The sequence below is a fragment of the Vulpes lagopus genome, chromosome 12, assembly GCF_018345385.1.
Source record: "Vulpes lagopus strain Blue_001 chromosome 12, ASM1834538v1, whole genome shotgun sequence".
Classification (NCBI taxonomy): Eukaryota; Metazoa; Chordata; class Mammalia; order Carnivora; family Canidae; genus Vulpes; species Vulpes lagopus.
Genome location: NC_054835.1, coordinates 64962930 through 65437433, shown reverse-complemented (window position 1 = coordinate 65437433; position 474504 = coordinate 64962930). Strand labels below are relative to the sequence as shown.

General features: G+C 38.3%; 2 protein-coding genes across 3 annotated transcripts; one reads left to right on the top strand and one right to left on the bottom strand.

Moving 5' to 3' along the window:
- Positions 1 to 4886: 4886 nt before the first annotated feature.
- GABRB1 (gamma-aminobutyric acid type A receptor subunit beta1) lies at positions 4887 to 372638 on the bottom strand. The gene is made up of 9 exons (XM_041727238.1): positions 372467 to 372638; positions 372212 to 372303; positions 371744 to 371811; positions 248266 to 248486; positions 115331 to 115413; positions 34712 to 34849; positions 34432 to 34584; positions 31277 to 31521; positions 4887 to 11011 (listed from the first exon to the last, which is right to left on the bottom strand). The coding sequence occupies exons 1-9, from the start codon at positions 372544 to 372546 to the stop codon at positions 10664 to 10666; spliced, it is 1428 nt and encodes a 475-aa protein (XP_041583172.1). The 5' UTR covers positions 372547 to 372638; the 3' UTR covers positions 4887 to 10663.
- A 34353-nt stretch (positions 372639 to 406991) lies between these two features.
- Positions 406992 to 469715, top strand: GABRA4 (gamma-aminobutyric acid type A receptor subunit alpha4). 2 transcript variants are annotated; one of them, XM_041724095.1, is made up of 9 exons: positions 406992 to 407286; positions 407596 to 407714; positions 422114 to 422181; positions 423181 to 423401; positions 423576 to 423658; positions 426226 to 426369; positions 427452 to 427604; positions 434165 to 434424; positions 467121 to 469715. In XM_041724095.1, the coding sequence occupies exons 1-9, from the start codon at positions 407201 to 407203 to the stop codon at positions 467652 to 467654; spliced, it is 1668 nt and encodes a 555-aa protein (XP_041580029.1). In that variant the 5' UTR covers positions 406992 to 407200; the 3' UTR covers positions 467655 to 469715. The 2 variants fall into 2 exon arrangements, with proteins under 2 accessions (XP_041580029.1, XP_041580030.1); XM_041724096.1 differs by lacking the exon at positions 407596 to 407714 and having other exon boundaries at positions 407098 to 407286.
- The last annotated feature ends 4789 nt before the right edge of the window (positions 469716 to 474504 follow it).

Here is a 474504-nt window from a genome sequence, read left to right as displayed (position 1 = left end):
GGTCAAAAATAAAAAGCTTATTTAAAGATGTCAAAAATTTTTTTAGTCCTTGTAAACATATCATTTAGAATTTCTGAAAACCTCATGCAATCTTGACTTTGGAATAATGCCACATGGTAGTTTTTACCGAGAGGGTTATTGGCCCTCTCTGAAATAAGGAGTTGAACAACACAGTCAATAAACATATGCATATCTAAATCACGAGCATTCCCTACTTAGTAGTGGATGTTCTGAATATGAAATATCACTGTATTTATAATCCTGCTTTCCATGACACTGCAGTGAGTTAGAATAATCAAGGGGCTTCCCTAAAAATGTTTCAGGAGCATTGTCGCAAAATATAAAATATTTCAAGCTTTATCCAGTGAGTATCTTAAAAAGATGTAGGAAACAGATTAACATGAGTTGATTAGCTTAAAAAAAGAAAAAGATACACTGCAATTCAATGTATTGGGGGGAATATCAAGTAGAAAAATACGTAATCTAGTAAAACTGGGGTGGCTGGTTGCCACTCTGAGGTAAGGCTTGCAAATGATGTATTTCTGTTACGCAAATTGGTAAATAATATACATAACAGGAAAACAGGAAAGTTAACAATTGAGGGGTGCAGAAAAGGTATTTTCTGTACATCTATTTGACGCGGTCTTGAGGAACAGTGAAGAATTCCCCGTCCCTCTTAGATAGTGCTAAACCTTCTATTTATTTCTTGGCAGAAATGAAATTTGGCGTGCTATAGACCATCTTAAAAGTGTTTTCTCAGAATCCACATTGGAGCGTTCCAATTCTGCAGTGCAATCCCAGCCTGGACAGTAAACACCCCGCAGGACCTAGAGTCACAAGGCTTTTAATAAGGCAAATGGAGGTGAATGGGGGAAAAGAGTGGAACTTCGAACGGACAATTTCCTGTTTCCATAAAGTTAAAGCAGTAGTAACCAATCAGCATGGAAAGTTCATTTCTGCCACAACTGGTGGATTCTTGAAGAGTAGTATTAAGATTCAGTCTGTTTGGTCACAAGCATTGGGGAAGAAATCTCCATGATCACTTTGGACCCAAACCTGGGCTCAGCTGTAAGTTTGACTTTATTTTCTGTCCGTTTAGGGGGTGGACACCTACATCTCAATGGAACTTAAATAACTTGGCTGAGGGTGTGGGCGGCTCCTGTTTCCCAAGGTGTTACCTGGAATCCTCAAGTACTGCCCATGATGAAATCCTATTTTTCAGTTGCTACATTTACCAGTGTAGGCCACGTACAGGCTCTCTGCCATGACAAGAACAATAGGGCAGTACGGAAGAGTTAGAGAATGGGGCACTGACCCTTAAGGACCTCACACCTTATTTAGGGAAGGGGAGCATCTTATTCGCAAAACTACCAGGAGACACACGAATTCGACTTCTATTACTATTGACTTAGTGGCCACGAGAATTGCGGGGGTGCTAGCAAGAGAGTGACTGGAATGAGGGAAGGTCACTCATGGATGGCTTTTTGGATGATGTTGGCTTGATTCTTAATCCACCATGGGGAGGGGCTAGGAGAGGAAGGTCTGGGCAATGGAAATAAAGTGTCAAATGTCGAGCACAGCAAGGAGAACATTTTGGGAGGAGTGACTGTCGTTTCAGTAGAAGGGTGGGAAAGACCCGATTAGGATTAGTTTGCTTGAGGGGCAGGGGAATAATGAGAGAGAAAATGAGCAGGAGTGATGGAGAGACTGAGGTTCAGATTTTAGTGGTTCCAGGGAGCCAACGCATATCTTTCCTCCATGGGGTTAGAATCAATTTACTAAGATTTCCCACACCTCTCAGGAATGGGGGTTATGAGACCCATAATTAGTGTGACTGGATAACTGTGATCCAGATGGGCAAATCTGAGGCTGAATTGTGGTTCTATTGGTAATTACACACTGGCTCTCTCAGGGAAACTGGGGCATGTGGTCCCCTAACAGTAATGTTATCCCAAAAGAACTGGGCCACACCTCAGGTCATGCAAGCTATTCCTTCTCCTCAAGAGGATAGTGAAAGGCTTCTGTCTGTTGGGGGAGGGGAGTGGGGAGAGGAGCAGGATAAAAAAGGACTGAAAGTGTTTCCTGGGCCTGTATCTAGACTAGACGTTTGGAATGGAAATTGCTCTTTCTTCCTACTCTCCTCCTATCTTTGAACCACCTGAGACCTGGATGGTCAAGGTAAAATGGATTAGAGACAGGCAGTGTGATAGGGCAGACAGAGCTTTGCCGTTGCAGCCAGAAATAAAAAGGAAACAAAACACCAAAAAAAAAAAAAAAAAAACTCAGATCGAATACTAACTCTATTACTAACTGGTGATCAGATCTTGGGGAAATCATTTAACCCATTTAGGTTATTTCCAGATAGCGGTATTGTCATTGTAATCATGGGGTTGTAGTGAAGATCGAGTCATGAAATTAAGTGAAACAAAGTGTTTTCTGATGCCTTAGACCAACGTGTGACAGTCACAACTGGATATCTATCAGTTTGGATATCTACCCAAAAGCCATTTTTACCTCTTTTTGTTAACATATGCCATCTCACCCCCACCCCCACCCCCTGCCCCCAGACATTGAGCAACCCATTGGGTCAATATTGTAAGGCCATCATGATAATTTCATTCCTCTGATCAGTGACTGGCTCGGGAATGGTTGTGTAATCCACCTCTTGCCCATAGAACAAAAAAGATGGCTGGGAGAGATTTGGAGGGAAAGATTTCCTTGCTCTTAGAAAGAGCCCTGGGGCAGGACTTTGCCTTGTTTCTGCTGCTTGATCTGAGTGCATGAGTGTAGCCCTGTCGCATTCACAACGGGTGCAGATAACATACAGTGAGGAAGATCTGGTCCTGGGAAGGGTCCTGGATCCTGGAACACCTCGCTGTGCTCTTGAAATAAACAAGCCACACTACTTCCGCACTTAAGCCACAGGAGCTGTCATTTTGATTGTGAAGTTACTTTTAGTTGCATTTTTGTTACTTGTACCTGGATGAGCCCTCATGGCTATATATCTTAGTAAATATTCATCTCAATTTGGTGAGAATTTGAAGACCTAGGAGTGCTTCCTCTGTTTTTAAAAATATGACATTAGACATGACCCTGTTGCAAGGTATAGAACATAAGAAACCTGAGAAACCTGAAAAGGAAAGCTATGAGCTCACGACTTGAAGACGAGTGTGACTATACGTGCAGATGGGTGCAGGTGCACTGCTGGGGCAGTGGTCATATACCGGGTGCGCGAGGTCAAGGGGTGGACAAGAGGCTGACTTTACCATAAAAGAGGTCATCTCCTTCGTAGACAGGCCTACAAGGGAAAGGGGGGATTTCTTCGGCATTCTCCTGCCAGTTCTGACCGTCAGGGGGGTCTCAGGAGAATCGTGGAGGTTTAGAGTTGGAAGGTATCTTTTAAAAGAGGAAAAGGGAGAACGTGGGTGTGCAGGAATCTCCTTGGGGATGGGTTTCAGGGATGTGTGTGCTTCCCTCAGAAACATGAAGCGCCAGAAACGCTCATCTCAACCCAAGACTGTGAGCTGTCTGTCTGTCGGGGGTGAGCCTGACGCAGCAGGCAGATGGAGCCGGTGGGCTGGGGAACGGGCCATGCTCGGAGGGCAGGGTGGGGAGTGCAGGTACCGGTTCCTGGGCCAAGGCCTGGGGTCTTTCCCAGTGATGTGAAGGGCTGCTCGGCCTCCATCTGCTGCTCCCCCCACGGGATGGGGACCGGGACGGGGCCAGCGCCAGGGGAACGGTGCCAGGCACCGCCCAGCGTGTTGACTCAGATGCTGCCCCCACCTGGGCCTCTCCATTCCCTGAGGCGCTCAGGGCTGCAGTGCAGGAATGTCCTGAGGATCCAGACCCTGCAGAGATCCAGGAATAGAGAGCACACGGATCTGAGACCCCAGTGCCCTCAGGGGGAGACACTGTAGGACAGACCGTTGCTAAGACTGTAAAATGATTTATTTTTGCCATTTGCTTATGAATTTATTTTAAATGTCTTGATATTTTAATTTCAATGTATTTTTAAAGGAATTTGAACAGGTACTGACCTCGATTCACTGGGCACCAGATGGTCTACCCTGGGGACCCTCTTCCAGAGTTTTACAACAAGGAACATCACTACCTTTATGGGGCTATGTTAGCAGGGGCTACAGTGCTCCCGTATCTCCCTAATAACTTCCTGCACAAACGGACGTCTCTAAAATTCCCTTTGAAATGTAGCTGGGAGCTTGTTTGCCAACTGGTGGAAATTCGGGAGGGACCTTGGAAGCTGTCTGGCGGCAGGTCCTAGCAGAGCAAGTGGGCAGCGGCAGGGGCAACTCGAAGGCTCAGGCGTGCAGGCCGAGCTCCAGGGCGAGGCCCCGCTCTCGGCCCGGCCGCTCATGTCCTCGGAACTTTTTAAAGTTAGCCTGCCCGCTGCTTGGTGTGCGTTAAGAGAACTCTGTTCTCTGAGCATAGAAATGCTGTTTGGAGAGAAAAAGATGTTCTACATATGTCATAGGGGCAATTTGGACAAGTTTGCATTAGGACTTGCCTTACAAACTACATTTTATGTCTGCCAGGGGCTAAGGTGGGGCTGGTGGGCGAGGCACACATGTGGGATCTGTAGCAGGAATAAGACAGTGAAGTAGAAAGTGGTCCACTTCCTAGAGGATGGTCTGTAACCAGTGGTTTATCAAGCGGATGAGAAACCATTCTGGAAAGAATAGTAATAGGTTTTTTGTTTGTTTGTTTTTTTGTTTTTAAAAGGTGTACGAGTCAGGCTGGAGGAAGACGGGAGTAAATGAGTTTGATAGAAAAGAGCTGATACAGTGTGACCTCACCTTGCTGCAAACCAGAATGTAAGGGGACGTTCATGTCCTCACACTTTGGTGTAGATAATGTGAACTTGCCCAGGCTTGAGTTAACGATTTTTTATTTCCACTTTATTTTAAATCAGGCTGAGGGAGACAAGATTTATGTAAACATGTACTCTTTACATAAAGGACAGAAAAAGCAGAAAAGAAAAACAACCCACGGCGGTGCAGAGGAGGCTACCAGATTACACAGAGTAACCTCCCAAGACCTTTTAAAGGCAATTGGAATAGGAATTTGGGGAGATTATTAAAATTCATTGTTTTTGTTAGTTGAAGAAGACACAGTAAGTTCAAAGAAGCTGAAGCTTTCAGCTGTGTTTGGGCAAGACAACTCAGGAGGTTCGGAATGAGAAAGGAAAAAAATGAATTGATTTCACTGGGTTAAGGCATGAGGCAGGATGGCATACGGTTCCGAGAAGGAATGAACACAAGAGAGGTAATCTACTTTACATGGCCAAACCTGCACAGCGCACACACGTATCATGTTTTTAACGATTTTCACCTATAAAAATGTCACATTGGAAAACGTTCCCCCTTTTCTGTTTCTCTTCAAAAGGGAACCAGGGAGGGGTGAAAGCCAGACGGCAATCCGACCGATGGCTTATTCATCCTTTGGCTTCTAAGGGGAGCGGTTCTAAGCTAGTGAATCTGTGACCCTGTGTACCTAAGGCAAAGGCATCGTGTTATTTGGCCTCTCTTTTACGGATCTATTTTTCTGTCGTCTTCAGGACAGGATATGCAGGCAGCGTCGAACATGAAAATGGTTTTCCTTCCAACTGGTTTGAAAATAGATGTTTTCTCCCCACACCGAATTCCTACTGAAATCTCTGTGAGGAGTGCTGGTTGCCTCAGGATATGCCAGGCAGCCGGGGGCCAGTCAGGACTGATGTGAGCCCCTTGGTGCACCAAAGACTTTTGGATGAAGAAAAGCAAAACAAAACGAACACCTGTTGGACCTCGTCAACTCAGTTAAGGAAATTCCTGCTGCCAGAGAAGTAAGATCAGGCCCTTTATCCTTACCCTTCTGGGAACTTAGTATTTTTGGGGCTTGCACGACTTCTATTAAAAAGGGTTTCCTTTCGAATGTTCCTCGTGAAGTTACCACCTTTAGCAATTAAGCTTCTGTCAGTTTAGTTGGTTTCAGTTACATAGACCACGATCCAAGTCAAAGCTAAGTGGATTCTGGATCTAGAAACTGACTGACCCAGTTAGTTCCTACAGGGCATCTGTCTTGTTTACCAGCGGACACTAGCTGGCACGTTTGGGAGCCAAAAGGATTCTCTGGGTACGTAAAATCCTGGCACAAAAAGGGCCTACCTTGCTAAGTGCTTCACTCCAAGGAAGACGTGGTGCCTTCTAGAATGTTACCTAGAGACCAATCGGTGTCCCAGCTTGCTAAGACATTCTGGATTTCTGCGGACACTGTCACCTTATCTGGGACTGCCAGCTGGCAAGAAAATACATCTTACGGCTGAATATCCCACCACTCTGAAGTCTTTTTCAAGAATTACCAGGACTTGGGAGAAATATATGTGAAAATATTTAATCACCGGATTCTACGTTTAACTAGCACACGACAAACACATCCCGGGCCCCCAGTTGACAAATACTTGCTTTAATTCCCAATACTTCTCTTTCCCATTTAGAAACAGCGACACAGTTACCTCTGCATCTTTGAGGGACGGGCCAGCCAGGTGGTGTTTCAGTGTCACTTGTCGTCTCTTCCTTTGCTCCTTCTCCTCACTGGGCCCTTTGACTGTGTGTGGACCCTGATCAAACCCATCCATTCACCTCTGTTCTTTATAGTAAACGTTCTGGGAAACGTTGTGGAAGGAAAAAGAAGTTAGAAACTAAAGCTACTGGTGTGAATGAAGCTTCGGATGACCTGTGGATTTCAAACGTGTCTTTCGTTCCTGACCCCTCGACAGCGTGGACACTTCGGGATCCTGATATATGCACAGCCACGAATGCCTGACCAAAGCACGTCTAGTTTTCATGACACGGTTCCAGGAGCAGGTGGCTGCAGTCCCCGTCTCTGCGGGTGGGTCGTTCCTGGGCCCCACAGGAGAGCACCTGCTGGGCGGCTGCTGTCTTTGTCCCTGGGGGGGGGGGGGAGCGGGGGAGGGCACGGACACCTGGCAGCGTACACAGCTGCACACACAAAATGGCAGAGAAAGAGCAAGAGCTAGAAGGGTCTGGCTGGCCCAAGTCGCTAGTTGCTTCACCCCGTGGATGAAAGCAAGTGCCTTGTAAGTGTCCGCTATTTACAGTGCTCGGACTGGCCAGACACCCGACGCCCAGGACCACCACGCAACAGGGAACAAGCCAGAACTATGTACAGAATTTACAAGGAAGTTTACACAGTAGTCTACATTCCGTTAATGAGGGGACCTTTGCTTTCATGAAAACGGAGATGTTGGCTCACTGTTCTGTCTTTCTCATCCCAGGAATCGCTGATCGAACCCACACGAACAAATGCTCACACATTCCTTTTTGCCCTCCTGGGATATAGGATTGCATTTTGTTTTTTGGGGAAAAACAAAACAAAACCAAAAAGTGGCACTCACCCTTTGGTGAGATACTATTTCAATTTGTCCATGAAAGAAATCTTGGAGATCATTCCCTTCTGGCGTTGTAAATATATTTTGTTTGTTTGACTTGGCGAATTTCAGTTGAGCTCTTTCCTAAGTGAGTATTTATAAAGGAGTCACTGGTTTTGGAAGGATGGGATTTAGTCAGCATTTGTGTATCAGACAGAACGTTTGCCTAAGGAAAGCCTATCCTTGGATCCACAAACCAAACTTTATTCTCCGCACCACAGTTTTCTCCTCCTGGCATTTTCAAGATCTTTCATTGCGTATCATGTGCAACAGAGATGGCACAGGTGACGTGAAAACATGCATCGCTTAGTCAGCAGCATCACCAACCAGTCTGCTGCTTCTGTTTGGCAATATAGACGCTGCAGGCAATAATCCCAGATAACTTCAGCCCAAATGTGTCTTTGCCTGGGTCTGCCTCACAAAGCCGGTACGCGTAACACACGTGACCTCTGATAGTCTACGCTAAGGAACATGAGTGGGAAAAATGAGGGTGTAGTCATCACTGTTAAGTGACAGATGGGATTTCTCCTGGGCCCACACAGGTTACATCTATGACACAGTTTATGCGACAGTTGATGACCCGTGAACACGGGGCCCCTCGTGGGGGGAGCGAGTCCGCGCAATTTGGTGCCTGCGCCACCCCTTCAGGAATACAAGAGTATGGCTATTTTCATGGCAAAATGACCCCACCCGGTTATAGCTGGATGGTGATCCCTCGATTGTGTCCCTGTGGGAAGCCTCCAGAAATGGGGGCCACATTGAGAGCACTTAGGAACGTCTAGCAACTTTCAGGTACATCATTTCAAGCAAGGCGAGGGAGAGAGGTGGAGAAGGAAAGGATTTTTTTCCCCCAGGCACTGGAGGGAGCATGAGGGTGGGGGTGGGGGGACTGGGAGGTGTCCAGAAGAAGGAAGTGGGGACAGAGGTCCTTGACCAGAGATATGTCAGCGTCTCCCTTGTTCAGGCTACCATGGCCTCTAAAATCAAAGCTATTTAATAAGATTTGCCCAATCCTGTGGCTGTGACCCCCTGCACAGCCCAGGGGGACATATGGTGACGTCATCTTGTGTCTGGTGGTAGACGTAGGCTTACTAGTTTCTTATTTTAGCAAAGGTCAAGATAGGAGAATTCAAAACGTCCTATTTTTCTCAGAGAAGCTTTACCTCCAAACTATAAGCATCCAATTCCTAGACTTTTAAGGCAAGATAAAAAAAATAATAAAAGTAATTACCTCCATCTTTTTCAAGGAGAATGATCTAAACAGATGAATAAAAAAAGTTATTTTGATAAGGAACATAGATCATAGATACTTCCTTTCGAATTGAGCATTTCATCCTTAAAAGCTTTTTAAAGAGGTTTGACAGCAGCGTGATTCCTTCCTGTTAGGCGTCAGCCGAGTCTCCCTTCCAGTGTGTAAAATGCACAGTGGCTCCTGGGTGGTCACTGGGATGGTCACATCCCGTTCTTTCTGGGCATTTCACGCTGGCGAAGCATTTTCCCCCGCCAAGACTAGTCGGTTTCAAAGTGGATCCCTTCGTCCCCCAGAGGCTGGAGAGTCTCTTGACCAGAGAACTGTGATTGTGCAACTGAAAAACCCTAGATGACAATTTCCCCATAACCTACTAATTTCTTACGAAGCCATTGAGGTCATGTCCGCAGAAGCACAGTCTTTGTTCTTACTCAAGCATATCGTCTGGAGCCATAACCATTTATTTGGGGTTCTGTCTTCTAGAAAGAGGATCTCGGAGCTCTCTCCCCTTGGGGTCATCAGCGGGAATCGGGCCTTCTCTTTCCAGTTAAGACCGTAACGTCTGGCAGCCGACGCCAGGGCACCCACGGAGCCCGGCAGGGCCTCGGGGGCGGCGGGGTCACCGGGCCATGCGGTCCCCTTAGTTTTACCCCAGTCCTGATTTAGCATCCGGGGCTCGGGTCCTGAGCACCTCGCCTCCCTCACTGCTTGGTCGTTTGAGGGCTTCCCTCAACCTTGCCAGGGAACACGCGCAATTCTTAGCGACTCGGGCTGAAAAAGAATAAGGAGGCTTTCACCTGCGGCGGGGGACGCGGGGACGCGGGGAGAGGCGGGGCCGGGCGCTCAGGGCCGCCCGGCAGGGGCGTCGGGACCACGGGCTGCCCCGCGGGGGGGAGAGGGCGGAGCCGCTGCGACGGTGCCCCGCGGTGCCCCACGCGGCCGCGGCTGCCGGAGACGTCGGAGGGCCCAGGGACGCGTCACTGTCGTCCCCGTGCCACGGGGCCGTCCCGCTTGGAAGCGTTCCTTCGTAGGGGAGGCCTGGCCTCAGGTTGAAGCCTCCGCTTCTCACCGTGGGACGCGGCGCCCGGGCCCGCCGCCCTGAGGTGCTCCCCGCAAGGCACCCGACCGGGCTGCGGCGGCCTGGGGGCGGCCCGGTGCGCGCGAAGGAAGCGCAACTGGTTTTCCAGGCCGGAAGTCTCGCCCGCAGGCCGGAAGTGCTCGCCGCCCGCCTTCGCCGTGGCCCCCGGCCGGATCCCAGCGTCCGTCGCACATCCGCCTGCGAGTCTGACAGCAGCTTGGGGTCCCTCAGGGATGCAGCGAAGGGTGCGGTCGGGTGAAGGCCTGCAGGCGCCCCCGCGAGGCCGGCCCCCCCCCCCCCGGGCCTCCACCGGGCCCCGCGGCCTGCACGGCGCCTTCCGCCGCCGCCTGGGCTCCCCTTCGCCCCCTTCTTCCTGGAAACCTGGACCTTGTCAATGGCTTTGTGGTTGTTTTTTTTTTTTTTCTTTTGAGATCCTGGCAATTGGGGTGTTTTTGGCAGCACGAGAGCGTCTCAGTTTCCCAGGAGGCAGAGGCCCGCTAGGGGGGCGGCCGCTGCTGCTCCTCACTCTGGTTTAAAGAAGTCCAGGAAGAGGCTCCGGGGCGGGTGGGAAGGGCGGCCCAGGGGTGCGTGCCTCGGCTGTCCCGGCGGCGCCCGGGTCGGCGGGGACATGGCGGCGACGGCTCTGAGGGCGCCGGGCCGGACCTCGGCAGACGGGGAAACACGGAGTGTGCGTGTGCGTGCGTGCGTGTGTGCGTGTGCGTGCGCGCGTCTTGTTGCCGGAAGTACACGTGGTGCGGGGACAATGGACAGCGAGACCTCACCCGGGCGGCGGCCGAACGTCTTACCTCTGGAGGCAGCGGCGCGGCGGCGGCGGCGGCCGTGGGTCGGGGCGAGGCGCGGGCGCGCGTGACCCGGGCCGCCGGGCCGCCCCTCAGTGGACATAGTAAAGCCAGTAGACGACGTTAAAGAGGGAGAAGGTGATGGGGAAGAACATTCGGGACCACTTGTCTATGGAGTTCACGTCCGTCAGGTCGGGGATCTTGACCTTGAGCTGCGACGCCCGCCGCCGGATGCGGCCCTTGCCGTGCGCGCCCAGCCGGTCGGGGGCGCGGCCGTAGGCGTCGCGGCTGCTGAGCGGCCGGCGGAACTGGACGCTGGCGCTGTCGAAGGCGAACACGCCGGCCGCCTGGGGCTCGCTGGCGCCCGTCAGCACCTCGGAGCCGCTCGCCTCGGTCCGCAGCTCCAGGGCGCTCAGCAGGATGTTGCCGTGCGCGTCCACCTGAGGGAGAGGGACACGTCAGGCCGCCGCCCTGACCCGCTGCCGACCCCGCCTGGCCTCGCGGCCCGTCCCCGTCCGCCCGCCTCCTGCCGCGGTCCGTCCCACGTCTGCCTGTCCGACCGCTTCCCGCTGCGGCCTCTCTGACTCATCACCCACCTTGGTCGGTCCGTCTAAGCCATCACCGTCCACAGCTGCCTGTCCGTCCGTCCGTCTAAGCCACCACTATCTACAGCTGCCTGTCCGTCCGTCCGTCTAAGCCATCACCCCTCTACAGCTGCCTGCCCGTCCGTCCGTCTAAGCCATCACCGTCCACAGCTGCCTGTCTGTCTGTCCATCTAAGCCACTACCGTCTACAGCTGCCTGTCTGTCCGTCTAAGCCACTACCGTCTACAGCTGCCTGTCCGGTCCGTCCAATCCATCACCGTCTACAGCTGCCTGTCCGTCCGTCCGTCTAAGCCACCACCGTCCACAGCTGCCTGTCCGTCCATCCATCCAATCCATCACCGTCTACAGCTGCCTGTCCGTCCGTCCGTCTAAGCCATCACCCCTCTACAGCTGCCTGCCCATCCGTCCGTCTAAGCCATCACCGTCCACAGCTGCCTGTCCGTCCATCCATCCAATCCATCACCGTCTACAGCTGCCTGTCCGTCTGTCCATCTAAGCCATCACCCCTCTACAGCTGCCTGCCCGTCCGTCCGTCTAAGCCATCACCGTCCACAGCTGCCTGTCTGTCTGTCCATCTAAGCCACTACCGTCTACAGCTGCCTGTCTGTCCGTCTAAGCCACTACCGTCTACAGCTGCCTGTCCGTCCGTCCAATCCATCACCGTCTACAGCTGCCTGTCCGTCCGTCCGTCTAAGCCACCACCGTCCACAGCTGCCTGTCCGTCCGTCCGTTCAAGCCATCACCGTCTACAGCTGCCTGCCCATCCGTCAGTCTAAGCCATCACCGTCTACAGCTGCCTGCCCATCCGTCCGTCTAAGCCATCACCGTCCACAGCTGCCTGTCCGTCCATCCATCCAATCCATCACCGTCTACAGCTGCCTGTCCGTCTGTCCGTCTAAGCCATCACCCCTCTACAGCTGCCTGCCCGTCCGTCTAAGCCATCACCGTCCACAGCTGCCTGTCTGTCTGTCCGTCTAAGCCACTACCGTCTACAGCTGCCTGTCCGTCCGTCCAATCCATCACCGTCTACAGCTGCCTGTCCGTCCGTCCGTCTAAGCCACCACCGTCCACAGCTGCCTGTCCGTCCGTCCGTCCGTCCAAGCCATCACCGTCTACAGCTGCCTGCCCATCCGTCAGTCTAAGCCATCACCGTCTACAGCTGCCTGCCCATCCGTCCGTCTAAGCCATCACCGTCCACAGCTGCCTGTCTGTCCATCCATCCAATCCATCACCGTCTACAGCTGCCTGTCCGTCTGTCCGTCTAAGCCATCACCCCTCTACAGCTGCCTGCCCATCCGTCCGTCTAAGCCATCACCGTCCACAGCTGCCTGTCCGTCCATCCATCCAATCCATCACCGTCTACAGCTGCCTGTCCGTCTGTCCGTCTAAGCCATCACCCCTCTACAGCTGCCTGCCCGTCCGTCTAAGCCATCACCGTCCACAGCTGCCTGTCTGTCTGTCCGTCTAAGCCACTACCGTCTACAGCTGCCTGTCCGTCCGTCCAATCCATCACCGTCTACAGCTGCCTGTCCGTCCGTCCGTCTAAGCCACCACCGTCCACAGCTGCCTGTCCGTCCGTCCGTCCGTCCAAGCCATCACCGTCTACAGCTGCCTGCCCATCCGTCAGTCTAAGCCATCACCGTCTACAGCTGCCTGCCCATCCGTCCGTCTAAGCCATCACCGTCCACAGCTGCCTGTCTGTCCATCCATCCAATCCATCACCATCTACAGCTGCCTGTCCGTCTGTCCGTCTAAGCCATCACCCCTCTACAGCTGCCTGCCCATCCGTCCGTCTAAGCCATCACCGTCCACAGCTGCCTGTCTGTCTGTCCGTCTAAGCCACTACCGTCTACAGCTGCCTGTCTGTCCGTCCGTCTAAGCCACTACCGTCTACAGCTGCCTGTCCGTCCGTCCGTCCAATCCATCACCGTCTACAGCTGCCTGTCCATCCGTCCGTCTAAGCCACCACCGTCTACAGCTGCCTGTCCGTCCGTCCGTCTAAGCCACCACTATCTACAGCTGCCTGTCCGTCCGTCCGTCTAAGCCATCACCCCTCTACAGCTGCCTGTCCGTCCGTCCGTCTAAGCCATCACCCCTCTATAGCTGCCTGTCCGTCTATCCGTCTAAGCCATCACTGTCTACAGCTGCCTGTCCGTCCGTCCGTCTAAGCCATCACCCCTCTACAGCTGCCTGTCCGTCCGTCCGTCTAAGCCACCACCGTCTACACCTGCCTGTCCGTCCGTCCGTCCGTCCAATCCATCACCGTCTACAGCTGCCTGTCCATCCATCCGTCTAAGCCACCACCTGGCTACCCTCCATCTATTTAATCCATCACCTGTTCGTCTAACGCCTCTGTCGTGGCCGCCTGCACCCGTCTGTCTGTCCACCACTTACCAATCCGCCGTTTCTCCCAGCACCTACCACCTCCCCAGCGGCTGCCTAGCCCCCCATCTGATCTCCTATAACCCGCACATGGTTCTAGGTGTGTCTACTCATGTAAACAGATCACTTCTAAATAGCCCACTGGTGCTTGTTACAAAAGTGGCACATGGAAAGATGGAGAACTACAAACAGCAAACAAAAAATAAGAGAAATTTATAATTTCACCTTCAGAGTTCATTACTTTTGAAAAAAATTTTTAAGATTTTATTTATTCGTGAGAAACAGAGAGGCAGAGACACAGGCAGGGGGGAGGCAGGCTCCACGTAGGGAGCCCGACGTGGGACTCGATCCCGGACCCCGGGTCAGCCCTGGGCCAAGGCAGCCGCCTCACTGCCGACCCCCTGGCGCCCCTGGGGTTCCACCCTTTCTGTGTCCTGTGCCCTCCGGTTCGCACGCACTTCGAAGCACAGGCTCACTGGGAACACTCGGCCTTGCCATCGGCTCGGGTCAGTTAACAGGGTGCCTGGCCCTGTTCCCATTGACGCCACCCCGCCCGGTGACCGCTGGCAGGGACTCCACCGCCTGGGTTCCGCTGCTGCGGGGGCCGCCCGGTGACCGCTGGGGGCCTCCCGGTGAGAGCTGGGGATCGCCGGTGACCGCTGGGAGCCACCCGGGTGACAGCTGGGGACCGCCCGGTGACAACTGGGGGCCGCCCTGTGACAGCTGGGGGCCGCCCGGTGCCCGCCAGCGGGGACGCCGTCGCCCGGGTCGCGCTGCTGCGGGGGGCCAAGGCCCACTGCGCTTCGCCGCGCGGCAGGAACAGGCCCGCGGGGGCCACCCCCGAGGACCCCGCGCCCCTAAGGCCACCTTGCCCGCTGTAGGGTCAGGGGTCAGGCGGGGTGACCTTCGCGTCTGCACCCCTACTCCCGGCTGCGCCTCCAGCCCGGGACCGACCGCAGACCTCCCGGGGGTCGTCCCCGCTGCGCCCGGGGCCTGAAGTCTTCGCGGGCCGATGGGGCTCCAGAGCGCGGTCCAAGCAACTCCCCCAAGGCCGGCGCCCGGCGCCACCGCAGGGAGCTCACATCCCCGAGAGCAGCTCCGTGGAGCGCACCCCTCCCGCCCCGCGCCCTGGCCTCAGGCTCCCGCCGCGCCTGGGGTCCAGGCTTTCGTGCTCCCTCCCCCCCCCAGAAAGAACCGCCTCGCAGGCCTTGGCTGCCCCCGCAGAAGGACGCTGCTGGCTCTCGGCTTAGAGGCGGCTGGAGAGCCGGGGACGGGGCCGGGGGCTCCCCTGCCACCTGCAAGCGCTGGCTCCAGCCGGGGCACCCGCGGAGCACCCGCTGTCGCCTCCCCCGCAGGCCTACCGGCCTCCATATTCAGGAGTTACTATGTAGGGACACTGGGGTTCCTGGGTCTTACTACACGACTGAGTCCCGGTGCTGCTTCTAGCGACACTGAAATAGCTGACGTCACCCTGGGTCAGCAGGTAGGGAAACAGGCCCCCAGAGCTTAAGCAAGTGGCCTGCGTGCCAGTGAACCAAGTGCTCGGTTGGGGTCACCATGCAGGACGTTCTTTGCCTTCAGTATAACTTCCCTCCTGTTTGCATGTTAACGTACTTCCTTTGAGGCTCAGCTGAAGTCCTCCTCCTTGCGTCAACCTGTGTACCTGCCCTGATTCTGGCGACTTCAAACACCAGCTCCTGGGCAGCCCCGGTGGGTGGCTCAGCGGTTTAGCACCGCCTTCCTCCCCGGGCCTGATCCTGGGGTCCCAGGATCGAGTCCCACGTCGGGGTCCCTGCTTCTCCCTCTGCCTGTGTCTCTGCCTCTCTCTCTCTAGGTCTCATGAATGAATAAATAAAATCTTAAAAAAACAAAAAAAAAAACAAAAAAAAAACCTTCCTGTCTCTCAGCAAACGATACTGAGTGCTTACTATGTGCCAGGCACGGTGCTAGGTGTCCAAGTGTGCATGTGTGCACATGAATGAAAAGTCATGCCTATGTAAGTGTATGGCAGGGTTGAAGTGACGAGGAGCAGAGTGCTGAATGCTCTAGAAAGGGGACAAGGTCCTTAGAAGATAATCGTGGTGCACGTAATTTGGCTTGGCACTGTGACGCTTCAGCCAAGAGAGTCCTGGAGCATGGATTTTGTCCCTGAGATAATAATCTCCTCGGAGATACAGGAGTCAGACGTAATCTTGGGAATGACAAGAGTTTTTAACCACTGCTAAGTGCCACGGCGTGGACCATGACGAGGGGCTCATGGGAGTCTGGGGGTCAAGGAAGGCTTCCTGAAGGAGGTGCGGCTGGTCCCGGGCCTTGAGGGATGGGCGCAAGAACAGCAGATTGCCAGCTGAAACCTGGGTTGCATCCTGGCTTTGTTATGAAGTCTATTTCTTCGTCTATAAATAAAAGGTTTTCACTAAGTAATCTGGAGGGTTTGTGCCCAACTTTTGAGTCTTTATTGTGAATAATATTCTAGGCAGAGGACACAGCATACTAAAAACCAAACCAAAAACAAAACAAAACAAAACAAAAACCCTCCAAAGACCTTGTAAAATTGCTTCCCTTGATCTGGACCGTATGCATCATTAAGTCACATTATTACAAAATCTCCCTAAATAAACAAATTACTGGAATTGAGGGTCAGCCAGGGAAGCACACAGGTGCCCCTCACGGCACAGGAGTCACGCAAAGCTAACATTTTACTGAGCTGTGCCGGGTAACTGCGGTACAGGCTCGCAGGCATCTGTAAATCGCATGGGTCTGAGTCCGTGCCAGGCCGCCGGAGTGTTTCGGCCCCTCGCGGCCTGGCTGGAGGCCGTGCAGTCGGGCCTGCGAGCACGCGTGCAGGGCGCCGCTTCACGGTGCAGCGGGGCTTCCCGTGGGGGAAATCCGGTGCAGGCGAGAGCTAGGCCCTGCCTCCGTGTCTCCCACACAGCCCACAGCTTCTCCTAAAAGCCACGGTGTAGATCGCGGGTGCGTGCTCGTGAAGCCGTGCTCGTGCCCCCCCAACTTTCCGCAGCTTCGTGCACCCCCCCAGCCTTCCGTAGCCTCATGCGCCCCCCAGCTTTCCACAGCCTCGTGCCCCCCCAGCTTTCCGCTGTCTCATGCCCCCCCAGCCTTCCGCAGCCTCGTGCCCCCCCAGCTTTCCGCAGCCTCGTGCCCCCCCAGCCTTCCGCAGCCTCGTGCCCCCCCAGACTTCCGCAGCCTCGTGCCCCCCCAGCTTTCCGCTGTCTCATGCCCCCCCAGCCTTCCGCAGCCTCGTGCCCCCCCAGCCTTCCGCAGCCTCGTGCCCCCCCAGCCTTCCGCTGTCTCATGCCCCCCCAGCTTTCCGCAGCCTCGTGCCCCCCCAGCCTTCCGCAGCCTCGTGCCCCCCCAGCCTCCGGCAGCAGCGTCCCCGGGGTCGCGGCCGGTTCCTGGCTGGCCCCGCCCTCGCCCCCGCCCTCGGGAGAAGGGGGCTTTCCCTCCAGCTCAGCCGCAAGCGCCCCCGGGGTCCTTGCATCGCCCTGGGCACAGCTTCCCCAAACCCACATGCATGGGCACGGCCCGTTGTCTTCTCACCTCTGGGGGTGGGGGTAGGCACAAGGTGGCCCAGGTGGCTCAGCTCACATCTGCCCTGCCCGGGGCGGCCGAGGCCGCGGTCCCCCACCTTCCAGCAGGGGGGAGGCAGCTGCACGCCCGGCGCGGGATTGCAGGGGCACGTGCACCCCCGAGCCTTCGTCCGGCCGCGCTGGGCTCGCTGGGCACCTGGACGCTCGCTGCCGGACTCCTGTTGCCACGGAGGGTGGGACTGGCCACGCCGTCCCCATCCCCGTTCCCGGGAGAGACAGGAGGGGACCAGCACTGACCCCCCTCGTGCCCTCCCACTGCCCCCCCGCCCCCCCGCCCCGGGCCTGCCTGGGAGGAGGACGGGCCACTGGCTCCGCGGCGTCTGCAGCTGCTTCCCGCCCGGGCTGCTTACAGCGAAGGAAGGCGCAGGCCGAGGGATGCACCTGTCGATGTTGACCCTGCTCGTGCTCAGGAGCGAGGCCACCGGCCGTTCGGGGCTTCCAGGGCTGGGCCCACATCAGTCGCAACCGGGGGGCAAATGACTACACTGTATTAACTACACAGTCCTCAAACCAACATCACTGATTTTTTTGTTTTTAAGTGTAGAGCCCCACTGAACCTAAACTTGGAGCGAATGAATACACTCCTTAGGACGACTTCCCCAGGGTGGACCGAGAACCTTCCCTTCCCCTTCAGCCGCAGGATCAGAACAAGCCTGGGACCACTAGGAGCAGGAGCCGGGACTGAGGCTTCGGATCCGCCCCCAGGACCCACTGACTGTTCATCCTCGCCTCACTCCCTCTTAGGGACGTGCACTTTATGCACTAGGGGAGGCAATTTCAGCTGTACCACGGATAAACATTCAAAATGCTAATCATTCATTCATCCCTCATTCATTTTTTCAGTGTTTACTGAGTGCTCACCATGCGTCAGGCGCTATTCCAGACACTGATGCTGAGATCCGCCCCTCCCTAAGTAAGAGGACATCCCGTCCCACATTTTAGAAACTTAGATCTCAAGTAATCAAGCCCCTTAATGTCACACTCTCCTGCACACGTGATTGGTTCTAACTAGTTTCCTCAGACGAATACTGTGATGTTTCAAACTTAGGTTATTAATTTTTTTCCAACAGACTTTCTGAATTTGCTCCTTTGTGAACACGAGATCCGCTCTCTGCCCGCAAAACCTTTCTCTAACCTTCCTCCTGAAGGCGTCCTTGAAGCCTGATGACCACGTATCAGGGAAAGCTGTGTAAGGACCCGGGCGGGGGGGGGGGGGCAACAGTCCAGCTGCTGCCTGGTGAGCCCTCGCCTTCCTTCGTGCAGTACAGTGCTCCCCAACCACACTATCTTGGTGTTAAGTTCTGGGAAGATAGTGACCAAACACACAGAGTTCCTCAACTATTGGCATTTACATTCTTAAGGAGGAAAACCAGCAATACCCTCCTACCTTCTAAAATTAGTGAAAAAAAAAATGGATAGCATTACAAAGAAAATAAAGTAACTATGCATCTTGCTTTTAGCGTATTAGGAAACAAATAGGCAGCATACTAACTTGGTGATTTGGGGCATGTTTTTCTTTACATTCATGCTCAGATTTCATTATAATGAGTGAAAAAATTATAGTGCATGTTTCTTTATTTTCTCCTGGACCTTACTGCTGAACAACCTACACGATAGCTCTGCAAGGAGGTTTAAAGGCTTCTTAATCTAAAAATAGAGCAGAACTCTTCTTAGCCAACTTGTTCCTCCCCCCGGGGTGTCCCAAAAGAATGTTGCTCTAAGAGGCAAGGACTTCATCTTACGCACTACTGTTTTCCCAGAGGTAAGTGCGTGGCACAGAAGCATTCCATAAAAATCTAATGCAGGCATGAATGAATGAATAACAGTACAGGTGGTAAAGGGCATGCTGGTAAACCGTGGCTGTCGCCTAGTTGTTTAGTCTAGCTCTAGTCTAGACACAGCTGTGAAGGTGTCCTGTAGATGTGACATTTCCCATCAGTTCCTGTAAGTGGAGGAGATTCCACTTGATGATGTGGGTGGCCTTCGGCCTATCACGGGAAAGTATTTAGAGCAAAACCTGAAGTCTCCTGGAGAAGAACTTCTGCCTGGATTTCCAGCCTGCCCTACAGATTTCCCACACACGGTTGTAGGATCCAAGTGCTTGAAGTGAATCCCTTCCCGTATGCCTGCTGATTCTGTGCCTCCTGGCTCTGCTTCCCTGGACAACGCTGACTGATACACAGGCCGTGGCAAAGACCATGAGCCTGGTATTCAGACTAGGATGTCGCTATGATGGCCACATGGCTTCCCTCAACGGAATCCTGAGCAAACCTACAAATTCACTTTCTAGCCTGGGCCTGGCCTTTGTCCCACTCCTTCCATCTCACTCACCACCTCCTTCCCTCCGTCCCCAACATCCTCAACCGGTGCCTTAGGCCGCAAGAAATGTTGCCTCTCGCTGAATTGAGCTGTACTGGATATTTTCAATATGTAAATATAGCAGAACTCCTTTCAGTGTAATGGGAATAAATATGAGCTTGTTTTCGGTGGCAGTTTTAGAGCCCCGTTGAGAAATACCTCTGGGCGCAATCTCCTTTGCAAACAGAAAGTGATTTCCTTCTTGCTAGCCAATTCAATCAGATTCACATTTGCTGGGTGGTTCTGAAGAACAGCACAGGAAGCCAAGGAACGTGATGCTCACGCGGAAGGAGCTCCCTTCAGAAGCCCACAGTCTGTTTAATTGAGGTTGTCCGGGCGAGTGGCTGCCTTCACCTGGAGGGCGCAGACTCGCACCTCTGTCCATCCTGCTCACAGCACGTACCACGGCTGCACGGTTGCCATAGTCATCAGCTCTCCCTGGGGCTGCCAAATGCCAATCCCTCAGTCTCCAATTCCTGAGACTTTTTGGTTCAGTGGTGGGGGGGGGGGGGGAGGGGGAGAAGGAGAGGCTTTGCTGGAGGTGACTTACATGTCTCTTTGCCGTGTCCTGACAACTAGTGGTAGAGGAGGAGATTTTAACGTTGTTTCAAGAAGCTATAGAAGATTAAGTACAAGCCTACAGAAATGTAAACAAATCCACACTCTATTATTTAGGAAACAGAGATGGGACATAAAAGATAAATGAAACAATTGGCAATTTTCCAGAACGATACTCAGGTAGCTAAATTTATCCTGCATCCCTTTCTTTGCCTCGTTTCTCCCATTCAGTGTCTGAGCAGATCCTAATGGCTTTACTCTTGAACACACCCTGATTCTGACCCCTCTTCCCCATCATCATGTCTTGCTGCATAATCTATCTTCCTCTTTCCAGGAACAAGGCCCTGTGGCCTTTTCTCCACATAGCACCTGGAATGGTGCCTAAAAATTGTAAACCACACCGTGTCTCCTCTGTTTAAATCTAGCTATTTCACAAGACAGAATAAAATCCAGATTTCTTGCCCAAATCCGCAAAGCACTGTGTGACCAGAGCTCCTACAGGACCTCTGCCCTCACTTCCTACGGCTCTGAACCTTTCAGCTCCCTGCTCCAACCACACTGGTCCTTTGTTGGCTGTCCCCTGATGCTCCTGAGTGCTCAGGGCATTGTCACCTGCTGTTTCTTCTGGAATGATCTTGCTCAGACTGTTCCCTGACTAGCTCCTCACCATTTTCTTCACCACAATTGGCATCCTTTGCCATTGTATCATGTATTTATTTACGCATTTCTTATTCAACTGAAATGTACACCCCCGGAGGGCAGCTGCTCTATTGTTGCTGTTGTTGCTCATCACTGTACACCCTCCTGCTCTTCTGGAAGAGAGGCTGATACTGCTAAGGAGGGGCGGAGTAAATGTCTACACAATGAGGAACTGAAACTCAGACTTGGAGTCGTCTGTCTGAACTCTGAGTTTCAATGGCTAAGGATACGTAAGCGGCTAGGATCTCTCGAGTGCTGATTCTCGGACACGAATGTGCCATCTGTATCTATTGGGAAGCTTGTTCAAAATAAAAGTTTGAGCTCATTTCATTCTAAATGAAGGTCTTCCCAGTCAGCATTTTACACCCGCATTCCAAGAGTCCTGGCTGACTTTGGTGTGCCTAAAAATCCATAAAGAAGCTTATTTCAGACAGCTAAGGCTTAATTACAAATATGCACGTCAAGCCTGAGAGATACATGACATGAAGGCTGGGGGGTAATTTCTTAGGTTGATGTTAGTGAGAATTTATTGAACTGCGAAGAGAGATGATAGAAACAAGAAAACAGAAACTACTTTATACGTAGGAGTATTTTATACACTACTAGGGAGTCCCAATTTTGGAGATGAATGCTTTTTATTATTAAATATAAAATGCATTACAAGCAGCAAATTCACTGAATTCTGAATGATGCAAATAAAGGCCATTTTTCAAATTCATCTTCAGTGAATCTCTTTAAAATATTCATCCAAAATCTCTTTGGTACCCATCATTCGCTTCAATGTGGATGGAACTGGAGGGTGTTATGCTGAGCGAAGTAAGTCAATCAGAGAAGGACAATCAACATATGGTTTCACTCATACGGGGAATACAAAAAATAGTGAAAGGGATTATAAAAAGGAGGGAAAATGAGGGGGGAAAAATTAGGAAAAATAGGAGAGACTCCTAACTCTGGGAAATGAACAAGGGGTAGTGGAAGGGGAGGCAGGCGGGTGGATGGGGTGACTGGGTGACAGGCACTGAGGGGGGCGTGTGATGGGATGAGCACTGGGTGTTATACTATATGATGGCAAATCGAACATATATAAAATCTCTTTGGTAAGGTTTCCTTCAGGTAAATAAAAGAGTGCTTTTTGGTCACTTTGGTAATCATTAGTGGAAAAGGAGATATTTAAAATGTGTGATGTCAATGTGCATATGAATGTCTTGGGGTTTGTGGGATACTACACTTATGTAGATGAATCCTTGTTACTATGTACATTAGGTGTGATCTTACTGTACCAGCCGTTGGTTGATTCCTAAGATAATCAAGAAAGCACTTCTATACTTTATTCCTCCCAACTAAAGAATATTATGAAGTACAGAGTGAAGTTATCAATCACTTGAGATTCTAATATAGAGATTTTAGGAGAAGGGATTGCTGAAAAAATTATCAGGGCACCTGGGTGGCTCAGTTGGTTAAGAGTCCTACTCTTGATTTTGGCTCAGGTCATGATTTCAGGGTTTTGGGATTGAGCCCTGTGTAGCTCCACATCATGTCAGACTCTGTGTTGGGCATGGAGTATGCTTAAGATTTTCTCTCTCGGGGATCCCTGGGTGGTGCAGCGGTTTAGCGCCTGCCTTTGGCCCAGGGCGCAATCCTGGAGACCCGGGATCAAATCCCACATCAGGCTTCCGGTGCATGGAGCCTGCTTCTCCCTCTGCCTGTGTCTCTGCCTCTCTCTCTCTCTCTCTGTGACTATCATAAATAAATAAAAAATTAAAAAAAAAAGATTTTCTCTCTCTTCCCCTCTGCATCTCCCCCATCCCTCTCTAAAAAAAAAAAAAAAGGTATCAACACAGGCTGAAAGATAATACACACCTATTGTCACCACTGACTACCCCTAATCAAAATAAATGTCTTTCATTAAGAAATATCTACTATATATATATATATATATATATCTCTTTAAATTTTGAAAGATACCAAACAGTTCTCACTTTAGGAGAGGCTTCAAAATTTTCTTTTGTAACAAAAGGCATATAATAGGAAAAAAAGTTTTCAATTACACATGAATTTTAAGAGTATCCTATTTGGCTTTGTAATAATTCATTAGTTCACTTATTAGTTTAAAAGTCATTTAAGGGGGATCCCTGGGTGGCTCAGCGGTTTAGCGCCTGCCTTTGGCCCAGGGTGTGATCCTGGAGTCCCGGGATCGAGTCCCGCGTCGGGCTCCCGGCGTGGAGCCTGCTTCTCCCTCTTCCTGTGTCTCTGCCTCTCTCTCTCTCTCTGTATATCATAAATAAATAAATAAATCTTTAAAAAAACAAATAAATAAAAGTCATTTAAGTGCCTTATTTGTGCCAGGCTCTATGACAGGCATTGGAATCCCGGAAATGGAAGATACAGTGTCTGCATTCGAGGCCTATTCTGTTTTTCTTTATAGCATTTATTATTATCTGGCATCATAAGTGTGTTTGTGGGTGCCATGTTCGTTGAGTGTGATGTATTTGTATTATGATGTTTATTGTCTTTCTCTGTCACCCAAATAAAAGGTTTTGTTTTATTAATTGCTGACTACAACCAGTGCGTAGAGAATATTCCCATAGTATTCCCTCATTAAATATTTGTTAAATATTTTTCAAATTAAAAAAAGAAAGGCAAGCATAATGTGCAGTGGAAAGGAGGAGCACCAACCTAGCATGACAAGTGAGGGAAGACAAAAGTCAAGAGGTGAATTCTGGGGAACACGCCAAAGTTACTGAAGAGTGAAGACACGGCAATTTGGGAAACCTGTGAGTTGTACTTCTGGAACAAAGACTGTGTTGGTGAAGGGCAGAGAGAAGAGGAATGAAGCAGAAGAGGAAAGCAGAACTGAGATCACAGTGGGCACTGGATCCCACATTAAGGAGAATGGATATTTTCCTTCAAGCAGAATCTAAATCCATAATCTCTGGATTATGGTGGATGCCTAATGGTTCGATCTGATTCCATCCCACTTTCTTCTGATCACATTACCTGACATTCCTTGGTGCATGTGCTTGAGGTGGGCCTAACTGCATCTTTGAGACTCCAGGGGCAAGCATGTGACCTGGACCTGGGCATCTAGTGTTTTCCATCTTCCTAGTCAGAGAGATTGATTTCTGCATGACAATATGACTCACGTTGATCCAAAAGACTCAATCCTAAGACTTTTTTTTGTAACTCTTGGGTGTAAGATAGCACTTTTGGGTTAGGGTTGTAGAGCTCCGAACCTGTAAACCTGAGCATTTTGGAACCACCATGAGGGATGGGTCTACCGAAATTAAAGCCAATATAAGGGAAATCAAAGTTAAGAGATGAAGACAGATGCTTCTTGATGACATCGTTTAGTATACAGGCACGTGTGAAATTACAACCATTTACAGACCCTCCAGTTGTATGTGGCAAAAACCCCCACCTTGTTTTCAAGCTTGTTAAATAAATTCAATTTCTTTCTCATTTACAAAAGATTCTTAGCTGTTTGGGTATAGAAGAAAATGGACACTAGATGCAAGAGAGAAAAATGAGAGAGAAAGAGAGAGAGAAAGATGGAGAAGGAGGGAAGGAGAGAGGAAGGAGACTGATTTTGAAATTCCTCGAATGGAAAATGAGACTGCTGAAGCATCTAGAGACTAGTTACATTAAGCCAAGACTGGAGAAGAAGGCATGAACTGAGCCAGATTTGGACAGAGATTTGAGGGCTAAAGAAATTCATGAACTGCTAACACAGGCTGTCATTAGAAATCAAACGTCCTGCCTGAATTTCTCTGAAATCCAAGATACTAAGTCAGAAATGTGAAAACTTCATCAAAGGCTGAGAGAAGTGTTCTAGTTGGCCTGAGGACAAGGCAGCGATGTGGGGTGGGTCCTGAGCTCAAAGGCTAATGTAGGTATCCATTTGTTTCAAGCTAGTTTTAAGGAAAGAGCTGTTGACCCTTAGGATGCCTGTTTTCACAGGCATTATGTGTCCTGGAATTCATCACGGCACAGAGCTGATTTCCATATAGAAAGTTGTCTGAAAGTGTAATCGTCTAAAAGTGTCTGAAGATGTAGATAACACACCACAGAGAATAGGCATGGGAGAAAAGAGGCCAGGTTATGGTGTCAATATCTGATTCTGAAGGGAAATTCTATGTCTCACCGTCTGGGGTGGCAATGGTGTGTTTGGTGTGAATTTTTGGCAGATCCCACTGGTGTTCCACCATGACTTCAAATGATTTTGAATCAGTATCTGACTATAGAATGCCCATGCAACCATTCTACCTTAGGTGGATCTCTTTGCAAGTGGCAGGTATGTTGCCAACCGACACAACCACGTATATGCCAGGTTAATGTAATAGTGTCCCAGAGCAGCTTACTTACAGCCTACTTACACTGTGAAATCTATCTTTCCAAACTCCGAATACCATCTCTAGCTTCAAATGATGCCTGAGGGGTTCATAAATCTACAGTCTTTATCACCTTGGAGGTTGAAACTCTCCTAATGTCTGGATTCAGCATCTGTACTCCTATAAAAAGATGCTTCAGTGCAGCTGGTGGAAATATAAATCAAGGCAAAGCAAGCACTTCTGAAGCTTCAGTACAGATAACACTTGACATGACTGTCCGGCCAAGGCTATCAAAAGTAATGTGTAATAAATGAATGATGCCACGCTGTGGCCTATGGTACCAAGGCAAATATTAGGGTCCCTTAAATGAAAACTGTCTGGGACCATAGCACATATATCATTTGAATCCAACTGTTTACATGTATCTAAAAAAGAAAAGGGAGGATCATCCAACCATTATATGAAAGGAAAAATCTGATTATCATTTTCTATTTTTTAAATTTAACCAGGGGGTAGCAGTTTTAAATACCACACAGGTTGCATTATTATCTTAACTGCTGGAGATAATACACAGAGCAGATGAAGTAATACACTTGCTTTGTTATTGAAGATTCTATCTATCTGCTGTTATACGACACTGTGATTCAGAAAGAATAGTGGGGATTGATATAAATCATGCTTTAAAATTATTAAAAATCAAAGTGATAGAAACAGTAAGAAAGTTTGGAGCAGAAGCTAAAGTGGACTACAGACATTCTCTTTTTCTTACTTATTATGAATATGTAAGAGTTTTATAAAACATTATGATGTAATGCTCAGTACCTTGGGTGGTATCTAAGAACCCATCCTGAATCAGAAGGCTTCTCTAGAATTTATTCATTCAACAGATATTTGTTTTTCTCTCTATTCTAGCCACTGAGTAAAGCACAATAAACAATAATAGACAAGAACCTTGATGCCAATCCTTTGGAAACTTGCAGCTTAATAGAGGGATAGACATTAAAAAATAAGTAAACAAACATGTACTCAGTATTGTGGAAAAGCACAGGATGTGATGAGGACAAATAATGGTACGAAATACAAATCAACAGTGGGGGGTCAGGGAAAGCATCTCTGAGGTAGTAGCATTTATGACAAGGCCTAATGCAATGGAAAAATTGAGAAATGGCCAATATTACCTTTAATTTCACTAATCCTTTTTTCTTTCTTTCTCTCTCTCTCTCTCTCTCTCTTTTAAGAGAGCATGCACGCACATGGAGGGAAGGAATGGAGGGAGGGAGAGAGAGAATCTTAAGTAGGTTTCATGCTCAGCACAGAGCCCAGTGAGGGGTTTGCTCTCACCACCCTGAGATCATGACCTGAGCCCAAATCAAGTGTCGGATGCTTAAATGACTGAGCCACTGAGGCACCCCAATCTTCTGTTTTTTTTTTTTTTAAATTTATTCACAAGAGACACACAGAAAGAGGCAGAGACACAGGCAGAGGGAGAAGCACGTTCTCTGTGGGGACCCTGATGCGGGACTCGATCCCAGGACCCCGGGATCACACCCTGAACCAATGGCAGATGCTCGACCGCTGAGCCACCTAGGTGTCCCTTCTTTTTTTTTTTTTCCCCCTTCTTTTGTTTTTTAGTCCTTTCTTCTGTTGTATAAAATCTGATGCTAATCCATCTAATGCATTTTTTCAATTCTATGATTTCCATTGGTTCTTTTTCATAGTTTTAAATCTTTTTCTGAAACTCCCCATCTTTTCATATATTAAATTAATCTCTTCCTATGGACTTTTTTAAACTTTTTATTTTGAAATTATTGTAGATTCCTAAAAAGCTGCAAAGACAGCACAGAGAGGTCCCATGTACCCTTCGCCCATCTTCTCCCATTGACTATAGCTCACTTAACTATTGTACAATATCACCCAGGAAACTGACTGACATTGGTGTAAAGTGTGTCTTGTTCTGCGTAATTCCATTACATGTGAAGATTCACATAAGCACCACTGCCAGATACAGAACTATTCCACAACTTCAAGGATCTGCCTCATGCTACCCCTTTCTAATCACACTTAATCCCTCCCCTTTATCACTAACTCCTGGCACCCACTAATTCATTCTTCAATCTCTGTAATTTTGTTATTTCAGGCATATTACAATAAATGGAATCATACAGTGTTTAATATTTTAGGATGGGCTTTTTTTTTTCCACTCAGCATAATGGCCTTGAGATCCATTCAAGTTGAATGTATCACTAGTGCATTACTCTTTATTGGGCTAGTGGTCCATGGTAGGAATATACTACAGTTTGCTTGACAATTTGCCTATTACAGGATATTTCTGTTGTTTTCTGTTTGGAGCTATTACCTATGAATTTTTCACTTATATTAACTGTAGTTATTATTGTTAATTGTGGTCCTTATCTTTTAAGCCAACATTGAGACTTTTGTAGTTCTGTTTCTAGTGACTAAATTTTTTCTCTTGAGCATGTTTTCTTGTTTTTTTTTTTTTTTCTCATGCCTAGTAATTGTTTATTAGATTCTATGTCAATGATGCACTGTAGAGACTCAGGATTCTGTTTATTTCCCTGACAAGTGTTGAGTTTTGTTTTAACAGGCAGTTAAATTACTAATAGGTCACCTAGAATGTATAGTGACTTGGTTTCATGTGTAGTTAGTGTGGGTCTATTTTAGTTCTTCCTTAACTCAAGGAGAATCCCTTATTTTTGCTCTTTTTCAGCCTGTCAGCTATTTTTCCCTTCCAGACTTCTTAACATTTTGTACATTTTGTAGTTCAGGGATGAACCTTGGATTTGTGGGAAGGTGATATTCAGATTTTGAGTTTCTTTTGTGGCTCACTTCTTTCTAAGATATCTAGGAACTCTGGAAGTATCAAACTCCAAGTTCTGATTCATCAGACCAATAAAACTGTAGGGGTTTTGTTTTGTTGTTGTTTTTTGTTCTTCCTGAAGTTCTGCTGTCCCACATCCCCCAGACTGGGGAGAGGCCTCAGGGCAAAGATGTACAGAGATTTCACAGTGTCATTCCCTTTCTTTGAGGGTTGATTCTCTTTTAGTTTTTGCTTCTTTTTAGTTACTCTGCTATGTCTTCAAGCAGATTTAAAAAATTTTTTGCTCAGGGTTTATAATTTTTAATCCATAGAAGGGTCAGTCTGATATAAACTACTCTTTCATGTCTTAACATGATTTATTTATTTTGTCTTTTGTGTTTCTGTGAAAAGTATTTGTGGAGTTTTTGTCTAGCTTTTCATGGATAAAAACACATTTTTATTTTCTCCTTCTCCTTCTCCTTCTTCTTCTTTTAAAAGATTTTATTTATTTATCCAGGGGGGCACAGACAGAGGCAGAGACATACATGTCTCTGAGAGAGAAGCAGGGTCCTTGCGGGAAGCCCGATGTAGGACTCGATCCCTGGACCCTGAGATCACGACCTGAGCCAAAGGCAGACGCTCAACCACTGAGCCACTCAGGTGCCCCCACATTTTTATCTTCTTTAAGTGTTTCATCTCCTGACAACTGGGGCGGATTTTTCTACCCTTTCTACTGGGATTCAAATCTTAAAATGTCAATTCACCTGGAAAAAAAGTTTTCTAATTTGAGATCTAGGGAAATCTTACTATGTTTAAGCCCAGTGCTACTCAAACAGCCTGCTCATGACATAAAGATCAGTTAGATAGACACATTTTACTTATTAGTGCAGTCACTAAGTCCTCTTCAGAGCAATATATATTATACATTTAGATATGATATGACATACAGGCTTTCCTTTTGTCTTTATTTGTCCTATAGCAGCTTAGAGAAGTTCTCTGATATCCTGGGGTGGAATCAAGGCAATGACCAAAGAGTTCGGCTAAGTGTCTTCCATGATCTTTGTAATGATCTGAATGAATTGATTTCAGTTTACTTGAGCTTGCCATTTAATCACCTTTCTAGAGAACACTGCTTTTCTAGCCAACTGAAAGGCTCTGTTTTCTCCTTGTTACCTTCTTTGTTTTTTAATTTTATTTGAACAGTTTTATTTTATTGAAAAATTAGATTTATTTCAATTTCTCATTTCTAGGAAAAGAATTATACTGCAAGTCCACGTGCAAATGACTTTACATGTGGATCTAATTATTTTTTCAACAAAAACTGGGTCAAAGAATATGCTGATTTAATTTTAATTTTAATTTTTTTCCATTTTTTAAATATTTTATTTAAATTCAGTTTGCCAACATATAGTATAGCACTCAGTGCTCATCTCATCATGTGTCCTTGTTACCTTTCTAAATTCTACTTATTTTTGAATGTCCATTCAAGTTCATATCTTTGGATTTTCCTACCAGTGAACCTATGCCACTTTATTTATGTAGGCCTTCCCCCCATGATATATCAATTAACACACATTCTAAGCCATTCAGAAGACCAGTTTTGGCTTGGAAGGCAACTGAGATAGGAATGAGATAAGGCAGAAATGAGGTACCCTTAAAAAAATTCTGCTAACACTTTTAAAGTCGGTATGGTTACAATCTGACAATAGGAAGGAAGCCTTTTACTTTTAGATATACTCCTCAAGATAGGTGCTGTCCTGTTTCATTTTATAATCTAATTGCCTCCTAGGAGTATAATTTTCTTTCCGAGGAAGATCAGAAGATTCTTGAGGGCAAGTATCATGCTTTCTCCTTCTCCCATAGAATCCAGCTTAATATTTCACATAAGAGTAAAAATGTATTTGGATGAGCTACTTTGGATCTTGACCATTTGACTGAATCTGTTTGGTATTTTGCTCACTAGTTACCTGACAGTGTTTGTCCAGTTTTGGTGTCCCACCAAAATCATGAAGATACAACTTGGAAGATTTATAGTTTGGCTTCTGCCTGATTTTCCAACCACTTCTCATTCTACATTTTCTCCCTCACTTGCTATACTCTTGCCACATTAGTCTTCTCTTGGTACTGGCCCACACCAAGCAATTCCTTCCTCAGAGTCTCTGTACTTTCATTTCCTCTGCGTGGAATAGGCACAGCATGGTTACTGCTGCTCACCTCTTAGGTCTCAGATCCACTGGTCATGTCTCAGATAGGTCTTTCTCATCATCTGCTCTACATTCCCATTCCTTGTTCCCTTGAATCTGCTCCAAATTATTCACTTACCCATTTCTCTGTTTTATTTTCTTCAGAGCACTTATTACAACCTGAAATTATCTTCTTAATACATTTTTACATGTTTATTGCCTGTCTTCCCACATTAGAATCTAAACTCTATGAGAGCTGAGCCAGGAACTTTGTCTCCTTCAGAGAAGTATTTCTAATGCTCAGAACAGAGGTTAAATAAATGAATATTTGTGTGTGCCATCTTGAAAACAATTTATAGTGGATATCGTATTTCAATGTACATAATTTGATATCAGTGAAATGTGGCATAGAAGCAGAGGCTAAAGATATGTTCTCAAAGAATAAAAGGGGTAGTAATTTTAGTTAATTCCACCCAGCAAAAGCATAGGTCATAGGATCTACCATTGTAAAGCAAAAGAAAAATAGTGACAATGTCTTATTTATAATGATAATAGCTAGCTAGCTATAGTGATAATGAACACTCACTATGTTCCAAGTATTGTTACAAATATTAGGCTTTAGAAAAATACTCATCTAGTTCACGTAACAACTCTGTGAGGTAGGTATAATAAAATAATCTCTGTTTTATGGATGATCACACTGAGAAGAGAGGTTAGATGAGGAGTAATGTAGATTGATTTGCTTGAAGTTATAAAGTCAGTAGTAGTGGAGCTGGGAATCAAACTCAAGCAGTTTAACTCCAGTCTGTGTTTGTAACTACTGGACTGTATTTCTTTATTTCCACTTAGTACAGAACTGATTCACTTTAGTCCTCTCACTTATTTATCAAGCAAATCTGGCATTATTCTTCTGTATAGAGTTTTACAACTACATAGTTTAGGAAGAATAATGGACTTGGAATTGAATTTTAGGCCCAGGTACATTATTAATTTATGTTAATTTCAACCTAACTTCTTTAATACTCAGTTCTCAAACATGGAAAAAGGAAGGGTATTTGAGCTATATTAAAGATATATTAATATACTTTTTTTCCGTTATGGGAGCCTTGAGAACCAGGTGCTAATACATTTTGGAAGAATACTGTTAGGAATATTTAATACATTACCTGAACTTTATTCATCTCCAGTTTGTTCTTTTCATTGGCGCTCTGGTCTTGTTTGCTAGCTCCCTTTTTCTGAGGGCCTTTTCCAAAGAAGATGTAATTTACAAAGGCATATTCCAGTAGAGCCAGGAACACAAACACAAAGCAACCCATCAGGTAAATATCAATCGCTTTGACATATGGGATCTTTGGCAAGGTCTCCCTGAGGTGAGTGCTGATGGTTGTCATTGTCAGCACAGTGGTGATTCCTACGAAACAGAAAGACACAGCTTAGCTGAATGTACTCATTAAGCTGCCCTTTAAAGAATGGGGAGACAGATGCAATTTCCGTAGTGGTGCCCCAGAATGATGGTAGTATTGCCATAAACCATTGGGCAGAAAGAGCAGACATTTTGAAAGACAAAGCTGCAGACTTCCCCCATACAGTCCATGAACAAATCATAAAACAGGATGTACCATTAATGGAGGATTGGAAAACATTTTTTTAAAAAATAGTGCACATAGGAAAAAGAAAAGTAAATGGAAAGGCATATCAAAATCCCATTGATATGCTTACTGTCTACTGTCAAATGTCCTTTGTCCTGTTACACACCACATCTTCTTCCTTCTCTCAGCATCTCACATTCCTACTAAATCTGTCCTTGGGATACTAATGCCCACAATGAAAGTTTGTGACCAGTCTGAGGTCAGTCCATTTATCTACAACACATCCAGGCCATAAGATCAGCATTACACATTGTTACACTAATAATGCATCATTCATAATGAGACGGCTCTAAAAGAAGAAGTACATAAGAAAGTTCATGATTTGCATCAAGCACTTGATTTATGTAATTTTTAGATATAATCTTGTTGCTTTGGTTTTTCAAGTATTACCTTTACTTCTTGATTCGAGTCAAGAATGAATTAGTTCCCTGGAATCAAGAAAAGACTCTGAAAAATTCAACTTAGATTTGTTGAAGAAGATTAAGACTGTAAACTTTCAAAAGGAAAATGATGTTTTGTTTATTTTGTTAAATGCAGCTTTCTTAACCATAGAATGTTTGCATGGCTGCATAATATTTGGTGATGATGATAGTGATGCTGAAATGTAACTAAGAAAAACAAGTTGCAAAAAGGAAGTTGGAACCTAATGTAGATAATTCATGCTGCAATACTAATATTACACATTTATATAGCATATTACACTTTTAAACACAGGTATGCTTTATATTATATGGCTGTAATGACAGCTTGCTGAGTATGATAGGGCAGGTATATTATTCCTGTTTTATGGCTGAATAAACAGAAATTCTGAGATTAGTTATTTTGCTGTAGATCACCCAGCTAGGGGTAAAAAAGCAAGGAGGTGTTAAATAAAGGCATTTAAAATAAAGCAGAGATAGGATGAAACCTGAAATTTGATGACAGTCCTTAAAAATAAAGACAGGAAATGTTAAAATGGACATTAAAGACAAAGGGCAGCTGGCAAAGAGAATGGGAGGTAGAAAATGAAAAGGGGAAAAAAAGAGTTTAGCACTCATTTACCTGTCAGATTATTTTAGATAAATTCCCTGATTTGATTATTCAACTTTTAAGAGAATAGTCAGGATTACCATATAGAAAGTTAAAATGATTCAGATCAGTGATGAATTCAAATGTGCTGCACTCTCATGAAATGTCATCATGAATGGTCTTATTTCTTTCAATAAAAATTTAAATTTTGCCTAATATAATTCTAGTTCATAGAATTATGAACTAATAATCCGTAGCAGAAATAAACAGTTTATTTACAAATCTACTAATTGCACTTCCATTTTTACTCCTTGGTTTAAATTTTTGGCAAGTTGGGTTAGTAAATAAATGCCTTTTTTATTTAGTTGTTTTAAAAGAGCACAGATTCATTTCAAAGAAAAGATTAAGTCAGCATTTTTATGTGCTGACATCTCTAATCAAAATATCATTAGCTTTGAGAACAGATGTGTAAAGAGAACCACAATTCATGATCTTGATAGTAATTATTCCCTGCTGTGCACATCATCTATTATTTTTTCCTTAACTCGTATTCATGGCCAAATAATACGTACAGATTCATACCTGTGATGTGATACATTATTTGTTGGCTTTCCTTAGTTTTGAATGTTCAAAAGTTGAGAAGGGGCTTCCAGAACTTGACTTTGTGAGCCATTAGAAATTACTCAGCCATTAGAAATAAGCTAGAGAGATGACTATTGGTGTAGGTGTGGAAGGATATACTGAGTGTCTAACCAGTTTAGCAATCTCAAAAGAAGGGATGTGGATGTCAGTTTAGCTGGAAATGATGCTGTTATGTATTTGGTGTGTGTGTGTGTGTGTGTGTGTGTGTGTGTGTGTGTGTGCACGTATGTCTCTGCCTCTCTCTGTGTGTCTCTCATGAATAAATAAATAAAATCTTAAAGAAAAAGGACTCTGGGATTAAATAATGAGACAGACCCACACATGCTCAGATTTGTCAAACAGACCTTACATATTCTGACTTTCCAAGGAACGCTCTAAAGCCTCAAATATAGCCTTTCAGCTTGCAGCAATTACTCAGCCATGGCAAGATTAATTTTCAATTTTCTTCTCTGAGGAAGGAAGCCATGTTTATTCCATCCTGATCACAGATCATTAATATAGCTGATGAATGTCTGTGCCTTATTCAAGTGTGATGAGCTATGTTTAAGGGAAACTCAAATCTACATGACTTAACTTTAGTTAATGTTTGAAAGATAGTATTGCCCAACAATTGACATAGCTTGTTAATAGTCACAAGGTTTAGCTTTTCCAAAATCCATTTGAGAATAATGAATTTTAATATTCTTTACTGTAAAAAGCAGGGACCAAAGAGGAAATCACCACAAAGTTAGTAAAAATTAGTGTAATAAGAATTTAAAAGTAGACTCTAAGAAGCACTTATATAGTTAGTATTGAATATATTCCAAGATTTTGTTTTTTTGGTAAAATGCTAAAAAGATATTTCATTGTAAAACATTCATCCTGAAAATGCTTACACTTAGGTGCTTTACTATCAAGGACCATTAACGGTCATCTCATTCTTTGACTTGCTCTGATAGACACCCGTGCCTATAATTTCTTACATTGGTTGATTGGTTGAAGTTGAATTGTACTAGTTCTCTGCAGTGCTGGGAATGCATTACCTAGTGCAACTCTGGCTGCAGATGCATCATAGTTGATCCAAAAAGACACCCAAGACAGAATTGTAATCAGTGTGGAAGGCATGTAGGTTTGTAAAATGAAGTAACCAATGTTTCTCTTTAGACGAAAACTTAGTGACAGTCGTGGATATGCCCCTGAGTTAAAAAAAAAAAAAAAAAAGAAAGAAAAAAGAAAAAAGAAAACAAAAATCAGATCTCCATTTGGTAGGAATCATCTTTCTTTCACAGTGCTCCTACTTCATTTTGGGGAAAATATCCTCACCAGTTGTGAACTCCACTTTCTTGGATACCATCTTGTAGTCGACAATTGAAAACTGAGGAAGCTCAATTTTATTGACTCCAGTTACTGCTCCCTCTCCTCCATTCCAGTAAAACTCAATGTCATCCGTGGTATAGCCATCTGAAACCAAGAAATTTAGTATAGTTAAATAGAGTTCATTTGGTCTAGAAATTCATTTTGAGGACAGTCTGGGAGCCAGAGAGAAAATACCCAGCAAGTGATGGTAAGATGACAATACTTTAAATCAGGATGGCATATAGGTCTCACGATGAGAACTATTCCTGATGGGTTGGTTGGTTGTGGCAGCACTGATAAGATGGATGCATCTGGCTTCGTGGACATAAGCTCTGTGATCATCCAGTGATTTCTGTTATCACTGTTCTATATTTGCTTTTGCATCTACTAATGGGAACTCTTTGGTTAACTAGATAGCTAGGAGTGCCTGGTGGCTCAGTTGATTATGGGCCCGATTTTTTATTTGGCTCAGGTCATGACCTACTGAGATCCCACATTTTGCTCCACACTGAGTGGGGAGTTGGCTTAGGATTTTTTCCCTTTGCCTCTGTACCTGCTTGCATGCATTCTGTTTCTCCCTAAAAGAAATTTATAAAAAGGTAATAGGACAGCTGGATTCCAGTACCTGAGCATAGATTTTTAGTATACATCATTTAACAACAGTAATTATTTTTTTTTTAACAACAGTAATTATTGAGCACATATTTATTAAAAGGGAAACAGGAAGGGTAAAAGGATGGAGTATAATGAAAGACCAAATTTGTACATACCCATTTATATGATCAGGACATTTAAAAAGTAAATATACATTTCTTTTAGAATATAAGCAAGCTTCCATTTTATATTTTTGTTACATCTAATATATAGGTGAAAAATCCATATAGTTCTTAATTTAAGAAAAATTTGCATCTACTGATGGGAACTCTTTGGTTAACTAGATAGCTAGGGGTGCCTGGTGGTTCAGTTGATTATGGGCCCAATTTTTGATTTAAGGATTACATGAAAATTAAGAACTATATGAATTTTTCACCTAAAATTTAATTCAAGGTATATTTCACATACAATATTACGTATCAGGTTTCAGGTGATTGATAATTCTATACAGTATGCTTACTGCAGTAAGTGTGGAAGAACTATATGAATTCTTGATAATACTTGTATAGCTTAATATTTATGAGGGTGAGCTTTTGTTAGTTTAAGAGGAATGTGTAGAGGATTGTAGAGTGTATTAGAAAGGTCTATCCTAAAGTCTATTCTCTTTCCCTTTCCACTTCTGCTCCCACAGTGGCTTAGCTGGATTATGGTCATTTAAAGGACTAACTTGTATAAAAACAATATATGGATATATTTAAAAATCTAAAAATCATTTAAGGCCATGGAAAGGTTTATTTGTCACTTTCTACCTGGTAGAGACAAAGAAGATATTTCCAAGTTCATTTATATTTATATTCACTTCAAATAAAAAAGCATCAAATATTTTTTCCAGTAAAATTAATAGGATTTGTGTTTCAAAGATAACCATATAATGTAGTAGACATTATGCTGACCTACTTTTGATTAAAGCCAGTAACGTTTTTTCAAGAGATTAAAAAAACAATATATTTAAAATTTAGAAGTGGAGTGCTATGTGCCAAAGGATCACCATCAACATATTATTGCAAGAATGTAAGAAATTTTAAGCTTTTCTTTTTTTGAGGGGAAATAAACCTGTCTTAACTTTATTGCTTTAAATTTTTCTAATTTCTCAAGAAGCTCTTTTTTTGAATTCTTATTCTTAAACTCATTGAACCATAACTGTTTTATATTTATTTTTGTCACTCTATGGAGGTTATTATTTACTATGGTATGTCTCAATACATCTTGTTTTATTTCTCTTTAAAACTATTTCCTTTTAGGTCCAAGAACTTGCCTTTTCTTCAAAGGGTAATCTTCCAAGTGCAGACATAGAAATAGAAGATATTTACTTACTCTCTGGTGTCAGAGAGGCTGTAAGACCCTCTTTACCTAGTGGACTGAGAGTGATCTACATCTTATTGGCATATTGACTTATTGGTATATTGGGGGTTTATCCCAAATTTAGATAAGAGTCTGTAATCTGATAAGAACTTCTGAACTCAAGAGAGTCTTGAGTCAAGTCAAGGCTTGTCTTGAGAAGGCAAGCCACAGATTGGGAGAAAAAATATTTGTAAAATACTTAAAACTCAACAATAAGAAAACAAACAACCTGATCAAAAAATGGGCCAAAGATACCTCACCAAAGAATATATACAAATGGCAAATAAGCATATGAAAAGATGCTCAAAGTTATATATTTTCAGGGACACGCAAATCAAAACAATAGAAAGATACCATTACACATCTATAGGAATGGTAAAAATCTGGAACACTAACACCACCAAATGCCGGATGTGAAGCAACAGGAATGCTCACTCATTGCTAGTGGGGAATTAAAATGGCACAGCCACTTTGGAAGACAGTTTTGCAGTTTCTTTAAGAAAACTAAACATACTCTTACCATGCCATCAAGTAATCAGTTGTGCTCCACAGTATTTACCCAAAGGAGTTGAAAACTTTTAATCATACAAAAACCTGCTGCAGATGTTTATAGGAGCTTTATTCATAATTGCTCAAACTTGGAAGCAACCAAGGCATCTGCCCTTTGGTAGGTGAATGGGTAAGTAAACTATGGTAACTTCAGACAACTGACTATTATTCAGCAACAAAAATAAATGGGCTGTCAAGCCAGGAAAAGACATGGAGGAAACTTATGTGCATGTTAGTAAGTTAAAGAAGCCAGTCTGAAAAGGCTACATCCTACATGATTCTATGTGACAGTCTAGAAAAGGCAAAACTACGGAGACACTAAAAAGATCAGTGATTGCCAGGGGTTAGAGGTGGGGAGGGATGAATAAGCAGAGTGCAGATGATTTTTAGGGCAGTGAAAATACTGCGTGGGACACTATAATGGTGGATACATGTCATTATACATTTGTCCAAATCCACAGAATGCATGACACTAAGAATGAACCCTGAGGTAAACTACGGACTTTGGGTGATTATGATATGACCATATAGGTTCATTAGCTGTAACAAGTGTACCACTCAGGTAGGGGGGATGTTGATAGTGGGGGAGGATGTTTAGGAGCAGGGGCCATATGGGAAATCTCTATATCTTCCTCTTAATTTTGCTGTGAAACTAAAACGGCTCTTAAAAAAGGTAAATTCTTTTAAAAAAATCTTCTAAAAAACTCCACAAAAACATATACATACATATGTATAGATAGATAAATACATAAATAAATACAATTTGATGGTAATTTCAGAGGATCCTGGATCCCCCTGGATCCCATTTACGAGTTCTGGAATGAGAACCTCCTTTTTTTGGGAAAATGACTAGAGGCAATATGGCGGCTTAAATTCAACCCGGAGAGTCTGTCTCCCTTCCACTTCCAATCCAAAGTCCCACATGAAGTAGAATCTGATAATGTGAGGTTGCAACTCTGTTTGGATCTGGTGAACAATGGTGTCATCGGTTCTCCTTCCCACCCTCTCTGGGACTAGAGGGAGTCTGGGGACTAGTGGCATGAGTTTCTGGATGGAGATTGGAACAGTGAGGTTAAAGCTGGGGACAAGGGCTCTTTGGGCCTATTAAATAAAGGGTACGAACAGCTGTGTGACTGGAGGAATTGTTTTTTTCCGTCCTTTAAGGAGAGGTGGGGGGGTTAAAAAGGCTGTCTCAGAGAGAAAGACTACCACTTGGTGTATCAGCAGGAGAATGATCACTTACTAAGAGCTCACCCTACTTTTCACCTAGAACATTCTTTACATTTATGTTTCTCTGGCAGCTGGGCCCAAACCCCAAAGTGCATGCAGAAAAAAAATGTTTATAAGGAAATCCGAGAAGAAAAACAAGCAGAACATCCAGAGCAGATGGCTTCTAGTGAAAACAACCAGTGGTGGAAGCAGACGATAGTTTTAACTCTTCATTTCCCACACTTATTAAAAATATAGGAACACTCTATACATATTTATATATACATGCATATATATATGTACACAAATAGATTAGAGCACAGAATCTTTCCTTGTGCTATAAAACCCATAGGTTTCAGACAAATTGAGAAGATGGTCACTGGTGAGGCCAGATTAATGTCTTAGAAGACAATTTGAAAGAAGTACCTCAAAAGAGAACAAAATTATAGAGATTTGGAAAGTATGAAGAAAACAAAATGGCTTTTAAACAAAGGGCATCTAGGAGACCTAGTCTATAAATAGTAGGCATCCTTGAAAGAAGAAGAGGAGTCATAATAAATAAAACACAAGTTCTCCTGAGCTTAATAAATAAATAAATAAATAAATAAATAAAGTATTCTGCAGATCAAAAGTGTCATTGTATTAGGTAATTGTGATATCATTCCTAAACTCCAAGAATAGAAGAATAAGCTCAGAATTTTCCAGACAGAAAGTACAAGGTATTTTCAAAGGAAAACATATTGGACTTCTTATACTGAAAGGAAAGGCTACGGGATAACATCTACAGAATATCTATAGACAAAAAGGGTAGCAAATGTGAGACCCAAGGGTCCCATTCCATGCCAAGATACTGCTTCTTTCCAGGGATGATATACAGAGATCAGAGAACAGATCACCCAGGGGCCTGTTTGAGGAAACTATTCTACAGAAAAGTCTAATCAAATGAATGAAGCAGGCTGGATAAATAACACATAGGGGCAATCACCTTGGAAACAGGGGAACTGTAAAGAATCATAAGACTACTTTGTTTCAGTTTGTGCAAACAAATTAGAAAATCTGAATGAAATAAATGATTTTCTTGTAAAAAAAAAAAACATCTGCTAAGTTCAAATCAGGAGAGACACGGAAGATCAAAATAGCTCGATTTCACTTCCTACAAACAGACACTCACTAGACTCAAATATTTAAGAACTTATAATTCTATTACTACTTAAACAGTTCCAAAGTAATGGTTAAGAATGAACACTTCCAAATTATTTTCACAAGGTAAGTAGAGCATATTAAACAAAATCTAGCAGTACATTAAATAATAAAGCACAGTGAGGATTATTCTAAGAGTGTAAATTGTTCAACATTAGAAAAATCTAGTAACGTACTTCATTATATTAACAGATTTAAAGAGAAGGAGAACATATAATTATTTACAGAGGTGCCAAAGGGCACTTGACCAAACGTAATAACCATTTAGTCTTTTAACAAAACAACGTCCCTCAATAAATATGAATAGGTGGACACTTCCTTACATAGTAAGATGTATCTATCTCGGTCTCAAAGTCAGCATCATGTTTATTGTGAAAACACTAGAACATTCCATAGAGTTGGGTTTTTATTTCATTCCATGAATTATTATAAATTTCAAATTAATTATAGTTTAACCTAGAAAATAAAACTATGTATGTACTAGAAGAAAATGAGGGAGAATTCTTTTATAATCCTGGCATTGAGGAGGCCTTTCTAACTGTAACACAACAACCAGAACTTATTAAAAAAAAAAAAAAAAGGACAGAATTGTCTATATTTAAAAAAAAAAAAACTCAGGCATTGCAAAACCCCATAAACAACATCAAAAGCAAATAATAAAAAATAATTATAGTGCATATTGCAGATAAGGGCTGTATTTCTTAATATATAGTTTCTACAAACAAAAAAAGAACCAAAAACTTAATGACAAAATGGAAAAAGGATATTAAAAGACAGTTCATTAAAAAGGGAAAAATGACCAATCTCAATCATAATAAGAAAGATACAAATTAAAATTAACAATATATCAAAATTTTTTTTTTTGCCTGACAACCTGGCAAAAATCCATAAATTGATAACCCATTATGTTGCTAGGCATGTAGAGAAGCAAATATTGTCAGATATTGCTGGTGAGTGTCTAATAAATAAAATCTTAAAAAAAGAAAAGAAAAACTCTCCCCACCCCCCATTCTAAGTTCAGCTATACCATAGTAACATTTGTGTGAAAAATGTGAGAAAAGCAAAAATATAATTATATATACTTGTATATGTATTAAAAAAATAACTCTGGAAGTCAGAAGACAAACTAACAATTATTTCCTTTGGGGGACCTAAGTAGATGGGTGATAGGGACAGGAGGGAAATTTTCACTATGTTTATCTTGATATTTTTTATTTTTGAGTGTGGCATATATGTTAAAAACAAAATACTAAATTTTAAAAAAGGACATGGAGAAGATAAAGAATGGGGTTTATTTGAGAAAATTTTACCAGCAAAGATGTAGTGCAGTGCAAATTTCCCCAAATTCTCATTATCTCTTAGCTTAGGCTCATCAGAGGTAGACTGATTCTGTAGCTGAGATTCCAGTAGAGCAGAGGAGAGAGGAGCCCCGCCCTGTAATGCTTTACTTTCTAAGGGATTGGCTAGACATCTGCATAGGACTAGGTGACCATGTGACAATGGAAGGTCCCAGGGGAGGAAGTGGCCTGATCATAAAGGTACAGCCTTAGGGACTCAGCAACTGGGACCTGCCTGTGCTTCTGTGGGGTTAACTGAGATCTGCTGAGTCTGCTCTCTGCTGGGAAGGAGGAGATGAATGAGCTTCCAGGATCATCAGGACCGGTCTCTCTTCAGAGCCATAAAAGTGCCTTCTATCAACACAAAATCGGGTCAGTTAAAAAATCCACTATGCCTCTGAGATGAAAACAAACCAACTGGCTTGGAAGAAGGAGAAGTGCTGATGTTAGGCCTGGGAAACATTTTTCCCATCCACCTTTTTTATGTGATGAATAATACTTCAGCAATATCCATTCAGGAAGATGGTGTGAGAGGTTAAGCTTTTTCAAAATGATCGATGGAATCAAAATAAGTACAATTTAGTTAAAAAAATCCTTTAAAAAATCCAAGACAATATACCCCAAATTTAAAGCTCTCTTCTTGTCTGACCTGATCTGAGTGCGGGGTTTAGACTAGCATACCCCATACACTTTGCTCACCTTTATGTGGGGCTGGACTGGTTTTCATGCAGACAGGTCCTTGTTAGTCTCATTTCACAAAGAGATAACTGTCCTATTCTGAGCTAGACTACACATGATTTTGCTCTTAGTTGGCAACGTATTTAAACTGTAATTATTTGTTAGGGAGGAAGTTCTTAAACCTAGTGTCTAGAGACTCTCTGTGGAGAGACATACTATTTATAGATCAAAGCCTGAATATGAACTGTTGCCTTTGTCCCAGTTTGGGGATGGATTCACCTATAGCTTTTGACCTCATTAAGCCTCTATCATTACTCTGTGGCCCTTGGCGGCCTGTTTCTAGTAGGAGTGAAAACAGGGCTGATCAAACACAGTTTCTATGTGAGCTTCTATGTGCTGCTCATCAGAGACACCTGCTTGCTCACCTCCCCTTCCCAAGGGCCCTAATTTAAGGCCTTTGCTGACTCTTGTCCCCTGCCATGGACAACTCTGGATTCGACCTCTCATCTTCCTGGATATCCATCAGGACCTCTGCTGAAGCACCAACTGCCTCTAAATTGGCAGGGCAAATCAATGGAAACTACATTTAACATTCCAATACACCTATTTTTGAGAGTCTACTGTGTGTCAAGCACTATTCTAGTCACTAAAGGTATACAGTGGGTCAGACTTGACACTGTTTTTCAGGATCTCGTGGTCTAGTAGCAGGCTGAGCAAACTGTTAACCTTAGGGGGTTAGAGATGGCTTTGCAGAGGATTTGGCTGGACAGATGGAGCAGGCCTGCCTGCCAGAGGGAATAACATATAGAGGGAATAACATAACATTAGGATGATGTCAGTGGGAAACTGTGATTTACTTCATAAAATTTACTCAATAAGCAACTCAACTTTAGCAGGAAAACTGAAATTTAAAGGGCAAAGTTAAATATATACAAACATTATAAAATCTTCAAAGATTTCAGTATGCAAAGGTAAAAGTGGGCTGAGAAGAGTAAAGGGATTGGTAGCCGTGACTGAGTGTAGGAAGAAGAGTAGGCAGACACCTAAGGCAACTAGTCACAGCTCTTCCTGCTTCCAACTGACTTTTATCAACTCAACTACGCACTTGCCTTGAACACACAAAACCGTGTTGAATTTTACTTGGCTTCTTTGTCTTTCTCCTATAGGCCTTGAGTTCCTTGAAGTCAGGGACTGGTTTCATTCCTTTCTGTACCTCAGTGCCTAGCCTACGCCCCAAGTCCCTAGCAGATAGTCAGTATCTAATAAAAGTTTGTAGACTACTGAATTCTTGCTTCTTATCATGAGGACTCCTGGCTTTGTGTTACCGACCTTACCTTGACAAACAGGCACTCACCCATATGTGAATCTCCATTCCATGAGTAGGTATTTATTGAGTGCTGACTGTGTGCCAGGGGCTGGAAAATTACGGGAGGTATAGTGATAAATAAAACTGTCGGGGCTCTTGTTCTCTGGGAGCTCGTAAATGTCATCTAACATGCTAGATATTTCACCCCAGAATTCCTTTGGTGTCAGATACGATGTGTGTTGTCTTTCACTAGTATGTGTTCTGATCTTCTTCAGGAAAGACAACTATGTTTCCCAGTTTCCTTTGCAACTGAGAGTATGGATGGGACTCAGGTTCCCTGGATTAGATGGAGTTAAGTGAAGTCAGAGGTGGTATTTGACATACTCATTTTGTTGGCATAGCTCATATAGTATATCGATGGCTCTGGAACCAGGAATTCTGGATTTAGCTTTTGTGGCCCTCAATTCAACATGGTGATAGATGCTACCTGATGACCAGCTTCCTGGTTGTGGCAGTGCTGTCAGTTTCCTTGGGGGGCAAGCCTGCACTGTGGCTCTGGGGCCACTTCCAGTAGCCCAGCCTGGAGCCTACAACTCCAGTCCTTTAATTTTGTAGGTACTACTTCCCTATATTAAATCCATTTCGGCTTAAGTGAGCCAAATGGGCTTCTGCTATCTGCAATAGAAACTGGATTGATACATCCTCTTTTTCTTCTAGGGAAGACTTATCTGCTCCAGGTTTGGGATTACCTGAGCTTTTCAGTAAAACCTCTGTGATGGCCTGTGCCAGCCATCCATTCGGTGTTTCTGTGCCTCACGTTCCACCTTCCTTCCATACACGGTGCTGCTGGGCTGGACTCCTGGTCTCACTGGCTTCCTGTCAGATGCGGCCCCTTGGAAGGGCCGCGTGAAGTGTAGAAGGACGGGGAGAGGAGGGCCTGAATTCTGGCTCTAGCTGTGTGGTAGTGTCACAGCGGGGTGATGGTGCGGGTGCAGGAGGGGGATCCCAGCTACTTGAAGCTGGGCAGAGGCAGCGCCTCATCTGGCAATTCCACTGTATCTAGAATAGCATCTCTGGTGGGATCCCAGGGACTGGGACGTGGCCTCCAGCACGGTGTCGCAGGGGGAAGGAGGGGCACGTCAGCTGTTTCCTTCGCCCCTCCAGCAACCACTTCTCCTTCTCCCTTTTGCTTTTCTAGCCCTTCCAATTTTTATAACCAATTCTATTAAATTACCTTTTTTGAGAAAACTTGAGGGATTTCTGCTTTCTTGATGGGCTCCCATCAGTTTCATGGTACATCTGATTGCTGAATATTTCATCTGTTTATATAGCTTTGTGTTTATCTCTGCCACTTATGTCCTCCAGCCCTCATTATACATACCTTATGAAAGCAAAGACCTTCTTTTATTCATTTTAAAAAAAAATTCCTGATGCATAGAACAGGTTCTGTCTAGCATCCAATACATAGTTTCAGATAAATGAATTAGTGAATATCATTTGCGGCCTAGAGGCCTAAATGGGTTGCCCCAACCTGGTAACCCAGTACAGGTAACTTGATCGGTAGCATTCTTGAGCTGGATTTATTCCTTGATTAGGATGCTTCTGCTCACAGGGGCCTTGCAGGTGGGTTAGGCATCCAGGAAATGGGAAAAGCTGCTTGTTAATTTTAGCCTTACTGGGTAATTAGGTGACAAATTACAACCTCAAGCTGGTTTTTTGAGTCATGAGATCCTACAGGAGAAATGTAAGCAATAATTAGAATGGAGAGTCCTGAGATGGTCTGTAGCTTGGGGTTGAGAGGGGAGCCGAGACGGCTCCGCCCCTTGCCTCCAGTTCTGAAGAGCAGCAGAACACTTCAGTGCCATGCACAGCCGAAGAGCTGGAAGAGGGCCATCCACCCGTACAGACTTGTATAGCAGTCAACTGTTTATACGGTCGGCGGTCTGGGTCTTTATTTCCAAGTTCACTTGCACTTTGTTTAACTAAAACCCGTTAGGCTTAGTGTTCAAGGTACTGAGATAATTACACATGATTTGGGGGAAAAAGAAAATGCTCACTCCATTTCAGGTAGAAGTTTGAGTTCTCCTGAGAGCAATAATGGCAACTGGATCCAAAGGAAAGAATAGGGGCCTAGAAATTCACTATTATTCAAAGGTTACACAAGAACATTTTGCCTCAGAGAGCGAACATCAATTTACTCACACCTAAACAACCTATTTACCAAAGGCTTTCCTTTATGAACCAGTGACTTCACACGGCGCCTCAAAGCCTAAACACTTGGATACCAAGGATATTGTTTCCTAGCAACAATAACTACACAGAAGCTCTTAAAATTTGCTCTCAGCCCCTGGGGACTTCTTAGCGGTGCAGCAAGTACAGATAAAATTAAGTCGATGTCAATGGATAAAGATGCATGGAGCTAGTACAAATGTAGAAGTATCTGGATGTTAGTGTTTCTTATTTGAAACACTCTATTTGGATACGTTTTCTAATCTGAAAATAAAAATGACTCCCCGCTGGGCTTAATAGACCCGAGAGGATGGGCTAAAATTGTACTTAAATTGTGTTTTAGAGAATGTAGATATTTAAGCTTCTCATCCATGAGTGGGCGCCAGTAACGTACCTCCCTTTGAGGAGCAGCCATCGCCTCACCTCACGTTTCCTAGTGTGGAGCGTGATGGCCTGGGCCCATTGTTAAAATATCAACCCCTTTGCTGCGCTGGCTGGCTCAAGATTAGGCACTGATCCAGGTCTAAAACAATCAGCTCACAGCAATCCCCTGATCAATGATTTCTTAGAAATAGAGAGGTGGCCCTAATCGGTTCGCTTCCAGGGAAATCTGGGACTTTTGTTCAAAAGTTAGAGGAGAGATTTGCCCCTCTCTTTTAGCTGTCAGCACACAGGGAATGTGGCGCGGAAGGTGGCCAGTAGGATACAGGAGCCAATATGTTCCCCACCTACATTCGCCAGTCCCTACTTGCACTTACTTGAAGAGTCCTAGATCCCCCTCATGATCAGCATTTCAGCTATTGTTAGAAAATGACCTACTGAAACAAACCTGGTAGGGTGCCACTCTCTAGTTCCTCCTTCTCCTTCTCCCCAAGGGCAGAAATATTAGGAGTTAATCGTTATCTCTGTTCTTTGAGCTTTGTAGGTATTTGTAATTGTGCGTCTCAGCCGCAGGTGACAGGGATGTCACCTGAGTGTCATCCTTCCGATGCCTCCAAATCTCTTACAAGGTTTATACTAAAAGCTACTTTGGATTCCTTGCTCACCCACATTTGTGTCTCTGTGATATCCTAAGGAGCACAAAACAAACTATGGAAGACATACTTTTAAACTATTCTCATAGTATTAAAAATCTTGAAGTACAAATCTGTGCAGCAACCCACTTCACGTTTGGCTCCTGTCTGACAGATGCTGTCTGAGTGGTCATCCGGTCCCTAGGGATGGCTATCGATCCTTGATTCGATTTGTAGGTAATTGTTGGAAAATATGTCCTCATAATAGATAAAAATTCATCTTCTTGGAGGGCATTCACTGTCTGATCCGTGTCTACCCCTGGTGTTAACAGAAGACAAACCCAGTACCTTTTCTACATGGTAGCGCCACCCAGTTCTTGAGGACACTCTGCACCACCCCTTTCAATCTTTCATTCTCCTGGCTCTGGTCTTTCCTGGGATAGCCTGTCTACAAAGCTTTTCCTCTGCTAGTAGTTTCCAGTTTGTTTATGGGCTCCTCAACCCGCGGAGTCCCAAACTGAGAGGGGGGGAATGTTGACCTCGTGTCTTCTACCTCTCGGAGGTAGCTGACTCCTTTCCTGCACCCCCAGCGTTAATCCTGCCCTGGTCATGGAGCCACTTCTGACTTACCTGGAATCACACCACTTCATTCAGATTTAGAATCTTAGAGTCATCTTTTCTAGTTTCTTAAGCATCCCCCGAGGAGCCCCTTTTATTTTCAGCCGGATCTAGGACCTGATGCCCGGGATTCTACTCACTCCCCTCACGCCTTGGTACCTCCTATGTCTGGCCCATATGGGAATTCCCTGAATGACTTTTCAAGAGTCCTGCTCTTTTATATCTGATTGCTTAATACAGCCTGGTCCTTTCATCCTTACATATGCTAGATCATCTCCACTTAAAGACTTTTATGCCCCAGGCACTTTTGCATTTGGAGACACATTTCTCCTATTTTATTAACTATATTAAAATGCATTAACATCCCATGTTAAACATAATTTACATGTCACTATAAAAGCATTGGGTTTTAGCTGACTTGTTAATGTTATATTTGTTTTAAGATTGTAGTTTTCTCTATGTATTTTTGAGCCAATTAATTTAAGACCCTTGAGAAACTCATGGCATGAAGACACTGCCTTTAGTGCTTGATGGAAAAGTGGTTTGGCTGGATCCCAGATACCAATAGGGCTTTAGTGCATTGATTGCATAAGATCTCTTTCCAAGGTTTCTTTATCTGTAATATATCCAGTTCCTCTTAAATTTCTCATTGCTGGGAATCCTGCTATGATCATCAGATCTCCTGATTCTAATTGTTGGCCCGTCCTGAATTCTAAATTAGCCAACCACCTATAATTTCGTAGGATAAAGTTTACTGGCAGGTTGGACTGCCTGCAGTAGCTACACCCTTGGGTTGTCCAGGGGCCACCTCTGAGACTGAGCATCTGTCTGACCCTATTCCCACCTTTTTTTTTTTAAGATTTTATTTATTTATTCATGAGAGACAGGGAGAGAGAGGCAGAGACACAGGCAGAGGAAGAAGCAGGCTCCATGCAGTGAGTCTGACGTGGGACTCGATCCTGGGTCTCCAGGATCACTCCCTGGGCTGAAGACAGCGCTAAACCGCGGGGCCACCGGGGCTGCCCTTATTCCCACCTTCTGTATCATTTTCCTGGCCCCATGCTGATGAGATACTTATATATTAACGGTTTTAGCCTCGAGTCTGTATCTCTGTATTTATCACATTTTCCTGATTCAATGATTCTGCAAGCCTATCAAATAAGAAAGTGAGCTCTGTGTTGACTTGTGTTTATAGAGAAATTGAGCTGCCTGTCAATTACTGACTCCCCTTCTATGGGGTCCAGGGCTAGAATCCTGTCCAGATTGAATCAGTCTCATCAGTCTAGGTGCTTTAGGATTTTCCTTTCTTCCCTTCTGGAAAAATGGAATGGAATATTCCATGCTGTCGCCACCAATAACCATTTGGGGTACTAATGTAAGTCTGTAGGCTCATGATAATAACCTTCCCTTCACAATGTCAAGTTTCCTTTAATAAGTGCTAATTAATTTATGTAGGTGCATATGCTTTAGGGATATTTTTGTCACAGATGAGAACTAGTGGTGCTTTGTTGCCAAAATCAGTGGTGGGGTAAAAGATAATTGCAACTGAAATCTTAAAATCTTATTATGAAATGTTTGTCTTATATGTTGGTTACCAATATAATTTTCTCAAAACAAACGGCCACCAGCCATCTATATTTTATTTGTCTTAATAGTCTAAGGGAGGATATTTTATGTCTCAGAAAAAAATTCTTATCCATTTCTTTCCAATTTATATTAACAATCATGGAGTAGATCTTTCTGGGATATTTATGGTAAATTTTTATAGTCTTGAAACCCTTTTACATTGTATATATATTTAATGAACATACCAACTCCCTGTATACTCCCTCCTTAAAAAAAATAACTTGGGTAAAAGATGGAAATAAACGTGACTGTTAACCCTTGTTTCTAAGTCCTGCCAGGATATGGGTACACCTTTCTTGAAGATGAATTTCACAGTATTTCAACCAAATAAAACGTGTACTCTTTGTAAAGTTCTGTGAGAACTCTCTGTTCCAAAATTGAGACAGTTTTTTTGTTAATACAGCTGTCACAGAAAGGAGAGGCCTCGCTTATTCAACTCATCTCAAATGAGGTCTTGGAGTTACAGTGGTTAGATGTCACCACCTTTGCCAGCAATTTCTGCTCTGGATATAAAGGAAGATCAAAACTCCTCTCCATTTTGAAACAGCTGTTTGGTTGTGGTCCTTTATGCCCATATTCTCTAAGTGGTCGGATGACAACATTCACTTGAACACATGAAGAAAGGATTAACCCATAAGCAGAGGATCCAGTACGTCAATATCAGAATGTCATTTAAGATAGTTTTAAAATCCTATTTAAGACTGTACATTATTTAAGAACGCTTGATCTAGAGGCACCTGGGTGGCTCACTCAGTTAAGTTCCTGGCTCTTGGTTTCGACTCAAATCTCATGCGTTGTGGGACTGAGCCCCCATAGGGCTCCATGCTCAGTGGGGAGTCTGCTTTAAGATTCCCTCCTTCTCCCTCCTCCTTCCTCCCAACTAGCATGTGCCCCTTTTCTCTCTCACATAAATCTTTGAAAAAAAAATGCTTGATCTATTGGGCATCCTTAAAGTTGTAAATAATTGTTTTATTTAAAATAAAAAGGGGCACCTGGGTGGCTCAGTTTGGTTAAGTATCTGCCTTCAGCTCAGGTCATGATCCTAGGGTCCTGGATCAAGCCCCATGTGGGGCTCTCTGCTCAGTGGGGAGTCTGCTTCTCCTTCTCCCTCTGCCCTTCCCCCTGCTCATGCTCTCTCTCTCTCTCTCACTCTCTCAAATAAATAAAATCTTAAAAAAAATAAAAGAATAAGAAATGAAATCAAGCCTAGGGAAAGAGTTCACCTCTGAATTTGGAAAACACCCAGTATGCTACATGTAGCCTTATTTCTAAAGTGTAAATTTTCGGGGCACCTGGGTGGCTCAGTGGTTGCACATCTGCCTTTGGCTGGGGTCATGACCCCAGGGTTGTGGGATCAAGCCTTACACTGGGCTCCCTCTCCCTGCCTCTCCCTCTCCCTCCACCCCTGTCGCTCACTGTCTCTCAAATGAATAAATCAAATCCTAAAAAGGGCAGCCCGGGTGGCCTAGCAGTTTGGCGCCTGCCTTCACCCCAGGGCGTGATCCTGGAGACCCAGGATTGAGTCCCACGTCGGGCTCCCTGTATAGAGCCTGCTTCTCCCTCTGCCTGTGTCTCTGCCTCTCTGTGTGTGTCTCTCATGAATAAATAAATAAAATCTTAAAATAAATAAAGTGTAAATTATCTCTGAAGATAATAAGATTGTGAATAAGTAAAGTAGAAACCAAGGCAATTACCAACTAATCTACATGTAATACTACTTTACCCTTATTGCTCTGGCAATGTTGCTGCTGGCCTAAACCCAGATTAATAGTTTAGATGATAACGTCAGTTATCTAGTTTAATTTTCATGACCACTTTGTATCCAAAATATGGAAAACAATTCAGAATATCTTTATGGAATTTTTATTTTGAAGAGTCACGTGCATCCTAGTCTGACTGCTTGTGAGTTCACCCCTGAATAGCTACTGAAAAATTCCTCTTTCCTTTTTCTTAGAGTGCCACTTTTTACTGAGAAATTTGATGATAAGAAATAATGATTTGTCAATAAAACACATTTTGGGAGAACCTATTAAAAATTAAATTTAAAAAAACTCCACCCAAACAACTTATGGTAAAATCTTTATGGTATGCTGTTAAGAGAAAACAAGCATTGAAAAATATATGTGTGTATATAATCAAGAATATATATAGAATACAAATAGTGGTTATTTACAGATGTTAGGATTATAGGTGATTTTTTAATTGAATTTTTGAAATTTAAATACAAGTTAGTTAACATACTGTGTAGTATTAGTTTCAGGAGTAGAATTTAGTGATTCATCACTCACATCTTACACTCAGTGCTCATCCCAACAAGTGCGCTCCCTAATGCCCATCACCTATTTAGTCCATCCTCCCACCTCTCTTCCTTCTTCAACCCTCAATTTGTTCTCTATGTTCAAGAGCCTCTTATGGTTTGCCTCCCTCTCCTTTTTATCTTATTTATTTTTCCTTCCCTTCCCCTATATTCATCTATTTTGTTTATTAAATTCCACATATGAGTGAAATCATATGGTATTTGTCTTTCTCTGATTCACTGCACTTAGCATAACACATTTTGGTTCTATCCATGTTGTTGCAAATGGCAAAATTTCATTCTTTTTAGTCACCAAGTAATATTCATATATATTTATCCATCAGCTGAATATTTGGGCTCTTTCCATAATTTGGCTATTATTGGTAATGCTGCTATAAACATTGGCGTGCATGTGCCCCTTTCAGTCAGCACTTCTGTATCCTTTAGATAAATACCCAGTAGTGCAATTGCTTGGTCATAGAGTAATTTTATTCTTAACTTTTTGGGGAAACTCCATACTGTTCTCCAGAGTGGCTGCACCAGTTTGTATTCCCACCAACAGCACAAAAGGATTCCCCTCTCTTCACATCTTTGCCAACATCTGTTGTTTCCTGCATTGTTAATATTAGCCATTCTGACAGGTGGGAGGTGATATCTCATTGTGGCTTTGATTTTTATTTCCTTGATGATGAGTGATGTTGAGCTTCTTTTCATGAGTCTATTGGCCATCTGGATGTCTTCTTTGTAAAAGTGTCTATTCATGTCTTCTGGCCATTTCTTACCTGGATTATTTGTTTTATGGGTGTTGAGTTTGATAAGTTCTTCATAGATCTTGGATACTAGCTCTTCTTCTGCTATGTTATTCATAAATATATTTTTCCATTCCAAAGGATGGCTTTTAGTTGTGTTGTTTCCTTTGTTGTGCAGAAGCTATTTATCTTGATGAAATCCCAATAGTTCATTTTTGCTTTTGTTTCCTTTGTCTCCAGAGATGTGTCTAATAAAAAGCTGCTACGGCAAAGGTTAGCAGAGGTTGCTGCCTCTGTTCTTCTGTAGGATTTTGATGGTTTCCTATCTTACATTTAGGTCTTTCATCCATTTAGAATTTATTTTTGTGTACGGTATAAGGAAGTGCTCCAGTTTCATTCTTCTGCATGTGGCTGTCCAGTTTTCCTAACACCATTTGTTGAAGAGACTGTATTTTTCCTATTGGATATTCTTTCCTGCTTTGTTGACTATTAGTTGGCCTTATAGTTCTGGATTCTCTATTCTGTTCCACTGATCTGTATGTCTGTTTTCATGCCAGTCCCACACTGTCTTGATGATCACAGCTTTGTAATACAGCTTGAAGTCTGGAATTGTGATGCCTCCCATCTTGCTTTTCTTTTCCAATATTACTTTCACTATTTGGGATCTTTTCTGATTCCATACAAATTTTAGAATTGTTTGTGCTGGCTCTATTAAAAATGCTGGTGTTATTTTGACATAGACTGTACTGAATGTACAGACTACTTTGGGTAGTATAGACAGTTTAGCACTATTTGTTCTAATCCATGAACATGGAATAGTTTTCCATTTCTTTGTGTCTTCTTCAATTTCTTTCATAAGTGTTCTATAGTTTTCAGTATATAGATCTTTTACCTCTTTGGTTTGGTTTATTCCTAGGTATCTTATATTTTTTTGGTGCAATTTTAAGTGGGACCAATTCTTTGATTTCTCTTTCTGCTGCTTCATTACTGGTGTATAGAAATGCAATACATTTCTGTATATTGATTTTGTATTCTGTGACTTTGCTGAATTCATATACTTGTTCTACCAATTTTTTGGTGGAAGCTTTTGGATTTTCTACATAGAGTATCATGTTGTCTGAAAAATAGTGAAAGTTAACTTCTTCCTTGCTGATTTGGATGCCTTTTATTTCTTTTTGTTGTCTGATTGCTGAGGCTGGGGCTCCCAGTACTATGTTGAACAATGGACATGAGAATGGACATCCCTGTCTTGTTCCTGAACTTAGGAGAAAAGCTCTCAAGTTTTTCCCATTGAGGATGATATTACCTGTGGGCCTTTATGATGTTGATGTTGTGGTATGCTCCTTCTATCCCTACTTTCTTGAGGTGTTTGTTTTTTTTTAAATCAAGAATGGATGCTGTATTTTGTCAAATGCTTTTTCTGCATCTATTGAGAGGATTATCTGGTTCTTATCCTTTCTTTTATTAATGTGGTATATCACATTGGCTGATTTGTGGATCAGTCCAGGAATAAATTCCAGAATCCTTTTAGAGTACTATTGTATTCAATTCAATTAGCTAGTACCTTGTTAAGAATTTTTGCATCCGTGTTCCTCAGAGATATTGGCTTGTAATTCTCCTTTTCAGTCAGATCTTTGTCTTGGAATCAAGGTAATGCTGGCCTCATAGAATGAGTTTAGAAGTTTTCCTTTCATTCCCATTTTGTGGAACAGCTTCAGAAGAGTAGATATTAATTCTTCTTCAAATGTTCGGTAGAACTCCCTGGGAAGCCATCTGGGCCTGGACTCTTGTGTGTTGGGAGATTTTTCATTACTGATTTAATTTCATTGCTGGTTATGGGTCTATTCAAATTTTCTATTTCTGCCTGTTTTAGTGGCAAAGGAATTTACCCATTTCTTCCATGTTGCTCAATTTGTTGGCATATAATTGCTCATATTCTTCTTTATAATTGTATTTCTGTGGTGTTGGTTGTTATCTATCCTCTTTCATTTGTGATTTTATTTATTTGGGTCTTTTTTCTTTTTGATATGTCTGCCTAGAGGCTTATCAATTTGCTAATTCTTTCAAAAAAACTAGCTCCTACTTTTGTTGATCTGTTCTACTGTTTTTAAAAAATTTTTATCATTTATTTCTGCTCTAATCTCAATTATTTATTTTCTTCTGCTGGTTTTAGGTTTATTTGCTGTTCTTTTTCCACATCCTTAAGGTATAAGGTTAGATTGTGGATTTGAGACTTTTCTTGCTTCTTGAGGAAGGCCTGTATTGCTACATACTTCCCTCTTATGACCACCTTTTTTACATCCCAAACATTTTGGAATGTTGTGTTTTCATTTTCATTTGCTTCCATATTTTTTTTAAATTTCTTCTCTAATTTCCTGGTTAATCTATTCACTGTTTAGTAGAATGTTTTCATTTGCTTCCATGTATTTTCTTATTTCTTCTTTAATTTCCTGGTTAACCCATTCATTGTTTAGTAGGATGTTCTTTAACTTTCATGTATTTGTAGTCTTTCCAAATTTTTTCTTGTGGTAGACTACATAGCATTGTGGTCTGAAAATATGCACTCTCTTTGTACTGGTTGAGGCCTGATTTGTGTGACCCAGTATGTGATCTATTCTGGAGAATGTTCCATGTGCACTGGAAAAGAAAGTGTATTCTGCTGTTTTAGGATGAAATGCTCTGAACATGTCTGTTAAGTCCATCTTGTCCTATATGCCATTGTTTGCATGTTGATCTTCTGCTCAGGTGATCTGTCCATTTATGTGAGTAGAGTGTTAAAGTCCCCTGCTATTATTGTATTATTATCAACGAGCTTCTTTAAGTTTGTTATTAATTGATTTAAATGTTTGGCTGCTCCCAAGTTAGGGGTATAAACATTTACAATTGTTAGACCTTCTTGTTGGATAGACCCCTTTATTGTGACATAGTGCTCTTATCCCTCTCTTAGTACAGTCTTTGGCTTAAAATCTAGTTTGTCTGATGAAAGTATGAGTACTCCAGCTTTCTTTCGATTTCCATTATATAAATGGTTCTCCACCTTCTCACTTTCAATCTGGAGGTGTCTACGGGTCTAAAATGAGTCTCTTGTAAGCAGCAAACCAATGTTTTTTTTTTTTTAATCCATTCTGATACCCTATGTCTTTTGGAACGTTGAGTCCATTTACATTCAGAGTAATTATTGATAGATATGAATTTAGTGCCATTATATTACCTGTAAAGTAACTGTTCCTATAGATTATTTCTGTTCCTTTCTAGTCTTTATTGCTTTTGGACTCACTTTCCCACTCAAAGAGTCCCCTTTAGTATTTCTGGCAGAGTTGGTTTAGTGTTCATGAGCTCCTTTAGTTTTTGCTTGTCTTGGAAACTTTATCTTTCCTTCCAGTCTGAATGACAGCCTTGCTGTATAAAGTACTGTTGGTTGCATATTTTTCCCATTTAGCATGTTGAGTCTATCATGCCACTTCTTAATGGCCTGCCAAGTTTCTATGGAAAGGTCTGCTGCTAACCTTATGTGTTTACCCTCATAGGTTAAGGGCCTTTTGTCACTAGTTGCTTTCAGAAGTCTCTCTTTATTTTTGTATTTTGTAAGTTTCACTAAGTTATCTTGGTGTTGACCTGTTTTTGTTGATTTTGAGGGAAGCTAGCTCTCTGTGCCTCTTGGACTTGAATCCCTGTTTCCTTCCCTCAATTAGGGAAGTTCTCAGCTATGATTTGTTCAAATAAACCTTCTGCCCCCTTTTTCTGCTCTTATTCTTCTGGGATTCCTATGGTATGGATATTATTGTGCTTTGTGGAATCACTGAGTTCACTAAGACTATATTTGTGATCAAATAGTTTTCTTCCCCTCTTCTTTCTAGCCTCATTATTTCCTAATTCTTATCTTCTATGTCACTTATATGATCCTCTGCTTCTTCCATCCTTGTTGTGATTACATCCATTCTGTTTTGCATCTCAATTATAGCATTTTTAAATTTTGGCCTGACTAGTTTTTAGGTCTTTTATCTCTGCAGCCAGGGTTTTTCTGGTGTCTTCTATGCTTCTTTCAAGCCCAGCTAGTATTCTCATGACTGTTGTTCTAAATTCTTACTCAGATATATTGCTTATATCTCTTTTGAGCAAATCCCTGGCTGTGACCTCTTGATCTTTCTTTTGGAGAGAATTTATCCATCTTGTCTTTATGTTTACATTTCTATCTTTTGTGTATTATGAATGCTTGTTATGTTTCCTGCTCCTGAAAGTAAGTTATATTAAGAAGGGGTAATACACTGTCCAGGGCCTGGTGCTTCAGGAAATGTTTCTGGAGTATGCTGTGTGTGCTCACAGTTGTGTATTGACTGCTCTTTCTCATAGGTCAGTCCTCTACAGAGTACTTCCTTGCTTGCAGTGGGGGTTGGATCTTTAACTAGGTGTGCTGTGATTTGTTTGTTGAGATAAGCCTGGAAAAAAAAAAAAAAAAAGGTCTGATCCAAAAAAAGAAAAGGAAAAAGAACAAAAAAGCAAACAAACAAAATACTGTAAGTCTGATTCCAAAGAATAAAAACGAAAGAAAGAAAGAAAGAAAGAAAGAAAAAAAAGAAAGAAAGAGAAAGAGAAAGAGAAAGAGAAAAGAAGCCTGATCCAAAAAAATGAGAAAAGGAAACCAACCAACCAACAAGAAAAAACTATAAGCCTGATACCAAAGAAAGAAAGAAAAGAAGAAGAGAGAGAGAAAGCTTTGTCCTATTTCCAGCAGAACCGAAGCTCACTGAGGCTTTGGAGCACTCTATGATCAGTAGACCTGGTACATGCGGGAGGCCTGTGTTGGTCTTCTGAGGGAGAGGTCTGCTGAGCTGGCTCAGTCAGACCTGTCCTTGATAGATGTCCCTGTAGGGCACAGGGAGGTGGGAGTTGGTTTAAGTGTCTCCAGCCTCCAATGGTGGTGCTGTGCTTCTCTGAAGTCCTGGTGGAGTGCTGGTGGGTGGGGGGTGGAGGTGGGGGGTGAAAGATGGTATAACTCTGCCCTCTCTTCCTCGGAAAGGAGAACTCGTGGCTGCGGTTCAGGAGGCTCTCCCAGAAAAGCAAACAATCTCCTCTCTTATGTCCCAGGCTTTTGTCAGATCTCTGCCCTGACCTGTCTGGGCCTGGGACACACACAATTCTCCTGTGTTTTACCTCTGGCTGGAGGCTGGGATTCAAAACTCCAAATCTTAAAGGGCTCCACAAGGCACAGACCTGCTCCACTCCCCAGGAGGAAGCCTCGGAGGCCCAGCACCATTCTGTCCCAGAAGAGCACTCACATGGCTGCGCACGTGGTGGCTGGAGTCTGTAGTGAAGCGCAGTGAACACCATGGCCAGGTTATCTGCCTTCTGCATGCGCCTTTGCCCTCTGCTGTGGAACAGCCGCTCAACAGACCCCGGTGGGCCTTCTGTCCTTGGAGAGGCAATATCCTCTCTTCCAAATGTACTCCAGGCAGGGGAGAGATCTCTCCGAGTGTGACCAAGGGGAACCCCGCACCACGATGTATTGTGTGAACCCACACACCTCTCTCTCCCACTCTCTCCCTCACATCCCTCCTCAGAAAGCACCCCCTCCAGTCCACAGTCCACAGCATGGTGGCTTTTCTCTCTCCCAGTTCACAGCTCTGAACCTTGCATCTGCCACATTCTCTCCCTCCATTTGTGCAGATTGTTTTCCTAATCCTCAGGTTGATTTCCTAGTTGTTCAAAATGATTCATGTTGATCTAGTTGTGCTCTGCTCGAGGGATGAGGCAAGCTCGGGCTCCCCCTACTGCTCTGTCATTTTAACTCCTCCCTGGTGATTTTTTTTAATTCCCAAAATTTTATGTGGTGAACATGTAATGCTTTTAAAAATAAAACCTTAATGCATTTGGGGGAAGGGGTCCCCACGTTGTCCGAATATATCTTGGGAAAGTGAACTTCAAATCTGTGAATATTACTTAAATAACCTGTAGAGGGCACTCAAGACCTTCCAATTTCATAGGCAGAGCCAAGATATTGTCTGAAAATCTTACTTTTTTAGTTGCAGGAGTTTTAGGTTTTTCCTGATGATTTTAGCTTTGGATCACTGATCCTTCCAAGGTTTTATTTTAAAATTCATTTATGTTAAAAGACACTAGAGAAATTGTGATTAATATACCTTGCCACAAATTCAAATTTTCAGCCAGAAATATCTTTACATTTAAAATACATGTGATTGCTATGGTAACTATAACAAATTACCTGTTTTGCTATATTTAAAGCTTACGTTATAATCTTTTTACTAAACTGTCTTGAAAAGCACAGTCTTTACTATTTTAGCTATGCATGAATTAACAAATATCTACATGCAGCAAATGATACGGACTCATTCTTCATATCTCTTACTTATTATCATTATGCAGCTGGTAAAAATATAATGCATTAATTTAAAAATGACCATTCCATCAGGTCAGAGTTTATTTTCAATTTATACTAATTATTTGCCTAGTTCTTGATTTCTTTTGTGTATGTTTCTTGTGTATGTTTCTTAGTCTCATATCTGTTTTTCACTCATACTCTGACAATATTTATTGAGACTCACCCAATTTAATTTCTAAATTAAATGCTTTCTTCATTTGTGCATGTGAAGTATGTAGTCTCTGCCCTGGGTTTTCACAGATGTATTGCCCACAGCCTATAATAATCACATAGTAGCTCTTGTATCCAAGACAAGTAAATTTTATTTCCCAACAAGAGAGATTTCTCCTGCAATTCTCAGCATGTTCAAATATCCCATATTTTTTGGCTTCCCTCTGGGATTGGGTTGGGTAGTCTTAGCAACTAGGAGGCCATGTATTTTTGTGGCTTAGAAACTATTATATGTTCTTGTATAATTTCTTGGCTTTAGAAATCCATGTGAGTAGAATGTTGTAGAGTCGACAGTTCACAGTTTGTATCTACAGCTTATCTGCACTCATTTCCACGTACTAGATTGGTGTCAGGGAGGTTATTGTGGCAGGCATGTTTGGCACATTAATATCTGTGTTTTCAAAATTGCATTACAAAATTGCATGTCTGTGCATGACAGAAAAAAACCCTATCCGATTATTACTGGTTTTGCTGGAATGGAATTGATTTTTTACTCCGTGTAATTTGGCAGTTACATTGATGAAACATGTGACTTGCTGCCATTTTATTTATGTTGAGGGCTATATTTCTGATGTCCACCAAATAGAAAGACAGGCAAATGTAAATTTATCTTTGAAGCTGCTTGATGTGAAGTTTGGGAGCAGCAGTTAGGAAAGGGTGTTGCTCTGTAGTTATTGCCTGACCTCAGGCTGGGGAAGAAAAGTGGTGATTATCATTTTCACTTTTCAAAGGGGGAAAATGAAAGTACAGACTTCCATGACCTGATTGGGAAAGCTAAATGCTTCCAAGTTTCTAACTGTGGAAATGGGGCCAGTAATCTCTGCTACCTGACTCATAGGGAAGATAAAAAAGGTCATTTTGCAAAGTTACAGCTACAGAGCGCTTCTTAGAAGCATTCTATCATCAAAATACTTAGAAGCGTTACACAGACATCACATGTTGCTTCAGGATGAGTTTATGGCAGCAGTTCTCAAATGAGGGTGATTTACCCTGCCCAAGAGACATTTGGCAACATCTGGAGACATGTTTCATTGTCACAATTTGGGATGAGTGCTACTAGTTTCTAGTGAGGAGAGGCCAGGGACGTTGCTAAGAGTCCTGTGATGATCAGGATAGTCTTCCACCAGAATTGTCCAGCTCACCATGTCAATAGTGCTGATGCTGAGAAGCCCTGGCTATAGAATGCTATGGCTGGTAAAAGTGTTCACATTAAAATTATTTGTATTGGTGATGTGATAAGTGGTTCATAATGATACCTTGGTCTTAGTCTTTTAGAAAAGGAAGATGCAGAATCATTCTGTAATTAAATCCCAAACAGAATTTCTTTGCTTATAGTCCAAGCACCTCATCCCTACCTTGGCCTAGACAATACGATTGTGGTCATACACTACTGGGGACAGGAAGACGGGAAAAGGGGCCCTTGGGGAACCTGCATAATAAACATAGCAAATTCTTGGCTCTCCAGCTTAAAAGATTTTGAAAGTCAGCTGGATGTCTATAATGCAAACTCTCTGAAGAAACTTCTTCACCCTGAACTCCCACAATACATACAATAATTTAAGACTTCATGTGATGAAGGGGAACAGAAGTATAGAGAGAAGAGTCAGATGTGAATTTGGGAAGCCTTGTGCCTGCTTATGCCTCTTCAAGCTGGATTCTGGGAAGGTGATAGGACGCTAGAGAGCCTCTTTAGTGTTCTGGATATGAGCAGAGCCTGTGCCTGATGCTGGAGGTAAGATTATAGAGAAAGCTTTTCATTCTACCATTTGAGGGAACAGGCGGTATGTTCTGTTATGTTGTGAAGACAACAGAGACAGCTCTGTCTGAGTTTCTTATGGATTCATAACAGTGGGGAAGGATTTCAGAATGTTTCTGGTTGCAGACACACACTGGGAGAGAACTCGTGGTCCTTTAAGAGATCTCAAGTTTGCCTCATTGGAAGGTTGCAGCACACACCAAGATCAGAGATCCAGTTAAGTTTTGGGCATATTACTAGTGCTAGAAAGTTGAGTGGGAGCTGAGTGAGCAACCACAAAATGTCTAGCCTCCATTGGAGTGAGATCTGATTTCACCTGTGCTGGGCTCCAGACAGCACAAGTTCTTTCTGAAGTCACTTGAGGACATTCAGTCCCAGGACCCCACAGGCTGAGCGTGAGAGGTGAGCACCTTCTCCCCACTCCATGGGGGTGATATGTCTGTAAGTATCTCCAAAGCTTAGAATCAACCCCAGAGAGGGGAGTGTCAAAATTGAAATGTGAATGAACTTAGGTATATCCCATTTGCTCTCCTGGTGCCATTTACCTCTGCCCTCTGAGCTCACCATCAATATCAGACAGGAAGAAAGGGGCAATTCTGGCTACTGCATTTATACCTGAAGTAAATTGCTCCAAGAAATTGCTATATTTAAAAGATTAAATGGAAATTACTAGACTAAGCCATCATCTCTAAAATTAAATTGTGGAATACAAAGAACACATTTTGACACATTTTAGCTTGTAGACTGAAATTCTTACTCATTGTAGCTGTATCTATGGGGAAAAAAGTAGAGAGGTTATGAAGTCTAGTGTCTCATACCCAATTTCCATAGAATATCCAAGGGTCATATTGGAATCCCGTCAAGAAGTCATACAGTTAGATTCCCATGAAACAACATGGCTGGGGCTCTAAGAGGAGATTGAACTATTTTTTTCTCCCTAAAGAATCTCCATTTTGGTCTTTCAGTTATGTGGATGGGTGCTCGATTTCCAGAAGTTCACATTAGTAAAACACGAATTTTTAAATAAAATTATACTAAAAGAATCCTTCAGCACAGTCTTTTTATTGTATATTTTCAGACTTTGCAAAGATAATTTAGTTTAATCTCCATATTGCTAACCAAAGACCCTGAAAGTGAAAATAATCTTGGCCATTTACCTAGATTGCTTTTGTAACAGGCACTTCTGGTTATTAATTTTCATTTCAAAAGCAAGATTTGGGCTGGATTATTCTCTAGAGAGCTTAGAACAATCAATGGTCTTGGGAATTATTTGAGAAATTCCATATAGATATTTATCTTTAAAAATCTACTGCTTCACTATGTCTTCCTCGTTGAAGATTACCTTTTACTAAAAGGTGTTACTTGACAGGCAACTGTTTGTGACACCTGGTTAGACTCCATATGGTGGACCTTTTAATTCTGAGGGAAGTAATATTTAGTATCACAAGAAATTGCAAAGAAGTTATATACAGAATATGTCTAGCAAGCTAGAAATTGTGCTCCAGAATAAACCTGGGAAACTAGTGTTTAAATAAACACCTTGTATCCAAGGTGTCCTCTTGTGATCACAATTTTAGCTGCCATTGATTTAGTGCCCTTAACAGGTCATGTCTAGAGCTAGACCTTTATATACCATGACCACATCATTCAATCTTTACAACAGTCATTTGGGAAGAAATTTTTATCCTCACTATAATGATTACGAAACTGAGATTTAGAAAGCTTAAGTAACATGATTATAAATCCTGTTAAACTGTTTCCAAAATCTTTCTATCCCAGAACACTGCCTAGTTTCACATTAATTAACTTATACTACTAGTTCATACTTTTAGTTTCAAACTATAAAAAGAATTACTCCATACCCTATTAGGTTGAACCATATGAAAGTACTGATTTGATCCTTTTGAACCTAAAACAGCATTTCATATGGTTAATCTTAATATAGTGTGGTATGCAGTGGCCCAGCTCAGTCATGATTGTGGGTTTGGGCACTATGGGAATCCACAGACTGGTTTTGATCTATTGAACTACCCACATCTCAGATTGCACTGCTAATCTGTAATCTTGAATAGAATGAGGTATTTGAAAAGCAATGCACAAGTCATTGTGAATCCATCACCCCAGGTGAAACGATGTCAAAGCAGTTCTTGTGTGATGAAGAGACAGACATGGAATCAAAAGCCTGCATTCTAGTCTCAGCTCTGCCACTTACTGCTTGTGACTGATAAATTGGTAGCTGACTTGAGTCTTGACTAGCTCCTATGATTAGGAGGCTAATCATAACTGCCCATACGGTTGTGAGGATTAAATAATTTAACTTAAAAAAATTATTGCAGGCCTACAATGCCCAGGCATTGTGATAAGCTTTTGGTATAAACAGATCAATAAAATCTTTACCCTGAAAGAGTTCATTGTCTTAATGAATTAATTTTTACTTAATTAATTCAGAATAATTAATTCTTAATTAATACAGAATTAAGTAGGAAAAATAAATAAATACAATTTACTGTTAAGAGTGCTAAAATAAAAGAGTGTACACAATGTTATAGGAATAGCAAGGGAAAAGTACAGCACACATACACTAGAGCAGAAGATTAAGAGCAGGAAGCTCATGTGTCATGCTTGTATTCTAATAAGTCCTTACTAAGTACTGGTAAATAAGTAAGTGGTTCATGGAGTTGAGGAAGAAAACTTCACTTTCTTTGCCTTTTCCACTTCCTTGCTGTCCTCCCACTTTTCAAATCATGTCAGCTTAGCTTGTGTCTCTACTTTTCTCATAAACCTCCTTCTGTAATAGCTTCTTCATTTTCTCTTTCTCCTCTTCCTTCTTCTTCTTTGCAATTTAACGAGAAAGAAAAATATGTTCCTGGCAACACTGGAAAGACTAGCAATCAGACCAAAAAAGAAAAAGAGAGAGAGAGAGAAAAGGCATCCAAATTGGTAAGGAAGAAGTAAAACTTTCACTGTTTGCAGATGACATGAGAATACATATAAGAAACCCTAAAGACTCCACCCAAAAACTACTAGAACTGATAAATGAACTCAGTAAGGTCACAGGATACAGAATTGATATACAGAAATCTGTTGCATTTCTATACACTAATCATGTAGTAGCAGGAAGAAAAATAGAATAACTCTTTTTATAATTGCACCAAAATAATAAAATACTGAGGAATAAACTTAACCCAGGAGGTGAAAGATGTGTACTCTGAAAACTATAAAACAATGATGAAAGAAATTGAATATGACACAAACAAATGGAAGATATTCCATGCACATGAATTGATAAAACAAATATGGTTAAAATGTTCATACTATTCAAATGAATCTACAGATTTTATGCAATCCCTACCAAAATCCCAACAGCATTTTTCCTAGAACAAATAATTCTAAAATTTGTAGGGAACCACAAAAGACTCCAAATAGCCAAAGCAATCTGGAAAAAAGAAAAACAAAACTGGGGATACCACAATCCCAGATTTCAAGATACACTACAAAGCTGTAGTAATCAAAACAGTACAGTACTGGAACAAAAATATCCATATAAATAAATGAAACAGAATAGAGAGCCCAGAAATAAACCCATGATTATATGTCAATTAATATTCAACAAAGGAGGCAAGAATATGCATTGGGAAAAAGTCTCTTCAACAAATGGTGTTAGGAAAACTGGACAGCTACATACAGAAGAATGAAACTGGACCACTTTCTTAAATTATACACAAAAATAAACTTAAAATAGTTTAAAGACCCAAATGTAAAACCTGAAATCATATAGCAAATTTCTCTGACATCAGCCACAACAAAGTTTTTCTAGATATGTGTCCTGAGGCAAGGCAAAAAAAGCAAAAATAAACTGCTGGGACTATATACATCAAAATAAAAAGCTTCTGCACAGCAAAGTAAACAATCAAAAAAATTAAAAGCCTACTGAATAGGAGAAGATATTTGCAAATGACATGTCCAATAAAGGGTTAGTATCCAAAATATGTAAAGAACTTATATAACTCAAAACCCCAAAACCCACAAATAATCCAATTAAAAAATGAATAACCAGACATTTCTCCAAAGAAGACATATAGATGGCTAACAGACACATGAAACGATGCTCAACACCACTAGTCATCAGGGAAATGAAAATCAAAACTATAGTGAATATCACCTCCCACCTGTCAGATGGCTAAAATCAAAAACACAAGAAACAATAAATGTTGGCTAGGGTGTGGAGAACAAGGAACCCTTGTGCACTGATGGTGGGAATGCAAACTGGTACAGCTACAGTGGAAAAGAGGATGGAGATTCCTCAAAAAGTTAAAACCAGAACTACTATACCGTCTAGGTCATGATCTTGGGGTTGTAGGATCAAGGCCTATGTCATGCTCCCCACTCAGTGTGGAGTTTGCTTATCTCTCTCTCTTTCTGTCCCTTGCTCCTGCTCTTTCTCTCCCTAAAATAAATAAACTTAAAAAAGAATATGAAAACCCCTATGTTTTTTGAAGCATTATTTATGACAACCAAATTATGAAGGCAGCCCATGTTCAACAGATGAATGGATAAATAAGATGTGGTATATATACTCAGTAGAATATTACTCAGCCATAGAAAAGAATAAAATCTTGCCATTTGCAACAATATGGATGGATCTAGAGAGTATAATGCTAAGTGAAATAAGTCAGAGAAAGACAAAACACTTTATGATTTTATTCATATATGTGGAATTAAAGAAACCAAACAAATAAACAAAGAAAAAAAGAGACAAACCAAAAAACACTTTAGAGAACAAACTGAGGATCACCAGAGGGGAAGTGGGTTAGGGGATGGATGAAATAGGTGATGGGGATTAAGCAGTGCACCTGTCGTAACAAGCACCAGATGATGCACGGAATTGCTGACTCACTATATTGCACACCTGAAGGTAATAAAACACTGCACATTAACTATTCTGGAATTAAAATTAAAAAAACTGGCAAGACAAGGGAATATTTCAAGTGCACAGCAAAACAATTAGCAGAGTGAAAAGGCAGCCTATGAAACTGGAGAAAATACTTGCAAACCGTACATCTGATAAGGGATTAATATAAAAAATATACAAGGAACTCATGCAACTCAATAGCAAAAAGGCAAATAATCCAATTAAACAATGGGCAAAGGACCTAATTACACGTTTTTCCAAAGAGGACATAGAAATGGTTAACAGGTACATGAAAAGTGCTCAACATCACTGTTTAGGAATCAGGGAAACATCAAGGAAATGCAAATCAAAACCCTAATGAGATATTACCCAGTACATATTAGGATGACTGTTATCAAAAAGACAAAAGAAAAGTTGTTGGTGAGGGTGTGGACAAAAAGAAATCTTTCTGCACTGCTAATGGGAATACAAATTGGTACAGCCACTATGGGAAACAGTATGGAGGTTTCTCAAAAAAATAAAAACTGAAATACTTTATGATCCAGCCATTGCACTTTTGGGTATATATTCAAAGGAAATGAAATCAAGATGTCAATGAAACATTAGCACTCTCCTGCTTATTGCAGCATTATTCACAATACCCAATATATGAAAATAGCCTAAATTTCTGTCAATTGTTGAATGGATAAAGACAATGTATATGCACATACATGCTGGAATATTCTTCAGCCTTAAAGGTGAAGGAAATCCTGCCATTTGTGGCAACATGGATGAGCCTGGAAGATGTCATGCTAAGTGAAGTAAGTCAGGCACAGAGAGACAAATGCTGCGTGATCTCACTTATATGTAAACTCAGTGGCTTCTTAAGTGCCAAACCAACTGTGTTTAGTTGTGTTTGTTGTTGTTGACTATTTTCTCACAAACTCCTCACCTCCTTTCACTTTTTTGAAATGACATTTCTGGGTTTTCTCTTTGTCTACCTTGACAGTTTCTTCTTTTCTTCAGCTTTCCTTCAAATTAAAAACTCAGATGATCCTTAGGGAACATCTTACTCTCCTTGGATACCACTTCCCCTCGTGGCTTCAGCTACTGATGATGATTCCTAAATCTTATTTCCAATAGATCACTCTACTCTGAGAGTTAGGCTTCAATTTTCCAACATTCTCCCTGTCAACCTCAAATGAAAATCCCCTCAGCACAAAAAACTCTTTGAAATGCTCAAAATGGGAGTTATCATCTATCTCATTTCCCTAACATTTCATCTCTCGATTCTGGTACCCTCATGGTTCCAGTTCGTGGCACCATCATTTTACCTTGTTACTAGTGGGTGGCATCCTTGAATCTTTTTTCCTTTTTATTGTGAATGCTATTGCCAATGTTGGCTTCATCCCATTCCTAGACACAAGGACAATTTCAATTCCCAGACCCCTTACAATTAGTCTGAGCCTGATCAGTTGGCTATAACCCAGAGTGACAGGTGTTACTAAAAGCCAAAGCCAGTGCCTGAATCTCCATGTTCTTTTCCCTTTTTATAGTGACTCGAGAAGCTCTCTTTTCCAGATGGTACTGCTATATGATTATAGAATCTTCATCAACTGGGTCCCTGAGAGATTCTGTGGAGCAGAACCCCACCCTTGTATCAACTCATGATAGACATTTAGTGTAAACAGGGTAGAAACCTTTATTATGGCAAGTCATTGAGATTTTGGTGTGTATTTGTGACCCCAGCTCTCCCACGGATTCATATATCTCATTTAATAATAAAAGCTTCTTTCAAATTTCCCTTTTTCTTGTCCCTATTATCTCACTGCCATTCATGATTGCTTTCCTGGATTGCTTCCACAGCCTTCTGGCTGGGATCACAAAATACTCACATTTTTATCCTTTCAAATTCATCTTCTACACATCTACCAGAGTGTTTAATTTAAAATACAAATATGACAGTGTCATTCCCAGCTTGAATCTTTTAATGATCCCTCATTACCTGTAACAGTAATTTTTAAACTTTGTTCTTTGGAACAGTTAATTGGTGCTCCAGAAATCCCTGAAAGACGAATGTCCTCAGGCTCAAGAAGATTGTGCAGTAACGCACACTGCCTTGGAGACTTACAGATATATATTGGCAGGCTGTTAAAATATCATGTGGTAAAGAAATTAGTATGACTTTTTAAAAATAATTCTTCCGATTATTGGACTTCTATTTCTAGAAGAATTCTTTTAACATAAGAATATCAGAGTATTGCCTAAGCTCTTTCCCTGGCCTCGAGGCTCTTTATGTTCAACTCCTGTCTGTTCCTCCAGCTTCTGCTATCTTCTGCTTCACAGTTTATGCTTCAGCAACATTCAGTTGTGCATGGATCTTACCTACATCGTGCAGGTAAGAAATGAGCTTTTGGCAGGCGGAGGTACTTCATCTGGAATGCCATGACCCTATCCCATGCCAGTCGCCATATAATTTATGGCTAATCTTTCAGAGCAAGTTCAGATGATATTTGCTGCAGGAGGCTGTGTTGCAAGACCTAACATCAGAGCTCAACACTATGTGCTACCTCGACGTCTGGTGAAGTCAGGAGGGCCTTCAATGACCTGCAAATTTCTCCTACTCTGCTTCTGTGGATAAGGTCCCCTAGATGTACAGCCTGCCTTTGTCATGAGGCACAAATCCTACTTACCCTGAATAATGGGTTTCAGTTCTCAGCCAGTCTGTGGAGTTATTCAAATAAGCCAATCATACCCACTCCCCCCACCCGCCATGGGAACCACGGGGCACCTCCCCCTCTTGAGAGTACAAAGCCTGCCTCACATAGCCCCTGATTATTCTCTGTGTTCACGACTACAAGCCTCCTGCCCTATGTGACTAATAAACTGTTGTTGATGTCTTCCGTTCACTGCCAGATGTTACATGTTCAGCTATCCCACAACCTAGGGCAGGAATCCCTCTCTTGCCAAGAGAATGAACAGAAGGCAATTAGAACCAAGATCCTCCTAGCCTTTTTGCCTCATCATTCCCCTAGTTCATTCTGATCCCATAAGCACTTGGGGTGTATCTTTCTTTGAACTTGCCACATTTTATTGTAATAATGTCTTCATATGTCAGCCTCTGTATTAGATTGTTAACCTCTTGATGTCAGACACCAAGCCTTACTCACAGTGTTGAATACATTGTTGCCACAACGCTGCTTGTCACTCTGATGGAAATAATAAATAATGTGTCTTATCACGCACTTTTACAAGTCAAAGCTCAAGGTTCCACAAGGTTGATATTGTTCCTATTCTAGAGATGAGCAACTTGAACTTTAACTGAGCAATCTGTCACAACCACACAACATTAAGAGGCCAAGCTGGATCTTGGGCCCAGGTATGTCCCTTAAGACTGTCATTTTTATATATAGATGGAGGTACTGCTCTCAATCATTGAGTCTGTGATGTGCCAGATGACTTCGTGATGTGACCGTGGAACTCACGCAGGTATGAAGACTTTCCCTTTGTCCCCAGATTGGCAGGTAGCATCAAAAAACAGAGGCAAAAGAGGTACAAGGTATTTCACATTCTGAAGATTCTCACAAACAGGGGGAACTACGTGTCCCTTCCTGGGTGAACAGAGAGGCAGCAGACACTGTAACGTGAATCACCATCATTCCCACCAGCCCAAATAAAAAGGATAGAGGGAAGAAGAGAGAAAAGGGAGTATGGAGAGAGAGAAAGTAAAAGAAGAAAGACAAAATTGAGAAAATTGCCCGGGTGTGAGTTATCAGCTAGCAGAGAATGTAATGGCTCTCTCTTCATCTCTTCACAGGGGAAAAAAGGGGCAAACCACTTAAAGACTGGGAGTACCTGCAAGAAAGGGACACTGTACCTCATTCCTGAGGTGATTGTTTACTTAGGCACAGACAGAAAGTCTGTGCTGTCCCTACAGGGAAAAGGATAGGACATATTACACAGGGCGGAAAGAAGGGGGAGGCAGCAGGGGAGCACTTGCCTCCCACTGTTTCACAAGATTAAGGTTCTGGTGGCTCAAGTTATAAGATCAGGGCATGAGTGTGTGGGGGAGTGCAGGGGACAGAGGGGAAGGGACAGGGTGATAGTTGGTGGTGATAGCTGCTTATTTTCACATCAGGGAACTGTGTGATGAGGAAGCCCCACGCCTCCCCAGAGCTCATTCAGACACCCAAGGAGAGAGGCAGGCAGTCTGATGGCGGCTGTACAGAGGACATGTTTGGTCAGAATGAGTTAGCTGGGAGAAGCTTCGACACCTGACAATTCCTTAGCTATGGAGCGAACACTATTTCCTTCCTTTATGTACATCTCTTCCCCCAGTCTAGTCTCACAGAGGAGGACAGGTTGGCAGAGCAGACCCCACCCCTTTCTTTCCTATTGCAGTTCCCTGAACCGCAGGACAGGGAGGAGTAGTGGGTAGGAAGACACTGGGATTTTAAATAGGATTGGATTTTTTGTTTTTGGGTTTTTTATTTTTTTTTGGGGGGGGGGTTGCGTGGAGAGTAAAATAACTGAAAGTGGTTGCAAAGATATGGAACTTTTGCATATTTGCAAAGATTAGAAAGATTCATTAGCACACTGGGAGCCGTGATTGGAAAAAACCCTGAAACTTCTCCCTGTTTGTATCTCACAAGTCCTGACTGTTCAGTGCCAGCCACCTAAGCAGATAGTTAAAGCGATAGCCTCGACTTCTTCACACAACTGAATTTAATTTACTCAATAGACTGTGAAGAAAGCTTCGTCTATTCCGTAGGGGAACACCCGAGAACTCATTCCTGTCCACTAATTGTGATCCACTTCCAAGCAGCTTGGTAGTGTCCCTGGGATGTCAAATCCCAGAGTTTAGGGGCAACTACTTGCTTTTAATGGAAGGGAGACCCTGGGAAGACAGGCAGCTAGGCACTGCTTTTCATCTCTAGTGTTCCAGATTGTTGCCCACATTGGAAAACAGAATCCATCTGAACATCACCTGGTGCACACAGCAACTTTCTGGAAACACAGATGTCACAAATATTGTAAAGTCTCTTTCATCATGAACTTTAATTTTAGCCACTTGAAACTTTACTTGATCATTATTCTAATCCTATCAATGTTCCCATGATATATCCTTAAACTAAATGTGAGTTCCCAGGATGCAGAAAGATTTGTTACTAAATTCTAAATAGCTTTTTTTTTTTTTTTGTAAAGCTTGAGGACAAAAATAAAATTGTGTGTCTTTTTAAAAAATTATATAGAAAATCAGGTTGGGCAAGTTACTTAGAAAATTGAGAAGAAGCATCTCTGTGGTATGCCTATATTTAAACTTGATTTTTGGCTCTTTTAGTTTGAGCTGTAAAGTACAGTAAAAAAAGGAAATCACTGTAAAGATGATGTCACAGAATAACCACCTTTTTTTTAATGTTCATGGTCAGTTATTATTATAAACATTTTTCCTAATGCCATTTTATGGAATACTGGTGTCTTCACTTGTGTTATATTTTCAGGACACCAATCATCACATGCTTAAGAAGGTGTAAGGTTAGGCCAGAGATGGTTCTGGGTAAGCATAGTATATCAGAACTAGAAGGGAATCTGGAAATTAACTCTCACTTTGCCAAGTGGAAACCAGGGCCCACAGAGATTAAAATTTGGTGGCACTCACATGATTAAGTTGAAGAATGCTAAATTAGAAATTAGAAAAAAGAATTAGATGAGGATATGGGTAGTTTGTCTATTGACTTAATAATGGTAATGGCAAACTACTCATGCTTTAATTCTAGGCAATATAAACTTAACTGCGGAAATAACCTCTTTTTCAGAAATATATGTGTGTGCATCAATAAAAAAGAGAGAAGTAAAGAGGTAATTATTACAACTAGGGACTAGACACAACAAGAACAATTTAGTGATTAAATGAGTCCCACTGTTCATTTCACCGGAAGGGAAAACTACGGCTTAGAAGGACTGTAATTTGCTCATGATCACACAGCTCATTAGTAGCAGAACAAGATCAAGAACCTGGTCCCCAGGCTTATGCTCCTCCCACTAAGCTAACTGCCTAATGTTCACTTTTTGTTAGAATTGAGAGCACATTTTTAACATTCTAAGAGATAATAAAATTTGATTTCACTAAAAAAGACCAACTTAAACAATGACAGTGGTCATAGACTACTGAGACTATTAGCTTTTATAAGAATCTAGACCAAGGGCAATGCATAGTGAGAAAAGCAGGTCAAAAAAGCATGGATAAAAAGCACAATGCTAATTACAAGAATCTACTGTGTGAGAGCTTGAGCTTGGCTCCCTGTTAATACTTCTCAGAGGAAACATAACTGTCCTAGGGAATGGTTTTTTTAGCCTTGCTAACATTCTGTGTCGTGCTGGATACTTGCTTGTCATAGAGGGCTGTCCTGTGTCTGATGGGATGTTTAGCAACACCCCTAACCTCTACCCACTGGACGCTACCTGGGGCCTTCTTCAGTTATGGCAACCACAAATGTATCCAGACACTAAAATATTTCTTGGGGGGCAAAAGTGTCCCAGTTGAAGAACCACTGGCTTACCCAGTTAGGCCTGAGCTCATGGGTGCTGGGGAGTAGACAATACTAGTTAGATACAGGACCCAGAGACTGGAGAAAGGAAATATGGCAGTTCTTGATACTCTTTAGTAACAATAGGTATTTATTAACTCACACTTAGGCTTCATATACACACAAGCTAGGATGAGATGCTAATCATAGGGCACATTTTCGGATGTCTACAAAAAAGGGCCTTGGGTTTCTGGGTGGTGGTATAGTATGTATGACACAGGGCTTGAAGCCTCCATTCCCAGAGCACTGCCTACCTCCCCAATGTAATACATAATTATGGCTCACAACTAGGGTTTTAGTGTCCTAGTTAAGAAAATAACCTTACCTGCTGGGTAGGTTTTCAGACACTGCTGAAAGGAATCTGGTTGCCCTCTACTTCCTTTTGCCTTCTTCCTGTGAGCTAGAATGTGGATACGATCAGCCAACCTTGACCATGTGGACAAGGGCAATGGCTGAGAGGATGGCATAGTCAAAAGATGAGAGGAATCTGAGTCTTTGGACATCCTTTTGGAGCCGAGCCACTTACTCATCCTGGACCACCCACCTACCTCTGGTAGAGAGAAGCAACTATCTTTTTTGAGCCAGTAAATTGTGGGATTTGTTTGCTCTGGCAACCTAGTCTGTGTCCCACATAATAAACAGCAACATGACAGAGGAGATTAAGTATGAAGACCGGTTGGGGACTACAAAGAGCTGCCCAATGGGACAGCAAAGGGATGAGTTGGAAGGAAGAGCCCACAAGAAGAGTTCTAGGGAACACATAACATTTGCCTGATTAGACTTTTCCTGCCATCATTGACTCTGGTCAGGCAGCAGTTCAGTGATCAACACTCTTCTTTTTGGGACAGTTTATGATTTGTAGGAGAGCATAAAAGAGGAACAGTAAAGTTTCCTTTTTCTGTCAGGTTGAGAGGTCTGCTTCCTTGGAAATGGCTTTGGTAGGTAAAGTAAGCTTTGACTTAAGCTATACACTATTTTTCTTCTACTTTCTTTCAATGCCTGAGGGTATGCTAATGTGGGTACAAAGACACGGGAGCTTCCTAGGGGTGCTTACAGTCTAAGCAGGGAGACCTGACCTATATTAAGAGACACATGCTATAAAAAATCATATGACAAATTCGCTGGTAAAGAATAAGGTCTCTACAAAAGAGGACTTGAAAGGAGTTTTGAGTGGCAGCGTAATAATAATGGTAACGCCTACTAATTATTTAGCTCATGGCATGTGGCAGCAGTATTTGGATATACAGAGAGGAAAACAGAAGACATTTCAGGTAAGGGAATAATGACACTTGGAAGGAAGTCAAAATGTACATGGTGGGTATGTCAAAGAGGAAGATTTTATGTAGCATCGGGACTGGAAGACACCACATAACCTTGACATTTCAGATTATAACCACTTACAGTGCTACAACCTAATGCCAAAAAATCTCAGAAGACATTTTAATAGTCTACAAAGCAACAGAAATTGAAGCTCAATAGCACATGAAATCAGTTAAATAAATTGTGAAGCATACATCACAGTACTATTGTTGCATGGCAGGGTAAACCGTGCAACTTTTCATCATAATAGAAACTAAAGTCAAAGAAAAATTATGAGTTATTTCATGGAGGAGTCCACCTCTGCCACATGATGTTATTCTTCTGTTACTGAAGAATACAAGAGGAAAATATTTTTTGGAGAGTGGGGATGATATAGAGATTCTTTCCCCTTTCCACCTTAAGCTATTCCCCCAATGCTAGATTTACCTGCCACTTGGAGCCAGATGGCAGATCTTAAGTGGTTGAATTTATTCCATGGACAATGAGAAGCAATTGAGGCTTTTAAAATCAGTGGGTAGCATAATGAGAATGTCTTTATAGAGAAATTAATCTGGTTGCAGTACTTAAAACATACAGGTGGAAGACAAAACTGGAGGAAGAGATGCTAGTTAAGATTTGTTTTTTTGCAATAATTCATACCGATGTAATTTGAGGGCCATTAGGAAAGATTGTCCTACTTGTCTAAGAGACAATTCACTTTCTGGCTGAGATTAGTTATGGGCATTCACCTCCATGCACATCGAAGAGATCCTCATCTTGGGAAAATGGCTCACTATTCAGGTAAGTCTGGATGGAGAAGGAAGTCAGACATATTCTAGATAACAATGGCTTTATGCACCCGGAGGTATGTCAAAATGGGGCTGTGTAGACAGCCTACGGGCAGAATGAGGGCACTGCATATAGGGTGGAGAATGCCCACGTTAAATCTGCCCTGACATACTTTTACCTACTGTGCCAATCAGGATCCCAGCAGGAAACAGATGGCATGCTCAATATTGAGGAGTTAATATAAGGCTATTTACAACCCTGAGGACAGGGCTAGCAGAAACCAACAAGGTATGGTTAAGGGTCCCAGGGCTAGCTACCTCCAGGGAGTTAGATACCAGCCACTCCTAGGACTGAAGGGACAGGAGGAGAGAGCAGGGTATCTGTGCTCACTATCTAGAGGGAGTAGCTATAGAAGGCCATTAGGCAGGAGCTACGGTCTTGATGAGGAGAGAGAGTCAATCCATGTCAGTGAGGGGAACTCCAGGAATAAATACCTTGATCTCACTCTACTCTTATTCTCTGATTTCCTGCCCATGTCTCTCTCCCACTGGTAAAATTAACAAAAGGCTGTGGGTAAGCAGGCCCACACAGTCCATAAAAGTCAACCTCCCAGAACACAGAGTAGGGTGGACAAGAGTGGAGGGAGATGGGGAGTAGGGAGGGGTTGGGGGGGGTGAAGCAAAGGGATGACATTTAATATGAACTTCCTGGTATTGCTAATTATGAAAACCCAGGGCAGGAAGAGAGATGATCCTTATCCAAAACACTCATCCTTTTATAAGTAAAGTTATCCTGGAAAGAGTAGAATTAAATTAATTCAAACTGTAATTAACTAATGGATAAATAATAGATTAAACGGTAGGAGCCTATGGAAAGGACACGGAAACAAATGAAAAAAAAAAAAACCCACTAAACTCTGTATCTTTGCCTAGGGCTCATTGTACCTAAACTGTGGAGGTTTTATCTATTTCTTCTTGTAATCATTTGTGGAAGCTGAGCTGGGATTAGAGAAAAATATTATTATTTTTTCAGGTGAGGACTGAGAGGTGGAAGGATGGACAGGAAACAAGGATACATTTCAGAGTATGGCTTACTAGGAGATCATCTCTTTCTCCTCTTTGGCCTATTGTTTTTGTTTCCTTATTGCATCAAGAACATATCAGCATCTCAACATCATGTTAGAATTTCTTGTTGCCATGGACTATGTTGACTACTTAAATTTTCCCTATTCCTATTTTAGTTTGTTCTGCTTAATTCTTTAGGATTCCTGTTTTTCCCTTGTCTTCACTTTCTATCTCAAATTCCTTCTTTCTATTCTAAGGAAAGAATGAATTTTAAACAGTTTTTTAAAAGAATTTTTGCTCAACTTCTAAGTATTGCTTTTAACTTGGATTTTCTTGTTTTAGCTTTTATCTTTTATCCCTCTGACTTTCATGTTTCCAGCTTTTTACTTCACTGGTTATAGTGCTTTTATGTTTTTTATTTATCCTGGTTTTATCTTTAATTTTTATTCCTCTTATTTTCACGTTTAAAATTTTCAAAATCTCACTTGTTTTAGTTTTCCTAGCTATTCTTTATGTTTTACCATAATAAACATTATATTTTTTAGGCTAAATTTTTATTTTTATTTTATTATTTTTTATCTTAGCCTTAATTTTATGCTTTAATTTGCTCCTTAAATTTCTTCTCTGCTTTATTCATTTTACATAACTTTCTTGCCTATCCCCTTCTCTCTTCTTCTTTCCTTCCTCCTCTGTCTTCTCCACTTTGACCTTCTCTCCTTCCTCTTCTTATGCCTCCTTCTTCCATTTCCACTACTACATCTACTTCTCCTGTTTCTTTATTTTGTAATTTTTTTTGTCATTACAAGTAGGCAAGGGGCTTGGCAACATGAAAAAAAAAAACCCAAAAAACATCAAATAAAATGAACAGTTTGGAAGCCTTCTCCTACCCATCTATCCCTGCAGCTACTTTTCTATTATCCCCTTAATGACCTCTCAGTTCACAGAAAGGTCATCTCTCCTCAAATCCATACCTCAAAATTCTCACAATAATCTACAGCAATACCAGCTCCTCTAGTCCCTCCTGTGTTGGTTGAGGTCCTGTCTTATTCCATTCAGACTGCTGTAACAGAACACCAAGCATGGGGGGTTTATAAGCAACACAAATTTATTTCTCACATTTCTGGAGGCTGAGAAGTCCAAGTTCAAGGTGCTGGCAGATTTGTTGTCTGGTGAAAGCCTGCTTCCTTGTTCACAGACAGCCATCTTCAGGGTGGTTATTCACATTGCAAAAGGGGCAAGGGAACTCTCTGGGGTCTCTCTTATAAAAACACTGATCTCATTCATAAGGTCTTGGCTCTGATGACCTAATCACCTCCCTAAGGCTTCACCTCTGGGGATTAGATTTCAATATATGAATTTGGGGAACACAAATACCAGTCCAATGCAAGTTCTAAAGATAAATCTTTTGTTATGTTGCTTTTCTGATGCATGAGGTTTGTACTGTGTGATTTTAGATCATCTCTATTCCCAGTGATTAGATAAGAGTATCATTGGTGATAAGTTGATGAGGTTCTTTCCTCTCTTGCTCTCAGTACTGTTTCTGGGGTCCCTGGGTCATAAGACAAAATCTTCTTCTGTCTTGATTCAGTATTCTGGAAGCTAGCTATGATTGATCCTAATGTCTGTATGCCTCTGTCAAGGTGAAGACTATTTCTCTTTTATGATCTTCTCTTCATTCTTTACAGCCTAGAGTGGAATTAATCACCTTATGGTCCCCTAAGTGCCATGACTGCCAGGTGGTCTGATGGCGTCTAACTTGGGATTGCTTTCCTGTGAGCCATTCTTTTCAAGATGGTCTTATTAACCTAAATAGAAAATTATCCTCCAGTTCATCCTTACTAAATTTTACTTTAAAATGGACAGAATCTGTTATTCATTCAATTTCTATTCTATATTAGTAACCTGGGGACAAGAATCATAGATTATATTTTAATAAGCCCCGTTTCTGCTTCCTGATATCCTAAAAATGACCTGGGAAAGTATCCAGGCTTCCTCTTTTTTTATTTTTATTTTTTATCTTAGCCTTAATTTTATGCTTTAATTTTGCTCCTTAAATTTCTTCTCTGTTTATTTCTTTTACATTTTTTTTATAAAAAACCCTTTTTATTTTTTTTGTTTTTGTTTTTCTTGCCTATCCCCTTCTCTCTTCTCTTTCCTTCCTCCTCTGTCTTCTCCACTTTGACCTTCTCTCCTTCCTCTTCTTATGCCTCCTTCTTCCATTTCCACTACTACATCTACTTCTCCTGTTTCTTTATTTTGTAATTTTTTTTGTCATTACAAGTAGGCAAGGGGCTTGGCAACATGAAAAAAAAAACCCCAAAAAACATCAAATAAAATGAACAGTTTGGAAGCCTTCTCCTACCCATCTATCCCTGCAGCTACTTTTCTATTATCCCCTTAATGACCTCTCAGTTCACAGAAAGGTCATCTCTCCTCAAATCCATACCTCAAAATTCTCACAATAATCTACAGCAATACCAGCTCCTCTAGTCCCTCCTGTGTTGGTTGAGGTCCTGTCTTATTCCATTCAGACTGCTGTAACAGAACACCAAGCATGGGGGGTTTATAAGCAACACAAATTTATTTCTCACATTTCTGGAGGCTGAGAAGTCCAAGTTCAAGGTGCTGGCAGATTTGTTGTCTGGTGAAAGCCTGCTTCCTTGTTCACAGACAGCCATCTTCAGGGTGGTTATTCACATTGCAAAAGGGGCAAGGGAACTCTCTGGGGTCTCTCTTATAAAAACACTGATCTCATTCATAAGGTCTTGGCTCTGATGACCTAATCACCTCCCTAAGGCTTCACCTCTGGGGATTAGATTTCAATATATGAATTTGGGGAACACAAATACCAGTCCAATGCAAGTTCTAAAGATAAATCTTTTGTTATGTTGCTTTTCTGATGCATGAAGTTTGTACTGTGTGATTTTAGATCATCTCTATTCCCAGTGATTAGATAAGAGTATCATTGGTGATAAGTTGATGAGGTTCTTTCCTCTCTTGCTCTCAGTACTGTTTCTGGGGTCCCTGGGTCATAAGACAAAATCTTCTTCTGTCTTGATTCAGTATTCTGGAAGCTAGCTATGATTGATCCTAATGTCTGTATGCCTCTGTCAAGGTGAAGACTATTTCTCTTTTATGATCTTCTCTTCATTCTTTACAGCCTAGAGTGGAATTAATCACCTTATGGTCCCCTAAGTGCCATGACTGCCAGGTGGTCTGATGGCGTCTAACTTGGGATTGCTTTCCTGTGAGCCATTCTTTTCAAGATGGTCTTATTAACCTAAATAGAAAATTATCCTCCAGTTCATCCTTACTAAATTTTACTTTAAAATGGACAGAATCTGTTATTCATTCAATTTCTATTCTATATTAGTAACCTGGGGACAAGAATCATAGATTATATTTTAATAAGCCCCGTTCTGCTTCCTGATATCCTAAAAATGACCTGGGAAAGTATCCAGGCTTCCTCTTTTTTTATTTTTTTATTTTTATTTTATTTTTATTTTTTTTCAGGCTTCCTCTTTTTAACCCTGGGATAAAACATCCTGTAACCAGAGTGAGATTAGAAAATAAGGAAAAATAAGATGGACTGTTTTTCAGGCCTGGGATATGCCCTTCCTGCCCCAATTACCAACATGCACAAAGCCTGGCTAATTTCTAATTATTTGTCATGATATACGGTGGTCCATGGTGTGTGATACATAAGATGGTCATCCAGAAGACAGCTCTGGGGGAAAACTGGGTTTGAGTCCCAACTCTGACAATCATTAACTAGATTGTGCTACCATGAACAAGTTACTTAAACTCTTTCTGCCTCCCTTTATCTCTGTAAGTTCATTGAGATATCAACTGGTTACCACTTTACCTGGCACATTATAACTTCTCAATAAATGTAAACTACTAATATTATTTAAGACTCAGTTCAGGGGGTTCCATGAAATATTCCATGATTGAGCCCGATGGGTGTGTTTTGTGAGTGTGTGTGTGCGTGTGTGTGTAGGTACCTGTTACTCATTCTATTTCTATTCTACACTGGTAAGCTGGGGACCTATACATACACATGCATGCACATGCACACACACACGTGTTTAGACACATACCCTCTTTGTTCATTCCAATGCTTCATATACCCCTTCTATGTAGCATTTTGTGCATATCTTTTTGTGGCATTTTATAATGCCCTAATGGTATCTGTCTACATGTACCTTTTCTGTTAGTTGATAAATATCTTAATATCAGGGATTATGTCTTAGACACCTTTATATATTCAACATCTGACACAATAGCTGGTGTGCAGTGTGTGTTTAACAAATATTTAATAAAAATGATGACGAATAGTTGATGTCTGAGAACTTTTAATAACTACATCTTTGATGCCTTAAGGGAAAGGGTCTTCCTTTTATGTCCTATGCAACAGATGGACAATAACCTAAACTTCTATATGTACCCTGTCCTGTTCTCTGAGAATCTAGATGGATAGGACTTCTCTGTAGTTAAAATTGGTTAATCCATCACTACAGAAAGAAAAAGAACTCTCTTAGGACCCTATAAAAATTTATGGTCAATTATAAACTACTCATTCCTTTGAAAATGTTCAAATATTACAATTCTGTGTGTGTTTAATAGTCTAGAAATGTGGATAGATTCTGAGGTACTATCATTAGAGATTTGAATTTTATGGCTGAGGTCATTTCCTTTACCTCATTATGTCTCTATTGCTAACACTTTAATCCCTCCCCCCACTTCATAGCCAACTTTCTATAGAGTTGTCCACAATGCCTGTATTTCTTCACTGCCCTCTTACCCTACTCTAGTCTGACTTCAGTCTCATCACTCCTGAACAGTTTATGCCAATGTAGCCATGACTCTCATTTTTGTCAGTCCCTTATTCAGTTTTTCAGTCCTCATATACTTGCCCTGTCAGAAGCATTTTACTCTGTTGTTCTTGCCTGCCTTCTTGAAACTCTACTGCATTGGCTTCCCTGACAACATTTTCTCCTAGTCATGCTCCTACTTTTCTGGGGACTCTGTTTTATAATTCTTTGCAAGCTTATGTTCTCTCAAGGTTGGTCCTAGGCCCGTCCTCTTTCCTCACTCATTTTCTCCCTAGATAACTTATCCATGCTGTTGGCTTTTACAACTATCTCTACATTTGTAACTTCTGAATGTATATAGATGTCCAGCCTAGACCTGTGCTTTGAGCTTTAGACCCACAGTCTCACTGTGAATTTGACAACTTCGGTTGATGACTAGAGCCATCTCAAGTTCAATATCTTCAACATGATCTCTTGACTTTCTCATCTAACCCTACCATCCATAGTTGCATTAGTCTAAGAGTCATCTCTGACATCTTCTTCCTTATCTTCAATATCTAACTTGCCATCATTTAAAAAATTTCAACACTGATACCTTTTTTTTCATGATTTTTGGGTCATGCTACTGCAGTATTTTCTAAACTGGTCTAGTCATTTCCGCCATGTACCTCTCCAAGCTGTTTTCTGTTTTACAGAGGTGGCGGCCAGGTGACACATCAGTTCATGTGTCTCCCACCTGCCCACCCCCTTCAATTCCCTTAATGCTTTCCCATTTCTCTTGGGACACAGATCAAGACCTTTAATACAGCTCACAAAGACCTGAGTGGAATTCTCCCTTTGTTCTCTAACTTCTCCCTCAGCTTCTCCTTACTCTGATTCCAGACACTCTGGCTTCAGCTTCAGTCTCTCAAAAACCCCTGTTTCTTTTTGCCACAGGTCCTTGGCATATGCTGCTGTTTCTGCCTGAATCTGGAATACTTAGTATCCTGTCCCTTTGGCTAGTTTACTATCAGTCTATAAGATATTTTCATAAGCATGTTTTCTTTTTTTTAATTTTTTTTAAAATTTTTATTTATTTATGATAGTCACAGAGAGAGAGAGAGAGAGAGGCAGAGACATAGGCAGAGGGAGAAGCAGGCTCCATGCACCGGGAGCCTGATGTGGGATTCGATCCCGGGTCTCCAGGATCGCGCCCTGGGCCAAAGGCAGGCGCCAAACCACTGCGCCACCCAGGGATCCCCATAAGCATGTTTTCAATTAAGTCCTCAGGAAATATTTCTTTGGCTCTTAAGGAAAAAAAAAATCACTGAATGAGTTCTCTTGACCTCCTTATTTTATTTTGTTTTATTTTCATCTTACAGACACAAAAAACTATTTAATGTGTTATTTTTCCTTCTTGTCACTAGCTTCTCAAGTTGTTTGCATTGTATTATAGTTATTGGCGTAGAGTCTACAGCTAAATTAATTAGATTTAAATCCTGGCTCCTATATTCATTAGCTTTTGATCTGTCAAGTTACTTAACATTTCTGTGATTTCATTTTCTCATTTATAAAATAGAAATATAATACTTATTCTTAAAGTGTTGTTGTAAGAAGTAAATGAATTGGCATGCACAAAACACTACAGTGTCTTGTGCATAACATGCACTGGGTAAAAACTAGTATTATTATTATTATTTCTTATCTCATCAAAGATTGAATTGCCATGGTGCTTCATGTTAAGTTACTTCTGAGTCTTAATTATATAGATTTTTGACTCAGTGCTTCATTTTACTTTGAATATAATAATACATACAGTATTTGAAAATAGTTTTGATTATTCAAAATCATATTCTAGGGATCCCTGGGTGGCGCAGCGGTTTAGCGCCTGCCTTTGGCCCAGGGCGCGATCCTGGAGACCCGGGATCGAATCCCACATCGGGCTCCCGGTGCATGGAGCCTGCTTCTCCCTCTGTCTCTGCCTCTCTCTCTCTCTCTCTCTGTGTGACTATAATAAATAAATAAAAATTAAAAAAAAATAAAATAAATGAATTAAAAAAAAAAACAAAATCAGATTCTATAGAAATAAAGTAGGCTCCCCATTGTAATGACAGACATTTTGTATTAAAATAGGAAAGATATTACTTGTAGGACTAACTGCAAAGGCATTAAATTTGCTCCATAGAACTATATAATCAAATCGATAGCAGAAAGTATCTTTGTTTTTTTTTTTTTTAATTTTTATTTATTTATGATAGTCACACAGAGAGAGAGAGAGGCAGAGACACAGGCGGAGGAGGAAGCAGGCTCCATGCACCGAGAGCCTGATGTGGGATTCGATCCGGGGTCTCCAGGATCGCACCCTGGGCCAAAGGCAGGCGCCAAACCGCTGCGCCACCCAGGGATCCCCAGAAAGTATCTTCAAAGCAAGGTTTTATCTAAATTCCCACCTCAACAGAAACATGGCTACGCACCATAATTAGAATCCAGGATTAGAGGCATGTTATATTATCAGCACAGGCAGTACCTTTCTTACTTGTATGAAATTAGCTATTTTCTTACATATTTTGAGAGGTTGGATTCCAATTTTATTTTTTAACACCAAACGGGAAAAATCAACTCTGAATTGCAGTGCTCTTGCAATCAATCATTTAAAAAACATATGGGCAAAGAATAAGGTTATTCCTTAGGTTTTAAATCCTAAAAATGATCTTTCTACTTTCTGTACTCTTTGTATTTCAGAAAAATGATCTTCCTTATCCCACATCACAGATGTCTCCTTAGCTACAGACTCCACCATCAGAATAACAAGAGGATTCTCAAGATTATGCTGCGTCTGTTCATTTTTTTTTTAAAGCTTGCCTGCAGAGAGTTGCAACAGCCAATGCCTTTGTTGTACATCGTGTGATTATATTAGGACAAATTAGGTGATTCCCCTCTCCCCCCAACAATGTCGGTCAATGTAACAGGCTCCCAGAGTGAAAGAAAATAGAAATTCATTTTAAATTCACGACTGATGCAGAAAGCACACAAGGCAGAAACACCGATCACTATTTTATTTTAAAAAGAAATCACCATCTGCTTTGTGCAGGGAGAAATATTCAGGCCCCATCTAATTACAGCAAGTATTTTCAGCTTAGGATCTTTTGACCACAAATTACCCTCAGTTTTTCTTTAAAGGGATTATGAAGGTTTGGCTATTAACAGAAAAGCAAAATGGGCATAGAGGGATGTTTTTGTCTAAAATTTTTAATAACGTAAAATTGGATTTAAGAGCTAGCCCTACAGAAAATGGTGTTAAAAACAAAGTAAACAGTAAAGGATTAAAAATCTTTGTATAATCCCCACAATTTCTTTAAGGATTTAATTCAGTAGTTTCACTATTTATAAATTTGTATAATAATGGTGCCTTGATTTTACAGAATGATTTCAGAGCAATTTCCTCACTTTGGGTCATGTTTTTTCAGCTCATAAGATAGTTAGGCACATTGGGAAATTGGATTTAACTTTTAGGCCAATCAAGGACCATTGAGATGAAATGCACTAATGCATGTGCAAGCACTTTGAAAAGTACAAAGCACTCTACAAATGCAAAAAGGTTTCACTGCTATTAAATAACTGATGGAAGAGTTAGGGTGGCTTTTCCAAACACTTACCTTCACTTGCAACCACAGAATGACAAATCTCTAGACAAAAAAATGACAAATGTTCCTATCATGGTGTTCATTGCTAAGAGGTGTACTTCAGACTTTACAATGCCATCTGACCCCCTTAAGGTTTGAAATCTTTGCAAGAACTATGAGATTATAGCTAAAAGCGATCAGTCCTTGAACAACAAGAATATTTTGAGTAGCTGTTTCACTGTGCCATAATGCAGTTTATTTCATTTGATTCTTCCAATGGGTTTAAGTACTGGGAAACTGTAGTACAGCTAGTGTTTTTCTGGGGGAAAAAACAATCAAATTCCCATGTAGCTGGGCATCATCATCATCCCTAAGCTATTTAGTTAAAACACAGGAGATCTTGGTTACTAGTAATTATTAAGACTAGCATTTTGATGGTAGTTATGGGCAGGACTGGTTTCCTAAAAACTGAGGGAGCCCATAAACAAACTGTAGATGTATCACGCAAACTCAGAAAATCCCTGAGGGCTACATTTATATTCAATATTACCCAAAGCATTGTATTGAATTTACTACTGTTTGGGGCTGAATTATGTCCCCTCCAAAATTCATATGTTGCAGTCCTAACCCCCAATACCTCAAAATGGAACCATGTTCAGAGACAGGGTCTTAGCAGAGGTAATCAAGTTAAAATGAAGTCATTAGTGTGGATCCTAATCCAATATGACTGATGTCCTTATAAGAAGAGGGGATTTGGATACAGACACCTACAGTCTGCCTTCAGACTGCTTCTGGGTTTCAGCTACACCATTTTCTTCCCTGGGTCTCTGGCCTGCTGGCCTGTCTTGCAGATTTCAGACTCGCCAGGCTGCAAAATTTTGGAAGCTAATTCCTTAAAATCAATCTATCTATATATACATATGCACACCTCCTATTCCGTCTCTCTGCAGAACCCTGACTAATACGATTACCTACAGACAATTATACCCTAAAAAATATGAGCACAAACTATCCCTAAATTATATATTCAAGTTTAGTGCCTGCGTGAATGGTTTTGGAAAAACAATGATGGGTTCAAATTTTGGCTCTGCCGCTCTCTACCAATGTCTCTGAGCATACCATTTAACCTCTCACTTATAAAACAGAAATAACTGGCCTGCCCTTACTTCCTGAGTTGCAGAGAATTTCATGAATAAATTGTTTTTAAAGTATTAGAATATTTTATTGTATCATAGATTCTCAATGTAATCATCATTATTGCTATTATTTATATGTTGTCTCAGGGATGATTCTTAGTTGGGGGCCATAGACCTGACTAAGGTTAATTTAAATAGAAAGGAATTTATTAAAAGATGTTAGGAAGCTCACAGATTGCCTGAGTATCAGGGAATCAGGCTCTGAGTTCCCAAAGCCAGGAAGCATTGCCAAAATAGATGCTGTAGAACTGGTCCCGTGAAACCCCACTGCTATTGCTCTAGACATTGCTTCAATGTCAACAACACTGTGGCTGAAGACCAGAGGAGACCACTAGAATCATTCCAGTGGCTGCTGTTACGAGGCCATTCTCATTATGGTGGATTCTCTGTCTTCCTTTCCTCTTCATGTCAAAAACTTCTAATTTGGTATTTGAAACAAATGTGAGTGAATAGTAGAACCAAGGGCTGTCTCGTGTCCAGATGCAAGAGGAGCTGGGAAAATGAGTATCAGAGATTTTCAGTTTTGGTACCGAGAGACAGGCTCCACCTTACAGGATATGGGGGTGGGTGGGAGTGGGTATGTAAGTCAGACATGCTGAGTATTCAGAAAGTGACCAATATCTACCATAAATAAAAATAGATATTTAGAACTGCTGACCACTGGTCACAGAAACTCTTCTCTTTACTACTATATATATATATATATATATATATGTATATATATATATATATATATATTTTTTTTTTTTTACAATTCTTTTCTACTTTTTCTTTCCCCACTATTGCTTGGAATAATTCCAAACTCCTACACCCAAACTTCTTAACCTTTTTGTATACATTGAGTTGATTTAGAAAATTTGGTATGACAAGTATCACATGATGGGACTAATATTATTTCATTGCCTATAGAGATATTTCATTATGAGAAAAACATCTCATTACAAGGGAAAAAGGTATCGAGAAACATGAATTTTGGAATCCAAAAGAACATGGTTTGTATTCTGTCTTCGGCTCAGCGTTACACTGACTATTGGCACCTTTTTTTTTTTTTATTTTATTTTTTTATTTATGATAGTCACAGAGAGAGAGAGAGAGAGGCAGAGACACAGGCGGAGGGAGAAGCAGGCTCCATGCACCGGGAGCCTGATGTGGGATTCGATCCCGGGTCTCCAGGATCGCGCCCTGGGCCAAAGGCAGGCGCCAAACCGCTGCGCCACCCAGGGATCCCTTTTTTTTTTTTTTTAATGTTGGGTCTTCATTTCTCCATTTGTAAAAGAGGAATAACAATAAATTGATGACCCTGAAGGATATTTGTGAGAACTGGATGTAACGTATGTCCTGTAGTGTGGAACTAGGCAAAAATGGAACCTACTGTAATCATTTCTCAGCCTTCAGGGGCATCAAAAAGACCAATGAAACAATGATTTAAATCTGATTTCATCAGATTTTTATCCACAGAGCAACAACAAATAAATGTCAATTATTTTGAATGGTTCCTTTTTTTCTGGGTGACATTACATGATGGAAACTTTTAGGATTAAAAAAAAAAAACTAGTTTTCTTTTAAAAACAAAAAGCTAAATCAACATCTTCCAAGGCATTTTTATTAAGGTTTATGACCTCCTCTTTCCTGCCAAATAAAACCAGCTCCTTCACCACACAGGAGCACAAAGGCCATCTTACCTATTACAAATACTTTCAACTAAACATAGCATTTTCCCATTTCTCCTTCTGACTTTAGTACAAGTGCAGCTAGAGATGGAACTGAAGACAAGATTGAGTACCTGACTGGCCACTGCTTGTCAAGAGATCTTTGTCTAAAATTTGTACCTTGGAAGAACGTTTGGAGACCCAAATTTGAGAAACAGAGGATATTTCTATAATAGCAAACTGACATTCCTAAATACATGCAACTAATAATTTTCTTAAAGTTTTTTTGGTTTGTTTGCATCCTGAAAATTAATTATGTGCTTGCTCATTCCTTTATTGGAAGATTCATTTAATAAGTATTTGTCAATTTCTGTTATGAGCCAGGTAGTGGTTTATAGACCAGCTGGGTAGCTAGCCTATAATATTTCTCATGTATATTTGGTCTTTATTCAAAGTAACTGGCTCACAGGTCCCCAAACCCTTGAAATTCCTGAGAGATAAGAACAATGGAAGCATTTTTTGTTATAATATTTGGTCTTTTGTCTTCAGTTCCTGAAATGCTTCACAGCCATGAAAGTGAGATGGGTGTCTTATTATTCATAACAAGTCCCTTTCCACTGAGACGGGGTTTATGTCAATGAGATGATTTAGGGAAAGCACCTAAGGTTGGGGGCTGGTTGCCAGTGTAGCCACTCATGTGATTAGAGGGTTGGAACTTTCACTCCTACCTCCTTAACCTCTAGGGAGGGGAGAGGGGCTAGAGATTAAATTGATCACCAGTGACCTAGGTAATGAAGAATCCATAAAAACACAAAAGGATGGGGTCAAGAGAGCTTCTGGATTGATGGACAGAGGAGATTCAAGGAGAGTGGCACACTCTGAGAGCATGAAACCTTTCTGCTGTTTTCCTGTACTTGCCCTATGCATATCTTCCATCTAGCTGTTTCTGAGTAATATCCTTTTGTAATACACTGGTCATCTAGTAAGCAAAATATCTGAGTTCTGTGAGCTACTCTAGCAAATTAATCAAACTCAAGGGGCAGGGTATCATTGGCACCTCCTAGCTATAGCTGGCTAATTTAGAATTGTAGGTGAACCTGAGCTTGTGACTAGCTTATGAAGTGGGGTGGAGGGCAGTCTTGTGGGACTGAGTCCTTTACCTGTCAATCTCATATTATGTCCAGGTAGTGTCAAAATTGATTTGATCGTGGGACATCCAGGGGTGATAGAGAATTACTCGAGTGGGAAGAGGAGGAGGAGAATTGCCCCTCATTGCCACTCCCCAAACACACACAGTGGGATTGATGAGAAGAATCTTTTACACACCTTAATGAAATTCAGTATTTTTGTTAAAAGTGTTCATTCATCCATTCAAATATTCATTCAACAATTATTTATCAAATGCCTAATAAGTGCCAAGTAGTTTGCTATGTGCTAGTTAATGATAGACACATTACATACATTTAATCTTCATAGAAACCTGTGAGGAGCACATTATTTTATAGATGGGGAAACACAGGCTTAGAGGGGTTAAGTAACTTGTTTAAGGTGACGTAACTAGAAAGTGGAATAGCTGTGGGGTCTGTCTGACTGCAGGGCCCAAACTCAACTGCTGTTCTACAACTTCTCAGGAGAGGTCCATCTTGTGACTTACACAGTTGATGAACCAAATGACTATATCAATTTAAGTGTACAGCGGGAGAATTACTGCTCCCTCAGGGCCCTTGATATATCTGCACTAATGGTGCTAACAATTTCTATAAATTAGGAAAACAGTAATTAGGCCTACTGAGTTGAAATCCAGGGACAGAAATGGTACTGTAATAGTTACAGCCACAGATAGGGAGGCAAAAGCCATAGAAAGCAATTTGTTGGCTTGCTGAATGACCCCAGGAAGTCTTTATACCATACTGTTTCTCTGCTTTAGTCTCTAAAAAAGTAAACAATTTTATCCCCCACCTTCTGATTCTGAAGTTATTTTCATTTGTGAAAATGGAGTCTCTTCATTCTGAAAGGATAAGATTAACGTCTAGAAAAATACAGTGGAAATATACAAGATAAGGACAAACTTATTCACATACACCTAGACAATCAAGGATATATTCCTTGAGTTTGAAGATGATACTGTTATACTACTAAGTGCTGAACAGAAGAAACTCTGGAAGCTAGAAAGCAGATGGTCAAGTGGAAACTGTCTTAGCACATTTAAGCAAACCAGAATCTAAGCTGGCAATGGGGAAAAGCTAAGAAGCACTCCATTTCCATTATGGAGCCTCAGAAAATCACAGCAGTTTCTGAACACCAGCTACCATTGAAAGTCAGGGTGATAAATGTCCAGCCACAGGGATTTCCTTAATTTAACTACAGTATATCTCCACATGGAACTTGATGTAGCTATATAAAAATGGAGAAGATCTCTACGATTGGTATGGAGGATGCCCAAAATATATCATTAATTGGAAAAGGAAAGTGTGGAATGACATATGGAATGTCAATCTTATTAAAAAATGGGAAAAGTAAAATTATATATTTGTATATGCTTATATGTGCATAAAGTGATTGTAGAAAGACAAATAAGAAATTAATAAAAATGGTGAAAAAGGGTGAATTTGGAAAAGAATGTGTGTGTGATGAGACTTCCCAATATCTACCTTTTAATTTTGTTTTTATTTTTTAACTATGCAAATGCATAGTTGTTAAAACAATTTAAAAATAACATGTGAAAAACACATATCTGAAAAAGAATTAGTATTCAAATATATAAAGAACTCTTAAAAACAACGCTAAGACGATAACTCAAATACAAAATAGGCAAAAGATCTGCATAGACACTCCACCAAAGAAGAAACACAGGTGGCAAATAGGTGGCAAATAGGTTTATGAAAAGATGCTTAACATCGTAAGTCATTAGGGAATTGCAAAATAAAACAGCAATGAGTTAGCATTACACAACTATTGGAATGGCTAAACTCCAAAACACTGACAACACCAAATTCTAGCAAGGATGTGGAGCAAAGGAATTCTCATTCATTACTGGTGGGAATGCAAAATGGTACAGCCAGCCACTTTGGAAGACAGTTTGGCAGTTTCTTACAAAACTAGACATATTCTTACCATACTATCCAGCAATTGTGCTCTTTGGTATTTACCAAAATGAGTATAAAACATATCCACACAAAAACTTTCACATGAATGTTTATAGTGGCTTTATTTGTAATTGCTAAAACATGGAAGAAACCAAGACGTCCTTCAATATGTAAATGGCATAAGTGGAATATTATTCAGTGCTAAAACGAAATGAGCTATCAAGCCATAAAAACACATGGAAGAACCTTAAATGAATGTCGGTAAGTGAAAGAAGCCAATCTGAAAAGCCTACTTGCCTACTGCTTCAAGCTGAATGTTAGTGTGTGCTCCGTCCCTCGCCCCCCATTCATATGTTGAAATCCTAATGTTCAGTGTGATAGTATAGAAGGTGGAGCCTTTGGGAAGTGATTTGGTGATTAGCTCTGCTCTCAGGGATGGAATTAGTGCCCTTACAGAAAACCACAGAGAGATTCCTTGCCCCTTTTGCCATGTGAGAACACAGTGAGAAGATGACCACCTATATGAACCAGGAAGTAGGTTGTCACTAGGCACCAAATCAGCTTGTGCTATGATCTTGGACTTCTCTACCTCTAGAACTGTGAGAAATAAATGTCTGCTGTTTATAAACTACCCGATCTATGGTATTTTGTTAAAGCAGCCCAAATGGACTAACTTACGACATTATAGGTGTTTCCAGATTAGAAGTCCCATCTGATATTTAAAATGATCACACAACCTCACAATAAGCCTCATCATTATGAAATTTAGACTATTAGGAAACAAAGGAAATATCCCAAAACTTTGCATAGGAAAAATCTATCCACATAAAAAGATTCAAGAGTCAGAATAGCATTGATCTTCTTAATAGAATATCAGAAGTTAGACACTGGATTATTGCCTTAAAAATACAAAGGAAATTGATTTCTTACATAGGAGTCTATATACATAAAAATTTGATCAATTGTCATGAGAGAATAAAGGCATTGTCAGACACACAGTCTCAAAAAGTTAATCTTCCTTCAGCTATTCTCAGGAAGCTACAGGGGAAAGCTCCACTAGGATGTAAATGAGAGAAAAAGATGATATGGAATTCAGGAAACAGGCTTCCATACAAAAGACAGACCCCTCCAAAAAAATCCCTAGTATGATAGAAAAGAAGGCCCTAAAGTGGTAATAGTGCAGGCAAGTCTGAAGAGCAATTAATTCAGAAGCAAGCAAGAGAACACAGAGTTCTCGGAGAGATGTCCCTAGGAAGAGTAATTGGATAGATCACGTGTGTTTGAGAACAGATGTACACCTAAAACAAAGAATTTGCAGATGACTTAATAACGGAAAAGAGGCTAAGTTGTACAGGAGAGTAAGTCTGGTCATAGTCTACTACATAGCTCAGATGTGAATAATGTTCGCAGAATTATAATCATATGAACACTGAATACCAACATAACTAAAAATTGAAATAACAACCAGGGATTATATAATAAAAATTTTAAATATTTACCACTTGTTCTGGTATGGACCACAAAACTTGAGGTACAGTGGATGCTGGGTAATTCGGAGGGAACCTGCTGTGCCAGGCATCATTCATTTTTGGATTATAGGAGGAGACTATCTTGGTGGTGAGGGGGTCTCTGGGTGAGGCTGGGCTAATAGAGGAGAAGTGAGTCACTTGGTAGTTTCAGAGCAACAGTCATTTTTCAACCTATAAGAAGTATTTCAATATTTTAATAACAGTGGACACAGGTTAATCATTAGACACTAATATTAAGATGAAAGGGAAAGGTGTGTATGAATGCTGGGGGAGGGATATGGGATTGTATAAAAAGAGTATGTATAAAAGTGAGAAACCAAGAATTAACAGTTCAAGTGATGTTATTTAGAAATGTGAAAGAGAGTAAAGAAATTAAAAGGACTGAAATCAGTTGCTGCTGGCTAGTGGAAAGGGAGGGAGATGGTGTGTAGATGGGGATATAGGACTGCTGTTTTTAATTTTTTTTTTATTTTTTATTTATTTATGATAGTCACAGAGAGAGAGAGAGAGGCAGAGACACAGGCGGAGGGAGAAGCAGGCTCCATGCACCGGGAGCCTGATGTGGGATTCGATCCTGGGTCTCCAGGATCGCGCCCTGGGCCAAAGGCAGGCGCCAAACCGCTGCGCCACCCAGGGATCCCAGGACTGCTGTTTTTATAATAGGTCTCGGAAAATTATTGAATTCTTAAATCACGTACATGTGTTACTAACAAAAATAAAAACAGAAAGTGAATGCCTGCTCTGGATCAGGCCCTGTGATATATATGATCATTCCCATTTTACTATAAGAAAGCAGAGTTAATTGGTAGAGCTGGTATCTTTTCTTCTATCCATTTAGTCTGTTGAGTTGAGGAAGGGAATATTTTTTATATAATAGAAGACAAATTCAAGGTACTTATATCGAGAATATTTCCAAACCATTAACTTAAATTAATTAAAGACTGATCTTGATTTATCTTTAAAATAAGTTAGCAATAATTATGTGCTTGTGACAGAAATATCAAAGGAACCACTCAGCATGCATTCCCCCAAAATGTGGCTTGACTTCATTGTCAGAGAAAATACTGAAGTAGAGAACCTTTGATGGAATTCACTATTACATTTTTATATCTTTAGTAGTCTTTGCTTGATTAAAAACATTGGAAAGCAACTGGATTTCAAACTATGCCAGGAAAGATCTCTGAGATTTCTATACTTTCTTCTCATTAAACCTGCATTGCTATGAAGAAATAAACCAAAAATCAAAAGTAAGCAAATCCAAATGCATAAACCAAAAAACTGTGACTATTAAAGTATCAATCAGGCAATAGGCTAATTAGAATGTACCTATATGCTTGGAATCATACGAAAAAATATCTTAAAAGAGACAAATTGTATGGTGAAGTTAGAAACAAGTCAATGATTTATCTTGACCAATGATTTTTGGTCTGGCTGTACTGGATGCTGTTTGTTGGGAAAACATGATAGACATGCTTGTCTTAAAATGGAAAGATTAGATGAATATTAGATGAGGAGGCTACTCTATTTGGCTGGCTTTGGGGTAATCCTGTGATTATCCGGTTCATGATTTTCTGACTTGACACAAGGGCAGAGATCTACAGATGTGGTTCTTTTTTTGACCATCATGGCACCTAACAGAGTAGCAACATGGCAGGGCACCATATCTGTTGAGTAAATGAATGACTGCAAAACCTAGATCAGCACTCATTGATTTTTCCACAGAGCTCTAAATTTGCAAAACCAGCATAATCTCTAATTTCTACACATTTCCTAAGATATGCAAAGAAACTTATTCCATTCCATTGTATTCATTCACTCAACAAATCATTAGTGAAGGATTCTCTGTCATCTTTTAGTGAAAACTAGAACAGAAGGAACCATCACTTTCTTCTTTCAAATCATGGGGAAGTCCACATTGGCCAGGATCATGAAACATTTCAATTCACAGACTATGAGATGATAAAAAACCCAGAATCGATTTGTTATCATCACATCATCATGATTCATAGCACTCTGAATATGTTAAAAAATAGGATTACTTTTCTGGATGGCATGAATCCGACAATACAGTCAAAGCTTGTCAGGTGGCAATTTTTGCTCTTTCTGGAGGCTACCAGCCTGATATCGTATCATTATTGTGATGTCAAGAAGGCACTTATTGAATGCTTCTATGTGGTAGACATTTCCTTAGAGCAACCTCATGAGAGAAGTATTGTCCCTATTTCATAGGTGAAGTAAATGAAGCACAGTGTGGTGTAATGAGGAACTGCACAGGTCTTCAAACTGGGATCAAACTCAGAGATGTTTGATTCTTACATCATTCCTTTTCTACCACGCTACAGAGGAGTTGGCTGGTAGGGCTTGTTATCTTTGTAATAAATTAAAGGCAGCTATATTAAAACTATATACATGCACTGAAATTACTTGAGGAAATGTATATTGAAAATCCAGTCTTGAATAGAGTTAGATATATATTCACTAATGAATGCCTTTAAACCTCATATGTATGTAATCCCAAAAGGAAAATAATTTAAGTAATGAGAAAATAAAGAACTGATGTGATGTTCTTTTAATCAAATGAAATATATATTTTTTCAAGCATGAAGTTAGCTGAGACCAATAAAACATATTGCAGTCATCTTGCAAATGAGTGTATTATACTCTGAAAAGTATAGGTTATTATTATTCCACCCTTAGCATTTTCATAGGCACAAAGAAAGTATTTCTAAAATGGATAAATAACTAACAGAAGCAAAGACTACTACATGTGAGAGGTCTCTAAGGCGTGTGTATGTGTAAATATATTCTGACACCATCTCTGAATAAAACAAGATGAAATCAGAAAGGGAGACAAACCACAAGAGATTCTTAATCCTAGGAAACAAACTGATGGTCACTGGAGGGGAAGGGGTGGGGGATAGGGTAACTGGGTGATGGGCATTAAGGAGGCCACATGATGTGATGAGCACTGGGTACTTTATGACTGATGGATCATTGACCTCCACTTCTGAAACCAATAATACGTTATATGTTGATTAATTGAATTTAAAGAAAAAATATATATCCTGACATACTATCATAATTTTGATGAGAGAAATCTATCACGAAGACTGAACTGCCTAGAATCAGCATTCAAAATACATGTTCTTACCTCTGTTCCATTTTGAACTTGAACTTTTTTTTTTAGGAATACAGATACTCACTTTTATATTAGAAAAAAAATTACATGGCTCCATATCGCAAAATTTAACATCTTTCCATTAAGCATCACACAATCCTCCTCATTATGACCTACAAACACCCTCAATGATATGGAGTTTCTAAGGATATTCAACAACAACAGGGTGCATAAATTTTAACTAAGAAACAGCTGCAAAAATGCATATTGGGCAGTAATAATGTGTGTGTGCCACCAGAGCTTGGGCTGACCGATGGCAGGGATCCTGCCTCCATGGCCTGGACTCTACATGCAGTCAGATGGGTCAGGTTCCTGCACTACTCCCTTCGAGAGTTTATATATAAATGTGTGTGTATATATATACATTTTTTTTCTTTTTCTCCTTCTCCTCCTCCTCTTCCTTCTTCTTTTTCAATGTCCATGTCCAAGGTTTACTTTTTTCCTTCCTTGGTTTCTCCAACTCCATATGCTGTAGTTTTCTTCTATTTCTCTGGCTGTTTCTTCCTTGTCTCCTTTCCATTCTTATCTTATTCTGCGCCAGTCATTAAATACTGGAGTTCCTTGAGCCTCCTAAACCCTCTTCATTCCTCACACTGCATCCTCTCGTCTGGGAAATTCACCTATCCCTACAGCTATTATTATCAAAATATTCTGATGAACCACAAATTTATATCTTCAAGGTGGACCTCTTCCTGTGCTACAGACTTGTACCATATCTCAAGAAATTCAAAACTATATCTGTGATCTGTTTCTTGTCCCCCACTAAGAATTCAGAACACCATTCTTCTAATTTTCAGTGAATGACACTCTTGTTCATTCACTAATACAAACCTCCAGACATCGTAGGAGTCATTTTGTATCCATCTCTCTCTCTCTCTCTCTCTCTCTCTCTCTCTCCATTTTTCCCTTTTAACTATGCCTTGCATCTATCTACTCCTTTCCATTTCCATCCTGGTCCAAGCTAGCATATCTCCGTGGTCCATTCTGATAGTCTCTAAAATAGTTAATTTGCCTTTTTCACCTGCATCAGTCTGTTTTCAATTCTGTAGTAACAGTGATTTTTCAAACACAAATCTTATTATGTTAGCCCTTCTTCCCCCAGCTCGAAATCCTCCAGTGATCTACTGCTTTTAGGATAAAGACAAAATTCCTATAAGATCCTATAAGGTAGGTCCTCTACCTACATTTCTAGTTTCAACTCATACCATAATCTTTTGTCTCTTGTGGCTAAAACCACATTAGATTTACTTCCGTCCCTTACATTTGCCAACATCCCTCTTGCCACAGACTCTTGAATTTGATGTTTCTCTGCCTGGATTGTGCTTTTTCCTCCTCTTTCCTAGTTAACTCTTTACTCAGCCTTTAGATCTCTAAACAACAGACACATTCTCAAGGAAACTCTCTTGACCTCCATTAAGTGCAACCCCTGCTAATTTACTCTTTAATAGCATGAAGTGCCATGATTTCATAGCTATATTTACCTTAATTGGTGTAAGTCTTTGATAAATGCCTATCTCCCTTCCCTGCCTGGAAGCTCCACCGGGAAGATAGGGACCCTCTCTACTTTTGGTCACCACTCATCTAGAATGCCAGGCACACCCAAGCTATGATGCTTGCTGGATGGATTACTGAAATAATTAACTAGTTAACCAAACATTTCTGATTATTTGATGCCAATTCGAGAAACAGTTTAAGTTTTCAAGAGAGAATATTCAATTATTCATAATCAGAAAAGGAAATAAGTCACATACGTGACTTAAGTAAGTAAGATCAGATGTAAATTTTAATAGTGTAGATAAACGTTTCACAAGGCACTGAAAGACATCATATAGACGGAGGGTCACACTGATGATAATACTGAGTGGCAGTAACAGGCTGGAGATGCCCTACTGACACTTAAGAAGATTTCAAGAAATTTTCAATCCAACTGTGAAAATTAGCAGTTGTGCTCATGTTCATTGCTAAACTCAAAGAGATGGAGGCCTGAAACAGAGCAGTAAAGTTTGATTCTAACCTAGTTACACATGGCTCTGTATATTCTTTGATTTTTTCCCCCTCCAAATTATAATATTCTCTGGGTCCTCAGGATGTCTTCATTAAAAAAAGAAGACCTCCGGGGATCCCTGGGTGGCTCAGCAGTTTAGCGCCTGCCTTTGGCTCTGGGTGTGATCCTGGAGACCCAGGATTGAGTCCCACGTTGGGCTCCCTGCATGGAGCCTGCTTCTCCCTCTGCCTGTGTCTCTGCCTTTCTCTCTGTGTCTCTCATGAATAAATAAATAAAATCTTTTAAAAAAATAAAAATAACAAAAAAAGAAGACATCCAGCTTCTAGGACTCCAACCACATACCGTGGGAGCACCTGGCTAAATTAGGTTCCCTTTTACAACCAGGCTAAGTTCTTTTCTCACATTCCACAACTAATTGGTGACCTGCCCCAGAGCAGAAGGAAGGAGGCAGTGTCAGAAACCATGGTGTTGAGAACTAGATGGCCTGTTTCTCCTTCAACCAGCTGCTGGGCTCTGAGCAGCTCACGTTTGGGATCACCCTTTGGTATCTCCTATCCAGAATTACTGCATTGGGTTAATGATTCTGTAATCTTCAGTTCACTTTCAAACTCCAAGATTCTTGTAGGAATTCCAGGTTTTTTAAATTGCATTTTAGTCAGCCAAAATGCTTTAGTTTTATAATCTAAAAAGACAGAGAATCTACATTGTATAAAGATTAAAAAACATTAGCTCTCGAGTCACAAAGACCTGGGTTCAATATCACTGGCATTAACTAGCTGTGCAACTTTGAGCTTTAAGTCACTTGAAGTTTTGGGCCTTTGGTACCACACCTAGAAGCTAGCGATGCCTTTTCCTTCACAGACAAGCTGTAAGGATAATGTGAGATACACAACGCATGTAGAGCACACCTGGCACACAGCCTACAGTTGAATATTAATGTAATTACGATTTTTATTTATAATAAGAGATAGTCCTTGCTGCTCCCTCTGATCCTATGTATGCTCTCTAGTAAGTATGGACATCATTTTCTGGTATATACAAGACAGGTCAGGCTACAAATCTCTGAGCCTCATTTGAGAACCAAAGTCCATCAGTCATTCTCAGCCATTCTCTGAATCAGAACAGCTGACAGAACAGAATCTTTAGTGAGGTCATTATTTTTAGCTTTGGAACTGTTAGAAAGTCTGCAGGGGATTTTCATGGCATTCAACAAATTAGCAAAGGTCATCAAAACAAATCCACTTACTGAATTCATTGGCTTGAAATCCTATCAAACCAGTGCTGTCACATTAAAGAACTTTCCACTGGCAATATTTCCATAAAAAGGATCAAGTTGAATTGTGTTTAGATTTGCTCTATTGTTACTGCATCTTAAAATCGTAAATTTTGACAGCAAACTGACTTGTCTCCTATCTGCAACTCCCCTATCACGTGGTCATGTGATTTTTCTGCTGGTCTACAATCCCTCATTTCTCCTCCTTGTCTGTCCAAGTTCAGGTCCCATCTCCTTCTGGAAGCTATTCCTAAATTCTGTAACCCCTGGTCTCAGCTCTGTTTACTTCCTGACCCAGAACAGGCTTTTTTTTTTTTTTTTTTTTTCCTTTTGAAATTGGTGGGTATGATTTTGACCCTATTCAGCCCTGGATAAAGGGATTAAACATGACTCAGTTAGGCTCCTACATTTTCACAGATGCCTTTAATGACACTCAGCTCTGCTTGGCTGATTATCCAAACTTGTAGAACAGCCATCAATCGGTATGATAGACCATCTACACCATGGGCTCTTGCCAGATATCATAATGTCGAGCTCCTTGCTTCCCATACTGCCACAAATGTTTTAGAAGAAATACTTGAGGGTCAGGTAATTAATCCATTTCTCTATAAACTCTAAATGATGCCTTTGAATCAAGCCAGACCACAAGGTTGTTGGATCCTTCAGCAACATCATTTTGGATCTAATATGATTGCCTTGCTGAATTGTACTTTGGTGTTATGCCAAGGGGCCACGTTGATGGATTATGTTAAGAAAGAACTGCATGCAACTCAGGGCCCTCTTTCTGAATATCTACTGAAGAATACTACTGAACAGCAAATTAGGTTTTGTTTTATGGATAATAGGAATCTTATAAATTGTGTTTACTCCATCTTGGTCATTAGAAAATTCATGATAAATCTGAGGTCTATTTATTTCAACCATATAGTTTACCTCTAATAGCAAATCTAGCTTTACAATTTTTAGCCCATAATTTTCCTTTGCCATGGTCACCACAACTGCTTACTGTAATTCTTTCACATTGAAAGTATTTTTATGAGGTGCCTCACATCTTTAGTAGAATGAGGTGGAAATTAAAAATAAATTCTTGATCTATTTTTTCAGTGAATTATAGCAATTATAGCTTGTGGACCATTATTTAGGAATTATTTCTTGGCTTGTGTGCTTCTTTCATTGTTTTATGTCTCCATAACTTGATTTTAAGCCAGAGAATATTCTTTAAGTTTTTTAATATCCCCCACATACTGGCAGCTCACAGAATCTTTAAACCAGACTTTTGTACACAGGTCTGCTTCTAAGTAACGAGCCATGTGATATTCTAACCTCATGTCATTGAGCTTCACAGGATTTCACTCTTCTCATCTCTATATAAGAGAACTGTCCTAAGTAATCTTCAGTGTCCTCTCTGGTTTTAGGATTCTGTTCTAAGTGCTTGTGTTCTCTAAAAGTATTTTTGCCAGACACAGATATTGTAGGACAGATCTGACTTAAATTCCTCAAAGACATGAAGGTGACCAGGTGACCTATTTATTGCAGAGAAAATTCATGAAAGGAAGGGCTCTGTCCAAGAAAGACTTGCTTATTTATCCATTAAAAAAGTTTCCTGTAACCTATTAGTTTGGCTCTGCCACTTTTAAACCCTGTGTATTTGGCAAATTCATTTGGCTTCTTTCAGACTTTGTGACTATGTCAGCATGATGGGAGTCATGACAATTATTTTACTTTTCTTACAGGATGTTGTGGGACTCAAATGAAAATGTATGAAAGTATTTAATACATGTATTGTATATGTATGTGCATACAGTGGGCCCTGTTGACATAAAGGGCAGTGGCTGAGAAAGACATCATATTGCAGGGCTGAAAGTCCATGGACAACAGTGGGAAACTTTGTTGCTCCAGTATGGACAGTTCTCCAACTGCTTGAGTCACAGCTCAGACCACACTGGATGAAGGCGTAAAATTGCTCTTTACTTATAAGGTCACTGTTGTGATCACATTTTATTTGGAGGTAATTGGGCAGAGATACATTAAACAAGTTTCTCAAAGCCAGTAAGATAACTTCTAATTCTACATACTTGTTGGCAGTGATACTATTCTGAAGTTACTGAATAAACATGATTAGGATTTCACACATGTCATTTATTTAAAGCATACCCTTTTTATTCATTGCATTGAAGCAAGAAAGAGAGCAGGGAAGAAGACCAGAAACAGCAGTTCAGAACTGTTGAGTGTCTTGGTGGCACCAAACAGATCTTTCAACACTTCAGTACCCTATTACATGCCTATGAAATGTGACATAGGCTGTATGTCCTTCCTCAAGTAGTGTTAAGGGCAGAGCACAGGATTTAGACTCTAATCTATCTGAGTCCAAAGCCCAAACTTTTTTTCTTTTTAAAGATTTTGTTTATTTATTCATGAAAGACACACAGAGAGAGGCAGAGACACACAGGCAGAGGGAGAAGCAAGGCAATGAGGGACTTGATCTCGGGACCCCAGGATCATCCCCCAAGCCAAAGGCAGATGCTCAATCGCTGAGCTACTCAGACATCCCTTTGAGTAGTGTTTTTTTTTTTTTCCTTTGAGTAGTGTTAAAATTACTAGCTTTTCATAACTTCCCGATCCAAAACAGTGTCATATACATATCTGCACCTACTCTCTTTCCCTCTCTCCTCTCTCTCTCTTTCTCACATACACACACATACCCTCTCCATCCTTCTACCCAGTTTTTCTTTTCTTCAATACATTTGTCACAGCATATCATACTCCTTCATTATATTTTATATCAGTGACTTTGTTTTGATTATTTTAGATTTTCCAGCAACAGGTTGTAAGGTATATCTGATTAGGGGCTTCACTTTATGTAGAACAGTTCATTATACTATTGACAGTATATGGGTAAATGGATAAAGTTATTAGTGTCTGAATTATTAATCAAGATTCTAAAAAATATTCTGCTTGATTCTCCAAACTCTTGGGTAGAGACCACACTCTTAGATGCACAGAGTGATACTTTTTGAAAATATATAAGCAGATGGGCCTCCCATTTTCCTTCCTTAAGGAAATAGATGATTTATCTATAATGGCGTAGGAGATACAGTTGCTCAAATGCAGTAAATGGATAACTAGGGAGGGAAATGGTGGAACAAATTTTTTGTCATATCACTTTCTTGTCTGTAAAGCAGGCTGAGCAATCATTTGCATGGTGCTTCACAGAACACACAAAAGGATGTTGAAAAGTAGTCTGCTTGGCAATGAAATGAACAGGAATAGGCTGCAACCAGTAGCTGTATCTAAGCCGCCAAATACATGGAGAAAGATATGCTTACAGAGTCTTTTCAAGTGATCCCAAGTTAATTTAAAAGGAATTGAGTCACTGGTCTGTGATCCTGACCAAAAAATAAATAAATAAATAAAATGCATTGGATGTTAGCACTACATTAAAATATCAACAGAATATTTCTCTAGTTGTTGGTCAATGATCTAGTTTTTGATAATCTAAAATTATTGAGGCTGGCATTTGTGCATCTGTACAAATGCTACTTTAGGAATGTAGCCTTGGGGAACTATGATATAGTCATCTTGTCATCCTAGAAGTACTGACACTGTTGGGAATGAGATGTGCACAATAATCACTTGTATATTATAAAAGAATCTGAAGCCTCTAGGAACTCAGAAATAGATAGAACCAAGAAGGGTGAGACAAGTAGTTGCTCCTGGCACTCTGTTATCAGCTCAAGAGAAGAGGAGAAGACGGCTTTGATTGGTTGGTGATGTACAGACAGATCAGCTTCTTAGGTAAAAGCCAAGGGAGAGAGAGGAAAAAATGGTTAGAAATGAAGAGGGGAGAGTGATGACGACATTCCAGCAACAGTGAGAACAATCAGAGTGATGACAGGTATGACAAAACCGAGGAAAGGAAGCACTCACAATGGATGTGAAAGTTGGAAGTATTCAGGATGCTAAGGGAGCAAACATCTGATTGCCTAGTAATCAGTGATAGTTGTGACCACCACAAACTATAGAAAGTATTTTAAGCACTGTTCCAGGCACTTCAGCTTTGTCTTAATGAATTCCCATAATGATTTATACTCTTCTGTTTCTATCCTCCAGCTCTCCACAATTCCCAAAACCTTCCTCCAGTGCCCAGAGGAACACAGTCTAGCATGAGCAAACTCTCCCTCCATCCTCAATGTCCTGGTCCTCAGCACTTGATCCCACCAAAACCAAGCTTCCCTTGCATACACAGCTTACCCAATATCCCTCTCCTGGTACTGGCTGTTTTTTTCTTCTACACCTCTGGTGTTGGGCCTGGGAGTTGCACTAAGTGACTTTTGTTCCTCCTTTCTGAAAACTTCTAACTTTGAATTTCATGTCATCTTATTGTCTGACAATGCAAGGTTAATTCTCCTTTCTCTGTATGTTTAGCTTTTTTTTTTTTTTAACCAACATGCTCCCGTTTTGTCAATCCAATATACATGTAGATTATTTTTCTGTGCACCAGACTTTAAATTTTTTTATCTCTTTTCCTGTAATGATAATTTCCTCCATTTTACCTTACTTGTAAATGGTAGATAGACCTTGACTGTCTCAGAAAGGACTTACTACAAATAAGAGGCTTTCCATGTAAATTCTGTTGGACTGCCTTGACCCAAGTGCACTGCTTTTTTTTAATGATCTACATTTTGGCAAGTAAACATAGTATCAGAGACATCCTATCTCAGCATGCTTTAGTTTTAGCTTTTGTTACTTACATCGTAGCACTTACAGTCATATTATTATTGTTACTGTCATCATTCAATTATTGCTGTTATTATCATTCAGTCTCAAATGGAACAAAACATAGAAATTTTCAATATGATTATGCGTGAAATTCTCTTCAAAGTAAAACCTGAAGAAAACTATGATCTGATATCACAGTAGCAGAAGGAGACTTCTCCTTTTTAGTAAAAGTCGAAAGATTTATGCGATCTGAAGACAAACCAGAGTATTGAGACTTTTCCTTTTTAAACTTCATGCTACCTAGGAAGAAAATTCAGTTTTATTATAACTGTATATAATGATCAGGAAACTGAAAATTTAGCCAAGTCAGGCTTTACCCTTTGATTATGTCATTAGCTTAAAGGCTTGACATAAAGAATCAAGAGGAACAATAAGGAGGGTATTACTTTTTATTTCTTGGAGGAGACATTTCCTAATACTTCAGATAAGATCAGATGACAGTTATTTAAAATATCTTTTCTCAAAAAGAACAAGGTACGCTTTTGGCATAGATAGCATGTTTAAATTCAAAGAGGAAGAGATAATAATGACAGCAACAATGAGACTAGGGTATTACAGGTAGAAAACCCTTATAACTCAGTAACTGGATACTGAATGCATGCAGGTGACTTGAGAACCCATCACCAAGGCAGTCAGGAAGGAGGGAGGAAGGCGAGGAGAAAGTAGATATTGAAGGTCTAGACAATGGCTGACACCTTGAAACTAATGACTCAGGATAGAATTATTACTGATCCCTAATGAAGAGACTAGGTTAAAAATGAGGTTTAAACTGAGACTAGGTTTAAAATGAGAACTCTACCAGGAAAATTCCTTTGGCTTGAGTTGTAAAAATTTGCTTACTTCACTAGGGTACACAGATTTAAAAATTGACATGCAAATTTTGTAGAAAGGAGCCTTCAGGGATGCCTGGGTGGCTCAGCAGTTGAGTCTGCCTTTGGCTCAGGGTGTGGTCCCGGGGTCCTGGGATTGAGTCCCACATTAGGCTCCCAGCAGGGAGCCTGCTTCTCCCTCTGCCTATGCCTCTCTCTCATGAATAAATAAATAAAATCTGAAAGAAAGAAAGAAAGAAAGAAAGAAAGAAAGAAAGAAAGAAAGAAAGAAAGGAAGGAAGGAAGAAAGAAAGAAAGAAAGAAAGAAAGAAAGAAAGAAAGAAAGAAAAAAGAGAAAGAGGCCTTCATCACTCCCTTCAGGAAGACTCACAAAAAATAGGTCTTACAATCACTATGAGGATCAGAGTACAAAACCCTTATACCAGCCTTTGCTCTGGGGAAAGGTAGAGCTTCAGCACCTCATGAGAAATACAGTTATGAATCATGAGAAAAAGAAATAATAATTTTTAGAATTGTCTGTTGAGAAAGATTCACTTTAAAATATTAAAGTCTAAAAAAAGGGATCCCTGGGTGGCACAGCGGTTTGGCGCCTGCCTTTGGCCCAGGGCGCGATCCTGGAGACCCGGGATCGAATCCCACGTGGGGCTCCCGGTGCATGGAGCCTGCTTCTCCCTCTGCCTGTGTCTCTGCCTCTCTCTCTCTCTGTGACTATCATAAATAAATAAAAAATTTTAAAAAAAAAAGTCTAAAAAAAAAATTAAAGTCTGGCAGACTTGGACTCCTCAGAATGACTCATTAAGTCCCCGGTGTCTAGACAGCTGAGGTATAACTGTTGCTCCTTCCAACTAAAATCCTCTAGGTTAGTGGTCATAAGGTCAAGTAAAATCATTAGAATATTTTTCATTATTTTTTCCTTTACTAAAATTAAATCCTTTCTGCATACAAAATATTTGCCCACATATTTTGTTTTTTAAAGATTTTATTTATTTATTCATGAGAGACACAGAGAAAGGCAGAGACACAGGCAGAGGGAGAAGCAGGTTCCATGAAGGGAGCCCAATGTGGAACTCGATCCCAGGACTCCAGGATCATGCCCTGGGCCAAAGGCAGGCGCTAAACCACTGAGCCACCCAGGGATCCCCACCTATTATTTTTAATGTGGGTTTAAGAGTACTAGTGACATAACATACTATACCTGGGAATCTTCCACATAGAAAATGGTAGGCCACAAACGTTACATACTCGGGAGTACTTGATGAAGCCTAAGCTGCTTGGGTTTCAGTGTTTGGAAGTTATTCAGGTCACCTGAAAATGACTTTTCTGCCTCGGTTAATTTAAAACTCAAAACTCTCTTGAATCAAGTGCTGAGCAACCAGTGTGACAAAGGCTTTTAGCTAATTATTTAAATCTCAGTAGGAAGCAAACAGGCTGTGACTGTAGACTGAGGAGCACAGGTGAGACAGGTTTTTGTTTTTGTTTTCTTTTTTATTTCAGATCCTTACTACTCATTGTGGTCCATAGACCAACAGCATAAGTATTACCTGGTAACATGTTAGAAATGCAGACTCTCAGGCCCCAGCCCAAGTTTACTAATCTAGAAGGCATTTTAACAAGATCCTCAGGAGCATGTGAATGTTTGACACGCTCTGGCAGAGATCACATCAGACAGGTGAAGGGTCTCCACTCTGACAGTGTCTAAGACAGGAGCAGAAACCCTTGGGCTCTATTCAGTGGAATTTTCTTTGTTGGAATTGCAGGGCTATTAATCTAAGTACTGGGAATACAATCTATCTGCAATCAATGCAATCACCTAGCGGGAGCTCTAGGACGAATCTGTCCTTTCACACAATCAGATGAGTGCAGTCAAGTGCCTATGGGACAGGGCACAGGGAGATGAAAGTGAAAACAGAAATTATTATTATATTGTTTTTTGTGGTTGAAACAAACTATCCTCAATTTTGGTTTGATAAACTATTCCCATTAAAGCCCTGCTGCTGTGTGTTCATTCAAGTATAAATTTTAACTAGTTTTTTTTCCCTTTCTTAACATGAAAGAAAATGTTACTAAAGTAGCCATTGTGCATACCACTCTTTCCCAAGTAGGTAATTCCATTCACCACAGCATCATTATACAAGTTAATGTGTCATCAATTGCATTCATATAAATACATGGTATATGTACTGGGGCTTTTAAAATAGAGTAGCATCTTGTAATAACTTGACCTATTATTACATGGCTTTGAATGTCTGGTTGAAGCACTTAATTCCAATGAAAGGCAGTGTCCATTGGTCTATCTATTTATTTCAAGGCATGCACTTTTAAAGAAAAAAAAAAAAAAGGAGCCTTCTGCCAGAGGGGATAAAGAAAAGAATAGTTTAAATTTTCTCCTTTGATCATTTCAATGATTTCTTTCTTTGAAAATCATGCTATTTTCTGTTCTTTGCTGTACTTTCTTCTCTTAGTTCTGTTTCCATTTGGCTTCCCATTTAGAGAACTGGGTCTATTATAAAGAGAGGAGCAAAAATTCAAAGCATTATAGCTTAATGCACTGCCTATCAAACTTGGCTGCATATTGAAATTACCAGAGAGCTAAAAAATGGTTCTGCAAGGGCCCACCTTCCACAAATCCTGATGTTACTGTCCAGGGTGGGGGTCATGGTATCAATATTTTACCTTTTTTTTTTTTTTTTTAAGGTAGGTTCCATGCTGAGGTTGGAGCCCAGTGTGGAGCCTGAACTTACAATGCTAAGATCAAGAGTCAGACACAACTAACTGAGCCACCCAGGTGCCCCATGGTATCGATATTTTAAAAGCTCTTTTAAAATCTTTGATCTTAAGGACTAGAATAAAGCAATTTGAGTGAAAACTAAATTATACATATTGTCACATAGGTCCTATATTGATGTGGTCAGAGAACAACACAAGTCAAGACGTCTCAGAATATGTCCATTTACAAGATAACAGATACTCATGCTTCAGTTTTATGAGTAATGAACAGACTTTGAAACTACAGCACCACTACAGTCAGTCAGGGCTAACACTATATGAAAATGACTTGGGAACTATTATCTGTAGCCATTTAGAAGAGAAAGGATTTCTGGCCATTGTGTGATCTGTTGCAACCATAAAAGTGACCTGGTAAAATAATGGTTGTTCTTTAAACTACATCAATATTTAGTTTAGTTGGCAAGAATGTCAGAATAAATGCCCACATAGAAAATGAATTGAGACAGATTCAATACAGAGACCAGTTAAAACCTGTTCTGTTCTCAGGTGTCTACTCTGTGTTCAGATATAGGATACCTAAAAATCACCCAACTCGCACACAGTGGGGAAGCTAGAGAGAGGAGTTTTCTTACAAGGCTGTTACATGGACTCAATTTTAGACTTTCGAGTCAGATTTGGATCACTATCATTTTGTGACTTGAGACAAGTTACTACTAAGGTGCTTTATTTTCTCCTCTAAAATGGGATAGAACAATAGGGTTTTGGTGAAGATTCAATGGGAAATCTTTGTTAAGTGCATGGCCCATAATATATAATAAATATCAGCTATTATAATTGAGTTTGGATCTCAAGTAGAACCAAAGCTCTCAGTTTAGCAAGGATGTCTAGTTCCAGAAGATTGAAGTTCTGTTATAAAATGTGTCTTTAAGTATTTTGGCTAATACCTAAAGCATTTAGGAAAAACAATAGGCTTTATTTTGAGTTCCTCTTGGGAAGCTAGTAGCAAAGTGGTCATCCATCAGCGTGCCAAAGAGGGAAGAAATTTCTAGAAATCTAAATCTGTAAATCAGAGATAGCCTTATCAATCTACAGAGTCACTTATCCATGTTTGGAAAATAAACCGCCTTTATTATTGAAGTGAACAGCTATAAGGCTAACTTTATAGTCAAGTTGATTGCAAAACTAATTTTCATAAAAAGAACTCCATTCCTCCACTGGCTTTTATTTTATAACTTTAAAGGATCAGAGACTTTTCACAAAGAGTGCTTTTTCACAGTTTCAAAGAAGCAGCCTGGAAAAAGGAATAAATTAATTCAGAAAGTATTCCCTTCTTCCCTACACCCACCCCTCTGCTCATCAAAAAGGCTACAGGCACCAAAATTCATTAACATTTCTATGAACATAAATGTGAAATATTCATTTTCATTAAGTAGTCTACTGAATATGGCAAAATCAAATTTATCTAAGGAGATATCCAATGCTGCTAATTTCCTTGACAATGGGGACATAAAGCAAGGGAAGCCATGAATCATTCATGAAGTTCAATTTACTTCTGTTATTTTTGGTGTTTAGCATCCATGAATAGAAAGTGTGCAGCATGTTGTAGATGCTATTTTTAAATTATTTCAGATCAGAATTAATGACTTGGCAGGCAGCAATAAAGTAAGAATAATTCAAAGGCTTTGCTCGTAATTATTCTATATTTCATATTTTCTTGTGAGTATATGTTCATATATTCATAACATTTTTTCTATATTCTTTTTTTTTTTTTTTAATTTTTTATTTATTTATGATAGGCACACAGTGAGAGAGAGAGGCAGAGATACAGGCAGAGGGAGAAGCAGGCTCCATGCACCGGGAGCCCGACGTGGGATTCGATCCCGGATCTCCAGGATCACGCCCTGGGCCAAAGGCAGGCGCCAAACCACTGCGCCACCCAGGGATCCCCATTTTTTCTATATTCTAATATCCTTTATAAATCACAATCACTTTAGAACCAATATTTTAGGCAAGCACATAAAGTAATTTATTGGTGATGTAACTAAGTTAAATAAACTCTCAGAGTCCTAGGTTTTAGGGCTTAACGACATCTTTAAGGTTGTATAATTAACTGGCCTCTCAAAGAGGAATGTCTTCTGCATTTATACTGGTAGGTGGCCATTTCCAATTAATTAAAAAGTCTCTGTGAGATGGGAAGACATTCTTTAGCAGGGACTAATTTCATGAATGGTCACCTTTGCACATTGCAAATATTTCTCTTAAATTCTACATCCTTCTTCCTATAAATTCTGCCCACCTGTGTGTTTGGTAGCTGCTGTATCCCCAGGATTTATTTTGCACACAGAGCCACATATGGTCACCACTTAAGAAATGCTAGTCGAATTGAATTGAATTGAATTGAATTGAATTGAATTGAATTGAATGGGTTCAAACCTAGCACTCTGGTTGTGCTAGTTCTGTGTTACCTTGACTGGGGTGCCCAAGTGGTTGGTCAAACATTATTCTGCATGCTCCTGTGAGGGTGTTTTTTTTTTGTTTTTTTGTTTTTTTGGTTTTTTTTTGGATGAGAATAGAATTTTAATTGGCAGACTGTGTAAGTAGACTGTTCTTCCTAATGTGCATGTGCCTCACCCAATCAGTTGAAGGCCAAATGAAACGAAAAGATTGACCCTTCCTGGAGTAGGAAAGAGTTCCTTCTAACTATCTTTGAATGGGGACAGTCAGATTTTTCTTCTTTTCAGACTGGAATTGAAACACTGGCTCTTCCTGGGTCTCAAACCTGCTGGCCTTCAGACTAGAACCACACCATCAAGCTCTTCAGCTTGTTGACTCATGCTACAGATCTTGGACTTACTAGCTTTCATAATTGCATGAGCCAATGCCTTATAATAAATAATGGGCATTCTCTCTCTCTCTCTCTCTATATATATATATATATGTATATATATACACACACACACACACATATACATACATATATATATATACACACACATATACATATACATCTCCTATTGGTTATGTTTCTCTAGAGAATCCTAATACATTGGACAACACCAAACATAAGGTTTCTCCTCTATATGATAGCAGTTAAAATCAGTTAAAACATTTGGAAATGGCTGTTATGCTTCCCTAAAATTTTCTTTTCAGTTATCTTGGAATTCTTTCCAGGTATGGCATTAAAAATTGGACACATTTCTCCACATGTGGCTCTACCAGCACAGACTTTTGTAGAACTGCTCCTGTCTCATGTCTGGATACCACACTTATTTTTATTTTATCTCGAGGTGTTAAATAAAGCTTAGCATTTCACTTCTGTAAACATCACTTTTCTCAGGGAATTTTCCATAGCTAAGTTGGGTAGTTTTATTAGGTAGATGCATTTTTTCTTATCATTTGCTGTTTTTTGGATGAGGAAATAATTTTATTTTGGAAATAATCCAACATGACTATGGCTTCACATTCTGTGCACATAGTGTTACTACCAAGACATTTAAATCAACACAATGACAAATATTCTGAAACTAAGAGACAGATTGAGTAGATAATTCATGAAATAGAATACATTAAGACAATGCCTAAGTTAAAAGTTTTCAAAACATTTCTTAAAAAGAAACAAATATAAAAATAACCAGGTATCATTAAATATTACCTTTGTTTGATAAATTGATTGTGGTTTAGGTAGGAGGGATGTGGTCAGTTAATGACTTAAGTGAAGCCCCCTCCCTTGATAGTAATTCATCATTTTTATCAGCCAATCAAAATTCCTCAAATAATTAAAATGTTTTTTTCCCTAATTGCCTCTTGGTTGACACATTTATAATCCTAAATTTTTGAGTTAGTCTTAAGGCATGAACATAAAACTGTACAAATGAAAGAATATTTCATTGCACATAAAAAAAATCCCTGCCTTACAACCTATAGAATGGGAGAAGATATTTGCAAATGACATATCAGATAAAGGGCTAGTATACAAAATATAAAGAACTTATCAAACTCAACACTCAAAAAACAAACAATCCAGTCAAGAAATTGGCAGAAGATATGAGCAGACATTTCTCTAAAGAAAACCTATCTATACATGGTCAACAAGCACACAAAGAAAGTTCCACATCACCTGTCATTGAGGAAATCCAAATCAAAACCACAATGAGATACCACCTCACACCAGGGAGAATGGCTAAAATTAACAAATGTTAATTTGTTGTTAAACAACAAATGTTGGTGAGGTTGTGGAGAAAGGGGAACCCTCTTACACTGTTGGTGGGAATGCAAACTGGTGCAGCCACTAGGGAAAGCAGTGTGGAGGTTCCTCAAGAAGTTAAAAATAGAGCTACGTTATGACCCAGCAGTTGCATTATTAAGTATTTACCCCAAAGATACAAATGTAGTGATCCAAAAGAGACACCTGCACCCCAATGTTTATAGCAGCAATGTCCACAATAGCTAAGTTGTGGAAGGAGCCAAGACATCCTTTGATAGATGAATGGGTAAAGAAGATGTGGTAATATTATTCAGCCATCTGAAAGGACAAATACCTACCATTTACATCACGTGAGTGGAATTGGAGGGTATTATGCTGAGTGAAATAAGTCAATCGGAGAAAGACAGTTAATCATATGGTTTTACTCATGTGGAATATAAGAAATAGTGAAAGGGACCATAAGGGAAGGAGGGGGAACTGAGTGGAGAAAAATTAGAGAGGAAGACAAACCATGGGAGACTCTTAACTCTGGGAAACAAAGGGTTGCAGAAGGGGTGGTGGATGGGGAGATGGGGTAACCCGGTGACAGGCATTAAGGAGGGCACATGATGAGATGAGCACTGGGTGTTATACTATATGTTGGCAAACTGAATTTAAGTAAAAAACAATCCCTGATTTAAATTTATCTGAAAAAATTAGAGCTAGCCTTATCTTCTTAAATGCAAAAGACATGAAAAGTTTGGAGCCAAAACATTTAGTATATATACACCCCACAGGTACTTATTGTCAAGTATGAGACTAGGTTTTAATTATTGTGTTGTGATCAAAACAATGATCCTTCCCTTCATGGAGTTTATAATCCACAGAGAGGGAAAACACAATAAACATGGAAACACTACTATGTACTATTTGGGAAACTAACAGAATTTTGAAAGAGATTAAGTAGGGGTTCCTAATTTAGATTGGATTCTCAAGAAAGCTTCTTATAGGAGGTGGCATTGCAGGTGGGAACTATAAGATAAGAGGAAATCACCATAATGGGGAAAAGTATTTCAGCCAGAAGGAACAAGATGATAAAGGTAATGAGATAGAAGAAAGTTTAGTCTGCAAGAAACAAAGAATCTGTGGCATCAGAATTTAGTGTAGTAAATAAGGGAAAGATGGCTATAGATAAGCATGGAGATATCAAGGGAGAGCCGGTCACACAGGAGCTTGAAGGTTATATTAAGAAATATAATATTCTTATATATTAAGATATATAAGAGAGTTTTCTTGGAGCAATGGGACATCTTTGGATATTTCTAGAGCATAGAAGGAATACAATTCAATTTACATCTTGCAAAGATCACTCTAGCTGCTGGGAATAGAATGGTTTGGAGAGAGTGAGGAGTGAAAGCACGAAGACCAATAAAAAGGTGGCTATAATGATTCAGGTAAGAAGTAATGGTGGTTTGGTCGCAGTAAGGCTGGCAGCGGTGGAAAGGTTTGATAAATATCTTGTAAGTAGAATGGATGGTACTTGACAATAGATGGAATGGGAGGAATGTGTGGGAAATGTTAACCATTAATCCTGGATGAGATTAAGAGACTAGAAAGGAAGCTCATTTGGGAGAGAAAAATTGATAGTTAAGTTTTGAGCAAATTAAATTAAATATGTTTTTGAAACATCAGGATAGATATGCCAAGAAGAGTGCTATGTATCAGTCTGGGGCTTCGAAGAGATCTGAGCTGGAATTATAAATTTGGGGATTATTAAAATAAAGACGCTCTATAAAGAAAGGTCCTTTGTAATCTTTCTGAGAACACTGTCAGTGGAGGTAGGAGATGGGTAGGCAGGTTCTAAATTATGGGGATTAAGAAGAAGTTGAGATAATAGACAAGAGATATAGACCAATCTTTCAAGTGATTTGGAGAAAAAGAATGCAGAAAGATTAGGAAAAGCCTAAAGAGAGATGTGTGCATATAGTAGAGGTGTTCATGATGAGAAGAGTTATTGTCTAGTTTTCAGGCTGTGAAGGGAGTAGTAGACTGGGTGAAGCAGAGGCTCTAGGAGAGCAGGGTAGAGATGTGTGTGAACTTGAGAAAATCAATTCCCAGAGGTAAGAAGAGTTGGAATCCTGAACACAGGGGTCAGGAATCCATTCAAGGAATAAAATACCTCTTCCTTTGAAATATAGGAGGCTAACTCAGCATGGTGAAGATATAAGGGAGTCTAGAAGAAGACCGATGAGACCACTCGGAGATTCCAGGCATCAAATGGTTTCTACCTTTTTGGGATATAGTGAGAGGTGACACTATCTGCTGATACTGAGAAGTTAAGATTAGGATCGAGATTTTCCTCAATTGTTGCTGCAGGGAATGGGAAAAGGCACCTGAATCCTCTATGACTGTATCCCAAGTGCTTTTGTTTTTGTTGTTGTTGTTGTTTTTAAAGACTTTATTTATTTATTTGACAGAATGAGCGAGTGAGTGAGTGAGCAAGAGAGAACAAGTTGGAGGAGGGGCAGAGGGAGAAGCAGACTCCTGGCTTCCCAGTGAGCCTGATAAAGCACTCCATCCCATCCCAGGACCCTGGGATCATGACCTGAGCCAATGGCAAATGCTTAACCAAATGAGCCCCCGGGGCGCTCCCCAGGCACCCCCCACCCCAGGCCCCTTCTACATCTCTATGAAGCTTGCAGCTATCAAGCCTTCACATGATAGCTTTATTGATTTCAAATTCCAAATCCTCTTAATACTAAATTCCTTGATTGAATTTTCTATGTGCCATTAACTCATTTTATAGCATCCCAGGGCCAAGAAGCTATTAATGTGCTCCAAGTTCAAGTAAAATTTCAATTTTACAAGGCTGTATGGCTTTTCCAATTTTACTTGACGAGATAACATTAAAGTAAAGCAAAACATCTTTAATTTGTCTCAAAGGATCTAACCAAGGAAAACATCTCCCCATCCTTGGGATGGTGATAGAAGAGAACATAAGCCAGTAAATTTTGTAGGGTAGGTAAAGTTTCCACTCTATTGGCCACAAAAGTGTGATTGGTGCAGTTCTTACATTGGCGGAATGTCTACTTTATCATTTTTATGTCCCAACTAATACTAGAGCTTCTCATTTGTGATCGCTTTAAAGTTCAGTTACAGTCTTCACAAACTCAGTTCAGAGAGAGGTGCTTCAGCAAATAATGCAACACAGGTCTCTTCATGAAGAGTTAAAAAATAGATGACTGACAGATTCATTATTTATTGCTACTTAGCAACATATCAATTATGTACATAGGTAAAAACAAGCAGAGCTCAAACTCTGTATTATTGCCATACGTTACTTAGTTACTTGGAAGTTATTACTCTTAAGATTTAAAATCTCTTTGCAGTGGCTAATTAAAAAGGAATACACTTTAAGTAAAATATTAAGCTAAGCAGTGTCATCATTTGAGGCTTTAAAAAAAATTTTAGGTTAACATCAATGGAATCAAGGACTACTTGCTTTCCTTCATCCACAAACTATCCTCTCCCTCCATAGTTGCAATCATTTGACCTTTGACTGACAAGCAAAATTCTGCTTCAGCTTCTGAGATCTATTCTAACTTTTATCAGGGATAATTTCAGGAAATACAAACCACTCTTTGGTTGATTCAGCAACCTCAACCTCGCTGAAAGTGGTTCCAATTGGTGTTACACTTCTAATCATTGATGTTCTGCTTCCTTGCTCACCTACGGAGTACAGGATTCTGTGATGGAAAGTATATTGTTTGGGTTTGAATTCCCACTTTACCACTATCCTTGTCCTGTGGTCCTGGGTAAGTTATTTTACTTCTCTGATCCTCAGGTACATACTCTCTCCAGTGTTGTTAGAAACACTTATGTTACAGAGGTGTTATATTAATGTCTAGCTTTTGTTTGGCAAATAGAAGACAGTTCCATTTCTTCCTCCCCTTCTCCCAGGTTCCTGCCTTCATAGACTCTACATAGCATAAATTCTCCATGCCTGAGTTTTTGCTTTACGTTAGGTAAATATCTTTAGGGACTAGATTTCTGTGAACTGCTATCAGATCTCTTTGATGATGGTCACCACCTGCCTGCATTCCTACATATTACTGATTTTAGGGTCCTAGTTACTATGCCTTATCCATCTGTCCAGACAACTTATTCCATCTAACTCAGTTGTCTCAATGATTATGATATGCTTGGGTCACCCCACCTATTGCCCGACATCATATTTTATGATAACTTTGGACTATCAGGTTGCTTGGGCTTCCCCCATCCCTGCCCCACAAAAGTTGTTTTTGATTTCTGCCTCATTTGCAGTTGTTGTTTGGGTCTTCGTATGATATGATAAATGGACTTAAAAGTCAACTCTTTTCTAAGCACGAACCAAGAAACTCCCCCTCTTTAAGAAAAATATAAGCCTATGAAAACAGAAAAACTTGTTATGGATTATAAAATAAGATATACATTTTGTGAGAAAATGCTGTTAATTTCAGGACTTGAAATTTACAACACAGAAACAATTCAAGTACTTGTCAAAATTCATTACTTCTTTAAGTGAATGGTATAAACCAGAAAATCTTGGAATTTCAAGAGGTTGTCATATCCTAATGCTGACTGGTACAGAAGTGAAGGTAATAATCAGTAGAATCAATGGAAGAGAGGTCAACCTGTATAAATGAGTAATTAATGCCATGTCAGTTCTAAAAGCTGAAGTTCAGTCTTATTTATTAAACGTCATTAGCCATTAATAAATAGTTGGGTTCACATTGCATTTCTGTGATTTGAATTGGTTGTCACTGGCATTTAAACCAAAAGTCACCATCAATACTTTCTTGTATTAGGATCTTTCAGCCAATTTATTTATATGACATATTTTAAAATTAGAATATTAATTAAAGAATAGCTCATGAATGATCTTGTTCATTCCAAGTTCTAGTAGGAGTAGATCAATGTGTATGACTAAATATACAGCTTTACCTACATAAACATCTCTATTTCCATGCCTATATGTAGTAAAACTAGAAAATTAATGTAATTGCTTAATAATCATTTACCTGTGAATACATTTATTCTTTAATTATACTATAGGGTCACCTGAAATTTTCCTTTGCCATTTGAAGTTTAGATCTAGAACTATTTTAGATTATCTAAATAAATATCTAGGTATTTCTCACATTACAGTAAGCAGTATTATAATGCTCTGAATTGCCTACTGGCACTCTTCTGTGTCCCCTGAAAACCAGGAAATTGCCTAGACCTGGTGTTCACAATAAACGGGCTCAACTACCTGCATGTTGATGCCTGAGAAACAATGATAGTCAATCAGATTAAATATTAATGACTCAAATATTTTAATTGTTAAAAAAGCAATCAATGAAAAACAACCCAAGAAGGCAAACAAAAATCAGTCACTAGATTTGAAAAACATCAACTCTTTGGCCCAAAGCACAAGCCTCATGAATACCATTTATCATTCCGTTCTTCCCATGAAGAAAGACAAATGTGCACAAGATTCTAAAATAGTTGTTTTCTAGAAGACAGCAATTTACAGTCATTCAGGTGCACAGTCTATAGAACCAAAAACAACCTCACAAGGTCTTTTCACATTAAAATGTTTTTCCTCTCTTATTAATGCAACTGGGTATTAGAAAGCCTTGGAGGGAAACTCCATTCTAAGGAGAAAGCATGAGTTCATAAATTGTCCAGCTAAAATAAGTGAGTTTTTCTCTAATCGTTTAAAAATATAACTGCATAGAAATGACCCTTGAGCACCAATATGAGAGAAAATGTCACTGGACTGTGAATCTCTTGAAAAGCTGGCAAGGTGGTATAGCTAAAAGTATCCCCAGTACCAATCACTCTGCGCACGGTTGAATTTAATGGAGTCAAGCAAACATCCCTCTTTCTCATTCCCCTGCCCAAGTAACTCACAACTTTCAATCTCCAGAGTGCAGTTCTGTTCATCCAGAGGATATCTACGTAGATCCATCATACATGCAGCTGTGGTTGTGATCCTGTCGGGATGAGAGAGAGAAAAGACAGCTTCGTAAGGATCATGACTTTCATTTCCAGGCTTCCCAGGCCCAAACCATGTTTTACCGGTTGGCAGCAAAATTTTGTGATTAAAGTTTTTGAAGGTGAGCAGATTAAGTTAAAGTGTTCCTTTGCTACTCACTAGGTGTGTGAGCTTGGTCTAGTTTATTTATCTCCATAAACCTATGTCTCCTCATCAATCAAAACAGCTACTACAAAGGATGGCTATGAGGAGTAAAGGTGAGAACGTGTCCAAAACTAACCTGGCGTCCTCTACTTGGTGTTCCACAAAGATGGTTGTGTTACAGCTGTCACCATCCCCATGGTTCTTATATTTACTAGCATCTAGCAATGTCTGTGACATTATCTACAGCACGTCTGGCCTTATGTGTAGGAGAAAGAAGGTCAACACGATGCATTAAAACTATCTCCCTCTCCTGCTATAACCTAATGATACAAAAAATAATACAAAAATGACAAGAACACTAAAACCCCTCCTCTATGACATTTGGGGCTTCATATTCCCCACTATTAGAGAGATTTCTCAGATTCATCTCTGAGACCCTCATCTACCTAAGTCAGCAGGTAGCATATAACCAGTAGAGAAACATGATCCTAGGATTTGTATTCACACCATATTTGCCAGCTTCTGCTCTCCACTGAGGTTATTTATTTATGCAAATCCCAGGACCTTGACTCTAGATATCCTACTGGGGTTTCCATTTTACCTCCATTTTCTCTTGCCTGTACAAGTTTCTTAGAATGTGGAGTCTGAGAGTAACTTAAATTCCCATGGCTAGTCCATGCTTACAGGCATTTGGCATCATTTTGGAATTGACAAACAAAATACTTCTTTAAAAAAAATTTACATGATCCTTCTCCACGAAGTAATTAATGTGTAATCATAATGTAAAGAACTCAAAAGATTCAAATTTAGCAATGTTTCCTTTCTACCTTAATCACCAAGAGCTACAACACTGGACCTTTTCCATAAATATTCTATGCAAAAGGACACAGATATGTCTTCTTAGGGGGAAACTTCTTAAGATAGCAACCTATCATGTCTCCTGTTCTGAACCTTGCTTGTTTTCATTAACAATGCATTTTGGATTCGATTCTGTGTCAGTGAATAATAAGCTGTCTTAAAAAAATTTACTAGAGCAGGCTCAGCTGTATGGAAAAATCTTAACTTATTTTTCCAATCATACTTCAGTGGGCATTTACACTATTTCCTATTTCCTTTTTACTTTTACAGAAGAAGATGCTCTGAATATACCGATATACTCTATTATGTCTATATATTACTATATCTGTTGCTATTTTCAGAAAGGTAATTGTTAGAAAAAATGGTATGTACACTTAGTATTTTGTCACTTTACCCTTTATGGAGGTTGGGCCAGTTTACACTCCTGTCAGAAGTGTATTTAAATTTGACAAAGTATTTCTCAAATCTATGTTTTTTTTTTGTGGCTACTAAGATGACTTATTGTTTTGGTCATTTGTGTTAAGCTAATGGTCACATTCCCTTAAAAACATTATTAGAAAAAACACTCACTGTTTCTAATTTCTCGCTGGCTTTCCTTACAAAAATTGAAAGTTTAGGGGCACTTGGGTGGCTCAGTTGGTTGAGTGGCTTTCTATTGATTTCAGCTCAGGTCATGATCTTGGAGGCTCTGTGCTCAGCGGGGAATTTGATGGAGTTTCTCCCTCCCTCTCCCTCTGCCCTTCCCTGCACTTGCACACACATTCTTTCTTTCCCATAAATAAATAGATCCTCAAACCAAAATTTAAAAAAAAGAGAGAGAAAGTTTACCAAGGTTAATATTTGTACATTCCCTTTGAAGCCTTTCTTAGGATGTTGGTCAACTTAATTAGATTTACTTGAGCATTAGAAAAGAGCAAAAGGAGTTTTAAAATTCAATTTAAAAATTTCTGCAAAGTATTTTTCAAAAAAAGAAGACTAATTATATTCTAGAATTTAGCACATTAAAGTATTTTACTAGATTCCTTATTGCTTCCTGCTCCCATTATCATATGAATTGATTTTTCCCTTCATAATATATCATGAATATTTTTGTTGTCTGAAAATACAATTCCACATTATTTTTATGACCTGCATAGTATCTCAAACACCCTCAATAAGACAACACAATGAATATTTAAAATGCTTTAAAAATCACCTATCTACTTTACTATATTCCTTGTTTAATAGCTGCTTATGAATTAAAAATGTGAACAATACCTAGAAATTAATAGTGGGGCCAGCCCTATGATCCAATGACTTAGCCAGTAATTCTCAACCAGGGATAATTTTTCCCCACAGGGAACATTTGGCAATATCTGGAGACATATATTTGATCATCAGACTGAGAGCAGAGGCTTGGTACTGGCATCCAGTTCGTAGAGGCCAGGGATGCTGCTAAACTCCCTACAATGTCCAGAATAGCACCTAACAATAAAGAATTATCTATTCCAAAGTGTCAGTAGTGCCAAAGTTGAGTAACTCTGCTGCAATGGTGGTTTTCAAATATTTTTCCTCTGAGAATAATTTTAATAAAGTTAAATCTTCTAGAGAACCTCAATATATAAAATACAAACAAAATGAAAGCCATATTTTGTTAATATAAAATTACCTTATAAATTCAAATGTTGACATCTATTTTAATGAGCACAGAAATTTGAAAGCAAGGATTACATTGAGAATTATGGTCTTAAATTTCTCTCAGCACCAATTTTTTTGTGCTGTATTTTATTTTTATAGTATCAAAAAATCCTAATAAAGAAGGAAACACTTCTAAAATCTTACATGACTGGCCATGGGCTACCTTGAATTGTCAGGGGATAACTCCCAGGTGATGAAGGAACCTCCTCTGTAGTCAATCACATCTTTGCAAATGGTTCAGACACATCCACATCCGTAGGTGGTGACTCTACTAGGTATTTAATCTTGGATTAAAGGGAAGCTTTACTTGTTACTTCATGCTCTGAATAAATTAATCTGGTAGCAAAAGTTAATGCTATAATGGTCTTGAATGCATTAAAATGTGGCATAGGACGCATTAGAGTGTGCATGCTTCTTATTACAGCTTAAAATAATTACAATATTTAAAAATCAAATATTTGTGGAACTATTGAAGAGCTTTAGGGATACTTAAGAGCATCACTTGAGCCCTATTGGTCAGCATATCTCACTTAATTGACCTCATTTTCAGACATGTGTCATCAAGTAAGTGAAACACATCATGTCAGAATAAGGACATACATTGAAATCTTTTGTTGTTGAACCACAGATTCACATGTTGTGAGGCTCTGGAATTTTTACAAGGCAATTTGGAAAGCCAATAAAGCATTGTCTATAAATGAATAACAAATGTTTCATGGGTATGGGTCCTAGAGTTGTGAGTGATAAAAAAAACCCCACAACTTTTGTAAAGCATAACTGAATTTACTGAATTTGCTATTTGTTATGATCAATCCGTTTAGCAATCAACAGATATAATATCTAATGGATAATCACCTTGGGAAACTATACATCACACCAGAGGCTTGCCTATGGTCTGATGATTTGTCAACTCCTATCACCTGGACAAGTTTACTTCTGCCTCAAGTCCCATTATAAAACCAATGAAAGTTAAATAATCTCAGCACAGAGATCATTATACCTCAAAAACGGAAAGAATCAAGGCAGCTTTAGGAACTTGAGCTGTGAAAAGTGCCTGACTTGCTCTGAGGAATACTGACATTAGTGAAATAACTTCCTTTTTGAGCTCTATCTATTCCAAATTTCAAATTGTCAAGAATATTTCATTGGCTCAACTTGGATTAGGTGCCAACTTTTCCAAAATTATTTAGTAAAGAGCTGGAAGGAAAGCTGCACTCATATAAATATTGTCACCAGGGACCCACAAGGGTCTCCTACCTCAAGAAAGGAGGAATCATTGATGCTTTACTAGAGACTTCTACGCACATAGGAATTCATAACTTTATGTTGTGGCCTATAGAAATGTATGCAATTGAGTATCAGTCTCTGCTAACTTAAGGGTTTGGCATTTCTAGATTTTGAAATACTTATGGCTAAGTAAGTAAAGTATCTTGAGCAATTTGTGAGAAAAAAATTGCTGAGCAAGAATTCCCAGGGTCATCAATAAAAAGAGATGTCCCAGAGCAAAGTTCCGTTCAGCTCTTCTGTCTTCTGGGTGAGAAGCAACAATGAACACCTCTAAGAATGACTGCTACCCATGTTTCCATTTGTTCTCTTTGCCAAATGTAATTGCTCAGTAGTGGTTAGTCACCTCCATAATTGATTAACACGTCCATATGGAAATGTGCTCACACTGTGGCTGAAGCAGGCTGATATTCTAAATCTTCCACAGAATCAAAGGTGCCAAAGATTGCAAAACTGAATGAGTTGAGAGCTTCAAGACTGAAGTGTTTTTTGAATCTTGTTTTTAACTTTCACACCCAAGTCATTCATTCTGAGGGTGTGAAAACATTATTATTGGTTGATAGCAATGAAAGTACAATAGAGTAGAGCCAGCTAAAAGTAAAAGCATTAACTGACTGCTTTTCTGAACCCAGACTTTCCAGAAGTAGAGGTTCATGACAGCATAACATTCATCTGTCTTCTTTCAAAGACTTTTCAAATGGCTTACATTATAATCCAATTTATTGACATTTTGAGGGTTAGGTCAGAACACTATAGTAGGCCATTAGTTAGAAACTATGGTCCCATGAGACTTTGGAATGTCTGGGAATCATGTTGCTGTAGTACTCATTTCTTAAGGTGTATGATGTATGGCCACTGACCTTAATTAAGTCACTCTAATTGCAAATCATGTATATTTGATGTTTAAGGGCAGTATGACTCTCATTGCTGACAAAATACAATCCAGGAAGTCCTGGCCTATAAATAGATTAAAATCCAGTCTCTCCCCCCACCCCACAAGTACACACATATACATATGAGGAGAGCACTTTTGCAAGTAACAATGAAAACTCAAATCAATGAACAAATTATGTACATATGTTTGAGATTTTCCTATGAGCTCTAATTCTGTAGGCACAAACTCTCTGCGGAGCAAAATTATACTATTTAATAGAATATATTTTTTCTTTTTTTAAAATTAAAATTTAATTAATTAACATATAGTGTACTATTAGTTTCAGAGGTAGAGGTCAGTGATTCATTAGTCTTATATGATATCCTGTGCTCATTAACCCATCCTCCTTACTGTCCATCACCCAGTTCCCATTTTCCCAACCCTCTCCCCTCCAGCAACCCTGTTTGTTTCCTATGATTAAGAATCTCTTATGGTTTATCATCTCTGATTTTGTCTTGTTTTATTTTTCCCTCCCGTCCCCTATAATTCTCTGTTTTGTTTCTTAAATCCAACATATGAGTGAGATGATACAATTGTTTGATAGGTAAGCCATCTTTTCCATTTTTCTAGAAATGCAATTATCTTACATCAGAGAAATGTTTATCTTATCAAGAAAGCATGAAAAAACCAGTCAGAAGGAATAGAGTTCAATCCTACACTTATTTCATCAGTGGCAATTTGGACAAAAGATGCCTTAACCTGTGTTTGTGATGTTCCAAGAACAGAGGTGTTATGGAAGTGGATGCAGTGTGGAACAGGGAAAGGGAAGAGAGTTGTTATATGCACATACACGCTCACACAATAACTCTAGCTATTATTATTTTTAAACTATATGCTTATAAATAAATAAATAAAAACATGTAGGATTACTGATACAAATACACTGTAAGCTTAATGCATGGCTGTAATAAAACATCTGGGAAATACAGAAAATTATAGTTCAGAGAATACAAATGACCCATAATCTCATTACCATAATCTCATTAATTTCCTTTCTTCTAAGTATATTGTTTAGCAAAGTGAAATTACACTGCATTCAACAATTTCATTTGTTGCTTTCTGGCTAACCTTGAAGGTAAGAATTTTCGTAAGTCATCAATAGTCTCCATGAGCACATTTTGAATGGATATTCAACATTCTGTTATATAGATATCTTGGGTGACAAGATATGGATGACATCATTAGTTACTCTTTGGTTATGCTTTAAAAAACCCACACTGAATAAACAGCATTCTCATGGGTACTCTCATGTTTTTATTTTTTATTTTTGCTTCCAGGTTTCTACTTTCTCTTCTTCCTCTGTTTTGTACTCTTATGCTGAATGTTAATGACACTCTTCTCAGCGCAATCCCAAGCAGTTGTTTTCAGGTAATTAGCTACATACCAAATGTTGTGTAAATGGGCTCATTTTTATTCATTTCTGTCGGGCTAGGGTGATTCATGAGCCACTTTGTGAATATGAAAAGCTGTTTATAAATCAGAGAGTCCTGGGGCAGAAGAGCAAAAAAAAAAATAGTAATAATAGGGCGAGAGTAATTAATAGACCTTTGTCAAGGGTCTTTTTTTACCTCAGATGTCTGGCTGAGTTTAAAACACACTACTTTTCCCAAATATATCACCATATTCGTATAGTTGTGAAGTATAAGAACATCCTTTAAATCTCTATCACGTTTAATATTTCCTAATAACAATTAGCTGAGATCTGCGTTAAGGGGTGAAAAAAAAAAAGGCTACCTCTCCCAAATCAGAACATTTTTGTTCTCATTATTTTGATCATCAGGAATTTCTGTGGTGGACTATGAAGAGTTAAAATGATAACCAGCCCTTAAACAATGAGAAGTCAGTCAGATGTTTACCTTGAATGGAATGCCAGAACTTGTTAATGAGTGCAGGCTAGTTATTTTTTTTTTTTTTTTTTTTTTAAGATTTTATTTATTTATTCATGATAGTCAGAGAGAGAGAGAGAGAGGGGCAGAGACACAGGCAGAGGGAGAAGCAGGCTCCATGCACCGGGAGCCTGACGTGGGATTCGATCCCAGGTCTCCAGGATCGCGCCCTGGGCCAAAGGCAGGCGCCAAACCGCTGCGCCACCCAGGGATCCCGAGTGCAGGCTAGTTAAACAAGGAGTCAGACAAAATTAGGAGGTAAAGCAAAGTTGTGGATCTTTCACAATTTTAATTTCTTTCTTGGTATATGTTAATGAAAATGTATATTTTTGTTTGTTTCAAGTTTTTATTTAAATTCTAGTTAGTTAAGATATAGGGTAATACTGGTTTCTGGAGTAGAATTTAGTGATTCATCACTTACGTATGACACCCAGTGCTCATCACAAAAAATGTCCTCCTTAATACCCATCACCCATTTAGGCAATTCCTCTGCCCTCTTCCCCTCCAGGACCTTCAGTTTGTTCTCCATCATTAAGAATCTCTATGGTTGGGGGATCCCTGGGTGGCTCAGTGGTTTAGTACCTGCCAGGGCGTGATCCTGGAGGCCCAGGATTGAGTTCCACATCGGGATCCCTACATGGAGTCTGCTTCTCCCTCTGCCTGTGTCTCCGCCTCTCTCTCACTCTGTGTCTCTCATAAATACATAAATAAAATCTTTTTTTTTTTTAAAAAAGGAGTCTCTATGGTTTCCTTTCCTCTTTTTTCTCCCTTCTTCTATGTTAATCTGTTTTCTTAAATTCCACATGTAAGTGAAATCACATAGTATTTGTCTTTCTCTAACTTATTTTACTTAACATAATACATTCTAGCTCCATTCACGTTGCAAATGCAAGATTTCATTCTTTTTGATGGCTGAGTAACATTCCTTTGTACATATATAACCTCTTCTTTATCCATTCATCAGTTGATGATTATTAATTTTTTTACTTGTTTGCAAATTGGCTCTGTTGCTTTGCTATATGATGATTTCTCCCAAAACAAAAAGCTCCCATGTTTACTAAAAGGTAATCAGAGTAATCTTGAAATGGTATTCCTGAAAGAGTAAAATTAGGTTTGGCAGTAATACAGCATTCAAGGGATCCCTGGGTGGCACAGCGGTTTGGCGCCTGCCTTTGGCCCAGGGCGCGATCCTGGAGACCCGGATCGAATCCCACGTCGGGCTCCCTGCATGGAGCCTGCTTCTCCCTCTGCCTGTGTCTCTGCCTCTCTGTCTCTCTTTGTGTGACTATCATGAATAAATAAATAACATCTTTAAAAAAATATAGCATTCAAAAACTGCAGGGTCTTAGAACAATGGCTTTATGTTTTGAAAAATACAAAACAAAGCAAAACTTAAAATGAATATAAATAAGGCAGGAATATAAATTGTGCAAAGTTTCCAGCTCCCTATCTCAGAAGAAAAGCAGGATTTGGGACATCATTCTTTTCCTTCTTAAATACATAATACTCTATAGTTCCATCCATGTCAAACAAACATAGAGAAAGAAAGGGGAGGAAAACCAAAAAACAGACTAAACTATAGAGACCATGCTGCCAGTTACCAGAGGGGAGGTAGGTAGAGGGATGGGTTAAACAGATGATGAGATTAAGGAGTGCACTTGTGATGAGCCCCAGGTGTTGTACCTAAGTACTGAATCATTAAATTCTATGCCTGAAACTAATATTACACTGTTTGTTAACAAACTATAATTTAAATAAAAACTTGAACAAAAGCTGAGAGGTGATTGTGTATTCATTCTAAAAGACAAAAATCAAAGGATTTTACATGGTTCCAAATTAATAATGAAGCATTCTAGATATTGCAAATAATAAAATATAATAAATAAAATAATAAAATAAAATACTATTTTTATAGTGCTTTTAAATAATAAATTTCCAAAGTGGAGCTACAAAATAAAACAAGGTTTCTCTTCTATTAATTTTATTGTAAATACAATGTTAAAAAGGTAAATTTTGGAGAGTTCAATAGGAATTAGTCATTCTCCTTTTAGATGCCTACTCACTTGTAGAAAAGGAGACAAAATAGAGATGTTTATCAAGGACTCTTTGTAACAGCAAAAACAGGTAAACACCCCAACTGCCCAGCAAAACAAAATGGATACACAGCTCGGGTGTATAGGCTGTGGACTGACAGCAGTTAAAATGAATGAACTAGACCTACATGTATAAACATGGGTATACCTCACATATTGTTGTGTGAGGAAAAAAAAACCCGGAAAGGTTGTGTACAAAAAGCTACATCTACAATGGAATATTACTCAGCCATCATAAAGAATGAAATCTTGCCATTTGCAATGACATGGATAGAACTAGAGGGTATTATGCTAAGCGAAGTAAGTCAGAGAAAGACAAATACCATATGATTTCACTTATATGTGGAATTTAAGAAACAAAACAAATGAGCAAAGGGAAAAAAAGAGAGGGAGGCAAACCAAGAAACAGACTCAACTACAGAGAACAAACTGAAGGTCACCAGAGGGGAGGCTGGTGGGAGATGGGTCAATAGAGATGGAGATTAAGGAGGGCACTTGCTGTGATGAGCACTGGGTGTGGCATGGATGTGCTGAATCACTGTATTGTACACCTGAAACTAATATTACGGTGTATGTTGACTAACTGGAATTTAAATAAAAACTTAAAAAATAAAATAGACTTTTACAAGACCAAATTATATGCCTTAGGAAATCACATGTGTGTGTGTGTATAGTAAGATAAAAATGTATACATCGAATTGATATGAGCAGTTTTGTCATAGTAATGTCTCAGCAAGGAAAGGCAGGGGAAGGAGAAGAGATAGGATGGGATGGAGATAGAGTTGTAGCAATCTCTCAAAGTTTTCTCACCCTTCTTCCATCTTTCCCTCTTTCTGATTTCTTTCCTTCCTCTCCCTTCCCTTCCCCTTCTTTGTCTATATATCTGAACAGATAAATCTTCAAATAACCCACTTATACTTTTATTTTAAACGTTGTTTTGAATTAGGTTCGAATGGCTGCCTTACTGTCCTTATCCTAGAATTACCATTAAAAAAGTTTCAAAGGAACACAAAGTTTATCTTTCCTTCACATTTTCTATACATAATTGGCAGTTGGATGATGATTATAATCTTCTGAAATGAGTCTCCAGTTAGAGACCTATCAGCTTATACAGATTTCCTCACATATATATCATAAAAATATAACATATGTATCATATATATTTCCTCACATATTTCTCATCACAATTTGCAATTGTACATCTGTTTGTTTACTTGTTTCTTGCGTGGCTGCTTCAATAGATGGTAAGTGCCACAAGGGAAATCACCTCTTAATGATTCATTTACTGGTGTCTAGCCCCATGTCTGGTGCAGAATTGAGGTGTAAATTAACCGAATTAATATGTAACTTCAGGAAACACTGAAATCATTACTTCTCTAGAGAAGAGAGAAAAAGACCACTGTGCAGTCTTTATTAAAAGGCTATTTACCAATGTTGCTTGAAATACAGATTGAAAATAAAGATACACTTCCCCAATATCAATTCAATTTCTTATTAAAAAATCATTCATTTGGGGGCATTTGTTAAGTAAACAGCCAGAGACTATTGTCAGTTGGATAATTTCTAGGGCCACGAAGCTGCTTTGACATGTGCTTAAATTGAGCCCAGTGTCCTAGGATGTCTCATCTGTTAGGGTTTTTAGACGCCATGTGAGAGAAAGGTAGCCCTGACGCTAGTATTTGCATTAAATAATCCAAATGTAAATGTAGGTTTGCATACACCCTCTTTCTTTGCTACTGAGAGAACCTATACACTACAGGCTCAAGGTACAAAACGTCTGTTTCCTTTCCAGGAGCAAAATAGGGACTGTCATTACCAAATAGATGAATGGAAGGAGACCTCAGTGGTCAATCTGGGGCGGAATTCTCTCTCATGATTGCGAGTGGGCCAGGGGCTGGACCTTTCTATGTGAAAAGCAAGAATTTACATGGCACAGGATTTTTGTTTTTAATCATTAAAACATTAAATTTACACCAGTATCATTAGAATACTAACTTCATAGGTAGTTCTACAGAAAAATGAAGGAACGTTTAGATAACCTAGAACTGAAGCATACATGGACAGAAAGGAAAAAACTTAAAAATACCTTGTAACAAGGAGTGATATGATGCTGTTCTTATATATGTAAATTGTGTATAAATAGCATGAGTGTAATTCTATCATCATCATTCTCCATTGAATATTAGCAATGCACATTTGCCTCTGTTTATATCCATTTGCATTAATTGATGGTTATACCTGAAGAAGGCTGTGATTAATTTCTTAAAGAACAAGTGCAACCAAATTACATAATTCACAGAAGGACTTTTTTAGAGCAGTCGTTCCTTTTTTGTTTAAAAAAAGGAGTTTTAGTCCCTGGCAATTCAGAGTAAATAAATATATATTTCTTCTAGTATACCCTCTCTCACCACCACCTGTCAAATTGAAGAACAACAAAACAAAAATACTCTAAATATACTCTACTCAGAAAAGATATGTGAGCACTATATGGGCTGTGAAGTTACAATATTTTCTCCTAAACAAGGGAAATTGTACATATAACTTTACCTATGTTACATTAAACATAAAGTAATTTCTCTGACCATTAACCTTGAGAATAATAAAATTCATTATGATCATTTTCAGGTTTATGGAAACCTCAGTGTTCCAGTGAGCGCTGGTAATTAATTACTCTGAACAAAAGACTGTTTTAGCATCTTGATCATTGAAATGAATAAACAAATGGTGCAGTCCTATAATCCAAAAACTGCATAAATTAGAACTACGTTTTAGTAGAGACCATTAGCCTGTTAAGTAAATTCAAAACGCTGTGCCCAATAAATCTTTTTATTAAATATATATATATATATATATATATATATATATATTTTTTTTTTTTAGTAAGCTCTATGCCCAATGTCAGGCTCAGATTCATGACCCTGAGACCAAGAATCCCATGCTCTAGTTACTGAACCAGCCAGGTGCCCCACTAATAAATCTTATTCTTAAACTTTAATTATTTATTAAAAAAATATTGAGCAGTAAGCATATAGAACCTAATTTTGAATATTTCTTACACATCATCATTTGAGTTTAAATAACACAATGCCTCAGAGTAAAGGAGCCTTGAGTTTTATATATTTTAAAATATTTGAATTTAGCTTATTAGTTTAGTAATTATTAATGTTGTACTAATACTTATCAGTAATATTACAGTTAACGGTGCATTTGAAAACATTCAGGACTTATAATATTACTTAAATAAAAGATATTACTGATGGAAATGTCAATAACATCTCCCTCTTAAGAATCATGACTCAGGGACGCCTGGGTGGCTCAGCAGTTGAGCATCTGCCTTCAGCTCAGGGCATAATCCCCTTTTGGGGATCAAGTCCCACATTGGGCTCCCTATGAGGAGCCTGCTTCTCCCTCTGTCTATGTCTCTGCTTCTGAATAAATAAAATAAAATCTTTAAAAAAAGAATCATGTCTCAATATTTCACATTCATATTTTCTATGAATAAACTGCTTTATTTAATAGAGAAATTTACATGTTGCATTTAATACTGTAAATAGAAATATGAGAAGGAATAGCGTATACAGTACACGTATATCACAGTATCTATGTTGGGAATTGTTTTGGGTGAGAAGATAAATCTTTTATGTTAGAGATGGAAATCATATTATGACCATAACCTTGTGTTCTATGTTGACTCTGGACTTGTGACAAAAGCATAGATATAAATTTACAAGCACTTTATGAGTATTTGTGTCTATAATTCAAAAAGGCCTTTATCTTTCATTTTGTAGGTAAACTTGTGAAAGATTTTGAAATGAACCAGGATTATTAGATGTCTTGTCTAGTGGTCAGGATTATCTCACTTTTCATTGCCTAACAGTTATTTTCAAACTCTGTACACGGCAGAAAAATAACAATGCAAACAATTCTTATCCATTGAAGTGCAATGGCAATTGATTATTGCCCTGTGGATAATTGGTCAATTTTGCCAGTTTGCATCTATTTGTAAATTCTCTTCTGTATGCTATGTCTTTTCAGTATATTTTCCCCTTGAATTCTCATTTGACCTGACTGTAACATCTTACTAGTTCTCTCATTAATTGAGTTGCTGAAATCTTTGACACACCTTTGTTCCATATGCTTACATGGTTTTTTATTTTTGAAATGATTAACCTTTAACAGTTTTGGAAGTAATCTGCAAGATGACTGATGGATTTACCTAACAGAGCCAGGTAAAATGTGTTACCAGAAAACTGTATCTTACAGATGACTTAAGCTCAGGCATGTCTTTTTCTTGGTTCCCAGGGGTGAAATATGTATTTATTGATTCATTTTAGAGATGAAACCCAAGAATGTAACTTTGCTGACTCTGTTTCTCCTTTTGTCCTCCCATACTGATTTTTTGTTTTACTTTATTTCTCGTTTGCTTATGGCCAGTAAGTTTTTCCCCATTGGTGAAAGCAATGATTGAGAATTTGGTTTCACTGTCTGACCTTTTAATGGTTTCTGTAAACAGGTTAATGGATTATAGAGTTAGAGTTCTATACTCTGTTGGATGAGAGACACCAGAGAGTCTGGTTTATTAGTCTTTTTGTTTGTTTTATCTATTTGTTCATTTAGAGCTCAAGTCAATTAAGAATCTTGTGCCCAGGGCCATGGAAAGCAGTTGATGGATGGATGTCTGGACCACGAATTTCTGTGTTTCTGTACTGCTCCTTGATCGGTGGCAAAAATATAGATCTGAATTTGTAAACATCTTTGTGTCCTTGTATCTATAATTGAGTTAATTAATGGATAATCATTATTGATAATTTCTAAGTAAATAGAATACTTAAACTTTAATTACTGAGCATAATTTTAAATTTATATACTTTTGCCTGTTACTTCTTTATACTAGGACTAGCCATAGCTTTGAGGATGTTAATGAAAACGTTTATATTTGCCACTTTAAAAAGATATTAAAAGGGTGTATATGTCTGTAAAAAGTTGGGTTCTATGTGTTCATGAGCTCTACTAGTCTGCTGAAATACTTATATTAGATAGATAGTTTTCAATTTTTGATACCCTAGTTTGTTGTTGTTGTTGATGATTTTTTAAATAAAATACACATTTATTTCTTTGGTTAAAAGTTGTAATTAATAGGAGTAGTTGAGACAATTCTAGGAGTAACAATGACAAAAATATACCTGTATTTGTGTTTTTATTATTCAAGGAAAAAAATAGTTTTATCTTAAGGTCTAAAGTGGTTCTCAAATTTTTTGGTCTCCTGAGACATTTATACTTTAAATCTCAATATTTACTACATTTGAAATTAAAACTAAGAAAAAACTTAATGTATATTTATTGATTCATTTTAAGAGAGCAGTAATGAATGAATTCCATGTTAACATCTTAATGTTATTATAAAAATAGTTCTGACTGCATAGACCCCTTGATAAAGAAGCATTGTTCTAAAGTAAGGAGTATATATGTTCTAAAATATGAAAGAACATGATAAAGAACAGACTTGGAAAGTCAATTTTATTGCCTTGGTTTATAGTAACAGAGTCTGGCAATAAGCTACGAAAGGTATTAAAAGTTTAGCAAAGTTTAACTAATGTAGATGAGTTTGCTTACTGATTTACTGATTAATGCCTTTTCCTACAATGTGAAGGTTACTCTTTATCTTCTATGTAATTGGCTCCTTAAATAGCAAACATTTTATGCTTCCTATTTGCTTTACTATGTCCTTGATTATTTAAGAAGAAGAAAAAACAACAACAAACCTGTCACCAATGGCCATATCTTACTCAAATGTTTCAGGGTGCCTAGAGGCTCAGTCATCCAGTGCCTGGATGGTTAAGCATCTATCTGACTCTTGATTTCAGCTCAGGTCATGACCTCAGGGTCTTGCGATCAAGCCCTACAGTGCTACAGCCAGTGGGAAGTCTGATTGAAATTCTCTCTCTCCCTCTGCTCCTCCCTAAATAAATAAATAAAATCTTTCAAGAAAATGTTCAAATCTCTGACAACTCTTTTGATTTGCCATTCTTAACTCAGATCATATATATCTACAACCATATCTACACCTACACTGAGCCCTACACCTACACCTATATCTATTATGTCTTTTACATGTTAAACTGTCTGTTGGTTTTCCCAGAGGACCCCTGGAAAAAAATCACAAAGTAATTTTGTAAGAATTTGCATTGTAAGAATTCTGTAAGAATTCTGTAAGAGTTGGAAAGTAAGATGTTCTCATTTTGCCCCAATTAAATTTATATCAGTAAAATGTTATTAATATAAATATTTCAGAAAGTGTAGGCTTTATGGAAAGTCTCTGGAAGTTTGGCAGTGTCCTTGTTTTCTACCATATATATGAATCTTAAGAAAAACACTGGCCAGAACTGTTACCAAATAGCTCTCTATAGTTTTCCTATCTTTATCAGAGTACTGATGGTGCTTTACCTGAAGATATGAAGCAACAACAGCATAGTATTTTCAGTCATAATTTCAGTTATTATTTAAAGTGTTTACTTTCCAATAAATCTAGCTTCATTAATTCTAACTTCATTAATATTAATCTAGCACTTTCTAAACAGTAAGGTCCTATTCTAGCCCCACATGTACTATTGCAATCTACTTCTAGACAAAACTGCAAAGTAGAGATGACAATATTTTAACATTTCTCACTGGATTTGGGGGCCATATACCTCATTTGTTAGATCTTGCTAATCTCAGCACAACTGAGTTCTGGCCCCTCAGTCCCATTCCCTGAGCCCCATTCCCTGAAGTGCCATTACTTTGATCCCATTCCTTGAGCTCCATTCCATGAAAACCATTCCCTAAGTCTCATTCCCTAAAGTCTCATACCCTGAGCCCCATTGCCTTAGTCACATTCCCTGAGTCCTATTCCCTGAACTCCATCTCTGTGTCTCATTCCGAGTCCATTCTTGAGTCTCATTCCCTAAGTCTTATTCCCTAAACCTCATTCCCTGAGCCCCATTCCTTAAGTACCATTCCCTGAAGTTCCTTTCTCTGAGTTTCTCCTCCTGAAGGTCATCAATATTCATTGCTATCTCATTTCTCCTTCTGGGTAGTACAAAACTATAAAACAGTTTAAATGTTGGGGTCTATAAAAGTCCCAAGGCCAGAAATAATTGAGGCAGTGGTAGGGTCAGGTTTTTGGATCATTTGTGCCTTGTTATGATTTAACTTAACAACCTCATCTATGTATAAATAAGGCTAGCAAACTGTCCTGTAGCACACTTGGGCTTCAGTTGCTCACCCAGTATTCCCCTACTATTATGACAGTTGAATCTATCAATCGATAGACTAAACTAAAAATAAGGCACATACTGTTTTAGGGCGTGGCCAATTTACTTTAGTGAGCACAGACAAAAGACCAATAGAGAAAGGAATTTTATGGTGGAGCTTAACTAATTTTCCCCAAATTCAGGCTGAAAGTTGAAAGCAGAATATATAGGTTGTTAACATCATTTAGTCGTTATAATCTATGAGAAATTCTACCTACACCAACAAAAGTATAGCAGCAGAGTCTTTGATTTGTGATTACCATTTCAGATTTGAATTATAACTATGTTGTAATACGATTCCTACATGTCAGTTGGATCATATTTCAGAGATAATATACTTTTTTTTCCGATTGAGCTGATTTAAAATAATAGCTCCAAAATGGAAACAAAAATTGACAGGAATAAAAGCCCTTGAAAATGTGGCATTTCTCCAGTTTTTAGTCAGACAGGATGGGGAATTGAAACAGTCTCTGTGGACTGTTGGTTTCTGTTTCACCTCATCACAGATGATAATGGATCCTCAGGGAAGAGTCAAAGAATCCCTCCATTGCTGATGTGCATATCTCCCTAGCTCAGAAGATAAAAACTCAGCCGGAAAAAAAGTCTCTGGTGTTGATTCCTTCACCCACCACTCACTCATTCACTAATATTTATTAATTCTTTCTATGCAAGGCATTGTGCTTGTAAATATATGTGAAAGAAAAACATGTAATATGTACATAAATTGCATATATTAGAAAAATGAGATATGGATGTAATATTTATGTAAGAATGTGATCCTAACTAGTTTGCCTCTGATGACAGCCAGGCTCCTTTAATTATTGATATTGGGTAAGTTATGTTACGTGACTTCTCTGCGACTCAGTTTATTCCTTTCTAGGATTAGATAAAATAATACCTGTAAGCATTGAGAAAATTGTCTTGAAGGTCAAGGACTCAATAATGCTTGTTATATTGCTATAATGATTTAATTGCTTACCACAGAGCTTCCAAATAGCTAAACATCTCAGGATGTTTATATTTCAGGAGCTGCCAGAATCTTGGAAAACATCACTAAAATAGAAGTTCTGTCTTGAAGGTCCAAATAAGCCCATGGATTCCATAGACACATTTACATCAGTGTTCTGTGATTAGTACTAATATAGATGTGTGTGTGTGAAATGTACTAGCTATCAATTACTGCATAACAATTTACCCAAAATTTAGTAGCTTAAAACAACAAACACTGGTTATCTCACAGACTTTATGGGCCAGGAGTCAGCCCTTGATGTAGTTGGTGCCTGTGCCTCAGGCCCTTTCACAAGGTTGCAATCAAGGTGTTGGTATTGTGGTCTTATCTGAAAGCTCAACTGAGGGAGGATGCACTCCTGAGCTCACTCACATGGTTGCTAGTAAGATTTGGTTCCTCACACACTGCAGGACTGGGGCCATATTTCCTTGCTGGATGTCAGCTGGAGCTTTCCCTCTTTTCTTTGTCACAAAGGGAAACTCTCAAATGGCTTTCATTAGAGCAAATGAGAAATAGCAAGAAAAGGCCAGCTAGATAGGAACAATTGTCTTTTCAAAACCTAATCTCAGAAGTGACATTATATCAGTTTTGCTACATTCTATAACTTTGAAATGAGTCACTAGGTATACCTACATGCAAGAAAAGATAATTACACATGATGTGAATATCAGAAGGTAGGAATTATTGGGATCCATTTTAGAAGCTGCTTAACACAGGGCATAATAAGGGAACAAAGAGAACAGATAGAAAGACTTTAAGGGCAGCCCCAGTGGTTAGCGCCACCTTCAGCAAGGGGTGTGATCCTGGAGACCCTGGATGGAGTCCCACGTTGGGCTCCCTGCATGGAGCCTGCTTCTCTCTCTGCCTGTGTCTCTGCCTCTCTCTCTGTGTGTCTCTCATGAATAAATAAATAAAATCTTTAAAAAAAATAAGACCAGTTTAATAAAGATTTAAGGCATAAGCAGTTATTCACAAGAAAGATGCAGAGAAGTGGCATTTTAGGTATGGAGGATAAAATACATGCAAAAGCATTTCAAAGAACCTGATGTAACTTCTCATGTAATTTCTCATGTGAGAAATTATCTTGGTGCATTGGTACCTTCTAAATACACAAACTTCCCAGAGGTCATGGAACAGAAAGTTTCACAGACCAAATCAAAATACTTAAATACTTGACATATTAAATCAATTCAAGATACAGTGAGAAACAAGGGAAAATAAATAGAGAAACCTATACTTAGAATAAGGTGCAAATAGGTATAAGAAACTCACTATCTGGGACCTAGAGTGTTCATATACCCTCTCTTTCTTTGCCACCTCAGACTTCCCCACTGATGGCATGATTATGTGGGCTAGAGTTAAGGTTCAAGAAAGGTAGCCCACAGAAGGTATTTGGGCCACTGAAATGTAGGGAGGGATATAGAGACAATTAAATCTAACCATAGCTGTGTCTTGGTAATTAGATCCTTGAACAGCCATGGGTTTTATTTGTATTTCTTGAATAGAACATGTGTTGGGCCAGAACTGGGGCTTTTGTGTGTTACTAATGTGTGGCCAGAATTGGGGTTGTCCTAGTTGTCTACTGATGACCAAGACTTCGATCTTTCCGTATTTCTCTCTGTAAGTAAACATTCTTGTTTGTTCCATCATATTTTTCTATTTACTTTTTCCTTTGGTTTATCATACATATTATTAACTTCTTGTCCATATTAAGCACATCTTATGAATTCTTTCACAAACTACTTCCTTACCATCTAAATTTAATTGTTCTATGAGTTTTGCCTGTACCTTACAAATGATTTACTTGTTATTTATGCTCAACACTTTTTTCGAGTATCATCTATATTGTTTGTTTTCTTATCTCTATAGAACAACCGAATATAATATATGCAGATTGTATCAGGGAACTTGAACAATTCTGATTCAGCCAGAGTACAGGGGCCTTGCCAAACAAAAGTGAGAGATAAATATAAAGAGGGCTTTGTATGGAAACATGGACTTTATTTTGCAAGCAATTGAGAACTGCTGAAAGGTTTAAGCAGAAATATAATTTTACTGGAAACGTCACATATGTATGTAAATAAATAAAATGAGAGTAATATATGATAAATTCCCAATGAGTGTATCAAATAAGATGACACATACACTTCAAGGTAGGCAAAATAATGTCCTTCTGGTGTAGGCTTCAAGGAAGATGAAATGTGTTTGTTAGTCTGTGAAGGAAGGGAACGATTGGTTGAGGATGGAAACTATCTAGGCTGAGAGAAGGACATAAATAAATGGACCTCTTCCCTGAGCCTTATACTGTCATATTCAATAGGTCAAATAACAAGATTATTCTTTTTATTTCATAAAAAAAGGTTTTCATGGATTTAATAACTGATTTTGACTCTTTTCTAATAATGACAAAGGTTCATTCCAGTTGCTCATTTGTAATGTAGCTCAGGCACAAAATCAAATCTTGTAAGTTGTAAATTAAGTAATGACTAAGGCGAGTTGTTTATTTCTTCCCTTTCTCCTAGCAAATGAATATCAGTACAAAGTACTATTTTCATGGAAGTAAAGGAAAACTATTTTGGGAGTGGGTAGGGGAAATTTGGACCTCCAAAGAAATCAAACAATTATTAACTATGTACTAGACATGTTATGATGTTGTACATCTCATTTATCTTCACAACCAGTAGGTAAGGTAGGTATTTCAGACATCAAGAATTCAGGATGAAAAAGATACTGACCCAGGTCACATAGTTGGGAAATGCTAGAACAGAGATTTGGACTTATGCAGTCTGATGTTAGTGTCTAGCCTTTAACCCCTGTTCAAGTCAACCTTACTCTACTGGTGCTGCAACGGAAGTGAAGAGGAAGTGAGGAGGCCTAAGAAAGTAATATTTGGTACCTAGTTAGTATGTACTTTTTTTTTTAAGATTTTATTTATTTATTCATGAGAGATACAGAGAGAGAGAGAGAGAGAGAGAGGCAGAGACACAGGTAGAGGGAGAAGCAGGCTCCATGCAGGGAGCCCAAGGTGGGACTTGATCCTGGGTCTCCAGGATGGCGCTAAACCGCTGGGCCACCAGGGCTGCCCTACTTTTTTTTTTTTTTTTTTTTTTTTTTTTTAGATAGTATATACTTTGGATAAACTAAAAGAGAAAAGTAGAATTAGCCAGATGCTTGCAAATAAGTTGTGAAATAATCTATCATATACTACATATGGAAATGTACTCATGAGTTTAAAAATCATTTTAGTGAGTTCCCAGTCAATTAAAAACATTGCTGTCTAAATAAAAACTAAATTTCAGTTACAATCATGTTGGGAAGCTACATATAGTAAACATGAAACTCTAATGGGAATGTGATCTGGAGAAAAATAAGCTTTTATCTTTTCAAGAACTGGGGACCATATGCCTCTTATGAAAGTCAAGTCTCTGATAATAGTGAGCATAGCACACCAGCCAGCTCTAACTCTTATGCTGTGCACATTCCCAAGTTTTACCGTACTTATTTCCATAATCTCAATTTTAGGAAATTAGGTCTGTTTTATTTCAGAAACTAAAATGAAATCTTCGCTGTAGCTATTCTCACATTGTGCTGGAAACTTTATAAATAAGACATTCCTAGAAAGAGGCAGACCTACCTACATATGCTGGTGGTAGAGACCTTTCAGTCACAGGATATTGACCTTCAACCTGTGTTGTTCATTCTAAAATGCTACCATCTGATGCATCTTAGAAAGTGTTGTCGTGTTACATGTTTTGGTTAAGTACTTTTGAAGCCAATTGTTTCTTCTCTTCATTATAGGATTAAAGTTTTATTTTGCCTCTGTGAGCAGTCCACACTGAAAATACCTTTAATTATGAGACTATTTCTTTTGTGCTTTTACAGTCCAATCTAGAGCATTTAGGTTCAAAGAACTGACAAGCATGGTTGACCTTTCACTTTGGTAATAGCATCTTGACAAGAGAACGTATCTAGGAAGGCACTTTAGCTCTGGTCTTTAGAATTTCTTAGAAAAAGCAATCTTAATGCTCCATGAAAAGTTAATATAAATAACTCAGAATTATATTATACAAACCCTATTAAGAGAAAATTGAAAATAATTTTCTGCTTAGGAGAGGGAAATAAAAATTACAGATATTATTGCCTACATAGTACGGTGTTGAGGACTATCATGAATTTTGTGAGCTGAATATATTAGACATGACTAATGTTTAGGAGACAACACCACTGAACTGAAGTTCATAAGGATATGCATTGTGTACAGCAAATGTAAATAAATATGAAAAAACTATCTGGCCAAAATAAAAGATAAGTGGTTTGTATAATATGGTGCCATTCACAAGTTGTATCTCCTTTTCCTATATTTTACTCTTAATTGATTCCTGGGCTTGACCCCTTATTCATAATCACTAAGGTCAGCTGCATAATCATCTTCTTGTCATAGGGTCTACCATTAACCTCAATGGTCTCCATGTTCAGATATGTATTAGTTTTCTATTGCTGCTATAACAAATTACCAGGAACTTAGTGGCTTAAAACATTACTTATTTGTCATCTTATAGAACTGGAGGCCAGAAATCTAAAATAAAGTTGTTGACAGAGCTTCATTTCTTCTGTTGGCTTCAAGGAAGAATCTGTTCTTTTGATTTTTCTAGCCTCTAGAGATATTTTGTATTTTTTGGCTTATGACACTTCCTTGTATTACTCTGACCTCTGCTTTCATAGTCATATCTCTTACTCAGCCTTCTGTCTCCTTTACAAGGACACTTGTAATTATATTGGGCCCATATGAATAATAAGTTAATAGTCTCATTTCAAGATTTTAAATTTAACCACATATATAAAGTCCTTTTTGGCATATAAGGAAACTTACTTGTAGGCTATAGATATTATGGCATGGGTATCTTTGGGAATGTTATAATTCAGACTGCCACAAGATGTGTGACTTTCTAATCATTCAGCTTCACAAGCTGGAACCTTTTAAATAATAATTGCTAACTGTTATGGAGCACTTACTGTAATATAAGCCTGACATTGTTTTAAGTACTCTATATGGCTTATCTCATTTAGTTTTCAAACAACCTTTAAGGTAGGTGCTATTGTCACCTTATTTCACAGATGAAGAAATCGATGAACTTGCTCACGATCACACAATAAATTGCCAAGCCAGAATTTGAACTTAAGAGATATGGCCCTAGAGTCCAGGTTTTTAAATACTATGCCAAGATACATTCCATATAAATGTCCTAGATATCATCCTTCCTCCACCCTCTTCTTACTGGATCAAATGCAAATGTGGTCAAAAAGCAGAAAGAGTTATCGAGAGACTGGTGTTATTACCTTCACTGAGTTGCTGAACCAATGTCCACAGCCATCTACCTTTAGACTTCATTGTGTGAGAAATTTAGACCTCATTCAATTTTTCTATATCTTGCAAGCAGAGTGCATCCTAACTGATTGACTGACTCCATCAGGTAGAAGAACACTAATCTTGGAGTGAGCAACTTAAAAATCCATCTTTATACTTTAGATCAAACATTAAAGGACGATGTAGCAAAATTTTCCAGGACAGTTTCACTGCAAATTCATAGTCACCAACCTCAGTCAGGCTCTGAATCCAATTCCATATTCCTTTCAATTATCTTTGGTGAACTTTCTCTTACATTAAACTCAAGCACTATTCCAAATCATTTTTATTCTTCTCAAGTTCCCTTGAGAAGATAATAACAACCACATACGGTACGTTGTCTAGCAGATAACCTCAATAAGAGGAGTGATTCCTCTTTCCATAACCTACAGTGCTTACATATCCATTTTTAGCCTTTGGTTTGAGGTAAAATCCTCAACTGTACCCACAGCCCTATCCCCTTCCACCAATGCCAGAATCTTTATCAATTATTTATCCTAGGTTTTAAACCTTCCATTAACCCTTTTCTGAAATAGTTCCTTCATTACAACCCATAAACATGCTCCAAGCTTTGCAGTACAAATAGACACACAAATAAACAGAAACTCCAAATAACAGTAACAATACTCTTCTCTTGGCCATGTCTCCTGCTCTAGCTACTGCCTTCTCTCTTTCCTTTCTTGGGAGTGTTTACATGTTTCTCCTAGCACATAGCTCAATCATTGCACTTAGCCTTTTGTACTCAGAGGTCACCACTGACTGTCATACAGCCAAATCCCATGATCACCCTTCAGTTCTTACATTATGAATGTCTTTGAAGTACATGACACAGTTGACTCTCTGCTTCTTAAACTCTCAGGCCTCTCTCTCTCTTTAAAGTAAGCTCTACCCCAAATGTGGTGCTTGAACTCATGATTCTGAGATCAAGAGCTGCATGCTCTATCTACTGAGTCAGCTAGGCGCCCTGTAAAACTCTCAGATCTCCTGGTTCCATTCTACCACTCTCTTCTTGATTTCCTCCCATTTCCCATTTCTTCCTTTTCAATGGACTCCCTCTGTTTTACCTTTAGATGATGTCATTTCCCTCAGTATCCTCTGTGGTCCATTTCTTTTTCCCATATTCATCTGTTCTCTAGATAATGGTGGATTCAGTTCTGTACTTGCTCTCCCCCACTCTGCATCTGGTTACTCTCCCTGACTGCTGGCTACACTGACCACAGTGGTCATAATATCACACTTAGATGCTTGGCTGTGGACCTGGAGAACTGATAGCATGGCAGAGGTAATAATATGTCAATAGATTTGTTCACCAGCTCCTGTTCATTGTTCCACACTGGCTGTTGAAAGTATCTGCTTTACCAGATCCCCTTGTAATTTTCAACCTGTCTCTTCACAGTAGTGCTTCAGAAGACCTCATCAGAGACTTTGATACTCCAGCATCCCTATCTGGACTCTAACTTTCACAGGCTCTCCCCCCAAATGAGTAAGTTTTTATTCCCTTAATAAATCCCTTAGTCTCATATACTCATGATAACCTTGTTTCTACTCTAATACTACCACCTACCTGGATATTTATGTGAAAAAGAAATAAAGTTTTCTTTATTTATTTAAGTTTTATTTATTTATTTATTTAAAAGGCAGTATGTTTTTGAGTTTCTTTAATACATGAAACTAAGCTGTATCTTTACTCAGGATCATTAAGAGTTCTGTTTTGGACGTATTGATTTTGAGATGCCGAATGGCACTGACACAGAAGTTTTAAATAAGCAGGTGAATCATCACATCCGGGATTCATGAAGAGGTCAGGGCTAGAGACTGAAATATAAGAATGACCAAAAATTTGGGAAATATATGATACGTCAAGTCATGGAACTAGCTGTAGACTGAGTACAATGCTTAGGACTGAAGGGAACTCCAACATTCACATATCTGGCAGACGATGAAGAATAAGTAAAAAAAAAAAAATAACTGAGAGGTGACCAGTCAGGAAGGCATGATTAAGGGTTCAGGTGTATGACATCTTTGGAGCAAGAGAATATAACGTTTCAAGAAAGAATCTGAGTTAAATTCTCCTGAGAGGTCTAGTAAGATGAAGATGGATAGCTTCTCTCCGAAATTAACAAGATGGAGGTTCACTGATCACCTGACAAATGGAATGGTGGGGAAGATACCCTGAAGGAAAGGAAATTTTGCCTTTCAGTGACTTTGACTATAAGCTATAGGGTGCTAGTTGGAGTGCAAGGAGTCAAAAAGGATAATACAGCATGTCTGTGTGCTGCAAGTCATAGTCTAATAGAAAAAGAGAATTGTAGGAACAAAGTCCTTGAGTAGTCAGAGGGGATGGGAGTCAGTGCATAGAGTCCTTCATCTTAGATGACTGAGACTGCCACAGTTCATCCACTGTAACTAGAAAATGTCACTCTAGTGAGAATATTTTCAGAGGCTAGGTAGATTTCCCGGTGGATAAATGCAGTTCTCTTCTGACTGTTCCCCTTTCTTAATGAAATATAAACAAGAACAATTGCTGTAAATGGGGTTGGTATTGAAGACTTAAGGAGCTAGGAAAAGGTGTGAAATAGTGTCAGAGCACTGGAGAGTCAATTGCTTAAGAAAATGTGATAGGATTTTTAGACAGTCCTGAAGATTCTTAATGTTTGGATATAAGATTCTTATGTTTGTTAATAATTTGATTAGTTATCGCTGTTAGATATTCCCTCTTAATCACGTTCCTCCATTCACACAGGCATAGGGCAATTGTATTTAATTAGAGTTGGAGATTTTTCTTTTTTTTTTTTTTTTAAAGATTTTTGTTTATTTATTCATGAAAGACACAGAGAGAGAGAGAGAGAGAGAGAGAGAGAGAGAGAGAGAGAGGCAGAGACACAGGCAGACGGAGCCCAATGTGGGACTTGATTCTGGGACTCCAGGATCACGCCCTGGGTGGAAGGCAAGGTGCTAAACTGCTGAGCCACCCAGGGATCCCCACGGTTGGAGATTTTCTAGGCAAATATTATATGACAGGAATAAGAGAGTTGAGTATATATGTAAATGAATGATCACAGTGATGGAAAAGGGATTCTAAGCTTAGAAAGGAAGGAATTGAGCTCATTGTTGGAAGAAAGTCAATGGATTTGAAGGTCAATGGGGCTGATGTATTACTGGAAGGGTTTTAGAAAGCTGAGAGGAATTAGAGAGAGATAAAGCAACAGATTCGGAGCTAGCAGAGAGAACGTGTTGATGCTTTCGGAAACCTTCTCAGGTAGTGGCAACTAAAAGAGAACACCTTATTATCTGGTTGTTGGTACAGATTATAGCCATTGTTGTCCAAACCACAGTTGTCTGCATAGTGTCTTCACAATTTTTATCATATAATAAAATAATAATAAAAATATGTATTGAGTATTTGTTATGTGCAGATACTATTCTAAGCATTAAATAATTTAATTCTCATGATAACACTATGAAGTAGGTTCTAAATTGTATCCACGTTACAGATAAAATAATTGAGGCATAGAGAGATTAAAGAATGTATCTAACCTCACTTGATCCCAGAGAAGCTGGGCTCTAAGTGTCTGTCCTAGCCAGTATACAAATGGCTTCCTAATATTTGTTACTGTGTTGTGATTTTCTATTTTCTTTCAATAGACTCATCATATTAATACATTTAAAAAAATTCGTATCACTGCCATGAATAAAACTGATTTATTGTAAATAATGAAACATAAGTGTGAGGTGATCATAGTAAAAGTAAAATAATATTTTAAAATTCCAATTAGTCACTGCTGCCTGCCAGATGCTCAGAAAGAGTGGCTTGTTCTCTGTTACAAAGATTAGCAATTACTGGAAGGGGATGAAAGATTTTGAAATGGACCAAAAAGAACCTTCTAGGTTACCTTAGCTTTTCATTGGTCTTTGAGTTATTTTACAACTTAGTAAGTTGTAGAAAATGAGGATAATGCAAATAATTTTTATCTTTTGAAACAAATTCATTGTGTCAAGTGAATTGAAATTGATTATCGTCCTGTAGATAGACCCATTTTGCATCTACTTGTAATTTTATTTCATTATTCTTTCTTTATGTGTCATGAGGCCCTTCGAACCTTCCTTTGATCTGGTTGCAAAATCTTACTAGTCCCCTTATTGATCAATGAGTTAAACCTTTCACATGTGTTCATGTTATATCCATATGAAAGTTACAATTTTACTTGAAAAAATGTATCCTTTAAGACACCATTAATGTTCTTCTCCCTTTTGTAATCAGAAGGACTGGTAAGGTTTGCGAAGAGATAATTTCCTCACTGTGTGATTCAATACTATTTAATGACATTATTATTTAATGTTACTTAGAATTCCCTCTTAGGGTGAAAGTCAGCCAGTGTACCACTACTATCAATAAGCATCTCACACTTTGACAACCTTGAACTAGATTATTGTTTCTCAAGCTTGGCTGCTTTTCACAGTCACCTGTGGAATTTAAAAGCTGTGGCTACAACCACCAATTATAAATAGTTGTGATCTTCAAGAGCATATAGTTGAAAAGATGAAAGACAAGTAAACATTGGTTAAAAGGTATATATGAGCTAGGATGCATGAGGGGCTTATAATCTAGAGGGCGACTCAACCCAGATTGATGAGTGGTGGGAGAGGTTTCTAGGAGAAGCCTAGAGATGGGACAAGAATGAATGAGGCAGGCATTGGTGGATGTGTTCTAAGAGAAAGTAAGAGTGCATTGTGTAAAAGGTCTAGAGCCACAAGATGATATGTGCTTTAGAGAGCAGGGGAGCATGATGAGAAAATGAACTTTGATGTAGCATTTAGAGACAGGGTGGAAGGTGGGTGAAAGGGTCCTTCACTGTCAGTGGCTTTCAAACTTTTTCTTTTTTTTTTTTTATTTATTTTTTTTTCAAACTTTTTCTTTTTTTTTTTTTCAAACTTTTTCTTAACTTCACTTTCCAACAAGAAATACATTTAACCCAATACAACACACACACACACACACACACACAAATATTGAAGTAAAGGTTCATGAAGCATCATTTATTCTTAATATTTAGAAGTTGGGGTGCCTGGGTGAATTAAGCTTCCAACTCTTGATTTCAGCTTAGGTCATGATTTCAGGGTTGTAAGGTTGAGCTCTACACTGGGCTCCATGCTCAACATAGAGTCTATTTGACTCTCTCTTTCTCTTTCTCCTCGCCCCACTCCCATTCTTTACCCTGCTCTCTCTCTCTCTCTTTCAAATAAATAAAAAAATCCTTAAAAAATAGTTAGAAATCACTTTGCTCTATTGTGTCCTATTTTATTCATTTATAAAATTTGTCACCAACCACTAAATTGATTTCACCTATTAATGAGTGGCTGTGGTTTGAACATCGTTAGGTTTTGTTTGTGTATTTACTAACCTAAGAAACTTGGACTTTATCCTGAAATTGACCTGATAATCAAATACTCAATATTTGTTTGCTGACTGACTAAATGATTGGATCTATCCGTCCATTCATCCCATCCAAACATCCCAGAGACAGAGGATGGAATGAAGACTTCTATTCTCAGATCACACTTCAATTTGGTTCCCCAAGTGATTCAGAAGAGAAGATGCAAATAACAATGAAAATGAGCAGTATAATACCCAGCGCTCTGGTTGCTGGAGCACAAGTACAGCTTGTGCTTGCTGACCCCCAGAGGCCATCTTTAATGAGCAGTGAGACAGTTCATCTAAGTCACGAATTGTCACTATAGCTTCTGTTTCCTTAGAAACAGGGCAACTGGTGAAGCTCTTGGCTCTCTAAACCACAGTAAAATATCCAGTAGGCAGATGGTCTGGCAATCGAAATTGTCATGCCTATGTGAGCATTTATCATGAATTGGCATCACATGAGAAAAGGAATTCTTTCAAGTCAGAATTGAGCAGGAATGAAAAGTGTGATCAGCAGGGGTCTGTTGGTAATTGGCATGGAGGGGTAGGCAAAAGGCAGAAACCTGGGCACTGAAGCTCCACCCAGGCCACTGATTCCCAGTTTACTTCTGTTGTCATTGTTCCCATTGCTTCTTACCATTGAGTACAGCACTGTGAAATACATGCTATTTCTATCCTCACTGTGTCTAGGAACAAATGGAATTTTGAGCACTTTCAAATCCCTCTTCAAGGAAATGAATTTCTTATATATCCCCTATAAATGGAAAATGCTAACCAGGACCAGCCAGAAGAGAGACTAATGTAAGTACTTTATATTCCCTGGCATATGTTTCAGAGATTTCTATGCATCGTCAGTGCCACTGCTATTGGCAAAATACTTAGTAGACAATTATATCTGAATAGAGGCCATATTATAAGACGCTAAAGCACTAAAAATAGTAACTTCCAGTTGTTAAGTGCTTATATGTGCCAGCACTATACTAAGCATTTAACCTTATGAAAGCCTATATGAGGTATGTACTAGTATTATTCTTGTTTTACAGGTGCATAAACTGTGGTTTAGAGAATTATTTAATCTGGTTAAGTAATTTGAGTGCAAGTGGAAAAGAGCCACTACACAACTTTACCACGTGGCTTCCAGAGGATAAGGTGGCAAGATGCAGAAGCTTTAGAATAGAGTTTTGTAGACTTTTTATGCCATGGATCCCTTCCACAATCAAGTGAAACCCATGGACACCATCTCAGAAAGTGTACAGATGCAAAAAAATAAAGGATTACACAGGAAAACAATTATTTTGAAATATACTTAACAAAGTTTATTATAGTACTTTTGTATCCTTTGGGTAAATACCTAGTAGTACAATGATCGTAGGGTAGTTTTGTTTTTAACTTTTTGAGGAACCTCCATAATGTTCTCCAGTGTAGCTGCACCAGTTTGCATTCCCAAAAACAGTGTAAGAGAATTCCCCTATCTCTGTATTCTCACCAACACTCGTCTCCTGTGTTGTTAATTTTAGCCATTCTGACAGGTGTGAGGTGATTTTTCATTGTAGTTTTGATTTGTAGTTACCTGATGATGAGTGATGTTGAGCATCTTTTTTGTCTGTTGGTCTTCTTTGGAAAAATGTCTATTTAGGCTCCTTTTAAATTGGATTATTTATTTTTTGAATGTTGACTTTTACAAGTTCTTTACATATTTTGGATTCCAACCTTTTATCAGATATGTCATTTACAAATATCTTCTCCTATTCTGAAGGTTGCCTTTTAGATACAAAAATACTGATCAGGACACATGCACTCCTATACTGACAGCAGCATTACCGACATAGCCGTATTATGGAAAGAGGCCAAATGTACATCAACTGATGAATGATTAAAGAAGAGGTGATATATATATATATACACAAATATATATATTCCATTATGTATATTTACATACATATAATGGAATATTACTCAGCTATAAAAAATGAAATCTTGCCATTTGCAATGATGTGGATGGAGATAGAGTGTATTAGGCTAAGTGAAATAAGTCAGAGAAAGACAAGTACCATATGACTTCACTCATATGTGGAATTTAAGAAACAAAACAGATGAATATAGGGAGGAAAAGAGAGAGGCAAACCATAAAAAGGATTTTTAACTGTACAAAACAAACTGAGGGTTGTAGGAGGGGAGGTGGGTCGGAGGATGTGTTAAATGAGTAATGGGGATTAAGGACTGCACTTGTGATGAGCACTGGGTGGTGAATGTAAGTGATGAATCATTAAATTCTATACCTAAAACTAATATTACACTGTATGTTAACTAACTGGAATTTAAATAAAAACTTAAAACAACAACAGCAAGACATATGTATAAATAAAATTTTAAACAGCTCCATAATTTTCTGCCATTGAAAAAATATAGTAACATATATGCCTCTTTAGTAATGTCTTAAGATTGGACTGTGTGTCAACTAGCTACCATAATTTTGGAGTAGTAATTAGAATCATCTGGTCTATTTTTCAGTGATGTTTTAAAATACCTGCAGTAACTAAAATTAGAGAGAAATTTTGGTACATTGGTACTTTTTGGTTATAGGTCATAAGTACTGATAATTCTGCTAAGGCCTATTGCCCACATTTATCATAGAAAAAAAAGTTCAATTTCTAACAGTTTAGTATAAATCAAAATGTAAATCCTTCTCATCCAAGTTCAAGGATCAGTAGAATCCTATCTATGGGCCCTTTTGGGGATCCACATGCCAGATTAAGAACCCTGATTTTAGAGCTCTGGTTCTCCACCCACCGCCATTTTGTGCCCACCCCACTCGATGGCAGCTTTGGTAATGTCTGGAAACACTTTTGATTGTCATTACAGGGCTAGAATACTACTTCACTTCTAGTGGATGAAGGCCAAAAAGATGCTGTTAAACATCCTCTAATGTGCAGGATAGCCCCACAGAACAATGATAATCCATCTGAAGGTATCAGTAATGCCAAAATTAAGAAACATTGCTTTAAAGCAAGATTTGGGTTTCAGTCCAAGTGCTAGCCCTCATAAACTGAGTGATACTGGAAATCATTTCCATTCTGAATCTTGGTTTCTTGATCTATAAAATTTGGGCTGTTAAGATTTACATCATAGAACTTCTGTGAGAATAAAAGAGCGTGAAAGTGTATATAATAAAGAGTAATGCACCATACAAGTTGTTTTAAGCTATGTTCTTTTGAGTTTTTGGATTATTCAGGGTCATTCAGTGGCTATTTCTGGGGACTGATGAGGAGTCTACAAGGTCAGATTTTTAGACATCTAATTCACACTTTAACCAGACAATTTCTCTGTTTTTTATTCATTTTATATACTGAGCTTCTGCAAAAGATATTGAAACAGATAGAAATGCTGTTCAATATAATGGTAGACATAGTTATTATTTTAAGCATACCATGATAACCAAATATTAGAAAAGGATTCCCTTATTTCTTAGCCTTTAATCACTTGTATGTGCATATTGCAGGAGTTACGTTACAGAGCATCACTTTTGGTCAAAGTTTGAACACAGTAGCTTCAGGAAAAAAAAACACACTCAATTTGCTTCTACATGTCATATTTTGGCAATTATTTCCTCTATACAAGCATTGAAAACACATCAAATAAAATAGCAAGACATTCATATTTCAAAACTACCTTTCCTCCTTCTGCTGACACGGAACAGAACTTTCTCTTTCTCAGTTTCATGCATATGGTAATCAGTTTGCTTTCCTTTGAACTAGATAATTGTAAGAATCACAGAATACCCAAAGCCTGTCCATGTATATTTATGTTAGCTAACACAGTTACACAAGGGATCAGCAGAAATATTACTGGTTCTGTTGGTTTAAATTAAATTCCTTAATCAATCCCCTGAGAAGTGTTATCCAGGAGGTAACTGCCGAATGTGCATGAATCTTTTATGTGCTTCATTCTACAACAGTTTCTGGGAGGCCTGCAAATGTGAATTTTGCACAACAAAAATGAGTTGCTAACATCAGACAAGGCACCTAGTGGTTTCCTGATCTTGGAAACCTAATAACACAGGCTTGGCACAGCAGAAGATAGATATGATAAAGTTTTTTTTTTTTTTTTTTTGATATGATAAAGTTTTAACTCATACTGCTCTCCATGCATCTCCCTGAAGAGTAGCAGAAGCTAACATCTACTTATTGCTTTCTTATGCCAAAAATTTATCATTTTTTAGTTCCCAAAAGAACCCTGTGAAGTCAGAACTATCATCATCATCCATTTTATCAACTAAGCGAGCATGGCTCAGAGAGGTTGAGTAGTTTGCCTAAAATCATTAAGCTTGTAAGTGGCTAAAGAAGGACAGGAACCCAGGTCTTTTTGATTCCAGAATACATGGTCTTAGCCAGAACTAAAGACTGCCTTTCCTCATCTCTCTCTTCCCTTCTTCCCTGCCCCAGCAAGAAGATGATTATTTAAGGACTGCATTTACAATTGGACTAGAGGCGGGATGTTACAAAGAGCTAGGGTACTCTGGAGTGCTAGCGTCTCTGTCATTCTCTTACCAAGGCTAAGATGCAGAGACATTTGCTGTAGATGTAGAGAGAAAATAAATGTGTAAGTTGAAGCCTTTGTGGTTTTTCCTCCTTCTGTGCTTCATTGAATTGTACCCTGATGTAATTCCCTCACTCGTTTGCCCAGGTAGCTGGATGTGAACCACTCATTGGTTTAAAAGGAAGTTGTCAAAATAGGTTCAGAGAACAGAGTTGTCAATATAGCAGTTCTTGGACTTTTCAAAGGCTTTGTTTCAAGTGTGAGATGAAAATGACTTGAAAACGGACTTAATCCAGTGGCTGACCATTTTTCTTAAACTGAAAAAGCAATCTCCTTTAGCTGAACAGGCATGATGATTTAGACATTAGCTAAGTCTGAAAGGAAAGATCTCGAAGTATAGTTGGCCAACAGCACTGGGGAGGAGATACCATAGATCTTGTGACTGGGCATGAACAAAGCTCAAGCCGATGTGCCGAAGACTTTGCTCAGCCCGCCATTTGGCTTACCTGTGTGAGCAGCAACTTTCTCTACATTCTAGAATTGAGCAATGGGGTCATGTGACACTTATAGGGGGTGGTGAAGGTATGTGGATAAAGGAATGCTTATCTAGACAACATAGGGTAATTGGAACCAGCCTGCTATATCTAACAGCTCATACACAGCTAGAGAAAATAATCCCTTCCATGAATAGGTAGTTTTATATTCTCTATAAGTGTTCAATAAATGTTCTCTAATAATTTTAAGATCCCAGAAGGAAGGTAATAATAATGAGCTCTGAGTCTGTGGATGATTGTTATATTGACTGGGTACTAACTGTAAGAGCAACTAACATTAATTGAATTCTTAACTATGTGCCTGGCACTATGTTTAACATTTTATATATATTATTGTTAACAATCTGCATAAAATCCCTATGAGATGATACTGCTTTTAAATTTCATTTTACAAACAAAGAAATTGAGGTTTATTGAATTTAAGCAATTTTGGAGAAGGTCAGAAAACTGGCAATAAGTAGAATTTGGATTTGAGTCAGGTACTCTTAGTCAAGTCAGGAAAAAAAATGAGTAAGAAAAGGGTTGAAATATAGAGGGGGGTGGAGGGAGCATCTCTTCATTTTTTCTGAAGGAAAAATATATTTAGGTGTGTGTGTGTGTATATATATATATATATATATATACACACACACACACATATGTATGTGTAGAGTCTATCTTCAGTGTATATGTGTACATATATAGATGTACATATACATATATGGATATACACGTATCTACATATGTATCTATATCTGTATTTATTTATTGAAAGAGAGAGAGAAAATCTACCTTCAGAGTGTGCGTGCATATGTATGGCCTACCTTCAAAGAAATTTATTCTTCTATGAGAGGCAACATCAGTTTCAATACAAATATAATAATTAACAGATATCCTGAAGCGAGTGGGAAGTCTTGATTTGTATTCTTTTATATAATGATCTTTTAAATTATCTGACTCTCTCTAAACTGTAAATTTCCATGAGTGCAAGGACTATAATTTATTGTTCTTTTATCCCAGAGCCCAGTTTAGCCCCTGACTAGCCCTAGGTCATCCAACCAGCCAGTGGGATTCAAACTCAGGTAGTCTGGCACGAAAGCCAAACTCTTAACATGGTTTTGCCTTGTATCTCACAGAACAATTCTCTCCCGAATATACTGCACTGTGATTTTAGGGCAGAGCTCCTTCCTTGGTGTGGGCGTAAATCAGATTCTCCTTATATTCTGTGCACAGTTTGGTAGGAAGCAAACTATCCAGAGAAATGCTGCCTGACTCCAAGCTTAAGAACAAAGCTGAATATCCATCGTCCCTTGCATCATCTTGCCAATTTCTTATTTAGCATGTGCATCGAAACATGAATAAATATAGCAGATTAGGATGCCCCAGATGACTAGGAGCTAGGGAGGATTTTATTCTGCAAAGCTTCTGCGTAACATGATAGATGGAAATGTTCAAGAATACTGCACATAAATAATAGATGCATATAAAAAAATGGGAGATTCTTAAGGCTTTTTAAAGACAATGTACCATAAGATACTTTTTTTTAAATTTCTGTTTTTACAAGGATGCTATAGGTAGGTCATATAAATTATTGATACTCAGTTTGTGGATAATTAGCTATTGAATAAGCTAGAGTTCACTGCAGTGATGATTCACATCATCTAGTTTGTAGATAATTAATTGTGGTGCTTTTGTCCTTTTTCTGGCCCTGTTTATTGTCTGAAGCAGTCCCATAAAATTAAACTGAGGCAAAGTCAGTGAGTAGGAATAAAATGTGTACAGAGATATCAATATAGCACTATTTATAGCAACAAAACCTGGAAACAAACTAATTGCCCAATAATAGACTAATAGTTAAATACATTTTGGTGTCTCTGGTTAAAGGAATATTATAATAGTAGAATAGTTTATAATTAGAGAGTTAATATAAACAAATGCTTAAAATATGATGACAATGGAATATCTAGAGTATTTGACATCTGGAAAGAATCATTTTAAATACCCTTCCTCCTGTATATGACAAAATTATTTTTAGTAATAATCATGAAATGTTACAAACAGTAACAATAGTCAGAAAAGACATATGGATAGTAAAGTTCTAACCTTGAACTTTTTATATGACTTTATGACAATACAGAAAATAGACTAAAATACATTAAAAAATAAAAATCACAGTATAAAAAAGGAAAAATGAATAAATTAATGTTTTAAAGTATGTATTTTTGGGGAAGGAAGGAAGCATATGGAGAAGTATTTCCAAAAGACTGAATTCCCCATTTCATAGAATGATTTGCACATAGAATGATAGAATTGAAGTAGCTCAAGTTGTTATTTATCTTTACGACGACTGTGTACCATTTTTTTTTACATTCTGTTTTTTAAATTTATTTATTTTTAAATTTTAATTATTTTTTATTGGAGTTCAATTTGCCAACATATAGCATATCACCCAGTGCTCATCCCATCAAGTGCCCCCCTCAGTGCCCATCACCGAGTCACCTCAACCCCCCCCACCTCCCCTTCCACTGCCCCTTGTTCGTTTCCCAGAGTTAGGTGTCTCTCTCATTCATTTGGGGAATATGCTACCATTGTTTATTTCAAATTTACTGGCTACGTGCAGAAATAAATAAGACATAGGGGTTAAATAAATGAATGGGCCCACAGTGAGCTTGAATGATCCTGAACCTTATAGAACTTGCTTTTGAGGGGAGAGGAACACTAATTCTCTTTGTCATGGACCACGCAGGGAGTCCTTTGAATTAACATCCATGTAGATTACAAGGTTGATTACAGTGTAATTAACTAAAGTGTGTTAATTTGAAGCTTAAATATATATTATTTTAGTAAAACCCATCAGCGTCTTCACTAATTGTTTAGAAATTGGAACAAAAAGAAATATTTTTGGAGAAGGAGTGGTTTATCCTCAATGTTTAGACTTGCTGGAACATTCTGATAATACAAAACAGGCTGAATACCATAGCTTTTACTCATTAATTATTGCTTTTAATGTCCCAATAATGCTGCCCCACCCCCCACTGCCACCATTGCTTGCACTTGAGGCCAACCTCTTCTCTCCCACTTCTGAAATGCCACAGATGATGTGTCTCAGGGGAAAAGAAATATATAAAATTGTGTATAAGTAAGGAGCCTTGGAGACTGCCTTCTGCACAAGGAAGGTTTGAAATGGCCCAGCTAAGTTTCTGGGGGTCTGTCATTTTTGATACCTGAAACCAAATTTGTGACCTTGGCAAGGATTAAGTAAACCAGTAAAAGAGATGCTCTATATTCGATGATGGGCAACAGACCAATCAGAACCTCTTTCTGGAGAAATATGAACACCAGTGCACCAATGAGGTAGGTTAATGATATTGAGTATTTATAAAGTTATTATTTCAGTTCTTCACAAAGTCAGTCTTAGAGGCACCGCGACCCAGGAGATTATCTACTATGTATCTTTTTGGTTTTGTCTTTTTTGCAATAAACCCTCCAAGTTTATCTCTGTGGGTGGGTCCAACTTAAGGAATGGTTTAGTTAAAACAAAAATGAACGAATGAAAAAAAGATATGATTTAAACACTAGAAGAGGATATACAAACATTTCAACAATGGTTAGGCTCTCTGGGTTGTGAGATAATGGATCCTTTCTTGTTTTTTTCTTAGCGTTTTCTGTATTTCCTATATTATCTACCATGAACATGTGTTGTTGGCATTTCAGGGAAAACATTTGTAAGAGATAACTATATTTTCTATTTTCAACCTGATTGGATTTAAAAGGAAGGAAGAAACAACCTTTATATCTATAATTCCTTGCATAGAAGTAAGTTCTCTTTCCTCTGGAAAAACTAATGAGTGCCCAAAGTCAAAGGGCTAAAACCTGCGGAGATTAAACAGTTTATACTGAGCTCGTCATCTGAATTTTTATCCCCACACTGTAGAATAAACAGACCATTTGAAGTTTTTCCAGGGTTTTAGGAGACCAACATAAAGGCCAGGTAGTTACCTTGGACTGGAGAGGTGAAGTGGGTTAGTGCTTTTAACAATCTCTTGCCTATACGGAGAGGTTATTTTTGAAGACAAGAGTACTGAATGTTCCAAGTTCCCACAGTTGTCATGGAAACCTTTTAGCTAGCTGAATAGGTTAGCAGGATTTTATGTTCTCCATTTTGACAAATACAAGGAGACATGATCCCAGCTTTGCATTACTAATCAGAAAACTTCTGTTTTCAAGTCTTCTAGCACTTGATTAGTCACATTTCCTTAAATTTTTTTTTTTCTTCTCCACAACATAAAGCAACAGGCGAGTTTTCTTTCAAAAATCATTCCCACTTCAGAAGCGGGGCCCAAATCGTGACTGGGCTGACCTTGCTGTGCTTGGGAGTAATACTGCTTGCAGCACTGAAAGGCTCCCGCAGGTTAATTTAGGCCCCTGCCGAAACTCTTCTGATTTGTACCAACGTTCAATGGTTTCCTGGAGGCAAACTCACTTGCTAATAGGCAGGAATTATTCCTCATTTTAGGAGCAACAGTCTGCCCACACCATCTTATAAAGCACAGGTAAGCTTTAGGAAAAAGGCTCCCTGAGGCTAGAACCAAAACAGCCCTGTCACATGGGTAAATCCGGATCCAGAAAATCTGACATTTTCCTTTTATTTGTCTATAACAACCCTCCACATTGCTCTGGAAGACAGACGTTGCTAAAGAATCCAAAGTCATTGTGTAAAAAAAAAAAAAAAAAAAAAGAATCCAAAGTCAAATTGGAAGAATAACAACTGCATTGCAGGCAACAGACTGACCAGTCTGCGTGAACTCGCTGAAGCTGGAATTTGTTGGGCTTCTTTACGAATCACTAGATGCAGAGAGCCCTGCGTGTATATGGGGGAGGTAGGTGACAGGGGCTCCTTAGGCGGCGTATAAGCAACAATGACGAATGTGGGATCTTCTGTGACTTTGGGGAGTTCATCTTCAGTCTCGGTTTCTTTTTGGTATTACGGAAATATCAGTAGCACCCAACCCACAGGATTGTAGTGAGGATTAATAAATTAACATATGTACCGCTTATCAGCTCTGACACATCATACAGGCTAAATAGGAATGTTTGGCCTTGTGAAGGCATGGGGGGAAAACAGGAGTGATGGGAAATAAGGAAGAGTAAACTGACAGAGAGAAAGCAAATAAAGAGAGGGGGAGGACCCTGAAAGAATGAGGTTCACCTGGCTGTAGGGGTAACATCATTACCAGTTTCTCAACTGTTAAATGTTGCCACAATTCCTACCCCAGCCCTAGACCCCACTGGACCCCACCTCTCACCAGATGCAACTAACTGAGATGATTTTATAGAATTCATTGGATGAACACACTGGTTTCATTATCAGATTATGTTCCAGTGAAATCTTGCTTTCTGTGGTTAAATGTTTGTGTCTGTTCTACACTGATGTAATGATGCTCGTCTAAGAAACCTCAAGTTGATAAAGAAGAGCATAATGAAAACCACTCTTTCAATGGGGAGGGAGGGGTTTGGGATTCGGGTGTTTCAGCCCTGCCAAGGCAGAGTTATATCTCTTCTGGGAATTTAAATAGTGAAGAAAATATATTTGTAATTCTTTTTAGAAGCTAAGAGTAATAAATTGACATTCAAATGGATGAAAATGAAACCAACCTCAATTTGATTCAAGTAGAACCTTGAGCAGTGCATAAGACAAGGCCAAAAATCAATGATTTTGGAGATCATCAAAACAAATTGTAGCACAGATCACAACTCCAATATTAAACTAAAATGTGATTGCCAAATGAGAAGCTAAGCATGAAAATAAAACATCTTGAGTTCACATTCTGTACAAAATATGCATTTTCCTATGATACATCCTCACAAAATGATTTTCCACACATCCTAGGATAATTTTTTAATTATTTTTTATAATTTTTATGAGTTAGGTATAATAATAAATAATCATCTGTACAATGAAGATTGTATTCTATACTTAACTAATCATGTTAGGCCAAATATATGTTATGAAAACTTGACCAGTAAAAAAAATGCCTATTTCTACTAGTTGGTAAGAATAATGAATATTTAAAAAATATTATAGTACATATTGCTCTGCATTTATTCTCCCACATTTTTAAAAAAAAATATTTATTTATTTTAGAAAGGGAGAGAGGGGCAGAGGAGAGAGAGAGAATCTCCAGCTGACTTCCCAGTGAGCACAGAGCTCAACACGGGGCTCTATCCACAACCATGAGATCATGACCTGAGTCAAAATCAAGAGTTGGGACACTTAACCACCCAGGCACCCTGTCTTGCACATTTTTCATGTAGCTCTTCTTAATCAAAATACTCATTCCAAAAGTCTTTTGCTCTCCACTGGGCACAGAATGTCAGATATTTAATAAATATGGGACAAATGGATGAATTAATTAATGACTAATCAGAATTATGATTTGGAGAGCTTAGTGAATAATAAAATGATACTTTCACCTTTTAGAAATGAATTAATTCTTATTTGACAAAATTTAATTTTTATCAGTGTAATACATGAATATGGCAAAGAAGTTTAAAAGATTTTAAGGAAATAAAGAAGTGTCTGCCCACTCATTTTTATCCTTTCACTTGGCTGTATAGAGAAAATAATTTTGAACCACTTTAGCTTTTTCTTTTGGTACTTTCATATTTCTAAACATTTTGTGTGTCTACTGCATTGCAACATTCTCTGACAGCAACTTAATGTCTCTCAATTCACTTCAATTTGGAGTGAGTGCAGACCCCACAGGTTGAGAGACTCAGTCGTACATGACTTTCCCCATTTCAGCTGCCAGATGCAAGTCCTAGATGTCCCCAAGCCACCCACACTTCTTCCTGGCTGACTACAAATTTGGGACTCCTCACAAGCCCCCTTCAGGTTCAAAAAATTGGTAGGTCACACAACTCACAGAACTTACTGAAAGTGCTATACTTCCAATTACAGTTTTATTATAAAGGATACACCTCAGGAACAGCCAAATGCAAGAGATGTATAGGGCAAGGTCTTGGGTGGGGGAGGAGGAAGGACCCAGAGCTTCCATACCAGGGGTTTTGTGCATGCCATCCTCCCAGCACATTGATGTTACCAACATGGAAACTCTCTGAGCCGAGCCTCACTGTTCAGAGTTTTTATTCAAGGTTTCCCTATATAGGCCTGATTGATTACTATCATTGGTTGAACTCAGTGTCTGGAGGTTGAGAGATGGGGCTGAGAGTTCCAATGCTCCAGTTATCTGTTTTTTTCTGACAATCACCCCCCATCATAAAGTTATTTAGGGATCCCATTTCATTAGCATAAACTCACATATGTTGAGAGGGACTCTTTTGAGAGACACAGAGAGAGAGCGTGCAGGGGAAGGGGCAGAGGGAGAAGGAGAGCAGACTCTGCTCAATAGGGCGGGGTGGTGTTGGTGACTCAGAGCTTGATCCCAGGACCCTGAGATCATGACCTGAGCTGAAATTGAGACACAGATGCTTAACTGACTTAGCCACCCACGTGCCCTGGAAAGAGCTCTTTATGAGTAACAAGACATACTCCTATCAGTTACAAAATTCCAAAGCCTTTTGAAGCTCCATGCCAGAAACCAAGGACAAACACCAAATATGTATATTTTTTATTATACCACAACCACTATTTTGTACTGCCTTCCTCTTATCATGGTTGAATAGTTACCTTTCTTATACCCACCTCTTTTATTTTACCACACCATTAATGTGCATATATAAAAACACATATATCAATACAATAATTACTATATTAATAATGTTGTTATTATATGTATTATTAATACTTGTTATTATTATTATTTTTTTTAGATTTTATTCATTTATTCATGAGAGACACACAGAGAGAGAGGCAGAGACACAGGCAGAGGGAGAAGCAGGCTCCATGCAGGGAGCCCGACACGGGACTCGATCCTGGGTCTCCAGGATCACGCCCTGGGCTGAAGGCGGCTGAGCCACCCGGCCCGCCCAATACTTGTATATTTGCATATATGTCTGTTTCAACTAGAGGTTAGTGATTATATTATTATGCTTATATAAAACCTGTTCACCGTGAGCCAAGCAGTGTATACCAAAATTGTTATTTCCTTTCTTGTACAAGTTTTGTTCTTTAATTTTATTAATTTCCTCATTTAAGAAATTTATTGTTTTTATATGTTTTTCAAATGACACTACTCTTTGTCACATGGATATTTCCACTGTTTTTAAATTCTCAAACAGCACACCCCACTCCATGCCCACAGCCAAATTACCCCCTCTTACAGCTCTTTTTGTGACTAATTTGCACATTAGTCATCTGAAGATTTCTCAGACTTCAAATTATCTCTCCTGTTAGGTTTTCCCATTATCTTACTTAGATTGCATGTGTCTCTTTATTATTATTATTGCTATCATTATTTCAGTTTATTATTTTAGTTTACTATTTCATTTTGCTATAGCATATTCTATAGCAATTTTCTAAGAAAGTATATAAATGAAGTATACAAATTTCTCCAGGTCTTGAATATCAGAAAACATTGTTATTCTATATGCCTTATTATTACATATAGAATTCTAGGGTGAAAATATTTTCCCTCAGAATTTTGAAGTTACCTTTCTACTAGTACCTTAGATTCTAGTCCTGCTGATGATGATGCCATTCTGATCCCAATTTTTTGGATATGACTTAAATTTCCTCCCTGGGAGCTTTCAGGAATTTCAGGAATTTCCTTTATTTCCAGGATAAATTTCTTTCTTATAATTTCATTGTGATGGGCCTTGGAATTTATCTTTATTTATTGATCTGGGAACTCTTTCAGCCTGGAAAATAAATTTTTCCAGTCTGTGAAAATTCCCCAAAATTATTTGATAATTTCCTCCTTTTAATTTTTTTCATTTCCTATGAAACTATTGCTTGTTAATTGACCTCTTAACACTTGAATTTCCTAGTTATTTTTTTCTTTTATTGCCCATATGTTTGCTTTTCATTACACTTTCTCTGAAGTTTTCTTGGCTGTTTGTTCTACTCTTTCATTGATATTTTTTCCCCAAGAGCTATAAAATTTTTACATTTCTGTATTCCCTTTGCATTTTTATGGATACAATCTCTTCTTTCTTTTCATGAATATATTTTTAAACATTTTCCTAATTGAAATTATTTTGTGTCCCTCATGTTGTCCCTGTTTCTTCTAAATTCCATTCTCCCTCCTTTGCCTCTCTTGTAGAAGGATTTCTTCAAGTTGCTTTATCTTCAAAGATTTTATTTATTTATTTATTTATTTATTTATTTATTTATTTATTTATTCATGAGAGACACACACAGAGAGAGGCAGAGACAGGCTGAGGGAGAAGCAGGCTCCATGCAGGGAGCCCGATGTGACTCGATCCCAGGACTCCAGGATCAGGCCCTGGGCTGAATGCGGCGCTAAACTGCTAAGCCACCTGGGCTGCCCCAAGTCGCTTTACCTTCAAACTGCTGTTGTTGCTTTTACGGTTTGCTATTTGTTCCTTTAGAGAATGAGGCAATTAAAAGCTGTGCACGGCTTCTCACTGAGAGATTGCATTTGAGACTAGCTTTTTGCATTCAGAGACCATCCTCTATGTTACTAATTGCAGGTTTCCTTTGAAATTTTTTAGAGACAAATCCTCAAGCAGTAGATATACCCTGGGTTACTGGTGGTCTGTGAGTAGAGGTATGGGAATAGGACTGGGAGTTCCAATATGAAAGTACTGAAACTTTCATTTAATTCCCTGCTTTCTCTTTAGTAATTCACCATGGCCTCATCACAGGGGGAACCACGAGCTCAAATTCTCTGGTCCATTTTCTTGAAAGAATAAAACTCTTCTAGTCTTTGAAAGTTGGGGAGGGATATCTGCCTAGTTGCAAAAGTTGTGGGAAGAAATCTGGGCCTGACTTCTCTTTATGAAGCCTTTCCATCAACTCTGCTGTTTTCAGCCCTAAGCCCTCCCCTTACATTTCATGGAGCGTTGTGCCCCAAACCTGGGTCTTGAGGCCTGAGGGATGTATCTTTTGCTTCATCATTACTGACCTCCGTAGATCTGTAAGAGTTTAGCTTTCCCTTCTCCTTTATCAACTAAGCTAGTAACCTTTTCTGCATCAACTTCCTACCTACAAAATTTTTATCCATATTCTTTCCTTCATTTCTACTGTTGTCTTCTTTTCAGTTTTTTGTATGTTTGTTTCTTTCTTTCTTTTGCCATTGAGGGTTCATACTTATACTTTTGTTTCTCCCCTTTCATTTTGGTAATATTAAAGAGCTGGGCAGAAGTAGACTTGGGTTTATTTCTCCACACTTAACCAGATCCCTTCTACCCAAATCTACATTCTTGAAATGGGTTAGTGATTTAATATTTAAGCCTTCAGAGTGAAGTGCTGAGTCAAACAGGCATCAACTGATCTCTGCCCTTTCCAGGATAGTATTAATCACCTGCCTTTCATGGTGACATTTTTTACTTCTCCTCGTACTTATATCATCTGCCTGTATTCCCAGAGAAGGTGACTACCACTGGGTCATTTTAAGAGTTCAAGGAAATCCCCCTTGCCTCCATTAAATCTCTCTATCCATGTTTCACTTCAGATTTAATTTTGCCTTAAAAATTTGACTCTCGTTAATCTTTTAAGCTCCTTCCCATTATTTATAATTTGGAATACATTTCAACCTTTGTTAAGGTTTAGTAGGAATTGGGGTTGAGAATACTAGAAAAATGAGACAAAAAGGGTGATGTGTATATTTCCAGAATAGGAGGTGGTCATGACTTTAGCTATGTTGGAAAAGACTGTGGTTCTAAAACCCAATGTTACTCTGGAACCTTTCAGATGTGGGCTTGAATCCTGACTTAGCCACTTGTTATATGACTTTATTTAACCTCAGTAGCCTCATTATAAATTGGTGTTAATAGTACTTTGTAGGATGTCAAGTGGACTGAATGAAATAATAGAAAACAAAACAAAATTTGGGATGTTGAAAGGACTGAATGAGATAGTAAATGAAAAAAAAAAAACCTACAACAAACTTAGAACAATGCCTTGCTCATAAGAGGGTACAATAAAGATTAACTATTTCTAAAACACAAATACATCTTACAAATATTAAAGGAAAAAACGTCACTTGTTTTAGAATCCAGATTTGGCTTACTATTCTCACAATTTTTGTGCCCCCACTTCCCCTCATTTGACATGTTTATGATTTTAGACGTGGTGGATCACTCAAATGGTTAACCTTAGAATTTTGGGGCATCTGTGTCATTCTCTCTATTCTGGGAAACCTGCCCAGGGTGAGGGCCAGACTTGTCTATGGCTGAAAGTAAATTGACGGAGGCATGTAGGGATTGTTAAAAGTAGCTGTCTTAAAGATGGATGTCTATTGCTGCATGATCAATTTGGCCATGGGGATTGAACTGATCACATCAACGGCAGCAATGAAAGTCTCATTCAAGGGTGCAGTCTACTTAAGTCAGCTGCATATGGACATGATCTGGAATAGATTCGCTTAATTAAAGCCAAGGGAATAAGCAGATGTTGGGTAGGGATATGGAAACTAAGACATTTCCTTAACAGTTTCTGTGTAATTTGTTAGAACAGAAATTTACTAGATTGATAATAATCTTGGGTGTAGAGTCAAGAGATCTAGATTTTACAGTGCATTCATACATTACTCATTTTTTTTTTTTACTCATTTCTAATTTAATAAGATTCTTTCTGGAAAAAGAAAGTGAACTGTTTCGACTGTATATGTATTGAATGTGATTATCACAGTGGTTTTATAGGAAACTATATGTATCATTTTATGTACATAAATGAAATATGCTGAATACTGTAATTCATTAGGAAACCAGGTCTTGATAAGTGAATTGTTCTCTTGAGTTATAAATTTTTTTACTTCTTTTGTTATATATATATATATTTTTTTGTTATATATATATTTTGTTATATATATATAACATACATATATATAACATATATATATTATATATATATGTTATACACACACATATATATATAACATATATATTAATTCATTAGGAAACCAGGTCTTGATAAGTGAATTGTTCTCTTGAGTTATAAATTTTTTGACTTCTTTTGTTATATATATATATATATATATATATATATATATATACATATATTGTTATATATATATTCACTTTACAACTTTCATAGAAAAACTAGGTTTGCTACATCTAGTAACTTTCATTGGTTCTCCTTTTCTCAAGCCTTTTATTTTCTCAATGGTGGTCACATTATCATGTTTATTTTCAATATCTAACATTTAATTTTATGGCAACATCTTTATTTCCAGGCTAAGGAACTAATATATTTAAATGTAAAATGGTAGCTACATAACCTAAACTTCCCTATGATTAGGATAGGGATATGGGACTTGTTACATTGTTTAAGAAAACCCTCACAAGCTGATGGAACTGGTATCTTGGCTGTGACTGTACTCTTCTCTGAACTCTGATTAACAATTCTAATCAGTTTTGGAAAGTTGAACATCCATCTGTTTTCTGAAGACTTCATGTATATTAACTTCAGTTACATTTAACTGTATATATATCACTATATACGACACTCTATAACCAGGAATATGGTACCACACACTGCAAGAAAATAAGTTCTTTTAATTGAACAGGATATGAATATGAGAGAATACAAAGCTATTGTCCAGAATGGTGCTTCTCCTCCTGTCATCCATTAAATAAAATAGTCACCTACATCAAGTACAAAGTTGTTAGTTTTAAACTGCCCCTCAGAAACTTCACAGAAGCTTTCACTCCATCCTGTCTCATTTTGTTCACCACACTACTTCACTACCTGTCTTGCTGATGGAAGAGGCAGGCACTGGACTGAGGTGTGAGATAGAGAAAACCAAGGGTTGCCACTTATTATCTTCATAATGGGTGGTATTTTAAACTCTGTTTTTAAACATACTGTTACTGTCATATAAAGATATTGAAGGCTGGGTAGAGAGTCTTTTTTTCTTTCCCAATTAGGGTGAACTGGTCAAGACGCCAAAGAATAGATTTTTCACTAATCTCTTTTCAGACTCTCAGCTTTTCTTGATTTGGAGAAATCTATTTAACTAGATGGTCATTCTTTGCCTTTGTCTGCACCCAGTTCCAAAATACAGGAGAAAAGACACTGCTAGCCACTCCTTCCTGCCTTCTCTTCTTCCACTTTAGCAGGGTCTGGGAGCTTGGTGCCTAGAGTCAGACTATGGGATTTTTGAATCCCTGTCTCCTGTACCCTTTTCCCTGTATTCCTGGATTGTTCAACGTAGGATAATTTAATGAAAATGTCATAAATGGACTAATGTAAAAGGGTAAGCAGTTTGTAAGAAAACTATAATGGTTAGTGGGGTGCCCTAGTCATTGAAATAGAAGACGTGTTATAACTTCTAAACACTAAAGATGGAGGAGATAAATTAGTTCCTAGGAGCAGAAGAAGAAAGCTGTTTAGACAGAGTCACTTTCAGGGGATCTGTGACACTCTGTTGAGGAATATAGCCAGTGTGAGACAATGTGTGAGGAGGGAGTAAAACCTGACCTCACCCTCTTCCCTACCTCTGGTCTCTTGCCAGGTTCTCCCATTGGCTAAACTCACCTGGAAGCTTGTCCACACAGGCCAGATTCCTATGACAGAAACAGGTGGAAAAGAATGGATTTGGAGGAACACATAAAAGTTATCTGAAAAAGGAAATGATTTAACTTGAGAGCCATGGTTTCCTCATCTGTAAAATGGGGCTGACCATAATGCCCACTCTAGAGCGTTGTGAGAATTCAAGAAAATACTGAGGAGAGTAAGCACTGAGTGCACATTAACTATCATTATTACACTTTGGTAATTGCTTACTAAATGAATATAGATCGCCAGAAGACTCAGAGTTGGTTGGCCCCTATTACATTTTTTCAAACCTGTTCTATTTTGTTATGGATTTAAATCACTGAAATAATTCAAAAACAATTTTTAACATATAATTAGAACTATTATAGTTTATATAGTTTATTATGGATTGAGTCCCTGAAGAACATCTTCAAACCAGGCTCCTTTCCTTTTTTTATCTCATACATCATCAGGCTCTGTCTACTTCATCTATGTTCCCTCTCTGACTTAACTTAAGCCCCCACCATCTCTTCCTTGGATCATTACACCAACTTCTCAACTGACCAACTAGGCCTCAGGCTTCCTCCTCAATCCATTCCCCAGCAGTGATCCTTGTGAACTGGGCCTGTTATTAAATTTCTACCCCTCGGTAGATACCAAGTTACTCCATGATCTGGGTTTTATCTGTCTCTTCTGGTCTGTCTCATTCTGGTCTGTCTCATATGTGCTCATTGCACTACTTCATCAATAACAAAGCACAGTCTCTGGAGTCTCCCAACATCATCCTGTTCCAATGGTTCTCAAAATACTGTTCCAGGCCAGGTGTATTAAAATCAACTACAAAACATTAGAACAGTGAATTCTTAGGCTTTACTTGAAACCTATTATCAGGAACTCTGGAGATGAGGCCAAGAAATCTTTGTCTTAACAAACTCTCCTGGTGATTCTGGGGCACATTCAAGTTTGATATATGTTGCCATGCCTCTTGGTCTTGAGCTGTGCTGGAAACTCTTTCTGGAATGGCATTTCTGCTTCCTTCATCTCCAAGACTCTCACTTCAGGCAGCAAAGACTCCAGGATTGACTTGCTGATGAGTTGTAGTCGTAACAAATTAACTTTAGTTCCCCTGAATCGCAATAATTATTTGTTTATATAACGACCATATTTGGAAAGAATGAAACTAATTCTCATGGTAACTTTTTGGGAAAATAGTGTTTTACAAATATTTATTCAGAAGGGTTGATGCATTTGTTAGAAGAAAGGAGGGAACTTTTATGTAATCAGATTTCTCTTGAAAATGTGCCAGACAATGATGAATAACTACCTTTTCTCCTACTAATAACAGTTAATGATTTGACTCTATTTAATGGGCTTTATTATATAGATAAAGAAACCAAAGCTCAAAGGGGTTATGTAACTTGTTCAGGGTTACAAATCTAGCATCTAGCAGAGCCAGGGCTGGAACTCAGGTCTGTTTGACCTCCAAGATCCAGATAGTTAAATATCATATTATCTTTGAAACACAGAGAAAGCAATCGCCTCTATTTTTCTTTCAAGGATTCATTTTTTTAATTCAAGCAAACTAGAGGGAGAACAGAACACTGTTCTCTTGTAGGCAAGGATGTACAATTCTAATTAGTCACTAGGCCAATGGCAGACTTGGTATGACATGGTCCAGTATCAGTTTTCTCCCACAGTGTCATGACAAACTAGTTCTTTCACTTTGATTACATATAAGGTTTGCTACAAATAATATTTAAAATAATAGGATTTATTTATGAGTTATCCTTGTATACACTGAGAAGGATTCAAGGTTATCTAAATAATAATTTTTCTCTCAGATTTTTGCATTTCACTGTGCTTTCGTAAAGAGAAGAGGAAGTTGGCAATATAGGTATTGCACAAGGAATTGTGCAAAGATTACAATTTATTTTGTAGGAGTGTGAACATCCTCCATTACATATATTCTAAGCAAGAGAAACATTTCATGTCTGACTTTATGGAACTGGTGAGCATATGATGGAGGTGGGGATGGGGGTATCAGGGTTCCTGAGAAAACCTCTCCTAATTTTATTTCTCACTAAAGAAAGGAGGTTCTCTGATGCATGAAATGGCAAGATTCAACCTTCTTGATCATGAGACCTACAACTAGGAGAGAAAATGATCTATCACATTTACAAAATAACTCAGTTTCAATACTTTCCTTCTTTCTAAAATAAGGTGCCCCTCATGGTCAGTGCTATAGCCTAGATTTTAATTTGTAACCATTGTTAGCTCATTTGCTATTCTAATCTGAATAGAGTCAGAGATATTATTCATTTTATGGATCACATTAATGATAAGTACTGGCATATTCAATAAAGTATACAATTACCAGTCCATTAGCTATTTTACTAAAGAAATTTCTTTATGACATTTCTTTGGAAAACATGGCTATTATGGCCTTTTCCTTATGTACTGGAAAATTGTGTCTTAAAAAAGTGAGCTTCAAAAATCTAAGTTTTCCTGAATGTACTTCACGTAGACTACCCTAATGATTCATTTTATAAGTTTTTTTTTAATCATCTTAATTTCATCCCTGTAGGAGTAATGGGGCCAATCAAATGAAATTGTTACTGTAATAAAGGAGGGTGGGTAGTGTTCAAGATAGTATCCCTTAAGGCATTCGAATATACTTGATTGGAAGGGAACAATTTGTAAATAAGGCTAAGGAAATGGAATTAGAGATGGAGAGACACTGGATCACAAAGAAGACAGCAATAATGGTGAAGATGGAAAGTTTAATTACCATAATTACCCTACAGAGGTATTTTTAATAATAAAGTCATGTTTTCAAAGTCACCTTCCTGGTTCGCCATTCCAGAGTTTCTGCAACTGAAGTCAAATTCTTTTGTATATTAAATTTCATTTCTTTCTGCTTTAATTAGGGCTCATGTTTTACGAACAGGGTTTTCTGTGGACATAAACAAATAAACTTTCCTACCTTTTTAAATTCCTCATATGTATACAGATAAAGATCACACTCTCTCTCAGGCTTCTTCCTTTACCTTAATTAATTTAAAGTATATTTATTTGATAGCCTAGAACCTGAAGCCACACTGTCTTGCTTCAAATCATCATTCTCCACTTGCCAGGGGTGTGCCTGGGGTCGAGTTACCTAGCCTCTTTGTGCATTGCTTTGCTCATCTGTAAAATGGGGTAATGATTCTATTTTCTAAGGTTATTACGAGGATTAATGGCCAATCTCTATATATATTTTTAAAGATTTTATTTATTTATTCATGAGAGACATAGAGAGAGAGGCAGAGACATAAGCAGAGGGAGAAGCAGGCTCCCTGCAGGAGCCCAATGCGGGACTCAATCCCGAATTCCAGGGTCACACCTTGAGCCCAAGGCAGATGCTCAACCGCTGAGCCCCCCAGGCATCCCAAATGGCCAATCTATATTGAGTGTTGAGACCAGTGCTGGTACATACCAAGCATGATAAAGGTGTTTTGTATTATCATTATTTTTGTTATCACATTGTCTTTTAATTTCTCCAAGTGATTTTTTTTTAATTTCTCAACTTTTTTTTCAATACAAATAGTTACGTGGACATAGTAAGGAATCTGAACAATAAGAATGTGTACAGTTAAAAGCAAAGGGAGTACCTGGTAATAGTTTCTCAGCTACTCCTCCAGAGCATTACTGTGTTGCCTTTCTCTCTCTCTCTCTCTCTCAATGAAAAGACCAAAACGTGCACAACATCCTCATTGTTCCACATATACAAATATGGTGATTAAAACTAAACACAGTACCCCAGTAGGGTAGTCTAACTAACTAGGAATCATTATTTTTTAGACCTTATTAACTGCTTTCTTTACAGCACACTGTAGCTTTCTAGCTGGTCTCAAAGCAGTGCCATATTGTTGGCTACTGCATGTGTGGATTTTTGTCCTGTGGAACCAGCCCTCGCTTCCCTGATTTCCTGAAAATGTGTAAATATTCCTTCCTCCTCTCCAATCCCTTATTAACATCCAGATTCTCTAAGAAGTTTTCCAGGGAGCAAAGAAAACTTGCAATTCCTATGTGATGGTTTTAAATGATTGAATATCATTTAAATTTTAATATGTATATATTATATATTATTATTAATATATTAATATATATTAAAATAAATTTTAAATGTTGAACATCAGCATCTCCCACTCTTTCTCTGAGTAACTGAGAACTTGCTTGGAATTCAGGAAGCAAAAATGATAGTCTACCTACAAAATTGTATTACCGGATGCTCGATCCATTTTTTATTGCTTAGTTATATCAGATACAGTGCATTTTACACTTTAGCATACTAGATGCAGAAATTTTAAATGAATCTAACCTATGAAATTTCTTACATAGAAATCTACAAGTATAGATTTAAAACTCTCAAGGAGGCAGACCCATAATTTCTGTATAACCAAAGGAGATAAGATATATGTTATATAAACATTAAAGTATCTTCATAATTCATGCTGCATAGGCTGTGAGGGGGAGTTGGAGATAAAAGTTCAGAAACCCTTGGGCATTACTATGTGGATGAGGATGTGACCTTTCCATGGGAGAGTCTGGTTCTAGCATGGAAGAGAAGAAGGCATCCAATGTTTGTCAGTATTCCAGTAAGGAGAGTGAACAAAGATTGCCGGTGTAAATTCTTCTATGAGTGATGTAAGCCTGGAGTATGCAGAGGGTCAGGGTGAGAGCACACCTACAGTGTGCCAGCCTGCTAACCTCACAGCCAGGTAGGTACATTTGTGGTCTTCTCCCACAGAGCTCTGTGCAAGACCAGATGACCCAGACATTCTTCTCGTTGGCCAGGACACACACAGGTAACACACAATAACCATCTAATTGGCTAACATTCTGAAATGGGGGCAAGAAGAGGGAAGAATGAAAACACTAGTTCTATGCTACAACATCTTAGCACCTTCCCTTTAAGTCTAAATTACTTTTGAGAAAAAAAAAAAAGCCACTTTCAGCATGAAAGCTCTACTGTTGCTGCCCACCATCAGAAACCACAATATACAGATTTTCAGTTTCTCTCACTGGAAAGATAACCTGTAAAACTACAAATGATGCTGTAGAGCTAAAACACAAGAATAGAAGCAACAGCTTTCTGAATTGGAAGAATCTGAAACCGATCTGCAAGGGAAATGAGGAATGCTGATTTATTATATACAACAAAAGAAGGCCAGAGTCTATCTATCTGGGTTTTCTGTGGCTTTTTCTAATTACATGGGCCAGTTTACTGAGAATGCATAGTTTGTGGTTCTTTTATAGAGGAATTGGAGGCTGGAAGAGGAATTGGAGGTTGGAAGAGGAAGAATAGGAACAGGATGAGAGAGAAGGAGAAGAAAGGCAAGGACAAGAACTGTCACAATAATCATCACAGTGGCTATTACTAAATGCTACCAAGGGCCAAGGGCCAAGGGCCATGCCATGCCTTCGCAAGGCCTGATTCCACTAACCTCCACCAAAGTCCTACAGTGTTGGCATTGCTGCTGTGCACAGTCTACACATGAGGAGAGTAAGGCATGGAACACGTTAATTACTTGCCTAGCCTCATCCATGTCTTCTGAAGCCAGCAAGCAAAGGCGCCTTTACATTTGAGCTCTTGGTGACTCTGGATTCAGCTCTTTGCAACTGTGGAGTTACAGTAATATCTATGGGTGTGAAAGAGAAAGGATCGTTGTGCACCATCACGTCTTCCCTCCTGTTTAGCTCCCATTTGGTCTAGACATCCAGAAAGACTGCCTCTTCTATCGCAGGAGCCTTAGGCCAATACAATGCTAATATCCGCCACTCCTGAAAAACTGAATTCCCAATTTATTAACTATGCATGCACAGTGTAGAGATACAGTCTATTTGAAAGCACAGCTCTTATCACTCAGAGAAATATCCTGATAATCACTTTGGCAAAAATAGGGGCTTTGGGAGGTGTCCTGTGATAAAAATTTTGACATTTTAGCTCACTTTTTAAAACTTTTACCTTTTATTTTATTACTCCCTCTTGCTTTTATAAAACTAACTCAGAAAAAAAAATTAAAATCAGGAAATGATCTCCTGGTGGCTGCCTGCAAAAGTGGGAATAATCCTCCCAAGTAATAAATAATCACAAACATGCTATTCAGACAGAGATGCAGGGTCAGATGATGGGAACTCCTAACAAGTCCAAGAACTGAATAAATTGCCTCTTGATCTCTCCACTGAGAATAAATTCATGTAAATCCGAGGAAGCTGAGCTGCTGCTGCTGTTGCTAATCCACCACGTGTAGCGACTAATTTTATTAAGTGAAATACAAGAAAAAGAAAGATCCTTGCAGTAGAAATGTGCTCAAAGATGATTGCCTTGGCCTAAACTCTGAGCCCTGTGGCAGCAGCAAGTGAGCAAGGCCAATTAGGCTGCTCATCAGGCAGCGTGGGGGTACCAGGGATGAGGGTGAGTGCTGAGCCACTGCACAGGAGGCTCATGAGCACAGGACAGCACCCACCCTGAGCGCATCTCTAGGAAGATGAAAAAACAACTACTGTTCTTGACGTTGAGGTGACCTCTCTCTGAAGATGGGTTGACCATACTTTAAAAAGTTTGCCTTTCTTTGACTGAAATACTTGAAAGCCATTACCTCTGAAAATTTGATGTTTATAATTTCAGATGAATCAGTGTGCTAACTTCCTTTTCTGTTACAAGTTGAAAACTCAAAGCCTTTTTAGACCAAGCTATAGTAGCAAACAATACAAATAAATAAGACTGTAGAGGTTATAGGGCCCACTGCTAATCGGACAGGTCCACTGCTGATTCATTTTTCCCCTGAATGTGCCAGACTCTACCACAGTGAAACATACACCTGGCCCTCACCTCAGCCATTCTGTTCCTAAGTATATATCCAAGAGATATGACCATGTTTGTTCACCAAAAGACATTTACAAGCAAATTTATTTCTGATTACAAAACCTGAAGGTAGTCCAAAGAAATCTCATAATAGGAAAATGGATAATTAAAATGTGGTATGTTCGTACAATGGAACATTACACAGCCATAACAAAGAATGAAGTCCTGATACATTCAACAACATGAATGATTCTCAGATGTTATGCTGATTTAGATGAAAACACATGCAAAGGATTAAAGACTATGATTTGATTTATGTAAAGTTTGAGAACCAGTAAAACCAACAGATGATGATAGAAGTCATAATAATAACTTCTTTGAGTGGGGTATTGTTTGGGAAGGGGTATAAGGAATCATCTGAGGTGCTGAAAATATTCAATATCTTGGTCTGGGGTAGATACATGGATGTACACCTTTGTAAACTGGCATCAAACTGAACATTTAATATTGGTTTTACCCTATGTCTACATATTGGTGTATGTATGTCATAATTCAAAGGTTAAAAAAATTATACCACCACAGGACAAAACAAAACAATAAAAAAATAAAAGCTGTGCCCAAAAAAATGAAATACTCTGAGCAACAATTTGGCCACTGATCCTGAACTTATGTCCCCAACTAATGTTTCTAAATCTCTTTCCAACACAGTTCAAGACTTACTGTCTTCTTACTCCTTAGCTCATGGTTTCCCTTTCAGGAAAAGAATTAGGACATCACAAAGACTGATTTCCATTTAATATTTACATTTATGTTTCTATTCTTAATTTTTGGATGTTGTTTAATCTCCACATCTTGGTAAATTTTCCAGTTTTCTTCTTGTAACTGATTTCTAGTTTCATACCATTGTGGCTTAAAAAGGTTATTGATATGATTTCAAACTTCTTAAATTTGTTAAGACTTGTTTTGTGGTCTCACATATAATCTATCCCGAGGAGGTTCTCATGTGCACTTGAGAAGAATGTGTATTCTGTTGCTCTTAGATGGAATGTTCTATATATATCTGTTAATTCCATCTGGTCCCTTTTACGTTTAATATAATTTTATGTTGACATTTCCTAGCATTGCCATAGCTCACATCTATTTTATAGGATAGCATTTTATTAATAGATTCTTTAGTTAACTATTACATTATTTTTCAGAACTTAGGATGTTGCCAATTTTTCATTGAAATTAAATGAATTCTTTTAGTTTTCCATCCTCAGCTTATTTTTCTGGGGCTATACAGACAAAGGCCAGTAAGTGAATTCTCAGAGCCTATTCTAATGCCACATTACTTTTAAAGGGCTGGCATTATTCATGTTGTCAAATGACATTTATAAGACTGCCTATTTGTTACATCTTCACCAACATTAGGCTTGTTAAAAATCATTTTAAAAAAATCAAAGTACAATGACTAAAATTATTTAAAGGATCTTTATTTTTAGAATGGAGGCAGATTTCCCAAATACTAGCTAACTTTTAGTATTTCTCTATTTGTGTATTATTTCTGATTACCTATTAAACAGAATCTGTACACCGACTATATATATTAACTTCAGTTTTCTCTATAATTTGAGTAGCAAAAGTTTATCTATTATGTTTACCTGCTATGTTTTCCTCATTCTTCTGTTTTAAAGTTTACTGTATTTTGCCTTACAAAAAGCTATCTTTATGTGGTCAGGCATACTTTATCTCTATTTTTTTTAAGATTTTATTTATTTATTCATGAGAGACACAGAAAGAAAGATGCAGAGACATAGGCAGAGGGAGAAGCAGGCTCCATGCAGGAAGCCCAATGTGGGGCTCGATCCCAGGACACCGGGATCATGCCCTGAGCCAAAGGCAGACTCAACCACTAAGGCACCCAGGAGTCCCTTTTATCTCTAATAACCTCCACTTTTTTGAATGGCTGGAGTTTCTCTTTCTTCATATTAAATGTTCCACATTTAAATATACTATACTTTCTTCTGTACTTTATAAAATAAGTTACATGTTCTTTGATTCAGTTGTTATTTATTGCAATGTCAAATGTGAAATATAAGTCCAAATTAATTACTCTTCATATGAATATCTAATTATGCAAAAAAACTATGAAATAGTGCCCACTGTTATATTAGTTTTTGCTCAAATACTCAAAAAAGAATAAATATATTGAAAAACCTCAATTTTATGCCTTTGAATATTTCCTCCTAATTTTTAAAAGTCTAACCACATTTGGAGTTCTAATATTAAAACATTTGTAAAATAGATAAGCAAGTCTATTATCAATCATCTTTATGTAGCTGTGTCTGTCTCCTTGGTCTTTCTATCTATCATCTCTGGTTTTCTTGGCTGCTGCTTATACATTCAATATAAATATTTTGAAGATGTTTGCCTTTGAAGTGTTTTAGAATATTCTATGGAAACTGGAATTGATATCTTATTGCATTTATCAAATAATTTAAAGTAGTACAGTTTAATTATATTGTTGTTCAAGATAAGATGTTTACCTTCCACTTTCTTCAGTCAGAATGAATTGTCCCTTTCCCTGTGTTTCCAAAGACTTACTCATAGTTTCCACTTGCAGATTCTCAATGACTGTTTGCTGCTTAAGAATAGATTGAAAATAGGGAATGTAGCAACACCAATATTTATGCCCAGATCTGATATGTTGATGGAATGAAGGGAGAATTTCAATTGTGTAGGTGGCAATATCAAAACATGCTCAAATCAAAGATGTTAATAAAGGGAGTATTTTTTTTCTTCCTTTTAAAATGCTCTGAATGAGGTAACAAGTTTAAACAAGAAATTTTACCATCAACAAAGTCTTACAAAACAAGGAAAGCAATAAAAATTTTTGTAAAAGATGTAGACAATGGGATTTTTTTTTTTTAACAGAATGAAGCCAAGGTGATAAAATAGCATTTGTTTTTAACTTGGGGAAGCATAACAAACCTTAAAGTGATGGAGTTGCTGTCATCTTTTGGAGTGATAAAACACCCTGAATTATTTAGAAATTTAAGTTTTATTAAGTTCTTATGAACAATTTCATAGCTTGCATTCAAAGTAATTCATCACTCTCAAGGAAGTCTTCTGTTACAACCAATGAAGAGAACATTCTACGATTACATTTTCCTTATTATCCTGTCACATTTCAAGCAATATTTTATAGCAACCATAGGTTTCAAAAAGTGAATATTTCAGGGAAGAACACAAGACAGTGGAGTTTATTCTTCAAGAGTAGATTAGTGGGGGCACCTGGGTGGTTCAGTCGGTTAAGCATCTGACTTCAGCTCAGGTCATGATCTCAGGGTCCTGGGATGGAGCCCAGTGTCAAGTCCCATGTCAGGCTCTGGGCTAGGGGCAGTCAGCTTGTCCCTCTCCCTCTCCTTCTACCCCTCCTCCGCTTACGCACATGCACAAATAAATAAAATATTTATTAAAAAGAGTACATTTAATGATGTTAAATACAATTTCTTGACCAGCCATTAAATACTCTTATCTGAGGTGAATAAGCTATCAATGTCTGGTGCACTTAGTATTTGTACAATTTGAAACCATAGCTCTTTTTAAAAACACCATAAAATGTAATTTTATGTCTAAAATATAATGCATATTATGTTCCACTTTTTATATTTGTCAAGGATCTTGCACTTAGAAATTGATAATATAGTCTAATGATGTAAACTGACATAAATGGAGAAATTATAGTACAATTTGGTAAGTTGGCACCTTAGTATATAAAATCTAAAAATTCTGAGAAGAGGAGCAACTAACCAATCCTCAAATAATAAGAAAAGTAGAATCCTGAAAAAGTTTGGATATGAAGAGAGTTAAGGAAGTTCAATTTCAGTAGTACCGTTTGGCAAAGAATGGTAAAAGATGATGCCAGAGAGAGGCTGGAACCAACTATTAACACATTCATGTGACAAATGCAGAAGTTAAAATTTTATTTCAAATTACAGAAAGCTCTGAAGGTTCAGTGAGGTTTTTAAGTAAGACAGAAATACAATCAGCTTCATCTTGTAAGGAAGTGACTCTGGTGGCAGTGTAAAGAATGGTCAAGATTAGAGAGAGAGACAACTGGAAGAAGAGTAGAAGTATAAAAACCAAAATGGCGATGATAATATGACTTATGGCAGAGGAGGCAGGAATGGAAACAAGAAAAGACATTAGGGAAGCATTTTTTTGAAGTAGAATCCGAAGATTTGATTATCCATTAGATGTGCTATGAGAAGTAGAGTTAGTCTGATGAAGGTGTCTGAAGATGTGGGTACTATTAATAAAAGTGCATCATGCTGGAGATGAAGCAGACTTGCAGGGGAATATTATGAGTTCCACCTTAGAACTTACAAGGTGAGTTAAGTGCTAAACCTGAAATGTGTGCAGGGAGTCTAGATGGGGATATATGTAATTAAATTCAGGGTCAGATGACAGATCAAAGTTTTCAGCAAAAACCATTGTTTTTAAAATCACAAAAGCAGATGATTATGGATGGACCAAATGAGAAGAGTTGGTTTGGAAACCTGGGGAAAATTAACATTTGAAGGATTGTTAAAGGATGAGAGAAGGTAATAGAATAAAGAGAAGACGGGGATCCCTGGGTGGCTCAGCGGTTTTGCGCCTGCCTTTGGCCCAGGACATGATCCTGGAGTCCCGGGATCGAGTCCTGCATCTGGCTCCCGGCATGGAGCCTGCTTCTCCCTCTGCCTGTGTTTCTGCCTCTCTCTCTCTCTCTATCATAAATAAATAAAAATAAATCTTTAAAAAAAATAAAAAAGAGAAGAAATAGGAAAGTTCTACCTCAAAAGCCAAAGAATAGAGAAAATACATAAACGTGTAAATATCTAAGATATACCTAACAGAATGAGGATTAAAAATAGTTATCTGGATTCGGCAATTAGAAATTGCTGGTGATCTTAGTGAAAGAAATATGAGAAGTCAGTATTATCATCCTTGACCAAGCTCATGACTGCTGTATTTGAAGCTGCAAACAGTGGCTCTGGTTGTGGGGATTTTAGAGTTGGATACTTGTTAAAAGAACCAAGAAGGACCTTGACCCTAACACTGTTGTGACAGGTGAGAGAGAAGTTAACTTTAATACCATGGGCAAAACTCTGATTTACAGTCATGTTTATAGCTTGCTTCTTCTATTTGTAAACTAGAAGGATAAAACCTACTGTTTTGTGGGGAATTGTTGGAAAGAACAAGAAGGTCTATACAAAGGGTTTGAAGATACATGGAACTTTGATATAGTATTTTAAAAACACAATGTGCTGAGTGTAATTATGAGCATCATCAATTTGTTGCCTTGGAAAACCTTTACTGAAACTCCAACAGAGTTGAACACAGATACAATGCCCAAAATTTCTAGGTAATTGTGATTGTCCTCTTCATGGCTGTGTCGAAAATAAAGGACTAGCAATAGGCCTTCCCAAGCCCATAATAGTGGGCATGAGTACCCACTATTATGTTCCAGGCATGTTGTAAATACAGTTCATGTACCCAAAGAGCTCACAGTATCTCCATGCTCAATACAAAAAGCTAACCTAGTCCTTCAAATCACTGGATTTGTCTATCTCCAGGGTCCCCACCTCCCAGGCAACTGCTGCATTGTTACTTTGTGTTTTCCAATAATAAAAAACACTTTATAATAGACTAATTTCCACTGCTATCCAGTAAATTTTGATTTCCTCCTAAGTACATTTACAGCACTAAGGAAGTGATTTATCATCATAGAAGCAGAACATTTCTAGCTTTTAGTGATTGAGTCATAGGTTGCTAGACCATTGGTGATTATAACGTGGCTATAATTATTTTTTTCAATCTCGTCCTTTTACAGATGAAAGAACTGAGACCCAAAGAAGTCAGATGACTAACACAGAGCATTACTGTGATTTCAGTTAAGCATATGACATTTCTATTTGCTGACAACCATGATTCTCTTGAAATAGCTAATTTATTTTAAACTTCTCTTATGGAAAAATCAATTTTACCAAACCCATCATGCACTGTTGTTTTAATACAAATGCCTAATTATTAGTTAATTGGTTTGAATTTTCCAGTAGCTTCTAAAGCCTCACCAGTGCTGATGTGCCTTTAGGAAGGAACAAAGGATTGGGACTCAAGAGCTTTTGCCTCTGGTCCAGCATTTTGAAGCTTATCCCTAAACCCACAGTTTCTGACTGCAGACTGAATTGATAGGTATGGAAGACCTTAAAGCCTTTTACCTTATAAATCCAGCCCTGTCAAGAGTCCCAGTCTGATTGAAGCCTCAAATGAAGGTCTATTATATGAAATTGGGCAGCTCTTTGACTGTCTTCCATGGGATATTCAGAAGGTATTCCAAAGACAATGAAGGCTAAATTCCATATAATCCCCCAGAGCATAAATGCCCAAATTCCATATATCCCCCAGAGCATAAATGCCCAAGATGGATATCACTGAAGTTCCAGGCATTGTTTTAGACCTGGATTTTTAATTAACGGAGTCACAGTGTTGTGGGAGAACACAGATGCAAGAGAGAAAATAAACAGCAAGTTCAATGTCAGGCATTGGCATTCATGCTTTCTTTGATTTGACCCATAGAACTGTGCTCCTAGTTAGTTCCTCCAAATGGTATCTGTCTGTTTGGACTGGAATGAAATCTGTATCATAATCACTGAACTTTTTGCCATTCCAAGGGGGTGGAGGGCACATTAAATATCTTCTTTCCCCACTACTATCTCTCTCAAAATCTCCTCTCCCTGAAATGATTAGAGCTCCTTCTTACCTTTGTGCATGGATTTGAGTGCAGTTTTTTTTTTTTTTTAATCACTTTTCAGAGGTAATCATGGCATGTGCTCCCAGTTGTGGTTTATAGGAGGATCCAGTGGGCATTCCCTCCAGCATCATTTAGCTCCCCAGCGGCACTGCCCACTTCCAGACTCAACTTCCTTCCCTCCTGTCACCTAACCCTCCCCCATTCCACACACTCGTATAATTCATTGGCAGCAAGCTTCATTTTTAGCTAGCTTCGAGGCTTTGGGGAAATGAAAGGTAGTTCTTCAACAAAATGTGGGGGGTTTCCTTATTTTTATAACAATCAATAATTTTTTCCCTACAATTCAAGCTTTATTATAGCAACAATAATTTATTTTGCCAAATGTTTCCTTTGAAAGCTAGCACAATCCAATAAAGTATCACTTGTAAGTGCATTGTATTTATTTCCTATTGCTGTTGTAACAAATTATCACACATTTGGCAGTTTAAAACAACAGAAATTTATTCTGTTATAGTTTTGGAGGCCAAATTCCCACAATTAAGGTATTGGCAGGGCCACACTCTCTCCAGAAACTCCAGTGGAGAATCCCCTCCTTGTTTCTTCCAGTTTCTGATGGTTTCCGAAAGTGAGCATTTTTTTTTTTTAAAGATTTGTTTATTTATTTGAGAGAGAGAGAGCTTGAGAGGACAGGGGGCAGGGGCAGAGGGACAGAGAGTCCTAAGCAGACTCCATGTTGAGCACAGAGGGGAGCTAAATCTCGTGACTCTGAGATTAGGGCCTTGAGATCACAATCACAACCTGAGCTGAAACCAAGAGTCAGACGCTTGACCGACTGTGCCACCCAATATCTCTTCTAAGGACACATGTGATTGCATTTTTGGTCCTCCATGATACCAGCATAAGTAACTCTTCTCATAATCTTTAACTTAGTCACATGTATGCTTGTGAGAGAGAGGCAGAGGGCACGTTGAGATAGACACACACAAGGGGAAAGGTGGTGTGAAAATGGGCCAGATAACTGGAATGAGACAACCATAGTTGAAAACTGCTCAACTTCACAGGGCGTCTGGGTGGGTGGCACAAGCAACCCTTCCCATAATCTTTAACTTAGTCACACTGTTTACAATATAAGGTTATATTTACTCTTTTACTACACAAAGCAAATGTACATAGGTTTCAATGATTAGGAAGTGGCCTTACTTTTGAGATATTCAGCCTACCACAAACATTATGGTTACCAAAAGTCTATTTTTGCTTGGACATTCTTATTTTCTTTCTAGAAATCCATACAGAATTATCTGATACTTGGATGTCACACAAGCCATTTAATGAACTTCGCGCATCTAATGGTTGTGGTATAGTCCGTGGCAAATAAACACTACTTCTTTCCCTGTCCCCTTGCCTTAACATACACTGAGTCTTTCTTATACAATAAGCTACACCAATACTGAGTGGATATTCAGCATGAGTTTCATTCATTCATCCGATTTCTTTCGGCAAACATGTATTGAACCTCATACATCTGTCAGGTTTGAGCCAGACACGCCAAATAATTTAGCTCACTTAATTTTTCAACAGCCATTTGAATAAGAGCTTGGCATCATGATTAAGATGTAGTGTTTTGAAGTCAGACAGACTAGATTCCAATCTAGCTTCCCGATTTCTTAGCTATGGGAGTATACATCTATACTGACAACAAGAGAGTTCTAGTGTTCTCTACTTGGGTCAGTCTTGAGAGATCCATTAAACCAAAACTTATACTTAAGGCACAGTATAATAGAGTTATAAAGTGTGTTTGATATTCCCATTTGCCCCTCCAGACCCACTCTCCACCCTTTATTCACTCTCCTTGATGTCCCAGGATGATATCCTATATGGATTATAGAGAGGGCTTTGTGACCTTTTGGCTTCCTTTTGGATCTGGCCAACGGAACCCAGTAGCAGCAGATTAGAGGGTGGGAGGACAGTGAAGTCACAGTATCTGTTACTTTAGCTCCCACCTTGTGGGCTCCCCTCGGTATCAGGTGACCCTCCTATAAAGCCACTCTCTCTCACCAGTCCCTTTAAGGGACCTCATAGTTGGTCTAGGTATTGGACTCTGTGTCTGTTGATCCCCCTAAACTCTGTCTCACTTTTGCAGAGTCACTTGATTAGACTTTCTCCAAATAATCAAGTTTGAATGTACCATCTCTTCCTATCCTGACCAGCATAGCAAGTTCAAGTATTACTTAGCTATGGTCAACTCCAAAGGGTGGAGTAATGTCCCTGAATTTGCAAATAACTTTTAGACTTGGAAAAAGATTCTCAGATCCCTGGTGTTCCATGGCTCGAAAGGCAGTTTCATAAAGCCATTTCCACCACCAAACATGTTAGCTGAGCCTTAACCCTGAATCTGAACAAGGTTCTTGAGTTTGAAATGCGAGAAGAGAAGTCTGAAACTTCCGTTAGGACTAAAAGACTCACCAGGTGGACAGATTCATACTGTAAAGCACCATTGTGTTGAGAATATGTGAAATTATCCTGCCCATTTTTTTTCATGAAACATCTGATACTGCTTACCTCTTTGAGAATGTGGATTATGTCTTTTTCTTTTCTTTTTTAAAAAAATATTTATTCATGAGAGACACACACACACAGAGGTATAGACACAAGCAGAGGCAGAAGCAGGTTCCATTCCATGCAAGGAGCCTGATGTGGGACTCGATCCCAGATCTCCAGGACCACACCCTAGGCTGAAGGTGGTGCTAAACCACTGAGCCACCCGGGCTGCCCAATTCTTTTCTTTTTTTAAAGGAATGATATAGCATAGTAGTCAGGGGTCAAGAAGCATGTGCTAATCTCTCTGATGTGACTTCAGCTCTGCAAATTATTATTTTCATAATCTGAGACAAGTTATTCAGTCTCCCTAAAAAAATAGTTGTTATCTCATGTTTGTTTTAAGGAATAAAAGCACTCATAGTAATTGTAGTGAATGCAGTGGTGGACTGCAGAGAACTTCCTTTAGGACTAAAAGACTCATCTAGAAGGTGTTTTTTTTTTTTTTCCAGGAACTGCTCTTCACTGAAGTAAACTGTGCAGCTCAAGGTTCTGCCCCCTGTGGAAGGGTATAAAGTCAGCCCTGAAAGGCTATACAACTTCGATCATCCTGTGGAATTAGCTGAGGCACCTGTTTATTACTTCTCCACAGATCAACTTCTCCCTCTGTCCAGTCTTATTTATAGCATGTTAATCAGCAATAGGTGGTGAGTGCTTGGAGACTTTGGTAAGACACTCCCCAAAGGATGAGAGATGGATAAATATCCAGGGAGCTGCTACACAAAGTTTGAAGAGTCTTCACTGTCTGAAGTTTGAAGGGTCTATTACCCTAAAATGCAAGGATGTTTCCTCCAAAGTTAGAGGGATTGTTTTATCTCATATTTCTCACCACTGAGAAAGAAGGAAAATACTTGGCAAGCTTTTGTTTTCCATTCTGGAGGTAGCATATTCCACATATGTGGGACCCATGATGCATTCTTCTTTCCAATTTCTCCTTTTTAAAATGAGAAGTCTATCCTGTACCTGTCCTACCACTGTATTTTGGAAGCAGGTAACTTGTCTGGCTTTACAGGTTCACAGCTGGAGAATTTTGCCTTGTGATGAATCATGAGTTTCACCCAAACTTGATTTAGATGATATTTAGAAGAGATTTTGGATTTAGAGTTGATGCTGGGATGGGTTAAATCTTTTGAACTGCTAAGATAGGAGTTAATGCATTTTGCATGTGAGAAGGACATGAATTATGGGGGTCCACAGGATGGAGTGTTATGGACTGAGCTGTGTCACCTCCAAATTCGTATGTTGTGGCTCCAACCCTCAATTTCTCACAATGTGACACTGTTTGGAGATAGGGCTTTTAAGGAGGTAATAAATTTAAAATGAGGCTGTTAAAGTAGGCCCTAATCCAATCTGATGGTATCCTATGAGAAGAGATTAGCTCATACAAAGAGAAGCCGCAGGGATGCATTTGCATAGAGGGACAACTGTGTGAGATAGCAAAGGGACAGCCATCTGTAAGCCAAGGACAGAGGCTCAGGAGAAATCAAACTGGTTGACAACTTCATCTTGGACTTCCGGACTCCATAAATTTCAGTTAAGCCATCCAGTCTGTGGATTTTGTTTTGGCAGCTCTAGCAAATGAAGACACCCTCCATCCAATTATTAATCAATGAAGGGATACAAAAGCCCAACCTCATTGGTTTGATTTAGGACAAATCTGAACTCAGTACTATCGTAGTTCCAGGGATCCATGCAGGATCAGCTAATTACTCTGTTGCAATTGCTTTGTGCCCAAATCTGTTGCCTCTTTCTGCCTAATCCTGCCTCCCTCACTGTTACAAGTGTTCTTGATAGCACATCAGTAAGCCTCTACCTTACAGCCTGTTTCCTGAAGAGACACCCAAAGACTCTCAAAAGACACACAAATGATATAGAAGAAGAGGTGGTACATAGTAAACATTTAATAAATGTAAGCAATCACTATCAGTGTTACTAGTATCCTTACCAGTCCAGGACATTGCCCATATGAAGTGTTGATTATCTATTTGTTTACATGAATGAATGAATGAATGAATGGCTACTGTGCTAACTCCGTTTTGCCCAAATACTCCTAATGAGTGAAGCTGCAGAGCCAGATTTAACTTGATCAAGAAGTTATAGAGAGGAGCAGAGAGGGGAAAAGGGTACCTGCAATAGGCATCCCTCTCAAATTCTTGATGTTGAATAATAAAAAGTGTTATGCTGCATTTATTTGTATAAGCTCTTTTTTCTTTCATAATCATTTCCATTTCAAAATAAACTGAGGGGACATGAAATGAAAGCAATGAGTTATTTTTTTATGGCAAGAATGATTATTACTTATTCTATATCTTTTTATTTTTTCTGTTGTCTCCCCGTGTTCCCGTCTAGTCACATGGTTCAACTGCTAGTATTGAACAGAATCACTGAAATAATATTGACATTTAAGGAGGTAAAAACATTGCTTACAGCTACAATTTTCGCCAAATTTTATTTAGTTCACACCTACATAGCACAGCCCCTAGGACTCAGAGAAAATAAATGTGACAGGATTATGTGTTAAGATACTTATTTGTGGTTGTGATTTCTGCTTTCTCATGCAGCCAACCCCCATGTTAAGAAAGGCAGGCCTCAGGGGCGTTTGGATGGAGGATTCTTGGAGATAACCTCTCTTCCTGAGTTTTATAAAAGAGGAAGAGGTTCAGGGAAAAGATTATGGTAGGTCCATGCTGGGAAAGGGGAATAGGGAGGACTCTGAAATAAGAATTAAGTGAGGGGAGGTTCCTTGAGAACACAAAGGGGATGGAGTTTTAAACATCCTGTTAGTAGTAGGCCATTGTGCTCTGCTTCTTGGCCATGCCTCTGGTTAGGGACTTTATACTTTTCATTTTTATTTTAACCAATTTGCTTGCTCACAATCTGTGGCTCAGCAATTTAGGATGGTCTGAGTTGGGCCTAACTGGCTTGGAGTGATCTGTGTGGCTACAGTGATGTTGTGGTTGGACTGTGGCTGGATGATCTGAGATGACCTCATCCAGGTCTTGTGGTGGAGGCTGAGTGTCTGCCCAGCCCTTCCTTTCTAGTTCAATAGCACTGGCTTTTTCTCATATGGTAGAAACCCTAATGCACTAGCATTTTCAAGCTTCTGAGTGCTTCATATTTACTAATGTCTTACTGGTCAAAGCAAGTCACATGGCCAAAATCAGAGGCAGTGTTGAGGGCTTATACGAGGATATGGATACAGTAGGGAAGGCTTACTGTGGACCCTTACTATAACAATATACCACAAAAGCACATATAGCCAGCCAACCTTCATAATTCATGGATTTTGTATTTGCAAATTTTCCTACATCCTAAAATTTATTTATTTTTTAAAGATTTTATTTATTTATTCATGAGAGACACAGAGAGAAAGAGGCAGAGACACAGGCAGAGGGAGAAGCAGGCTCCATGCAGGGAGCCCTATGTGGGACTCAATCCCGGGTCTCCAGGATCAGGCCCTGGGCCGAAGGCAGTGCTAAACCGCTGAGCCACCCAGCTGTCCCTAACATTTATTTCTAACCTCAAAATCAAGACAGTCATTTTGTCCTCATTTGTGGACTTGTGCAGAGCAGGAAAAATTTTCCGTTGCCTAACATGCATGTTTTCAGCTTAGGTCGAACAAAATGATGGCTTCCCATTTCAGCCTATACTGTAAACAAGTGTCCTTTTTGCAAGTATTTAGTGGCACATTTTTCATATTTTTGTGATTCTGTCCATGGTGTTGCCTCCAAGTATAGTGCTGATAATGCTGTCTGGTAATCCTAAGTGCAAGAAGGCTGTGATGTGCCTCATAGAAAAAATACGTGCATGAAATAAACTTCATTCAGGCATGCTGTTGGCTGTGAGTTCAATGTTAGTGAATAACAATATAGAATAAATAAGGTGTCTTTAAACAGAAACACACATTAAATAAGGTTATGTATGTTATGTATTGATTGGTTGCCAAAAATGTTGTGACTAGCAGTTCACAGGAGCCTCTCTCTCTCTCTCTCTCTATATATATATATATATAGAGAGAGAGAGAGAGAGAGAAATATATATATATGTAAAAAAAAATATATATATATATATATTTTTTTTTTTGCTAGGAATAGTGATTTAGTGTTTGCTAATTTGGTGTTTGAGGCAACTTCACAGAACCTAACTAACCATAAACAATGAGAATTAACTGTATACCAGCTCCTATTTAGTGTAGTTTTAGAGTAGTAACCCTACATTATTTCTAGGAGAAGTTAAAATCACAAGCCACTTCTGATAAATTAAACAATAAAGGAAAGGATGGAGTTATTTGAATTAGTTCAATAACAATTCAATTTGATAACTATCAATTAGGTATTTATATGATTGGGCAAGGCAATGTCATGTGCAGGTGCTATGGCTGGGAACAAAAATCTGAACACTTGCTTTTATCCTAAAGAAGCTCAGAATCTGGTAGAGGAAATAAAGCAGTGGGAAATGTGATTTGGATTCACACAGAGGAGAGATGTTCACAAAGTATTAAGGAAGCCCAGAAATGAGAAATGCATTTGGCTGGCAAAATCAGTGCAGCATTCATAGAAGAGATATTGAAACATGGATGGTATTTTAACAGATAAAGATGAGGGAAAATGAAATTTCTTTTGTAAGAAAGGAGCATTATGAGCAATAGATACCCTGGAGAGGGGAGTGGGAGAAAGTCTGAGACATTAGGGAGTGGGGATATAATGAAAGTCTAGTGGAGTAGTTGCACCAAAGCTGGTAGCAGCTACCATTTACAGAGCATTTAATACTACTCTTTAAGCATTTCACATGCATTATTTCATTTCACCCTGAAGTATAGTATTCATAAAACTGTTTCATAGATGAAGGAACTGAGGCTCAGAGAAATTAACTTATCCAAGATGATGGTACTCTCCCATCTTATAGTCCTTTCCTATTTCTCTAATAAGTCCAAGCACATTCTTGCCATCCTCACCAATGGTATTTGCACTTGCTGATCTCCCTCCAAGGTCTCAACTCATCAGCTCCTAGGACAGGCCTTCCTTGAACATCTTATCAAATCTTGATACTAATTATAATGATACATATTTATATATTATATACTTGTGTTTCTATACTCATCCATTATTTATTCATTTACTTGTATGTTTTATTCACAGTTATGTCTCCTGTACCATGTCGTAGTAGACCCTCTTGGAACATAGTAGACACCTGACAAATACTTACTGAAAAATACAGTAAGTTCCGGGAGAGCAGGAACCTTCTATTATTGCTCACTTGTATATTTCCAGCCTCCAAATCATTTCTGGAATGTTATAAGGCACTTAATAAATATTTATGGCAACAATGAAATAGTAGAACCAAGACTGAAACCAGGATTATTTAATTCCATAACTGAGCATGTAACTACTATTCTGTAGTGGTTAGTTGCATGAGGTCAGAAAAAATTAATTGAATCCTAATCATAAGGGATCTTTAATTCCATATTCAACAACTTAAATTGTAATGTACAGACAACTGATGATTTCGAAGTGGAGGAAGCAACTGAATCACAGCTATGCTTTAGATCAAAAGTTCTCTTTACCACCAGTTGGATTAGATTAATTATAGAGAAGGAGCCACAACAGGGGCTGGGAGAAGAGTTAACATATTATTATAAGAGCCAGATTATAGATCAAAGGGACATCAGAATCCAAAAAGAGGGTGATGGTTCCACAGATATTGGAGAGACATGATGCACAGAATGGTGGAGTGAGAGGTAGAAAAGTTCAGAAATGAAAGATAAGAATGAGGTTCTAAGCTTATCTGAATAGCATGCTAGAGATGCCAATAATTGAAATTGGGAAGACAGAGGTTTTATTGTTTTGTTTTTTAAATATTTTATTTATTTATTCATGAGGGACACACAGAGAGAGGCAGAGACACAAGGCAGAGGGAGAAGCAGGCTCCATGCAGGGAGCCTGATGTGGGACTCGATCCTAGGTCTTCAGGATCACGCCCTGGGCTGAAGGCAGGCGCTCAACCCCTGAGCCCCCAAGGCATCCCAAGACATAAGTTTTAAGGGGGATTCAGGATCTGATATGAGCATGCTCATTTTTTGTTGCTGGAAGATCCTCTGTGGAGAGAGAACCATTAGGAAGCAGGAAATTTAGAAGCTAAACTGGGAGTTATATACTTGGGAATCATCTGTAGTGAGGTAGTTAATGAGATTGTGATGATAGATAAGATTGCCACACTAGAGCAATTTCAGAAGTGGGAGAGTATATGTATGAAGAATGCCTTCACTAAACAGAAGGAAGCAGGAGAATGGGAAATGGAGGGATCAAGAGGGCCAAGAAGAAGGAAGAAAGTGCCAAGTTGTAATAAGATATCAAGGAAAGGTTGTTTGGGTGAGTAGAAGGTCTTTGTTATTTATTTATTTGTTTATTTATTTATTATTTATTTATTTATTTATTTATTTTAGAGAGAGAGAGATGCTGTGAGTGAGGGGAAGGGCAAAGGGAGAAGGAGAGAGAGAATCTCAAGCCGACTTCCTGCTAAGCTCAGAGCCCAACTTGCGGCTTGATCTCACCACCCTGAGATCAAGACCTAAACCAAAATCAAGAGTTGCATATTGACTGAGCCACCCAGACACCCCTGTAAATAGTTTTTTAAAAAAAAGGATTTAAGAAATCTTGATTCGTAGGTTAGGTTGAAAGAGGTTGAGTAATATTTAATGTCTAAAGAAAAAAAATGGAACAGTAGCCCAATTGAAGAAGTTTCTTTAGGAGAAGGCCCTTCAAGATGTATTTTGTGATTTGGGGACAGAGGAGATTTGAATAATGGGCTTAACCACAGTTGGGAAGTGGAAGGCTGGCATGGCAAAAAAATTAGAATATAAGAATTCTATGTTTCTGACAAGAGCAATGAAATGACTGATCATGAGATCGAGGTTTCAGTTAGGAGATAAGTAATTCTTGGATGGATGTGATAGTCTAGAAGAACTGAAAGAAATCAAGATCAAAGGCACACTGCAGATAAGGAGTAGGTTCAGTAAGATCAGGAAGTGAAGAAATAAAAACTATAGCTTGTGTGTGGATTGAGTTAAAGAGGAAACTTTCATGGGTTTTGGTTTTGGAAGCAGAGGAATTTCAGGTACACTGATGTATGTATAAAATAAGATGGTAATGGGATGCCTGGGTGGCTCAGTGGTTAAGCGTCTGTCTACCTTTAGCTTAGATCATGATCCCGGGATCCTGGGATCGAGTCCCGCTTCGGGCTCCCCTCAGGGAGCCTGATTCTTCCTCTGCCTATGTCTCTCTTTCTGTCTCTGTGTCTCTCATGAATAAATAAAATCTTTTTTTTAAAAAAAAAGGATGGTAATGACAGACATTAGACTAAGGATTGTGGGAACAGAATTTAGGAAAGGTTAAAACATAAATATTGAAGTTATCAAAGGATGCTATCAAAGAACAATGACTAAAAGGGAATGGAGAGGACCACAAACCAAATATGAATAACACGGAGTCCAAGAGATTTTACAATGGCTCAACTATAATGAATGAGTTCAGGCAGGGTTGCTTACAAGGCTTGTAAAGCAATTAACAGAAGCACTTTAGAAAACAAATAATAATAAAATAATTTGTTTCAGTGCTTTATATTCATAATACATCTGTGGAGTACCTAGGTAGGTACAAGGTAGTAGGCTAGGTACTACATCTGCAGAGAGTATCAGATCTCACATTTGATGCAGTGGAACTCTGGAAAGCAGTAAGACTATTTCACATTGACTTTGCTAACTCCTTACAGAATTACGTTCAGTGAGTTGAACTTTAATATATTATCAAATTTTAACATGGTCACCACGATTACACAACACATACCATGAGACATTTTAAAGTTGGGGCACCTGGGTGGCTCAGTGGTTGAGTGTCTGCCTTTGGCTTGGGTCCTGATCCCAGGGTCCTGGGTTTGAGTCTCACATTGGGCTTCCCATCAGGAGCCTGCTTCTCCCTCTGCCTGTGTCTCTGCCTCTCTCTCTGTGTCTCTCATGGATAAATAAATAAAATCCTTAAAAAATACATTCAAAATATATTCTACCTACATTTACATATTTGATCTCATTTAATTCTCATAAGAAACTTACAAATATTGCTCTTCTTTTTAAAATGAGGAAATAGGAATCAGAGTAACAGGTTGTTCAAAGTTTTCTAGAGATCACACAGCTTATTAATCATACAGAGCACCATATTTTGAAATGAGGTCTATTGGCCATAGACTCCAATTTTTTTTTTACATTAACTTTTACAAAAGAAAAGTCTACAGTGATAGAAGTTTCTCTATGACCAGACGTTTCAGGTCTATTTTTCTGCCTTTGCCCACAGAGGTAGAAGCCACACATTGTTTCAGGAATACTTTGCTCTAGCCTAGTAGGATTTGGCATCTGCATTACATAATGGGGCACTGTTTTACTGTGTATTCGACATAAACTTCAGAATGAAGCACACATAAAATACCATTAGCCTTGGAATAAGAAGAAAAGAGAGATTTAAAAATGAATAATACATAGCCACTACCTCCTTCAAACAAGAGAAGCAGACACAAGAACAAGATGGAGAAGGAAATGAGGCAATGAAAAAGCATGGGAAAAGTTCCTAGGATTTGATTACAGAAACAATGCTCGGGTTTGAGGGCACAGACATGAGTTTGTGGTGTTCATGACTTGCTTCAAAATCATGTTTCTGGATAAATTTTAGAGGGTAGCCTGAGCTGGTAGATGATGTTTGTAGTTAGGAGACAGTTTGTTAATAGTCTTTAACTCCCAGGCAAGGTCATCAATTTAGAAACTCAGGCCTCCACAAGATATAAGGTTCTGATATGAATGGTGTTTCTTGCCATGCGAGGGTACCCAAAATAATAATAATGATATTTTATAATAATATGTATTATATGTCAGAAATGAAAAAAATATAGAGAATAACATAACAAGTATTTACTCATTCTCCATATTAGATTTATAACACTATAAATATTGTTGAAAATCCCTGTGTAGTTGTCCTCTGTCACTTTGGTATCTTTTTTGTTTTTTTTGAAAAAAAAAAAAGATTTTGTTTATTTATTCATGAAAGACACACAGAGAGAAGCAGAGATGCAGGCAGAGGAGAAGCAGGCCCCCTGCAGGGAGCCCAATGCAGGACTCGATCCCAGGACTCCAGGGTCATGATCTGAGCCAAAGGCAGATGCTCAACCTCTGAGCCACCTGGGTGCCCCTTACTTTGGCATTCTTCATACATTCCTAGACTCAGTGGTTATCATTTTAAAAAATATCTTCATTCTATAAGTATACGTTCATAAACTATAGTATTGTTGTCCATGTCCATCTTGTACATATTATTTATAAGTTTTAAAAAATATTTTTCCATATCGACATATGCAAATCTAACTTGTTTATTTTTTTAACTTGTTTATTTTGTCTGCAGTGTAATGTTTTGTTATGTGACTGTATCACATTTCACGTTTTCATTTTCCCGCTACTGCATATTTCAGTTGTTTTCAATTTTCTTTCACTATTAAAATAATGCTACAATGAATAGTTCTTTGCAATTCTTTTTAAACACACATGCAAGAATATAAACTTAGGACTGGATTTCCTGGGTTGAAGAATGCACAAAATCAGTCTATGAGATATGATTTAGTTGCTTATCAATATGGTTGTCCCAAATGTGGACATTTGCATTACATTTACATTAACTTTTACAAAAGAAAAGTCTACAGTGATAGAAGTTTCTCTATGACCAGACGTTTCAGGTCTATTTTTCTGTCTTTGCCCATTTAATTTCATTTAATTTAATTTAGTTTCATTTAATGTAAATGTGGCATTGCATGAGAGTTCTTAATATCAACATATTATTGCCAAACTATTTTTTAAGCTTTGTCAGTCAAATGGGTGTGAAATGTTTTCTCTAGTTACTTGCAGAATTATCTTATCATGCATCTATTTGCCATTGGATTTCCTTGATTCTCATTAGAAATCTATGTGTGACTTTTAGCTATTGGTCTAGAAGTTATTCTGACCATAATTTTTATTATAATAGATTATTTCTATGCATGAAAATGGCATCAGGGAACCCTGGGTGGCACAGCTGTTTAGCGCCTGCCTTTGGCCCAGGGCACGATCCTGGAGACCGGGGATCGAGTCCCGCGTCGGGCTCCCGGTGCATGGGGCCTGCTTCTCCCTCTGCCTGTGTCTCTGCCTCTCTCTCTCTCTCTGTGACTATCATAAATAAGTAAAAAAAAAAATTACAAAAAAAAGAAAATGGCATCAAAGAATGTCACAATACAAAGAGCCCTAATATTGAATGAGGCTCAAGGTGGTTCTCCTGCAGCTCGACAGTAGCCCTGAGGTTAAGTCTGAGAACTGCTTAAGAAGGTCAGTGATTACTTTCCCATCACATATTTTCTACAATCACCATGGTATTTTTCTTAGTGAAGTATAAAACATGGTATGGCACTTTATGGTCAAAGATTCCCTTTCCTTTTTTTAAAAAATATCAAATATAGTATAATTATATTACTAATATTTTGAGGAAGTAGAATGAAGTTTGAATGAGTTGAAGAGTGAAAAATGATTGAATCACTCTGAAAAGGCTAGTTTTGAACAGTGAAGAAGAAAAGTTTCTCATAAAATCTGGCATATTTCCTCAGCTCTCTTCTCAAAAGGTGATATTTATTCATGGTTCATTTTTCCTATTTACTTCCATTTTTTAACTTGGAAAGTCTATTCTTTATGACTAATATATTCCATTCCCATTTGTCAATAACAGACAAGCACAGTGGCCATTCATTTAAGGTAAGGGATTTCATAGACTGTGATATCAGCCACTTGAAATAATTTATGCAGTTGCAAAGCTCCTGTGTGAATAATTTGAGCAGAGCTGTGTCACCCAATATGAATGAAGAATTTGACTGAGCTGGCTTTTGGAAAGAGAGTATTCAGTCTTGCTCCAAGACCATTCTAGGCTGTTTGAATATCCAGTACGAACAAAACTTCTACTAAAGTGGGCTTATTCTTTGTAAATAAGTTACTGTATTGACCTAAATGAGTTCCAATAATTAAGTTGATAAGTTTATTGAAATATTCAGGTAATAAAAACCAAAATTAATGCTTCTTCTAAGGATATGGTCGATTCTTCTTGTTCTTATTGTCATTTATGATCACAGAGAACTCAGGATCTTATAGTACATCAAAATATATTAGCTTTGACTCCTTCAGGGTATATCTTATTTATTTATTCATTCATCTTTTTTACCACAAGTTTTCATTTAAATTCCAGTTGGTTAACATACAGTGTAATACTAGTTTCAGGTGTAGAATTTAATGATTCATCACTTCCATACGTCCCTCAGGGCTCATCACAAGTGACCCCCTTAATCCCCATTACCCATTTAACCTATCCCCCCATCCACCTCCCCTCTAGTTTGTTCTCTATAGTTAAGAGTCTGTTTCCTGGTTTGCCTCTCTTTTTTTTTTCCCTTCTCTCATTTGTTTTGTTTCTTAAATTCCACATATGAGTGAGATCATATGGTATTTGTCTTTCTGACTTATCTTGCTTAGCGTAATACACTCTAGCTCTATCCACATCATTGCAAATGGCAAGATTTCATTCTTTTTATGGCTGAGTAATATTCTACTGTATTTATCCTTTTATTTATTTTTATTTTTATTTTAATATAACTGTATTTATTGTTTTATTTACTCTCTCGTCTCCCTAGCATAGTCTTTTGGACTGGTTGTTGCTCAGTAAGTAAATAAATTTATATAAATAAATGATGTTTCCTGAATGCTTTAAACATATAATTAGGTTATCTGCAGGCAAATTTTAGAAACAGTAAGAGAACTCCATCTATTATGTTAGTATTCCAATCAGCAGAAATGGGGAAGGATAAATAAGGGTGCACCCATAGAGATCCCTGCAGAAGTCATAACATGACACTTTTGGTTGTATACATTGAGCAGTGTATGTCCTAAGACCATACTTTGCTGTAAAGGAAGCTAGAAAATGTAATCTTTACTTAGACCAGTTACATGATATGCCTAACTAAAACTTAGGGTTCTGTTCCTAAGGAGGAAGTGAAGAATGGATATTTGGTGACTTCTATTAGTCTCTACTACAACATTAATTAACTTTCCTCTCGTATGGAGAAATTCTGTTGACTGATGGCTTTGGAAACAAAATGAGGTTTGGGGAGGATACTGTTATTAATGTGGCTGGGAGAACCATATTGCGAGGAGTTTTATAGTTTAGTAATAAAAATTTGAGTTAAAACAATATATGACACTTAACATTTTCATCACCATATTTTTCATAAGAGGCTATTAATACCTTTTTTTTTTCAAAACATAGCTGAAATTCTCATTTCCTTCTAGATACAATTTTCTCTATACATTCTCCAAAAACCGATAAGGAGAGCAGACGAAATCAAGGATAACCTATGCCTATAACGTAAGTAGGAGACAGAGAACACCACAACTACAATTTGCCTGTAGGCAGGGAAATATTTCCAAATCAATGGGGCCAGCTGCAGAGCTCATTCTGGTGTTGGAAGTCAGGCTGCCAGGAAGAGGGAAGGGGGGTGGGGGCTGCGGTGATAGAACACACATAATATTAGCTCCAGACAAAAAGAGCGCTACCATAAAAGGGGAAACATTGAGGTAGGACAAGGATTTGATAGCTCAGTGGGCTGAAGGGAAGGAGACTGAAAGTTCACAAGACCAGTGTCTTGTGACACTATTAAGACACTACTGCTTCAGATGGAAACAACCTTGAAGTCTTGGAATAAAGAATGAAAAAAAGCAGTGAAAATTAAGTCTTACCAAAATAGAATATAATCACAAAATAAGGAGATACACCTTCTGTACAGAACAAAGGAAAACACTATTGATTTTAGAAACAGCACTTCCTAAGACGAACAGAAAAAGCTCTCTTCAGCTAAGAAATTGTGTAAGCCACACACATCACCACATGCACCTGTTATTGTTGGCCCAGAAAGATATAAGACATTTTTTACTGAAAAGAAGATGGCAATCAAAGTTAATACAAGAAGAAAACAGAAATGAGAATTGTAGGATGTTATATGATAAACAATCTCCCCAAAACACACCATGAAGGAGAGGAAGAGAGCAAGAAAAGTCCTCAGTCTTAGTTAAGTATCGTTAAACATTTTCAGACGTCAAAATATGGTTTGGATTGGAAATAAAAAATTTAGAACATAAATCAACAAGAAGAGAGAAAAAGAGAAAAGGAGAGAAAAATGGGGAGGAGAAAAGGGGAGAGCTAGTAAGAAAGAGGGGGAGAGAGAGAGCACACATACATGTGGCTATATGTTAAACACTGATGAAATTCCCTACACTGAATTTTGAGCTTTTTCTGTAGATTTGAAATGTTAAGTCATGGTGCACACATGGACACATAATCATTTAATTTCTACTTTGTGCCAATCACTGTAGTAGGGGCTAGGGACTGTAGTAGTAGGGAGGCTATCTGGCCTCCCTAAGCTTAGAAACCACTGGAGAGATAAACATACATGCATTAATCAGTTAAGCACACAAATAAAAGCTTCTTCACAGATTATGATAAATGCTATACAGGAAAAATGCCAGATGCTAAAAAAAAAAGAAAAGAAGGGGCAATAGGGTGGGTATCTAATTTATATCAGTAAGTAGGTTTAACTTTGGTGAAGAAGTGTTATCTGAGATGAGACTTGAGAGGTGAGCAGACTTTAAGAACAATGAAAGGAAAAGAATTCCGGGCAGAAATAGTAGCATTCATGTACACTTTGCATCAAGAAAAGAATTTAAAAAGAGCTCAGAGGTATGATGAGTTTTTTTCACACCTAATCTTTGTTCCTTCCACAAATATACACACTTGTGTCTCCTGCCACCTGGAGATTGAATTTAGGGGAGAGTATGGAGGATCAGGTGGGGTGTGTGGGGGGGTCAACTTTTTATCTTATTTTTTATACTTCTCTAGTGTTGTTAGGTTTCTAAAAGCAGTGAGCACATAAAACTTTTGCAAGAAAAATTAAAAATCGTTTTACAAAAGGAAAGCTGCTAGATGTCTTTTATTTGCCGCACAGACTTCTCTTCGTCCTTCTCCACCTGGCTCTGCATCTGAAAGATGAGTGAAATCAAATGGCATTTGTCTCTCTCTCTGACTGACTTGTTTCACTTAGCACTGTGTCCTCTAGATCCATCCATGCTGTTACAAATGGTCATCTTCCCTCACTTTTTATATTGGGTATTATAATACCTAACACACGAGATGGCTGGGAGGGAAAATGAGTTAATGAAGTAAGCACACTTTTTAAAGTATAAAGTAAAATAGATTTGTTACATTGAAAATGGTTCTTCGTTCCATATTATTGGACTCTACTTGCTTGGCTATTCACCCAGAATGGAATAATCAAGCTAGAGTGATTAGGTAATGGTGTCACAAACATATTAGACCCAGGTCTAAAATCACAAAAATGGGGACGCCTGAGTGGATCAGTGATGGAGTGTCTGCCTTTGGCTCAGGTCATGATCCCGGGATCGAATCCCATGTTGGGCTCACCGCAGAGAGCCTGCTTCTCCCTCTGCCTACGTCTCTGCCTCTCTCCCTAGGTCTCTCATGAATGAATAAATAAATAAATAGCCTTTTTAAAAATAAATAAGTAAAATCACAAGAATGGCTTATAATTAACTCTCTGGACAAACCTGAAAAGGCAGGTTGATTCTGGTGATGTGGGGAAGAAACAGTGTCCAAGCATAGTCAATATCAGCTGGTGGTTAACTAATGCTGTAAAGCTAAAATTCTCCTAAGTGTCCCTAAGCTCAGCACTCTGCCATAGTGGGTGGTTTGCTTATGTCTCTGGGCTTTCATATCCTGCCCTTTATCCAGAATATTCTCATTTTCTTCTCTGCTTCTAGTTCCTTCTTGTCACCTCTTCCTAGAGAGGACATCCATCATCCACAGGATGAGTTAGGTGTTCATTCTCAATATTCCCATAACCTCTGTGATTATCTCCATCTTGGCTAATCAAATAATGGAAGTGTCTGCTTGCTGTTCATCTCCCACCACTAAACTCTCAGTTCTTTTAGGGAAAACCTATGTCTGGCATGGTGTCTGGCTCATAGAAAAGTCTCTATAAATATTTAATAAATCCATCATGAAAGAATCAGTGAACAATATGTAACATCTAGAGTTAAATCTACATGATTATTGTATGAAGACAACACTGTTCTTTGTATTGTTTTATCCATTCAGGAGTTAAAATTAAAAGCTTTTAATAGTGCCCAGCAGCTCTATTCAAGACTTTAGAACAAAAATAATGCAAGGGAAATGCCACAATGTAAAAATAGTTACCTTAAATGGAACAGCCAGACATCAGAATCAAACACAAATGCTCATATGAAATCGAAAATCTGTAGATCCCCGAGAGACTTCCCTTCTGCTATCTAAATTTAATGTGGATAATTTATCATTCCATAAATACATCTCGGATTTGGTTCATTCATATGCTTTTCAGCCTCTGTATGCATTTCAGCTATTGGCTTTAGTGAGTGTACAGATATCAGGTTAAATAACTTATACAGATTTTCTTTTTAAGATTTTATTTATTCATGAGATACACAGAGAGAGGCAGAGACGCAGGCAGAGGAAGAAGCAGGCTCCCCCGGGGAGCCTGATGTAGGACTTGATCCTGGATCCCAGGATCATGCCCTGAGCCTAAGGCAGATGCTTAATCACTGAGCCACTCAGGTGCTCAAACTTACACAGATTTTCTATTGGAATTGAGTGGGTCAAAAATCTGAAGTGCATATTTCATTCAACGTAATTTCTTAGAAGAGAATGACAGGATCTTACCATTAATACCATTCAATTGCATCCCAATGCTGAACCACTGAGTTCTGCATTTGTCCCCTCTTGGTGTATATTTAATGACATATCAGTTAAGGACAAGTGTAAGTGAGTAAACAGAGCACTTTGGAACTTGAAAAATGTTCTGGGTAACTATAAAAATGTAATTAGCCAGACTCTGATACATTTCTGTTATGACATTAGCAGGAAATTATGCTTATTTTGAAAGACAATGCTTTACTCTTCTTTAACAAGGCTGCAACTCTTGGAATACACACACACACACACACACACACACACACACACAACCAGTGAGGAAAGGGAATTTGTGGCTACATATCTACATAGGGGATTGATGACTGGCCCATTGAATATCTTACTAGTCACAAAACTGGGCACTTTTTCACTGAGTTGTCTTTTGTTTTTTTTTTTTTTTTCATCAGTAAAGGTTTATTTTATTTACTGTGCTCTTTCAATGGTATTTATTACTGATTCATTTTTTTATTCATTGATTCACGTAAGTAAACTTTTTTGTGCGTTACTATAGGCCAGGCACTCTGGTTGAAGTGAGAAGATAAAAATAGCACATGGTTCCTGCCATTCTGAAATTCATAGATTACTGAGGGAGACTGACAAATATACTAAAAATTGCATTATGATGAATATTAAGATAACATTATTGTAGCTACATAGTATAGCAATATTATAACCAAGGGGAGTGTCAAGAGATGTGATTTACTTAGAAATAGCAATGGATTACTGAAGAACTGGGGATATAGAATCAAATCTGAGTCCAAATTTGTGAAATATGGGATTAGATTTAATAGCTCTAGAATTTTTCCTTCTTTAGTGAAAAGTAGATAACTAAAGCTCTTAGGTTGTAAATTATCTAGAGGCATTGCAGTTAGGGGGGAAATGGAAAGGTCTAAGAAGAGTCTAATAATTACTACTGTCAAAGTTCTGATGTGATGGTCAACCCTGTCCATGATCTAAAGTGATGTCTGAGCAATGAATGGGAAAGGCGGGCAAATTTCAGCAATATTATCCCCAGCTAAGCACTATCATAATCCATAGGAAGAGGAGGGGGTCAGTATTAAGTCAGTTCCTCAACTCAGTAACATGTGACACATATGGTACCAAGAGCTTACCCCTTACCCTTTTAGTTACGGATGTCCACCTGTACCTTATAACAATCTATGTTTTGTTTGTCTTTAACAGCTTTAATGAGATACAAGTTATATACCATACAATTCACTCATTTAAAGTGAACAATGAGGAGCAGCCTGGGTGGCTCAGCGGTTTAGTGGCGCCTTCAGCCCAGGGCGCAATCCTGGAGACCCAGGATTGAGTCCCGTGTCGGGCTCCCTGCATGGAGCCTGTTTCTCCCTCTGACTGTGTCTCTGCCTCTCTCTCTCTCTCTCTCTCTCTTTCTCTGTGTGTCTCTCATGAATAAAAAAATAAAATCCTTAAAAATATAAGATGAAAAATAAAGTGAACAATGAGTTTTGGTATATGGCATTAAATGTTAATTTTTTAAATTATGACAAAATGTATAACAAAACTTGCAATAGGGCACTTTTTAGTGTACAGATTAGTGGCATTAATTGCATTCACAATGTTGTACAATCATCACCACTATAGATTTCCAGAACTCTAAAATTATCCCAAACAGGGACACCTTGTTGGCTCAGCAGTTTAGCACCTGCCTTCAGCCCAGGGCCTGATCCTGGAGACCCAGGATGGAGTCCCACATTGGGCTCCCTGCATGGAAACTGCTTCTCCCTCTGCCTGTGTCTCTGCCTCTCTCTCTCTCTCATGAATAAATAAATAAAATCTTAAAAAAAGTAAAATTATCCCAAACAGGATATTTTAACACATTAAGCATCAACTCCCTGTTCTCCTCACCCCATAGCTCCTGGTAACTTCTAATCTACTTTCTGTCTCTATGAATTCACCTAAACTAGATATTTCATATAATTGGAATTTCATATAAATGGAATTTCATATAATTTTTCTAATCTACTTTCTGTATCTATGAATTTGCATAAACTAGATATTCCATATAATTGGAATTGAACAATATTTGTCGTTTTGTTCCTGGGTTATTTTATTTAACATTATGTTTTCAAGATTCTTCCATGTTGTACCATGTATCAAAACCTTATTCATTTTTATGGTTGAATAATATTTCATTGTTTGTATATGCCATATATTGTTAATCCATTCATTTGCTGATAAACACTGGGCTGTTTCCAAATGGCTATAGTGAATAATGCTGCTGTGAACACTGGCATACAAATCAGAACAACCCATTTTTATAGTCATTATTCGATTACTCTAAGTAAATTCACAGATTTAATAGTTTAAGAGTTAAGTAACTCTTCCAAGGTCATTGAAGAAGTCAGCCAGGAGAAGTTTCTAAAGACTGCATTTCTGTTGTACTGTTGTATTGTATAAGATGGATTGACTGCTCCCACCCCCAGGTTAAATATATAATTATGACTAATCTAGGTACCTTTGGGGCTAAATGAGTTTGGAGTTCCACGTGCTACAAAGATGTGACATAGAATGGAATCTGTACAAATGTGATTGAATAGCTGGCCATATACGTGAGGAGAAAGCTGTTCTAAATAGGCTGCTGTGAATGCCTTAATATTATGCAAAAATAGTGCACATTTGAAATCCCTGGATGAAAATATTAGCAACATTTCAAACACCTGCCATATCCAGATTTTATAACAAAAGTGGACTGCTTGCTAACTTCTAGTCAGTTGTATACAGAGCCCAAAAAGGTATTAAGAGTATGAGACTTGTGGAAGTTATATCCGATAACATGATACTTTTCTGAGAACTAGTTTTAGTAGAGAAGTCAGTTCTGATTTATCCACTTCCTCACTGGCATAAGATGAGGAACATTGTGGGGGATCCCTGGGTGGCTCAGTGGTTTAGCGCCTGCCTTTGGCCCAGGGCATGATCCTGGAGTCCCAGGATCGAGTCCCACATCGGGCTCCCTGCACGGAGCCTGCTTCTCCCTCTGCCTGTGTCTCTGCCTCTCTTTCTCTCTCTCTCTCTCTCTCTCTCTCTCTTTCTCTCTCTCATGAACAAATAAATAAAATCTTAAAAAAAAAAGATGAGAAACATTGTGGCAAAAGTAAATAATAAGGGCCAGCTTTGGAAGAATCATTATCTTGGCATAGTTCTCTACTCTTAGAATCTAGTTAGAATTCGTACACTAGTAAGTAGACAAAATCAGAAGTTGGAATTGTAAAGAAAAGAGAGACAGAGAGAAGCTCAAGTTGAATGTAATGCCACATTAACATCAAGTTGACAGATTGACTAGGTAGGTAAATAAGCTGACCTGTATGGGGTTTGTGCAAGTTGTGCCATGAAGCTACAAGTTTCGATATATCCTTTCAGAGTAATTGGTAAACACTCATGAATTATAACCATCTATTTACAAAACTCTTGTTCCTTTCCTGTCGAGAAGTTAGGTTTGAGTTCATCTCAAAGTAGCAGAAGATTGGTAGGAAGATGGAAAATCAACTCAGAGAAGTCATTTTCATGGTGGCTTAATGCCTTTCATACTTTTTTAAAATTTAAATTCAAGTTAGTGAACATATAGTGTATTATTGGTTTCAGGGGTAGAATTTAGTGATTCATCAGTTGCATATAACACCCAGTGCTCATTACATCACGTGCCCTCCGTCATGCCCATCACCCAATTACCCCATCACTCCACTTTTCTCCCCTCTAGCAACTCTTAGTTTGTTCCTTATGGTTAAGAGTCTCTTATGGTTTGTCTCTTTCTTCGTTTTTATCTTATTTTACTTTCCCTTCTCTTCTCCTATGTTCGTCTGTTTTGTTTCTTAAATTCTACATGTGAGTGAAATAATATGGTATTTATCTTTCTCTGACTTATTTCGCTTAGCAAAGTACACTCTAGTTAAGACTTCTGAATAAGATTATAAATTCAGAAAATTTTTTCTGGTCTAATCTGGGAAGCAATAATAGTAATGATCCAACAAAATGAAATTTTTCTCTAAATGTACTAAAATGTCAGTATTTGTCCCTGTGTTTATGTTTGGTGTGTGTCTAGTTGTGAGTTAGACTGTATGGGTCAGATATTTGATTGTTCTTTGCTAGCTCTGTGGCTTTGGATAAATTACCTCCATCCTTCAGGTTCCTCGGTAAAATGAGAAAAATCATAAAACCTAGGTCTTTAGTGGTGTGAGTATTAAGTGAAATAATAAAACTCAATGCTTTATACACAGTAAGTAGTAAACCAATATTAGCTATTACATTTATTTTTTGATTATGATATTCAATGTATTTGAAAATAAAGATTAAATAAATGCATTTTAGATATTTTATTGGTTATTTTGAGATGCAGCTGCAAAAGTTGAACAGGACTAGGGACACCTTTGAAAGAGGTATGAAGTCATTGTATATTTAAGGAGATCAGATGTCATCCAGGTCCCATGGAGAGAAATTCATTTCTACCCTTGGCATTCTTTACTAGAATTATTTATAGATTATGACAGGATTTAGAGCTTCCATGAATTTTAAAATAAACAGTGAACGGTGAACAAAAACCTAGCACCAAACATTTTCATCTTAGCTTTTTCACCCCCACCAGGTTAACCATTCTTTTTTATTTATTTATTTTTATTTTTATTTTTTTTAAATTTTTATTTATTTATGATAGTCACACACAGAGAGAGAGAGAGAGAGAGAGAGAGAGAGGCAGAGACATAGGCAGAGGGAGAAGCAGGCTCCATGTACCGGGAACCTGATGTGGGATTCGATCCCGGGTCTCCAGGATCGTGCCCTGGGCCAAAGGCAGGCGCCAAACCGCTGCGCCACCCAGGGATCCCAACCATTCTTTTTTAAATTACATTTTTACACCAGAGTGTCTGGATAAAAAACATGAGCAAGTCCCATTCTGGCAAAGGGAAAGCCTACAGTCTTAAGGTCAAGTCATGATTCTAAGACATTCAAGGGTTTTTGTTTTTGTTTTTGTTTTTAATCTCATGATCCTAATGCTTGAATATTGTGTTTTATTAAGAAAATCCCCATGGTTCTTTTGTAGTTAAGCCTGTAAGTCTTTGCTAACTCTGGAAATATACTCTATACTAGTCTTTTTTTTTCTTAAAGATTTTATTTATTTATTCATGAGAGACACACAGAGAGAGGCAGAGACACAGGCAGGGGGAGAAGCAGGCTCCATGCAGGGAGCCCGATGTGGGACTTGATCCCGGGACACCAGGATCACGCCCTGGGCTGAAGGCAGGTGCTAAACCGCTGAGCCACTCAGGTGTCCCTATGCTAGTTTTTTAAAACATTCACAGATAGTTGAGCAAAAATCTGGAGAATGATAAAGAAACCTCTGAACAAATGAGTAAAAGCCTTTATCTCCCCCAAATACCTTAACTTATATTTAGCAAAATTCCCCTAAAGAGGGGTTTGATTTAGCACTACATGGAAGATATTTTTTCCTCCATTATCCTTCCTTGATTCAATAATTGCAGGAACTTGAAGAGAAAAGAGGGGATGGGGGTGAGGAACAAAAGCACTGCTCTAGATGGTAACTGGAATTAGAAAAACTTCAAGAGACTGTAACACCAAAATTTAAGAGCATGGCCTCTAGAACATCCCTACAAGGGATTTTATTGAATTTCAAAAGACATTTCAGAACATACATTCACATAAATCTTAAGCTGAATTGCTTTTAAAATTTGAGGCAAAATCAAGATATGTTCAAGTATTTTCTTTGGTCAAGATTAATTTAAAGGAAATAAAGTCAAGGAAAAATTAAATACTTCAACATCAAAGATGTCCCATAATTTTTACAAGCCAACATATTTTATGAAAATTACATAAATCAAATCTAGACATGTGACTTACTTATAGTTCTCTTGAACTGAATGTTTCCTACAAAACTGGAAAAGAGACAACTTTTATCTTCTCTGCCACATTTTTTCTTTATCTGATTTTAATCCAAGTGCCTTTTTAAATGAAAATAATTTTCATGTAAGAACCTGGTATCTATCAGTGTAAATTTGCATTAATTCCTTCGGGAGTGTTTGGAGGTTAAGCCTTGGAATTAAAAGTAGAGTTTATTACTTTAGAGATTTCATTTACCCACAGCCTAAGACTGAGTCTGTGTGCCTCTGTGTATGAACACGTGTAAAGTATACAGTGAAATAGTGAGTGGAGAAAAGACAGGAAAACTGTCCTTGAAACCCACCAGGTACTCACTTATGTGTGAGGCCACTGATTTATGAACAGATTAAGGCCCAGATGTGCCATGAGAGTTGTGTTTGAATAGATGAACAATTTTTTTGGTGGGTATGCTTATGGACTTCTCATGGGAGGAGAGTGAAAAGAATTAGCTCTCACGATCCCCATTAATCAGAGTAAAAGTACCCAAACAATAATTTCTGAGTATTTGACCTATGGTTTAAGGTAAGGCTCAGCATCACTTGAACCAAGGTCCAAGATTTAGAAGCCCTCAAAACATTGAAACATTTGTCCAATCAGTGCTACTGGTTGCCATAGTTCCTGCCTGTGCTTCTGATTTTGATCTTCAAATACAGACAGAGAAATCACAATGTGCAGCCAGTTGTGAGCAGAGACATCAGACCACATGTGTGCCAAGCATGTAACCACAAATCCCAGGCCCAATGTGTTAGAACACTAATTATGTAACTATCCAGTCAGATAATTTAATCACCTCATAAAGAAGACCACAGTGATTTACCACTTACATTCAGATACATCTGCCTCCTTTAAATCTCTAGCCAGATTCAATTTTCCTTTCTCAGCATCTTCCAGAGCCAGTTTCAGAGAAGTGTGCAAAATGTAGAAAATTTATTGAGCTGGTTTTAACCCAGCTGTTTTATTTTTTATCCTTCAGACTTGTCTAAGGTCCTCTGAGGTCCTTGCTTTCATTTTCTCCACCCCAGAAGGAGCAAATGGAAAAGGCTCATAGCAGAATGGGAGTTGTTCCAAGAGCAGTGCTATGAGTATACATTTGTCCTGCTCAGGAGTGAGGTTTCGCCTCCACCTACACTGTGAGGGGGCAGCTGTGATGTCTCGATGGGATGAGAGAAAAATCAATATGCATGGCAATCTGGTTTTGTGCCCATGGGACCATGGAGAGAAGATATGCTGTGTGCCATCAGTGTGTCACAAATGAGGGTTGCCACCAAGAACCAGGGCACCTTTGTGTTAAAACAATTACTGAAAGGAAGGAGTGACAGTTGTAACAGCAGAAACAGGTTTTCCCACTTCTTTATGTCTCTTTTTTTTTACTTGCTTCAAAAATCCTTACTCATCCCTCTGCTCCTACTCCATCATCATTTCTATGATATGTTTGAGTATTCAGCAAAGTAGTAGATTTTGGGGTGAGAAGCTCAGTAACTAACTGAAGTAGTAAAAATGATAGGCCCTCTGGCTCAGATTTGGGTAGAGACAGTTGGTGGCATTTGACCAGTGAATGTGAAATATTACAATGCTTTTACGTGTTGAGTAACTCTTTACAAAGTGGAAACACACAAACCACCTCTTATGGTGAGAGGGCAGGAGGTAGATGTTAGAGTCACTGAATGCCTGGGGGTGGGGAGGCGGAGGAAGTAACTTCTCCTTAGTTAGAAGTGCTTGGGATTACTTATTTTCTTAATATTGTCTTCCAAGGAATGAGTATGGATGACATGCTTAAAAGTCTATAGGACCAGCATTTTTCTTCAGGAAAGCCTGCATGGATGGTGTCTACATGGGAGGCAGAGGCAGCCAAGACCTCATGTCTTCTCTCTTCCAAGTCCTGAATATTCACTTCATAGACTGATGACAATTTCCCCTTACAGAGTGACTGAGTTGAACAACTCTTCCTGGGCCTTGATATGGATGCTGATGAACACTGTGTGCTTCTCCTATTCACATGGGCAAATAACCAACCAGGGAGCCCGTGCCTGCTTCTCTTTTTGTAAATGGATGGTCAGTTCAAAAGAACTAGTGTTAAAAAAAAAAAAGAAAGAAAGAAAGAAAGAAAAGAACTAGTGTTGATATAGCGCTGAGAGTTCTTGGGATATTTCTGAGATAGGATGTTTCCATTACTGGGAAAAACGTTGCTCACACTGGTTAAGGAGGCTGTTGTCAACCATTCTTTGGAAATTAAATGTTTGCCCCATATGAAGGAAATGACCTCTTTGATACAATCATGTCAATTCTGTGCTTATTTTCTTTTCACTAGCTTTGGTGTCAGAGTGCATTCCAATTGTCCCCTTTTTTTCCATAGAAGTCGGCTGACCACTAAAAAAGTTTATATATTTGTAAAACTCAAAGTGGCTTATTCAGATGGGATGGAAGCAACCTTAAAACTTATGATTTCCTACCTATACAAGATATTCAACAAATATTTATTAAATGAATTAAGGCTGTGCCAAGATCTCTACCATTGAAGCCAGGATGGTGAGGGTACAAAGAGAAGAGAGAGAGTATTTCTTATGGAGTGAGGGTAGTACATGTTGCATTAGGATGGGAGGACCCATGGCTATAGGGGTACTCTTCTATGCCAGTTAATCTAAAATAGGATGAGGCAGCAGATGATTATATTCTTCCAAAAGATTGGAACACACAGGACAGAAGGGACACTACAGGCCTACCTTGTTCTATCATGCTTTGATTTATTGCACTGCACTGTGCAATAAGTGTTTCACTTATTCACTGTTTCACTGTGTTTCTTCACTGTGTTTTTTACAAATTTAAGATCTATGGCAACCCAGCATCCAACAAGGCTATCTGAGCCATTTTTCCAACAGCACTTGCTCATTTAGGGTTTCTGTGTCATATTTTGGTAATTCTCATATTTCAAAGTTTTCCACAACTATGTGTTATGATGTTCTGTGATCAGTGATCTTTGATGATATTACTGTTAATTGTTTTGGGATGTCATAAAATGTGCCCAAGTTATGGAAAACTTAATTGATAAATGTTGTGTGTGTTTTGACTACTCTGCAGCTGGCCATCCCTCTGTCTCCCTTTCCTTGGGCCTCCCTATTCCCTGAGACACAACAATATCGCAATTAGGCCAGTTAGTAACCCTACCATGACCTTGAAGTGTTTAAATGGATGGAGAAGTCCCATGTCTCTTACTTTAAATCAAAAACTAGAATGGTGAAAAATAAAAAATAAAAAACCTAGAAATGATTAAGCTCAGTGAGGAAGGCATGTCGAAAGCCAAGACAGGCTGAAAGCTAGACTTCTTGCACCAGTTAGCCAAGTTGTGAATGCAAAGGAAAAGTTCTTGAAAGAAATTAAAAGCACTACTCCAGTGAACACATGAATAAGAAAGCAAAACAGCCTTACTGGTGACATGGAGACAGTCTGAGGGGTCTGGACACATCAAACCAGACACAATACTCCCCCAAGCCAAGGCCTAGTTCAGGGCAAGACTTTAACTCTCTCCAGTTCTCTGAAGGCTGTAGAGGCGAGGAAGCTGCGGAAAAAAAGTCTGAAGCTAGCAGAGGTTGAGTCATGATGTTTAAGGAAAGTAGCCATCTCCGTAACAAGGAAGTGTAAATGAAAGCAGCAAGTGCTGATGCAAAAGCTGCAGCAAGTTACCCAGAAGATGTAGCTAAATCAGTTCATGAAGATGGCTACACAAAACAACAAATGGTCAATGTAGACAAAACAGCCCTATACTGTGAGAAGATCCACCTAAGATTTTCAGAGCTAGAGAAGGGAAGCCAACAGCTTCAAATCTTCAAAGGACAGGCTGATTCTCTCTTTATGGGCTAACGCAGCTGGTGACTTTCAGTTGAGGCCAATATTCATTTACCAATTCAAAAGTCTGAGGTCCCTTGAGAATTCATCAAATTCTGGCCATGCTCTATACATGTAAGAAAAAAGTCTAGAGGGTAGCACATCTGTTTACAAGGTGGTTTTTTTCACTGAATGTGTTAAGCCCACTGTTGAGACCTGATGCTGGGGGAAACAAATTCTTCTTAAAATATTACTGCTCACTGTCAATGCACCTGGTCACTGAGGAGCTCTGCTGGAGATGGACCATGAAATTAATGCTATTTCAGACCTATTAATACAATGTCCACTCTGCAGCCCGTGGATCAAAGAGTGATTTCAACTTTCAAGTCTTATTACTTAAGAAATACATTTTGTAAGGCCTAGCTGCCCTAGAGTGTGATTCCTCTGATGGTGAAGTAGATGGAAAACTTCTGGAAAAGATTCACCATTCTAGATGACAGTTAAGTTCATGGGAAAAGGTCAAAATATCACTATCAAATATCAATACTAACAGGAGTTTGGATGCCTTTGAGGGGTTCAAGACCTCAGTGGAGAGAGTAACTGCAGATAACTAAAATCAGAAGTAGAGCTTGAACATGTGAGGAAATTGCTGAAATCTCATAATGAAACTTTAATGGATGAAGGGTCACCTTTTATGATGAGCAAAAAGGGGTTTCTTGAGATGGAAACTACTTTTGGTGAAGATGCTATGCAGATTGTTGAAGGGAAAATAAAGAATTTAGAATATAATATAAACTTGGTTGACAAAACAGTGGCAGGGTTTGAAAGGATTGACTCTAATTGGGAAGTTCTACTGTGAGTAAAATGTTATCAAGCAGCACTGCATGCTACAGACAAATCATTTATGAAGGGAAAAGCCAATCCACATGACAAACTTTATTGTTTTAATAAACTGCCACAGCCACTTCAATCTTCAGTAACCACAACTATCATCAGTCAGCTGCTGTCAGTACCAAGGCAAGACTTGAAGACCAGCCAAAAAAATTATGACTTACTGAAAGTTCAGATGATGGTTAGCATTTTTTAGCAATATAGTACTTTTAAATTAAGGTATATACTTTTCTTTTACATAATGCCATAACATACTTAATAGACTGTGTTATAGTATAAACATGACTTTTATAGGCAATAGGAAACCAAAAATTCATTTGACTTGTTTTATTGGGTTATTTGCTTTATTGTGGTAGTCCGGAATCAAACCCATTATATCTCCAAGGTATGCCTATATTCCAGTATTGGAATCATAGCTCTTATTTTCTGATATTTTACAATACGACTTGGAAAGCACTTTGAAAGAGCTATGAGCTCAGAGGCTATAATAGTAGCACTATTGATTCTGCCTGGGGAAATGGACAATTTAGCATATTTGGCTTCACCGGTTACAGTTGTGAATATTAAGGGAAATTCAACAGTACTGATGAACCACCCCGTTAGGTCAACAAAAATGGGCCAGCAGATGGGGCTTATTTATTGTGTGACATTGCCATTAATGAACTGGGGGCACAGTGGGATAGATCAGAGACTGAAAAACACAGTTAATAAAAAAGGAATAATCCAGGAAAAATAAAATCCAATGAGCAAATCCATTCAAAACACAAAACCAAGGATAACTTAAGCATGCACACAGGAAATTATGGGCTTTGTATCAAAACAAAACTACGTAGAATATAACACATAATTTTTCTACATTTGGTAGTGCTAGATGGCTCAAGGAACTCTAGAAGTTCTCAGTGATGTCTGGCCATTTCCAGAGGACCCTACCCATTACTGCAGGTTATTAGGAGAGTTCTGGCCATTAGAAGAACCCAGAGGCCACAGGCTTTACTCTAATTTTTTTTTTGCCACTTACTTGCTACCCAATGTCAGTTAGTTAGAATCTCACTTTGTCTCAGTTTCTTGTCAGTAACGCAACAAGTACATGCTGAGAGAATCCATGTATGAAGGACATAAGGGCTACAAGTAAGAAGGGATCATAAACACTGCCCTCAAGGAGCTCACATTGTAGTGAGTATGAAGACAAGTATACAAGAAATGTTCTACAGTGTGCTTAATGCAAAATGTATATACAAGGTACAGAAACATACTGAGCGTTTATTTATTCTGGCTACACCATAATCTGATGAATGAAAAGTACCTATACATTTACTCTAAAAAAAAAAAAACACTCTGCTAATAAAAGTTTTTTTTTTTAATACTAACACCCAGATTTTAACTCAATTGGGCATATATTTTCTGAAAATCGAACAACATATCTGAACCTTGTTCTAGTCTCTACCTTTCTCCCCACAAAACACTCTATCCTCTGAACCATAACTCCAGAAGTCTTTGAGGGAGTGCCTGGTCCTGATCTAGAAGAGAATGGAGATCTTTATTCTGTTTTCTTTTTGAGCCTATCTTGTCTCCTTATTTGCATATACACAGAGCCCTCACATGCTCTACTTGGTCTGCCTCTGTGGTAGCACCCAAGATTCCGGGTGGGATCTACCTAGAACTGAATCTTGCCGTTGCTTCCAACACAGGCATGATAACTAGAGTATAAACCCCATGAATACCCACCCAAGCACTTCTGAGCATACTTCCCAATCTGTGACAACTCAATTACATTCCATGTATGAGTTGCTGTCTGCTCAAGAATTTTCTCTCAGGGGAATATCTGAGAGTTGATTGTCTTAATCCTTTAGATCCATATTCTTTGCTTTCCAGAGTTACATTGTAGTATGTGTGTGCGGATCTCAAAGGGAAGCATTATTTGCTAAATAAATAGCCATCAATGCCATTGGTTTTGTTCTAAAATCTTAAAATATTCACCACTATAGCATATATTCTGAAATTCCCATACAACTAAGAATGTTTACCAAGGTCTACTTTTACTTTCCTTATTCACTCTATACAGCAGAAATAGTACTGAATTAGGGGCCATGGAAGGGATGACCATAGATTTGACCTCAGACAGACAGGGCTTGCTATTGATCACTGGTAACATTAGGCAATTACTAATGATTTTAGTCCTAATTTCTCAAAATTAATATTTTTAAAAATCATATTTTTCCCTTATTGAAAGAAGTAAGTGAAATTATTCAGTAGAGTCTTCAACACAGTATCTAGAAACCAGTAAATGCTTAATGTTAGCACTGTTGGTAAAAACAAACCAAGTTACACTCCATTTTGGAGGCTTGTATTCTTATGGAGATAGAATTCAATGAAAATATTAAGGTCCAGAATTGTAATCCTTATCAAAGGCAGTTTATATAGTTTTAACTTGGAGCATGAAGTGGTGGGAGTATTTAAAAGCTAGGAATCATAATTTGGGATACTGATTTATAGGGCATGATCATTACCCGTATCACCCACCTCTGCCCACCTGATGTCAAGAGGCAGATTTACTGTAAAACTGATGAATCTTCAACTTGAGGGCCTCTCATTTTCACTGGATTCTTTCCAAGACCTCTTCTTCTAGGTCTTATATATTATATATTATATATATTATTAAATCGCACAACTTTCAGGCCCCCAAATCGTAGGTATGCCTCTGTTCTGGTCCCCAGACACTTCCTCTTAGTCTGTAGCTATGGCTATTTAAGGAGCTTTATATCCTTTGGATGCTAGGTGCACAACATCTTGAAGAATCCTAATTCAAGTATTCACTAACAGCAAGCCTTCTCTTTTTGGAGCATATTCATTGAGTCCTACAGTGACTCTTGGAAATGCCCTCATTGAGAAGATCTTCCATAAAATACCTTATTAAATGTTTAAGAATATACTTCTATCTGGAAACTTTTGTACATTGATGTGCTGGTTTGAATAACACCCACCTGATGACTCATCATGGGAAAAATAGTATTTGCCATAAGAACATGGAACTCTCTGTATTATTAAAATAAAGAAAGTAAAAAGAAAATTAGAAGTCTAATACAACATTTTTGGAATGAGAAGAAGAGATAAAATAACCTCAAATGGTAATTTTATGTATTTTCACTCATTCTAAATAACAGAAATGACAGATGGGAAAAGCAAAACAAGAAGACTGGCAGAAACAACTACTCATTCTAAATAGAGTTTAGCCAATGAAAAAATGTAAGCTTGTTAAAAAGAGTATGTATATTATTGTGTGGTCTTTAGGCTGGCTAAAGAAACACATTCCAAATTTGGAATACATGGCTCAGGCTGTTTTCTGATTCCAGGCAAGGATACCATCTGACAAAATGACGTCAATTTTATTCCGCACTGTTGAACTTATGTCCTGTTTAATCAGCTTGACATGAATTTCGCAAGAAATAAAAGTGGTATATTAATGAGCTGGAGATGAGAGTGCTAGAGTCAAAGCACAAGCCGTTTTATAGTTAACGAAACTGGTGAAAATTTAAAGAGAAGCAGAATATAGTTAATGCTGTCATTTCAAAATAATCATCTGTTGTATCTCATTCTTGAGCATTGTGTCTGAAATAATACATTTTGCATGGAATTTAGATGATAAAAAGGAACTGCTGACCTTTTCTTGGTCATAAAAATGGCACTCGGATATCAATCACATTTTTGCATAATCTTTCCTTATTGTTGAGTGGTGAAGTTTCTAAAGACTCCAATGAAGAATTGTGGAATGAAGCAATAATTTAATTTAAATCTACTACACACACACACACACACACGCACACTTTTATAGTTGGTCCTTGAACAATATGGAAGGTAGGACCACTAACCCCTGCATTGTTGAAAATCTGAGTATAACTTTTGACTCCCTAAAAACTTAACTGCTAATAGCCTACTTTTGATCCAAAGCCTTCCTAATAACATAAACAGTTGATTAACCATATTTTGTATATATATTATACACTGTATTCTTATAATAAAGTAGGCTAGAGAAAAGAAAATGTTATTAAGAAAATCATGAGGGTCACCTGGGTGGCTTAGCGGTTTAGTGCCTGCCTTTGGCCCAGGGCGTGATCCTGGAATCCTGTGATTGAGTCCCACATCGGGCTCCCTGCATGGAGCCTGCTTCTCCCTTTGCCTGTGTCTCTGCCTCTCTCTCTCTCTCTCTCTATGTGTATCTCTCATGAACAAATAAATAAAATCTTAGAAAAAAGGAAACCACGAGGAAAAGAAAATACATTTATAATATTGGGCTGTATTTATATTTTTAAAAATCCACATGTAAGTGGACCTATGCACTTCAAGCTTGTGTTGTTCAAGGGTCAACTGTACACACACAAGGGTCAACACACACACACACTTTATCCAATTTCTGCATTATCCCTCTTGCACAAAATCATTATATTGATAAATTAAGGTTAGACTCAATTGTTTCAAACTTTGATTTTCAAACAGGAAGGAAAGACTTTATTCAAAACTTCTGCAGTGAGGGGAGATAGTAAATGTAACTCCACTGAAACAAAAGATGGGAGAGTTTTTTAAATCCATGGGTGCATTAGCAGAAAGTACTAGTGAATCCTATTCGTGAGGATGCTCAATGTGATAATGCTACCTGTGTGTGCTGATTGGCGCTCATGGAAGTTAGGCTCTTACCCTTCCATAGAGACTGGGAGAAAGAACCCTCATCTTCCCTAATGATTACATTTCAAAGGAATGGCTTCCAGGTCCTTGAGAAAGACGTTCCTGGGGAGACAGATTTAGGTCACACCTTCAACAAAAAGCCATTTGTGTAGAATCTATTACTTGCCACTTTACATATGTGTTTTATTTTAATTGTCCCCCAAAACTCTAAAAGACACTTGATGTTAACCCAGAATACAAATGAGGAAATTCAGTCTTTGGGAGATTAAGTAAATTAAATTGTCAATGCTCACATATTTATGAAGCCTGGCTCTAAGTCCCAATTTCTTCATTTGTAAAATGGATAACATCACATATTTCACAGAGTGGTGGGAAGAATTAAAAGCTCGTGTTTTTTATACCGTGCTGGCTCCATGTGGATTGAAAACTTCTCCATATGTGCTTAGGTATGTGGGCTCTGAAGACTGAGCACCTTGTCTTGAATTTCTAGCTTTTCTACTTCTTAGCTATGTGAACTTGAAGTTACTTAACTGCTTTCTATGTGTTTTCTCATCTACTAAAATGGGGGTAAAACCGGAATTCACAGCATATGATTGTTATGATTAATTGAGTTAATACACATTCCTTGGAACTTCAGTTTCTTAGAACAGTACCTTAACACAGTACCTCATCCCATAAAGATTAGCTATAATTGAGATTATTAATGGTCTCTTCTGACTATTGAATCCATAATTAATTTTATATTCCTCAACTTTGATTTTTTAAAAAAATTTACAATAAAGATACTGCAGAATCTACTTTGTGGGACTACAGCGGATTAGTTGGAAAGTACAATCTTATTCCAAGATTTCTACCATTTATGTGGAGGGAGAAACATAACACATTTAATTATAAATGTGTAATTCAAAACCATGATATATTTTTAAAAAATGATTTGTTATATTAAGATGGAATCTGTTCTGCTTTAGGTTTAATTTAGAATTTTAGTTTGATCCAGAAACTACTTTAAATCTTTCTGGGAATAGGTAGTATGATCATCTTAAACAGTCAATGATACAATAAGGAAAATATATAAAATGGCTAATAATTACAGACTGAAATACATTTTTGAAATATTCTTTTCATCATTTTTACTCTATTGAAATTTGAGTGGAACTACATTGCTTTTTTCTCTTTTTCACACACACAAAAACATATCCATTGTGCTTTGAAGTCAGGTGATTCAAAAGCCTTGAAGAATACTGTACTGGCTTTCAAAAGCTCATATAGAAGGATAATCATCAGTACAAGCGCTACACTCCTTACCGCAGACACATTTTGGTTTTCACATGATTTCCCACCAGGCTGGTGGTGAAGTAGGCATTAAAGACATAAGGACACTGTGTTTCTCAAGAACCGCTCTCAAGCACACATCTTATCCTGATTCTGGTGCAATGACTTAAGATTTGAGACTTAAAAAAAAAAAATCCAAGGACAAGAAGAAGAGAATGTGAACTATAGCTTGATTTCATTGAATAACTAATCTAGATGCTTAAAAGTCTTTAAATAACTTATATGTTATAATTTGTGGTTTTTTGGTTTGTGAATCAGCCATGTGATGGAGGTTTCCTTGCATTACTTGTTTGGGTTTCCATTTAAATTACTGGAGTTCAGTTTTGTTATCAATGGGATAGTTTAACTCTTCTTGAAGTCTCCCACTCGCCCAGCTTCCTGACTCTTTCCTAAAAAATATTTTTCCTGTCATGGCCAATCTTCTTAAAAGAGTAGATTAATTTCCTTCAAAAATACTTTCACTTCCACTATCTTACTGAAAACATTCTTATCTAAGGATGTTAATAATTTATTATCAAATCTGCTGACATTTTCTTAGTCTCACTCTGCTCATCTTTCACTTATGCATTTTGCAAATATTTTGCTAACTCTTACCATGAGCAATGCATTTCACTCATCATGGACAGTGATGGAAATGGGTGAATGAAGAAGTGAGTCTCTGCATTTATGGAGGTAATGGGATATTTCAGGGGAGAAGTAAAGATGGAAGATGGATTTTAGATAAAATAGTTATTGCTGAGGGGGTGACATTTGAGCTGAAAATGGACAGATGAAAACCCCATGTGATTTGGCGGAAAGAATATATCAGAAAAGGGACAGTAAAAGAAGCCCTGAGGCATCAAAGAGGTAGGCATTTTAGAGGAACTGCAAGAAGAAAACTTCTGGGGGCATTTGCCTTCCTTCTCCTTGTTACTTCTTAACATGGGTTTAGTGATGTGGCTTTTGACAGGTTATCTGACTCTCTGATCATCCCTTCTTTATTCTCCCAGCCTTTCTTCTACATGGGCATTTTCTTCCCAGGTGAGGGGATGAACGTAAAGTGGATCATAAATACTCTACTGGGAGTCTAATGCCTCAAAAAGCCTGAATTTTGTTCTTAAAAATCTGATAATTCAAGTAATAGGATATAAAATGCAAGGCCAAGGAAAAATGTCATGTATCACTCAGACCTGAGTTTAGCACTCGCAGAGCTAAGTGAGACATCTGTCACAGTCCTTGGCACAGATTGAATTTTCTGCGCTTGTAGTCCAGTGTGGTGGTTAGAACCACAGTGTCCTAGTATTTATACTAAAAGTGGCTCCCTGGAATCTCAGTCCCCACCTCTGACACATAACACTACTGAATCAAAATACACATTTTCACAAGATCCTAAGGTGACTCAAATGCACAGAAACCAAACTCATAGAAAGGGAGAATAGATAAGTGGTTGTGAGAGATGGGGTTGGTGGTGGGTAAGGGAAACAGGTGAAGGTGGTCAAAAGGTAGAAACCTCTAGTTATAAAGTAATTAAGTCCTGGGGATGGAATGTACAGCCTGACTATAATTAACAATACCGCATTGTGCAGTTGAGAGTGGCTGAGGGTCTATCTGAAAAGTTCTCATCAAGAGAAAAAAAATTATAACTATTTGAGGTGATAGACATTAACTAAAGTAATTATGGTAATCATTTTACAATGTATACATGTATCAAATCATTATGTTGGGTATCTTAAACTAATACAATGTTATATGTCAATTATATCTCGATAAATCTGGAGAAAGAGGTAAAGTTTGATAACCAAGGGGTTTTGGAGTCAGACTAGCTGGAATTTAAATCCTGGTCCCACTTCTTATTACGTATGTCGCCTTGCTCAATTTAACCTTCCAGAATTTTAGTTCCGTATCCTTACTCTTTTGTTCTCAAAATAATATATTCATTATGCTTTGAAGTCAAAGGATTTAGAAGTCTTTGAACATGGTTGTGATGGCTTTCAAAAGCACATGTGGGAGATACATGCAGGTGCTGACAATGATTAGGTTTGTTGGAAAGATTAAAAAAAGATGTATACAGCTATTAGCCCATATTGGATGTGGGTTTGACGTATACATACACAAAATGATAGTTAAACTTCTCTCATTTGCCAAATCAATTAAAAATGAACCATCAATTTAACTATTTTGGATAGAGTTGAATAGGGTTAGCAGGGAATGGGCAGGCTGTACTTATGACCTCAGCTATTGAGCAAGCTGCCAGAAGATGTACCATATGACACATACAATTATTTTCTTAACTAAATTTTCCCAGTATGGCTCCAGCTGCCTTTTCAGAGAAATCTTGTCAGGTAAGAAGATTAAGGGAATCAGATCAAATAGGAAATAAAAGTTGCTTCTAATTGAACTGTTTGTTCTGACTTTATCCTGTTAACAAGGAAGAGCAAACCAAGATGGTCTGAAGTGCTTTCTTGAATTTTCCAATGCAGCTGTCTTGGATCACAAATGCCGGCATAGCTGCTTCTTACCAAAGATGGACCACTGGACACCTGTGAAGACTTAATAAGGATGTTTCTATCTTTCTTTGCACTCTTGTGTGTTGTACAATAGAGCCTGGAAGCTCAGTGCATTTAAAAAAAAACCCAACAATGTAACGATCTGATTTAATTCAAAAATTATTTATTATCCACAATCTCAGGAACTCTGCTAGGTCACAGGGAAAGAAAGATAAGACTGAGTATTCTACACTCAGGAGTGGATGCTCTAGTATAGTGCAGAAGCAGACTCTGTGAGTATGATAAAAATACCTAGTTTCTCGTTGCCCCCAAAATTAAGACTAGAATTACCATATGATCCAGTAATTCCACTATTTACCCAAAGAAAATAAAGACCCAAATTCAAAAGGATACATGCACCTCTATGTTCACTGTAGTATTATTTACAATGGCTAGGATACAGAAGCAACTCAATGTCTATTGATAGTTGAATGGATATATAAGGTGGAATATTACTCAACCCTTTAAAAAAAGGAAAAAAAAAAGAAAGAATGAAATCTTGCCAGTTCCAAAAACATGGATGGACCTACAGGGTATGATGCTAAGTGAAATAAGTCAGTCAAAGACAAATACCATAGGATTCCACTGGTATGTGGAAACAAAACAAATGAAGAAGACAAGAAAAAAAACAAAAACAAAAACAAAAGAACACTACTCTTAAACACAAGGAATAAACTAGTGGTTGCCAGAGGAGAGGTGAGTTGGGGGCGATGGATGCAATACATAAAGTGGATTAAGGGTACACTTATCTTGATGAGCACTGAGAGATGTATAGAATTGTTGAATCATTATATTGTACACCTGAAACTAATATAACAGTATATGTTAATTATATCTGAGTAAAAAATATAACTAAAAAAACAAAACATCTAGCTCCTTTTTGAAATGTAAGTTGGCTACTAAAAATCCAGCATACCTTCACTTTTCTCATATTCTATCCTCCACATTGCTCCTAGAAAGGGACTTGTTAAAAAATAATTCTGAAACACTCATTAGCCTCTTTTCTAAATGTGGGATTGCTCATCACTGTTGTAACACTCTGTATAAGGACCCCACTTACCCTTGCATGCTTGACTCCTACACTTAGCCACACACGGTATTTTCCATCCACTCCAAGACTTTCCAAGTATTTCTACTGCCCTGATAGCTGTTTCCTTCCCCTGACCTCTTCTCTTTTTTTGGTAACCTGTTCAGCATCCCTCATAATTGAGCTCAATTATCACCTTCTTCAAAAATCTCTGCTCTTTTCATTTTTCTTAGAAGACTTAGGCTTCTGTTCTTTTGTGATCCCATTTCATTTTGTACATTTTCACTCACGATACTTTGTACAATGCATAGCATTTATTCCTTTTTTTAAATTTTTATTTACTTATGATAGTCACAGAGAGAGAGAGAGAGAGAGAGAGAGAGAGAGAGAGAGAGGCAGAGACACAGGCAGAGGGAGAAGCAGGCTCCATGCACCGGGAGCCCGATGTGGGATTCGATCCCGGGTCTCCAGGATCGCGCCCTGGGCCAAAGGCAGGCGCCAAACCGCTGCGCCACCCAGGGATCCCCATAGCATTTATTCCTTTCCCATATCTCTCTGTAAAATATATGTACCATTCAACTTTGTATCTCCAGCAACTGGTTACCCTGCTGGAACACAATTGGTGCTCCATAAAAGTTTGTTGAATGGCAACCAGAGTTTAATCACATGGTATTTGCCTGATATAGACTGACATTTATTGTAATCCTCAAACCTAAAACAGGTTGAATTTATATAACCAAGGACGTTACATGCCAACTTCAGTACAAGAAGTTTGATATTTTATTTGGGCACTATCAGTGATCTTCAAACATGTTCATTGATTAAATGTCATGATTATTTAATGAAGTTCATATTAACTTAATAATATACTTCTTTTTTACCTTTTCAAGACTCTTTTGGAATAGTCTTCAATGTCACTCATCATAAAGGGGGGAACAGAGGGAATGATTTCTTGATTTTCCTTCTAAACCATCTTGAATTTCTGACAAACCAATGAACTCCAAGAGTAACAATATTTTTTTGATATGTAGGAAATTTCACAGAGGAGTATTGATTGCAGTTCAACAAGCACAATATCATTTAACTTGGCAGCCAAAATACAATTTTCCCTTTTAAAGGTCAATTATATTTGGGGTGAAAAATCAACCAGAAACACATCCAGTAAATAAAATGGGTCATCTATTTAAAATGATACTATCTTGAACTTTTAAAAAATTCTAAATAACTATAGAATAATGAAATTAACCTCACTGAGTGGGTTGTGAACTAATTCTGAACTAACTCTGTAGACAAATATATGTCAGTTTTTTGTTTGTTTGTTTGTTCTTAGTGGCTAATTTGACTAAGAAGACACTCATTTAGATTTGTATTTTGGGTTATATTTATTCATTAAGTTCTTATATAGTTTATGCTTTTATCCAACAAATACTACATGAGTGCCTACTATGTACCAACCATGATCTGGTCACTGGGATTATAGCAGTAAACAAAACAAAGTTTGTATACTCAGGGAATTTACAATCTGGTATTTAGAGATAGGAATCAAAGTAATAGGAAGTATATACTTTGAAAAACAGTTATAATTGCTAAGACAAAAAACAAATCAAGGCAAGAGGAGATAGAGTACATAGAGTAATAGAAGACCTCTATGGTCAGATGACATTGTGGGATCTGAGTGAAGGAGTCAGCTTTGTGGACTTCTGGAAACTTCCGGCAGAGGAAACGTAAGAACAAGGGCCATAGGCAGGAGTCAGTTTGATGTATATGAGCAAGAAGGCCTTTGTGAGAAGAGTAAAGTGATTGGAAGGATAAGGTAGGAAATAAGGTGCAAGAAGTACCCTGGGGTCAGATTATGTGGTGTCTCAGTTTGGATTCTTTTCTGAGTGAGGTGAGAAGTCTTCAGAAGGTTTTTAATAGAGAAGTGACCTGATTTGACTTCTATTTTAAGCATCATCATGGCTGCAGTGCATCTAAGAGATTTGGAGAAGAGGCTAAAAACTTAAAGAAAGAAGCTCAACTAGAGAAAGTTCATGGAATTTCATGCTAAATTATGTACATGTCTGTATGAATATGCATGAACATTTATTTTCACGGAGGGCAAAGTTCATTTCTTATACCAACCCCACAGAAATATCTGTGATCCAAAGAATTACAACTGTCAAGGAATAAAAGTAGGCACGTTCGGGTAAGAAGTGATGATAGTCCCAACTAGAGAGGGAGTAATAATGTAGGTGATGAAATGTAGTTGGATTCAGGTTTTATTCAGGATATAATTAATTTACAGTCATGCTTAATACATATATGCAGTCAGTTCCACAAAAAGAAACAATTACTTCCCAATGTGGATTTAGCTTAATTTCTTAATAATTTTGTGGCTTGAAGTGAAATTTGGGCTTGGGTTCTAAGCCTTGTCACCAGGAATCTCTGTGGTGTTAACATTTCTTGATATATTCTTGCTTATCTACAAAGCAGATTATTATGAGGATCATATGTAACCTGTATGTAAGCATGCTTTGTAGATTCGAGAAGTCGTCTAGTACAGAAGCTAAATGCAATGCCAAGAGAAATGGAAGCATAGATCCTACTTCTTCATAATATTGCTTCCAATATTTACTACATATGCAACCTTTTGAAAGTTATTTAATCACCCTTGGACCTTTATTTCTTCATTTAAAATAAGGATTGGGGCATGTGGGTAGCTAAGTCAGTTAAGTGTCAAACTCTTGATTTCAGCTCATGATCTCAGGGTTGTGAGATGCAGCCCTGTGTGGAGCCTGCTTCAGATTCTCTCACCTTCTCCCTCTGCCCCTCTGCCCTTCCTCCCCTTTCTCTCTCTAAAATAAAACAAATAAGGATATTAGTTTACCTAAGAGGGATTTTGTGAGACTGCAGCAAAATAATCCACCCAAATTGTTTTTTCATAGTTCCTGGCATATAGCAAGCACTCCATAAAGTCTAATATTTTATTCAATTGTTAGCTACCATGACTTCACAGTTTGGATAAAACACCTTTAAAAGCTATTGAACAATAGAGCCAAAATGGTCTCTCAAAAAAGGGAAACTACTATAAATAGTATGATGGGATTAATATTATCCTGTTTAGTTGAAGATATTCCTGCTTTTGTAGGATGTTATTTTTGACTTATTTTTCATGAGAGATAATTTCTGAAATCCATGGTTATTGTCTTTGCATTACTATCAATTTAGGATAGGTGGAGTACCTTAAAGATTCAGAAAAGTAAACTGGTTAGAAATATGTGTAATTTCATGAGACTCTAAAATGTATGGACCATTTTCACCATTGTCTCTTGTTATTAGACACTAGATTCTCTAAATTGTTAGGCATTTTTTAAAGTATATTTGAGACCACCCAAAGGTTTTCAGACAAGTTTCCTCCACCAAGTGATGTTTACAACTGCTTTTCTAATTTTAGCCAAGTTAAAAATTCCAAATAGGGACCTTTCTGTGATTTGTGGTCCATATTCTTATGCTTAGTATGCGTGCCAGTGTGCTTAGCACACAGTTACTGACTTCCTAATGGACAACTGAAAGATCATTTAAACGCAGTGATTACAAGAGAGAGCTCAGGACTGACTCCTCAGGTTTGTTTTCCTGAAACCAATTAGTTCCCTGGCTTTGTAAAACTGAAAGCACATTCAGGAAATGTTGATCAAAAATCCTATTGTTGGAATGGAATTTAATTTTTTAAAATATATTTTATTTCTTGGATGGTTTTCTAATGCTTAGCTTTATTTTGATTCTTTTAAAAAGTGCATAGGTAAACTTAAATGTTAAATAATTTATATTGGAGTGGCCTGATATTTGGTCTGAACAGATGCCTGGCCAAGGTTTCAGGAAGCCTGGGCTCTTGTCCTTTCTTTCACTCTTAAAAATTGGTAAACTCATTTCACTTAACTTTTCTCAGCCTTAATTCTGTCACCCATAAGAATAACAGTTTTGGACTAAATAAGTTTTGAGGTTCATTCGTGTGCTAGGATTTGAATTGCAATGCACTCAAAATAGTTTAGTTGTGATAGGGAGAATTCAAGACTATTTCAAAGTTTCTCTTTCAATTAATTAATATTTCTTAAGCATTGTATATGAAAACATGAAGGAACAATGATTTTATGTGTATTATTTAGATTAATTTAATAAAAGCATTTAGACTCAAAAAATAAAAATAAAAAATATTTTATTTATTTATTCCTGAGAGACACACAGAAAGAGTCAGAGACACAGGCAGAGGGAGAAGCAGGCTCCCTGCAGGGAGCCTGATGCGGCACTTGATCCCAGAACTCTGGGAATCACAACCTGAGCCAAGGCAGATGCTCAACCACTGAGCCACCCAGGCGTCCCTAGAATTTAATGCTTTAAAGACATTTTGAGAAATGTGCTCAGTGTCAGAGCAATATTATGGATTCATGCAATATTTGAAGAGACACTTGATTAAGCGCTTTGGGGACCTCCTGGAAAAAGCTATATATAGGCCAGTCATGACAAGCTTTGAACATTGCTTGATGTTTTCACTTGGTTAAGTAGAGCACAGCCACACATGGTACTCCTCCATGAGACATCTGAACAAGAGGAGAGCAACAATCTGTTGCTGTCAGCACTTGGAGCTGAGATCTGCAGGCCAATATTTGATCACTGTTTTCATTGCAAGGGATCAATAACTACCATTTACTAAACTCTTACTATTTGCTGGTTACTTTACATATAGTGATACATAATAGAAAAATCTTGTGAGCTGATGCTATTAGCATCTTCAGATGAGGAAGTAGACACTCTGAATACTCCAAAGTTTCACAGACTTGAACACAGTTTTGTATGATTCCATCACTACCTAATAATACAGAATACTATCTTTTACAATAAGACTGAGCAGTGGATGGTTCCATATATCTTCTATCATGAAGTTTTAATGTTGACCTTTAGATTTGAGGCTGAAATTTAATTCATTTTTTCATATGATTGATTTCATGTAAGCTATGACCTTTTACTCCATGGTGGGGAGACGGTACAAAACAATTCCCCAAATTAGGAGTCTTAGTTCCTTCTAGGAATTGATTATGGGGGAAGGAAGAAAGGAAGGAAGAAGAAGAAAGAAGGAAGGAAGATCATCTTTTTCTGGAAGAACTGGAGGAGCTTTGCAATGACCTAATGGCCTATGCATAATCTTGTGAGAAAATGTGTCCAGTGGAAAAATTGATGGGTTTTGTTAACTTTTTTGCTCTAAAGACTGGTCAGTTTTATAAAAGCACAGAGATTAGCATTGAGAAAATGACTCCTTGACAAAAGAAAATGAAAAGTATATTGCAAGCATAAGCAGAACATTGTTTGAGACACTATGGAAATAAATTAAGTTAAAAATAATCTAATGCCTATTTTAGAGATGGAAAAGCAGGTGTGTTAAGCCTACTGCCCTGTAACCCAAACCATGGCTTAGGAAGAAATAAGAAGTGAAACATAAAACCATGGTACAGCAATGTAATCATTTTGTGGTAAGAAGGTGAAACTGACTTGACCTGTTCTCCAACTACTCTGCCTAAGATATAGAATATTCAAAAATCTTGAATGGTGGGATCCCTGGGTGGCGCCGCGGTTTGGCACCTGCCTTTGGCCCAGGGCGCGATCCTGGAGACCCTGGATCGAATCCCACGTCAGGCTCCCGGTGCGTGGAGCCTGCTTCTCCTTCTGCCTATGTCTCTGCCTCTCTCTCTCTCTCTCTCTCTCTCTCTCTCTGTGACTATCATAAATAAATAAAAATTAAAAAAAAATTTAAAAAAAATCTTGAATGGTGGAGACTCTTGGATCTCATGATTCCCTCCCAAAGCAAGGAGGGAATTGAGGCCACCACACATTAGTGGATATATCATTGTGAAAAATGAGGGGGTACCCGGGAACCACGGTTACTTATGCCATCTTGTTGTCTTTGAGATTTGCTGATTAAGGAGCAAACCAAGTCAAATTAACCTCAGCTGAGTACAATTTACCATTTTACCTGAAGCTTGACCTTGGATTGGCTTCTGTAGTCTGATCTAGCTCACGGGAGTACAACCAATGTTGTTAAAAGGAAATAATTAAATTGGGGAAAGAATTGAGGAGAGCAAGGCTTGACATTGCTTTGTTGTAGTGCTAAAAGCTGCTCTATCACTGCTGTGCATAGGTTACAGTGAAATGAAGTAAGGGAAGGTGGAGCAATACAGTTTTGTTTTTTGGTGGAGATGCAATCATTCCCCATCCATCCAGCCACTCATTCATCTACTTAGTCATTCATTCATTCAGAAACAATATTAAATGTTTGCATTATATCAATTTTTTTAAATTTATTTATGATAGTCAAAGAGAGAGAGAGAGAGAGGCAGAGACACAGGCAGAGGGAGAAGCAGGCTCCATGCACCGGGAGCCCGATGTGGGATTCGATCCCGGGTCTCCAGGATCGCGCCCCGGGCCAAAGGCAGGCGCCAAACCGCGGCGCCACCCAGGGATCCCGCATTATATCAATTTTTTTTTTTTTTTGCATTATATCAATTTTTAAAGAGATAAGAGAAATGTACAGTTTTTACCCATAACAATCTGAAAATATGAGCACAACACAACACATAAGACAGATGAAAGATCATAAAGTGTGGTAGTAATAGGATGACTAATGACTGAAAGGATGGCTATTTTGGTAAAGTGGTGGGGTTATACACAGAATGGATTGTAAAGAGTGGTTTTCTCCAATGTTGTTCTGATGTCTACAAATGGAAGCAATATTAGAATAACAAAGGGTGTGGCCACAAGCTTTCTAGAGAGGACGGAAGGTTTTAAAGTGTGGTGAGGAACCACATTATAGTAGCCAACAATGGCACGCTGACAGAACAAGAGTCTAACGCGGGTGAATTGGGATGGGACCAAGAACTGGAGTAACTATTAGGCCAGAACCTTCAGCTGAGGGCTTGTGGAGGATGAGGTGAAGAGATTAAAGTAAAAAAGCATACAGATCAAGTGTGACTGTCTGGCTTAGACAGAATGATAAGAATTTAATAAGAATGAAGCTGGAGGTCAATCAACTGAGAAGTGAAGTGGTCCAAAGTATTATCTATTTGATTATATTTGCATTGGATAGGAGATGGAATAGGATGAAAAACAAAAACAAAACTGCAAGCTATGTGAGTTAAGAAAGTAGCTATAAACTCAGGGATGCAAAGCAACACAAGTGGAGGTTGGAGAGGGTGGTATAAACAGATAGGGTGATTTAATTGTTTAGAAGCAGCAAATGGGGAAAAAAAGAAGGTATCTGTACAGCATTTCATTTCCAAAGTTTGGTAGAATGAGGAAACATAGGAGTTCCAAGGAAGAAATGAGTGAATAGTCATGCTTTTTAGAGGAGTAGCAGATCACAGATCCAGAAGAGAGAGAAAGGTGCTGGTTATCTTATATTATTCATGGAATTATCAAATATGAATCAAGAAAGGAGAACTGAGCTTAAAAAGAAATGTGCTAAATGAGTTATATACAATGAGGCAAGAAGAGCTGATGGTATGCTAGTTTATCTGTTGGTACCACTCTCTTTAGTATTAGTAATTGCCTCACCACCCCAGACATTCCTGAAATGCTTGAGGTTCATAGAAGCATATGACTGACGTTACTTCACCTCTTTCATATCAACACCATATGTTTGCTACCTTAAATGAACACACCACTGAACTGCAATCACAGATGTAACCTGAACTTTGACAACTAAGCTAATACATCTACTAGCAACAGCAGGGTTAGTCCACATAAGAGGAAAATTGGTACACAGGAGGCCTGTAATTTTCACAGCAAAAGGAATGCCTGAATAAATGAATAAATAAATAATTGGCAGAAAAGTATTTCCAGACATGGCAAAGAATCCTAGATTCTTTGGAATTATGTATCTGGCCCACTTTATGGGTTGAGGTTTAACTTCTAAAAGCAATATGTAAAAATCTCTGAACTATAATCCTAGAGTCTGCACTGCTATTGCACTAGGAAAGGAGTCCTTTCATACACATAAAATTACATATTATTTCCTAAATTAAAGCCACATATTTACTTTGTTTTAATCATCATAATTTAATCACCCCCTATTCCTGATTTAAAGTTGGTTGGGGAATGTGGGTAAAAGAAACAACTTAAAATTTTTGTGTTAATTTTGTATTATGTACAAAGTACAACATTAGAAGTTAAAAAACAAGGACCAGAGAATTATAACAAAAATTCCACATTACATCAGTAGCTATGCCATGAAATAAGATTTTATCTTCTGATTCAAATAATGTTCCCCATGCATGTAAGAAGCAAAATGTCTTCTTTTCTAAATATCAAGGGAGCTCTATAACATGGTTATTACCAGTTGATCAGCATGAGATTCTACAGGATATCTGGTTATCAATTAAAAACATTAGAAAATATTTCTGATTCTTTATGTGAAAAATCTGAATGTCATGCTTTATTTTCCAGTGTGAAACCATGACTCTCTACTTATGCTTTTCTACATCATATCATCCTGGAGTTTAAAAAGTATTGCATTAATAGTAGTGAATAGCAAACCTGATTATGATTCCTCCTCCAAAAAGAAAAAAAAAAAAGAAAACAGAAAATGAACAAAAAATGTATTCCGGAAATCTCCCTAGCAATTTTCTGTGATATCCTAGGAAATTTCCTATGTTCCTATGTTTCCACATGTTCCTATGAACAAGTCTTTTTATAGCACTAACATAAGATTATGCACTTTTGGGGGCAAAGTTATTAGTGCTTCTAGTCATAGGGTCTGAGAAACTATGGGGGCTCAAAGTACTAGTGAGAAAGAGGCTGGAACACTGGCCATACTATCAGAGAGCCCCAAACTAAGTAGTCTAAAGCAACATATGGCTTTAGTCACTTACCTCTATAAGTTTGGGGCTGCAGCTTGCACAAGTCAGCCTTACTGTGAGGTCATTAAAACCCAGAATGCTTGCAGGAGTAATCTCCCTTGGAAGATGAGATAATAAGCAAAATTTACCAAATATACAAAGAAGATAAATACTATGAAATCTTACACTTGGGCAAATAGTAATTATAATCATAATAATAACAACCATAATAGCAGCTATTCATGAACACTAATTAGGTATCAAGCATCATACTAAATGCTTTATATTTATATCTTGTTATTGTTCTAAAAACCCTGTGAGATATACTGTCATTTTCCCTCCCTTATGGGTGAGGAAACTGCAAGACAGGGATAGAAAGTAACTACTCAAGAACAAGAAGGTAGGAAGTTATGGAGCCAGAATTAAAACTTAGGCATCCAAGTCCAGTGTTTATATTCTTAGCCACTGTGTTCTACTGCAATGTGAAAGAACTTTAGTTTACATATAACTAATATTCCCAAGTAGATAAGAGTAAAAAGCATAAATACAATTATTTAAGTTTTTATTTTAAAAATCCATTAGAAAATGCAGCAATTAAAAATATGCTTATTGAAATGAAAGTCCCAAATGATGAGCCAAGTGGTACACCGGACACAACTGAAGCTTGAATTATTGAATGAAAAAATGAAGTTGAGTTCACATAACGATCTCAGTGTAAAAAAATTAAAATATTAAAATTATTAAAAATATTAAGAAACATAAATAGAATAGATCTAGAAGCTCTAACATAAGCCTAATAGGGACTATAGAAAAAGAGAATATGGAGGATGGTCGTAGATTGATATCTGAAGATATGATAGCTGAGAACATACCAGAATTAACAAAATACATGAGTCTTCAATTTGAACAAAATATCCCAGAATATTGAGTAAACTTAAAAAAGAACAAAAATGGGATCCCTGGGTGGCGCAGCGGTTTGGCGCTTGTCTTTGGCCCAGGGCGCGATCCTGGAGACCCGGGATCGAGTCCCACATCAGGCTCCCGGTGCATGGAGCCTGCTTCTCCCTCTGCCTATGTCTCTGCCTCTCTCTCTCTCTCTCTGTGACTATCATAAATAAATAAAAATTAAAAAAAAAGAACAAAAATCACATAAACAAAAAACCCCACACCAAAGGACATTATAGTCAAATCAAGTATAGGATCAATACAGAGAGAAATTCTAGAGTATAATAAAAAGAATGAAGACTTTAAATTAGAAACGTAATTCAAAAGACAGTGGAAATGAACCCCCAAAGTGCTGAGTAAAAATCTCTTTAAAAGTAGAATTCTAGGGTTACTGGGTGGCTCCGTCGGTTAAGCGTCTGCCTTCAGCTCAGGTCAAGATCCCAGGGTGCTGCGATAGAGCCCCCTCATCAGGCTCCCTGCTTGGCAGTGACTCTGCTTCTCCCTATCACTCTGCCTACAGCCCCCTGCTTGTTCTCTTTCTCTCCTCTCTCAAACAAATAAACAAAATCTTTTTTAAAAAAAGTAGAATTCTATACCCAAAATCTAACACAGATGAAATAAAGACATTTTCTAATTTATGAAACCAGACTCTTGCTGCTTACATTCCAGCAAGAAGGAAAATAAAATGAAAAGGAAGTTGGGGGGGATCCCTGGGTGGCTCAGTGGTTTGGCGCCTGCCTTTGGCCCAGGGCGCGATCCTGGAGACCCGGGATGGAATCCACGTCGGGCTCCCGGTGCATGGAGCCTGCTTCTCCCTCTGCCTATGTCTCTGCCTCTCTCTCTCTGTGTGTGACTATCATAAATAAATAAAAAAAAAATTAAAAAAAAAAAAGAAAAGGAAGTTGGGGAGTGAAAGAAACAAGAATAAATAACAACAAATATTAATTCCTGCTAGTAAATGCCAATGAGTATTGACTCTTAAAATATCAAAGCAATACATTTGTAAGCTCAAAAATGATCTACGATTAAAATTCTTGACAATAAAAATTGGAAGACATTCAGAGGATAGTTAAAGCAGAGGATCTCATCATATTTGTAAAGGGACTAAAAAAACTTGTAAAGCAGACTAACTTTAGACTTTTCTAGAAAAAGAGAAATCATTTGTATAACTTTAAAATATAAATGTGTGTACATAGAGAAGCTAAAAGAATATTGTTTCTCAATATTTTAATATTATTTATAAAATTAAAAAGAAAGCTAAAGTAAAAAAAAAAAAAGTAAATAAATAAAATAAGACACTAGTGATTTGGGTACAATCCTTAGGTCTGAAGCCAGACCAAATTTAGCATTTCAAATACAGACTATATAAAATTTGGAGGCATTCACTATAATTTCACTCTGACTTCCTCAGATTCTTAGTTAGGCTAATGACAGTATTAACTTTCTGGGAAAGAAAAAAAAAAAAAAAGCAAAATCCTAGTTTAAAGACTATGTCAGTTAATTAATTCACCTTTAGATAAAAGGTAAACTATCTTTGACTTTTTGTTTGTTTGTTTCAGGTGCAGAATTTAGTGATTCATCACTTACATAAAACACTCAGAGCTCATCACAAGTGCCCTCCTAAATACTCATCACCCATTTAACCCATCCCCCACCCACTTCCTCTCCAGCAACTCTCAGTTTGTTCTCTATATTTAACAATCTATTTTATGGTTTGCCTCTCTCCCTCTTTTTTTCTGTTTTGTTTCTTAAATTCCACGTATAAGTGAAATCATATGGTATTTGTCTTTCTCTGACTTATTTCTCTTAGCATAATCTTTGGACTTTTAGATATCCAGGAAGTGTCTATTATCCATTGATGTAGAAATAGCCAGTATTGAGGAAAAGTTTAATATTTCCCTTAATTGATGGACTAAATTTTTGTTTTATTTGCTCGAAAGATTTACTTTTTTGTAAGTTTTGTTTTTTCATTGTTGTCATCCCTGCTGAAATTGGAAAAGAAATAAGATTCTAAGCACAGAATGAACCTATACTATGAACAATGTTGGCAAGTCATTCTGGATCAATTGATCAAATAAATGAGGTCGGCTTAATTCTAGGAGGTTATTTGGGGGTCTTGGATGGAGAGATCATAAGTTTAATTGGAATATTTCCAATCTTAGATGTACCCTTGATATTAAACATATACTTTTCTCCCTGGACTGCTGAAAATCATCATGTCTATTTTTATCCAAGGTTTATATGCAAATTAAATAGGGTCTAATGATAAAACATCACACTGATATTGTACATCAGACTAGGTGCCATGCTAATATCTCATTCACACACATTTTATAAAGTACACATTAGAAAACTCTATTTTCATGTGGTTTCCTGAAATCAAAAAAGACTTTTGATTGTCAGAGTATTGAGAGTTTGACATATAATACATAAACTGCCTTTCTGGACACTCTCTCTTAGTTTTAGATTACAGGATTATAAAGTTAAGGAGTAAGCTAAAGAAACAGTGCTATGCAAATATATGAGTAGGAGCATTTTGAGTGATTGGTTGCAGACAAATTCTACAAGCTTTCTGATGTCCCTCAACAAAAAGAACTTTGCCAAGAGTAGTTAATCATATGTAAAGTCCTAACAACTCCTAATGAAAATACTAGTCAATAGTTTAATAATCTAGTAAATCAGAAACAGAGCAGCTGATACAGACACAAGAGTTATTTGTTTTTAGCCTTTCAGGCAGATACTAGCTGAATGGAGGGAACTTCTAATCCAAAGCCAGATACTCTTCTGGTCAAGTCCATGGGCTTTGTAGTAAAGTTCCATGGGTAAGTTATCTAACCTCTCTGAACTCTGGTTTCCTCATTTGCTACAAAAAAAGTATAGAAGACTTCTTGTTGTGATTTAGTTCTAATTTCAAGGCATTATGGTCTGAGAATATGCAGGGGACGATCTCAATCTTTTGGTATCGGTGAAACGCCAGGACACCTGCACCCCAATGTTTCTAGCAGCAATGTCCACAATAGCCAAACTGTGGAAGGAGCCTCGGTGTCCATCGAAAGATAAATGGATAAAGAAGATGTGGTTTATGTGTACAATGGAATATTACTCAGCCATTAGAAACGACAAATACCTACCATTTGCTTCGACATGGATGGAACTGGAGGGTATTATGCTGAGTGAAGTAAGTCAATCGGAGAAGGAAAAACATTATATGTTCTCATTCATTTGGGGAATATAAATAATAGTGAAAGGGAATATAAGGGAAGGGAGAAGAAATGTGTGGGAAATATCAGAAAGGGAGACAGAACATAAAGACTCCTAACTCTGGGAAACGAACTAGGGGTGGTGGAAGAGGAGGAGGGCGGGGGGTGGGGATGAATGGGTGAGGGGCACTGAGAGGGGCACTTGACGGGATGAGCACTGGGGGTTATTCTGTATGTTGGTAAACTGAACACCAATAAAAAATAAATTTATTAAAATAAAGTATAAAAGAAAGAAAGTATAATATTGTCCTCTGGAATGTTGGAAGTATTAAATAAAACTACAGTTGTGCTTGGCACTTAATATCACTTGATAGTAATTGTTTTTATTGTAATAGGTATTAGCTACCATCCAAAACTCTACAGGATTAGTAAGATACTTAGAAAGAACTCACAAAGTTCAAGTAAAGAGAAACCCCAAAGGATAAATACATTTAGCTGCAAATTTAAAAATGCTAAGTTGACTCAAAGAGAATTTTAAAAAGCAGCCAAATAACTGTCTAGGGGTTTGCCTTCCTTAAATAGGAATGGTATGAAAAGCATTATGAGGCATATGATTGTTATAGGGTACTTGATATTATTTTTGCCTTGTGATGTGAGTACCTTATATTTTTATCATTATTTTTAACATTAATGTTATTTTATCGAAAATATTTTTCTCCATTTAAACACATAACATCTTAATGTGTTGCTTCAATTTTCATGTAACTCTTAACTAGATCCAAAGAAGAAAGAATTCCAGCTAAGTAAGCCAATGGGGAAATACAGTATGCACAGTACAAATCCACTTTGGAATAGATTTTGCTGGAACATGTCTCTTCTATAGGTGAATGGCATCTGTGATTACATGAGTACTTGAACATTTTCTGTATCAGGGATTCTTCTTCTTTGCATAAGGAGCTGTTAGATGGGAAAAGAGATTGTGGCTTGTGCCTCTGCTATTGGGCTATTACTCTGTGCATCTGTGCAAAGAGTACATTTCCAAAATGTATGTTGGCCATTCTTTATTGCCACTTGAACTCTCAAGAAAAAATAAAAGACTACATGGGGATGAATAGAGTGCTCAGAGCATCAGAGATGTTAGTGCCAGTATTAGGGTTTCTATTCATTTTCTGCATTGACAAGAGGTGATTTAGTCACCAGGAACATGTCTGCTAGGCTGCCAGGCGATGGATAGAGAAGATATTAGAAACAAAGGCTTCACTCTTTCTCAAATGGTAGCAGCTTTCTCTTCTTTTTGTTTAATGATCTTGAAAATGTTTGTTATAACAGCACTTAGAACAGCACCTTGTGTGTGGTAGTTCCTCAACAGTATCTATAGTAAAGTATTAAATGAATGCATGAGCTAAATGATAAGCTAATGAATGGTTAAACCATATCTTTAATTTCTACTGAAGAATCTTAGGATGGAAATAATAAGCCAGCTAATAAAAATGGCAATATTTATTTTTTGAATCTTTACTAATGTGCTAGGCTCTATACTGTTTTATACGCATTTTCACCCTCAATTATCAGGAAAGCCCTATGAAGTTGTGACTACCTTTTTTTTTTTTTTTTAAGATTTATCTATTTGAGAGAAAGAGAGAGAGAGGGAGAGTGCGCGTAGGTCGAGGGGCATAAGATGAGGGAGATAAGCAGCGGGGAGTCCCAGGCAAGAATGAACCCCAGGACCCTGAGATCATGACTTGAGCTGAAATCAAGAGTCGGATGCTTAACCGACGGAGCCACCCAGGTACCCCAAGTAGCTATTATTTTTAATTTCCACATTTCAAGGGAGAAAACTGAGATTTATAATTTGAGAATATTACCCAAGGATATTCAGCTGGTTCTCTAGCTTGTGGCAAGGCCAGGTTAAACCTTGTGTCTTGTTCCTAAGTATGTGTTATAACCAATGCCTAACACCCTCCTGGCTCTGGAAAGCAGGCACAATGCAGTGGCAGGGGTGCGGTCACCTCAGAAGCCCAGATACTTAGAATTACCTCTGACATTTGCTGGCATACTCTGTTGACTTGGCCTGGCATTCTAGCTCCAGAAGCAGTCACATTGCCACTTTTGTTACCCCGTGATCCCTGTGATTTTGTTCCCAAAGCCCTGCTAAAACAAAGAGGAATTTCCACAATGTTTAGAGTGGAGGGAAAATATAGGATTATACAATAGGGAAGGAATGTGCCTTTGCTGTGTTTCAAATGCTCATCAGTGGCTCTGGCTGATAGAAGAGGACTAACATCATCCTAAATTCCAAACTTTAATTTAAATTCATGATCTTCTCTTAATGGACTAATCCCAAAGTCCTAGTGGATGCATTATGATTCAGAGTGTAAATTTGTTTGGTCCCAATGTCAATTCTTGGTTCTCCTAACAGAAGGAGGAAAAGGGAAGGTAATCAAGGAATCAATTTGGTGCGTGGAGTACTGAATATTTAGGTGGCTCTTCTCAAATCTGTTCTTGTAGCTGCTAAAGGTCATGGGCAAAGATTTCCCCAGCACCATTTCAGACACTAGGGTATTGCAGAGATGGCCCCCGTAGCACCACACCTGTTTAAGTGGACATTAGTTTTCTGTTTTCTTTACTATATACCATTCAGGCTCATTATTTTGCTATTATTTCTTTTTGACGCTTCTCAAACATTGGAAACAAGTTAAATATCCATTTTGGACAAAATAAATGGGCTAAGAGTATGGCCCATGATTCTCACAGGCATGTAGTAGTAACATTTTAAATTTCTTCACAATAAAGGTAGAGATAAAAACAGGCCATAAAAGTCAAACCTATAGCAAAGAAACTCATTATACTATATTTTCTCTAGAGTAAACCATAAATGCTACACGCAACTGTAGCCCCAAATTTTATTAAGATTCTTAGTAGAAACTAAATCACTTGGCATCTCGTTTGGCATGTGAATTTCCACCTGAAAGACACAATGGAGGCTGATCTTCAAAGACTCTTCATCTTTTCCTAAAATGGCATTCCTTATTGCCCTTTTTATATGGAGTGAATAAAAATGACTCTATATTTTCAGCACATATGGTTTCCTTGGTACAGAATTACCCTGTGACACAAAAGATGAAAACACATAACATTTGAAAATAATGAGCAATAACAGAGGTACCTGCACCAAGATAATGGCTTCGTTCTTTTCTGGCCCCACTGATCCAATGACTCAAAACTCTAACTAAGAACATAGAGAAGAATGAAATTCCTTTTTGTCCAGTTTGAACAAACCTACAGAGATTCTAAAAGGTTAGAGACAGATACCATCAAAGGTAATCCAAATGATTCTGTAAGGGTCATGAAAGAGCCTTCCATTTAATCTTGAAAGCATCGGCACCTTCCAAGGAAGTGGAAAAGCACTTTAAAAAGATAGACTCTCAACTCGCAGAGCAGTCCCTAAGAATAGGAATAGAACTACTATTTACTGAGTGCTTACTATGTGACAGGTACTTTGCTATGCATTTTAGATGCATTTCTCACTTAATTGTCTCAATAATCATATCCCATGGGCAGTATTACAATCCTTTTAAAGAAACTGTGGCATTGACAAGTTAAATGACATGTCCAAGGTCATACAATTAACATACTGGAGAATTATATGGTTGCATCCAAGGACTGTCCGCTTCCAACATCCACGCTTTTAATCTCTGTGATTAATGTTTCTGTTAGCTCTGTAACAATATGGAGTTACAATGCACCCAATAATCCACTTAATCAACCTGACACTCAGAGCTGGAATCCTACTTGCAGCATCTTTGACATGTATTTGTACCCTCCAAGCTCTATCTAAACATTGCTAGTAATGGAAAGGCCGATGTGAGAGAACGGTAAGAAAAAAACAAAAAGCAAGAAACACTTTCCTTTTCACGTCACACACATCAGTTCTTATAAAAACCTGAAAGAAAGGTGGCTATCACAGACATTCAGTAGATAAGGAACCTGAGGTTTAGAGAGGTTGCATAAGTGATCCTGAGACATGCAACCAGTAAATGGAGGGGCTTGTTTTCTAGAGCTTAAGTTCTTTCCTTTCCACCAGCCTACCTGTCTCTTGAGAGACACCAGTAAGAAGGCACTAATTCCATTTTTGAATGTAGCACAAATGTTTATAGTGCACTTTTTTTTTCACATTAGGCTCACAAAAGCAGACATATGGAACTGACATATTCCTTGAAAACTTCACATGTTGATCTTCTGTTAAGAGCAATACAGAATAGGGGTGCCTGGGTGGCTCATTCAGTTAAGCGTCTGCCTTAGGCTCAGGTCATGACCTCGGGGTCCTGGGATTGAGTCCTGTTGGGCTCCCTGCTTGAGGAGCAGGGAGCAGGAGTAGGGAGTCTGCTCCTCTCTCTGCCCATCCCATCCCCAGCTTGTGCTCTCTCTCTCCTACAACTCAAGCAACTATAATAGCACCCTATCTGTGGCTCTAAAGATAAAAAGACTAAGAGTGTTAATCTTGAGAGATTCTTTAGAGATTTACTGTCTGCCTAGGGACAGAGTTCCGTGTTCTGTGACATACCAGCTGTGTTTTTCTGGACTGTCCATATTGTTCTCAATATGTGTAATCCAGGACTTAAAAAAAAGTCCAGCCAAGACCTGACATTGTGCTAAAACCTGTATTTCTACTAGAATAGCCGTTAAGCATTTAAGCCATGAAATCAGATTGACTGATTTCAAATTCTGCTTCCGTCGCTTTTCAGCTGTATGATATTAAATACGTTTCTTAACTTGTTGATGCCTCAGTTTCCTCATTTTAAATGGGAGAAAATGGGAATACTCATCTTAAGAAGCCACTGTGATGATCTAGTGCTACCACCCCATTGACCTACTATTTGTGTTTGTACCTGTAACTCTGCTTTCTCTCCTATTACAATAATTAAACTGCTCATGCTCTTATCTAAGGCTAAGTAAGCCTCCACTTTAGCAGATCCCATCTCTTCTTGAGTATACAAGGACACTGCACCCAAATCTCTTCACCCTCTCTCCTGAATTATGAAATTTCTCTTCTCAACAGCACACTGATAGGTCCATTGTTTACAATTTCACTCCTCCCTCCCTCTCCTGAATCTATTCCAGTTTTGACTATTTCCTCCATCATTGCACCCAATTGGATCATGTCAAAGTCACCAATAACCCTCATGTTATCCTGATGATTAGCAATATTGGACACAATTGATTATTCTGACCTCCTTGAAGCACTCTCTTCACTTGGCTTTTAAGGAAAACCACACTCTCTTGGCTTCCCCTCTATTTTCACTGGCTAGTTTTTTTCAGTTTCCTTTGAATTTTGTCCCCTCTTCTTAATTCTAAATATTGAAGGACATCTTTCTCCTGATGTGGGGGTCTCATCTCTGTTCAGTCTATGTTCATTCCCTGGGTGATATCATCCAATTATATGGCTGTGAAGGCCATCCATACACTAATGATTCTAAATTCAGATCTCCCTTCTGTATCTCAAGCTTTTGCATCAGACTGCCAGTCAACTTCTCCATTTGTGTATCTGCAGGCATTTCAAATATGCCTCAAACAGAGTTTAGGTTCTCCCCAAAAGTGTTTTGTCTACAGTTTTCCAACTCTGTTCTTCCAGTTCCTCAGTTCAAGTCCTTAGAGTCATTGTTAACTACTTAATTTCTTTTACAACATAGATCCAAACTATGAGCAAATCAATCAGTGCACTGATTTTATTAAATGTCCTTTGAATAATGACCTGCTGCCTATAATTTGTTAATTATCTTGTTTTCAATAATTCCTAAAACATATTTACTTTAACAATTCTGGTTGGAATTGTATTTTCCTTACCTGATAGGATGGAAGTCAGACAGTAGTTGGATAGTTCTTCTACCTAACTTTGTTCTGGCAATATGAGACCATCAGAGCTAGCAATGGGTACAATAAATACAAATATGTTTGGGCTCTTAAAAGTGATCCCATTGAAGAGACACAGAAATATTTGATTTGTGTGCTTCCTCAGCTAAAAGCATTTTTCTACTCTCTGTTGGACTATGCATTTATAGTTATTTAGTGAACGATACAGGAAAAATTGTGTGTGACTGTGTTGCAACCAGTTTTTGACCAACAATATTGTTCGCAAGTTTATTTCCTACTCTTATTTCTTTTTTCCCCAAGTTTTTATTTAAATTCCATTAATATACAGTGTAATATGTTTCAGGTGCAGAATTCAGTGCTTCATCACTTACATACAATACTTGATGCTCATCACAAGTGCCCGCCTTAATACCCATCACCCATTAAACCCATCCCCCCACTCACCTCCCTCCATCAACCCTAAGCTTATTCTCTATAGCTAAGAGTCTCTTATGGTTTGCTCCTCTCTCTTTTTCTCCTTCCCCTATGTTCATCTGTTTTGCTTCTTAAATTCCACATATGAATGAAATCATATGACATTTGTCTTTCTCTGACTGACTTCACTTAATACACTCTACCTCCATTCATGTCACTGCAAATGGCCAGATTTCATTCTTTTTCATGGCTGAGTAATATTCCATTGCATATGGAATATATGCATATATACTATATCTTCTTTATCCATTCATCAGTTGATGGACACTTGGGCTCTTTCCATATGCTGCTATAAACACCAGCAAGCGTGTAACCCTTTGAGTTAGTATTTTCATATCCTTTCGGTAAATACCTACTAATACTGGCTTGGTGAGGATGTGGAGAAAGCGGAATCCTTTACACTGTTCATGGGAATGCAAACTGGAGCAACTATTCTAGAAAAGAGTATGGAGGTTCCTCAAAAAGTTAAAAATAAAGGGGGGGGGCCTGGTGGCTCAGTTGGTTAAACATCTGACTCCTTGGTTTTGCCTCAGGTCATGATCTCAGGGTTGTGAGACTGAGTCCCATGTTGGGCTCTGCCCTGGACATGGAACTTGCTTAGGATTCTTTCTCCCTCTCCCTCTTCCCACCCTCTTAAAAAAAAGTTAAAAATATAACTACCCTGTGATCCAGTAATTGCACTCTTACTTATTTCTAATAATTACCTTCAATGTAACAATTTGCCAACATCTTGAATATTTAAACATGTGGCCAAGGGTTTGAATGAAATTCCTAAGGAGACGTTATAAAAATACTGGAAGAATAAGCATATAGTTTTCTGAGGGAGCTACTTTGAAGAGAAAGCACTCATGCATCTAAGTTGGTAAAAAATAAAAGAAATTTGATCCATAACATTGTATACACTCCTCATACCTTAAAATGCTTTACTCTCTTCGAAGGAAGCCCCCTACCTATGAGCTACAGCAGAATGTGGAGCATTAGAATTAACCATTTTCATATAAGTTTTATTTTCATAAAATGAATTAGCTTTCTCCTTAAAATTTAGCAAATCTGACTGCACAAAAGCCATAGTCAGGGAGATATAGTTAAGAGCAAGAATGAAGTTTAAAAATAGTATGCAAAATGGTTATGTGCATGATTTGCTGCATATGTGCTGACTGTGGTATACATTGTGGGCAAAGAAGTATGAAAAATAGACTATATTCTCAAAAGATGTTACAGTGTTTGGGGGAGATGAGACTAACTTAGTAAACAATAATTACCTGGGGAAGACATTTCATAATTAAGTGCTATCTTTGTAAGTGGTTCCAAGTTTTGTATAACTGTGGAGAGGGAGACCTATGAGGTTTAAGGTAGTTACAGAAGATTTAGAGAAAGACACGATCTCTAAATTGGGTCTTGGAAGCTGAACAATGCACTGGTAAAAAGAAAGGAAGATATTTTTCATTGCTCAGTTAAAAAGAAGGGGAACTACTGACAGAGGCTAGGAAATAAGAATCAGTCTAGTAATTAAGAAAAGCAAAGAGAAACCCACACTCACAATGTAAGGCTTCATGGCTGGGCAAAATCTTAAGTAAGGCTGTGTAACAGGGGTGGGTCTAATTGTGAAGTGTCATGAATGTCTGGAGAAAAGTTTTGCCTTGATGTGGTAGGTAATTGGGAATCAATAGGTTCCTCAGCAAGAGAATGGTGTGATGAAATGGTGTTTTATTAAAACAAATCTGCTGGTGGGCTGCAGGATAGAATAGAAAGATAAGAGAAGCGAAAGAACTGGTAGAAATCCTAAAGTAATGAAGGCAAGGCCTGAATTTTGTCTTTATGAGCAGTCTTTTGGCCTAAGGCATTCTTGAGCAAATGTAGGAAATACAGCATTAAAAATGACTTTCATAATTTTGAATTTTATGATTCTTTAATCTGCAAGTGACTTGTAGATATAATGTTATATTTGGAGGCATTTAATCAATAATTCTAATTTTGATCTCACACTTTTCTTGTTTGAAGCCATTAAGTTTTGCTTGTCATGTCTCAAATATTTTCACAAAAAGTTTAAATGCTGGCAGGCCCTGGGGCCTGAGATGGTCATGCTTGAGAATAAAATATTCTTGAAAAGATGAAGTTCCTCTTTCCTGGTATTGTCCACTCTTTAGTTGAGAAGGTAGAAATACTCAAATTACATATATGTGGTCATGGTACCTTAAGCAGCATTCATGAACTTTTAGGGTCTCCCTTTAGTTATCAAAGTACAATGACCTAGATTTTCAAAACAATCAGGTGTTTGGATTCTAGAGGAACACATTTCTCCATCTTCAATAATCCTTTGATATTTAGGAGGAACAAAGAATTTTGCTTTAAGCAGTTTTCTTCCAAAAACAGGGGTAAGAATGTGAGGATTTAATAAAAAATAAAAACTGTATTTACATTATTTATTGTTACTGTTATTGAAGTATCTACCACTGCTTTGCAATTAGAAGAAAATGGATCAGGCATTTCTATCAGCTCAAGCTCTTTGTGGTTTCATTATAGGTAGGCTTTGCCCCAAGAGCTCTATCCCTGTCTTTATTAAAAAGAAGAAAATAAGGTTTAGGAAAGATGAGCCTCAAGTTTTCCTAAAAGATATAGAGAAGTGAGTATTAATTCATTGGACAAAGAGCTACTTCTCTAATACAACTTTTATATCCTGGAAAGAACAAAGCATGCTCTACTTGGAATAACAGTACTCACTGTTTCCGAACAGGAGGGAAAATTTGGTTATATAGGTAAACGTTTTTTTCCCCAAGATGTGTATTGTGACACTCCGAAGAATGAGGTATTAATTCTAGTATATATGGTATTCATTGTTCTATTACTTCTTTTAGATGTAATTGAGTAATATTAGGTTTACTGCAAATATGTATTATTAACACCAGTGAGATTACTTACGTTGGTATAAAAAATAAGTTAATATTTTCCTAAGAGATCTAGTCTTAAACAAAATGTTTTCTATTATATTTTAATAGCATATGGCCTTTCAGAAATTCTACCTGACATTTCTGCTGTGACACAGAATAGACTACTGCTTTCAGTAATGATATGGAACACTGCATATCCATACGCATTACTTTACATTGGTCACTCTACATCTGGAAAGTTATAATACCATAACACTTAAAAAATAAGAAGTGATATATTAAGCTTAGTATTACTTGTGATAGACAAACCAAGGTGGAATTTTAGGTTTGAGAGACATACTCTGACTGCCTTTTGGTATTCAAAATGAGAAGCTGGATTGGAACATAGCCAGCTGGTGGCTTCTGGGGTGGCCATTTCATAACCTGAGACACAGACACCAAAAGGGAGGCTAGCTTTAACTTGATGCCTGAAAAGATTAGTACAGAAAATTTAGGTCTTTACTTCGATGATGACCATTATTATGTCTACAGCATATATTTGTTATCTACGTGTACCTATACCACGAATTTTAAACAAGGTAAGTCAGTGCTCATCAGGTCCTTACTATAAATCAGAGAATGATGTAGGCCCTTTACTGTATTAATTTACTTAACCTTAAGTGATGTGGTTAGGCATTTTTACATTTTAATAAAACTCCTACCTTAGATGCATTTTAATGTTTATTTTTTAAAATAGTAGTTTTCCAAATACAGAGGTAATGAAAGTTTCTTTTCAAATATACTAAGTAAAAAATGAGTTAATAATTTTGGATGATATGCAGTTGTGGCAAAAATCATGGAAATGGTACTAAAATACTAAAGCTGTAAATGATGGTTCAATGGAATCAATTGCAGGTCCTGGAGAAGATTACTTTTAAAATTTTACAAATGATTGTCACAACCTAACACATCTTGGAAGTGGTGTTGTTTGTAATTAGTATAACTAGTATATAAAAAATATAATACAGCTTTAAGATATTTGGTTTTCTTTTCCTTTTTTGTTTCCTCCCTCCCTCCCTGCAGTCCCTTGCTCTCTCCTTTCCCCATCCCTCCCCCCTCTCCCTGTCTCCCTGCCTTCCTGCCTTTTCTCCTGCCTGCCTCCCATCCCTCCATTTTTCCTTCTTTTTCCTTCTTACATGTTTTTCTCTTGTTCTTTTCTTCCTTTCTGAGAGTTCAGATTTGGTCTTATTCCATGAGAGACTCAATCAAGGTTAAGAATTTCAGGAGATGTAGTTCTTTTCTTAGATAATTTATGGTCCCATTTTTACTTAATCTCCTGCATTAACTGTATTAAGGAGGTTTACTCATAACAACACATCTACAGATCACATGGCGACACGATAGTTATAGTAATTGCACAATTATTTAAATTGGTCTTTCAGTACCTGAATTAGTCGCTGTATCATTATTTATCTAAAAGGAGATTCTAAGAAATATTTAATCATAAAAATTTTTTCATATTTAGATAGATGAATAAAGAACATTAAAAATAAAAACTTTGAAAAGCAAAAATAGCAGCCCTTTCACTGGAGAACAATTTCAAATAGTTTCTCTGTATGTCACTGATGAAACTTTAAAATATACATCAACAGCGTGAAGGGAATAGCAATACTATGCTCTTTGATGAGAATTGTAAAGAGAGTCTCCAGGCATTCTTCCTAACAGAATAAGCTACCTATTCTTTATGCATGGCCTGTTTTTTTCTCTACCATTTGAAGTAAGAAGTTTCTTTCTCTTAACAGGATGCATTTGTCAATATCAGCCAGCCTTCCTCTGCAAACATCAGCCCACATATTTATTCTCTACAATCAACCCAACAATATCTTTGCCTAGCATGCCTCACAGGAAGCCCTGTGTGATCTGCCCAGGACTCCTGAATGTAATCATAACTGCTTCTATACACAGAAAGTCTGTAGAAGAGAGAAGTAATTTTTTCAGGGTGTACAATCAATGTAGAGAGCTAATATGAAACATTTAGGACCTCAAACTGCTTTAAAATCAATGGTGGTAGTGTTTGGGTTTTTTGCGTTTTTTTCTTTATCAATATCATCAAAATAATTGCCTCTACTTTTTATCATGAAGACCAAGGAAAGACAAAATGATCCTCCTAGGAATACTGGGAAATTCTGTTTTTCTTTTATATTCAATAAATGTAGTCTTTGCTTTTATTCTCATGCACAACTCATGGTCAGGCACTGTCAAGAACATCAAAAAATCAATTCGGAGTCAACCTAGGTAAGCAAATATGGTAGGGGAATTCTCAAAATCCCTCTCAGGCCACAGGTGTCCGGTTAGCCCCAGATTCATTTCTGAAACCTGAAATTTAGTAGTTTCTCTTTGGAATTTGGAGTCCTTTGTGTATGTTAGAAAACCTGACAAAGTTATGTACATTTTATAAATCTCACACACTTGGAAGAGCTATTCCCATTTATGCTGTGTATTCTCTCTAATTATTTTCATTTCTACAATGGTGAGCAATAAAGCATCAGACATAGGTGACTGTCTTCCCAGAATCATCTGCAGGAAAGACAAGCTTAAACAGCACAGAGAAAAGCTTCTCTGTGCAGGGGCAAAGAATGTAGGCTGAAATGAGGAAAGTTGGATTAAAATCTGCTTTCAACATTATGGTGGCTTTGCAAAATCATCTCCCAAGAGAGAGTAGTGGAAATACTGTGCTACCTTCCAGCCAAGGAGGTGACTATGTGCGCATGTCTGTTACAACAGAAGGAAAATCTTAAAGCAAATTAAAATGCTACAGGGGAAGATAATGGAAAAGAGTCAGCACCACAGGGGAAATAATACTTCTTTTGTTTCATTTTTTGACTTTGGAAATATGTAAATATTTTATATGATTATGAAATTGAACTAAATCAAATTTTAAAAATCCAAACCAAAAACAAAAGGTTTCTTTAGTGGTGGCTTAATCGTACAATAAGACACTAAAGTTTAAAATGTGCAAATATCTTCTCCCATTCTGTAGGTTGTCTTTTAGTTTTGTTGACTGTATCCTTTGCTGTGCAAAAGCTTCTTATCTTGATGAAGTCCCAATAGTTCATTTTTGCTTTTGTTTCTTTTGCCTTTGTGGGTGTATCTTGCAAGAAGTTACTGTGGCCAAGTTCAAAAAGGGTGTTGCCTGTGTTCTCCTCTAGGATTTTGATGGACTCTTGTCTCACATTTAGATCTCTCATCCATTTTGAGTTTATCTTTGTGTATGGTGTAACTTTAAAAATAGCGATTCTACTCTATATCCCTAATGGGATATGCCCTAAAGGCAAAATCACTACAAAGAAATCTTAACTTTTTTTGGTAATTCCATCATTAGTAACAATAATGTTGGTATTTTTATTTAAAAACATGTATATACATATACACATATATGTACACATATATATATACAACAGTAAACTAAATACATAATCATGTTAATATATTAGGAGTCAGTATTGTTAACGAAGATGAAAGAAACAAATATAAAATTAAAGAGGTTGAATAAAAGCCCTATAATTTTAAAATTGAATTAGGAATATCAATATGAACTTGTAATGTTTTTCCTCTACTTCTAGGACACACAATGTACAAGTTGATGTATCAGAAGACCAGGGAACTGTCAATGACTACTGAGTTCATGCTGAAAGAACTCGGGAGCCAACTTAAAAGGGCTGCCAGTGGCCAAAGACAAGACAAAGTGAGGATTGAAAGTAATGACAGTCACAGTGGACTGGAATAGGCATACCTGTTACAACCCATCATTTCATAAGGATACACACAAAAAAACCAACAAAACGCCAAGTCTCAGTGGTCACAATATTGGGGAGATTCTAGGGAAACAACTAGCTATTTTGAAAACTGCTCAATAAAGGGAAACAATCAAGCATTTATCTGCCTTCACTACAACAATTTTACTTCAGATTATCAAATAGTTGATGAAGGAAAGTTCTTGCTTAGAGAATAATCTAGTTAATAAATAAAGACGGAATGTTAGAATATCACATTTTGCAAATTCTAAACAGGTTTAGGCAAAGACTACCACTGGCTGCTAAAATTGTCATGGGCTGAATTGTATCCCTCTAAATTCATCGGTTGAAGTCCTAACATCCAATATCTCAGAGTGTGACCTTATTGGGAGGTAGAGTCTTTATGGAGGTAATCAATTTAAAGTGAGATCATTAGGGTAGGCCCAATCCAATATGACCAGTGTCCTTTTAAAAAGAGGACACAGAGATACACATAGAAAGAAGGAATATAGGAAGAAGCCAGTAATGCCAAGGAATGAGGCCCAGAACAGAAGAACCTTCCTTCATATCCCTCCGAAGAAACCAATTTTGCTGACTCCAGAACTGTGAGACTACAAATTTCTCTTCACAGCCATTTTGTGGCACTTTGTTACACAGTCTTAGCAAACTAATACAATTACATAAAAATTAACAGAATTATTGTAATGGCTAGATCAAGCTGTCAGTGCCTAAATCTGCTCAACAATCTTCACATCACAAAGACATACAGGCATTTTGTGTCTCCTGACAGAAGTGTGCAATATGACTTATGAAGCAGTCTTGTCAAAGCAAAACAAAATAACTAATCTAAATCTGATCAAGCCTCAAATAGAGGGCATAGAGAAACACATTTACAACAAGGGGATGTAATCACAAAAAAAACCTATGTTTTTTAATTTTTCAAATAATTTACAAGGAGGGAAATAAAGGAACAGTGAACATTTAGTGGAAAAAGATTTCAGATATTTTATCAGTCAAATGTAATGTGTATCTGTTTGACCTTGACAAGTATAAATTATGAGGCAAGAAAAATTACTTTAGATTCTCTTAGTATTAGTATATACTAATATATTAGTATACAGCATAATATCAGTACATAATTCATAGTGTTGTGGTAAAGATAAAATATAACAATAGAAGTAGAGCACTTAGCATAGTATAGTCTCAATTATTTATAAAGTTGGATATTTGTTAGCACATTTCTCTACTTGGATATTAGTACAGCACTCATGCATAGCATAGTTTCAATTATTTATTTACTTTGGTATTAGCTAAATTCTTTGATATAATTGCTATCAATGTTAAATGGCGTGAAGTGTATTACTTATTCTGTATTGCTTACGAAACGTGCACAGAAGCCCACATAAACACTCAACATACTTACAAGATCCAATATGACCCAGTATTGAGCCAGAGAATTTTCACTATTCATTCCACTCCCCATTCTCACATAGCTCCTCAAAACCACCTGGCCCCAAGCTCACCTTTGCTAGAAGATGCAGGAAAGAAGCACCGTGAATCTTAGAAAGAAAAGCCAAGGCAAGGGTTAGGAGGGGAAGGCAAAAGAAGGGCAGTTTTAAGAAGGTTAAGTATTCCACTAAATACGTTCCCAGAATTCAGTCATTCCATGCCTGCCATTTTCAGGAAAGATAAACACTGTCTTTCAGCATCCACGGGGTCAGGCCTTGGAGAGAATCAGTGTTTGCAGCCAGCTGGATCATGTTTGGACAAGAGGCAGAACACATCTGGTCATTAATAGTGATAATTGCTCTTTGGTTAAGAGCCATCATTTAGATATAGGAAATGTTGCAGCTGACAATGATTGCGAGTCAGGTGACTGCATCCTACAAATTTTCATTTCAATTTTTCAAAATTTATTTGGTTTGAGAGAGGGGATCAAAGGTTAAGGAAATACAGTTCATATTTTCAGCAGCTGAACAATCTTGTTGCTATCACAGGAAAATAACCCCAAGACACAGAAAGATATGACATCAAAGGTGTGTTACAAATCTCATGGGCCTACATGAGATTAAAGCCAAGTAAGGTATCAAATCAGAATGAGTTTTCATCTGCCTAAAAAGACTGTGAAAGTCCTCATGGAGAAAGTGAAATTTCAGAGAAGATTTTAAGAAAAAGGAGTAAGATGGGAAACAGTGGTGGAATGAGGAAAAGAGGGTTTGGGGATAATAGTGAAGTGAGAGCATTTCAGCAGGGCTCTAAGGTTGTCAGATAAAACAGGATGCCCACAGTTAAATTTGAATCTCAAGTAATATCAAATAGGTTTTTTGGTATAAATATGATCTATTTCAGTCATATATTTAGGTCATACATGAGTTTGAAATGCCTTAAATGTGCTTAGAGAAATAAGTAGGTTGCTTTATAAAAGTTTAGGCTTCATAGAGGAAGGAAATGGGCAATGATGTGGGAAAGTTGTTTTGGTCACATATAAAAAGTCTTAGATTACACACAGAAGAATGAAAATGTGATTCTATGGGGACTGTGGAGACACTTTTTTTTTTTCGTGTAGGAGTGACATGCACTGTAGGAAGAGTAAGATGGCAGTTGATGAGAACAAGAAAAATTGAGGTAGGAAATTGGCCAGGAAGTGACAGATAGTAAGGATGTTAATTTAGATGATGGAATGGGTTGTAAATGCACATAGCTGAGATACAGCAGAGAAGAAACAATAGATTGGATCTCAGAACAAAAGAGATGTAGAGTCAAAACTGCCTACAAGTTCATTCCTATTGACTTGGAGGATGACGATTTTGGTTATTAGCAGCTGTATAAGGAGGAGAACTTGGTTTTAGAAAAAGAAAACAGGTAATATGAAATAGGGGTCATGTCAGGAGGATCTGGATGGGTGGGCATCCAGATACAGATGCTCAGGAAGCAATTACAAATATTTTTATGAACTCAGTAATTTGGGTTTTAGATATTTAAGCTGTCACATCAGTGGGTTGATCAAACCTCAAAGAATCCCTTTAGTTCACAATTAGAGGCAAGAGAGGAACCAGTGAGGAAATAGCAAAAAAGACCAGAAGAACAGCAATAATGAAAAAACTGTGCCAAGTTGTGGAAATCCTGGCATCAAGGTCAGTCACTACTCTCAAATCATTCAGAGAAGTCAAGAGTATAGATTGAGAACCAGCAATGGTGCTGGCAATTTTGGACAGAGTTGTTTCAGGAAAGTAGCATGAGTGGAGCAATGGTTTTGGAGACTGAGGAGTAAATGGTGAAGGAGTAGAGGAAACCAAAAATATGAGATATGAGAGGACTGGAAGGAGCCAGTGGAGAGGGAAGTCTGAAGGTTTGCTAAAAGAAGAGAGCAAAGTCTGAGAAGAGTGTGCAGTAATAAAATGAAATGCATATGTGGAAAGACTGACCTTCGAAAGAGGAGGAAATCGTCCCCAGAGTTAAACAGAAGGGAAGAAAGACAGAAATTTAAGGATTTGATGCATGACACTGACAACATCCCATGACAACAATTCAGCTGTTTAGTCTCCATCTTTGAGGAAGAAAAGAAATGACATCATGTGCTTTGAAAGGAGGGGGGTGGAGCAGTCATGGGACATGGACATAAGTTCTGGTCTCCTGCCACATCTCACCATATCACAGATATCTTTCATATAGATCTGTAGCAAAATACAAGAAGTAATAGTGATGGTGGGGCTGCTCCTTGGTGTAATGCATTTTGTCACAGAAGAGGTAACCTTAGAGCAAAAAGCATAGGGAATGGAGCCTCTTCTATTTGCTGAATGCCTGTTGCACAGCAACCTGGCTCCTCCAAAAGCACTAGACTCCCATAAGACATCACTCTATTATTTTTAAGTGTTAACACAACTGTGTATCATTCCTCATGTGTAAAATCTGATTTGGCATAGTTCACAGAAATAGAAAACAACCAATTCTATTCTAGCGGCTTCATATACATTACATTTTAGCATCTCATAATGAGTTTGAATATAGGAGAATTTTATTTAGTTTAATGAATGGTCTTATGATTATGGAATAATTGGAATATTGGTTTTTAAAGGGATTTTAGGTATATTCAGAAAATCCCATTAACCCACCAATGTTAAAAAAAGATCCCATTAGTGTACAGTCTCATTTCATAATGACTATTAGCTAGACTTATGGAAAGAGATAAGGCAGGAATTTCATTCTTCTGAATACCCATATCTAAAATAAGTACAGCTATTAATATACCAATACATATGCTATATGATAAGGATTTTCTAGTACATGTGCTTAGGAAGTAATATATGGCAGTTATTCTTGAGAAGTCAATTATGAAGAAAAAAATACAGTTGTCCTTTCTAAGAGTAGGAAATTTATATCAAAAGAATTAAAATAAACAAGCCTGAATATATAGAATCATAGAAGCAATGGAAGTTAGATTTGGAAGGGAATTTAGGGAGAATTTTATGTAATCTCTTCCCTGTAAGAATGAGGAATCTGAAGCCCAGAGGAAGAAATAGCTTACTGAAGAGCACAATCTAGTTCAGCCACAATCTTCTGACCACAGTCACTAGTGAGTCCCCCTCTGTCACAATGACAAATTTCTGTCATGCTTCTGTGGAATTATTTCCAGGGCCAAAAGAGTGAATATATGGCATATACTGTGCACTCAGTGAATTTTTTTTAATTATTTATTTTGAGAGAGAGAGCGAGCACACACATGTGAGAGAAGGGCAGTGGGGGAAGGAGATGGAGGGGAAAGAATCTCAAGCAGATTTCCTGCTTAGCGTATAGCCTGAGGGGCAGCTTGATCTGAAGACCCTGAGTTCCTCACCTGAGCTGAAACCAATCAACTGAGTCATGCAGGTGCCTCTGAATGTTTGTTTGTTTGTTTGTTTGTTTGTTTGTTTGTTTGTTTGGAAAACTGTATCTCTGTTCTGGTTACTGATGCCCCTGGGAGTTAGAGAATCACCCTCCTGGGCAGCTTCTCTAGCACCTAATAAATCTATACAAGGCACAACGACTTCAGAAAAATACAACCTAGAATTTACTGTGTATTAACATATTCATTATCTCGTAAGAATTTCCTAATAATGAATCAGGGGTTATTCACTCATTACTGCAGGTGACAGAACCAAGATTAGTAAATTTTTATGACTTGTTCAAGGTCAAACAACCAGAAATGTTGGAGTTGCGGGGAGGGAAGAAGACGACAAGGGAGGAGAAATATCAAAATGATGTGAAACTCTTATGGAGAATGCCGGTGCCAAAAAGAGATCAGAATCCACATAATAAAGGAAGGGTCTATGTTTTCCTTGAGGAGAGCTATTTGTGGGCACCAAACCTAGGTTGGCTGCAAAGAAGAGAAAGCAGTGTTATACAATTTGGAAGGAGGTGTTGACTTCTACGTGTGTTTGAAGGGTGATGGTGTAGGAAAAGCACACGTATGGAAATCAAGATACCTGGAGTTTAGTCCCAATTCTGCTGTTACTTTATTGTGCCCTTAGAAAAGACTCTTCCTGTGTTGTGCTTCAGTTTTATCAGTTTGCAATGAGATGTGTTCAACTTCATGGTTCTCAAATATTTTTATTCCTGTTTATCAATTTCCATTGGTGGAGACTACCAATAATTTGAGAAATGCCTGAAGCAAGATTCTTTCTTGCCAATAAAAAACCTGGTTGCCCTTTTTTTTTTAACAAAAACAACTTTTTATACATTCTTTGCTAATCATATATAATTATTAGACATGTAATTGATTATCTTACTAAGTTGGATTATGGAGTTTTTCTCAGAATATATTTTTTTAAGATTTTATTTATTTATTCATGAGAGACACACACACACAGAGAGAGAGAGGCAGAGACATAGGCAGAGGGGAAAGCAGGCTCCATACAGGAAGCCTGATGTGGGACTCGATCCTGGGTCTCCAGGATCACACCCAGGGCTGCAGGCGGCGCTAAACCACTGTGCCACCGGGTCTGCCCTTCTCCCAGAATATTTTAGAAGAATAATTTGTCCCTTTACACCTTAGTTATTTCTGACAAAAGTTTCATTGACACAAAAAATGACAACTGTTTTCCAGTGTATGCATCATCATCAAGGATCACCACTGATCTTGGATTAGATTTTGTCAGTAGTAGCTATCAACACACTCAAGGGAATTGTTGGTTTATTTTACCTTTTTTTTTTTTTTTTTTTTTGAGAGACTTTTAGGTCAGAGATTTTAATCTAGAATTGAAAGCTCTTGGGGTACTGAAAAAGTGGAGAAATTACAAATATTATTTTGCAACTGATGCTGTTTTACTATGCAAATGAAGTCCAAATCTATCAACTAAATAATCAACCATTGGGTTAAGTTCAGAAGTTTTAGTGCAAAACTAAGTGCAGAAAAAAAGTGCAGTTTTTTTCACTTGCATATTGTTTTTGGGTATTGATGAATGTACAGAAGTTGCTTGTAGCATTTTATCTCTTGTCTAGAGTTTTAGCATGGTGTTGATGATGTGTGAAGAATTTTAGGGAGCTTATGAAGACTCTAAAACAATAGGAAACTCATATATGAGTTTGTGAATATAGCTCTTGTCGCTTCTCAAAGGGATCACAAAAGGTGACAACAAAGAATAAAGAACCACCACTCTACAATATCCCACAGTAACATGCCACAATTCAGGTATTTCTTTAGTAAAATGGGAAGCTGATTTGAATTCTAGCCCTAAAATTTTTAAATCCTTAACCAAATGAGAGTTAATAATAGACCACTATAAGTGTATGATACCTTTTTTTATACTTGAATCATAAAAAGCCAAATAAAATAAAAGCCACTATGGTGTAAAACATTTTGATATAAATTAAAAGTAACCTAAGTAAATAAAGGTACATCATATTCATGAATTAGAATATTAGATAATTTTAAGATATTAATTCTCCTCAAACTGATCTACAGAGTTAATGCAATCCCAATTATAATTCCAGCAGATTTTTTTGGGTAGAAATCAGTAAGTAGGTTCTAGAAGTTACAGGAAGCACAATGTCTAGAATAACTCATCTATAGAAATCTTAAATAATAAGTACAAAGTTGGAGGATTTACACTATTTCATGATTTACTGTATAGCTATTGTAATTAAAATAGTGTGATACTGCTTATGGAGAGACAGATGGAACAATGGAATAAAATAGAGCCTAGAAGTAGACTCTCGCTTATCCAGTCAAAGGCACCAACACAATCTGGTGGGAAAAGAAAAATCTTTTCAGTAAATTATATAACTGGATGTTCATAGGGGAAAAAATTGAACCTCAAGCCTTATCTTTTATGAAACAAAAATTAATTCAATACGGATCGTATGCCTAAATACACATACTAAAAGAGGGATTTAAGGAATGAAAACACTATGAATCTTCTCAAAGTTACCACAAAATATTTCCTACTTCTTCAAAATATTGTTTCCTAATTCTCTTTCATAATTAAGTAGCTATACCCAATACTTAGAACACATTTCACTTCCATCTGCGGGGCTCTGAGATAATCAAGCAATCAGCTAAAAAAAGATTTAATTTCTACAGTAAGTTAGATATAAAATCTGGCAAACATACATTTTCCTATTACTACGTTTATTATTGGGAGTTCAGGGCAAATCATTCACTTACCTTTGATAAACGAAGTTGCCTAGAATTAGCTCAAATGATTCCAAAAGAGATTTTCTGGTCTGCAACATAATTTTGTTACATAGATGAAACTGTCTATACATTCCCCTACTTGGTTCTCTTCCTTCTGCCCATTTCCAAAAATAAAAAATAAAACATAACAATAATAATAACTACAACAGTAACAGTGAACCATGCAACACAAAGTCATTTACCGGAGTCCGTAAAGAACTGTTCCATCAGGATGAAGTCGGATCATTCGATTTTTCACTGTAACTCCATGCACAAATGATTTCTTGTCATTCAGAAAGTAGGTGTCTGGCACCCAGAGTTGGTCAGCTACCCTGTTGTCTAATGTGAGGTTTAGCGGGATTCCAGAATAAGAAAGCCTTTTGTCTTTCCAAGACTGCTGGAAATACATGGTGAGTGTATAATCCTGTGAAATAAATGAAAAAAAAAATTGATCATCATCATCGAAGACCTTTTGTTATGAAAGTGATAGTAGGTGGTATTGTGTATTCCTAGAGATCCACCGTCCTGCTGATCCTGAAGAAGTTACACCTGAATACACAGAAATTTGCACCTCTGTGTATAGGGCAGCCAGTAGGCTAGAAGAACTGGAGCAATAATTGAATGCATGCACAAGCATTCACTCCAATGTAAGGCAAATCCATTTAACTGAATTTTAAGGTTTGAAGTTAAGGTAGCGATCATGGGTGAGGCCATAAAGGAAAGTTATGCTGAGACATCCATGTTCACCCATGTTCATCCAGGTTCAAAAACCTGCCTTTGAATATTATATTTATGGTATATTTATAGTACTATTATGGTACTATTATTGTGTGCGCAATAATAGTAACTAAAAATTGGTGTGCTGAAAAGGAGAGGGTGTTTTCCAAACTGCAAATGCCTTTTGAATAAATACTGCCGTTTGCATTATAAGGTCGTCAATCACCATTATCTGGATCTTTCTAGCAAATTACAACTTGTCTATTGGTACTAAAAAGTAGTTTATAAAGCACGTTTAAATGGAGATATTTATTTGGCCTGAGAACTGAAATCTATGATGGAACTGCTCAACTATTTCTCTCTTATCTGATTCCTGCTTTGCTTTAGGAATTGGTTTGAGTTCAGAGCTGGGTTTGTGCTTGAGTTTGTTTCCTCACCTCTTGTAAGAGGTAATACTGAGGACATCCTTTTTTACTTTTTTTTCTGCCGAGATTTTCCCTGGCAGTGAGAGACAGGAAGATTCGGGCTCAATAAATAGATCAAGCTATTAGAGAGGAGCCATGATGATTATGAGAGTTTTAGTTATCTATTTTTAAAGAACCCTATTATAGAAAGTGTAATTGTCCATTAAAAAATGGTAGCAGGGGATCCCTGGGTGGCTCAGCAGTTTGGCGCCTGCCTTTGGCCCAGGGTCCCGCGTCAGGCTCCCAGCATGGAGCCTGCTTCTCCCTCCTCCTGTGTCTCTGCCTCTCTCTCTCTCTCTCTCTCTCTCTCTCTCTCTATGTCTATCATAAATAAAAAAATCTTTAAAAAAAATGGTAGCAGTAGGGACACCTGGGTTGCTAACTGGTTAAGCATCTACCTTTGGCTCAGGTCGTGATCCCGAGGTCCTGAGATGGAGTCCAACATCGGGTTCCCTGTGGGGAGCTTGCTTCTCCTCTGCCTATGTTTCTACCTCTTTCTCTGTGTCTCTCATGAAAAAATAATAATAAATAAAATAAAATAAAATAAATAAAATAAAAATAAAATAATGGTAGCAGTAAAATCACAAAGTCTTTAAGATGTGAGTCCCAGTGTAATAAAAACAGAAAGTTCATTTTTGCTTTTAAAGGATATTTGTCTGTCAGTAGTGACTGTGAATGCTTTAGCAACAGTTAAGAAAACACTGCATAACTTCTGCACAAGGTCTGTGAACTGCCTATGTTGTATATACCACTAATTGAGAAACACTGACTCACATCATGCCTTATATCTGGGCAAACCATAGTTTATTTAGAACACTTTATGGATCTATATTATATGCATTTCTGAAAAATCGCAAATATAAGACAATATTTGTTCTGGATAATGAATTCCAGGGTCCTTTAACCATTATACTCAAGAACACTTACACTGTTTACTCAGAAGCCATCGTGCAATAATTCAAAGCCATTCTTTCTCGTTCATTAGCTCTTCACTATTAATGACTCAATATCCCTTAAAGGTATAAAAGCTCCTTCCACTTTACCTTCATTTAACAAGAAGAAAATCCACAGGGTTACATACAATTCCCTTCTCAATTGCTACTATTCTTATTTGCATTCTCTTCAATTTCTTAACACCTTTTTGGAAGAAAAATGAATTGGACAGATTCTGGGACAGAGATTTCAAAGTACCTTGATTCTAAGATCTACCACATATAGAACTATGTAATCACAAGTAACTAACTTAACCCTCCGTATTGTAAATGCCTCATTTTTAAATAAAAATAATAGCACTTTCTGGCTAATTGTGAACATTACTTGGGAAAATTATGGAGAAGCCTCTTTAGAAACTGTAACATGCTAAACAAATATATTATCTTCAAAATTGTTGCTATTTAAAGATTAGTATCATACCTCCAAATTACTTTGAGTGTATATATTCATTCTCATAAGCATTTCTATTTTTAAAGAGATGTTTACGGAAAAAATTTGCAGGCAGAAGGACTCCACTGACCATGAAAATAAGCAATTGTCTGTGATAAATTGCAAGTCTTGGTGTTCAGTTCTTGTTTGTAATTCAGCCAAAGTAGGAAAATTAATAACTAGTCAAAGACATGTTAATGTAAACTTTGCCATGGTGATCAGCACAGTCAGCAATGGAACACACTGTTTCAGTACTCATGCCCAATAGTCATTAGCTTCCAGATCTTCACACATGGGACAAAGAATTTCCTCACAGTGAGACCATGGGCAAAATGCTTATTCCATCTTTTCCTCAATAAAGTTTTAATGTGTAATGGCGAAAAAACATATTCTTGTAAAGTATACAGGGTTATAAAGGCAAAATAATACTCATGATAAATGCTATGATTAAAATACGAGTTTGTGGTAAGTCAACAATGGAGAGTAGAAAGGAGAAAATAGTGTGACATGAGTAATCTCTGCATAGATCTAAGTAAGTGTGTGTGCACGAGTGCATGTATGTGCACGTTTGTAGACCTTTTCCCTTCTTTTTCTGGAAACGGTTTTGTTTCCTGTAGAGAAAGAACTATATACATGCAGTGAGATCTTTGCTCTGCACAACTCCCACTCTGTTTTCACTAAATATTGACTAAAAATCACATCACGGTTCTAAATTAAAGCAGTAATTTACCCTATTTGCAAGAAGAAGTAATTCAGTGAAGAAGTATTTCTGCTGGTATGTTTTGGAACTGGGTGATTTGGCACAAGTACCCTTCAGAACTTTTCTTCTGAATTTCTAGCGTTACTATCCTAATCTATGACCCGATTCCACGACAAATGGAAATATGGGCAGATGAGATTGATAACCTTAATGAAAACTTTTTGAAGATAATGATAATCATGGTGATAATGAGGAACATTATGGAAAGACCTAAAATACAGCCATATCTCCTTTTTTGTACTATTTGTACTTTAGTGTATGCCTAACAAGAATCTCCTTCTCAGAAAGGGGAACCCTCCTGCACTGTTGGTGGGAATGTGAACTGGTGCAGCCACTCTGGAAAACTGTGTGGAGGTTCCTCAAAGAGTTAAAAATAGACCTGCCCTACGACTCAGCAATTGCACTGCTGGGGATTTACCCTAAAGATACAGATGCAATGAAACACCGGGACACCTGCATCCCGATGTTTCTAGCAGCAATGTCCACAATAGTCAAACTGTGGAAGGAGTCTCGGTGTCCATCGAAAGATGATGGATAAAGAAGATGTGGTCTATGTATACAATGGGATATTACTCAGCCATTAGAAATGACAAATACCCACCATTTGCTTTGACGTGGATGGAACTGGAGGGTATTATGCTGAGTGAAATAAGTCAATCGGAGAAGGACAAACATTATATGATCTCATTCATTTGGGGAATATAAAAAATACTGAAAGGGAATAAAGGAGAAAAAATGAGTGGGAAATATCAGAAAGGGAGACAGAACATGAGAGACTCCTAACTCTGGGAAACGAACTAGAAAAGGGAAGTGGGCAGGGGGTGGGGGTGACTGGGTGATGGGCACGGAGGGGAGCACTTGATGGGATGAGCATTGGGTGTTATTCTACATGTTGGCAAATTGAACACCAGTAAAAAATAAATTTATTTAATAAAAAAAGAATCTCCTTCTGGGAATGCTCTGTGCTCTAGTTTTCATAGCTTTTCATATCTATTATCACATTTTGTTCTCAAAACCTTGTGAGATAGGCAAATTCTCTGTGAGAGAATTTATTATTTACATATTTGAGAAGCTACTGTATTTTAAATAAATTATTCTATCTGCATTTTAATAGAAATATTATCAGTGACATCTGACTAAAATGGTCTATGATTCGTTTTGGTGTATTACATCTTTAGATGGAAAAGAAAGGCTTAAATTGCTGTATTTTGTTCTCTCATACAACAGATTTTCTATTAATTCTTCATTAGTCCAAAGCGCAAGCACTCATGAAGGATAGAAAATTTTCAGAAAGAAATTAGAAGTAGCAATACTTTGACCAAGAACACTAAAATCATTTTGATTCCAAGTGTACTGACAATTGTTCAACTAGCTTTCTCAAGTAGGCAAGCTACTCTGAGAAGAAGAGCGACGTATTTAGAAACCATGGGCCGTAGGGGATTCTCTGACACTGAAGCAAATTAATAGGATTAACGGGTGTGAGTTGGATAATGAAATTGGTCAGGCTAATTCAGGCATGAGAGAATTTGATTCATTGAGGAAAAGCAAGAGAAAAGATACCCCATCAGTAGTGCTCAATTAAACTCCAAAAGGACAATTATTTTAAATCTAAAAATGTTAGGGGATAAGAAAATATTTATAATAAATAAAGATAATCCTTATGGAGAATAAAAGTTAAATCAGTGGTTTTAAACTCCAGGCAATTTTGCTCCCAGAGGACATTTAGCAATGTCTTAGAGATAGTTTTGGTTGTCACAGCTGGGAGTAATGGTGTGTGCTACTGGCATCTGTGGGCAGAGGCCAGGGATGCTTCCCAACATAATGCACTGGACAGCATAGCCCCACAACAAAGAATCATCTGGCCCAAAATGTCAATATTGCCAAGGTAAGAAATCTTGCCTAAGATGAAAATATCTTTCTTTTTAGTATCAATAAAATACTAGAAAATCTTTTATCATTATTTAATCATGAAAAATATGTATGTTAACATGTCCACCTGAGCTTTTAACATATTCCTCAAAACTTCTGTGCTAGGGAATTCTGGTATTTGACAGTTTGTAATTTGCTACTTTGTCATAAGAAATCATTTGATAAAAATCTATTACCTTGCACTGGAATAGGGAAAATAGGGAATAGGGAAAAAAGAGTTATGTGTTTTATTGAGGTATGCATTTTACCAGAATGAGCTCTGAGACTTTATAGTGGGTTGGAAAAGTGAGTCTTTTATGAGCTGTCTCCAACATACGTCTCAGGCTAACTTGTTAGTGAAGAGACAAAATATTGCTTTAACATCTAGTAATATTGCATTCACTCAGAAAGATCATATGAGTAATCCATTCTTTCCAAAGCATACTCAAGAAAGGGAATGTGTGTGTGCATGTGTGCAGGTATGTGTGTATTAAAGAACCAGTGTTCCTACACACGTTTGTATTTTATCTTTCATAAATTTAGATATACACTATAAAGCATTCCAATCTAAATCCTTGCTCCCTATAAAATATTCATGCCAGTTTAGTGTTCCCCAAGAACTGACTGTAGTAGAGCTGTGCATCACTGCCTACCAGGTCTACAGTCCCTTCTGTGCCCTGCTGACAGCCCCTGCTGATTGAACAAGGCCACCTTCTCTATCTCATGATCCTCCCAACTTGAGAACAGACAGAGAGTAAATACCTGATTTAAAAGCAGCTGATCCATAGGCAGGAAATAAACCTGTGCCTGGCTCAGAAAGATGAGATGAACCAACCAGAGTCCTCTCCCAGAAATTAGCTCTTGCATCAAGAATCTGAGACAGAAGCTGTGAGATTAAATGCAGAAGTCATGACCTAGAACTAGGGTGCACTGCTACTATGCAGTTGTGAGAGAGGAGAGACTATGAATAAAAAGAGAAAGTCAGCTTGTACAGAAAGAAAGAAAGCAGAGAAGGAGGCAAAAACTAACCAGAAGATGAAGAAGGGTCTGACATTATTAGAGAACGAATGACAGAGCTCAGGAAGGCTTTTGCTTCCTGTTTCTAGTTCTCATAAGGTGTGGACATTGTGGACAAGTCTGATATTTTCACCTGCTAGGAGCCCTCTTCGTGTCATCACAATAAATCCCACTTTCTTTGTGCTGAGTTATTTTCATTTTTATGTTCTTTGACAAGAAAGAGCCATAATAATGATGCTGATCACCATCCATATCAGAATCTCATTAAGAACAAATTGCACATATTAAGGAAACCCAACAAAACCTCAATCATCCGGCCCATCTTCCTGGTTTCAAAAAAGGGAGCTCTTATGAGAAACCTGAGACCCAGAGATGTTAATTGGCTGAAAAACGAAAGAGGGACATATTTGGCTTTGCTTATCAACAAGAAGAGCAAAGAGAGAAGAGGGAAATTAATTTTACTTCTATCAAGACAATTCCCTATCAAACCCAATGGTAATTATGAAGAAAAGTAACCTGGAGAGAAGTGTGTACCCTGGCAACAAGTAGTACAGCTTGTAGAATAAGGATAGGGGAAAAAAAAACCCATACAACTTGTATCTCATGCAAAGTTTAGTGGAAAATGGCCTGACAAATAAACCAATTTAAGTTGTAATTGAAATGAACCACACAACATCTGTTTCTAATGCAACCTTCTGTTTAAATGAATGTTTTTGTATCAGTGTCACTGTTAAGCACATTCTGCAGTGGAAATTCATCATTGTATCTACAGATTTGCTGTTAATTTCTAATCTTTTATCTTAACATCATCTACTATTATGTTAACTATTAATATATGTTTGTTGTGCTTACTCCTTAGCCATATTTTGTTACAATATCTTTAAAATACCTGCATTCTTATTATTTCCAAAGCCCATGTTCCCATTTATTAGTATTTTTTTTCACCGACTGTAGCCTCATGCAATGCCTCAGAGAACATAACCTTCTTTACCTCTGTCTCATCCTAAATTGCCCCATTTGGTTTATCCATCTGTGTAGTTAGATTTTTTGTCAGTCTTGTGTTCTATTCTGAACAACATTGTGGGAGAACAGAAACAGTGAGAGTTATGGGCCTGTACCAGAACAGAAGTACCTATGAAAATCACATGGGCACACTGTGATGCATGAACACATATATGACATGGATGTGACAACTGGAGAAAGCACTTGGGTTCTGATGCAATGAACTGCATGATGCTACTGCTATTTGAGACCAAGACTAAGAATTTCAGCAGTTGTAATCTAATACCTACTGTACAAGCTATAAAGCATTTATTGTCTTTAAAAATATAAAAATATTTTTCTACACAAAAAAATCCAATTTCTTAAAATGGATATGATAAAATTAATGTTTTATATAGTGACAGTTTAAATGTCTCATGTTCTAAAATCTAAATAATCAGAAACTCAAATAACTAGAGTTGTTTCCATGGTAAGCTATATTGAAATATTGGACCTAAAGTGGGGACAATTTTCCAGAAACTTCTCAGTTCTTCCATCACCTGTGTAACCAGCTCTCTGCATGAAATTCCCTCCACTTCATATACTCAGGGAACTCGGAGTAGTTCCACTTGTTTTCATTGGCAGCTGCCTACTCAAGGAGACAAGCGTACTGAGTAGGAGGATATCAGTTTAACAAGCTCTGGCATTAACCTAGGGAATAAAGAGCTAAGTTAGAGTTGACTTCATACAGCACTGAAGCGGAGGAGGAAAAGAGGAAAAAACGCGCGGAGCAGTGAAGTTGGAAGAGGGCATCAAGGATGACCCCTGAGTTTCTGACGTAAGTGAGTAGACAGGTAACAATAAGAATCAAAGATCTGGGGCTGAGGATGACTAATGTATTTGGGCCTGCTTTGTGTTGTGGGTGTCGGCGGCATTTGCACGTAGCGGTGCCAAGTAGGTAGTTAGGGGCCAGAATATAGGAAGACAGGGCTCATTGGGAAACAAAGCCATGTGAGTCACAAGTGATAGATGAAGTTGGGGGAATGAATTGGCTCGCCTTGGAGATCGTATAAGGTGAGAAGATAGAACCCTTGGGAAATTTAATTCTGTGATTAGTCACTCCTTTGAGCTCCCACAACTCTTCTCCTGCTTTGACTGTAGTTCTTGCAATTATTTCTCAGTCCTACTAGATTTTGAACTCCCCAAAGGTAAAGGATTTTTATTTTATTTTATTATTAAGTTTTAGACCCTAGCATAGTGTGCTTGGATAGCAAGTGCTCAACTATGTTAGCCGAATGTGAATTAAGTAGTGCTGTGTGTTTGTAGCACTGAATTTAAGCACCACGTATGTTATTGCAAATTAATCTTATCATATTCCAATTTTCTGAAAAACTTACCATCCTTAGAGAATATACATGGGGACTTTCAGTTAACTAAAATAATTATTAATCCAGTTTTTTTCTCTAATCAAGATTAATGGGATTATAATTCCCACTAACATAGATAACTGACAAATTTCTGGGATATGAGAAAAGCATATGGAGTTTAAAACGAATTTTCCCTTTAAGAATGAATTAACAGTGGCTCTCTACAAAATTCTAAAGACATTTTGAAATATATCAAGTGAAATTTCATTGATAGTTTTGGTAATAACTTGCCATTTTGGAAGTATAAGGCCATTTATGCCAAAGCTTTAAAAACGGGCTGTATTCAGTGCAACTTTTGATCTCATTTACAAATTATTCAATATTCAAAGTTATCAGTAAAATATTAGATTGGTAATTAATTCATCAAGAGAATAATTCATAAACACTACTGATGTTTAAAACCACATAATTATAAACATATGACACACTAGGTTTTTTCAAAGTTCCTTAGTTCCAGAGATTCCTAGAAAATTAGTGTTTCTATGTTCTCTAATATCTAACTAAGAGCAGAAATAAAATCATATGCATGGAGGATCTAGTGGGACATTCAGAACGTGGTAGTTTTGGTTGACCATGCTGAGTTGAACTATGAATATATGACCAGAATGGTAACCATTATAGGGTATGCACGGCAATTCCAGAAAACTAAGCTATGGAGTGATCTAAGTTGGGAAAAAAATTATAAGAATCAGAAAACCAAGATTCTACCAAAACAGACACTACTTAGAAGAGATGGAAAAAACTTGGGATCATTTTCTAGCCTAGAAAGGCAGTCTTGTCTTGTGAATTGTGATCTTGTAATGTGAACAGAGCCTAAAAGGAAGCAGTCAACAGTTGGAAACTCTCAGGAACTTTATTTTAAGGTTTTCTAACAGGAAGAAGGATTTCCATCAAATTATTATCCTAAAGAGACCATGCATAATAGTCTCTTGGGGAGTCCCCAGGAAACTCTCAAAAGAGAATGAGTAGCCAAATTATAGTGTCTGAATATCAATTTTATCACGTTTGCTCTCTTACTCCACTCTCTTCTGTACCAACGTGCTTTGTTTAGTTTTAATTTTACATTCAGAGACAATCACTATTAACATTTTGTGGCTACTTTTTCTATCTGCTTTTAAAAAAATAAGATCATTCTATATATACTACCTTTTTATCATTACCTTTTAAAATTATTACCTTTTCTCCACACCTATTTATTTATCCATTTTCCATCTATTTGTTTATTGTTTATCAAGACCTTGCTCTTACTTTGTTTCACTTACCAATTGGTAAGTTGATGGGCAGCCTTTATATATTTGCTCATAGTCACACAATTATCTAAGAACATATATACATATAAATAGAAATGTTATCATTTTTTTAAAAAAGGCATTATATTATTCACTTCTATGAATTTCTATTTTAAAGATTTGATTGATTGATTTGAGAAAGAGAGATAGTGAGAAAGAGCATGAGCAGAGAGGAAAGAGAGAAGTAGGCTCTGCGAGCAGGCTCTATCCATGGCCCCAAGATCATGACCTGAGCTGAAGACAAACGCTTACCTAACTGAGCCATCCAGGTGCCCTGGATTTCTCTTTTCTTTTTTTTTTTTTTTTTTAATTTTTTTTGGATTTCTCTTTTCTTAATGACGGCACAGAAATTCCTCTAAATCAACGGGTAGAGATATAAATCATTCCATTTAGTGCATATACAGTGTACTATAATATAGAAATTAATCATTAATCTATCAATGGTTGAGGTTATTTCAGAGGTTTTTTTATTTTTATAACTAAAAATAATACTGCAATCAATGTTCCTTTTTGATAGCTAGATCACAAGCTCTAGTGTTTCAGACTCGTGCCTTGTATGATGCTATGCTCGGGAGTTTAATATGACAACTTGCTAAAGTAAATAAAAATAAAACTATGGGCTGCTCCTTTAGTACTATAATTATCTAAGTTTGAACTAAATTCAAATTTATAAAAAGCATTAACTACATAAGGCCTTAAAGTCAAGTTTATAGGACCAAAAAAGCTACATCAATATCCATAATGGCTATTTCCAGTGGCTCAAACTCATTGAGCATCTGTTGAAACTTCTGTTGGTCTTTGACTGGATCTGGCTAAAAAGTGGCTTGGCAGGCACTGCTGCAGAGAAGGACCTTGGCAATGTTATACCATTTAATGAGAAAAACAAAATGAAACCTCTAAACTCTAGGAATTTCTTTGGCAGTATAGAAAAAATAGTTTGTGAATTCTAAAGCTAATAATTCTGATAAACTTAATATTCCTCTGATATAGTCTCACAGTTGTCAGTCATGCATATCTAAACAGACTTGCATGAAGGATATAGATTGTACCCAACTAGGAATAAGACCTCCATGCTAACAAACTGATCCATCAACTAAGTCTTTGGCAAAAATAGAACTAGGACAGTTGGAATCTAGTTAAGGATTTATTTCTCACTAGTCCTATGATCTTAGAGCAAATATGAAATTCAATCTCCTTATCTGTGTGATGGGAAGAACAACTACCAACAAGTCTGTTGGAATAACAAATTAAAATAATGTATGTAATAGTCCTAAAAAACTATAATTGAATAAATAAGGAAAACCAAGTCGCTTAAAGCATGTCACAGGACAATGCAATGCCTAGTATATATTTTCATTCTCTTTAGCTAAATTATCCACTTTCTCCCTCTCAAGTTAATAATATGAATTGCCTATTACTGCATGTTTAACTGCATGACCAGTACTTTAGCAGGTGCTTTCTATATGTTATATTGTTTATACCTCACATCTTTATGAAGTTGGAATTAAAATTCCCTTTTTATAGATGAGACTCTCAGTTGAAGAGGTGCCCAAAGTGACTCTGCTCAAAAACATCAGAGTTGTGACTTGAACCCACATCTGTTTAAGTTCCTAGATCTTTCCACTATATAACCAGCAATGGCTTAAGTATGTATCATAAGCACAAAAGGTTTTTTCTCCTAGGACATAGCTTTTATCTCTTGCCTAAGGCTGACATCTGACTTGCTTTTTTATGGATGCGAATTAATCATTAACAATCAGTTCTAATGTAGACTTTTCAGTCTTCTCTGATGTTTTATCCATGAACTCGCCGTCATCAGCTGTTGCTGGTAATGAATACCACTGCTATGCACTTATCTGTGTGCAGTTGACATCCCCATGGAATGCTAAATAAAATCAATTGTTCATCACTGCCCTGGATGATTCTTTAGATGCTAGCTGAGAGAAAGACAATATTTTTGTTCTATAGTAATCCTCAAGGAGTATAGGAAGTAGAATAATTTTCTTTTGGTAGGATGGTTTTCACATTCAAAAGCCTGCCAAAGTATTTTTACTACGTCCAAGTAAAAGCCACCTTAACCATTAGCTATGGTAACGGCTATATTTTCCTTGCTGGCAATTATTTCTAAGTAACAGTAAGATGAAAGACAAACATGGCAAGTGCATAGAGGTTAAGAATCTCGTAATTTAGATTGTGCATGCATGATAACACTCTAGAAGAAGAGAGGGAACATACTTTTGTTGAGGGTAGGGGCTACAGTGCTTTATTTCTATGCCTCTATCACCAAGATGATGTAATGCTGAATGAAAAAACTATCTATGGCCCCCAACAGAATCATGCCCACCCAGACTTAAATCTGGGCCTCCATTTCCACTCCCATTCTCAGTGAGAGATGATTCTCAACAATCGTACACCCTGTTGATCAAATCAGAAACTAGAAATCTTTCTTGACTCTTTTCTCTATCTCACCCCTTACTAAGTAAGTCAATAAAACCTGGCATTTCTATTTCATAAAAATATCTTTGTTTAGTTGCTATGATCTAATTTGGCTTTATCATTTCTCACCTGATTAACTGCAAGAAGCTACTAACTACTAGTCCTCTGCTTTTTGTCTTGTTCTTCCCTAATGCATTTGATACGTGGCAAGTTAACTGGTATTTCAATTTTTTTGACTTGCAATTATGATTATGTTGCTCCCAAAGTTAAACTTCAATGGCCCCTTAATGTTATGAAGATAAAAAATACAAATTACCTAAGGGCAAACAATGTGCTTTCTTTGCTCCTATCTCTCTAGTTGCACTTCTTTCTAGATTCCTTTCCACTCCATCATCCAGCCATGCTGGTCTTCTCTCAGTGCCTCAAACACACAGTATTTTGTCTTGCTGTGAAGTCCGCTTGGCCTAGAACACTCATTCTTCTTCTCTTGCCCCTGGTCACCTCCTGCTGATACAGCCCTCAGACTGGCAGATAAATTGCATCTTTTTATCTCTAGTCAGAAGCCAGAAAGTCTGGGTTCAGTCTCTTCTATTGCTTTCAGGACTGCCTCTTCATAGCCTGCATTTCTCTGCAAGGAAAACTGGCTGGGTGCTCTTCTATTTCTCCACTAGACTGTGAGCTCCGTGAGGACATCTACCTCGTTACTCTCTGTGCTGAGGGCAGAGTCTGCAGTCTAGGAGGTGTCCAACAACTTTTTGTTGAATGAATCAATAAGTGGCTTAGAGGAGGGGTAAATCCAGAGGCAGATGGCCCTGTTAAAATTGTAGCAGAGGTGAAACATATTAGGCATCTGAATGGGGGCAGAGTCAGAGTAGCATAAGGACTGGAGCAGAGACAAAATATTGAAAGAAATAGAATGGACTTAAAAATTGGCTGCTATGAATATGAGAAATTAAAAAAATAAGGCAAGTACTAGAGGAGTACCAGAATTTAGGGAAAAGTTGATGTATTTGTGCTGGATATTAACTCAAAGAGCTTGAAGTGGAGGTAAGAGTATTGTAGCTGATAATAAGGCAGCAGACAGATATCAGGGGCATAGACTAATGAGTCCCCATTAACTCTATGGTTATAGGATTAAATGAGATTATCAATGTGAATTTATAGAAAGAGGCAGGACGAGGGCATAGGACAGAAGCTTGGTGCAAAGCAGTCTTTTTTTTTCCATTGGCTGACAGATGCTCTTCCAGTGTGTGAAAGCAGAGCAATTGATCATTCACTCAAGAGAAGAGATGGGTATTAGTGACTATGAATAGTCTAAATATCAAAATCTGTAGATAAACTCCCAAACCCATTTAACAAAATTCCAATATTTAGCTGGGAAAACTGTTTTCTTATGTAAAGTAGAAGATGCCAAGGACAAGTAAGATTCACTTTTTAAACTATATTAGTTTGTTTAATTCTAGTGTGCTTTATTCACCTCCTAAGGGAGATATATGTTTCCAAGCTAGGCATCAGCAGCAAAAATGGCCCAGAAAAAGAATTGCCTTGAATAATTTACCACCCAGCCAATCAAATTTCTAATTATATTGTGGAGTCACACTCCAACACATTCCTTTTAAGCATAGTTAAGAGGTATTAATTTAGTCATATTTTAAGCTCTACATTGTCATAAAATTTTTCTAGATATGTTACCTTTTAAAAAAATTCCCATCGGAACTGGTTTGCTAATGAGAATGAACCTAAGGATCTGGAGAATGGGTTTTAGAACTATGGATGATCTTTGGCAAATCAAATTCCCAGACAGTGATCAATTGCATCTAGTAAAATGAGGAGGTTGCCTAGATCAATGATTCTCACACTCAGTGTATGTAATTAGTATTAGGACTACTTGGACTACTGAATGTGATTCTAAGGAGCACTATCCCGAAATTTAAATTTTGGGGTGGATGTTTTCCAAGGACGTTACTATGCTATTAATTCTCAGATGATAATTTGAGACATGGTGACCTGGGTATTCCCAAAGTGTTCCTCAAAATTGTCAATGATCCACGTGTATGCTTTCATTAATCTTATAAAACCTGTCCCTGTCTCCATTTAAAATGTCATTCCCTATTCTATCAATTTCTTTTTGTGTTCTCCTTCCACTGAAGCAAAAGGAATATAAGCCTGGAAACTTCCCTTAGTGTTGCTCTACGAGAAACACATTTTTTTTCCAATAACAAAAGAGGAAAAGAGAGAGAAAAAGAGTAAAAGAGAGAAGATTCTATTATCTTTACTTTCATATACTGTGTATTTTCCAGTCCTTCCAACTCACTATTTCTAGCTTAACACATTTGTTTTTAAAACATGTACTGGAAATTGAACCCCTTGCTCAGATGTGAGTGGAAATAAAGGATCAGCAAGTGTAATATCTGCAAGCACAATGCAGATTTTATTTTTGAAGAGCAGCTTGAGTTCTTTCCAGTTCTTCATACCTCATCTGAAGATTTCCCCATCCTGAATATGGTACAGACTGAAGGGCAAGAGAGGTCTTATATAAAAATGTCACAGAGAGCCTTAGGAAGAAAAAAGAAAACAATTATGCTGATGTATTTTTTCATCTGCATGGAGCAATGTGTATTTTGGTACAGTGTTAAAAATCCTCAAGCGATTTCTCTCATGTCACAAGTTTTAGGAGTTATCTATGAATGAGTCAGCCTGAGAGTTGCCATGGTAACAATTCTCATCCCTTTGGAGTCCATCCTCTTCTAATGTTGCCACAGAAATATCTTAGTTTCTGGAGGATCTGAAGTTCCTACTACATTTAAATATTCATTATGTTATATACGCATTCCCTGATTTTGCAAGATTACCTGACTAGAAATCATTTTTAGAGTGCTATAAATAGACCTGCTACATCATGCTTTCTTCCACAAGATGAGAGACAAGTCCATAAAAATCCTTCCTGTGCTCACAGCACAATCCATCTCTCTCTCTGCCCCCTTTCATGGGTATAAATGTGTGTATATATGTGTGTAATCGGTGTCCTTCATATTTGAAATAAAGAGGCCACTCCGGACAGCAAGCATAAGCCCTCATTTTCAGGAGAGTGGCTGAAAATATTTGCAAGCTTGCCATACTGCAACTGCGAATGAATGTAAATGATGCTATTGTTTAGAGTGTTGTCACTGTGGGCGACATTGGTGGGGTTTTCTGATTTATATTTCAGGAACAATCTATTTAACAGAATAAAATTGCTTATAGTTGTCATACCTTCAAACAGAGAAGTCCAGTTTTTTTTTTTTTTTTTGACAAGCAAGATTCTCAATAATCTCTCTCAATGTACTTTTCCAATACCTTTTCCTTCTTGACTACCTGCCTACTCAGGCATACCCTGCTGCAGACACAAAGTGCTACTCATTATTTCCTGAACATTCTTGTATTTTCCCATACTTCAGTCTTCAAGTATTTTTTCTGCTCTTGAAATAAAAATCCTATTTACCTACAAGGTCACCGATTTTCCTAACCCCCACTCCACACCAAATTAATCATCTCTGATTACTCTGTCCTTTGTTACTTTCTTACTGTCTGTACTACAGCACTTACACATTCCACTTAGTGTGGTCATGAGGTAGCTATTCATCTGCCAGGTCTCCTCACTCTGTGCTTCTGAGGTCATGGCCCATGTCTTATTCATCTCTGTGTGTCCACAATATTTAGCACACAGACACCAGTAGATGTTCACCAGACTCAAATATGTTGACATGAACTGAATAAAACATTCTTACCATGGCTCAGGAAAACATCCAACCGAAGACCTTTGGATCCTTGTTGTTGATGGTGTGATACAGTGCTCATATTACACATAGGCTAGTCATCTTTGTAATATGGTGTTTATGAGTGACCCAGTTCTGAAGTAACCATGAGGTAAGATCATTTGGAATTATTCAGGTAGGCCCTAAAGCCAATGACATGAGTCCTTGTAAGACATATACAGAGGAGAGATATAAGGAAGGAGAGAAGAAGGTGATGTAAAAAGCTTAAAACCAAGACTGGAGTTATGTAGCACAAGTCAAGGAAAGCCTAGAGCCATAAGAAGCTGGAAGAGACAAAGAAAGATTTTCCCCTAGGGCTTTCTGAGGGAGCACAGCCTTGCTGATACCTTGATTTTAAACTTCTGGCTTCCACAACTGAGAGGGAAAAAATCGTGTTGTTTTAAGCCACCTGGTTTTGTGGTAATTTATTATTGCATGTGTAGGAAGCAAACATACCTCCTAAAGTTGTTCTTTTGAATTTGGTATATCTTTTGGATTTTTGCTTACATAGTCACTCAGTCAGCCTTTTAAGTAATATTTTAGTACTTAGGATTTTAAGTCTTATATGGAATATCAAATTTATCATGTCCCTGCCTTCAGTGTGGTCAGGGAGAAGAGATAAAAACATATAGGACAATTAGAGAGCAATATTTATTCATATACTCAGAGATATTTATTCTGTTCAAATTATGCAGCAAAGATAGTTTTAGGTGCTGAGGATGCAACCAACCTGCATGTACGCAGTATATTTAGAATCTGGTGACCAAAAGATAATGTTAGTATTTTTTTTAATATGCAAGAATGAACACTCAGACACAGGGTCAACTGGACCCAGCAGTGAAGTAGATGAATATTTATGGGGTCTGACAGACAAACACTTCCAAAGTGTTTGCCCCATCCATATGCCATGAAGTATTCGCATTATCTCTGGAATTCCAGGGGAAACCGTACTAAGAAATGAACATGTCAGTCTTCTTGTCCCCAGTGGTTTACCCAAACCTTTACCTAAAGTGTTTATGTGTATGTATGTATTCCTCTGGTTGAGATAGAGCATCAGTAGAAACCCTTTACATTTCAGAACAGAATACTCTAAAAGACAAGGAAAATAATAAAGGCCAGGAAAATGAGACCTATCATGGAAGATATGTTTTATACAATTTGCAATGTGCCTTCACATTGCAAATGCTGGAAAGGCATTGCTCACTTAACTGACAAGGTGAGAGAGAGAAAATGTGGAATCCTTATTTTTGGTGACACCCTCCTGGCTTCCTGCCAGCCACTAGGTGGAGGGTGGAGGGGGAACATTTTAGTTTGCTGTTCTTTTTCCATAACATAGAAGATACCAAGGTACTGCTGCTGAAAGTATTGGGACAAACTTTCTGAATGCAGTTTGCAGCATATTTTTAGTTCATAACGAAAAATGTATCTGAAATTTTGGCTTCCAGCTAAAAGGTCAAAGAAATCATGCTTTCCATGAAGACAATGTAGATATGAAGCAGAGATTATTTTAATTGAAGAAAACTGAAAGGAACATACACATCTATCCTATAATATATGAACAAACGCTAAGAGAGACTGAAAATCACTGAGTCGGGTGGTAGTTATTTACCTTTCACATCCCAGGTACCATCTTGGTTTCGAGTTTACTTGGGTATTATCCCAAGTAAACTTTGACTTTGTTTTCTCCTCCTTTACCTGTGTCCTTCCCCATTTAATCAATTATTTTCTTCATTTATAACTTCTATCAAGACTTCAACTGTAACCCCTCTTTCCTACTTACTGCCATGATCAGTAGTGCAGGCTACAATCTCTTTTCTTCTGAACAACTGTACAGTTCTAACTGGTTTCACTGTCTTCAATTCACCTACCCCTCCAAGTCTACTTTCACATTATCATCAGAATAATTATGTTCTAAAATGAGAATATGATTATGTCCTTACTTTTCCCAAATGGCTCCCACTGCTTTCAGAATTAAATTTAAACTTCCTGACATTATTTCTCAGACTACTTATGATCTCTTTCTATGCCCAATGCCATCTCTCATTTTTCTCTCCATCTTGAGCTCTACTCTCTAGTCATAGAATCTTATGTCATTTATAGAACAGACCATGCTCTTTTTACGTGTCCTCTTTGCACATTCATACAATAACATTCAGAATATGCCTTTCAGCATTTCTACTTACCTTCCCTCATCCCAAACCTGATTATACTTGCCTGTGCCTCATCTCCATTTTCTATTATCTAGTCCTAGTTTGATATATCATTTTAGATGTCCCTTCATTAGGGGATAATTTCTTCACCTCATAAGCCTAGACACACTCTTATAGTATCCTGTGCTTACCATCTTATTGAAACAACCTGTTTCCTTAGTGTCATCCCTTTGTAGCATAGGCTCCCCTAGGGATGAAATTATATTGTATTCATCTATTTTTTCTAGCATCTGACTGTGCTTAGCTCATACTTACTGTCCTCAAGAATTATCTTCTGAAAAAAAAGAATTATCTTCTGAATTAATTGATATATGAGTCACAAAACAGTCATTTCAAGGGGAGTATGGTTATAGAGTCTGCCTCCGTGTTATCTGAGTAATTGGTTTAGGACTATCTTTCAAAGGTTAGTCACTTACTAACACATGGTCTCAGGATGATGTTTGGTGGGATCAGTGTTTATATTTACTTGAATTTACCTTGAAGTTAATGAGGGGCATACAAACCCTAGAGAAAAAAGAAACAAGTATCCAACTTAATAGGCTCTTTAGTCCTAGTTTAAAAGCTATTAATAAGGATACCAAGTGTTTCTTAGAAATTATTACCAACACACATATATGTGTGTGTATGTATAATTTTTGTTTATTATAGATGTATATAGCATATAGACACATATAATGTATACATAACACATATACACATAATATACAAGATTGTATACATCTGGAAATCAGCTGTCTGTACTAGTAGAGTAATATCAATTTGTTTACAACTATAGTTCATTCAAATTATTGGCACCCATACTGTACTCATTTTTTTTAATTTTTATTTATTTATGATAGTCACAGAGAGATAGAGAGAGAGGCAGAGACACAGGCAGAGGGAGAAGCAGGCTCCATGCACCGGGAGCCCGACGTGGGATTCGATCCCGGGTCTCCAGGATCGCGCCCTGGGCCAAAGGCAGGCGCCAAACCGCTGCGCCACCCAGGGATCCCCTGTACTCATTTTTAAGTGTTTTCTATCTACTAGTCTTGGTCATCTTAGGACCATTGGTAGTAAAATCTGATTTTTCAAATATCCTTCTTACAAACACTCTGAGGGATTGAAGATAAAACAACACTGAAGGAATATTTAAGCTCTTGGCAAAGAAGGCTGTGATTTGGGAGTTGTTAAATAGTTTGAATATCACAGGTGCTTCTATATTCATTATACAAATATTCTCTCTTTTTTTGGATAAACTAGCTTAAGTTGATACTATTTTTTTAGAACCAAAGATCTCTTAAAAGGGAACCTTCTTACACTGTTGGTGGCAATGCAAACTGGTGCAGCCATTCTGGAAAACAGTATGAAGGTTCCTCAAAAAGAAAAACAGAACTACTCCATGGCCCAGTAATTGCACTACTAGGTATTTACCCAAAGGATACAAAAATACTGATTTGAAGGGACACATTCACCCCATTGTTTACAGCAGCCTTATCGACATAGCCAAATTATAGAAAAAGCCCAATGTCCATCGACTGATGAATGGATAAAGAAGATATGAAAGGTTTATTTATTTATTAAAAAATAAAGATTATATACCTATAGTGGAATATTACTCATCCATAAAAAAGAATGAAACCTTGCCATTTGCAATGACATGGATGGAGCTAGAGAGTATTATGCTCAGTGAAATAAGTCAGTCAGAGAAAGACAAATATATTTGATTTCACTCATAAGTGGAATTTAAAACAAATTAAAGCAAAAGGGGGGCAAACTGAGAAATAGACTCTATTATAGACAACAACCTGAGGGTTACTGGAGAGGAAATGGGCAGGGCGTTGGGTGAAATAGGTGATGGGGACTAAGGAGGGCACTTGTGATGAGCAGTAGGTGTTGTACGTAAATAATGAATTACTAAGTCCTACACCTGAAACTAATATTACTCTGTATGTTAACTAGGATTTAAATAAAAACTTGGAAAGAAAAAAAGAACCAAAGATCTCTTAATCATGAAGGACAGATCAAACAAATAATGGGGAAAGGTATCCATAACTCAAGGTAGAGGAAGGAGAGGGGATTATTTTGGTGGAAGTTTTAAGAAAAGGAAATAATAGGAAATGAGGAATGTCAAAACTAAGTAATTCATTGTTTCTGTGATCTGATTACTCATTTTCTTTTGCATGTCACAGCCAATGTGCTATTATACTTCATACCTGACAAATGCAATCACTGCTAAGACAATTCTGTCCTTTTCTTCAAGGAACCACCCCCCCCCCCCCAAAAAAAAAAGGTAAGAGCCCTTTTGGGATTTCCTAGATTTCCCTGGCACCTAACTTGCTGTATAGTCATTCCCATACATTTCTCTAGCTATAAAAGTTACATTTGTACCAAGTAAAGCCACCAGAGAATTATATATTTTGATCTGAAATTTTTGGCTCCAATAACATTAGTCTTTCTCAATTACATTTCTTTATTATGCTCTCAGACCTGATATAATAGAAAAAGAAATTCAGACAAATTTTTATATGATAAAATTATAATATATTTTGTATATATACAATATATATTTGACATATAGATTTTATGTCACAGAATTTACACTTCTTCCTAAGACTTATTTTACTTTTCTTATGTATCCTGGGAACCCTGTAAGAGGGCACATTTTCTTATTTGACTTAGCTGCCGGAAAAATAGAACTGCTGTCTTCTATAACTCCCTAGTGTCATGAAACCTATATTTCCATGTAATAGTTTTATCTCTCTTGTTCTACCTTTATTTTCTCATAGAGCAGATTTACTACTTACTCTTTTTAATTGTATATATTTTTGTTGATTTTTCTCATATCTTTTGTGAAATGCAGTAGAGCCGCCTTATTCAAAGTACAGTCTGTGGACTTAAAACATCAGCATTACCTGGGAGCTGACTGGGAATCTCAGGCCCTGCCTCAGTTCTACTGAATGTGCATTTCAACAAGACTTAGGTGACTCATATTCACATTAAGGTTAGAGAAAACTGCAGTAGAATATTAAAAATAAGCTAACACAAATTTATCTACGTTAGTGGTTAAAATTATGTACTAGTTTCAATTCTGGCAATGTCAAATTATGAACTCAAGCCAATTGGGGTTTAGTGTTGATTAAAAATGAAAACTCCTAGACCTTTCACCTTCAAACTTGATCCAACAGGGCTAGAGGGAGATGTTGGAGTCTATATTTTGTCAAGTTCCCCTGGTGATTAGGGTGCAAATAACAGGCTTAAGCCCTAGAGATTGCCCTAGAGATTTGTTTTCTCAAGGATATGATTTCAAAATACGTCAACCACTATAAACCTTCCTCAGTTGTTCTAAGGTAGATAAATAATGTAAATTTATATGTTGGTGGTGAGTTAAAAGCTAAATGACTGAACTGATAGGGACCCTACAAGCAATAGAAAATACTTCTAGAAGCCTTCATTACATGTCTGCTTTGCTGAGGTCTGAAGAATATTAGAAATGGTGTGTTTATTTCATATTGAAAACTATTTTGGAAGCATTGCTCTTCTCAAAGCCTGTCCTTTCCCAATTATGTGCTTCTAGGCCTGCATGAAGGATTCCAAGTCTGTGGGGAGAATGATAGAAAGATCCACAATCCTGATCAATTAAAAAAACTTAAACTGTCTTTGTAGAGAAATCAGATACACAAGGGAATACAGGAAAAGAAATAGTTGGAACGTGTAAGAAGTGAAGTGGAAGAATGTTGGTCTTTGAATTACTATAGTTATACTTTTACCCCAAATGTTTGGAAGCCATTAATTTAAGTCATTCATGGTGAATTAGTCAGACTTCTAATTTCAATGGCAGAAATCCAGTTCAAACTCATTTAAATTGAAATAAGGGAAGAATTCACCTCTTCTCATAGCTGAGAGGGCCAAAAGGAGCCTCTTTAAATTTAGGGCTCAGCTAGATGCAAGGATTAAATGGCATCAGACCTCTGCCTTACACCATCTCTCAGCTTTGCTCTACCTGCTTGTCTTCTCAAATGATATAGTTTTATATCCCTGGAAGATGACTTCTGGCAGCGCAAAGAATATGAAGTCCTTATAGCTTGTGATTCCCAAAGAAGGAGAGAGTATTTTTCTTTATAACTCTAATAATAATCCCCTAGAAGAATCTCACTGGTCCAACTTTGGTTATATGCTTATGTCGCAATCACTCTGATCAGGTTGAGAAAGAACTTTGGTCAGGCTTGGAAAATGCTCGACCTTAGCAGTCCTATCAGAACCATATGTACTCATTCATGTATCTGCTGGCCATCTGTAGGTCTTCTTTGGAGAAATGTCTGTTCATGTCTTCTGCCCATTTGAGTGGATTTTTTGGTCATTTGGGTGCTGAGTTTGGTAAGTTCTTTACAGATCTTGGATCGAGCCCTTTATCTGATATGTCATTTGCAAATATCTTCTCCCATTCCATAGGTTGCCTTATAGTTTTGTTGATTGTTTCCTTTACTGTGCAGAAGCTTTTTATCTTGACGAAGTCCCAATAGTTCATTTTTGCTTTTGTATCCCTTGCCTTTAGAGACAGGTCTTGCAAGAAGCTGCTGCAGCTGAGGTAAAAAATGTTGCTGCTTGTGTTTTCCTCTAGGATTTTGATGGATTACTGTCTCATATTTAGGTCTTTCATCCATTTAGGGTTTATCTTTGTGTGTGGTGTAAGTAAATGGTCCAGTTTCATTCTGCATGTGGCTGTCCAGTTTTCCCAAAACCATTTATTGAAGAGACTGTCTTTTTCCATTGGATATTCTTTACTGCTTTGTCAAAGATTCACTGACGATAGACTTGAGGGTCCATTTCTGGGTTCTCTATTCTGTTCCAATTATCTGTCTGTTTTTGTGCCAGTACCATACTGTCTTGATGGTAACAGCTTTGTAATATAGTTAAAGTCTGGCATTGGGATGCCACCACCTTTGAGTTTTTCAGCATTTCTCTGGCTATTTGGGGGTCTTTTCTGATTCCATACAAACTTTAGGATTATTTGTTCCAGCTCTGTGAAAAATGTTGGTAGTATTTTGATAAGGATTGCACTGAATGTGTAGATTGCTCTGGGTAGCACAGACATTTTTAACACTATCTGTTCTTCTAATCCATGAGCATGAAACGTTTTTTCCCATTTCTTTGAGTCTTCCTCAATTTCTTTTTAAGTGTTCTGTAGTTTTTGGAGTACAAGTCCTTTACCTCTTTAGTTCAGTTTATTACTAGGTATCTTATGGTTTTGGGTACAATTGTAAATGGGATCAATTCCTTAATTTCTCTTTCATCTCATTGTTGGTGTATAAAAATCCAACAGACTTCTGTGTATTGATTTTATATCCTGCCATGTTGCCCAATTCCTGTATGAGTTCTAACAATTTTGGGGTGGAGACTTTTGGGTTTTCTACATAAAGTGTTATGAAAGAACACAATACATCACTTGGTAACAGGGAAATACAAATCAAAACCACAATGAGATACCATATCACATCAGTCAGAATGGCTAAAATTAACAAGACAGGAAACAACAAATGTTGGCAAGGATATGGAGAAAGAGTAATGCACTTAGACTGTTGTTGAGAATGCAGGCTGGTACAGCCAGTCACTCTGGAAAACAGTATGGAGGTTCCTCAAGAAGTTATGACCCAGCAATTGCACTATTAGGTATTTACACCAAAGATTCAAATGTAGTGATCTGAAGGGGCACCTGTACCCCAATGTTCATATAGCAGCAATGTCCACGATAGCCAAACTGTGGAAAGAGCTGAGATGTCCATCAACAGATGAATGGATAAAGAAGATGTGGTATAATGGTGTATTACTCAGCCATTAGAAAGAATGAATACTTACCATTTTCATGAACATGGATGGAACTGGAGGGTATTATGCTGAGTGACCTATTTCGGTCACTCAGAGAAACAATTATCATATGGTTTCACGCATATGTAGAATATAAGAATCGGCAGAGAAGATCATTGGGGAAGGGATAGAAAACTGAATGGGAAGTCATCAGAGAGGGAGAAAAACCATGAGAGACTCAACCACAGGAAACTAAGTGGGGGCTGCTGGAGGGGAAATGGGTGGGGGAATGTGGTAATTGGGTGGTGAGCATTAAGGAGGGCATGTGATGTGATGAGCAGTGGGTATTATATGCAACTGATAAATTACTGAACACTACATCTGAAACTAATGATGTACTGTATGTTGGCTAATTGAATTTAAAAAAAAAGAACCACATATACTAAAAAATATTACTGAAGGAAAGGGGCAGGTGATTCTCCTAGAGCAAGGAATTCCGGACAAAAAAATACATGTTAACTGAGGTAGTTATCAGGTTGAATTGGCTCAATATCTTATGATACTAATAAATAAAGTCCACTAACAAGACATTGATTCCAAATTGATCTGAGGTTAACAGACATACTCCTCTTTCACTTTTTAAAAAAGATTTATTGTTTGAGAGAGAGTGCATGGCAGAAAGGGGTCTAAGGGAGAGGGAGAAAGACTCTCAAGCAGGAGCCCAACATGGGGCTCAATCTCAGGACCCTGAGATCATGAGGTGAACTGAAACCAAGATTTGATGCTCAACTGATTGAGCCATCCAGGCACCCCTTTCCTCTTTCACTTTCGAAACACCTTCTATATCACTCCAGTGGCCTCAATTAGTAAATTTACTACTTCCCTTAAATGCTCAGAAGAGGCTGTCTTAAAAACTGAAGACTAATTTTAGTTTGTTTCATAAAGAATCAGCGGGAAGTTGTAATTTGCTATCCATGAAGTCTTCAATATATACTGACCAAACATCACTATGTTCTAGGAACCTTATAATATTTTTTCTGAACAGCTTATCTCAATTCAATGGAACCAATAAATTTAATCACAATTGCTTTGGTATATGGGTATTTCTATCCCTCTAGTTTCCTGGGTCAAATTAGTTTTTGCATTCATTTGTTTGTAATACATATATTGGATTGAAACAGATTGAATTAATTTTACTTGGAAAGCTCTCTAAAGTCTAATTTGTTTCACTGGTTAGAGATTACTGCATTTTATTTTAGTAGAATTTAAAAGAAAAATCTCACAAACATAGTGCCTTAAATTCCTGTCATTAAGGGATGCCTGGGTGGCTTAGTGGTTGAGCGTCTGCTTTTGGCTCAGGGTGTGATCCCAGGGTCCTGGGATCGAATCCCACATCATACTCCCTGCGAGGAGCCTGCTTCTCCCTCTGCCTATGTCTCTGCTTCTCTCTCTTTCATGAATAAATAAAATGTTAAAAAAAATTCCTGTCATTAAGAATTGTTGACAAGCATTTGGCAGATGTCAGTCTATATTAGCCTATGTTTTGGAGTTGGGATATAAATGTTGTGGTTGCTAGCAGCGATTCTTTTTTTTAATTTGCAAACAGCCATAAATATTTCACACTAGAGAGGCTTCTTCTTTATGGCTTCTTCCTGCTGTTGGTACCCACTTTATGCTTGATATACCCACTAACACTAACCATCTCAACAGGACATGGACATCTCTATTAGATGGACAGATTGAGGAACAATGATAAATGTTGCATTTTTTTTCATTTGACAAAAACTACTATTTCTAAAAAATTTAAGATATCTTAACCACCTGTCCATTCTGTTCTCAGTCCTTTAAATGGCTGTCAGCCCACATATCTTCATACTAGAAACCCAGCAGAGGCTTGACATTGGCAATCACTGACAATCTCTGGTGCTCATCAGTATACCTCCAGTCCCCTCTTTCCTGCTGTTCTCTTTCCCTAGCTCCCTTATCCACCTGAAACCTTTCCTTCTTTCAACATTCTAAAGGCTATTTGGGAAAGGCTTCTCAAGCTTTGACTCTCCAAGTTAACTATAGGACAGGAGTTGGTTAAAAAACAACCTTCACATCTGCCCTCAACTCAGTCATGATCTTAGGGTCCTGGGATTGATCCCTGCATCTGGCTCCCTGCTCAGCAAGGAGTCTGCTTCTCCTTTTCCCTCTGCCCATCCCTCCTCTTGTTCTCTCTCTCACTGTCCCTCTCTCTCAAATAAATAAAATCCTTAAAAAAATAAATCAACCTTCAGGGCAAGTTAGCTTCCTTCATCTCCTTTCCTCCATTCTTATATCAGCAAATTTAGTTCTACTCTACCTGTCTCTCTTTGTATGATAATTTTAAATAACTTTTTTGCAGGCGCTTGATTTTTGGGAAAAAAAGTTGTTTGGAAACTTTCCCCTCTACACTGTAGGCTTTGATACATGATTTCATTCTTTATAAGTTTATATATATACTAGGCATTTTTTTTTAGTTTCCAACTGTATAATAAAATTAAGGGCAATGCCAGATTTCAGGTTGTACTACAAAGCTGTGGTCATCAAGACAGTGTGGTACTGGCACAAAAACAGACACATAGATCAATGGAACAGAATAGAGAACCCAGAAGTGGACCCTGAAATGTACGGTCATCTAATATTCGATAAAGGAGGAAAGACTATCCATTGGAAGAAAGACAGTCTCTTCAATAAATGGTGCTGGGAAAATTGGACATCCACATGCAGAAGAATGAAACTGGACCACTCTCTTTCACCATACACAAAGATAAACTCAAAATGGATGAGAGATCTAAATGTGAGACAAGATTCCATCAAAATCCTAGAGGAGAACACAGGCAACACCCTTTTTGAACTTGGCCACAGTAATTTCTTGCAAGATACATCCACAAAGGCAAAAGAAACAAAAGCAAAAATGAACTATTGGGACTTCATCAAGATAAGAAGCTTTTGCACAGCAAAGGATACAGTCAACAAAACTAAAAGACAACCTACAGAATGGGAGAAGATATTTGCAAATGACATATCAGATAAAGGGCTAGTTTCCAAAATCTATAAAGAACTTATTAAACTCAACACCAAAGAAACAAACAATCCAATCATGAAATGGGCAAAAGACATGAAGAGAAATCTCACAGAGGAAGACATGGACATGGCCAACAAGCACATGAGAAAATGCTCTGCATCACTTGCCATCAGGGAAATACAAATCAAAACCACAATGAGATACCACCTCACACCAGTGAGAATGGGGAAAATTAACAAGGCAGGAAACAACAAATGTTGGAGAGGATGCGGAGAAAAGGGAACCCTCTTACACTGTTGGTGGGACTGTGAACTGGTGCAGCCACTCTGGAAAACTGTGTGGAGGTTCCTCAAAGAGTTAAAAATAGACCTGCCCTACGACCCAGCAATTGCACTGTTGGGGATTTACCCCAAAGATTCAGATGCAATGAAACGTCGGGACATCTGCACCCCGATGTTTCTATCAGCAATGGCCACAATAGCCAAACTGTGGAAGGAGCCTCGGTGTCCATTGAAAGATGAATGGACAAAGAAGATGTGGTTTATGTATACAATGGAATATTACTCAGCAATTAGAAACGACAAATACCCACCATTTGCTTCAACGTGGATGGAACTGGAGGGTATTATGCTGAGTGAAATAAGTCAATCGGAGAAGGACAAACAGTGTATGTTCTCATTCATTTGGGGAATATGAATAATAGTCAAAGGGAATATAAAGGAAGGGAAAAGAAATGTTGGGAAATATCAGGAAGGGAGACAGAACATAAAGACTCCTAACTCGGGGAAATGAACTAGGGGTGGTGGAAGGGGAGGAGGATGGGTGTTGGAGGGGAATGGGTGACGGGCACTGAGGTGGACACTTGACGGGATGAGCACTGGGTGTTTTTCTGTATGTTGGTAAATTGAACACCAATAAAAGTTAATTTAAAAAATAAAAAAAATAAAAAAAATAAAGAACATGTGATATGTAAAAAAAAAAAAAGATTAATAAATTGCAATGTTTCCAGTTCAAAAAATAAATAAATAAAATAAAATAAAATAAAATTAAGGGCAATATATACAATAACTCTGATATTTTAGTTTGAAGAGATAAAGCACATATAACATTATAATTTGACATCTGTATACATTACAAAATGATCACCCCCAGAAGTATGGTTACCATCCATCACCCTACAACTGACTCCTGTTAGCCCTTTTGCCCACTCCAACCCCCTTCCCCTCTGGTGACCTCTTGTATTTTATTCTCTGTAATTATGAGTTTGTTTTCAGGTTGTTTTGTTTGTTCATTTGTTTTTGTTTTGTTCTTAGATTCCATATATGGGGGAAATCATGTGGTACATGTCTTTATACTTCTGACTTATTTCACTAGCATAATACCCTCCAGATCCAACCAGGTTGTTGCAAATGGCAAGATATCATACCTTTTTTATGGCTGAGTAATGTTATACTGTGTGTGGGTGTGTGTGCGCGCGCGCGCGCGCGTGCGTGCACGCGCCACATCTTTATCCATTCATCCATCAATAGACATTTAGGTCACTTCCATATCGATATTGTAAATAATGCTGCAATGAACATAAGGATGCATGTATCATTTCAAATTTGTGTTTTCGTATTCTGCAGGTAAATAATACTCAGTAGTGGAATAGATGGAACATATGGTATTTCTGTTCTTAATTTTCTGAAGAATCTCTGTTTTCCATAATGGCTGCACCAATTTACATTCCCACCAACAGTGCACGAGGGTTTCCTTTTCTCTACATCTTCTCCAATACTTGTTATTTCTTGTCTTTTTGATAATATGTATTCTAGTCTTGTCTTTTATTGCATGTACAGCCAAAACTTTTTGCTAATGTCTTTTTCTGCCATTTTTCACACAGAGTTCCATACATTTAGAAAACAGAAATCTTTCCTTTTTATCACTACTTCAAAACTAAACTCAAATTTTGGAGGAATGCCACGTACATTTATCTAGAAGTCTGGCAGAATTTTTTTTTTTATTGGCAATAGTTTTAAGTTGGTAGAATATTCACCTATTAAAAGAATCTAGGACTCCGCGGCCGCCCCAACCCCCCAGAGCACGGGCGCCTGGGGTTCTGGGGCTGCGGACGCCCTTTTATAAAAAAAAAAAAGAATCTAATAAAACTGTTTATTGGGGATCCCTGGGTGGCTCAGCAGTTTAGCGCCGCCTTCAGCCCAGTCGTTATCATGGAGCCTGCTTCTCCCTCCGCCTGTGTCTCTGCCTCTCTCTCTCTATGTGTATCTCATTAATAAGTAAATAAAATCTTTAAAAAAAAACCTGTTTATGTAAAATAAATCAATTATTTACATATATATTTTTTTTGGTTCTTTTCCCAAGGACATTTATCACTGTGTTGTCACAAATGTTTGAGAATTTTGTATATTATTTTTTTTCAACTTCACACATTGGTGACAATCTGTTATCTTGTTTTCTTTTCCTTTCTTTTTTTTCCCAAATCAAGATAATTATGGATTTTATTGAATATATTTCATATAATATAAACCTGCTCCCTAATTGTTAGGAAATAGAGGGTAAAATTACCTAGTTCTTATAGTGAGTGATAGGATAATCAGCACTAATCCCTTCCAAAGCACAGATGAAAATTGTAGCATAACCTTTATTTTCATCTTCATAGTGAATCAGTGGAGTATGATTAGAAACAACCAAATTATTAACCTATTGTTAGAAATGTCCTAAATTACTAGATGCAAAAGAGACACCTTTTTAAGAAATTACAAATAGCTATGCATATATGAAATCAACATTGGTAGTTCAAAATCTCCCTATAATTATTTTGAAGTGGGGATATATTTACTGAAGTTCTTTGAGCTGATACAAAAACAAAAGATTATTATTCCCTAAAACTTTTACCTTCTTACCATGTAAAAGACCATATTTTCATGCTAAAACTAGTGGATAAAAGTTTGATGAAAATGGAGATAACTTAGTTTCAAGTAAATCTTTAGTAATTGCAGAGAGGGAAATTCTAATTTATAATGAAAAAATCTGGAGGCCTCTACCGTAATCAAATGATCAAAGATAATATCGTAAGTAATGGAACAAACCAACATGTGTGTCTGACGGGATTTAATGAGAACAGTTTTATTTCTGTGCTATCCCTGCCAAAAGTGCATAACCTGAATCTAATCATAAGGAAACATCAAACAAACTCAAACTGAGAGACAGTCTATAAAACAGCTGGCCTGCCTCTTAAAAAATGTCAAGATTATGAAAGACAAGGAAGGACTGATGAACTGTTCCATGTTAAATCATCACTAACTACAATCGGTACTACTGGATTGGATAATGGAAAGGGAGAAAAATATAGCTAGCTATAAAAGACAACTAAATTAAGGAACAATTGGGACAATTGAGGAAATTTGAGTGTAAACCTTGGAATACATAATAGCAAGGTATTAATGTTAAATATCCTGATTTTGATCATGGTACTATGATTAAGTAAGATAATATCCTTGTTTTTAAATATATATACACTGAAGTATTTAGGGGTAAAAGAACATAATATCTGCAATTTATTCTCAAATAATTCAGAAAAAAAGTGTGTGTGTGTGCAAAGAACAAATGATGGAGAAAAGAAAATGTAAATAAATTGGGAATTCTTAGTACTCTTGCAACTTTTCTGTAAGTTTGAACTTAGAGCAAAATAAAAAACTACACAAATATATTTCATTTTATTTATAATTTTTTTAAAAGAATGATAGCTAATTATAGTATCCTGTAACCTGGTAAGAAGGTCTTTGCATGTTTTTAAAAATGTTAAATTACTTACAGTTTGTCAAAATAATTCATGAACATTTTAAAACAATAAAATAGTAGGGAAGGACCTTCCCTGTTTCCTCCCAAACCTTTAACCATTTCTCTATTTAGTTTTGTTAGATACTTCTAAAATCCTAAATAAATGCCTATTTTCCCCTCTTAATTTATCATTTTAAATACTGTCTACAGATTTCTGTAATTGTTGGCTAAGATGGAGCTCATATACATTTTCCTTTCCTCACAATATAACTGGGCATTGTTTTCTTCTGTTGGTAATCTTTGAAGTTAAAATATTTTCTTCTATTTCTATTATTTACTTTCTTTTTTAAAAATTAAAAAAATAAAAATATAAAAAAATGTTTATTTAAATTTGCCAACATATAGTATAACATCCAGTGCTCATCCCATCATGTGCCCTTCTCAGTGCCCGTCACCCAGTTACCCCATCCCCACCCACCCACCTCTTCCACAACCCTTTGTCTGTTTCCCAGAGTAGGAGTCTCTCTTGGTTTGCTTCCTCTCCAATTTTTCCCACTCAGTTCCTCTCCTTTCCCTTATAATCCCTTTCACTATTTCTTATATTCCACATATGAGTGAAACCAGATGATAATTTTCTTTCTCTGATTGACTTATTTCACAGCAAATACCCTCCATTTCCATCCATATCGATGTAAATGGTAGGTATTAATCTTTTCTGATGGTTAATATTCCATTGTATGTGTGTGTGTGTGTGTGTGTGTGTGTATACCATATCTTCTTTATCCCCCACTCCCTAATTTTTGACAGTTATAGTTTTGCTCTCCCTTGTCAAGGCCGATTTGATATTTATATTACACTCAAAAAACATAATTAAATATTTTGTACTTTGTGTACAAATTTAGTCTAAAAATTAAAAACCAAGAAATAGTATCTCCTTTCTTATGACTATGCACATAGAATTCAATGCAGAGCCAGGTAGTGTTGCTAAGATTAGTTTCCTTACCTCTCATTCAAATGTCACATCTCCAGAGCTCAGAGGAATGCTCAATGGACCTTTCTTTCCAACTACGCACCAGTAACTTAAAATTGTGCCAAATTTCACTTTGGCATTGTTCCTTTTTATACAATTTTTATCCCCAGATTGCCTCTGTGTGTGTGTGTGTGTATGTGTGTTTGGAAGATAGGGAAAGAAACCATATTCCCAATGTCTTTTAGCTTCTGATTCATTGATTTCTTGGAATTCTTTCCTTTTTCTGAAAAACACTGACTTTTTAACTATTTTTCTTCTTTTTCTTAAGGTTTTTCTTTCTTTTTTACTTATATTTTGCTCTTTTAATCTAATCTTAAATTCCTTCTAAGATTCAATCATATTTTCTTCTCTGCAAAACCTCTCACCGCCCAGACCTCTTTCCTGGAGTCTTCCATCAGCTTGATCCTATCTATATGAGTTGGCTGTTCTTTAGATTGCTTACAGAAATGTCTTTATGGGATTTCTCTTTATTGATTTTACTAATATATGTATCCCAAATATTTCTTTCTTTTTAAAATTTACTCCCTAAATTTTCTGATAAACATTCTCAAGTGATTTTCTAAGTAAGAGTATATCATGGATAAATTTGAGTCATTGCAAATCTTGAAATGTCTGTATTTTATAGCCTCTGAATTTACTGATAGTATTTCTGGACATTGGGCTTCGGATTTGAAACCATTTTCTCTCAAGACTTGTAACTTAATTATCTATGTATATTAGCATCTGTTGTTGCTGAAGAGAAATTTGTGGCGGTATGATTCTCATTCTTTAGTGGTGACCAATTTATTTTTTAAAAAGTTTTTTTTTTTAAGTTTTTATTTAAACTCCAGTTAGTTAACATACACTGCTCTTGTTTGTTTTTCTTTCACTGGGAGCTTTAAGATCTTTTCTTTATCCTCAGAGGTATATAGTTTCATGATGGTATTCCTAGGTGTGCCACTTTTGTCATTCATCTTCTTTGTATTTACTAGGTCTTTCTAATTTAAAGATTCCTGACTTTTTCTAATTTTTAGGAAATGTTACTCATTTTATTTAGAATATTAAACCTCATTGTCTCTTACTCTCTTTCACGACTACATTGTAGGGAATTCCTTCCATTTTAGTTTTTCCTTCTGTTGGCTTTCTTTTTAAATTTTACTTGGTATATTTTTAATTGCTAAGGACTCTTTATTGTTTTGCTCCTTCTTCATAGAATCTTGTTCTAGTCTTGAGGCTGCAATATCTTCTCAAAACTCTCTAAGGATATGAATTAGATTTTGTTTAAAGTTTTTTTTTTAATCACATTCTTTGTTTCTTCTAGAGAAGAAATGTTTCTCACATGCTTTCTTCAATTATATGGCAAATCTTGATTGCTCACTGTGTTTAAGAATGAAGCAAAGATGCTGATTGGAAGTTGTGGACTTGAGTGAATTAATGGGAAGCCAACCATTACATTGCCCAAAGTACCAACATCGATGCTAGTTACTGCAGTTTGCTTTTGACCTTCTATTAATTTTAGAGAACTCTACTCCTTTTCCTCACACTTCCAAATCAGGAGTGAATATCTGGCTACTAGATATTCTAAATATTGCATTGAGGCAGTATAAAGATGGGGTGAAGGTTACAGAAGTTCATATTCACATTTCAATTATTCATTCACTTAAATGAAGCCATAAATTGTTATCAGTAGTCTACAAATTGGTTAACCAAACAAATTTTATGCTCTCTTGAAAGTTACTTTCTTTTGCAAGAGTGATACTGAACAAATTAAAACATAAAGATATAATATGCTAAGTATTATGAAGAAGATTAAAGCAGGGTAGAATGGATACAGAGTGATAAGTTTGAGGAAAACAGGAGAGACCGTTCTTGTCTAGGTAAAGTGGTTTAGGAATATCTTTGATAGACTGGTATTTGAATAGGGACTTGAAAGAAATAAGGAAGAGAAACATGGAGATCTTAAAAGGAAATGTGCTGTAAGCAGATGGCAAGATGGGATTTTTCATGAAGGAATTATAGGTACTTCTCTTGCTTGCCTCTATAGGAATGCTGACTTCCTACCTAGCAGCAGGGTCCTCAGAACATAATCTATAAAGTGGCTATTTCCATCCAGCTTCATCACGTCACTCTTATTCATGTACTTTCCTTCATTTCAGAAATTTGTTGAGATTTTTGGTTCATTAGTGACTCCATCCTTTGTTTACTGTCATAAAATTTTAGCTTACAACAAGTTTTTAGTGGATTCTTCAGGAGTAGAGAACATAAATGAGTAGGCTCAGGTCATTATCTTGAACAAAATTTTTTTGAAAAGCTCTCTTTTGAAAATGATCTCTTATGTTTTTTAAAAGCAATTTCAAAACAAACCAAAAAGAGATAAATTTTTTCACAGAGGTTCTAAACCAGCCTAAAAGCACTGGAGGATTTTAACAGTAATGGTAAGATGAAGATCTGTGTCATTATGCTATGTCTCACAACAACAGGAAAAAACCAAGAGAGAAAGTTAGCATATAAGAGATAGTGATTCATATTGTCAAAAAGGAAACAAAATTGTTTAAAAAAAGAGGAAGAAATTAAACCTGATTGGCACCTTCCCAATAAAATCAGCCCAATGCAATGTTTTATGAATTGATTTTTACTCCCCTTCAATACTATAGTCAATATCCAATGAATATTTAATAAACCAAAGCAAATAAAATACACCTAGTCCTAAATATACAAAACCTCATGAAACTTCTTCTCTTTTTGAGGCAGTAGTCAGGAGGCTGTTTGTCAAATTAAATTGTAAATTTAAAAAAAAGGAAAGGAGAAAACATTATATCTAAATATGGAACTCTAATTTTATGAGCTATGAAAAAAAATTGTTTTACTATGCCAGAGAAATCAGTAATGGTTCTCAGGTATTATACTTGTCATCCAGAGTCCTTAAATCCCTCCGATAGTCAATCTCACCTAAGGGTTCAGTAGTTTGCACACATTCATGGAGAGTTGACAGCATAGCAGAAATAAACTGAGCCATCAAACTCCAGGTACTGGATCTTTCATTGTATCGTAACACTGCATGGCTCATTTGAAAATAATAAATATTTCCCCATTCTGGCAAATTTGACTTTGGCAATTTTAGGGAAGCAGGTGATGATAACATCTAAAGCAATGGCCACATTACGTAAAACTGACTTGCACTCAGAAATAATAAGACTTTCAAGAACGAACACTAGACTTTGGCATTCAGAAAATAGTCTCTTTAAAAAAAGAAAAGAAAAGAAAAGAAAATAGTCTCTTCTGTTTTCTTCCTGAAAGACAACAGAAAATTTACACATCTGTACATTGTTATAAACTTGTACTAATTTAAGGCAAATTAAGTATGTGTAGATAGTGTGATTGTATGTACATATATACATTTAGAAATAAAGAAACTAAACCTTTAGTTTGCTTTTCTACCTGCATAACGTTTGAACTTGATGCTTCATAATGTGATCTAAATTTCAGTATTAGTTAAAACTTTTAGAGGAAATCCTACTGTTCAAAAATAACTTAGCAAATAAAAATGCATGAATAAAAGATACCTAATACTGCTTGAAAAAAAAAAAGACAATAGACTATTTGTGTGAATGTGAGTACACAGAAATTTTAAACCATGATAGTGTATTTTAAGTGGAAATGGTTTTGCAGCTGCGTAGACAGACTTTCAGCTTTGGTTTATGCCACCTGCCAATCTGACCATTAGTCAATGTTCACTAGGCCTGTTTCTTGTAATTATATTTAAAGGACATTAAAAACTTGACTTGAAACCAGCTTTCTTGAATATAACACTAATTCTTTCAGTCAAGAAAGACTTACTGAACTCTACTATATAGGCTAAGCACGGAGCTGAGAGCTAGAGCTACAGTAATGGGTAAAACAGAGTCCTTTGGCCCTTAGAGCATATTGGGGTCCCTGCCCTCATTATGTGTATGATCTACTGTAAGAGATAAGCACTAATTAATAATTATACAATTAAATATATAAATAAAATGGTAACTACTAGTGTCATTAAAGAGAGAGTGCATACCTCTATAAAAGCATGTATAGGAGGATTAGAGGATTCCTGGTTTGGGGAGTAGGCGAAAGAAAAGCCATGGTAGCTGGAGCCAGCTGTCATGGGGTAGTGTGCAGTCACAAGACTACAGAGATGAGCAGAGGCCAGCCCACCTAGCACTAGTTAAGGTTTGTGGTCTTCATCCTGAGGGCAGTGGGAAGACATTGGAGGGTTTAAGCAGGGAAGTGACATGATCAAATTTGCATTTTGAAAAGATAATCCTTGGCTTGGTGAGGGGGAGAGGTTGTGGGGGAGGAAGAGGTGTGGAGATCAGTTGGGAGATTATGCAGGAAACAATCAACCAGGCAAGAAGTGGGGATATGTGAACCCCTAGAACGTTTTTAGCAGGATTTTCAATATACTTTTCAAAAATCAGATGTTTAAAAATGAGACAGTGATTTATATGCTTAAAAAGTAAAGCCAAACTATATCTATCTATCTTCCTGCTTTAATTTTTTTTTTTTCTTGTATGTTCACCTAACTTTCATTCCTGGTAGGTTGGTTATCTCTTCTTGCCTGGAGTCTTTGAACACTTGATATATCCTCTTCAAGGGAATGCTCTTCCTTCTAAAGGAAGGCCTTAGTTAAGTATCTCATTCTTAAGGAGACCTTAAATTGACTCTTAAAATCCAGGGTAACTACATTCATAGTGGCTCCCATTGCACCAGATAAGCATGGGCCTTAATTAACTATTTATAATTGCTAATCTGTTCCTCTCCCTTAACTGTAATGCCTTCAAGGCAGAAATTGTGTTTATCGTAACATCATTTTATGTTACATATCTACAGCACTTGGCATACCATTGGGCCTGAAAAAATATTTGTCAGTTAAACGAATGCAATACAATTAACTTGACAAGACTAAAGGTATTTTACCTTTGAGATATCTGGGTTGTTTTTTAGGGTGATAGTGCATGTTGGTATTTGGTTTATGTTGTCTGCTAAGGGGGGGCATAATCTATTTCAGTTTTGGAGCTGCTTTGCTAGTGATTGTCCATCATGCCTCTTCTATGATGAATATTCTAGAGAGTAGACTCTGGTCTGGACCAGCAGTTAACTGAAGAAGATGTTTAATTTCTGTACCTTTGGGTGGGGGAGGAAAGAGAAAAGTAGGTGGATAGATAGGAAGGAATGGTATATTTGGAAATAAATGATGTTGGAATTTCACTGCTTATTGTAATCATTTTTATACTGTGTATCCAAAAGCTGCCTTTTGGTAAAGGTATTTTCACAGCAGGTGCAATCACTTCTAATAACTCTGCTTAAGACTCAAAGTTTATGCAACATATTAGCTTATCTAGAGATATTCCACCTTTGTCACCCACTAGGGCTGTTGCTATGCCCTAGTTACTCTGTAGCAATCGATTGTGTTAAGAGTTGAAATTTAGTTTCAGAGCCCAGGGTCACCCTCTATTGGAGTGAGGCAGATTTCATTCATGAGTATGACTTTCTTCTCAGAAATATGAGGAACCAGTTTCTCTTTTTTGCTATAAAAGCCATTACAAACACTGAATAAATATTTATGATGAGAGAAATAGAGTATGATGTTTTAGCTACCCATTAAAGCATATCCTATGCCTGGGGAAATCCATGACCAGAATCAGAAAATCATTAATTCTATGGATAGTCTAAGACAAGTTGCTCCAACCTCTTTTCTCAAAAGGAAAAATTCACAGCAGCAATTCTGTAGTGCATTAATACAATTTTGGTTAATGATAGATAGATAGATAGATAGATAGATAGATAGATAGATAGATAGAGATATATTTATACTGCTGATACTCTTTTTTCTTTAATTCATTTATCTTTTACCACAAGAAAATAGGTTGCCAGTAGGCCACTATTATTTACTAATATTCTGCTTTGTACTTAAGCAATTTACCTAAACTTAAACAGGTCAATATAATAAAATCCACACTGGTGTGATACAGATCAAAAGCAATTAAAAAATTAAAAAACAAAACAAAACAAAACAGTGTCTGCTGAGATCAGTGGCACCACTGCTCCTTTTTCCCAGGAAATACAATTCCTTGCCCCATCATCAGTTATGTCTAAACATTCCAGAAGGGGGAATACTCTGAGAAATGGTTCTCTCTCTGAAATATGATAAAATAAGAAACCCATACAGGAAATCATCTGTGATATGTTTTCTGTACTCTATATTGGATTTACCTACTCTAGCATTTCATTTAAGTGGAATAATACAATATGCAGTTTTGAATCTAGTTTCTTCTCTTCAACATGTTTTTGAGATGAAGTAACAGCTTTTCTTAATGATATTGATAATTTGTCTTATCTTTTAATTTTCTTTCTTTAAAAAAAAAAAGATTTTACTTATTCATGAGAGACACACAGAGAGAGAGAGAGGCAGAGACACAGGCAGAGGGAGAAGCAGGCTCCCTGCAGGGAGCCCTATGCAGGACTTGATCCCAGGCCCCCAGACCACAACCTGAGCTGAAGGCTCAAGCACTGAACCACCTAGACACCCATCTTTTTTTTGTTAAGATTTTATTTATTTGTTTGAAAGACACAGAGAGAATGAGAGAGAGAAAGAGCAAGCACGAATAGGGTGAGGGCAGAGGGAGAAGCAGACTCCTGCTGAGCAGGGAGCCTGATGTGGGACTCCAGGATCATGACCTGAGTTGAAGGCAGGTGTTTAACCGACTGAGCCACCCAGGCACCCTCAGGCACCCATCTTTTTATTTTCTTAGTTTAAGTTGATTAGTCTAGGTAGAAGTTTTTCTATTTCATTGATTTTTCTCTTTTACCTTCATTATTTCCTTTCTCATACTAAATTTGATTTTTCTCTTTTCTTCCTAGCTTCTTAATATGAAGCCTAGATCGTTGATGGGACATTTTTCTTCTGTCTTAGTATAAGCGTTTATACTTCCTTTCCAGCACTATATTAAATACATTCCATAATTTTGATTTGGAGAATCTTCATTTTAATTTAGTCCCCAATATACCTACTTTTAGGCTTTCTTATTATTGATTTTTAAATGTTACATCTTTTCATACTCTACTTTAACGTGTCTGCATTTTTGTATCTAAAATAGATTTCTTATGGATATTATTCTTACTCTGACTTTTTAATGGGGTGTTTATATATGGTTTATATTTAAGATAATGATCCCACTAGGTTTAAATCTTATTGCTATTTGTTTTTTATTTGTACTTCTCTTATTTTTTTCTTTTCCTATCTTCTTTTAGATTAAACTTTAGTATTCTATTTTATGCCCACTATTGGGCATCTCTACATTTAACTCATCTACATTTAACTTTCTTTAGTGGTTGCTCCATAATTTACAGTATGCATCTATAATTGATTACAGTGGGAGGCAATATTTTAAGTCTCATTTTACAGATGAAATAACTAGAGGCACAGAAAGCTTTATATACTTGCCCAAGATCATATAACATGTAAGAGGCAAAGAAAATGTCGAAAGGGAAACACGGAGTTGAACCCAGATGGAGGAGCTCATGTGCAGAATAGTATATAAGCAATGAGATAGATAGTGAGAAAACGTTCATGGCACACAGTAAAAGAGACTAGTTACTAAATTACTTTAATAGCTAATGAATTAATTCATGAAGAAAAAGATAAGGTCCTAAAAACTGGAAACAATGAAGAAAAGAAGGAATAATTTCCATAAAAATAATTTCCTTAAATTTTTCTATTTATTTCCATGGGCACTGTTGGCTATGGAAACTAGCTAAGGCTAATTTAATTTGTACATCCAAATATTCTAATGCCAAATGATTTCCTATACATATACGAGTATATATATATATATATATATATATATATATATATATGTGAATACGTGTGTATATATCCAACTATGTTAGTCTTTTTATAATTCTAGTACTTTATAAATTATTAATATATTGATATCATTCCGATATGTTTGACCTAAATAAAGTTCTTCAGTCCACTATTCTCTTAATTTATAAGTATATTATCCATATAGGATACTATAATAAAAAAAGTCCGGCTTAATATAAGGAGGCATTCCAACGTTTTTTTTTTTTTCTCTCTATTCAAACTGTATCTGATTTTGCCCTATTTTTATAATTCTTAAAAATAACATGGAAAGGGACAGCTGTATTATGAACGTGGAAGCAGAGGCTAACCACCTACATAGGAAACATTTTTAGCACCTCATCTAGCTTATGCAGAAACGGAGGCTCACTGTAGAAAAAAATAGATGAAAAAATATATTTTGTTCAGGTCCTTATTCCCTCTTTTCTACTGGTTCAGCTTCATTATTGATATTCCTGTAATTTTTGCCATCATCTCCTATGATTCAACCTGTACACAGCCATTAGCTTAACCTTGTGAAGCTTTTTACCTATTTGCTCAAAAATTTCCAGTAGCTTATCCACTAAATAAATAACAAGTTTCCTAGCATAGCATTAAAAGGTTTTTAATTTCCTCTCCAGACTTCTATTTCAGTATTCTTACATCAACATCATAGTCAGTGTAAATCCAATGCTGTTGCCATTTTAAATGTATATTTTCTGTAAGCCCAGATTTAACATGCTATTCCCTTTGTAAAGCCTTTCCTAATGCCAACACTCAGTTTTAAAATCCCACCCTTTTCAAAACATGAGGTCTCCCCAATAAAGTCAACTTTTTGATCCCTCTATCAATTAGTTTAAAGGATTAATAGACCTATCTGAAGCCCTATGACCTTAGGTTGTATAGTTAGGTTGTACAGCATTTATTCTTCTATTGATTTATATGTAGAATATATGTTGATTTATTCCTCTATTTAGATATATGTATACATACATATATGTGTGTGTTTTTATTATTGAAGTATTATTGACGTAGTGTTATATGTTTCAGGTGTACAACATACTGATTTGACAATTCCATGTATTACTCAATGCTTACCATTGTTAAGTGTAGAAGCCAACTGTCATCATACTCTATTACAATATTATTGACTATATTCCTTATGCTGTACTTATCCCTGACTTATTCATTTTATAATCGTTAAGTCTGTACCTCTTAGTCCCCTTTATCTATTTCACTCATCCCTCCACTTACCTTTTCCATAATCACCAGTTTGTTCTCTATATTTAAGAAATATGGTTTTTCTGTGTTCATTTGTTTTGTTTTTTGGCTAGTATATATTATCTCACTTTTTCAAATTTTTAAAAATTTGAAATTTTCAAAAATTTTGAAAAATCTCCCTCTAATTTATTTATTTGAGAGCGAGTGCATGAGAGAGCAGTGGGGGAGGTGCAGAGGGAGAGGGAGAAACAGACTCCCTGAGGAGCTCCATCACAGGACCCTGGGCTGGGATCTGACCTGAGCCAAAGGCAGATGCTTAACCCATTGAGCCACCCAGGCACCTCTCACTTTTTAGGTTTTAAATTCTTTGAAGAAAGGAACTGTTTATTTCATCTTAGCCCAGAATAGTACTTCTTGTAAAGTGGCTATGAATAAATTTTATTTGAAAGAGAGAATAAAGAAATCCTAGATTTATTGAATAAATATTCCCAGGGGGTGTTTACTATGTCAAAGTAGAGGATTTGAAGAAGTCAGAAGAATTCTGGTTTGTCCATCCATTTGCTTTCAGATCATTGTAGAATGACAGTTTCCTACTTTTGTATGTTAAGAGAGACAGTACGACAGCTTTGAAGTTATTGTTTGTCAATTCCAACCTCTACTTTCCATACTCCAGACTGTGACTCCACTAAACTTTTGGTGTGGCCAGCTCCCCAGCCTTAGGCTCTAGAGTAAGTAGAGAGAGCCAGAGAGAGTCTGCAGTCTGGAGGAGAAAGAAGGAATGTGCCCCTTCCTGTGGTTTCTTCTTCTCTTCTCCTCAGCAAGACTGCTTCACCCCAGCAGGGATAGTTTTGTCTTCCAACAGCAGCTGTCGCAGCTTTTCCAACCCTTACAGAACCAGCTCCATCAGGCTGCCTTTCAGAGACCCCAGCTCCTGCTCAGCAGTGCCCACTTCTCAGAGGCTTGTTTCCACTCCACTGGGCCCCCTATGCCCAGAGTCTGTTTTAATAATTCCAACCTCTTCCCTTATTTCACCAGCCATGGGAGTGGTAGCTGCTTTCAGAAATTATTACTTCCATGGTATCTTAGAATTCCTTTTTTCACTCTTTCAGTTGCCTACCATTATCAATGCAAATGGAAGAGTTTTCCTGCAAAAGATGAAGAACCAAACAGTCTGAAGGTTATTCCACCCAGAATGAATTCAGCAAATTGAGATTCAACATTGTCAACTAAAATTTTAAACTTCTCTGCAGAAAGAGTGTTTCCTTGACCACTGATGATTCCAAGTTTTCAAGCATAAATCCAGTTACATGATTTTGGAGATACAGCTCTGGGCAATATTACAGTGACAGGATGATCACATTAAATGTTGACAGGGCTTCCCCAGAAGCTCTGCTTTAGGCTGTTTGTGGAGTCAAAAAGCCTGAACAGTAAGCTGGAGAGGAATTAAAGATATAGACATCACAGAAATGGATTACAAAACCAGACAATACAAGTGTCTGGTCTTTTTTAATTCATAAGAAGATCATGCCTAAAAAATTCATATTAATTATTAAAAATTAAATCATTAAGAAATTATGTATTTTGAGATATTCAAATCAAAGGACATGGTATACACATTTGGCATTTGTTTACCATAAATATTTCTAAGCCTCTGCTATAAGGAAACCACCTCAAAATTCCAAACAAATATTTTCTCTTACTTACATAAAATAATTTAAATATAACTACACTTAATGAAAATTGATGTGCATATATATAGAAATATCTGAGTACATCTAAGTATATTGGTTTTTATATGTTTTTATATGTTATACAGTATACATTTATGTGTTTATTTTTTGAAAATAAAATCCTTTTTTAAACCATCTAGGAAACATTAATATTTAAGGGGAATACAATAAGTCCTTTTGTAAAAAAGATGCATTTTAAATTATGAACTATTTTTAAGGTTATAGAAAATAAGAATGGATAATGCACTGAAAACTTATCCAGTTTTATTAAATCTTAATGGTTTGCTGTACTTGATTTTGCATATTTACAGTAAATAATTACCAATTTATTTGAAGACTATTGAATGCCCCAAAACTCTTTTGTCAAATTTGATTGCCAAAGTAACTATAAGCAAAAAAAACAAAAACAAACAAACAAAAAAAGTAACTCTAAGCCAATTTGATGTTTTCTTATACATCTTTGTTTTATCTGATTAGTTTATGTTTATATGTTCTAAAAGTATATATAATTCTTCTGTAATTTCTCAAATATTATATAAGCTATATCATATATCACATATCACTCTACAATATATTTTTTGCTTGAAAGTAAATTTCTAAGATTCACATATGTTGATGTGTGGTAGCTCTATTTCATTTATTCTGACTTTATCTCATTTTTAAGTACACTGTAATTTACTTGCCCATTCTTCCATAATTAACATGAGATTTGTTCCCAATATTTTCTTAAACAGTGCTGCAGTGAACATTCTAGTGCATATCTCCTTATGTTTATGAGTTGCAGTTCTCTTGGATACATCTAGAAGTAGGGTCCCTTGGGCCGAATGTTAAACACATCTTTAACCATACTAGATATGATCAATAACAAGGCTTGTACCAATGAACACTCCTTCCTGCAGTGTGTGTGAGTTCCATTCCTCCAGTTTCTCATCATTATCAGTTCATACCTTAATTTGCATCCAGATGGTGAATATTTAATGATGTCTCATTGCATGTTCTATTTTGCATGTTCTTGATTACTAGTTACACTGAACCTCTTTTTAGGTGCTTATTGGACACATGGGTTTTCTTTTCTGCAAGTACCTTTTTAAATCTGTTACCTAATTTTCTACTAGGTAGTTTTATAAATTATAGATGCTAATACTGTGCATTTATACATGCTTTGGAAATTTTTCCTCAGCTAGAGTCTTGTGTTTTAATTCTTAGTGTCTTAGATTAAAGTTCATACTTTAATTTTGATGTGGTCAATTTTGGCAATTTTTTTATTTTATGCCCTATCCTTTTCGTATTTTGTTTAAAAACTATTTTCTCTTCCTAAGTCATATATATCTGCCTCTATTTTCTCGTAAATTTGAATGTTTTACATATATCTGAAATTTTCTTAGGGTACGGTATGAGTAAAAATAGAATTTTATATTATCTCATATTTATAATCCATTTTCCAACACCTTTTATTTACAAGCCAATATTCTCTCCCGATTTGTAAAGCCATTTCTATTATATACCAAATTTCCTTGCATGTATAAATATGTTTATATTATTGTTGTTCCTTTGTTCATCTCTTCTCCTATCAATATCACACTGTCTTAACTACAGTAATTTCTTAAGTTTTAAAATCTGGTAGAGCACGTTTTCATACACATGTACAACTTGCAAGTATTACTACAAAAATATAGTCTTAAGTAGTATAGATCATTTTCTCCCAGGGTAGTTCAGAATCAAGCCTTATTATATGGTATTATATGGTATTCGTAACCAAAATATAAGAAGAATTTTCAGTTGTTTCTTTAACAGGTATGTTTCCTGGAGCCTAATACCAAAATGTTGCCCTACAGCTACTGAGTACTAGTGCTATTAAATAGAAGAACCAAAGATACTGCAAAACTATTGTCATTTCCTAAGTTCCAAGATGCTATTAAACAGATTACTGGGTAGGAGTTTGAGAATTGAAATGTACAGATGGTAAACAGCTATTGATATTAGAGAGGGTTTCACAGAGGGGAATGTGTCTGAACTGAATCTTGGGAAATGGTTTGTCCAATGGAAACCAGCAATCCGAAAGGCCAAAGAAGGTATCTAGAGCAAAAAGGCTTCCTCATGTAAAGGACCTGGAGGTCTGATGGTGCATGTCACATGGCTCTGACATACATGTTAGAGAGGCTGAACTCCATCTCTAATGGGTATGCTTTGATGCCCATGGAAACTTCAAACACAACTCAAATATTTTTCTAAAATCTTAGAGGATCTGCTTCTCTCATAATATAAAAATAGAATGCAATATATAAATAAAGTAAAATATAATATTAAAAATTTTAGTGACTCCCCCATCATACACAAAAGTGGTAGCTCCTGAGAGCTTTCTAATAGCTTGTATTTTGTTCCACTTGCTCAAAGAAAAGTTCCAGAGTGTGATCATCACAACAGTAAGAAAAATAGGACCAATAAGCCATAATATCTAATCAGAAACCCCAATGAAAAATTAGTAAATGTATACCTTTTACTCTCCCACCTAGTTTAAACTAATTTACTACTACATGTTCCAAGATATTAAGCTGTGACAATTCTGCTGACTTAGGAGACCAGATAAGTAGAGAGTGAATGAAGACAAATCATAGCAGTGAACATTATGGTATATAGTGATATTCTCTGTGTGTCCAAAGACATAATTTGAAATGGTTTTTACACATCTTTGCTGCCAGGTTGAGCACTGGCAGATGTCTGTAGCAACTATTTTGTAAGTGAATAATATTCCATATTAAGGGTTATCTGCAGGGAGCCAATTCAAATAATTGAGATGAATGTCTTTGACTAGGAATGAACTTGCAAATACTTCACGAGTAGAACAGAAAAATAATTCTTAAGAAAACAAACCTTTCTCTTTCTGGAGCCCATAAATACTGCATTAAGTAACTAGCTGTAGAGTAGATCAATCTTAGCAATTTGTTTTGTTATAAAATGTTCAAATAGGGATCCCTGGGTGGCTCAGCGGTTTGGCGCCTGCCTTTGGCCCAGGGCGCGATCCTGGAGACTCGGGATCGAATCCCACGTCAGGCTCCCGGTGCATGGAGCCTGCTTCTCCCTCTGCCTATGTCTCTGCCTCTCTCTCTCTCTCACTGTGTGCCTATCATAAATAAATAAAATAAAATTTAAAAAAGAATGTTCAAATAAAGCTAATAGTTAAAAAATCACAGGCTATTTGCAAAAATATCCTCAAACATTGAAGCTTGCTTTTCCTCAAATTAGTAAGATAGAGTACCAACGCTATAAATGGCTTATATTGGTTAAATATATAAAATGTTCTGAGGCTGCCTGCCCTTGGCAAAATGACACAGCCCAACTAACTTGATCATTGACAGTAAAAATAAGATGAAGTTAATAAAATGGGAAGCTAGAAAGTAGAATGCAAATAAAAGCATGGCACCACGTGGTTTGTTTTAGCATTAATGTGATACGGAATCAAATTTATGAGATGGAAAATGATATTCCTATTTTTAAAATTAGAGAAATTTCTAACTGTTGTAACTTTTCTTTATGATATTTTAGTTAAAATATCATGCTTTTGATTAGAAAATCTTGATATGTCAAAAAAAGGTTTCTTCCAGTCCAATATTTATGCATTATAAAAGTTTTTATATTTATAACATATCAAAAATATATGAAAATAATTTTCAGTTGAGTCTTTAATAGGCATGTTTCCTAAAATTTAACACCAAAAATGAAAATCATGTATATCACCCAAGATTTAAAGATAATAGAAGTTGAACATCTTTTAAAAAAAAGTATTTTTGATGTCTTCATCTTCTTCCAAACTCACTTTTGTCAAGATCTTATTTGTTTATACTAAATCTTAATCTCTATCTCTACCCAAAGTATATATTCCAAGTACTCACAACATTCAGAGAATGTGGCAAAATAGAATATTTGAAAAAAATCAGGAAAATATTAAGCCAGTGCCCCAAATTAAGAAAAAAAAATCAAAGTCTGAGTGTCACTTAGATTTATGAAGCCAGGGAGAGGCAATATATGAAGAATAAAGAAATTCATGAATAAAGAAAATTCATGTGAAGGAATGAGTTTAAAGGATAAGATGAAGGATCCATTACAGTGTTTCAGCTATCAGTGCATATGTTCATTTGCAGTTAGAAATGTGTACCTTGAACTTAAGAGAATTATGAAAGCTGGAGATAGTTTAGAACCATCTTCAGTAAGGAGTGATTGAGATCATTAAATTCATTGGGCTTTCTGAGAATTACAAAGTAGAAAAAGAATGAGAGATAAATGAAGATATAATCTTGGGTCCATGTGTATTTAGGGCGCTTAAGGAAGAAGGGGAGTGAAGTCAGGTAAGGCATGGAGAAGCTCTAGGGGAGAGAGAACACCAGGAGACGGTGAAGGCATCAAAACCAAGGTTGGAGACAGTGTTAAGCAGGACCAGCTTGACGGGCAGATGCATAGGACCCAGCACTGAGAAGTTTACCATGTTTGTTTAGCAGTATAGTCTCTTATGAAAAGAGTTTTTGAACAAGAAACCCCACATTTTCTACATTGCATTGGGCCACACAAATTATATAGCTGGTCCTGATTTCAAAAATAAAAGTAGGTATAACTTCTCAGCATGGAGGTGAAACTGATAAATGATTTCTCAGGATTCTCATTAAAATACCTGTTACTATATGAAAACCGACAAAAAACTGGCAATAATGCCACAAACTAATAAATTAGAAAAGCCACATGCCAAAAAATTGGGCAGAAATTCAATTACCTGCCCCCTTGATGAAGATGAATGGAAAAGCATATTCTTGGACAACATACCTAATACTGCATGCCCAGACTCACAGGCAGATGGCCACAAAAAATACAGGTAGGGATGGGGATGAACACTTTGGTTCACTGACGCTTTCTGTACCTAACCTTGATAGAGAGGGACTGCCAAGACCAGAGAGAAAAAGGGCTACTTCCCCCAAATATTTAGGAAATAACTTCTAAATGAACCAAAGTGAGAGTCTCATGCCTTCTGAGCCAAGTAGTTCTTCTCACCGCTCCCTGCATTCAGAAATATTCAGGGAATGGCCTTGTGCAGGAAGTAAGGGTAGCAAGAGAAGTTGAAACTTGTCTCTCGGTACACCCTGGAATGCTCATCTGTCTAAGAAAATCACTATATACCAGGCTAAGACAGTCAAGTTAGGGAATAATGCATGCTGCTAACGAGCTCGGGTGGACTATTTCAGAACCAGAGAAGGACTGCAAACTATATGTACGTCTCTAACTCAGGTAGACAACCCTCAAAGGAGAACTGAGCCTGTCGAACTGCCAAAAAGCTGTGGACACATACCTTGCCTTCTGGCCCAGATAGTAGAGGGCAGGCCCCACATGACCATAGGAAGTCTAGGGACACTCTATATATTGTTATTTTTTAAAAGATTTTATTTATTTATATGAGAGACACAGAGAAAGAGAGAGGCAGAGACACAGGCAGAGGGAGAAGCAGGCTCCATGCAGGGAGCCTGATGTGGAACTCGATCCCAGGACTCCAGGATCACGCCCCGGGCTGAAGGCGGCGCTAAACCACTGAGCCACCTGGGCTGCCCTATATTCTGTTATTTAAGAACAAAGTTATAGGGATCTCTTTCATTTATAGCTGAGTAAACTGAATAATCAAAAATGATACCTGGAAAATTTGGATTTATTGATAAAGCCAACAAAAATCTTTCATTTCTAGGTTGTGCTTTGCTAAACTGACAAGGTGCTTAATCAATCTGAAATCTAGTACAACTAGAGTAATGATACTAATTAAGGACCTGGGCATTAGGAGCTGAGAGAAAACAGTTACCCTTTCATGATGTTCTTCCTTTCTCCAGGTCTCTAAAATTTATCAATTCTTTAAAGTTGGATTAAAATCTACCTCTTTTTTGAAGTTTGACAAATTCTATTGCCTTATACTTACTCCTTCTCTGAATTTTCATCAGCTATAATGCCATTTATCATTTAACAAGTGGTTATATTTTATAACATGACTTGGGCTATTACTCATAATTACATGTTTTCTTTCCTTGCTGCTACATTTGGCTTCTTGAGGGTAGGGATTCAAGTTTTTGTATACTTTCCTCACCCAACACTGTGACTTAATTCAAGTTTAAGTATATAGTTTGAAGAGAAAACAGAAATGGCTAAAAGGAAAGAAATAAGAGAAAAAAGAAAGAAGGATTTAGAAATAGGAATATTTTAGCTTAGCTAATTTTATAATTATATGTGTTTAATAACTTCAGAAGCAAGCATATGATTAACTTTCAGAATAAAAATACAATATTCTCACAAATATTCTCACAAAGAAGAATATAAGCTCCATAAGGGCAAGGCAGTTTTATTTCACTGTTGCCTCCCCATGCTTAATACTGTGTCTGGCACATGGCAGATCTTCAGTGTTCACTGATTGAATCAAATTCGTTGGTTTAACGAATAGTTGAAAGGATGAGTCATGGATTCTGAGTACCAACACAAAAAAAGGAAAGGAACTGACAGGCACTGTGTACATTCTATGCATTCTTTCCATTTTCACCCTCAGACTTATAAGGTTTTCTTTTTTAACAAATGAGGCTCCAAAAGTTTAAATAACTGAGCCGAGAGGACATACAGCATTACAGAGAGGATCAGAAAATCAAACCAAGATCTGCTTGGCCTCCTCCAAAGGTCATGTACTTTCTGCTATCTAGTAACAAAATAGTAGACTACTACCTTTTATTTACTGAGGAAAGCAAGAGAAAATCAGACGTCTGATGTGCCAAATGATTTTTCAAATTAGACATAAGTAAAATCCTCCTTAGGGTTATTGATTTGCATTGGATTTCTAATAAGGATATATTTTTAATAGGCAATGGAATGGTAGCCTAGGCACCAACTTCAAGTTTATAATTAATTCTACTGCCGTCCACCTTCTACCATGACATTAAGAAAGATGATTCTTAATTTGAAATAAATTCTGATATACACCCTTAAAAGTGTAAGTTTATGTCTCTAAGAAATTTATATTTGTTTCTGTCCTCACAGCTTATCTTTAAATTGGATACAGATCCCCCTTCACACTGTCCTTATCCCCTCAGAAGCTTAAAATTGCCAGATACTTGTGAGAAGTTTTGAAAAAAATGTTATTTATCAATTATATTCCCACATTTTAAGTCATAGAGATATACGATGATATACCAAACTGAAACTAATTTTTATCTACAAATTCTTCTGATTTAGTGCTCAGAGATACAGTCTTTTAAAGAACAGTTGAAAATGAATACATCTTTTTTTCCCCCAAAATCACAGTGAGACATATCGCTAACTAGATCCAATTCAGTTTTGTTCTCACAGGAATAAAAGATTCTGGCTTCATGTTATAGTACCTTTTTATTATAAACCCTATTTGCACTTGTATTCTGAATTTACTTGCCTCATAGTTGAAACTCACCCAGCTTCTTCAGAGAAATATACGTTAAAAGTCCCTGGCATATGGTGAAAGCTCAATAGGTATTTGTTGAATAAATTGAAACTCACATACTTCCACATTTTGGCAACTGATTCTCTAAGGAATTAATGTTCCTTCATCTTTTAGTTACCAGTGGTAGAACTGATGGTATTTAATGAGCCATCACTCTACCAGTATCAAGGCAGATCTGATTTCCCAAGCTTGTCTTTCATTAATATTTTAAAATGTATTGAGTGAAAATCAAATCCAATCTTATTTACCATTAATGAAAATGTTTTGCACTAATAAAATCAATTCTTTTCAATGCCTTTGGAACAAAATATATCTATGGATAATTAGAATGCATTATTATAAACTTATTTAATTAACACTAATTTTCTTAAAAATTTTTTATTAGCAAAAGATATGACAAATAAATATAAAAAATAGCAATATTCAAAGGATACACATTTATGGGATGTGCATCTTTTTTTGTTATGCTAAAATTCAATTAACAAAAGAAAAGATAGCATTGTCCAGAAATGAAGTTACTGCTACTTAGGAAAGAAGGCTTATTTAGTGATAAGAGTAGGTGAGCTGAGCAGTGTCTCTTGAGATTTGTACATAATTACAAAGGGTGACATTGAAGAAAATCATAGTGAAGATGGAGAATGGGCTGATTATCTGAGTAAATACTTCCAACTATCAGATTTGGCCCAATATCTTTAAAAAAAGATTTCTAACAACCTGCTGTATTCTCAGAAATAGCCCCAAGCCATTAACCTCAATCTACTGACTCTTTACATTCCCATCTATTCCTGAACTAATTAATTTCATTTTTACACCTTCACTAATTGTAGCTTCCTTTGTGATGCTTAGTATTACCTTTTTGGTCCTTAACCTCTGATTTCTGGCCTCCTTCTTCTACTGCAGTGCTAATCCTTTCCTTTTGTTGCTTCTGGCTGATTCATTTTAGCTCACAGGGACTTAGACACTGACACTAGCTTTGCAGACCAGTGCTTCAGTAATAATAAGGAGCTAGAAATGCACAACCGAAGCCGGTTTAATTCTTGGTATTGAAAAAAAATACAATTTTTGAAATTTCAAAAATGAATGACTCCAGAAGGTTTCGACATTCCCAACATTCATCTTCTGTATGCAGATAACTCCCAAAGTTAGAGTTAACTCTCTAAATTGACCACTCTGGAGGGTATTATGCTGAGTGAAATAAGTCAATCGGAGAAGGACAAACAGTGTATGTTCTCATTCATTTGGGGAATATGAATAATAGTGAAAGGGAATATAAAGGAAGGGAAAAGAAATGTTGGGAAATATCAGGAAGGGAGACAGAACATAAAGACTCCTAACTCAGGGAAATTAACTAGGGGTGGTGGAAGGGGAGGAGGATGGGTGTTGGAGGGGAATGGGTGACGGGCACTGAGGTGGACACTTGACGGGATGAGCACTGGGTGTTTTTCTGTATGTTGGTAAATTGAACACCAATAAAAGTTAATTAAAAAAAAATAAAAAATAAAAAAATAAATTGACCACTCTCATGAGTTTCAGGACCCCAAGTAAGATGTTAATACGTATCTCCCTTACATATTCTTTTCACCTCTAAAATTAAAGACGTATAAAATCTTATTTATCATATTTTCCCTATCTTACACCCCAAATTTTTTGCATGCTGTCATCTGCAAGTCCTCCTTGCAGTTCCTAGTTTTACTGAGACATCATCATTCTTCCAAATCAACCTGCAACCAAACCTCTGGGTTATCTAGCATTTCTTCCTCTCTCCCACTCTCTGTGAAGTTTGGGTAATTGTAGATTTCAGATAAAATCATAAAAAATTGTGTGCATAGAGATGGCAAGGCATAGTTGCATTTTTTCCCCATCAGATTCTAATGAAGAGTGTCAATGTTAAAGAACTTTAATGATCACCAAAATTCCCCACCTCCAGATTATCTGTCCTGTCCTTTCTTTTTCCATTGATTCACTCACAAGCCAATAATCTAACCTGTAGTCTCTCCCTACTGTAGGGCATCCTTCAAACTACACTCACATTAATCATCCTAAAATAAATCTGATTATATCAGTAGTCTGCTAAAAAATATTAATGGTATACCATAACCTACTAAAACATACCACACTTGTAGAATGCTTTAATGTTTTCAAAGAACCTTTTCTCACATATTATTTCATTTGAATTCTCATAACAATATTAATATTCAAAGTAGCTCAAAGTCAAAAGCATTTTCTTCATCCCTCGCCCCTCAGGAAGCAAAAACCTTTAAAGAAGTCCATCAAGCTTTACTTGAGCAGCTGAGTTAATCTTTCCAGATAATAGATAAGGTAGATAATTTGAACTCTGTGGGAAATGATGTTTATTTTCTCCGTGATCCACTTTAATATCCTGGTTATTAGGGTTTTGGCAGAATTTTTTTTATCAAAAAGAAGACTGTTAAGGTAACACCTATAATAAAATTATGCCATTGTTTTACAACTTCCTAGAATGACAACTAATACTTATGAAAGAGGTTCATCATACAAGCCAAAAGCAATAAGCACAATGATCGTAACATGTAATTCTAAACTAATTAATAGGACACTTTGGCTAAAGAGCAATAGATAATTTATTAAAACATGATTAGATGGAAAATTCTCTTAGTTTTTCCTTTGTGATTAATAGTTATTACTGTGAATGAACCTCTGAAATTTATAGCCAGAAATCTATGTATTTTCATTAAAGAAGTAATGAAATGTTAAAAATCTATAATGTACTATTTATATCAATGTGATTCCTACTAGATTTGTATTTACCTGATGACTTTAGAATTATTCCAGCATAAAATTATGAAGCATCTACTCCAGAAGGGTTTTCAAAGTTTCCTTTCTATTGATCCTTTCCCATTTCTTTTATGGATAAACTTATTATTCAAAGTGAGAGATAAGCCTGGATATATTAATTCAGATGACTACTGAGATCTGAGCTGAAAGTGTTCTTAAAAAAATTCAATGGCCTCCTCAACCTTTTGCAGAATTAATTTTCAAGTGTCTGTGAAATTCATCTGAGGGGATTCTGATTGTCAGTGGTAGCAAGGCAAGTTCAGAGAAGATGAATAGCATGCCGTGAATATAAAATTATAAAACCATGCATCTGAAGTGGATTCAAAGTGGATTCATTTAAATTGGAAAGGAGAGGAGATCTGGGTTTTGTAAACACAATTGTTGGCTTCCAGATAATGGAAAATAAGAACAAAAACAAAATATGACTGATTTAAAAAACTTCAATCTTTAGCAGCTTTTATTAATTTCTTTCAGGTTCCTGCGTCATTCTTTTTTTTTTTTTTTTTCCTGCGTCATTCTTTTTTTTTTTTTTTTTCCTGCGTCATTCTTAAAGATAAAACAATACTATCTAAAAGTTACTCCCTATGAAATTTGGTCTCTTTTAAGTTTTTCTGAAAATTCTGTTTCAAGAAAAACCCATGGATATTTGGGATCACTAATAGATGGCTACTTTTGTTTCTTCTCTAGACTGATTTTCCTCCAAACCCACATATATTATTGGATTTTTACTATGTGCTAAACACTATTCTCACAGTTTTATTTATATTAACTCATTTAATTTTTACAACCCTAAAAGGTTATTTATAGAAATTAATTGGCTCCATTTTACAGATGAGCAGAAGAGAGATTAAGTAACTTTCCCAGTATCATACAATTAGAAAGTAGTATACTCAAGATGTCATTATTGTTTTTCTAAAAAGAGTGATACCCAATGAAAATATTATCCCTTAATTTTCCCAATTCTAATGAGTGAAGTCAGCATTGTAAAAAATCTCAATAGGACAGAAAAACTAGAATTTGCCCAGAGGAAGGTAAGCAGATTGGGAAGTAGTTAAGAGAGGCATCAAGTAGAAGCCTGGATATCAACCCACGAGAAATGGTGTACTAAGAGTCCCAGAGGCTCTATCCAGTTCTAAGAATCTAGAAATACAAATACATCACTACACACTGATGATGGTCAAACTTCATGAGGAAGTCATAAGCCAAAGGACCAGGGAATATGCTAGATTTCTGTTGAGCTAATGTCTTTGATTCAATTTTGTACAGTCCATTCAATGGTTGCTTTGAGAGGTTTACAACCATTCAGATGCTCTTTAACGGGTAAACAATAGTATTTCAGAGAGGGAGTGATAGACTTTTTATTTTCCTGCCCAAAAAAGAGGCTCTTTTCCAATAATATTCCATTGGGAAAGTCTTCTAAAGAGTTTACTAAAGAGACACCCAACCACCAGGGTGTGATAGAGAATAGAGAACAGAATAAGAAACAGCTACCCAGAGAACAAAGATTGTTCAGAATAGGGCCAAGTAGTGAAGAGAAAATCACTCAGAGGAAGTGAACCCAAGTCTGGGAAATGAACAAAAAAGGGTCATTAATTTTTATAGGACTTATTGAAGGATAATCAGGCCTGCTTAATACCAGTCAGTGAAGACTAAACATTAAAAGACTATGGAAAGAGATGAAAGTCTTATTATATAAAATCTTATTTGTAAAAAGAGAAAAAGAAAAAGAGTGAGAGAGAATATAGCAAAGTAAATATTTAGACTGAAGTCAGTTTAAGGCACAGAAAAGTCAGTAGGGTTTTCAGAACCTGAAAGAAAATCTGACTGAAACCCATCATGAAACAGTAGCCCACAGAATCTCCTAGTCTTTATGGGAACCAGTTACAAATCATTACAAGAAAGAAAAAGAAAAAGAAAAAAGAAAAAGAAAAAGAAAAAGAAAAAGAAAAAGAAAAAGAAAAAGAGAAAGAGAAAGAGAAAGAGAAAGAGAAAGAGAAAGAGAAAGAGAAAGAGAAAGAGAAAGAGAAAGAGAAAGAGAAAGAGAAAGAGAAAGAGAAAGAGAAAGAGAAAAGAAAAAGAAAGAAAAAGAAAAAGAAAAAGAAAAAGAAAAAGAAAAGAAAGAAAGAGAAAGAAAGAAAGAAAGAAAGAAAGAAAGAAAGAAAGAAAGAAAGAAAGAAAGAATCATTACATTTCTTTCATTACATGCAGAAGAACAGAGATAAGAATTATAGTTTACTTCCCATTGGAAAACGTAAATCAGAAGAAAATGGAATGGCATCTTTAAAGTGCCTAAGAGAGGGGGAAAACGGTCATCTCAGAATACTATATCCAGTAAAAACATCTCTCAAAAATAGAGGCAAATAGACATTTTTATACAAATATAAACTGAGAATTTGTTAGCAGTGTTCTTGCATTAGGAAAAATTTAAAAGTTTTTCATACAGAAATAATCTGAAACTAGCCAAACTTAAAATTATATTAGGAAATAAAGAGTTCTAGAAAAGGCATAAATGAAAGCAATGTAAGATTTATTTTTTCTTATTTTTGATTGCTCCTGTTTTTTATTCTCTTATTTTTAACTGTCTAAGCAAAGCTCACTTTTCTTGTCCAGAAAGTGAGCCACTGGAATTCTCATAGATCACTGATGATAATACAAAATGGTATAGCCACTTTAGAAAAAAAGTGGGTTTTTTTCCCCTTATAAAATTAAAGATGTACTTGTCATTCAACTAACAACCTTACCCCAGATATATTTACCCAAATAAAATAAAAACATATCTTCAGACTAAACTCATATATGAATGTTTATGCTACTTTATTTGTAATCACTAAAAATAATCCAAATGTCCCTTTAGTGAATGATAAACTATAGCATATCCATACAAATGGAATAATACTCAGCAATAAAAAAAGAACAAAATAACATATACATGGATGAAACTCAAATACACTTTGCTAGTGAAAGAAGTCAGACTTAAAATAGTGCATATTGTTTGTTTCCATTTATATGAAAATAAGTACAGAACCAGAAAACAAACCGGAGGTGGCCAAGGGCTAAGAGTTGAGAGAAAACTTGACTATAAAAGGGCAAAGAATTGAGTTTTGGAATGATGAATTTTGTTTTGTCTTGACTGTGGAAGTTAAATAACCGTATGTATATTTAAAAACTTGGAACTAAACAGTATAAAGGGGAATTGTATTATATATAATTATACATTTATCAAAAATTCAACCAAATATTTTTATATCACATAAACTATACCAAAATAATAAAATAAAGAAGTACAGGATAGACTATTACTATGATCCTCAGAATATATTTAGTACTTGACAGATATTAACTCATTTTTTTAATATACTGCAGAAAAAACACTGGCCTTCAGAGTAGATGACCACTAGTCAGAAGTTTTCCTGCTATACATGTATTACATGTTATGAAGATAATTTTGTATGATTCTTTCAAACTTTATATTATACCCCAAACAAATCATATTTTAAAGTATTTTATTGCTACTCCAGTTTTATCAATATGATTGTTTAATCTGGACTAACCATTGACTAGTTTCTATACAGAAATACAAAATATGATCTGAATTTCACCAGAAACAACTTGAGCAGTCTAAACATTCTTGTGTTGAACAAGAACAATATTGTGGAAAGAAGATTCTTCGAACCATACATAAGTTAAATAGAATAATGTAAGTAATCTAATAACAAAATTATTTCTAAGTATTAAACTTACTACACAACAATTTTGACAACAAAAAAAAATATGAGCTCAATAAAATAATTTGGGTTGCAATAAGATTTGCCTTACAATTTTTCAAGATACCTATAAAAAAGTACTATTTTGGAAAAATATTTCCAGCCAAAGACTATAAAATATCTCTTTAATATTTCTGGAGGCCATAGGTCTGTTTTTCACATGTGACACTGAAAGATACACAAATATGATAACTCTACCATATAAAGAACAGAAGCTTTCCCCTATTTTTTCTATATTTTCATAGTTCTTACATAAGTTACTTTAAAGTCAGTGTTTTGTACTTCTTCATGGGATATCCTGGGATTCTACAAAGGTAGTTTATTCCCTGTCTTCTCATCAATCTTCACCCCAAGAGACCAACCTCCATGCTCATCCTTCACATATTAGATCTCTAAAGTGTACAACCATACACTTAGTTGTCCACGTGGGAAATTAGCAGTCATCCTTTCCCTCTCCTTCCTGTTGTTGCCTCTATGTAACCTACCTTAAGAACTCTTCATTCCATTGCCTTTACATCTTCTTGGATCTCTCCACCACTGATGTGTCGAAGACCCATCATTCTTCACTAGATTATTGCAATAACCTCATGATTTTCCTTGATTCCAGTCTTAGACTTTTTCAACCTAGTCTTATGAATGTAGCTAAAGTACAAATCTGTTCATCCTACTCTCAAGTTTCTAGTTCCCTGTCCTCCATGTACTGGACCCTGCTTTTTCCTCCATCCTCATCTCCTGGCACTTTCTGGTCCTTTATATTTTGGCCACATTATATAGTATGTAATTCTCAGAACTTCTGTTTTCTTCCTCATTTCTGCCATTTTGTTACTCCCTTCCTTCAAATGGATAATTCCTACCTGTCTTCAGGACTCCACATAGACTTTACTTCTCTGGCATCTTACCTTGACTCCTTAACCCCAGATTGGGTGAGGTGTCTTGATTCTTCATACCTACTCCCATGGTTTCCATAATCTTCCCCTTCAATATACATTCATGCTATCCTATTTGCCTATGTCCTTGTTTGCCTTTACAATCCCTTAAACTTCTTGAGAGCAGGTGCTAGGTCATGCTCATTCTTAGATCCACTTCTCTTAGAAGAGTGTCCTTGAGGGTATGCAGGCAGCATGTGGCTATTTGTTGTTAATGGTTCATGGCTGAATAACATACAACCAGGACAAAAAAACATACCTTGATTTTAAATGCCAACTTAAATCAAAACTTCCCTCCTTATTTGGTTACCTAAACTGTCAACTGTATTTGTAAAGGCAGATTAACAGGGCCTGTGAAACTGTGGGATTCTTTTATCCTGTACCTTCACAGCCAAGTCATTATGACAACTTGCCAAATGTTGGTTGACTCTTGATCATTTCATTTTTCAGTTTCTGCAGTGGAAGTCAGGTTCTCTGCTAATTAAAATGGCAGAGTGGAGTTTATTTGCAATTCCTACAAAGAATGGCACTCTTCCTCTTCCTATCTAGAAATACACTTCAGAGATGAAGGAGGTGCTTTTGTAAAAATGCCTTCCTAACTTCAAAAAAAAATGGGCATCTGTCACTTCACTTTCTTTCTGAAATAAGCATTTCACATCCAAGGACCAAGTTTTCAAAATCAGAATATAAAATACTCTATACCTGTACAATTCCCCATCATTTGATTGGTTGTTTTGGCACTTAAATATTTTTCATCTTGCTGTGATGTTTACTGCCATGTCATCTGCATGTTTTTTCCCATATAAGCACTTACAGCCAAACATAAATAGTAGCTGCTAAACAGCATGAGATGTGGGACAGCAGAGATGATCTCAGGTAGAAGTAATATTTTTTCTTCTCTTCAGTTCTACTGTTACAAGGAGCTTCTGGTTACAGTGGCAGTGAGGAATTTGGTTCATATCAAGGAGGTTAAAATAAAGACTCTGTGCATCTTAATTAAATGCAGCCTCAAGAAATTGCACATTTTACATATTCCAGAAAAATGGAACAAAGTAATGGTAATTTCTAAACAAAGTTCTTTTTCTAATGTCCTCTTTTTTCACACTTCAAAATCATTTACAAGGCAAAACTTGTTTTAACTCTGCATTTCTGTTCCTCTTGTTCTGAGGCTATTGTATGACGCATTCCTCTCCTGCACCCTAGCTTTTAGTTTTATAGAAATAACCTGATTTCATGCATGATTCATGCACTCATACATTCATTCAACAAATATTTACAAGGCAAGTGTGCTATGCATTGAGGATATGCTGCTGGGGCAGAGTCTAGTTTAAAGACATGTGAGTGCAGACAGATCCTGCCTTCTTAACTTTCCAGTTTCACTTAAGTCCATATCCCATATATAACCTATGTAACAGACACAGCGTGTTCACACACACACACACACACACACACACACACACACACACACGTTTGTTATTCTCTTCCTTATCCTGCTCATTCCTGTTCTCCCCAACACATGGTGGCCAAATGCACTGCAGAGCAGTTTTAGGCTCTCGGATGTAATTTTAAACATGAATATTTTACAGTAAATATGATCCTGCATGAGTTATTATTCTTAAAATGTTATTAAATAAAGTTATCCTTAAAATTTTCCTTAACAAAATTTCTCGAGAAACAATTTTCTAGTTATTTTTTATTTCACTTTAATTAGAAATAGGTCCCATTCTCTGAAAATATAAAACAAAAATAACATTCTCCTAAACTGTCTCTTAAGTATTTGAAACTCTGAGCATACAATTTTATTATAAAAAATGACTTAAGTAAGCATATATAATGTTTGCTTTATCATATTCCTCCTTTGATAATGTCTCAATGTTGTTTTCAGAGTAAAACAGAATGTAAATATTCTTAAATTAAATCATGAAGGCGAATTTACAACTGAATGCCTTTTCTGTAATCACTAAATAAGGCATTTAACTAAGAAGCTTGTTTACAGAAAATTGTTTGGCGGGCTTTTTTAATGTGAAGTTAATGCTCATTAAAGCAGAGCACTGACAACACTAGGCGCTTCAATCTTGAATGCACTTGCAGAGACATACACATGAATCCTTCCTTCCAGTGTAATGACTCTCCCTAACTTTCTTGCTCAAAAATCACCCAGCATCCCCAGAGAGACTTGTCTGCAGGTGTGGCAAGTAAAAACAAAATGTTAAATTCTAGCTCTGAAATATTTCTTGCTTCTATAGCACTTAAAAGACAAGCATGGGATTTGGCCAACAGCAGACAACAAGCAGTCCACGAGCTTTGCATTTAGGAGAGTTACAGTTTTAAGGCTCACAATGTACTTTAATGTTCACTGTGAACTTCCTGAGTTATTATTCAGGAGGCCTGAATTCATCAGGCCTCCATCAGGAGGCCTGTCTAGCTTAAGGAAAAAGCAAGCAACCTAGTAGAGCTACCTTGCCATTGGGGGACTCATAAGGTATATCTATCAGAGTTCAAAGTAGAGTCATAAAGAGTCCAATTCTGTCATTAGGGAGATGGGAACCATTCCCTACAGCAGCAACCTTCAGGCTTTCTTCTGTTTAATATACATGAGGAATATATTACCAAACTCCATGAGGTACAGTGATTCCCTGAGGTCATGATGTTGCTATTTTCCTACTATTTGCAAAACACTATTCTATAACTTATTTAAGCATTTTCTGCTTTGATGAAATTGTCACACACAAGATAGAGATTCTTTACCAGGGCTATACCTATGCAGTCTTGTTAGTTAAATTGTCAAATGTGGAGAACAGAAAGTACTTTGTGTTTTTCCAGAAGCCAGTACTTTGTGTTCCAACCAGTGGATGAAAATCACTTGAACATAGACATTTTTTTTTCCCAAGTATAAGAGCTGCCTACCAATATGATACACTGAAAATGGAATGGCCTACTTCTAAAGGGTTGCACTTTCTTTCAATGAAAATATGCAAGGAGTAGGTGACACCTACCCAGAGTTATCACAGAAAATGAACATGGCTCATTGGGAAAAATCCAAATCAGCATCTCAATACTGGGCATCACAGTACAGTACAACACTATAGTGCCTCGCCTCCCTTACCATCACCTCAAGTTCTTAAATAATCATTTAACCTTAGGCTTTATTTAAACTTAAGTCATAGTCAATTTTTTCCCTACACATGCTTTCTCCTATTGTGAGATTCCTGTGAGATAATGTATGTCGGTGCACATTTTAAAACCTAGACCCATTAGATACCATGAAATATAAAGCACCTTCAGCTGTATGCTATCAATTAATCCCAATACTCTACCCATCATTCAGAAAAAAACTCTCATTTGGAAACATTTGGTAGAAACCCTGATGGAGAAAGAAAGAGTTTCATATGGCAGACAGCACAAGGGTTTAGAGCTATTCTGTGGGAATGACAACATTCACTTATAAAGTTTCACAATAAAAGGCCAATTCAGTAATGAGTTCTTTAAACTACATACAGTGAATCAATAAACCCCCAAGTAAATGATACCTATATTGATTTGGGTTAAGACAGGGAGACCCAACTCCAGGGAAGGCTTGGCAAATTTTACTGAAGTTGAAATGGAAATAAAGGGAGAAGGGAGAAAGAAATTTGATCAGAAAACACTTTTGTGTGTGCTGACAAACTACATTCCAGGTTGCCATGCTAATAACTCTTAGTGTTAGAGAAATGAATTGTACTGTTTGTGTCCAATGCACTTCCGGCTCAGGAAGAAGTTGAAAAGATAGCACATATATAGTTAAGTATGTCCCAATTTGATATGACCAAAGAAGTGAAGCAAACAGGGTGCCAAGGGAAATTCCATAATCACAGATACTCCTATATTGTACTGATGCTAGGTTTTTGAGAAATAAGCTAGAAGAACCAAAAAATCCTGAATTAGAGAAAGACAAATCCTGAGTCTAAGTAAACCAACCTAAACTATAAAATTCCTGATTTATGGATATGGAAAGGCATATGTTGTTTTTAAAACCTATGCCTGGGTTACGCAGAATATAAATGTTACTATGGCATCAAGAGAATAAGGAAAAAGGAGGTTACTCTCTCTTTTTAATTCCAATATCATTTTCATTTGATTTATTCAACAAATATGTATTCAGCACCAACAATGTGCCAGGCAATATTCTAGATACTGGAGAATTGGCAATCAATGAAACAGAAAAACCTCCATGTCCTAACAGGCCTCATATTCTAATGGAGGGAGAAGGATATGAACAATATAAATAAGTAAAATATATGTAAAATGATATTGCATATTACATGTAAAAATATGTTGGACAAAACATAAAGCAAAACATTGAATAGGTGGTTCTGGGGATGAAAACAGGAGGTTTCAATTCCAAGTTATTTGTGGTCACGGAAGTTTTGTTTGATGGGAGCCATTGAGGGCAACCCCAGTGGCCCAGCGGTTTAGCTCCACCTTTACCATGGGGCCTGATCCTGGAGACCCAGGATCGAGTCCCACATCAGGCTCCCTCCATGGAGCCTGCTTCTCCCTCTGCCTGTGGCTCTGCCCCTCTCTCTGTGTCTCTCATGAGTAAATAAAAAAAATAATAAAATCTTAAAAAAATGATGGGTGCCATTGAGAAAAAGACCTAAATAAAGGTATAAAAGTAAATCAGGCAGGTATCTACAGAAAGAGGTTTCCAGTCGCAGAGACACCAAGCCCTAAAGCAGAAGCTAGATGAGTTCTAGAAAGAGCAAGTCGGCCAGTGACGCTGAAGCAGAGTGAGTCAGAGGGAGAGGGGTAGGGGACAAGGTCAGAAGCAGTGAAGGAACAGATGGTGTAGGGCCCTGGAGGGTATTATGAGGACTTTTGTTTTTCCTCTAACATGGGAAGCTACTGGGGGATTTTGAGTAGCAAAGCAACATTGTCTTTTGTTTCAATAGGATCACTCTAGATGTTATTTTAAGAATAATATGCAGATGGTCAAGGGCAGAAGAAGGAAGACCTAACCATATTATTTTTCTACTGCTGCTATAAAATATGACAAGAAATTTAGTGGCTTATCAAAAGATGAATGGATAAAGAAGATGTGGTCTATGTATACAACGGAATATTCCTCAGCCATTAGAAATGACAACCACCATTTGCTTCGACGTGGATGGAACTGGAGGGTATTAGGCTGAGTGAAATAAGTCAATCAGAGAAGGACAAACATTATATGTTCTCATTCATTTGGGGAATATAAATAATAGTGAAAGGGAATAGAGGGGAAGGGAGAAGAAATGGGTAGGAATTATCAGAAAGAGAGACAGAACATAAAGACTCCTAACTCTGGGAAACGAACTAGGGGTGGTGGAAGGGGAGGAGGGCGGGGGAAGGGAGTGAATGGGTGATGGGCACTGAGGGGGGCACTTGACGGGATGAGCACTGGGTGTTATTCTGTATGTTGGCAAATTGAACACCAATAAAAAATAAATTTACTATTAAAAAAAAGAAATTTAGTGGCTTAAAAAAGTACAACTTTGTTACCTTGTATTTCTCTAGTTTAGAAGTCTGTGAAGGTCTCATGAGGCTAACCTCCAGGTGTCCGTAGGGCTAGTTCCTTTCTGGAAGCTCTAGGAGAGAACCTATTTCCTTGTTTTTTCCAGTTTCTAGTGGCTGCCCATATTCCTTAGCTCATAGACCTTTCCTCCACCTTCAAAGACTCCAGTGTTATTTCTCTCTTAATGTTCTTCCATTGGCATATCTTGCTCTGACTTGGAGCATTCTTTCTTCTTATCACATCTGGAAAAGATTCTCCATTTTTAAGGACCCATGTGACTAGATTGTACCCACTGGATAATCCAGAATAATCTGTCCATCTCAAGGATCTTAATTATATCTGAAAGTCTCTATTGCCATCTAAGGTAACCCATTCATAAGGTCTTAAGGACTGGGACATTGTTAATGAATGGGGGGTGGGCATTATTCTGCCCACTATGCTAAACTTACCACAATCTTCCTTTTACTTATCTTATTCTTATTTATGCATGTGCTTTATTCCCTTTACAAATCACTAATTCTTGGCAGGGATAGACTTGGTGTCTTTCTCACCTCAGGAGCCAGGTTGTTTCCATCATCTTGTCCCTCCTAGTCTGGACTGTCTCCTATTTATCTTGAAGCATCCATTCTAATCAGTGAGAAGTCACAAGACAAAAACAATGGAATGCCAAAAAAGACTTCTAGGATCTAAAAGCAATAAAAGAGACTGTATTTTCTCTCCATGCATAAGGATTTTAATATTCACACTGGCATGAGCACAGAGAGGAGAGATCCCTGAAGATATATTAAAGTGTGCTAGACCACCATCTGTGTGAAAGCAGAAGGACAGACTATAAACTATATGACATATGGAGGTATGTTTCAAGCTTTATGACTCCATGACAAAATTCCTTTAAATAAAATAAAAGTGGGCTAAATAAAAGTTAAATATTTGTCATTATCCTACTCTAAGCATTTTTATATTTGAAGAGTTTTCATTGTTCTGCAAACATATGGTTAGTCTATCCGATGTCCCCCCTTCTCTCGCCCAAGATAAAGTTTAATAAAGTAATGATTCTCATTTAAATTCTAGATAAGGATGACCCATGGCTTACGGAATCTGATGCATATGATTGATCTTTGGAATAAAAGTCTTCATTAAGTTATCAAAGATAATAGTCACTTCCATTGAAGAATAAGTACAATTCGCAAAGAATACATTAATATCCACATCTGTGATATTTCAAGAGACTCAGCACTGACAGCTAATGAAAGTGATTGAAGAATGTGAAGATTAAAAGATCAGTATGAATCAAGAATCAAGTTATGAATTTCATGAGTTATAAGTGTTCCGGTGTTTGCCATTTGTTGGTACAAATGGTAAGCATTCAGAACAGTTATCATGTTCCAATGGCTCTGGCTCGCCACGTGGATCCGCAAGGCCTACAATACCACCTCATCGTAAACTTCTTATGTGTGCTTGTGAACCATGCCCTTGACTACAGCCATTATTTAATTGCCAAACGTTGTCCTTTTCCTTCATTTCTTGTTCCAGTTGTCTTTTCTGAGAGAAAAGAGCATTGCTCACACGTTGCCATCGCCTGCTATTGCCCTTATCAGGTACCACCACCTCTGTCAGGTACCTCTGGTGTTTCAGCTTGGCCTGCCAAGTTAGCTGGTGCCTTCTGGCACACCACAGCTTGTAGGGCACTCAAGTTCCCAGAGTCCTTTGGGGCTCTATCAAAATGAGGAATTGCATTTCTCCTTCCTTCTTGTGTAAACTCTGTTCAGTACTCTGTTAAAGGGTGTCAAAGCATTGGGGCCTGTGTCTTACTACATTTTCGTGGAACGACTTCTAAGTTTACATTTAGCAGTCACATCCTTTACTAAATCCTCAGACAAACATTGTGCTGTATCAGAGATTTTTTTTCCCTAAGCCAGGCTTTTTTGCCTTTTTTCTCTCGAAACATCTTCTCAAATTCTAATTCAAGTTGACTCTTAGCAGCGTGGTTTACCAGGTCAATTACTGCAGAAGTTTCAAGCCTAATAGAAGGTACTGCTCAAGTTAAAGCTTGGACTCCTGTACACATAAAAAAGTCTTATATTAACTGAATAGTAAAGTCTTAACACTTATGTGATTAGAATTAATGGGTTTTATGAGTGGTTTGTTGGTTTGTTTTTTGTTTTTTTTGCATTCTTACTTCTTCAAAATAATGGTTTAAAATGTTAGTTCTTCGCATTTTTTTTTCAACTACAGTCCAAGGAGCTACTTTGGTAAATGTAAGGCTGGGAGTCTTGCCTGCTTGGCTGTGTTAGCCCACCCTCCCTTTTTGGCACTCCTTCCACCCCTGCTTCCTATACCCACAGCCCCTGAAAGGATACCACAAAACACTAAGGATAGATGGAAGACAGTGTGATAATTATTTTTCAAAACTCTCCAAATAACGTAGAAATGGTAGTAAACGTATAAAGGCTGCTCTTTTATTGGAATGCACCCATATAAAGAAAATTGTTATAGGAAAATCTTTTTTTTTTTAATTTTTATTTATTTATGATAGTCACACAGAGAGAGAGAGAGAGAGAGAGAGAGAGAGAGAGAGAGAGGCAGAGACACAGGCAGAGGGAGAAGCAGGCTCCATGCACCGGGAGCCTGATGTGGGATTCGATCCCAGGTCTCCAGGATCGCGCCCTGGGCCAAAGGCAGGCGCCAAACCACTGCGCCACCCAGGGATCCCCTGCGCCACCCAGGGATCCCGGAAAATCTTATTACAATTAGGAAATTTTAAGGCATAAAATGGTCCTTTAGAATTACTTAATCTCATATCTTAAAGAGATTTTGCCACAGTAATCAGTGCACACTTAGAACACTGTCAAGACTTATCCAATACTTAAGGTCCTAATATATATATATATAAGAAGATAGAAATTCCTTGTTGTTTTTAAGTCTTAGAGTCCCTTCATTTTTCAATTAAGTGATAATTTGGAATTGTGATAAGACATGAGATTTTTTTCTTCTGTTCTCAGGAAAAAAAATGGTGTAAATAATTGCTGCCTATAATTGTGTAATTTCCCACAATCAAGCAAATGGAAGAACTAAGGAATTAAAATTAAGGACAAACTTACAGTTTTAGGTTTTTTGGTGGGGGATGGGGTGACAATAATGATTATAGGGAACATTGCCCATTGATTACTCTGGGGGCTAACAGATTACCTGGAGAATCATATGAAATTAATGATTATCTGTAGCATAACATAATAAATAAAAATGACTTAACTTTTACTATCTAATGGAAGAAATATTCTAGGAGTATTCCTATTGAAAAGGGATTTTGATTAAGGAACAGGTCACTTTATAGAATCTATTTCAGATGTTTTGGCTAACACACATCTAAAAGTAATAAAGGTAAATTAATACAAATTTTCCTTAACACTAGGAATAAGAAACAATTCTGCTTCTCTTGAATGGAATCCAAATGTGTATCTTTTAAAAAAAAAAAAAAAAAAAAGTTCTCCAGAAGTTTCCATATATGAATTACCAACTTTTAAAAAATAGAACAATTCCCTGTAAAACTAGCTGTTTAAGAAATTGTACAATAACACCCGTAGTATTTCACTAATTTCATTTTGTATTTCTTAACTGTTATTTGAAATAACTGAGCAGTAACTACAGTTAAACTATAAATAATGTCAGAAACTGGTTTTGCCAACTGGTATCTTTAACATGACCTCAGATTCACAGATTCCTTCCTTCCTTTATTTACTTGTACATTCAACAAATGTTTAATAAATTTTAAAGATGTGCCAGGCCCTTTAGAATTGCTGGAGATTAATGATGAGCAAAAGCAAATGTGATCACACAAATTAAAGCATAATTACAGTGACAAATGCTTTAGAGAAAGGGGCTATGAGAGTCTGGAGGGAGGCAATGACCCAGTGTGTGATCAGAGGAAGTCTCTCCAAGGAAGAAATAATTGAAGAGAGATGAGTAGGATTTATCCAGGAAAGGAAAAAAAAAAGGAAAGGAAACAGAACTCAGAGGCAATAGTGTGTAGGAAGGCCCAACAATGGGAAATAGCTCAAGAACCTGAAAAGAAGCTTATATAGTTGGAGGGTAGAAAACAAGAGGTCGGGGAAGGCAGGGTATGTAATGAGGCTAGTGGAGTAAGAGAGGAAGAACAAGAAAAGCCTTGGAAGAATTTAGTCTTTATTCTAATAGTAGCTAAAAGGTTCATGGAAAATCCTAATTTACATCTAGCAGGTGGAGTGGAGTGGAATGTGGGGAGGGCAGGTAACATCTGTGAGACTTAATAATGAACTGGAAATGGGAGATAAGTGATCCCAGTGTCTCCTAGGCTTGAGGAACACAGTGAACAAATGGACAAATATGCCACTCATTGGGCCAACAAACTGGTCATAGGGGAGAGTCACAAGAATGGTTTCTACTTGAGGAATGTCATCACTTTAATATGGGGAGGGAGACACCCATATAAACAAATAACTTGACTGTTATCTTGCTATTTATCTCTTTCTTCTGAACCTAGCAGACGTTCTGATAGTAACTGAGAGCTTTAAAATAGGGTTTCTCAAGCTCAGCACTGATGACTTTTTGAGCAAGACAATTGTCTGTAGTGAGGGATTGTCCTTTGTGTGGCAGGATGTTTAGCAGTATCCCTGGCGCCTACCTACTAGATGCTGGTAGCAAAACGCCTTCTCCATGGATGTCAAAACCAAGAATATTTCCAAACACAGCCCAGTGTCTCCTGGGGGACAACACTGTCCCATGGAATAAATGAGCTGATCATGTTAAAATGGGATTACTGCTGTTACTGAGTTATACACACAGGACGAGAGTATAAAAAGCCTTTACTCTTTGAGGAGACATCCTTTGGAAAAGTTTCATAAAAGTGGCCCATGAAGAAAGAGTAGAAAAGTGCTAGGTAAGTATGTGCTAAGTAGAAAAGAGTAGAAAAGTGCTAGGTAATTCCAGGCCAGGTAAGTATGCATCAAACTGCACGGCTTGTTCAAGAGTGACAGCTCTTCTTATGCTGCAGTGGTCCATACTTTCTAGTCTATCCATGCTTACCTTGCTGAGGTCATTGGGTAAAATGCTTACATCCACCCTTTACTTTAGTAGGTTCTCTAATCTTTAGCAACCAGTCAGGTAAACCTTTTTTATATTCCCCTAATGCCTTGAGATCAATAGAAAGGGTTGGCATAAGCCAGAGTCCCTGTCCTTAATTCCTGAGAGAGAGAAAAAATAATAGGGTGAGATCATGCAAAATATTCCAATATGCTATTGCTAACACCTCAAGATTTATCCAAGGCTGTGTTAGTCCAGGTCAGTTGTCAGGGAAATATCCTCCAGTTTGATTGATTTTCACCCAACCTCTTCACTTTACCTTTACTTCCTACCAGTGGATTCCAGATTTGCACAATTCCTGGATTTGAACACTTCTGATGACTAACAGGATACACTGTAAAATGGTTCTGTATGACAAATTTTGTGCAATTTTTTAAACTAAAATATATGTGATGGGATAAGTCTATTGTAGGAAAGGCTGGTTACAATTGATTGTATTAGACATTTTCTATTTCATGAAATTAATAGCATGTCATTCAAACCTCTTTGCTGACAGGATATAAGAGTAAACAACTTATTTTCAATTTCCTATCCCTCAGACAGGTCATGTGTGGCATTAATAACTTTCCCAATCATAGCAGTAATTGTTTTTTATATTCGACTAAAGTCATAACATTAGCAGTTTCCTGATGAGAAAATCTACTGAAGGAACAAAAGTCACAAACGTGGTAAAACTGAGATGACATGAGACAGAAATTGTTCTCTAGAATTATCAAAAGAAGAAGTATAGTTCCTGCCCTAAATATCCACCCTGCAAATAATGTGAAAACAACTGGGATTTTTTCAATTGTTCTTATGATGCTTTAAAAGAGCCTATGATTTACTTTTAAAATATAATTACCAATACATCTTTATTTCTATAATACCTACTTCCATGTAGTTTTAGTTTTCCTTCCAGATTTTAATAGTATAAAAAGGAACCATAAAATATATTAATTCCTTTCTACCCATCAAAAAATTGATCATATATTTATTATCTAATTATGTGATTATAAGCAATACTGAAATCCTTAGTTGATTTTTTTCTCCTTCATTTGTAAAATACAGGGTGCTTCAGAACTTTTTTTTTGTCACTTCTAAGATGACTCTTTATTCAGAACTTCTTATTTAGAGCTTCCTGATACTGTATTTTTAAATGTGTTTATTTAATGTGTTTTAAAAACATATATATATATATATATATATATATATATATATATATATATATATATATATATTCCCCACTAAACTCTGTGAAGGAGGAGTAGGGATTACTCTTTTTACTTCCCAATGAAAAAAGTCTCGAAAATCTATCTATCCATAGCATACTTCAGACTGGCATTTTGAGCTGAAGCTGGATTAGAATGTAGTGCCTTTATTTCCCCAAAGTCAAGGCTTTCCCAATAGGCTCATGTGCTACCATGAAAAGGCAGATTATAAAAGAACGAAAGAGAGAAAGATGTGCTCTGCTCTCAGGAATAAAATCTTAAGGACGCAAACCACTGAATCATTTCAAAACCTCAAAGTACAAAAGTGGCGAGAGATCAGAGATCTTCAAAGAGGAAAACATCTCAGTTTGTAAGATCTTTCCTCTACTTCTTCCTTTTCTCAGGTGTTTGTCAATCATGGTGATAAGCTGTGAATCACATGAAAATTTCTTTGCTTCAAAAAGAAAAGTTCAGTGATCATTTAGGCTGGAGGGTAAAGATTACCCCAAAAATAAAACTTAACAAAATTTTAAAAATTGGCAACTAGAAGAAGAGAAGAAAAGCAGACAGAGTCCTTGGTTTTTCACAAAGCAAAGAGGTCAACTGAGGTCTCGGATAGGACCCTGAGACTGAGCAATAAAAAGGCTTATATGTTTTGCAGGGACAATCATACTGCCTTCTCTTTCTCAAAATACAGTATTTCTTATTTTTGCAAGCAAAGGCAGGTCTTGCAACACTGGCTATAGCCAAGAGAGATATAGTTAATTGGTTTTTTGCTAAACCAAGCAAACAGACAGAATGATGCTCAGTGGCTCAGTCTTTGTACGTGGAACAGCAGTTGGTAGTTCGGTGGTTAATATATCATTTTTTAAATACTGAATACAATAAGAATTTTGTGCTTGTGGATCCTTGTGATATTACCTGGCCTTTCAATTACACAGCTGTAAAAGAAAGAAACAATCCTTTCTTCAGGGTCCAAGGCACAGAACCCCATGGTTCTACCTTAAGTAGCTTCCTGCTTCTCCAGCCTCATTCCTACCACTTTCCTCCCTTTCTCTAAGCCTGTCCATGCAAACATACCAGGCTCTTTCTCCTGGGATTTGCACTGGCTCTTCCCTCAGCCTAGTACTTGCAGTCTTTATATTGCTAGATTCTTCTCACTCTTTAGATCTCCATTTAGATGTCCTTTCTTTAGAAAGATTTCCCCCCACCTCACCATTGAAAGTTATTTTGACTCAGATGTTCCTTTCTCAGCTTCCTATGTACAGTATTGCATTTGTTTATTGTCTGCCTCCCTTTCATGAAGGCAGGGATTATATGTGTCTCCTACACTCTAAACTCAACACTATGGACTACAATTGTGGGACCCAGGAAATTTAACAAAAATCTCCTACCCCTGGACAAGCAGAGCAGGACTAACTCCATTTTGTGCTGTACCCACCACCTCCTGTATCACCCCCACATGACCTGCTTATTGCTTAAGGCTCTGCCCCACCCTAGTCAAGACACTGGGCACACCCTAATAGGAAATCGCTCATAACAATGTAATCTTGTGCCCGCCAAAACGGCTGCCAATTCCAACCATAGTGATAGGCCAGTTCAAATGGATACTATAGGGTAAAATGTAATTCAATTGGCCACCTGCCTGTGGACCGACATGACTGTGCAACTTTCTGCATATCCCATTGGCCACTGGCCCCTATAAAGCTGCTATGCCTCTTAGGCTCGGGGTCCAAGTCCCTGCTCCCCTGTGTCAGGTATACTTGGACCCAAGCTCAGCTTGTACATAAACCCTCGTGTGTTTGCATCGGTGTCAGCTCCTCGGTGGTTTCTCAGATTCGCAATCTTGGGCACAAAGCAATTCCTCCCAACTTAGTATTCAATAAATATCTACTGAATGAATTCAAATGCCTCATATTTTTCTAAAAGTAGAAAAAGTAATATTTTATACTTTTAAAGTGCTTTCATTGAAGGGGTATCTTATATTATTTCATATTTCCATACCATACTATGACATGTAGAAATCACCATTTTAATATACATATAACCAAGAAGGTAACTATTTCTCTCAGGCTCTAAGTAGGTTACAAGGTGGTAAAAACAATTCTAGTTTCTTGTATCAAAAGCCTGCTACCTCCTATTAGATAGTGTGCTAGAAGCTTTGCACATACTTCTTTCTTTAATCTCTCAAATAATCATACATTAAGGTTTATTATCCTCATTTCCCAGATGAGGAAAACATGCCTCAAAACATGATGTTAATTTGAGAGAGAGCTCTCTGATTCCACATTTTTTTCACCATACTATGCTATTTCCCCAACATATTTTCAAAAAGTTTATTCAAAATAAAGTTCTATAATACTATGGGATAATGTAGGATTGCCAGTCACATGGTTTTATACTAGATATTCTAGGATTTGACTCTCCTGTCTGAGAAGCCCTGAATATCAAGTATAAATGCTAACCTATTTGTCACATCATATACCTAAAGTCATAGCTGAATCTAAACTAAACTTCAGATATGTCTTGATATGTCTCATGAACTGGTAAAATCAACATATCATCTTTCCCCAGTGTCTATTTGCTTATAGTAAATTGTACCTGCTTATTTCCAGTGGGGAGGGTTGCCTGGGGGCAGGGAGTAGGAGGGGAATCTTTATGTGCTTGCTTGTATAGAGAGAAAAGTGGTCAATGGGAATAATAGCCTGGCTCATTACTATGATGTTTAATTTTTGTATTAACTTGACAGGACTAATGGATGCCTAGATAGCTAGTAAAATATTATTTCTGGGCTGTGTCTCTGAGGGTATTTATAGGCGAGATTAGCATTCGCTTCAGTAGACTGCATAAAGAGATCTATACTCACAAATGTGGGTAGGCATTATTCAATCCATTGAAGGCCGCAAGAAAACAAAAAGGCAAAGGAAGAACAAATTCTCTCTCTTCTTGAGCTGGGACATCCATCTCCTGCTCTTAGATATCTGTGCTCCTGGTTTTGGGGCCTTTTGACTTGGGAGTTACACCATTACCTGTCTTGGTTTTCATGCCTTTTGACTCAGATTAAATTATATTACTGGCTTTCCTAGTTCTCCAGTTTACAGAGGGCAGACTGTGGGATTTCTTTACCTCCACAACCAAGTGAGCCAATTCCTATAATAAATTTACTTATACACACACACACACACACACACACACACACACATTCTATTTGTTCCGTTTCTCTAAATAACCCTAATACAATTACCTTCTGCCACCCTTATGGATTATGTATAAACTCTCTGGAGAGAATGTAGAGCTTGGAGGAACTTCTCAAATCCCTGAAAGACTTTCTGAGATATAGGAGTGTAAGAAGATTTAAAAAACTGTGGCACAAAATGGGGGAAAACAACACTGCCCCCAATTCCACATAGCATAGAGCATGACTGCAGCACTATGAGAACAAAAAGAAATATAATAACATTTTATCACTTTGAATGTCGCAGAATTAGGAGAATCAGAGTGGCCACTTTCTTGGAGGTGTCAGAAGCAGTACTAAAGCATCACACACTAGTAGCCTCCCAGGCACTAGACACCGATAATAGGGACTGTCTTGGAAGAAATGAGAGCGCTATTTGAATGATCGCATGAGACACCTCTGTGGACTCCAAGCCATCCTGTGACACAGGAAGGAGGTAATGAGCCAATAAACTGAGAGTGGTATAATCTGACAGGTACAGGAGCAGTTATATTCACTCCACAGACCATGCTACAGTTTCTGTTCTAGTTTTCTGCTTGGCTTACCATGCTCATTACTGATACTTCAATGACTTCTGACTTCTTCATTGATGAAGTTCTGAGTTCAGATGAGCTAAGTGATCATAACTTCCCTTTATAAAGCAATGATTTGTTACAATACTATCCCTTCTCTAGCTTTTGACTTTTTCATATTTATTAAAAATTTTATAAACAAAAGAATGTAACAAAGGTTTGGTTTTTGTGGGTTGCTTTATTTTTTTATTTTTAAGATTTTACTTATTTATTCAAGAGAGAGAGAGAGAGAGGAAGAGGGAGAAGCAGGTTCCATGCAGGAGCCCGATATGGGACTCGATCCCAGGACTCCAGGATCACGCCCTAGGCCAAAGGCAGGCGCTAAACCGTTGAGCTACCCAGGGATCCCCGTGGGTTGCTTTAGATAAAATATCCTAGGAATGATGTAGCCAATGACTTTCTTGAGGAAAAATAAAAAGATTTTTGGTAAGGAAATTCCATTTCAAATTCAGAAGAACCATTAACCATTTCCCATAGGTCACAAATTTATTATTAAGTACGTGAATGTTTGACTAGGATTCTTCAACATCTGGAAAGCTCTTATCTTTCAAAAATTCTCCATATTATTCTCTGAATACTTTGAGCTAATAATGATAAGTACAATTCTTTGTTTAACATAGTATTTAAGATCAAGAATGTTAAGATCATGAAGATAAAAGAATTCTTTCCAAATTGTCCTTATGGAAACAGTATATTGGCATGCCAGATTAGTATAATACATCACTTCTCCCTGTATCCACTCCCTTTTGCAATGTGATTTTGCTACTCCTGTCAAGAGCTGGAGTCTATTTCTTCACCTTCCTGTATCTGGGATGACCTCAAGACTTGCTTTGACTAGGCAAATGTAGCAAAAGTGGCACTTATAACTCTCCTTAGGTCTTAAGAGGCCTTGCAGCTTTTCTTCTTGCCTTCTTGGAAACTTGAACTATCATGCTGTGGAAGACAGAGGTCAGTAAGGTGACAGATATAGCCAGCTTGAATCACCAGGTGTGAATAAAGCTGTCCCAAATTGAGCTGTTAAGATAATTTTGGCCACATGAATGACTCCAGATTAGGCTAGCAAAAGAATTGCCCAGATTACCAATCCAGATAATCATGAAAATTTTTTTTATTTTTTTATTTTTTTAATTTTTAAATTTTTTTTAAAGTATTTTATTTATTTATTCATGAGAGACACAGAAAGAGAGGCAGAGATGCAGGCAGAGGGAGGAGAAGCAGGCTCCAGGCAAGGAGACCCATGTGGGACTCGACCCTGGGACTCTGGGATCAGGCCCTGAGCTGAAGGCAGACGCTCAATCACTGAGCCACCCAGGTGTCCCGAGAATTTTTTTTAATTATTGTTTTAAGTTACTAGATTTTGGACTGGTTTTAAAGTAATTCAATCTGATCTTCCTTCCCTTGAAAAACAAGATCTCCTGAGAAGTGGGTTTTTTTTTTCATTTTTGCAAAAAATTTGCCATTGTAAATTTGTTATTTACTTGTCCAACATGCTGTTTTAATCTCATACCAATATAAAAGGAATTTTTATAGTCATAGACGACCTGTGAACTGATGAATGCAGAAAACTAGATGTTGCATGAATACAAAGTTAATTTTGTTTACCTATGAATCTTCTTTTCACTTGTTTTTAGAGCAGAAAACAGTGTTTTTACATGTTAAAATACAGAAAAAAGCCACAAAATCTAATTCAGAGATACATCTATACTTATCTATCTATCTATATATCCATCCGTCCATCCATCCTTTCATTAAATCTCCAATGTCATGGGGGAAAATACTATAAAACTGGTTGACAAACTTTTATCACAAGTATTATTCTAATCATCTGGCAGCAAATCAAAATGTTAGATGTAAATGAAATATTAGAGATTATCTAGCATTGACAAGTATAAGTATAGTTCCTTCATTTTAGAGATGAGGAAACAGGATAAGTGAATTGAGTGTCTTATCCACAATCGTGTAACAGTGACTGATAGCCCTTTCAAATGAAGGGAAAGAGACCTTAGCAGGTTAAGTACCTTGCATACTGTTCCATAGCCTGTAAGTGGCAGTTCCAGCTGCCGCCTTTTCCAACTTTAGCTCAAGGATTCTTGAAGAATAAACAAAGTCAAAGTAAAAATAAAAATGAGTAATTTAAAATACAGTCAAAAGAGAACAAGAAATCGGTTTTGTTGATACAGAACTCAAGCGCACAGTTCAATCTGAAGGTGACAAGGGTCACTAGTCCTGTGCCATCTTCAAGGGGCTTCTTCTGGTTCTGATAGGAAACACTCTGGGCACCGGCACTATGTGATTTATGACTTGTTCTAAATTCCTTAGAATGTGAAGCAGAGAGTAGAGACTGAGAGATGAGAAGCTCAGAATCAGGAAATATGGGAAGCCCCAAACTAATCACATCCACCATTACAGAATTCTATTTTATGCCAAGTGCTATGTGAAGTGCTTTATTGGGTTGTACAAACTGACTGGAGGGAAGGATTATCAATGTCAAAATTGGTTATTCAGAGCATCTAAACACAGTGAAAGAGAGAGCGAGTTTATATGCCCTGCATCAAAGATGTGTTGGGACCTTGCATTTATTTTTATTAGATTGACCTTGAAGTACAGGGTTGAGTAATCCTGATTTGAAGGCATATATGAGAGTTGACAATAATTAGGCTTAACCAGCTGATAGGTTATACTGATTACTAGTTGAAGATCTAAAAGACAAAACACAGCTTCTCCTGTGTTTGCCTTGCAAAGCCAAAACCACATATTGGCAGAAGCATTCCCATAGAAGGCTGAAATAGAAATGGAATGACATTTCAGTCCAACACATTCTATTTATTTAAGCCATTATTGATGTTTGTCCTTGAGACTTTTAATTTATCTGCCATGAAAGAAACCACAGCTACTTTACATTTATATTGATGACTTACTCTAAGAAACCTTTTGATTAAAAAATAATCAGTTTTAATTTTAAGGAATCTAATTGTATTCTTTTTCTTATTTTTTTTTTCCCTTTACAGCTGAGAGTTTTTCCTGTGAGGCAATATAATGTTACAGCCTGTACACATGGGCTGGAAGACTGGGGTTTGGAGACAGAGTGAGCTTGCTGGGGGCCTAGAGCAGGTGGCTGATTGTACAGACTCCCTAGTAAAGTATGTCACTGTTCAGAAAATGAAAATGGACTAGTAGAGTTTAGGGGGAATCCAGAACAAGTACTGTGTGGTGAGTAGTAAAGGTAAGTTTGGGGCATCATTAACAGATCTGAGGTTTTCAGGGTAAGTACCACAACCCCAAAGGAGAGCTAAGCCAGAAACTAGTAGACATTGGTGTGGGGGCATGGAAGAGTCTTGAAGTAGAGATGAGTAGCTAGTAATGTGATAGAGCTGCATTAATAAATAACAATATGCCTGATTGAGGGATCCCTGGGTGGCGCAGTGGTTTGGCGCCTGCCTTTGGCCCAGGGTGCGATCCTGGAGACCCGGGATCAAATCCCACATCAGGCTCCCGGTGCATGGAGCCTGCTTCTCCCTCTGCCTGTCTCTCTGCCTCTCTCTCTCTCTCTCTCTCTCTCTCTCTCTCTCATAAATAAATAAAAATTTTAAAAAAAATTAAAAAAAATAAAATAAATAAAATAAAATAAAATAAAATAAAATAAAATATGCCTGATTGAAGACTCAGGGAAGATTTGAGTAAGGACTTCCCCATTTTAATCACTGATAGTTTCCCTTAAGCACACCTCTAACCCCAGGCCTTAAATATGAAACTTTTAGTATACATCTGTTACTTTTAATAAAATAAGACATTAAAAGCTGCAGGTTACCAAAAATTTTTAAAAATCAAATAAGCTTTGCTTACCTTGTGCTAATATATAATTTGTGTGTGCATATGTGTGCAATGACAGTCTGAAGAAAGCTGAAGTCTGGGCAGCCCCAGGGGCCCAGCGGTTCAGCGCCACCTTCAGCCCAGGGTGTGATCCTGGGGACCCAGGATCGAGTCCCACATCGGGCTCCCTGCATGGAGCCTGCTTCTCCCTCTGCCTGTGTCTCTGCCTCTCTCTGTGTCTCTCATGAATAAATAAATAAAATCTTTAAAAAAAGAAAGCTGAAATCTAAAATATCTAACAGAAAGCATAGGCCAGTGTCACTCACCAACTTAAATCCCCTGCTTTGCAAAACTGAGGACATTATCAAAGGCCTGAGTTTCAAGTCATCACTATATCATTGAGAACCCATCTACGCAAGACTAATGATCCCCCAAATTCATCTAGTGCTGTATTGATTCAGGTGTGCCTGCAAAAAGCATGTTGAAAGCAAGGTAATCTATCCTTTCTACTTTTCTGTTGTAAAAGCACACATCAATCAAGACTTTTCTGTAGCACTTTAGCAAGACAAGTCAAGGAAGCCTATTTCTCAGGAATATCTCATAATTTCACATACTTGATGGTATATAATCCTCCAGTACAGATAGTATTAAAGTGAATTCCAAGATTTCCCCATAAGCTTGGCCACCTCTTGAATCACCAGTGTCAAAAGAAGTTCAAGATTACCTTACTTATAAAGACAGAACATTATGATGAACAAGACCATCCTTCTAAAAATGAGAATCTAGATATTCTCAGATATTTACTAAATGAAGTACTACCTATCCTTCATGCATAAATACACTGCAGAGTGTTATAGGGAAGAGAGACCTTAGAAATACTATATCTTAACACCCTTATTTGAAATTAAGAACTAATGCTCTTGGAGATTAGTGACATGCTAAAGTCTGAGGAAGAACATGTACTTCCAGCTCATATACTTCCTGCTACACTGACTTCTCTACAAATGGGGGCTATTTCCTATGGATGGTAGACAAGATAATTTTAAGTCATTAGAGAAATAGCAGAAAATAATACAGTGAGAAAGATCTTCTCCTTTTAAATATTTTTCAATTCTTCTGACTTATATATAGGGGGAAAGACTTGGTGTAAAAGCAGTATAATATTGGGCAGCCCAGGTGGCTCAGCGGTTTAGCGCTGCCTTCAGCCCAAGGCCTGATCCTAGAGACCCAGGATCAAGTCCCATGTCGGGCTCCTTGCATGGAGCCTGCTTCTCCCGCTGTGTCTCTGCCTCTCTCTCTCTGTGTCTCATGAATAAATAAATAAAATAATAAATAAATAAATAAATAAATAAATAAAGTATAATATTTAATGCCTCTAGTAACATCTACTAATCTCTGATTTTAACAAATAGAGTGGGTCAGAGGCACAGCAGACAGCAGCATCTAGCTAGAATTTAATGGCATTTTTTTAATTGAATTCATTTTTAAAGTCATCTACTATTTTTTAAAGTGACATTTGTTTTCCATTTCCAACAGTGACAGGAAGTTTCTTTTTTAGAATTAAGTTAATTTTCATAACAAAATAAGGTTGATCTAAAATATTATATAAACAACAGGTCAAGGGTTCTCCAGCTATTACAAAAATTGTGAAGGTGGCATCAGATGACTAAAGTTGAGTCAAGCCAAATATAGCATATTATTTAAACCACTAACTGTAAGGTTATACATTGTTATATTTGTATAACTTCATTATCTTATCTAGAGTTATTTGCAGCTATTTAATCATTTTGTAAAATTAGCAAAGCAAGTTTTACCATCCCTATTTTATAGTTATACCATCCCTATTTTATAGGAGAGCGAAGCTCAGAGAAATGAAACAATTTATAATATAAAAACAAAATAAACAAATGACAGAGTCCAAAAAAGTTAAATTCATGTTTTACAGAGGTTTATTCTGACTGTTACACAGCCTACTCTTTTAGCAGGAAGGACTCTTGTCCCACCAGTTAATGAAAAGATAAAGTTTGCTATGCAAAATAGCCAGTAAGGCATTGATAGGATTTTTGTGGGCTATAATACCTAATACTAAGGAAAAGCTATTGTAGTATCTCCTGTTTAAAACATTCAATACATTAAAATTGAATAAATTGATTTCATTGGCCATTATACATTAGCCTTATACATTAGTGTATAAAGGAGATGGAAAAGATAGATTTTTAAAGTATAATACTATGGTTCTTTTTTGTTTTAAGATTTTATTTATTTATTCATGACAGACACAGAGAGAGAGAGCGGCAGAGGCACAGGCAGAGGGAGAAGCAGGCCCCATGCAGGGAGTCCAATGTGGGACTCGATCCTGGAACTCCAGGATCACGCCCTGGGCCAAAGGCAGGCGCTAAACCGCTGAGCCACCCAGGGATCCCCAAGTATAATACTATGATTCTTGAGCACGAAAATCCTATACCTTATTTGAATGGTTATAGAACTTCAGAGACAGAATACACTGCGTAACATTTAGAGAAAAAAAATGTAATGCTGAAGTGCAAATTGGACTAATCACCTGCATCGGGTCAAGTTTATGTAAACTTCTTTAATATGCATTATTTCACTGGACCTTTAAAACCACCAAGTGGTTTAGGTTATCTTAATTCTGTATATTAAGAAACTGAGACTCCAAGAACCTAAATGCCAGGCCTAAGACCTGTTGAATAATGCCCTGATAGTCCCATAAACATGCCTCTACTACTATATCCCCAAAATGATCTGGGAAAAGAAAAAAATCTGACTTTTTGGCTGTGGCTCATCCATTAAATACTTTGGGTCTCAGTTTCAGAAAGTTTTTCAGAGGTATCAAACGCTGCATTATGTCATCTTAAATTGGGATGATTTTTAATTCTCTATATTCCATTTGTCAAGGATCACTATTCATTGTAAAACATAATCTTAGTGGATTAGAATCAAATCCCCTTTTTTTTCATCCCAGCTTCCGCATACTATTCAAACTATAAAGATACGTCCACCTGACGCACTGATCTTGCATATTGAGAAGGTTTCACAATATTGTTAAGTGTAGTTAGAATGGTTTGATCCATAAACACATAAATCTAAACAAATCCCCTTTGTGTTTACCCACAGAACTATAAATTGAAGTAGGACTGGAAAGGTGCCCTAAGCTCCTCTCTGAGGCTACACATCTCCCCCACCAGATTGGTAGAATGTTCACAAGACCTTCAGGGTCACTGTTTTGATTAAGAAATTTGTCTCTTGAAGCTCTTATTAGAAAGAACAAGAGTTACCTAGGAGAGATTACACAGCAGTCCATGCTAATGTGTTCATTTATCATAATATACTGCATTTCTATGACAATACTTCACACTCACTTCTCTTTCTCCTAACTCCTGATGTTTCAAAACTGACAGAATGATATTATTAGTTCCATTTCACAAATGAGGAGCAGGTAGTGCCTGTCATTTGCCATGTATATGGAGCTAATTAGCGATAAAACAGGGCCCTAGTTCTTTATTGAGTGGCCAAGAGTCTATGCAGAGAGTCAAATCTTGAAGGAATAGGACACATGATGGAAAGATGAGCTTGGAGGATAAAAAAAAAAGTCTAAGGAGTAACTGTGTGCCCAGGGGCAGTGGCCAATAATAAGTCTTTGCTGTAAGAAAAGCTGGAAATAGAACGTCAAGGAGAAGGGTCCCAGAAATAGATTATAGTATTCCAAGGTGTTAGAGCTGAAAGATATCCTCAGGTCCACTGTTTTCATGCTCGTATCTTACAGATGATCAACATGAGGGCTATAAGAAAGACTAGGAAGCAAAAAGGACCACACACACAGGAAAGAAAAACAGCTGAAATTAAGTCAGGCTTCCTAACTTCACATAATGTGCTCTGCTATTTACCTTACAACTTGGCATAAGGATGGCATTTTAGAATTTAAATTAGGTTAAGATGATTTTTGATGTAAGCAGTGAAAAGTTATGGTGTGGAAGTGGCAAACTGTATTGAAAGTGTAAGAGTGTGGTATAGAAAAAAAAGTGTGAAGGAGGAAAAAAAAGGGGGGGGGCAAATAATAGCCTAAACCTGCAATTAGCCATGTGTCCGTTAAATTTTTCTAGGGACTGATAATACAGCAGTATTTCTAATCATTTAATAAAAACATGAGCTAATGAAGCTTTTGAAAAGCTGCTCTGCATGTTTTTAATAAGCTAATTTTGATCAAAAGGTGAAAGTGGAACAAAGTACCTCATGTGGTTTTCCTAAAACTTTATTTAGAAGGGTGTGATATTCTGTAGGCAAACTCTTCCTTGAGTTATTGTGTTTTTCTTAGCATGATTGAGAGAATGTGAAGTATTTTTAGTGAATGTTTTGACAGGATATACTTAGCAATTTGTAAATAATAGAAAACTTGCTGATTGTATATTCTATTCAAAATACATTTGCCCTGCAGGCATTTTTAAGGACTATAATACAGATGACATGGAATAAGAAAAATAGCTCTTCTATGGATATTTCTTGTTTCACTTCAGTTCATTATTTTTGTTCCATGCTCCAGGTGGATGGTAAGGAGGTCATCCTTTCCATGTGGGTTGCTTAATGCATATTGCGTGCAAAACTTCTTAAAATAGTTTGTGGCCTAAAGTCTATAAAGGACCACTCTATTCAAAAAGAAGTCTAGCTCCCAACAAGTTAAGAAATAAGGGAGTCCATGTTAACCTTCTCCAGAAACTCGGTTCTTTAAGTCAGAATCCAATGATACCTATGATAAGATACATTGATTTTGGAAACTCAGGTACATTTCAATTGCTGATAGAGTTCCACTGTATTTCCAGATTTATGTAGCAAGCTGTGAATCATGCAGTTTCTTTGGGCAGGGATAGAGAAAAGGGGATACTTAGGAATGTGGGAGTTAGAGAGAAAAAGAAGGATGAGCATAGGCTTGGTTGGCTTGGCAGATGGTATGCCATGATAGGCTATGATTTTATAGCCTAACTTTATGACATGAGAGATGGTTAACTCATGATTTGGTCTCATCGTAGCAATGAGCCAAGGAGAAAAGAGTTTTCTTCAGTCAGCTTCCTTAAAAGCAGATCTCAAGATGGGGCTTCTTGGAAAAGCTGATTATTAAAGGAATGCACTCAGAAAGGAAACAAGAGATACCAGGGATCTGATGAGGAAAACAGTTAAGTAAATATGTTGTCTCTGGTGGAGAAAAGCTTTGGTCTGTCCCTCACCCCGGAACACAAACTGAACCACATAATTGGTCCTACCTTGTGGCCAGGATGCTTCCCTTTTTATATCATTGATTGTTGGCTGCTTGGATGGCGGTAGGTAACCTCTCAAGCAAGAATCTCATTAGATCAAGGGGAATTCTCTAGAAAAGGGAGTCACTGGGAGACTTCATAGGGACCCTCATGGCTGCTGGAAATGAATTCACCAGTCTCTTCTAAGGGGTATATGCTGGCCCCCAACAGTCTAGACTGGGGCTAGTAAACCAATTCAACTGTAGGGATGACTCACAAAGGGAACTGCCAGAAGCCCATATTTAAAAGAACATATGGAACTCTTGTTTGGTCCAAGCATGTATATATTCAAGGGGCATGTGGCTGGTTCAGCTATGAGACAAAGCAAAGGCACCTCCGGCTAGTGAGTCATTGAGTCAAGAGTTTCATTGGAGAAAGACTTCCACCGGTGACTGAAGGAATAATAACAAAGACCAGCCTTTTCTCTTTTTTTAATTCAACTTGCCAATATATAGACTAACACCCAGCGCTCATCACATCAGCATCCTCTTTAATGCCTGTGAGACCAGCCTTTGATGAGGAAAAGCTGGACCAGGCCTAGATGGGAGGTCAGGGCCCCAGCTAAAATTTCTGAAGTCAGAAAAAAGAGAGTCAGTCCAACCTGGGGAACTGGAATGTAAACCAAGAAACAAGGCATCTGCTTGGGAAGCTGCAGCTAACTGGGAAGACAGAGTGACGATAAGGGTTTGGCCAACACTCAAGGACATGGAGTTCTCCCATCTATACAACGATTACAGAAGTAAAACTCATTCCAGACTCTACTACCTAGTAGAGTTTCATCTCCAGCTATAACTTGGTAATCATTTCTGGACTGACTCAGGCAGGTTCCAAGGGCATATAGGTTTCTAGCCGCACCCCCTTCCCCACCAGGGATTCCTGTATTTTTGGAAAAGGAAGATGGAAGTTAAATCCTCAGAAATCCTAATCCTAATATTCTTAAATACCCATTGCCAGTAATGCTTCTATAAATGTCCTGCATTTCTTCATTTCCCTTCTGTTTTTACTTATGCTGTTTTCACCTATTTTCTACTTCAGATGACCCCATCCTGGTGTGGCAACTAGGAGTTTCTGTGAAGAACAAATATCTTTGAAAGAATAAACTGTCATGTTAATGAAACAGGCACAAAAATATGATATCAAAAAGAATTATCTAGATACCACAAACATGCCAGTTGGAATCTGGGGTAGAAATATCATTCCTTCTTTCATTATTTCTGGAAAGAAGATTGAATATTTGATTCACTTGTTTGGTTCACCTGTTGTGACAGACCAAGCATAGACTGCCTACCCAACCCCAGCACTCATGAAGACAACTCTTCTTAATCTGCAGGCTCTATTTCTAATTGCACCACTAAGGTAATAACTGATAGCATCATGATGTGTGTCCAGTTTGTATATCTTTCAAAGTAGGTTTAAATTCTCATAATATTTGCAAAAGCTGACTTAGCTGGTACCAGTGGGATTGTTGCAGTGCTGCGCTTACTGGGCCAGAACCTGCATGGAAAAAAATCACAGGATGCTTCTGATTTGCTGCTGCAACAGGAACATTCCCGGCAGTATCCCTGCTCTCTGATTTCAGCTGATTTCATTCTAAGTGCTAGTGGCTCCTCCGTGAAACAGAAACGACTTACACAGCCTTATACTGGCAGTGAAAATCCTCATGGAAGCCATTTTTAATTTTGGAAGAAACTTGCTCTAAAAACAGCTCTTCCTCACCAGACCTTGGCAAGAAAGGAAGGAAATTCCTCCATTTCAGTAACATAGATATTTTAAGTGATTTGCCCTTAAATGCTGAGATAATCCTGCGATTTTCCTAGTACCACATCTGCCATTTAGTTACTTTGGTACTCTGCAGAGAAAAGATAAGTGGTTTGAAATTCAATTAACAATTGCAACCTCACTGATAATTACAATTCTTTTAGCTTGAGCCCCATTCCATCTTTACATAACAACTATATATTCACATTTTAGATAAGGCTCAAATGTCACGTCTTCTGAAGTCTTCCCTGTGTTACTTACGACTGCCTCTGAACCTTAGCATGCTGTGTATGCCTCAGTAGTATTATGACAATAACAAACATTTAAGGAGCACTTCTTATGCATCAAGTACCATGCTAAGCACTTTATAGCCATGATACCATTTAAACTTCCCAAGAATTCCTTGATAAATGTAATGTTAGTATCCCCATTTTATAGGTAAAAATGCCCTGCCTCTTCCGTCTCTGCCCTGGTAGTCCCCTGCCTCCTTATTTCATGTGCTTCAGAAAGTATTTTATCAAGTTTATCCAAACATTAGCTTTCCATGCTACAGGGAGGATCTATTTTTGAAGAGCTACAAAATACTTTAAACTCTTGAATTGTATGCTACTTTTAGACACAAGCTTCAATGGTACATCTGAGCACATTATACATATTCCTTAATTTTGTTCCTTTTTATACAGGCATTTTTTAATATGTGATCTTTCAGCATATTTGTAAGGATGTTTTTCTATATGAAAAGCATTCATCATCCCACTTTTTTTCCAAAAAAACTATTGTAAAAATGCCATTAAAAAAATCTTTGGCAGGAGCAATATTGTTTATAAAAGTGTATCAGAAGAAATTTGTATTTATCTAACACACATTCTGTGCGTTTTAGAAATAATCCAAAGATAGCCTGGAATTAATGATATTCCCAAATCGAAAAATGGGAATCAGAGATAACCTATTAATCTGTGTTTTATCCATCAACTCACAATCATATCTGATGATGTTCTATGACACCTCTGTTTGTATTCTAGATGCTTACTGACCTCCTCTCAGATAAATAGTCTGCTTAAGTCACTTATTTTTTTTTTTATTTATGATAGTCATCACAGAGAGAGAGAGAGAGGCAGAGACACAGGCAGAGGGAGAAGCAGGCTCCATGCAGGGAGCCCGACGTGGGACTCAATCCCGGGTCTCCAGGATCGCGCCCTGGGCCAAAGGCAGGCACTAAACCGCTGCACCACCCAGGGATCCCTAAGTCACTTATTTTTAAGTAATGGAAAGACAACTTTCCTATCTGTGTGGAAGGGGCCTCCAGTTCACTAACAAGACACTCTACATGGTGACTGAGTACCAGAAAAGATGATGAATTCTTCCTCTGCACACCAAATGTTCATATTTATAATTATTGGTAGTTTATTGTTAACTTTTTTTTTTTTTTATGATAGTCACAGAGAGAGAGAGAGAGGCAGAGACATAGGCAGAGGGAGAAGCAGGCTCCATGCACTGGGAGCCCGATGTGGGATTCGATCCCGGGTCTCCAGGATCGCGCCCTGGGCCAAAGGCAGGCGCTAAACCGCTGCGCCACCCAGGGATCCCCAATTATTGGTAGTTTAAAAGCAGGAGAATGTGGCTCAATAAAGAGGCAAAATTAATTTCTGGAAATACAGAGTTTCTTCGATATAGATATATCAAAGAATACATCTAGACTAGATAAAAAGGCCAATATTTCCAATTTTTTCAGAGTTGACTCATTCTGAAATCTTTCACTTAAAACACATCTGTATTTTAATAATCTTTCTGAAAGTGGCAGTGTATAGGTTTATAACAAGAACTATCTAAATTAAAAAGACAAAACATTGTAAGTATGTTAAACGACAGAAATATTTAGCAAATACTCCATAATGGTGACACTATCGGTGTTTCTAATCACATTAACAATTCCAGATAAATTGTTACATTAATTTAAAGCACTGCCAAATTGGCTGTATAATTTCTGAATGTTAATTTAATTAGTGACAACAAATAAATAACATTTTTCAAGAAATTTATCACAGGAGAAAATAAAAACCAGCTTATCAAATCTATTTGTATTTTTTCATGTGATAGAGTATATAACCATGTGCCACAGAAATGTCATTCTTGGGAACAAAGAATATATGAGTAGATTTAAAATTTATATCACTGTCTGATCATTATGCAAACTTATGTTTTCAGACAGACATTAGAGAAATATTACTCAAACATGATTCCACATGGTGAAAACTGTATTTAGTTAAATATAGGAATAAAATAATTGATCCCTTTATAATGCTGCTTATGTAGTATACTCTGTTGGGAGTCATAGTAGCAAACTAACATTTCCTTTTTCTCTAGGAACAATGCCCTTTTGTAGCTTGAAGAACTGCTACTAAAATATGTTTAGCTTGAATATGTAACCTGCTGTGAGTTATAAAATATTAAATTCTAACTTTTTTCCTGACTGTGATACCAAAAGAAACTCTCAACCATGTATTTTACAGAACTGTAATCCATGTGTAATCTCTATGGTAAATGTCATCAGTTGCTTAAAATGGTAAAGCCACAGGAAGCCACTACTCCTAAGTACTGCAATGTAATAATAATGTACTTGATTGAGTAAATATACTTGAGAGTCAAAGTTTACTCGAGAGGGCACAACTTAAAAAAGAAATCTGAAGCTTTTCCAAAGCATGAAAATAGGGTGTTTCCATTCAGGCAAAATGACTTTTTGCCTTGTATCACTTCGACTTTTTTTGTTTTTTTTTTTTTTTACTGATGCTAAGAGATTACAATGACTTCATTTCTTCCATAGAAGAGCTGTTTCAGGTAATTTACAATCAATAACAGTTCTCAAGATATTCTAACCTCAGCTTCCTTAACCCTATCACCTTCATCACCCAATTAAAATAGAAGAGGAATTCTATGCTTTGCTGAAAAATAAGTTATATATTTTATTTTCACCAGTTGACGAGAATTAAGAATTTAGGGACGCCTGGGTGGCTCAGCAGTTGGGTGCCTGCCTTCAGCCCAGGGCGTGATCCTGGAGTCCCGGGATCAAGTCCCACATTGGGGTCTCTGCATGGAGCCTGCTTCTCTCTCTTTTTGTCTCTCATGAATAAATAAAATACTTTAAAAAGAGAATTAAGAATTTAAAAATAGAATAGAATTTACTCACTATTTATCTATTGAATGTCTTCCATGTGCTTGCCATTGTTCTAGGTACAATAGAGAACCAGATAAAAGTCCCTGCCCTGTTGCAGCTAGCACTGTCTATTGAAAAGAGATGGGAAAAGAAAACTCATCCATGGGTGATATTTTGGTTGTTAGTAAGTCTTATTGATTAAGTAAAAATAAAGTAATGAGGATAAAGACTGCAGGGTGAGGGTCAATTACAGGGTGTGTGCTGTTTTATACAGGGTATTCAGGATAGTCCTTACTGAGGAAATTATATTAGAGCAGAAACCTGAAAGAAGGGAGAGACAAATCTTTCAGGGATCTAGATAAACACATTTCTGGCAGAAAAAAAAACTATTACAAGGGCCTTGTGAAGGGAATGCATGGAATTCTTAAGGAAAGGAGGCAGTTTTGGCTGGGGCTACAGGAGCATAGGGGAAAATGGGGAAAAGGTCAAATCAGAAAAGTAGCTAGGGCCAGAAAGATTTTATAGGCCAAATCAAGGCATGGGATTTTGTTTTAAGTGAAAAGGGAAGCCACTGAAATGTAGAAGCAAAGAGGAACATGGTCTGACTTGGGGTTTAGGAGGATCATGATCGCTCGGGAGTTTAGTACAAAAGCAGAGGAAAATTTATCAAAAGCTTTTGCCATAATCCAGGACTCGCAATAACAGTGTATGTGAGAAGTGATCAGTCTCTGAACATAGTAAGAAGGCACAGCATTTAGGACTTGCTGTGGATCTGTTCTAAAATGTGAAAGAGAGTCATTACGGATGATCTCATTAAATGGATGATCTAAGCAATCAGAAGGATGGTATTCCTTGTTTTAAGATAAGAAAAATTGTACAAGGAGAAGTCTAGGTCACAGTGGGGATAGGGAACCAGGATTTTGTTTTCGGATATGTTAACTTTGAGATGCACATTAGACATCTAAATGGAGATGTCCAAGTAGGCAGTTGGAAAGGAGTTTGGAATTCATTCTTGACATATCTGAATTTGAGAGTCCCTAGGGTGAAGTTGATATTTAAAGCCATTAGACTAGATAAAATCACCACTCAGGGAGTAGGCTGAAAAGAATAAAGTTAGGAAAAGTGAACACTGAGTTACTCCAAAGTTTAGAACTTGGGAGATAATAAATAACCAGCAAAGGGAACTGAGAAGGAGTGGTTGACAAGGTAGGGAGAAACTTACAGGGAGTGATATCCTGGAAAGCAAATGGACAAAATTATTTCCAAAAAGACGGCAAATGCAATATCCTCACTAAGTACCTGAGAAATGACCACTAAGTGTTGCAACATGGAGGGTTTTGTTGATTCAGATATGAGTTGAATGGGACTATATTAGAGATAAAATGTACCATGGGAAATAGGAAAAGTGAAGTTTTTTTTTTTTTTTCCTGCAAGGGGAAATGGAAAACCTGAATGAGGTGGCAATGTGAAGGATTTTGATGAACAGGCATGGGAAGAAGACCCATCTCGTCAGAAGAGCATATTTAACGCACAGAATTACCTTAGGAACAGCAGCAGCAGTGACAGATGTGGCTTGAGAATATGGTCCCTGAGAGTATACAATGAAGTGAAGAAGAAAATGCAACCGGAAAAGTAGATGGAAACCACTGATCTTTGGCTGAGTTTAGAATTTAAGTGCTATAACATGAAACAGCAGAGGTGTTTCAGCAGATGTGTCTTTTTCAGGGTAAACCCTGGCAGAATGGTTGAATTGGAAAGTACGCTGGAGGGTTGCACAGAATGGAAGGAGACAATTAGAAAATAACTTCATTTTTGAAGAGGAGGAATGGACGGCTCAACTAAGGACGTAGAAAGAGGAGAAATATTTCAAAAACAGATGATCAGTGACTGCGCAGAAAAGGAGTTTTGTGAGAGCACCAAGGTTTCAGGAGGGTTTGACAGGGCTGGTGATGCTTTTAATGTGGGCAACAAAAGGGGAAAATATTCAACTGGGGGAAGAACCAGATTTCCTGGTTCAATGCTAATCTAAATTAATCCTACATAGGGAGATTCTACAAGTCCTTCAAATATGGGGATGGGAAGGCAAAATTCAGAGAAGAGATTAGATTGCAGTAAGCACTCAGAGTGATTAAAAAAAAAAAAAAAGCAAACTTGGAGAAATCATCTCTCTCTGTTGTTGTTAAATGTTTCACCTTTCTGAATCCAGGGCTTCTCTATTCCAGGCCTCTAAGCAACTGAGCTCAGAGCCTTGACAGCTGACCCACACATCACACAGCTGATTTACTAAGTTGGTCAACTTAAATTAGAAGACGCTTTGATGAGATACTAGTGAACCACTTTACATGCCTACCCTAACAGAGTAGACACAACTAACACCTAATTTAGAACTTGTGTTTCCCTCCCTCATCAGAAATTAATTCATACTAACTAAATGCTGCTTTTCCATCATCAATTTTTATTAGGGTTAAGCCTAGTTTTTCCAGACTAAAGAAATTCTGTGATCCCAGGTTCATCAATGTTTTCATTCTTTCCTGGATTTCAGATGGGGGCCATCCTTTCATCCCTCATTTCCTAGCCTATGAATACAAAAGCGGAACAACTATCATTGTTCAATCTGCAGGACTTGTTCACAGTATCTGGCTAATCCGAAGACCGGAAAGCCTTGACTGCACCCAGTGATTTGGAGCTCTCATAGCAATAGGAATTTAAAACAGAGCGATTTCAGGATGTTGCCACTCACTACTCATTGGGATTCTATTCTTAAGTATCCAAAGGGTTTATTTTTTTCACTTGTCTTTAAGTTTTTTGCACAATACTTTATCTTCCTTCATGTTTTTATGATGTCAGTTTGTGAATGGAGCTATCACTGTGAGTGACGAGCTGCCTGGCTAACCTGGGAGAAGTGAAACTGTGTGCCTTCAACAAGGAGGCAGTTTTCCAACTTTTGCTAATGGGGAAAAAAATATCACATGTCTGCACAAAATAGGCAAAGCACATTTGGGTTCAAGGGAAGAAACCTTTATTATGTGAGAGATGGGACATTGTTTTTATTAAGAACGGTTGTTACTGGTTTAAAGCAGCATTACATACTGGTGTGTGGGTTTAATATGCCATTTGTCTTTCCAACATCTATTGCCATTTAAAATGTCACTAGTTTGTCCCAGTGGTGAGGTAAAACCAAGGGAACGGCATTCAAACTGCTTCACAGAGTACAAGCCAATTTTAACAAATTCATAATTAAAACCCAGCCAAGTTTCTTCTTGCACTGCCAAAGTCCTTCCTGTGAATTTCCCAATTAAATATCCTTTCTATGAAGAAGCAGCCTTCTGGAGATGCCAAAACTGAATCACTAATGTCTTTATAACAATGAAACCTTTCAGTTCTCATATCATTTTCAAATGCCTTAATCCCATTGGCTTTCACAAACATTTTGAGAGATAATGCATCCATTAGTTCATTCAGTAGATATTTATTGAACACCTACTACATACCAAAAACTATACTAAATCCTGGGGATGCATCAAGAGCCAGACAATGTCCTTGCAGTCACGGTGCTGCCATTCTAGCAGAAGAGGCAAACACTAAGTAAATAAATAAGCAGACAGAGAATATATTACATTGACAAATGTCATGAAGAAAAATAAGGAAGAGGAAGGAAGGGGAGCTTTAGTGAGAATAGTCAGGAAAGGTTTGGTTGAAGAAGGAACATTTGAATATAGACCACATGACATATAACATTCAGGAAGGGAATTTCAGACCAGAGGTAGACTCGTCTTGAAGCCAATGAGGCTGAAGCTTTAAGCTCCCTCACTTTTTTATTTTTTATTGGAGTTCAATTTGCCAACATATAGCATAACACCCGGTGCTCATCCCGCCAAGTGCCCCCCTCAGTACCCGTCACCCAGTCACCCCCACCCCCCGCCCACCTCCCTTTCCCACCACGCCTTGTTCGTTTCCCAGAGTTAGAAGTCTCTCATGTTCTGTTTCCCTCTCTGATTATGCTGAGTGAAATAAGCCAATCAGAGAAGGACAAACATTATATGGTCTCATTCATTTGGGGAATATAAAAAATAGTGAAAGGGAATAAAGGGGAAAGGAGAGAAAATGAGTGGGAAATATCAGAGAAGCTCCCTCACTTAAATTAGACTCCTGCCAAGACCCTGGGCAGGGCCTTAGCTTTGTGTTCACAGGGTCATATATTTTTTGTAAAATTTGCACAGTAAGGAAATTTAACCATGGTTATGTTTGCTCCCAGCTCCTACTTCTACTGCATTTCCCTCCTTCCTCTCAGGCAGTGTTGGTGTGGCCAGCACATTGTTGGGATTATAAGGAGACTCGCTTACTTTGGTCTTAGTTGGTTTGTGTGGTTTGTAGTCACTGTTTACTTAAGCTATTACTGGCTTCCCAGTGTAGGAATCCAAGTACACTCCTACATTCACTGTGCCAAGGTAGAGAATGCAATTACTTCATGAAAATATCATCAAGATGTTTGTCAGCTTATTCAAATTTGTTAATTGCTGTCATTTATTTTCTTATTCTAAATATTCACTTTTATATCTAATGTTTGTATTTTTATCACCCAATTTGTATAAGCGTCAGGCTCACAGCACCTTCTAGGCAGCACCTAGGGAGTGTGCTTGCCATGTTCAATGCCTACATGGGTGGAGGTCAGTAGAACTTGAGCAAAGTGAGTACAAGAGGGAAAGATGGGAGATGAGCTTGGAGATTTGCCAGGCAGATTGGCCTTAGAAGCTAGTATAAGGTCCCCAGGTTTATTCTAATTAAAAGAAGAAGCCATTAGAGAGTTTTAAAATAGAGAAGTGATATAATCTGAATACTGTTCTAGAAATAGCTCTCTTGGGATGTCTGGGTGGCTCAGTGGTTGAGCATCTGCCTACAGCTCAGGATGTGTTCCTGGGGTTCAGGGGTCAAGTCCTACATCAGGCTACCTGCAAGGAGCCTGCTTCTCCCTCTGCCTGTGTCCCTGCCTCTCTGTCTCTCATGAATAAATAAATATCAAAAAAAAAATACCTCTCTTGCTTCTATAGGGAGAATAGATTAGATGGTGGCAAGACTGGAAATTGGGAAAGCAGTTAGGAAGCTATTGCAATATATAGCTTGAATCATATCTGTGACTACTATTACAGAACACAGAATTCAAGGGAGGAGATGATACGGCTTGGCTTTGGGTGGTGGTCAAATCTGGAATATATCTAAAGTATGCCTGACAGGATTTCCTGATGGGGTGGATGTGAAGTGTGAGAGAGTTATAGGCAATTCCAAGATTTTTAGCCTGGGTAACTAAGTCAATGGTGGTGCCATTTTGAAATGAAAAATACTGAGGGAAGAGTAGTTTAGAGCAAATTCAAGATGTATAAAAATCTGAGATGTATAAAATCTGAGATGTTTTCCACAATTCAATCAGAGATATTGGTTACATAAATTTGAGTCATCAATGTACTACTGTTGGTATTTAAAGACATAGATGGGATAAGACCACCAGTAGGAGAGGAAACCAAAACAGAAAGAGCTTAAAAAATATGCTCAAAAACTCATTGTTTACTATGAGAACAGTAGGTCTCCTGACATCAAGAAGTTTTCTTCCTGTTGCGATATTTTTATGAGAATTAGAAGACCATTAAGGGAATCTCCTGAATGTTATGGAAAGAGTTAGAAAATTCTGTTTTTGAGGAAGAAAAGTAAAATATTGTATCTTTCTAGAATACCCTTAAATATTCAAATCATGTCACGTAACTAATTTAAAATAAATTGCCTTACTTGTTTTACTGGGTTTCCACAGACTGGCATATAAAATATATATGCCATCAAAGAACATTCTAGGTAGGCCAAATTATCCAGGGAAAGGCACAGTATTTTTTTGATGCAAACAAGTTTCTATTGAGTCAGCAAGAGAACCAAGCAATAAATTAATCTCTGACTTGTCAGGAAAAAAAAAAAAAAAAAAAGACATTGCTTCAAGCTTGACCCGAAGGAGTCACTAGAAATCTAACAGGAATAGCTCAGGACTGGAAAAATCCTTTTGAGAAAATGACCCTGTCTGGTTTTTGCTCTGTTCTTAGTGGAATTTGGTATAAATGGCTTACAAGTGCCCCTTAATGTGATGCAGTTCAAATGCTATCAGCTGTGTCACATCAGATTGGAAGGAGGCTCGCCAGGACTTCAGGACCCAACAAGGTGCAAAACAGCATAAATGAAAAGACCTCCTAATAGTAAATAATGCAAGAAGGTCTCCAAGGAGAAGGTAAATATGACTCTGATCTACCTTGGCAGCATTATATCTGTCACTATTACAGAACGCAGAATTCAATGTAGGAATAAAAAATAAGAATGAATATTACCATTTGAAAGTTGAGAGGGGATAAACTGGAACAAGGTTCTTGTGACAAATTTGCCTGAGGAAAAACAAAGCACACTACAAGATGAATCAAAAGAAAGTATTCACAAAGTAGTCACACAGTGATGAGCATTTTGGGGAGAAACCGTGGGTTGATAAATTACATTCTAAAAAGACCACTTCCCCAGAGGAATTACTTTAAAGATGAGACATTTTCCTGCATTGACTTAAATGCTTTCTATGTCACTTCTGCATGAAGTAAAGGCATTTTGGACTTTGCCTTGCTCACCAACATGAGTTGTTTCTTTTAGTTCAGTTTATTCTTCAAAACACTAGGCAACTACAGATAATCTATGCAGTTGATGGCAGAGAAGCAAGTTATTTTTTTAGTAGGAGTTACTAAGGAGGCCCAACTGCCTCAGAACCCCAACCTGTTTTCATTTCTTTCATTGTCTGAGTCCAGCAAACAAAAAGTAACACTTTTATCCATCTCTTTATTTTGCTTATATGCTTCCTCAAGCCTCTAATTGAATTATTTTCATAGAACAGACCACTAATGCAATTTAAAAAGCACCTACATGTAATTCATCTTTGTTAGCTTCTTTAGAATGTATGCAGTGGGGGGGGACATTTATTTATTTATTTATTTATTTATTATTATTATTTTTTTTTTTTTTGAGAATCAAGTTTCCTCTTGGGAGAGTTGACAGTTCAATTACAGATATACAGATTTCAGACCCAAAGGGAAATTCAAATCACATGTCAAAGCCATTTGAAAAATAGGAGCATATGGAGCATTATTATATTCCCAGGAAAAATATTTTTAAAAGATGGATTTGATAACTATTTTTAGTAATCTTGTGTTTCATTATGATGGGATAGAAGATTAAATATGTTTATTGTAGATTCACCACGGGACATTAATTCTTCAATTGAAACCATAAAATCCTGGAATTAGACACTTACTTTTAACAGCAAAAATGCTTAAGATGAATAATAGTATGATTTATCCAACCAACTATGAATAACATAATGAAGAACAAATAGGGATATGGAGAGGATCAACACTGCACATTTAAAGTGCCATCTTTCTTGGCCAGCTTACATGACTCATTCTAAGACCATTTCTATCTCGGAAATTAACTGAAGCTGCTCAATCACTAAGATCAGCCTGCCAATCTACCCCTTGTAGAGATAAGTGTTAATGTGAGAATCTGTCAGAGATACCTACACGCCACTAGCTTAAAAGACCACACTAAGGTTTTTAACTATATATAAAGCCAAAGAAGGAATTTCTTGTATGTTTTCTACTGAACTGCAAACTCTATAATTTTTTACTTATGTTCATTATAACTGAAAAGGACATATGAAGGCTAATTACACAAATAATCCTCACCAATGTAAATGCAGAAGTGGTTAAAGGGTTGCCTTCATTCTGCAGTTATAAGGTAAACCTCTGGAAGCTGAGATATTTCTGTGAGGGTTTTCCCCCCTTCATTTATAAGTGACAAAACAATTGTTAACTTGTTCTAGGATTCAACAGATTATGATGACCTTAGAGTGGCCTTATAGTTACAGTCTGGCAGGCCTGTAGTTATATTCTAGTTCCCTTACTTTCTGTATGATGTTGTATGTGGGTTATAGCTTGTCATCTCTGTTGAATATATGTTAGAAAGTTCACCACTGGAGGTCATATTTGTTCCTTGAAGCCTGTTCTGACAAATAAAATCCATTAATTATAAAGCATGGAAAGAGTTTGTGAACTCTTTCCTAAGTGGCTGGCCTCAGAGAGTTGCCATTCAAATATATTTATTTGGTTACAAGATAAGACAGTAGAAAGAATATAGCTGAAGAGCAAAGATGACTCCATATTTTGATGCTTGTATAGTCCCATTAACTGGAAACGCTGATTTTGGGGGGTGAGTTATAGTAAGTTCATTTTGGGATTATTGTATTTGAGGACTGGAAATTATATGACTGGCAAGCAGTTGAATAAGGGGCTAAACATATGGAAGACAGGTCAGGGCTAGAGCTACGTATCTGGAAGTCAACAGCACACAGGTTATATTTCAAAGTCATAAAATTGGATGTGATCTCTAAACTGTATATTTTAGAGAAATTACTTGACTCTTCCCAACTCATCTATTACTATCAGAGATAAAACCCTGGGCTCTATGTATTAGAGATTTTGTTTCGCATGAAATTTCTTTTTTAAAATTTTATTTACTCATGAGACAGAGAGAGAGAGGCAGAGAGGGAGGGAGGGAGAAGCAGGCTCCCTGCAAGGAGCCTGATGTGGGACTCGATCCCAGCACCCCAGGATCATGCCCTGAGCCGACAAAGACAGACGCTCAACCGCTGAGCCACCCAGGCCTCCCTGGCATGAAATTTCTTATATTTTTTCTTAGGTCTTTATGTTGCATTAAAAAAATATCCTGAGAACTACATGAAAGTCTCTGCTATTAAACGGCCTTTAAGTCTACTATATTCATTATTCCTCAAACACCAGGAAACTGGGATCCCTGGGTGGCTCAGCAGTTTAGCATCTGCCTTCGACCCAGGGCGTGATCCTGGAGACCCAGGATCGAGTCCCACATCAGGCTCCCTGCATGGAGCCTGCTTCTCCCACTGCCTGTGTCTCTGCCTCTCTCTCTCTCTCTCTCTCTCTCTCTCTCTGTCTGTGTGTGTGTGTGTCTCTCACACATAAATAAAATCTTTAAAAAAAAAAAACACCAGGAAACTACATTAATACATTAATACAAGTAACATGTATGAACCTGTCATATGAAATAAAGAAGTCAAAGGACCTAGTCTTACCATGGGATATCAACCACCACAAAGCAAACCCAAGGCTGAACAGTATTTTTCTCAACCCAGTCAGCTACAGGTGAGTAAAACTGGACTGTGGAAGGACTAGGAAGTGACTCCTATTTGGAGTGTCCTAAATCTTATGTAGTACAGAGAAGTTTCTTAGCTCACAGCCTTCCTCCTAAATTTTGCTTAGCATAAATATTAACGTTGGTATTTGTGCCAACTGGATTGACACTATTCTCCAAGATTAAGTAAATTGGATATCGCAATCTCACTAAATACACATTAATTAATTAATTAATTGAACCTCAGCATTAGTCCTTAATAGGCACTGTCATTTTATTTTCTAACTGCAAAATGTGCCATTTATCTATTAAAGCATATTAACTATGCTTTATTTCCTGTTTTAAATCCAGTTCTGTTTCAAAAAATTATCCAAATACTTTAGTGAATAAGGAGTAGACAAGAATGACAATTTATGTCTGTTAGAGTAGACAAGAATGACAATGTCAGGTTCTTCATAAAAGCAGAAGGGATTTAAAAGGTAATTCAATATAATTATTTTCAAGCCCTTTGGATGAAACGTTATGAAGAACTGCAATATGTAAAGCAAATCTGGAACTGTCCTGAGAAAGCAAGGTCCCCCATTAGCTTCCTTGAGCACTCATGGTTCTCAGGGCACATCTGTGAAAGTCTAAGGAGCATGGTTTGAACATTCATGAGTAATCCAACTCCCCACTGGATGTGAATCATGTCTTCAAACATGGATGCGTGAATATCCAGGGTTCTGAGAGCTCCTCTAGTGACATGTGTTTTGAGGTATACCTTACCAAAGGTTTTCTGCATGTCTAATTAAATTACATCTACTAGTAATTCCTTGTCCATAAGACATTTGTTTACTTTTTAAAAGACCTATTTATGCCTGAGAGAATTCAGGTTGTTTAGTCAGGCATGATTTCCACTTATAGAAGTCATATAGACTTTTCCCCAATAGATTCTATGTGCTTATTTGTTCAATGGCCTGCCTTTGCGTACAGGTCAGTGATTAGTAAGAGCTTCTTGAATGATGATGGACCCTTTTCACAGAAGTGAAAGCTCTGTTCTCTAAATAGAAATTCTAGGTATTATCAGCATCTCATGCATCCTCGGCCTTCTTTAACCTTACAGGATATATAAAACTATGTTCCAAATGAATTATTTGCCTGTTACAACTACAGCTCTGTGCATGTTTTGCAGGCAGTTTTTACTAGTGCATATTTTCATGGAACATCTGTGCTATACATTGTGTGTTCTCCAGGCTCCATTTCTTGCTCTGAGTTTTCCCCTTTACCATAGCTAAAAATCTCTCCCTATTAGGAACCTACTTAATCTCACTTCTGTGATATTTTGTGTAACATCTCCATTAGGTGGCATACTAGGGTAAAAAAGCCTTGCATAGCTTCAATGCTAGTGACTACCTCACGTTGGTGATTGTATCTTGCTCGGACAGACTAAAACCAAACTGCTGTCTCTACTTCCCTCACAATAACAGACAAGTGATTCAATTCTGGAAAGTTTATTATGATGTAGTTAGCCAGGGTGGATTGTGAGACGGTGACATATTATATAACTAAGCTTACTGTTCACTGGATATTAGTTGGACTGGATATGCACTGTATAAGCTACTTTCTCAGAAAACAACTCCCATTGTGTTACTATGTAAAGGAAGTCATCTTTATTCTAAGCCTGAAATGTGCTAGAATTGTCCTATCTGGTTCTCTCCTGATGGTTTCTAATTTTGTATAAGATTTTCATATTTAATCTTTGGTTATGTATCTAACCTCAACACTCTGGAGAAATAATTTTAAATAATGATAATCATCATCTTAGTAATAATTCATGGATCACGTATTAAAAAAAAAACTAAAAAATGACTATTTTCTCAAAAATTCTGTGTCCCAGAATTATTAAAGGAATCATGTCCTTTCTTACTAAATTGAAGGCTCAATCAGAGACACAATGATAGAGACCTAGGCTCCTTAGTTCATTTGTCTCTTCCATATAGTATCAGTGGTGTAAAAGTAGAACAAAGAACTAAATGTTGGACCATGGCTTATGGTCTTGTAAATGCCTTATGGTCTCTCTTCCCCTGTCTCTTTCTCCTTTCCCCCCATTCCTTTCTACCAGTATAGAGGTGTTAAAGGCTGCATCAGGATGCCAGTTTAAACCCTTTTCTTTCTTTTCAATCCTCCTATGAGTTAATTGAGCACCTAATAATTTATACCCAGGCATATGTCTTCTAGGGCACTGACCCCAACTAATATGTCTATTTGTATATGCGTTCTTCTGTTTTTCCTCCTCAATCATGTTTGACTTAGATGGTAAAAGTGAAGATAAAAGGATTGCCAAGCATGTCTACCTTTATATGTGACTAGACACTCTGCACTACCTCATCCATCTCTGACAAGTTAGGGCCTGAGGAGTCCTCACACAAACCCAGGTGGAAAAGGTGGAAAATCCAGCATCTATTGGTCCAAGTTTACTCATGTGAAGCAGAAACACGGATTCTAAAGAAATGTTGTTTACTAAGCTGAGTTAGAGAAGGTGGTTTCTCAAAAAAGCGCAATGAAAATAATTGATTTTAAGTTTTCTTCACCAAAGAAAAAGGAGACAGATTTAAAGACCTCTGAGAGAATGGTTCTTCTTGTGTTTCTATGGCTTTGTTCTTAATCAATTTAAGCTCTGTTTTTTTTTTCTTTTTTTACGTTTTTTAAGATTTTATTTATTTATGAGACACACACACACACACACAGAGAGAGAGGCAGAGACACAGGCAGAGGGAGAAGCAGGCTCCATGCAGGGAGCCAGACATGGGACTCGATTCCAGGAATCCAGGATCATGCCGTGGGCCGAAGGCAGACAGTCAACCACTGAGCCATCTAGGCATCCCAGCTCCATTTTTCAATAAGGGTAAGAATTAAGTGGAATAGAAAGGATGCAACCATTGTTCCCCAGACTAGGTCATAGATAGAATAAGAGTTGGAATCCAGATGTATCAAGAGAACATAACTAGTGCCATCACATGGAAGATACTTAATAGGTGTTCATTGATGATTTGAATATCATGGCCTAGGACTCACCAATGCTAGAAATTTCACTAATAAAAACCTATCCATGAACTTAAGCCTTTGTATTTTATAAGTGCCAAATGCCTCTAAGCACACTTATAGGATAAGCCTTTTCAATGGATTGAACATGATCATAAATAGGTGTCATATCCAATCTTGAAGACAGGCATTTTTTCTTCAATAGAGGACTAGATATTAAAAAAAAAATCTGAAAGCACAAGGTGCCTACAGACAGATGAGAAAGACTAAGCTTGGATAAGATAAATTAGGAGTGCAAAGACAGTTTTGCTCAAGGGTCTCCTGATCTATGGCTGGTAACTCTCTTAACACTTGGCAAACAGTATCTGTTTGGGTGCTAACAATAATGCTCTGTTCTGTCACCATCTCACCTGCCACCCAGCATCTCTGCTATGGGGGCATCTGTTTAACCTAACTAAGATCAGGAAAAAAAAAAGTCATTCCATTTGGGGAATATAATTAGCATTCTGAACAATATTTAGACAAAGTGCTTGCCCATGTAAATGGTGTCTGCTTGGTTACCACTTGAGTGCCTTCTACCCCAAAACAGGTAATTAAAAAGCCCACTACTGAGCTCCTTCAATCTCAACTCAATGGATAACTGCATTAATGGAGAACATTTAATTCCAACCCATAATTAACTTTGGCAGTCTGAAATTACTTGAGGTTAATCTTTCTTTCCTGAGATTTTTGAATTTCTTCCAAACCATCTCTCTTCCAGATTCTATGCTACATTTGCATCTATAGTACCTTTCTTCCCTCAAACAAATAACTTTGTTAAACACACACAGGAAGTATCAAGGTCTCATATCCCAAGGTGGATGGGAATGTTTGCATGGAAGTTTAGAAACCACACATACACACACACACACACACACACACACACACACATATACATATGGAAATCAAAGAAGAAATTCAAATATGAGAAAAAAGAGAGAAAAAAAAATATATATATATATAAATCTTCTTACTTACTTACCTCACTGCTCACTTCAAAAATGAGGAAGCCAATTTAACAATTCGGGTCCTATCATTATGAATAAAGTATATTTCTTCTATTAAGTTTACTGATTAAAAAAATCCTAAATCACCTTTTTATTACCATATATTACCATATACCATATACAATATAACCTGTGAAATTAAAAAATTTACAAACTCCATCCATAAACTAATAATGGTATATTCTTGAACCACTTTGTAGACTTCAAACGTCTTAGGCAATCATTATCTGTTGATCCTCATCACTCCTTCAGTCCAACACCCACTGCCACTCAAGAAGGTAAAGCAAACAACATGGTGCCTAATCACTACGGGAGAAAAGAAGTGAGTCTCAGAGTTCAGTTGATTTCCTCAAGATCATGTGATAAGCAAACAAGACAGCAAGAAACAGAAGCTGGCCTTCAGATCCTGGTCAAGTGTTCTTTCCACTGAAGGACAGAGACTCTCACTTTCACACCTACATTCTCCTGGTCTCTGTTACCTTTTACGTTTTCAAGATACAGAGCTACCAGTAACTGCTACATTGTAGCAATTCAGCCAAGAGCCATTTATATGCACACATGATAGGAAAGAAAAGACTTGGTAAATGAGTGATCGTTTATATCTTCTCAAAATACAGAGAGGAGAAAAGATTTTTTTAATATTTCAGTATCATATCACCACAGGCAATGGGCTGGTTTTTCTGTTCATTTTTGGATTTGGTCAATTACTCTGTTAAAGGAATTATCAAGATAGAAAAATAGATGATGTGAGATTCTGGTACTCAACGGGTTTAGAGTGTAGTAAGAGGCAAGACCAATGCACATGAAACGATCGGTGTGGACAGTGCAGGACTAAATTCCATAGAGCATTTCAGGGAAGTTCACTCTGGCATTTTTAGCTATGTTCTAATTCTAGGGGTGGGAGGGAGATACTGTGATGCCCAGCCCATATCTCACAGCATTTTTAGGATGAAAACACTCAGTCCTCCAGCTGCGGGGACTGGTGGCTGGTATCTCTCAGCTGAGTCCCTCTCCGGGGCTTAGGGAGTATCCCCATCACTCACATCTCCTTTCCAGGGACAGCCCACATCATATAGCTGGTGACATGTCTCAATTTCAGATAATTCTGAAGTGTCATTCTAGTGCCAGACTTCCCTTTCGGGTTAGTTATGCATTTGTAGCAACTACATCTTGATTAAATTTCCCTTGATCATGTATATTGAAAGTCCAAAGTTTCCCCTCCTCCTTCTCCAGTGTTGCTGCTCTCACTCCCTCACAGCAGTTGCTCCTAAGAGCACTTTCCAATACATCCTAATAGAAAAGCCCAACCTACAATAGGTCCCTTCCTACTCCTCTCTTTTTTCTCATATTTGAATTTCTTCTCTTATTTCCACCAATTAACAATACTAAGTTCACCTCAACCCCAGCTGGCTCGCTGGCTCTTCTCTGGGCATCTCAACTCAGTTCACATAGGAAGTGTTATGTCTGGTTCTCTCATTTACGTCCCTGTATCTACCTTAACGTTAACATTAGGAATCTTCGAAGCTGTCAACATGCCTATCTCCTTGTGGACTATGCAGCTGCTTTATCCTAAAGTTTGCCAAACAGAATATGCTCGTCTAGGGGCCTCATGCTCAGGAACAAAGGTGGCACGGGGCAGCTGCCACTGGTTTCCACAGGGATGGACGGTTTAATCACATGGTATTTAACTCCACTGAACGTTCTGGAAGCTAATCCATAAAGGAATGGATACATTGACAGGAAGAATCATAATACTAAGATGAAGTTAGGGAGAGAAATGAAAAGAAAGTTATAAAGCACAAACAGATAGCTCAGCAGAGCCAGCAAGAGGCTAGGAACCCAGCACATGCCTCTCATGAATTTAAAGCACTGGTTCAGAATTCCTGGGCTTCACCACCTCCTGTATTTAAAAGGCTACAGCACAGAGTCTTAAGGCAGACTGGTGCTGTGGTAGCTTCGTGCTTCTGAGTCTGTGTGCAAAACAACTTTAAACTGGCAGTCCATAGGCTTTTAAGTAATTGTGCATTGTTACAGGGGCTGAACTGCCAGAAAGTCCTCTCCCCACACTTTCAGCCTATGTGTGAATATGCACATCAGTATTCACCATGGGTTTGCAGCCTCCCTGGGAGGTCTGGTAGGAAATGGGGGAAGAAAACAATAACCCTCCTTTATGCCATGCTCTTGGCTCTCTGTGAACTCAAGCCAAGTCTCCCCATATTCCTTCCCTATAGTGGACTGTGGCCCCCATTTTATTTCTGTTGAAATGAGGGGAACCCAAGTTTATTTGGCACCTACTAGGTACCAGGTTTTCTGCGTCCGATATGGCACCTTTAATAACATTTTATACATAACCAGATGTCAGCTAGCATCCTCTGAGACTGAAGTCAATTAACCCAAGCCCTTCATCATGTACTATTAAAACTCCAATGTTTTCCTTGGGATTTTTGGGCATGTCCAGACATGTCACCTCTGGCTCTGATTTCCTGTTTCTCCTGAATTCTTATTATCATTCCGGTCTTAAGTACTTGGTTGTTCTCTTCTCTATATTCCAAGCTGACCCAGATGTGGAACTAGGCTCCTCAAAACCTTTATTCCAATAAAGCATTTGTAAAATCACAGACTTTTTTGGAAAAAAGTAGAGAAGCAATGGTGGTTTGTATCACAGCAATGAAAAATAACACAACATCAAATAATAAAATCCCTGTTCTAAAGTCCTTCAGCCACTCTAGCACTGGGAATTATTCGCTGAGACTTTTAACTTCTTGTCCAGTTTCACGGCTCATTTTGTCTCCAGTCTTCCTCTCCACCCCGGTGCTCCATTTCCTATTCTGCCCTCAACTCCTCTCATATAATAACCCAGAGAATTTTATTTTATTTTATTTTATTTTTTAACCCAGAGAATTTTAGATCTTCGCCCATTCCTAACTCTAGACATATTTTGTTTTCCCAAATGCTCACTAATGTTTCCCCTGCACAAAGGGCCAGTTATTCTGGGGCTTGCCCTTTAGTACCACAGAGTAACTGGTAGAGCCTTTGAAATCCCAATATTCACTTCCTTCCTTCCTGCTTTTGTCAGCAAAGCTGAAGGGGCAACTCAAAGCTGTATCCTCCTACTGACATCAACGTTGCCTCCCTGCCTGAGAAAAAAGAAGCAGACTCAGTGAGTCTGAATGGCACGTTCCCCCTTGTCCCAGGGCACAGAACAAGGAAATTAACAGAGCACTCACAAAGACAGAGCCAGAACCCAGGGTGGCCAAATAACAACCCATACGCTTTTCACCAGGCTGCTTTTCCAGAACAGATGGTGGTCAGATGAGTCTCTGTTAATTACTAAATTAAGGAAACACAGGGGAAAAGAGCACGGAAGGGAAGGAAAGATGGAAGAAGAGAGAGGAATGATCAATGATGCTGAAATTGAGTTTGTGATTGAAGATTTTCATTCCATTTATGTAGAATAAGGAGGGAAAAATGCAAGGAGTCAAGGAGATGGAACTGAACATTTGTTGTTCATTTGCTTCTCAATGCAAAGGAGGCAATTTGAGGGAAAATAGTCTTTCTCCCAGTGCTGAACGTCTGCTTATTGCAAGCCGTTTGCAAAGCAGCTGTTCAACAAAAATGATAGGCAGGTACCTCTATACATTCTTATTGAAATAATTGTTTCCCTGAACCTTTTGCCCTGGCCTTTATTTTTCCCTTTGTATCTGAAAATTCCAACCACCTGGCCCCCCCCACCTAAATAAACAAACAAACAAATAAATAAATAAATAGCTTCTTTGGAACTTCTAGCTGCAATCTCTTAAAATATACATATATTTATATAGAGATTTATATATAGTCTTTATATATAATATATAATTGGTATTTTTATTATATATTTATATATTATATAATTATATATTATGTATCTATATATTATATATTATATATCTATATATTATACAGATATTTATGTTATATATATTATATATTTATATATCTATAAATTTATTGTATATTTATATAATATACAATTGTTTGTTTATTTATATATATTATATATGATTTTCACATCTATATATAATATACATTTCACATCTATATATCTATATATAGATAGATAATATATAGATATATAGGCTGATATAATAGATATATAGATAGATGTGATATAATATAATCTATAATATATAAATATATATAGGCTGACATGGGTGTTTCTTTTCTACTAACTCTCCAGTAAAATCAGAAGTTTAAGGAATTGAGAAGTTATAAAATAATGGTCTGATGATGTCGATTACCAAAGTTATTCTGAAATGGCATATTTCCATACCTCGATTAAACCCCCAATGCATTATGCCTAAAATCATAACCTTTTTTTTTTTTTTTTTGAAGCCCACTTGGCGCCTTCACCCACCCTGCAGCCCCAGGAACTCAGCAATGTCCTTGAGGCAAAGGTCGGAAAGTTCGGCCTCGACCTGCTCCGCGAGGCCCGGCCGGGGTCTGGGGGGAGGGGCACACGTCCGTCTGTCTGTCTGCCCGGAGACCCACCCTGGGGAGGCATGTCCTCGCTGAACTCCCCGCTGGGACGGAAGGCCACGTATTACTCTTCAGCTGCGAGGGCTGAACAGATACAGCAAGATCTATGTTGGGGAGCGGCAGGATTATGCCTTATTTAGTGCCCCCAAAAAAAGTAAACGTGCAGGCCTGTAATGGCTTCAGCAGAATTTAGTGGTCTCTCGAATAGCCTAACTCTGCATTTTTGAAATACAGAAACAACAGTTTATTTCAGGCAAGTTGTTTTCCCCTGTGTTCCATGACTGTCTTCTACTTTATAAATACACTGTTCTGCACTAAATCCTTTCGCCTTTTCTCTCCCTAGAAGTAAGCGACGTGATGGTTTTATTTCCATTACCCTCGTTTAGATGAAGCCCAGAGAAACCGAGGGGTGGTTGTTTGGGGGAGGTTTTGTGGTGGTTGTTGGTTGTTTTTTGTTTTTTTTTTCTCACATCTCTTAATATATGTCTTTAATTTCTACAATAAATGGACTGTGAATGCACACTCCCTCCACGGGGGAAAAAATGTCCCCTGGAAGCTGTGCGGTAATAATAACTTGCTATTTTAACCTCGAGATGCCATCTGCATTTCATAACGTGATTTCCCCGTCTCTGAAAGGACAGTGATGAAGCGACGTGACCTTTACGCATCCCTGTTTGAGTTCTCTCTCCGGGTGTGGGGCGGGGAGGCGGGGGAGAAGAGCTAAATATACCTGAGCCTCCGCTGTCCTCCGCTCCCAGCAGGGGTCGTCGCATCGGCTTCCCGGCGTCCCCGCCAAGGAGCCGTCAGCACGCGGCCCCTCGTGCCGTCGACGCCGCGCCCCCGCGCCCGGGGCGGGTCTCCCTTCCCAGCTGGCAGGCCCTCGTGGGCGGGAGGCCTCCCGGGTCTTGGGCTCCGACACGGGCCCCGGCGTCGCCGCCTGCTCGGCCGGCCACCCGCGTGTCCCCCGACGGCGGCCCGAGAGCACGGGCGGCCCGCACCACCGCGCTCTCCCGTCCCGCGGAGCTTGGCCCCCCGGAGCGCGCGCGGGTCCCTACCTCCGAGGTCTCTACCTCCGAGGTCTCTACTTAGCGTCCTCTGACGTGAGGGCCCCCGCGCAAACGCAGCTTATGCACTTCCGGGAGGCACCGCGCTGGGAGGCTCTCCCGGGCTGGGGGGCGGGGCCCTGCGAGTCTCGCGAGACTGCCGCAGCGAGGCTGGGCGGCCGCACCTGCGGCGGCCGCGACCCCGGGTGCCCTGGCCCCGCGTGGCCGCGCTCCTGTTCTTCCCTGGCCGCGGCTGGGGCCGCTCAACGCCGTCTTACGAAATAGGCCTCGTGTTCGATGCCCGTGCCGGCTCCAGGCTGATGAGAGAGCCCCGAGCTGCCTCAGGATGGGCCGTGCAGGCTGCCAGGGCCAGTAGGGCTGCAGGCGTGGGGCAGGGACGCCCCATACGGTTCCCCAAAAAGGATATTTTCGACGTTCAAGGGGGTCTGCCCGGCTGTACCTCCCTCGTTAAGTCAAGAGAGGCCTGGCCTGCAGCCTCGCGGATCGGACGGAGGCGGGGACACCGGCACCTTCCACGCCCATGTGCATCTTGAGGCCTGCAATTCAAAGCTTGAATCTTTTCTGCCTGACTCTTCGTGGAGAGAAATAAAAGATGGTTTTGGTTTTGCTTTTTACTTATGTATGTATTTTTTAGATTTTTTTTTTTAAGGAGATTTTTTGTATTCATGAGAGACACAGAGAGAAAGAGAGAGCGAGAGGCAGGCAGAGGAGAAGCAGGGTCCCTGCAGGGAGGGTGAAGGGGGGAGCTCCATGGAGGACTCGATCCCTGGACCCCGGGATCATGAACTGAGCCGAAGGTAGATCCTCAAACACTGAGCTACCCAGGTGCCCCAACAGATCTGTTTGTAATAGCACAATTCAGACCAGAGTGAACTCTAAAATGGAAAGATTTGATGGCTGCATAAAATGAGAAGGAGGATATGATACTATGATTTAAAAAAAAAAAAAAGAACTGGGGATCCCGGGGTGGCTCAGCGATTTAGCGCCTGCCTTTGGTCCAGGGCGTGATCCTGGGATCCTGGGATCGAGTCCCGCGTAGGGCTCCTGGCATAGGGCCTGCTTCTCCCTCTGCCTGTGTCTCTGCCTTTCTCTCTCTCTCTCTCTCTGTCTATCATGAATATATGAATAAAAAAATCTTTAAAAAAAGAAAAAAGAACTACATATTTGGTCTTTGCCCCCACCCCCACCCTATTTTCTGCTATGAAACTCCTCGGTTCGAGTGTGGAGAGTTTCCAGGTCGGTGAGCACGTTGGAGGTACTGGGACAATGGCATTCCCAGAGAGGACACAGAAACCCTGCATCTGCTCCTCATACCTTGCCTTATGGATCTCTTTGCTCTGGCTGTCCCTGAGTTATATCCTTTTACAATAAACTGGTCATCTACTGAGTAAAATGTTTCTCTGAGTTCTCTCGGCCACTAGAGAAAAAATAATCAAACCTAAAGAGAAGGTCATGGGAATCTCCGATTTAATGCCAGTCAGTCAGAAGTACGGAGAACAACCAGGGCCTGTGACTGCAATCTGAAGCGAGGGACAGTCTTGTAGGACTGAATCCTTAACCTGGAGAACCTGACGAGATCTCTGGGTAGACAGTGTCAGAATGGAGTTGAACTGTAGGCTACCCAGCTGGTTCCTAGAGAATTGATTGTTGTATGTGTAGGGCCTCACCCCCACGTATATACACATGGGATTTGGGTCCCAGAACCCAACAGAGGAGGTTAGGTGTATGGCTCCGAAGTCAAAGAGGCCCGAGCTTTAAACACAACTCCATCACAGATGTCCATGAACCTTCCTATTCTCAGTTCTTTATCTGCGAAAAAGGGCTAGGAAATAGTCCCATCTCAGGTGGCTCTTGTACAAACTGATTTCAAATATTTATTCTGATGTCCAATACATGGTATGTACTCGTGATATTTTAATAACTTTCTATTCATAGTATTAAGGGCTGCCCCCTTTTTTGATGTAATGTATATACAGACTTGAATCAAATGCATTATATTTCAATTTAATTAACATAATTTTATTCAGCCTGCCCTGTGCTGAAGGTACTTATTAGGGGCACCTGGGTGGCTCAGTGGTTAAGCATCTGCCTTTGGCTCAGGGCATGATCCGGGGATCCTGGGATCGAGTCCCACATTGGTTTCCCCAAGAGGAGCCTGCTTCTCCCTCTGCCTGTTTCTCTGCCTCTCTCTCTGTTTCTCATGAATAAATAAATAAAATCTTAAATTAAAAAAAAAGAGAAGGCACTTATTAGGCACAATCTTTTTTTTTAATCTATTTATTCATGGGAGATACAGAGAGAGGCAGAGACACAGGCAGAGGGAGAAACAGGCTCCCCACAGGGATCCCAATGTGGGACTCAGTCCCTAAACTGGGACCACGCCCCCAGCCAAAGGCAGACGCCCAACCGCTGAGCCACCCAGGCATCCCGTTAGGCACAATCTTTAAGAAACTCTCATCACAGGAAACCCTTGGCATTTGAGGATGTAGTATCTCCTGAAGCTCTTCTTCATTAACTACCCTAAAGGTTAGTGACATGGCAACTTTTTCTGAGATATAAGTTTGAGGAGTGTGTACTATAGGGTCAAGAAGTTAATTGTTCTAGAAAGAGCCACTGAATTAATGACAGCCCAACCAAGTGCCCTGTCACTGCCTCTGAGTGTGTGGTTGTAATCCTCTTAACTATATATACTATCAAGATAATAAAAATGTGGGGAATTTTGAGGATCTTACAATGGATTATTTGTAGGCATCAAGAAAAAATCTAAGAAGTTCAAATTTCTCAATCAGGAAGGGTCTTAGAGAAATGCTCTTTCTTGTGTCACCCTCTTGCCTTTAGACAGAAGAGCCATATAAGCCAACTGGGACAGATATAATTATCTTTTCTTGTTCTAAGGCTTTCTAAGGATGGACACTTCCCAGATACTCTTCATAGCTCCTTCCAGCATCTTCTCACTCATTACAGTCAAGATGTTCTTCCTTATGTCCAATCTAAACTTTGCTTCTTTTTTCAAGTTGAGTTCTTTCAGAAGCAGCATCAAATCCATTTTCTCTTTCTATTTCCAGTAAGTACCTTACACAGCACTGCGACACCTTGCATGAAATAGTCCAATGTGATTTAAATCAGTGAATGGATCAAACATTTTCATAATCTAAAGATGTTAATCAAGCTTCTCCTTAATCTTTACATGGTGTAACTCTGAGCTAAGTAATGTCATTTGCTAATTCATTTCATTGTAGGAGACATTTTGCTACCTATTAATCATGTTTCCTAATCTTTGAAACCTGTGTTTAAATGTTATTAGAAAAAATGATGTTTTAAGATCTGGCTGATTTAGTGATCTAACTACCACACATAGACTCTGAAGGCAAATCTTTAGATCTGGCAGGCAAATCACAGACCTTGGTGCAAATCACAGCTCTATCACTTACTAGTTGTATAACCTTGGGCAAGTTCTTTAACTTTTCTATGTCTCAAGTTTCCTTACCCGTAAGGTAGAAATAATAATGATACATACCTCATATGCTACATTATAGATTAAATGGGTTAATAACTGCAAAGTACTTAGAATGGTACCTGCTTAATAAGCATTAATTTCATTATCAAGATGACTTAATGATTTTCCAAGCCTTAAAATTCAAATTTTATTAATGAATTTCTCACTTTCTGAGTACTCTTGGTAATGTTTTCTCTACAGTCTTCTTAATTCTAATTTTCCCTGCCTGGAATATCCATAACCTTCCTACCTAAATTATCTCATCTTGAACATCTTAGCATGGTTGCATTTTCTCTGTGATGTCCTGAGGTGTGATCTTATCTTCAGGGCCCTTTTCTCAGTGCTATGTGCTTCATTCAGTGCTTCATTTATGACCTCATGAAGACAATTACCTTCTTTCAACTTACCTTCTTCTTGGTCAGATTCTTGGCTGTTCCTTTGAAGGAATAAAGCAAATCCTCACTTTTCAATAACCCTTCATAATTCTTAACTCTTATGAGGTTCTTGGTAAGCAAAAGTGAGCTGATTTATGATGTTTTTATTCGATTATCTCAAATTTTAGTGTAAAAACTCTTATTAGGTTATCTCACCCACTCTACCTAGTTCTATTGTTGATATTGACATACTCGTACACAGTAAGTGCCCAATAAAGAAGAAGAAGCATCAGTTTAAAAATAACCAGTATTTCCCCCAGGCCAGGAAACACATGGTCACATTTTATCTTTAATGACATAAGAAGAAAGTATCATTTAACCTGCTTTCTAAAGATGAAAAAATTCAGACTTTAAGTGTCATAGAATGATCATAAATCTTAGCTTTCCCAGGAGAATGTCCCAGGTAATATTAATAGCGTTCCCTTTTATTCTTGAAAGCGCATGTTTAGACCATAAATTATATGATTATTCTTGAGTTAATGCCAAGATAACAGATCCCGTAGGTGGAGGGCTATATTTAAAGAAGTCAACTCCAGAGCCCTAATCCCTAGGCTAAGCCCATGGAAAACCATACATCCTATTTCTTACACATACCAGGGAGTAACGCAAAATACGAAAATTAGAGAGGCATGGGAAGACCACACAGAGATGGAAACTTTGTTTGAGAAGTCTTAGAGGGAGAGCAAAGAGAAAGTGGACACAGTCTTCCCAATTTCTTTCAGCTCTCACAAAATAGTTTCAAAATTGGAAGTACTATACATTTCAACAGGTATGAGGAAAATCCCAATATTAAACAAAAACATTACTACATTTGATTATGCATGATGTGAATTCATGTTACTCCTGACGTCCTGGCATTAAAGAGGGAGAAATCCATGACAAGATTTGACAATAAAAATACCATCACTTAATATTTATATAGTAATTTACAGTTTGTACATCACATATACAGAGCATGTATTTGTCTCTGATTTATCTCTCTTGATTCTCACAGCTCCCTGAAATAGGTGGAGCAGAAATTATTATTTCCATTTTACATGGAACTGAACATCAAAGGGCTTAAGTCATAAGATTTATGCTTGAGAGTATAAATTAGGATACAACATCATCCTGACATTTTAAAGTGATTTAAAATTATTCAAATATAACTTGACAGAAGCACATTCAAGGGGAATGTACTTCAGGAGAAAAACCAAAATTATATACGCCAGATGGGGAGTGTCTGGACTTAAAAAGTTGCCAGTATGCTGCCCACTAGGCACTGATTTTAACTATAAGATTCATTGTCTACAAAGTTATTAAAACTACAAGATATTATCTTGTAATTAAAAACACAAGATGTTATCATCACCTTGCTCATCAGTGTGTATGGTGCACCCCCAGAGAATGGAGGTGACTTTGTTGATTTCACATCTTGGGTTACACAATTTTGAGCACTGCTGTCAGATCAAGCAACATGCATTTTGAGTGCAGAAGATCAGTGTGGACAATCCAAATGCTGTCTCAGCACACCTCAGCCACTTTTTCTAGCTGTTTCATATCTGCTCCCAAAGTCAGGAAACTGCTGATTCTGAAGAAAAGTATGAAATAACTCCAATTTCCTCTCTCTTTGTATCCTTTTCCAACCCTTGCATCTTAAGCAAACCTGTTCTCTCACTCAACCATTCTTTCACACTCTGGTATATGGACAGGAATTAAAAACGAGCATTATTGTTGTTCCTCTCCAGCTTATTAGCAATTCAGCATGAATTAAAACTGAGGGTATCAGTATCTAATGATGGCATTTTAAGCTCGTGCTTCCTACCTACATACCAACAGAATACCTTCTGATTCAAAAACAAACCTCCACTTGGTGAGATCGAACAGTATTGGAAAAAATAATAGCAACTGCTTTGTTTGAAGTTGAGTTCACCTATTTCTGTCCATTTTGCAGAACCAAAGGTGCAAATCCTTGAAAATGTGGAAAAGTTGCACAGTGACTATGCGGAAACATACTTTATCAAGGTATGTTTATGTTCCATGACAGTGATCTCAAACACTGTAGGGCAGGTGTCATCTGTGATATTTGTCATTCCACAATTTCAGAGACTCTGGTTATGAAATCCCCTTTCAATTTCATGACAGCACAGCTCTGCCGAACTGTTGTTAGCATAGGTGTGTAGGAGAGATGGGCCAACAACCCACCAAGGACCGAATATCATTTTCCAGTTTTATGAGTACTTTCTACTCTCTGAATCTGTCTTCCTCCTCCAATTTCTAACTTCAAAACTTCTCATGATATTCAGCCAAAAGTTTTCAATCATACCGAATACACAAATTGGATATATTCAATTATATTCTAATTAAACTTTCTGGTGAATCTTCTCTGTCTTCTCTCATCAGCCTCAACTCAGCCACCAGTTTGAACTGGGACTTTATTCTTTCAGTTGTTTCTTTGGGATGTATGTGCTGAATCGTGGTGTGTGTGTGTGTGTGTGTGTGTGTGTGTGTGTGTGTGTGTGTCTGTGTTTGAGGGGTGGGCAGAGAGGTGGTGATGTCATTGGAAAGAATCTTTTATCACCACTTAACATGGTAGTGGATTTAACACATTTACTGATTATGGCAAATTACTGTGTGGAAGTTCCAGACAAAAGTTGACATTTGAAAGCAAGCTTATTTTGTAGCAGCAAGGACACAATTATAGCAAAAATAACTGAATAGGTGGGTAGATTATAAGCACACATATTAAATATATATGTATTTCTGGATTAGATGTATTTTTAACTTTATATTTAAAAATTTAATAAAGTTCTTTGGCTATCTTTTAAACCCTAACTTACCTCATTCAAGACCTCTCCACATTGGCTGAGGAACCCTTTTTCATATGCCACCTGTTAAATTTGATTCTCCTTCTTATTAAATGTCATTTGCTTTATAGTCATCCATCAAGTTGTTCTTTAACAATTTCTTAAATGTTTCTAGAAATATTGATAGTCCAGGTGCCAGTATGGAAATGACATTTTGAGAAATGAAAAGCAGTCATTATTTTTTAAAGCTGATGAAAAGTTATGGGGGTGCATGCACGTGTGTGTGTGTGTGTGTGTGTGTGTGTGTGTGTGTATGCCTTGGTATTTGTCATGAAGCAATGTTGTGTCTGTGAAACTGGCTGTGCCATGTGATAAACTTGTTTCTATAGAAACGGCTCCTCATTCATGATCATCCTAGAAGAAAATTTCAGATGAAGGCATAAGGTAGAACTGACAGAGAAACCATTAATTTCTAAATGAATACATTTAAATGCTGTCATTACTAACACTTCTGTATGACCAGAAAAATTATTTCATAATCTGTTGGGATTATAAAATATTACTAAGTCCCTGTAATATACTATGAGCTACATAGAGACCATAAAGAATTTAATCTTAAACTTCCTGGAGCTTACATAGTACAGGCAGAGAAGACAAGGCCAATAAAAACTTTTTATGGACTAAAAGATAATCATTATGTTATGTTGGATCTTTTGCCTTTTGGGAGTCTTGTTTACATGCCATATATACTCTTTCTCTAGCATAATTCTATTGTGGATACAGAAAAGGTCCTATAGAAGAAAGATGACTTCCTGTGGGTTTTAAAGGAGATCTAGATGCATTTGAGTGGGAGAAGGATTGCAAGTGGTAGGAGGGAGAAATGATGGCCTCTGACATGAGAAATATTCTAGGCACAGGTAGGATTTCAACTAAATGTCATTGAAATGTCTCTATGGAAACCACAAAGCTGTTCCTCCTGACTAGAGAATTGTATATCATTCCGTTGGAAATAATAGATCAGAAGAAAAGAAAAAAAGAAAAAAAAATCTCCCCATGAGTCACAGAGGGTTAGAGTAGGCAGGGAACCTGAGCTTTCAACAAATCTGTTCCTCCGCTTTCAGGAAGGATCCCAAATAACACTCTCATTCAACAGGAATCATTTCTAGCAACTTCCCTGATTAATCCATTCAGGAACAAGAGTAAGGCATCTAGCTTCTAACTTTCTTGTTGAATGTGAAGTACCTTAACCCATACTCTTCTTTCAATGGAGGTAGGGATGGAATAATAGCTGATTGCTATTAGCTATCTAAGAACCCTCTTCTATTTGAGACTATTTCTCGAGCCATGTCTCTGTGTTCTTCCTCTAAACTAAATAATACAATATAGGAATACAACTTGGCTTAAATAGCTATCCGCTTTCTATGAGAACATTTGTGAGGGCTTTGTTGAATTCTTGGTTAAAACCATTCCCACAAATGAACAAGGGGTAGTGGAAGGGGAGGTGGGCGGGGGGTTGGGGTGACTGGGTGATGGGCACTGAGGGGGCACTTGGCGGGATGAGCACTGGGTGTTATGCTATATGTTGGCAAATTGAACTCCAATTAAAAATTTTTTTAAAAAATTTAAAAAACACACACACAAAAAACAAAAAACCATTCCGACCATGCCATTCAAATGTGTCGGTTCTTCAGCAAAGCTCCTGGGAGTCACTTGTTAATTTGCTGACAGCTGAACTTCATCTCTCAGAGCATGCTGTTGGCCTCACTTGTGCTCTGTTATAGCCAGTCTCATGTCATCACCAAATACACTTTTTGCAGGAACTCATAGAGCTTTCACATGACTTCACATGGAAACACAGTGTTCCAGAAGGACTCTGAATCATTTTAGGGACGTGGTAGAGAAGAGAGCAGATGCTGTGTAAGTGAGTTCTCCACACATCTTTTTTTCCCACCTATTTGGTTTTAGAAAGGCAACTAAAACAGTACAAAGATCACTTCCCTGGGGGAATTTAAAAGTATGTTCTATATCCTATTAGGGTCTAGGTCCTCCTAGAGAAAGAACAATATGGCTAGAGATTAAAGTTGACTGTACTCTATTCTGTTTTTGGCTAGCACCCTTTCCCCATGTCTCTAACCGGCTCATTTCAGCCACCACATTTCTTTCTGTACCCCAGGATTTCCCCCTATAGAACTTGCTTCATTTACAGAATTAGAAGACTCACCAAAAACTAGTCTTTTCCAGGATAGTTCCAATCTCCAATATTCCACCCCAATTCCCTACAAGTACCTTATAATAACATGCATGGTACCACATGTGCCTATCACTCTACATGGAACTTTGCAGGGCATCCTAGGGTCATTTCATACGTAACTTCTGTCATTCAACTGGTTACAAAATCCCACTCATATACCTCTGCTTGATCTTTTCTACTTTTTTTTTTTTTTTTTTACTTTCCATTGCTAAGGCCACTCTTCTTCTGCTTTAGGTATTTATCATCTCTCATCTGGACTTTGAAACGCCCTCTTAGCTTCTTACCTAGGATTGCTGCCCCCAATTTTAGCCTTATCTACTTCATCCTTCACATAACTTCCAGAATGATCTATCTGAAATGCAAAACATAGTACCTGTTAAAACCTTTAGCAGGTTTTCTGAATTTCAAGATTAGTATTCATTTCCTTAGCATACATATTCCAGAGTCATTTCTTTCTCTGCATGTGTGTCATTTTAAAGTAAACATATAAAACATATATGAGTTTTTTTGATAAATCAAATAACTCAGAAGGTCATGTGAAGTACAGCAGGGATTTCTTCAGGTCAGGTCATACCCCTAATCCTAGTTTCACTTCCAAGAGACAACCACTCGTTTCTTACATATTCTTCCAGAAATGTTCAGTGCATATACAAATAAACATATATATGTATGTATGTATGTATGTATGTATATAGACAGCTTTCTTTTTGCACAAGTGAGATCATTCAATAATACTGTCTTACACCTGGCTTTTAGTATTGTCTTATGTCTTGACAATCTGCCCTGTACCCTTAAATTCTCATAAGAGTGAATTACCTGTGGTTCCTGGAACACTCCATGCTATTTTCAGGCACACTTGCCAATGCTTATGCCCTTCTTTTTGCTTGAAGTTTCTTCTTTTCATTTGCAGTCTATCCATGGTCCTAACTACTATTCCTCTTTAAGATTCATCTCAAGGATTAACCCTTCACACCATTCCTTAGAAACTACCCCTCCTGCTCCCGTAGAATCCCAGGCATACGTGTCTCAACCCAGCACCTAGCATATCATTTGAAAATAACTTTACGTGCACATTGTCTTGCATAGTGTAAAATATATGAAGATATGGAACATAGCTTAGTCATATTTCCATCCCTAGTGCCCATTTCAAAGCATGATCTTCTTTTTTTTTTAAAAAAAAGAATTGTTCTGTAAGTATGTGTTGAACCAAAACACCACCAAAACAAGATAACTATAAATACTTCCAAATCTTCCAAAGGGGAAAAAAATCTTCATTCCAGCAAATAGGATTTTTAATAATTTTTTTAAGACTGTAAACTCTACAAGGACAGAAACTGATAGAGTAGTTGAATGAATGCTCTTGGAAAAAAATGCCCTTTAACCTTAAATATACAATACAATGACAAGTTTTACTGGGATTGAAAGAGGGGGGAATACGTTAGGTACTTAATGGAGGAGTAGCAGAAAAACAATGAGGACTAATAAAGATTCTAAAATGGGGTAACTGGGCTCACAAAAAAAAACCCATGCGTCTTTCACTTTTGTGGCCAGCCTTTTCTCTAAGTTATAACCGCTGATAGGAATTAATTGCAAACCCTTCTTGAACATTTCTGTTAAGTGCTGAGTAGTAGATTGTTATATGCCACAGACTATTTAACTTCCTTCAAGGATAGTCAGGGGATTTCACAAAATGTACAATCTGCTGCAAACAACTATTCTAAAATACAGAAACCCAATCCTGGTATTATAAAAAAAAAATAGGATTCAGCCCTCTGAAAAAGTTCGTGGAAAAACTCTGTACTAACATTTAATCAACTATAAGCACATATCCATTTATCCTCCTATTATCCTCAAGTATGGTAATGTCATTTGAGTTATTAAAACTCAAGTCAGTTGGGAACACTTACTACCATCATTTTTCTTTTGAAATGTTTTACCTTCCTTGATAATTTCAAGATTTCATTCAAGTGTGTTTTGAGGGTGCTATCAAGACTTTGGGGGCCTGCCAAAACAAAAAGCATCAGACACTTACAGAATTGATACCAAGTAGTGTCCAGCTAAGATGAACATCTTAGCTTTATTTTTTTTAATATTTGATTTGTTTATTTGAGAGAGAGAGAGAGAGAGAGAAAGAGCACAAGTAGAGGAGAAAGAAGAGCAGGGTCTCTAACAAGCAGGGAGACTGTTGAGGGGCTCCATCCTAGAACCCTGCGATCATGACCTGAACAGAAGATAGGTGGTTAACCAGCTGAGCTACCCAGATGCCCCAACAACGGTGCTCCCAGACCACCTGACGGAAAGATTTTAAATGGTTTGGGCAAATCCTTTGAGATACCCAGATCCTGGAAAGTAATGATTTCCTACTGCTTTACATTAAGTGTTGAAAAATTTATCAGTTTGGCAGCAGTGGAGAAATGTTGCCAGTTTGCATACAGTGGACAGAACAGGAAGAAATGTCTCTGATTTGGTATTGGCTCCAACATTCAACGCAGCATAAATGAGGGATGAGTCAAGTCTCATTTTGAAGACCATTGGTCCAACGTATCCTATTGTTGTCTTTGGGAATGTGTTTAGAAAAAAATGGGTAATAATATCATGACCAATTAAAATGGTGATTCAAGAGGCTCGGGATCACACAGTTATTGCTGCATTGTTCCCCGGAGACCACCATGATTAGCGTTCAGTAGGAACTCAACAAACGCTTGTTGACTGATGTATCTAACAGAAGAATAAAGTAGCACGAGATGGACACTAACAGGAGAATAAGACGGAGTAGGAGAATTTTGATTTTGGCAAAGTCCAAAATATTTAAAAACCTGCGTTTATATCATAGAATATTTGAACTGAAAAGAGGTCTATAGCAATAGTGTCATTTACCTTCATTTCATAGAGTAGAAACCTGATGCCCAGAGAAGCCAAATGACTCACTCAAGGTCCTGAACCTGAGTGAGTACTGGGAATATTTTTCTTTTCTTTTCTTTTTTTTCTTTTCTTTTCTTTTCTTTTTTTCTTTTCTTTTCTTTCTTTCTTTCTTTCTTTCTTTCTTTCTTTCTTTCTTTCTTTCTTTTCTTTCTTTCTTTCTTTTTTTTTTCTTGTCTGGCAGATAGGAGCCATACCCAGAGTCAGGTTGGCCTGGTTTCAAATTCCAGCTATATCACTACAACCTCTAACTTCTGAGCATATTATTTATCTAACCTAAATCTCTCCATCTATAATGCAGGGTAATAATCTGATATCTTTAAATCAAGGATTATATGAGCTAGTAGTAGAAAGCATCCGATAAACATACCTCATACATTAGGATGTGTTCAATAAATGTTACTATTTATTTTCATTGCATTACACACTTTCATACCCAGTCTGGCCCTGTAATCCCAAGAACACAGGCTTTCAAATGAGAACTCAAATTTTTAAAAATCCAGATAGGCTGGCTTTGATGTGACTTAGGGTACAAAAAGATCTTTCTGTTATCTCCAAACAGAATGGCAAAGGGGAAGTTTTCCTTTCCTGACCTCTCAAGATGGTATAATATTGTAACCCAGCACCTAACAATGAAGCCTTGTGGATTACTCAGACAAAAGAAAAATGTATTTATATCTTTACTTAACTGTCGATATCTGTTCCTGCCTTTAAATGATACTGACCTATTTGCTCTATTTGCAAAGGAATTTTATTATAACCTCACAGAAATTCCTGACATCAACAAGAGTACGTTTAAGCTATTTTACAAAGCTACTGCAAGCTCCTCCGTGGGGGGAAAACAGTTTGCAATGTTCTCTATTCTGAAAAAGAAAAGTCATTGGTGTTCTGTAAAGCAGCAGGACAGTATTGTCAGAGTTACTGTGGCTGGAAATATTTTCATAGCCATCGTTTAAGGTTGGCTGACTCATAAGTATTGACACAGTTAGGAGGACTGCTTATTAGTCAAGTCAAGCCCCATCATCGAGGCTCTCGCCTTTGTCCTTTTGCTTATCACCACTTACTCAACTAATGTTCCCTTTCGAGCATAGCTACCTGTTCATCTAGAAATTAACTTAAAACTTAATTTGGAACCTTGAAATAATAACATTCCTAGAGAAATTGAGGAGAAAAAAAAAGCTCATTTCTTAATAATGCAAGATCTTAGAATAATGTATTACAACCTTGCGGCTCAGAGTGCCATCACCGGCAGTTGGCATCATGGCTCAGGAGATGCAGAAAGTCGACCCCACCCCAGACCTCTGATTCAGAATTTGCATTTTAACATTTTAAGATCTCACAGCGATTCAAGGACACATTACAGACTGGGAAACACTGACTTAAAAGAAATGGGCAGGGGGGATTCTGAAAGTGGTTACTGGTTTATGTCACCAAAATCAAGTAATGAGACATAACTACAGTATGTACCACAATCCACTGGAATCAAATATTAAAATAACAACAGCAACAACCGTGGAATGTAACAACCGTGGAATGTAACAACAGCGGATATTCAGTAAATTATATTTGTTTTTCTTTTAGGTATTATTTACACGACTGGCTCATTTTAGGCTTTTCTGGGCTTTTTTTTTTTCTTTTTTGACTCTTCATTGTTAATTGCAATGCCTAGAAGAGCATTCACTAGTGTATCCACCCACGCATGAAGGAAGAAAAGAAACAATGAATGCATAGTAATTATCTATTACTGGGAGTGGCTACTTGGATTAGGACTCAATGGATGTAGAGTCTTCTGGGAGTGACTTTAGATCAGGGACAGAATTTTCCTACTTGATCATCGGAAGCCACCTCCTCAATAGGAAAGAAGAGCTGGTTATTGGAATCTGAAATGCAAGAATTCAACCACTTGTTTGCAGGTTAACACCACGTGTCCCCAATCTTCTGCCCAAAGACCTGCTTACTACTGTTTGTGTTTTATGGGGCTTATATTAACAGATGTTAGTGGTTACTTTAAGGTAATTAATGGGGCTATTGTCTTCTTTTTGCCCCAGCTGCCTTCTGTTCAGATGGCTTGGCAGGAACTAAGGGAAGGTTCGAAAGGTTTAATATAACAATGGAAATCACTTTAGTTTTTTTTTAAGATAATTGTTCAGAAAATGACAGTATATAATCACTATCACCTGCATAGTGCCTGCGAATGGTGCCTGCGGAAAAATCTTTCCTAATTTAATCAATAATATTAATTCCTGAAAAGACAAGTTGTACTCCTAAGTATAGTTTTTTTTTTTTCTCCATTAGAATTCTTCCTCAGAGGTATATTGTTCAGAATTCATTGCTCAGAACCAGCAATTCTTGGTTGTATAGGCTCTTGACTGTAAAAGCTCTCCTTTATTTTTTTAATTTGGGGAAAACATTCTATATCCTGAAGATCATGAATCAGAAAATACTCGATGTTATGTCAGTCCTTAAAAGAGATAATGCTATAAAGCAATATGGAATTATATTTAGGGTAGCATAAGAAAAGAACAAAAGTCAACAGAGCCTATTTCTCAAACCCATTAATATAATGCGCAATTATCATGTCATTTTCCCAGTTGTGGAATGGGTGGGTAATAATGGTAATGAAGGGAAAAATAAAAATGAGCAGTGTTTTAGTAATGGATTTTAGTCTGAATTCGCTGTATAACTATTTTTTTTATTATAGTCTTTGTCCATTCTTATTTTGTCAATTTTGGTAAAAATTTCCTTTAAATAACCTCAAAATTTACTACCTAATCAGTGTACTGAAACATGCTTAATATAAAAATCAGTGAGTCTAAAAAAAAAAAAAATCAGTGAGTCTTATTTGCCATTGACATTTCAGCCCTACTTACATTATCTAAAATTCAAAGCATATTGTAGACAATGCTCTTAACCAAGGCCAACGATTGAGGTTGTGTTGATAGCCCTAGATCTTGAAATCCCTCTTCTTTTTTTTTTTTTTTCCAACTTTCTTGGACTTATTTCCCTTCTGTTTAGCTCAATGCTTTGTCACAGATGAGAACAATAAAGTAGACCTTGAATCTCATTGGTAATACCATGGAACAATAAGTAAATCAGTGTTTATTATTTTTCACTGTTTAACAGTGGTTTCTTTTCCCCATCATTCTAACACCACTATGGAAAGATTTTTGGTATCTTAGTACAATATAGTTTTCAAAGGATTATCTGTTGGGAGAATATTTAAAAGTCAAGTACATATACACATGGTGCAGTAAGTAAATAGGCTGTATTATTCCATCATTAGGAGCTCTTTCCAGTGGTACTGCAATTAAATTCAATCCTTTTTGTCTGGGCTATGTATGAATTCAGTTGAACAACTGGCTATACAGAGCTTTTTTGTTGTGGTGGTGGTTATTTTGGTTAATAGCAACTTCCCTATTCAATTCAGTTTCTTTTTGTAACTCAGAAGTTGTTTGCAAATATGGTCAACAGAATTATACATTTTTTAAAATTCTGAAAAGCATCCTACCCTAAATAGAAAATGGACCACTAACAAAGGCACTGTTTGCCTTTTGAGCTGTCTGAATCTTCTCCCATTTTATAAATTATCTATGTGGGTACTTATAAGGTGCCAAAATAAATGACTGAAAAGGAAAACATTATCATCATTTATCTACATGATACAGACTACTTTTTAATTTATTATCTAATTTATCCAGTTACACTAGTGTGGAGTAGGTACGATTTGTATATGTGCGCAGGTTATTACCTTCCCCAGTATTTGTAAATCATGTGTTTCAGGTTGGTTTGTGGTAGTGAGATGTACATGAACAGAACATTATAAATAAGCCAGCCTGTTAAAAATCTTTCTCGATTCAGAAAACATTCACTGTGCATTCATTTTTAAAAATCATTTTTTCTTTTCCCAATACAACCATCAGGGGCATCATTTTAAATAAACTGTTTAAAGCAGGGAAAGCTACAACTATAAAATATAGAAATTTAAAGCCTTTTTCTTCTACTTCTATTCAATAGATTACATACTTATTTTTTTCCCTGACATCACCTAAAAAAAAATTCTTAAACCTTATTATGTTAAAATATAACGGCACAGTAGTAATAAAATGAAATGGCAATTCAGTACCCTTTACAGCTATAGAGTGACAAAATCCCAGAGGGTTTTTAGTCTTTAGATTATTCAGGCCGTCTAAACCTCTGCTGCCACAGTTTTTGGGTTGTCTTTTTTTTTTTCGCAAATGGAATAAAAATGGCATTTCGCTCCTGTAGATCTAGCTGTTCCCTGGGTGGTTGGTTCTAGAAAAGCAACAGGCTTTTCCCCCTGCCTTACCAGAAGCAACAGTTAGAAACTCTAACAACTAGACAACTGCTACCCCACAGTGGTTGGAAACAGCCAATATTGAAGATGACAGCTATGATTTCAATCTACTGTGCAACAGCTTCAGAAAGGGAGAAGGAAAGGGGAAATAGAAAGAATGTCAACCTTCTGAAAGGACTGCCCTACGTCCCTACCTCCCCCTCCCCGAACCCGAACCCCCCAGCCCCGCCCTTTTCATCACCAGGCTTCCCAACCCCCCCCCCCCCCGCAGGCTTAGGTTTCAGGCTTAAAGCAAAGCAATAACTGGACCCCTTTCTTTTTCTTTCTTTCTTTCTTTCTTTCTTTCTTTCTTTCTTTCTTTCTTTCTTTCTTTCTTTTTTATTTTTTTGCTCGACCCCTTTCTTTTTTCTTTCTTCCTTTTTTTTTTGCTCAATCTCTTCCTTTCTTTCTTTCTTTCTTTCTTTCTCTCTTTTTCTTTCTTTTCTTTCTTTCTTTTTTATTTTTTTGCTCGACCCCTTTCTTTTTTCTTTCTTTCTTTTTTTTTTTTGCTCAACCCCTTTCTTTCTTTCTTTCTTTTCTTTTTTTTTTGCTCGACCCCTTTCCGTTGCAACTTCAGCTTGCAGGAGGTGCCGGCCTCCCCAGGTCCCCAATGCCCGCAGGGGCCGCCGCGTGGCTCAGCCTGTTGCTCGCGCCAGCAGGTGCGCGGGAGCCCGGAGCCCAGGAGGGGCCCCGGCGGCGCCGGGGAGCCGGGGCGCGGGGAGGCGGGGTCGGGGGGCGGCGACCCAGGGCGCGGGGCCCCGGTGCAGGCCGCGCGGCCGCCGGCAGGTGGAGCCGTGGGCGCCCCCAGCCCCGCCGCGACCCCGCGGAGAAGGCGCCCAGACTCCGCCCCTCGGGTCCCCGGGCGGCGCCGGGCACTCTCCGGCGGGGGCGCTGCGGGGACCTGGCTGCGCGCCGAGGGCCGGGAGCAGGGGCCCCGGGGCGGGGGGGGGGGGGGTGACCCCGGCGAGACGCGGAGGGCGCGGGGCCCCGCCCCTCCCCCTCTGCGCCAGCCCGGCCGCGGGCCCGTCGGGAGGCCACTCACCATGTTCACTTCGGAGACCATGTCTATGCTGGCGACATCGATCCGCATGCCCACGTCCACAGGGGGCCCTGCGGGGAGGTGGGACACGTTGGGGGACATCGGGAGGGCGGGGGGCTTCCCTGCGCTAACCGCCTTTGGGGCGGGCGCCCTGCACCCCGCTCCCCCGCGCAGGGGGCGGCCTGGGAAAGCAGGTGCGGGCCCACGCGCGATGCAGTGACTCTGCAGAGGGGGGTCGGGCGGGGCAGGCCGGCGCGGCCCGGGGCTCCCTCCGCCTGCCCCCGGGGGTCCGGGGCGCGCGTGTGCACGCGTGTGCACGTGTGTGCACGTGTGCCCGGGGCGCAGCGCGGAGAGCACACTTGCGGAGATGACATGCTTTTTTTTTTTTTTTTTTTTTTGACATTTATCTTTGACAGGGAAGGAGACCTAGATCCGTACGGGTTACAGGTTGAATAAAAGCTGAAGCGTTACCTCCGAAGTCCGGCCGCAGGCGGATGTCGTATCCCTTGAGCAGTCTGTCCACCGTCTCTTTCACGTAGGACATGTTGCTGGGCTCGTTGGCGCTGAAGGGGGAAGCGGGGATCGTGTTGAGCACGAGCGCTAAGTGCGAGCACGGAGATGGAGACGGGCACCCTGACCCCACAGCCCCGCTCCATGATCCAGCAGGCATGCAAGCAGGAACACACGGGGGGGGGGGCGGGGAGACGTTCAACAACAGCAGCTCACCTGTGTGCACAACAGACCATGGCAATCATCACAGGGAAAGAGAGGAGCCCCAGACTCTCTCGGCTGTGTGCTGTCCACATTACTAACTCGGATCCAAGAATGGTCTTTTCTGCGAAGATTCAAGCAATGCAACTTAGTCCGCGACAGGGCAGTAATCCCCGAATGGACCTGCGCATGCGCACGCGGGACTCACTACCAAAAAAGACACCTTGCGCCTTGCAAACAGTATTCCTAGTGGAACAGGCAACAGATTTCAATCCCCTTAAAGTTCCTGTTGGTGGTGTTCCACGTCCTCCGAGTGGTCGGGGATCGCCTGTTCCCTCCCTGCTGCGGATCCTGGACGCATTTGCCTGCTGAGGTGTCTGAGCATTAGAGGTTGCTGCTAGGTCCCTTGCCTTTCTGTCCTCAACCTGGTTTGTCGTTGCTGCTGCTGTTGTTGTTGTTGTGCTTTCTTGCAACTCAGCTCCCGGGGATCTGGCTGGGGCTGCCTGGGATTGGGGCAGTCACTGGTGCTCCTAGAACTGAGAGTCTGGGGGCAGGGGTGGCTCTCGGGTCTCCAGGGGGTGCAGGGGGTGGGGGAGCGAGTGGAGAGTGAGAGCCAGGGAAGACGGGAGGGGGCAGGGGGAACTCAGCACGAATTTGAGGACTTGGAGAACCAGATCCCCTTAGGAAGCATCCTGGAGCACCTGCCTCAGTGTAGCCCTTCTCCGTGGGAGGGGGAGGAGGAGAGGAGGGCCAACTTTTTCACTTGCTCCCCCACTTTTCTTCCCTCCCCCTCTCTTGTCTCTCCAGGCACGAGATTTAAGGGAAGCAAGCGATGAGGCAGCAGCTCTGGGCAGGCAACCCTTTTTCTAGTGCCATCTGCCGCAAGTCCCACTTTTTTTCCCCCTAGGTTTTGGTAAGGAAAACCTCTTTCTTAAAACTGCGGGTGTGTTGGCTGGCATCAGTAGCCCAGCACAGAACCCTCAAACCCCCCAGAGGGTCTAAGCGCTGCTCGCATGTAGATTGGGGTCCTGAAGGAGCAAGGGGTGTTGGCATTATATTAAATTCAGTCAATGCAATTCAGTAAATGTCACGGAGCACATGTTAGACGGGAGGCCCTGGGCTAGGAGTTTGTTCATTTGTTTAATGGTATATATTAAATATTTACTATGTTCTTGGCATTCTGGAACTCAGAGACGACTTAGAGAGGGTTCCCGACCTAGAGAAATTCACAGGATCCCCGTGAGGAAGATGGACACAAATGTAAGGAAATCCAGTAGGTCTCTAGGTAGTTTGTTTAGTGACAGGAGGCTTGTTAATACTACAGAGAGTGGTAGATAATGGTGTCCAGACAAGGAGAAAGCTTTTTGTCAGAGCCGGGAGGGAGAGGTATTCCAGAAGGAGGGAACAGCCTGTGCCAAGTCTTGGAGACTTGAAAGGCTGTGGTCTATCTACTTGGCTAGCTGACCCCAGAAATAACTGATTGGAAAATAAAAGGAGAGAGGTAGGGGATGGTGGTCATGAGGGGGCAAAGAGAAGCCGAGGCCAGACCATAAGGGAAGTTACATCCTTTATTATGCCAATTTAGGCTTCTAGAAATCACTGAAAGTTTTAGGTAGGGATAGTCAGGGTCAGATGTCAGTTTTAGATACAATGCTCTGGTAAAATAATCATGATCAGAATAATTAGAATTTATCACTTGCTGACTCCTTGCTGGTTATCGTGCGCGTTATATGGATGACCTTATTTAAGCCTTCATAATAATCCAAATATGGTAGATATTATTATTATTCTCATTTTGTAGATAATGAGACTGAGAACAAATCAGGGTGATACAACTAGTTCAACATCAAACAGTTAATAAGTCGTGGAATGAGCATTCCAACCCAGAATCCATGGACCTGACTACTGTCTACTATGAAGGATGGACCCCAAGAGGAGAAACCAGAGACAGAGAAAACAATGAGTAGGGAGAAAGGTTATTACAGTGCCCCAGGCAAAAGGAGCTAAAGTCAGATGGTGTTTAGCGTGGAGCCGAGGTGATAGACTAATGCAAGTTTTCAGACATATAATGGAGACATCAAAAAGCCGGAAAGGTCATCACATGAAGACTTTGGAAAGTCAATCAGAAGGATTGTACAAACATTTACACGTGTAGATCTTGACATTCTACATATATTCACTTTATTTTCTCCATTTGAGCCTCATACCAGCCTTAAACACTGAGGCCATTTCTTCTGGGGACAATGATAACTCTTAATCAGGTTCCTTAATTTTCTGGAAAGGGTGTCAGGTCTACCTCTTTGTAATTCATATGGATCTGCTTTCAACGAGAAAAAGAAAAGGTTTATTTAAGCCTCACATGTCACTGAAGCATAGATCCTCTCTATATGGCACAACTCCACAAACGCTTCATTGTAGAAAACAAAACTTGTGGAGGTTTACTTCCCTTGTTTGTTCATTCGTTTATTGCTCAAATATTTATTAAACATTTAGTAAGCGACTGACGCTATGCTAAAACCCAGCGACCGAACCATAAAAAAAGATAGCACATGGAGTCCCTTTCCACAAATTTGAGGCTGCAAATGGTAGCCTTTGCCAATCAAATTGAATTCATAAAAGAATTATTTGGTTAGGTGTTTACTCTTTGTTCAACTTCTATAGCTTTTATTGGGATGTATGTTTTCCAATTGGTCATAAACCCCCCAAATTCTTTTTGAATAACAACTGGGATTGTATTTATTAATTCCTATGAAAGAGTTAAGATTTTATTCTAGAATTAAGGAAAACTATGAATGATTTCGTGTACTTGAATCCCAATGTTTAGTATGCTGCGATTGGATCGGTTTCACTGACTTTGGCTTTTAAATTATGCCTCCGTTTGTATGGAATAACACTATAAGTCATTAGATATTTATAATGTCATCTAATACTGGGTGCTATTGAGGATGACATGCACTAAGTCACTCAGTCTCTTATGTATGAGGACCTGTGGGAGAAAATTTTTCCTAGACCCTAGTTGGAATCCTCAAATTCATTAATTTCCTCATTTGTTTTGGCCACTGGGAATCTCAGAGTTATAGGTACAGTTCAGCTTTAATCATTATGTAAGGTCTTAATGACCTGCATTTTGTTATGTTACATTTCTCCCTTATGCCCTCGAATCCTAAATTTAATTTTCCTTTGTCACACTTTCTTAACTTAAAAACAGATATGTTGCACTGAATATATATAGTGTATAAGCTGTCTTGAATAATTTTTGCAACTATTTGGGAAAAAATTCAAAATAATAAAAAGCAATAGGTAAATAATTGAAACATGCTAAAAATCATCAAACCTAGACACGCTCTGGGGACTTTTCTTTTTATGGCTTAAAACATCAACAGTTAATTCCTTTGTGAAGTTGCTTATTTCTTTTCCAAAGTAACTCTTTTAATTAAGATCTTCCCCCTTCAAGACTCAACTCAATTTCCTTTTTTTTTTTTTTTTATTAAAGCTGCCCCTGAAAGCTATTGTATACTTGATCATCCCTACTCTTATTATCATCTACTGATAACTTCTAGGAGGATTCTAACATTTATCATCCATTTAGCAAATTTAACTGTGAACCTGTGGATGGATTAGTATGAAGTATTTACCAAAAAGGAAAAATTTCCTACAAGTGAATACGAGAGAAGGAAATGGGACAAAGAGAAACTCCAAATGAGGAACTGCAGATTAAAACAATGATATACTATTTCAAGCCTATTAGATATGCAGAATCTAAGAATGCCAAATATTGGTTAGGAACTCCGACATACTTTTAGTAGGCATACAAATTGATCTGAATACTATGGAAAGCAATTTGGGCATATCTGGTAAAGTTGAAGATGCCTATGCCCTTTGGCCCAGAATTTCCACCACTAGGAATATATCTCACACGGTCTAAGAATGTTCATTGCAGTGTTGCTTTTAATGGTGTAAAACTGACAACAACCTAAATGCTTAATCTACTGGGAATAAATAAATACTGACATAGTTACACAATAGAATCCAACAGTAAAAATATATAAATATCTACATGCTTTACATAGATAGATCACAATATAAAATATTAAGCAAAAACAAAATACAAAGAGCTAGGTGCATGCAAAAAAATGAAATAAAAACAAACAAACAAACAAAAAAACCAAAGAGCTAGGTGCAGAATTATACAAGTGTGATACCATTAAGTGAAGTTAATAACATTTAAGGACAGGGGTGCTTGGGTGGCTCAATCAGTTGAGTGTCCAACTTTTGGTTTCAGCTCAGATCATGATCTCAGGGTCATGGGATCAAGCCTCCCATCAGGCTCCACCCAGAGCAGGGAGTCTGTTGAGGATTCTCTTTCTCCTTCTCCCTCTATCCCTCCCCTCTCCCTCCACTGCTCTTCCTCTCTCTCAAATAAATAAGTAAATCTTAAAACAACACATTTAGGCCCAAAACCCAGAAAATGTATTACTATATAGATAGATGTATAGATTTTAGGAGATGAATATCTATAACAATAATAAAGATAGGAAGGATATTCAATTTTAGGATATAAAATCCTAACTGAATCTACAATACTTTATCCAATAAAAGAATCTCAAGCAAATTAGTCAAAACATGATATATTGGTGTTCATTGTTCTACTCTTTATATATGTCCAGTATTTGAAATATTTTATAAAAACGAATTAAAACTAATAAGTGACAAACTGAGAATATGTATTTGAAATTTATATTTTAAAATGTTGATGCATATCACTAAGAGAAATAAATAAACCTAAGAAATAAATAGGAAGATGATTATAATATAGAGGCATTTCGCAAAAGACAGTGACCAGTAGATATATTAAAAATTTTCAGTCTCAAAAGTAATAAAATGAATACCATTTTCAAAAAAGTATGAAGCTCCATTTTTATTTAGTTGGCTATTTTATAAAGGTTTAACATCAAATATCATGAGGGCTATAAAGAAATACGATTCTATATACTTTGGGGTCAGTGTAAATTACCATAATCTATCTTAAGGACAATTTGTAATACTAATAGCCTTACAATATGCTATTTTCTAAATCTATCTGTAGATTTGCATTTTTAATTGATCAGGTTGTCTCACTTAAACTAATATTATATGTATACAATTATAATGTACTTAATGATGATTTAAGATTTAATGTATGTATACATTGTGGCATGCTTACTACAACCCAGTTAATTAGCACATCCACTGTCTCACATAGTTACCATTTTTTGTGTGTGATGAGAACACTTAAGATCTACTCTCAGCCAATTTCAAGTATACCGTTCAATATGATTAACTATAATCACCATGTTAGATCCCCAGAACTTACTCATCTCATAACTGGCTAAAGAGCACAAACTTTCATTTTTAGTGTGGTTTATTTTTGTCAAATCACTTCAAATAAACTCACCTTGAATTTTGGTAACCTAGCCACACTATCACTACTTTTTAAATATTTATATGTCCTTTGTTATGCTTTCACCCCTCTTTAATAGATTTACTATATTTATTAAAACCATAAAATCTTGTGTCACTTTGGTATTATAGTAAGTCTACCAGTAACTTAAGTGATACTTTTATCTCTGTTTATAGAAATAGCTTCATTTTATTTTTTGCATATGAATTTATTCCCTAAGGGTTTACTATCTTCTTGGGGCAAAAAATGTCATGTGTTTCAGGCTATATTAAGAGCAAGTTATTTAACAGATTTTTAGCTACTAATATAAAAAATGTCTTTTTCTTTTAAAAAATATTTTATTTATTTATTTTAGAGAGAAAGAAAGAGCATGAGCAAGCAGGAGGACAAGCAGAGGGAGAGAGAACAGAAGCAGACTCTGCACGGAGAAAGGAGCCCCCAGGGGTATGTGGCTCCATCCCACCACCCTGAGATCATGACCTGAGCCAAGACCAAAAGTTGAATGCTTAACACACTGAGCCACACAGGCACCGCCCCCTCCAAAATGTCTTTTTTATTTTGTGTTTTTCAGCTCTTCTTATTCAAATATTACAATGTGGAATTTGAGGACAAAATTTATGTCATGTCATAGATCCAAGTACATTTCTACCTCCTATTTATTTATTTATTTATTTATTTATTTTAAATTTTATTTATTTATGATAGTCACACAGGGAGAGAGAGAGAGAGGCAGAGACACAGGCAGAGGGAGAAGCAGGCTCCATGCAGGGAGCCCAACATGGGATTTGATCCCAGGTCTCCAGGATCGTGCCCTGGGCCAAAGGCAGGCGCCAAACCGCTGCGCCACCCAGGGATCCCTCTACCTCTTTTTTAAACTCATATTTAATTAAACTTCATGCTGTAACAATTTTGTAAATTATCTTAAATAAAAAAGGAAATTTATGTTTTATTCTTTACCTGTATTTATACTTGTTTTGAGTTTCTTCTGAAATTACTATTTCCAGTATTTCTACTATTCCCAGTGTTTGGAGTGATTATGAGAATATTCTTTTCTTGTGTTAAGGAGAATTCTACACAAATAGATAAGTGATTTCATGCTTGTTTTTTTTTTTTTATCTTGTTTACATTCCAATTAGTTAATATACAGTGTAATACTAGTTTCAGGTGTACAATTTATTGATTCAACATTTACATACAACAATATATACTCTATCTTATTAATTAATAAAGACATTCCAAGTTGATTACATTAAAAATACTAATTTATATTAGGAAGAATAGTTAACATTTGTATAGGCTTATTATTTATCAATACAATTTTAAACACTTGACATATTTAGTGCTTACAGTACCTTCTGAGGTGGTGATACTATAATTAGTTCTGTTTTACAGATGAAGTAATTGAGACACAGGAAGTTAATTAAATTATCCAAGGTTACACAATGAAATGATAGAGACAGTTTAAATTCAGGTGGTCTATTGGCAGTCTATGCTCTTTACCAGTACACTATTAATTATGAAAAAATGTTGCCACAATAGAGCACTTTTTAAAGCTCTATTGAGATAATTATTGATTTTTGTAAATTCTCCTATGTAATTACATGCATCTAGAGTTTATCTTATTTTTTAAAAGATTTTATTTATTTATTCATGAGAGAGAGAAAGAGAGAGAGGCGGGGACACAGGCAGAGGGAGAAGCAGGCTCCCTGTGGGGAGCCAGATGTGGGACTGGATCCAGGGAGGGTGGGATCATGCCCTGAGCCAAAGGCAGGCACTCAACTGCTGAGCCCCCCAGGGATCCCCTGAGCTTATCCTATGTTATAAGTGACTTACATTTTTAGAACCAGCCAGAATTAGAGATTTTTTTCTTGAAACATAACAGACCTATGCTCCCCAAGTGGAATCTTATAAAGGGTCACTGTGAAAACTGGAAGTGCATGTAGGGTTGTAATCTGTGGTGATGAGTGTGATGCTCTGGGTACACAGAAAAATCAAAGAGAATGACTATTAAGTTTACCAGAGAGCTATTGCCTTAAACCATCATTTAAAAGTGTTGCCATTCATAACCTTGTTAATGTGCAGAGATTTCACTGTTACTCTTTTAGTAGAAACTATTTATACTTTTCATTTTACCTGTTTCATGGGCTAAAGTTTAGAACCTGAGATTAGCTAAAGAACCAAAGTGTTACAAATTACCAGGTGATTATCCAGGTGAATACTTATCTCTCTAAACATATAGCCCTGGGGCTTATTCATTTATTGACTCAAAAATATCTGTAGAACTATGCAACAATAAAAGATGCCTCATCTTTTATTTATCAGGGTAAACACATCCAAATGACCGGTATATAATGCAGAAAATACTGGCAATGAGAAAAAAAACATTCCATCGTATTGTTAAAAAGCAAAATTCAACTAAATACATTTGAAGATCTAATTGGTTTTATTAAGCCATTCATAAATCAGGAACATCCCACCTATCCAGTAGAAAGGAGCTCAAGAAATTGCACAAAAGGAATTTTTTATGGAAGGAGGATGTGGGGGTGGGGGTGGGGGGAGGCTTTATTAGCAAAAGAAAAGAAAAGATTGCTTCAGGCAAAGTCATCTTCCCTTGGAGAAGGAGAGGGGGTTTATTAGGTGGATTACCTCATCTTCCTTTGGGGGTTGGAAAGGGCCCCTGTGACACTTTACCTGCCTCCATGCTGCTGACCTACCCGCCAAGACTACATTTCTGGAGGAGGTTAGAACTGCAGTTAGGTTAGGTATTGGGCCCTGATTTGGTGACTCCATTCTGGACTGTGGTTTTCTTTTTAACAACCTTGTCTTGTCAGAGAAGACACCTCTAAAAGTCAACACTTTCTGCTAGACTTTCAGCTCATGGAATTAAGAAGTTGGGGCAGGTGACACACACAAGCAAAGGCATGAGTCATGCAGTTGATGGTGATCAAGGAAATGGTAGTATTTCAGGGAGAATGGGGCAGAGATTGTGTTTGCATTGGTGAGAGAACTGGAGATGTGAGGAGGTGAGGAAGGAAGGAAGACAAGGAGAGGGAAATGTTCCAAGTTTTAGCTAACCAGGAGCCAGACTAGAAAAAGAAAATGGGAGATTTGGTTGAAAAATAAAATTGGGTTTTTTCTCTGCGCTATGGTAAATACATACTTTTACTAAATGGAGATCAAAACATTACTAACCTACCATTTTAATTTTGTTGTCATTAAAACATTTCCGATTATTTTAGGAGGGATTCAAAGGAAAATTTGGAAAACCTAGCTATTTGGACTGACCACCGAAATGATATAGTGACAGAGTAATTTGTTAATTTCAAAATTACTGTAATCATTTTCTGACTAAAGAAATCAAACTATGAAACCATCCTCTCTCTTAAAGATAGAACCTAAATCATTTCACATTTTAAGTAAAAAAAATATATGTTCTTCAAGGATGAATAACTTCTACTATATACTAACGCTGAATAAATATAGGTTAAATATTTGGAAGTTGCAGGCCTCCTTTACTTCCTGAAATCAGAAATGAATTAATCATAGGCATGGAAAGGTTCTAATGTGGGTTTAAAAAATGAAATACTGGGATCCCTGGGTGGCGCAGCGGTTTGGCGCCTGCCTTTGGCCCAGGGCGCGATCCTGGAGACCTGGGATCAAATCCCACGTCGGGCTCCCGGTGCATGGAGCCTGCTTCTCCCTCTGCCTGTGTCTCTGCCTGTCTCTCTCTCTCTCTGTGTGACTATCATAAAAAAAAAATTTAAAAATGAAATACTATAATACAGACCCTCATACATAAGTATAGACTGATAATTGGAAGTCAGCAAATCTTAAAGAAAATCAATTCTAAATAAATTTATTATTTTAAAAAAAGAAAAGAAAATCATCAATTCCAAAAGGAGGAAACCAAATTCTTTTTTTTTTTTTTATTTTTTAGGAAACCAAATTCTTTTGGGAAATAGAACTATTTTAATGTAAGCATAATAGCTTGGGAAAGAGTTAAGTAGAACCTAATGGCCAATAAAAAGAATAAACTGTTAAGCAAAAACCAAAGTCAACAAGGACACAAACTAAAAACTGAGGTTCTAGGAAATTGAAATGTAATTGCAAGTTTTAAAAGAAAATTCAAAGAGGGACCATGGTGGCTCAGTGGTTAACCTGCCAACTGTTGATTTTGGCCCAGGTCATGATCTCAGGGTCCTGGGGCCCAGGGGTGCCTCAGGTTCTGCACCCTGGGCAAGTGGAGTCTGCTTGAGCTTCTCTCTCTCCTCTCCGTCTGCCCCTGCCATCCTGCCCCCCACTCAAGTGCATGCTTTCTCTCTCTCTCAAATAAATAAATAAGTCTTCTAAAAAATCCAATAGATGAATTGAATGACACAGTTGATGATTTTGTTAGTGAGCCAAATAATAGAATCAAATAATTATCAAGATTACATTGCAACTGACAAAATAAAATGTCACTGAAAAGAGAGGCAGAAGTTACATAGGAATAGAAGAAAAGGAGAGGAGCAAATAATGGAAGGAATAGCAACGTCCCAGAAATGGCAAAAGTTATTTTTTCTATGATTGAACAAGTTCATTGAATGTTAAACAGCATTAATTAGTCATATTCTGGTGAATTTTCAGAACATCTTGGATAAAGAAAAAAAAAAGAGAATTCTCCTGAGGATAAAAGTCATATTATCACATAAAAAAGAAAAAGAGAGAATAACCTGTCATTCTTTTCAGTAAATTTAGTACCAGAAATTCTTCTTTATAAACAAGAGAAAAACAAACAGAAATTTATTAATGCATGCATCAGAAATTCTTATCCACAAATTTAGTGCCAGAAATCAAAGAAGCAATGCTTTTAAAATTCTGAGTGAACATGACTTTGAAGTGCTAATTCTTTACTCTCACAAACTAGCACTGAGTTGCGCTGGCGATTTAAAGTCATTTTTTGCAAAAAAGGACTGAGGGTTTTGCCCCACAAATCCTTTTAGCAAGAATTACTTAAGGATAACTACAGCAAAACAAAACATCAATACAAGAAAGAGGAAATTAAAACACAAAATGGAGAGATAAGCAAATAACGGGGTAAAAAAATTATTCTTCAATTTTTAAGTTAAATGCAGTGAGATCAAAAGCAAATGTTACCAAATTATTCTGAAGCTATTGGCAAAAGGTACAGAAGTTAAACATTTATGGGTTAGGGAAGGTGCCATAAAATTGACCGGTTGCAATGAAACAGGAAGGAACAGATATTTTGAATAAGCCATAACTTGTTAAGTAGAAATAATGAATTAAAAACAAAAGTTATTGTTTGTTTAATGCTTATTATGTGCCAAGCACTATTTTAAGTCTTTCAAATATATTATGCTATATATATCTAACATTTAATATAGCAATAATATATATATTATGTATATAATATAAAAATAATATTTTTCAGTATCTTTTTGAAGGAAGAAGAGATGTGTGAAGCAAACTCTTGTTGATCACAAAGTTTAGAATGACAGAGCCAGGGCTCAGGCTCAAAATGTAAACATCCAAAGCCAGTATTATTAACTAGTATGTACGCTGCCGCTTCTTAGAGAAAAGGTGGAGTACAGAGAGTGAGATATCCAAATGCTGGTGAACGGATAATGGAGAATTCCTCTCAGAAAATAAGAAGCCACTGCTTGAGAGACAATAAGAGTGAAACACTTGAGAAAAGACCACACATGATTAAAGACATATACCTTCAGAGAAGCCAAAATTACAGCCATCCTTGTGGGCTGCCATGAATACCTTCCACGTCCATTTCCAAATTCATCATGATAACTGCTATTCCTAGTGGCTCAGGATTTCCTGTGTCCTTACATGGCCAAGCATTGTGGCTAAGATTTCTCTGTTCTTCACCATCACATGCATTCCTACTTTAAATAAAACTACTAAATTGAAGCTGTGTGAGGAAAATAAGCATTTTCCTTAACTCACCCATACATACCCCTAATCTAGAGCTGTGTCTGGCATGAAATAGATATGCAATAAACATTTGTTGAATGAATGGACAAACAAATAAATCAACTTAGCAATATTTATCGAATATCTAATAATGAGCCAGGCACTAATCTAAATACTGAGTACACAGCCTCAAACAAAACAGAAGAAAATATATCTTTGCCATTATGGAGCTTCTATTCTAGTGAGGGAGATGAACCATAAGCAAGATAAATACATAAATTATATGGTGTATTTAGACAGTGATAAGAGGGGTGGGGTGGTGGTGGAGAAAGCCAGAGAATGGAAAAAGGAATCTGGAGAGAGATGTGTTTGTTGAAACTTGAGAAACAATGGTCAGGGAAGACCTCATTGACATTTAAGTGAAAGGCTATAGATGGTGAGGGAGTGAGCCATATAGACGGAATGAGGAAGAGCATTGCCAACAGGGTACAGCAAGTGTGAAGATACTGAAGTGGGAATGTGTTTAGGGAGGCCAGTGCTGCTGGAGCAGAGAGAGAGAGGCAGAAAAAGCAACTCGAGATGAGTTAGAGTTAACAGATTTGCTCTGAGTAAGAGGGAAAGCCAGCAGAGGGATTATGTGGACAATCCAGGATTTGATCTCACTTGCTTTTTAATAGAATCACTGTAGCAACTAGAATATAGACTGCTGGAGGGCAAGGGTAGAGGGAGTTAGATCACTAATCCGGGGGGGGGGGGGGGTTAGAGTAGCCGTGTTGGTGAAGAGAAGTGGTCGTACTCTGCGTATGTTTTGAAGCTGGAGTTATCAGGGCATTCTCACAGATTGGAGGTGGTGTGCGGGGAGTGGGGGGGGGAAGAGAGGAATTAAGGGTGACTCCAAAGTCTCTGAGCTGAGCAGATGGTAGAGTTGGGGAGGATGTGTGGAAATAGTTTGAGAGGGGGGTTTGTGACCTGAGTCAGCTCTGGTCATGCTAAATTGGATATACAGTGGATCCCCGAACAACACCAGAATTAGGGGCTCAGACCCACACCGGGTTGAAACCCACATATAACTTTTGACTCCTTCAAAACTTAACCGCTAATAGCCTACTGTTGACCAAAAGCCTTACTGATAACATAAAGTGTCGATTAATACAGATTTTGTATATCTATTATATACTGTATTCTTACCACAGAGTGAGCTAGAGAAAGAAAAATGTTACTAAGAGAATCATAAGGAAAAGAAAATACATTATAGTACTGTACTGTATTTATCAACACAAATCTGCTTATAAATGGACCCCTGCAATTCAACCCCATGTTCATCAAGGGTTAACTATATTTGGATAACTCCATTTATTTTTTTATTTTTTAAAAATTTTATTTATTAATGAGAGACAGAGAGAGAGGGAGAGAGAGAGAGAGAGAGAGAGAGAGGCAGAGACACAGGCAGAGGGAGAAGCAGGCTCCATGCAGGGAGCCCGATGTGGGACTCGATCCCAGGACTCCAGGATCAGGCCCTGGGCCCAAGGCGGTGCTGAACTGCTGAGACACCCAGGCTACCCAAGGATAACTCCATTTAAAGGAAGAAATCTTGACTAGAAATACAAATTTGAAAACCATCAGCCCTAATTGCATGTCCTCCCAAAATTCATATGTTGAAGCCTACCCTCAAGGTGACTTTATTTGGAGATAGGCCCTTTAAAGAGATGATTAAAGTTAAATGAGGTTATAGGGTGTGGTACTAACTCCACTACGATTGACATCTTATAAGAAGAGGTACCAGGAGTATTTGAACACAAAGGAAAGGTCGTGTCAGGACACAGTAAGAATGGGGCCATCTTTAAGCCAAAGAGAATGGGGCCATCTTCAAGCCTCAGGAGAAACCAAACCTGCCCCACCTTGATCTCAGACTTCAGCCTTCAGAACTATGAGAAAATAAATTTGTTTCAGCCCTCTGGTCTGCGATATTTCATTATGGCAGTCCTAGCACACTAATAACAGTATTTAATAGCATGGACTACATAATTTCACCAACATTGTTGGGTATAGGTAGAAAAGAAGAAATTCAAGGCTCTCTGGGGCTTTCCAATCCTTTGAGATTGGAGTATCTAGAAAGGAATTAGAGAAAGAGACTGAAGCAATAGCAGGTAGGAAGAAAACCAGGCAAGAGTGGTGTCCTGAAAGCCAAAGGAAGAAAGAATGTCAAGAAAAAGGAAATGATCAATTATGGTATCAATCACTTCTGATAGATCAACCAATATGAGGACGCAGTGAACCTTCCATTAGGCAGATGAAAAATGCATTATTTTTTCCGAAATTAGTGGATTTGAGATGTTTCTGTTTCAAATGACTTTGATTCAATGTCATTAGGATTTTTAAGCTAAACTAATATCAGAATGGAAGACCTTAAAAGCTTATTTTCAGAGAAAATCAATTTTCCTTTTAATGGCTAGTGATGTATATAAATTTCATAAATTATCAGGAATGAGCCAAAAGATGAAGAAAAATATATTGTAAAATTTTAGTATTATCACATTATTTTTGGGTGCATTTGTTTTACTGCTGAGAGCTATAAACATTAAAATTCATCGACTGAGTAGGTGAAAAATGATTCTCCATTAAAGAGGAAAAGGCAAGAAATATTTATAAAAGAAAAAAATTAAATAAAAACACGGATAAACATTAGGGAAGCTGGCAAGAGATTCAAGTCTGGAAAAGTCAAGAACATTGAAATCAGGACTCAACAACAAACTAATTATTGGAGTTCTCGGAGAAAACAAGCAGTTATTTCACCCAGTGTTGAACTTCCTTAGCAATCTGTGGATGAGTGTGCACAGGGTTCCAAAGCAGCGATAATATAGTGCTGTGCAAAATTTTGATTGAGAGATTAGTCAGGTACTAGGCAAAAAACAATCACAACGAGAGTATTAACCCTTCAAATTTAAGTATCTTGACTATATTCCACAGTGGGTGGTTAAAAAGAAGAGTGTGTGTGTGTGTGTGTGTGTGTGTGTGTGTGTGTGTAAAGAATAAATCATTAGATTTTGAACATGATGTTGATTATTATTGTTTGCTGTTAAAGCTACTCTTTCCTATTTTACATATTCCTATTTGTTTTCACTTGCTTCTTATTCCCTTTTTTTTTTTTTTCAGCCTCATGGTTGATTTGGCCAAACTCTTTATTTAGTATTCTGAGGTTGCTTAACACACACTCAAATGGTCTTATTGGGGGAGGGGGAGGTTCTTGTAGATTCCCAAGGAAATGTCAGAAAGGCAAAATATGGCCAGAAATGTCTTGTTTCTCATTATTTCCTTGGGTTTAGCCCTTAGGGATCTTCCTACAGTGTTTGTCACGGCACGATTCACCCAGAAGTCTGTTTCATTGTTTTCTCAATATTTCTCTGAAGTCGTACTGCATGCAGTGCTTGGGTAAGAAAATATTCATTTTAATTTTCTTTGGAGTTCGTGTAAATATATGAAGAATGCGGCCATCGGCAAAGCAGCATACTTGTGAAAGTGTCATTGAAGGTGTGTGCTTGATGTCACACGGTTGCCAGAGTCATAATTCTTTATTCTGACAGTTATGTCTTATCAAAAGCATGATGCCAAACACTCACTGAATCTTAACACCAGCAGGGAATTTAACAATCTGGTCCAACACTCTCATTTTAAGGTGAGAAATAGTGAGATACATAGAAACCTTGTGACATGCAGAAGGCTACATGTCTAATAAATTACAGACCCGGAATTACACTCTAGGTCAGTTAACTCAAAACATCATTCTTTCCAAACAACTCATTATCCCTCTCTCCAAGTCAAAAAAACATAGTATGAACCCTCACGTTCTCAAACCCTGCTTTCAAAACAGTCCATGCTATTTATTAAAAACTAAATTTCCTAATACTAACAGGTTGGAAACTTTATCACCTAGTTCAAAAACTAATTGTACTCTCATTTCAACCAAGGCACATCATTTTGTTCATTAAATTGTCTGCATAATAGAAATTTTGTCATCTAGGGGAAGGTAAAGAACATTTCTGGATTTGATTTTCCTTTTCTTCAGAAAATTATTAAGCAATTTTGTAATTCACTGAAGTGTCACTATGTCACTTTAGTGATCAATTCAAATGATTACGGTTTTCCAGAAATTTCTATTAAATCGTTATTAAAAGAGCTTGAACATTTTTAATGATGGGAAAGAAAAAATAATTGAAATAACGAGCTTAGCTTTTCTCCAACCAACCAAGTATGAATTTTTATAAGGCAGAGTATGCAGCATTTTTAAAGGATCTTTGTTTTTTGCAGCCTGGTTCAAATTTTGTTGAAGGCAACATGCTATTCCTGGGGACCCAGGGAACCCTGACCCTATCTCTTAGATTATTTCCGTTATTTTTTCCTTCATTGAACCCTTCCCCTCTTACCATGTCCTTGGTATTTAAAACACTGGACTGCTTCCATTTTCTGTGTCATCAGAAACAAGTCTTTTATTTTATTTTTTTAATAATAAATTTATTTTTATTGGTGTTCAATTTGCCAACATACAGATTAACACCCAGTGCTCATCCTGTCAAGTGCCCCCCTCAGTGCCCGTCACCCAGTCACTCCCACCCCCCGCCCTCCTCCCCTTCCACCACCCCTAGTTCGTTTCCCAGAGTTAGGAGTCTTCATGTTCTGTTTCCCTTTCTGATATCTCCTACCCATTTCTTCTCCCTTCCCCTCTATTCCCTTTCACATTTATATTCCCCAAATGAATGAGACCATATAATGTTTGTCCTTCTCTGATTGAAGAAACAAGCCTTTTATACGCTGAATTCTGTTTCTGTAGTATTTCTCTGCCCATTTCCTCCTTAAGAACATCAAAGGATAGTTCCCCCTAATACTCCAGCTGCTGCAGCATGGGGTTAAAACCTTCATTCAAACATTACCCGGATAGTTCTATAGTTAGCTGGATATATATTTTAGCTGGATATACATTTCCCTGCTAGACTGTATCTGCTAAGAAAAATATCTGTGATAGAATATATCAGAAATCCTGGTACATTGTAGGAGATTAAACCTACATCTTAAATAAATGAAGAATGAGAATGGAATCAAGATATACAAGGGCCGTAGGAATGGATAGAAAAACTGCAATTGATTTTCCTGTTAAGAGAAGAGCAAACACATTGCAAAACTAGCCCAGGCCTCCTCCCTGTTTATGTAGTAGTATATTGATAAGCAGAAGACAAATTTCCACAAATTAAGGCAGGCGATTCATGGCAACACTTCTAATGAATGCTTTGAAGCCATTTGGTGTCAATTTTGCATCTCAGGAACTCCTTTGCAGTTACAGTGACTGCATGACATGTTCCAAGCAAGTAAATGTCGAGAGAAATAATATGGGTTTCTTTTTGGTCAGGATGGTTAAACACCTAGTGTGTTTTCTCTTTCTCTTATCCCTACTTGAATGAAGCCAAGAAAAGAAGGATAGAAAGCTAATATGGTGAAGCCATATGATGGGGGAATCTCGGAATCCCTGAGTCCGCAGTTGGAGGAAATCTACTCAGGATTTTTTTTTTTAATTTTTTATTTATTTATGATAGTCACACACACACAGAGAGAGAGAGAGAGAGAGAGAGAGAGAGAGAGAGAGAGAGAGAGGCAGAGGGAGAAGCAGGCTCCATGCACCGGGAGCCCGACGTGGGATTCGATCCCGGGTCTCCAGGATCGCGCCCTGGGCCAAAGGCAGGCGCCAAACCGCTGCGCCACCCAGGGATCCCTACTCAGGATTTTATATGAATAAAAACATTGGACTTTACATGAGGGAGAATAAACCTTTATCTTATTATGCTGTTTGTTTTAGAAGCAGGGTTAGGGACGCCTGGGGGCTCAGGGGGCTCAGCAGTGGAGCTTCTGCCTTTGGTTCCGGTCTTGACCCCGGAGACCCAGGATCAAGTCCCACGTTGGGCTCCCTGCAGGGAGCCTGCTTCTCCCTCTGCCTGTGTCTCTGCCTCTCTCTATATATATCTCTCATGAATAAATAAATAAATAAAATCTTTAAAAAAAAAAAAAAGAAGCTAGGGTTACTTACCATGACAATGTATAAACATCAATACTCCCAAAAACATAATGTATAATATAAAAAGCAAATTGCATGATGATACTGTATATAAAAATATTAAAAGCATGTAAATAATGTTATTTACTCTGTATAGTTATGTAATAAAAATACATCAATATTCTAGAAAAGAGAGCCACCAAATTCAATGGAATGGCTACTTTTAAAGTACCCTGTGTTGCGTTGGAGTACTCTGGACGTTTCAATAGTATCTATAATGTTTTGTTTTTATTAAACAAATTCTGAATCGATTTTGACAAAATGTCAGAATTAAATTGAGCTGAGCATGGAGCACCTGCCTGTTATGTCACTCTTGGTTGCTGTTTATTTTTTTTTTCCCCAGGTATTTTGAAATGTCTAAAAAGTCAACTCATAACAATTGAGAGGAGTTTAGATAGAAGTTTATAAATTGTCAGTAGTTAAGGAGGAAATTTGTGGGTACTCACCTCACACGTAAAATTAGATTTAAGCACCAATCGTAAAACCCGAAAACCAGAAGTCTTTCTCCTTTACCAAGAAACCACAGAGAGTATAGACATGTGAGCCGCCTCAGAGAACAGCTTGGAAAATACTACATGAAGCAGGGACTAGTGACATTCATAAAGGCCACCGGGAGCTGGGAAATGCCCCCCAGGGCCCACAAGCAGATCTCTCTGGGGACATTCTGGTCCTTGCATCTGTTAACGTCTCTGCTTTCTGGTCAAGCAGGACCACTTGGCCCGGGGTTGGAACCTTACTCTGCGGTTCCTGCACCTAGTTTTCAGCCCAAGCAAGCAGTACACAGCGCAGACTTTCTTGGCTTGGCCCTATACCCATCCTGCCGCCAGTTTTCTTAGTTTTCGCAGCCTGGGCAGTTCACCACTGGGTTCGGTGTCCATGGCACCCCCCTTCCCCCCAGATCTAGCGGCAGGCTCCTGTGTGTCTGCATAGTCAAGCAGGTAAGAAGGACCCTGATTGCATCTCTGGAGACATTCCTGCAACAGCAATGATAAGGTGAGGTCTTGGGCAAAACTGTGTGGATTCACAAGCTGCCCCCTTCCTGGGTAGCAGCAAGATGCATAGAACTGCCCAACCACTGACCAGAATCCTAAATGTTTATACCGATGCCTACCTGGGTTCAGTCAGTCACCCTGAGTGTGGAGGGTCTCAAGGACACATTGCTCTCTTATGGTTAGTGCTTCCCAGTGTGAGGATGGTAGATGGAAGTGATCCCAAAGACAGAAGAGAGTGGGGAGCCTCTGATTCATGGGTCAAATGGTGGTCACTCCTCGGGATGACTTCCTCCAACAAATCGGAAAGTCTCTGAAGTCTGTCTCTGGGCCTCCAGCAGCCTTTTTAAAAATTAATTAATTAATTATTTTTATTCCTGAGAGACACAGAGAGAGAGGCAGAGACACAGGCAGAGGGAGAAGCAGGCTCCCTGTGGGGAACCTGATAGGGGACTCGATCCCGGGACTCCAGGATCACGCCCTAAGCTGAAGGCAGATGCTCAACCGCTGAGCCCCCCAGGCTCCCCTCCAGTGGCCTCTTTTGCTAACTTTCCCCACTCAGTTGTATTTCATTTTTTAGGTACCTTGACCTTTGAACTTCATCCACCGTTGAAACTGCAAATTGTCTAATGCTCTAATTCTCACTCTGACTAAAATGGAGTCTCACCAATGTGTTAACTCCCTAATGTTTTAACACTTTGCAGCTTTTTTACCTCCAGCCATAGCATGACTTTCTCCTCGTCAGTGACAATGAGTTCAAAAAAAAAAAAGTGTCAGGTTCAAAAATGTAATGTGTTGGTTATTAATATAGCTAACACTTTATTAGTGCTCACTATGTTCCAGGCACTCTTTGAATTGTTTTAACATGTATTAATGTTTTGAGCCCTCGTTAACAATTCTATAAAATAGGCACTATCATGGTCCTTAGTTTGAAAATGATGAGAATGAAGCCCAGAGTGGTAAAAAGATATATCCAAAAGCAAACATTTAAGAAATGGGGTGGCCAGAAGTAGAATAGGTCAGAACCAATAATACCCAGCTTTGGGGAAGAAGCTATAGGAACCTTACTACATATTAAGGATACTATGATAATGGCATAGGGGCACCTGGGTGGATCAGTTGGTCAAGAGTCTGCCTTTGGCTCAGGTCATGACCTCGGGGTCCCAGGATGGAGCCCTGTGTCAGGCTCCCTGCTCAGCAAGGAGTCCGCTCCTCCCTCTCCCTCTGCACTCCCTCCCTTGCTTATGCATGCATGCAAATGTTCTCTCTCTCTCTTTCTCAAATAAATAAATAAAATGAAATATGGTGATGGTATGATCATTTCACTACAATAAATGGTGTCCGGGAAATGAGCCACTCTTTCAACTGATTATAGGTACTTGCACTGAAAAAAGAAGGTTATCTTACCATATTTCCTTCATTAGTATGCAACATCATAATTACTAGGCTTTCATTAAAGGAACACTGGAATAGGGAATTGATCTAGATTATTTTATTTTTTTAAGATTTTTATTTATTTGACAGAGAGAGAGAGAGCACAGTAGGGGAAGCAGGAGAGGGAGAAGGAGGATCCCAGGACCCTGAGGTCACGACCCCAGCTGAAGGCAGATACTTCACTGACTGAGACACCCAGGCTCCCCTGATCTAGATAATTTTTTAAAAATATTTTATGTATTTATGTATTAATTAATTAATTAATTAATTTATTTATTTATGAGAGACACACAGAGAGAGGCAGAGACACAGGCAGAGGGAGAATCAGGCTCCATGCAGGGAGCCCGATGCGGGACTCGATCCCAGGACCCCAGGATCATGCCCTGGCCAGAGGCAGATGCTCAACTGCTGAGCCACCCAGGTGTCCCTGATCCAGATAATTTTAAGAATTCTTTCTGCTCTCATCCTCTGTAAAAGGGTCTGGTTAGTTTTTTGGCTATATTTTATTATGTTTTGTTATTCCAGTAACATGATCATCTAATCACATCCTAAACATTAAAAAGGAAAGAAAAAGAAAGAAAGAAAGAAAGAAAGAAAGAAAGAAAGAAAGAAAGAAAGAAGAAAGAAAGACAAGACTTAATTCCCAATGCCCATTTTTCAGGGTCTTCGTTTTGAGCCCTATTCAGCTGATTGTGGCTGACTTGTGAATCTTGACACTTGCTGAAACAGTCCGTTCCATCTCAGAGCTGGACTCCACTGCTGATTCAGTTCTGGAAACAATAGTGTGCTGTTCAGATGTTAGGAAGCTGGGCCAAGTGGGAAGGGCCAGACAAGTGTAGTAGGCAGCAATGAGGCGGCAAATCCTAGAAGACACTGAGAATGGAGGCAGGCTGTGGGGCAGACAGGGACAGAAAAAGGAATAAAATCCAACTACTCAGCTCTGGGGAGGAGGAGATGGACAGCAGGAAGTATAGCAGACAAATCGGGATCTGTGCAGCCAGGTCCTAAGCAGCTTAGTGAAGTCGGACACCAAGACCAGCGCGCTCAGGCAGGTGGGCAGGGCGCAGCTGTGAGGCTGAAGGAGCAGCAGCAATGAAACATCTGGGTTGACATATGGAGAGTGTTGCCATCTATAATCCATAGTCCAGGAAATCTGGAAGTTTTGCATGGGAGGTGTCCACCAACTATAGGTAAGAAGAATAATGACTCAAGTCCAAGTTACCAGAGAGAGACTGAGTTTCAGAGACTAAGTGTCACCTGGAGAGCAAGCTCATAAAAACTCCAAGAGGGAGCTGAAGTCTAGTCCCAGAGTGTTCTAGTGGTGCTGCTTCAATGATCTTGTCTCGGATTCCTCCAAATGAGAGATTTTGACCTCATCAGTGCTTCCAGGCCTAGGCACTTCTTTTTCTCCTAGTTCATTCAATGAGACACCAGCAAGAATTGATTGCTGTCGCAGCCAGTATGTCAGAGGCAGGAATGTGGACCTGAGGCTTGTGGGGGGTCGTGGAAGTGAAAGGGCAGTGCAGTTCTTGCTACGTTGCCTTGTTACGTATCAAAGGGAGGTCGAGGCAGCGTGTTCCACTCATTGAGAAAGCTTCCTTGAATCTGTGCCGAAGCTAAGCCTGGCTGAGAGGAACAGAACAGCCACAGTCATCCAGAGATGAGCGGAAGCCTGGTTAAAATGTCAGCTGTGGCAGGAAAGAATTCGGAGTTCATCTGCAAGGGCTCGGACAGCCCATCCAAATGCCTTGTTTTGAGAACTGCTTGGCAGGGTTTTTAAAAAGAAAGCTTTCAAAGTACACACATCCATTTTTTTTCAAGTCTACTGAATTTGGACGAAATCTACAGTTGCTTACTAAACAGGGACTGTCACCTCCTCTTGGTTTTACGTTGGTTGGGATCCTGTCTAGAGACCACCCATCCTGTGTGACATCAACTTTCTCTGGCTTGGTTCTTGGGTCACTTGTTCTTGTCCGTTGGACCAGCCCTGAAACCATCCAACTTAAATCACCTTAACCAACTACCTTCCGCACCTGCAGTTTAATTCCAGAGCACTACTGAAGATGATCCTCAATTACACGCATTGGTATGCTTACTGGAATATGACCTCTGACATCATCCGGATCCTCAGGGCCACCCATTTTATGTGTCTCTTGTCAGCTATCTTAACCACAATATGTAGAATTAGACTCCTTACCTCTCAGGTTCTATTTTCCTTTCTCCTTAGAAAAGTTAAAATTGATCCTATTTTGAACACAGAGCAAGCTTAGTAGATGGTGTTGATTAATAGGGTTGAATGCATTCATTTTAAGAGTGGTTCCCTAAAATCATACAAAGAAACCTATAGAGTAAGTATTTTATAACAGTAGTATTTTGAAAGTCTAGGTATAAGAAAAAATATTTTATTTTTTCCCCCAAATGATAGTCAACATCAGAAGTTTAAAAGTTGTGTTTAAATTCTACCATAAGTTTTCCACTCATTCTTTTTTCTTTTTCTTTGTAGAATCTCATGGCTTTACTACCTACAATCACAAATGTGCATTTCAAGTCTGGAGCCCTGTTCAGAACAGTGTGACTATGGGACCCCCCTTGAATGTCTTGTAGGCTCTATCTCCAATTAACCCTGTCCTTGTGGGGGAATTCTGTATTTAAGTGAATGATACCACAACCCAGTATTGAACCAACACCCAAATCTGGGTGTTGTTTCTTGTCGTCAAGTGCAAACAATGCCTATCTTGCCATCTATATAGTTCTCTAATCTTTCCATTTGTTACCCTCCCCTACTTCCCTGCTACTACTCTAATTCAGGCCCACCCTCACCTGTAATATTGTAAGCACTTACCCTACATGGCCTCCATGCCTCTAGACTTTTCTTCAGTCCAAATCATTCTTTTTTTTTTGAACCTTGTTTTGTTTAAATTCCACTAGTTAACATATAGTATACCATTAGTTTCCAATATAGGGTTCACTTACTCATCCATTGCATATTACCACCCAGGGCTCATTATGTCCCCCTCCTTAATGCCCATCACCCAGCCACTTACCCTTTCCCCCCACTCCTCTCCCATCCTGTGACCCTCAGTTTCTTTCCTAGAATTAAGAGTATCTTATGTCACTCCAAACTATTCTTTAACGAGTCTTACTCCCCTCAACCCCATCACTACAGTCGCAGCCAGAATGACTTTTTAAAATGCAAACTTGATATCAGCCCTAAAATATGTCTTTTAATGTTCTCCCACTGTTTGGTTAGGATAAAAGTGCTTCAGTAGTACAGCTTACGCCTCCCCATGACCCGGACCCTACCTGTCTCCACGGTACTTGTTCTGTCTCCCCCTACTTTTCTCCATTCCCTACAAGGTTATTCTGGTTATCTATTTGTTCTTAACTTCTACTAATTTCACAATAATCAAAGAACACCCTTGGTATGATTTCAATCCCTTCACATTTGTTTTGATTAGCTTTAAATCCCAACGTGTGGTCACCTGGGAGTAATATTTTATGTCACGTGAAAAGAATATATATCCTGTAATTCTGTCAATGTTTCCTATAGTGTTTTTCTAAAGCTATGAATTGAGGTGCAACCAAATTCAGAATTATTATATTATCCTGGTAAGTTTATATCTTTTTCAATGTGAAACATTCACCTTTATCTCTAACAATGCTTCTTGCACCTAAAATTACTTTATCTGATAACATGGGGTACATTTTACCTTAAAATTATCCATGTCCTCACATTTAAAGTTAGTATCTTTTAAGTGATATAACCTGGAACTTTATTATTCAGTTTGGCCATCTTTTTCTTTCAGTTGCAATATTTGCTTTCACATTTAATGTAACTATGGGAATATTTGGGTTTAAGTCTGTCATCTTACTACATTTTCTATTTGTCCCACTTATTCCGTGTTCCTGCTTGGGTTCACATATGGCAGGATTCTGTGTTACAAGCAAAGCAAAATATGTTGAAAACATGTTAGTTATTGAATCTTATGCCAAACCCACATAAAATGTGTTTCAATGCTTGGCTTCTATAATTCCTTATTTTAGAAATGGTTTGCTTATAAGATAGATACTTTATCCTAATTCAAGTCATTGTAATCAAAAGCAAGTGAAGCAATTTGATTTCAGAGTAATTTTGTATTCATGATGTAAGGCAAATTATAGATGTAATAGATGTACTAGACTCATAAAATGAAAGAGTTCTGTCTTTATGATTATTATAGGGTATTTTTTTTTTTACATTTTTTTCACTTTTGTTACTAAGAACTTTATGGGAATATATACTTTGGAATAATGAAATAATATGTTAAACATCCTTCCCAAGAGCCAGACTTTTTCAGGACAACATAATTGAGGGGTCTGTCTGTGAATGTTGGGCAGCTTTATAAAATTTCTAAAAGCCAATACCAACCTAAAGTCAAAGTCTATGGTCACAATTTGATAGGGAAGGAGAAAAGAAAAACACATTTATCATTGTAATTTTGTTGTAAACAATTCAATTGAAGAGAATCCATTCTCAAAGAACATAAAAATGAGTCAGAAAGATAGTTGGGTTATATCAAGCAAGGGAAAAGCAAAAGGACATCATTGCATCTTTATGAGATGGCTTGAAAAAAAAACCCCATAACATCCAAAGTATCCCCAAATCAGATATTCCAAATTTCAGTAAACTCTTTTATTTTTAAATTTCAGTAAACTCTTAAAAAAGAACAAGATGAAAGAAAAGAAGAGGGAAAGAAGAAAACCTTTATATTCGTAGAAAAGCGTTAAAATGCTGAGAGTTGGCTGTCAATAAGCCAGAGTGGTGGCCAAGTAAATGACATTATTTAACTAAGCACCATGTGTAGCAGGGAGCCTACTTAGGTAAAGGGGTTTGGTAGTCATTGAAGAACGCTTGGCTTCCAGTTTTAAAGAACTTACAGGGGGGAAGTAATGTTCTCAGTGACTGAAAAAAAAATAATAAAAAGGACATCTTCAGTGCCTGTATCTTCAGAAAGCTGTTAAAAATTTGACTCTAGGAAGTCTGTATGAATGCAGAAATGTTTTCACTGCTTCCCTACTTTCTCTTGAATTCCTATTCCTTTTAGTATCAAGTAGTTCCCTCCTCAGTGCCCGTCACCGAGTCACGCCATCCCCCCCCACCTCCCCTTCCTCAACCCTTTGTCTGTTTCTCAGAGTCAGGAGTCTCTCATGGTTTACTCCCTCTCTAATTTTTCCCACTCAATTCCCCTCCTTTCCCTTATAATCTCTTTCACTATCTCTTTTATTCCCCATATGAGTGAAACCATATGATGATCGTCCTTCTCCAATTGACTTACTTCACTCAGCATAACACCCTCCAGTTCCAACCACATCGAAGCAAATGGTGGGTATCCATCCTTTCTAATGGATGAGTAATATTCCACTGTCGATATAGACCAATCTTCTTGTTATACTATATGTTGGCAAATTGAACTTCAATAAAAACAAATGAAAAAAAATTAAAAAAAATAAAAATAAAAAAAATAGTATCAAATGGTTCCTTTTGGAAATTGTGCTGAAACCACAAATTTGCTACATTTTTCAGCATTCATGGAAATTTAAAATCTTACTGGATGGTGATTTCTTCACCAAGAATCACATTTGTTTGTTTGTTTGTTTGTTTTCACAGCAGAAGTGTTTCTGCATGTGGAACACTAACCCTGGGAACCACAAAGCCAGGTTGTGTTGGGCCTCAGCCCAGCCCCCCCTTAGCTTACACCCTCTCTAGTTGGGTGACTGGCTGTGCCGGCTCCCTGTCCTCCCGGCACCCACTATTTATATTTATGCCTTAGCAGAAATTACAAATCGCTACATGCCAGAGACCTGTGGAAATGCCAAAACTATGAAACTATAAATGTTAAGACTGCAAATGCCAAAAGCATTTTTCCCCTTAGAAGTCTAATTTCTAAAGCTGAAAGCAACTGGATGATACGGCATCAAGTACACATTCCCACTGGTTCTGGAGTTTAGCCAACATATCTTATTAAAAATATATTCCAAGAGACTGTGTCATCTGTTTTTATAATGGTGTCACATGGCTTTCGAGAAGGCGGTTAAAAAACAAGGTGTGTTCGGAGCATCTTAAAAACCTCCTCCTCAGCCCTAGAGTGTATCTCATAATAGCGAAACAATCCAGAAATCATATCCAAGAGTCTGCAAGTATTGTCAAAAGTATTAATAATGCTGCCGTGTTGCTCATTGTATTCATAACCTTGGCATGCAGGCCTTGTTATTTTTTAGGGTAAATTCCTTGGCCTACTGGCATAATATTCAATCCACTTAAAAAAATTAAAATGTATTGCCCGATAGCATAATTAGTGATTTCCTAACTTGCCTGTAAATATATGTAGGCTGGGTCAAGGATGGTAGTCAGAGTCATAAAAAGGCTTTTAATTTTTAGACTTCAAGTCCATTCCCTAGAACGAAGTTTTCTCCCAAGAGAAGTTGAGGATTGGCCGGTAGGATAAAAATCTCTAGGTTGGAGAATCTGGAGACAGACTCAAATCCTGAATCTGGTAGTCATTAATTGCAGAAACTTGGGAAAGTCATATACTCTGTTTGAGCCCCAGTCTCACACTTAAAATTATGTGGTGGAACCAGACGACTTCCCCGGTTCTATTTTGGCTTTGCAATTCTATGATGGAAGTGGGAAATTCAAAAGGTCAATACGGACATTTACTTTCTCTGAAATCTAACTCTGTTCCTCACTTTACTGTCTGTTAAGCTTGAAATGTCAGGGGTGTCCTTCAGTTTCAATTTCCTAAATAACAATGAATTTCCTGGATTAATTCCTTACGTAAATATAAATTAATAAACGCTCAGGACTTGGGTCTTGCAAGGATGCATAAGGCCCCATTTCCACCCTGCAGAAACGCAGCCAGGCGTGAAAAGAAACCATTGCACAAACGGCCAGCAGGCAGGGTTGGATAAGCAGAGTCCTGGGGTCAGGAGAGCACGGAGAGACTTCTCAAGCAAGGTGCCACTGAAGCTGAAATTTTAAAGATATATAAATGTTTGCCAGGTAGATAAAATGGAAAAGGCAATTTCTCTGACAGGTGGCACATGAATATACATGGATGCCTGAAAGATTTAGTAAGTACAGAAAAAATGGTTACATCTCATATATCACTGGAAGGAAAAATTGCATTGTCTTCTTCTGTCATAAAGCGAATAGGTGTGATTTGAAAGTCTTCTGCTACTCACAAGGCCTTCTTACCAGACATCCAACTTTTCACCGTTGTAACTTGTTTCCAAAATAACTTTTTTTGATGATGCACTCTTAGGGTAGTGAAGGTCTCAAATCTTTCTTTGGTCTTTACCCTCATGCATTTTTAATATTCATCAATAATACTGAGGTCCTTCTCTCTATTCTTAAATATGATATTCGGTTCTTTTAACTCTCTTTTAAAATTATGTGTAATGCCACTCCACGCAGTAGCCACCAGATGGTAATGAAGAGCAGTCTGGCTTCATAGTCTTCTGAGGACCAAGTATACTACCGTCATGCCCCGTTAAGGCTCTGTAGGTTTGTATGGGAAAGTTAGAGCCAAACACTGTGTTGGTTTGATAGCAGGCCACGAAAAGTCTGGGACATCTTGTCAATTTACTTTGTGTGAACCTGATTTGTGTGTTAAGTTCTGTACTGAGGATTTTAAAATACTAAAAAAGACATGTGAGTACATTATACGCTTTTCTTTAAATGTTTTTGTTATTTAAAGAATTTGAAAGACCAGAATATTTGTGTCTAGAATGATTAGTGAAGATAAGTATAGTTTTAGGTTTACTTTTTGTTCCTGTTTATTAATATATTTGAAGTAGGAATCTCTTCATCTCATTTGTAAAAATATTGATAAAATTGAAATATCCTATTCAAATATATGTGATAAGATTACATAAAATACAATGCATCTCACATCTTTGCTAAGTATGTTAATTCACTATTGATTTTCACAAGCTTATAAAACAAATGGTGATATTTCTTCAAAGGGTTAGGCTTTTTTTTTTAAAGAGTTTAAAAGTGTTTTATTTGAATAATTTTACTGCACATGATTTGTTTCATTTTTTGCTATGCTGTTTGTATTCTCCAAAATTTCTATAATGAGCACGGCATTATTTGGTTGTTTAAAAAGTCAAAACAATAAGATCTAAATACAAGGATTAATTTAGAACCCAAATTCTGGCTCATGTATGTTCAACATTTATAAATGCTCACATGTCATGAGTCTTTACTGAGTCACAAAGTCTAAAAAGCATCCTAAAAGCAACAGTGACAGTAAGTTGTAACCAAAGATTCAAGATTCTATTATAATTTCATACCACTTTTTTTTTTCAGAAGAACTCGGTGGTATTTAAAGGGCAAGAAAGTTTTTAACTTGTTAAATGGGCAAAATCATTAGATTTTTCTATATCCAAAATATTTAGGAAACATTTAGTCTTGTGTTCTCCTCCCACTTGTGTTAGGTTAGGGTTCTCCGGAGAAACACAACTAATGGTGTTGAGTTGGGGTGGGATTTATTAGTTTATTTTGGCTTATGCAGTAATGGAAGCTGAAAGTCCCAGACTGATAGGGCAAGACAGCAAGCTGGGAACTAGAATGAGTTACGGTTTGAGTCTGAAGGTAGTTTGCTGGCCAAATTCCCTCTTCCCATGGGGAGGTCAGTCTTTTTTCTATTAAGGCCTTCAACTGATCGGGTGAGGACCCTCCATGGTATGGAAGGTAATCTACTTTATTGAAAGTCTGATTTAAATGTTGACCTCATTGAAAAGACACTGTCACAGAAGCATCTAGAATAATGTTTGGCTGAATATCTGCGTAATGTGGCCAAACAAGTTGACACATAAGATGAACCATCATACTGCTCTTATAAAATGGTATTTGATTTTTATATAAGGTATTTCAGGCATACTGGAAAGTATAGATAATAGCGAGTCTCCAAAGATGGCCACCCAACAACCATGTCTCCCAGCAATATCATCTTTGTGTATCTCCTCTGCACAGATCTGGTTTGTTCCTGTCTTGATTTGACCAGTAGAATACAGTAGTGGTGGCACTCTATAACTCCCAAGGTTTATTTTTAAGAAGTCTTACAGCTTCAATCTAATTCTTGAAATGTTTGTTTTGGAGAAGCCAGCTTCATGTTGTCAGGAATCCAAGATAATTAAGTGGGAGGCCAGAGAAAGAAACAGAAAGAGAGAGAGAGAGATCCAGCCAAGCTTCCAAATGTTCCAGATGTCCCAGCGAAGGTGCCAGTCATATGAAGCAATAAGCTCTCTTCAATGGCCAGCTCAGTCAAACTTTCAGATGACGACAGTGCCAGCCACCATCTAACTGCAACAGGATGAGGTTCTCTAGGGAGAATCACCAGATGAGTCTGGTCAAACCATGAATGCTAAGAGATCACCATAAATTGCTGTTTTAAGCCAACAAGATCTTTTTTTAGATTTTATTTATTTATTCATGAGAGAGGCAGAGACATAGGCAGAAGGAGAAGCAGGCTCTCTGTGGGGAGCCAGATGTGGGACTCGATCCCAGGACCCCAGGATCATGACCTGAGCCAAAGACAGATGCTCTACCACTGAGCCACCCAGGTGCCCCAAGCCAGCAGGTTTTGTAATAGTTTGTTATACAGCAATAGAGGAACAAAAGCGTTAAAAAAAAAAAAAAAAGCAATATGATGAACACCCAAGTCCCTACCATCAGAATCATTAATATTTAAGATTTTGTCATATTTGCTTCATTACTTAAATAATTGAAGTAGCAATTTCCTTTCCCTGTTTCATTCCTCATTCTTCCCCTCCAGCAATGCCCATTACCTTTAATTTGGTGTTTATTTTTTCATGTGGGTTACATATCGCTACATATATACCCATAAGCAATGTACATTATTTTTAATGTTTTAAATTTTGTGTGGATGATATTTTACTGAAGGTATTATTCTGCACTTGCTTATTTCATTTATCTTACATTCTTGACATATGCCTGATTTGCTTAATTTTAATTACCTTGTAGTACTCCATTCTTATCACAGTGCACAGTATCCATTTCCCTGTTAAAGGACATTTGCTTCGTTGCTATTTTCCACTATTAAAACGATATATTATTTTTCAGTCGCTCCCTTGCAAATATATTTGAGAGTTTCTATGGGCTTGAGATGGCTTGATCATAGGGCATAATCATGTTCAATTTTAATTATTGCCAAAGGACTTACCAAGTTAGTTGTATTAGTCCTGTATCACCCTTGAAATAAAACAACATAGATAGAGAAAGATAAATACTGTGTGAACTTACTGATATGTGAAATCTAAAAAAGTTAAACTCATAGAAACAGAATAGTTGCCAGGGGCTGAAGGTGGGGGAAATGGGTTGATGTTGGCTAGTGGGTATAAAGCTTCCATCCTTTATGAGATGAACAAGTTCTAGGGATCTAAAGTATAGCATGGTGACTATAGTTAACAATTCTGTATCGTGTGCTTGAAATTTGCTAAGACAGTAGATCTTAAATGTTTTCACCAACTATACAAAAATAAAGTAACTATGTGAGGTGATGGACGTATTAATTAACATTATTGTGGTGATCATTTCAGAATATATGTATATATCAAATAAAACAACAACAAAAAAATTGCATTTTATCCAAGTAGTTCTCCAGGGAAATTTTTTGGTCCATCATGAACAAATTACTTAAGATATTTAAGCTTCAGTTTATTTATAAGAAAAGAAAAAGAATATCTAACCATAAATATTTTTTCTGAAGATTTAAGTGAAATTAGCTATTGATAAAGGATAATTGCTATTATTATAATAATGATTATTATCACCATCATTATTAGTGTTGATATGAGCATGTCAAGCATGCCTTTATGAATTTTAAAACTCATTATATGTATGTTACTTATTTATTTATTCATGAGACACACACACACACACACACACAGAGGCAGAAGCAGGCTCCATGCAGGGAGCCTGATGTGGGACTTGATCCTGGGTCTCCATGATCACACCCTGGGCTGCAGGCGGTGTTAAACTGCTGTGCCACCAGGACTGCCCTTTAATTTTGTTTTAAATACAGTTGAAGGAAGATCACTATGGTTGTTCACTAAATTGTGTCCCCTCCCCCAACCAAAATCTTTTTTTTTTCTTCTTTCTTTTTCCCCAACCAAAATCTTAAGTTGAAGTCATACCCTCAGAGCCTCAGAAAGTGATTGTATTTGAAAATAGGGATTTTTAAAAGGTCATTAAGTTAAAATGAGGTTTTTAGGGTGAACTCTGAGCCAACAGGACTGGTGTCCTTATAAGGAAACTTGACCACCAACATGCATGCATGCAGAGAAAAGACCATGAGAAGACTCAGGGAGACAATGGCCATCGATAAGTCTAGGAGACAGGATTCAGAAAAAGCAACCCGGCTGACCCCTTGATCCTGGACTTCTAGACTCCAGCATGAGAAAATTAATATAGGGTGTTTAAGAAAAAAAAATCATAAGACAGACACTTGGAACAAATTTAACAACAGTTAAATTTGGGGCACTATTGGTAACCCGGGAATTTCCCTTCCTAATCATTACTATTATATACTGAAAAAGAAAAAAAAACCCAAAAAACAAAAAACCAGAAGCACCTGTCACTTGATCGTAGTATTTTCTTTCAGAAACGCTGAAAATACATACACATACATATATACAATTAAGAGAAATAATTAATAGAAACTAAGAAAAGCAAGCTGAATTCTTTCAAATTCATTTTATTAAAAAAAATTCATTTTATTACCACCCCAAGTTTTTGGGTACCAGGCTAGCTGGATGTTTGGTAAATTGACAATAAATGGAGCTGAGTGCCTTTAGTGGAGACTCAAGATCTACCTAATAGCCTATGGAAGCTGGCAATGGATAGGGTCATCAAATGAGATAGAAATGTTTGGTACCCAATAGTTACAAATATTTTTCACCTGTTTGATTCTTCTATTTTATCTGTCACTTTTTATATTAAAACATTAGTCTGTACTATAGTTGTCCATAGCCTTTGAAAATCTGATGAAAGCTAATAAAAAGCCTCACAGAAAAATGCACATCGTTACCTGAATATAAAATTTTGTATGGACTTTTAGGGCATTTCATAGGCCCATGGACTTGGAAGTGCCCATCCTATGGCTTCAGCACTAGGGCAATCTATATTATTCTCATCCCACCAGATCAGAGATAAGCCTTTAAGATAAACTTATAATATGTGGCTGGCTTAACATAATGATATTTGGGGGTTGTGCACTTGAACCCACTTCGAATTCTATAAAACTTAGCAATGAAAGACATTTATTAACTTTAAATAAGGAAGCTATAGTTATACTTTTAACACTTTTGTATTTCTGCACAGTTATATAGAGACAATCATAAGAATTCACTCACAATCTGAGTCATAATGGGTGGAAGTCTATATAAAAAGTAATAGCATATTTAAAGATATTTGTAACTTTTTATGGTAAGTTGTTTTTTAATGTCGCAGCTATTTTAAATTCAGAGTGACAAAAATACACTTTTTAAAGATTTTTAAAGATTTTTAAATTTTTTAAAAGATTTCAGACACTAACACTCAACATATAACTTCAAGTAATATAAAAGATAGCATAAATGAGAAGCTGTGAAATAAAATAAAATGATATATCTCTACTATTATCTTCAGTTGACCTTAAAAACCATACAGCAGTTAACAAAACTATAATTGGAAGTAGCTACACTGAAGGGATGAATCTTCTTTTTATACCTTGGGAGGTATTAGTTTCACATTTTTAAAATTAGAATTTTAAAAATAATTTATCTTTAACAATACAAAATCTCTTTTCCCCAAAGCCATGATCTTGTCTTTAAAAAAATATTATATATATATATATATATATATATATATATATATATATATATACACATGCAGGCAGCCCCGGTGGCTCAGCGGTTTAGCGCTGCCTTTGGCCGGGGGTGATCCTGGATGGAGTCCCACGTGGGGCTCCCTGCATGGAGCCTGCTTCTCCCTCTGCCTGTGTCTCTGCCTCTCTCTGTGTGTCTCTTGGGAATAAATAAGTAAAATCTTAAAAAAAATATTATATATGTATTTATGTATTTAATGGATATTATAAGAAAAAAATAGAAAATTCTGATTTAGGTTCTAGAAAGTATAGGAAAGCGTTAAGATTGGAGAAACGATATAATGTGATATAATAATAATAAGATGTATTATCAGCTTTTCTGTGGAGAATCTATGGAAACAAATTATGCTTTCATGACATATATGGGAGTACACTAATATTTCCATTTTTTTTCCCCCAAGAGAGTAAGCTTGAATTCCATCCAAATTAATTAGGATGGATCTGAGAGCAAGCAATTCATTAATTTGTTTAATTGTTCTTTCAATAAATATTTATTATCCTTGTACTATGTGCCATGGACTGTAATAAGAGAAAAAATAAATACAGATAAATAATAATTACCGGGCCCAGACCCTGAGGGACTCTTTTAGAGAAGAATGATACCTATGGAATTTGCACGAAGTCTAGGAGGCCACCCGCTGTCATGCGAGCTCACCGCCGGCCCATCCGCACGTTGGCCTTCAGCAAGGCCTCCCCCTTGCAAAGATGTTAATCCGGATCTTGAAGCAAACCCAAGTAAACGGAGAAAACCCTAAAATTCCCTTGGCCTGACCGTTTTCCTATCAGGTCAACCCGCCAGAACAAGGTTCTAAACAGAATAGAACCCTTGGCGGTGACGGGTTCCACCAGGGAACCAACTTTTTGGAAATCCCGCGGGTCCCGGGGGCCCCGCGCGCGGCCTCCCACGTGCATCCGCCTCCGCGTGGAAGGCCCCGTCCCCGAGCCCACGAGCAGCGCCGCGGGAAGGTCCGCGGAGAGGGCTCCTCCGGGGTCGCCGGCGAACCAGGGGTCCCTGCGGGCTCACTGGTCTCCCCCTTCCCCGGCCCCCGCCTCGCGCCGCGCCCGCGCCCTCCACCCCCGCAGCGCTCAGCCCGGGGCGCCGGGGGCCGCAGGTGCGCGCGGGCGGGGCCGGACGGCGGGAACCCGCGAGGCACCTCCGCACCCGCAGCTCGGCGCCGGCCCCGCCCCGGGAGGGCCCCCCCACCCCCCACCCCCCACCCCCCCCAAGGTCGCGGCGCCCGTCCCCCGCCCCCCGGACGGGTCCGAAGCAGGTCCTGGGCGCTTCCCCGCGGGGACCCGCGCCCCAGCGGGAGGAGCGGGGCCCGGGGGGGGGTCAGTACCTGGTCCCCGGGGTCGCCCGTCCCCCGCCCCCGGGGACGGGTCCGAAGCAGGTCCTGGGCGCTTCCCGGGGGGACCCGCGCCCCGGCGGGAGGAGCAGAGGGTCAGTACTTCGTTCCCGGGGTCACCCGTCCCCCGCCCCCGCCCCCGGGGACGCGTCCCAAGCGGGTCCTGGGCGCTTCCCCAGGGGGACCCGCGCCCCGGCGGGAGGAGCGGGCCCGGGAGCAGCGGGCCGGGCTGCGCGGGGGGCGGGGCCGGCCCGCGGGGCAGGTGGGCGAGCGGCGGCGCGGGCCGCGGGGCCCCGGGAGGCGCGGGGAGCGGGCGCGGGGAGCGGGCGGGGGAGCCGCGCGGCGCGGCCGTCGGGAGCTCGGCGGGGAGCGGGGGGCGCGCGGCGGCAGGACCCGCCTCCCCCGGCCGCGTGCACACCCGCGCCCACCGCGGCTCGGGCCGGCAGAGCGCGGGCGAGTGTGAGCGCGGGCGAGTGTGAGCGCGAGTGCGCACGCCGCGGAGCCTCTGCCCTCGCCTCGCCTCGCACCCGCTCGGGGCCTCCGCGGAGCCCGGAACGTGGGCAGGCGGGAAGTATGGCAAGCTGCGAACATGGCCTCTGCCAGCAGGGTCCCCGCGATCGCCGCGTGCTGCCGGGTGGGCTTCGCGCTCCTGCCCGTCCTGTGCCTGGCGGCCTGGTGAGTCCCCCCGCCCCGAGGGCGCCCGGCCCCGCGCTCTCCGCCCTCCGCGCCGCGGGGCCGCCGCCGGGCTGCGGCCGCGTAGACGCCGACGGCCGCGGGGCGCCCTGCCCGGTGCCCCCCGCCCCCCCGCGCCCCCGCCCCCGCCCCCCCTGCGGCGCCGCGCACCCTCCGCGGGGGAGACAAGCCCGTTTCCACCTGTTAGGCGACCCGTTCCTAAAACGACCCCTTTCGCCTGTTTTTTTTCTGTGTGTGTTTTGGTTTTTTGTGTGTGTGTGTGCTTTTTTTTTTTTTTTCTTGCGTGTGCAGTTTAAACGAATCACCAGAACAGAACCAAAAGGAGGAGAAATTATGCCCGGAGAATTTTACCCGCATCCTGGACAGCTTGCTCGATGGTTATGACAACAGGCTGCGCCCTGGATTTGGGGGTAGGCGCGACCGCGGCCGCGCGTGTGTCCTTCCGTCCCTCGCGCCGCGCGCCTGTCCGTGTGTCTGCGGGACCGCGGTTACCCGGCCTCGGGTGCAGCCCTGCCAGCCCTCGCTGCCCCTGCCCCCCCCCCGCCCCCGCGACCTCCGCCAGGGCCGCCCCCGCCCCTCCCGGCCCCGCTGCAGGCGACGGAGGGGGAGCGGGAGGGGGAGGGGGACGGGGAGGCTCAAAACCGCGACCCCGGGCCGGCTGCCCAGCTGCTGCGCCCCCAGAAACGGCTTCTCTGCCCCCGCCGCCCTGCCCCGCGCAGGTTGCACTTGAGGCGACTGATCCCAAGTCCCCTGTCCTCCCACGTGGCACCTGTCCCTCTGCCAGAACCCCGCCGCCCTGCTCTACCTAGGACGGGAAACTGGGGCACGAGCTGCAGGCTCTGCTGGGGAGCCCAGGCCCTCCCTGCTCTCTTCCCCCGTGGGGTGGATTCTCACTTTCTGGGGGGACGTGGCATCGACTCTCCTCCTAAGACTCTGAAGTCCGAGGTGTTTTCAGCTTTATTTCTTCCCTAACTATTTATAGTGACTCTAGCAGAGGCGCATCCATTCACCGTCCTGTTGTTCTTTTTCATGTTCGTGTTCCCTTGGCTTATATAAGGAGCATTTGTGTGGCAAGCCTTGTGCTAGGCACCGCGTCCCCAGATCCTCCACAGAGGGTTCTTAGCCTCAAACCCCCGGCTCAGTCCAATGGAGAGAGAACCCGAGACTTCATCCCGAGTGTCAGCTCAGGTCTGCTGACCACCTTCTGGTCCCTTGTCTCTAACTACACTGAACTAGTTATCTACTGGGAGAGGAGTTGAACAAGACACTGGCTCTATCTTAAAGGAGCCTCCAGGAGTAGTTGCAACAGTAATAACCACTAATATTGTATTTATGTATTTGAGTTTTCATAAAGGGGAGGCATTTCATAAGGCATTACTGAGAGTAAGCTCTCACTACCCCCATTTTACAGATGAAGAGATTGAGGCTTGGGAAGTTAAGTAACCAGTTCAGGTTCACAGTCGGTAAGTGACATGGGCAGGATGTGACCCCAGGTCAGGGTGTCTATTTAAGAGACAAACTCGTGAAGATTGAGAGGGTATGGGATGCTGTGTGGCGAGCATCACAGGACAGGAGGTGCACAGGGAACATGAGGCTTCCTGTTGAGACTGTATAGGAGATGGGATGAGGAGGGAAAGGAAGAAATAAAAGGGATCAGGACATCCCACGAAAGAGAGAGTTACAGGGTCTCAGGTCTGAAAGAATGGTCAGAAATAAAAGCGAATTGGAGAGAGTGGAGCTGGACAGTTTTTCGGAGCCTGATTAGTCTGGTTCTTCTCATTTAACAAATGAGGACACCGAAGATTAGAAATGGAAAGTGATTTATACAGGGACACATAGCATATTAATGGTTGGCTGAAATCGGGTCTTCGGATCCCAAACTTCTTTCTGGATTTTACTGAGGAGGTTATAGGCGGCCATTGAGGATATTAATTGAGTTTTTGTGTGTTGACGGTGATAAATACGGATGAGAAGGATGAAAAGATTCTCCTAGTTCTTCTCACATTGCCTCTCCAGCAGTAGGATGCTCAGCACTGCATTTGCCTTCATGCAAATCTGAAAAGAAGCTTCCTTGCAGAAGTGAATCATTTGTCAATGCACGATCTCTCACAAGTGACTGGGAAATTATCACTTTATATCCAAAAAAGAATCTTGTGGAGAATATTTCAGATGATGTGATAGCGTCGAAGACTCTATTATATCAATAAAAGAGGATTTATCTGCCCATCAGGGTTTTAAACGTGACATTTTAAGTAAGGGGGGAAAAATAACAGAAATATCGAATCACATGTTTCAATATTTATTAGAGAATTGATGGACCTGAACATAAAGTGAAAAGTCATAACTGAAATGATACGGATTTATTATTAAATGGCGAAAGTTAAGGTAGCATCCTGTCCCATTGGTTATAAATACAAATATGACTCAAAAAGGAGGACTCCACTGTAGATGCATCCTTTTTACCCGCTACCCTCTCCCATAATACTATATAGACAATAAAATGAATGGGATCAATCTGTGTAAGCCACTACTAGATTTTGGCTAGCTGCAGTAGTGCTGAAGTGTCTCCAGGGCATTATTAGTCATCTTACCTGTCACCACCAAGTGATCTGCATTACCCACCTGCAGATACTTTGATAGTTTTATGGGAAGGGCTGAATTCACCTGACTTCAAGTGTGAGCAGTTGATTAATCAGTAAACATTTACTCTATAGCGCGGGTTTTTTTTTCTTACTCATAAATATTTGTGGTACATGCGATTTTTTAGAAATGGGCCATTCTCTGTAAATGCATAGCACACCAAAGTGACAGGGGGATAGTAATTCTCACCTGCAGAAACCGTGTAATCTGTTTACAGGATAAGTGAACATCACTGAAAATAATGGGAAAACTCATTCTTAGCACAGACTTTGGATACCGTAAGTTTGGTCCTTTCTCTGACACTTCAGCACTTTGTGGAAAGTTTGGCATTTTAAAAATAAAATGAAAACAATTCGGATTTTGACCAGTGTGCTATAAATACAGATTTACTTCCTGGTTCCTTTAATCCTACCTCTGCTTTTTGTAGAGCATTTACTTTATATCTGTTTATACAACTTAGCTGTGTTCCATTTAAAATAAAGCTAAAAGCAAAGATTTGAATTGAAATTGGATGGTTTGTGATTGCTCAGTAGGCCGGCAGGGGTTGGAATAGATTTGGAAACTAAATTACATATTTTTAACTCAGCAGCACAGCTTGCAACAGGGAAGTAAAAGGAACTGAAATGATTCTCTTCTTTTCATCCCTCCAGGGTCTCCTCTCCCTTGTCTCCCACGTTCTCCCATTGGAGAAGAAAAGGGGAAAAGGTGAGAAGAGAAGGAAGGAGGCACGGTGAGAGAAGCCAGATTGGGACTTCTGAAGGGGTATAGTTCTTTTGGCCTCTGATAAATCAGACTGCTGTCATCCTGAAGTAGCCCTCACCTGCTTAGAAGTGGCACACAGGTGAACCCTTCCACAAAACAGCTAGGAAGTCCTTCCCCTGTGCTCTTAACCACTTGCGACACTGTTATGCGGGCGCTGTCTTAAAAAAAAATGCATAGCTAAGGGATTAACCACCAGGAGACAGTTTAGGAAGTCGGCCCTTCACCACTTGAATTTATTGAGGGATTACACAAACCCTCGTGCATTTCCATCTTCTGAGGCTTCTGATCTGGAATAGTAAATACTTCAACGAGAGATCATTGCCTTAGAACATCTTCCACAACCTCTCTGAGATGGGAGCAGAGCGTGAGGTCAGTTTTGCAAGGTTGCTCGCCAGCATGGTGGGGCTTCACCCTGGTGAAGCTTGGAAACCTCTATAGTTTGGAAACCGTTTGGCATAAAATGTTTAATAAGATTGTCATAACGACACAACGAGATCAGCAGGGTGGGCATCGTCAGTGTGTTAGAGGGGGCTGAGAGAAGTGCCAATGAACTGCTCAGAACCCTAAAGCTACTAATAGGCCACGAACAGACTAGGGAGCTGCTGTGTTGCTACATCCACTTCCAAGGCTTTCTTCTGTCCTCCTGTTTACCAAGAGTGAAGTTTTCATTAACATTCTGGTTCCTAAGTAGGTTATTAAAATAAGCAAAACTACGTTTCCCCCCAAAGGAATGAAGCGAGAACTTTTATTCTAAAGCTTTAATAACATCTTAAAATGGAAAAGCAAATATAGAGAAGTACATACACTTAGGTAAATTTGGAATAATTTTCCCCCACAAATAAAAATACTCTTGCAATGTTTTCAGATGATCTGTATCCTAACCTAAAAATTAAATTAATGCATTAACCACATGCTAGCCATATTAATTGGAGGTCTACGGAGAATATGTATATAATTTAAATATCACCTACTACTTTTGTAAATATGTAGGCAAGAGAACACTTCAAATCCACAGGGCAACAGAAAAATGAAACTTCATCTCTTTTGAATTTGTCATTCTCAATTTATGCATTCAGTTGTTGAACCGATAGATTTTGAGACCACCGTGTAGAAACCACAGGAACAATGTGAGGTTGTAAAGATATTATTCTAAATCAGACACAGGCCCTTGTGAACTTTATAGCTAAGCAGTGCAGAGGGAGAAAAATAACAGAGAAACAAGGAAGATATGAAAGATGATGCTATGGAACAATCTAGTAGCATGATAAGACAGAGACTTAATTGGGTAAAGGGCCTGTCTCAGATACAGTGGGGAAGAAAGTCTTTTAAGTTGAGCCCTAAAGGGGACACATATGGAAAAGGCAAGCAAAAGTTGTTCTCAGGCAAGGAAAAACGAAAAAAAAAGAAAAAGCAAGTGTAAGGATTCTAAGACAGATGATAAGTTAGTGTGATTCAGACTGTGAAGGGAGCCTGGTGAAAGGGAGTTGCGGGAAGCTGGTAAGAAAGCCAGAGGAACAATCTCACAGGACTGGCTTGTTGTGGTAAGAAGAGGCCAGATCATGCAAGGTCCTTTGTACAAGAGTTTAGATCCTTCTTTTTTTTTTTTTTTTTTTTAAGATTTTATTTATTTATTCATTAGAGACACAGAGGCAGAGACACAGGCAGAGGGAGAAGCAGGCTCCCTGCAGGGAGCCCGATGTGGGACCCGATCCCAGGACTCCAGGATCACGCCCTGAGCCAAAGGCAGACGCTCAACCGCTGAGCCACTCAGGTGTCCCTAGATCCTTCTTTTAGTGAACCTGGAAGCCACTGGAGTTGTGTAGGTGGAGGCAATGACTTGGGGTGACTCAGATGGTAACATGATCCCTCTGGCTACTGCATAATAAGAAAGACTTAGATACAGACGTTGGGCAGTATTGGAAATGAAGAGACCAACGAAGAAGGGGTTTTTTGTTGTTGTTGTTGTTGTTAGGAGGGGGTGGTTCCCTTCAATAAGTCAAGGATGGCTCGGTGTAAAGGTAATAAATGTAGTAAAGAGAGATTTAGGTGGAAAAATGGAGATATATTTTGGAGGTATAATTCAACAAATAACTGGTGATGGATTTCATATGGGTGGTAAAGGAAAAGGAGAAGTAAAAAATGACTCCTGGGTTTTTATTTTGAGAAAACGAGTAGAGGATGGTGCTATTTAAATTAGGGAAGGGAGAAGAGACATGGGGGTGAAATCACGAAATCATGTGCAGATGTGTTAAGCTCAGAATACATAGGCAGAGTCCTAGTGGTTGTACATGTTTGGATATCGGACAAGAGTTTTGTCTGGAGATCTGCAAGAGGGTCACCAGCATATGGTGCTATGAGAACAGGTGCCTAGAGGAGAGTGGAAAGAGGGCAAAGAGCCCAGAACCAAGCCTCAAGGAGCATTGACAATTGAGGAAGGGCAGAAAATGTAGTTTTGTCAGAGGATGAAAAAGAGTAGACTGTATCGGTGGGCACTCAGAGAGCGTGAAGTTCTAGAAGTCAAGAAGAATGTCTTAGGAAGGAGGGATGAGAAGCCCCTGAAATTCTTCTAAGATTAAGTTAGATAGGGCTGGCCGCATGAGATGTTTCATTCCATTCGCTTTTCATCAACTACTTATTAATCCTGTACCATGTGCCCGGCGCTGCTCTAGGATGGCACCGGGGAGGCATGAGTAGCCACAAGAGATGCAGTTCCCTGCCTTCGTGAGCTGATAATGTAGTGAAAGAGACAGAAAATGAGCAACAGAAGTAAGTAAAATATAGAGTATCAGAAGCCGATACCTGCGATGGAGTAAGATAAAGCCGGGGAGGAATTGCGGTGTTACTAAAAGTAGTAGAGAAACTTCAATGAGAAGGTGATATTTTGAGCAATGATCCTAAGTAGGTAAAAGTAGAAGCCATGTTTGGGTTCGAAAGAATTGTATGTGCAAAAGTGCTAAGCGTGGAAGTCCGTGTGTGTACAGTAGAGTCTAACAGAACTGAAGAGTGAGAAGGGGTTGGCGTGATGCGAAGCTGAGGTTGTGTAAAGCTGTTACTCCTGGTCCTATCACAAGTGATTGGAGGGATTCCATCTGGGACAGACCCTGACCTGCCTAATTTTCTCTTTCTTTTTTCTTTTTTTGTTTAAATAAAGATTGTATTTATTTATTCATGAGAGACACAGAGGGAGGCAGAGACACAGGCGGAGGGAGAAGCAGGCTCCCCGTGGGGAGCCCGATGGGGGACTCGATCCTGGGGCCCTGGGAGCACAACCTGAGCCAAAGGCAGACGCTCAGCTGCTGAGCCACCTGGGTGCCCCTAATTTTCAAAGACTCACCTTGGTTGCTGTAGTGACGAATGAAAGTGCAGAGGGGTTTTCACAATTAAGGAGGCAAGCGATGACGGATGTCTTGACCAAGCTGGTGGCACAAAGCTTGTAACGCTGGAGGACGTGATCAGGTGCTCGCTGTGTTTCAAAGCTCTGCTCTGCTAATGACAGCTAGGAAGGTGGGGCGTGGGGAAAAGGGAGGTGTCCGACTCCAAAGTGTTTGACTTGAACACCTAGAAAAATAGAGTTGCCACAGTGTTGGCAACACTGAAGCAGATGAGGGGTGGGGAGGAACAATTTGTACATGGATGTCCTGACTTTGAAGTTGCCTAAGGGACATTAAGTGGAGATGGATCTGGAAAGCAGAGATGATTGTATGTCAATATATATGATATTTAAAGCCATAAGAGTACAGGGATCATCAAGAGATGAAAGATGATGGAGAAGAGGTTCAGGAAGAGAGCTGGGAAGTCCCCTGCACTGAGAGGTGGGAGGAGAGGAAGAGTCTCTGGCCCAGGAGGACTGAGGAGTGGCCTTGGAAGTAGGAGGAAGCTCTCAGAGGGCGCATACTGGATGTTAAGTGAAAAAGAGGAGATGGAATTGATCATTTACTTCCTACTGCTCCAGACAGATTAGGAAAGATAACATGGAACTGGTCACTGCATTTAGCAACACCCACCTCTTGGGTGCTTTTGACAAGAGCAGCTTCAGTAGCTGCTGGGTCTGGGAGTCTGACTGGGGGGGAGGAGGAGTCTCTGGACATTTGACAGGGGAGCAGAGAAACGGGCTGGTAAAGGGAAGGAGCAGTGGGATCCAGACAGCTTCTTCAAAAATGGGTGAAATTAAGTTATTTTTTTAAAGTCCGTGTTAACAATGCCATAGAGAGGGAAGATTGATGGTATTGAAAGGAATTTTAGTGGATCCTGAGCCTGAAAACCAGGTTGTAACAGATGATAGAGTGGATAGAAAAGGAAGAATTAGAGGCCGTGTGTATGGGTTTTGTTTTCTTCCCCAAGAAGTTCAGAATGTGAAGGGGAAGAGAAAGAGGGAAGGCTGCCTTCTTTTAAGATAAGAAATATCAGAATACATCTGTGTGCTACTGGAATAATCTAGTAAGGGGTAATTAATATTACAGAAGAGGGAAGGGGTAACGGAAAGAAAAATGCCCTTGAGCAGACTAGAGGCTGCGGAACCCCAGAGCACAAATTTACTTTCTTATTTTCTTGGTTTAGCACCAAAGAGGTTTTCTTTACCAAAGAGGTAAAGAAAATTTGCATTTTCTTTAGGGCGAGGATATTTGGTATTTCCCCAAATAGGCGCTGTACGATCTAGATATGGGCTACTCGTAACCTTATGGATATTCAGATGAGATTTCGCTGGGTTGTTAGTTTTCTTTAAGGTGAAAAATACATCAGCTTGCCTCATATTCCCGTCTAGGCCTTTTTATTGTATTTATTTTTGAAAGCCTCTTGTGTGCAGGATTGGATTCTGAATTAACAATACTTGTTTAACAATTACTGTCATTATTGGTCTGCACATAACCTTCTTTTTATCCACCCACCCATCTATTCATTCATCCCTTGTAACGTCATCACAGTTCAATATTAAACTGCATGACAGTGACAACTTTTATCCTGCTAGGTGGTCTCCCTCAGCCTCTCTTCCTGTCTGCCCTGCCCACGTAACTATCATTCTGAGTCCTTTCTAAATTCTCTTAATAGTTTTTCTTTGAATATCATTTTAGCTCAACTTAAAAAAAAATTAAATTACAAAAATGCAATGGTTTTGAGCATGTTATATATTAGCCTTTGGTGGCTTTTTTTTCCCCACTTAATTGTGTATTGCTAAGATTCATTCTTGCTGTTGCATATTGCTATAGATCATTCATTTGACGGCTGTGTGATATTTCCACTTCATAGGAACCAGTTTATTCATCTTCTCTGTTGGCAGTAGGCATTTTGCTTATTTCCAAGATTGTGTTGCTGTGAATATTCTGGCCCAAATTTCCTGCTGTAAATGTGCAAAAGTTTCTTTTGCATATATATCCAGGAACGGATTTTTCTGGATCTTAGTGTAAGTGGGAGTTTGACTTGATGAGATAATGCCAAACTGTTTTCTGTGGTGGTTTTACAAATTCAAACTCTCATTTACAATGAATATGAGATTCAGGATCCACAAAACCTTCAACTATATATATATATATAATTGAATATATTATATATGTATATTGTTAAGTATATTATATATATTTTTGAATATATTATATATTATTGAGTATATCATATGTTATTGAATACATGATATATAATTGAGTAGTTATATATTATTTATATTATATATATTTGAGCATATTATATATATTATTGGATATGTTATATATTATTGAGCATATTATTTATCATTGAATATGTTATATATTATTGAGTATATTATATATATCATTGAATAAATGTATAGAACTTGAAATGGCATTTGATTGTGAAATAATTAGAATTTTCTGATTTCTAATGTGAACATCTTTTCAAACCTTTATTGCCTATAAGAATTTTCCTTCTGTGAATAGCATTTTCATCTTTTGCCCATATTTCATTTTTTTTAAACACTCTTGTTATTTATTTAAGTACTGTAATCATTTAAAAAGTTGACCTGGATTGGTAGGAGGATCAGAGGACATAGGAAGCACTAATCTTTGATGTTATCTAAGTAAAACTTTCTTTTTCCTCTGTGATATCAATAGATATCTCTTCTTTGTTTACTCTGCAGGAAGGCTAGTCTTTCTTTCTTTCTTTCTTTCTTTCTTTCTTTCTTTCTTTCTTTTTCTTTCTTTTTGTTTCTTTGGTGACAAACAAAATTAGGTATTTCCTTAAGCATATCACTCAAGAATCCTTGTTGTTATTGTACCTCCTCAGTACTTTAAGTCTCTTGATTTTTAGAAACACAACAGCAGTGTTTTGTAAGATGTAGCTGGATGCGTGAATTTAGGTGGATAAGAAACCAGAAATACGTCCTCAAATACGTAGCTGGGGACACAGTATGAACAAGGATGACATGTTTCAGTATTAGCAAGACATCTAAGGTCTTTCTCCTGGTTTTACAGCAAATTGGACACTGTTATTGGAGAAGAAATTAAATCCTTATATCCTTAAGTTAGCAGTGAGTGGAAAATCATCTGATACATTGTAAATTGTTTTCCTACTTTCCACCCAAGTTAGATTCGGTACTGAGATGGGAATATTCCTCTGAATTTCATCTTGGCAGTCTTGGCTCTGTCTTTCAAAGACTATAGAAGATCACTTTGCTTTACAAAATGCCAAATACATTTTGGGGATTAAAAACGTTTCCCTATTACCCAAGAAGTAGGATTTTTAAAATAAAATATGTCTCTGATGTTACACAAATGCATATAACATTATGAGAAGTCCTTCCAAGCCCCAAATTATCTGGTTTCTATGTAATTATGCTCTTAGTAAGGTTGATTTGAACGTCCTAAACAGTAGCGTTAGAGGAAGCGTCTCTAAGAATTAATCTTAATTACATAGCGACCATTATTCATAGAAAACTGATTTATTGGAAACCTATTACATTTAAGGCCTGAGATTAGTTCTGGGAAAGGATACAAATATAAATAAGACACATTTTCTGCTTTAATCAGGAAATATTTTTAGCTTAACTGGTGTAACGGATGAATCCAAGTAATTTTTCTTTTGGGGAAGTTTTAAAATCACTAGTGAGATGATATTAAGAACATGAACACATACTTATTCACCACCTAGTATGTGCAAAGCACTATGCTAGTTGGGAACTTCAAAGAGGATTAAGATTCCATCTTTGCTGTTAAGGGAAGAAAGACTCAAATAAGCTATAATAAGATAAGAGCAAAGGCATGGAAAGAACTGCAAGAACATAGCTCAGAAACCACGCATAAACAGAATTTAGGAAATTTAGATATGGTATGTTATGCAAGAGATAGGAAATTATATAAGCCATTAATTATTGGTTTATTATTTAGTGATAACATTAGCATAGCCAAGCGAGAATGTACTTGGGAGATCAGTACAAGGGGGTTAGAATTCTGGCTCTGGCACATGATATTTAAATTCTGTGAGCTCAGTTTCCAGATCCAGAAAATTCTCATGATAATATCACCCTTGGAGGGTGTTGTGAGAGTTAAATGAAATAGTATATGGAAAGACGCTGGTGTCCTGCCTGGCACATGGTAGGCCTTCATTAAATAGAATTATTGTATCTCTGATTATTGCTCTTTGGAAACAAAAACCTGTTCCCTTTGAGCCAGCATGCCCTCTGTTCACACTCCATCCCCACTGTTGCATTCCTAGGGTAGGCCACCATCATGTCTCCTAGCGTAGGCCACCACCATGTCTCCTAGGGTAGGCCACTGTCATGTCTCCTAGGGTAGGCCACCATCATTTCTTTAGGCTAGTATGGTTGCCTCTTAGAAGAGACCTTCTGCTCCACTTGCCTCCCTATCATTTACTAGCCAGACAACCGCCAGAGTGATTTTATAAAAGACATAATTTAGATCACATAATTTCCTTACTTCAAACTCTTGATGGCTTTCCAATGATTAAGGGATAAAAATCAAACTTCTTCACAGCCTAAGGCAGAATTATACTGAATATCAAAGGAAGAGAACTTTTGGGAAAGAACAGAAGGTAATTCTTTCTTTTGTATCTCTCTATTCTTCTGCTTGGGCTGCCAAAACAAAATACCCCAGACAGAGTGGCTCACAGGATAGCGAGATCAAGGTGTTAGCAAGGCTTAGCTTCTTCCGAGTCCTCTCCCCTTTGCTCTGGGTGGGTATCTTCTCCGTCTTCACGTGGCCTTTCAACTGTGTGTTCCTGTGTCCTAATCTCCTCTTCTTTTAAGGGCACCAGTTACATTGGATTAGAGCCCATCCCAGTGACCTCATTTTAACGTGATTCCCTTTTTAAAAGACCCCAACTCCAAATACAGTCATGTTCTGAGGAATGGGGGGTTAGGACTTCAACATGTGAATTTGGGAAGAACTCAATTCAGCCCATCCCAACCTCTCCATGTGCTGCCCATCTGTCACCAGGATTTCTACAAGTTCTTTTCCATGAAGTTATGACAGCTGTTACTCTAACACGTATTCTAAGTATGTTGCTTGGAAGATGCCCCTTTAGAATATGGGCTCAGGGGTAGGTCTCTGTCCCACTGACTCTGCTTTTCATTCTTTTTATGTGGTTTTCATTTTGTAGCCTTCTCTTCCTTACCTGCTTTGCACCAGCCTTACCGGCCTCCTTTCTAGTCCCTGAACTCACCAAGATCCCTCCTGCCTCTGAGCTTTTACCCTGAAGTATTTTATGCCTGGAATGCAATGGTCTCTGCTCTTCCAGTGGCAAATGCCCACCCTCCACGTCTCAGTTTAAAAGTTACCGCCTTGAAGCCTGGCTCACAAATCGAGGCTTTCCCAGTCTCTTGTTCAATTACCAGCCTGTGTTGTACCTCTTAGGAATGAAAAGATTCTTCCATTTAGTTTATTATTTATACTCAGTCTCCTCTGATAGCATATTCACTTTCGGAGACAGGGAATTTATTTTTATTTAATTTCATTTTTTTCAAATTTTTATTTAAATTCTAGTTAGTCAACATATAGTGTAGTATTGCTTTCAGGAGTAGAATTTAGTGGTTCATTACCTACACGAAGCACCCGGCGAGACTGGGAACTCTTACGTCTTGTTTACCACGGTGGCACCAGGCCTACTATGGGATCTGACCGGCAGCAGGTGCTCACTTGATTAATGTTTATTGAGTGAGTGTCCAAGTGAAATCCCTTTACCAATCGTGTATCTGTAGACTCTCACTTAATCTCAAAGCCCAATATGATCATGTAAAGCAAATACTGAATAATATCATACTGAATAATATCACAGACTAATGAAACAAGACTAAGATTGTAATTCTGAACACTAATATTTTTCAAGAACCATTAAGAAAGTATTATGTAAGGTTTTGAAAATACCTGTTATTCACTATAAGTTAAGTAATTGAATTTAAATAAAATAGGTAAAACAAAAAGAGAAAACACCCATCATTATCATGGAATCATTGTAACTACAAGAATTAGCATAACCCCACACACCTTAAAATAAATTTGTAAGCAAAAATATCATTGGCCTAATTCTTCTACATGTCCCTCGCTCTCATTGAATATCTATGGTATTAATGTTTTACAGGACATAGTTTGGTAAATACTGTTCTAGAAATTGGATGAACACTGTAAACTAGAATAAAGCGAACTGCATCACTGTTGTTGTGAAGAAACTAGCAGAGTGACTTGTGCCACTCTTGAACCACTTTGTGCCACTCTTGAACCACTTTGAATCAATTCACCAAGAAGTGAATAGGTCTGACTTGTAGGAGAGTTTATCTTATCTAAAGTTCAACACATATTACCATCTTCTTGGATTGCCTGTCTATTCCTGGAATATTTTGGCTTAATGAGCTTATGACCATCATATTTTTGTTGTTGTTTACAATTGTTCATTCAAATAAAAATCCAGTTAACTTCTCACACTTATTTTTATCTGTTTACCTAATTTTTAATTGTATCTTATTTATCTGTTTTCCAAAGTGTGTGTGTGGTTATTCTTTTTGAAATGAAAGCTCACGATAGATCAATCTAATCTATACCTTTACTTTTGCTGTACTTACAAAGGATATATTTTTCTTAGGATACTTATTTAAGAGGGAGAAATATTCTGATTCATTTCTATGAAGATAACTTTAAACCTAGGGCATTAAGCCACACCAACTGCTCTTTGTCTTTTTTTTTTTCCTTTTTTGGGCATAAATCCAATTGCCCAACCAGTATCCAAAGGAAATAGTCCATCTTGATAACAGATGTTATGCTTTCCAGTACAGAATATCTACCTCCTGGCCAAACAATGGTATCAACCATCATTTAAGGAAATGATGTTGAAGAGGGCAGCAATTTTTAATTTTTATTAGTAATAAAAAGGTATGTATAATAATAACAACTATCATTATTGAGTGTACTATATTCTAGAGACTGGTACTAAGTCATTTACATTTATTATTTCAATTAATACTCATTAAAACCTTTACCTATTAGGATTCATGACTTGACTAAGATCGTATATTTAATAAGTGTGAGAGCCAAATTTAAATTCCACAATTCCTGATTTTAAGCACATACTAAACCAAGATTGTGACCATTTTCCTTTGTCTAGAATCTGTGTCAGTCCCGTTGTCATGATGCCCTCCCTTCTTTTCTGCCAAACACACCCACATGTTTGTTTCCGAACCAGTCTTATTAAGGCCTAGGAAGGATCTCAGTAGTGGCGGGTATCAGAAGCAAAGAGAAACTACTACTTAATAAGTACTCTCATAAGAGAGTCACTGTGTTCAGGGTCTTATATGAACAATTTCATTTGATCTCTATCAACAGTCTTGCCTGATGTGTGTGGTTGCTGCTTTTGAGAGATTCAATAGCCTGCCCAAGATCAAACAGCTAGTAGGTGGCAAGAAGTGAATAGGTCTGACTTGTAGGAGAGTTTATCTTTGATCTCAGTCACCAGTGGACGGTCTGCCTATTGTTAAAGGTGACATGAATCATTTTTGTGTTTAGGTTATTTCCCAGAATTCTCAGCTCTCCAAAGATGCATCCCTTACAACCATTCGAGTTTATCTCCTTCTCACTCTCGTGGCTAAGTTCCCTCTTCTTAATAGCTTGCTTCTCTACTAACGGCCAATCAGATGATGGACTATAAAAAAATTACAAAGTCTAAAAGCTTTTGTTTCCTGCGCTACCTGTCGTAACAGTGCCCAAAGGTGATGTATCTTTGAAGAAACAAGTTTCCCCTAAATAACTGGGTTTTATTTTTGTTATTTTTTCCCCGTAAACACTGCTTTCTGATTCTGTTCTTTTGTCTACATTTTTTTTGTAGAAATGCATTATCTCACTGAAAATTTAAGATGCCCATAAAAACACATCATATCTGTATTTACTCTTTAATTATCCTCCTTGCCTGTAAAATTGGTAATTTTTTTCACTCTTACTTACTTCATACCTACTAGGTCCTGTTACAGAAGTAAAAACTGACATATATGTCACCAGCTTTGGACCTGTCTCTGATGTTGAAATGGTAGGTATTTGGGAAATTTAATGTACCTCTTGAGGTTTGAAGAAAACATGGAGAAGAGAGGGCAATTAATATTTATCTTGTTGTTAATCACACACAGCTAGAAAGTCAAAGAACTGCCCAATTAGTCTCAAAAGCTTATAAGGAGTATGACATTGAATTTGCATTTCTAACATTTGACTATTTTGTGGTTTGGAGTCATTCTCAAGAAAGAAGAGAACTTTCCTGTTACTAGTCTCCATGGCACCACCTTTTATGTAGTGATTTTTTTCCTTAGAAAAATCACTGAAGAGGAGAAAATTGAAGAATATAATTAGTTTTTGTAGGAAACTATACTGTAGTCCTAATTGCATTTAGTATTCCATGTTGGCCCAAATGCTCACTCCCTGCCCCCACCCAACCCCTTCTTGCCCTGCCTTTCTCATGCTCAAAGAGGTTAGAACACCAAACACTGGTCAGGATGAACTCGTCCATTCAGTTGTGCCCTCTACTAGTAAATACAAGTAGTTTAAAGGTCAGAGGGCCTACTTTACCTTTTCCCTTGACCTAAGGCTTCTGGGCTAACTTTAATAAATTCTGTGAATATAAAATTGCTTTTTACATATTTTACTTTGTCTTAGAGATGCTTGCAATTTTATGATTAATTATGAAATGATATTTGTTACACTTTTACTAATTTTTCTACCTGGTCTAAAGTACAACTGTAATTACCTGGTGCTGGCAGTTTTATTAAATTATAGTAATTACTCTTGAATGATTCATGTGTATGGTAATTTACTTATCTAATAAAGTAGAAGATTAAGGTATCAAGATGGACAAAACATGCTTTAATTGCTGAGAATCTTTTAGCTCCACTGGTTTAAGAAAATTTCTGCTTCTATTAATTTAGGTTTTTTTGGGGGTAGTTTTTTTCTTTTTATGAGTGGGAAGGAGACTAGAATTTAATGCATATTTATGTGTAGTTGTCTGTGATTTGAATATGTCACAAACTAATTTCCCTAGGAATACACAATGGATGTGTTCTTCAGACAGACGTGGATTGACAAAAGACTAAAATATGATGGCCCAATTGAAATTTTGAGATTGAACAATATGATGGTAACAAAAGTATGGACCCCTGATACTTTCTTCAGGAATGGAAAGAAATCTGTTTCACATAATATGACAGCTCCAAATAAGCTTTTTAGAATTATGAGAAATGGCACTATTTTATACACAATGAGGTAGTCATTTTTTTCTTTCTCCTCCTTCACTTTTTGTGCTTTTTTCCATTCTTTCCTCCTTCCCTTTCTCTCTCCTTCTGTCGTTCCTCCCTTCTTCCCATCTTTCTCATTTTAGGCGTCCTTAAGAACATTTTTAAAGTGAGAGTTAATTTTAATTGCATTTTTCCACTATAGACTCACCATAAGTGCAGAGTGTCCCATGAGATTGGTGGATTTCCCCATGGATGGTCATGCATGCCCTTTGAAATTTGGAAGTTGTAAGTTACAATACAAATATTCTTAGAATTATTATTATCTAATGCAAGCTAATACTTACATATGTGTGTGATTTCCCATTATCCGTTTAAATCATTGTTGATGGCAACTCTCCCAAGATTTTACTTTTAAGAGACTATTCCAACCCCTTTTCCAAAAGCCAAAAAAATCTATATGTACAGCTAGCCCAGGTAGACTGACTTGTTGATAATAGGTTGGTGGTCAGTGGTGAATTTAGGGACCTTTAAAGCCCATGTGTCGGTGGTGTGACAAAGAAAGTGCAAAGGATTTTTAGTGGGGAAGGGAGTAATTGAGCAGTGTCTGTTACAAGCAGACTCCTTTATGGCAGATTTGAAGAAAGGTGAGGGAAGTTTCAGGGTTTCTTGAAAGGACAAGGGTTAGAGTAATATCAGCAGCACTGTTAGTATCGAAGTGGCTGAAGCACGATGAAAGCATAGCAGGAGACATAGTCTGATATATAGACAGCCGGATAATATACTGCCTTATAGACCACATTTAAGGAGTTTGGATTCCCATGCAAACGCTACAGAAAGCCCTTGGGGCGTTTTGCTTGGAGATTTGGCATTCTTTGACTGACATTTTACAATTTCATTTCAGCTTTTCTATGGAGAATGGATTGTAGGGAGGTTAGAGTAGAAGCAGAGAAGAGTTGGAGGCTATTGCTTTGGTACATCAGAGATGGTGGTGGCTTAGACAAGGACCCTACCAGAGGAGAAGCTGGGAGGTGGGTAAATTGGGCATATTTTGAGGAGGTGAAGGCAAGCAGGTGAAATGAATGGGTAGAAAAGAGTATGAAACTCTTTCCCCCTAAGCTCCCTTCTCTGAGATGGCAGAAAAATGAGATTGCCTCTTCTAATGTCTGCCTCAAATCATTTGATTCAATCAGAATCTACCAAAAATAGGTGCTGGCTTTTACTATTGCTTCAGATCCTTAGTGCACTGATTGTGAAACTCTTGGCTGCTATTACCGTTGCTCACTGCTTAACTTAATGAGAATTGGCCATCACCCTTCTTTTACAACCCCTAGTAATCTAATCACAGTATTCAGTGAGCTAAGTTAATGCTAGAGAGAGTCATTTGCTTTCTGACCAGTGACTTAATGAGAGAAGATTAAAAAAAAAAAAAACAAAAAACAAAAACACACAGGAAGGATGATCTCACTGGGGGCAGGATTAAAATTTGTCTTTACTATAATAATAATAATCATATAATAATTTAAATTTCGCCCCAAGGTATTTCTTATCTATGGGAAGTTCTTTCCCACTCAGCACCCCCTTGGTTCTCATACACAGCACTCTTTGGAGTGACGTGAACACAATGGATACTCAAGGTACTAAATAAATCACTCTTTGGAAGTTGATTTTTGGGATTAGAAATTAAAAAGAGAGCTACCTTTTGATGGCCCTCACCCATGTTGCCCGTGCCCCCACTTCCTGCCTGAAATACTGAGTCATTAAGAGAAAGGTTATTCCATCCAGGTAGGCTAGCCAAGAGGAGGATGCCTGATTTAGACTCAGGGGCAGGCACAGAGTGTTCAGGGTCTTTTGGATGTATGATGAAGCATGAATATACTCAGGAGAGATGTTGCCACGTAGCTGTTCACCGCTAACTGACCACACAGGCCTCAGAGTTTGTTTTGTGAAGTCGCTTGTAAACATAGTGTCTCCCCAGATATCAACTCCTTGGTAGAATTAAACGGTCTCACTGAGGACCTACTGTGCTCTAGCCATTTTAGGAAGGTCTGGGCAGGGAACCGATTCTTTTGAACATACTTGTGTGTGAGCCAAGCTGTCTGTGGTAGGTGGACTGGTAAGCGAGCAGCTGGCTTCCATTCCCATTGAACACCGAATAATAGAAAATGGGCTTAAATTGCCACTGGGATGCATTCGTTGAAGGTGAAAGGGAAAATGTCCTGACTGTGAGAGTTGAAAGGTAGTGGGATTGGTTGTGTGATTATATTCCCTGGAGAGCTTTACAGACAGCAGAGCCAGTCGTCCCTGCAGAATGGTTCCCAACTGGCCTGTGTACTGCCCAGAGGCAGTCTGCAGTGGGTGACCCCTGGAGAGCTGGCCCCACAGTTCGATTTGTCTCTGGTGTTGTTGCTGTATTATTATTCTAGGCAGCCTTTGGTACGTTTCTAATTGGCGGAACTGCCTTAGGATGGAGGAAGTCAGTACTGGTCAAACCCTGGAAGGGAGTTAGAATGGAAGGAAGTGCCTTCTTGGTGGAGGGGCGTTATTTTTGCTTCTCAACTGCTTGTCCTATTAGTATGGACACACATCCAAACGCACTGATGCATGTATGACATTTAAGTTGCCTTAATTTTAGTCTCTCCTTCTCTGATTCTTTGACATGAAAACAAGAAATCAAGGCTGTTCATGTAATCTCTACAGCTTTCCAAATCTTAAACATGTTTGAATAAATCCTAATGATGAGTGTTTACTTTTGTTCCATGTTTCTTGAACAAGTGTAATATTCTTAAGTGTTGACCATCAGTACTGGTGAAAAAGGACCACTGACTCTAATCCCATTCTGGGCTCTCATTCAGATGCGTATCCGAAGAGCGAGATGATTTATACCTGGACCAAAGGCCCTGAGAAATCAGTGGAAGTTCCAAAGGAGTCGTCCAGCTTGGTCCAATATGACTTGGTTGGGCAAACTGTATCAAGTGAAACTATCAAGTCCATTACGGGTGAGATGCTTAATGATTAAAGTTACTACGCTACTTGGCTTTCATTGTCTAGCCTGCAAATGGGATTGAAAACCTGTTTTGGGATTTGAATCTTCTGAATCTTGGGCTCCACAGTCCTAGAATAAGACCACTGCTTTCCTAAGTAACTTTCCTAATATGTCGCTTTCAGATGTCACGTATTTATCAACAGCTACCAGAAATCTTTTTTTTTTTTAAGATTTTATTTGTTCATTCATGAGAGAGACACAAGAGAGAGAGGCAGAGACACAGGCAGAGGGAGAAGCAGGCTCCGTGCGGGGAGCTCAATGCGGGACTTGATCCCAGACCCCGTGATCACCCCCTGAGCTGAAGGCAGATGCTCAACCGCTGAGCCACCCAGGCAGCCCCCAGCTACCAGAAATCTCATGTTTTTGTTTTTGTTTTTGTTTTCAGAAATCTCATGGTTTGTTTCCCTTACTAGCTTTCTAGATTTTTGTTTAAATGCCCATAAAATATACTTGAACTCAGGGATGTTACAAATGGCTCTGTGCTATACACGTCTCTTTGTATTTTTTTCACATGTATAACATTTAGAAAGACAGCTCTTTCCTAAAACCAAGGCAGTGAGACAGCCTCTCCCACAGCATATATGTATATATAACATGTATTTCAATTCTTTCCAAATTAAACCTTAGATTTTCAAATGTGTGTATGTATTTCCATTTTTTTCTAGTGATTTTTCCATAAAAGTTAGGTCTAAATTTTGCTCTTAAAAATGCTGAAATTGAAGGCTAATTGCTTTCTCCGTACCAGACCTTTAAAATAGAAAGCACTGCAAGATTTTTTTTGCATGATTTTTTTTAAAAGTTGTAGCTTGATTTTTTAAATTGCTTAACCACTGTTTAGAACAAAAGTATTTTTCTGTGTAATGATGTTCAATATCCTTTCCTCCCTAGTTAGGAACTATATATTTCTCAGTTTGCTTGCTGTGTACAGCACATCATTATTTGTCTAAAATACTGTTGAGTCTGAAATATGATTATGAATTCATTGACTAATTGGTGCATAACCAATAATACACTTTCCTCATGTTTTATTTGCAGGTGAATATATTGTTATGACAGTTTATTTCCACCTGAGACGGAAGATGGGTTACTTTATGATTCAGACCTACATTCCATGTATTATGACAGTGATTCTTTCTCAAGTTTCATTCTGGATAAACAAGGAATCAGTTCCAGCTAGGACTGTATTTGGTAAGTGCAATTCATTTCTTGGGCATTTTTGTTCACATTATATTTTGATCACGATTCATGGGAGTAGCTCTTTGACATCATTTTTTTTCTAAGAAAATATTAAACAGTGATCTATCAAGCTGTATTGAGAAAAGAATCACATAGCTTGCTTGCTGGCTTTCTTGCTTTCTAAACTTTCATTTTTACCCAGAGAATACAAATAAGGCTTGAGGGGATGTAGGTAGGCCATCCCATCCTTTGGGGCCCCATTGTATTTCCCTTTTTGAGACCGGGCAGATGCAGACCAAGTGGGAATTTGGATATGATTTCACTTTTCGTGATATTCTTGTGCTCCTACCTTAATGCTGTGTAATTGAATTAAAATCATATCTAGGTGTTAAAATGAAATGCACTGGGAACTTAAAATAAGACAAATAAAAGTCATGGCTGAATGAGTATGAAAGCCTTAGAATAATTTGCCTTTTAATGAAGAGGAACAAAATGCAAGTGGTTTAAATGCATTGAGTTGAACGGTATTATATGCTTACTTTATTAACTCATTGTTATGTGCTATTTACATTTTTTTCCTGAACATAGTACATTTTCCTCTTTTTGTTTTTATAGTGGCTTCCTGTATATCATATTTTAAACAGTATGAGGTCCAGAACACATCAGTTTTGAATTTTGATAGCTGTTGATAAGTTTTCTATATATCAGCCATGCTTTTAAGTAATATAATTAGTTATAATGATATTTATTTAATTTAACATATTCCTCTATTCTTTTTCTATTGATTGTGAGTGACAAAAGCATTCAGTAGTAGGGTAAGAAGGAAAATGTGCCTCCTGTCCAGTTGCTCTGGACAGGAGGTACAACTCTCACAAGAGATGTCACGTTCCCTCTGCTTTTTCTAGTTGGTAGGATCAAAGCCATGCATAATATCCCTTATCACCCAATAGCTGAAGGAGTGCTGGTGAGAAGAGACTGGGGGAAGTGGGAGCTTCTCATCTCACTTCCCCATCCTTATCAGATATAACTTATCAGATATAACTTAGCTTTATCAGATATAACTGATCAGATGATGTCTTAGTGTCCTCAATGCACTTAAACATGAGGAAATTTTCCATAGACACCTACACTCCCTCTGAATCTTAGGTTTACTCGAGAACCCTACTGGGAAACTGTTACAGGAGGGTCCATGCTGGGGGCAAGGTATGACCCCAGGAGGCCAGTGAGTGGATATTGATATGGCAGGTATCATGGCACTACCTGCTTCATAGAGCTGTGAGGGTTCAATTAAAGAATAACTAAAAAAATAAAAAATAAAAATAAAGAATAACTGCCCATTGCAAGTGTTGAATAAATTTTAACCTATTAAAAATGGGCATAAAAATGAAAGAGAAGATAACAAATCTAAGCTTTGGACTGTAATAGATTGGGGTTTGAAACCAGAATCTGGCACTTGTTTTCTCCATCCACATGTATCTCCATCCTAGTACATCTCTTCTTCATAGACTAGTGAGGATTTAGATTGATGTGCTGTGCTCATGGGAGGGTGCGTGGTGCACCTAGTACATGTTCGTGACTCTCTCATACTTCTCTAACATAGAGGAGATTTATTTTGTTGTGATTTATTTTATTTTTTTTTAAGATTTTATTTATTTGTTCATGAGAGACACACAGAGAAAGGCAGAGACACAGGCAGAGGGAGAAGCAGGCTCCACACAGGGAGCCCAATTTGGGACTCAGTGCCAGGACCTGGGATCACGTCCTGAGCCGAAAGCAGATGCTCAACCACTGAGACACCCAGGAGTCCTGATTTCCTTGATTTTTAATTGCTTTTCAGGAAAACATATTGTTTTATTGTATAATACCAGGCAAGTCCTTTATGCTCCTTATCTCACTTAGTGTGCATAGTAAACTTGGGTCTTTGCGTATCATATTCGGAGTCAGCCTGCCTGGGCAGGAAGTGCCTGTGGAGGCTGAGCACAGACCAAACTCCCACAGTTCTCCCTGGCACAAATCATATCAATATTGCAGGAATGACTATCATTGAAAATAAATATAAAATCACCAGTACACATATTATCACCTTTTTGAGGGATTATCTAGAGGAGAAAATACTGACTCATCATGTGTGCATCTGATGAAGAGGTAATGGTGTCCTAACACAGATTCTGCAGCCAGGCAGCCTCGGTTCTAACCACAAGGTCTACCACTGATTTGCTGTAAACCATCAGTGTGTTACTTCTGCTCATTTCCTCATGTGTTACGACAGGGTGAATGGTTACACCTACTTTCCAGGGTTGCTATGAAGATTAAATGAATTAATTTGGATGAAGCACTTGGAACAATGCCTGTCACACAATAAATTTGATTTTTGTTTATTGCCCTAACTGTCCACGCTGCCATCTACCCCATTTGAGCGTCACTACTTGATACTATAATGTGAATGTCCTCTGAATTTTCTAGTTATTGTGATTGTTTGATAAACTTTGAAAGCTTTTTTGGTTGAATACAAACTGGTAGCCACTGTGCTGTCTCACTTGTCCCCTAACGATAGAAATCTCCAGTGGTGTGGAGCAGGATGACGTTGGTTACAGATGTGTCCACCCAACATTTCCAACAGATAAGACACCGTAAGGAAATTGAGTGGCAGGTAGTAAGGATACTGGTAATACTACTAATGCTGATGGTAAGATTTGCCATCTTATGTAATCTTCACCATAACTCAGCAAGGTAAGTGTTGTTGGTTTTTCATAGATAAGGAAAAAAGCTCAAAGAAATCAAGAAACTTGTATAAAGTCACATACTAAAAGTGATGGACCCAGGACAGCTTCTAACTTCGAGAACCCTGCATTTCTACTCTGCCATTCTGTCTTCACAGGAAGTTTGAGGATGTAGGCGTTTGTCAAATATTCCAGAGCTTCTGAGTGAGGTTGTATGGATGTGTGCTGAAGATAATTTGTGGGTAGCTTTTTCCATTTGAACTGTGACATTTGCCTGTCTTGAGCTTGTGTGCCAAGATGTTGGTTTTGATTGACCAGGGAAATTATGCACAATAATTAAGTCTTCAAAGACCTAAGATGTGTTAGAATGGTAATTACTAAACTGTTCATTGAGGCACTGAGATGGCATTTTCCTAAGGAAGTTAAGTTTTTAAGTATTTGGGGAGCATTAGCAATCTATTTCATATGAGATTTAAGTAAAACATTAATTCTGGGCTAGTATTTCTTTTCCCTGATTTTCATTTCCTCTTCACTCAGGGAGGGAAGATGCTGGGTCAGGGTTGTCACTAGAGGTCATGGAAAAACAAACTCTCTTCCTTCCCCCCAAATTAGTGTAAATATGAGAAGCAGAGTATGCTAAGTTCTCTCCCAAGGCCTTCTGTCTGCAGAGTTGTATGCCGTTAAGTCTTCTAATTATTCCAGTATAGTAAAATGTTAAACCGGAGTAAATGCCAGCTGGCATATCTAAATCATTACTAGTTCATTTTCGTGGAGTGGCCAGCCAAAAATTTACTCTTGTGCACAGTCTTAGCCTACTCTTACACGTCCTCTCCCAACTCCTGGGCCAGCCAATATGGTACATATTCAGCATTATAAAAGCAGGTATTGGCATCAATACTCGAATGTGTAAAAAAAAAATTCTATGGTTGTTGAAATGTTTTCAGGGTAGATGCCAGCTAAGCCATTTAGAGCAGATGCACTGTCTTCCTAGATGCAGAGGAAAGCATGTCTTCTTATCTGAAGGGTTGGCTTCTGTTTGCTACTCTTTTGGTGTTTATTTAACCAAATTCTCTGTCTAAAAACAGCTGTACTAAGCACATTCCTGTCATGCTAGTGTTTTCTTTAAGTTTGACCACAAGGCAGAGAAAACTTTTTGTCTAGAAGGATGGCAACTTCAAACACTTGGCCAATTGTTTATACAGGTTACTTTCCTAACTTTGCCAACAGTCATAAAATGTGAACCATAATATTTGATGGAGTGTTCTACAAACTTTAAATTCAAATGGACTCAAACCAGTGAAAGAGAAATGGAAAGTGGCCACACATTTTTTTGCAAGATTTTTTTGTATTTACGTCCATGGCATCATTTAACATCTTCGTGAACTTGGTGATCTACGCTCCCTAGTGATCAGAAAGTCATTTTGAGATTCAAGGCTCAATTGCCTAATATCCTATTTACTCAATTGCCTAATACCCTATTTACTTAGCATTAATAAGGGAATCTCTTCACGTGACAACAGGAGAAGACGAAGACCACTACTTCAGGTCTGCAGGAGAAATTGTTCTGGTACCAAAAAAAAAAAAAAAAAGTTCAAAACAACATGGGAAATCCTAAATCACTAATATTTGAGTTTGAATTTTCCTTTTTGGTTCTCACATTCTGCTCTGTAGAATTTTCTGAGTTCAAAGTAGTTCATTCTTATTTAGGCTGCACTGTTCATGTTTTATATCCAAGTACTTTCAGCATAATTTCTGTGATAGTAGAGGAAATATACATACGGAAGTTGTAGAGCATTTTTGAATTCTTAATAAGTTGTTAAACTTAAATTTTTTTGAATAAGAGGAAAAACTTTGATTTATCTTCAAACTTTGTAGCTAAAATTTTCCAAGTTAATTTACATCTCACAGGCAGCATGGGAATGCTGCCATTTTTCTGAGATCAAATGGAGGCCTAAAAGTTCTAGAGTCTCTCTTTTTTTTCTTAAAGATTTTATTTATTTATTTGAGAGAGAAAGAGAGAGCACAGAGAGAGAGAGAGAGAGGAAGAGGGAGAAGCAGACTCCCTGAGGAGCAGAGAGTCCAACACGGGATTCAGCCCCAGGACCCAGAGATCATGACCTGGGCTGAAGGCAGATGCTTGACTGACTGAGCCCCCCAGGTGCCCCTAAGGTCTCTTTCTGAAATGAAATCCAACAAATCACAGTACTCCATTTTCATAGCGATTTTGATATCTTCACATCTGACCCAGCAGACTTTTAAAAATCTATTTCAGATGAATACAATTCTAAAAACAAAAAAACAACAAAAGAACACACACAATATATTTTTTTAAGGGAATACAACCAAATCTGCAAGTTTCTTTCTCTGTAGAGTTTATGGACTATTTTTAAAAGATCTATAGTTTATACAATGCACAGTTGCTGTGATTTTTTTTTATGTTCTAAACATTAACAATTCGGAAGGGACTGGAGAAAAAATGGATTGGTGAGGAGCTGAAAAAATGAGTTTTTATTTATTATGCATTTATCAAGTATTCAGCATTATATGAGGTATGGTAAATCCTGAAATCCTACAGTAAATGAAACTGTAGAGACAGGCCTCATGCATGGAACAATTAAGGAACAAGGCAGAAAGTAATTAAATGCTGAGCTGAAGAGACAATATAATTTCTTATTTCAAATATTATCATTCTTTTAGTGTTGCATGGGGCTCCCTATCTCTTCAGTTTGACATGTATTATTTATTTGGATTTTGGTAAAGGATTAACACGATTGGAATATGTAGTTTAGGTGACTGTTTCATCATCATCATCACCATCATCATCCTCCCCAATTCAGGAACTATTCTGGGCATTATATACAATGAGTTTAAGTAGATAGAGTAAGTTCTCAGAGAAATCCCCAAGCTTCGCTAGATGACATAGATGAAATATACAGATAGACAAAGATGCAGAGAGAGACAACTATTAACATCCTTCAATAACACATTTCTCTATAGCCCCAGTAGCAAGTGGAATTTTTCCACTGAGATGGGGACTAACCTTTTTTTTCAGGGTTAGGAGAAGGCTTTCCTGAAGATTATATGCCTCAGAAGCCTACTGATGGAAGAGAGGTACCTCCATTCTTTGTTGCAAAGATTTTCCTGCCTACCACAAACTGATGCATAGATGTCCAATATTTTAAAAATCAAATTATACTCGAAATCTATTTTTCCAGAAAATATAATTTATTGCTTCTTGTGACTTAAGCTTTCACAACTAGATTATTATTATTTTATTATTATCTTAAGTCAGTAGGTAATATTCAGTGAAAGGTTATAAGTATCTATGATTCATGATTGTTCTGGTCGTGATTCTCCATTGCAACGGGCCATGGCTATCTCAGAAATTCTGATGCTCCAAATTACAATGCTATCAACTTCTCACTTCCGGTTGAGAATGAGTGCTTTGATGAGCCACACTTCCTGCTGGGTGTGCGTGTTGACTTTCTCAGGTATGTTGGCTCAGCTACTGATACCAATCCAATATATGGTAGGTGCCATAGATACTTGCAATCTTTACAGCAAATGCCATAGGTAAGTATCAAATGAAGCACAATGAGTTTTCCTCACTTAATCCCTCTGAGCCCAATGAGTAGAAGAGCCAGGATTTTAATTATATCCATCTCTTACTCAAAAACTTGTGCTAAAAATTTCACTGAACCACTAGGGTTTGAATCTTCCATCAAAGATGGTTTGGTTTGAGATATTACAAACTTTGTTGCTCCTCCCCCCACCAAATCCTTAGGTTTGTTGGTTTGTTTGCATGGAACTAATGGTAAAGTATTTTGTCTCTTTGCTCTTTTGCTTCTGAAGGAATAACCACAGTCCTCACCATGACCACACTGAGCATCAGTGCACGGCATTCGTTGCCCAAAGTATCCTATGCGACGGCCATGGATTGGTTCATAGCTGTCTGCTTTGCTTTCGTGTTTTCTGCCCTTATTGAGTTTGCTGCTGTCAATTATTTTACCAATATTCAAATGGAAAAAGCCAAAAGGAAGTCATCAAAAGCCCTCCAGGAAATACCAGCTGCTCCAGTGCAGAGAGAAAAGCATCCCGAAGCACCTCTGCAGGTATTTGACTTAATCTCCTTCAGTTTAAGATTTCAGCTCTTTGGTCAGATTTGCATGGCCAGGGGAAAAACTGAAAATTAGAAAATCCCAGTAACAATTTCTAAGTCATTAAAATCCAGAAAGAGAGAAAACGGTAATTGTAGATTAAAAGTTTAAAATTGTGATTAATGGCTTAAAAATTTAAGAGGTCTGGATGAGCTAGATTTATGTGGAGCTAATTGTTTGAAACTTCCTGCCAGAATTAAAAATTTTGACAGGGGCGAAATCTGATGTATATTATTGAGAGGAACCTGTGAATATCTTTGAGTGGGTTGTGAAGGCATTTTCATAGGGTTAGTTGAACAAAGTAAAGCAGAGATTAACTTGACCCCACAATGGAACTATCCTATGGGGATGGGTGGGACCTGTGCCTTGTATCAAACAAGAAAATAAAACCAATAAACAAGAAGACCCATAGTTGTAGCTGATGTACAGCAAAGATCGAAAATTCTTGTCCTAAAGGGACAGACCTAAAAGAATCTAAGAGCTACTATAATTCATACTGGGCACATTAGTGATTCTGTGATTTTAAAAAAAGTTTTTAAGTAACTTTTTCCTTATCGACTCTGGTTGTACAAAAACAGCAAGATCATCATGAAAACAGGTAAGCAAATAGGCAGCTCCCCTTCATCTTTTCCCAAATCCCCCTCCTCCTTCTCCTCCTCCTCTACTGTCTTTCTTTCTTTTTTTTTTTTTTTTAAGATTTTGTTTATTTATGCATGAAAGACAGAGAGAGAAAGTCAGAGACGTAGGCAGAGGGAGTAGCAGGCTCCGGGCAGGGAGCCTGATGAGGGACTTGATTCTGACACCGCAGATCACACCCTGAGCCAGGGGCAGGTGCTCAATGGTTGAGCCACCCAGGCGTCCCTACCTCTTTCTTTCTTACTCTTACTCTACTCAGCTTTCTTGTTGAATCAGCAGACAAGGGTCTGTAGTCACTTATCCACGTCCTTATTGTAGTCGTGACAAGTGGTGGTCCAAAACTCTTTTGCCCAAATCAAAGAATATATAAATTATCATTTTTGTTGTCTGTAGATAATAACCCATTCCCTTATTTATTAAATCATTCATTAATTCCTTTATCTTTTAACTTGTTCAAAAAAATACACATCCAACTCCAACCATTTCACAGACTCTGTTTATGGTCTGTGTACATGTACATACTCCCCCCAACAAATATCCTGCTCTATGGAGATTACGCATAAGTATTTAGGACGAGGAAAGGGAGACAGATGATTTACGGAGCATAAATATTATACGTGCGGCGTGTTAGATGGTGACCGTGCTGTGGTAGTGCTGAGGGACGGACGTACTGCTGGGATTCCATTCAGAATACAGGTGGTCCCATATAATACCTTTTCCCTTGAATTCTATTTGGTCTGATTTTTATACTTTTTATAGTCTTAATATTAACTTTTGTAATATTTTTTATGACTAATTCCTTATTCTCTATTTTCTCACAACTTTGAAAGCTATGTATCACATTTTATATCACTAGTGATTAGCATTTAAGTTTTAAAACAACATATTTCTACTAATGATTTTCTAATTATATTGAAAGTATAAAACATGTGTACGACCTCTCCCATATAGCTGTTAACTTCTCCCAACCCCAGGATTGCTCGAGTCCAGAGATTAGGGATTTGGAGACATATTTTATATGCATATTTTTTTTTAGTTTATAATGAGTTGCTATAATTCTCTTTTCATTTTAGCAAAGTACACTTGCACCGGTGCTGTAATGGAATATTATAAATACTTAAAAGTGCCACTTAATGAGAATAAAAATATTTTGCAGCATTTTCCAAGGTGGGAAGAGGACCAGTAATCTTTATTCGCTCCTTTAAACATAGCTCTTGCGTGGAGCAGCTGCCATTGCCAGTAAATGCTCAGTTGAACACATGCAACGGGCTAAGTCCACTCTGATTCAGTAACTCCTCTTGGCAGGATGGGTGACCTGAGTGCAAATGACATAAGCAATGTCGAGAAGATTAAATCTGTTTGTGAAGGCTTAGATCTATAGTATTTTAGGGTTGGGGAGGAAATCTAGTCAAAATGTACATCCTAGGCTTCATGTCCTCTGCAGTGTTTGACGATGTCTGTGTAATAACTCTGATCTCCGCATCGGCTTACTTGAAGGGTATCTGTGTCCTAAAGACAGTGATGAATAGGTTTGCCCACACGTCCTCCTAAGTCCAAGTTCCTGCCAGAGCACAGCTGGCTTTGGAACGCCAGTTGCCATTGAATGGTTTCAGTATTAAGTTCAACTTTCAAGGTTGAGAACACATTAAAGTTGAGGGGGGTGGAGGAAGCGAGGGGAGGAACAGAGCAAGAAAGAGAGAGGGAGAGAGAGAGAGAGAAACAGGGAGGAGGACATTTAGAAGGAGGAAGAATATGCTAATAGCAAAATTTTAAAACATATTGTTGGAAGGAAATATCCTAAGAATATATAAGGTTTGGGGTTTCGGTAGAGATTCTAATCAGACAGATGAAATTTGCTTATTCAAATATGTACTCCAACTTGTATGGCCGTTTACTTATTTGAATGATGCTGCCTGTGTTTAAAATGTGCTTAAACTCCTTATTTGGAATTGCCCTGAGAAGCTACATGACATTTGGTAACTCAGCAGTCCCCTGGGTAGGGTCACCAGTGGTTGGATTCATTGTCACCGTATGTGACCTATAGACTATTAATGGCCTGGCGGGGGTTTAGGGTGACCACTTCTATTCTCTGGGAGTTGGAAAGCGGGTGGTTTATGGAATATTCATGAAGTAGGGAGAAAGGGCCAATTGGCAGAATGTAAGGGCAGCTGTGGGCAGCTCGAATATGTCTTTGGGCCTCTCAGGAGGCAAAACAGCTGCTCTGCTTCTCTGCTGTGCGTCACCTTGACTCTTCCCTTGATCCTGTCCTTCCAGTACTTGAACTGAGCTTTGCTGCCGTATCTGACTACTTCGGAGCCGGTCTGTCCTCTCACTGATGCAGAGGATTTGGATTAATAGGATGGTTTAGAAAATAAATACATATATAGGGCAGCCCTGGTGGCCTAGTGGTCTAGCGCCGCCTTCAGCTCAGGGAATGATCCTGGGTTGCTGGGATCAAGTCCCACGTCGGGCTCCCTGCATGGAGCCTGCTTCTCCCTCTGCCTGTGTCTCTGCCTCCCTCTCTCTGTGTCTCTCATGAATAAATAAATAAAATCTTTAAAAAAAAAAACAAAAAAAAAGGGAAAATTTCTTAAAATCACATTTAACAAAATCACTTGAAAATATATCCTATAGTCCTTGTTCAGTTAGCAAATATGCATTTATGAGCGTATGTTATGTCTTGTGAAAAAAATCCAATGCTATGATGACTAAAATTGCTTGAGCTCCCAAGTTGTGTCAGGTACTATGTGATGTGCTTTACATATGTTTCTTAATTTCAAGGTCATGATAACTATTTTACAAATGAAGAAACTGAGCCTTGTAGTTGTTAAGTGATGTACTCAAGAAACGGTAAACCTAATATTTAAATTAATCCAGCTGTATCAGAATGCAGAACTTGTTCTCTTTTATTACAACTCTGTTTTATAGTCTTTATGATATACCTACAAAGAACAGGCATTAGAATGTATATATTATATACATAAAATGAACAGCCCCACAGTCTTGTTCATATTTCCATAAATAAGTAACAATAGTGAAATGCTATTGTTTGAAGGCTCTTAATGCATCAGTAACAAGAACTTTTACAGGCAATCAGGCCTTACTGACCGACTAGAAATGTTGAGTGATGGCATGGGTGATGAGATGGTGGTGGCATCATTCACTAGAACAGAGAAGAGCATGAACCACCTTTAATGAAGAAGCTAATTTGTTCAAGTTTAAATAGTGGCAGTTTCCATAGCAGGAGATTTTTTTTCCCCTTCCCACGATAGTGATGATTTTCTTTTTTCAAACTGCAAGTGCATCCTTCTCCATGGCATACCTTTCCTTTCCCATCTACCCAATTTCTTGGTCTGTTTTCTTTTCACTGTAGCTATTCTTCACAGACTTTTCAGTTTTAAAGTGTTTGTAGATTCTTACAAGGATATTTGTACAATTTTTAAAAAAGATTTTATTTATTTATTCATGAGAAACAGAGAGAGAGAGGAGGCAGACACACAGGCAGAGGGAGAAGCAGGCTCCCTGTAGGGAGCCCAATGCGGGACTCGATCCCGGATCCCAGGATCACCACCTGAGCCAAAGGCATCTGCCTTTGGCCTCAACCACTGAGCCACCTGGGCTGCCCATGTTTGTAAAATTAAAGAGCTATTTGTTTTACTTAGAGTCTTTTAAAAAAAAGATGATACAAAAAATATATAAATAACTCAAAGTGCCTCTTGGATTCAGTAATTTAAGTGCACTCGTGAGAATCTCCTTTTTTTTTTTTTTTTTTTTTTTTTACCCTCCATTCTTCAAAGTCAAACTCAAGCCTTGTTTCTCGTACATGCCTCATTCTGACCGAGGTCAAGAATCTCAAGGACATGGTCTCAAGGATCTGTATCTACAAAGTGGGGGTGATAATGGAGCTTATTGGCAAGGCTTATCATGAGGGTTAAATAACATCAGGCATGTTAATAAGTACATAGTACAAGCATAATGCCCAGCAAAAAAATTGTGTGGTTATTATTATCCTTTATTATTGAAGCACGTCTTCAACATTCAAAGTGATGTATCACAAAATGTGTCATTTATAATATCCTGAAGTATTTTGCATAAGCAAATTGTTTCATGTATGACTGCTGTATATGCCTAGCTTAGGTGGCGAGCTCCTTGGTAAAATTGATTGTGGCTTCATTCTGTTTCCTCACACAGCACATTGCCTGTTTCATATTGTGCTTTATTGATGGATGATAATGAGTCCACTCTAGGGATTGGACAATGGGAAATGTGGGTGGCTCTGAAATTCTATATTTATCAACCACGTTTAAACACATTTGTATCTCACATAAAATTTTTTCCCACCAGAGTAAATGTGAACATCAAACAGGTGTTAAGTAGGGAGCTGGAGTGTCGAGAAGGGCAGATATGGAATCCTAGTGTCCTGAGGCACACTTGTCCGCAGTTGAACTTAGCTAGTGAGGAGCAATAGAGAGCTGAGGAGCTGAGCTTTAAAAAAATAAAACAAAAAGCTCAGTAAATCTGGAAGTGCAACTGTGCATTGAGAGGAGAGCATCATCTGTTGTCCTTCTGTCCTGTAAGTCAGAGCGTTCACACAGACGTCGATGACTGTCAGCAACATCAGTGTTCAATACAGTGACTTTGGCGGTTGGTAGTACACAAGGCTCCTTCCCTTGCAACAGGGCGTACAAACTGGGTCAGTTTCAGATTTTCATTTTAATCATTCTCAGAACTCTTCATAAAAATGCTGTTCTTTAAATAGTTTAAGCCAACATGCACAAAAACTTTCATTTTTTTTCCATTTGTCCATGTTTCTTTCATTTCCTTAGTTTAAAAATCTCTTTGGCAGTTTGAAAAAGGACATGAAGCCGTGCTGTCGGTTCACTTGACATTTATGTGTGTTTGTGACAGTAGTTTAATGACATTCTTTAAATCTGATGTAAATTGTACCTCCCCAAGCCCATACCTTGCTCGGTACAGAACGTTCTGTAGTTGGTGATGCTCGATAGGCAATGAGTAATTGCTTAATCGCACAATTACTGAACGGTACGATTTATGTTAAGAATAACAGGATTATGTTTCACTCTCAGCCATATTTTTGATCTTTTAGTTTTGTTAACATGTCTTGGGCAGATTCATGAGAAATTGTCATGTTGCTAATCCTTGAGAGCAAATCTAGTCATTTAATCAGCGTTTACCAAGCAACCGCCACGTACCAGTCACCCTGCAGGGTGATGAGGCCTCAAAGACCAGACTTAGGAGCGTTGTCTAGTTAGTCCTGTGAGTTATAGCATATTTAACATATAGAAGTGTGCTTTGAGTCCTGGTTTTGGATTCATACAAACCTACTTTTTAGTAGTGGGGATTTACTCTCAGATCATCACTGCTACTCAGACCTGCCTGCTGAAATACCAATCTCTGTGTTCAACTACATATTGGGAACCTATTGTGTTTCTGAATATATTTATGAAGTACCCATTAAGTGTCAGCATGCCAGGAAGGCTGTTCTCACTCCCTTCCTAGATACGAGGAGAGTAGGGAGGACCGGCATTCAACGATTAATTTCAAATAATTAAATAATGATTAATGTGCCAAATGCTGTGAAGGAGAAGCAGAGAGGGTAATGATAAGTTATATGACAGCTTTAAGCTGAGACTTCACATTAAAGTGACAAGTTAAGGGCCATCACTCAAAATGACAAGAGGAGGAGAAGCAATCAGTTTTAATGGCTTATCGAAACCATAAGCGTTGTGCATTTTGGGGTGATTATTGGTAATAATATCACATTGGAAGAAAAACGCCAACATTAGCATCATAATGAAAAATGTAGTCTATTTCTTCCTCCAGAATGAGAAATGCCATCATTTTGATGCTGCGTTGGGAAGGGTGGATATATTAGCTGGTGTTTAGGGCAAGAGTAAGGCGTCTTATAAACCTAGGGTAATACGGTGTAGGGTGTGTGTGGAGGGAGGACATGGATACAGATTAACAGTAAATCCGCTCTTCTATTTTTACGTATTATGTGTTTATAAATACCATGGAAAGGGAAGAAGCTGTGAAACTTATTTATGTAGTACATGGAATTTGGGGAGGTAGCAAGTCATTACCGTCATCGTCATTGTTTTTATTGTCTACTCTGTACCATGTAGACGTGTGTGTGTATCCATGTACCATATGTGTGTGTAATACATGGTGCTACGTAAATATATATAATAGATACTGCTCGTTGCTTTACATGTGATACCTCTAACTTCCACAGTGAGCCCCAGGATGAGCTGTTGTGTTGTGACGCACGTAATTTTATGGTTGAGGAAAGAAAATAAGCCTTGGTGTGAAGTGTTTTGGAGACTGTCAGATGCATGGTGCTGCCTCTCACTAGAGAAAACGAGGAAGCATGGAGGGTTTGTGTCTTTGCTCTCAGTTCTTCAGTACAGCTTTTTTTTTTTTTTTTCAGTACAGCTTTAATCACGCACCCCAATATTTGCCTTTGCGCGTCTCTGTTAGATGATGAAGTTAGGCAAGATTATATCTAAATTTCCTTCTCAATGAAAAATCTGCATTACTACAAACTCATTTACTCTCTGTAACTAATGCCAGCTTGCTTTATACTCTCTAACATGTGCTCACTTTAGTAAAGCTGATGAGAAGGAGGATGGTTCTTTTTGGGTTCACTGAGTCAGACCAAAATAAATATTCAGGTTATTTTATATTCATCTACATAGCAAAGATCATACTGTTCCAATGGCAGTAAAAACATCAACTGATATTATGTTACCAAGTGCCAGAGAGTATTTTAAGCATTTTTACGCATATTAACTCATATAATTGTCACCGCAGTCCTGTCCTATGTTCATCCTAGCTGACAGATGAGGAAATGGAAGCACAGAGAGGCCTAACTGATTAGTCCAAAATCATCCAGCAGCTAAGTGATCAAGTCAAGATGTAAACCCAGATAATCTGGCTCCAAAGTTTGGGTTTATAACCACTAGGAATTGATGCCACACAGTAATTCCGTGCAACCACCACTACTGACCCTCTGCTATGCCTTTACCACCACATACTCATCCCCCACTCCAAGTCCAGGTTTTCTGAAGGCTGTACCAATGGTCCCACTGTTGAAAGTGTAAGCCATACTTAGAAACTCTATCCCATTTATAAACAGGCCCTGTCCATTAGCTGGTAGTTTAGTTTACATAGAAGCCAAAGTCACAGAAAATCACACTCTCCAAATCTCCAGCTTTGCACAAAACACACAGAAATTTTGTCAAGGCTAAAGATTATCAATTGATGTAGCACAGGCATTTCAACAAACTATAGAGCAGTCCACAGTTTTCCCAATGTTTGACATTTTAAACATTTAAAAAAACATTCAGTGGCACCTGGGTGGCTCAGCGGTTTGGTGCCTGCCTTTGGCCCAGAGCATGATCCTGGAGTCCCAGGATCGAGTCCCACATCAGGCTCCCTCCCTGCATGGAGCCTGCTTCTCCCTCTGCCTGTGTCTCTGCCTCTTTCTGTGTCTCTCATGAATAAATAAATAAAATCTTAAAAAAAATAAAAAAAACATTCAAAATTATTACAGTTATTTTTTGACATGAAATAACCTGTCTTACATGTGTTGATCTGCTCAGTTAACAGTGTTTACTTAGAACATACACTCAGAAGAATTGTTTCAAAGGTGGTAGGGAAAATTTTAAAGAAGTTCAAGAGACAGTTTTGCCCTAAATGAGTTTGCACTATCTCAGGCGGCAGAGTGTGGGGATGTAAATCATCAGGAGGAGCAAATATTCTGTAGGGACCAAGGAATGTGAAGACACAGCCTGACCTTTGGGGGGGCGGGCGTCGGGAGAGCTCAGCCTGGGAGTGAGCTGCATTTTCCCTGATGGACAGCAGATTCAGGAGAAGAGCAAGGAGACGAGCTAGCTCATGACTGTAAATACCATTAGTTGGGTTTGTGATATTTATGGATTGGCCTAAGAATCATTCTCGCATCGCTATATGATTAATAAACTATACACTATTACTGGAATTTTTATTACTCCTCCATTTACTCCATTATTTCTCCAGCACATCTGGCACAGATTTGCTCAGAACCTAGCACGTGCTCAAGAAATAATTACTGATTGATTTCATTCCCCATACAACTGGCTCCGTTGCCAGGGCTAGCAGTATATGAAGGAACCACAGAGTTCCATCAGTGACATTTTATAAAAAGGTTTTTTTTTAAAAAAATGGTATTTCAAATTTTTATTAATTTGGTGATCTTTCTTCATCTATGTTAGGCATGTGGGTGAACCAGCCCTTCTTTAAGAGTGAAAAAAAAATCAGCTTCAAAAATTACAGCTGCTTGAAACAAATTCCTTCAATGTTTAGCTACATTTTCCAGCAAATTCTCTTCCCTAAGCTACTATGTAAGATTATTCATTCCTTCTGGTTTATTTGGCTAAGCTGCCAATTTCCCTTTTGCTATTTTGAGGGACTAATTTCTCACAACATAATATACATAGCTAAATCTAAATCTCTAGCTTTTCACTCAGCCTCAGATGTTTTACAAGTTTCAAAAATTATCAGTTTGCGTATTACTTATTTCATTTCACTTAAATGAATTAGAGGATATTATGCATAAAAAATATCTCTGGTAGAAGATTATTATGTATTTTGGAGGAGAGGGCACTTTCCACTCAGGTTGTATGGCATGATTGGCTTTCTATGTTCTAATGTTTCAGGTTTCATAAGAACCTTAGCCTGTCTAGCTTTGTTGCCTGAATAACATATCTTATTCTTTCACAAATCTTCTCTTATAGTGATCCTGCGTTTTAATATCCCTCTTACCTAATTTTTCTGCAAGGTTCTATTCTTTCTCTCTCAGTTTCTGTCTCTTGTACTTTGACTTCAATTTTTAGAACTCTACGACTAGAACTCTACGACTATGTCGTAGAGTTGACGAGCATGGGGACTTGTTAATTCTCTTGTCTCATGATTCCTAATCATGTAGTCCAGTGAATTTGGCTTCTCTCTCAAGCTCTGTCTCTCTCTCTCTCTTTTGGGGGGAAATTTGGCTAAAACAAAAATTTTAAAGCATTACTTTTACTTGCTTTTTGTTTGACTAACTGAAAACACTTGTGGGCTCCACAGTCCATAAAAGGCTATCTTTAGGGATCCCTGGGTGGCGCAGCGGTTTGGCGCCTGCCTTTGGCCCAGGGCGTGATCCTGGAGACCCAGGATCGAATCCCACGTCGGGCTCCCGGTGCATGGAGCCTGCTTCTCCCTCTGCCTCTCTCTCTCTCTCTCTCTCTCTCTCTGTGTGTGTGTGTGACTATCATAAATAAATAAAAATTAAAAAAAAAACTATAAAAAAAAGGCTATCTTTAGGGGATTCAAAGAGAGAAATGGGGATGTGAGGATGAAGGTGTGGTTTAGTTTTTCTGTGAGCACTGTCTTTTTTTACCTTCCCAAAAAGTTTGTCTAAATCAAATCAGTTTAATGAGGACCTCAAGGGGTCCCTCGAAAGTGACAAATTGTCCCATTAAAATAAAAGGAAAAGATAGGAAGGAAGAAGGATCCCCATCAGTTAGTACATCTGTACTTTCTCTTCAGCCACATCTTTAGCACATGAAGATTGACATTTTCAAAGAGAATTTGGCAAAAAAAAAAAAAAAAAATGGTATGGACTCTGTATCCAGGGAGCGGAAAGTCAACTCTTCACATACAAAATAGGCATGCTATTATGTCTAGCTTAACCAGCCTTGAACACTTGTGAACATCCTGGAAAGATTTTACAAAACAGTCTTCAAGAGTACAAACTTTAGGACCATTATTGAGCACAGAGGCTGGCACACAGTAAATGCCCATCAATATTTGTTGACTGAGGCAGTGGATCAAAGAATAAATGAATGCAATGTGCTCTCTGTACGGTATTAATAATAGTGACAGGAAAGAGAAGTTCTAGATGACAACAAAACTAGAAAAAACTCCCGTATACCCATTCCAGCATTGCTTGTTTACTCTCTGAGACCCACACTGAATTTGAGGAGTACTGAAGTAAACCCTTCTTTTCTTGACCTGAAACCGCCTGGTGTCTTTGGAAGTATCTCATATGAAGCAACTGTTATCCATGCCCTTTCAGTGGCTGTGCCTTTGGCTCTTAGTTTTGTTTGGTTACTCTGGCTCTTGACGTAGGCAGGCTTCTAGATGGAAGTGGCAGCCACACTCAACTGTGCTGTTCAGGCTACACCCGGAATGCAAGCAATTGTTGTTTGATCGTATGTGAAGAAAGGATATAATCAATACTCTTCTGACAGCTGGTTTGAATGGAGAAGCACTAAGAAGGACATCTTGCTTGGGAGGTGAGAAGAGGAGTCCTTGTGGAGCTTGAAGGATGTTTCCACAGAAAGCAAGCAAGAGCTGCACAACCGTGTAGTAATTTGGTAGTTAGAGCAGATCCATCACTCTTAGAGCAGATCCATCACTAAAAAGTGCGGACGCCAGTGATGAATGAAGAGCACGGGCTGAGCACTTGACTTTCACTGGCCTCCCCTTCCACGGCCAAATGAATCTGGGATTTGTTTTGACAAAAGCCAGTTTATATTAGGCCGAACCATATGAAAATACCATTTCTACTGGTTAAAAATGGTTTAAAAAAGTCAAAAACGGTCTTTTGAAGTGAAGATGAGGCCTAGATCTGACTTACAGTTTCCTTTATCAACTCTGTCTTTTTTTGACAGCAAAACAGGTAATTAGAAATAAATTGTCCTAGGGATTATAGTGGTTAGGACTTTTAAAAAAATCATTAGTTTGTTTGTTTTCCAGGCAAAGATTTAGTTTGGAGCTGAGAATGTCAAAACCGTGGACCTGCACTCAGTGTGCCTGGGGCTGCTGGGGACATAGCCTCTATGGGCACCCTGGTACTCTCAGTAGGATTATTTTGGTGGTTCATTTATTTTATTTTGACTCGAAGCAGTTGAGGCTTGTACGTCGTAGAGCTTCAACAGACACTCTTCCCTGCGCTCAGCTCACTATCGCTGCTTCTGCAAGCGAGAAACCCACTTTGCCAAGGGCTTAGCTGATCCTGAAAAATGTTAACATGCTTTCTGCTTAATGTTTGCCGACGGGCTGCTCTAAAAATGGCACCGAGGAGGTTACCTATTATCCACAGAACAAGAATACATTTCGGGACTGAAATAGATTATGGTCAATGGGGACTTGATCTGCTGACAGAAAGTTATATTAGTATCCTTGAGCGATTCATAAAAATAGAATCAGATTTTATGTGGTGAATCCTGTTTGTTTTTGGTTAATTAAAAAAATGAATCTCTCCTTTGGTACTTCTAATACTTAAGTTCTATTTCTCTCAGACTTACTTTCTCACAGTGTTTCTTTATGAAATGCACTCATCTTTCAAAATTATGGAAATTATCCATTTTTGCACATTTATAATGGGTAATGTCCTTTGTACCACAGCCAGGTTTATTTTATCAAATTCACTACTAAAAATACTTTAAAGAAGTGTTTCGAAGTGTCACTGAGATAGAATATGGAAAGACTTAAAATCCTATTTTGAATGAAACATATATTTTTTTCCTCTGTGGTCTTCAAATTCCTAGCAAATTGGAAACTTTTATTTTTTTTCCAATTAATGTATAATGGGCAGGTTGACTGTCCTTGTTCACCTGTTGGCCTTGTGGTCTACCCAATTTAGCATTTGTTTGGGACAAAAATGCCCTGGCTTGACCAATAGGCTAGAGAGTTACCCTAACAATGGAGCAAGTATAAAAAGCAGTTTTCCAGCAATGAAAATTTGCTAAAGGACTTAAGTTAATTATTTATTTTTTTTAAAAGATTTTATTTATTTATTCATGATAGACATAGAGAGAAAGAGAGGTAGAGACACAGGCAGAGGGAGAAGCAGGCTTCATGGAGGGAGCCCGACGTGGGACTCGATCCGGGGTCTCCAGGATCACATCCTGGGCTGAAGGCGGCGCTAAACCGCTGAGCCACCCAGGGATCCCTAAGTTAATTATTTCAAATTAGAATCTATCTATCTATCTATCTATCTAATCTATCATCTATCTATTTATCTGTCATCTATCTATCACTTTAATAGACATTCTGTAGTGGGTTGAAGATTAAAATTACAATCAATAGGGGATTTCAGAATCTCACAAGACAATTTAAGGTGATTATTGGCTCCAATAACTTCCTGGTTACTCTCCAGTCATTTTGCAGCCAGGGAGTGCAGCTAGCTACTCACAGTATTAGAAATCATAGCATTATGAAGTTTCTAAGTTCCAAGGCACATAAAATTGAAGTAAAAAGGATTGCGAGTCCTCAGTCCTCATTGTAGGGCAGTGTTCGTACAAGGCCCAGGCCAATGGTTCTTTAATGTAAGACAGATCAATACTGTTGCGTTCTTCACAGGAATTTTGTTATTAGATGGTCTTCCTCATGGTGGGAAAGCAAAACAAAACCAAGCTACAGAGACATGTGAAATTTGGAGGTAAAACAATGTGAGGTGAAATCAGAAGTATGAAAATAAGAACAGAGATACTGAATAGGATGTCCTTTCTTCCATGCCACTTGCTGGCATTGCCTTGTGTGTTTCCGAAGCACCTCAATTTTGGTTTTGTTGTTGCTGTGTTTTTTTGTCTTGTCAAGCCCTAATTGAGGATGTGCTAAGATTTCATCTTATGTGTTGGTCTGAATGAGAGTATATGCCAGATGGATATTGGAAAGAAAGAACTCTGCTGTTATTTGGGATTATGGTACTTTGCTTGGTAAACCTGAGTAGCACTGTGTAGTATAGCCTGATTCACCATAGAGCTGACCGTTACAGAAATAGCTATATTAAATGTGTGCATTGTATATGTTTATTCTAGACCAGCCTCCGAGCACAATAGAGTGAGCACAACCATACACGCTCAGCAATGTAAGCCATGAGACAGAATTTGTTGCTTTTTCAGTAGCTCACCAAAATGTTCTTCCCCCGTTTGAATGTGCTCCACAATCTGATTATTATGTTTACTCCATGGTGTTCTTTCTTCATATCATTAGTATCTTATTTTCTGGCCGAGGTTCTCTTTATTTATGATAATAGTTTGATAGATTTCCAGGGGACAAACAACTGTGATTATTTTAATGGTTAACACACAAATGGGATGTTCAATGGAGGGCTTATGGCTATTTCGGATCAGCTGGGTGATCTCATGTGGTGTAGGCCTAGCTAGGTTCACTATTAGAACAATTTCAAAAAGTGTGGAGAAGATGAAGACATTAGCCAAAAGCCTCCTGACAAATTCATGGTAGGTGATAGATTAAGATGACAAGAACATAGCTCCACATGGACTATGTTACCCTTTATGTCAGCCATTCATTTGGTGCCACAGTTTCCGCATATGCATGCTCCAGGTTGAGCAAGTATAACCTATAATTTATGTAGGAAATGCCCATTTATCTGAGTACAAAAATAATTATTTAAAAAAATTAAAGTACAAAAAGCTAAATTAGATAAAAGCACTTTTGGGTAATACTCTATCGTGCTAACTTATGTACGAATATGCTGCAATATAATTTTAGTGTAGAGTTAGTTTTTAGGATAACCAAATGCTTTGAAAATTGACAACGCATGAGTAAAAAGGGATTCTGCTAAGCACACACAAAAATTAATCAGAAACTCATTCCAAAGTTTAATTTCAATGTTCAGTTTTTTCACAATTCATCAAGCTGACATTAAAAGTTGCTCCACTCCTCTTTTAAAACTGATCATTTTAACTCTTCCCTTCCCAATTACCCCACCAACCAGATAGAGCTTTTGAAGCCCGGATCTCAGGCTGTTTGAGGCATTTTGGGTATTGCAAAAAAATATATTATGACAAAACATTTTTCGAGGTGGTTGCGATAAGACGTCTTCCCCCACTGGTCATCTGACCTGCGTTTCTTCCCATGTGACGTGGAGTCTTGGTGCCTCCACTCTGGAATCTGGTTGGGGCAGTGGGGCTGCGAGCCCAGTAGAAGTGGTGCCATGTGACATTGAGGCTGGCTCCCCTGAGACCCTTACTGGGACCCAGCCAACATGCTATAAGGACCCCGGGCCACAGGGAGAGACCACAGGGAGGGAATTTTGGCTGGAAGCCCTATTATCAACTCCCAGAAATGTGAATGAGGATGTCTTCAAGGTGCCTCCGTCCCAGCAACTTGGCCTGAAACCACCGAGAGACCCTGAGTGAGAGCTGCCTAGCTGAGTCCAGTCAACCTCCAAGGCCCTGAAAGGGGCTGTTTGGGGCAATTTGTTATGCATTAAATAACTGGAAAGCCTATGCTTTTTAAAAAGTCAGACATGGGATCCCTGGGTGGCGCAGCGGTTTGGCGCCTGCCTTTGGCCCAGGGCGCGATCCTGGAGACCCGGGATCGAATCCCACGTCGGGCTCCCGGTGCATGGAGCCTGCTTCTCCCTCTGCCTGTGTCTCTGCCTCTCTCTCTATCTCTCTGTGACTATCATAAATAAATAAAAATTAAAAAAAAAAAATAAAAAGTCAGATATACTCGAGTTCAAATACTGACTCTACCTCTTGCTAGCGGGATGATGTCAGGCAAGACCTTTGACTTCTCTATTTCCATTTGTTTATCTTATGGATATTTAATGTGGAATACTGTAGGTCCCCAGTAAGTGTGTTTTCCTACTGTGTTTTCCTACTGTGTAGGTCCCCAGTAAGTGTGTTTCCTTCCCCTGTCCTGCCTTCCCTCCCTCTTTTCCTTTTTTCTTTCCTTCCATCCATCTTTCCCCTCTTTGCTTGCTATAACTTTTCCTTCGCATGTAAATTCAACTGAGTGCAGCTGCTTTTGCGGCAGACCATTTCGAACTGGAATATGTTAGTGCCAGGTGTGGATTTAATTGAACCTTTACTTAGAATGCAAGCAGACAGAATTCAGGATGCATTTTTTTTCCCCAGTGAAAACTGCTGAATCACTGGTTCCAAAATCGGCATAAAATATGCTCAGACCTTCCACAGACGGCATGTGTGATGCTATCAAGTGTCTTGGGGGAATGGGGGTAAACACATTTTTAAAAAAAGGAATGTTTCCATCAGTGCACAGTGAACGTTATCTGAATTCTGTTCAGGCGAAGAATATCTTAAAAAGCTAGATAAAGGAAATGAAGGCGTGAGCAACATGTTATTTGTAGGAATGACATACATTATCTCCTTGGCAACTGCAGGGTGGCATGCAATTTGGTGATCTATGTTGTGTCATCTCGGATGCCTGGAAGTCACTGTTTCCTATGGAAACAAAGGAAAGAACAACATGAGAAAAAAAGTTCTGATTTTAGTATGCTGGAAAATTATTTTAAAATTAAGGGACCAGCAGGTTTCCATGGCATAACAGAAACCCAAAGTGGCATTACATTTTCATTTATTAATTCCACAGTGCTTTAAAATATGGACTAGATCCAAATTTTCTTTGGCCCTGCTGAGCTTTTTATTCATGCTTTATGGTCAAGTGATGACTCAAGACATTTGTGTGGAACCTTCAATATACTGGTGTTTAGTAAACCTTCCTTAAACGTCAAGATCTCAGCTTATGCACATTCATTTATCTGTTCATTCAACAAACAATTGTGGGGTGTTAACTTGTGCCAGGAGTTGTGCTAGGTATTGCAGTCGTGTGCACCCTTTGCCTTACATCTTACAATCATCCCAGCATATTCATGGGATAGTGTGGGATTTTCTTATTTGAAGTGAATCTATAATTTAGCAAGCATTCATTTGGCCCTGTCTGAAGATCCCATTATACTGGAAGTTAAGAAATAGTGGATGTGAACCACAGGGCTACACAGTACTTGATGGGACACGGAACAATTCTCTTCATGGCTTTTCTTTGGTCATGATTTCAGTCAACTGTCTTGGGTATAGTGTCAGCTGGTTTTCATCAGCAGCTTCCAAACAAATGGCTCTAAAATATTACTAATCGTGACCGGTGCTCAATATAATTTCATTCGGTAGGTAATTTGATGAAATTGAATGTCTTAAATGAGGGAAACTCAGATTGCAACATAATGGGCTGGAGTCTTAAAGTGTCCACTCTGATGAAATTCAAAGAGGTATCAACACCATAAAATACTATAAAGGCAGCCTGAATGGTTGCAGTGGGACTGCTTGGCCATAACAGAAGAATGGTATGGCTGGTGATGTGGAATTAAAGTGTGACATCGGTGCTGCCAGGGTCACCGGGGGTGGGGGGGGTGGGGTACTGGGACTTTTCTCACGATGGCGTGTGACAGATAAAGGACTTGAGATTTACTGTGGAGCAGAAATTTGGGTTCAGGAGTCGATAATTTCCAAGCATGATCTTGCCTCCCACTGATCAGTTTAGTGTCTCCAAACCATTGCCTTTGCTGCTTATTCTACGTCGGCTTCCAGCCTCCCTACAGCAGAAGGTGGGACATCTATCCACAGCTCTGAGGTGTATTAAAGAATGAGTGGGAGGCTGGCTGCTAGCGTCCACCAAAGCATCTCACCAAAGCAGCTCATGGGCTGACCTTCCAAATAGTGATTTCAAGTATTCTTCTGTCTTGGAGGAGTAGAAACCATATGCCTGATTATAATTTCAATATTAAAATTAACGACCAGATTTCACTTCCTGGATTTTTCCCCCATAGGGTCTTATTTTACAATGTCCTTTCTAAGAGCAGTATTTCAGCTTAGAATTTTCTTGGGTTTGTGGGTATATTCATGGAAGATTTAAATAGCATTGCAGCTGTACAGAAAAGCTGTTCTAGTGTGTGCTTTGAAAATCAGCTTTTCAATAACTGATAGCTTTAGAACTATGATTGAGAGGAAAAATCCAGTCCTTGTTAAACAAGCTATTTCAGCTACTGGCTACATGTTTCAACTGGTTTGAAGGAGAGACTCACGTTTCCCATTGCTTTGCTCCTGCAGAGGCAGGTTGGTGCCTTTGAGCCTCGTGCTTTTCCTGGGTAGCAGCAGAGGGGAAGAGGAAGGTGGAGGTTGATCCAAGAGGTGATGCTCTTCTGCTCAATAGCAATCATTCAGTCATACTTTGAAACAAGCAGATGTATCAAATGGGAGAGGAAAGGCATTTAATTCTGGTTATCAGTTAATATTCCAGGATTGACTCATTAAACAGTTCATTAACTACTATAGTAGCCCAGGAAGTATAATCTGGATAGAATAAATGACTGTCATCTGGTTTCCAAGTGGATTTAAATGCACTGCTTTTGGCTATATAGCTTTGCCAACTACTTATCTCCTGAGACACATTGTGTGAGACTCATTTTTGCTGTTCCGAGCGTACAGGAGGGAATGATTTGGTTGTTGATTTATTTCAATACAGTTTGCTCATCATTTATTTATTATTCATTTGACTTGTTTTTATTGACTATCTCTTAGTGTTTGGTACTGTGCTAGTTAGAGGGAGAAGGAAAACATCAAAGTCCCGCAGCCCTAAGGAACCCACTTAGGGAGGGGCACTCACACAGTATGCTACATGCCAGGCTAGGAAAAAGCACAGAATGCTGTGTGGAAGATGTAGCAGTTCAGATTAGCATCTCTGGGGTGGGGTACTCCGGTGTTGGTTGGTGGATGTGTCACATTAAGTTTCTCAGAGCAATCCATAGCTAAGTACTACCTTAGAAAACACAAAAGGGAGGCAAAGGAGATAGAGGAAAGAAGATATGAGGGCTATGTGCAAGGATCCATAAGCAGACAATGTAGCTAATACTTGTAGAACCAAATGAGGACATCCTGCTAGAATCCAGGTGTTTTAATTGGGTTTCCCCCAAAGCAGAGCTCTTTTGCAAGGATTTGTGTGCAAGCACTTAATTTTTGAGGTGATCCCAAGAAGCACTGTGAGGAAAGAAAGATGGCGGAAAGAAAGAAAATCCAAGAAAGTGTGATTCATGAGCAGCTTTACCACTATGTACTCATCATCCTAGAGATTCTCTTAGAGTATATGTGAAACACGCCTCAGAATTTTCAAAATGGTTGACAGAGAAGTAGGATGCTTATTTACCAACTCTTGTCTCATTAATTTGGGTTACCAAATTAATTAACTTTCTTGAACTTTTGGGCCAGCCCTTTCCCCCAGATTGATCTCCTGTAGATAGAGTATCCTTTAGTCAGAGAAAGGCAGGGGTCCCTGGGTGGCGCAGCGGTTTGGCGCCTGCCTTTGGCCCAGGGCACGATCCTGGAGACCCGGGATCGAGTCCCACATTGGGCTCCCGGTGCATGGAGCCTGCTTCTCCCTCTGCCTGTGTCTCTGCCTCTCTCTCTCTCTCTGTGACTATCATAAATAAATAAAAATTAAAAAAAAATTGTTTAGTCAGAGAAAGGCAGTAAGCCATCATCCTGTCTGGAGTAATGTCCTGGGTAAATAAAATAAATACAGACAAGGCACCAATAGCAAATGCTACACTAGGGTAACTGGGGTAGTTAAGAGGAGGATGTGAGAATAATAGGGAAGATGAGGCTAGGTTGGAAGGCAGGGCCCAGGTCCTGTAGAGCATTATGCTATATAAGTATTGTAAGTTTTTTTTTCTTGAAAACAGAGAGCCAACTGAAAGAATATAAGCAAGAAAGTAATGTGATCAGATTTACAATGTATAAATATTATTTTAATGAAGAGTAGAGAGAGGGAAGATTCATAGACATGTTAAGTCTGTGAATGTTAATAGCCCATGCAGTAGCCAAGTAAGAAATGTTGGTTGCCCTTATAAGGCTGTGAAGAAGACTAGCCAGATTGGAAAAATCTTGAAGAAGTTGGACAGAAAAGAATTAGGCAGAAGAAGGCAAGAGTAGTTGAAGTTTCGTAGCATGTGTAGCTAGCTGGATTGTGCGCCGGTCTTTAAGATCTAGGATACAGCAGGAGCGATGTATTTGTAAGGATAAATACATTGGGGTCATTGGATATGAATAAATATTTATATAGATTTGACTTTGGACAAAAGTGTAATTTCTGTAAGGGTAAGAATTTTGGGCCTTTCCTCCACTTTAATATCGCCGAGCCAAGAATAATGCCTGACATATAAATACTCAATAAACATGTGTTGAATAATTGGATGAATAAGCAAGTGGATGTACAAATGAATAAATCAAAATTTTAGTATGCTTCTAGTATATCTGAATGACACCCTCCTGGATATAGGGAGTCCTCAGGTTGGGGAAAATTTTGAGAAGTTAAACACTGATTTTATAATATTGATATAAAGGTGATAATCCAAGCCACTGGACAGGTTTATTTACCTAAATATTGAGAAAATGGAGATGTCTGAGAGTTGAATCTATGGAAAGATACCACTTTAGAATTAGGCAGGAGAAGAGCATCCACATTGGAGACAGAGAAAGGTAAAGGGAACATGACGAGACTGTGCAGTTTATGGGAAAAATTTAAAGAAGGAGGAAGTGATCATCAGTTTTAGATGCTGCTGAGACAGTAGGTAAAATAGAGATTTTAAAAAGGGCCTGTTGGAATAATCCACAAAGAGTTGTAAGGGAAAAATAGGAGGAGATATAAAATAATAATGGGTGCAAGTGAAGAATCAGGAATAGTAAATACAGACAATTTTCCCCTAAACTCGCAGTGATAGAACAGTAGCTGGAAGGGATCAAAAGCTTGATTTGAGGGATATTTTCATTTTTCTTCTTTAATCATGTAAGAGAAATTTTAGTATTTATATGTTGGGAAAGTGAAAATATTTTTTCAGTTGCTAATGTGATTAAGTAGAACAAAATCACAGGACTGCTGATTTTATGTCTCTTCAAAAATCATCAGTCCAGAAGGAAACCTTTTAAACGGGAGTCTTTAATTATCTCTGCAGTTGACAAATCTGGGAAAGTTGGGTTTTAGCTAGTTCTTAGCATTGCTTCAAGGAACAGAGCTGATTATCTCCATCTAGAAATAGGAAATAAGGTGAATTTTGAGGAGAGCGCAAAGTATAGTGTTCCCCTATGTTTCCAGCATTTTCTGAGGTGTATAGTTACAGTATACATTTAATATTTAGTTCTATTAAAAAATACATCTGAGTTTAGAAATAATGGAAACTTCTATTGTAATATTTTACTTCATAGGGACTACCCACATTTTTGTCTTCGAATTTGAAATGGTAACAGTGCAATTTTAATATTTAACAAGTATTTCTTGCTTACTGTGTTCTAGGTAGTAGCATTAGGCGCTCTACGGATCCTACCCCATCATTAATTCCTCATTTTACCCAGGAGAAATCTGAAGCACAGAGTGGCTAAGCAATCCCCCTCAAGGTCACATAGCTAGTAGTTAGCAGAATCCAAAACTTGAATCTACCCAATTTTAGAAGCTATGGTTCTGACTTTGGTTTTTAGCTCATCGTGCCAATGAGAATGATAATGAGGATAGACGTTTGGGAGCTTTTGGTTCCAAGATTCATTTTATAGATGTTTGTAGAGGGTAGTTTTTCTTGCTTCCCACCAGATATTTGGGCCATCTACTTTCTGGCCCGCTTGGCTGGAGTGGTTATCAGGGTGGTAGACATTAATGTGCTGATGAGCCACTTACCATAAATTGGAGCTCAGCTACTGGTTCAATTCATGCTAAATTTGCAATCTGCCTTTACTGAAGTGCAAAATTGTCTTTCTTGTCATCAAGTGATAGAACATGCAAAATAGTCTAATACCTTATTTTCTAGCTCAAGTGAGATTATCTAGGCTCAGAGAAAGTTTTAAAATTTTCACTTTGGATGAACAGCTGTTTCAGCAGGAGAGCCTTGTTAAATGTTGAATGGTTTTGATAATGCCCCACTGGAAATGATAGCTGAGATCACGGGACTTACTCTTCAGGACAAGTCAAATAATTTCCTGGAGAAAATCTAAATGGCTTCAGCAATGGGGGGAGGGGGGGGTGTCCTCTTTTTGACAACGTAAGAGCTACCCAGTGGTGTCATAGTAGAATATCAATTTGTTCTGACTTAATGTGCTGTTTTATTGTAGATGGAGTAGATTTGTAATGAATTGTGTTAAAAGCATAATTCAACATATGCTTTATGACCAATTGACTGTGCTTCCATTTGTAAAGACTAGGGAAAGCGATTGGTTTTGAAAATACAAGAGCATACACAATGGTGGCTTAATGAGTCCTCTTCTACTACACACACATATGTATGTATACACATTAACTTTATACATAATTTGGCACGTGGATTGCTGAACTTCATTAACTTTAATTACTTGTGGATAATTACATGTTTGAAGAATCATTCTCAAGTCAGGAAGGAGAGCTACTGCCTGTGTTGATACCCTCTCTGGGTTACAATTAAAGTTGAAGTTGCAGTGTCTGATGTACCAGGGGGGTAAAAATGTTTCGGCTTTACCATATCATATATTTGAATAGTAAATTTTTAAACATCTTTTTGACAGTGCTATATTCTAACTTAAGAGAAAGTTTGTGGAAGAAAGTTGGGGCACAGCTTCTCTCTTGCAAAAGATCATCATTAAAATATTTTCATCATATAGAAGATACAGATTTTGAGTGGTAATGTTGATTCATTTTTAAAACAGTTCAAAAATTACAGGCTAGCCAAGATACGAAGTAATGTTGATAAGCATGTTAGGACAACCAAGCAGCAAAGGAATAGAAAGAGTATAAGGAAAAATGGGAGAAAGAGTAATATGTAAAAAAAAAAAAAAACAACTCTAGAACGATTTTCACACATACTGGAAAGGCAGGATTAATTAGAGAAAGGTTTTTTTTTTTTTTTCTTTTTGTGAGTCAAAGCATAGTAGAGTGTTTATTTAGCTTATGACAGAAACCAAATAAATGTAAATAAAATCAACTCTGAAAAAGCCAAACCGTTTATGACTGTCACTCGGCTGGTTGGGTTGTTGTGGACATATTGCAGGTAAATACTTTTCTGCTTTTCTTCAATCCCATTCATATATGCATTTGCTATTGTAGGCAGCATCCTGAGTGCTTAACAGTGTGGGTTTGGGATTTATTTGTTTTTATTATTTTTTAAAAGATTTTATTTATTCATGAGAAACAGAGAGAGACAGACAGACAGAGACAGAGACACAGGCAGAGGGAGAAGCAGGCTCCATGCAGGGAGCCTGACGTGGGACTCAATCCCAGCACCCCAGGATCACGCCCTGGGCTGAAGGCAGTGCTAAACCGCTGAGCCACCAGGGCTGCCCGGGTTTGGCATTTAAATCATGCCTCTAACCCCTTTAATGGTCTGACCTTGGGAGAAGTTCCTAACTTTTCTAGACTTCAATGTCGTCGTCGTTGGAAAAACTGAGAATGTTCATACTAGCTCCCAGGTGGTTGTAGGAGATACTTGAGGTTGTGAAAACCATATAGTGTAGTGCTTGGTCCTTAGTAAGTACCCAATACACTGTAGAGATGTTGGTGGGGATTCATGATCTCTGGCAAGTGCAAATATCAGACATTTGTTATGTTGGAGTAGCCCTGAATATAAGGCATTGCCTTAATTGCTCATTTCAGAACAATACAAGAGGAAGAAAAGAAAAGGAAGATTTTAGAACATCCTTAAAGGGATCTCAAATTTTAACTGATAAGGAAGTTTCTCATCCTTATGCTACTGACAGAAATCTTTAGAATTTGTCCCTACTATCATAAGGCACTTCCTTCCTTTCCCCCACAGTCCCTTCTTTACCTGGTTATGCCTAACTCATCCCTGAAGTTTCAGTCACTTTCTCAAAGAGGCTTTCCCAGCAATTGGGCTACGTAATGCACTCCTTAATTTAAAACCTTTTTCTTTATAGCATTTATTGGTTATTACATGTTTTTTTCTAAGTCCTGAGAGAAGTTGCCAAGATGATATATATATTTTTTCATTTCTGTAGTCCCAATGCTCAGCAAAATAACTTGAAAAATTGGACACTTAGTACATATATGTTGGACAAATTAATAATAGAGTGAATCAATCAATGCCTTTAATAAGTCCTTTATTGCTTATGAGCTTAATTGTGGATCTTCTACTACTCACTTTCAACAAGAGTTAAAGCAGGACACTTGAGCTTTTTTCCCTAAAAATAAATCTATTGAATATATTATAAATGTTTAGATTCCATAGGCAAACATTGTCTAATATTGCAAAGAAACAGCCTGTTTTAGGTGAGGTTCTTGACTCATCAAAGGCTTTCTTAAACTGCAATAGCTATGATTTTACAAAGGGATGTGATGGGTAATGCTTGAGCTTTGAAACGTTTCCTTCCAGCAGAAGTGTACTGAGAATCTGGTCTTGATAAATGACTACTTTTTGAATAGTGCTCCTGTTGCCTTTGCTGAGGGGGATAAAATTGTGACCTGGACTATTTGGCATATCAGCTCCGGTAGGGTTGGCATGAAGCTGAATCCTTCTGGGTGGGTATTTGTCACGGCACAATTTTATTATGTTCAAATCATATCAAGTCTATATTAAGAAAAAAAGCAGTGTCTAAATGTTTTCTCAGTTCAAATGTAATGTTCTGTATATTAAAAAATAAATTGATTTGGCCAGTCAAAATAGGGATTTAAAAACTTACCAAGATTTCTTTTGCAATGTTTTATTGGGTATTTATCAGGTATATTAACTCTACTTTTAAGGATTAAAAAAATCTTAATATAAAATGTAGAAAAGCTATAAAATATGTTAGTAATGACATTTTCCAAATATTTAAACAAATATTGCCCTGAAATTCACAATACACACACACATTCACACATAGACACACACACACACACACACACACAGAGAGAGAGAGAGAGAGAGAGAAAGAGTCATACATTAGATTTGTAATATGAAGAGAGGCAAAAATATTTAGGGAAAAGTATTGGATAGTTAAGAAAGATCTGGAGCTAAGTCCAAAATAGATAGGATAGATAAAAGCCCCAGTTAACCAAATTCCTCTGATTTGAGTGAAGAGAAGATGAAAGGAACTCAAAAGGTATCCTGGAGGAATCTTATATCTAGGCAATTTGGATATTTTAGGAAAGGAATGTAGATGCTTTCTGGTATATAGGAAAGTATTTTTAGTCGTCAAGAACAACTAAATATTATAAAGAAATCAAGGCTTAATTTCTGTCAAAGGCATCTGTATTTCTCTGTATGTCTTGTATCTTAACTCTATCCAGGATATTTGAGGTTATCAGAGGGATATACTCACCCAGTGGAGAAGAGAACCGACTAGAAACAAAGAAAAAAATCTGAAAAGAGAGAGCTGGAAGTTTGTTTAGTTTTTTTTTTTTTACAAGGTTAATTAATATTCACTATTTTAAAAGTCTTAAAATATATGTGCCTTAAATTTAATTTTATTGAAGTTAGCTAATTGTTTTGGTGGGCTCGGGCTGCCATAACTAAATAACACAGATTAGATGGCTTTAACCACAGGAATGTGTGTCTCATGGTTCTAAAGGCTAGAAAATCCAAGATCAAGATTCCAGCAGGGTTGGTTTCTGGTGAGAGCTCTTTCTGGCTTGCAGATGGCGGCCTTCTTCTTGTATCCTCTTTTGGTGTAGAGAAGGAACTCTGTGGTGTTTCTTCTTCTATCATAAGGATACTGGTTTTATCTGATCAGGGTTCCATGATTATGACTTAATTTCAGCCAGCAGTATCCTTTTCGTGGCTGACTTCTTACACCACAGACCGTCCCTTGTTCCAGTGTTCCTCCACCTTTCTGATTATTAGAAATGGTGGCCATATTTTTATAGGAATATAGAAAATATCTTCTAAAAGTTTACTGTAGTGATTTATTTTTGAGTGATATATCTTTTTTCTGTTGAGGATAGAATCTCATCTGCCTTCTGCTGGATTATTTCTAAATAATGTTCATTTGATGCTCGCTATGTGCAGGACACTCTGTGTACCTTATATTCATTGTTTTATTTATTCTTTATGAGGAAGGCACCATTACTACTCCTGTTTTGGCAGGGGTTTTGAGGTTTCAAGAGGTTAAATAGCTGGCAAGATATCTCACAGCTAGTAAATGGCAAATTTAATATTTGTGTCCAGGTCTGTCTGATTTGGGGGCACATAATCCTAATTATTTAGCTAGTGTTTCCCAATTTCTGATGTTTGATGTTTAGCAATAGCATAACTAACTAAATAAGACTTCCTGCAAATAGGCCTGAAACGGAGTTCTCAACTAGCTCCCAGGTTATTCTTTTTTTTTTTTAAGAAGAGATTTATTGGGGCAGCCCGGGTGGCTCAGCGGTTTAGCACCACCTTCAGCCCAGGGTGTGATCCTGGAGACCCTGGATTGAGTCCCACATCGGGCTCCCTGCATGGAGCCTGCTTCTCCCTCTGCCTGTGTCTCTGCCTCTCTCTCTCTCTCTCTCTCTCTCCCTCCCTCTCTCTCTGTGTGTCTCTCATTAATAAATAAATAAAATCTTTTTTTTAAAAAAAAGATTATTGATTTATTTGTGAGAGAGTGAGAGAGAGAGTGGACATGTGTGCTCACACTCACATGCCAGCAGAGGAGGGGCAGAGAAGGAGGGAGAGGAAGAGAATCTCAAGCAGACTCCCTGTTGAGCATGGAGCCCATACTGAGGCTCAGTCCCACGACCCTGAGATCAAGACCTGAGCTGAAACCAAGAGTCGGATGCTTTACCTGACTGAGCCCCCCAGCATCCTAGGTTATTCTTATAAAACTTAGAATGACTCTGATGCTGCTTTTCATTTATAAGCAAGAAAAGATTCATCCAGGTTAGTGTTTGCATTTGGATAAAATGAATCGAGTGTCCTTTGCCCACTACCCTCTCCAGGGTTATGTTGGAAGCATTGGTGAATGCAGATCCTGGAGCAATTGCAGGTAGCATTCTGGTCAGGCCCACTTGATCAACCTGAGAACTTCTGCTCTGACTAGTGAAAGCTCCGACAAAGAGATTTCCTGTACTAGACCCATATATTTAATATACAATGCATCAGAGAATAAAAAGGAGCACTAGGAATCGCTATGAAACAAAATTAATGACCACATTGCATGTCTTCAAGACATCCTAATAGTTAAACTCTCAGTCTCTAAACATGTAACAACAAAATAAATGAATTTTGTAAGGTCTTGTTCTCTGGCAATTTCAAATTGAAGACATAAATTTTTTTATCCCAGCGCTTGATATTGAAAGTAGTATTTCCATAGCTTATGGAAATACAAATGTTGAATTAAATGCTAACATTGGGAGAAAATGAAATATAATAAATAGAGAACTCAGCATTTTCATTTCTACATTTTGTTGTTCACAATGTATGATTGAGTCCCCTGGTAACTATTTATGAAATATTTAGCATATTTATTTGGAGGTGATATTTTTCATTTCTATGCAGTAGCATTTTCTAAAAACACTACTGGTAGTCTTCAGTAAATCATTATCTTGGAGTTTAGTTTCAGCCGCTCTACTGTACTTGGTTATTTCTTTATTAAGTAAGATGTGTGGCTAACGTCCTGTCAAGATGGCTTGGAATAAATGTCTTTACATGATTGGATTTTTTAAAAAAATATTTTGACTCATTGATATTCTAGAAGATAAACCTGTTCATTATTAGGCTTGTTTGTTTTTAATTTGGAAGGATTAAATTACATGTTATTAAACCTCATCAGCTTCCCGAGCAAGCAATGTGAGCATAGCGTGTATCCTGCAAAGCTCGTCTTAGCCATTTTATCTCATTGCTGCTGGAGTCATAAGTTGAGACGAATTTTCTTTTTGCAGTTGATGAAACTTCTTTAGAAACCGTGTCAGATCACAGTCATGATTGACGAATCGCTTGGATGTGCTCCTGTTTGCCTGTTGCTGCTTTGATTTGTTGGGAATGTTCGAGTCTGCTACCTCACATCCCTATCCCACTAGTTTCCTTGCTTTGGGCTACTGTGACTAGTGACAAAATGATTTCAAACCAAGTCATTTTTTAAAAATCAAATGAAGCTTAGGTGCTTTTCTTGTTTGTAGCCACTGTGTCTGCTGAATAATGATGATGCCTCAACATTACATCACTCTGACACATTAGTTGTTCCAAAATTCGAGGGCTGTATGAATAGTATTCCTAGTGAATCCTGTGCCAGGTAGGTCAGCAGATTTTTTTCAGTCCTTTTGTGGTTTGTCACCATGGAAAATGACAACCACTTTTTACTGAGTAGTCCTTGAGACATAAGTACAAAATAACTCAAGTATTATTTGGCTGCTTGGTAGAAAGCAAGGATTTAAGCCCCAAATCAGTCTAATTCTGCTTTCCTCTCTGTGGGTCCTGATGTGTAGAGTATTGAGACTCCATTGGCATTCTTAGTCAGACTTGGGGTTGCATCAAGGTAACATATGCCTTAGGCACTATCTGCAATATTCTAGAAATCTACTTCATAAGCAAAGGGATGATAATCTGGAGGTCAAATAGAACATTTTTGATACTTTCAATTCCATAATATATCCATTTCTGTGATTTATTATGACATAGGTGTCTGCTGTGTGCGCTCTCCTACAGTGATTAATAAGATAGTCTGTATACTCCAGAAGCTTACTAATACTTTTAAACTAAGAATAAAAAGATCTGATCTTTGTTTTGGAGTGGTAAACCTAGGGCACACTTCATGCCACTCCCTCTGTTTTCATGAAGTCTCTTGCATCTTTGATCTTTTCTTCCAGTCATCTGAGATGGACCCTATCTCTTTGGCTTGGGATCATTTTTTTTCTCCAGGTATATTCTTCAAGTCTGCGCATAGTTTCTTTGATATTTATAAGTCGTCTAATAGTAGATGTTGTGAGAATATAATAGCATATGTAGTCAGAATATTATTTTCAAACCATCGAAAAGAGAACTCATACAAATATGAAATGGACATCTGTTGGGCTGCCCAGGTGGCTCAGCGGTTTAGCGCCGCCTTCTGGCCAGGGTCTGGTCCTGGAGACCCAGGATAGAGTCCCATGTCGGGCTTCCTGCATGGAGCCTGCTTCTCCCTCTGCCTGTGTTTCTGCCTCTCTCTCTCTTTCTCGCATGAATAAATGAATAAAATCTTAAAAAAAAAAAAAGGGCATCTGTCAAAGTTTTACCCAACTCATTAATTAATGAGGGAACCACATAAGTGGTAAAATGGGTTCAAAATCTTTTTGATGATTCTAAGCGGCCATTTAAAAAGTGGAGTACGATAATAAGTACTAGATTAGGTACAGAAGTGAATAATATCCTATAGGACAACAAAACCATAACATAACCTTTGGTGGTCTGTTCTCCTGGACAGGAATCTACAAGTTAACATGTTCACTTTCACAATGTTTGCACTCAAATCCAATATTAAATAGCGAAATCAAACTCAAGCAAATTCCCGCGTACAGGCTTAATAATCCTTGGGTGGACTTGTTAAACAGCGCTCCACTGTGACATTGAAAGGCCATGCTGTACTCTCTTCTGATTTCCAAGTCTTGAGTAAGTTCCCAACAGTGTACTTGACTATTGCAAATACTTAACTGACTCACAGAGATTGGTGTACTTTATTAAGTTCTCTAATGTCTCCTCCACATATATTTATCAAGAGTCTGTAAAACTTGGCAAAACACTCTGTCAGTAACTTGCTGTATGGCTTCCAGCCAGTCATAACCTCTCTACTCTTACTTTCCTCTACTGTAAAATGAGGAACTGGAATTTTAGAATTTCTTCCAGTTTTAAAATACTGCTATTCTTCAGTAATGGGATTATAAAGGGCAAAATATCTTGGTCCTTCAGCTGGTATGTGGAGTTAGGCAACAGGGCCCCCTAATGGTCTTAGATGAATTCTGGGCTGGCTAGCTTTCTACTTACCCCAGAATGTTTGAGAGCTTCACCCTCACAAGCAGTTTGGCAATACCTTCTGTTAGGACTCCTGATGTAATTGGACTATCTGTGTTATCTAGTGCCACAATAAGACTGCATAACAAACAAAATTTCAGTGGCATACAATAAATATTTACTTTTGTTTTCAAGTGTATGGGTTAACTAGGATGTTCTCCTGATCTTGATTGGGCTTGGCTGAGCAGTTCATCCTCCCTTAGCTGGGACAAATTCGTGTATCTAGTGATCAGTGGCCATTGGGTGACCTAGGATAGCCTCGCTGGGCTGACTGGCTCTGCTCCAAAGGATCTTTTTAGTTTAGTTTTTAGTTTAGTCCTAACTTCTAGTGGTGTGATGGCAGTGTTTTGAGAGAGATTGGAAGCAAGCCAGAACTCTCAAGGCTAAAACAAAAATGACACATCCATCTCTTCCACCACATACTGTTGGCCAGAGAAAGTTAGGAGGAAGCCAGGTGGAGAGATAAACCCCATCTCTTGATAGGGGAAGAGTGGGACATTCATATCGAAAGAAGGAGGAAAGTTTGTTGCAATTTTTAAATTTATCGCCAATATAGAACATGATTTACAGTCGAGATTTCAGGAGGTTCCAGAAAGATATTGACCTAGAGGGAAAAGAGAATCCTATGAACGTTCTTGTGCTTTCTCCTGAGGCCCAGCTGAGAGTTAATTTCATCCTTTCAGACGTTACTTTTAAAATTCATTCAGCAGGACTAGAGCTGCATTTAGGGCTAATTATTTCATATTACTGTAGCAAGGTCCTTCTTAGTATTCTACCAAATGCTACATGAATGGTGAGATTTTACAGTCTGGCTGGTGGGAACATGAATTATCCCTGGTTTTGTGTGTGCCACGTACCATTCCTTCTAATCCTTTTAGGGGGTTCTTTTTGCAGCCTTGGGTAGGACTTCATACTCATAAACTGATCTCTGCTTAAAATATTCAAGCAATGGGGACTCTTTCAGATTTCTGGAATCCTCTCTCTCTCTCTCTCTCTCTCTCTCTCTCAGCCTACACTTCTCTGTTACTTCTTCCTATGAACTCTAGCCACCTTCATTTCCTCGGATTCTTAGCTGCATGTCCTCAATTCAGGGAATCTGTCATATTTTTCCTGAATTCTCCTATCCTGTTCTGTAGCATGGAAACACATTCAAGTTTGTTTCTTCTCCCTCAATGATTATGGTTCTATGTTGCCTAATGCTCAATGTCTTCAAAAAAGATATTTTGTCCAGATTTTTTTTCTTGCCACTTCATACAATTCAGTCCATTGTACTCCATTTTGGCCAGAAGTGGAAGTCTCTAATTCTTAGAATTTAGTCTTGGGAAATATAGGAGTTTCTTTCTAAAGATCATGGGCAACCTAACTTGTAGGGGAAGAAGACAGTATGTAAACATCAGATTATATTTGAAAACATACGTTTCTTTTCCGCTTGTTTAACTGGTCTGTTACTACTCTCTTCCCTTCTCTTCTTAGTATAGTTGTAATTTGGTTACAGCTTGACCTTCACTATAGTTTACTTTTTGTTATATTTTTGATTGCATCATGTGTGTGGGTATGCATTTTGCCAATGGCAGTGTAAGCTCTTTAAATGTGGATATACCTTATCCTTCTTTATATTCTTCACTGTTGTATGACATTTCAAAATTGATGTTAATCAATTAAATATTATTCTTTTCTGTTAGGGACTCAAAATCTGAGGATTAAACTGACATTTACAATGTGCTTTGTAGAGGAAGAGTGCAGGGTAAATCATGGTATCTTTTGCTTTTATGTTGATGTCAATTTTGGTTTCAGTTGTCTTCTCCAAAATTAGGTGCCATATGTTAGACTACCATTTCTCATGAGTTCACCTGAACCTGTTGAGAAGAATACTCTAGCCTGACATGAAGAATACTTTCTAAACCGCTCAGATCTTACTTTGGCTCTAAATTTTGTGAGGCTTTTATTCTTTCTCTACTTAGCAAGCTTGAAGTCCCAATCCACAAATATATTCAATATGGATTGAACACTTTCAACCTACTTGATGGGTGTGGTATTGAAGAGGGATTATATTTGTAGGTAAACATTTCTCTGTAAAACAAGCTCTCAGCTAATTGTATATAATATTATCTGTGATATTCCTGTAGGCTGTCTCCTTCTAATCACCCACTTCTGAGCTGGTTTTCTTCCCCTCCTTCATCTCCTCACTCACCACCTGTCTCATAAAATGGTAAGGGGAGAGTATAGAAGGCAATTACAATATACCCTTAATGTAGCTTAGAATAAGCACAAGGAGGAAATGTTTTTTACAAAAAGAATCATGGTATATTCTAACGACAGACATGATTATTTTGGGAATCCTTTGAGCATTGCTTTCCTTCATTAGCATGGATAGCATATAGTTGCTATCCAGTTATTTATAGTGCCTGTCACAATATAAAGAGAATTAATTTTAATCTTTATCATGCATCTGTATTCAAGGATGGTCTTGTTCTACACATGAAATAACTTGATGGAAAATAGTAGTTCCATTTGGATTTAACCACCCTTTAATGGTAAATAGTTTGAATTCAGATATTTATGCAATGATATGGTGATGATGTTTACATGTCTAATATAACATTTTGTTTAAAATTAATGTTCCTTTGTATTTTCATTATTTTGGTGAAAAAATACATTAGGATTTCCAGTTTTTATAATAATGTGTAGGATTGCCTATGTAAGATTATGACAATAAACTTCAGGGATTTGGAAATTTAAGCTTTGGAGTTCACTTTTTTTTTTTTAAGGAATGTCATGCACATATGGATGGTTCTTATTGTTATTCTGTGCACAAGTGTAAGTACAGTTCTTCCTATTTATAAAACAAACATATATAAAATTCACCAAAGGGTATACAACCTAGCACAGAATATCATTTTCGATAAAACAGAACAAAGAAGTTGTACAGCTATCATCAGGAAGTCCTAAAATAAAATCAAGCATAAGTCTAGTTTATTGTTCTAAAAGACACATTTTCTATAGACTTAAATTCAGTATTTTGAAACAGAAGATTTTTGATTCAGAGTTTCAAATACATTCATGTTCTTTTTTAGTTAGGTATTTTTAAGCTTTTACATCAAGCTGAGTGGCTATAACATGTTAATAAAAGTTTATTTTATAGAAACAACTAATTTTAGTTCTTCGATCCCTTTAAATTTTGTATAAATCTATATAAGGTGACATAATCAATGTAATTTTTAATATACCTTTTCAGAACACAAATGCCAATCTGAACATGAGAAAAAGAACAAATGCCTCGGTTCACTCTGAATCTGATGTTGGCAACAGAACCGAGGTGGGAAACCATTCGAGCAAATCTTCCACAGTTATTCAAGGATCTTCTGAAGCCACACCACAGTCTTACTTAGCTGCCAGTCCAAACCCATTCAGCCATGCAAATGCAGCTGAAACAATATCTGCTGCAAGAGCACCTCTATCTGCTCCTTCCTCTACTCCTAGTAGAACTGGGTATGTGTCCCAACAGGCTTCTGTTGGATCTGCTTCTACCCACCGTGTGTTTGGATCAAGACTGGAGCGAATTAAGACCACTGTTAATACCATAGGCGCTTCTGGGAAGTTGTCAGCCACTACTCCTCCCTCTGCTCCACCACCGTCTGGATCTGGCACAAGCAAAATAGACAAATACGCCCGCATTCTCTTTCCAGTAACATTCGGGGCATTTAACATGGTCTATTGGGTTGTTTATTTATCTAAGGACACTATGGAGAAGTCAGAGAGTCTAATGTAATTTTGTTGTTAGAGTAGTTTCCTAAAAGATGATGAACTTAATGAAGAATGCCTTTTTAAATGTTTTTAAAGATTAAACCATTGTTCTTTATTGAAATAAAAAGTCTATGTAATTTTTACATTTAAAAAATTCAAGCCAGTTATTGGGAGAGTTAATTCATTCCTCAGTGAAGAGAGAGTGAGCCATCTTTCATTTCAGAAAAATGATTTGAATAGAATCAATTCAGCATTCAAATTAGAACATTGCAGACCATCCTGGAAAGTTGGGTCAAGAGAAATAGGGCTATTAGAGATACGTGGTACATATTTATGCATTGAAATTTGAAAACAGACTATGACATTTTTTAATATACACTATGAATATCAACCAACCACCCTAAATTTCCCAGTGGCACTGCCCTTAATCAGAATTATCGGATATCATACGCGGTGACCTTTGGAGATCCTTCTAGTATCTGCAAGAAAAGGACTTTCCTTGTTAAATGAAACATTTTTAAAAGGAAATGGGACAAAACAAATACCAGTGTGTGAAACCTCTGCTGCATCAAAAACAAAAACAGAGACCAGGGAAGATGTGTTCCCTGTCTTATGTTGGCCTAACAGGACTTAAACACTTGACTTGAAAAATCTGTGCTTTGAGCCAAAGTTTATCTCATTGTATGAATTCTTTTTGATAGTAGTTCATTCAGTTATGTATTCTTTAACATATAGTTATTCAGAGCCTACTGTGTTCCAGGCACTATGCTAGACACTGTGTCTCTAGGAAAGCTCTTTCACCTTTACCTACAATATTACTTGAATAGTAGAACAGTCAGTGCATGCTAATGAACCATAAACTAGCAGAGGACATTGCATTCTTTAATGGGAGAAATTTATTTAGAGTCTGAGAGCATATTGAAAATATTTGCTTCTCCTGTATTAGTAGAGGGTAACACATTAGCACAGCTTCAGCAATTGACTTCAAAATATAATGAAAATGTGTACAGATTGCTCTCTGAGTAAGAAGCACTGCTTACCCAAGAGGAGAAATCTGGGCACTGTAAGATCATATAAAGTATCTGTCTCAAATTTGATCAGAATAGTAAGATAGAATTCGATCAGAATCTTAGAATCATCAGAATTAGGGACTCAATACAAGGCCTTTTAGATGCTTTTCCCAACATAGATCTATATGGCTGGTGAGATGCTAATCTTCTGGAAAGTTTTTGTGTTGGTAGTTTGTATTTCTGGGAAGTTTGGTGTTTTGGGGGGAGGGCAGTTTTTGTACAGTTTCATAACTAAGGTGAGTATTTTTAAAAGAGCAGCAAAGGAATGGAGGAAAGAAGAAAAATCATAGCTAAGGGGTAGGACTCTGCTGACTCTGTTAAGCAATTTATCAGGATTTTCATGTACTAACTTTTCTTTTTCATTACATAGGCTTAACAACTTAATTGAATTTCTTGCAGCTGTCTTATGACACTAAATCTAGGTCTAGTTTTTTGTTGTGTTGCTTCCAGATTTTTCTTCTATATTTCTTTCTTTCTGATCTGGATTGTGTGAATGAATGTGTTCCGGATGTTTGGGGGGAACATTTTGATAAAAATGGCCACCTTCCAAGAAGAATCTCTTATATTTTAGAAAAGAAACGATATTTATTAATTGCCATTAGTTTTTCAGCTATTGCATTGCCTTGGAATGGTTGTGTATGAGAACTGTATGTAACATGTGCAAATGCCAAATATTGTGAGTTATATCTGAGAATTCCTTTTTTGGCTATCACTCTAGGCATGTCCTAGAATCACTAACAATTTTAAGGCTGAAAAATGCCTTAGAAATCATCCAATCCAAGTCCTTATTTAAAAATTGATGCCAGTAATATGAGGCCAAATAAAATTTGTATATATGTATATATTTAATAAAGAGCACTTGTACAAAAAAGCTTATCATAAGTTATTTTATGAATGTGAGTAGATTCTAGCCTTAACGACAATGCCTGTAATTATTGTTGGAAACTGTGATTGTTTATTATTCCAATGAAATGACCTTATTTCTTCAGTGAGGGATATACTCCTCGCTTATCCATTGGTCTACTCTTAAGAAATATCTTATTGGCTTCCCTTTAAAAAAATTCTTCTATAAATTTTACAGATTTTAAAGGGATAAAAATTACTGATAGATTTGCAGCCCAGGGATCCCCCAGGTGAACCTGTAATTTTCTTCTTTGTATTTGAAGAAGATTTTAAAATAAATTAGGTGGTCAAAAATAAAGAGAAAGGGCAAAATTAACTAAGTATTCTCAGTTGTTAATGTGAAGCATGAATTGAACAATAAGTCTAATCATTAATATAATAAAAAGGAATTATTTCATTTGCATACTATGTTAATGATAATGCATAGTTTATTTTCTGTAACTCAATTTTATCAGATCAAGTCATGGCTAAATCTTTTATTTTGGTCATCATTCTTAGCTTTCCAGTAACTCAAAGCTACATTAAATAAACACTTTTGTGAAGAACCAGTCACAGTAGCAAATTTTACAAGAGTCATTAGGGGAGCTCAAGGTCTTGGTAATTTGTGAAGAAGAATTCTGGTTAGAATGGTTAACTTTGTATGTCTTATCTTTTAAAGATGAAAATCAGAATTGTCTTATTCAGTACCAGTATCTATATTCTAGCTTTCAACTCCAAGTAGGAGTTGATATTACTTCCAATTTACTCCAGGCATGACGAGGTATGATAGTATTTTTATATGATTAATCTGCAGTTAAAAATGACTTGCATTTGTTCATATACAGATATTTGAATAGCATATGTTCTAAATCAGACCCCACAAATCTTGAATTAGGGTAGGCAGAAAGAGTGGAGCCACTCTCTTACCCATGAAAATGAATCACAGAGAGGCCAGTGACAAAATCAAAAGCAAGTGGCTGGAATTAACATCGGAAGGTCATTTTTCAATCACATCACCTTAACAGTGACCGTGTTTCAAACAATAAGTAAAAAATTTGTTTGTGGTTTATTTTACCCATGAACTGCTCAATTCTGCCCAACGTAGAAAAAAAGAATCCCCACTCCTCACTCTCAGTTTTCCAGGGGTGAACTACTAGATTTGTGAACAACCTCCAGTGCAAAACACCAAGTGGAGAACGCGAGGATGACTTCATTTCAAGTTCTGACTCTACTGTGATTTAAACAAGTCACGTCACCTTGGTAGGCTTGATTCCTTATTTGTAAGAGGATGGGAGAATTAAATAATTTCTAAGATTTCTTTTAATTTTAATATTTTCTGATCCTCATAGTAGACTAAATACAGGCATATACTTAGAATAGACACACTTAATACTTTGTGCCGCAGTCGATGTTTATGGGGAAAAAGCCTGATTGTCGTTTCACTGCCTCATTACTTTAAGTTCATGACTTGACTCAAGCTAAGGTTCCCTTACCTAAAAAAAGAAAAGCAAAACAACCAAAAAAAAAAATCCCTCTCCATTTAGATTAGATAGATATTTTCTTCCCTGTGGAAGATTTTATTCTTTTAAGAATTTGATTATTTCTCTTTTCTGAGTATTTATTCATCCTTACTGAATGGGCTTCTGCTCCATATTAGGTACTATGCCGATTTTTAGATATACACAGAGAAATGAAACTGGTTCTTTTCTTTTTATGTGGTCCCAGTCTGGTAGTGATAATAGATGTGTAGACAAGTAACTACAGAATGTATTAAATGCTTCAGTGGTATAGAGTAGGGCTAAGACTAAGGTGATAAGAATGAGCCCTCACCCAGAGCACAAAAAACAGAGAGGGTCATCAAAAACCTTAATAATCAAGATAAATAATATTTTGGAAGACTTTTTAAAAATCAAATCCATGCAAAAATCTATGATTAACAAAATACCCAGGTTTTAAGTAAATCTGGGATCATTATTAATTTTTTTCTTTTGCGTCAGGCTTTAAAAATATTGCAGCCTGGCACTGATATTGAGGATGGAAAAGGCACATAATTTTATAACTTTGTATATAGGGAGGAAAAAAGAGTGATGGCAGGGAAGGCTTCACAGAGATGATTTTGAATTGAATTATGTGGAATAATTTGGAGCTCCAGTTCCTCTACCTACTTCCACAAACAACACATTTTTACCACCACCTGAAGCATGTAGAACTCTTACTACAAATCATTCTCAGGAGGGAAGGTGAATCTGGGGAAGTGAAAGACGTTGATGTTGGAAAGACCTGCTGGAGCTGGATTAGAGAGTTTCATGTAAATTACTAAAGAAATTGGATTTGATCCTGGACTAATGGCAATTTATTGAAAATCTTTCAGGATAATAGGATGAAACAAATGTGCTATGTTTCTGTCTTGGAGAACTCACTTGATTGCTGTATTTGCTATGCTACAGAGGGCCACAAATCTGGAGATAATATAAGTATTGAGAGGTCTCATTTTTCTTTTCCCTTAATCTTTGCATTTCATTTCCTTTTTAAAATCCCAATGATTTCATTGTCATTTGTGAAAATGATACATAACTGTTAAAAATGAAGATAGGCATTGCAGAAATTTAAAAACAAGCTCAAAATCCCACCCCCTAAAAGTGTTAATATTACTTGAATATCATGCCAGTTACTTCTGTGTAGATATGTTTGTATAGAAGTGTAAAGTGAGTGAGTGATTAAGAGACAGTTTTATAAATTTAGGAGCCAAATATTTCATATATGAATGTTGTTAAACAATGAAAAAACCCCCCATCAAATCTACCTTTATCTATATTTCAGATTAAAAATACTATAGCGAAACTGGGGAGACTGTTGAAATTTAGATAGTGCTGAATAAAGCAAGAAATTCTGGGGACTCTGTTTTTATTCCACATTTCAGTCTTTATTTCAGGAAAGCTTTTTTACTATCGTGTGTCTAAATAATTTTTCTTTCTAATTGCTAATTATGTCCAATCTCTTTTGCCTCTGTAACTATAATATTTTTATGATCACTTTTGTATTTATAAATTCGTTGTCAACTTTTGTCAACCATAACCCAAGTGAGTTTTCAGTTGTGTTTATTCTAGTTTGTAACCTCTAATGTAATTTTTTTAAAAATTTTTTAATTTATTTATGATAGTCACAGAGAGAGAGAGAGAGAGAGAGAGAGAGAGAGAGAGAGGCAGAGACATAGGCAGAGGGAGAAGCAGGCTCCATGTACCGGGAGCCCGACGTGGGATTCGATCCCGGGTCTCCAGGATCGCGCCCTGGGCCAAAGGCAGGCGCTAAACCGCTGCGCCACCCAGGGATCCCTCTAATGTAATTTTTAACCTCATACTGGTTTTATTCTTTTCCACTGCTTTCTTGGTCTGTGCCATTTCGTTTTTTCATTTCTTTCTACCATTTTTATAATCTCTTAAAACGTTATCTTTTCTTTGAACTTCTCACTCCCCTATTAACGAAAGCATGTCTGTAATTTGACTACAAATAACTCTATATAAAATGTTCCTGTTTCCTGAAAAAAAATTTTATTTTTCCTCTGGTATGGACTTCCCCTGCTTTTTCATTGTGTTTTTGCTTCCCCTGCCTGTGTTTCAGGCTGATTTCTTTCTATTAACCACTGAATGAAGCCAGCTATTTACTGAACTCTATGTGGGAAGTGGCAGGAGAATGAATCATAGCAGCCCACAGCAGCTATTTAAATTTCAGATTCCAAGCCCACCTCCCCAGATCTGTTTTAACTTCTGCCCAGGGACCATACTTTCCTCTGTTTTTGACATTTGGTGCTCCACGTGGCTCGCAGTGTAAAACTCTCCCAGTTTTACTTTCTCTGTGTTGTTAACACTCTCCTGATTGTCTCCCCTTCCCTTCTGTCTCTCACGTTAACGCAGTCTGTTTTACCCAGCATGCTGCTTCATAACTATCAAATACAGTCTATCGGCAACTTTTTCCTTATCCCCATATCCCCCCATTTGGGGAGATGTAACTGGACTTGTATGAAGACAGATTTTGTTTTTCTCTTGCCTCTCCATTTTCCATCTCATGATGGCATCAAACAGTCTGTGAAGAATGTCTCAGGACCATGACATTGAGTGAAATCCACTATCCATGATGCGTGCCAGGGAACGTCCTTTCTCCTGGTAGTGCAAAATGTGTCTCTGTTTGAAAGCTATTTATCACAGTTCATTGTCAATTACTTATAATTACAGATGTGATTTCATTTTGTTCTTTTTTCCCCCCGATTTTTCATTATTTATGTTATTTTGGGAAGGATTTCATAGGAGAACAGTGAATTGCTTTTATTTCACCATCTTCAACTGAATCATCATTTATCATCTGTATTTCTGTTAGGCCAGGGGTTGACCAGAGTATCTTTTAATGATCTCTTTTACTGCCAACCAGAGCTCTGTGGTTTTTTTTCCCTTTTGTGTATCTTACTTGACTGGAATCAAGTAAGAAACCTGGATTAAATCTGTGATAACACAGTTGATGCATATACTTCCCTTTAAGGGAAAGAAAGGAAATTATAGTAGTAGTAGTAGGAAATAGATATTATTGCAGTTAATCTTTGACATATTTTTTCCCTCCCGTACTTGTAAATGGTATGCTGTGTTCAGTCTTTGCAGATGCTTGCTGATATACAGGAGCATGTTTGTTGTCATTTTACTGATTATGTAGACCGTTTCCTAGTTCAGATAGAACAATAAATTGGAACTTTCATTTTTCTAGATATGTATAATTATTGTGGGTTGATGAAGAAGGGCTTTATAATTTTAAGGAAGTTTTACTGGAAAATGAATCAAAATCCAGTTTTGGGGTAAAGCCATCCTTTATGCTGTAAGACAATGAATGGCCACAGCAATAGGAGGTAAATTTTCCACGGGTGTATCTTTTAATGATGAA

What these genes read in the sequence shown, in the direction of transcription:
- GABRB1 (XM_041727238.1), bottom strand. Translation starts at nt 372,546, where the DNA reads ATGTGGACAGCACACAGCCGAGAGAGTCTGGGGCTCCTCTCTTTCCCT. An exon ending in CCTGCGGCCGGACTTCGGAG is followed by an intron (nt 371,812 to 372,211) that starts GTAACGCTTCAG and finishes ACCTCCCCGCAG; the next exon opens with GGCCCCCTGTGGACGTGGGC. An exon ending in GAAAGTGGAGTTCACAACTG is followed by an intron (nt 34,585 to 34,711) that starts GTGAGGATATTT and finishes TTTTTAACTCAG; the next exon opens with GGGCATATCCACGACTGTCA.
- GABRA4 (XM_041724095.1), top strand. Translation starts at nt 407,201, where the DNA reads ATGGCCTCTGCCAGCAGGGTCCCCGCGATCGCCGCGTGCTGCCGGGTG. An exon ending in ACTATTTTATACACAATGAG is followed by an intron (nt 423,402 to 423,575) that starts GTAGTCATTTTT and finishes TTTCCACTATAG; the next exon opens with ACTCACCATAAGTGCAGAGT. An exon ending in TCCAGCTAGGACTGTATTTG is followed by an intron (nt 427,605 to 434,164) that starts GTAAGTGCAATT and finishes TTGCTTCTGAAG; the next exon opens with GAATAACCACAGTCCTCACC.